The sequence below is a fragment of the Rhinolophus hipposideros genome (genome assembly GCF_964194185.1).
Source record: "Rhinolophus hipposideros genome assembly, chromosome: 13".
NCBI lineage: Eukaryota > Metazoa > Chordata > Mammalia > Chiroptera > Rhinolophidae > Rhinolophus > Rhinolophus hipposideros.
The window spans coordinates 9,253,935-9,830,650 of NC_138059.1; the positions used below are offsets into that span (position 1 = coordinate 9,253,935).

Here is a 576,716-nt window from a genome sequence, read left to right on the forward strand (position 1 = left end):
TGAAGATGGGAAAGATTTGGACAAGGAAAGAGGAAAAGTCAGGGCATACCAAGTAGAGGGACTGTCAGAGATGTGGGCGGAGATGAGTATTCTGAGACCCAGGGCAGGGAGGGGTGAGCTGGGCCAGCTGTCAGGCGTGGGTCTCGGCCCCGCCCTTCCAGACATCTCCACCCAAGAAAAACCACGCAGCCAAGACACACACTTGTTTAGAATGTCTTGTTTCTAAATTCTGTTTTGTTTTTGTCATTTCTACCAAGGTGTACCAGACCAGCATCAGAACACAGGGAGAAAACAGATTTTGTTTTTAATTTTGGTTTCTTCCAAAATGCACCCGAAGTAAATAAAACTTTTAAAAAATGCTACTTTGGGTTTGGGGCAATATTTGGGAACACATTTACATACTACTTAGATTCCCCTCCCTAATGAAAACCCTCTAGAATTAGTTCTCACCAGAAACAATCATAGAAGCCTTTGCATGGTAGCCATGTATTCAATCCACCAACATTCTCTGTCTCAGACCATTTGCTTTGTACTGCAGACATGACAATCGATAAGAAAAGGCACAATCCTTGCTCTCCTGGAATCTACATTCTTTCTAGTTGGAAGAGACAGGAGAGCCATGCAAAACCAAATAAATATGAGACACACACACGGGGCAAAATCTAAGTAGAGTGACACGAAAGGGAGCTTTCGGGTAGAGGGACAAACAGGGTGAGTGGATTGGGTTTGCCCTGAGAAAGTAATGTTTGAACTGAGAAGCAACCGTAAGAAGGAGCCAAGATGCCAATATCAGAGGCCAAAGGGAGCCAGGTGGAAGGAACAGTTTGTGCAAAGACCCTGAACTGATGAAAACTTGCAGTGTTAGAGGAACATAGAGATCAGAGCCAGGGAGAAAGCCGTAGGAGATGAACCCCACAATGTATTCAGGGACCAGATCAGAAAGAATCTTATAGGCTCATGTAAGGAGCTCGGATTTTACTTTAAGTGCTATAGAAGTGTCTGAGGATGGCAAGCAGACAAGAGAAGGAGTTTATTTTCACTGGGGAAAACATCTACTTGGTAATTGTGTAAAGAGTAGATTGTGGGGTTGGGGCACAAAGGTGAAAACCAGTTATGAATGTATTACATTGGTCAAGTTGGGTGAAGATGGGTACTGATGAGGATGGCTTTGGTTTATTTGGAGCAAAGTGGACAGATTTGAAATATGTTGTCAAGGTAGAGGTAAGAGGTCTAAGAAGGGAATTCAGAGGTTCTTTGGACGTAATAGGGTAGATATGGTTATTAGACCTCCATGTGGAAATGTCAAGTGGGCATTTAGACGTATGAATCTAGAGTTCAGTGAAGAGGACAAGGCTAGAAATAGAGACTGGCTTTTTCACTCTACAGATAGTACGTCTGGCATGTGACTGGGTAAGGTCACCTTGAGGGAGAGAGAAGGGGCAAAAGTAGGTTCAAACCATCTCAAAATGGACACGGTGAGCCTCAGTTTCCCCATCTATGAAATAGATATAATGACAAACATCCCATAGGGTAGTTTTACAAACTGAATTAAAATCTATTTATAGGTAAGTCTCTAATCTGTCTGACCCCAAATCTCTGGTCCAGTCAGTGCCCTATCAAGGTCCCATCAAGGCCAATTTCACAAGGGGTAGACTTTCTCAAGAGACAGGGATAATTAATTGATTTGCAAAGCCAAGACCCCGCGGTCTTATGTTCCCTACCCACATTGCTTTCCTTCTCCTTCTCTCTCCTTCACCAACTCCATCTCCAAGAGGCTTGTATACAGCACACACCATGCACAGTACATTTGGGCTATTTGCCATGGGCTGCTGAATCCCAGGTCCTTGGGAAAGAACAGAGTCCTGACGTGGTGACACGCGACCCCAGGGAGTTATAACTGGCATGGGTCGAGCCCCGTTACAAAACGTCAAGTCAAGTGACAGCTAATTCCCTTTAGCTGGGATAATTAATGGCTTCCCTTAGAGACCTCGGTTGGTGCCCAGTTGGGGGAATGGCAGGCAAAGGAGTCTTCAGTCAATAGGGTGCTTCAGGACACTGACGTGCTTGTGCCCCAAGCTGCCCTCTCTGCCACATTTCACTGTCCAAAAGAAAGAGTCACAGAGACTGCAATAATAATAGCGATATTTACTGAGTGCCTATTCTGTACCAAGTACTTGGGCAAGCACTGTCCATGTATTACTTTATTTAATCCTTCCAGCAATCCAGTGAGGTTGACATTATTATAACTCCGTAGTTACAGACAGAAAAACTGACACTCAGGGAGGATAGGTGGTTGTCTAAGGTCAATGGCTAACAAGTGGCCGAGATGTAAAGAAAGACCTGCTCTCAACCACTATGCACCACTGACTCTCCACGCACAGTGGGAAGAGTGCTACGTGAGGAGTCAGGGTGACATGCAGTCTCAGGTCTGTTACTTAGGACATAATGCCACCTGTATGTAGTAAGTCACTTACCTTCTCTGAGTTCTCTATCTTCAGAATAAAGAGAATAATCTCTGTCTCCTGAGGAGCATTGGGAACACACAATGTGAGAACTGATGTAAAAGTCACTTGTTTACTCTCACGGGAGGAATGTACCTAAAAGATGGTGATGAGAATGATGACGATGACGGCCACACACACATCCAAACATCTCAGCCCAATCAGTCCCCAGAGAGTGTTCAACAAATAGTATCAAATAAATAAGCAATGAAGATGAATGAGAAAGGATTGATAAAGGAGAATTCAGTAGATTCAACCCACTTCAAACAATTAGGTCTATAAATAAAGAACCTAACCACACGTTAAGTTAGGGTCCAGAGGAAGTTCAAGGTGTGACTAGCAAGGTAAAGATCCTATACGATGGCCCAGCTTTATCCTTCAGGGGCTTCGGGAAGGGTACACCATGGCTCAAGAACGTCCCCCTTGCTAGCAGTTAGGACAGCTTAGTACACAGTAGTTTCTTTAGAAAGGTGTCTTCTCATTGTCTCCCTTTTCCTTTCTCAATTCCCCTCCCTTATCTTCTCTCTCTCCCTTACCTCCCTGTCTTCTTCCCTCTCTCCCTGTCATCTTGCGCTGTTCCTCTCCCCCTCCTACTTCTGCTCTCTCCCTCCCCTTTATTTTTTTTTTTCAATTATCTTTCAGTAACCGCCTGTCTTCTCTAATTTCTTCTCTTCTTTCAGTACCTCCATATTGTTTCCTCCCATCTTCTCCCAAGCTCTTCCATTCCCTTTCAACCTCCCCCAATCATTTTTTTTCCTAGCCCACATTGTAATGAACTCTCTTCTTTGCCTTTTGGGTGTCCACTCATAGGTAAGCATAGAAAGCTCTTGCCTCCCAGGTTTTGATCCCTTTAGCTAAGAAATGCCACCAGGCAGCCAATACAGAAAGTCTTCTTCCAGGCAATCCCAACCATTGTCATCTTCCAATGGCCAATGTCCAGTGTCAAGGTCTGAGATGTAGATTGACTCACCACCAAAGGAACCCTAAAAACCACTGATATGATCAAGTTCACCTTTTCCATTAGTAGTGTCATTAAAGAGAAACTTGTCAGCTCCATGAAACATGTGCCATTCGTGTTGCTATGACAGACTGTCTGTTTAAAGAACTACCTGTGAGGGTTTCTATCCCCCCCTCTGATCTTTGATCTCCTGGAGGACCCAATTCACAGCTATCCTTTCATTTGATTCCCACAACAACCACACGGGCAGACCCTAATTCTCCCCAACTTACAGATAAATAACTCAAAAGAAAGAGGGAAAAAAAGAAAAGGAAGTCTCCAAATCACATAATTATTATAAGAAAAACACCGAGTTCAGTGCCAGATCCCTTGACTCCAGTGGCATTGGGAAGGCACAGTTGACACCGCCACCCCAAATCCTTATTAACTTCCTGAAGAGTCACCATTAGAGTTATTCAGGGTAGAGAGAAAACAGGTTAAGGTTGTAAAATCAGATAGATCTCGGTTCATGTCTTAACTCTAGGACTTACTGGCTTTGTGACCTTGGGCAAGTTATTTAGGCTGTTTGTGCCTCATTTTTCTTAAAGTAAAAAGAAAAAAGAATATATCTTCCTTATAGACTTAAATATGGTAATGCACGTAAAGCCCTTAACAGAACTCCGGGGAAATAGCAGTCAAGGAAAGTTAGCTATTGTTACTATAAAGTTTTGACCTCTGCAAAAGATGATCCCTGAAGCCACCATTAGGACAGTAATTATGAGGGGTCAGAATACAGATTGGATAATATCCAGAGATGAATTTGAAGTACATTCTTCTCCTACCAACTCATGGAGAAAATGAATACACTGAGGAGAGACAGACCCCCATGGGCCTGGTGTCCAGTCCTCTGGAAACCGTCATGATGGCCAATACTTAAAGATGTCTTGTCCCCCACAGATTTTTCCAGCAAGTTTCACTGGAGCAGATGACACCATGTTCCAGACATCCCTGCGCTCAGAAAATCAACACAGGAGGCTCGATGATAATCAGCTCCGGGGACGCCTGGGTTTCTTTCTTCCTACACAAGGACCTCGGAGTCTGCCGGATAGTTACATCACGGGGGTGTCAGAGAGGGGATGACATCACCAATCCTCATTCTCTTGTAGATGAGAAGACGGATAAACTATCTATGTTTACCTACCACAAAGTCCACAGACGTGACTGGGGATTGGACAGATCAGCTGTCTCAGACACCTTCCTAAAGGAATAGACACTCTGGAGCCCAGAGTCAAGAGTCACTTCCCACCCTTCACTCTTCATATGCCTGACAACGCTGCCTAGACAAGGACCTATTAAACCTCATCATGTGACAAGTCAAAGCCAGTGGTCCACACCAAGCACAAACTTTAAAGTGCTCTGTGGGTCCTTCACCCTTGTCCACCACACTTAAGCCTTTTGATTCCTTCAGATGATCAAACCTACTATGAGCAAGGCATTATGGTAGGCACTGAGAAGACAGAAGGGTATTGTCAGTCTCTCTTGGGCAGGAGGGTCACAGACAATAGAAATGCCTTGTTGATGTGGCTTCTCTTTCATACTGTTCTGCAGAAGTGAATTAAGTCTCCATGGGGACACAGCTCACCTCCCCCTAGGCCCTTCCATGACCCTACTCCTGTGACTCATTCAAAGGTCTTTTGGGATATTGACAGTTGCTTTCTCGGTAACTGTCACTCGGATCAAGGTCAAAGTATAAGGTTACTTACTCTCCTGAGCCCAGGCATCACCATATTTGGCAGTTGTAAGGTTCATCGCTGGCAATTTCCTAGTTTCATTGAAGTCTTTACTCATGTGTTGTTTCTTTGTTGCTTTTATTGGGGATCAAGAGTAGGCAAAGGATCTCCCCAAACCTCTTATTCTGCCATCTTCAAAGCAATTCTCTCATTTTCAAGTTATGTAAACAGGTCCAGAGATATAGTCAGAGCCAAGACAGTGCCGTGCCAATTTCTTATCCCTTGGCTCCAACTCAACGCTGGACGGTGAAGTCTGGGAAGGGGGGCTCCCTGGCTTGATGCCTTAATGATAACTGGAGGGAGGAAATGATGTGTTGGAAGAGGGATGTTTCCAGGGACTTCTCAGTCTCACTGCTAATCCCAAGACACTTCGACTGGTCTCCAAAACTTGGCAATGTAGTTGGTCCAGCAAGATCATTACATGTAATTTACTATCTCATTTGGTGTGGAGAATCAAATTTAGTGAGAGAATTAGAAGGAGCTGTGGTTTCCCAGTCAATTAACATTTATTAAGATCCATCTGTACGATAAGAGGATTCATTTATTCTTTCAATATAAGCTGGTGTGCTTTTCACATGGCAGACGCAGCAACACGTGATGGTCTTGGAACTCAAGCTTTAGAGTCAGCTTCAGTTTGCCTCCTGGATTTGTCATTTACTACTGTTTGATTTGGGGGTAAATTCCCTAATCTTATGAATTTGACTTTCTTCAACGTTAAAATGAGGGCCGAAGTTTTTAAATAAAATAATGTAGGTTCAATAATTCACATGCTCTGCCATATTCATGTCTGAAAATTGTGAATACTAATAAGTGCCAGATAAGGGTTGGGTGAGAGTGTTCTGTATGAAATTGCTCAGAGGTTTATTTTGCATCAGAAACACTTGTTGGTAAAAGGGCAGTGTGTTTGCACGTGTGTTCTCCTTGGCCAACACACACTGACACACATGTTTCATTCTTGAATCTGCTCCGTCTTGCAGTTTTCCTCTCACTCAAGAAAAAGATTCTGACTTAGCCCAGGTGTTTCCAGGAAATCATTCAAAACAAGGACCTTTGGGGACATCACTGGCATTTCCATCTCCTTTTGGTTTAATGTCACGTTTGAGCTTCCAGTCACTGAAGTGGACTCCTGTAGTGTCTCTCTGGTATACACACTCTGCACTGAATATATATCATAGATGGGAAAGAACACCCCTTCCAATCCTATCAGCCAACAGTGGAGAGAAAGTGAAACGACGTCAATGGATTATTAACATGAAAAATCAGGTTACCAAATGAGACGTATGGTATATTTTCGTAAATTGTCCGATAGATTTTTTTTCCTTTGTAAAAAGTATATACTTACTTAGTCAAAACTCTGGAAAAATATACATCTGACTCCTAGGAGTGATAAACTCTAGAAAGTGAGACTATAAATTATTTCTTCTTCTTTTGTTTTGTTTGTTTGTTTATTTGTTTTGGGTTTGTTTTTTTTTTGGTATGTTCAGAAAAGACTACACTGAACCTGTGTTGTTTGTGCAAAAAGGAAAGGAGCACAGTAAAAATTAGATTAGAAAAAACCACTCAACTTAGCATAGCATCTGGCAAATCTTAGATGCTCGATGAATGTTTAGTGATTGAATGAATGGCCCATAATCTGGGCAATTCCTGATGAGCCAACAGTTTAGCTGCCTTGGCATATCCATCATCCTGGCTCTACTAGTGAATGGCCCTCCAGGACACGAGAAAAAGGAGGAAGGAGAAAAAATGGAGAAGGGGATGGAGAAAGAAGATTTAGGAATGAGGTGTGATAAGGGCCAAGTTACGCCACTTGATCGTGGAATGTCGTACCTGGAAGGCATGCTATGAAAAGGGGACTCACATTTCTGCTCCATGCAGGTACCTCACAGAGAACACACTCTCCAATCTTCTGCAACTACCATCATGCAGATGGGGAATATACCTGACCAGTCACAAGTATAATTAGTGCCAACAATTTGAATGAAGGCCTTCTGACTCCAGATCAAGGCTCCTTACAATAAAGAAATGTATCTACTAAATATATGAGTGTATATGTACACATTTAGTTTAACTTAAGGGTTCAGAAGGGTTACGGGAAACAGAAAAGATAGACAAGAATCAGAACACTGCAGAAAAAAGAACTTAAGAGCATATTTATGAGCCCCAGTTCAATACATGCAACCTCCAGTCAAATAATATCTATGAATGGTGTAAATGTCTTGAGGATCTATAAGAGAATTGGTCCCCAAAGAAGAAAGAAGTAACTCACCCAGTGCAGAAAGGGCCTCATCAGCCCAGAAAAACAAACAGGGAGATATTTGGCAACCATCTGTGGGAGAAAAAAATGTCCACTGTATATTTAGAACATCATTCATTGCTCTGCTGAGTTCTTGTATTCAGAGAAATATGGCACGGTCTATGTCTCCTTCTTAAAAGTATCTTTGCCCTCTACCCACCCCACCAAACCCGTACATCAAAAGAGAGAAATTAACTGATTATTATTAAATCCAACTCCCAAAATTGGACCTCCAAATGTCAAAGCGTTGATTTGAATGTAGACCACCGATACACCCAGGAAACTTAGTGTGCAGTCAAATGGAGAAGGAGAATCCTGTCTCCTATATTGTCATTCTCTACTTAAAGCCAAGCCCTTCTTTCACATTAGCCTTTTATTTTCACCTCTGGAACAGCATGGTGCATTTGAGCCAGGATCTCAACATGCTCCACAGATATTATCTAGAGTCCAGTATTAGTTTTGTCTGCTCTTCAGACCCTATTTGTACACAACGGTTTGAACGATAAAGAAATGCTTAATGTGATCTTGAGGGTTTGTACCGTAGCAGAGCTGAGGGCCAAGCACTGAGGTGCTACTGCATTCCTATTCTTCACTAAAGGCAGTCGTTCTCTGGCTGAGAAAGGCCTGGAAAGGGCCATAGGAACCTTGGAGCCCCTTGGTCCCCCTTGCTGCACCTTCATCTTTTCTCCTGTATCGTCACTGACTGACTCTAATTCAGAAAGAATTCCGTCTGTATCGATTATAAGAAAACTTTGGTTCCCTGGAGGTCAACTCATCGTAAACACCAGTTAATGGAAAGTTGAGTTTTGACCTTATTTTTTAATAACGAGTGACCAGAACATTAATTAAGGTATTATGATTAAGAGCTGATATTGTAAACAAGTCTCAAAAATGTATAATGTCCCCAAAACGACAGAAATTTTCCCAAATGTAAAATCTAAAGTGGGTGGTGTCGATCAGCAAGTGGCCCTCTTTCTGATTCCAGGAAACAAATCCCTCTTTGTCATGGCTCCAACCTCTTCAACACAGGGCTTCCAAAGTTATTGGATTGTCTGTGTCTGCCTCAAGCCCATAGACTGGAAAGAGCCTGGAAGAGAACATGAGGAATCTTTACAGGTTGGACTAGAAAATGGGATGTATCACTTCTGATCACATGCTATTGGTTAGAATTCAGTCACATACCACACCTAAGTGCAAAGGAGGCTGGGAAATGTAGGCAGTGTGCTCAGGAAGAAGAGGGAACAGGTGTGTTGTGCTGCTAGCCAGTCTCAGTCACAACTGGGAAACAATATCGGTACAATAACAAAATGGCAATTTCCAGAGTATGCCCTATACAAGAATCCCTATGTAGAATAAACGTTTTGTAAAGTTTTGTAAGAAAATTTAATATCCATCATAGGACTCTCCTTCCTAAAATAATGAAAAGGAGTTGCACTTCATGGAGAAAAAAGAACAGTTTCAATAACAGTTGGAGGAGAAAATATCTTCAGAACATCCCTAACTTGTTTGAAATTTTAATTTGCAAAAGTTGCATTCCTCATTCAGTCCAGCTAATTTGGGTTTTACACTAATCAGTTAATGAGCCATAGTTATTAATCGTAATATTGTAATAATCACTATCCTAACGAATCCCTATTTGCCATACATTTTACCACAGACTGAAAAGATGCCTCATGAAAAAGAGAGAGAGAGAGAGAGAGAGAGACAAAGACAGAGAGAGAGACTCAAACGTCACTAATGGAAGTATAATTTGGAAAGCAATTTTGTCGGAAACTTTAATAGGGTTCGATGAGTTCATATTTTCAAAACCAATGATTGGATTTCTGACCTTATTTTAAAGGAAATGCTCTTAATTTCAGAAATAAATAGCAGTCTTATACCTAAGATGTTTGTTTTAAAGCTATGCATGACAGCAAACGCCAACAATGAGATCGCTTATGTCAATCTGGCATATAGACCATAATGAAGGTGTTTGAAATTGTGCTTTAGCTCCAGCCCTATGCAAACTATTATAAATTGTGGATTAGAAACTTGTAATTACTGATTTCCTTAGAGCTGTGGTGTCAAAGGAATTGTGAGCTCAGTCTTTAGTTTGAGTAAACACACTAGTATGTGCTATAATAGAATATTGTACTTCCGGTTCTAAGTTTGGGGAATTTTAATGACTTTACATTTGAGAATGAACTGAAACTGAAGTTAGGTACCACCTTGAAAATGATGTCATTTTGCAAAAATTGGAGACAGGCTGAAAAGAGCATGTTAAGTGAAAAAGCAGAAAAGAACATTGTTGGTGCAAACTGATAACAAAAATGAAACAAAAAACAAAAATGATAACTTTAAATAGAAAAAATTCTATGTCTCCCCATTTCTCTTCCTGCTTTCAAAATTTCAAGAAAAAAATTAAATTTTTCTTGGATAAAAGAATATATATATATATACATAAACTTGAAATAAATGGCCTCATCTACCTTCTCACACCTCAACTGCAACTCCCAGTGTAACCATTTAGGTCCCACACAATCTGACATTGTGTCTGCAGTATTTACTATGAAACTTGGCAGGACTCATTCCCAGTAGGGTGAACCCTACAAGGACAGATGGCCATCCAGCCAATCGAGGGTCCTGTGTTCACACCCCCTCCCTCTGGAGCTAAAATGATGATGTTGATCTTCTACTTAGAAAAGCAACACAAGCAAGAATTTCATTCTTCCTCAACTCTGCAGCTCTCCTTTCCCCTGGCTCTAGAAATTACTTCTCAAACTGTGGAAACGTGAGGGGGTGTGGGGGGAGCAAGCGGATCGATATCTGCCTTTCATTCTCCTCTTGAATTAAATGTACCACAAGCAAAAAGACCCAAGCCACCCCAAGGCGGGCTGAGTCAAGGCTCCTTGTCACCAATCTCTTGCGGGCAGAATGCGGTCTCTTTCGGTGACAATAGCACTGAGCATGTCTTTGGTTATGGCCTTCTGCATCATTCTAGGACTCTTTTTTTCCTCTCTTGCATTGAATCACATTCTCAGCTACATCATTTTCAAAGAAGCAGTACTTAGATCCTGTTCAACGGGGCATGAAAGACCTCCTTTGCTCCCGGGATCCTAACAAAGGAGACTTCCCTTCAAATTGTGAAGTATTTCACAGATTCTGCTTGCCTGTGATCCCACTCCAGCCTCCAAGTCCTGTCACCTCCCAAAAGTTCAGATACAAGGCTGGCTTTGAGGAGGTGTGGTGCCAGCTAGCCATGTCACCTAGTCAGGACAATGGCCTCTCCTGAGAACCAGCTGGGTGCCTGCAGTGCTTTAGCTGCTGCAAATGACAGTGAAGATATGTCGTAAACAAAGGATTCCAATCAGTTATGAACTAATTAACCTCAAGTGTCCAGGTGCTACAGGACCCTCTCGAAAGGAGATATACTTTAGTCTAAGGCAGTGATTCTCTATCAGGGGCAATTTTGCCCCTGAGGGGACATTAGGCAGTGTCTGAAGACATTTTCGAGTGCTACAGTTTGGAGGAAGTGTGGGCATGAACGGGAGTGCTACCGACATTGAACACACTAAACATCCTATGATGTCAGCAGTACCAACCAAGGTTGGGAAAGCCTGGTGATTTTCAAATTTAAGTAGACAAAGTCTCCCCTGGAGAGCGGGACCCCCTGCCTAGAGTTTCTGAGGCAGCAGGTCTGGGGTGAGGTCTGAGAATTTGCATTTCTTACAAGATTCCAGGAGAGGCTGCTGTTTGCTGGCCCAGGGACCACAGTGGAGAACTACTGGTCTGGTGTTGCAGAGAAGCCATCCCCAACAGAATGATGTGTAAAGGGGTAGCTGGAAAAAGAGGAAAAGATAAACTTTTGCAGGCAGTTTGTGCAAAAGTCCAGAGGAAAGAGGCTCTGGCGTATTCACAGAACTGAAATAATGGAGCACGGGGTCGAATAAAGCTGAAGAGGGAGCCAGAGGCAGATGGTGTAGGACCTTAGTAGGAGTGGGTCTGTCTTCCATTTAGAGCAACAGGAAGGCACTGCAGAGGTTTAAGCAGGGGTTTCAGGGAAATTTGACCAAGCAGTTGGGGTGGAGTAGAGCAAGGCATGCTGCCTACAGTTTAACATAATAAAAGGACATGGTCTTTGGAGCCAAGGCAGTCTTAGATGTCAGTCCTCACTAGGCCTCTTATGATCAATGGCAAATTATTTGACTTCTATGAGCCTCAGTTTTCTCATCCATAAAATGGGGCCATTCACAACCACTTCACTGAATTGTTGTGAGAATAAATGAGATCATGTTCATAAAAGTGTCTGGCACACAGAAGGGCTCAACAAATGTTAATTCTCTTCCATTAAGTGTCAATGATGAAAGGACCAAGGGCTCCTCCACCACCTAATTTGCAACTCAAAGAACACACAGCAAAGCATGATGTCAGCAACCCACGTCTGTCCAAAGAGTGCTTGCATCACCTGTGTGTGCCAAACCTGCGCCAGGGCCTGCTGCGAGCAAGTTTAAGGGCAAATTAGGCAACCACTGGCCCACACAAAAATGTTGCAAAGCTAATGCTAGGTTTGCAGATACCATCATAGCACTCAGGCCAAAGTTACCTAATCTATTAATGGTTGGATACTTCAGAGGCTCTTTAACTACGTCCCTTATTGTTTTGTAGCCCAACAACTGGGAGGAGAAACAGTGCTTGGAACCACAATGAATACCAATACTTAGTACTCAAATAACCTTTTCCATCTTCAAAGCCATTTACAAACACAAATTAAGACTTACGCAGCCCCAGCCTTGGGAAAGTGTCATTATCTTTGTTTCTTCAACACAGCAAGGATGATGAGGTAATGGAGTTGCCCAAACTCTGGCCAGCTGGCTTCAGGATGTGCTGCTTTAATTCAATCTGGGCACCCCTAGTGGGTCCATTCCAGAAGGATCCAGGTACTCCCCTGGTCTATGGGTAGTGCAAAATGCTTGACTGGAGACGCAAGTCCCACTTTCCAAGAATCCCTTTAAAAAAATAATAATTATAGTAAATAAAGAGAGTGGAAGGAAATTTTGGAGGGAACGGACATGTTTATGGCATAGATCGTGGTGATGGTTTCATGGGCATATATTTCTCTCCCAACTCATCAAGTTGTATACATTCAATATGCACAGTTTGTTTGTATGTCAATACCTCAACAAACGTCTTTAAAAAACAAGAGTCCTTTGTGAATCTAATGTTGCACAGGTGTTCCCAGCACAACCTGAATTAGACTTAATTGAAAGGGTTGCTGTTTGGCCAACCAGGTGGGATCTCTGGGTCCCCAGCTCTCTCACCCTGCCCTCTCCCAGAAAACCGAGTGAATGTCAGGATTTTCTTTTTGCATGTGTTTGATAATTATATAATTAATAACGATCCTATCATAAAGTTTCCTCATGTGTAAACGAGAGCTAACGACCCACAGGGTTGTGTGAGGATACCGTACTGAGAATGCCAGGATGGCTATCCACACCGGGAAACTCTCCTTATCACTGCAGTTGATACCACGGCTATTGTATTTATATTGTTCGATGATTTTCCATACCTTTCACATATGCTCTGTCTCACACTGTTCATAACTATTTTTTTATAAAGATAAGCAGGTAACATTAGGCTCTGTGGAAATGTGGGCTCAGAGCGGGAAAATGGACTTGCCTGAAACCACAGCTAATCACCGGCAGAGCAGGGGGAGTCCGCAGGTTGTCTCTCTATCACTCCACTTCATTCATAACCTCTTCTCCTCCTACCCCAAAGATGCCTTCTCTGTGCCCATAAAGTCTAGGATGCTTGCATTCTCTCCCTGTCCACGTGCCGGGCAGATAATGGCATCATTTATCTCCCCTCCCATAACTCCACAGAAACTCAAGATACTTATTAAGGCCCCAGGATGTGCCAGACACTATACCCAGGGTCTACTGAGTATACATCTTCTAGGGCCTTGTCCTCAAGAAGCCTCACATCAAGCGGGACAATAAGGTCAACTTCCCTGGGCTGGAAGAGTTAATGAAATAATACGCAGCACTTTACAAATGGTAGTAAAATACTAAGGATCAGTATTTTACTGGTTTTAAAATACTGATAGCTTTACTTAATAAGAAACTGGGAAATAAATTAATAACTATTTAAAATAGGTATTTGATAGATAAACTCCTTAAAAGTAGACGGTTCATGATGGGAAAAATAATGAAAGGGAGCTAAAGTGCGGAAAGCAATGCATCAGAATTATTAAACACCTCTTGTGTGCCATACAAATAGTGTGATATTAATTGTGTGGTTCTAGATCCGGACAGACCTGGGTTCAAATCCTACTTCTTAGCTGCGGGGTTTTACACAGCTACTTAGTGTCTCTGGACCAAAACTTCCTGGTCTGTAAATGGCATGAAAAATATTATTGACCTCATAGCATTTGGGTGAAAGCTGTGTGCATGAGAAGCACTTAACCATACTACCTGAGAAGTAGCAAGCACTTAATAAATGTCCCCCTTGCTAGACTGATCACGGTGATCACTTCATAAATTCTATAAATGCCTAATCATTATGTTGTACACCTGAAACGAATAGAATATTGTAAGCCAACTGTAACTGAAAACCAATTTTTTTAAATAACAAATAAATGTCCCCTTTATTTTTATTCAAAAGAGAAAAGACAGCTTAGTCAAAGTTCTCTATATGAGGGCTTTAAGGAGTGGAAGAGTAGCAATTATGAGAATAGCATCTGAAGGCGCTATGCCAGGTGAAAAGCAGAAGCACGGAACTGAAATCCTCAGTGCTTCTCGCTCACGGAACTACAGCAAAGAACGGAAAATCGAGGCTGGGTGCAGTGTGAGGGTGGCAGGGTGTTATACATACGGCCTGAAATGTCACTGTGACTACGGTGATTATATATCATAGTCTGCCCAGGTGGTACAGCTACCTTCTGACACATAACAAACCACCCCAAATTTAATGGCTTAAAACAACCTCATTTTGTTCCTGTATTTGCAATTGTGGCAGGGCTCTACAAAAAGAAAGAGAAGAAGAAAGAGGATCATAGGAGGGATGAAGGAAGGGAGGGAGGAAAAAAGGGATGAAGGAAGAAAGGAAGGAAGGAGGGAGGGAGAAAGAAGGATGAAAGAGAAAAGAGGGAAGAAGGGAGAAAGGAGATAAAGATAGATAGATGATAGATGATAGATAGATAGATATTATTGAAAGTTAAATAAGGGCAGAGTTTGTGTGAACTAATGAAAAGACTGCAGGGAATCCCCCGCCCCTGGTGGGTTCCACAAGAAAGAGAATTCCTCTAAGAAACAGAGGTTGCACCAGTGACCTCTGACCTCCCCCCGAGCTCTCAGATTCTGTGACCCTCTCCATGGAACAGACAAGGAGGTGATTAACATTCCCCTTTTCCCAAGATGGGTGGTGCATGCTTTCATCTTTCAATGTTTATAAATGCCTTTGAAAACGGAATGTGCCACATACACACTAAGAGCTATTATTAATATGGTGTCCAAACACCTCACCCCAGCTAAGGAAAAAAGCATTCGGGCTGTGGGTGTTCGAGAACTTTCAGAGGAAGCATGTGTGTGTGCATATGCCCCAGTTAAGGAGTATTCCTATTCCCACCCAGTCTTGGGAGAGGCAGAGTATTTCACAGGAGCCAGAGATGGAGCAGAATGAGGAACATGGAAGCCCGGAGAGAACTGGGTGACACAGCTGGAGCACAATTAATCAGCGGTTTCCATGGATCTGCTAGTTGCTACCAGATGTGAGCTAAGCACTATGGGAAAAGTAAAAACACAATGGATACAGGGTTCTGTGTTGGAGTACAGATGACAGACACGGACCCAGGTTTTAAGAAATCTGCTCTCCGAAGACAGACTTAAAAACCAGGCCCCAGTGCAGATAACCCACCAGGACGGAGCGAGGAAGGCAGGTCCCATTGCAGGTAACCAGGGGTTAGGTCATCTCAAATTTTGACTGTGATCGCAGAGGCTATGGTTCTCAAACATTTCTGATCATGAATGCTTTAAAAATCCAATGAAAGTCATGAACCCTCTTCTCAGAAAAGAAGGGCCCATGAAAATAAAATCTTGCCTTGTCTCCCGGAGTTCACACATTTCCTAAAGCTCCCTGGGCCCTTCTCTGTAGTTCTGGTGTAGCTGTGAACTCTGGGTTGTGACATTAGCAAACTCTGAACAGATTCAAAGCAGACACTGCGTCTTCTCTAACTCTGGGTCCTGGGCACCTAGCCCAGTGCCTGGCACATCATGCACCTAAAATAAATGCTTGTTTAATAAATAAACATGGAATTACAGTATTTTAAAGAGTAACAGATCCTTCTTTAGCTATACCTCGAAAGGTCTTTTTAATTTGTTTTTTGGTTGTTTAATACTTCTCAGGCATTTGACCACCTACGCCTAGTGTGCCAAGAATAAATGGATGAGTAACTAAATCACTTCAAGAACAAGAGAAAGTCAAGACATTTGCTCTCTTACCCCCAACACGGGACAAAAACTCTGTCTTTAAGAGCAATACGGGACCGTGTGTAAATTGCAAAATCCACACCTAACATGGCAAAATTGAAAGGGTCGCTCCAGAAATCCCAGAAGAAGAGCAAAGCAGCATATAAATCAAGCCGTGGCTCTGTCTGAGCAGACACAGCCCTGGCACGCTTCTTGAACTTCCGAGAGTCCCTGCATCGTCAAAAACATGGGGGTAGGTCACACTCAAACTCACCCTGGCTGGAACCACAGCTGGGGTCAACCCCTCACAAGACAAACACCCACTGGCAACCATTCACGGGAAGAAATGGATCCTACCACTCAAGCAAGGTCTTCATTTAAAAAAGCAAAGATGGCAGGAGAGGGAGGCAAAGTCTGGAGAGATTGACAGAGGGAGGAGGGCAGGAGGACAGACAGAGGCTACGGAAAGTCAAGACTTCTGGTTTCCTCTCTCTCTAAAGTAGTCATTCCCCTTGAAGAGGTAAATAAAACACCAGCACATGGGTTATGACCCTATGCAAATGAGGAGCTGGAGGAAATAAACTTTAAGAGCTAGTTAGAGCCAGAGACCCGGACAGAAAGCCAGGTGGTACCTGTCTCAGTCGGTGGTACCCCGCCTGGCCTGCCGGCTGCCCCACCCCTGCACAGGGCCTTTGCATGCTGCTCCAGGGCTTCGTGCCTTGAGGGCTTCCAACTTCCGGCCACCTTGAGGGGCTTTTTGGTAGAGTGCCACAGACGATAAAATTAGAACCCAGGCTTCCTTTTTCCCCTCTCACCTCTCACTCTTGTTAGTCGCACATAATTCAGCAGTAAGAGACACTCCCCCTCCCAACTTTCAGCGACACACACGAGTCAACTGAGTTTTAGCGGCTGCATCCATTCTGTCTCTAGCTACTTCACCACCTGCCACCCCCAAACTGGAGAAAACCACGCCCCTGGCCCTGCATTCTCACCATTTTATTTGTTCCTTCCTCTTCTGGAATATGTGACCCGGTTTCACTTATTCACCCCCATCTAGGAAATGGGAATTTAAAAAGTCTGTCCACCTGCAGGGTTATGTTAAGGCCGCAGTGCAATGATATGGGTGGCGTTTGGCAGCAAGCTGGGCAGGGCACCCTCTTCTCAGGGAGGATTGTTGTCTGCAAACCTCCACAAGCCCAGATCCTTAGGTTTCTAACACCAGATTTAGCCTCAAGTATGATCCCAAAGGGCGAGGGCCTGCCACATTCCTCACTATGGCGACTGCACCCCTGCAGGTGGTCCAAAAGTTCTGCAGGTACCAGGGATAGGAATGAGACGCACTGACACTTTCCTCTCCCCAGGGCTTCTCTTACGCCATTTATTTTCATCAAGAGGAGAAAATAAGGGCAGCAGTTTCATGTTTTTTCAAAAGGGTCAAGGCTTGGTTCAGTTGAATGTAATTTACATTCACTTTATGGAGACCATAACCTTGTAAGTTACGCTGAGATGAAACATGGTGAATCAGGGAACCTGCAAAACCCACTCAAAGCCTGCCTCCGACAGGCGCGGGCTAACAGGGAGGTCCTGGGCAGCTTTTCTCAAGGGTGACCACACGCGGGGACACGCTTCTGGGTGGTGTGTGGATAAACATAATCTTTCTGTTGTAAAGAGCCTCTCCTTTCCCCCAAGATAAACCTTATCTTGCTAGTGTGCTGCATGACCTTGAGAAAGTCACATGACCTCCCTGCGCCACAGTTCTACCATCTACACACTGAGGTTTCAGGCCCCCGATTGCTAAGGCTCCTTCTAAGTCTTCTGTTCTGTGGCTTTTCCTGGGGTCATGAGCCATGTGGTCTCATTCTGAGTGTGGCCCCACTCCCATGTTCTTTGGGCTCCAGGCTAGGAGTTTCGTGAGGGAGGCCCTTCACAGATGCCCCTCGGGATTCTCTCCCTTGGACCTGTTCACTCAAGACCCTAGCAATTCCACAGCAGTTGTCTTGATAATACATCTTTGGAACAGGCCTGGGGGCATAGGGGAGTAGAAATGGGAATTCACATGTTCCCAAATAAAATTAAACCACAAGCAACTTGCCATTTTTCCCCACTCAAATGAAGATTGTTGATACTAATCAATATCCAAGAAAGAACGGAGTGGGTGAGACCTTGTCCCTTGAAGTAGATAACGTGATTTTTTTTTTTTTGGTTCAAAAATATACCCAATGCCACATCCCTATTTTCATCACTGTCTCAAGGTCTAAAACACTATCCAGCCCTGTGATCCTAACATTATCCACTGTTTTCAAAATACATGATACAAACCCTGGTAAAATCAATTCTATAAAAGCCTGACTCAACTAATACAACACAATATGAATGGCTCTCCCAAGGCAGGGCTGGCGTCTGAAGTTTGATGGCTCTATTTCTTAGGAAGCTTGGGCTCTGATTGAGGACCTCCTGCTAGAGAGAGAGCTAATGACGGTAGTTTGGAGTATAAATCTGATTGTCTGGTTCTGATCCCAAATACAACAGCTCTAAACTGCATGACCTTGGCAAGATAATGAAACTTTCTCTGCCTCAGTTTTTCCATCTGCAAAATGGGGTACTCAACAGGCGTCCCTATGGAGTTGTTGTGAGATTATATTAATTCCTGCAAGGGCTTAGAACTCGAGTGCTTTCCATATAGTAAACGTGCAGTATGTCATATTTATTCATACATTTGTGCCACACAATTAGCAAGTATTTATTGAGAGTTCAGTCTGCCAACCCCCATTTTAGGAACTGGGCATATATAGTCATGAGCAAAAAAGTTCTTACTCTCAAGTAGCTAGGAGTGAGTTTTAGAGCAATTCCAGAAAGACAGTAGACAAATTAATATAAAGTATGTCAGTTTCTGATACATACTATGGATAAAGTAAGACGAGGTAGAAAGGGTATGGCATAAGCATTGACATTTTTGGCAGAGTGGCCAAGGAGACCTCCCTGACCCTGATATAGTGAGCATGTGGATAAAGGTGTGTCGGGCAGGCTGCCCTGGAGGCTCCTTAGGGAGGCCGTGCCCACTCTGCCTGCTCCAAGACCCAGGCAAACAGAGCTTTCTCAGAGGGCAGCTTGCATCTCTGACTGGGCAGCATGGATGTCTAAGAGCCCCACCACTTGTCCTCAACTGGGGCACCTGTGAAGGGCCACCCTAGCTGTGGGTTTCCCTGTGGGTTGCCTGAGGTCTCCACTGAACCTGCATCATGGTCTAGCTTCTCCCTCCACCCAGTCCTGCTTCTCTCCCCATCACAGCGGTGGTTCTTGAGCTCACTGCCCGATGAATCTCCTCCACACAAGCCTCAGAGTTTTAGGCTCTCTTTCCCAAGAAATCTGACCTGTGATCAAGGCTAAGTAACTTGTATAATATCTTTGAGTGGAAAGTGGCAGAGCCAGGATTTGTTCCCAAGGCTGCCTGCCTCAGTGGCTTTGAGCCTCTTGTGCTGTTATCAGCGACTGTGCATTTCCAGTCTGTTCCACTTAGTGTGGCAGCAGGAAGCTTCTTGGAATTTCTGAGCAATGCAGAGACGTGGATAAGAATAAGAAAAGAGGGGTTAATTTCAAGAGCAGAGAACACGGAAGTGCCCACATTGAAACCCAATGCTGATGAACGCACACCAACACATTGAGGAAAGAAAACGGTAATATTGTAGAATGGGACTTATTTTTTTGCTATAAATGCTTAGTGCTTTTGAAATAAATGTATAGTGGTTTGTTTTATGAGGATAGATTAGATAGATAGATAGATAGATAGATAGATAGATAGATAGATAGATAGATAGATAGATGCAGAGGGTGCCAAAAAAATGTATACACATTTTAAGAAAGGAAAACACTGCATTAAAATTGCAATATTCAATACATACCGATAACAAAAGAGGAAAACAAGTCACGTTTGACTTCTGCAATGACAAGAGGTGCTCAAAGTGGTTCCCATCAGCGTCCAGACACTTCTGATGACGGTGAACTACTGCTTGAGCAACGTTGACCAAAGTGTCCACTTGTATACATGTTTTGGCACCCCCGGTAGATGCAAATATATAGATATATGGATTTTTAAAACACCTCTTTCCAAGTAGGTTCTAGCTTTAATTTGGCTTTCCATCAAGTCTGTTTTATATATTTTAGGGCATCACTTATATGTTGGGAGAAAGTAACTTCTGGGTGCTCAAAGTGCAATGACAAGAGGTGCTCAAAGTGGTTCCCATCAGCGTCCAGACACTTCTGATGACGGTGAACTACTGCTTGAGCAACGTTGACCAAAGTGTCCACTTGTATACATGTTTTGGCACCCCCGGTAGATGCAAATATATAGATATATGGATTTTTAAAACACCTCTTTCCAAGTAGGTTCTAGCTTTAATTTGGCTTTCCATCAAGTCTGTTTTATATATTTTAGGGCATCACTTATATGTTGGGAGAAAGTAACTTCTGGGGAACCCCAAACTGTGATCTTCCTCCCAATCTCCACGATGCATTTCCTTTTGTATCTGGAGGATGTTTTGACGCATTACCTGCCTTTGGCTTCAGCCTGGATCCCAGACAAAGTAGTTCCAGAAGCTGGCAACGTGCTAAGTAGGTGACCAGGAGAAGGACCACGGTGCTCCTGAAGCAGTATCACATGTGGCTGGAGGGGAATCTAGGGGATAAAAGGAAGTTCGGAGTCACTATAGTAGAATCTTATGGAGAACAAAAACCTAACCAAACACCCAGGAATCAAAGAAAAGAACTAATTCCAGATTCACCTAATTTTGTATAAGTACTTGCTATATACATCAGGACCCACTCTAGATGTATGTTTGCAAACTACACCTCTCCATGGAAGTCACCGTAAAGGTGTGAAAACTGAGATTCAGGACAGGTAAGTAACTTCCCATAGTTTACACTCAGGCATTGCAGAATGAGTACTACAACCCGAATCAGCCCCAGTGCTGCGCCCCAAAGTCAGAATTCTTCTTTATAATCATTGGAAATACAACTGGGGGAGTAAGTATCCAGTTCTTTCTTTTCTTAAAGTTTATTGGAGTGATAATTGCTAGTAAAGTTACATAGGTTTCAAGTGTACAATTTTGTAATACATCATCGACATACAACGTTGTGTGTTCCCCACCCAGAGTCAGTTCTCCTTCCATCACCACATATTTGATCCCTTTTACCCCTCTTCCTCCTTACCGTCTGGTAACCACTAAACTATTGTCTGTGTCTATGAGTTTTTATTTCTTCGTTTGTTTGTCTTGTTCCTCTGTTGTTTTCAGTTTTGTAGACCACATGTCAGTGAAATCATATGGTTCTCAACTTTTTCTGCCTGACCTATATCTCTTAACATAATAATCTCAAGATCCATCCATGTTGTCACAAAAGGCACTATTTCATCTTTTCTTATGGTAGAATAGTATTCCATACAGATGGCCAATAGACATATGAAAAAAAAGTTCAAATCACTAATCATCAGAGAAATGCAAATAAAAGCCACAATGAGATATCCCCTCGCACCTGTTAGAATGGCTATTGTCAACAATACAAATAGTAACAAGTGTTGGAGAGGCTGTGGAGAGAAAGGAACCCTCATACACTGTTGGTGGGAATGTGGATCCGCTCAGCCATGATGGAAGGCAGTGTGGAGGTTCCTCAAAAAATTAAGAATAGAATGACCATATGACTCAGCAATCCCTTTCCTGAGTATCTACCCAAAAAATCTGGAAACATTTACCCATAAAGACATATCCAGTTCTTTCATAGTCCTGCTCTCTCCTGTTCTGAGATGTGACATTGTAACCCTTGCTAAACTTGAGCCAGGCGAGTAGATTCTTTGGTTTTATCTGCAAGTCTGTGTAAAAGTGTCACTCCTCTCTGGAGGTATTTGTAAAAGAGCAAAACTTCTCCACTCTCCCAGAATCAGTTAGGCCTCCACTATGTTGTTAACACCAGTGGCTGAATTCTGCATTATCAGAGGTGACATAGAAAATGGCACAAAATTTCTCATTGCACAGCATTCTTCGGAAAAGTTCCGGGCTCCCCTAGAGCCAATGAAAATATGATACATTGCTTTTGAGTAAGAAATGGTTTTTAAAAAGGCCAAATGATATTTCTACTAAGTATTAATGATTCTGAATTTTACTGATGCAGGGTTGGCTTCTTTCCATTTCAGAATCTTGGATGAATGTCTAAACCCTTGTAACGCATCAGAACAAATGTTATCTAATCTCTAACTGAAGTCTAGAAGAATTCAACAGGATTCTATCAGGCAGACGTACGAGGCATGATACTGAAAAATATTTTTAACACTGTAATCTTTGAGTAGTACTTCCTTGAGCATTTCATCTCTCCAAGCCTCACCTTCTTCATTTGCTAAATGGGGATATATATGGTGGTTCACTTAGGACGCAGGGCTAATATGAGCAACAGATGATCTCTTTGGCTCATTGGTAAGGTATTTGGTGAACTACATTGAACACATTATATTGGGTCCTGGCTACTTGCTGAAAAAAATTGTGGTCATGTTCCCACCCCACCTCCCCATGCTCAACAGCCTTCTGAGTCACCCAGTCAACCATCTGAGCTTGGTCCTGGAGGCCTTTTCTGAGCGGGTCTCAACCTCCTGCCTCTGTAAGCTCCACAGTCAAAGATGCACCATTCCTGAGACCCATGATTGTCTTGAACTTTGCTCTGTTCAGTTGGTTTCCCCTGTGAAGAATCCTGTTCTTCTGTTGCTGTTGCTTCTGTCTGCCGGGTAAAATCAAGTTCAAAATTTGAAGCCCAACTCACAAATGTCCCCCTAGAGAAACTTTCCCTGCCTCTCTCTTGCCAACCCGAGGTCTGTGGTGTTCATACCAGCAACCAAGACCAAAAAGTTTCGTACTCAATGTTACCCCTGGGATGAGAGGAATCATGATCCAGCAACTCAGGTCTCCTGCCCTCTTTCCACAGATGATTCTAATCACACACACACACAGACACACACACACACACACACACACAGCCTTATTCTAGGAACTGTGAGAGACTGATGAGCACTCAAGGCAGTCATTCTATATTTTAACAAAGCCAATTATCCAGCTATTTTAATAAAACTGTGGAAATGCCATTGAGTGGATCCTCTGACCCACTCACTGCTGGCTGCCTCCTCAGAGAAGGCAAAGAGAGTTAGGTACAGAGCTCACCCAGATAACAGAGAACAACAACAAATGAACTAAGGGTCTCTAATTCCATCAAGGGCCTCTGACAGTGACAGATACCCCCAAAGCAGGTGTCTGTGGTCACAGAAACAGTGACACCATTAGTCCCTGCAATATTTGGCTTTGATTCTGACAGTGACAAGACGTACCAGATAGGGACACTCGCTGCAGTAACAGATTGAGTTTGGGCACTAAAGCTGTCCACAAATAAAGGATTGATTTTGTTGACTTTGTCAACGAAAGCAGATGAATTTTTGTATAGTGGCACCCTGAGTCCGCGACGTCAAAGCAGAATTGCATCTCCTCCAATTAGAAAACAAACATGGAAACACTTCAGGGTGTGTGTAAGTCATCAGATGAGAGATTGTGCTATTGTTGTCCAACTAACCATGCATTCTCTTCAGGTATGAAATGCCAAAAGGTTTCATAGGCCTTGAGAAAGTGAGAGCAAAGTGGTGACTCTGCCTTAGAATGATAGCATGGAGTCTTTTGCATAACCTCGTACAACAATTCCCTTGATAGAGCCTCACAGAATCCATAAATGTAGGCAAGTAACCAGCATAATTATCCCCATTTCGCACATGAGAAAACTGAGGCTCAGAGATCTTGAGTGAATTCTCCCAAGGAGAGACTCAGAGTTGGAACCAGGCCCCAGTCAGTGTTTTTTTCCACCTTGCTCAACAGCCTCTGTACGCAGGGGGTTTCATGCACCATCAAATAGAGAACAGGAAATCAGAAATAGCGAGCTTCTGTAAAAGGAAATGGAAAGTTCCAAATCCCAAAGAAACCTGTTTGTTTCTGAAGTTATCAGGCACTAATAAACATTCATAGTTATTATTAGTAATAAAAACCAGAGTACGTTTTCCTATCTGTGCTTTTGGTACTCATTCTCCATGGAAAGTGTCTTATTGGGGAGAGAAAATAATATATTTAGAAGTGTAACAGGATTTGGCTTCAGACAGACTTGAGTTTAATACCAGCTCTAGTCTAGTGGTGTGACTGAGGGCAACTTACTTAATTCTTTCAAATCTGAATATTCTTATCCTGAAAATAGGGAAGATGATTCACGTAGGGTAAGGAGTAAACCAAACGGCATGTGAAAAGTGCTAACCAGAGTATGCCTGGTGTCGTAGGGGCTCAAAAACTGCGTGCACCTAGAGAAACACACTCCTTGACTGCGTCTCATGGCTAACGATGGCCAGATATTTCAGAGTGGCTTCGTTTCATGTGGCCACCAGCGCTCTGCTCTTCATCCCACATCTCACCCTTTGTGAAGCAGCCATGTGTTCACGATTAGGAAACGAAAGCACTATCTTCAGGTCTCTGCCACTGGGCCAGGAATGAAATAAGCCTTTTTTATGCACAAGCACTAGATCAAACCCTCTTGTTCCTTATTTATTGAGTTGCTGACTTATTAGTTCAAATGAAACATGCCCTAAGCATATGAAATAAACCCCGTGCTGGGAAAACACGGGGTATCAGGGTTAATTTTTTTAAATGTGATACTATATAATTATTTTTCATTAGTTTCAGGTGTACAAAACAATGTAATAGTTAGACATTTATCATTTATATCCCTCACGCAGTGATAACCCCCCTCAGAGTTAAAATTTCTTGAGCTAAGTGCCAGTCTCTTTGTGAAGAACTCCCACGTCCACCTGAGCCTTGCCAACAACTCGACAAGTAGGCTCTGGAAAGGCCATATTCTCTCCATGTCCTAAGTCAGGAGACTGAGCCTTCGAGTTGCCTCCTACAGTAGCTGAGCCAGAGTTCCACCTATCATGTTTGCCCCCTTTCCTTTATGACAAGGGCTCCCTGCCATATGCTTCCCAAGTCACATCATGTCAAAATCCAACAGAAAGTACCCAAGGGTGAGCAGGGACCGCCCAGGGGGAGAGACACCTCTACCACTGACTCATGACCCAGGGGATTCTGCAACAGCCTTCACCCGCTCTGGCTCTTCACTTGTGAAATGGGACAGCTCCTTACTTGGTTTAGATTTAAGTCAGTATCACATTACCAAGTAGCCTGATTCATTTCAGAACCTCACATGTGTAGCATGTTTCCCAGAAAGCCATTTGAAAGAGTAGCCTTCTTTAAGTTTGCTTCCCATCTTACTAAGAGAAAATCTTTTCACATGTGCCCGCTATTTATGGAGTGAACACTATATGCCAGGCCCTCTGCTAAGTTCAGGGGTACAGAAACCAACCAGACAGACTCCATCGCCACCCTCATGGACTGACTGACTACTGGGGAAAAACGGACATCAGCGCTAAACCGTAAGAGTTATTATAGAACCAAAATCCTGATACTTGCCGCATAGGAGAAGTAAGTCTAGGAAGCAATGACAGGGTTATCGGGGGACACACCCTAGTCTGAGGGTCAAGGAGGGCTTCCCTGAGAAAGTGATGTTTAAGGAGAAAGCAGAAGGATGAGTACAAGTTGGCCAATTGAATGGGGAGTAATGATACTAAAGCATAGAGACCCAAATGGAAGGAAAGGAAATGAGAACTAGGTCAGCAGGACAATTCTGCTTTCAAAAGCACTAACTGGTGATGGCTCTGGTCACTGTACATCTGGGTGTTTAACCCAATGCTCATGCCAGGTAATGAATCTGATATTTACAGAAGCTAGACCTAAACCGATAGACTTCAGTGGATTAACTTTTCTTTCTCCTTCTCTTCCTCTCCCACCTTCTTTTTCTACTTCATTATCATCTCACTTTCTAAGTATGGTAAAGGAAGTAAGACAAGATTTCCTATGGGTGTTCGAAAGGTACAAACTTCCTGTTATAGGACGAGTAAGTTCTAGGGATCGAATGTACAGTTTCCTGATTATAGTTCATACCACTGTATTGTATACTTGACAGCTGCTAAGATAGCAAATTTTACAAGTTTCCACCATCACAGCCACCCCCCAAAAAGAAGAAGATGGTAACTGTGTGAGGAGATGCCTATGTTTACTAACCTTTCGTGGCAATCATTTTGGATACAGTATATTATGTACAACAAATCATCGTGTTGTTCACCTTAAATTTACACAATGTGATGTGTCAATTGTATCTCAGTAATGCTGGGGAAAAAATGAAATTCAAAAACAGTTTGAGAGAGAGAGAGACAGAGACAGAGAGAGAAAGAGAGAGAGACAGAGACAGAGACAGAGAGAAAGAGAGAGAGAGACTGTCCAACAGAGTACCCAGGAAGGAAAGGGAACCAGTGTAAGTGACCAGCCAGCAGTCTTGGCCACCACGCCAAGATAAGAGGAAGCGCTTTGCTATTACATCAGCCATAATAAACCAATGTACATGCAATAACTAATTGCATACCTCCTTTCTGCAAAGCCCCTCTAGATAGAGGTGGGGCAATGACAAGTGGGGCATTTTGCTTCCTCCCAAGCGGGAAGTTCCTAAGAACATATTAACAATCTCACTCCTCCCTCTCCTTTCTCTCCATAACTCCCCAGTCCCTTCCTTCCCCTGTGATGACTGCCAGTGGCCTTTATCCCCTCCATCCGGAATAGTGGCAACAGTGTCCTTACCTCCGCCGACCCCACCTGCCTCCACCTCCTACTCCAGTCCTCCCTCCTCCCCAGGGTCAATAAAGGGTGGGTCCTCCAAGGCAAATCCCAAATGCAGTTGCCACAGGCCGGCTTCAAATCCTATTGGGTGCCTCACAGTCTACAAGATAATGTCCTACCCCTTAACATCACAGCTTATACGTAAGACCTGGCCCTGCCTCCCAGGGAGTCTCATCCTTCTCCAAGCCCACTACTGTGCCTGGTGGTCCAGCGACATGAAATTGCTTCTGGTTTCGTGCCGTGTGTCCCCCAGGCCCTCTTGAATCTAGCAGGTCTAGTGGCAAACACATCTCTAAATTCCGTCTCAGGCATCCCCCACTCCCTCTGTCCCCGACCCGGCTCCGGTGTTCTCCAAGGACCCTGTGCATATATTTCTCCCTGAACTATCACCTGTTGTGTGTTCGTTAGTGTTTCATCCCTCCCACCAACATCCCTGGAACTCCCAGCAGGCAGAGAGCTCTGAGAGCAGGGAATGTTGTTCTAAGGGCTCGGAGTGCTATCCTGTAATGCAACAGGAATTCTGGGGATTTTTATTAAAGGGAGTGATACCGATGTAGTAGTACAAAACGTAGTCAACATTGTAAGATACATCTAAGGGGAGACCACAGAGAGGATTATGGGAAGGACAGACTGGAGGTGGCACAACTCACAGGAAGGGACAGGATACCAGGTGGAATCGGCGCTACACCCAGGCTCTCAGGCTTTGTGCCCCAGCTCTACCAGACATTAGCGCTGAGACCTTAGCACATCAACTCTAGGACTCTTGTTTTATTTATAAACAAAATGAAATGAATCATTCTGGATCATCTCATCAGGTCTCTGAGAGAACATTGCAAAATATAAATTCCAGCACAATTACTAAGGCTAATAGTTAAAATCTAAGTAAGTGCAAAATGAGCCAGTCTCACTGTACCCTCAATGTCGAATTGAGTTCCTTCCTGAGGTCCGATGCGTCCCAGAACTCCCCAGTGTTCCCCTGTGCAATGGGAGGCTGAGATGACCCCTGCTTGCCTGTCACCTGTAAGCTGACTTCGGTTATCTGAAGAGCTGTCGTGTGGAAGGAGGAGGGAATTAATTGCATGAGGCGGTGTGGCAGTTACCAGGAGACAGGTATTGGCTCCACATGAGGAAAGACTTTCAAACTGCCAGGGCTGTCCAAAGGCTGCCTGGGCTAGAGGAAGAAGGGGGGGTGGGCTGGGAACTCACGAACCTGGAGGTGAGTCCACAGATGGGTGACCACCGCTGCAGACCCCATGCATGAGAAAGGTCTGGCATGGCCGGGTACATAATTTCCTTCCAATTTTGAAATTCCACTGTCTGCTGCCCCTGCGTGTTCCTCTGCCATTGTGTGTGTTGCTCAGACGGTGATTGTCAGTTTATGACATGAAATGATTGATCCTCCTCCACCCGGCTCACCCAAAGCACAGGGCCTGGGTCTCCTTCAACGTGGGGCTCCTACGACGACGGCTCCTGGAACACAGTCACCTGTCAGTAATTGCTGGTGGAAGGAACAGGTGGATGAATGAGTTACTCTGAGTCACTGACATGACACTGACAGCCCCAGGGGAAATATGAGGAGGACTTTCAATTTGGGCTCAGATGAGCTCTTTCACAGTGAGGCTTGTGTGATGCTTTTGGTCTAGCTCAGTACATCCCAGCTTGAAGTCTTTTAATTTCGATGAGTCCCGACTCCTAGAAATGTCAACATTAAAAAAATAAAACAGCTATTGCAAGTGAGGCGTTTGTCCATGTGACAGAGTGCCCAGGTTTCAAAAATCATCCAGCTTCTCTGCATTAGCTGGGAATTTATCAACTTGGTGTGGTAACTTTATCTCATACACACACCATCACTCTGGAACCTTCCACATATTATCTCATTTATTCTTGACACAAAACCTGTATGTTGGGTCATGGTGTCTGTAGCTTACAGACAAGAAGACTCAGGCTCCAAGGGGTTTTGTGACATGCTCAGTGATGAAAGTGTACATGTGGGAGGTGGAATTTCCATCCAGTCCTGCCTGGCCTCTTAGCCTGTGCTCTCCACATCTAGCACTCAGCTTCATTTCAGAGAGAGGTTCCTCTTATCTGTGTTTCTATCAAGATGCTTGATATGGGGTGGGGGTCCATCCTGGCCATTAGCAGTTCCCTTCGCAGGATGAGAACAATGCACAGAGTGTTCTCTGACCACTCAGAAACCCTGGGTTAATGAGAGGCAGATACTCCTGCCCTCAGACTTCCCAGCCTCACAGAGCCCCCAGACTCCCTCTTCCAGCAGAATCCCCTTCTTACCCTCAAACGATAGCACATAGAAGAACACTGGAAGTCTCCCAGGCTTTTTATTCTGGACCTTATATTTTTCTAGTGTTGACAACTTAATACATGTCCACACTTCCTTTTATGGGGAAAGATAAGACTCTGATGGTAATCGGAGCACCAGGGAAGGAAATGCCACATTCCTCCGTGTAAATATTTGACTAAGCTTTCTCCAGGCCATGCATCATTGTGCGGAGGCCCTGCGAAAATCTTCAGGCTCGCAGATCTGCAGGTGAGATAGCCTGGCAATGAATTATGAGAGGGCTTGTTTCAAAACCAAGGCCAGCGCTGTGTATTCCAGGGGTCGGTGGGAGGGGGATGGCTTCATGTGCCCGGAAGCTGTTCTGAGGAAGTCAAGATTAGAGCCTGGTCTCGGCTGGGCTGGAGTTCTTTCCTTTGGTCCACTTAATCCCAGAGAAAAGCGATCTGATGATGGCTTTAAAAAAAAAGACATAACTGCAACTGTGTCACTAACGCTCACGTCTTTTCGCAAAGTGAAAAATCAGGAACAACCTGAAGGTCCATGAGAAATGACTTAGATAGAGCCATTGACACAGTGGGCAAACAATAATAAAAGTATTGGTAATCACAACTAGCAATTATTGACGGCTGACAATGTGCCAGTAACTACTACAGACTCTTTTCACACAATCACCTCATTTAATTTTCACAACATTCTCGTAGGGTCTCTTTAAATATGTATTACCCCATTTTATCACTATAGAAACTGAGGCAGCGAGAGGCTGAGCAACCTGGCCAGGGTTGTCCAGTAAGCAAGTGATGGAGCCGAAAATTACGCAGCCACTGGGAATGATATTATAAATGAGTATCTGTTGACTTAAAAATATGGTCATGATATTAAAGGGGCAAATACAGTTTCCAACTTGTGTGATTCTATTTTTTTTTTTTAATTAAAAGAAATGAGGAATCACCTCACACTCATTAGGAGGGCTACTATTTAAAAAAAAATCACACAGACACACACACAAACATAAACAGAAAATGGGAAGTGTTGGTGAGGATGTAGAGAAATTGGAACTGCTCATGGGAATGTAAAATGGTGCAGCTTCTACAGAAAACAATGTAGGGACTTCCTCAAAAATAGAAAAATAGGCTTACCCTATGCTCTAATAATTCTACTTCAGGGTATATACGGAAAAGAATTGAAAGCAGGACCTTCGGGAGGTATTTGTACACCCACCCATGTTCAGAGCAGCATTATTCACAACAGCTAAAAGGCAGAAGCAATGCAAATGCCCGTCAACAGATGGATGTGGTCTCTGCAAACAACGGAATATGATTTGGCCTTAAAAAGAAAGGAATCCTGACGTATGGATGACTCCACGGCTTCATTCCTCTATGGCTACAGCATGGATGAACCCAAGGACTTTATGCTAAATGAATAAACCAATCACAAAAAGACAAATACTCTATGCTTCCACTTCTACGAGGCCCCTAGAGTAGTCAAATTCAGAGACAGAAAGTAGAATGGTGATTGCAAGGGCTTGAGAGGAGGGAGAATAGGGAAATATTGTATAATGAGTAGAGTTTCGATTTTGCAAGACAAAAAGAATTCTGGAGAATGGTTGCACAAGAACGTGAATATACTTGAAACTACAGAACGGTACAATAAAAAACAGTTAAGATGGGAGGGAAACAGATGATCAAAATCTTCCTCTTAAGTAGGTTGTGATATTCAAGGATTTATGGTGTCTGTGTTGACCAAGCTCTAATTTTGTTTGTTTGTTTGTTTGTTTGTTTGTTTGTTTTGACAAGCTCTACTTTTTGAGTAGAGGTGCAGGGACCATGGCGCCATTCTGGCTGCCCTAAGCTAGTCATTTTAAGATCTGTTAGAAGTAGCCAGACAGAGCCATGTTCAAATCCTGGGTCCACCGCTTTCGGCCAAGTGACTTTAGAAAACTGTTTAACCTCTCTGTGCCTCAGTTTCCTCTCCTATGAGGATCACAGTACCTGCTTCATGTATGTATCAGAATGCACGGCTAGCTCTTGGTCATAGAGGTTGAATAAATGTTTGTTTTCTTCTCCATCTGCACACACATTGCGTAAGGATTTTTAAACATACACACCAGCTGTGCCTCTTCTCCAGGCCAGCTCTTAAAGTCAAGCAACAAAGAGAAATGAGGGAAGGAAACATATTAAAAGAAGGAAGTGCTGACCACATTGAGCTAGTTTAGATAAGAATTCAGCAAGCAGCAGCCTCAGGGCCACGTCTGGCCTGCCTTCTGATTTTTGAAATAAAGTTTTATTGGAACACAGCCATGTTCACTTATTTATATATTGTCCATAACTGCTTTCTCTATATAACGGCAAAGTGGAGTGGTCAGGATAGGGATTGTATGCCCCACAAAGCCAGAAATACCTACTTCTTTAAAAAAAAAAAATTGAAAAGAAAAGGTTGCCGGCCCCTGGTTTAAGGTATATGCGGTATTTTATCAAAGGATGACTGAGACACATCATTTTTCTCTGGAGATCTCCAAAATGAAGTGGTGTGTAATGGCAATCTGAGAGAAGGAGGCGCTTCTGTTCCAAAGCAGTCTGGGGACTGCCTTCCACCAAATCCCTTCCACCCTTCTTCATACTAGTGACTGGTGTCAGCTCTCCAAAACCAGCATGTGGCTGTCGGATGGGGAAACTGGTTTTCCACCGATAGACCAATTGGTTAGATCTTAAACATCTTCAACAAGAAAAAAGGTCAATGATTCTACGAGGCCAATAAAAAGAGCCCAGCATATCTGAGTGGTTAACCCTGTGATACTGAAATGACTCATCAGACTCTATAACTTTACTATTATTGATTTCATTGGTTTCAGTCCCCGTAATGTTCACCGTATTCATTCTACAAATACTGCTGAGAACATCCTGACACATGCCAGAGCTAGCCGCAGAGACTCGAGGTTTGCCCCCAGGGTTGTTTTTTTCTTTTTTTTCCTCTTTTCTTTAATAAAAAGAGCCTTTGGTTTCTTTTCAGCAGTTGAAGAAACTTTCAAAGTGTCTGCTTTACTCCAGTCTGTACTCAACCTCTGAGTTACTGATTTGGGCAATAACAGGAATAAAGTGCTACAGGACCGTCTAGAACAGTGATTACATCGGTATGGGTGTTTCCAAGTTTGGGAAGGAAGACAGGCGGCTCTCTAGGTATTTCAAGCAGCTAGGGCCTTAATACCAGGAATGAACAGTTTAAACAACTGTGGGATTGGGTTAGAGTACATCAGTAGGGAAATGGACAAGAACTGACATCCAGGAAGTGAAGTAGTGCTGAGGTGATAATTCTCAGGAGGAAGAGTGGAAGGAAGCCACTGGCAACATCCTACATCATCTAGGATGATGCCTATTCCCCCTACAGCTGCTGCTGAGAATAAGGATGTCTGCTCAGCCTTCAAAACACCACACCAGCCTCTTTCCTTGGCAGAATCTACCCCTGAAACCTGCTGGCAAAAGTCTAGGAGATGTAGTGCCAAGCTAGCTTCTCTCATGCAGGGGAGACTGTAGAAGGAAGGCGGAGATAGTGTTGAGCTGATAGTAAACAACCCAGCGTGGGGGTAGATTTGGGAAGACTTCCTAAAGAATCTGAGGCCAGAGACTGGGTTGGCCCAACCCTGGCAACCGTCAGTGATTCATCAAAAAGGAGTTTCCCTTTCAAGGCTGCAAGAGGGAAGTACCAGCTTCCCAAGAAATGTTATCTTATGCAACCAAACGAGGAGGCAGCTAGAAATAGCCTGAATTTCTCACCATTCTACGTTCAACATGGATCACTGCAAGCAACATATCTTTCCTGGAGAAAAAAAAGTTCTGAGTTCCAGTTACTAAATCAAAGGGCAGTATAGCTCTCCTACTGGAAATGTAAGTGGCAAAAGATTTCTCTCTGAACGCATTTCATAGGTAGTCGGGGATTGTTGTGCCAAGGAGGGAGACTCTGCCAACTGCAGTGGTTGTCAGGGCAACGCCCAGAGTGAGATCCTAGCCTCCCTACCCTGTCATTGCCCTGTCTTGCCTCAGGAGCCCCCTGCTCTCCTTTTCAGAGACACAGCAGGACCTCTCCAGATAACCAGCCCACTGTCAGCACATCTTTCCCTCAAAGTTTAGATGGACAGAAACCTTGCAGCACTGGAAAGGGAAAGGTGCAGCATCAATTAAGCACCTACTGTTTCCTTTGCTAACTGAGACACTTTGTGCGCCTAATGTATCAAATCCTCAAAGGGACCTTTAAGATAAGCCTATTACCCCCAATTTCCAGATGAGAAGCAGAGGCCAAGAAAGGTAAAGTAATACTTCTGAGGTCACACACCCACTGCTCTCCTCCAGAGAAAACTGTGAGTCCCCAGTCCCTACTACAAGGGAATCCTGAATTCTGTGAGGTCGCCGTGGGTCACAGGGAGGTTATAGCGTCCTCACAGCTTTGCAGAACCATGGAGAAGCTTGAGCCCATCCCTTGTTACTTCCCTTCCTTCACTCTTTACCCCAGGAAAATATGGGACAGGAACATCTCACCATTGCCAGCGATAATAGCTACAGAGTTCCACTCCTACTTCAGCCCCCCTCTGTGCCATATTCCCACGGAGGTGAAAAAAATAGTGACTGTTTAGAGACTGGGATCTATATAGATTTTCAAAATTTCAGGTGAAATTCCTCTTAGGGTATTTTCTTTCTTTGTTGTTGTTATCTGATTGACCTTCCACTGCTGATTAATCAAATTAATACTTAGTTGTGATAGAAAAATAGAAATCATGGGTATGCCCAAAGAAAAGTAAAATCTATAAACACAGTACAAAAATAAAATCCACAGGTGCTCTGTAAGACCATGAGTTCAGCACTTTATATTTCTTCTCCACACCCCACCTCATGTACTTCCCGGTGTTTGTTAATAATTCTTGAAATTTGGGGATCCAGATCATTGTTACGGAAATATTATTTTATGTATCATGAACAGTCTGGATGCATTTCAGGTTTTAATTCAGTTTTATAACCATCATGGTGACATTTCAGCTTATCTCTTCTTTAATCGTGTCACTACTCACTGCCAGTCCTTTTCTATGGTTCCCATCTAGTTCCGGGCTCTTAATTGTGTTTCTCACTACTCAGTTTGCAAATGTGTCTTAATGAAGTTTTACAAGGAGGGTTTATGGATAACTTATTTTTGTCTCCTTTGCATATTCCGTGATACCATCTTTTCCTCCATATGTGAATGCTAACTGGACCATATATGTAATATTCCTGGATCATGTCCTTTTCTTCCTTAAACTCCACAGATGTTATTAAATTATCTTCTGGTATTTAGCGTTCTGGGGAAAAAGATGAAGGCTGGTTTAATGTTGATCATCAGAAACAACCTATTGTTTCGTGTCTGGATATTCATGGAATCCTGTGTTTATCTTATTAGGCTGATACTTTCGCCAGGATATTAATACATAGATGTGAGCCTCCCATCCTTGGTTTTTCCTGACTCAGCGCCCATTCTTTCTGTCTCCCTTGAGTTTTCTTTCCCTTTAGCTTGGGAATGCTTACTTATGCCACTAGGTTCCATGTTTTCTGACCAATGTTTCTGAAACCTCCATTAGTGTTACTCTTACCCTTTCAACTCTGTCTCCCTTTTCTAAATTCTGGGAGACTTTCTCAAATATGTGACCCACACTAGTGATAGCCTTCATACATCAGCAAATGCCAAAGGATGAAGTCGGTGTGTCAGCATTTTCAAAGCCAGGAACAGTGATTTGCTCTGTGCACCACCCTGGGGGTCCAATTTTCTTCCCCAATCCACAATTTATGCTCACAGCTCCCAGCCCAGTTCTTGCTGAATAGCTGGCTCTCACCTGAATGCCATGCATTGGTGATGCTCCCTTCTTCTCCAGCCCTCAGCCCAGCTTCTAGTTCTCAGAGACAAGGCAGGATGGAAGCAGCCCACCACCTGACACGCACAACTAGCCAGAGTATCCTTCAGAGCTCTGATGGGGTTACGTGCCTCCCTGGGGTCACTTCAATCTCCCCTATTTTCTGTCCAGCGCTTTCCTGTGATTCCCAGAATCTGCCTGGATTGGGAGAAATGGGAGGAAAGGGAACCAAAGAAAGGGGGAAAAAATACTGTTTGCAAGAATAACTCCTGAGGAAGAAAACTGTTTCATGAAGGAAAGCAAGAGTGTGCCCTACGCTGGAAGGCTGTCCTCGGTCCAGGTCCATCGACCCCACAACATGATGAATTGCTCCGGATTCTGGCTTTAGGCTGTACCATCAGCCTTAGCTTTCAGTCTCACTCACTGTTTTAACAAGAGCTGAATGGCTCGGCTTTGGAGGCCACCAGTCAGCTGCCATTTTGAACTGGAAGTCAGCGGGCAGCTTACTTGGGACTTTTCCAACTTCTAAGCAGCTGTCATCTCAAAGGGTCAAAAATATACAGACCCAAAAACGAAAGCCCATGGTGGCCTGGCCTGTCTCTCTCTTCTACACAGTCTGGTGGAAAACTTGCTCAAAGAGCAAGAGACAAAAAGAGACAACTTTGTTCTTTTATTTAATTGTTTTTGTGAATCCTCTTCACAGAACCGTTCAAACTGAAACTTTAGTTTTCTCTCAATGTCTCAGCCTCTGCAGCGTGTCCCAGCAGCGGGCTGTCCACTGCTCTGCTCGCTGCACCAGGTCACGTCTGGGAAGTCCCATTTCTCACAGCCAGTCATTAGACTAGAGAATGAATGCAGGCTCCTCTTTCTCACTTGGAGGCCCTGATGGTTTGTCCTGGGCAGGGCAGCTAAACAGGACGGGGGGAAGATTACCACACACACCCTCTGACTTTCGGCTGTACATTTCAGACACCCCTGTTACTCCCATCCCTTCCAAAGTTCACCTCCTTCCCAACTCTGAGCTCTCCATCAGTTTAGGGGTTGAACCCCAAGCTTAAGAACATGTAAAATGCATACCAAGAGGAAAACAAGTTTGAAAAGAAACCAACATGTTGGAGAAAGAAAGTTCTGAGTTCTAGCTACTGAATCAAAGAGCATGTTCATATTAAGACGGCATAATAGTTTCAGGGGAAGGCCCTGGCCCGCCCAGGTTCACATCCCAGCTTTGCTACTTAGTATCTCTACTGCGATAGCAAGTTCTTTAACCTCTTTGTGCTTTATGTTTTCATCTATAAAATGGGATAGTAAGAGTACCAACCTCATAGAATTGTTGTGAGGCTTAAATGAGTTAATGCATTCAAAGTGCTTTAAGAGATAAATGCTCCATACCTGTTAGCTACTCATATTTCCTATTACACGGCAAAAGCTTTGGGGCATATTATTGCTAGGTTCTCTATCCTACTCTTTAGTCCTTCTGCTCTCCAGGAATCCCTGCCCAGGTTGCAACACACAAGAGGAATACCAGGAAACAAAGTCGGAGCCTATTACTAGAAGGGCAAATACACCATTATCACTCTTCCCCCGAGAGCACGATTATGCGGCCACACTTGGTCTCAAGTGCGGCTCAGGCTCAGGTTTGAAGTGAAGCCATCCATGTTGCAGAGTAGCCATCCATCCTTCTACTAGACAAAGATGCCCAACCTGCCACTCCCATCCAGGGACTGACTGCGAATAGGAATTGACACGACCCGCCTGGTCGATGGAAGCCTGTTCAGCTTACACACGGTGGCAGAATGTGCAAAAAGAACTCCCCCTGCACGGGCCACTCTCTGACAAGTGACGCCTTCCTGAAGGGCAGACTGTGAACATTTCCTTGTGTCTGGTCTTCTACGGAGAGGGACAAACACACTGCGGCACCGCGACAACTTTCCCGTCCAAGTCTCTCCGTAACTCTGCCGACTAGGCACGTGTGTTCACACAGTCAGGTAAGGAAACTGAGGTTCTGAGCCTCAGCGGTAGAACCAAGACGAGGAGCAGGCTGATCCCAGCCCACGTCCATGCTGCTTCCACCATGCCTCACAACAGCAATGTGTGTACGTGTGTGTGCAAAGGTGAGAGCACATGAGGGCTCTTCAGGCAGTTGATAGGCCAGGTGCAGAAAACAAAATCATCAAGAACCTTGGAATCCTTTGAGCTTCCGGAATCTTCTGTGGTGTGTCTATTGGGGGAGGTCCTTCAGATTCTCTTCGTGGAAGTACACTTCTCTCCTGCTTTTTCCTCAAGTGTTAAATAAAATTTGCTCGCGTACCTGACAGCAAGACGCCAACAAGGTTTTCTCAGGTGACAATGGGCCTCAAGTTCTCCATCTGTAAAATGGGAATCGTAGTATTGATTTTTCAGGGTGCTGAGAAGATTACAACTAGTGTACTGATGGGAGGTTTGCTTGAGATGACATTCTTCTGCATCAAGCAAATTAGTCTTTGCAGTATTCCCTGATATTTCTAATCTTTCCCTGACCTTCCCCCATTGTGGTAGTTAGACATAGTAGCACCAGGTGATTCAGGGAAGAGAAATATCAACAGAAGCAGAGAAAACGCTTTTTAATTTCCCTAAGCTTAAATATTGGTTCCAACATAGTGACTACCTAATATCGAAAATAGGCTATTTCCTGTCTCCTGAAATTAAGTAAAGGTTTCATGGGGTGGGGGGTGGAGAGGAGAGGACTCCTTGAAAAGGGGCCTCATCCCTTGTCTCCTAAGTGACAGGTGAGGATGGGAGGTTGGGACTGGCAGAACCCCGAGTATTAGGGCGCCTATAAAAGAGAGGTCCTGTGTTTTCTTTGCCAGGTTGGACTTGAGAAAGCAGCAAGTTCTCAAACACTCAGCATGGTGGGAGCAGAAGCTACTCCAGGTAGCCAGGAGTAGCCAAGTGCCAATGGGAAGTCTCGAGGAAGACGTGGGACTGGCCTCCAGCAGAGCGAGCCAAGGGATAAGAGAGAGGAGATACAGCGGCCATCACAGAGGGACCAGGAAGCACTGAACGACTGTGACCTTCAGTAAGTGAGACGGGAGTCTTTGGGAGATTTTGCACAGGAAAGTGACACATCAGGACAAATGATGTCAAAGGAGTATATGGCAGTTGCAATGACAATAGAAGACGGGTGAGGCACACAAGACTTAGGCAGAAAGATCAAAGGCCACCGGGACCAACCTTTCACATGACATTGCTTTGCCCTGAGATGGTGCAGCCAACAGAAGACACATCTAAATGACTGGGGGTGGGCTGCTCACAGGATACTTTGGGGGATCTTAGAAGAATACCTGTGTGTGTGGGTCAACCAGCAGCTGCAGCTGAGCTCTCACCCCACGCCCTGTATCCTCAGAGGCCAGAACAACACTCAGAAAGATGCATCTGGCCTGATGAATGTAACCAAAAGTAACAAGACAAGACCACCTCATCAAAGAGGGGGCAAAAACGGAACACTAATGTCTTTTCCACATTGGATCAGAGCAAAGAGAAGGTCTGGGCAGAGCTCTCCATACTATGCATGAGAAAGAAAGTGGGGGGGAATGGCATTTCAAGTATGCAAGCACTCTAGAACACAAAAGGGAAAGGAAATACAATCTGCAAAAGAACAATAAAAAACTCAGTATGGAGTCATTTATACAAGACTCAGAAACAAGATAATGAAGCAATAGGCTGGGATGAAAAGGGAGATTATTGGGTTAAGGAAACAATTGAGGGCCAAAGCAACATCCTCGTAGATCAAATAAATAAATGTAAACCAGCGGAGAACAGACTAGGCATGGCAAAAACCTCAAATAATGACAAGAGGAAAAGGCTTTAGAACAATGCAACGCGTGCAAAGAAAAAGATAAACTGAATAAATCAGTTAGAGATGACGATAAATAGGATTTCAAAGTTGGCCCATATGACAATCACGTCTGTTCCTGAACGAAAGTACCCAATACATGTTCCAGAGATGGAATTTCATCAGTTATTTTTTTTATATAAAAACAGTAAATCTGCAAATCATAAGAAATTAGTATATTAGAAAGAGCACAATTTACACAGAGACACTGAACATACCCGATCCACATTAACTATAGAGAATGACTCCATCCGTGCAGAAAAGGGGAGTGAAATGGGATGCAGCTGGCCTCAGATTTCTCCACACTGGTATTTTTCCAGAAGAAATCACAATAATGCCCACAAAGCCCAAATAAAGAAAAGTATAACTCAAGGATATGAAAACTGAAGACATTCTCCAACAGGAAAGAATTCAGGAACTTTATGAGCCCTTTTGGAAAATATACTGGAAGACTCATCCCATAATAAGACAAATTTATTAAACACACACACACACACATACACGCACGCAAACACACACCAATAGTAACTGATATGTTGAGGGCTTGCCACGTGCCTCGACAATGAAGGCGTTACAGTGAAAAGAACTAGCGATGAGGATTACAGCCATTTACATAAGTGTAAATAACAGCACAACAGCAAAATGTCTGATTGCTGAGCAGACCTACAACCAATCATTTTAAGTTTAAAATTATAACAGTAACAAAAATCAGGAGGCAAAAGAAAGAAGATGGGAAAATTATCAGAGTATGAATCACTTCATCGTTATAGTAGGAGATTATTAGTACGGCCTGAAACATGGAAAGATGTAAGTGAAAAGAAAATAAAAAATGACTCCAACTTATTTGATTTCATTAAGGTTTTGCTTATTCTCACTTAGCAGATATTTGAGGAAATACTATGACTGGCAATGGAGAAAAAAAACATGATCTAAATTTCAGCAATTCCGTTAGTTTCACTTCAGTTTATTTTTTCTTTGGTTACGTTTAAGGGAAATTAAGTAAATGTTTCCTTGTATTCAGTATGTCGAGCATGATCTCTAACTAGTTAGGTAGCTATTTATCTACCTAAATAGCCTTCCATCCTCCCAATCTAGGAACATTTGGAATGATGTCCACCAAAGATCCACGTTAGTCATTTCTTACTGGTGGAATTTTGGAATGAGTCGTTGCTTTCTTCATTGTACTTTAAAAATACTTTGAAAATTTATTTTATTGTGAGCATTTATCCATTAATAAGAAATGCAGTTATTGTGTTTAAATATATGATTACTTAAGTTGTACATAGTGATAAATCACTCTTTGATGGTGTCCTAAAATCAGAATTATTGCTCAATTTTAACCGATGTATTCAGGGTTTGCTATGTGCCAAAGGCTCTGCAAGGGCATTATAGAAACACTGCCACTTTCTTTAAGCCTCACGACTTCATGAGCATGCTCCCATTTTAAAGGTAAGAAAATCACTGCTCCTACATGTTAAGTGATGTCCTCACACCCTTCCAAGTGGCTGAGAGGGAGCTGAAATCCACGTTTTTAATTCCAAGTCCATTCATCCATTTATCAGTTTTGTACTGAGGCCCCACTGTCCCACACATTGTGTATGCTCGACTGTGGCACAATTCCTAGACTTCCTCCTGATGACTAACTTTCACCAAGAATTTCTTCTTTTAACGGTTAAAGTGTATGGCAACATTTCATACTGATTCAGAGACTCTAAACCACCTCAGCATGGCACATCTATTTAGCTTTATTTTTTTATCTTCTCTTTGAAGAAAAAAATACTTACCGGTTTTACATGTGCCCTGCAGATTTATTTTAAAAATAAAATATACTGAAATTGGAACGAGGGTGCTTGTAATGATTCTTTCAGCTGCACATTCATGCCTTGTGTATTTTCTGCATGTGGCTATATTTCACATTTTTAAAAAAAATTTTTTAAAGGAAACTACTAAACACAAACGTGATTAATCAGTTTATTTCACTTCATAAATTAAATGTTGATCTGTGATAGATAGTAAAACAGATTAACCATATTTATATAAATGTATATAGGATTGTGTATTATTCACCTATTGCTATGTATCGGAGTACCCCCCCCCAAATTAGCACCTTAAAACAACAAATCTTTATTATCCCAGGAACGCTAGGTCAGGAATACAGGCCCAGCTTAGCTGGGTGCCTCTTGCTCACTCTTTCTCACACAGCCAGAATCAGTGTTTGGACCAGAGCAGCCATCACCACGCTCAACTGGGGAGGAGCTGCTTCCAACCTCGCCCATGTCGGTGGGTCTCAGATCTTCGCTGGCTGTTGATCAGAACCCTCAGTTACGTTACCACATGGATTTCTCGATAGGTCAGCCTACCACATGGCAGTTAGCCTCTCCCAGAGGGAGAAGTCCAAGATGGAAGCCACAGTCTTTTTATAACCTAATCTCAGAGACTGCGGTCAATCACTTCTGCTTTGTTCTATTCATTTGAAGTGGGTCACTAAATCCAGCCCTCACTCCAGAGGAGGAGATGACACAGGACTGTGAATAGCTAGAGGTGGGGGTCACTGGGAGTCATGCTGGAGGTTGCTTGCTGAAGATTGAAAAGCCGTGTACCAAAATGTGAGCAACGATTGCCTCCAGTAGTGGATTGGAAGTATGGGTGGTTTTTTTCATTTTATTTGTATTGCTTTTCTAAATTGTCCATGATGCATATACAGTGTCCTCGTTCAAGCCAGGCACTGAAGATACAGTGCTGAGTCGGCAGGATGTCTGCCTTCGGGAAACTCACAGTCTAGAAGGCAGGGACGTTAATAAAGAGATTCTCTTAAAATATCTGCTGACTTCCGAGACAGAAGTAAACATTTCATCAACAGCAATTCATTGAGCACCTACTACGTGCAGGCGTTGCAGGATACTGCAAACCACTGACCTCAAAGAGCTCATCGCACGCTGCAGGAGACGGACAACTTAACAGGCAATCTCCAGGTAATGTACAAAACGCTAAGAAGGAGCAGAGCGTTTTCTTCAAAAAGAGACTGCTTGAGATGGGAGAGCAGAGGAGTGGATTAGGGAGTCAAAGAAGGTTCTTTGGGGAAGGTTATCTAAGCGGAGACTATGTTAGTCAAGCCACAAGTTGGAAGAGGACAGTTTTAGTTACAGAACATCCTGGGCTGTGACAGCCCAGAGAAAAATGGCACGACTGAGAGACAGTGGGCAGGATTTTTAGACAGGCTCATCAAGGTCAGGTTATGGAACATTCCAACCTGCAGACCACAGAAAATGGCATCCTAGAGAGCAGTTCTGTTTAAGGATGACCTTGTACTTCCTTCAGAGGAAGTACGGCTACATGGGGAGCTCAGCACCTGGGGAGCAGGTGACCTTGACATCAGAGGTTAAGTTCACCTAGAGAGGTCCTCCCACAAAGCCTTTCTTAAATGCCAGTGAGGTCGGGGCTAGAAGTTCATGGTAACTCATTCTAGGCTCTGCAGAACCATGGGATGTGTGTAGAAACAACGAGTCACACAAGTCACAGCCAGTGTTATAGAGAATGACAGAAAAGGGTGAGTTCTCAAAACAAATTAAGAGGACTCAGTTGGGGACCTCGTGGAAGGAGTAATCAGTGGGGAAGGTGTCAACAACAGCAGAGTAGAGCCAGAAGCAAGATGGGAGAAATTATTAGTCCCCACCAAAGTGGGACAACTGTCTGATTTTACTATTCCAGAGCAGGGTGACTTTGGGCAAATTCCTTAATCTTTTTGACCTAAGTTTCACACCTATAAAATAAGGATAATTTCACAGGACTGCTAGAAAGATGAGACGAGATTCTCTCCATGAAAGAACAAAGCACTGTGCAATCATAAGATCATGTTACTATTATTATAAGGCAGGAGATAGGATGTGATCGTGAATGTCTGAATTCCGGAGTCCAAGCTTGGATTCAAATCCCAGCCTTTCAATGAATGACCAGCTGTGTGATCTTAGGCCAGTTACTTAACTTCTCTGAGTCTCCAATTTCTTGTACATAAAATGGGAAAAATGACAGTAGCTACTTCATAGGGGTTTTCCAAGGCATAAATGGTGAATTCATGTAAAATGCTGAAACAATGCAGGCATATAGTAAACTCTCAATAAACATCCGCTATTATTAGCAGCAGATGTAATCGTAGCGCCAGTAGGAGCAGTAGTATTTCTGGACTTTGTGACCCTGTTTTTTATGACATGCAGATGGGGGCAGAAAAATAACATATTAATTAATGCGATTGAGATTTAATTAGCACCTGAAAGTAAGTTCATGTATCTTGTGTTTTTCAAGTCTACCGTGTCCCGAAAATAAGACCTAGCAGGACAGTTAGCTTTAATGCGTCTTTTGGAGCAAAAATGAATATAAGACAAAAATGAATATGTCTTATATTTTATTATATAAGACTCGGTCTCATTTTGTAGTAGGTCTTATTTTGGGGGAAACAGGGTACGTACTAGCAAGGTTGCAGCATTATTCCCAGATAATGAGGAAACAGAGACTTGGAGAAGTTACATGCATTTCTTTTGAATGTACACCCAGAAAAAAACTAGGAAGGAGTTGGCCCCAAGTTTCCTGATGCTAAATTCCATGTTCTTTCTGGTAAGCTGAGTTCGCTCTCTGTGCTGGGTATGGATAGGCTTTAAAAGAATATTCAGGTCACCTCACAAGGAATTTCCTTCAGGTTGAGCTAAAATCAAACCGTGTATTAGCAAGCCTTGTTGTTGTTTTCAAAAACTTTTGTCTTCTCTGGTTGTCATTCAGCTTTCTCCTCCAAGAAGAAATGTTCAATTAACCATTAGCTTATGCTGCAAACGTGTTCTTAAATGTACTCATTCATTCCTGTAGGTGATTAAGGATGATGGGTATATAAATATACAAGTACATAAATGACAAGCCAAACCTTGTACATATGGTAATTTAATTTTGAGATGAGTACCTTGTTTACACACTTCCATCAGGCCTCCTCCTTTTGACGAATGTGCAATTTCTTACCCCCCATTTTACCACTGCCAATATTGAAGTAAACAGCCCAAATGCAGGACTAGAAAAAAAAAACATCCATGCCATCCAGATAATTGGCAGCTGGGCAAAATAAGCAGTGGGGTCCACTCTACATTCTACGTCTAGTGACCTAATGCTGCTGCTTCACAGATATGTATTGTTTAGCAGGTGTCCAGAGATCTGGAAAGAACCACTGATGGAAGAACATTGATCCTAGATGGGAGTAGAAGACTTAAGATAAAGTTCTAGCATTTGACTGAAAATGGCCAAGAATAGTTCAGAAACTGTCACAGGTGTTAGAATTTTAGAGTTACTTAAATAGAGAGAAGGGGCATGGAATGCAGCCAAGTGAGATGGACCCTGGTGAAAGAAGAGGCGGTGCATTCCAGAAAGTAGACACTTGGTGAAAAACAGTAGAATGGCTCTGTGCACAGACTACACGAAGGTCAGTGCTGCTGAAAACAAAACGGCAGAGATGAGAGAGGTGGGCAAAGGCCAGGATGTGGAGGGCCTGCGTGCCACACAGAGGAATGCTGAATTTACCCCCAGGCCATGGGAAGGTGTAGGCAGCCTAGTCACACGTGCATTTTAGGTAAATCACTCCAGTGAAGATGTGGAGAAGAGTTGGAAGGATGGTGTCTGATTTGAACAGGCCAGAACTCCCAGCATTCTTAGTGCCTCATTCACAATTGAGCTTCATTCACGGAAGCTTCCAGAATACCACTCTTCTTCCTCCACAGCAAGAAGGCTTGGAGAGTGATTCCAGAAAGCCGAGGACATTCTGGGTTCTCCACATCAAAACTTGAAGTTCTCCCCGACCACGAGCACAGTTGAAATGCTAATAGGGCTCAGTGCTAAGGGAGCCTCTCCAGTAAGATGTGAAACTAGAATTGAGACTCTGGTGGGCAAACACTCCCCTAGGTCTTTATTGCACCCCTGAGGGTGTTGGCTAGAGCTGAGCTATTGTACAACTGTGGGTTTTGCAAACCTGAGGTCATGAGTTCCTTTCCTCAAGCTGTCCCCTCCCCATACCTCACACACTGCAACTTCGCCCCTCTATGAAACCCAGGGGTCTCGGGTTTTGAAGTAAAACTGAAAGTCCCAAAGAACCACAAGACACCTCTGCTGTTATCTTCTCCCCAAACTTCTCCTGCACAGTGTACCCTCTTCTTTTACCACATGTCTGTTTCACAGATGTTGGGTTGACTCAGATTCCGAATGTTCCACTGAAAGAACCCTGAGCTTGGAGTCCAGGCACTTGGTTTCAATTCTGGTTCTGCAGCTTTTTGACCATCTGACCTGTCAATCCATTTAACACTTTGAGCCTCAACTTTCCCATCTGCAAAGTAAGAAATTAACAAGACAATGCCTTGAGGGAGCTTTGAGCTCTAATGTTCTGTGACTATAAGAATTTGGACACCAGAGGCTGGACATTAATGAATGCCAACTATAATTTTATATATATAATGTGATGGTTCGGAGTGGGGTCAGAGGGATGGTGGATGGGGGGAGGGGGGTTCACAGTGTGAGGGATATGGATGATGAACGTCTAAGTATTACCTTGTTTTGTACACCTGAAACTAATAAATAAATAAATTTATGAAAAAAAAAAAAAAAAAAGAATACCCTGTCCTTCATCATTGTTCTGGACGCCGAAGAGAAATAAAATATAACCAGCAGCAACCCCTACCATCATAATTAAGCCATTATATTCATAATAGGCAGGTACCCAAATGATGTTGTAGGCAAATGCTTAGCATGGAAACTTCTTCGGCTCTATTATCTTTTGAGAAAAGCGGTTACGAAGAAGTACAGTATGATCTCATTTCTGTAAAATAACTATGTACACAGAAAGAAAAACTACCCAAAGGGCAGTCTCATAGTCATCTCTAGCCATGAAATTTTCTTTGGGTATTTTTGTTTGTTTTATTTTCTGATTTTTTTTTTCACAAAGGAGATACATTATTTTAAAGTAATAAAATAAATCAAAGAGTTACTCTCTGAGGTATCACGGATCCATTGACCATTCTTATGGGAAACTCATAAAGACTTTGCAGATGATTGGACACTTCATCTGGAACGTGATGGTCAAAGAGGAGTAATTTATTTCTCAGCAACCCCTCCAGCCACCCACTGTCCCATTCTTTTCTTCTGAATGCATCATGGTTTCTCATGAGTAATCAGACTTGCCGCAGTAAAGCATCTGCTACTTTACTAGCAAAAGACAATTCTCCTGTTCTCTTGTATCCGGTCTAAAAATGACCTCAGAATATACAGAGTGAATAAACTTGCACTCACGATGGGGGTTTTGTTGAAATTAGCGGTGCTAACACCTAACTCTGTGGCCACTTGTGTAAAAATCTCCCGTTTCTGATTTCTCAGTGTTTGGTGCACCCGTCTCCCAAATCTTAAGTCACAAGTTCACTTCCTGCATCAGCTTCACTCTTTTCTTTTGTAGCTTGAACCGAAATCCCAAAAAAGTATGGCAGCGATTGCCCAGGGGAAGCTGAGTAGAGCCAGAAGAATAAATTAGCAAAGCACAAGAGACCTAAGAATGTGGATGGATGGTCCTATCCCATGCGGAAGCAAGGGGTCATTGGGATAAGGCAGAGAGATGGAAAGAATGGAGGGAGGAAAGGGAAGGAGAACCCCCACTTCTTGGACCTAAGCTCAAACAAGGTGAACCCAATTTGGGGAAAAGAGCAGTTGTCAGCTGTACTGCATCTCTATAATACCTTCTATCTACATGCCAATCATGCCCAAATTTATCTCTAGCCCAGGCCCATGTCCCAAATTCCAGACCAGTATATTCAACTCTCTGCTCGATATGTCCACTTGGTACCTAACCAAACTCTCAAACTCAACATATCCTACACTGAATTCCTGACCTTTCCTCCCCGAACTTAGGCTCTCTGCAGTTTCCCCATCTCAGCGGATGGCAATCTCATCCTTCCTTAGGCTAAAATCTAGGACTAGGTGTCATCGGTGCCATCTCTTTTTCTCTCCTATCCCACACTCAGTTTGTCAGGAAATACTCTTGGCTCTGTCCTCAGAAAATATCAGAATCCAGAGACTCCTCACCAACCCCCCGGCCCCCACTATCTCTCTGCTCCAAACCATCAGTATCTTCCGCCTGCATTCCTGCAATGACCGGACTTTCCTCCTCCTTCCTTACCCCCTATTGTCTGTTGTAAGTGCAACAGTCAAAGTCACATTATCTTATGCCACCCCCCTGCTCAAAACCTTGCCCTGCCTCCCAATTGGACTCAAACAAAAGTCAAAGGTTTTTGTAGACAATGCTCTACAAGAGCCACTGGGATCTGGCCCCCATTACTGGCCTTGCCTCAGCTTTTGCCACGTGACTCTCCTTACCACTCCTCATACACACTTCAGCCTCGTTATTCATGATGTGTGCATACCTTTTATCTAACTGCTGAGTAACATGAATAGCTAATATTTGAAACCTCTTATTTGCATAGCAGTGAACAAATCACTTCTGCATATAATATTTCATTTAATTCTCACAATGCTGCTATGAACTAAGTGTTACTTTTCCCGTGTTTCAGATAATAAATCTGAGCTCAGGGAGATGAAGCACTTCGGTGAGGGCCACGTGGTTAGGAATTGGGGTACCTGTATTCAAATATAGATCTGTTTGACCCCAATGGGAGGAAAGAGGGCTTGATATTGATTGACTCCTACTAGAGTAAGGTCCTTTCCTTAATAATCTCATTTAATTCCCCATCATCTATCATCTTCTCTCCTTTCATTACGTCCTACTCCATTACGCAAGGTGTCATACAGACTAGATGACCTAAAATGTTGATAATCATCATTATCATGACATTACAAATTGTATCTTCATCGTCTTTGCTTCAGTTATCATGGTTCGCATTCTTTATATTTCTTCTTTCATGCCCTAAAGAAAGAGATTGGTGGGTAGTAAGACTGGATAGTTAAATTCAGTGGGCATTAATTGTGTGTGTGCGCGTGTGTGTGGGTGTGGGTGTGTTTCTTCTTTTTAAAAATTGTTACCTATTTGTTCTCACTGTCTGCTCTCCATAACCATTCCCAAGAGACTGCTTGGTTCTTTGAGTTCCTAATTCCCTTCCCATCAGCAATGCAGTTATTCACCTTCCCAAGTGTATGTTTCCAAGAGGCCTCGCAATTCCCTTTTGTAAAAGTCAGTATGATCTGATTCAACATTATTCTGTAAATAGTTCACCTATATCCTTGGATATAATTATTTTTCTTCCTTTTCAGAAAGTGCTCAGAGCTCGGTCAGTTATCTAGTCAACGAGTATTCATTTAGACCCTACTACAGGCCAATTCCTAGTAGGGAATTGAGAACAAAGAGATAGGACCCTGGGCCCCGCGGTGGTACAACAATGAATAAATATAAGAACTCAGGTAATTTCAGTTTTTCCTAAGATATAAATATCTGAACTAGAAGGTACCTAGGAGACCAATGAATCCCCCTTTTACACATATTAAAACTGAGTCCCAGACTATTTAAGGCAGTTCCCAGTTTTTATACCAATTATTTTTATCCCAACTGGTTTTAAGTTTTAAAAAGACTGTGTATTCATTTTTAAAAATACTAAATTAATCGATCGAATTGTTTCACAGTTTTGTTAATTAAAGATCCCGATTAGGCCTTCTGATTCGCATGAGGTTTTGTTGCTACATTAAACTGATTTCATTCCAGCAAAACTAGAAAAATGACATTTTGTTGAGCTTATACATTAATGAGAAGATAAAACATATTTTGTCCATTGTAATCTCTATAGTATTTGGTAGACTCCTGGGGACTCACGAAGTCCAGTTGAGGAAGACTTGGTAAGATGAGAGAATAATAATGCCAATGTTAGGACCAGAGCCCTGAGTCCTGTAGACTACTCATGTCTCTTCACATATCATTCATTCTGCAACCGTTCTCTGAGCTCCAGCTGTGCTCTGTCCATTCTTTCTTAAAAGATTTTTATTAACATGTAGCTAACATACAATATTATAACAGTTTCAGGGGTATATGCCATAGTTATTCACCATTTATATACTTAAAGAAGTATCCCCGTAAGTCCGGCAGCCATATGACACCGTACCACGCTATCACAATATTATTGACTATATTCCCCATGCTGTACGTTACCTCCCCATGACTTGTTTTGTACCTGGAAATCTGAACCTCTTATTCCCCTTCACCATCCCCCCTTTCAATTTTCCAATTACAGTTGACATTCATGCTCTGTCCACTCTTATATGTGATGTGATACCAAAAGCCACTGAAGCTCCCAGAGAAAAAAGGAGCTGAGAAGTGTGGCTTGTGAGCAGCAAACGATTTAAAGCAGTTGCATCAAGTGGAGGAACAGGGAGCGGAGGGATGGAGGAGGTAGGAAGGGAACTGGTTTTCAAAAAAAATATATATATAGCATTTCGTAAGCATTAAGAGGCCATGGAGGGCTCTGAATTAGGAAAATGGCATGATCACTTCATGTTTCCCAAAGGCAGCACTGTAGGACATGTATGTATTAGCATGGGGAAAGAGATCAGGAACAAGTAGACCAAATCAGAGGCTATCACAGTCATCCAAGCAAGAATACATGAGGACCAAAACAGTGGGAGGGGAGAAGTAGAAGGGAATAGATGTGAAAAATGTTAGGTAACAAATAAAAATATTAGATGTTAGGTAACATTAGAAGGGCAGGACGGAGGATGTATAAATCACTTCCTATCTCCCAACAGTCCATTCCTCAATCACTCCCAGCCTCCTTTTTGAGATCAACACGTGCCATGCTCCACAGACCTTCTCCAAGCTGGCCTCAGCTTATGGGACCAGACCCCTGATGGGCCAGATTTTCTTTCCTCGAAATCTCCCAGCAAGACACTGAGACTTAACTGTCCGTTTACTGGAAAGTCCTAGAGATTAAGGTTGGTATCATGGGGACTCAAGGGTGAAAGGCCACATTGGGCCACAAACAAGCAGCTGAATGTAGTATTGAAGGTGGAAATGGAAACGACTCATACAGAGGAAAAAAAAAAATGAAGAACCCTGTCATCCTAGAGGCGGAGCCAGGGAGAGAGGAGTAGGGAGAGAGACAGAGACCTGGGTAAAGGATCACGGTCTCGGAAGCCTAAGAAAACAAACTGGAAGCCATTTTTCTATGAAAGCAACACGACTTGCCCATCCTACCCGAGGAAGGTGTTGAACAGAACGTTATATTCCACTTTAAAGTGGTTCCGGAAGACAGAAGAAGAGAACCTCGTGAAGAAGACCTTAGGAAGTACTGTGACCCTGCTGCCATGGCATAAAGAAGTTATGACACAGAATGTTTTAGAGATGTGACAAATCAAAGTGTTTGCCTGTTTTTTTTTTTTTTTAAGAAAGGAAGCTTTCCACAGGAACAACTGGGTAACCACAACCATTTATTTACACATTTGTTTAGCAGCTTAAGTAAATTACAATGCCACATGTTGGGGTTTGGGGATTTTTTAAAGCATGCTTGTGGTGAAGGGGTAACAACAAGCCTCACTGAAGAAAAATAAAAATGCGTATGTGCTGGCGATTGTTCCAGGTGGACAGAGAGACACAGAAATTGGTAAAACCAATCATGGAGAAGTTCATGTTTCAGAGATCATGACCATATAATGCTAAGTGTTATAGTGGAAGTTAGAACGAGAAACCCTAAGAATCAAGGTGGGGATACTTATATGAGGCAAGGAGAGATGGAGAAGTATTCTCCAAGGAGGGGGCATTTGAGTATAACGGGATAAGCAGATTGTCACTGGACAACTAAGGTTGAAGAATACACCATGATGGAATTCCATCCGTTTCCTCCCAACAGTATTTCATGCATGTCGGCAATGATTCTAAAACAAACCTGAAGTCTCTTAAAAGTAGGGTCTAATTTTTGTTTGTCGTTAATGAGCTGATATTTTCTTCTTTGAGTCCTCACCAGTCTTAACATATTTGGTGTATACCTTCAGGGTGGTGAAGCCCCCATGAGCCAACAGCCTTGCCCACAAGTTGCAATTCTGATATTTCTTAGGGCTGTGACTTTGAGCAAGCTGTTAAATATCTTTGCACCTCAATGTTCTAAAATAAGGGCTACTACCTACTTAATTGAATAGTTTGGAGAATTATACAACGTAAAGCATGTATAGTGTTTAATGTCCACTCTTATATGTCAGGTGATATAAAATGCTCAAAACAAGTTACTTAAAAAAAAAAGCTTAGGCCTTGTGTTCCATTATCCAGTAAAATAATCTTGAAGTTGTAAATATGTTGAAAAATGGGATTCATTCATTCACTATCGCTTTTAAAAAATATTACAAAATGTCAAGAAAGGAAAATTGTCACCCACTATGTCCATCTAAACAAACACCTACCCCTCAGACTTCTCCAAAACTCCCTTCCCATTATTAACCACTCATACCTAAAATATAAAAGTCAAAATTCTAGCATACATTTAATTACATGTTCTGCTTCTTTTCTTAACAATATTTAAAGATATTTTCTCTTTTGTTTTTCCTTTTAATTAACACTCAAAATTCTTTAGTAGTGACACGTCATAGCTTGCTCAACTTGCCTCCATTGGTAGATATTTGAATTATTTATAATCTTACACTGTTAAAAATAATATTGTATTGCCCTCATTCGTTCCACAAACATTTATTGAGCGTCTACTAAGCACAAGACATGATTCTGCCTTGTGGTATTCAAAAGTTTATTCCGGCAGAAATTCTGCTTCCAAGAAGTTTTCGCTCTAACAGAAAAAAGGCTAGATAATTAGGTAGATAAATATTCGGTTGGTGCAAAAGTCATTACGGTTTAAAGGGTTGAAAATAAGTGAAAAACTGCAATTACTTTTGCACCAACCTAATACCTGCATGGGTGCTGTAGAGATACACTTTTGGAACAAGTGATTCTGTTTGGCTGTTACTTATGATTACTGAAGCAAAGCACAGGGAAATGACTTAGAGTACAGTGTTTCCCCGAAAACAAGACCTAACCAGAAAATAAGCCCTAGCAGGATTGTTCAGGATGACATTCCCTGAACAAAAGTCCTAATGCATCTTTTGGAGCAAAAATTAATATAAGACCTGGTCTTATTTTCATGGAAACACGGCAGTTAGGGCAGATTACGTAAGGTCTTAAACTCCCTGCTAGAGATCCTGGGCTCCTTTCTATGAGTGATGGTTTACAAGCCACTGAGGCATTGTAGAATAGTAGTTTAACAAGCCCAGATCCAACAATAAAAGTTTTGTTAAATGTGTCATGGTATGGACAAATGATGGAACACTGTGAATCCATTAAAATAAGTGACAGAATAGTAACTAATGGCTTGATAATGATTTATACTATTATCTACATAGAAAAGTCAAATCATAAAGCAATATACCCAGTATGATCCCAATTTTGTATCAGAAACAAAGTGTAGAAAAAAGCTGGAAACATTTGTTCAGCAATTTCTTTGTGGTTATTTCAGAGTCGAGGGCTTATGAGTGATTTCATTTTTCCTTTGTGCTTTGCTGTCTTTTTTTCCATTTTTCAATCAAGCATTTAATACATCCCTAATTGTTAAGCATTTGGAACATTTCCAGTTTCCATTATTGGGAGTAATGGTTTGAAGAATATTCTTGTACATAAATATTTGTATGTGTCTGTTAATTCATGTAAGTGAAATTTTGGGAGGAAGACATATTCCCACGGGGCGTATGCTACTTTGAGATTTAAAGTTTTAAAGAAAAAAAGGGGGTGGGGCACTGGAACCAGACTATGTGTTTGAATGTGAACTCCAGCAATTCCTAGACTATCACCATCAGCAAATTACATTCGCTTTCTGTATCTCAGTTCACTCTTTTTAAAATGAAGATATTCATTGTACCCTCCTCGTGGGACTGTTGTGAAGATTAGAAGCATTCATTCCTGGTAAGTGTTTACAGGAACATGGTGAGTGCTTAATAAATGTTAGAAATCATGAATTTTCATTGTTCATAACACAATAAAAAGTTTCCTTATTTTGTTTTTCCCTGGTGCATTTTTTGGTCATTTAATGTCTTCTGTTAGAACAGAATCTCATCCCCTCCAATTAAGCCTTTACTCCCACCATGTCTTCCTATCCCCACTGTAGAAAATTTCCAGGTCACAGGATTTAAACCATTTCTTTTTGCTCTTGATATGAAAACTTATGTTTTAAATACTCTTTAAACCATCCAGTCACTAGTCACAATGTACTTTGGCATGGAAGTGAGTTAGGATGTAGTTCTATGGTGTCAAAATCAATTTTGAAAGAACACTGGGATCCCTGAAGGATTTCCAGCTTCACTTTTCAGGGAATATTACAGCTCAAACAAGCATTTGTTCCCAACAGTTCCCTCTGGGGCCTCACTGAGATATCAGATGAAAGCAGGAAAAGGGGTCTTTTTTTTACACAGAAGAAGGCACTCCTGCCAGAAGCAATTACTTATCACTGAAGAAAGCATCCTTTACATTTGGGGGGGGGTAGTTGTAGGACATAATTCTATCACATAAAATATTCTGTTATATAAAGACTTACTTGCAAGACGAGGCTCCTTAAGAATTCAGAACTATTCTGTATGCTAGCAAAAGAAATGAGTCCATTTCAGAATTCTTCCTCTACCCCTCTCCACATCTGTAACTGACAAATGAGTACATGTGACTCAGGAAGGAACTGAGCACTGGAAATCAGAGTACCTGCTTTTTAGACTCACTCTGCTACTAATTACCTGGGTGACTTGTACTAATAGTTACAGCATACCATCTCTGAACTTCAACTTTCTACCCATAGACATATGAGGCACAGAATGAACTAACATCCAGGGTCCCTTCGGGTCCAAACATTCTAACGTGTTTCTCCTTATTTTGTTGTTTCCTTCAAGACTTGGCTATGAGTTAGGAATGCAGTATGTCGTCATTAAATATTACAACAGAATTCCCCTTAGCATTGGAAGGGAGAGGGTGAGAATTCATGGGCTAATATGTTCTTCCTTAGCATACCACCCGTGTTTATAAGGTCCCTACTAGGTGTCAGGTACTCGTATGTGGTGGGGACACGTTATGAGCAAAATAGAAACAGTCTCTATCCTTTGAAGTCTACCAGATAATTAGGCAAGTAATGACAATTAAGTTTGACAGGTGCTGTGGCTTCCAAGGATAGCCAGCTTTGAGAGGCTGTCATTTTCAAGCTGGACAGACAGCAGAGAAGACATTGAGGTGTCGGTTCCTTCAGACAACCCTCCCTGGTCCTTCTGCATGACCACTAAAGAACTACGTCATCCTCTAAGCCCCATGGCATTCAATGTTCACCTGATCCCTTCATATGTTGCACTGAAAATGTCTACACATACATGTCCACTCCATTAGACTGCATGGACCTCAAGAAGAAGGACCATTTTAATTTTATTTTGTGCCATCTACAACCCCTATTTTAGCACATAGCACAGAGCTGGTTGCCTAAGTTGGACGCCCCCGCCCCTGACAAAAAAAAAAAAAGTTTGTTGGCTAGAAATGAGAAGTAATCCACTTTCAACTAGAGAAAAACAATGACAAGTGGTAGGACTAAAAATCGAATAAGAGTCCAATCAGCGAACAAGGTCCATCTCAGGCCAACATAGTACTGTCTTCCATAGAAAATGCCCAAATAAAGGCAATTCTCTGATGATCTTTATTCTCGCACAGAAGTTTTCTGTTATGGCCCATGTATCTGTAATTCCCTCCTTTCAAAAGCCCTCTGGGAGCATCGAATCTTTACAGAGAAGCCCTTTGACTTTTCTGCACAAAGGTGACTCCATACACACACAGAGTAATTTGACATCCTGGTGGCTTTTTTTCCTCAATACTGAGGTCTTGAAAGCAAGTGATTCCTAACTCTCATTTCAGGGTACATGTTTCTACCAAATTCAGCGGAAGGCCATAATCAGCAAAAGTCATCTAAAACAAATCGAAGGCACTGGCGTCACCTTGCAGGCTGCTGCTCCTGGGGTGCCACAGCCAGCTGACCTCTTTTCAACTTGAATCTGAGGAGGAGGTTTCTGAGACTGCAATTGCCTTGTTGTCTGGGGATGTGCAGGTCAGGTATCTGCTAATATCTTTGTTTCCTCCTTTACCTGGCCAGATCCATCTTTCCTTCTTTTATTTCTTCAGTCCCTCCTGGCTATTGCTGAGTCTCTTGGTTCTCTCTGAAAGCCCAGCTTTTTCCCACCTCTGCCTTTGCACAGAATGAACTCTGGCACCAGTACTATCCCACGTTCCCAACCATCTCCACATACTCAAATCTTTAGCATTTGCAAGGTCTAAGTCACACAGCAAATGCTCCAAAATGTCTTTTCCGATTGCTCCAGCTTAATATGGTTTCTCAACTCCTCTGAGGTTTATGTGGAACCCTCTATTTACACATATTCTTCTTCTCACTTCCTGCCTGGTCTTACGGGCCTTCATGGACTGGCCTTATTTTCCCTGCTGGCTGCAGACTCACTAAAGGGTGATTCATTGCTGCATCCCAGCAACCCAGCACACAGGGGACGGTCGACACATCGGAGGCCAGAGCACGGACCCGCCTTCGGTTTATCATTCTTCAAAATAATAGATAAATCTGGTATTTGGAGGAGTGAGGGAGATCTGAGAGGCCGGGTTGTTATGAAACTTCCTTTGTTTTCTCTGGACTACACCAAACGTAGGCTGAGTTGGGGGTGGAAAGCACTGAATTCCAAGGAAACCACGTAAGCAAAGATATCGAGATGTGAGCAGGCATTGACTCTTCTGTCAACTACAGACCAACCTGACAGCAGACGCCCCAGGACGAGGAGAGACATCACTGGAAACGCAGAGAAAGCTGCAGTTGGTACAGATTGTCGCATGCCACGTGAAGGGACTGGAAGTTTAGCACAGGGTCACTGAGAAGCGTTACCCAAGGATGTTTTACGCATGTGTGTTTCTGAAAGATGACCCTAAATATGGCCTGAAAAAGGAGACTAGCAGGGGGCAGGGAACCAGCTAAGGGAAAGTTTGTTGTGATTCATTGACTGTATACTTTCTTTTGATTTCCTCTGGGGTGGAACAAGGAGACATGATAAAGTCAGATAGCGTGCAAACACCTTTTTACAATTAAAAAAATATATATCCAAAAAACCAATGAGCTAACTGTACCAGAAGCTTTCAAAAGACCAAGGCAACATACAAATGTAAGTCATGTGTTCCCTAAGGCTAAGGGAAGAATGCAAGTTCAAATTAGATACTGTTTCTAGGCACATCATATTTATTCATTTTATTCATACAGTGACTTACACCTATTTTTACTTGAAACATCCATTATTCCCCTGAAAGCAAGGAGGAGAAGGGTACTACGGAAGCTTGCTGAGCTGAGGGAGAAAAGCAAGTCACAGATCATTAAATTCAAAAATGTATTTCAAAGTAAAAACTCTAAACTTTTTTTTTTTTTTTTTTGTTTAACTCTTCATGCTCATATGTCTTGGGGTAAATTTTCATTCATTTCTGTCCTGGGATTAGGAGCTGACTCCAAAGTAAATAACGTGTTCACTGAAAAAGATATTTCCCTTCATCTGAGTTCCCTTTTTCTACTGTTTTGGATATTGGCTTTCCTGTGGCTGCCATTTTGTGAGTTCTAAAAAATAACATGGAAGACAGCTGATCAGGGGAGAGAAATCCAAGGTGAGGAAGGGAACTTAGAGTTGGTACCTTGAATTATTGCAATTCTCCCCTCTTGCGTGGGCAGGACACTTGGTGAAGATCCACGTAGTGGAAATTCTTATCCGGAGTCCAACATGAATTCTCTAGATACCCTTTTCCCATTTGATAAGTGGGCCTAACAATAATTAACAGCTAATCTTTGGAACGTTTTCCTCTATACTCTACTTTAGAGGTCAGCAACTGTGGCTCGTGGACCAAAGCTCATATGTCACTTGTTTTTGTATGGCCAGAGAGCTAAGAATGGTTTTCACATTTTTTAATAAATGGGGGAAAAATCAACACAATAACAATGCTTTACGATCTGTGAAAATGATATGAAATCAAATTTCATTGTGCATAAATAAAATGTTGTTGACATACAGCTACAACCATTCCTTTACCTGTTGTCTACAGTGCTTCCTACTATGTCCTAGTCAGGCCAGGCTGCTATAACACAATACCATAAGCCAGGTGACTTAACCACCAGAAATGTATTTCTCACAGTTCTGGAGTCCGGGAAGTGTAAGATAAAGGTCCTGGCAGATCCAGTGTCTGGTAAGAGCCCTCCTCCTGGGTCACAGACACCTGTCTTCTCATTCTGCCCTCACATGGGGAAGAGCAGAGAGTGATCTAGTCCATTTCTCTTCTTATAGGGATACTAATCCCATCAGGAGACTCCAGCCTCATGATCTCATCTAAACCTAATTACTCCTAAAGGCCCTGCCTCCAAATAGCATCACATCGGGGGTTAGGGTTTCAACATGTGAATTTGGGGGGGACACACACATGCAGCATAACACACTGCAGTGGCAGAGCCAGTTAGCTGCAACAGAGACCATCCATATAGCCTGCAAAGCCTAACATATTTACCATCAGACCCTTTCCAGACAAAGGTTACTGATTCCTGCTCTATGCTTTCAACAGACTCCCCCCATTTTCCCATTTTACAGGTGAGGAGATTTTACAATTTGGAGATTTTCCCATTTTACAGGTGAGGCACAGAGAGTGACTTGCTCTGGTTAACTATCGCACAGCTAGGAAATAACCAGATTCACGATCCTTACCACTAGACAATCAGACTTTAAAAAGTGCGCTCTTAACTCTATATGATGCTGTCTTCCTGACAGTCTGTTGACTTCCCCAAGCCATCCTTCCAAACCCATTGAATGAGTCAAGTTGAAGTTCAGTTGCCTCTGAGAAGTCTTTCTCCACTATTTCAGCTTCTATTACACTAGTCCCCCCTCATCTCGGTTTTGCTTTCTGTGGTTTAAGTTACCTGTGGTCTACGGTGGCCCAAAAATATTAAATGGAAAATTCCAGAAGTGAACAATTCATGCGTTTTAAATTGATGCCGTTCTGATTAGCCTCATGAAACCTGGCACTGTCTGCTCTGACCTACTTGGGACGTGAATCTTCTTTTTGTCCAGCATATCCACGCTGTAGATGCTTCCTGCCCATTAGTCACAAGGAAGATGGGTGCCACGTAAAGTGAAGTTGAAGAGCTAGGAAACTGCCATGTGACTTCCTGCTGCCCGGCAGAAAGCAGCAGTCCATCTGATGTGAACGTAAGCCCTCTGTGAATTATAAACACCCTGCAAAGGTAACTGATTAGGACAGTTCTGAAAACTAGTATCTGTATGTGTTTCGTTGCTCATCATTTTTCAGATGTTAGAAAAGTAATATAGTGCATATGGAGAAATTATGAAATACCCCAGCGGGGAGTAGAAAGAAGGAAAGCATATGAAACCCGAGAAAGCAAATCATAACTCATTAAGAAGGTAAAACCAAGGAAACTCATGTGGCGTATTCACATACAGATTGTTTTTTATTATTATTATCAAATGAGGAACTCTGCAAAGCTGGGTGGGGTTTTCAACTTGATTGGTCTAGCTGAAACAGAGGGGGAAGTGAGAGTCAAAGGAGGGAATGGAATGTTGATCTGGGGGGAAACACCGACACTATCACAAATGTTCTGGTTTGTTTTTCAAACTCCTTCAGATCTGTCTGTCAAAGGAAAAACCCTCTGACAATTGGTGGGCGGCTATGAAGATGTACTGCTCGGGTCTCCTGTGATGGGAAGCAGAGCGGGATTGGACGCCTCGTCCGAGGGCCACGCCTCCCTCAGGCTGCTTTCTCCATCAGTGACTAAGCACCCAAGGGTCCTGGGCCAGCCCCATTTCTGCAGGACATGGAACTGCCCTCCGTCGTGGATAATTTTGGCTCAAGCACTCTTGTGGCCCTAGCCAAATACTAGATTTCAGAAAGGCACTCCAGTCTGAGACCCTTCCCTGCCTGCCTTCTCTCCTTGCTTCCTCCTCTTCTCTCACAGATGTGAGACCTGCATCTGGATCTGAAGGGGTTCCCTGCCGATTCCTGTCATCGCTCTTTGACTCCACAGGTGTGGCCTCCAACAAATCTCTGGGGCATCTAATCCTGTCTCAGTGTGTGCTTCTCAGAGGACCCAGATTTCTACCATAGCCCATTCTGACGTCCAGGACGGAGAGAGATTTGTAATATTTCCTCTCACATTTAGTTTGGATTTCATTCAGAGAGTTGGAAAGAACTGATCACAGAATGACACTCGTTCTCTTACTCATTGACCCAAAAGATTTCCAGCATCTGAAAGAACTCTCCTCTTCATAATTACCACAATAAATTCATCTCATCATTTACGCTGCAACACCCAGCTAAATGATAGGGGTGGGTATTCAAAGGCTCGCTTTAGGAATCAGGAGATTTGAAGGGGGAGGTGACGTGCCTGAAGTGACCAGGCATTGGTGGACAGGTATTATGAAGACTGACATGGCCCAGCAACTCGTCATCCACCTGCTCTCTGCTGCCACGTCACGTAACTATGTTTCACCCTCAACGGTAGGACAGAATCAATTAAGGTAACCTAAGGTGACCATTTTGAGTGACATGTCAGTCAATGCAACCCAAAGAACCTCATGTCTGCAAAACAAATAGACATCAATTCCATGGGTATTTTTAAGTACCCTTAATTGACTGGTCAGAATCATGTACGGCAACCTGAAAGACCCCATCAGGTTTGGAATATAATCCCCGTGCCCAGCACCCTGCCAAGAATGCGAACAGTGCCCCCACGACTATTGGCTGGCTGTTGTTGGATGGACTGACACTGAGGTCTCCCGAATGGCATAATTTATTTTTCAAAGATACAACTACAGCTGTCTTTGTGAAAGGTGCTCATTTCAGTCGCAGTCTGAAGACTAACAGGTTTGCAAAAGCAGTAAGAGACAGCATTTACTGCACCGTTCCTTTGTTGCAGACACCGTGTCAGAACCACCCTCAATTGTTGCCCCATTTTGCAGGTGAGAACATTGAGAGTTAGAAATATTAAGCAACTTGCCCGGTGTGTCACAGCTAACAAGGGACAGAGATCAGATTCAACCCAGATTAGACAGTACTCTGTCCTTCTATCTCCTTCCAAGGGGCGGGGGTGTCCAGAGTTGAGCATACAAGTCCCAATTTCGGCCCAACAATGGGGGTAAACGAGACTGGAATCACGAATAATCCAGGAGAATCAATTATTTAAGGAAATATTTTCCAGTGTTTCATTCAACTAGATTAACAAAGTGATACCTAGAAAGGTTGTCTAGGCCTTTTGAGTTATGAGCTAATAAGTGGTCGAGTTTTATAATTATCTCATTAAATGCTTGCTAACAAATGCTTCCAAGGTGCTCGGTGCATCTCAAACCATTTCTCTTTAACATTTTCTGCCAATCCCTGTTATTTTGTTGACATTCAAATGGGGGAGTTTAAAAAGCATTAGGAAACCGCCCAGAGAGCGGATTAAAGAGAACACACCATCTTTACTTACAATCGCACTAAGAATGGACTTGTTCAGGCTGGGGCATGCAGTCCTTGAGTTTACCACCAGCCTTTCCACCCTGTGCTTGTCTTAACCACACTGATGAACCCACCATACCATGGGCTGCAATGGACAGTGTGATAAGCCATATTTATTTCTTACCATGTTACGAAATTTAGGAAGAGTCATCTTCAGACAGAAAGAATAGCTCCAGGACACCAGCTTCGGAGAAACGTGGGAACCAGAAGAATAAATGAGAAACAAGGCAAGCGGAAGGATGTTCTCATCATTATTTCCTCATTAGTTATTTTATTCATTCCCCAATACGCATGGAGTACCTATTTTAGGTCAAGCACTGGATTAGGAACTGGTGTCCAAAACAGACACGTTTTCTAGCCACGGAAAGGAAAGAGAGATGAAGAAGTAGGTATGGAAGTCCCCGTCTACCCAATGGCCATCCCCTCTTTTCTTGTCCTGGGCCTGATGGATGGGTCAGGGTTCTTCTCAGCCAATCATCGTTACCACACTCCCTGTACTTAGGGCTGGGCATGTGACACGTGTTTAGGTCCATGACACATAAAGAGGAGTTTTCAAAGGGCCTCCTTGGAAAGATTTCCCTCCCTGATACAAAGAGAAGTACATGAGGAGAAATCCCTTTTTGCTGCCTGCTCCCTTCCTTCTTGTCTGAGATGACGTTCTGAGAGAACATGATGCTTGGAGTGGAGGCAGCCATATTACTATCACGAGAGGAGCTGCCAAAACTCTAAGGATGGACGAACAGAAAGATGTGCAGAGCACGGGTCCTCTATGACATCAAAAGGTGACACTGCTGAGGGTTCAGCAAGAATGTAATTAGCTCAGACAGGCTTAACCCTTCTCAGGACTTACGGAACGTCATCTTTTAAAATTACAATACAGAAGGATGAAAACCTACAGTATCCATTTACTCCAGCTCTATTTTGTACCAGGTGATGGGCAAGGTGCGTTTCACAATATCTTTTTTCAGGAGTACAAGAGAGGCAAGCTGATACTACAGGAGTCAGGTGAGGCAGCCTCCTCATTTACATTTTCGTTTTCTGCTTGATGGCAGAAATGCGGCAGTGGAAGAGTGTTGACAAGATGACAACTCCAGGGTGTTTTTCTCCAGACCTCACCATGGCGCTTACTCCCCAAACAACTCCAAACTCCTTGAAATTCCTCGTAGACCTCCTCTGCCCCATGTTCCTCTCTAAGAACCATGTTAATAATAACACATTCATAAATTTCATTTTCCAAAAAGATGTCAGAGACAGGACTTCTCTGACCCTTGCCAATGCCTTCCGTCCCCTTTGGAGAGGGTAAGAAGGAAAAATCTGTCACCAGAATCCTGCATTTGAATCCTGCTTGCCAGCTGTGACCCTGGACAGGCTACTTATCCTCTCCATGCCTCCGTTTTCTCGTGTGTAAAAGGGGGATTATTCCAGTAGTTATAGTGCAGTTATTTATTATGAGAATTATTTGAGTAAAGACACATAAAGCACTAAAAATAGTGCCTGGCATATAGTAACATGCTCCAAAAAAAAAAAGTTAACATTTTATATTATTTAATGAACGAGCCTCAATGTTTTGGTCCAGTCAGACAGGCAAAGTGAGAGATTCCAAATTCCAACCCCCTTTTCTACATGCGAGAGACACCTGGGTCCTAGCCCTCTGCCTATGTCTCAGGACTCACAGCTGCCCTTGCCCTCACCCTGTTGTTCTGGCCTCCGAGGCTGGGATTCTTATTGGCAGAAAAGGAGCTGCAGCTGGAGATCAGAAGGAAACACTACACAGCAATGTCCAGAGAACCAGAGGGGAATGTGAAGGGCACGGAAAGGAGGAAAGGGTTTGGAGGACCATTCTGAGGGGGGTCAGGCCTGCATCTGAATGGTGGACCACCCTGGACAGAGGAATCACTCCGCGCCCCTTCAAAAGATGTTCTGTAACTACCTCCCCATCCATTATGTAGGAAAAGCAGAGAAGACAGCTGCTGTAGCAACCTCAGCCTCCCCAGTGGCCGCTCAAACAATTCCGCTCTGGCCCACACATGCATACCACCTTGGTATTAACCACCACCCCTAGAAAGCAACTTCAGGGGGAATTACTTCCACATGCCTATCTCCGGGGGCTTATCAAATGTTCCTTCCAAATACTAATCTCCCTGTTAGGAGTATTAATAAATAAAATGTTTTCCATATCGTTACATCTCCAGTGATGTTTTGGTGCCTGTTTCACAGTCAATCCTTTAGACACCTCCTGGTTGGCCCATCCCTTTGCTGGACAAACATTAGAGTTCTCAATGCACATTTTTCAAGGCCAAAGTAAAGGGGTCAAAATTGCAAAATAATGGCTGAGACAGCGGAGCTGAGCCAGATTCACATACCGGAGTGAGCAGAAAGATGACTTTAATTTAAAGGAAATTGGTCCCATGTTCTTCCCCTCAAACCCTCTTCCAGTTGCTTTGCCAGGGGGCCTCCTTATCAAAATATTCCTTTGTTAGGAAGCAGCAGCTATTTAAGACAAACTGATAGAGCACTAAAGCTGAGAAATTAGCATGAGAAATTGGATTTAATCCTGACTTCAAAATCTATTTGCATAAATAGTATACTTTCCTCATTTGTAAAACGGGACTAATTATATCCACTCAACAGGTTTCACTGCAACACTTGAATCAAATGACATTTACAAAGTGGCACACAGCACATGGCATATTGCAATTGGTCAGTAAAAATTAGTACTCTTTAAATAGATAAAGGACGTAAGAAGATCCAGCAAACTTTGTTTTGCCACAAATCTGCAAGGCAGCCAATCAGGAAAGATTATCCAGGTAAGACCCCTTGAAGACATTGCTCTCTGCTGTCCACCGGCCACCTCCCAGCAGCTGGCATCCAGGTGATGGGTAGGCCTGATGCCCAGGACACTGGACACTGTGTTGGGTGACACAATGAAGTGTACCTGTGACTTCCCTGGGGACATGGGCTCTTTCTTAAGACTGAAGCCCTGGCAGAATTAGGGTCTTGGGGTTGGGGGATGGTGAAGGAAAAGCGCCATAAAGGTAAGAGGTGGTAATGGACCAACCATGGGAGATCTGTGTGGCAGAAACAGCCCAGAGACCATGCTTTCTCGTTGAGGCTCCCTTTATAGCCAGGCTGTCTTGCTCTCGTGGTGAGCCAGCCCTTGGATGACATAACAACAACACACCTTTGCTAAGTACCTCCACGCACCAGGCAATCTACTAAGGGTTTTCCACACATTATCTCTCTTATAACTTCCCTCCAATAGTGGAGACCCTCATTTTGTAGGTGAAGAGCCAGTCTGAGAGAGGTTAAATAATTGCATCGGGATGCTGACAAAGCCAGGAATCAAACTCGAGGTCATCAATGCTACACTAAATGGCTGGTCACACACTGAAGGACGGACAGTCCAATAAACGATGGTGACGATGACGAAAATGAGACCGTCATGGGTGTCTGGAATGGTGCCAATCATCACTCAGTCCTTTCTCGCCCTCTCTGAATCCCTCCCCTCATCTTTCCCCCCTCCTGGACCATTCACCTACTGTCCTTTTTGTTCTTCTCCTCATTCCAGGTTATCTTTCAGGAGAAGGTTGTTGACACTTACTGCAGAAAATTTCTCATGATTCAGAGGGAATCTCTGAAACTTTTATGGCTCCCCATGCCTCTGGGGGGCATGCAGCTGTAACATACTGTATAAGGAGTATGGGTCCAGTATTTGTCACTAATTCCATGGCTTTGGCCAAGTCACTTGACTTCAGTGACCTTTAGTGGGCAAACAATACCTTCCCTACAAATCTATCAAATCCTCTGTCTAGAGAGATTCTGCCTCAGCTCTACTCCCTCCGCTGTGGTCCACAAGCCTAAAACAACAGCACTTCTTGGAAAAACATCTTCCCAAGACTAAGCCTACATGATGACCCCAGTGTTTTATGTAAGTCCTTTCTTCCCTTAGAACACAGACATATGTGAGTGGGCATCAGATATACCAACCGGACTGCTGGGCCCCACCTCCAGAGTTTCTGAGTCAGTGGGTCTGGGGTGGGGCCAGGTATTGGCATCTCTAACGAGTTTCTGGTGGAATGAAGCCAATGGAACTAGGCACGGGACCACTTTGAGAAGCCCTGGCATTGTCCTCGTATGTGACAAGTATTTGCAGAGTCAGGATTAAGTGCTCAGGCTGCCTCAATCCTCAGCTCTTCTACTTCCCAGCTGTGCAATCTTGGACAAATCAACCTCTCCAAGCCTCGGTTTCTTCATCTGTAAAATGGACATGCTAACTATGCATACTTCAGAAAGATATCATAAGGAAGAGTGAGCTCCTGCATGTAGAGCTTTCCACATTCTACTTGGCACTTAGTAAGTGCTCAATGTTTGTGAGTTCATATGATTCCAAGGATTCTAAAGCCCTTGAGGCATTTAACCTGTATTGTCGCAACCCCAAGGGGAAAAAAAAAATCTGTTGTCATTATTGAATGTGTCTGTATCCTAGAAGCTGCCCAGAGACAAAGGCCATCTTCAACACAAATTGTAATTAGATCATGACAATGAGCTGAATATGCCCAATGCCTGGGCTGGTGGCTGGGGAAGGTCGAGGCTGCTTAGAATTTTGCTGTCAGGAAAGAGCTCAGGATGTGGCATTAAAGCTCGGAATTCGGATCCAGGCTCTGCCAGTTCCTGGCTGGGTAACCTTAGACAAGTCCTGTGTAATCAGTGAGACTCAGTTTCATCATCTGTTCAACGGGGACAATAACGTTTATTTCAAACTAAATGAACTTCCAGCTTGTTTTATAAGCTGTGGTCTTCCGAGTTGTGAGAAACCTAGCAGCTACCTAAATATTTGTTCCCTTACTGCTCCAGGCAATTAAGGTGCCACCGCTGATAACCTGAGTCCAACCAATGTCCCTGCCCCCTCATTGTACTGCCATCTGGATTCTGTTACTTAATAAACGCTCATTTCTGAGAAAGGCCAGGTCACTCCACTCCACCAACATTCCGTGGCCTCAGCCTAGCCCTGTTTCCAGGGAATGCTGCTGGCCTATGTACCCAACTATAGGTCACTCCGAAAGAGTAATGTTTAGCAAAAGCTGGAAATAATCATGGTCAGCTACAGCCACAAACCCCACAACAGACAAAGGTTCGGGATAATGTGTCCATATTCCTTTTTCTTCTCTTTCCTCCAAGAAGGCAATTTCCCTATTTACTGGACATGCCTTGAAAAAAAAAAATCCCACCAGAAAGCACCACAGATTGTTTTTATCGTTTTGTTCCATTTCTCCTGTTTGCTTAGTAATCCTGGTAAATAGCTTTGTGCAAACAGAAACCTTTTTAACTCTATTGAGTTCTTTCCTGGGACACTGACACCTTAATCTTAAGGTTTATGTGTAGGTGGAGAAAGCACATTGGATTGAAACTTCCTGGGCACGTGACAAAAATGAAAGAACACCGACTGGCCATTTATTCATATGACAAATGCAGACTGAGTACTTACTGGAGGGCAGTCATGGTTCTTGGGTGTTGGGAATATAAGAGGAAACAAAGCATAGTCCCCAGCCTCATGGATCAATACCTAATCAAAGAACATTCTAGATAACACAAATAATTAACTTAAGAGTATTTGGACAATGAGCACTGGCTGTGTCTCCCTCAGTTTAAGACAGATTGGTCAAAGGATGAGTGCAGGAAGGATAAGACTTTATGAAGGTATCTACCTACTTGTTTTACTGTGTCAGAAGGAGTTAGGACTCCACAGATGCAGAAACAAGTGATGGACAATGTTTTGCTTAATTCTTTTCAAGTAGCTACACTGTACAAGCTATCTGTGTATTTATTCATCTGCTCATTCAGTTAACGAATGTTCTCTGGGACTTTCTACGTACCAGGTTCTAGAGATAACAGCCGTGAAGAAGACTAATGCCCGGCCCTCCAAGACCACCCAGTATAAGGAGACAGACAATTACCATTCAGGATGGTGAGTTCTAGGAAAGGGAGAATAACAAGGTACACGGAAACAAAGAGCATAAACCTGTGTGTGCCTGACGATATGGTTGATGTATACTGGTGCTTTCCAAGTGCTCTGCGTACGAGTATTCATGGAACACAATCCTACCGGTGTGGGTAACTTTATGAGCCCCATTTTACAGATGGGAAAATTGAGCCACATAGTAGTTACATAATTAGTAAGCGCCAGATTTGAAGAGGGAACCCAGGTGGTGTTTAATGACTGTATGTTGCCTCTCCAATTAACCTTTAGATGAGCCTTCACTTAGAGGACTGATGACAGCTCAAGGTTGTTAGCAACCCACATCATCCCGCCCCATAGAAGCCCCCCAAAACGCAGCAAGCACTTCTTATCCAATGGGACTTACTCCAACAAAAGCTTTTACAGGATTGGGTGCCCAGAAGGATTACTGTCCTTCTTGGGTGGGGGCCAGAGAAGCACCAAAGGAAACAGGATGGAGGGACACGAGACCAGCTTCCCGCCCAGCATGCCACTCTACAGCCAGGTGAGCTCTGGGAAGCTCAGGTTCCCGTTTCAATTCAGTGGGGATATCAATACCAAACTCAGGCCGTACTCTGAGGAGGTTGGAGATATGCGGCTTGTAAGCTGCCATACGGATGCTGTCTGTTTTCTTATCATTATTGATTCTGTCATCGTCATTTTTGTCATCGTCATCATCCTCGTCAGAGGCTTGGCTCACAAAGACGTCGAGATGTATTTGCTGAATGTGAATGCATCTGGGGGGTCAGAGTCCTGAGCCCAAGGTCACCACGTCAGTCCAGCCAAAAGCCCTAGAGAGAAAGAGGAGCTGGCAGTGTTTGGGTCTGGAAGGGGGACATCGGCAGAGCTTGCTGACCTGGTGTGAACCAGACACTCTGAATGGGCACTTTACAAAGACCCACAGGACTTTGCCAGCTCGCAGTTTCCACACTGCCCCACTGACGTTCACGGAATTACCACACCCAGAGCCAATCAATGACGCTGTGTGGCTGCCATGTCACCACCATTAGCTAAGGCAACAATGACCTCTCAGCATCACTCACTTTGTTATAGCCTTCTCCCTACAGTGTAGCATTTTCAGGTTTTCTTATCTCCCTAGCCCGTTTCACGCAATCCCTTGTCTTTTCATTCTTTGTGCTTTGCTGTCCGGGCAACTGGCTTCTCTCGCCTCCTTCCATGCATGTCACAGATTGGCACTCTCCACAGCCTTAGCTCCCATTCATTCTCTGTTTTGCTTGATTTCTAGCCAACCGCCAGCAACTCTCTGGGTTTTACTCCCGGCTGCTCAAATAAATAAACCAAATGTTAATTTGTTCCTCATTGATTACGAGTAAGTGCAAAGATGGTGTAACCGGAAATATTAATGTTTTTCTAGGCATCCATGGAAGCACAGTAGGGGTATTGGGTTTTGTTTTGCTTTGGTGTACTGGAGGGAAGGGGATGTCCCTTCATTCATGTCCATTATCTCGCTGATTTTCCCAACAGTTTGGCCAAGTAGACAGGACAGGGATTATTATCTGTATTTCACGGGGATGAGGACACCAAGCGCAGAGAAATTAAATAGCTTGCTCAAGGCCACACAGCTCAAAAGAAGCTAACTGCGGCTTGAAGTCAGTCAACCTGACCCCCCAGTTCAGCGAAACTTGGGAGTGGCTCCATTTCCCATTACATCATCATGTGGGATAATAATAATAATTTACATAATATATTTTCATAGACAATTTCTGGGCTATCCAGAATGTTTTCCATGGAATAGCAGTTGTGTGAGATACACTACCATGTTTCCCCGAAAATAAGACCTAGCTGGACCATCAGCTCTAATGTGTCTTTTGGAGCCAAAATTAATATAAGACCCAGTATTATATTATGTTATGTTATGTTATGTTATTATTATATTAAAGACCGGGTCTTATATAATAGTAAAATAAGATGGGGCCTTGTATTAATTTTTGTTCCAAAAGACTCATTAGAGCTGATTGTCCAGCTAGGTCTTATTTTGGGGGAAACACGCCATGAGAAAAAAATTCTGTGATCAAATATGTCAGTAACGGATTACATATTATATCCTCCTCTTAGAGATTTACTCTACTGATTAGCCTATGACAGCCTCTGAGAAGTCCTGCTGTATAAAACATAAATAGTTTTTGACTTAGATAGCGTGAGCATATTTAACCAAGGGAGGCAAGGACAGAAGCAGAGAGACCACGTACCAACAAGACAGGTAAGAGACTGGGGCGTTTGGGTGAAGGAGGATGGCAGCAGTGGGGAGAAGTAGATGGATTCTGGACATCTTTCAGATACAGAGCCAACCAGATTTGCTGGTGGATAGGATGTAGGGTGTAAGAAAAACAGCGGAGGCAAGGAGGACTCGGAGATGTTAGGTCTGAGCAACTAGATGAATGGAATGGCCACTTCCTCCAGGAAGCCCTCCCTGGACTAACAACCCCACCCTACATCGTAGCCTCTTACCGCATCAGAGCCCTTGCCTGCAAAGATTGCACAGTTGTACTTTTATCTTGGTTGAAGCACGTTTTAACAATGGCTGAGCTTACAGTTTTTTACTTACTAAAATCTGCCCTCCATTCCACAGGTTCCACATCTGCAGATTCTACGAAACCTGGATCGAAATCATTCAGGGAACAAATGTCACGCTGTTGCTGGCGTGCCCTATATAGTGAGGCCTATGATGGATACATCCGTTCTGTACATGTACAGACTTTTTCCTTGTCATTATTCCCCAAACAATATAGGATAACAACTATTTACGTAGCGTGTACATTGTATTAGGTATTATAAGTAATCCAAAGTGGTGTGGGAGGCTGTGTGTAGGTTATGTGCAAATGTCACACCGTTTTTTATAAGGGACTTGAGCATCCACAGATTTGGGTATCTGTGGCAAGGCTGGAACAATCGCCCGCGGGGCCAGAGGGACAACAGTATTGCATCCCCAGTGTCTAGCACATAGTAGGCACTCAATAAATATTTGCTGAATCAATGAATAAACAGAAACTAGTAGATGCAATAGATGCTTAACAAATTGTCGCTACCCCATTACTAATCAGTCTAGGATTCAAGTATTATTTCCATTACTAACCGACTTAGTATGCAGGGGGGTGGGTTAGAGGGAGGTAAAAGAGGAGTGACTGTTAACAGGAAGGAAAAGATGGTCAGAAAACCCAGTTTGAACTTGAGCCCTGTCCCTAAATTTCTGAGTTGGCCTTCGCCAAGTCCTTTCCCTTCTCTGAGTCCAGTTCTTCCAATCCCATTCAACAAGGGGTAGGATAATATGATTTTCATCAGCTCAGCACCTTGCTGCCCATGAGTCCAAGTAGACGCCATGGCCTGTGTCTTGGGGGACATGTCATACGGCACTGCCCACTACAGCCCACGTCCGGTCAAATGCACCAGCAGCTCACATAGCTTACGTCTTTTAGGTACACAGAAAAGAGAAAGACAGGGAGTCATCACCAGAAAGCCTTCCTGGAGGTCTTCCTTCTTCCCACTTCCAAGAGCCTGAACTAAAAGATGAACGTGGTGACATTTGGTGGAAGAAAAAAAAAAACAAAAACAAACAAACAAATAAAAACATCGCTTTCGGTTTTCATTACTCCCAGTCCAACTAGCAAGAATGCAGACAGAGCTCGTCCATTTCCTGCTCCCAGAGAAGAACCAATGAGCAAAAGCTACTTGCTCTTCTAGACCTCACTACTCTCTGAACCTTGCGTTGTACATCTGAAATAGTCCTTCTTTTCTCTTCCAGTTAGGAATACACAAGAACACACTTCCCGTCCGGACCTTTCCCGAACCAATCTCCTTAAAGGCTGGTCTGGGATCTTGGATCTGGGCAGCTCGTTTAAGCAGTGGCCTCACTACAATGCATGGAACAGATCCACAATATTTGGTTAGCTCTCTCTACGAGGGCTCTCCCAGAGAAAGCTATTGAGCAAACGATTTTCAGTTTCAGTTTATTCATTTCTGTTTTCCACTTGGTTGCCCAGAGTAAACATCTACCCTAAGTGTCTCTCCCCTGGGGACCATCTACTCTACCATTGCTTGCTTGCCTTGGTGAGGATGTTGTAAGGGTCCCCCAGTGCTGAGGCCGTGCTTTCTTTCCCCAGAAGAGGTCACTACTTGATTAAGAAAAAGAATAGCTTTACCCCAGCCCCCAGCCCCCCACTGTCATTCAATAAAAAGTTCTTCTCAGTGGTTAATAACCAAAGCCCAAATAGCCACCTAATCTTTCCTAATGTTCTCACCACCAATTTTATTATCATTGTTTTTCTGAAAAGTACGCATAGCGCCATGTAATGATTATCACATCAGTCTTTGCAGACATCTCAGCTTGACAATCATTTTATTTCTTCCTCAAACTGACCCTGTGCTGCTACTTAGCTTTGTTTACAGATGAGAAGACTGAAGGACAAAGAGATGAACTGGCTTACATCGAGATTATGAACATCAAGATTATCAACGGCAAAGGCTGGATGAGAACCCATGTCTCCTGTCAAGTTCAGGCGTTGAAAGAAAAGGTGTCAGAGTTTCATTGGCTGAGCCACCTCCCTAAGGCAGGAGTGAAAGGCTAGAAACACAGTAATAATTCAAGGTGAGAAGTGCCATCCTGTGAAGACAGACAGACAGACAGGGAGGTGGTCTGAAAGCCAGTGGCTGAGCTAGAGGGTAGCTCAACATTCTTTTCATCTCCAGGATTCCCAGACAGTAAACAATGGAAACCAAGCTACAAAGGCAATGGCAGCAGAAGACCCCACATAGCCATCATGGGGATGGGAGAAAAGATTAGGCCAGCGCACCATGGATTCCTGCTCATTGAATGAAGTGCCTGAGATAATGTAGTATTTCATTCTGAGTCCTTGCTGTCAAGTAACATATGGAGGAAAAAATGGGAGGGAGGCGGCAGATAATGATTTTCTGGAAGTTTATCAGAGGCTCACAGTAACAAGAGGCTTAGAAACCAAGAACCATCACTCTCTAGATGATTACAGAGGGGGAAGTTCAACAATGATCTTGTAGGAAGGAGGAAGAATGTAGCCGAATACCACCATCACGCAGCTGCGAATGAATTCTAAGTGACCACATCACCTTGGAACATACACTCGGGCTTCAAAATCCCAAAGCAAAAGTCATACAGCCAAGACCTTAAATCTGATAAGCAAGGTCACAGAAGCATCCAATGGGCCCAGCCCTGGACATCTGCTCCGCTTTGGCAGCTTAGGGATGAGGTGTGAGCCTAAACTCTCTGACATCTGTGGTCGGTGGAGGCCACTACTCTCCAACAAGACTGCAGAAAAATATATTCTGCACCAACAAAGGAGAAGGTCGGATGCTGGACAGCTCCCAAGCTGCCCGTCAATGAGGTTGGTATGCGTCCCTGTACATCCAATGGTTCTTCCAGAGAGCCCTAAAAGACGTGGAGCACTCCAACATTCATGGTCAATAGTAATAATAACTATATTTAATAAGCACCTAGTATGAATTGAGCAAGGTAAGAAGCATTATATACATACACTATCACATTACTTTTCACAACAGCCCTGCAAGGGCTTTTATTCATCCTGTTTCGTAGAAGCAGGACCTGAGACTTGGAAAGACAACTCCTCCAGGGTCGCACAGATTGCAATTAGAACTATAACCCGGATCTAGAGATGTATGCAAAGCTTTAGCTCTCCCTACTACCAGATGTCATGCTCTCCGGGCTAGACACGGTAACCCTGTATTTCCATAGCAAGAGGACTTTGATGGAAGACCATGGTGGACAAGTTGAAGACGAAGCCGCTGGAAACGGTTTGAACCAAGTTGGACTCTGAAGTCATCCCGACAATGAGAGGGAAGCAATAAACTGCTGAGATCATTCCAACAGTGCGTCCTTTCCAAATTTTATGTTTTATCACACGGCTCTAACAATAAATGGGCAAGTGTTTGTTGAGCGAGATGCCATATTAGGTCCTTTGTAGGACGCAAGGTGTGTCAGCCAAGATGTTTCTCTGCTTTCATTCAAACACCTTGAAATCTCATATCTCTCTATCTCCTTGAAATGGTAACTAGCAATTTGACTTATATTGGTTCAGATGTTAAATGACAAGAGTCCTGAGGACGAATAGTCAGGAGAGTTTCACAAAAGAACTCCCCACTGAACATCAGGGTTAAACAAATGACATGGTGATAGGAGGGCATATCTGGAAGGGGGAAAGATAAAAGCAAAGACACAGAGGCAGGGAGGAGATGGGTCCAGCTGGAGCTGGCAGCTGATAGTACCATGTTAGTGAGAAAGAGAATTAAAACGCAAGTTGACATAGGTACCGTGTTTCCCCCAAAATAAGACCTAGCCGGACAATCAGCTCTAGTGCGTCTTTTGAAGCAAAAATTAAAATAAGACTTGGTCTTATTTTACTATAATATAAGACCGGGTCTTTAATATAATATAATATAATATAATATAATATAATATAATATAATATAATATAACATAACATAACATAACATAACATAACATAATTCAATACAATACAATACAATACAATACAATACAATACAATACAATACAATACAATACAATATAATATGACTGGGTCCTACATTATTTTTTGCTCCAAACGATGCATTAGAGCTGATTGTCCAGCTAGGTCTTATTTTCAGGGAAACACAGTATGTACAGGGATTCTGAATCCCAGGTAAAGGGACTTGACATTTATATGAAAAGCAACAGGAATCTGAGGGAGGCACTTGAACTTGTTAGAGACATGCCCAGCACCTGCTAGAGTTCTCGGAGCCTAGCAAGCATTTGATATATGTTTTCTAAGTGAGAGAATGAATGAACACTATATGTAGGATGTGCTGGCATGAAACTAGGGGGAAAAATCAAGGAAACCATTCAGGAGTCTATTGCAAAAGCAGTCTGGATGATATAAGTAGAAATAGAAAAGTATATAGAAAGCTTGGAAGCAATGAAAAAAGACATCATAAAAAGAAGATTATTCTAATTCCAGCATTATTTCCTGGGCCGTAGTTTACACCAAGGACAGAGGGGAGAAATCTTCTAATAACCTCCAAATCCAACAACCCATAATTCTACCAGTGGAGCTAAAGATGCTTAGATGTGTCTCTGGAAGTCCAGAGAGATAGTTAGGAGAGGAAAAGGAGAAGCAGAATTTTAAAAACAGAAAGTAAAAATACAAAAACTAACACATGTTAAGTTTTGAAGCCAATGTTTTGCTTTTCTGCTAACTGGGGAACGGATACTCAGTTTACCTGCGGTGAATGCACAAACCCAGAAAAGTAGGTCTAATTACACCTATTTTGCAAATGGGAAAACTGAGGCTCAGAGACCTCCCCGTGTCTTTTTTTTTTTTTCTATTATCCCACATGGCTGAAGAAGAGAGGGGAAAAAAAGGAAAGAGAAATGAAAAGAAAGATAGAATCCTAGGAAATCTCATTGGTAGGTGCCTCAGGAAACACATGGTGGGGCTGTACCATGGTGGGGACCCATGGTTGAGCCTATTAAACTTTTCTCTTTGCCACAGGTATAGGACACTTATCTGTTTACCCAGGAGGGTTTGTAGTGAATGATAATCCATTTTCTCTCCTGAGAGCTAATAATTATTATTATTATTTATTTTAATGCAGAGAGACCACATGTATGTAGTTGGTATTTTTTAACAAAGCTGTGTTGGGCCACTAAACACCCGCTTTCTCCATTTCTCCTCTCTGCATTCTTTACTTTTCAAATTCCAGAAGATGCTAGGAAGCTGTCAGAATTACTTCAGGCTACCGTCATTTTCATCCAACAAGATCTTACAATTGGCACCAATTCCCTCAGCTTCAGCAATTGGTTTCTTGACAAGAGCCCCGAAATGCTAGGTTTCCCTCTCTGGAAGGAGTTGAAATCTGGGAGAAGTCATAGATGGGGTGTTGCTTATGCACAGCACCCTTCTTCACGACACAGCTTACCCTGGGGATGACGCAGATGTCATCAAAGCTTTATGAGCCACAGTGGAGTACAAAGGCTCAAAGCCACCGTCAACTTCATAAAGACCAGCTGTTTCTATCAGCCCTAATAAAGGTTTAACAGAGGCTGGCCAGATTCCTTCTGTGTCTCCCTGGTCTTGGGACGCCCTAACAAGTTATACTTCTTTCTTATGATTCATTCAGGCCCACTGAGTTCCACAGACAGGCAGAGAATGATTCAGAGGTAGCCTCTACCAAAACTAGCAACTTCTTAGAAATGATTGCCTGAAAAAAATGTGCTGGAGTTTTAGGTCCCAACAACTGGAGCTGCCCCAGGAAAGGCTCACAGGTCAACTCCTCCTTCCCTGGGCCCCCATCTGCCTTTTCTCCGCTGCCCTGCCAACACGACCATCAAACCTTGCTCCCAAGGAAAACATGGCTCCTTTCTGAAACCAGAATCCCGTGTGACCGGGAGATAGGGAGAGGCTTACGGACCAGAGCAACCCAACAGTGTGGGGAATCACCACACGGGTACCCATGCAATGGGCCTAGGTCGTGTGGGGACGGTGCTCCGCGTAGCTGGGCAGCTGAAGCTCCCAGGGAAGTCGCTCCCTCTGAGCAGATTCTTCTCTTTGCCCTCTATCCTTTCTTGTGTGCCGGGAAGTTTTAAAAAAAACGGCAAGTGTTGTCATAGACTTTTTGTTTTGCGACTTGGTAAAGCCTTTTGGAAGGACAACAAGGCAGTATTTATCTTTATAGATGATGTAAAACAGAATTGTACACCTGATATCTATGTACTTTCACTAACAATTGTCACCCCAATAAATTTAAAAAGAAAAAGCCTCAAACAATGCACGTCCTTTAAATAGAAAAGGCCAGTTCTAACGACTTATTTTGTACTAACAATTCAGTGTAAAAATGTAAAAGTATAAATACCATGTTTCCCTGAAATTAAGACTTAGACAGACCATCAGCCCTAATGCGTCTTTTAGAGCAAAAATTAATATAAGATCCATTCTTATGTTACTATAAGACCAGGAATTAATATAATTTAATTAATATAATATAATATAATATAATATAATATAATATAATATAATATAATATAATATAATATAATATAATAAATATATAATGCCAGGTCTTATATTAATTTTTGCTCCAAAAGACACATTAGAGCTGATGGTCCAACTAGGTCTTATTTACGGGGAAGCAGGGTATGTTCACCACAGTGCTGTTTATAATGAGAAAACATTAAAAACAGCCCATGTGATCTACAAATAGGGATTTGGTTAAGGACATTCCGGTGTACTCATGCTATGCACATCTTTCATTGATCTGGCAAGGAGTTTATGGTATTTTATTAAGTATAGAAAAACAAGATTTAAGAATAATAGCGGGGATAGTATTGCACTTTTGTTCAAAAATATTATACGTTAGAATAGTCATATATTCATCAGTGTATATACTACAAATGTAATAAAACCCTGTGGTGTGGGAGTACTGGACTAGCTTGGTGTGGAATTACTGCTGTGGAGATGGGACCGCCCTCAGTTTGGGCATTTCTGAAGTTAGGCAACTTGAAAGCCCTGAGTATGAGGGAGAAGAAGGTCTTTTCTGAAGTGGGAGGTTCTTCCTGCTGTGGCTCCCCCGGGGAACAAGGTGTGTCTCTTAGAAATTAAGCATTAAAAAGAGAGATCCTTTCCTGGGTCTTTTGTCCCCTAGAGAGCTCCTCAAAAGTATAAGAAACCTGCAACCTTTCAGAGTGAACTGGTCAAGGAAGGAAGAAGGCAGGGCGTCCTCAAAGCTGAATTCTGGGTCATTTTCTTTGTGCAATCCCTGAGAAAGCTGCAAAATCCTTTCTACTTCTGATCTGCTCCAGGGAGCTGATAGTCAATGGTAGTAATAACTACCATCTATGGGGCCAGATGCTTCGTGACCATTTTCTCCAACCCAATCCTCAAGGGAGCATCCCGCATTGCAGGCAGGAAGAACTACCATTCCTGAGTGTTATGCTAAGCCACACGCACTCCTCAGGCCTCTGCTGAGATTCTCATTTAATCCTCACAACAACCTTTAGAAGTAACAGTATCGCCTCCGCTTTACCTTTGAGGAAACGGATGATGAGGGGCAAGGAGCTTTGCCAAGGTCACACAGCTTGGTGGTGGTGGGGATGGGATTCAGATTCAGGTAGTCGAGCCTGAGAAGTTCTAACTATTAAACTGTCCTGCCAAATGTCAGACATACAAGAAGGTTTGTTCATATTCAGGCCCAAGTGTTAAAATCAGGAAGCAGAATAACACTGGAGGCCAGCCTGATGGTGGCAGAAAGACGAAAAGGGAAGTCACCTGCCCGAAAGGGAAAGTCTCATCTCCCAGGGACAGATGGACACAGGTGCCGTGGCTCTGCCCTTTGCCACCCTGCCGCCCCCAAGACTCTCCATCCAGTGTTCATGAGGTGACTTGCTCTCCATTTTATTAAGAGAGGCTGCGTGCTTTAGTAACATGAGAAGAAACCTCGCGTTCCTGTGAGATGGATCTGTTTGCTGACCCAGGAACAGTGCGAGGTGCTCCCAAGTGCCATGCTAACTGCATCGAGAGGCTGTAAATGATGGACCACGGCAGACATGTGAACAGGCGCTTCAGAACAGAGAGGGCTCTTAACTCTGTTGGGAAGAGAAGGCCGTGCCAAGCAAAGGCCATGGCCACCGACATCTGTGTCTCAGGCTGGCAGGCATCACTGCCACCATGCTTTCAGGTGCTTAGTCTCCTGGGGCTTCATGACACTGAGCTACAGGTGGGACGTGCCTGGCCTTACTGTTGGGAAAGCTAAGACATCTGAGGCAGGAATCTCAAAGTGGACCATGTGAGACCACAGACAGACATGCCATGTAGACACCCTCAGCCGTATCTCTCTCCCTGTCTATCAGAGAAGTGACAATAAGCCAAATGGCTGAAGGGACGCCAAGGAGCCTCAACCCCAGACTGAGGCTGCCTTCAGACCCAATCCAACAATGTTTCCCCCTCCGTTTGTGTTGCCTCTCCTAAAAGCTCCTTCAGCGGGACATATACATGCAAACACACACACCCCCGCTACTCATGCCCTCACACACGCACGTGCACAGGCTCTCCTGAAGCAAATATTATTTTAAAATATTTGATGGCAGTGACCTGCGGGGCTTTTGAACTTGAATTACTGGAGCAGCAAATTTTCTTTCAAGCCAAGATCAGATTTGAGTCAATACTGAAGGGCCTGGGTGCTGCGTCCCTGAGGAAGAATTCCACGTGGGCTGTGTCAGATTGAGCCCAGCACGCAACTGATGGATCGTCATGCTTGCTAAGAGTGTCGCTCCGATGCCCGTCTTAGAACTGTGTCAGGAGCTAATGGCAGGAAAAGAGGACCATCAGTAGGACTTCATTGGACCATCAGTAGGATTCCCTCCAATAAAAGAAAAGGAAGCAGGGAAGCTGTGGCTGACCTGCCTGGGGCTCTTAGGGGTCTTGCACCCAGGACTCCCTTACACAGGATAAACAGATCTGAAGTTGCCTAACTTCCCAGCCTGATCTAATTAGTAAACACCTTCAAAGGGATCAGGCTGACTTTTGAGACAAAGTCGACCACATGCGGCAAAGGTGGGCAAATAAATATTTAAAGGGCACATGTGTGTAGGTGGAGCGGGGAGGGAAACACAGATTAGAAACAGATATGAGTTAACTTTGGGAGCTCTGTTGTGTAACTGGCCTTGCCCTTGCCCCTCCACTGGCCAAACGTGCCCCTCCCCCAGCGTTCTGTGGGACCTGGCTCCCTAGACACTCAGTCACCCAGTCTCCAGAAAGAAGTAGCCCAAGACATGGACTCCACGTGATTGTGGTCCTCGCCAATCAATGGCACGATGGTGTGGGCTGTCAGAAGTGAACGAGATCTTTTTAAGCATCTCGAGCAGAACCGCACTGTCCCGCAAACCCTTATTACCACGCAAGTGACAGCAAAAGCGGTTGCTGTTGTTTTAATTCGGAGAGAATAACCGAATGGACTGACTCTCCAAAGATGGCATTTCAGGCGACACTAGCAGTGGTCAGCAGGACGCCTGCAGAAGACCAGCCCTTTCTACAGTATTTCCTGGCTCTCATGCGTTTACGGTGACTTGAGGCCACTTTTCACATAGCTCCCCACCACACTGTGCTGGAACAGCCACTAACGAGACCTTCCAGGTCACACAAAGGCTTTAAAAGAGCCTAAGTCCCTGGTGCACAAATGAGCTATAACCAGCCCTACCTCCACTATTAACCCTCTGGGAGGACCAGGAATAGAAGCATCTCCATCACTGATTTAAACCTAGGAGCCACACTTGCAATTCAGTTCTCTGGAGTGGATCCGATGGGTAGACCAAGAGAAGCATCTTAATGCATGTGATTGCACATGTCCGAGGCGAGGTGGGGGGTCGAGGGGGTACCAGTCATGGGCGCAACTGCTACCGGCCAGGCATGGTGTTGGGTGCTGTCCACTCACTAGCTCCCTGCATCCTCACAGCAAACCTGCAAACTTAGGTATTATTGTCCTCACTTCAGAGAGGAAGCAGATGCTGAACTGTATCAGGTGGGCCATATACACCCTAATCGGTTTCATTTTGTGTTTGCTGTTTATTGGTTTGGTTTTGGTTTTTCTGATGTACCATGCATACGATCCTTCCTCCAGCAGAAGCTAAAACACCTGAAGGCAAGAACCTTGTCTGTCTTCTGCTGTATTCACAAAGCACCGCTCAGTACGGGACCCACATTCATTCATTCATTCATTCATTCATTCACTCACTCACTCACTCATTCATTCACTCAAAACATATTTAATCAGATATTAGGGGCACAGCACCTAACAGGCCAAACAGGCACTTGTTAACAAGAAGCTTACATTTTAGCTGAGAGAGACAATCAATCAAAAGAAGCATGCCAATAAAACACGGAGGGGGAAAGTGGGAGAGGGAGGGAGGGGGGAAGGGAAGAAGGGAAGAAGAAAATTATTAAGAAGCCATGAATATAATGCAGAAAACTGGGATTGGAAGATGTGACAGAGAGAGGCAGAATAGCACCATGGACTGGGCACTCAGGACCTCAAGGAGGTGAGCTTTACGCTGAGGTCGGAATGACAAGGAGGAATCCATAGAACATCAAGGAGAAGCAATTGCAGCCAAGGAGACTGCCAAAGCCCAGAAGTGGGAATGAGCTTGAAGGGTTCAAAGAACTGAGAAAAGGCCATTGTGGCTTAAACAGGTCAGTGAATGAGAAAAGTGTTACACAAGTAGATGTCACCAGGTAAGTAGGAGCCAAGTGACAGGTTTTGTAAGCCAGAGTTAGAGTCATTCATCAAATATTTGTTGAATGAATAAATGCACAGGGCTTGGAGCACTCTGGGAAGTAAGTACCAACTGACATTCAGGAGTTTACAGCTGAGTCAGAACGACGAGAGAACTCCACACCCAGTCATTCAAAAGATATTTACTGAGGGCCTAGAGCAGACCAGGTACGCCAGGTACGAGGGCAGAAAGAAGGGGTGCCAGGGTGAATGAGCCCCGCTTCCTACCTTCAACCACTCACAGTTGCAAGAAGAGACAGGACCACAGTATGGAGCAGCGAGTTGTTTGATTTGAGGAAATGCTATGTGTGAGCACATGGAAAACATCTACTGCAGCCTGAAAAAAAAAGAGTCAAGGGAAAAGTTAAGACAGCATGGGAATTAAGACAAAAAGTCAAGGAGAAAATGAAGACAGCCAAGATGAAGAGTTCAGACATGAGCTGGTCCCTGGCGGCTGGAAATGTCAGGGAAACTATCCACAGAGAAAAGTGGACTTGAGCTAGAGCTTCGGGGATGAGTAGAACTTGGAGATAAGAGGGAGGGGCTCCAGGCTAAAAAACAGATGTGCACAGGTTTGAACCAACAGTCAACACCTAACGGACTGAAAGCTCCTTGCAGCGTCTTTTCCTTCCAGCCAATACCGCCTCTGCACACATGCTTACCCTTCCACGCTCGTCCTCTCTCTGTGCTGACACACAACTAAAATTATCTGCTAACCATTCCCCAACTGCTTAGCATCTTAGTCACTCTGAAATGAAAGTCAGATCCCCATGCTAAATAAGACCACCACATGCAGTTTCCTGACGGTTGACTATCCCACAGATAAGGAACTCCTAATTTCAACCTGAGTTTCACATTGGGACAGTTCTTTTCCTTGGCAGAGATCCCTCCTTAAATGCATGGTCTGCTCCCTTGATGCAGCAATTCTTGATCCTATTTTAGTCTCAGAACTATTTTGGTCACACATGGCTGGGGAGAAATCAGTATCAAAACCCCAGGAGCATATAACAGTAAGCATTAATTTCCCTCTCTTGAATACAGGGCTGGCTGGAAAGGCTCTGTTGCATGCCGCAGGGTGGGGGGGGGGGCACTGCTCCAGGGGTCTCTCATCCTCCTCCGGGACCAGTGGGCCACCTGGGACATGCTGTTATTATGGCGATGGCACGAATTCAGGAGCATGAGTCTGCTGCGGGCACTCCATAACTTCTGCCTACGTTTCATTGGCCAAATCGTCATATGCATACGTCCAAGCTCCACGTCAAAGAGAGTATGGTCTGCCCACCATATGGCCATGGCACGAATAGATGCAATGGGATAAAAACTGTAGCCAAGTATTCAATCCACCACAGAAGTTACAAAGAATTCATCTCACTTCTCAGAAGGTAGAGCTCGTGTTCCTACATAACGTCCTTACTCCCCTGAACTTCTTACCCACCAGGTTTCCAGAACCCTGCTCCTCACCCTGACCTGAACACATTCTAGTTTGTTAACATTTCTAGCTAATTTGGGCAATCAGATATGGTCATGGCACTGTCTCCCAGCGTGGATTTGCCAGGGTAGGACAGGACGTATATCTGCTACAATTGGGTGCCTAACAAAACACTTCAAAAGGCAGTGCATGATTCTGTGGATCAGACATGCAATTCTTCTGGTGTGGGCTCGGTGCGGCTGAGCGGATCTGTGCTCGCTCCTGTCTGCAATCAGCTGGCAGACCGGCTAGAGGCTGCTTAGCCTCGGATGGCCTCTCTCCACGCTGTCTTCCTCCAGAAGCCTGGCTAAGACTTATTCACATGCCTGTATTAAGGGTCCACGAGTTCAAGAATGAAGGCTGCATATTTGAGGAATCGGTTCAAAATGGCACCAAAATGGCACAACATCCCTTCGGCCACATTCTGTTAGCCAAAGCAAATCACGGCGCCAACCCAAAACCAAGAAGCAGAGAAACAGACTCTCCCTACTGTGTTTCCCTGAAAATAAGACCGGGTCTTATATTAATTTCTGCTCCAAAAGACGCCTTAGGGCTTAGGTTCAGGGGACGTCATCCTGAAAAATCACGCTAGGGCTTATTTTCCGGTTAGGTCTTATTTTCTGGGAAACACAGTAATATGGGAAAAGCTGCAAAGTACTTTGCCCATTTTTGCATCTCCCCTTTTAGGGGTATTCTATACTATATGTCCATGGAAGCATGGAATGTAGCCAGGCTCACCTGGGTCCTGGCCTATGCTACACTGTTGGTTTAGAAGTCAATTAACAACCTCAGACTTGGAGCCATGAACTGTTGTCAAGTAAAGTTATATTACATTTGTATTTATGCTGTTGATCTGAACCAAAGTATAATCCTTTGTGTTCCATTTCCTCTTCATTGTTTCGGCCAGCTTTGATCCTTCCAGATCATTTCTTGTTATAATCTTTTGTGAACCTTTTTAAAGAAGTTGCCAAATTCTGAACATCTTCAAGGGCTTCCTTACCATATCTGGTGTGAGCGACAAGTTGTTGTCAAGTTGGTTCTAACAACAGTTCAAGGAGAGGGATGGTCACATTTTCTAATATTGCTGTATGTTCTATGGCAGCTCCCACAGCTGGCCCCTGGTTATCGCATGAAGTCACCCCAAAATGAATCAATATTCAATGCAACACAATTAAAATAAGGTAAATCAGTGTGTCCTCCATTCTTTTTTCAGTAAAATTTTTTTTTAAGATGAAATATTACATGAAAACCAGATAAACATGGAACATTCCTGAAGCTTTTCCTACTCAATGCCAATCCGAATCTCCCCTCAGGTGTCTGAGGCCTCCTTGGAGGCCATAGAACAAAATCCAAAAACCACTGAATGAAACCAACATCTTTCAAATGTTGATAAATGTGATCCTCGATAATCAAGGCATTTCACATGGTGACCCAGAGCGCGTGCACACACACGGACGACTAAAATAACTGTTTCTCAACACTACTTCCCCCTAAGTGCAAAGCACTCTATGCTTTCTATTCGTTTCATTTTTGAAATGTTGGTCATGAACTCCAAAATTGATTTTACAACCCACTACACTGGTCACGCCCCACAGTTAGAAACCAACGGATTAGATGACCTCTTGAATAAGTCTTTCAATGTGGAAACTGTTGGCCCATGGTTCAGTAGCTTCCACACTCTCAATTTCCATTGCTTATTCTCAGGAATGAGGAGAGGCTGGTGATGAGTATCACCAACAAGAATGGAATTTAAGTTTCTAGATAAGCCATAACGATGCTCCCCAGAGGAATGGAGAGCAGGCGACCTCGTGGACACTAACACAATCAGTAGATGACGACTTATGAGAAGAGTTTTCCAGAGTCAGATTTCCTAAATTAAAATCCCAGTTGTGCCAATTATAGCCAGAGTTAGCTGTGCTTACAAATACGTCTATAACTCAATAATTACCTCCTCTGGTATTTCGGTCTAATGTTGGTACCTACCCTGCAGGATTGTTAATAACATTAAATAAGATGGTATATAATGGACTTAGCACAGCCAGGAACACAGTGTCAGAATTCCTAAAAATAATAAGGCAGTAGACGGCTTATTTTTTTCTAAAAGAGTAGGTTCAATGACAAGGGATGGATGGCTCTCTCTCCTTCCCGTCCCCCAACCCCATTTTAATTGAGGGGTCTGAATTTCAATTATTTCCTGCTCCTTAGCCACTCTGCTCATAAGAATGGTCATGGATGACTCACACTTTCTGAGCTCTAGATACTCAGCTGTGAAATGGGAATGACAAAGCCTGATGGAGTCAGAGCTGCTTTGAGGATAGTTGAAGCCATGCATGGAAAACACCCAGCACAGTGCCTGCTGCATATCTAATGCTCAGAAAGAGACAGATGGGGAGAGGGAGAGGGAAAAGGTGAGAAGGATGGGAGGGGAGGGGGAGACAGAGAGGGAGAGAGGGAGAGGAAAAGGAAGACTGGAAGGGAGGGGGGAGAGGGGAACAGAGAGGGGGAGAAGGAGAGAGGGAGAGAAGGAAAGAGGAAGAGGGAAAGAGGGAGAAGAGGAGAGATGGAGAGGGAGAGTGAGAAGGAGAGGGAGATGAAGAGCAGAAGGAAAGGGGAGGGAAAGGGGCAGAGGGAGCGAGGAGGAGAGGGCAAAAGGGAGAGGGACAAGGGGAGAGGAAAAGGGGGAGGGGGAGGGAGAGGGACAAAGATATCCTGATAATATCTAGAAAAAAAATCAAAGTGCTTTGATAGCAATTGTTCATATTTTGAAAATGAACGAAGAACATTCAGGTTATGCAAGAAACAGCCAAGCACAGCCAAACCCCACTGCTTTATCTTAGCTGTGCTTTAGAGCCCTACCAAGAAGTTCCAGCCCCGTGAAGTCACAAAATGCAGCACTCTTTGATGTGTGTGTGTGCACACGTGTTTGTATCGCATGGGTTTGGCTCAGCAAACACAACTGTTTCTGGGTGCCATGAAATGTGCTAGGCTTAGTTGATAATCAAGGCAAGTCCCTGTCCTCAAGGCACCTGTAATTAATCCACATCCCAACCTCACCCCACTTTTTATTGAGCACTTGCTACGGAGCAGGTGTTTTCACACTGAGCCAGGTGCTTCACAGACATTGCTCTGCCTGAACCTCAGAGCAATGCGACCACATACATTTTGTTATCCCCATTTCACAGCTGAGAATCCTGAGGCCACGCAGGCATTAAGAGGAGAACGACAGTGTGAACCCAGCTCTGACTATTAAAGCCTAAATCCTCTGCAACTTCCCAATCCTCCTCCCATGGGTTTATAGATATAAAGAAAGAGCAACAGACAGAACATAAAATATGAACGGCATGGCACCTCTACGTGTGTATTTTAACCCTAAGGGTAGGGTTAAGAATAGGGTAGGGTTTAGAAGTTAAGAACATGGGCTTTAGACTTTGCCAGACCTGCCAGGCCTCCAATTCTTGCTCAACCACTTAATAATTCTAAAGTTCAAAGGAGAGAACCAGATGGACATAAAATACAAAGTTTTGTAAATGCACACACACACACACACACACACACACACACACACACACACCACCACAGTTTCAGTGCTTAAAGGTACTTTAGAGAACATCCAATTCAATCTCCTGACTTTGCAGTTGAGAAAGCCAACACGGGGTGGTGGGGACACCAAACGTTTCCTGCCTGAGGTCCCCCGGAGACGGTGACAGTCACCATTAGAACTGGGACATCAGACCTCCCAGCCCAGTGCTCTTTCCAGAGCCCCACGCCCGCCCACTTCTCTCTATAAATGTGCCTGAGTTTTCAAATGGCTGGTTACTCCTCAAATCAAAGGAAATGTCTGGCCCCGATAAAGCAGATTCTTGCAGAAGACAGTCCATCTCATTCTGAGATTTTCCTCTGTCTGCTCATTACAGAGGCCACAAGAAGGGCAGGGGAATGCTCTCATGACGTGACTGCTGGGTCTCCACACCCAAGAATGCAGGAAGGTTTAAATAAATCAGACTGCAGGCAGGAATTCAGACAGGCTCCCCCACAGATTCTGTGCTTTTTTTTTTCCCTAGTGGATGCCATCAGCTGTCCTGTTGCTAAGAGACCAGAATGGGTGGGAAAGGCCAATAGGCGTATTTTTCAAACTTATCTGCAAACCCAGTTGTGCCTTTGCTCCCTCCAGGGGTTCAGTTTTCTTAAGAACAGGATATTACAACTGGGCCGATTGAGAGAGTGAGAGTACATTTTTTCGAGAAATGGACTGGGCTTTTCCTGGACATTCAGTGTCATCCAGCAGAATCCTGGGTGCTGCCAGTTACGGGTCTGATGCAATGTTTGGGAAAGAGCCCCCGAGTACACATGACTCAACAAAATATTCTGATTAGCATTCCTATCTCTTGGGAAGTTGCACTTATCAGCACCAACAAGTGCCATGGAGGCGGTGAGAGTGCTGGGCTGCATTTGTCATCGGGGAATTAAAAAGGAATTAAAAAAAAAACAAGCAGGGGTTGTGGGGAGGTGAGTATTTGAATCACTCCGGGACTTTCCTTTTCGGTTGCATTCCAATCGGACAAATCTAAACCTGGCAGGGTCATTCCATTGCTCAATGTCAAAAACATTCGCCTGGAATGCCGGACATGTGGACTTGGACACCCCCTGCAGCTTCTCTGTGTGGCCAGCCTGCCGCATCTACTATGAACACACCCATCATGAGAGCAGAGGCAGAGCTCGGGCCTGGGGTTAGCGGGGTGGTGGGACATTTCATATCAAGGCAGGCCGGGACACAAAAGGTGAGCGCTGGACAGCACTCCTCCCCCCAAGGTCTTTGTACCCTCTGATGAGCTGAGCAGAGATGGAAAATGAGCCCTTGGGAACAGACTGGTGGATTCTTTTGCCCTTAGAAGAAAGAATGTGAATTAACTTCCTCCTTCTCTGGGTTTGTATTTGGCAATTTGAGGCTGGAAAAAAAGAAAAAAAAGAAAAAAAAAACCTGCTACAGTCCCTTATTCCAAAGAACTCTCAGAGCGATGTAGATGGACGTCTAATTCCTTCTTCTGGCCCCTGCCCAGAGACCCCTCCCACCTTCTCTGGCATAGTCAAGGTAGCAATCCTTGCCACTCTAGTATAAACGAGAACATAACTCAACGTACCCAAAAAGCCCATTTAGACCTTGCAGTATGTTGCAGAACTTGGTGCCCTAGCCAGCAAAGAACTAATGGTGGGCAGGGCATTTGGGGTAACCATATACAAATCACGCCACCCCCTGTCCACCTCCAGAACCAGTACAGAGAAAGGAAGGCAGCACAGGTGATGGACCATCAACAGCAAAGGAAAACGGAATCAAGTGCAGGATGCCAGGTGCAAGGATCGGGATAGAGGTTCTAGAAGATAAAAACACCCAACCTACATCAGATGCCTCCTGGAAACAGGCAGATAGTAAGAACTTAATGGTTTTGTCCTACGTCATTTTCACAACAGCCAGTGAGTTCCCTACAACGCCTTTTCAGATTTACCCATCTGTGGGACACACTAGTTGCAACAGCCTTACAAGTCCCTGCTCCACGAAAGGTACAACTTACTGCGAAAAGAGTGATGATTCTTCATTCAGGCCAGCTGTCACCGATGGGGCACTCTTTCACACAAGACAGCAATGAGCTGAAATAATCCCAAATCACTGCTGCCCTTCCTCTCTCACTGCCCACCTAGCTTTTCAGGTCTGTGTACCAAAAAGACAGAGTAGCAAGTGAAAGGGCTGTTCAAAGAAGATTCTAGAACGAGGTTAAGGGTGTCTTTTTGGAAGACCAAAGTGGGCAAGAGCTCATCCAACCAAGGTGAGTGAGACCAGAGCAGGGTGTTCAGAACTGAGCTTAATGTCCCTGTAACTCCTGGCGCTGGGGAGGAGGAGGTAGAGGTAGGAGGGGTGACGAGAGAGGACAGCAAAAACACTGCCTGCAGGGCACAGCCCGTTATTGTGCTGATGATGAGCTGGCTGTGTGACTCGGGCCTTTTATTTAGGAAGGCATGAGAATGTCGTATCCTGGACACCAGCCATGCTCTTTCCCCTTCACAGGCTGACAGCCTTGTGTAACGCTCATGCAAGTCATTCTCCCTTGTGGGCCAACAGGGCTGAACAAAGTGAGGGCGTTCAAAGACATGGTTATGGCTTGTAGAGCGGCATTCGTAAGTTACCTGGCACAAGACAGGGTTGGATCCTACCGGCATATTGACTGTCCATAGATAAAACAAAGACTTGCACTGAAAATCTACATTTGTATTTTGAGAAAAGCAGTAAAAGCGTGTGTCACATTCTCCCTTGCATGGGCCAGAATGTAAAGAACGATGTCCGCATAGGAGAGGCCCCCTCCGTAGAAAGATGCTTTGTCATAGCTTCAGGATGGCGGTGTTCACTGCCAAGTTACACTTTGATACTGTTTACCAGGCCTTTAGGAGAATTGCCAAAAGAAAACTGTCAGCATTATATTCCTAGCACCCAGCACAGTGCAAAGCACAAAGTAGTTGTTGAATAAATCTCTGTTGAGTAAATCAGTGCCTCAATGGAACTCAACTTTGACAGAGGGAGAGATGTCTCTACTGAGGATTTGGGATTTTGTCCATACAGGACAGCTTGAGCCAGTCAACCAGCCCTGGCCATGACTTTCATCCCCTCCTCCTATATTTGCGATGTTGACCAATGCACCTTCCCTTCCATCAAATGCCTTTGCCCCACATCTGCCTGGCAAACTCCTATTCCTAGTTTGAAACCCTTCTCAAATACCTACTCCGGTCAAAGCCTGTCTCTGATGAATCGCTAAGGACAAGTGGTCACTTCCTCTTTTGTGTCCACACCGATACATGGCCCACAACTCAATGCCCGGCAAATAGTATCACCTGAATATATTGTGATTAATGAGCAAATATAAAATAAAAATCCACATAGCTTTTGTCATACCCCAAAAATCCCAAGAGCATTTGAACTGACCCCAGTAACATTCTACAAAACTGAGGAGCCAAAACAAGTATCGATGCCAATATCACCCCTTAAATATTAACCATTTTAATGTGCAGGGCCCACCATCATCTCGGAAGAACTTCCACCCACTCTCCAAAAATAAAGCGGAAGCAACTGCCTTCCTCCTTTGGAGACAGCATATATTTTAAAATAAGTTGGTCATCTTCACAAGTATCTTTGACTCATGCAATTTGTCATCCAGACACATATTTCCGCCTGGGTCAGTCCCATTTCCTCTTGGAAGGGGAAGGATCATTCTAGCCCAAAGGACCGAGATTTCAGGAGGCAGATCTGGTCCAGGGTAATACCCTACAAAGCAGAATCTCAAAGACTCACGTTAGAAGCTTCAGCCACGCAGAAAAGCTAGAATGTCAACAGGCTTCCCAACCACTTCCCAATTCAGTAGACATCTACACTCATTCACATCACCCTGGGCAGAAAAGCTGTGCAGAAACCATGAAGAGAGTGAAACCCATTCTTCTCCTCTGTTTAGCCAGTGTTTTGTTCTCCTCGTGAAAGTTACGTGGACATTCAAGTCACAGAGCACATGTAGCGTTGGTGAAAAAGTTTGTACGTCTGACTACACGTTTCAAATCCCTAGTAAAATGTCTAGAAAGGTACCCAGGGAACGTTTCACTGGTTATCCCTGGAGAAGTGAATGGGATGGGAGAGCTGTCAAAAGGAATTTTTACTATTTTCTCTGGATGCTCCTGGATAGTTTGATTTTTGTTCACCACAAACACATACCATTACGAAATTTAAAAATAATAATACATTTGTCAAAATGAGGATAAAACATGGGTTGGGGCCACTGTGACCTCTGTGGCAGCACCAAGCACCGTCCCTGTGTGATTTCCCCCCTCCAGCCTCCGGGTACAGTCTCTCTTGTCCATCAGTGTATTCATAGGACCACTCAGGAGGGAAGGGAAGAGACGTTGTAACTACAACTGGCCCCAGCACTGGGTTGAGCCTTTCACTTGAATGATCTCGTTTCTATCCTCCTAAAATCTCCACGAAATAAGTTCTACTAGCTGCATTCTGAGGATGACAAAAATGAAGTTCACAGAATTTAGTAAAACATTCAGGGCCACACAGCTGGTGAGTGACGAAGCAAGAATTTAAACTCAAACGTGCCAGACATCCACGCTCCAGCTCCTGAAGCTGTGTGTGGTACTCAGTTCCAATGCCCTCTCCCCTTCAGCCAAGCATGAGGAAAGGAACACCCTCCACCATGTAGGACAAGGGCCAGGTCCTCAATTTCTCTGAGCCTCAGTTTCCTCATTTGTAGAATGGAGAACATGCAAGTCAACTGCTTAGCAGACGGCCTGGCACTCAGCCAGCTCTCCACAAAACCAAAGCCGGGCTCATCATTTTCCCGACAATACTAAGAGGAGACACTGGCCAGCGACATCCTCACGGGTGTAGTCCTGGTATCGCCACTTCCCCATTCTCACATCAGGAGAAGTCTGCTCTTTCCAGATGAGCTGAAAAGGAAAATGCAAAAGCTCATGCATTTACTACCCCGGGGGCTCCGTGGTGTGAAGTAGGTGTGAGCAGCCACTTCTCTTAATTAATAATACACCAAATTACCAGGCTTATTCTCGGACTTCCTCATAGGCAATGGTATGATTTGAATGCTCAGGTTTCTCATCCACCTGTCTGCTCCATAATAAGTTTACTCAAGTTCAAAAAAAGAGAAAAAGATAAAGATAAATCACAGCGAGGGGATAGAAGAGAGAAGATACAACCAGTATGAAAATGTCTGGGGGTTTTAGTCAAAGTGGGTCCAGAATGAGTCAGCAGGGAGATGTGGATGACAGGAGGATAGATTCGGACTTTGCAACACTGAAAAGTCTGAAGTGCTAAGAATGGGGAAAGTAACCTCCCCCACACACACACACTTTATGTAGGACAAGGGCCAGGTCCTCAGTCTCGCTGAGCCTCAGTTTCCTCATTTGTAGAATGGAGACCATGATGGACAACATGCAAGTCAACGGATTAGCAGAGGGCCTGGCCACACAGCAAACTCTCCACAAAACCCAACCCAGGCTCATCATTTTCTCAACAATACTAAGAGGAGGCACTATTGATCTATTTATTTTACAAATTATGAAACTAAAGTGACAAAGCTGTCAGGTGGCAGAAAATAGACCTAACACCAGGTCTGCCTGATTCTGGAGTCCATTTTCATAACCACTAAGCTATACTTCCTCCCCCAATAGAAAATTTAGAACAAAATGAAAATCCCCGTCATCTCATGACCCAGAGATAAACACTTTTACCTTTTTAATTCTTTCAGATTTTCTTCTATACATAAATGAATACTAGGGTTCAAAATTGGGGGCCATACATGACCTTCTCTTTTACAACCTGCTTTTGTATTTGCCAATCCACCATGACCATCTTTTCAGGTCAATAAACATTTACTCCTCTAAGTCATTCGTCATGGCTATGTAGTATCTGTTCAGACGGATTGTGGACACACTGTAATGTATTCAGCCAGTCCCATCATGGAGTACTTCAATGGTACCTTCAGTTTTTCACAAGTATAATCATTGCTGCAGGACCCATTCTTGTTGCTAAGTCTTTCATCTTAGCTCTTTCCTGCTAAGAAAGTGCAGAAGCACTGGGACTGGCTCTAGGCTAGTGACTGGGTGAATAATGAGACTTTAAGTTTCATGCCCTGAGAAAAATGTGGGGCAATAATCCTATCTAGAGAAGTGAGATTTCAGAGGCAGCACGGGGACATGCCAGCTGACTTCAGTGGCTGGTGAGGTGCCTGGGGCACAGTGGCTGGACTTTCTCCAATGGTCCTGTGCAAGCAGGACCACAGGGCAGCAGACTTGTGCTGAACATGCAAAAGCACTTTCCCACAGACTAAAGTGTCAAAGGATGTATTAATTAACCTGCCTCGAGAAATGGTCAGTTCTCCACGATATAAGAAGCTCAGGTATATGCTGACCTCCTCCATTCTTCAGGGAGGTTATAGTAGAAAGTAATTAGTCCTAATTTTAGGATTTATTGCCTGAATTTCTTTTTAAATTACATTTACTGAAGGCGACATTGGTTAGTAAAATTATATAGGTTTCAAGTGTACAATTCTGTATTACATCATCTATATATTGCGTTGTGTGTTCACCACCCAGAGTCAGTTCTCCTTCTATCACCATATATTTGAACCCCTTTTCCCTCTTCTACCTCTCCCCTTACCCTCTGGTAACCACTAAACTGTTATCAGTGTCTATGAGTTTTTGTTTGTCTTGTTCATTTGTTGCTTTCAGTTTTACATCCCATATATGAGTAAAGTCATACAGTTCTCCACTTTTTTCTGTTTGACTTATTTCACTTTGCGTGATAATCTCAAGATCCATCCATGTTGTCACAAATGGCAGTATTTCATCCTTCCTTATGACTGAGTAATATTGCATTGGATATATATGTACCACCTCTTCTTTACCCAATCATCTATCAAAGGACATCTTGGTTGTTTCCATGTCTTGGCCACCGTGAATAATGCTGCAATGAACATAGGGGTAACGTGTATCTTTGTGGATAAATATTTTCATATTTGGGGGATAGATACCCAGAAGAGGGATTTCTGAGTCATATGGTAATTCTATTCTTAATCTTTTGAGGTGCCTCTGTACTTTTTTCCATAGTGGCTGTACCAGTTTATAATCCCACCAGGAGTGCATGAGGGTTCCTTTTGTCCACAACCTCTCCAACACTTGTTATTACTTGTCATGTTGAAATAGCCATTCTAACAGGTGTGAGGTGGTATCTCATTGTGGTTTTGATTTGCATTTCCCTAATAGCTAGTGAAGTTGAACATTTTTTCATATATCGGTTTGCCGTTTGTATGGCTTCTTGGGAGACGTGTCCATTCAGGTCCTCTGCCCATTTTTAAACTGGATTGTTTGTTTTTTGTTGTTGTTGTTGTTGTTGAGTTGTATTAGTTCTTCATATACTTTGAATATTAGCTCCCTATTGGAGGTGTTGTTTGCAAATATCTTCTCCCATTCGGTTAGGATTGCCTGAATTTTTAAAATCTAAACTCTAATCTCTGACTTACTGACTTGCAATTAAAGTTGGGGACCTCCTAAAAACCAGACATTTGACAAACACCATCTTATTTAGTTCACAGGACACTCTAATAAGGAACTGGGGTGATAAACTAACTTACCTAAACACAGCTAGTTAAGTCCTAAGAATTCAAGCCTTGATTTTTCTGATACGAAAACGCTTTCAGTCAGGTAGAGTGACTAAAAACATGGATTTTAGGGGAAAACAGACTTGGGCTTAAGAATATTCCTTCACTTACTGGCTGAGTGACCGTGGGCAAATGAGTCAACCTTTTCGACCCATGCGTCTCTCATCTATTACAGGAAATAATAATAGCACTCATTTATGAGTATGGTTGTGAAGAATGAAGGAGTTGACAAGCAGAATGCTCAGCACAGTGCCCAGCACAGATTTATTGAGTGCCTAAACTCAATAAATGTTGGGCAACTGCTGAAAGAAAGGTCTAGAAGAAAAATATGAAGGTTTGCAGATTTGGTTGGTAATGTATTCATTCTTCTCTAACCTGAGTCTACCTGTGTTTATCCATGAAGAACTTTGAGTACCCCAGCTCCCAGAGATGAAGTCTAGAATACTGACTCGTGGGGGTACCTGGCCTAATGGGACTTCCAGCTTCGTGGAGGAGGCAGACCCTAACACGTGATGATAATCAATAGTGGTTTCCCCTACTATAGGGGAAAAGGAAGATGTTATGGGGGCACACTGCAGGGGGACCCCACCGTGTCAAGGGCCGTGAGGGTAAGCTTCATACATAGGTGATATCTGAGCCTTGCCGAAAGAGGAGGTGGTCTCCCAGAGCAAGGTCCTGGGCAAGGGGAAGGGGTCATGAGAAGGCTGGAAAGCTCAGCAGGAGGCCATGTAAGTCCCATTAGACTTTACTTGGAGAGTGATGGGGACCCACAGTTCAGGGCTTAAGCCAAGAAGTAACATGAAGAGACTGGCATTCAGAGAGCTCCTTTGCATACATGAATGGATTAAGAGGAGCAAGCCTGGAGACAGAAGCTTTGGGAGAGAACGGTAGCTGCAGGGAGACTAACAATGGGACATCGAAAGTGGGAGAAGACCCTGAGGAGCTATGTCTGCCAAGTGCCCACCTTGGAAATCAACCCCAAGGCACCTGGATGAACAGGATGACCTTTCAGGATTCTGTGCAGAGCTTAACATGGTAGCTCCCATAGGATATGAGAAAGCCAAACCAAGGAAGATTTTGGTGTCAGACTCCTTTATCCTGCTCTGGTTCCACCTGCTTAATTCAGAGCAACTCAGAAGACTCTCCCCATGAACAGAGCAGATTTTTCCAATTTCTGGCCCAGAAGGTACAGCCTCAGCCTCACGTCAGCACCGGGGAGGGAGAGGGAAAGAGACCTGGGAGAATCAGGAAAACCAGTTCTTCATAATAATAGCCGGCCTCTGTGTAATAACAGCTTCTGGTTTACAGAGCACTTTCACAGGCATTATCTCATTTGTCTCTCACAGTAAACGGGGAGTTGGAAGGAGGAGGGATACGGGGCAATTAGTATTAGCCCCACCCTTCCGAAGACTAACGCTTGTGGCTCAGAGAGGTTAAGTGATTTGCTCAAGATTACAAACCAGTGAGCAGCGGAGCTGGGGATGCCAGTTTTGTGACTCTTACCTCAGTGACTCGGCTCCTTCCTTTAGAGTGGTTTTTGGGGCATGAGAGTGGTTCTTTCTGCCCATAGAGAAGGATAACTGCCGTGTTTCCCCGAAAATAAGACCTAGCTGGACAATCAACTGTACTGCGTCTTTTGGAGCAAAAATTAATATGACCTGGTGTTATGTTATGTTATGTTATGTTATGTTATGTTATGTTATGTTATGTTATGTTATTATACAAGACCCGGTCTTGTAGTAAAATAAGACCGGGTCTTATATTAATTTTTGCTCTAAAAGACACATTAGAGCTGATTGTCCGGCTAGGTCTTATTTTCAGGGAAACACAGTAATGTATGTGTGTCATTGACTCCAAACAACAGAAGAGGGTCCCTGAGTGGATAGGGCAGAAAGCAGGACAGTTTTGAATGCTGTGGGCAGTGGACAGTGATAAAAAAAGAAAAGGACATACTCTCAGCGTGCATGCCCAAGCTGGGGGTTGGCTGGATATACAAGAAGCAGGGCAATGCTAGGCTTGTCTGTGCCCAACAGGACAGTGTTAGGATGAGGAAGGGTGAGTAGGGGCTCCACACAAGAGTTGGGACCACTGGATGGATGAGTCCTTCAGCAGAGTCTGAAAGCCCAACTAGGTATCAGGAAGCACAAGCAAATTCCACAAACAGCGCCCCCAACCCTGAGTAGGTGCATTCAGGTAAGGGGTCCTTGTTCTGTTGCCTGTTCCTGTCACCAAAGAGTTGACGCGAAGACTTGAGACTGTGTTGGGATGACTCCGTGAAATCCACAAAGCAGAAACCTAGCTCACGTGGCCCTGCCAGCCCTGGGGGCTGGCAGCTGACCAGGAAGCTGTGAAAGGTTCCTGTTTCGGGAGCAGTTGAGCTGTGTCCCTCCCACCCCAGAGAACCACAGAAAGGAATTTTTTGAGGATGATCCACAACAGCCAACCAGGAAGGAAGGAGGAAATGGTTTCCCAGGATTCTGCTGGAGACCCACATAAAAATGGCCCTGTCATCTACATCCTGAGGTGGGGGAATCAGGACGCATGAACCTCACACCACAGGCATCCTTGGCACTTCCTGCATGTCCACTGTACCCCCAAATTCTAAGCAAAGCCCTTTATGCTTAAGCCCATTCAATGCTTACAACAACCCTGCATTATGTTGAAGAAACTGAAACTCAGAGTGAACAAGCAATCTGCTCAAGGTCACATATCCAGCGAACTGCAGAAATCAGATTTGTTGGGAGGTCTGGAAGCTCAGAACCCATGTTCGTTCCACTCTCCCCAAAGCCGTGTGAGTCTGTGTGCTTGAAACAGCATGGCAGGGAGAGGAAAGGAAGAGGGCATGCGGCTGGGTGGAAAGAGTGTCTTAGGCTACCACCCTGACTCACTCCCCTTAATAAGCATCTAATGACAGCTGAAGTGTCTGCCGGGGGGCGTGGGGTTTATAGAACTGCAAAGGGGGATCCACTCTGGTAGTGAGTAAGGCATGAATCACCATGGTGACTTCCAGGTCAAAAGGGTCCCAGATGGAGAGGAACAGTCCAGTGGTTTCTGACAAGTCTGGGACCCAGACCGACTATGTCTTGGTTCCTGCTTTCATTTCCAGCCTTATTTCAAACTGCTCTCTAAGATGCAAACTCCTATAGCCAAGCCTTCTTCCAGGTCACCGATATTGTAAGGACTTCCACTGGCCTTGGGTCTTTGCTCCTGAAGTGGTCTCCCCTGAAAAGGGTCTTGCTGTCTTCTCTGCCTTTCTAACTCTGACTCGTAATTCAAAACCAAACCCAAGTCCCTCTCTTTCCACAAGATCTGTCTGACTTAGCGTGTTTCCCCGAAAATAAGACCTAGCCGGACAATCAGCTCTAATGCGTCTTTTGGAGCAAAAATTAATATAAGACCTGGTATTATATTATATTACATTATACTTTATATTATATTATATGATATATTATTATAGTATATAAGACCCGGTCTTATTTTACTATAAGTAAGACCATGTCTTATATCATATCATATCATATCATATCTTATCATAACTTTTGCTCCAAATTTTGCTCCAAAGAAGGCATTAGAGGTGATTGTCCGGCTAGGTCTTATTTTCAGGAAAACACGGTAGTCTGTTCACTCATGGATTCATTGACTTGTTCATTTAGACAACTATTTTTTTAATTTATTGGGGTGACAATTGTTAGTAAAATTACATAGATTTCAGGTGTACAATTCTGTATTACATCATCTATAAATCCCATTGTGTGTTCACCACCCAGAGTCAGTTCTCCTTCCATCACCATATATTTGATCCCCCTTACCCTCATCTCCCACCCCCCACCCGCTTACCCTCTGTCATTTAGACAACATTTGTTAAGAATCTGCAATTCCTGAGCACTGGGAGACACAGGGATAGCCCTCATTGCCTAGTAGGAAAGGGAAATGCACTGCAGTAGAGTGTCATAAGAATGACATAAGAGCTTGGAGGATGCTTTCATGTTACAGAAATGCTCAACTTTTCTGGGCTATGGAGGGGTCAGGACTTTCCAGAAGGCGGCAGCATCCTAGACGTGTTCTGAATAATGGGTGAGATAAATGAAAAGCCACGTACTAGGAGTCAAGAGACCTGGGTTCCAGTCTACACTCTGCCGCTGGCTGTGCTGACCTGGAGCGAGTCGTCTCACCTCTTTGGACCTCAGGAGGGGGTCAGACTGGCTTGGGAGCCAACATCTCTCTCGCCAGAGCTCTGATTTCCATATTGAAGAACTGTCTACTGATTGCTCATCTTGCATCTCCAAACATCTGTTGCCTTGCATGGAAAATGGAGATACTAGTAACCAAACCTTGGCACTCTAGAAGATTCCACAGGAGCATGTCTGGGAAAGTGCTTTGGAAATGCCAATATGTCGAGCTCTGTGAAGCCACTGCGTGGCTGGAGGTCAGTTCTCCACTGGACATTGGCCAAGGAGGCACGGGACCTGGGTTCTAGCTTGGAGGAGCCCTGCTACTGGCCTTGTGCTCTATCTTGAGAAAGTTTCCAGGCCCCAGCACGGGGAGGAGAAACTCCGAGCCCAACAGACAGACCCAACAGAGGAGGGGAAGCTGAGTGTGTAGCAGAACAATGCAGGTAGAGCTCACAGAACCCAGAACCCAGAGGGGGCTTCAGAAGTCGGCACTCCACACCTACTAGAATGGCCAGGACAAAGTAGACTGACCACAACAAGCGCTGGCAAGGATATGGTGAAACCAGCTCTCCTACACGGCTGGAGGAAACATAAAGTGGCACAACCACTGTGGGAAACAGTGTGACGGCTTCTTGAAAAGTTATACGTACACCTATGATAGGATGCAGCCCTTCCACATCTAGGTATTTTCACGAGAGGAATAGAAGCGTATGTCCACCAACGATTTCTACAAGAATATTCATAGCAGCTCGGTCTAACAGAACCAAAAACTGCAAACAAGCCAGACCTCCAACCACAGGTAAATGGATATACACACCATGATACCAAGGAAGGCCACACAGCAATAAAAAGGAATGAATGATGAGTACAGGCTACAACATGGATGAATCTCAAAATAATTACGCTGGTGGAAAGAGTATATAATGATGGACTCCACTGGTGTAAAAGCCCAGGTGGTGAAAATGAATGTTCAGCAGCAGAAAGCAGATCACTGACCGTCTTAGGGACAGGCGGGAGTGGGAGCCCCCAGGGAGGGGCTGGAGGAAATCTGGAATGACTGCCACGTTCATTCTCTCGGTTGTGGTGATGTTTACATGGGTGCCTACATACGTCCACTGCAAGCTTTAAATGTATGCAGCCTATCATATGTCTATTATACACGGATAAAGCTGCTTTGTTATGTTTTTTTTTTTTCCAGAAAAGAAAAGCCTGGCATCGGGGACATAGGTATGTGGATGCCAACAATAATGAAAGCTTCTCAGTTTTGCATGACCTGAGCTCTGAAAGGACACATTTGCCCTATGACTATAATCTCAGGAAAAGCCACATTTATGCATCTGCTGGGACTCCCCCCCGAGAGGACTGATGTAGAAGAAAAGAACACTGAACAAGAAAGAAAGAAAAACACCTGGCCCTCCTTTCACACGCTGTGTCTTCACATGAAAATGCCCCACGAGTGGAGGGGCTGGGAGCCACGCTCTAATTTCGGGAGGCAGCGGGACAGACCGGAAGTGTCTGTGAGCCAGACCCGTCCAGTGGGTTTTCCTACCGTGACACAGAAGAGCGTGCACAGCCCGTGTGTGGAGTAATGAATGGGCATACCATAAATCCCTTCCCGCATGACCACATCCAGATCAAGCATCAGCATCACCAGGACCCCAGGAGCTGCCTCACTCTCCCTGCCCATCACCGGATCCACCAAAAAACCTCAGCTTGCTTTCTCCTCCCTCCCCTCATGAGCTGTGTGACTTTCAGCACGGTGTCTCCTCTGTAAAGTGAAGCTAATACTGTCAATTGAACAGGTTTTACTTCTTAAAGAAGAAAATGAAGTAACATGTTTAAATCACTTCACACAAGGCCTCACATGTCAGAGGTGTTTCCTGCATGGGAGTTCCCTTCCCAAGAAGAAGCTTGGAAGGGCCAGACCGCAAGGGGCAGGAGAGACAGAGTGGGGGCCGCATCCGCGTCTGCGGCATGCCCAAGTGAGTCACTTAGCCTTCCCCTTCCTGGGCCTCTGTCTCCTGGTGGGTACAATGAAGGCCCTGAACACGCCAGACTCCGCACTAGCTCCCCACCCCCACCCGAGGGCACCTTGCCCAGGTACAGAGATGAATAAGCTGTGGCCTCTGCTCAGAAGCCAAAGCCCCTCGGTTCTGATCAGCTGGGAGTGGAAATCCCAGCTTCCATGCACTCATGTAGATATGTGTGATTGCACACCTGGGGAAAGCAGTGCCATCTTCACTGGACTGTCATCACGAGCACCAGAAAGCTTAAAACCAGAGTGCACCCCCATCACCTTCCCAAATAAGAATCACTGCGAGTCCGGCCCCAGAAATGCGTGTGTGTTGCTAATGCAAAAGGTCTGTAGAGGACACATGGACACCACTAGGGAAGGAGTTGGGATGAAAGTCGTGCTGAGCCCAGGACGTACATTGCAAGTTAATCATTACTTATTAAAATAAATCTCTAAGAGCAATTTGCTTTCTCTTCGTTTACCTCTTCCCCTGTGATGTGCCAAAAACATACTCTCATTAATTGAGAATGTCTAGTTATGTGAGCTCCAATCAAGCAACTCGTTTCTTCTTTCAAACAAGGGTCTGAGTTCTCAGTCCCTGCTGAACATGGGCTCTCGGGGATGATTTGCCTGGTTTAGAGCAGCCCCTGACCAGGAAGTGACAAGCCAGTCCCAGGGCCCCTCTGAACAAACGGCCTCCCAGCACCAAGAACAAACTATTCTGTCAACCAGCAGCTTCTAGTACTGGTGAGTCCCTATGCCTCTTGTCACAGAGGCAATGGTGACACCATCACTGAGAACGTCTGTAACAGCCTTCCCCAAGAATGGACCTCTGCATCCAATTTCCAGCCCTGATTGTACAAAATAAAGAAGAGTAAGAAGAGGAATAGCCAGCATTTCCAAGGCACTGACCATATGCCCAGGCACCGCTGGGCTTTTGCATGTTATTTTATTGAATCCCTGGTACAGATTGAATTATTGGTCCCAATGTTTTTATCCTTCGTTTGCTTTTCTTCATGCCCTTTGTCCTGTGGCTTTATAGTTCTCCCTCAAGGGAGAGTGTATTTTCCCACCGCTTTCACCTGAGATGAGCCGAGGTGACATCAGCCAACCCTCAGAGGTCTGAGGAAGAAAACGTGGTTGTGATTTGGAGTCCCTAAATAGTGAGATGATTTGTTACACAGCAACAACTGACCAATTCAGTCTTTAAGAATGGGGGTGGGCAAACTGAGGCCCAGGCCTGAGGCCTGTTTTTGTAACTATTACTGAAACCCTCTTGTTTCTGGATGGTCTATGGCTGCTTCCTCAAACGTTAGCTTGCTTCAGAATCACCTGGAGGACTTATGAAAACACAGATGGCTGGGGCCCAGCCCCAGAGTTCTGATGATAGACATCGGATGGGCCTCAAAAATTGCATTTCTAACAAATGACCAGGTAGACGCCAAGGCTGCTGCTCCAGGTACCCCACTCTGAGAACCACGACCCAAGAACAGTGGTCTCAACTCTGGCTATACCTTAGCATTGCCCGGTGAAATTGAAAAAAAAAAAAAAAAACTTTTCCCAAAACCACGTCAAGGATTCTGATTTAATTGGCCTAGTGCAGCTCCCGGGTTCAGATCCTTTGTCAGTTTGGGTTGTTATAACAGACACATCACAGACTGGGGGACTTAAAAACAATAGAAATTTAGTTTTCATAATTCTGGGGGCTGGGAATCATGGCTCCAGCACATTCAGTGTCTGGTGAGGATGCACTTCTCAGAAGGCATATTTTTGCTATAAACTCACAGGGTGGAAGGACACCTTCTTGAGGGCACTAGTTCCATTCAGGAGGGCTCCACCCTCATGACGTCATTACCTCCTAAAGGCCCCACCATGTCGTACCATCACATTGGGGGTTAGGTTTCCACGTGTGAATGTGTGGGGGACACAAACATTCAGTCCATAGCAATCAATAATTGTTCAAAGCTCCTGGGTAGTTCTGGTTCACAGCCTGGATGCAGAATACTGCTCAAGAACAACCCTTTTTGCCACAGACCATTTCAGCATTTATTGAGCAGCTACTATGAACCAGGAACTGTCCTGTAAACAGCTGTGAAGACACAGTTATGAACTTGAAAGACCTCCTAGTTTGGGGAGAAGACACACAAGTAAATAACCAAAAGTAAGCCGAGCACGTGGTAGGGGCAAGCCGCAGATGAGGCCGAAGTCCCGGAAAGGAGCCATACGTCACAGCGGGAAGACCAAATGGAGTGGGAGGTAATCTGGGGGAGGTGACAACCGAAGCAAATTCTAAGCAGGGAAATTCCCATACACATTTAACCAACAAGGAATCTGGACTCGAGGTATGAAGCAACCTGGATGGCAGGACAGTTCCAGGACCCAGACCCAGAGCCGAGAGACTTGGAACACTTCCCTCCCACCCAGCTGCCATTTCCTAAAACTTCTGAGCCCACGCATGACGGATCAGCAGGGGATTCTGGTCCAGCCTACGATCTCATCTCAAATGCAAATTGAATGATATCTGAAAACCAGCCCCTGAAAACCCTCACTGCTGAAAGGATGCTGGATGGAGCAGAATCTTGGTTTGATTCACAACCACGTCAGCACCTGCAGGTGTCTCAGGGCCAATATACAACGTCGGTCATCAAAAGAGTCAAGCTATGTCCGAGTTCCCACTTCTCTGAGTATCTTGTTGTACATCACAGAAAGAGAGCAGACAGCCAGGCACCACTTGCCTCTCTTCAGAAGTACACACCACCACCTAACACAGCATCTCTGACTCCTACCAGACCCGAATCCTGTCAAGTGCCTACGTACCATTTACAGGAAATGCAGGAAGCCACGGGGATACCACCTGAAAACTCCAAACAACTTAGTTTCTTCAGTAAACAAATTGTGAGGCAAAGGGAGTGTCAGGGGCTGACATGGGCCTCCCCCAATTTTCTATTAAAATAATAACCCCCCGTCCTTCAGAATATGACTATATTTGGACAGAGGGTCTATAAAAGGGTAATAAAGTTAAAATGAGATCATCGAGGTGGGCCCAACTCCAATATGACTGGTGTCCTTATAAGAAGAGATCAGGACACGGTTGTACAAAGGGAAGACGACGTGGAGACACAGGGAGAAGACGACCATCTACAAGCCAAGGAGAGAGGCCGCAGAAGAAACCAACCCTGCCAACACCTTGATCTGAGACTTCCAGCCTCCAGAATTGTGAGAAAATAAATTTCTGGTGTGTACACCCCCCAGTTTGTGGTACTTTGCTATGGCAGCTCTAGCAAACTAATATGGGATGAGGGAAACCCAGGGTTAAAAGAAACCTAAGCAACATATCAGCCAACTACAATGGATGGATATCGTTAAAATAACGATCCAAAAAAAAACAAAAACCACACACCACACACACATATTTGTTGAGCACATAGTAGGTTCTCAATGAATACCTCAATACATTCATTCATATTTATCCTTTATCTCCAGAGCTGGTGCTATCGGCATTTTTCAAAACACCTTTTATAGAACTGAAATCAGCCTCCAATGACTTCCACCAACTGGTCCTTCATCCCAATGTCTAGCATCGGCCAGAAAACATCTTACCTGTCTTCCATATTGAATCCTTTGCATGAGGGGAGCTGCGCTGTCCCATATGTATGTCTTCTCGTTCCTGCCCTAAACACCTGATCCTTCACCTGTTCCCACAACACGGCCTCCACGTCCTTCCTCGTCGTCGTGCTCAAAATAGTGACTTCTCTGACCACCCTTGCTACACATAGCTCTCCCCAGGCTCTGCATTCTTTCTCCCTTCACCTTGCGTCACTTCGTTTCTCTAACAGCACATGTGACACATTTACATGCATCTTCCCCAACGGCCTGTGTCCATCCACTGAACTGTGGGCTCTCTGAGAGGAAGGAGAGCTTCACTCTCTGCTGCATCCCCAGCACATAAGACAGAGCCTGTCGCATGGCTCCTCAATCCATAGTTTCTGAATGGATGAATGAATGAATGAATGAATGAATGATAGCTGTTATTAAAGTGGGACATTCTGGTTCCCATGACAATTACTTTCCTTATTTCACCCCTTCTGTTTCAAAGCACGCAGCATGGAGCCTAGAAGAAGCAGAGCAAGCTGTCAGCTGGCCAGCCAGGCTCTTTGACACCCCCTCCCCCAAGACCGCCCAGGCTGCAGTTGGACAGCCTGCAGCTCCTTTGCGGCCATCTGCGGACCACCAGGCCCAAGGCAGCTGGGCCAGGAGACAGCAGGAGTCCTTGGGGACACATGCTTCAGGCAGACTTGCACCACCAGGGCACATGTGACTTTCTCCTGGCCAGATTGCTTCTTTACATCTGCCTGTGTGTACTTTGGCTCGCAAAGCCCCTGTTTACAAATCTGGGTCTAGGAAAGACAGGGATTCCAACAACACTTGATTCACAGAAGCCGGCCAGTGCCTCCTGTTCGCGTTTTTTCCACATAAGAAGGCAGTGCGAAGAAACAGGAAGTCATCGATTAGACTCTGTAGCCACGCACACCCAGTGCATGTCCAGCTGTTGTCGTTATTTACCATCCTTGTGAATCACGTAAGCTCTGTGAGCCTCAATGTTTTCATTTTTTGAAAGGAAGAGAATACAAAGTCATTGTCAGAATTAGAACCAATAGACAGAGCGAGTTGCACGTGGAAGTCCCTCAAAAATCTGACATTATTAACTACATTTTCAAGTTATGCCCCAGTATTTTCCCATTTCAGGGAGAATTGTGGGGTTGTCAACCTAGGATGTGACCCATATGTCCATCACTTCTAGCTGGGTGAACCTGACCAAGCTATTTCTCTTCTGTGTGGCTCGGTTTGCTCATCTGCCAAATGGGAATGGCAACAGGAGTTGTGCAGCAAACACAAGTGATTGATTACTTTAACCCTCTCCATACCCCTTTCCCCACTACCACCTCCCAGATGGAAGCTGGGAAGCCAAATCTCAGAGTTCCCAGCCCTCCATGCAGTTGTGGGGGGCAAAGGGGTGACTCATTCTGGCCCAAGAGATACAAGCAGAGCTCTGCCGGTAAATGCTGACAGAGCCTGAGGATTAAATTGTAATACTTTGTGAAATGCTTAGGGAAAGGCCTAGCAAATTGTACATAAATGCTTGTGGAATAAAGGTAGATTGTGCATGAGTCAGAATTCAGTAACAGGGAGGAGATGAGCAATGGGGTGGTGGGAAAGGGCTTCAGGGTGGGGGATGGTGCAGGGAGAGGTTAGGATCTGGAAAGGTGGGTGGTGAGGGTGGAAGCAGGAGGCAGGCTTTGGCCAGAGAGAGAAGAGAACGTGTTCAGGTAGCCCTGAGAGCTGGGCTTGGACACCCGCGCCCCAGGCTGCTTCAAGACCATCTCAGAAGAAGCCCATCCATGGTGGGAAGCCAACTAAAGGGCCAGAACCAGGGACCCACCATCATCATCAGACTCATGAATCGGTTCCCACATCACCTGGTTTATAGAGCATTCCAGTCGCCGTAAGTGTGAACAGTGTCTTTCATCTCAGACCTCCTTGCAGCCTGCAGGCCAGACACAGCAAAGCTTGCGGGAAGCCCCAGGACACAGGGCTGCAAACAGCAAGGTCCCCTGGGGTGCCTTGGTGGAGTAAGAGTAACCACAGCCCCGCTCAGGGGAAAGAGCGAACAGCCACGTCTGAAACCCCCTCGTGCACCGTGTCCCCAGCTGGAGAGCTGCAATGCGGTGTCCAGGCCCTCCAAGGGCATAGAGGTCATGGGCAGTAAGTGATGAGAGGAAAACTCCCGGTGAAGGGACCTGCTCTGGCCAGACACTCCCACCTCCTGAGTCTGGGGGTTTCTTCCCACCAGCTCATGGGGCAGAACTACTGATACTGGGGAGAAGTCAGGGAACATACAGGAATATCCCCCCTATACAAAGTGGCTCTTAGGTACCCCACAGAAATGACCAGTTATGTGCGGAGAGTGTGTCCACAGACTGCCACTGAGCAAGAGTGGTGCTCGCCCAGCACGGAGATTTCTCAAATATGTAAAAGGTTGTATTATGCTGGGCTCTCAGGAACCCTTTTGCAAACATGTTTTAAATGCCTTTGGTGTCCAGTTTCTTACGGGCTTCACCAGGAACACAACTACGGGAGTGTTCTTTCCAAAATATAAATCGGAACGTGTCACTTTCCTGCTCAGAACCTTTGAGGATGAAAGCGAAGCTTGGCCGGGCACAGGGGCCCACGGTGCCACCTTGTTCTCATTTCTCTTTGTGTGCTGAATGTCCCTAAATGAATTTATATTCCCCAGACACACAGTGACACTCATCTCAGCTGGCCTCTGTACATAATTTCATTCATTCAATGATTTATTTGCTCATTCATTGAGCAAACATTTATTAAGCACGTACTCCTGCCTCCATGTCAGCTGCTAAGATACAATGGTCAATAGGAGCAAACTCATGTTCTCCAAGATCGTAGCGTGGAATGCAGGAGTTCCCGTACCTGGCAGACTCACCGAGGGGGGCTACTTAAAAGACCAGAGGTTTGGACTTCACTCCAGTATCCCAGGATGGGAAGAAAGGGAAAGAAATTAGCAAGCAAAACCACTACAAAAGGAAAGGGGAGCTGAACTCAAATTTCTCCTGTTTAACCTTCCTGGGAATCAATAGGATGGATGGGAAAAAGCTGGGCTTTGGAGCCAAAACAGCTGCTTCAGAATTCAAGCATCGATATTCTCTGGCTTGCTGGGGTCTTCCACATTTACATGTGGCGAAATCCCCAAGAGTCCCCCTTTTCACTCACAAAAGTGCCCGGGTTTGACTGATAAATTACATGGCCTCCTTATTCTAAACTCAGCTGTACCTTTCCCTACCAGGGGGAACTTGGGGAGATGGCCGAAACTCATGGAGCTTCGGTTTTATGGCCTGTACCCCAGAGGGCACAGCACCTGTGTTTGAAGGTGTAAGGAGTCAAGGGGATCTCACTGCCGAGGGCCTCAGAGTGTTGGTGCCTAATTCACAGAAGCTGTTCAAACAGTATTCTTTGCCTTGTAGGACGTACCCATCATTTGCTCTGCATTGTTCCCTGACAAATGAAACGGTACCTGACTGGTAAGAACACATTCGGATGAAAACACAGCAGTCAGCAAGACAGCCTTGCTCTGAGACAGCCCTTCGGTGGCCGCTGGCCAGGATGACAACCTCTCCTGAGGAGGTTTACAACATTTAAACATCAGCTCCACCTTCCAGAAAGCAGGGCTTTGCTACCCTCCTCGCTGGTGGAAATTGCTCATAAAGTTGGAGCAAATGCCTCCAGTGGGCCCAGACGGAGGGAGCAGTAGAGAGAGACTGACACGTTATCTGTCCAAGTGACCCAACACTAAGCCACAGTCATGACTCATCACATGGTGAGAAGGCCAGTGATTCTGCCAGTGATTCACGAGTGCCCACTGGGAAGCCCCCTTTTTAGGTCCTCTTTCTGAGCACTTCAATTAGCATCTGAGGCCAGAGAGGATCTGGAAGAGAGGAAGGCAGGCAGATATGCCAACTGGATGGACGGTGGCCTGACTAAGCAGCTGTGAGACACAGGCCGAGAGAGGAGGCCGTTCCCCCCTCCCCGAGGTGGACACTTACAAACAGCCAGACACAGAATTTTAATAAAAGCCTTACCTAATGGTGAACGTTCTTAATAGTTCAGAGATTCTTAAGGATTTAAGGATCTCACCAAGAACAAAAGACACGCCAGAGCTTTACAGAAATCAGAAATCTCTTTGGCTGAGGTTGCATGAATTAATAGCCACACGAACGTACCGTTTAAAGCTCTGCGGGATAGCCATCCAAAGGTAAAGTGGATCGAAACAGAGAAGGTATCTGTGGAGTCTAGAACACAAGGAACACCAAGAGAAGCATCATCCAGCCCTGTTTCAGAAAGTCAGACTCTGAGGCTGGCAGATGTCCACAACTCTAAAATGATTCTGAGTTCTCCGGTATGGTCGTTTCCCGAAAGAGTCGTAGGCAAAGTGATTCCAGGAGACACAGAGAAAGAAAAGTATCTTCATAGTTATGTGTTCATTCCTATCCCTTGTACATGAGACCTGTAATATCGCATGTATTTGTCTTGGACGCAATTCACTAAAAACATGCAAACTCCTTTCTTCCTTTAGACACGCCACGCCTCAGAGCCCATGCAATTCTCTCCGGCAGCCTTCATCTGCCCAGCTACTCTCTCCAACCTGCGGCCTAGTTCTTTAAGGCACCTTCCAGGAGCTTGTCCATCTCTTGGTTTACTTGTTCGTCCCCAGTCCCTACCCTCCAGAATGTAAGCTCCAGGAGAGCAGGGACTCATCTGTCTCATTCTTGCCCGGTCCCCAGTATCTTGCCTATTGTTCAGCACACAGTAGATGCTTAATAAAATACTGGTTGAATGAAGACCTGTTAAAATGAAATATGGCCTTAATAATAACATTCTTGCAGAGGAGAGAAAGTGTGAGTTGTGGCTAGAATGTGGTGAATTCTGTGTCTCCTGGATGTGGCCACGGAGACTAAAAAGTATTTGGTGATAATGATACCACTCTCCCCTCCAACTGAGCCACAGACCTGGAAGTTAGGCAGGGATGAACTAATGGCCTCATGATGGTAAATATGGATAAGAGCACATGGTTTAGAACTGAGTCCAGAATAGGCTTCCTGTTCCTTCCTCTCCTGATGAGCTCACCCACCCAGTGCAGCTATAAAACTTCAGGCCTTCCTTCTCCCTCCCTTCTTCCCTTTCCTCCCTGCCTCTAATAGACCACTAATACTCTGACTCAGAGCAAGGCCTACCCTACTGGGCTGATTTTATGGCCAAAAGAACACATGTGATTCTGAAGACACAGAAGCAATAAATAGCCTGGCAGGACCAGCCAGGGTCTCATGCCAGCCTCACCCTTCTTTCATAGAGGGGAACAAGCTAGAGTAGATGCCTCCACCCCAGTTCTTCTCAGGCTGCAGACGTTTCTGTGTGGAATGGGCTACTGCAGGAAAGGCTGGAAAAGTGAATGGTTCTCCCTAAGAGAACCTCCCCAAGTCATGGTCATGCAGGTGAAAAGGGAAGTCAAGAACCACTGTGAACAACCTGAGCTTCTGGAGGTCACAGGTTATGTCTTTTGCTGTTACTTGGACACCACTGGCCCTACCAGCTATCTCTGTGCCTGTCTAACAACCGTGGTCAGTAACTGTGTGCGTAACGATGCATGCTGAAACAATGGAAGACTGTATGAATGATCACATGCATAGTGATTGAGCAAATTATACATCACACATCAGCGTCTTATGAATCTGGTTATTATGAGTCTAACCTTAAACCTCGATCATCTTAGCATATATTTATTTATTTAAAAATTGATCTTACAAATACCTAAGGTTGAGAACCAGAACTTGGGCAGCAGTGACCGCCCCCTCCAACTCGGGCCTCATTCACACATCTTGTAAGTAGGCAACAAACCCCAGTATATCAGCAACAGCTGTGATCTTATCATGCTCAGGAATCACATATAATTTCTTATCATACGAGGTCTGACAATTAAGTTTGTGAACTTGTTGCAGTGATGTTGCTAACCTTTTTTTGATGTCAGAGAGATTATTCATTACGAATTTGTACCAACTGGACAAACAGTTAACCAAGTTTACTAGTTGAAAGTGCTGAAAAGGCTGTGTGAAAGTTAGACGACCTGAACTTTTCGCCAACAATTCATGGCTCTTGCATCACGACAATGCACCAGCTCTCACAGCACTGTCTGTGAGGGAGTTTTTAGCCAGCAAACAAGTAACTGTATTGGAACACCCTCCCCACTCACCTGATCTGGCCCCCAATGACTTCTTTCTTTACCCGAAGATAAAGGAAATATTGAAAGGAAGCCATTTGGATGACATTCAGGACATCCAGGGTAATATGATGACAGCTCTGATGGCCATTCCAGAAAAAGAGTTCCAAAATTGCTTTGAAGGGTGGACTAGGCACTGGCGTCAGTGCATAGCTTCCCATGGGTAGTACTTCGAAGGTGACCGCAGTGATATTCAGCAATGAGGTATGTAGCACGTTTTCTAGGATGAGTTCACTAACTTAACTGTCAGCCCTTGTCTGTTATGTATAGTTGCATGTGTACGGCATAACTAGTACAGTCTTTATGTACATATACATATACAGTGATAGATGACTGGATTCAGTACAATGGTTTGCTTTGAAGTCCCATGTATTTTTATTTTATACATTTCAGGAGGGGTCACACGCTTCACCAGTCTGCCAAGGTGGTACATGCCACCCAGAGGTTAAGAGTTCCTGCCTCAGACTGTGTATTGGAGAAGACATGGGTTCTGAAAGGGGCATTAGAGAGTAGCGTCCATCTGAAGCCACATCCTCCTGACCTTGGAGGTAGTGAAGGAAGTGAATGAAGAGAACCAGGGAGGAGGGTCTTGTTCTGCTGATAAGGTGTCACCGATTGGAACAGCAAAAGACACCGAAGGGAGATGAGAACATGGAGAAGCCACATGATAACTTTGAGCACAAAATCGAACGGGTGACAGAGCAAAGGGCAGATAGATGGAGCCGGGGATGGAGCCCGGAATGTCAGACCTTGGGAGAGGAAAGCCGTCCTGGCTGGGCAATGCAGGGTCCCCAAGGAATGCTGCGTCCCCAGGTGCTTTCACTTGATGTGTTTAAAGGGCAAAGCCAGCAAAGGGAACATAATCCCGTCTCCCATTCTGAGTGGGAACTGCATGCTGTGTAATAGGCATTTATACACCACTTTCTTGCGTCCATCACCAGAGCCCGCCATCTCACCTAGATGGTAAGCTCCTTGAAAGCAGGGTCCGTGCGTCCTGGTTTTTTTTTTTTTTTTTTTTTTTGTGCCCCAGAGATGCATCACAGCATAAACTTTCATAAATCAAATACCTGCTAAGGAGCAGTGCTGGGCCTGGGAGCCAGATATGAATTGGGCTCAGTCTGTGTCGAGTGGTTCATGGTCTAAAGAGGGAGCCAGGTAAAGACAGGCACTGACGTTAGAAAGCCTTGATTCAAATATGAACTTCTCTTCCCACCAGTTTGGTGGCTCTCCAAGCCTTGCTTTTCCATTCACGTCGCTGGTCTATGGAACATACAGTAAGTGGACATATTCGAAAAAACCCGCACAAAGCTTGACATGTCACAGGAACTTGTACCTTGCTTCCTATTCTCATACAGCTTCTGGTCTTGTGGCCTCAAAGCCCCGCGGGATTATGTGGAATCTAACCCCTGGGAAAGCTGGGACAGACTTCTGAAGATGGAACCCTCTCCCAACAGGCTTTCTTTCTCACTACCAGATAATATTAAGCCCCACGACACGTCCCTAGAGCTCCTGGAGTCAGGGATCATGTGTAAGCAGAGGACAGCTGCTGCCTCAAAGTAGGGGCTGGTCGGCACATGTTTGATAAATGATTGAGATGCTCAATGAGAAATCCCACAAAAATCTCCAAAATTGAGTCCCATGATGTTCTCCAAGGTCACCTTTGACCAGGTTCTTGGAGGACTTGAATGAGTGGAAGAGAATGGGTGACGCCGAAGAAAGAAGATACGGGCGGGTGCACAGAAGCCTTAGGACAGTGGTCAGCTCTGGGGAAGGAGGAGTGGCATGTGATGGGGAGGGCCACAGTGGGACTTTCAATGGCCTCTGCCAAGTTTCACTTAAAAAAAGCAAATCTATCAGAAGTCATTGTGGCAACTGTCAACGTGTGTTCAGTTGGAGTGGTAGGCATAAAGGTGATTGTTCTGCTCCCCACGCTTCTCGCTGTGTCAGAAACACTTCATGGTAAGAGGAAGGAGCGGCATTTCAAATGGGAGGAACGGTGTAGGTGAGGGCAGGGAGGTGGGGAGATTTGTGACAAGGACAGAACAGGGAAGGCCTGAGGTGGAGGGCGTCCTCCTCAGACACTACAGACATAGAGGATGTCCCCGTTAAGGGGGCAGAGAGCAAGTTGGGAACTGTCCTTGGTCCTGAACCAAAACCACACCCTTGGACACTGCCGTTTCTGGTTACTCTAGAACCCTTGGGGGCGGGGGGTCTCTGCCCAATTCCCCCAGTGCTCACATATTTCTTTGGTATTCCGTAACTTAATATTTTTGAGTTCACTTTTACCCAGCTGATGCAAAAAACAAAGAAGGCTAAGAACCAGAACCTGGGTATTTCTCAGCCCAACGATAGCATTTACTATTTATCAAGTTCCTATGTGCGCCAGGCACTGTAAGAGTAGTTTTCATACATTGACTCACATTGTTATAATTATCCCCATTTTATAGATGAAGAAACAGATACAGAACGATCCAGGTTACAGAGCCCATAAAAGGGCAAAGTGGAGGTTAAAGCAGGTCACAGAAGTCCACAGCCCAGGAATTCACTGATCACTCCCTAAAACGTGCAGATAAGGCCTTAACTCAGCAGGAAGTACCTCTGTGACGTCAGTGTCTCCATACTTTCCAGATTCTTTCCATCTACAAAAGCAGGATTGTGGATTCAAAATGAACGAACAAACCAAACAACTTAGGTGAAAGCACCCCATCATCTACCAAGCCCTCCACAAGTGCTGGCAGCTGTCCCTGTTTGTTAGTGATGATACCGGTGACAGCGAGGATAGTCGAGCTTCTGTAGACGTCAACAACAGAAACTGTGTTCTACTGCCATCTCTCATGGAGGTAAGGCAAGGGAAGAAAAGGAGGAAAAGCCCCTGGATGCAGTGGGACAGACCTGGATATGTAGACCCCAATTTAACATGGATCAGCAGCATGACTGGGGGAGTCATCTGTTAGCATCCCAGCCTCAGTTTCCTCAGCTGAGACGTGCTTATGTCAATCATGCTGTTTCCCAGAGTAGTGACCAGAGATGACGCATGACAAGGTAGCCCCGGATAACGGGTGACTCTGACGGTGACAGTGACAGCTCTTACTGAATGCCTGCCTGCTGCCTCGTGCCCTGTCCTCTGTTACGCGCCTTACGCACATCAGCTCCCATCCTCAGAATGGCCCTAGGAACTTCCTATTTTTATCTCCATTTCAAAGACGAGAAAAATGAAGCTCTGTGAGCCCTTAATAACTGTCAGCTAAATCAGATCCAATGTGACTCATCCCCCGTCAAATGGCCTTTGAGAGGCTGGATGACGGGGCTGGTAGACAGGAGGTGGACCCACTCTTTAGTTTTTTCCAGAGTCTAGGAAGGTATTCCCATGAGCAGTTCCCACTGAGCTGGAGCCTGGGGAGAGAACACCTCATAAGCCAATACGTATTAACTGAAATGCCAAATTCCAAATATAGTGAATCGAATCTGGTTCCCCTGGTGCTCAGAAGGTAGCTGCAGTCACTGGCTCTCCCCGTGTGCCCTTCCCTCAGTCTCTGGATTTAAGGAAAGCCTGCCCTCCAGGCAGGGGAAATGCAGTACTGAGGAGCTGGGCTCCCTCCTCCCCGCTTAGCAAGCAGGGGAAGGGATGGGAGCGAATGGTGCCAAAGGGCACAGTGTTCCAGCCTGGGAGTCAGAGGGCTACCAGGGTCCAGGCAAGAAGAAAAACGCTGCAGGATGCTCCCCCTGCCAGGCCTCCAACGCGCTCCAGCTGGGCTCAGCCTCCACGGCAGCTACACACTGCAGTGAGGGCCATGCTCACCGAGGCCCCCTTTCCAGCCCCAGCAGCACCCTAAGGAACACATGACTGCAGAGCTGGCCAAGCCATGGAGCACAAAACAGCCTCACAGGGGTGCACATGCCTCGCAGGGAAAATAGCATTTCTACATTGTCCAGCCCTCTCTTCTCCCACTTGACTTATAACTTCTCTTTAACGTGTTCAATCCTGGACTCCCCAAAAAGGTTTCCTGTGCACCCACTATATACCTAAAACATCCTTCTTCCTGTCCTTGTAGAATTTATGGAGGGAAGGAGACATTAAACAATACGTTAAAAAATTAATATAGAATGAACAGTTGTGACGGGGGCTAAGAAGGAAAGCGAGCAAGGTGCTATGGGGGAGAAGAACAGTAGCGCAACTTGCAAATGGGAAGTCCAGGAAGGGCTCTTCAAGCAGAGGGCACTGAAGTTGAAAACTAAAGACAGCAGGAGGCAGCCTTGGGAGGCCATCGTGAGGGGGCAGAGTTGGTCTAGGTAACAGCACGTGCAAAGGTCCTGAGGCAGGAGGAAAAGTGGAATGTTGGAGAAGGTGACACGATATAGCATAATGGCTCAATGTGAATCCAAGAGTAAGATGAAGAACATACCTAAATTCTCTATACCTGTTTTCTCACACCTGCTCAGGTAAGGATTCAAAGACGCTGTGGCTTTGCGATGATGAGTCTGGGCAGATTAGAAGATGAAGAACCAGAAGGAAAAGATTCCAGTTGGGAGGTATTGTAGCAGATGATCACGGCCTCCCAACAGAAGGGATAGAACAATCACGTAAACGCACAGCCATCTAACTTAAAGGTGCATCTTTCCCTAGGTGTCTTCAGCTAGTCCTCCTCAGCGTTCTTCACGTGAGTCCCGAGGCAAGTTCGTCTCCAGGCAGAAGGAAAAGTTAGAGAAGGAAGGAGAGGAGACCGAGTCTCTGCCTCTTGTCTCCTCCCTACCACGGGCTGAACTGGTCACACTAGGGGGTCTTCACACAGAACTGTCACCACCCACATGCTCAGTGCTTCCTCGTGTCCCTGAGTGCAGCCACCCAGAGCAGGCCAGCCAGCTCAAGATGGGATCACCACCGCCTGCAAAATGAGGATACTGGTGGTGTCTCCTGCCGGAAGTGGCTTTCTGAAACAAGTGAGAATGTGTGTGTAAAGTGACCAACCCAGTGCCTGGCACGTGGTGAGGGCGTCAAGAGTGTGAGATGTGAACACTGGTGATAATTGGTGGTTAACACATTCCTGACAATAGCAGATAACCACCCGACTGTCTCTTCTTCCCTTGCCCGCTGCCAGGGCCGCCCCTGACAGTGCCCAAGGGCATCGGCTAGTGCAGTATCCGTTTTCAGCTTTTGCTGATGCCACTCGGCACCCATCCCCCACCAAAGAATACCATTTACCCAAGGACTTAGTCTATCTTTTTGAAGAAAGAAAACAAATCCAAGTGCCAAAGCACAGACCTCTTCAAAACAAGACAGGTCCCCAGACAACGCCATGGTCCTGGCTTTGAGGAACTGGGAGGAGGGGTAACCTCTTGGCGGAAGATTATCACGGCACTTCTCATCCCCCAGTTGTGAGTCAAGGTCTTTCGTCCCCTGGAAAGAGCACAAAGAGTCAAGTGCTTCCCTTTTGAGATGCTCCTGCTTCAAACACCACCGGCCTCTGTCCCTGCTCCCCCGGCTGCCTCACCCCTCCTTCTGTTACAGGAGCCATTCCCCGTGAACTCTTTGATCTCTGAGTACATTATCCGGGCCACAAGGTGGCCACCATCTGTGCAGCTTTCTGATGGCCTCTCATTTCCCCCAAGCCACACCAAGCCCACCTTGGTTAGTTCACGTTTGTAGTTAACGAGCTTCTTGAGTATTTATTACATGCCCAGTATACACGTAATGCTAGACATTCCAAACCAGACCTGCTGAGGGAGATACAGTCTGTTTTCTGTGTGGACTCCAGACTATAAATAGATTTCAATCTAACACGTTAAATGCAGTGAGAGAAGAGAAAAGAGAGGACCCTGGACCCAGCAGAACAGAAGAGGGGGCTTAGCCCTACGTACAGTTTCAGCCTTTAACCTGGCGTAGGGGGATACCTGATCTACTGAAGAAACAAAATGGCTCGTTTTCATCCAAAACTTTGCTACATCATTCATCTTATGGATGAAGCTACCCTTCCCTCACCCCACTGACATCTCGTCCATCTTACCACATGGTTCTATAAGTGAACGTTTCATCATCTAACTCCCATCTAAGCGCCACAAAGGCAGCAACCGGCCTGCAATAACACGGTGCCTGGCACATAGTAGGCACACAATCAACATTCATCACGTTGAATAAAACATCTTTTGACGACCTAATATTGTGATGACTCCATGGGAGAGAACAGTGATACAGCTTAAGACAAATATGCATGAAGAAGTAATTAACAGTAGAAGCTGGCAAATGCAAATACTAAATGAACAATGCAGATTATTTGGTAGAATGGCAAGTCCAGTTCAGTTAAATTCAATCCAACAAATATTGTCTTCTATGTGAAAGGAACATTCTATGAACAAGAGAAGATGCAATAATACATCAGAAAAAGGAAGCCCTATGTTCAACACATTAACCTAGAGAACAGAATACAGTGCACAAAATAAAGACCGACATAAATTAGAGGCTATAAAGGTCCAAGGGGTGGGGCATCAGAAGAGATTTTAGAAGGTGTTTGGCGTGCAACTGGAGTAAAGCACCGCTTCCACGTGGGGTCAGATGAAATGGAGGGAAGGGATCACACCAGGAGGAGAGAACATCAGAAAACATGGGAAGGAAGATGGGACATGGGTGGTGTTTGTTCGGAAAGTCCATTATGACAATCATCTAAAGTCGGGCCCGGGAGCAGAAAGAGCCTGGCCTCGAGCACTCAGTGACCCAACTGCTCTTCCAGGAACATCCAGCAGCCACCACACGGGAGCCTCACGACCCCACACCTCGATGGCTGTGCGGAGGTTCTGAGCCCCGTCTCTTTCAGCAGGGAAGTGGCACAAAGCTGTGTCTTAAGAACATGTAAGGCACCTGTGCAGTGGACATAGGCTGCTTCTGTCTGCCTAATACCCCTGCTTCCTTAGGAGAATTTCCCCTCTTCTGTTCCCAATGGTCCCAGTAGACTTCAATCAGCATAGCCCACCCCAATCCAAGAGTGGATACAAGGAGCCCCACTACAAAAACCAATCGCCCTGCAGTAATGACTGGTTGGGGTAGGCATGTGACTCAAGGGGAATCATTCAGAATTTATCCAGCATCATACACAGACACTGGGAAAAAGAGAACCCTTTTCAGCTGATGTTGCTAAACTGTGAGGAAATGGATTGGAAACACTTGTGGCCATTTTCTGTGGCCTGAAGCCAACACACAGGGGAAACCAAGCTGAGCGATGGAGAGAGGCTTGGTAACATGCTTTAACAGATGGCTGAGTTTTTAAACTTGGATGGCTGAAAGAATGATGGACCTCCCAGTAGAAATGCAATAATAAGGAAAACGAGCTGATTTTCAGAGAGAGATGGTATCACCCCAAATCACCAAATCTTAGGGTCAGAAGACATCATGAAGGGATTTGGTCCAACGGCTCACCTGATGTTGAACTGTATTTCCTGTTTTCCTCATAGTAAGTTTCATTCTACTGGTGGTTTCATTCAGTCAACAAAGATTGATTAAGCATTTCATAAATTTGGTGAATAAAGCATTAAGGACCCTCTTTGGGGGGAGCTTCTCAGGTAGTTGTGAGAAAAGAAAACAAATGCGTATATATATTGTCAGGTTTTGAATGCCAGTTATTATGAAAAAGTGAAACAGGGTCTCGTGACGACTTCAGGGTATGCTGTGTTAGATTAGGGGGCCAGGGAAGGGTATTAAAGGAGGTCATGTAAGTAGAGATGTGAATGGTAAGAGGAAGTAAGTTACACAGCCATCTAGTCAAAAAGAGAAAGGGCAGAAGGCACCGAGGTAGGGCAGTGCCTGATAGGGCCACGGACATCCAAAAGTAGACGTGTGTAGAGGAGAGTGGGGTAGAGATGGCAGGGAGGACATGGCAGTCACTGAACAGACCACCTAGGGCTTTGCAATCCATGGTAACTACGATGGAACTGCACTAGAGAGTTTTAGGTGTGGGAGTCCCATGCAACCAACACCTAGCAGAGCATCTGACCCAGATTCCATGGAGTGAAGTTGGAGTTGACTTGAAAGTAGAGAACGACGGATACGTGAATAGGAAAGTAAAAAGGAGTTCCGGGCAGAGAAGCCATACAGAGCTCAGAGCAGCCACGGAAATGCACCTGAGATGTTTGAAAGAGAGTGAGCAGAGAAACATAGATGGTCGTGGCAGAATTACAGGTAATTCCCCAGTGGGCCAGGAACCTGAAAAGGGAGGGTGGATTCCTACTTTGGTGCGTTTGGATGTCTGGCAAGGGGAACAACCCTCCTCTATGGTCGCTGGGCAGCCACTAAAGGTTTTTTCAGAAGGGAGGGTGACTTCACTCTCTGCCTCAGCAGATCATAATTGTATCCTCGCGGAGAAGACGGATGAAGTAGGAATAAGCATGAGCTGCATTTCAGACAGTCCTGGTTGAAACCTGGACTCCAATCCAGGTTCTGCTCCTACTGCATAATTTTGGGCAACCATCCAAACGGGTGAGACCAAGGAAGAAAATGAGAAATGATCAGGAGGTGCCTCGCTCCCACAAAGTGTCCTAGAGCAGGGCTTGACAAACTATTGTATCTAATTTTACTGGAACACAGACACACTGTCCACTGACACACTGTCTTGCACACAATTAGCAAGGCTGAGTAAATGCAACGCAGACCACGCGACTGGCATGGTCGAAACTAATTACTACCTATCTGGTCCTCTACAGAACAAGTTTGCTGCCCCCTCTTCTAGAGTCTTCCGGAATAAAACCTGATGTCACAGGATGGCGAATCAGCAGGAGGAGAGAAAAAATACAAACAGCTTAACCCACACATAACTTCAGAAGGAGGGAAAGCTAATGAGATTGGCACTTTTCCTTAGGCTGAGGGGGGAAAATCATTTTCTCCTGACAGACAGCCAATGGATAGTTTTACTGTGAGATAAACAGGCCTGAGACAGAAATGCAGATGAGAGAAATGGGTAAACTGAAGAGACGAAAAAAGTCATGGAGAAAGGTGAAGAAACAGGGGAAGAGAAATAAAGACAGAAACAGGCAGGAGGAAGGAATTAAGACAAACAACATTTGAGGGGAGATTTAAATTTATATATAAAACATATTTGTATGTGTGTGTATACACACATGTGTATATGTGTATGTGATATCTATCTATCCATCCATTCATCTATTCATCTTTCATCCATCCATCCATCCATCCATCCATGCTGGTGGTCCTCTCTGGGTTTTTAACAGAGTGTTGGGAAAAAATGTCTTCAACACAAAGAAAACTTCTTCGGTGGAAATACCAGAAAGTCATTTCTTCATTCCAAACTGTCCCGCGCTAGATAATCAGGATGTATTGACCCAAGGGGTAACCGTGTTGACAGAGATGGAGACAAGGTTAATTACAAGCTTTCAACAGCAAAGGTTGCTAAACGTACAGGTAAATAAGAACATGTTTCTTGTACGCTTTTATCAGAAATTTCCGCTACAGGTTTATGAGACTTCCTTCCCAGGCTGTCTGTTTCTGAGCTTATAAAAATGCTTTTAGGGGCTGTCTTACCGATTGCAAATATCACAAATGGAAGTAATGAGTTGTTTAAGCCCTGCCCCCACCCCACCCCACCCCCCCCAAAAAAAACCCACAAAGTTATTTCAGGATTTTAGAAACAGGAAGAGGGGCCTATTATCCGGGGGAAGAAAACTCCAGCCGGCCTCAGGAAAAGTCACAACCTCTTTTCAGAGGGCACACCCTCACCCCAGACCACAATCTGATGACTCGACAGCATTAAGGCTTCACAGAGATAGAAGAGAGGGCTCGGGAGAAAGGAAACGATGGAGAAATGAGACGGTCCTGCTACTCCATTCACTGCTTTGCTCTGGAATGAGGCACAGTGCCTGACACGATGGAGGCAAACCAGGACGTGAGTCCCAGACCTGACACGTGGAGCTGGCTGATCGTGGACAGGCAGTTGCTGACACCCTCTCGGCCTACCTGGCACTTGGGGAACTGTAAATAGTTTTTGAAGGTTGGAGCAGGCACCACTTTGGGGAGGACATCGCAGGAGACAGTGGTGATGATGAAGAAAATACGTGAGAGCATTAACAACAGCTATCATTTACTGAGTGTGTCATTTGGGCTCCAAGCTCCTTTAAATGCCTTCAAGGATAAACTCATTTTATTCTCATGACAACCTTCAGAAGTGAGTTATGATTACCATCAGCTGCAGCAGACAACTGCGACTCAGAAAGGTGAAGGTGAAAAGCCACAATGTGAATCCAGCAAGCCCAACTGCAGGGTCTGCACGCTGACCCACTAGGCGCTGCTGCCTCACAAGGAGTCTGGAAGGATCAGCGGGAGTCAGAGCACTGTATGAATTCCTTAGGGCTGTGGTAACAAATGACCACAGGCTGGGTGTCTTAAAACAACCAAAGTCTACTGTATCCCAGTCTGGAGGCCAGAAGTCTGAAATCAAGGGGTGGGCAGGGCCATGTTCCCTTTGAAGGCTCTGGCGGAGGAGTCTTCCTTGCCTCTTCCAAACGCTGGTGGCTCCAGACAATCCTTCGCTTCCTTGGCTTGGAGGTGCATTGCTCCAAACTCCGCTTCCATCTTCTCATCACCTTCTATTCTGTGTCTCTGTGTGTGACCTCTTCTCATAAGGACACCAGCCACTCCAGTCAGACACCAGCCAACTCAATCCTCAACTAATTACATGCGCAAAGACCCTATTTCAACATAAAGGCACATTCTGAGGTTCCAGGTGGACAGGTATTTTAAGGGGACACTACTCAATTCACTATAATCATGAAGCCCATGAATTCTAACTTTATCTTATAGGGGCTGAAGAGATGATTCATTACAGTATTGTTCAGTCAGGGCACCTTGGGTTGTAAGTGAAAGAAATTCAGCTGAAACTGCTTTAGGAACTCAGGTAACTAAAAAGTTCAGGTATCAACAATCTCAGGTATATCTGCTTCCCGGTGCCCAAATTAATGCCTTATCTCAGCATCTCTCAAGTCTAATTTCTCGTGTAGGTTTCCCTGAAGCAGATTCTTCTCACGAGAGGTCAAGAGGTGGCCTCCTCAGTTCCAGCATTAGAATTAAAAGGACAAACGACCAGATCCACACTGCTTTTATTTTTATCTGTAGTTATTGGTAGTGGGAAATTCATAAGGATTGCATCCGATCTTCTCATCAATCCCAAATGAATAAGAACTTTTTCCCCCTCAATGTCTAACAAAAAAGAATCTCAGGAATGAATCTCAGTGGACTAAGTTGGAGCGCACCACATCCTTTAATCACGATAGCCAGAGGGGGAGGTGCTCTCATGAGCCTGGATATACGCCCAGCCCACTGGATCGTCATTCACGTGGATGAGTCAGGGATGGTTCCCCGAAGAGAAATTGGAAATGTCTGACCAGAGAGAGGCTGGGTACGGGTCAGGCAAACACTATATGTACCAATCATAGATTCAAAAGAGGTGATGGGACTGAATAAACTTGGGTTTTCAAAAGAAAGCATCGGGTGCTTTCCATTACCTTCAGTCTTCCATCTCTAAATCAATGTTTTACAAAGCACATGGAATCTGGACTTCTGTAGCGCAACGGTCAGAAGCACTTTACTCAGCATTGAATTATCCCTTGTTCCTTCAGGTTCATCCACATGTAAGACTGACTTCTCCTTGCAGGCAAGGACTATATGATCACTACCATATTGTCTGTCTCCTCCAGCTCTACTGCACAGAGCCCCAACCTCAAGAGCTTATATTTTACTTGAGGGCACAGCCTCTATGACTTACATAGGGGACTAAGAGGAACGAAATGAAACCAAAGTCCAAAGAATGGACTCAGCTTAGCAAGATGTCTGAAACAGATGAACACTTCACCCCACCTTGCACGTCTTAAATGTATTATTTTCCCAGAGTCACATCTAATTAGGAGCAATGGAACAGGAATGAAGTGGTCATATGAATCCTCTTGCACATGACTATTATATAACTGAATTAAAAAAAGAAACAAAAAAAAAACTATTTAAAGACCCTGGAAAGCATCCATAAGCAGAAGCCAGAAAAGAGTTTAATCTTGAAAAAAAAAAACACAACAAAAAAATACAACTGTTAGGGAGAAGAATTGGGAATTTGTGGCTTTCTGACCTGAGGGTGTTCCACAACTCCCATGGCTCAAATGTGAAAGCCCAGTGCCTTTCTGGCCCAAGGTACCAGAGATCAAAGTACACTGCTAGGCAAGCAGGTGACAATTTAAAGAGGAATCCTGGAAAGGAGGAAACCACAGAAGTAGTGAGATGCAAATACTGAGTATAAATTCTTCCCAAATCCCTTGCTGACAGCTCAATTATGCATGCAGAGAAGGAGCAGAAAGCATGCAGGGAGCAAAGAAGGAAGTCTGCTCTTTCAAGACACAGCTACAATGGGTATGATCTGGGAACTTTCTGTTTTGTTGTGTTTTGTTCTGTTTTAACTGAGTTTATTGTCTCTTTGGCACAGCTTGGGTAGCAGAAACCAAAGTCCTATGGCTCGAAATGTCAGGAAACAGAACACAAAGTTGGCAGACAAACTAGAAATTAGGGGGAAAACCACAGAAGAAAAGAAAACTACTGAAAGTGTGAGTCCCATCACTGTCTAAATTCTTGGCAAATAACCAAGTTATGGAGGCACCTGGGTAGCCCCCACGGAACCAGGCTGAAAGAAGCAGCAGTGGATTTACAATAGCCAAGACTTGGAAACAATTGAAATGCTCATCAGTAGACGACTGGATTAAGAAACTATGGCACATTTATACAATGGAGTATTACTCAGCCATAAAGAAGAATTAAACTTATCATTTGCAACGATAGAGATGGATCTAGAGAACATTATGCTAAGTGAAATAAGTCAGACGAAGAAAGACAAATACCATGTAATCTCATTTATATGTGGAATCTAAAGAACAGAATGAGCAAAGTAAACAGAAATAGTCTCAGAGATATAGAGGAAAAACTGATGGTTGCTAGAAGGGAGAGGGGTGGGGATGAGGGAGAAGGAGAAGGGATTAGAGAGCATAAATCGATAACCACAATATTGCCAAGGGGATATGAAAGATAGTTTGGGAAATATAATCAATAATGTTGTAAAGATTTTGTAGGGTGTCAGATGGGCATGTGTCTTATAAGGGAGACCACTTCATGGATGGTGTAGATGCCTGACCACTGCACTGTACACCTGAAGCTGAAGCTGAATAATACTGTATGCCAACTATAATTTAATATATATAGTTATGGGATATGGAATATAGAATAGGGAAAAGAGTCAATGGAATTGTTTTATATATATATACACAATGTCAGAGGGGCAATAGATTGGGGGAGGGGGTTATCACTTTGAGAGGGGTGAAATGTCTAACTATTGCATTGTTTTGTACACTGGAAACTAATACTAAAAAAAAATTAATTAAAAAAAAACAAAAACGAAAAAAGAAGAGGCAGTGGTAAGCCATCAAAAGAGAACAAAAATATCAGGTACGACATACCTTTGAATCCAGGCAGGTTAACTGCTTACTACAAAAGAATAAAATCCAACAATCCTCAGAAGAACACAATATAATACAAGATTACTATAATGTATTTATCTACAATGTCCAGTTTTCAACCAAAAATTACTACACATGCAAAGAAAGAAAAAAAAGAGGAACATGTACTCAGAAAAAAAGTCAGGCAATAGAAAACAACATTGCATGGCAAAGGATATTGTCATTATCAGACAAAAGTTTCAAAATACAGTATCAAAGATGGATCAAATAAGTAATGAAGGAAACAATCAGCAAATATGTAACAGAGAGACAGATCAATAGAAACTATCCCATTCAAACAACAAAGATTAAAAATATTGAGGAAAACAAATAGAAGCTCAGAGATCTGTGAGACAATATTAAGCAAGATCCAACATTTGTGTAATTACAATCCAAGAAGTACAGAGACAGAAAGGGGCAGAAAAGTTATTTGAATAAATAATGGTCCCAAATTTCCCTAATGGGTGTAAAACATGAATTTAAAGATCTCAAAAGCTTAACAAACACTTAGCAAAATAAGCACAAAGAAAAATACTCCTGAATACATCGTAATAGAACTTCTGAAAGCCACAGGTAAAGTTAAAATCATGGAAGTAACCAGAGAAAACAACACACCCCATATAGGAGACTAACAATAAAATTAAAAGCTGGTATCTCATCAGAAACTATGGATGCCAGAGACACTGGAATATATTCAAAGTGCAACTAAAAGAAAAAAAAATCTATCAATCAAGAATTGGGTATTCTATTATTGTCCTTCAAAAATGAAGGTGGAATAAAGACATTTCTGGATAAACCTGAAGTAATTTAATATTAATTCAAAGATGTATATTATAATCTCTAGAAAAATCACTACAAAAATTCAGAGATATAGGTAGAAAAAAAATGAAGGAATTAAAACACTACAGAATGCTTGATAAACAAATATGGTGGCAGGAAAGGAAGAAAACAACACAGACAGCAACAACAACAAAAAAAACAGATAAGACAAATAACTAACAGCAAAATGGCTGACCTAAATACAACCTCACCAATAATTACATTAACTATAAATGTACAAAACCCTTCGTCAAACTAAATAAAAATTCAAGAGCCAACTATATGTCACCTATAAAAGACATACTTCAAAACTGAGACTCAAACAGATTAAAGGTAAAAGAATAAAAGAGATACCATACAAATAATCAGCATAAGAGGGCTATAGTGTCTATGTTAATAACACAGCACATTTCTAGAGGTATTGAAAGACACTGTATAATCATAAAGAGGTCAATAATGAGGGGGAGAGAGAAAACAATAATAAATGTATATGCCTCTAATATGAGAATGTCAAAGTATATGAAGCAAAAAATGACACAGCTAAAGGGAGCAATGGGCAAATCAATACTCAGAACGGACATTAACACATCTCTCTCAGTAACCGATCGATATAAAAGATCTGGACAACAGTTCCAGCCATCTTAACCTAATTGACCTTTACAGAATACTACACCCAACAATATCAGAGGTCACGTTCTTTTCAAGTTTACATGGGACATACACCAAACTAAATGGGGAGCTAGCCCATACAACAAAGGTAAACCAGATTCAAGAGTATAAAAATATATGTGAAATTTCAAACTATCTAGAATCACCAAAGCAATTTGTCAAATGAATAAACTTGAATTTACATTGCCTGATTTCAAGCTTACTATAAAGCTATGAAAGGACGCTAGTATTGGCATCAATCAAATAGACAGACAGACCAATGGAACAGAACAGAGCGTCCAGAAATAAACCCATACATACAGTCAACTGATTTTTGACAAAGATGCCAAGGCAATTCGATGGGAAAGGAAAGACATACAACAAACGATGCTGAAACAATTGGATATATTTATGGAAACAAATGAACATCGATTCTTAGCTCAGGCAGATACAAAAACGAAATCAAAATGGATCATAAACCTAAATGTAAAACCCCAGTTATGAAATTTCTACTAGACAAAATCAGAGAAGCCTCTTGGTGACGACGACATAGGAAAAAGAAAAAAAAAAGGACACAAAAACACAAACCACCAAAAAAAAAAAAAATTACTGATAACTTTGAAAAAAATGCAAATTGGTGAGGAATGATAAAATGGGGAGACTGGGCAGGTGCAGAGACAAGAAGTATATAGGTAATCTCTGTATCTTCCGCTCAATTTTGCTGAGAGCCTAAAACTGCTCTAAAAAATACAGTCTATTTACAAAAAAGGAACAGACTACTGCTACAACATATGGATACATCTCAGAATCATTTTGCCAGATGAAAGAAGTCAGACACAAGGGAGGGCATATTGTACGAGATTCCATTTATATAAAATTCTAGGAAATGTAAACGTGATCTGTGGAGACTGACAGCAGATCAGTCGTTACCTGGTGCCGGGGGGCGGGGCGGGGAGCAACAGACAGACCATGAGAGGACAAGGGACCCTGGGAGGCAGGGCAGTGATGGAAATGTTCATCACCTTGAGGTGGCCGACGCTCCTAGGTGTACATTTCTGTCACAACTCATTGACTTGTACAACTTCAACAGGCACAATTTACTGTACATAAATAGCGCGTCAAATAGTTTACTTTTTAAAAACCTACTGGCAGAGAGGGTTCTTGTGTAGACGACGCCTTGTTGGTGTCCCTTTACTGCCACATATTCTCTACTTTCTGAAACATGGCCTGTGTCCCATGTGTGACGCCCAGAAGCTGAAGCTGAGCCTTCCTTTGCTGTTACATTGACTTCACACATTTTCTATCCTCTTCCTTTCTCAGATTCGGTTGAATGAGTGGATGCCTCAGTATAGCCCTGATTTATATCATTTTCCTTATCCTTATCTCCTTTTCCCCTTTCAGGCTCTTATGATGGTGTTTTTTGGAGGAAATGTGGTGAAGGACAACTCTTTTCTTGTGAGTTTTGAGAAGATTCCTGTAGCCAATGTACACAGCTCACTAATGGTAGGAGGGGAAGGAGTTGGCCTTCTCCACATAAACTCGGATCTCTATTGGGATGCAATTAGCCTCAGGAATATTTGACCCAATGGCTCACAGCTGAAGGATGGCCTTGTGGGTAGTGGCCACAGTTTTCGAGGGTGGGGGAACAATATGGATTTGGGAGTCAAAGAGACCTAACTTGGAAAGCTTAGGTCAGCCTTTTGCCTGCTATGTAACACCAGATGAGTTAGTTCAAGTCTCTAATCCTCTTTTTCCTCATCTGTCGTATGGGGGTTATAATACGCAGGATATCTTGCCATCCTGTCCTGAAGCAGCATATGGGAAGCATATACATTTTACTAACATTTTTACTAATATATTTTGTCTCTCCCACCAGAACATAAATCCCAGAACCGTGGAGACTTTACAACTGAGACCGATGGCCAAAGTATGATAGGTATTCACTAAATATTGGTTGGAAACAGACATGCTAAATAACTGAATAAATGAATGAACTGCCAGCAGAGAGCCTGGCATCCTGTAGGGGCTCAATGAATGCTATTTGTCTGCCCTGTTTTCCTTCTTTCCCACATTCAAGCATACGCCTTTGCCAGTTACTGTGAGACTAAGTTTTGCATCTCTGGCCCCATTCTCACCCCAGTCAAAATAATATGATTATTCGGCTGCGATAGGAAATGACCAATAGTCACAACTAATGACACAGTCCCTGGCCAGGGAGCCAAAAGAACAGCTTCTGTGCAGAGTAAGCAGCAAGAAGCCACAGGAATGTGAGAGAGAAACATTTTTTAATGATTATTTTAAATGAAATATACAGCTTGCCTTCCGGTTAGTCTTTGATAACTCTGACAGACCTTACACCCGCAACTGTGATTTAGTCAGCCTGAATTCTCCCGGCTTCCACGCCCGCTTCTTAGGAGAAAGAGAGAGCTCATGCTCAACAAACAGGAGGATTCGAGTTCCTCATCTTCAGGGGTCACAGATCTCTTCTGGGACTTGATGAATGGTATAAGTCCTCTGCCCAGAAAACAAATACACCTACACACAACGTTCTGCACACACTTATAGGGGTTAGAAGGATCCTAAGCAAAGTGCTCCATTTCACAGATGAACATAACGGGGTGCAGAGACAAAACAGCATCTAGCCCAAGGTCACAAAATAAGATTACATATAAGAAACAGCGCAAACTGACCTCATATCTGCTAATATCAAGTTCAATGTCACCTTCACTACGTAATTACTTTGACTTTTCATAAGCAGCCGACGTATGTGTAGTCACCTCTGATGAGTAAGGTGTGTGACTCAGCTAGTGAATGTCTATCGTGGTGGGAAAAAAAGTAGGAGTAGAAAAGAAGGACATTAGGGCTGGTGCCTGAGACGAATGAGGATTTAATTCTTCACCCTCCTCTTAGCTGTGTAATGTGAATGCATTGCCCAACATTATGTAACCGGTTACTGTTTCCCTTGACTGGAAACTGGAAAGTGAGAGCATCTCCCTCACAGGGCTGTTTCCAAGTTTAAATAAGATAATGCTTGTGACACATCCGTTGTATCAGTCATGTAGTAATAATACTTTTATCATTTTCAAGCAGTCTCCAAAATGGAAATACAAAATATTTTGGGTAATGACAATATCATTATCAATGATATCAATGGCCCAATGATATCAATGGCCAATATCAATGGCCCAATTAGCAGTGACAACTACCCTGTTCCCAGGTCTCTGATAATGTCTCTCCAGAATTTAGGAGACCGGCCAACCTGTGACAGCAAATCTCATAATACTCAATGGAAAGTGAATGCTTCCAGCAAGATAGGCTACGTTATTCTCCTATAACAAATAATTCTCCAAATTTCCAAGGCTTACAACAACGAAGATTTCTTTCTTGTTCACACAAATTTCCCATCATCGATTCCATCTTGCCTCCAGTCCAGGACCCGGCTACCGAGCAGACCATCTAGAACACTTCCTGGCATCGGGTCAGAAGATATGACAAACCACACGCTGTCTCATGCCTGGTAGTGAGACGCATCTCTTCTACTCACATGTCATTGGTCAGAGCAAGCCACAGTGTCAATCCTAGGGAAATACAATCCTACCGTGATTGTACCGTGGTGCCGTGAGCCAGTATAAGCAGTAATGCAATCTACCTTGGTAGACGGGAGCTGCTCTTTACAGAACGGACTGTCCTAAGTAACGGAATGGGACTACGGAGCTGAAATACTCAAGTCTAATCAAGAGGACCAGTTGAGAAGAAAACAGTTCTCAGCTGACGTAGACCAAAAGCCAAAACCAAATCAAAATGATTCCCCACTCGGCATATCTGAAAGAGTTTAGTGGAAAAACCCCGGTCTGGATGAGGGCAGGAAAAGAGGGCGAGGGGAGGAACAGAAAACATGAATGTCACCCATCATTGCTCAGAAGGAAAAGAATTCTGATCATTCGGCAAAAGCATCCTGGTGTACTTGGCAAGCATGTTTTTGCCATGGGGGCAATCCGTAAAATGGGGTCATGATAATATATACTTCTTAAGAGTGTACATGAGAACCATTAAATGCACTAATGATTAGGCCGTGCTTAGCCCAGGGCCTGGTCCACATTAGGTGATTAAATGCTACCTGACATAGCTATACATATAGGTACAGATACAGAGATAGACACAGATATAGACAGATGTCCCGCCCTACGCAAGGTCCAGAGCCTGCAAGGCCATGAACCTCAGACCCCACGTGGACCTGGAGCTATCCTCCGTTGTAATGTTGCATGGCCTAGAGCTCTCAGATGTGTAGCCTCATGAGTGTATTGTGCCTTAACTAACGTCTGCCAAGTACATTCACCTCCATTGTTTCCCATTTAATCCCTGCAGGTCCGTAAAGTACACGATCCCACAGCTGGTCAGTAGCAGAGCCAAATTCCCACGCTTACTTCACCTGAAACTTTCAGGCTCCAATGAAATCCTGCCTGAAGCAGCGTTCTGGCACCTTCTTTGATCTCTCCCTCTCTTTCTTACCCTCTCTGCAATAGTTACTTCAAAGGGACGACATCTGAAAAATAATGATACTCAGCTACTCTACTTTTCATTCAGGATGTGTGTCTCCCTCTCAACACTCCAGCATGTCCGATCCAGGACAGGACTGGCTTTGGACGGTTTTTGTCCCTGTTCTGGACTCCATATGCCCTAGTACAGAAAGCTGAGCCTACTTCTCATTGTAACAAGGTTGCACTAATTAGCTGCCTTTGATTTTGCATATGGAGAGAGAATGCAAATGAATGCAAAGCAGTATGCAAATTAACAACATCCTGGCTCTCCAAAAGAACAAGCCTGAAATACTGATGTCATGACAACGTATATTAATAGTCCATCTCCCTAAGCCATGTTAGTTTTTCAAAAGGGGCAGGCATCCAGGGTTTTCTTTTCTCTGGAATAATAGTGACTTTATATTGAATTCCATGTTTATAATCCTTGACAAGAAGTGTACTCGCCACAGTGCTATGTTCTCTATTAAAGATTCTTGTCAGCAATGGGGCTTGTTGAAAAGAGGCACTGGCTTGGAAGTTGAGCCATATAGAATGTGGTTCAAGGTCCTGCTCTTTGCCTGGACAAGCAACTTAACCTAGTCTCAGTCTGCCCAGCTGTAAAATGGGGTTAACCAGCCTACTACCTACGGAACTCTTGATGGAGACTAAATGAAATAATGTTCAAAGTCACCTGACACACAATGGGTGCTCAGTAATTGTTCATTGCGTTCTCCACATTCCTTCCTTCCTGCTTTGGGAGACTAAACTGGCAAATAGAAGCGGTTAAAGGGGACTCATCTCCTAATCCTTGTTTGCCTGGCCTGGCTTGTCATTCCATGTAATGCATCTTTCTAATACAAAACTCTGCCACAGCTCAGTCATTTTGAATAAAGAACTAAGAGTCTCCCAAAAATGAGTAGATGACTCTGTCCTGCTCCCCAAAATACCACCCACTGAAAAATAGGAGCTATTTTTACAAAGCCTCTTCTATCATCCACCCTTCCCCAACCTGATGAATTCCCCCACTTTGGAGCTTCAGTCCAAGCATCACTGTATCCTGGAATCCTTTCATGGGGCCCCTGAGAGACGGACGAGGGGCTCTCCTTTGAGCTTCCAGACAGCCTGCGGCCCCCTGCACAGCTGCACTGTTACTGCAGCTTGGCTACTCTTCCTCCCGAAATAGACTGCACGTTTCTGGTGGACAGGGGCTATTTCTGAATCATCTTTGTGTCCTGAGCCCACACACAGCACGGGCCCTGGCACAGGGAGGTGTGAGAGGGAGGGAGGGAGGGAGGGAATATGCCTCATCACATATTTATTTACCAGGAGCCAAGCACACACATACTCGTGCACAGTTATCCACAACAAAACTCGGATTAAAATCTGACCCAAATTCTGGAAATCCATGAACACCTGAACTTGGGTCCCTGGCACCAAGCCCCTTCTCAGAGTAGAATGTGCACTCAGGCAGAGACCTCGCTCCCAGGTGGGTAGCGTGAGGCACCAGGGGGTTTCTGTGTGAGGTACCAAGTGTCCCAGGCTAGCCTCATCCTCTCAGAGGTGAACGTACGGACATTCTGATCATGTTAAGGACTCACAGTCCATAACTGGCACTTTCAGCCGGATACAAAATAAATAGATGGCTCTTGTTCATGGGTGCGCGCACCCATGGAGAGGGAGAGCAACTGCATGTGCGCAGTCACATGCACACGAAAGCACGCTCACGTGTGCACACAGACCTCCCTTCACACTATACAAATACACACTGAGAGGCAGACACTTGAAACTACTCACAAGGCAGCTCCGAGATCCGCTTCATCTTCCTCTCTTCTTCCAAACACCCAAGCACTGCGTTTGACGAATACTGGTCTTTCCGAAACTCCACAGATGGAAATCATAAAGGCAGGCCCGCAATGCGCTACCCGTGACACCTGCCCCAGCCCACGGCAGGGCTCCACTCCGAGGAGCCTGCCATCCGCCGTCAGGGTCAGGGGCTTGTTCATAAATAAACTTCAGGGCGAAAAGGCCTAAGTGTCAGCTGAGTGACCCCGGGGACCTACGGGGAGGAATCTGCACCTGATCGCTCCCCAGCATTTTCTTACTGTCACTGTTGGTCACGCAGATATGTGAATAGGCACAGACGTGGCCTCATAGACACGTGGCTTCCGAACCGGACCCGGGACCATGCCACAGCTGCCAGGTTCCGGGCCCAGGCTTGCTCCACTGCTCTGAGCCCTTTGCAAAGCAAGCTCTTAGAAGAGAGAGCAAGTTCAAAGCTGTAGGGGAAAACTTCTCAGCCTGCAGAGGGTTCTGAGAATCTCTCCGCAGGGGCACGAGGGAGGGGCAAGGATGGTCCCTCCTGATATATGAAATCAATGGCTATCAGTTTTGCCCTGCTGCTGGTGGAAAGCGCCATGGGAGGAGAGGGTAGAAGAAACTGAGTCAACGAAGGAGAAAGAGAAAGGAAAGGGAGAAATAGAAAGAAAGGAGGGAAGGGAGGGAGCGCAAGTGGGCAATCTAGCTTAGAGGAAGGCTGGGTTGTCCCTGGAAACAAAAGTGCCTGTTCCTCTTAAGATGCCACTAAAAAGGAAAATTGTAATTCACTTTCCACCCGGGAGCCAGGGATGACTGCCCTGGCTTTGACAGCTGAATTCGAAAAACACCCGTCAGTCTTCCGAGGTTCTGTGGCTCCCACCTGTGCCAGGTGCTGTGGGGTCTATTAAAAAAAAGGCAGGCCTCACACACCCTATTTTATCTTAAACATTCCTTTTAGCCAAATAATATTCAGGGATCATTTAATCTCATTCTCCATCCTCAACATCAGAGAAAAGACGGGAGTGAAGGACAGAGGGAGGGACTACGACAAAGAGATTTGGGCAAAACTGACATCAGCCGCGATACCAGCATCCTGCATCCAGGCAAACGAGCTGGAAGTGGACTTCAGTCTGAAACTCAACACCCCTTTTGCCAAGCAAGGGAGCCTGGGAAAGCTACCCCAACTCTGACCCTCCTATCTGGGAAAGAGAGGTAATTGACCCCATGCTTTCGTGGGGTGGTTGCAACGGCTTAACTTATATATGACTTCTGTGAAAGCAATCGGCAGAGGATCAGGTACCCAGCAAGCCTGTATAACTCTGTTCTTTCCTCCCCCACTCCTGGTGCCATTGTGACATAATAATTACCTCAAAACTTACTGGCTTAAAACAAGCGTTTATTATCTCGCAGTTTCTGTGGGTCAGGAATTTGGGAGAGGCTTCTCTAGGGGCCTTCACTCCTGGGCCTCTCCATAAAGCTGCTTGAGGGGCCTCAAAACATGGCACCTGGCTTCCCCAGAGCGAGCGAGCCAAGAGAAGGCCAGCAGCAAACCATTCAGTCATTTATGCCCTGTCCTAGGCAGTCACATACCATCACTTCCTCCATATTCTATTTGTTACAAGTAAGTCCAGCCCACACACAAGGGGGAAAAAAATGTTACCACCTTTTGAAGTGGCAAAGGTCAAAAAATTTGTGGACATATTTGAAAACCAGCACAGTGGCTCCAAGTAGTGGTTTTGGAAAGCTGTGGACCACTGTGGCAGGGCTCCACGCCCACCTGCTCCTACCTGCCTAACTCAAGAGACCACCAGGACATGGCTAAAACCTGCCAGGGCCTTGAAGAATAGGAATATTTACTTAAGTAATATTTGTCATGAGCCAACATCAATGTTTATCCCTTTAAAACTTTATAATAACATCCTTTGCATTTGTAAAAACATTTTATTTTTTTAATGGTCCTTATAATTCATTTGATTGCCCCTGAAACCTTGTGAGGGAGATCCAAGGGGTATTATTATCCCCGTTTAACAGATGAGGAAACTGAGGCACGTGAAACTTGGAATGTCTGCAGTAATAACAGCTCGTATTTATTTAACACCTCGTATGTACAGAACTGCATTAATTTATTGAAGCTCCGGCAGGAAAGGTCCAGAGGCAGCTGCAGCTCAAGATGCATTCTTTTGGCTTGCAACACAATGTCGTGAAATGATTTTTTAATTCGCAAGTTTTTATGCAGGGCGTATGCACACCACATCTCCACAGTCGCTCTGCCCCACGTCTTCCCCAGGCCCACTTACCTGACCTGTGAAGGCACTTGTATTCAGGGCCCTGGATTGTATGTAACAAGTTACCGGATGTTCAGACGCTCCTGCGAGATGAGCTCTAGCTGATGGGAAATTGAGGCTCAAAAGGCTAAACGTCTTAGCGGTCACACAGCCGCTAAGCGGCAGCACCGAGAATCCAATGCAGGTTTCATGCCAAACCCCACGCTGTCTGCATGGAGTGTGGAGAAGAGGCCCCAGAATGGTGCCATCCTGACCCCTCCCCCGGGGTCCTTAGCCCCATCCCAGTCACAGAGCATCTCCTGAAATCCCCAGGGCAGGGGCACCTGGTTGCCTGTCACCGCCTGCACACCTGCAGTGGCCACATTCCAAAAGGAAAACAGTCACACTATTCTGAAAATCAGTCTCCTGGGTATCTCCTCCAAAAACCCAACGGTTAACGTTTACTGAGCACTTACTGTGTGCCAGGCCTGGAGCTAAGCTGATTCACTGCATTTCCTCATTTGGTCCTTACAACACACAGCAGGCAGGGCACCCTTATTATTTCCATTTTTCTGATAAGGGAGCTGGTGCTTCTTGTGGGTGAGTAGTTGGAGCTGTTCTCAGCTGGGAAGTTTTTCTGCTCAAAGTGGTGTTGGCTGGACTCATACATTTGTAGCCAACTGGTGGTCAGCTCGGGGCTGGCTGGGCCTGGCTGGCCTCACTCACATGGCTGGTGGTTGGTGCTGGCTGGTAGTTGGCTCTTTCCTTCCAGTAAGCTTCTTTACATTTCAGAAGCATTCCAAAAGAGTGAAGGCAGAAACTGGAAGGCCTCCGCAACTCACTCCAAATCACTTCTGCCACAATCTGTTCATCAACACAAATCGCAAAGCCAGCCCAGGAGAAAAGGGATGGAAAAATAGGTTCAACCTCTGGATGGAAGGGGTAGCCAAGGGGGACGACACAATGGGATGGCAGGAATTTGTGGCCATGAAACCATCTACCACACCTGCCACCACTGTAAATAGTTTCTTCTCTTCAGAATTCCAAGTGTGCCTTCTGTTTATCACAGGAAACCTCACTGGCACAATACACGATGCTATTTATGACATCATACTACATCTAGCCTTCCTCAGACTGCTTTTTATGCTTACCGTTATGTTTTTGAGATTCGTCTATAATTACCACACGTAGCTCCAGTTCATTTCTTTTCACGCCTACATAATAAATACTCTTTGTATAAGTTTATTTTGTCCAGTCTTCTGTGGAGGGACATTTAGCCTAGCACTTTATGCTATTATTATACAAATACTACATTTCTCTTTTGCACATGAGAGTTCTCTAGGGAGTATAATTAGGAGTAAAGTTGCTGTATTGTAATCCTGCCAAATTATTCTCTAAAGTCAATATGGTCTTTAATAGAACAAATAGAATTTGAGAGCTGAGCAGAGTTGAAAAACTGGGTTCACCTTACACTGTGCAATTAGCTGTGTTTGGAAAACCCGTAGTGCTGTCTGGATGGAATGAACCACCCACCCAAGAGAAGAATCCTTTCAATGGTGTTCCCAGGAGATGGTCAAACAATCCTTGCTTGAACTCTTGAAAATACACAGGGGAAGCTTGTCTTAACTGTGATTCCCTCTGCAGAGCAAGCATCATTTTAGAAAAATAAGCCTTTCCCCTTGCAGTGCAGCTGAAGCCCAGGGTGTGTGGCCAAAGGAAGAAGGAGGAAGAGCTGATGACAGAGGTAGAGTAGGCTGGGGTAGACCACAGAGGGACCACTCTGCCCTGGCAAGGAGCAGGCACTTCACCCTGAAGGTGGTGAGGGGGCACCAGAGGAAAGTGGGCAGGAAAGAAGCAGGGTCAGATTTGGTTTTTAATAATAAGTCATTCTATCTACAGTGTCCAAAATGGAGGCAGAGGGACCAAAGAGGGAACAGTACTCCCAAACAGGGATGATAATGCCCAAATGAAGAGATCTTAAGGATGGAGAAAGGAATTTGCTCCAGTGGTTGAGACTGGAATCTGGCATAAAACTGCCATATGACCATTGATGGATGAATGGATGAAAAAGAAGTGGTACATATATAGAATGGAATACTACTCAGCCATAATAAAAGGTGGAATATTGCCATTTGTGACGACATGAATGAATCTTGAGGGTATTATGCTAAGTGAAATAAGTCAGATGGAAAAAGACAAAAAACATAAGATTTCACTCATATGTGGAACCTAGAACAAAAAAGTAACAAATGAGTTTATAAAACAAAACAAAAACTCATAGACACAGACAACAGAATGGTGGCTACCAGAGGGGAAGGAGTGAGGGAGGGCAAACTGGGTATAGGGGGTCAAAATATATGGTAGCAGAAGGAAACTAGACTTTTGGTGGTGAGCATGCAATAAAGTATACAGATACTGGATTATAATTATGTACACCTGAAATTTAATGTTATTAACCAGTGTTACCTCAATAAATTTAATAATAAAAAAGTGCCAGATGGTACTTACTTACTCTTTAACCTTGAGCATTTGTTCTTTGATCTGAAAAACAAGGATAATAATAGCACCCATTTCATGGGGTTGGTATGCAGATAAAATGAGATCTTAAAGACCTCAGTGTCTGACTCAGTGTGTGTCCTCAATAAATGTTAGCTGTTCTTATTGTTAAAGAACTACTCAGAAGACTTAGTGACTACAGTCGTTAAGTAGACTAAATTGCTCTAACTGAGAGATCCCCAAATGCACTACGGTTAATGCACAGCAGAATTTTATTTCTTATTCCCATGACAGTCCAAGGTGAGTGTCTCTGAATAGCAGACAGCTCTCCCTACGTAGTGAGTTAGGGCCCCACGTGGCTGCATTGTCACGCGAAACGCCCTTGCTCTCTTTATCCAGCCTGAGGAAGGGAATGAGGCATACCCATTTCTTAAAAGGCATTGGCACAGCACTCCTGTTCACACTCCTGTGGTGAGAACTGGCCACATGGCCACACCTAGCTGCACAGGAAGCTGGAAAATGCACCCAGTGGCTGAAAAGCCACTTCTCTCTCTCTCAGGCTTTCTCAACCTGGATTAATGTTGGGATTGCAGGCTGGATAAGGCTTTGTTGTGCGGTCTGTCTTGTGGCACATAGCATGTTTGGTAGTATCTTAGGATTCTACCTACTAGATGCTAGACACACACACACACACACACACCCTGACAACCAAAAATGTCTCCAGATTAGGGGGGGGAGCAAAATTGCTCCTGGTTGAGAACCACTGCTCTATAAAGGAAAGAAGAGATTATGGGGGCACCTGGCCACCTCTGCAGGAGAGAGGAAATTCAAGTTAATAGCTAAGCTCAATTCCTAGTCTCTAAGAAAATGGGAGCTCCCTGAAGGCAAGGGTCTTGTTTTTTTCTTTTTTGTTTCTTACTGCAGAACTCCCACCCCTCCCAGCTACTCTGTACCTAGAGCAGCAGCTGACACCTAGAAGGCATTCTAGGTGTCCTTCGAGCATACCTTGAGTGCTTTCCATGAAGCAAGCACTGTGCTTATAAAGGCTGACCTCTCTCCTTGTGTCAGGAAATAGTAGTGGTAGTAATAATAATAATAATAATAATAATAATAATAATAATAATAAACAGGCCACATCCACTAGAAGAAGGAAATGGTACCTCCCCCCCCACCACCTCTGAAGGTGCTGAGAACTTGGTATCTAAAGGAGAGAGATTCTTGCTCAGGCTGCTGCCCCCCGGTGATGAGTCCAGCTTCCTGAAGGGCCTTCAGAAGACTGAGCGCTGCAGGGCCCCCTGCCATGCCTGACTCAAGCCACTGCATTCTCCGAAGAAAGACCTGATTATGCCAGAGGCAGCCACCTGCAATTTCTCCTCCACTATGTGAAACGCCGTGGGGTTCTAATTCTCCCCTTCACTTCACAGCCTCCCATCCCGTCTTTTAAGTACCACCCTCCTCCTGGCTCTGACATCTCTGTCAACATCACGGGCCAGGAGACACAGTGACATTATGGTTGCCATGCATGGATTAATCTAACAGCTATATTGATTTCTTGGTAACATCTATCCCAAAAGAGCCACAGAGAATCGGCCCCAAAGGGTCTGGAAAGATAAAAGAAGAGAAACATTAAGTGGACATTCTTTTTCCTTCCAGGAAATAATAACTACACACAAATTAGTGCTCGAGCCCATGTTCGGAAGCATCTAGTACAGAAGACCATAAAATACAAGCACCGTGGTCTAGGCCTGTAATGTGCGATGCAGAGGAAACCAAATGCCAAAATAGCCTGTAAAAGAACCTGGACGTAGAAACAATGCAGGGCCATTGAAGATCAGACAGATTATATATGCAACGAAAAGACTTACCAGCTATGTGAAATTAAAACCTCGGAGCCACACTTTCCTCATCTGTAACATGGAACTAATAATATCTACCTTGCAGGATTATTGTGAAGAATACATGAGGCCACAGGTGTGAAACTACCAAGCAAAGTCTCTGCCACATATTGAAATCTCAATTCATATGAGTTTTGCTTCACAAGGGGAAAGAAAAGTGGACACCAGAAAATGTGCATGGTTTGAGGCATGACGATCGATAAGAAGAAATCAAAACGGGGATGACATCAAAACAACCGCCTATAAACAGTATTAGAAACAAAAGACACAAATGTCTATAAAATCATATGCAGTTCCTCCATGACAGACACAGGCAATCGTCCATGCAAGTCAGACTGGGCCCCTCCAAATCCCAATACCTGCATCACCTTCTGGAGAAAGCCCATCACCAGCACAGAGTTCTATCCTGCCCCCGGGGACAGCAAACCTCCCATCCTGCCACCCCCGAGAGGCCAGCAAGCCTAGTCATTGCAGGAGGTGAGACAGAAAGGGGGCACGTTAAGTTCTAGAGCCACCTTGCAAAGCAAGACCAAACCTCAGCTGCTGAAGAAATCACACTCACGAAAGAAGGGCCTGAGGGAGTGTTTGGGCCAAATGTTGCCATTCACACGGTTCTACTAGTGGGGAAATCATTTTGACCCCAAATCTTCATCTGTAAGATGTTGGACCATGAGGTAGAAACCCTCCTTTCCCTTCCTTTCTCCCTACCTTCCTCCCTCCCTTTCTTCCTTCCTCCATTCCTTTCTCCCTACCTTCCTCCTTCCCTCCCTCTCTTCCTCCTTTCCCCTCCCTCTGTCTCCCTGCCTCCCTGATTTCCAGGCACTGACAACGGGGTTCCAGGAAACCCTGAGACATAGTCTGAAGTGGGTCAGCAAAAACAACAGTTGAGAAATTCTTGATGATTCTAGACGTAGTCCAAGGAACACAGGTGCAAATGTCATCCTCTTGCAGTTTTCAGAGGAGAGCCCCACCTGTCATTTTAAACTTAGTCAAGCAGGACAAGGGAAACCCTTCTGGGTCAAAAGAAGGCAAAATCCAGATACGCTCATTAAAACGGGCCCCCTCCCCCAACCAGAACCTTTAGGTGATATGAATCCACAGTGATTTGGTTTCGGGCAAGAGAAATAGAGTGCAGGGTAAATACCTACCATTAACTGGGCAGTGGGCACATATTCAGAGATAAGCAACATTCACGTGTTAATTCAACAAAATTTATTAAGCTCCTACTCAGTGCCAGATTTGAAATTAGGAACTGGATTCAGAGCAGTCAACTCAGGGGGGGGAAGGGCATTTTTTCTGCTCTCATGTTCACAGAGATACAGAAAAGTAAACAGACCTTCAAAACGGGTGGTCAATCCAATGGGAATAGCCACGGAGGGGACTGAGATGGGTCTACAGGACGAGTAGTTCGGAGTTCAGCAAAAACGCCCTTAAATGAATGACTGACTAGGTATGAATGAGGGAACTGGTGAGAGATAGGGCCCTCTGAGCAGAAGGGACATCAAGCATAAAAGCAAAGGCACATGCAAGACCATCAAAAATGTCAACAAATAAGGAACTTGGTGTGGCTGCTGCATACAAAGGTAGGAAGGTAATAACAAGAGTAATGATAACAGAAAGATGGTTGCCATTTCTTGACTGTCTTTCCACTATTTTGCCACTGTTGCAAGAGCTTTTGGTGCATTATTTCATCGAATATGCACAACATTATTAGCCCCACTATACAGATGGGCAAATTGAGGTAAAGAGAAGCTAAGAATTTGCCCAAAGTAACCCAGCCCACAAGTGGCAGAGCTGAGATTCAAACCAATGCTAGAGTCTTTACTCTTCACCTCTGGGTCTTGGGGAGGGCTTGGCATTTCACAGGACGACTTCTGGACTCACTGTTGCAGGTAATGAAGAGGCCAGCAAAGGCCTCTCAAACCTCTCACATTCTACAAGGAGAGGCAGGTATGGGCAGAGGCCTTCAGCGTCTACACAGGCCAAGGCACGTGTCCTGTGAGCCACAGGCGTCGACAAAGAGGCACGTCTATGCCTCTGCTCCCAAGTGAGGGCCAGTGGAACGATGACTGATTGACGATGGCTTCATGGCACTGGTATCATCCAAGTTGAGTCTGGAGGAAAGAGAGGGGATTCAGGCAGATGTCACAGTATAGCAAGGCTTGACATTTGGAAACTGCAGGTGTAGGATGCAGCTGCATTTGGAGCAGCCTGGAGCAGTGGGGCAGGAGTGGCTGGAACAGCAGGTTTTGCACTTGGAGCTCCTCTGTGGCCCTGAGTCCGGGGTTTAGGCATTGAAGGAGAAGTAACTAGAGGGCTCCTCAAACATCGGCGAGGGAGGCCCTGCATTGCTAAAGATGGTGGAAGCAAAACTCTTGCAAGAAACCCCTGCAGATACACTGGGAGCTTTCAAAGTGCTTGGCAGCTGACAAGCTGTGCACCTGGGCCTCTAAGTGGGTGAAGGCTGCTGGCAAAAATAAAGGGGGCTGATGGACCCAAGAAACGTCTCTTTCCTCTACTCTTTTTTCAGTTTTTAAGGGGGGGGAAAGAAAAACAAGTCCCATGACACTGGTTGATGTAAGAAAGCCCACTAAAAGCACCTGAACCCGAGAAAAGGCCAGAGATGAAGTGGGGAAGCACCTGAGATTAAGTGCTAGCCTGTCCCTGACCAGCTGTGTGCTCACCATACCACCGCCTCCTTCTGGGGAAGACTACATTTCCCAGGCTCCCTTGCAGTTAATTTGAGGCCATGTGACTGTGATTTGACCAATAGAGGGTGAGCAAGGAAAAGCCACTTGCAGGGTGACTGTGTGGCCTTCATCTTCTGAGCCTCAGTTATCCCCTCTGTCAAATAAGGGCGAACACCTCTCCTGGGGGGGTTCATGGGAGGGTGAAATGACACTACGTCATGTGATGTGTGCACACAGAGTCTAGCTCAGCAGCCCCCACACACGGTCAATGTACAATCCAGAGCCGGGTGCCACGGGAGAGCCAGGGACATGGAAGGTGGGACAGCTGCCGTCTGTGGGAGGGTGCCGCCGAGATGGCCCCGGCGATCCTGCCCCCCAGCATCCATGCCCTTGCACAATCCTCTCCAGTGTGTGGGCTGGACCGAATGACTCACGTCTAACGAACAGAATAAGCGAGAGCCGTACTCGGTTCAAGCTTCCAGGGAGAACCTTTTGCCTCTCGCAGCTTCTGGTGGCTCCAGACATTCCTTGATTTGTGGCTGCGTCAGCCCCGTCTCTGCCTCTGTCTTCCCAGGGCCTTCTCCTCTTCTGTCTTCTCCTCCCGTCTCTTATAACGACACTTGTCATTGGATTTAAGGCCACCCAGGTAATCCAGGATGACCTCATCTCAAGATCCTTAACTTAATTACATCTGGAAGAAAAAAAAAAAAGTCTTTTTTCCAAATGAGCTCACGTTCACAGGTTCAGGGATGTGGACGTATTTTTTGGGGGGTGGGGGTGGAGGAGGGCAGCATTCAACCCATTATATTTCCGGAAGACAGGCACAGGTCTTGTGCAGCATTCAAGTCCCCCGACCAAGGCACCTACAGTGGTGACTGACACTACGCAGGAATCTGACACGAGTCTGTTGAACCAAAAGGCAGCAGAGCGTAGGAGCTAAGCGACTGGCTTTAGAATTAGCTAACCCTCTATTTATTCCTCAACCCCTTACAAATGATGCGACGTTAGGCAAATTGCTTAAATTCTCTGAACTTCCGTTTCCTCCCGTGGGCATTTTAATGACACCTATCTCGTGGGGTTATTACAAGCATGTAGCTAGTAAAACGCAAAGCACTAAGAGGGACGCAGAGTGCAGACAGTGCCTGGCACGTAGGGAGTGGTCAGGGAAGGCTTGCTCTTCTACCTAGCATGTTGACAACTGGAGTTGCTGTGCTTCCACCCTCACAGAACCTCCCAGCCTTCTGCCCCGGTCTGCCATGGGGGTCCCTTCCTGCTCAGAGTCCTTGGGTGCCCAGAAGCTCTTATTTCAGACAGCTGTGGACAAATATCCCAGCCGTGCCCTCCCACTGCAGGCCCCCTTCCTTTCCCACTGCCTGGCTCGCCTCCTTCAACGATGCCTCCCAGAGCAAGGCTGGCAGTGAGCTCGCCTGGGCCCCTCATTGTTATTCCTGGCAGAAGGTTATCCTGTCAGCATCCTTGGAGGCCCATAAAAATACGCGCAGTTTGTCTTTCATCAGAGCAGCTCGCAGCCCCGTGGCACCCTCTAAGAAGACGGTGAGCTCCCAACTGTGTCCTGGGAGCGGCTACTTCCCAGGATGGTCTGGTATGTGTGAGGCAGAGGGAGCGAGTGTGAACTGAAATAACCCAGCCCGGGCACTGGCTTGAGAACCACGCCCCTCCAAGCCGCCAAGGAGACACAAGTCTTCGTGTGTGGAGAGAGTCTCCCTGGGATTTTCTAGATGTCAGTGCTCTGAGTCACACACAAGTGGGTCTGCATTTCTACTTTGCTACTGAGTAGCTGTGTGACTTTGGGCATTTCACTTAACCTCTCTGTGCTTCAGTTTCTGCCTCTCGAAAACAAAGCAGATGTATTATACTGAGAGCCACTTTGTCAGGTTCTTGGGAGGACTGAAAGGGACAGTGTGGGCACAGGCTAAAAGAAAATACCGGCAGTACATGTAACTGACACAGGGCTTGTATCTAGAATATGTTAAACACGTTTGCAACTGAGTCGTAAGACAAACACATCCCCTCCCCAGTGCAGAAAAGACTTAAACTTAAGACACTTCACAAAAGAAGGCACAGACAGTAAGTGCAAGAAAAGGTGATCAATGTCATTAGTCATGGGGGAAATGCAAATTGTAACAATGAGACACCCTTTCACCCCCACCAGAATGGCCAAAATGAACAAGACTGTTAATGCCAAGTGTTGCTCAGGTTGTGGAGCCATTGAAACTCTCATACACTCATGGTGGAAGTGCAAAACTGACATAACCACTTGGGAAAAACCAGGCTGGCTTATCAAGTTAAAAACACACTTAGCATATGACCCAACAATTCCACTCCTAGGTATTTCCCCAAGATATATGTCTATAAGAAGGCTTGTACGTGAAAGCTCAGAGCAGGCTTCTTCACAGTCACCAAAAGTTAAAAACAACCCAATGGCCATTGGTAGATAAAAGAATAAACAGAGTTCGGTATATCCAGACAACGGAATATTGGACAAAGGGACAGCTACTGGTATACCTGGACACATACCGTAAACACTACGCAGAGTGAAAGAAACCAGACATAAAACAGCAAAACTTGCATTCTTAAGTTCTAGAACAAAGAAACAAATCGGCGACGACAGAAACGAGAGCAGAAGTTGCCTCCATGTGAGGGTGGGGTAAAAGAACGCATGGAAAGAGGCCCAGGGAACTCTCTGGGGTGGTACACGTGTCCTATGTCCCTGTCTTCAGGTGATGGGTACGTAAGGGCACACATTTGTCAAAACTCACCAAACTCCATACTGGACATCTTTGCATTTTGCTGTATGGGAATTACATCGGCACAGAAAACACTGAAAAGGGATCGTGTACATAGAGCACTCAGCAAGTGAACCAAGCTCCTAGGCAGAAGGCAGACAACATCAACTGCTATTAGGAAATGATAAAAACAAGTCAACGCAGGTAAATAACCCAACTGCAGGTTGGGAGTTCAAAAGGATCCTTGGGACTCTGAACCTAATTTGTCAGGTCCCTCTCTGAGATGGGGAAAACTCACCAAAAGGAACCCTCAGCTGAGTCTTTTGTGCTCTGGCCCCAACCTTTTCTACTCTTTCTCCTGTAAACAGCAAAACAAAAAAGGTATGTTTAGCTGGATGGAGATGCTATCTCTAGGAGAGGATAACTTTGGGGAGCTATTGTTCAGAACAGGCGGACTAAATAATAAGAATGCACAGATATCTCCATGGGTCCACAGCCTAAGTTGCTACATCCGGGGGGTTCAAAGATGCCCAAGGCAGCTGTGGACATGAAACTGGCCTGGCTGCTTCGGCAGAGGGTTCATGAAGACAGGCCAGTTCCCAAGATAAGGAAATTAGCTGAGGCCAAACTGATGCCCAAATTCCCATCTAATCCAAGGCTATCTTTCCCGTTACTGGTCTCCCCTACAGGGCTCTTCCTGCATCCCTCCCTCATTCTAGAATGTTCCATCTGCACGATGGGCTGTGGGCTACATATAAGCAAGGAGACATTGCTCCCAGCAGAGCACACTGGCTGTTCCACTCTATCTGGGGCCTCTCACTGGACACAGACCTGCAGTGGCCCCAGAGTCGGCCCAGAGTTGCCTCTTGCTCTGCTCTCAAGGAGCCTCATCCATTACATGTGAGACACACAAGACGAGAGCTCCCACCCCGTGGCTCTGAGGTTCTGCCATTTGTGGCTGTCATCCTCCCCATCCTCCTGCTGTGGCCTGTGTCTTCTCCCACAAGTCCTGAGGCCGAGACCAGCGGGCAGGGCCTCCCTGGAGGCCCCCTGCCTGGCCCGTGCTGTCCACCCTCCAGACCTCCAAGGCCTGGCTCCAGCCTTGCCAGCACAGAGGTGCCCCCATTTGCATGAAGTAATTGCCCACCGTGTCTTTTAAATAAAACACTCTGCATCTGAGGGGAGAAAGAGGAAGAAGAGGAGGAGGAGGAGGAGGAGGAGGAGGAGGAGGAGGAGGAGGAAGAGGAGGAGGAGGAGGAGAAGAAGAAGAAAAGATTTCCCTATCAACCAAACAGGGCCTCTAGTTAGGAAGCAGCTTACATTTTGAATGCAAATAATGCAAAGGCCTTAGGAGGCTTAGGGAGGCCATCTTTCTGGGAGGTGGCCAAAGCGCCACCTTTCTGGCATTCATCAAAGACTTGTTCAAAGAAGAAGAAGAAAAGCTTTGGACATTATTCCACAATCTCTGTCTTGATTTGACGTGGGGTTTTATACTTGCTATTTAATGCCGTGCTCCCTCAGGCTGGGGAGGTTTGCAGGTGAGTGCGGCCCCTCACATGCTTGTGCCCAGGTGCCCACTAGAAGCAGAGGGCAAAGGCGTGGTATGGCAAGGGCAGGCCGGGGGTAGAGGGGGAGTGAGGGGCAGCCAGGAGAGCTCATCCCGGGAGGTGAGAAGGTCTCAGGAGGCAGGACTTGACTTACAAAGCACCAAGTCAAAGATAAAATTATTGTGAATTTCAAGATGGCTATGGCAGACTATTAAACCCCAAGCATAGAATCCCCCCTCATTTCTGCCAGTCAGTATAGCTGAAGGTTAAGACCCCCTGTGAGCCAACACGGGTTCAAGTTACTGAGCTTCCCCATTTATAAAACGAGGATAGTAACAGTACCCCGTCCGTTAGGCTGATTTGAGAATGAGATGACCTAATAATAATTGCTAACTCTTACATAGCATTTATTAAATGTCCCACGCTATTTTATGTGCTTTACAAACATGAACTCATTTAACCCTCATAAGAAGCCAATAGATAGGTTGGTACTGTTCCCACTTTACAAAAGAAGAAACCGAGGCACAGAGAAGTAAAGCAACTTGCCCGAACCCACACAGCAGGTAAGCAGGTAGGCGGCATAGCCAGTGTTTGAACACCTTCGCCTAGCTCCAGAGTCCGCACTTCCAGGTTGCACTTTCTAAAGAGAACAACGCTTATTGTTTAATCTCATCATCCTCACAATAAGCCAATGATGTAGGTTTTACACTCATCTGAGGTTGTTTCACAGAGAACATGGAAAACTCCACGAGGTTAAGAAACTTGGGCAATGGGCTAAGCATTTGGTTTGAATAATTGTACTTTGAGGGTTTCCAAGGGAAGCACCAGGGAAGCCAGCAGCACTGACTTCAGGAGGGGAGGGAATGTGGGCTCAGGACATGAGGTAAGATGGTAAATGTGTGGCCTCTGACAGAGGGGCCTGCAAGGATGCCTTCCACGTAGCCCATGGGCTCGCGACAGAATAGGAAAGCCTTGAGTCTGAGGGGTTGGAAAAGTGATAGTGGCACCCCCAGTATGCTAGAACCCTAGATTATCAGGCCAGGATGGCAGCATAGACCTCATCAAATCTGAGTCCTAATTTTATGGTTGGGGAAACTGAGGCTAGAGGAGAGAAGTGGCTAGCCTAATGCCCCAGAGTCAGAAAGCACAGTCCCAAGATCAGATGGCCACCCCCACCCCCCAGCCCACACCCCCACCGCACAGCCAGAGTGTCTGTGAGTGTCTTGAGCAGATACCAAGGGCCCCAGGCCCATGAATCCAAGAGTCGATAGTTCTCCCAACAGGCTGCTGGAGAACCACTGGCATGGCTGTCCTAGACGCAACTGAATATAAAATAAATCCCCTTGCTGCTAATAAGGCCATTTCTAGTGAGGGTTGCTTTTTACCAGTTGTAACATTTAGAGAGAAAATAACACTACCTTTGAAGTCAGATTTGAAAAGGGTTCTACCACTTACTTCTTGGCTGTGTGATCTTAGGCAAATGACTTAACCTCTCTGAGTTTCAGTTTCCTCATCGGTCAAATAGCTCTGAAGTGAGCTCACTCCATAGTGAACACAGATTTCTGGGACAGATAAAATGAAAAGTAAGGTGCAGAGTATAAAACTGTCTAGTGTAAAAAAGGTGGCACATAGTTGGTGCTCAATAAAGGTCATTCTGAATCCATCAGAGGCCAAACCTACATACTGTGAGATAGATGACTCTCAGGGGAGATGTCAATTCTAAATCACCTAAAAGCACCTACCAGACCTCTCCAACTAAAACCCAAGGAGGGAAAATAAGAACAGAATTTGGAGAGGTCTGAAATAAGGCCATCATTCATCACGACACAGGAGACAAGACTGGGAGAGCCTGGTAACAGGAGGCAGGGGCAGGCGTTGAGGAGGAGGGTACTTGTGAGAGAATTTACGTTTTTGGAGGGTGTTTTTTTTGTTTTGTTTTGTTTTCTATTTAAGGTCTCGTTAACTATTTGATAAAACTCATTTCTGGTTCATGTTCTCAGCAGAAAAACACATTCAGGCTGAACAGTAAGAACGGACCACACTTGGAAAGTCCTCACACGGCCTCATGTCTCTCTGGCATTCACTGCAACTGAGGGTGACATGGGTTGTGCGCTTGATTTGAATAATTGCACTGTGAGGATTTCCAGGGGAAGCACCCAGGGCAACCTTCTGACTGGGTATCTTATGACACAGACATTCAAATAAAGAAAATCTGCCAGTCCGGAAGATGCTCGCTGGACTGCCCTGCATTTGCCCAGGAAGTTTATTGCTCCTTCATCATGGATGCTTGGCTGGAGACGGAGGACAGACGCATCACGAACAACATGGGCTCGGCAGAGGACTTGCCCTCTCCCAGGGGAAGCTTGCCAAAGAGAACCGTCCCCGTGAAAAGCCCTGGGTAGAGAAATAGTCAATGAGCACAGTGTGTAACTAGGGACCCAGTGATGACGGGAGTCCAGGGAGCCCTTCAAGGAAGTGGCACTTAGGGTGAGACTTGAAGGATGAAAGGGGAGTGTGTGAGTTTCCTGGGGCTGCTGTAATAAAGGATCACGAACGGGGTGGCTTAAAACAGCAGAAAAGTATTCTCTCGCAGTTCGCGCGGCCACAAGCCTGGCATGAAGGTGTCAGCTGGGCCGTGCTCTCTCTCAAACCTGTAGGGTTGCCTTCTCTAGCCTCTGCTTTACCTACAACCTTGGCCATGCCTTGGCTTGTAGAAGCTTCCCTCCAATCTCTGCCTCCATATTCACGTGCCTTCTGCCCTGTGTGTCTGTGTCTCTCTTATAAGGACACCAATCACTGAGTTAGAGGCCACCCTAATCCAGCATTGACCTCATCGGAAGCAGATTACGTCTGCGAAGGCCCTATTTCCAAATAAGGTCACATTCACAGGTACCACAGGTTAGGACGTGAACATGTCTTTTGTGGGGGGGACCCAATTCTATGCACGATAGTGAGCAAAGCCCAGGTGGGTGAACAACTGGCAAAGCCCTCAGCTGGAGATGGAGCTGGAGGGGCAGGATGGGGTGCCTTTGGGAACACAAAGAAGCCAGAGTGCTTAGAGGTGGGGGGAGGGGACAGGAGGGGAAAGTGGCCTTGGTGAAGTGGAAACTGGGCCTGAGCCAGATCAAACTGACCCAAGAAACAGGGAGGAGCAACCGGGGAATTCACCAGCTTTGCACTCTCTGAGAAACGCCCTGTGTTTCCCAGCTCATGCTGGAGTGGGCCTCACACAGGTTGACATATGGGCAGGGAATCATGGTCATGGGTGTCTTCACGTCTGACGCACCATATCTGTGACTGGCCTGCCTTCCTGGACAACCAGCCGTGAGGCAGAGATTTTCTGGCAATGAGGTGCTCTCTCTGCTCTGGAAAGCCCGAGGCTGAAAATGCCTTGTTTACTGCAGAGTGGCTGCCTGAGTGCGTCCTGACAGACAGCCGGGGAAACCAGACAGTGTCCTCCTTCGAAAAAAATACGGCTGCTTGGCTGTGTATATAAAACATAGTTGGGTCTTTGAGAGACGTACACACACACACACACACACACACACACACACACACACACACACTATATATATCTTGACATAGATGCCATATATACCTAAACATGCTTGAAGGTTTCAAGCATATATAAATACATAAAACACACATATTTTATAAAATACACATCTATCTCAAAAACCAAAAGTGTTACGCTTGAAATAAAGGCTTATTTCCTGTGTAGGCTGACTTTGATAGAAGGTCATTCATTCCTTCACTCCACAAATATTTACGGAGTGCCCCCGTATCACAGGTGCTGTTCCAGCCTAAGACAAAAATCCCGGCCCTCTTGGAGGTGACTTTCTAGTGGGACAAGGGGGACTCATGGATCGACTCTAAAACTGTAAGAGCATTAAAGGGTGCCAAGAACAATGGAAGAAAACAGAGGTAGGGGAGAGAAGAACCAGTGCCGCAGCATGTGTGGGAATTTGAATGCTAAGTGCAGTGGCTAGGGTGGGTCTCCCTGAGACGCTAATGCCTGAGCAGAGGCTTGGGGGACGGGAGGGAGTGAGCAGCAGGTGCAAAATCCTGAGAGTCTCAGAGCAGCCTGGAGCATTTGAGAGGTGACGGGCCGGATGGCAGGGTGGGACGCAGGAGAGGGAAGGTTCTCGGACATGACTGGGGCAGCAAGGCCGCACCCCATGAGCCTTGTAGACCATCACGCGGCCTGTGGCTTTTCGTCTGAATAAGCTGGGAAGCCTTCGGGGGTTTTGAAGCAGAGAGCTTATGTGTTCTGGCTTCCATTTCAAATGGTCAGCCTGGCGGTTGTTTTGAGAATGGAGTGTACAGGGCAAGGGCAGGTGTGGGGAGACCTGTCAGGAGCTGTTGCAATGATGCAGGTAAGAAACGATGGTGGTTTGGACCGAGGGAGGGGCGGTGCGGTGGGGAGAGGAGGTGATACTCCATATATGTTGCTCAGAGACTGAATATAATGGGTGAGTGAGGGGAGTCCAAGGTTGACTGACTCCAAGGCTGTAGCCTGAGTGACTGAAAAGACAGGTCTCCAAAGATGGAGAAGACCACAAACGGGAAGGTTTGGGGGAGGGCGGGGGCGGGCGGGGATCAGAAGTTTGTGGTAAAACGGGTGGACACCCAAATGGACAGGAGACGGAGGCAGCTGAATGTACCAGTCTGGAGGGCGGGGGGAGGCAACCTTTGGGGGGTGTCAGTGTAAAGAGGACATGGGAACCCCTAAGACCAAGGGAGATATCCAAGGCTTTGTGTCAAATAAAAAAGAAAAGAGATCTAAGAATTGAGCCTGCAAGGCAAACATTGCGACTCTCCAAAATTTAGGGTCGGGGAGAAGAGGAGAAACAGGCAACGTGGGGTGGCCAGGAGCGTGGGGTCCTGGAAACCAAATGAGGGACATGTTTCAAAGAGGATTTAGTAACTGCATCAAAGGCAGTTCAAGGTCAAGTCACAAAAGACTTGGTACACCCATTGGAGGAGGCACTTACATTTTAGAAGTGAAGACCAGGGGTCTCCTGACATGCATGGAGTTTTTTTGTTCTTACCTCTTACACCAGGCACAATCATTACTTGGTTATCTTAAGTATGAATATAACCTTAGTTCTGGTCTGTCCTTCCTACTAGAAATCCCACCAGTGAGCCCTTCCTGGACTCCCCAGATATCCACGTTATTTCCTTTTCTGATCTCTGCCACATTTTGCCAGGGTCCTTGGCCTCGCAGCTCCTTCAACCCTCCAAAATAAATCTTGTCTTCTTATATTCCCAAGTCCCAAAGGCTTCAACTATCGCCTCCCACCCAAAGATTAATCTCCACACGCAGCCAGAGTGGCCTTAAAATGCTGAACACCCACAAAATACCTGTTCGCGACAGTCCACTGCTCTTGGCGTAAAAGCAGCTCCCTATGGGAACCCCCAAACACACATCACCTGGCTCCTGCCGACCCGAATCCGTAGCCTCCTGTGGGCAGCTTGCTCCACCCTCACTACCTGTGGTCACACCCACCTTCTTAAGTTTCCCCACTAAGCCCACAGGTGTTTCCCATCTCAGGCCCTGGGTCTGTTCATGTTCCCCACTGTCCCTGCAGCTGCTCCTCCAGGTTGTGGCCGGACGGTCACCTCTGCAGAGAAGACCTGGCTGGACCCCCATCTCCAGCGTGTTCCCCTTTATTCTCTCTCTCAGCCCTTTGTTTACTCTTGGTGGACGTAAATACCATTTAGTTATCTATTTATTCTTCATCTGTTGATGTAATCTGGTCGGCATCCCCCACCAGAGGCCCAGTCCAGGGGGGCAGGGACCTGGTCTGTTACTATGTATATTTATTCCTCCATCCAGTTTAAGGCAGAGGAAGCGCTCACATGGCATTTACATACATTTAAATGTGCGTAAGTATTTAAAATATCTAACAGAACATTTGTTAGAGGAAGGAAAGAAGGGAGGAATGGAGAAAGGGAAAATAAGAGGGGGGAAAGGAAAGAAGGAAGGAATAAAGGAAGAAAGGGAGGGAGGAAAGGAGGGAGGGAGGGAGGGAGGGAGGGAGGGAGGGAGGGAGGGAGGGAGGGAGGGAGGGAGGGAGGGAGGAAGGGAATGGAAATTTAAGGCATCTGCAGACTCAGGTCTGCCAACCCCAAATCCCATTCCCTTACCAGGCCCCCACATTGCCATCAACTTGAACCCTCCTGTCCTGGGACTGGCACCATGCTGGGGAATACGGACGCTTAAGGGAACGTATTACAAAATTAAGGAAGCAAAACTAGCACCCACATAACACGACAGGGAATATAAACAACCATAAGAAGCCATTAGCAAAGTTTGTTGTAGAAGAACACTGAATTCTAGAAAAGGATGTTTAGCACGTAGTTTTAACTGAAAGAACAACTTAAGAAACAGCGTGTAAACTGTAATCTACTGCCTAAGTATCGATAGATGACAGATGGTAGATGATAGATAGATATAGATAGATTTATACAATATAAATAAATATGTAAAAGATATACATGCATAGAAAATACAGTGGAAGATATACACCAAAATGTGAACTGGTTATCTCTGAATGGGGGGATTACAAGGATTAATTTGGTTATTTTTGTTGATTTAAATTTTCTCTGGTGGTTATAAGTTACTTTGGGAACAAGCAAAAAGTAATCAAAATTCTATTCAAGCACACAGATAATTCCATAAATAGCTGCAAGATCAGCTGTGATTCCCATAGAAAGTGTAGACCAACGGTCAGGGATGGCTTCTGGGAGGAGAGGCAGGCGTGAACAGAGGCGGTTCATGCAGCAAGCGAGGACACTTCCCATTGCAAGTGGCCCACAGTGACCCTGGGGAAGGTCCCTGATCCCTCACTTGTGCTCTGCCCCTTCAGGCCTCAGAGGAGAAATGTAACCTGTTGGCTGGGCCCCTGAGCGACCTCTCCTGGCCGACCTTGGCCTAGAGCTCTCCCACACACCCTCAGTTCCAAAGTGCCCTGGAAAGCATCCTTCCCGGGAAGCCCTCGGAGGAGATCACAAGTCTGCACCACTGGGGAAGCAGGAGCGAGCAGGAGTGTGTGTGAGATGGTTCTGATGAACTGGGTGACCTTGGGCAAGTCACTTCATCTCAGAGCTTTAGTGGCCTCGGCTGTAAAATGGGGTAATGGCTCACTCACGGAGCTGCTGTAAGGGCAAAGAGGGATATACGTTTTGTGAAATTAATGGGAAAAGGGTAGAAACGCTTGCTTTCTAGACAGCAACTGCTGGCAAATGTTGGCAAGTAACTGCCCCTCAGAAATTCACCAGGAGACGTAGCCCGGATGACCGCCAGGTAGGTACAACACATCCCTGCCCAAGCGGCCTTTCATCTCTGGGGAGCGGGAGGTCCGAGCAGATGGCGATAGAGATGACATCCTTAAGGTGTGAGGGCAGGAAGTCAGGGGCTGCCAGCTTGCTCGTTGGCTGGGGAAGGGGAGCCTGCAGAAGGCATTTTCACCCTGAGCACCTACTATGTGCCAGGAACCGTATTATAGCTACTAGGAGAGCTCACCGGGTAGTTTTCCTCATCACCCCTTTGAAAAGGGGGGAACAAGAGGTGCAGAGTGCTGAGTAACCAGCCCAAGGTCACACAGCTAGAAAATGGCCTCTTTGTCTTCACGCCACACGCGGTGATTTGCAGCCCCTGGCGGAGGGCCCACCACCGAAAGGGCAGTTTCTGTCAAAGCCCTGATGGTGCGGTGGGAGGGGACGGGGTGATTTGAGAAGCTCTCTGTTCCCCTTGGCAGCTGTCTTTCCACTGTCACCCGCCACCTGCTCCCAGGTGCCAGGCCTGTTGATGACAAAGGCGCCGTCAGACCCACTCAGCCTTGAAGGGCAGCGTTTCCCCTAGTTTCCAAGCCTCTGGCACGGTCTTTTGCGATGCTCTAAACCCAGGGCCCAGCCCCCTGCTCCCAGGATGGGAGGGTCTCAGTCTCAGCCTCAGCCCTGCGACTACAGAGAAGCTGAGGTCAAGATCAGGAGAGGACTGCACCCCACCCCCAACCCCATTCCTGCCATGTATCAGGAATCCAAATCCTTATTGGAGGGACGGGATGGGCTGGGGAAGAGAGAGGAGAGGGGTCACAGGGACGCCCCAGGAAGGAAACCCAATGGTGCAACCACGGTAACAACTGCAGGGCTGGCCCAAAGAGAAGTGTCCAGCCTCAGGGGAGCAGGAGGAAACAGGAATCCAGGAGCCACCAAAGCCCTGTCAGCACCCCGCAGGACAGAAATCATTCTGGGGGTGCTGGCCTTTGGAGAAGCCGGGGTGCAGAACACCTGGTCACGGGCTGTGGTCACAAGAAGGTAGAAACTGATGGGGGCAGGGGAGTGGGCAATATTTTCTGAAGCTCATCCCCATGATGAGGGCTCCAGAATGGCAGAGAGCGTGGGTGGGTCCTAAAGCTGGAGCACGGCCATTGCCACAGACAAAATGGCACCGGGTTACAAAGCATTGAGTCTGTAGCCAGCCTGCCTGGCTCTGCCACTCCTTAGATTCTCAGGCAAGTGCATGACCCTCTGTAAGCCTCAGTTTCCCCATCTCTACACGGGATGATGATCCTGCCTACCCCGTCATTGAAAAGAGAAATGCGTCTGTGTGCCCACAGTCGGAACCACTGTCTGTGATTCCGGAAGATTGTCTGGACCAGGTGTCAGCGAACCTTTTCTGGAAAGGCCAGAGAGTCAATATTTTAGGCTCTGCTGGCCAAATGGTCTCTGTCGCATATTCTTTTTTTTCAACCCTTTGGAAATGTAAAAACTGTTCTTAGCTCAGAGTCCGTACAAAAACAGTCCGCCCAGCAGATCGGCCAATGCACCACAGCTCAACACTCCCTGGAAATCTAGACACGGGTGGGCCTGAGGCGTGTTGGCGGCTTCTTGCACCTCTCAGGGCCAGGCGAGGGACCACTGTGGGATGAGCCCTGGATCCGGGGCGGGGGCGGTAGTAGACTCAGTGATGAGAAGACAGGACAGGCAATGGCAGGGGTCTGGGGAGGGTCAGGCAGGGATGCCCTGTGCTCTGGCCCTGAGTCTGGAGCTCACCTGCTGCCCTCATGGGCATCACCGTCCAAGAGGCACACGAGGCTGAGCCTCTCAGGGCTGTAGGCAGTGTGTCATTCAAGGGATGCCCATTCCTCCTACCAACAAACGTTTGCGAAGCGCTTGCTCCGTTCCAGGGGCTGTTCTAAGCCATGAACAAAACAGAAGGGACCAGGCTCTCTACCTGGAAGTCCTGGCTGGCAGCTTGCACCTTTACCAGCCCCGCAATGAGCTCCTGTCTCGGTCGCAAGGATGCACTCACCATGGTGAACTCAGCCTGTAGTGGTTCCTGGGCGGTCCTCTCACTGGGACTTAGGAATCAGGGAGCCTGTTGTCCGGTCCTTCTGGAGGGAAGAAAAGAAAAGGCTCTGCTGACTGAAATGGTCACGGGAAAGCAGCTCAGCCTGCGCTGCTCAGCTGGCACAGTGGACCTCAGAGTACTTGAGAAATGCTGGTCACTCCAGGAAGATCCCATTCACCACCACCCCAGCCCCCCCCACACACACACGCACAACCAAGGTCCCGAGCGGCCCAACTGTGGGAACTGACTACCAAAGGGAGTGTCAACACAGAAAGAGATCTTTGAATATCTCTGCCCCAAACAGAAATATTATAAAAATAGCTGAGTAGGTACTATGTTCTGGGCATCTGATACGTTATATTATTTAGTCTTTGTTGCCATTTGCCAGATTGAAAAACTGAGGCTCACTGAGGTTTTGAGGTCATTCTGTTCCTAACAATGGAAGAGTGAATCAGAAACCTATGTACTCGTCCTTGGTTCCCCAGACACAGTGACGCCCTCCTGCTCCTGGTCAGTGTCCTACCCACTGATATCAGATGGTAACTCGTGTCTAACGGGGCACGCTTTTTTATCTTGACTCATCTCCTGTGAGATGCCCTGGGCCTAGATGTGTCGCAGGATACATGGCCAATCCCTAGTGAATATGCAAGGTGACAACTGCCAGGTGGCTGGAGTTTCTTTTTACAAAGAAATGAAAGTAACACCACCTTACATTCGAGAGCAAAAACACAGAAAAGTCCGCTCTGACCATGCCAGAATACTATGATGGAATTAGCGCGGCGAAGGGAAAACAAAATATTTTAGAGAAGGCATCAGAAAACGGACCTCAAGCTAGCTACTTTTCAACGTGTAACTGCCCACACACCTGCCATTTGGGGAAAATGAAATCCGTGGTTACCTCCGGACAAGGCCATTTTGACATTCAGAGCAGGCGCCACAATGATTCACGGTAAAAAGTCAAAGACTATATATATTTTAGGCTATGTTTCCCTCACAAGGACTCAACTCCCCATTGTAGCGGGAAAGCAGCCTTGGACAATAAGTTAAGGAATAGGCATAGCTGTATTCCAATAAAACTTTATTTATAAAATCAGGTGGTGGGCCAGTTTTGGCATACAGGCCATAGCTGGCTGATTCCTGGTTCAGATCAGACATTGCAGCACAACTATTGAATGAAAATCGATTGGGTGGCAGGCATTCCACATCTTTTATCACCTTTCAACAACAGGTCTTTGCTGTGTGCATACCACAGGCCAAGCACCGTCTAGGCAATCCGGGCTTCAGTGCAGAAAAAGACAACCTCCAGCCCCCACAGGTGAGATGGCGGAGGGTAAATGCAACCCCAGACCTAAAGCTCAGGCACAGGCTGAGCAGAGAGGAAGAGAGATCTGTCCAATTCTTGACCCCCCCCCCAAGCTCCCCAAGTCCCTCTTATGTCTTGAGTCTCACAAACTTGCTAGGGCAGCTATCGGCAACCCTACTTGACGATGGGGAAACTGAGGCCAGAGGCCACAAAGCCTCCATTGAGGATGCTCCTTGCTTTCCTATGACTGCTAATAATGATAGCATTGATTAATAATGCTTAGCACGGAGGGCTTATGATGTGTTTCTGCGGGTTATCCCATTGACCCATTTAACCCTCCCAATCCGATGCAGTTATTGTATAGTATATTATGGATACGTATGGATATGTAACATTACACGTTATACCAACAAGGACCCTCAAGCGGAGGGATTGTCTGGACCAACCACACTGAGGTCACGGCCAGGGTTAGGCCCAAACTAATCGACATGCCGTCTTGCCCCCTGTCACCTTCACACTGTATCTCTCTAACGTCTGAGAAGCACCACTGGGGGACAGAGAGTTAGTAGGACAGAGCAAGAGATGAAGGAAAAACAACTGTCTTGGAACCACTGCTGCCCCCATGATCTGCCCAGATGAGAAAACAAAGGGCATGCTGGGGGAGGGAGTGGGTGAATGAGCGTGCTGGGTGAGGTGGGGAATGGACGATAATTGTGAATAAAGGTCAGGCTTTTCCAGAGCGCAAAAGCAGGCTGAAACAGCACACAGCAGCACAGACTTAGCAGGCCTTCAAGGTGAGTACTGAACTTGGCCCGGCGTGCAGGGTTGTATAATAATCGCAGCCCTCCCGGGTCACTCCAGAACACCAGGGCAACCTTTGTTCCAGAAAAACAAACTCATGAATGCCTAGCAGTCGGAGGAGTACACAGAGGAGTGATCGCACACCAGGGACCCCCTAACATCCCTCCTGGAAGAAGCCTGGTGACCAACACTTAAGGAGCACTTCTATGTCAGACACACGTGCTCCTCGCGTTTGTGGACCACACTGCCTCAAGGTGATAAAATCATCCCATTTTACAGATGAGGAACCTAAGGGTGAGGAACTTACCTCAGATCACGGTGCTTGCTATTCGGGAATGGAGCTGGGATTTGACCCTGGGCAACTTGATTTCAGAAGCTGCACCCAGGGCCTCTATGCTGTAGGGTGGCGGCTGGGCATGTGGCAATGGAAACAAAGATCTCAGAGCCTGGGATTTCGTGAAATCGGATCTTAGCTCTACCACTTCTAGCTGGAGCTGGGAGGCCTGGGATTAACTATGCCGAGTGTCCGTTGTCTCACTTAGAATGGGGATCCCCAAGTCTTAGGATGGTAATGAGGACAAGCAATATAAACAAAGTGGCTGCATTACTGGTATCTGATAAGGCCCACAACCCCTGCCACCTGGGAGAATATAGCATAGGTCCTCCCTGAACCTCAGGCTTCTCTTCAGCTCTCATAGTCACTCCACCCTCCTGGGCTGCACGCTCTGTTTGGTGAACTCCCAACTAGGGTTCCCAAACCTAACAAAGGCTACAGAAGACCCACCCAGGATCACCAAACCCTAGATCTCTCTCTCATCAAGTCAGCCTTTAACCCTCCCCACCTACCCCCAACCTCCCCACCACCTCACCGACCTTGCCAGTGCATTACCCTCCTTCCACCCAGCGAAAAACAAGGGAAATTAAAAAGTTTTAAAAAAATCAGCCAAGTCAATGTGGCTGTTTTGTAGAAGTTTGGACACACAGTCTGGTGAGAAAAGAAACAGAAGCCATGAGTTCACCAAAGGCAGGCGAAGACAGTCTTTTACAGCCTAAACCTATTTGAAAGTAAAACCTCCCATCAAGCCCTCCTTGGAGGTAACGGAAATTCCATAAATACAGAAAGAATGAACCTCAGAAAAGACTCTTTCCCTTGTCTGTGAAGTCTCTCTCCACTACTCCAAAAACTTCCATGTCCCCGTCTCCGGGGCAGAGGCAGGCAGTCAGTGTATAGAGCTGCATTTTCAACCTAATTGGGTTCCTTTGTAATCCTGAGTGTGTTATTATATCCGTTTTAGAAGCACTATTCTGAAAAGGCCTGCATAGCTTCCCCAGTTTGTCAAGAGTCCATGGCACCAAAAAAAAAAGAAAGAAAGAAAGAAAAAGTTCCAAAGCTCTCTGGTCCTGGCCTGCCAGGCTCTGGAAACTCACAAGTCCCTTGCCTTTCATAAAATTCTTCCCTAAAGGTTTCTAATAGGTTTACAGATAGCGCCCTGTTGTCTCCACCTTTCAGCTTCCCTGTGGAAGCCCTGTCTTATCTGCAGATCTGTGTACTGGAGACAGAGAAAGGAAGAAACAAAGCAAGAATGACTCTATTCTGATACATACAGACTTTTCCAATCGACACCCTAACGCTGCTAGGTATAATTGCCTGTTTAATTATCTGTACTCTCTCGGGGTCTGCAGATTCTGAGAGGGCACGGAAAATGTTGAATTCTCATATTCCAGCATGTAGAACAGCAACTAGGATGAGCAAGTCTCTGATAAATGTTTGCCGAATGCCTGAGGAAAAGGGAGAGGCCAGCTCGGAAGAGAGTTTTACTGCGCACAGCTTCTTTCCTCATTTCCAAGGGTAAACTTGCCCTCCCTTGAGCAAATCCCTGGACGTTTTTCTCTTGGCCTCAGAGGCCTGTTTAGAGTTCTTGACCTTTTCTTTTTATTTGGGCTACAGAGAGGACAAGTTGGCATCGTGTCTGCCTCTGGGGGTCTGGCCTTCTCACCACATGGACGTTTCCCCTTTCCCCTCCTCTGGGGGCCCTGCAGAGTAAATTCGGTTCTATGCCAGGCAGAGTACTAGGCCTTTCACAATTGCTCTCTATGGAACACGTAACCCAAACCTGCAGAGTACACATTCTTGTCACGGGCACGTGCAGAATTCCACAAGACAGACCATATGCTGCTCCAGAAGAGAAGTCTCCATACATTTCAAAGGACTGAAATCACATAGAACACGTTCTCTGAGGACAATGGAAATAAATTCGAAGTTGGCAAGAGTAGATGCTTAGAAAATCCCTCAAATATTTGAAGAATCTTACTCAGTGCTTGACACAGAGTAAGCCCTCGATAATTTTAGCTCCTTCTTCCAACCCCTGACCCAATATCTTTCTTCATCACAGTTAGGATTCCTCTGCTGTGGCTGAAAGTGAAGGCCAACTTCCAGCCAAGCTTATGGCTTCAGTCCCAAAGGTGGCACTCGCTGCCCAGTCTGCACAGTGAGCTGGGACAGTGCGTTAACCTTGTAGTCCCCCCCGAGCCCCTCGCCTCTCACCAGATCCACACCTAGACGGGAATATCTCCACCATGAGGTCAAAATGGGGCCCTGCCCACTCTCCACCCTGAGGAGCCCCAACCTTCTCGAGGGGGCGGCCCAGGTGTGGGGAGAGAGTTCACCTGGGTGGTGGACATTGCTCTATTTACTCAGAATGCACTCTGGCAAATAGAATCCAATTTGTTTTGTATAAAGAGTTTTACTGACACCCCCATTATAGTCGAAAAAGAGTCTCTGTAATAAATCTGACCAGTCCAGTGACCGAAAGCAATCTCACAGGGTGATCTGACCATAAATTCCGAACTGGGCAGGTCCTGGTGAGTAGTCCTGCCCCAGGCTTATAACTTCTTTAGTACAAAGTTTATCTTTGCCTTAAGCAAGCCCTGTTTATTGCTTTTGTGTATCTAGGTTAATACATCTTTGAAATACCTTTTTTCCAGACCCCTCGGAAGTGTATCCACCCTCAAGGCGCACATAATCTTAACTATCCTGTAATGCAATCCCCAGCTTGCTTTCTCCCATCTTTATGCAATCTTCCTTAGTTTCCCCTCCTTCATTCCAAATGTATAACAGAAACTGCAAAACTATCATTCCCTGGAGCATCTGAGATCTTACTTCTAGGTACTGTCGTCAGTTTGGCTCCAACAAACTCTTATAAAAATTCCCTACAGGTTTGGACATTTCTTAAAAGTCAATACCTGGAGGGAAAAATGAAGGCAGCCATCAAAAATGCCTGCTTTCCTTTGCCTGCCATTTTAGCGTGCTTCCAGGAGACTAGCAAGCGAGTTAACCAGAAAGAAACTCAACCAGCCAAGTCATCCGAGGGAAATGGCGTCTATGACCCTGACATCCTTTGGATTGGGGAATGAAGTGGGATCAGATTTTACCTATGAGTTTGCTTGAGCTTTCCAAGGCCGATAATCGGATCCATTTTTTTGGTTCACTGTATAAACGGGCAATCGTGGGGCTGGCAATCCACCACCCATAAGAGCCAGAGAGGAACCTGTTACTGGTAGAAACGTTCATGGTGTGAACCAGAAGGTTTTCCTGAGAGCCAACTGGTGGCAGCATCATTTCCCTACAAATTAGGGTAAAGACCACTTAGACAAGAATGAGTGGGAAATTAAGACTTTAATGAAAGGGTGCCTGAAGGGGTTGGTACATGACCAAACCTCCTCAGAACTCACAGTCCGTGGAAGGTCTCCACGGGGATCCCCTCGGGAGAGGGGAGTTTGAAAGGTAAGATTAGAGCCCCGTTTCGTCACATTGCAGTGTGGGCATATGGCTTCACCTCAGTTTCACCTGTAAATTGGGGGTGATGACAAAAGCACCTACCTCAGAGGGTAGTTGTGAGGACTAAGTGGCACGAAGCATGAAGACACTTAGCAAGGACCTCTCACATCATAACAGACAACATGGAACCTTCACCACATGATCTGAGCAAAAACCATGAACATCCATGACCACCGTGGGAAGTAGACAGTAAGGTTATTTCCATTTCGGAGGTCAGAAAATTGAAGTCCAGGAAAGCTGAGGAACTCGCCCAAGGACACAAGCTGTAAGTCACAGAGGTGGCATTCAAACTCAGTGTCACAGGTATGACGGATAGCCATGAGCACCAGCACCAGTGGAGGATTGGCCCGACTCCCCCCGGGACTACGCCCTGGGGCGGAAGGCAGCCAGGGATCAACCTGCAGGAACCGGGTTAAGGTGTCCCATTTGAGCTGGGCCTTGAAGAATGTTTTGGGTTTTCACCTGGAAGAGGAGGCCAGAAGAGCCTTATTGGTGGGAAAACTCAGAAAATGTAAGGGGGTATTAGCAAGGCTGGAAGGACAGCTGTGCCGAGAGCCCAGGGTGTGCTGCAGTGTCCTGTGAATTCATTTCCATGTCTTTGCCAAGGCCCTGATCAGCCTAGCACTGTGGCTAAGACGACAGGCTCTGTGTTTGGTGGACTAAGTTGACGAATAAAGCTGTGTGACTTTGAGCAAGAGACTTAACCTCTCTGGTCCCAAAGGGGGCTCACTTTTCAAATGAGGGGCAATATCCTAACACTCTGGGTGGCTACACTGACTAAATGGGTCCTCCATGTAACAGCTTAGCCTCAAACCTGCTGGCATTCTGATGCTTCTTTATGTTTCTGCTCCACTAGATGTTTCTGCTCTCTGATGTTTCTGATCCACTAGATGTTGCCCAGGTCTCTTCTGTCGACCTTCTGCTTACTGCCCAGACCCCTTCTGCTCACGGCTGACATCTCTCAAGGAACCACTAATTAATGCTCCCAAAATGAAAAAGACTCAAAAACCATAGAGAAACGGGGCTTGGTCTATTACCAGTACTAGAGATGAGTTTCCACTAATTTGGTTATCAGTTGGGGTTTCCCATGGCCTAGTAGTCAAATGTCGGCTGGGCTGTGGTCACTGGAAAGTGCAAATGGTCTAAACATCCAAGATGGCAGCTCACATGGCTGTCGGCCAACTTGGGTGCTGGCTGCAAGCTCAGCTGAGGCCACAGACCACAACACCTACAGGCGACTTCTTCAGAATGGCCATCTCAGTGCTTCCCCGGCAATGAGTGTCCCAAGGAAGCCCAGTGGGTGCTCCATGACCTTTTGTGGCTCTACTGCTTGAAGCAGTCACAAGACTTAAGGAAAGAACATAGGCCCCGTCTTTCAATGAGAATTTCAAAGAACGGGGTCACTTTATTTTTAAATCATCACAGATGAGAACCCTGGTCTGGCTGATACAAAGACACTGCATCTGGGATTCCTTGTCTGGTGCTAAGACGCAAAAGGGAGAAAAAAGAAGTAAATGCTGATTTTCAAACAAATGCAGGAGAAATCATCCAGTCTCCTACACCTTCTCTTTCAAAGTATTCATTTTGGGACGTTAAACCCTAGTCTGGTGCTCCTGCTGTTCAGAACATATCTGGAGCTTTCCAGAAAGTGGATTTGGGGGTCTCTTGGTCAGGTTCACCAGAGACATCAGGCTCAAAACACGCCTTCTAAGGTATGTTAGACATACCTTATGTCTAACCAGAAAAGACTTTATCCAGTGGAATATTTACCGACTACACAAACTGCACACAATTCTGGGTTCTGTGGCTACCCTAATGAACAACACGATGCCCCTTTCCTCACAGGCCTTCTCTTCTGTTGGAGGAGGCAAAAAGTCACCCAATCTGTAAGGATATCAGCAAGTCATAAAGACTATCGATAATGACAGAAAATGAGAGGTGGAGGAATCTGTGTCAGAGGGGGTGGTCAGAGGACATCTGAGCAGAGATCTCAGTGAAGTCAGGAAATGAGGCTGGCAGGTATGCAGGGGAAAGAGTGTTCCACACCGGAGTGACATTCCATGCTAAGACCCTGAGGCCAGCGGGGGCTGATATGTTTGGCCTACAGCAAGGAGGCCAGAGTGGAAAGTAGGGTGAGCAAGGAGGCCTTGGAGGGCACGATAAGGACTTTGGATTCCGTTCCAAGTGAGATAGGATTCCACTGGAGGGATTTTATCAACTGAGTCCAAAGATTTGGCTTACAGTTTCAAAGGATCCCCCTGGCTGCTGAGAGAAAAGGAAGGGTAAGGTAGAAACTGGAAGGCCAGTTAGGAGGTCTCCTGCAGTAATCCAGGCAAAAAGCGGAGGTGGCTTGGTCTGGGATGTTACTGGTGAAGAGGTGAGAAGGAGACGGGCATACATTTTGAAAGAAGGTTCCACAGGATTTGCTAACAGATATATCTGTCAGTTAGTGCTTTAACCTTAAAGCAAGATATATTTCCCCAAAAATGCTTAGTTGTTGCCCAAATTCAAATCTAATCTCTGTGGAGGGTGGCAACATGGGTAGTAGAAAGTAAAAGAGACCAGGTCCCACACACACTGGTCAGGGGCCTTATCTCTCCTGGCATAAAAGGGCCTGGAGCACAGGTAGTGCCACTTCCTTCCCACCCCTATCACCCCCTAACCCCCCACCACATACACATGCTCCACCCCCTCCACCACCTCTGCAAAAGAAAGACGTGAGGGGATTCAAAAGAATAAGCCACTGGCTGGAAAGACCTTTTCAAAAAGAGTTCAAAAACATCTAGAACCTTCTAAAAAGGTTGTGGGGAAGACCCACACCCATTTGCATGGGCAGTTGGGTATTTTGGTCATTCACTCCCTGACACGACTTGCTAGTCACAGCCCCTCCTTCTTCACAAGTCACTGTTCTCTAAGGAGCCTATCCTGTCAAAAAGAAACCAGCCCAGTTACTGCTTTGAGACAGATTTTAGGGGGAGTTTCACGCTCCATGAATCTCAGGAGTGAAAGGGTCAAGGTTCTATTAAATACCACAAGTGGCTCAGTGGTCACATCAAGATGCAAACCCAAGCCTATAATAGTGACTACTTTTCTTTCCTTTTTTTTTTTTTTTTTGTGTGTGTGTGTGCGTGTGTGTGTGACCAACGCATGCGTACATAGTCACTTACTGTGTGTCAGGCAATGTTCTCATCATTTTATAAAATATTCAGTTATTTAACACTCGTAACCATCGTATGAGGTACACACTACGAGTAGCCTTCCCTCCATATTCAATGCACATTTATGAGGCACTCTCCTGATGAGGACAGGGAGTGACAGAGAAGCAAAGCGAAGCCCAGGTCCTACCGCTAGTCAGTGACAGAGGCGAGATTAGAACTCAGAACGTCTGGCTCTGGAATTTGGGCTCTTACCACCAGAAGAAGCTGCCCAACCGTGTGCTTCGGTGGAACTCCGTACATCTCTGAGAAATGCTGCCAGCTGCAAACAAAACACAACTCAATTTAGAGCGGTATAAACAAGTAGGAATTGTTTCAATATACAAAACGTCTGGAGGTAGTCTTCTGGCTGAGGCTGCTACAAGAGCTTCACAATGCTATTTATTATCAAACATGCAGACTTTTCCTGTCTTTCTGGCTCCACCAATTTAGTCTGTTGTTCATCACCTCACGTGGGCAAGATGGCTGCTGCACTTCCAGTTATCATGGCCAACATCCAGGGAGGAAGACAATATAAGAATGAGCTTCCCCTATAGGGGGCTTTGTTTTGTTTTTATTTGGAAAGAGACTCCCTTTCTAGTATGCTTCCCCTAACACAACTAGAAAACATATCTGCCATTACCATAGCTGGTTTAAACCGATCTTGATTCATCTCATGAGGCGGGGCCTGTCTTCCCTGCGATCTGGGGCTTCCTCTGTGCCACGTTCACCCATCAAGATTCTACAAAGTGGGGAGGCAATGGCTGTTGAGGCCAACAGACAGTATTTGCCACGCATAGGTATTACTATCCCCATTTTATAGATGGTTGCAGCTAGAAGTCGCCAGGTCAAGATAACAAGGCTGGGAAAATGGTAGCCCCAGAATACTAACCCAGGTCCATGCGACTCTAAATCCCATGCCTCTAAATGGATGGACTTACTCTGGCTCTACTACTAATCGCTGTGGAGCCTAGGGCAAGTTACTCAACCTCCCTAAGCCTCAATCTTCTTATCTCTCAACTGCAGCTAGGAATGGTACCTCTCCAGGGGGTAGTTGTGAGAGGGAAATGAAATAATACAGGGAGCCCCTGAACAACACAGCTTTGAACAGCGCGGGTCCACTTACACGTGGGGTTTTTCCAGTAAGTATGTACAGCACTGTAAATGTCTTTTCCTTACGATTTTCTTGGTAACATGTTTCTTTCTGTAGCATGCTTTATTGTGACAATACAGCATACAATACATAGAACATACAACGCATGTGTTAATTGACTGTGTATGCTCTTGGCAAGGCTTCTGGTCAAGAGTAGGCTAAGGGTCAAGTTTTGTGGGAGTCCAAATTATGTGTGGATTTCTGACTGTGTGGGGTGTCAGCACCCCTAACCTCAGCAGTATTCAAGGGTCAACTGTAGAGGCAAAGAGCCGGACAATACTCAGCAATCAATAATAGCTCGGCTGCTGTTCCTGTTTCTGTTGTCACTCCAATTATTACTGTTCTTATTGTTATAAGACGTTGGAGCCACAGTGAGTTTGTACCCAGATGAAAACACCACTGTGGGCATCTCTGGGTGCCGAGGTATTCGTACTGACCATAGCAGGCAGGCTTGACCGTGAGGGGAGGGTGTTTTTTTATAATACCACCTACGCATTCAAAGAGTCCTAAAGCCTGACTTGCTTCAAGTTAGTGATCCAGGGCTGAGTCACTCAAAATATGGGTCCACCCATCGACAAAGCACAAGTGTTAGCTTTCTGCCTTGCTTCTGCCATTCAGGAAATGCTATTTGGCCAGCAGCAATTCCTTTGTCTTTTTTTGGACCTTCTTGTTCTCATCTGCACCGTGAGGTGGTTTCCGTCAATGTGTAATGAACATTCATTGATCGCGTATTATATGTACTGTGCCATGGCGGCCCTGGGGGTATAGCAATTAATGGCAGAGGCAGATGTTGCTCTCAGGAAGCTTAGAGGTTTAGAGATCTTCAAAGCTCCTTTCAGCAATAAAATCTGATGCCGCTAACCAGAAGGTGAAGCTAATAACTTCCAACCCGGGGGTGATTGGAGGACTAACCGTGTTAGTGGTACTATAACTAAAATCACGGAATAAACGTAAAACACAGAAAGCTTTCGCTGTGTCTTACAAAGCAAACGGAGTCTTACCATGTGACGCAACGAGCCTGCTCCCTGGTGTCTGCCCAAAACAGCTGAAAACTTCTGGCCACTCGGGAACCTGAACACGACGGACTATAGCAGCTTTCCTCATAATTGTCCAAACTTGGAAACCACCGGGATGGATGGCCTTTGGTAGATGAGTGGATTAATACACTGGGATACATCCGGACAATGGACATTCTTCAGCACTAAAAAGAAATGAGCTATCAAGACGTGAAAAGCGGTGGTGAACACGCAATGGGATTTATAGACGATGTAATACAGAATTGTACACCTGAAATCTATGTAAATTTACTAACAATTGTCACCCCAATAAAATTAATTAAACAAAAAAAAAAAAAAAAAAGACGTGAAAAGCAGGGAGGAAGCCTAAATGCATATGACTATGGGAAAGAAGCCCATCTGAAAAGACATGTCGTATGATTCCAACTATATGACATTCTGGAAAAAGCAAAACTATGGAAATGGTAAAAAATCCGTGGTTGCCACGGGTTTGGCCGGAAAGAGGGAGGGAGGGATAGGCGGAGCATGTGTGATACTGTGTGGTGACACGTGACTTAAGCTTTTGTCAAAACCCCACAGAACTACACAACACAAAGACTGACCGCTAAACATAAACGATTGTAAGAACTGTACCACACTAGTGCAAGATGTGAATATGGGGACTGGGGCGGGGATGGGGGGGCGGTTTGTATATGGGGGAGCTCTGTCCTTCCGACTTAAGTTTTTATAAACCTGAAGTTTCTCTGAAACAGAAAGTCTGTGAATTTAAATGTGTCGTTTAACAACATTCATATCTTTGATTTCATGATTCCACTTCTGAGATTCTCGTGAGATGAACAGGACATTCTAGAAGGAGAACTTCACTTACAGAAGGGAAAAAAGTAAGCAACCTGTAGTTCCTCACCAACCACCATATGGATGAAAGCAAATTAAAGAGTGGTAGTTGAAAAGGCTCTGAAACAATGTGGATGATGCTTGCAGAAAAACACAAATGGGGGGCGGGGGGAATGGAACACTCCTTGAGAGAACACCTATGTAAAAAAAAAAAGGTTTGTGTAAAACAACACAAACGGTTGTGCTAATGGATAATGGTAATTGCTATTATGCTACCAAGGGTCATAAGATTACGAATAGCTTTTTCACTCTCTTCTTCCAATTTCTCATAATATTTTATTTTATACGTTTATACATTTATTTTATACATTATATATATAACAGTCTAGGCATCCTAGCCAGAGCTCTCTGAGCAAAGCCAGAGAGCTCCTAACAGTAGCACCAATAATACTACTTCCACCTCCCACCATTTCTTAGGAGTCTATTTATTACCTGGAAGCCACCATTCTTAGTACTTTGCTAAATTGTAACTCACTGAAAATCACAAAGCTACATGGCACAGGGTCCTGTACATGCAGCGAAAGCGACTACCCCCTGAAGCTCTAGACTTAGTCAAAAGATATTACAGAGAGGGCAGTAGAGTCACCCTGGGGGCACTAGGCATACCAAGATAAACAGGAAATGGAAATTCAGAGACCAAAAGAGGTGCCAATCTACACCCTCTCTCACCCACCCAGCAAGCCTTTAATGCACTGCTCACTAGAGACCAGGCACTGGCCATGTACACATGTGTGAAAGGAAACCTCTGACCTTTCAGAACTCCCAGTCTGGTGTCCCAGAACCAAGGCTGGAAAAACAAGCATAAATTGGAACTCTTCCAGCCACCCTGGGCGTGTGGTCACCCAAGTGCCCCCCACCCCAGTTCAGCTCCTGGAGGGCAGGAACCATCCCCACAAACCACGAACCACCAGATAATATCTCCCACAGCCTCCCACAGCCCCCCACAGCCATGCCAGTACCCTGAAGGGGTCAGGGAATTTGTTTCTGACTCTACCTCCCACCGCACCCCCACGACACCAAGCATTTCTGATCAAGTATTTGTGAGTCATAGGTCAGGCTGACTCATTTCTTTCAAATTTCCAGGTTGTGAATGAAAACAGTATTGGTCCTTCAGAGGAGGACCAACTAGCAGGAGAGGCCATGGGACCTACTCTGCATTTATCCGCACTGAAGCACACCCGAGTTGCAAGGATTTTATTGAAACGAGGTGGCGGGAGGCAGAGAGCTGCTCAACAATTTGCAGTGATAGTTCGTAAATGGAAATGATCCATCATTCCTTGTGTGTTTGGTTTTTTTTAACTACTTTAAGATAGGTACCATGCTAACGACGTTCTCTCCATTCACTGCGCTGTCTTCATGTTTTAGCTTGGTTAATGTGAAAAGTATTTATGGTCGGTTTCTGGAAGTTCAGTAGCAGAGCCTATAAAATTATGTTTTTTTCCATATAAGAAAAGGGAAAGGGGAAGGAAGGTGACTTGAGTTGAGGACCGACTGCTAACTCTCACTTCATCTCATAAAGACTCAGCAGGGAGGAGGCGAAGGCTGGGAGAGGTGAAGTCACCTGCCCCAGGAGACCCGGAAACGGTAACTCACAGAGGAAAAGAACCCCAGACTGGCCTCATGTCTGTACAGCCCAGGGGGTGTTCAGAAACAGAAGCTCACAGAAGGGGCACAAAACCACTCTGGGAGCAGAAAAGCCAAACCCCTGAGACCTTGCGGGGCTACAGCTCCCACGCACCTTTCACACCTTCACCTCAACCTTTCACGTACAGAACCACTGCCGTCTACAGACCCACCTGTAATGCCCAGACAGGGGCCAGAGCTCTCGCACTGCATGGGAAAGCCTGAGGGGGACCCCCCAAGACAACCGACTGGTGGCCTGTGAATCAGACCCTGTGACCCTCGTGGTCCTGTACCTCAAAGCAGGAATGCAGGACCAGTATTCTCAGGGCTCAGAGGGGAACACTCTACCTATGAATCATGGCAGCCAGAACCTTCTCTGGGCCTCCCTGGGAACCACTGAAAGGTTTATTGTGTGTCACCAGGGCCTAGGGCAGCCACACACTTCTTATGTGAAACAAGACAATCTCATGAGGTTTGGTGGTCTCTTAGGATGCCTCATCAATTCACAAGATAATCTATCTGCAGGTGACACGGCTCAGAAATGCCAGACGAAGCTCACAAGTGAATGTGGCTTTTAACTTTTTTTTTTTTTTTTTTTGGTGAACACTTGGACAACTGGACTCGTATTAATCCATGGAAACCCACGCAAAGTTAGTGACTTGTCTAAGAACACAGATGGCACTAGACAAACCTGGAACTATGTAGATCTCACGGTTCCATCCTTGCTTCCCTCAACCCCATACTGCCTTGCTTAGAAGGAAAAGACCACACAAAACAACGGAAAAAGTATATACATTTTAACTGAGTAAGAAAGTAATGAGAACCGAGTAAGAGCCAAGGGCGAAAAAGGTCCTGGCCAGCCATGGGTTCTCTGCGACACTGACTCAGCGAAGAGCTCTGGGCCAAAGCTCTATTTAAAAATGTTTAAATGTATTTTCGTTAAAATATAATAAAGTATATTTAATTAATTAAAATTAAATGAAATTTAAAACATGTTGGTAAATTGCCCCTTTCCTGTCCTGACACATGGTGGAGAATAAATTAATCCATTCTGTGTGTCGATCCCGGTGGCACCGTGTAAGCCCTGTGATTCAGCCCACGAGCTGAAAGAGGCTCACTGAGCCCATTATACAGACGAGTAAAATAAGGTCCAGGGAGGGCAAATGACCAAGGAAATCCAGCCAGCTATGGGCACAGCCGACACTGGCTCCAAGGTCACTGACCATCCAGAGCTGTGGAATTCCCAGTGAATAGTGCACTATCTTCTGCTGACAAAAGGAACTCGGGCCCCACTGGCAACCTTTAGCTTGTCACATGATTCTGTCTGCTGGTTTTGGCATAATCTCCAAGGCAGTTGGATGAAATTGATGAAATGTGTTGTAATTACCAAAAGATAGCAGCGAGTATGGTTAGTTGTCAACATGTACATGAGAAGGGCTCCGGGACTACAGTGAGCACAAAGGCAGATCAAGAATTTACTTGGTCCAAATAAAAGGTATATCCACACAATGTACTATGTACAACATGGCTGTTACAAAGTATAAGGCCGCTGACATGGAAAGCAGGCACTCCTTTATTGCTCAGTTGCAGAATCATCTGTTTATCAAAGGTCTACGATAACGGTTTCTCTCTCTCTCTCTCTCTCTCTCTCTCTCTCTCTCTCTCTCTCTCTCTCTCTCTCTGTCACTCTGTACATAAACACATTAGAAAGGTCGGCAAGGATGTGCTCCAAAGTGGTGATAACCTAAGCAGAGATGATGAGGAAACAAGGATTGGGGGTGGTGATCAAAAAGAAACATTAGCAGTGTTTGGAAAATTCCTTTTTGCCCCCTCAGAAGTGAAAACATTAATTTGCTATTTATGTAATAAATGATAAATTTTCCAAAGAAGAGAATAATTGAAACAGGATTTTAGTCATTCGTCTATCTAGTCATTCAACTAACTGAGCACCTACTATGTGCCAGGCATGCAACAAGATGACAAGATGACACATAGAGCCCCTGCCCACAGGGAACTTCCCTTCTAATCAGTGAGGGGGAAGGTTTGCCTGCTTGGTATGTGTACAGAGGTAGGTCACGTGTTCCGGTGAAAGAAGGAAACAGCACACAGTGGGAAAATAAAGTGGTTTCCATGTTTCGTGGGAGATCCAGAGACCGAAACAGAGTCCTCAGTAAATGCAGCCAAGGCCTGGCCATCTTAAAGCAAAATGACCATGACAACAGTTTGCAAATGAACAAATCTTTGGTTGTTGTAAAGGAATTTCAATGATCCGACTTCAGTTAGAGTTCACAAAGGAATATACACAGAATGGTTTGCAGTTCCCTCAAATGTAACCCCCACAAACAGAGGGAGGTGGTTTCACTGTTTTTCAAAGGCACCGACTCTGGCTGTTCTCATCAGTACATATGGTTTACTTTGCCAGGCGAGAAATGGCCTCCGCCAAAATTGCTGTTTTGATTTGTATTTCTAAAAATAACTCCTGAGAAGCCTGCAGTGTAAGAGAAAGATGGTCGCTCAGAGCTCCAGGGAGAAAAAAGAGAGAGCATTGGATTTGAATTACCTAAGAGCTTGAAATTGAGTGCAAATATCTCCTTGTAGCAACTGCTATATAATTAGCCATCGTAATGGAATCCTTTCAAAACCAAGGCAGTTCCACAAGAAAGTTTAATTGAAAATAAAATCTCCAGACCAAGTATTCTGTCAAAACCACATTAAATGAAGATAGCTCAGCAGTGACCAAATCACTGGGAAAATGTATTATGTGTTATGGGAGAAGGAGGTAGGAAGGGAGGGCAGTGTTCTCCTATACGGGGAAACGTGGCCAAGCTCTAGGCTTTTCCTAGTTTCATGCCTCTTCTAGTCACCGGGCAAAAGGATTCAATGCTCTCTGGGTCAATGTTACTGCTGGGCCTGTCTCCTCTGACAAGTGCTTCCAGTCTGCTGAAAAGCAGCAACTGGGATTAGAATCTCAAGAGAGCACGAGGAGAGGGAACAGAAAATGACACTAGCCGTCCAACCTGTTCATTAAAGGAGTGCACAGACATGTCCCCTTCCTGACACCGGCCCGTGGAGGACAGCAGAACTCAAAAGGACCTTCACCCCTTGGACTTCCCTCTGTCACTTATTAGCTGGGTGACCTCGGCTGAGTTTTTTTAACATCTCTGAGTAGCAGTTTTTTCACCTTAAGAAAAAAAGAAAGATTCTATTCCAATACCTCACTGGATGGTCAGGAAGATGAAAGGTGACAATGACGTTCACCTTCTAAGTGGTGACAGAGATAGCATACGTGCCGTCCAGCACTCCAGATGGTGTCTGGTCCTTCATGTGGTATGAGGAGGGGAGGGAAGGGGGCGCTGCTTCCTTGCTACTCTGAGTGGGTCAGTGTGGGTGCCGGGACCTCAGTGTCCCCTGGGTACTGACCATTCATGCAGTCTCAGGGCCACAGACTAACTGACCAAGAATCCACATTTAACAAGGGCTCCTGGACACCTGTGTGGGGCTCAGCTTAAGGAACAAAGGCCTCGGCCATCTTTCAGGTGTGTGATTCTGCACCAGGTGACCTGAGTCAACAGAAAGGGACCTAAAAGCTGCCCTTGGGGGACAGGCGGGTTTCCCTACAGTGTGAATGTTTCCGGAGACACCAAGCCCTGGACTGCCCTCCTGTCTTCCTGCTCCCTGCTTCCCTGTGTCATCACACACGCCTGGGAAGAAGGCCCGTGCCCAGAGAGGACAGTGATTAACAGCTGGCAAAAAGCAAAAAGGGACGGAAGCCCAGTGACTCAGAAGAAATGGGCAAGCACAACAGATCCCCTCTCCTCCCTGGTGAAGGCCCAAAGCACGGTGCCTGGGTGCTATAACACACAGCCACCTCATACAATACAAAAGGAGACAGTATCCCCACACGGATTTTCTTGGATATACACAGACCACCTCTCGAATGGCACACGAGGCATTTCTGACATCGGCTGCCTCTCGGAAGGGAGACCTGTTGTCTGGGGAACTCACTGCCTATCTTTCTGGACCTTTAGAATTTTCAACACTGTGAATGTATTCCTGGAAGGGAGGGAGGCAGGGAAAGGAGAAGAAAAGAAGTAAACAGAAAGGGAGGGAGGGAGGGACATTTAAATTAAAAACAATAAAAAAAGAGTAGCTTGTTATGCGGGTTAGGTTTAAAGGTCCTCTCATGAAATTCAGAGCCTGAAGCCATCTCTTTTGCTTAAACCACTTAGCCTATGGTCCTTAGTTCAGACTGAGCACTTGGTCCCTCACACGCAACACACCTGTCTGAAAATGCTCAAGTGGCAAAATTCTGTGAGGGCATGTCCTGTGTGGTCGAGAGTCCCCAAACCGACAGACAACAGATAACCCGATCTCTAGAAATCCCAGGGGCTCCTGACTCCGGTCCATTTAACTTAGTGAGGCAAGGAAAAAAGTCTCTTGCAGAAGTTTCTGAAGCCCTGGTTTCCAGGGTCTGCCAGTGACTCAAATGGATTCAGCGGACACACCATGTAAACGTTGTGTGAATGGGTGTTAAGTGGGAATTGAGCTAAGAAACAAAATGTAAGGTAACATGTAAAACCCTAATTGTGCAATACGCAGCAACCTGTTCCATTTATAAAGGACTTCCGACATCTTTCCTGCGAGGAAATACAACAGAAACCCCATTTTAAAGACAAGGAGACTGAGGACCAGCAAGGTGTCGTGGTGGAATCAGGAATGAAAGGCTGTGTCTTTGCTGTTGCAGGGCACGCCCTGGCCTGTCATGTCCCAGGGCCCCCAGCCACCTTCCAGAAATGATCCACACATCTATCTGGGGCTGGACACCCTATGTTGTGTCTTTATGGTTGGTGGTTGGAGCCTATTTCTTTACACAAAGTATCACTGGCTTTTCAGCTGAAAATGCATTCTACTGACAAGGTTAGTAATGACAGGTGTTCCCTCAGACCATGGAGCTACTCCTGCCATTGTACCGTTGGATGGGTAAGAGGCCAGCTTTTGTGTCAGAAACTCTCAGGCTCTAGTTCTGTCCCTGCTACGCATAGTTGTTGGACGTTTGCTAAGTCTGAGCCTCTGGTTTCTTCATTTTCAAAAATGGCAACAACAACAGCTAGTCGCTATCAAATGTGAACTATGTGTGTGCTCTAAGTTAGCGTTACTCTAAGCACTTCTGTTTATTAACTCATCGAGTATTCGGAACAGGCTACTATGATTCTCCACGCAGAAATGAGAACGCTGCGGCACAGGAAGGTGCAGTAACTTGCCCAATGCCACACAGCCCAATAAATGTCAGAACTGGGATTCTATGGGTGCCTGTGCTTTAAGCAGAACACAGCAAGGCTCTCACAGGCCTGTCAGGACATACGATGAGATCATGGGAATGAAATGCTTCCTGGGTTGCCTGGCACAGAGTAAGTGCTCAATAAATCATGACTCCTAGGGATCATTGAGAATTAATTTCTTTGGTTAGGCAGAAACACCAGGCTTACGATAATGTACACATGGCTAAGGGGAAGCTGCTACCTGCAGTGGTACTCTTCCCTGACAGGGTTTCTGCCTCACCTGTCCTCAGCGGGCAGTCTGCTAGAGCATGAGGGCACAGGCAGGAGGTTGGACACTCAGCCCTTTGAATCTCTGTCTCGACCTCTCCCCTGGGCAGCCCGCACGGAAACCTAAGTGGGGGCAGCTGACGTGGGAACCGGTCTGACGTCTGCCTGACAAGAATGGCAGATTCCAAAATGAGTTGAGCAGACCTATCCCCCAAGGTGATGGTCATGTGCTGGCTGACTCACCACTTCAGAAATTCTCTGCAAAGAATCTCAAATCTGGCGGGAAAGGTCCCTTGAATGGAAGAGGAAGCATGCACTCAAAAAACTGGGAAAATAAGAGATCCGGCGTAGCAGACTCTAAGGGCAGCTGAGGAACTGATAGGCCCCGGCTTTCTTTAACCGTATCCTTCTCGCCATTCCCAGTTCTGTTCAGGGACTGGGAAGGGAGGTACGTGTGCCCGGCAGGTACGTGGCGGCTCTAATGATCCAGTTATCTCTGTCAGGGGCTGGCTTGGGGAGGACACTTGGCCCCATCTGGCCAGTGAGACATAAGGGAAGTCTACTGGGGGTTTCTGGGGAAATTTCCTTCCCTAATAGAAGACAGAGAGCTGTAGTAAGTAGGACAGCCCTTTTCTCCTGCCTGGCATTCTTCCTGTGTAAAACGCTATTATGATACGTTGATGGGTAGGGCAGAAAAGAGCATCATCGGGGCCTGACATGCTTGAGCTATCAAAAGCATCTTTCCTGACACATCTGATAACACCAGGTGCTGGGGGAGAGGGAGAGAAATAGGAACCTCTGAGCACTACCAGAGGAAGTGCAAACTGATACAGTCATTCTGGAAAACAATCTGGCAGTACTTCTGAAATTAAATATGAGTGTGTGCAATGACTCATCCGTCCAGGCCCTGGGTCCGTCCCAGGGTCCAGGTGTGAGGTGTTCATCACAGAACTTGGTTGGGCTTTCCTCATGTCCATCAGCAGGGGACGAGAGGGCACGGGAAGGGCAGATGTGGGCCCTTCTAGGAGGCAGGCGTACATAGAACAACCTCCAGGACTGGCTCTGAAAGAGGTAGTAGAGTTGGCCCTCCTATCCACAGGCACTGCCGCTGTGATTCAACCAACCATGTGTGGAAAACATTCCCCAAAAAGTCACACTGTTGCTGACGTGTACTATGTAGGTAGGCCTATGAGGGTCGCGTTGCTCTGAACTTATACAGACATTTTTTCTTGTCCTTATTCCTGAAACAATACAGTATAATGACTATTTACACAGCATTTGTTATAGGATTATAAGTAACCTAGAGATGACTAAGGTACACAGGAGGGTGTGCGTAAGTTATGTGGAAATTCTAGGTGAGACGCAAACACAACCCGGTTTTATGTAAGGGACTTGAGCATCCAAGGATGGTGGTATGCGTGGGTGTCCTGGAACCAACTGCCTGTGGATAACAAGGAAGGGCTGTAGAGAGTAAAAAAGAAAAACCAGAAAGAGATCTACAGCATCATCCCGTCTATCTACATGAACAACAAACACCCAACAAGAAAAACACAGGAGTAAATGCACACAGGCAGCTTACAGCAAACACTGGGGCAAATGCCTATGAGACGCAGAGAGAATGGACACGAAGCAGGACAGAAAAAAAAGAAACAGAGGGGTCTTCCGGGGACCAATGATAATGTGCCTTGCACGGAAGAAGCTTTCGTAATAGAATTCAAAAGAAAAACCTCAACCAGATTTAGAGTAAGAAACCCAGAAATAAATCTCCGCGTGGTTCTTAATGGCTGTGGGCCCTTCAGCAAATAACTGGGCAGAGCCTCAGTTTCCCCACAGTGAAAAGCCAACGTGAAGGGTATCCCCACAGAGTTGTGCTTTGAGCATCCGAGGAAATGTGTGCAGAGAGCCTGAGCTGGAGCCCCGGCAGAAGCTTTCTGGATGGCAGCTAAGGACTCGGCTCTCTGGACTGTAAAATGGGAATTATTACATGACAAGGGTCCCACGCATCTGGGACCATTATGACGAGTTTTAAATGAGACATGACACAGGAAGGACAAAAAACAGGATGATGGTGTGCGTTTTTTAAACTGGATAAGGCAGGTTACCAAGAAGAGATGAGAACACAGAAAAGAAAAGGCAACTGCCATACTCCTATTGCCTCAAGTAGGCAAACATCTTAATTTTCCAACAAAGAGCTTCTCTCTCTCTCTCTCTCTCTCTCTCTCACACACACACACACACACACACACACACACACACACACACACACACTTTTCATAATCCCAGGAAGGACTCAATGCTGTCTGCAATTGTCACATCACAATGTGTCACTGCTCTCTGTAAGGGGGCTCCCTCTTCTCCATCACGATTCCTGGGATGTCTGGCAAAGATTCAGGGACACAGAAGCACCATGTATCCCTGGGTGACATTTTGTTTCAGCTTTTGCCCCTACATGCACCCGGCTTCAAAATACCCCTCCCTGAACACCACCACCTTCTCTTCTCTTGGAACGAGTCTCTGAAATACATTCCTCCAAGAAAGACACAAGGTCAAAATGACACCTCGATAACTCCTAACAAAGAGTTTTGCCAAAAGACCAATTTATGCTGCCACTAGCAGTGGAGGTGTGTGCCAGAACTCCGAAACCTGTTATTCTAATCTTTGGCGACTTGCTGCTGACCTTTGATTCCCGGGAAGGGGCGGACTTTTCCCCGAGTTCACCGATGCTCTCTTTTCCTCTCAAGACATCTGTCTATGAGCGCACGCACCTTTTAAAAGAGGTTTTCTGCATCTACAGGGATCTCTTTCACATTAGCAGCCCCCAGGTGTGGAGTGGGCAGTAGGACAGTGGGAAGGTTGAGGGGGTAAGTGGAGAGTGGCAGCCAAAGGCTTCCCAGGAAAGAAGGAAACAACAGGAATGAAAAGGGAGAATGTTTGTATAAAAAAAACCGCAGTTAAAAGAAATCCTATGTCCATCGAGAACACATCTCTATAAAATGTATGCACACGCAGGAGGAATGTGCAGGTGTAAAAACTAGACGTGTAGTTGGGTGAATTATGGCTCTGGGATTCTGGGTATTCTTTATAATTTGTTTTTCCATCTCCCCCGTGCCTCCTGCTCACACCTGCCTCCATCTCTCCAGGCCCCAGGCCTTTATGCAGGCTGGGATCTCCACTGCCCCTTTGTCAGGCTAATTCCCACTCTTCCTTCCAGGCCCAGATTAAACATCAGGTCCCCTGGGAAGCATGCCTCCCAGAGCAGATTCTCTTCCTGGCTCAGTCTACCCAGAACCCTTCTGTGTCTCTTATCCCAGAGTGTATAACATCAGTGGCTGGAGCTGGGCTGCTTCAAAAGAGACCTTTTGATTGGAAGTATCATGCTCAGGCAGTGGGCATACTCGTAAACACCGCGACCATGCTAACCATGGAAGAAAAGTCAGGCGGGAGGAGAAGAATGGACAAGACAAGGAAGTGAGGGACATATCCTTAGGTGACTTTGCTCCCTAGCCCTGCACCACCAATCTAACCAATTCTTTAAAAACGTATTTCTCAAGTGCCTGTTATCACCAAGACACTGCCGTGAGGAATTGCAACACTGACGCCATTCTTTGAGCTAGAACCTAGGTAGGGAGTCAAGATTTCAACATGAGGAATGCTAGATAACCGCGGAGGAATGAAGTGAGAGATAACAAAACGAGGAAGTCCAAGATTGAGGAGTGTGGGCACTGAATGGCCTGGCTGCTGGACAGCAGGTCACGGGGGGCGGGAAAGAGAAGTCCTCTGAAAGGACGGATTTGAAAATGGCCACACAGGTGGGTGGCGGGCAGGTGGGCAGCACCCAGGACAGGGGCCCCTGATTGAAGCCTGCAGCAGGGAAAAGGGATTGTGTACTCAGTGACCAGCAAGGAGCCCCTCCACGCTGGAACAGAGAGCAAACATCCAGGAGTCCTGGCGGGAGCAGGGAGTGTTAGGGCCAGAATTCTGAGGACCTAGAAAGCAGGCCGAGGAGTCTGTGCTGGGAAAGAGAGGGGTGAAGACCCTGTAAAGCAGTGCAGCCAATGAGAGAAATTTAGGGGGAGATCCGTCTGGGGGTAGCCCTCAGAATAGACTAGAAAAAGAACCCAGTTAGGAAGATCTCCAAAAGGTTATAGCAGGGAGGGAGGCAGGAGGCCCAGAGCTTCCATGTCCCACCTGCGAGCACGGCCGGCATCAGCCATCCGTCAGAGATGGTACCTGAAAATGTCTGGCCACTCGGGGCTCCAGACAGACGCTACCAATCAACTCGAGGAGATCGTTCAAACCTCTTTGCCTTGCAGGTTGTCAGTCAGGAGCAGCAATCCCATGCCACGCGGACATGTATTCTCAAATTTCAGTGGCTTAAAACAGCAAAAAGCAATTGCTCATCACAGTCAACCAGAGATTGGACTCGGGGCTAGCACCATCCAGACCAGGCTGAAAGGGGCACTGCCAGGCACAGGGTGTGTGTGTGTGTGTGTGTGTGTGTGTGTGTGTGTGTGTGTGTGTGAGTGTGTCAGGAATTGGCCTGAACTGGTCAATGGCAAGAAAGTACAATCGTAATCTCCAGAAGGCAGACAGTCAGAAAAAAAAAAAAAATGAGAGGCCTAAGGACATTACCTTTCAGGGTATATGGAAGTTAACATTCATTCATTCATTCATTCATTCAACCAGCAACACTTTGTTCTAAAATGTCTTAAAACATTTACTGAGGGTCAAACGCCCTGAAATACCACCATTTCCTTCGGCCCCTTTACCCTCCAAGGCAGGTATCTTCATTCCCATTTTACCAATGAGAAATGTGGGACTCAGAGAGGTTGAGGCGTCACAGAGTAAAGAACGGGCCTGATTCTGCAGCCCACACTCTCCTGCCAATATCACAATCACTTCCTTCTAGTCCCCAGGAGAGGAAGGCAACAATTCTGCAAGCCTTAAGGCACCTGGAGAAACCGCCTGGCTCCCTACTCCTTCGCCCGGTGACCCTGAGCAAGCTCCTCACTTTCCTGGGCCTCAGTTTCCTCGTCTGTATACTGGCATGATACTAATAGTACCGCCAACCTCATCGCAAGGCTGTGACAACTAAGGGAGACAATGCAGGTAATGGAAGTGCATGGAAAATGCAGGGAGAGCCGTCTCCAGCACACATCAGTAGCCGATAAACGCCAGCCAGGATATGAACGTGATCCCCTGACTACAAGGACGTCGATACTCCGACAGGCCACAGGTCTCTTTCCCAAAGACTACCTACTTTGCAATAAGCCTCTCCGCCTCCCAGGTGAGGTGGGCTGCTGACATCACTGCTGGTGTGGGCGCAGGGACAGGGGCCATTTAGCACTGGAGGAAGTGCCGCCCTGTCCCCAGGCACGCCCTGCATCCAGCCACCCCCTTCTCATGATCTTTAATTTCCTTCCTAGTACTTGGCACTGTCTGAAATATCCTACCTGTACATGGATCAGCCATCTTCCTTACTGCCTGCCTCCCCCACTACAACCGCAGCTCTGTACTTGCCTTGCTCAGCGTGCCGGCCACATAGTAGGGTGCTCAGCAGATATCTGGTGAATGACCCATGGGCGGATGAACAAATGTGAGTTCCCTGGGGGCAGGGGCTTCCTCAGGTGTATTCACTGCTGTCCCCCACACGCGGCACATAGTAGGTGCTTAGTGGGTGCTGAGAAGCCTGCTAGGCCAGCTTTTCATGCCTCAGCTTCACGTGATTCAACTCTAATTCCTCTGCAGGGGGGTAAGCTGAAGCCTGGCCTTGTCACATGCAACACCTGCTGGTTAGTGGCTTCTACCCTGCCACCCCCTACTACCTTCCTGCCCTCCCTTCGGGGTTCCAGTCTGGTGTCAAACTGGCCTGAGGATACAGGGACCAAAGGGGAGAGAAGCCAAAGCGAAAGAGACGTTTGGGGGGCGGGGAGGGGTGTAACAAGCCCTCGCACACTTGTGCACACGCACAGGTAGGTGGTCATGTAGTCCACACTCTTAAGTAACTTGTTATGTGACCTTGAGCAAGTCATTCTCATTCTAGGCCACGGTTTCCCTGATGGTAAAACCTGGGCATGGGGGAAGGACATTTCTAAGGGCCCTTCCAGACTGAAAACGCTAAAAACAAGAAATCATCTAGGACTTTATTTCTCAGAGCTGGGTCCCGAGGGTTAGAGCTTTTTCCAGGCTTTCGTAGGCGTGGCATACAGCATATCAAATATATTAAACCTGTGCAGATCCCACATTAAACATAATTCCCATTTGACTGCAAAAGCTGAGCTGCACCTGACAAAGTACTACAAAGTTATGTAAATATGTATCACTATTTCAAGTTTTCAGCTTTGTTTTCATATTTTGAAACTAATACTTGTATCTATTCTCAACCTTGTTTGTGGGCACAAGAAATCCTGACAGGTCCCAGACACTCTGCTTCTAGTGCCTTCCTAGTCAAATGGACCTATCTGAGAGGTTGGGGGGAAATGCCATTGTCCAGACCCCACCCAGAGCCACTGAGTTAGAAATTGGGTGCGAGGGGGGGGGCCCTCAGGAATCTGTCTCGTAGCAAACTTCCCAGCTGATCATTTGCAAACTGAAGTTTGAACACCACTGCCATGAAAAGAAGCTGACTGTGGGCTGAGGAAGACGATTCTGGAGAAAGAAGGCAGGAGAAGAGGAGGCCAAAACAGAGCTCACAGCGCACAGCTCCTGTTTTGCATGCCTGCAAATTTCTTCTGCCCACATGTACCCGGCATGTTCCACCAGGGTAAACATACTTTGCAAAACCCTGACTCACCCTCTGCTGAGGTCCTCCCCGAGCCCTGGCGGGGGTGGGGGGGTGGGGGGGTGCAATACTCACACTCGGCCTGGGACTGGACCTGGACGGGACATTCAACTATCCTGATTGGCAGGACGAGAACGTTTCCAACATACCGGGCACACTGCTTGCAGACCAAAGCCACCACTGCCAGAGACCTTACTGCAGGGAAGAATATAAAGAGTGCTGTCAACCAAATGTTTGCTGCAATTCATTCTACCTTTGGTTTGTGACAGGTACTAGTTCCAGGAGCAAGCAGTCTTAACTCACCCACGGGAGGGAGGTTTTCTTTCACGCTGAGCCACACACACTAAAGTGTTGCATGTGTGCTTGTGTGTCCACACGCACAGACACACAGGCCAAACATTACGCGCCGGTGTATTTAAACTTCTGCAATGATCAGGGACGCAGCCCAGCCATCAGAAATCATCTAGACTGAGTGCTGAGTGCTACCAGGTACCAGAAAGATATTGGGCTAAAAGCAGGTTGGAAAAGAAGGTACTGATGGGAGGGGCCAAGTAAAGTGTGCTGGAGTTTCCCCCTGTGTGTTTCCCATCAATTCATCGGGGAGACTGTTATCAGTTCCATTCTTTTGATGAGGAAACCAAGAGACAGAAAACATCTGTGGCTTCCCCAGGATCAAACCCTGACCCAGCTCACTCCAAAGCTCATGTTTTTAATGCTTCATTAAAAGTACTGCCTTAAAGTTCATAAGCTGTAAGCAGGGCAGAGGGGAGGGGTATGTCTGCTCTAGAGAGGGGGGAGCCTAAGGAACCATCTCTCCAATCAGTGAAAGAACCAAAATAATTTCCTAACAATTTAATTCACAAGCAATAAATGGTAATTTAAAAAAAATAAATTGCAGATAAGCAATAAGAAAACACACACACACACACACACACACACACGTAATCACATCCTCCCAAAAATAATGGTGGTGTTTATTTATATTTCTAGGCTTTTTTCCTAGCCAAATGTTTTTCCTAGCCTACAAATAAAATGACGCAATTTTTGCCATTTTTTCAAAAATTGTGTACTATTGGGTTTAACGTGGGTAATTAGTGAGGCTTGCCCAATCCTCATCTTCTGTGATTTATGTCAATCCATGAATTTGTTTGCAGATTCTGGGGGGTTGGTGGGGGGGGGTAGGTAAAACCTTTCACTTCTATTTTTGTTTCCTGTTGTTGTCTGTTCATCACCCACTAATGCATTTAGGAAAGATTAAGGAGTGTTCTGAGTGCTGTGTTCTGGTGACTGATGCAGCCTTAAAAAAAAATGTTTTAAAGACTCGGGTTAGTTTCCTCCTCCCCATAGATGAAAATGGAGACTAGGTTTGGCTGCAACTGAGAAAGCGATTTTATTATTTAGTTTTTTATGTGTCTTCATGCCAAAGAGAAATGCAGCTCTACTATGCGGAAGGGTCTGGGACCAGACCTTCCACAGCCTCCTGCCCCCACTGCAGGGAACAACTTTCAAGGCATCCCCTAGTTGGGAGAGTGAAAAATAACCCCTTTTCCTCCCCCTTGGTGTTAACGAGGCTCCTTGAGACGTAGTTAATCACATCCATTAAAAGCCTTTTACACTTGGCCTTGCCTGCCAGGCACAGACGCCCTGTCCAGGGGAAAGGTGGGTAAGGTAAGTCACGTCATGAGATAATTTATATATATTTTTCTGCCCCCCCACCTATGGTTTTTGTTTGCCAGTTTGTTTTTAATTTAGGCATAATTAACACAAAGTGAAATATCCAGATCTGAAATGAACAGTTTGATGAGTTTGGACAAATGCATATACTCGAAACCACGAAACCACCAAGACACACAAAAAAATTTCCCTCACCCAGAGTGCCCTGAACCTTTCCCACGTGGTCTTTGCCCTCCTCCCAGAGGCAACCACTCTACTGACTTCTAGCACCATTGATTAATTTGGCATGCTCTGAAAATTCGTATAAATGGAATCGTGTTATGTTTCAAGAGGAGTATGAATGAATAGCAAGAACAGGCAGTTTCCAATGGGAATGAAAATCAGTGGAGGCGCCTTGGGAAATGGCCTGGCAGTTCCTCAAAAGGTTACACACAGAGTTACCGCACGACACAGTGATTCCACTCCTAGGTATATATACTCAAGAAAAATAAAAATATACATCCACTGAAAATCTTGTACATAAACCTTCATAGCAGCATTATTCATAATAACCCAAAAATGGAAACAACCCGATGTCCATCAACTGATGAATGAACAGATAAAATGCGGCATTATATTCATAGAATGGAACATTAGAGACCGCAGACAACGTGGCTGAACTTGGAAAACATGCTACATGAGAGAAGCCAGTCATGAAAGACCACATTTTGTATGATTCCATTATAGGAAATATCCAAAATAAGCAACTCCATAGCAACAGAAAGTAGATGACAGGTTGCTTACGACTACGGGTGGACGGAGAATGGGGAGGCGATCGTGAAAGGGTACAGACTTTCTTTTCGGGGTGGTGAAAATGATGTAAGATTGGTAAATTGTATGGAATGTGCATTCTATCTCAACAAAGCTGTTGAAAGAAACCAAGCTTTCAGAATCAACAAAAGCCAAACCAGTTGAGAGGCATGGGAAAACAGTTTCCTTCAGTGGAATTTTAACTGAAAAAGAGCGCTTGGCATTGTGGCCCAAATCCCCCAGGCCACCTGAGGAGCATAACTGGTGTCCAAGAAGATAGCCTTCCCATGACAAGGTCCTGGGGTTTGCTGCTTTTTCCAGGGGTCCCTGTCTTGTCCCCAGATTCTAAACTCGTAAGAGTCCAGGAGCTCTTCACCAGATCCATTCATTCATTCCACAAACATTTACAAAGTTCCAATTTAGTGCGTCACCGTATCTAGTCTTGCCATCTCATCTCCCTGCTCTCAGGTGCCTGCATGTTTATGAACCTGAATGCCTCTGTTTCTGTGTGTTTGGTCCTGTGTTTCAGAGATGATAAGATACTAGGAGACCGGCGGGGTGGAAAGAGCCCATTATGAGAAAGGCCAAGAATGCAGAGGTCCCTGGACTGGTTCTAAATCCTGATTCTATCACTCATGGATGCATGATTTCACCGCTTCCTGCCTCATGTCCCTCACCTACTAAGACCAATAACGCGTGCTACGATGGAACCAGTAAGAGCCCCAGCTCTGGGAACCAAACCCTCTCTCCACCACTTACCAGCCATGTGTGACTTCACGCAATTTCTTAACCTCTCTGTCCCTTGCTTCTCCATGTGTACAATGGAGATGGTGACAACAGCCTGCACTATTCAGCATTAGACAAGCTCATACGTATAACCCAAGGGTTAGTAAATTCTTCCTGTGAAGGACCAGATAATAAAGATTTGGGCCATTGTTGGGTCACACCATCTCTGTCCCGGTTACTCATCTCTGCCATTCATAGTATTTGGACACAAAAGCCCCCATAGACGAGGTGTAAAACAAAGGGTCTGGTGTCTTCCAATAAAACTTGATTTATGACACTGAAATTCCATTCCACGTAATTTTCATGTACCACAAAATATGGTTCTTCTTTTTTTGTTTGTTTTCCCCTCAACTATTTAGAAATGTAAACACCATTCTTAGCTTGGGGGCTGTACAAAAACAGGTGGTAGGTGGGCTGTGGCCCGTGACCCGCAACTTGCCAACCCCCTGATGTCCAACACTCCATGCCTGGCACAGAGGAAGCACTCACCAGTCACTAAGCACAGCCCAGGCGAAAATGGATGAGCATGACCCTGTGATAAGTTGTAAGGTGTTGCACCCTTTGTGTGTGGTATCGCATTTAAACCTCACCATCAGTGTGTGAGGAGGGTCACGTGATAACGCAAATGAGAAAGCAAAGAGAGCCACGGGGCAGAGCCATAGTAGGTCCAGGTCTTTCTGACGTGAGCCCTTGCTTCTGACCATTATAAACTACCACGCTGGCTGCCATGGCACCACAGGGAACCAGACCCACCCAGGCTCAGCTCCAAACATGACAAATAATGATTTAATTAATTAGAGATGTGTGTCATAGACACCAAGGGCTGGAAGGGGAACAAGAAGGGCATGCATGGCACAGTTTACAGTGAGGGAGGTCTTCTGAAGAAGGGACACGTAGGCAGGCTGGGAACAGCCACGTGTCTGGTGCTGTGCCACGTGCCCAAGAGAAGCTGGAAAGGGCACCTTCATCCCAGTTCCCTGCCGTGAAGGGCTCAAGAGATGGTGGTGGAAGGAGAGACTGGTCCAAACTCCTCAAGGAGAACGGGGCAACCTGAACAGCCTAAACAGTCCTTGCTTCAGCCACTCTATTGAGGGGACTGTGTCCTAATAAAATGGGGAAATAGAGTCGCAAAGATTTACCTATGAGAATATTCACTGAGGCATTGTTCCTCATAGCACAAAAGTTGCATTCATACTTAAGGAAAATGGGGGGAATTCTGCCACTTATGTCTGAGCAGTGGTGAAGCTCGGGGTCCAAGCAATCCCATGGTAATGGAGCAGAAGAGCACATGTCGACAGGAAAGATACTTATCATGTACTTAGTGAAATAGCTATTTACAGGCTAAAGGGTATACGGCCAGACGATTCCAAGTATGTGTGTGTGTGGATGCGCATGGGTCCGTTCATTCAATTAGTCACCTCTGAGTGACCAATGAAGTGTTTTCAGCTTCTTCCTTTTGTCTGTCTGGACGTGGGGATTTTTCTAGAAGTGATAATTAGTGCTTTGTAATAGAAATGAAGCATGCCTGGGGCCCAGACAGAAGTGCCATCCTCCCAAAGCGGCTTGACTGGTCACGTGGAATCGTTACTTATTAAATTATCCAATGCCTCCTTAGGACGATTCCGTCACAAACCAGACCCTGGAGAGCGGAGGCAGGGGAGGCAGAGAGAGCTCCCGTTCTGTGCGGAAGCCGGTCAGGTACCCACAGCCGTGCACTCCGTGGTCAGCTGCCCTACGGCACGGGCAGAGGGGACCGTCAGCTCAGGAAGATGCGAGCCATCTTTTTCTATGATTTCCAGGCTTTGATTACACTTCCCACACAGTCAGCTAATGCTCTGAGGACTCCTGGTAGCTGTGATGAGATGTGCTGAGACTTAAAGCTAGATGGCTGAGTTCACCCCGAAAGCCTTTGTTTTCCCTCATCTGCAAAGCAGGGGTCCTCTCCAGATAGCTCGGAGGCTCAGCTAAGGTGTGGCACAGCCCCGCACACACAACTGGGGTGATTGAACGCCAAGATCCGAATCCCTTTCTACAAGGGCTGGCAACCTGGAATTTGAATCATGATGGATGCCAAAATGCGGGGAGGAAAACATGTTTACAACTGAAAGACTGGACAGAGGAAAGCAGTGAGCGGCCTGACCTCAAGCCAAACTCACACCTCCTGGGCCTTCCCGTTCGGCCAGCACCAGGGCTGCTCCCGACTTTCCGGAACATGTTTGTAACCCCAAGGACAGTCTGTACATTCTAAATGGGAAAAAAATTTCCTCTGCAAGAGTCTATTCACCTACATTAAAGGGAAATGTTTAGGTCCTACGACCTTAAAAAGAAATCTAACTTATGTCACCTCTGGTATATTGGAAAGAGAAAGGGCTTTTCCAGCTAGGTGGGCAAGGGTTTGATTGCTGGTTCCATGCCCTTTTGTAAATTATTTCTTATCTCCTGGCATCAGGATAAATTATTATTTAAATATATCTTTATTATATATTACAATTAAACTAGATCTTTCCTGTAGGATAATAATTAAAACTACACACACACACACACACACACACACACACACACACACACACACACTGCATAGCTGCTCAATAAATGACAGCTGTTTTTTTCTTAGTGGGAAGACTCGGGGAACTAACAAAGCAATGGGTTTGCATAGTCCAGAAGCTGTACCTTGAGTGAAATCAGCTCATAATGAAAGGGAGGGAGGCCCAAGGTGGTCTGGCCACCCAGAGCCAAACCTGACCTCAGCTCAGCCTGGAAAAGGTAAGATGAGGACAGTGTCTTGATGTGAGAACACTAAATTAGACTGAAAACCCAAACATGAAACTGGCCCTGTGCTTAGTGCCCCTTTGAGCCCCTGGCTGTGCGTGAGTAGAATGCAGTAGGCCTTTCTGGGAGGGGAAAGGAAAACATCATAATCAGAGAGTAAAGATGGCAGCACTGGGCAGCCAGGAGACCAGCCACCAGCAGAAGCAGCATTGTGGGGGTTTCCATCAAAATAACCCCCGAGTCACTGGTAAAATATTCACACTCTAAGTCCCCCTCTCAGTTTCAACAGCCCAGGGGTGAGGCCCCAAAATAATCCGTATTTTACCAGGACCCACTGATAACATCCCAAGGACAGGCTTGGGAACCCTCCTGAGGAGGAGAAGGCAAAAGGCGTTGACCTTGGACGGCCTGCATTCAAGACCCAGGGAGGAGCAGCTCACAGATTCAACTTTAAAATTCTCTGGAGAACAGTGGGACCAGGCCCAGGGCAAGGCAGGCTGGGACTTCCCAGCAAGCTACAAACATATGTATAAACAGGAATATCCTTATGAGTTATGCACTAAATTTATATATATATAAACACATGTGTGTATATATACATATACACACAAGCATTTATATATACACATACATGTATACACACAAATATTTATGTATATGCATATACCTGTGCATACACGCCTATCCCCTTATACTCGTACATATGTGTACATGTGTATACGTATACATGCACATATACACATTGCAGGCATGCATATACACCCACATATATATTTCAGTTAATCCTCACACATGCCCTACTTTAGTCCTAATATCCTCTCCATTTTCCAGATGAAGAGCCTGAGGCAGGAAGAGAATAGGAAACTTGCCTAAGGCCACGCAGCTAGTTAGTGACAGAGGCAAGACAGACTGGCTCCAGAATTCCTATCTGTACTCATTGCATTAGAATAGATAACGCTAGAGGTTAAAGAGAAGTAGAGATTGAGAGTCATAAACATGGAAAGTGGCTTGAGCCCTGGGGTAGACAGTCAGTGATGTTTGCCAAGAATTCCTCCCATTTCTGTACGAGCAGGCGGCTTCTCCCATTGAGAGTGGAGCAGATTTCTGCCATTGAATCTAGGCTGGCCGGTGACCAGTAGAATGTGACAGGAGAGATGCGTGCCCGTTCTGCATCTAGTTCTTGGGAGGCCGGGCAGCGTTTAGTTTACCCACCTGGAATCCAGGCTCCTGTAAAGGTTTGGCTGAACGACGGATGACAAGACCTCATGGAAAGACAGAGGCCCCGGCCACTGCAATTAGCCTCACTGAGTCACCAGACATGTGAGTGAAGCTAGCTTGGCCAGGTGGCCTCAGCAGAGCTCTGCATGAATGGCCACAAGTGTCTCCAGAAGAGTCCCAGTGAGAACAGGCACCCCCAGGCAGGACCCAGCCACCCTACATGACTCTGAAAAAGGGAACTGTCCCTGTTGGAGGCCACTCAGTGTTGGGGTGGTTTGCAGTGCAGCCAATAAACAGATCCCTGACGCATAACCCTACGTGGCTTGCAGACAACTATAAACTGTACAATAACCAACATGAATTGTGGAGCACTGTGCCGGGTGTGATATGAAGCACTTTTATATTTATTGTCCTGTTCAGTCTTCATGGCCACCCACGTAGCAGGTTTTCATATTATTTCCATTTTACTGACAGAGAAAATGAAGCCCAGTGAAGGAAGTAAATTAACTTAGGCAGTGGCAGTTCTGGGATTCGGACCTTGATCTGTCTCATTCTAAAGTCTACATGCATTAGTCAGGTTTCTCCAGAGAAACAGAACCAACAGGACCGTGGCCTCGCCGAGCTGACACCTATCAGTAACCATCACACTGCACTTCCCCCACTCTGTGTCCCTTAGTCCTGCAAAGCTACCTGGACACAATATTCTCAGCCCACAGTCATGATGTACCATCATGCGTGGATCACACAATTAGCAAAATAAAGGAGACCTGCAGTCAGAGTCTGTCACATTAAACCTTGGGGGGCCTAGAGCATGTGGCAAGAGGCCACCCGCCAACTGAAGCCACTCAGGAAGAAACCCAGAGCACAAAGTCAACCAGCACGGCTGAAATGGACCATCGCTGCTTCTGTCAACAGGTGACAGGAAAGATGGAGGCCTGGGACGTCTACCGGAAAAGGAGGGAGAAAACCACAGTTGGACCAGGACCTGGCTTCACCCCCAAATGGCTGTGTGACCTTGGCCCACACTTCACCTCGCTGGGCCTCAGTTCCCCATGTAAGCCTGGTGATTTCCAAAACACTGTCATGTTCTTTCCATGCTTCTCTTGAGCGTCATCGTAAGCACATACAGGTGATAGCATTTACTTTTCACAAGGGGATAAGTCCAGCAAATTCCAGTGGGCCACTATAAAGAAACCAGGGGACAGAGTGCATGCCTCACTTTGTGGCAACAGAGGAAGTCACTGATAGAACCTCCAAACCTGGGAACCCCCAAGCCCGGGCTCTTCTCCTGCTGGTAGTACTGTTCCCACACTGAATTTTAACTCCCACCACTTCTCAAAGCATCCTGCAGCCACCCAGCAGTTCCCCAGTCAACTCAGAACTCAGACTGGCAAGAGGTTATCGCCCTCCCTGGATTTTGTTTCCTCGCCCCCATCAAAGCCAGCTGCTTCCTTCAAATTGGTTTCAATCAGGCCAGGAAGTTTTTTTTTCCCCCTGCAATCCATTGTACGAGGGGAGATCAGAGGGACCGGTCAAATGCAAAGACGGAACCAGCTGGGTACGTGGAGATACAGGCCGGCTGCCCCAGCCTGGCCTTGCCCCCACCTTCCAGTCAGCCCTCTGTACGAGGGGTTCTACTGACAGACAGTGAGGACGACAGGAGACTCGTTATGATAATTAATCAGGAGCGTTATCATCATCCCAAAGAGCCTCTGTCTGCTCCAAAGCCAGCTGGGAAACTTGATCTCACTTCCTTCCGGTCTCGTCAACCACTGCCTCCAGTCCATCTCCGACCAAGGGGTGGGATATGCTCAGGAAAATAAAGCCCTTCTGAGGAGCCCATGTGGACCTCAGAGGGCCCCACCTCTCACTATCGCACAGATGAGAGAGCTAAGGCTGATTGGTGACAATACCGGTGTATATACAGCCGTACATCGGAGATACTGCAAGTTGGGGTCCAGACCATCTCAATAAAGCGAGTATTATAATAAAGCGATTTGAATCTTTTTGTGGGTGGATGGCTTTGCCTTCAATGTGTAAAAAAAAAAAAAAAACACACAACATCTGGGCGGCTGGATAGCTCAGTTGGTTAGGGTGTGGGCTCTGAGCAGCGGGATTGTCGGTTTGATTCCCACATGGGCCAGTGAGCTGCGCCCTCCACAACTACATTGAAGGACAATGACTTGGAGCTGATGGGCCCTGGAGAAACACACTGTTCCCCAATATTCCCCAATAAAATTTTAAAAACACACAAAAGAAACGCAACATCCATGAAGCACAATAATGAGAAGCTACCAAAGCTACCCTCAGCACGCAAAGGAGGAGAAAAGGCGAGATCAAAGCACAAAAGTCAAAAGATAGGGACGAAACCTGTTTACCAGGACCAATGCTCCGCACGAGGGGTTCAGAGTGACCAGGACGGAATCACAGGATGGGGTGACACTGAGGTGGTCCTTAAGTGCCACGCTAAGAGGTCAGATGACTCAAGTAGAGAGGGACATGGTTAGCACTGTGCTTTCAGAATCTGGCCCTGGTCATTGGGAGGAGAGGTGAGGGATAGGGAAACTCGGTAAGACAGGAAAACTCAGCACCCCTGGCATGCAGCTCACGATGGGAGAAAAGGGGGAGAGATGGAAGGAAACAGGAAGTGGGGCCAACAGGAAAGAAGCTGAGGCAGGACCTGCTGGTTGGATGGGGTCCAGGGAGAGAGAAAAACCACTTCTCCTTCCCTTTCTAATGATAGTAAGAGTAGTACTTGAGGGCAGGGCTGGGCAGGGCAGGACTTCCCAAAAATCAGGAAAGGAAGAGGCCTGAGCACGTGTCCGGAACAGAGGTTGCAGAACCCGAATCATGTGGCCACTCCGACCTCCTCTGCCCACACTATAGCTTCGTCCGCAGTGAACTGTGACCTCAGACAAGCCCTAATGGACAGTGCCCCTCCCTCCAGTATCTCAGGGTAAAAGGGAGGCACAGAGATCAATGGAACCCAAAGGCAAATGGTGAGAGACAGCAAGAAAAGTGGAGTCACCCCCATACCATGGGTGGAGAAACCGAGGTGCAGAGAGGTTAAACCACTTCACATGCACAAAGCCAGTGCATGCCAAAATCAGGGTTCAAATGCAGGGCCCTCTGTGTAGACCTTGCCTGTGTCAATCCGGGACCCAGCAGGGAGGAGGCAGAAGAATAAATGCCCTGACTTCACTCCCTGCCTGCCTTCCCATCTTGCCGGTGCCTCCCAAACAGAAGCCGGGGGCACAAGGGCATTCACACAGGTCGGCTTCGTAGGCTCAGAGCAAGGTGGAAAAGGACAGGGGGTATCTGAAGGGGGACAGGGAGGTTACTTGGCACCTCACCACTCCCACAGCCAAGACGTTGGTGGGTACCTGGCCTTGGCTGCCTCCCCTCTACAGAGCCACAGCGCAGATGCCCCAGGACTTGGGTCTGCAACAGGCCCACCTGGCTCTGTATATGTGCAAGGCCCCATCTATGCAAGCTCTGCCGTCACCCCAAATGGGTCCAGCCTCATCTTGCTCCAGCCTTCCTTCCTCATTCACCCTCCTGGGCCCTGCCCTGCCTCTATCATATGCAAACATCTCAAAATGGCCTACTTCCGACAAGGCAGGCTACTGGGAATAGCTGTCTTGAGCGATGAGAGCCAGCTGATGGCCACTGTAGCCCAAGCTGCCCATTCAGGGGCCCTGGCCCGCCCCCTCACCCTCCCTGCCAGCCCTGCGCATGGAGGACTGGCGGCCGCTAAAAGAAAGGACTGCTATCTCTGATTCCGCAGGGCCTCTGATAAGAAATGTCATCCCTTGCTGGGTAATATTACCCGGCCGATAAGAATCTCTATCATGCTCCAACATATGGCTGGTTACAGAACACAGAGCAGGGAGGAGCAGGATAAATTATTTGCTTAAGCTGAGAGCCCTGGGCGGCCGAGAGAAATGCACTGAATAAAGGAGTCAGAGCCAAATTACAACCTATCTGACTTGGAGTTGGGATTTTTCTCCCGGGAAGGATGAGGCACCTGAGAACAATAGGGGAGCCCCCGCCCCTCACTTTCTCCCTACACAATAAGCACTGTCACCTTCGTCTGTCCTCAAAGGGCACTTCCACTTACGTGATCACATTTAATCCTCATGACAACCTCAAGAGAAGCATTTTGGGCCTCCTTTTACAGGTCAGGAAATTGAGATTCAGCAAGGTTAAGTAACACGGCCAAGGTCACACAGGCAGCCACGCCAGAGCTCGGCCTCAAACCCCATCAGGTCTGACTCCAGTGTGCTGTCAGACGGAAGTCTGATCCCAGCTGCCGGGTGGCTTGGCTCATACAACTAAATCAATTAAGGCAGAGCTGCCTGACTTAACTAACAATGTCAGCTACATATGGTATTATCATTTCAAAGGTCCATTACAAGCCTCTCCTTTTTGCTCCTTGTGTCTGTAACCTGGGGACTAATGAGGAAAGCCTTGCAGAGCTTAGAAACTCAAGGGAGGAGAGGGGAGATCGGGGATAGAGCCCAGGAGAAGGAGAAGGAGCTTCGGGGGCTTCCATTCCAGGCTCACGGGTTTGAGTAGCAGGTAGAGGAAATTATGGAAAGAAAATTCCCCCGTCTGTTCACTGATTCACGCATTCACAGATACTGATGGAAAAAGGCTACTATATGCCTGGCCCTGGACTTCGCCTCGGCAATATCACTGCCTAGGGACAGACCAGGTCCGGCCCTCAAGGATCGGTCTGTCTCCTGGACTTCCAGGGCAGTAAAGAGGCATAAACAACAGGATGTTCAGTGTAGACGCAGGAAGTACCGGCAGCTGATTCGGGATCGGTGGCTGTGTGATAAGTGTAGCTGTTAGCGGTTAACACACTCTCTATACACTGTTCTATGCTTTTTTTTTTTTAATCAACATTATTAAGGTTGACATTGCTTTTTGATAGTTCATATAGCGTCAAGATTGTTCCCTATCGCTTCATAAAGCCACTGATTCTCTTAAACAGCTGTATAGTATTCCATTTTATGGATGTATCACAATTTAATCAACCCGTCCCCAACTGAGGGGCACCGAAATTGTGCCTCATCAGGAGGAATGCCTAGGAGGAGCCCAGAGGATTTTTTAGGACAGTGAAACTATCCCATACGATACAGCAGTGAGTGGAGGATGCCTGTCATTATGTATCTGTCACAGAATCTACAACACCGAGAGCGAACCCCAAGCCAGGTGTGAACTTTGGGGATAATGATGTGTCCATGTGAGTTTGTCATTTCGAACAAATGGACCACTCTGGAGCAGGAGGTTGATAGTGAGGGAAGTTGTGCAGGTGTGGGGACAGGGGGAATTTGGGGACTTCCTGTACTTTCTGCTCAATGTTTCTGTAAATCTAAAACGGCTCTAAAAACATGTCTATGTAATAAAAAATAATCCATTATGACACCAGTGTGAACTTCGCTCTGCAATCTCGGGTCTATTCTGTTATCTAGTGACTATTTTTTCGTTCCCTGAGTTTGGGTCACGCTTTCCTGTTTTTTCTGGATCCAGTAATCTGATGATACACTAGGCACTCTATGTCATAAATAAGTAAATAGATGGATGGATAGTGTCTCATCGTTTGCCGTGTCAAGCACTGTTGAGATGCAGATCCCGTTCCCTCCATCGGCACCTAGGCATGTATTTCTGCAGAATAAATTCTAAGAATTCACCCAGCATCTTTTAATTCTAAGAATTCACCAGGCACAAACTTGACTTTTCTGTGCTCTTTGCTGTAGTTGTAGCAAGGTCTCAATACTGCATCTGGACAGTCTAATGGCTCCCATCTGTGTGACCACCCTCTTCAGACCCTGTCTGGTTGGGCTCTCCTACAAGGGCCTTCCTACGCCTTGGTGAGCAACTGCTGCCATTTGCACAGCAGCACATGAGGAAACAAATATATTTCACTTCTGCTCTCTTCGAAACCATCCCTCCTGCCCCTGTCTCCTCTGGCCCATTGAGGCTAAGTTCAGGATGATGTTCAGGATAAGTTCTTGTGATGTTCAGGAATGCAGAGAGCCCAAGGCTGGACACGGGCAAATTACCACAGAGCTCAGCATTCCTCTAAAATCACAGCCCGGGATTAGAGGAAATCTAACATCTAGGAAAACACGATAAATGTCAATTATGCAATTTGGAGCCCAAGGTACCCTGAAGGAAAGCATTCATTACAAACAGAAAAATCTGATTGTCGGAAGATAAAGAGAATGTGTCTCCATGGCCGAAGTAAAGTGGAATCTAAGGGAAAGGGGGTCGCCCTCCATTGCCAGAGGCTGGCCATCCACAGGTCACCACAGTGGGTGCTGAGGGGAGGCGAACAAGCATGAGCAAGGCAGAGCTCTGGTCCTTGGGGAACTCACGAACCACTGGAGGACACTGAGAAAAAGGTCCATGTGATCATAGATGGAGGGACCAAGAGCTTTGAGAAAGAGGAGGAAGGCATCACTGAACCTTCCTGCATAAGTTAGAGATGAGGATATCGGAGGCAGGTATTGGAGAGTAGCAGCTCCCCAGGCAGACAGACAGGAGGGCACTTCCAGATAGTAGTAACAGCCTATGTGACAGGGAGTGTGAAAGAACGGCGGCCACGGGCCGGGCTGTGACGGGTGTCCCTCGTAGTGTGTGCCTTTGCCTCACAGATGTCACAGCGAGTCAGAGGCTCTTGAGCAGCACGGTGGCAGATGAGACTGACGTTTCTGCATCACCATGAAGGGTCCACTAATGGATATAGTATACTGTGAACCCGTGAACCAGTATACCAGGGTTCCCACATCACCCTGCAAAGCAGCAGACCTCGTGGCTATAATGGTGGCCTCCACAGTCCACTCTCTATTTTCAAATCCCAGCTCTGCCCCTACCAGCTTGAACAACTGACTTATCTACCCCATGCACCCCATGTCTTTTCATCTACGAAACGGGGATGGTATCAGCAGAGGCCTCTGAGTGCTGAGTGTGTGGATTGTGAACTGGATGAGTTAATACACACAAGGTGCTTAGGACAGTGCCCACCATACAACAGGGGCACACACGACAGCTCTGGGGACTGCTCCCACCTCCCTTGTCGCCCGGCTTCCTCTCTCAGCACCGTCAGTTCTTCTGAAATGTGGGCCGCCACGAAGCTGAGCAGGACCAAGCAAGTCAAGGTTTGCTTTAGGGAGGCGGGAACTACGTTCTGAAAGAGTCTGGGGATTGCTACCTATTGGTTAGCTTCCTAACATCCGCGAAAGGGGATGGTGGAAGAGTGATTCTCAACTTTGCTGCCCAATGGAGGGACCTGGGGGGCGTTACAACCCCAACGCCCAGGCCCCCTCCTCACTAACGAAGTCAGAATCTTTGGGAGTCTGGTCCCAGCAGCAAGATTTTTAAATTCCTCGGGTGATTTCAAGGCTGAACCCAGGGTGAGAACAACTAATGGAAGAGTCACATGCAAGAGGAAAGAGAGACATGGTAGAAGGGACAGTGTCACCACCCAGAGCTGTGTCCACTCCAGCAGCCACCTGGATGCTCCAGGCCACCGTTTCTTACTCACGGGGCAGGAATGACAGAGCTAACCTGGCAGTGCCCTGGATCATTCCGATTGGGGCACACCCCTCAAACCTCTTCTGGAAATAGGGGAAGAGTATAGATCACCAACAAACACAACCACCTGGGAGCTGCGGTGGGAAAAGCGTTACTTAGGTGCTGAGCTGGTGACGTGCTAGGCTCTCTCACTCCCCAGCTCTGTGACTAGCAGTGCCGTCCCTTTTGAGCCTCAGTTTCTTCAACAGTAGACTAGGGGTAGGACTGACTGACCAATCAGACAAAGTGAGGGTGAGGCCCCAGCAGGGACACGTAGGTCACGGGATAAAGAGTGAGGTTAATGTAAAGTGTTTTTATGTAATATGTTCTAGATCCTCACTGGCACATGGAAAAGGTCTAGGGAGAGAAATGCCCCCACAAACGACTGCCGAAATGGAGGGAAAGGCAGAGACAAGCAGCAGCGCTGGCCCCATGAAAGCCTTCTTCACGGCAGGTCCAAGTGGGGGTCGATGATAGGACAGGAGGGCAGGGTGTGGCCCAGGCTGCCCCATAGAGACGTTACGATAGGAAATGTTATCTGGGAACAATGGAATAACCGTACCGTTGTCCTGGCCTGAATCTGACCACAGGGGATAAGACTCCAGGAAACACGTCCCCCGACAACTGGCCAGAGTGGCCCTGAGAAACCACTGGCCCATATGTTTGTTCAGGCATCCATTCAGTCACATGCCCTCGACCACGTGCCAAGAGTTGTATTACAAGGTGGGGGCGCCAAAATGAATAAGGCTCGGTCTGCATCCTCAGAAGGGACAGAGAAGTACATGCTAACATATAATACTACTACTACTACTAATAATAATAATAATAATTATTATTATTATTATTATAAATAGCTACCACTCATTAATGCCAATTATGCACCAGGCAGCATGCTTCATGTTTTATATTTAATATCTCAAATCCTCAGCACCCCCTCCAAGGAAGGGCACACGCTCCTTTTTACAGAATATGAAAACTAAGGCCCAGAGAGGCTGATTGCTGGACACAGATCACACAGCAACTAAGAGGTGAGGCTGGCATTTGAATCCCAGGCAGCACTGCTCCGACATACGGGCTCCCTCCCGACAGCTCACTGCTACAACCCAGAGTCACAGTAGAAGGACACAAAGCATCCTGCCCCAGGGACCTCTTACAGGCACAGTCCCCTCGTTTAGAGAAAACAGTTTAAAAACCACAATGAGCAAACAAATAAAATTAGGCACAGTGCCCAGCCTGTACTTATTGACCAATAACTGCTGATGGATCAGAACCCAAATATAGCATCTGAGGTATGGGCAGGGAGTCAGGCATCTGGTGTGACCTCGCAGGCCGGGATTTGAATCTCAGTCTCGGTGTTTACAACTCCCAGAAGTTCCACTTCCTCATCTGAAAAATGGGGACAGTAACACATATCAAAGGACAGATGGGGTGACGAGGTCCAGATAACAGACGCAGTTTTCTGTCCTCATGATCCCTGCACGTCCCTTCTCAGGGCTTGAGAAAAATGCGACACAGCCAATGAAAGGACGAGCAGGAGAAAAGGGCATGTCCTAGAAGCTCCGCAGAGTGTGGAAACAGGCACCACACAAGGAACTCAGTCTTCTAGAGAACCCTGGTGCCCTCCTGGCCTGGGGGCCCTGTGGGGAGGGACATGACTCATTTTAATCCGGGCACAACCACTGCCCACAGGCCTAGGCATCTTCCCTTTGAGAGTCTTTCACTGACGAAAGAGTAGAGCTCAGAAAAGCTGGGGTACAACCAAACGGGGGTGTCCTGGGATGGGGGACCGTTGTTGCAAGCAGTATTATCATTATTACTTTCACTTAACATTTGCTGAGCCCTTCCTGTATTGCAGGCACTGTACTCACTGTGGCTTTGTTGTTTTGTTTCTGTTTTGCCAGCAGGGAGGCGTTAATGGTTTAAATTAGAAAACAGGCTCTGGGTCTAGATGGACCCACGGCCACCATGTGTTTCTTCTCTGGCTTCCCATGGGATTGGAGCCCTGGAGGCAAGACGGCAGGGTACCGCCTGTCCACCCAGCGTCTGTAGGGACAGCATGCTTGATAACAGGATGGCTGCAAGGGAAGGAGAAAAGGAAGATGGGAGGGCGGGAGGTAAGGAGGTAGATGTGGTCGGTGGGATGAGTGAAAAAAGAAATTCTATGACATCGGGGGAACTAGAAACAAAAGGGGAAAATGGAAAAGAGCAAAATGTCTGTTAATATGGAATAGTTGAAAAAACCACGGAATGCTAGGCAACAGTTAAAAAAATAATGGACGTGTACACACACAAGCACATATCCACGCACAAAAGCTCTGTTCAGACATGCTGGTGAGTGGAAAATGAGTATGTTGAAATACTGTATCATTCCCCCCAGCTCTGAATGCCAGAGTCCATGGAGCCAGGGACAGGGATGATGGCTGGACCTGGGGGCAAATTGCAAAGAGCTGTGCTGACCCAGCCCGCGGCCTCAGGCTGACATTTCTGCTCAGGAGAAAAGGAAGCCAGGCCCTACCTCTAGGTCTTTAGGCAATAGCAAACTTATGACCCACTTTCCAGTTTGGTTTTGCTCCCCCAGTTCCTTGAAATTACTTGTACTGATTTCAAGACAGAAATAAACCAAATGAGCTTCCCTCACCTCCTGGCCCCAAGCCTGTGATAACTCATGAGGAACAAAACAGTCACACTGAGTTGCTAATTGAAGACCTATGGGCTCTATCGGTGACAGGTGCCACCCATGGGATGTTGTAAATGTTCCTGAGTTTATTGCCCACCTGTAAACTTCAGGAAATTTCATTGTATTATAAAGTCCAAAAATTAACTGAGCAGCACTGGTCCCACATGGCACAATAGCTTCTTGGATGCTGAGGGAGGGTTGGCCCTTTATTCAAGACAGGCCCCCTCCCAATGGCCACAGTCGCACCCTTCAGAAACCACCTAGCCCAAAGTTATGGCAGATGAAGACACTGCTGCTCAGAGAGGCGAGGATACTTGTCCAAGGTCACACAGCAAGCCAAGGGCAGGGTGGGAACCAGAACTCAGTATTCCTCACACAAAGACTTATGTGTGTCCCTTCTACCTGCCAGGCTGTCTCCTATCCCGTTTAGAACCAATCATAGCCTTAGGAAGTAGATGATCCATTTGACAACTGGCTAGAACAAGGCTCCTTGGGTTGCCCTGAGTCAGAAGTAAAATCTACCTCAGGCAGAAGTCACGCCTCCTCCGACAGAGTGGCTCAAACACATGGCACCACAATTAGCTCCGGTCCAGTCATCGGGCCAACGCTCGCTCAGTGTTATTTTTGCTTCATGGTTTCCACATGCACACAAACAATACTTCCCTAAAAATCAATTTTCTCCAGCAACCTACCTGCATAGTTCTTGGAAAATACGGGTTAAACCTTCTGCCTCACCAAGAAAACAAGGAACAAAGGACGAGGGCAATTCATCACCATGGTCTTGCACGTTCCATTATTCACACCAAATGTTTCTCAACTCACTAAGTTCAATGACCCTGTCCCTTGGGGCTGCAGAACTATTTTTACCAGCACTGCCCGGCCAGAAGGCTCCACCCATTTTAATAAACAGGATTATTGGGTATCAAGAGACGCTAAATGGTTTCAAGAGGCTGGAGGTTATGGGGGCTGAAAATGGTCTGGAAGGAAGATGCTGGAATAATCAATTTCTGACACAGCAGAAGGAATGGCTGCCTGACATTCTGCTGCCCAGAACAGTAAAGGGGCTGACACACAGGAATTGCAAGACATCAGTCACATACATAGGTATCTCCTTGGGGATCATTTCCCAAACTTCCAGAACAAATAAGGAGACAGATGGCTCTGGTTTTCAGAGGAGGCAACGTCCCGCAGTGAGGGTGTCTGCCACAAAGTAAGCACTCAATAAACAGTACGCACGCTCACGTGGTTTGGGAATCTCCTGACTGGCGTTGGGGAGCTCAGGGGACGGCTGTGCTCTGCCCACATTTACCTTCCTGGTGATCGTACCCAGGCTCAAGACCTAAATATCATGACTTGCAAATATGTACCCAAATATTTATCCCTTAACTTCATGTATTAGTCAGGGCTCATCAGAGAAACAGAAAAAGAGACAATAAGATAGCTATATACTTATGTCTATATCCATCTATATGGAGAGAGAGACAGAGAGACAGAGAGAGAGAGAGAGAGAGAGGGGAATTGGCTCACAGTTGTGGAGGCTGGCAAGTCCAAACCCTGCAGGGTAGGCCAGCAGGATGGAGACCCAAGGAAGAGCTGATGGTGCAGCTCGAGTCTGAAGGCAGTCTGCGGGCCTTCCTTAGGGCCCCATTTCCTCAGGGACCTCAGTCTTTTTCTCTTCAGGCCTTCAACTGATTGGACAAGGCCCACCCATATTACGGACGGTAATCTGCTTCCCTCAGAGTCTGCTGATATAAATGGTAATCTCATCCAAACAAATACCTTCACGGTGACATCGAAACTGGTGTTTGACCAAACACCTGGATGCCGTGGCCTCGCCAAAAATGACACATGAACGTAACCTTCCCACTCCAGATTCATATATCCAGCTGTTTCCTGAATCTCTCTCCTTGGATGTCCGAGAAACATCGTAAACATCACAATTCCACCCCTACCCCCAAAACACACACCTCCCCCACTCCCCTTGCTGATCACCCCTGTGAATAACTGAACACTGCATTCTCTACCTGCGCCAGGTAAAGCCTTGGGACAGCAAATTCTACCTTCACGATATAGTCATGTCTGATCACTTCTCACAATCTCCTCCTCTATGCCCTGCCAGGCCACCGTCACCTCTTCCCTGGATTCCTGCCATATCTGGATTAGCGCAATAGCTTCCTAACTGGTCTATCTGCTTCCATCTTTGCCACTTTCATTCCATGTCCAGCTAGAACAATCCAGCTAAAACACAAGTCTGATCGGCTCAGAAGCCTGCAATATCCCCATCTCAACAGAGAAAGAGCCAACGTCCCCAACCTGATGCTCTTCGAGCCATTTCATCCCTGCATCTTTGCTGCTCTTGGTGGCTCGGCCACCTTTCCCCTGGGGAGGGGGGGTGACAGGCCATCTCCCAGTGCCCAGATGGGGTATTTCCTGAAGTCCAGCCAGCACCCACCAGGGCCTCACCAGCCACACAACAACCATGAAGATATTAGGGCATTCACCTGAGGACAATGGATGGGGGTGGCGGGGCACCGAAGGGTATTAACTAAAGGAAGGAGGGCAAAGGCTGGGATTTGTGTCTTTGAAAAAAAATCCCTAAGACAGCTGGTTGGATTGTTCTCCAGACTGTATTTTAAAAGGAGGAGAATTAGTTGGCCGCCAGGTGAGGAGAGAGGAAAGGGTAAGGGAGGCCAGGGGAGAACGTGTGCAGGTACACGACCAGCTCCTGGAGCTCGCTGCCAAGCGGCTACCATTTCACACACCCAGGGCACAAAGACAGAAAGAAGACGCAGTGTTTGACGGTGGCCTGGAGGAAGAAAGCCTCCAGTGGCCAAGAGGAGGGGCGAACACCCAATGCCAAGGGGAGCTGCTTTCTGCTCCCTGCCCACCTGTGTCCCTTCTCCTCCCTGAGAGGAGCTGTGCACAAAGGCTCAAATTCACTGCAGGGGCCCTTGGCTGAAGTCTTTTGGGGAGAAAGCGAGGAACGGCCATCTTTCCTCCCTCAGAACATTGTCACAGGGAACTTCATCAATCAGGCCGAATTCAAGTTCAAGGTCCCTGCAAGGACCCCTCTCACTGGGCCTGTGAGACGGGCCCTTACCACTTCTCAGAAACGCCTCTCCATTCGCAGGACACAGCCTGCTGCTTGTTCTTCCAAGCCATAAAGGAGTTCGGCCCCAATGAAGGGGAACTGGGCCCTGTCAACTAACACATGGAATTATGCTGAAGGGAGCCCAGCAAGGGCTGAGCAGGAGGGGGACCTGACATTCCCAGGGTCCTGTAATTCCAGAGACCACCACCCCCCAGCCTGCTTAGGGGCCACACCTGTCTCAGCACTCACCACCTCCGGAAATGAGATGATTTCTTTCTTAGCCTCCTGCTGTCACCTGCGTGTTCCACTTGGCTATGTCCCTGGTAGTGCAGTGGCCGCGCCCAGGGAAGCGCCAGGCATGTGGCAAGTGCTAAATAAATACGCGTTGAATAATAACCCTGCTCAGGGCTGAATGGGGAGAAGACGGATGGAGACTGCTGGAGAGATCTGGAACTCCGAGGAACCTTCCAAGGACATGTGATCCAAATGCTGGACTTCCGGCAGCAAAATGGAAGTTTATACCAGTGATTCCAACTGGGTCTCAGGTCTCCTCACAGGGCGTCTTCAGGCTATTTTTCAATCAGTCTACAAGTCTATCAGAAACTGCACCTTCCTGTACAAGAAGGCCACAGATGGCCCCTAACATAGGAAGCTTCTTTGTTAGACACAGGCCAGAATGATGTCAACTCTGCCTGGTGACCCAGATCAGAAACCCCAACTGGCAGATACTTTTAAGTAAAAAAGCAGGGCACTGAACACTTAACAAATGAAGTTTGTTCAGTTGAAAAACTCCGTCTCGAGGAGGGACAACCAATAAAAGCGATTTCTGGAGTTGAATATTGGGTATTGCTCGTCTCAACTGGTGGTTCTTCATGGACGGTGATTTTCCATCCACCTCCCAGGGGACATGCGGCCATGTCTGGAGGCACTTTGAGCTTCCCGACTGGGGAAGGGTCGCGGCAGGCATTTGGGGTGTAGAAGCCAGGGCTGCTGCTGAGAACCCCACAACTGAGAGTTATCCAGAGAGAAGGGGCTCAATATTGATTTAGCTGTAAAGTCTCCTGTTAACACCTGGCAGTCACCATGATAAGACATGAGCCCCTTTCCGTGATCTGGGCCTGCCTTGCTCTCTCCATGTGCTACCTTCCTTCTGCTCCCGACAGTGCCCCACGTCTTCCCTCTCAGCCTTCTGCTGGAAGGAGGAGCCTGTCCTCCTTGGCCCTTGCTGCTCAGGAGGTTCCACAAAATGCCATCTCTGGCGAGAAGCTCAGCGGAGTGGTCTCTTTCCCAACATTCCGGTTTGTGATCCGAAGTGGTAATGACTGAAACTGTTTCTTCCCATATGCCAGCCTCTTCACTGCAGTAGACTTGGAAATCCCTGAGGGCCAGGGTTACAGCGGCCTTCTTGTATTCCAGAGTCCGGCACAGGCCTGGGCTCGGAGCAGGCGCCCAGGAAGTACGTTTTTGCTTGCCTGAATGAATGCGCGACAGGGCTGAGGTAGAATCAACATGGGTAATGAACGGGCTGGGCCCAGTCCAGGACCCACCGGAAAAATAAGTCATTCGTCTGTACCCGCCAAGCAGAGGCCCTCGGGCAAATCACGCTGCTGGTCAGCAGGAGCTGGAGGGATTATCTTTGCGTTGGGCTGTTATGGGTTGAAATGTGTCCCCCAAAAAGATGTGTTGAAATCGTAACCCCAAGTCATTGTGAATGGGATCTTATTTGAAATAGGGTCTTTGCAGATGTCATCAGGTTACGGTGAGGTCATACTGGGTTAGGCGGGCCCTAATCCAGGGACGCGTGTCCTGCAAGGAGAGAGAGGTGCAGACACTCAGACACACACAGAGAAAGGCCATGTGAGGACAGAGGCAGAGGCTGGAGTGACGCAGCCACAAGCCAAGGATCCTGGGGACGGCTGGTGACATCAGAACTAGGAAGTGGCAAGGACACATCCTGCCCTGGAGGCTTCGGAGGGAGCACAGCCTGCCCTCACCTTGATCTTTGCACTAGTGGCCTCCAGAACTGACAGAGAATGAATGTCTGTCGTGCAGGCCACACCGTTCGTGGTACTTTATTATCGCAGCCCAGAGAAGCACACAGGCTCTAACGACAGGATCTTTGAGAAGAAAGGTGAGGGGAGGTCAGCCAAGATCCCTCTACTAAAAGCTCTTCTTGTAAAGAAATGAGGTGGCCTCTCTCCCCTTGGCTGACCACCTGTGTCCTCCTTCACGACCCTAAGGACCAGATGTCCACAGACTCTGGTGCCACTTAAAAATGGAGAGTCTGGGTGGGGCCGGCAACTGCTGAGGGCGGTGAATATACACCCTGTGTGTGGGAAGCGTTCACGAAATACCACTGGATGACTGATGGACCAATCAGTGAGTAAGACGGGCGAGCACAGGGGAAGCACTCTGAGTTAATTAGCCGTCACTGTTAATTAGCCGTTTACCACCAGCAAGGACTTTCAGATGTCACCTAGGAAAACCCTGACTTCGCTGTGCGTCTCCGTGGATCTGCTCATTCACTCTCCAGCCAGAGGGCATCGGAGGGCTGTAGGGTTCCTCTGAGTACCAGGGGTCAGGTGTCAAGTTGGAGAAGGATGGCAGCAGCAGCTCTGGGACATTTCGCAGTGTGAGCGCCCATCCACGATCCATTCATAATTTCACAGAGTGACAGAAATGCAGAGGGGCAGGTCCCATGATCACATTGTCAAATTCAAGGACCGAAGCTCTGAGAAGTTCAGAGATTGCTCAGGGTCCCACGAGGAGTCAAGGAGAGGGATGGCTTCACTACCAAGTGTCCCCACTCCAGGGCCCAGGTTCCTATGCTCCTGGACTGCAACGAACAAGCAGGACCCACGATGGCAGCTGCCTCCAGGATGGCAGCGGCAGACACATGTGCTGTGACAACTGCGTGACCGCCACACAGAGGAAATAAAGCAGGAACAACAAAGCTCACCCATATTCCCATCACACTAGCATGAAAGCTTGTCATTCCCAGGGCTGCCTTCCAGACGTCATCTGTGAGCACACACATTTTCACACGGTGCTCACGCGAGAGGACATGCTTTGCTTGCATCACTATGTGTTTTCAAGGACCTAAAAAATGCTCATTTGGCATTTATTTACCCAACCTTATTTTGTGCCTACTGTAGGCCAGGCCCCGTGCTGGGCAGTCAAGACAAAACAGCAAAGTAAACACTGCCTCCCCGCCACCCAAACAAGTAGGGGAAACAGACATTAACTAAATAATCAAGCAATTGCATTAGTAGAAACTATGGTAAGCTGTGTAAAGGGAAAAAAATCTTAGTTTAAAAACAGCTGGTGATACGAACTGCAAAATGATCATTTTAAGAGTCTCGCAATATTGTTCCGGGTAGAGAAGCACCGTTTATTTAACCATTGTCTACTTAAGTTTGGTTTCAACTTTTTATTATCATAGCTAAAGTTACCCTGGTATATTTGGAGGTGAAGTCTCATGATGTCTATAATTAATTTGAAAATATTTTGGAAAAGACAAGATGAGGTAAATAAAGCAAATGTTTATAACTGTTAGAACTGGGCAATGGGTATATGGGAGTTCATTATACAAGTCGCTCTGCTTTGCCAGGTGTTTGAAATTTTCTATAATCAATCGTAAGAAAAAACACAAAACAAAACATGATTTAATGGACATTTTCACAATTTTTTTTTTCCCTTCCTTGAATTATCCCCTTAGGATAAAACTGAGAAACGGAGTGAAAACACACACACACTAGCGAGGCTGTTTTTGCACACCATGCTAACACAACCATTGCATCGCGGCGCGAGGCCTCCTTGGACCCTACAGAAGAGCAGGATCAACACTCATCACTGACACTCTGTGTTGGTTTCCTGCTGCTGCCATAACAAATTACAGTGCGCGTCACGTCTAGGAACAACAGACTTATTCTCTTACAGTGCTGAAGGTCAGAAAAAAAGCCCAAGGTGCTGAAATCAAGGTGGGGGCAGGACTGGTTCCTTTTGGAGGCTCCAAGGGAAAACATACCCCTTGCCTCTTCCACTTCTAGAGGCTGCGGGCACCCCTTGGCTCCTGGCCACGTCACTTCAGTCATTGCTTCTGTGGTCACATGGCCTTCTCCTCTTGTGTTGTCAAAGCGCCCCCTCTGCCTCCCTCTTATAAAGACTCTGGTGATTAGGTTGGGTCCACCTGGAGAATCCAGGCTAGTCGCCCTTTCTCACGATCCTTAATCATAACTGCAAAGTCTATTTTGCCATGGAAGGTGACAATGACAGGTGCCAGGGATTAGGATGGGGGGCTATTATCAAGGCATCCACACAGGTTGTCTTGTCTGTCTCCTGCACCACGTGTCACTCATCATCCAGTCCCCAGCACTTAGCATGGTGCCCACCATGGTAAGCGAGTGCCCAGTAAATGCAGAAGGACGGAAAGCAGGGAAGGGGTCCAGGGTGGGAACAGAATCCTAAAGGTCCTCCATCATCCCTGAGCCCCCAACAAGTGTGAGGACAGAGGAAGCTCAACAGCCAATGGAACACTGCTCCCGGGAACACTTAGAAATCGCAAGATGCCGGCACCTTATTGGCTGGAGGCTGCGAGTCCCGCGTATAATGTGTTTGCTGTCCTGCCCCTGGGTGTTCCCACAGCTACTGCTGTCTAAACAGCAGGCCAGCAAGCAGCAGGTGGCTCCTTTCCTGCCAATTTCCTGGGACTCCAGGCAGGGCTGGAGCAGCAGGCAGGTGTACTGCTGTGTCTGACAAAGGTACTTTCCTGCAAGAGAGTAAACAAAACCAGAGACGCCTCCAAATGACTGTGTCCCTACCGCTGCCCCTCAGCTCCCCACAAGAGACAGTAAGAACGGTGCTTTTTCAGAGGAAAGATCATCTCAATAATAGCAAGTGCTTAGGGCAGCCGGATGGCTCAGTGGGTTAGAGCGCGAGCTCTCAACAGCAAGGTTGCCGGTTCAATTCCCACATGGCATGATGGGCTGCGCCCCCCTGCAACTAACGATTGAAAACGGCGACTGGCCTTGGAGCGGAGCTGCGCCCTCCACAACTAGATTGAGGGACAGTGACGTGGAGCTGATGGGCCCTGGAGAGACACACTGTTCCCCAACCTTCCCCAATAAAATTTTGAAAATTATATATCTTAAAATAATAATAACAATAATAATAATAATAATAATAGCAAGTGCTCACACCAGGGCTTTGCAAACATCACCTCTGCTCTTTCCAACAAAGGCAAAGTAAACATTTCTATGTTCGGTTTACAGGTGGGGAAACTGAGGCAGGAGGCAGTAGTAACTTGGTCAAAGTCACCAGCTGGGAAAAGGCAGAGCAAGGACATAAACCTGAGTTTATCAAACTCGAAGGCTGGACTCTTTCCACTTGGACACAAATTTGTCACGCGTGAGGGTCAAATTGTGTCCCGGAGCCACAGGCTTTGTCTGGAGATGGTGTTGGGTGCTACACGCAGGCATTCCAGCTTCCAAGCCAGACATGAGCAATCAGAAATGCAAGCTCTCTGCTGAACCGAGGGTATCCGCACTTACAGATGTGTGTAGCCACTCCGCACACAAAGGTTTACTCCTGTGCGGTAAGCACTGGGGACACGGAGACGAATAAAGGAGCTGCCGTCCCTGCCCTCTGCAGCACGGTCGGGCTCTCACAGCCCTGAGTGGTCCTGAGCAGACAGGTAGCAACTCCAGCTGGGGGGCGAGGGGGACGAAGAAAGTCTCATGGAAAAGGGTCTCTGTAGCCAGGCACAGAAGGGTGAACAGGAGTCCTCCAGGAGGAAAAGAAAACTAGTTCTTACAAGGAAGGGCATGCTCTTTATAAACCTGTGGTCCATTGGGAAGATAAATCAATAGCTGAGTTGACGTCTGGCACAGAATAAACCTGGAGAGAAGAGGAGGATGAGGAGGAGAAGAACCTCTTGTTTCTATCACCCTCATTCAAGGCTCTGCATTCTGCTTTGACTAGGCCAAAGGTCAGGGTCAAAAGAGGTGCAGGTGGTTCCTTCCTTTAAGCTCACAGCTCAGCAGGAGTGGGGAGGCAGCTCGCCACACAGATGGCAGCCCAGCTTTCCAAATCTGCCACAGCCATGAAGCAGTCCCCCTCCGACCCATCTTCCGGGCCTGGGAAAGCACAAGAAAGTGTGGAGAGGGGCCCAAGGCAACTGAGCAGAGATCAGTGCTCCGTAGGGAACAGCCTCCGAGATAGAGGTCAAAGTCTGAACTTGGCATTTCTGCTTCTTGGGGCTCTGCCAAGGGTGAGGAGGGACAAGAGACAGCTCCAACCACACAACAAGGATTTGCTACTTACTTTGAGGCCATTTTCAAAATGAGAGCCCTGGCGTAGATTTTATCCTCAAGGCTGGGAAGTTCTCTTCCCTGGCAAGCCCTGTGAGCGACGGCTAATTGATGGAGGAAGGGCTTCATTGCTCCATGACACTGACATTTCGGAAGCTCCTTTTCTGAAGGCTCCCAGGTTTACAAGAGGAGTCCTCCCACTATGTGCAAGGCTCTGGGATGACCACCCAGAGGAAGCTTGTAGGAAACCAATGGTTCTGCCTGCCCCTTGGAAGAACAGGTGATTGATTGCCTTTCTGTCCTACTGCTTCTTCCCCTCCCAGCCTCCAGCCCCTAAGAAACCCTATGTGGGAGAACTGGCTATAAAGCATCCTCCGTCGGATGAGGTGCGGGTTTGGACTTTTTCTCACACACACATGCACACAGAAATAGGCAGGTGACATTCCGATGCTGGCTGGGCCACTTCTCTGCTAGACAACCTTGGGGACGTACCCTGGCCCCACGGAGCCTCAAGAAGCATAGTCTTGACTCCCTTAAGTGAACTGCCCACATTCAGTCAATGCTCGCTGCCTGTTCATCTCCTTCCTCTTTGTCACATTGCGACTATTTTTAGGTAAGGATGACAGCAAAGCTCAGGGAACGCTGAGGGACCCCCGAGATGACATCATCTGTGACTACTTGCAAAAGGGTCCCAATTCTTCACCCCTGGCTGCATCCTCGCCCTCTGCCATGTACCTTTCCCAGTGCCCTCCCTCTCTGACACTGGGATCGGCCAGGTCACCTGCTTTCATCAACGGGGTGCTAGCAAATGAGAGACAAGGAGAAGCCTAACAGGCCTTGCTTGGTGGGTGTGCTCTTGCCGCTGCCCTCTGCCCTCGCCATGAGAAGGACATTCCTTGGCGAATCCGCGGGTCCCAGGAGATGAAAGACATACAGAGCAGAGCCCAGAAACCCCAGCAACCCCAGATCAACTAGACCAGCCAATGGCAGCCAAGCCCCAGACATGGCAGGGGGCGAGGGGGGGGGTAGAGTGCAGCCAAAATCAGCAGGGCTCCTTGGCCAACCATCCCACATGCGCGAACAATAAACAATTATTACCGAAAGCCACTGAGATGCTGTTGTTTGTTACTCGGCATCACAAGGGCAATAAAGCCGTGATACAATCTGTACGTTGACAGTAATAACAATATGAATACCCAAACAAGCTTCATAATAACAATATGCAGCTCCTAGGGCCACTGCAGAGATGGCATGAGATAAAGAAGTGTCCACACTCAACGAATGGGAGCTATGACCCATCAACACCACTGGAGGGTCTGAGGTCACCACTGGATTGACCGCAGAGCCCAGTTGACTGTCCTGTGGGAAGGGGACCACATCCAAGGAGGCAGCAGGGGTGGGGGTGACTTCCCAACTCTCCCCCTGCCATAGCCCCAGATCTCCCTCCTCGCTGGGCCCCAAGCACGTGTGACGCAGGGGCTGCAGCAGCCCTGTGCCCACCTTTGCAATCAGAGTACTGAGCCACAGGCCTGGCCGTGTGGGCCAGGGCAGTCCCCACCCCATCTGTTCCTCCCAGCTCCAGACGGGTGGCTGCACGGGTCTCCAGCCACCCCTTAGCTTCTGCGGATCTCAAAACCATTCTTTTCCCCCGGCGTGCTGAGGATCAGGTATGAAAACGAGTTTGAAATGCCAGCAACGAGCAGGTCGCTATACAAAATGAAGGCACCTCCCTCCTCCTCCATCCTGGTCCCCACCACCGACATGGTCATCACGGATGTCACCACTGTCAGCATCAGTAAGGACACGTAATACGGAAGAGTAGGGGGAAGAAATGTGCAGCAAGACGGTCATCCACACACGCTCCACAACCAGAGTGCTGGGTGGGAATCTCCGAGTGGCTTCTTATGAGCTGTGTCACCTAGGGAAAGTTACTTAACATCTCTGAGCTTCAGGTTTTTTTAATCTATAAAGTGGAGACGATAGTACTACCTACCTCAGAGTGTCATTCTGAAGATGAAATGAGTTAATACCTACAAAGCGATTAAAGCAGCATTTGTACAGAATAAAGGCTCTGGGTGTATTAGCTGGCGCCGCAACGACTGCTGTGTTGTTACTATTATTAGACAACCACACAGTAGGGACTTTAAGTATCTCAATGCATCTAATCCCCACAAGGGCTCTAAGAACCCTTTTATACATGAGGAAGCTGTGGCTCAGGGAGGTGAAGGGACTTGGCCTGCTTTGAGGCCAATGTTGAGCCCACGACACCAGAAGCCATGCAACGTGCCGGCCATCACGAGGCCCAGAATACTCCCCGAAGCCTTTCCACACCTGCCCCACAACCAGGAAACAGGGCGATAAGCTCCCTGGCAGTGCCTGGGTCGTTTTCCTTTTATTTGTGCAGCCTTTGTGTTCCACAATACACTCGGCCGGGCAGGCAGCCCCTGTAGGCATCAGCAGCCCCGCTGGCAGCAGAGACAAAGGAGCAAGAGTGCCAAGGGGCCCTCCCACACCAGCTACCAGCCACCCGCCACGCAGCCCGGGAGATTGACAAAAGGGAGGTGCCTGGCCTTGTAACCGCTCCAGGTGTTACTTAATCCTCAGCGGTGAGGTCTGCTGCAGAGCAGCCCAAGTGTGCCAAGCCCAGGTACGCCAGGCAGGGGCCCCCCTCCACATTGCTCCTCGACTGATGATGGCAGGCAGATAGCTGGCAACTCAGTGGGTCCAAGGAACTTAACCTCTGCCTGGGATGAAAGAGTTGAGGAAAGCTTCGTGGGAAGGACACGGCCTCGAATTCAGATCCCTGCTTCCACGATTCAGTATTCATTTACCAACCACCTGCCATGGCCAGGCCTTGGCCTTGGGCCGGGGGGCTCACAGTTCATCTGACATGTTTCTGACCTGAGGAGTACACAAGCTAGTGAGGGCGGCCACGCAGAAAGACACACCGAGTGCTAGAATGAGGTCTGAGCAAGAAGAAATGGGATCGATGAACAAATGAGCTTCGTTCATTCACCCAGTAACTATTAGCAGAGTGCCCACCACATGGCAGGTGCCAGGGGGACAATGCTCAGTGACGAAGACACGATTCCTGTTCTCATAGAATTTAGATTCTTGTGAAATCAGCCTCGGGGAACCACAGAGACCTTCACAGAGGAGCATCTCGGTGTCAGCTGTGCCCAAGCAGCTGGGTACTCTTGGGGGACCTATGCTGCTTCTCAGTGGGTTAACGTCCTCGTCTGTGAAATGGGTACGGCACGTTTATATTACCACAGACCCTGTGGCCTTTAAATGTAGGAAAGTGTCCCAACAGGGAAAAAAGTTCACCTTAGGCTAAATAGCAGTAGCTGATAACAAATTACTTTTTCAAATACATGTATACGCAAAAATATGTGTGTTTGTGTATGTTGTGAATGAATTATTTTATATATACATAACAGCTTATAAACTGGCTATTCCAGTGTATGTGTGTCCTAGCCTGCTTGGGCTGCTATGACAACATACCACAGACTGAGTGGCTTAAGCAGAGTTTCTTTCTCACAGTTCTATAGGCGGGGAAGTCCAAGACGAAGGTGCTGGCTAGGTGGGTTCCTGGTCACTGTCTACTATCTGGCTTGTAGACAGTCACCTTCCTGTGTTGTCACATGGCCTTTCCGCTTTGCTCTCAAGGGGGGGGGGGGGAGAAAGACAGAGAGAGAGAAAGAGAGAGAGAGAGAGAATCTTTCTCTTCTTACAAGGCCACTAATTCCATTATAAGGGCCCCAACCCCATGATGTCAGCTAACCATAATCACCCCCCTAAATGTCCCACCTCCAAATACCATCACATTGAGGGTTGGGCTTCCACCTATGAATTTGGGGGTGGGGGACAAACATTCAGCCCATCACTGTATGTGCACACCTGGCTATATTTATCTGGGTTACAGGATTACAAGCGGTTTTCAGTTTTTCCTTTCGCCTACCTGAATCTCCTAAATTGTGCAGTGACCATGTATTTCTTTTAAAATTACAAAATAAGAACCCAAGACCCCTGTCACACGGAGTTTTAACAGGAGTAACAGCCGTCGGTGGCATGCTGGGATGGGGGATGGCGCTGAGCTGGGTTCACACACACCCGCCTGTCCTTCCTGGTACTCACGTGCTCTCGACAACTCCAGGGGTAACCAGCACGCACTGATAAGGAGATCCCGCAACTGTTTATCCTACGCTTACAGTGTGCTAACCCCGCAGCACTTCATGCCTCCTGACCAGATGCCGTGTCCTAGGTGGTCTGTTCTCCCCGCGTATAGAAGGGGAAAGATACCGAGGCGCGAAGCCGGTACGTCCCACAGCCAGAGATGGCAGAGGGAGGTGCTCAGCACGGATCCTGAGCCACCCCCTCCGGCCTCTCCTTGGAGAGCTCAGAACCCAGCCAGGCCTCTCCTGCTAAAATTCTCTGTGGGGACCAGCGGCTGTGCGTTATCCTGAGGGCTGCAGCACGCGGGAGGCCTGAGAAAGCACTCCGGGTTGTGGGAACAGCCCAGCCGCCAGCCCCTGAAGAATGTCCATGCCAGCTGGGGCCAACATTTAGGCACTTCTGTCCCTGTGTGCATGGGCCCCGGAACAGTCAGGCCCAGGGAGCCAGCAAGGCGGGCAGTGGCTGCCAAGGCTCTGGCACCAGCCCCCGTGTGCTGGGCCAGCTCCGTTGGCTGCCTGTCAAGGCTTCAAAGGGGTGTGCGAAGCAAGCTGGGGGACCGGGCTGCACTGGGCTGCCAGAAACTGAGATGGGAGAACAAAAGGAGGCCATGGTGGGCCGGTTTGGCGGGAGCCCATGGCGGCAAGGGGGAGGCGACAGAGGGAGGGCTGCGGTGAGCAGCGCAAGGTGCAGGCAGCTCGAGGCAGCCAGCAGGAGACCCAGGTGTGGCCCCTGCACAGTGAGGAACCTGAGGCCCAGGGAAGACCAGACCTTGGCAGGTGACGGTGGCCGGCGCAGGGCAACCGCTTGTATCTGTCAGGAATCCAGAGGAGTCAGCTAGGCGTCTATGCACTTCAGACAATTCATTCCTGCAGTTCTCTGCTCATCCAAGGTGGACCATCACCCACTAGGAGCCAGACACTTGAGGGCACAGTGATCAGAGCAACAGGGCCAGCTTGCCAACGGGCAGCTCCTCAGGCCCAGTCGGTGGGACGCCAGGGTCTCTCCAGGACGAAGCCAGGCAGAGCACCCCCGTCGCACGGCACAGGACTTAGGTGCCCCCACGTGAGGCCGACAGACAAAATGCCTGCTCTCCCTTCCTGATTCCATCAGCGACTGTGACCTTGGCCATGTAGCTGAGCCCTGAGCCTCAGGGCCTGGGACACAGCACGTGTTCAGTAAGGGTCACTGGCAGGTAAGCGCATCAGCACACGGGCAGGTGGGGTAAGCCCACGATGGAGGGCTCCTGTCCCCAGCAAAATGTTCTTCTAACTGCATCTTGACAGGTCCCAGGGAAACCACCGCCGTGTGGGATGACAGCCCGGCCTCTTATAAATGCTGGATCACAGGGACCCATTGCAATTGCTGCAGGAGGACACAAGGAGGGGGCAGGGGGCAGGCACTTAACCTGGGTGACAACACCGCTTGCCCTTGGTCACACACAGGAAGGCTTGGAATCCAGATCCACCATCTCAGAGCCCCAACTTCCACCCAGCTCCAAAGACAGTCACCTCTGCCCCGACTCTGAGGTCCTCGTGTTCTTCCTGGAGATGACAGCCACACGTAAGTGGAACCCAGGGTGGGCAGTGGCAGCTATATAGGAACTTGTGATCAAGGGCCACAGTAGGTGACACATAGAGAGCTGGAGTTGATCAAGAAAGCAAAGGGAGGGACCAGGAGGTGGAAGGAGGGGACCCTCAGAGCTCAGGCCTAGGGCCAGGGGTCCCAGATGCCACTCCAAGCTCTGCCACCCCTTGCGTGGGGTGGGGCCAGTCACTTCCCCCTTAAGTGACTTCTCAATTGGTGCGGGTACAAGAGCAGAAAACCCACCAGGTCATACCTTCCCCACCACAGCTCTGTGATTGTGGACAGGAGGGGGCTGGGAGGCTGGAAGCCCACGGCCGACGTCTGAGCTTTTCCCTCCAAAGGACCAGCAGAGCATCTGCTGCTCTGGGTTCCACCCCTCCCCCGCCAGGATCTGTGCCAGCTGCCTCACCCTGCCAGCCTGCCCTGGCACACCTGGTCTCAACAGGAGGCAATGTGGCATAAGGAGAGGAAGGACGAGGCACTGGAGGCAGAGAGACCTCCGTCCACCTTCTGCCCTCTGTTTGATATGGAACTCGGGGAAAGCCATCTCACCTCCGGGATCGCCAGCTTCCTCAGTGTAATATGGGGGCAAGGAAGACCTGCCTCAGAAGATTAAATGAGACACCACACACGGCTGATCCTAAACCAAAAGCAGCTCAGGGAATATTAATTCCTTTCTCGCCACTCTGACCTTATTCGAGCACAAATCCCGGATAGAAACCCATGTATTCCTTAATGTCCGCTACTACCAGAGTGAACTAGAAAAAAGTCTGGACTTTTAGATAGAAGACCTGGCTTCTACTCTCTGCTTTGATGCCCATTCTACCTGTCCGGCATTGGGCGAGACACTCGGGCTCTTCTTGGCCTCAGTGATCTCACCTGTAAAATGGGTTTACTAATAGTGCTCCGTTCACAGGATGTGGGAGACTCGAGGTGAGCGAGTGTACATGAAAGTGTTTTAGAGACCATAAAGCTCTCACACGTCGGTTACTCCAGCACTCTGTCTCATCAAGGCAGAAATCCTCTGGTTATAAGAATGCCCTCAGAACCGTCTCTCACATGGTTGTAAAAGGAAAGCTGTACTGAAACGCTGGGTGAATTTAAACCGTTCCTCATGTCTCATCAAAGGCAGTTGTGTGTCTCCAGACGATCTCGCCAGAACTCCAGCAAATACTTGCTGTTGTGGAAAAAGGGGGTAGGGTATGGTGCAAGGCAGGACATTTGGGGGTGCCTGGGGTGCCCCCAGAAGGGGCCTCTCTCCCTTCAGGGTTGAAGGTGCCTGACGTGGAGCTCCTGGGCACCCTGGCATCGACCGTTCCATGCACACTAGCTGGGCCTCCTGCCTTCTCCTGGGGTTACCTAAGATGCCATTACCTGCTTCTCAGGTAGTTGAGTGAGAGAGGTACAGAAAGGGCAAGAGATAGCTCCTCAGAGAAGCTACCAGCCCAGCAGCTGGCCCCCGAGGCCCAGCACGCCCAGGGCCTGACAGAAAGCATCCCGCTTCCTCTCCCGACCCACTGAGCAAACACACGAGGATGGCAGGTGCCCGGGGCGGCGGGCCAAGCAGGGCTTCTGCCGGCCGCTCCCTCCGCCGCCTGCCCAGCCAGCGCTAGCCTGAGCCGAGGCCCAGTAACCTCCCTGGCACTGGCCCTGCTCTCACTGTGTGAGCTGGCAGACGGGAGGATGGGCAAGTTGGTGCCCAAAGGGGGGCTTCCCTCCGCAGCTCCTTGGTGGGGTGGACGCGGCCCACGGCAGAGGCTCTGGGGTTCTATCGTGTTCTATTTTGAGAAATTTAAGGAGCTCACATGGAGACCAGGAAACTGACAACGCTTTCACGGGAAACTTACCAAGGCATTTCAGTGATGCCCACTGACCCGTGAGGTCCCAACCTGACACACAAGGGCCCTGGAAGGGGTGTCAGGTAACCTGGTCACAAGGCATAACCTTGGGCAAGCCACGTCCCTTCTGGTGGAATTTCAACAATGAACCGGCTGTGCCTGGCTGCCTGCTAAAGTCCCTGCAGAGTGTGATGGCGTTTAAAAGAAGCTGGATTTGCTGCCAGGCAGCCCTGGACATAATTCTGTGCCCCTGCCCTGTTAGCTGTGTGCCCCTGGTAATTCATCCGATGCCGCTGGGTCTCTTCATCTTTATGATGGAAAGGGCAGTTCCTCCCTGTAAAGTCTTACAGTGGGAATCCAACGAGAATGGCCCAAAAGTGCCTATTAAAGAGCATGTGCCCCCAAATGTGGGGGAGGCTGTTTCTATAGCTCACCCATGGTCATAGGTATCTGTGTCAAATCGTGTCCCCCTGAGGGATATACCAAGCGTCCTTGGGGCTTCATCCCCAAAGTATTCAGTGGGTCAACAGGCTTACTGTTCAGCTTCTTACATAAAACTGAGCTACTCCCCTCCCCCAACACACACACACACACACACACACATACACACATACACACACTCACTCACTCTTTCTCCCTCCTCATTCACTATTCACTGCCGCACTCATGCTATGCATGTCCACCAAGTAGCACCTCTGCTCCGATAGAAAACCCAGTGAACAGGGAATAGCAGAGACCCAGCCAAAAGTTCTGCACAGAGGAACCAGGCAATATGCTGAGCCATTCCCAGAGGGATTACCTCATTGATCCTTATCAGGCCATCCAATCATTTAACAAGGATCTGACACATATCAGGCAAGTCATGGGAGTGCAAGGCAACCACTGCCCTTGTAGAATCCAATTCCTCACATAGTTGTCGATATTCCCATTGTATCTAACCTCCCCCCTCCCCAAAATGCTGCATAACAACAAAACCTCAACAGCACAAGAACTAAGTATCTGTGCATGTGGGGGTCAGGCAGGTGGCTCAGATGACCTTGGCTGGGTTCCCTCTGGGGCTGGGAGGTGGTTGATTGGCAGCTGGTCTAGGCTGGTCTCAATGAGGAGGATGAGAGCATCTTGGTTATGTGGTTACGTTCTATGTGTTTCTCATCCATGTCCTGGAACCAGAAGGCTAGCTCGGAAAGGCCCTTCTCTTGGTGATGGCATAGCTCCCACAATACAAACGGAATTGCTTTTGCAAAGCTCGGCTTGCAATGTGTCCATTAGCACCCCACTGGCCAGAGCACATCGCATCATCTTGTCCAGCGTCAGAGACACGAGGAACGCGGGAAGAGTTGGGACCATTCAGGTAATCATCTCACCACAGCATTTTGTAAAGGGAAAAGAGAGGGTACATATAATTCTGTAACTTACATCAAGTTACCAAGCTAAGTGTCCCAGGCAGGATTTGAACTCAGGCTGATGGGTCTGTGCTAAGCCCGGTGTCGCTGCCCTTAGAGAGCGGGCACAAAGGAGAGAGAAGGCAAAACCTTGCAACACTGACAAAGTGAACCTGGGCCAGAGCTGGGCACTGCCGGGAACTCTTTCGGTGCTTCTTGGGTGTGGACAGTCTTAGTGCAGGGAAGGACCCACCTCGGCCAGGACGCTGCAAGCTGAGAACTGACACAGGTGCTGGTCATCAAACGTGTTCCTTTACCCAACACAGAGAGAGAACAGCAATGAATTCAGTAGCTGGAATGAACCAGCAGCCCGACCTGGGAGAGTGGGTCTGAATTAAGCAGTTCCACAGAAAGGAACAAATACCACCTCCCCTGCGTTTCCGAGCTCCACAAATCCAGGATAAAAGTCAAGCAAAGACCCCATATTCATTGGTCCACCCTCCCCCTCCTCTTTCCCACCCCCAAAAGTTCTTGTTTCACTGGGCATAAGAAGAGCGTGCAGTAAACCATCTCTGTACAGGGTCTGCAGCTCTGCTGTCCGTTGGGCTGAGACTAGAAAGCAGAAAACCAAACAGGGATCCCAGCTGATACCCACCGTCTGATTCAGTGGCCCTGGGCTGGGGCTCAGGAGTCAGTATTTTTAAGAAACACCCTCCAGGCAACTCTGATATAAGTATACTCGGGTCCTTCTGAACCCTTTCTCGCGGAGATGAATGAAGGAGAGCAGCTGTCAAATTCTCCAAGCCCTACAGAGCTCGTATGTGCCTAAAGCCGTACAGCACTTTGCTTACATCCGAGTGGGAAACAGACATACATAAAAGGCACATGTGCACGCACACGCACACACACGCACACACACACACTCACACATGTACACAGAGCGGCGGGTCTCTAATAACAGTAGCTAAGAAGTACTCCCCACTTCCTGCGGCAAGCATTATTTTTAAGCCTGTGCACATTATTGCGTCTCAGCCTCACAATCACTTTAAGAGGCAGGGGACATTTGTATTGCCATTTTTTCAGACGAGGAAAATCAGGCACAGAAGAAGTTGAAGGTCTAAAGTCCCAGAGCTAGTAAGCCATGGCGTCCAGAAGCATCAGCAGACATTCTGACCCCAGAGCCCAGGTTCTGCCACCGGAAAGCCTCTCCTGCAGGGTCCTTCTAAAGAGAGGAGCTGTGGCCCCAGCTTCTTGGAACAAAACTGCTGAGATCATTAACACCTTCTCTGAAGGCTTTCAGTGGGAAGTGGTTTAGTCACATTACCTTGCATTTTCTCTGCCCACGTCCTCAAGCGCTTTCACCATCCAAGGTGGAGGAGCGGGGCGGGGAAAGGGGGTGCATGAGGAATGCAGCTTCCCCTGGGCCAACTGTGTGTATGCAGAAGAGGACTATGCCTTCCTCGCACAGCCCTGCTGGGGCTACACCCACCCATTTTGCAGATAAAAAAAAAAAAAAAAAAAAAAAAAAAAAAACTGAAGGAGACTCAGAGACGTTAAGCAACTTGCCCAGGGCCACACAGACAGTCCAAAGCCCAGCCCTGTATTTGAACTTGAGGCTCTTCTAATCTAGAGCCCAAGCTCTGGCCTCTTCTAAAATGTGACTCATGCGCCTGTGTCAAGGCTCTTGGGGATTCGAAGAAAATGTCAACACTCGGGCTGAAAACTGGTGATCATCTTTACTGCAGGGAAAGGAACTCCCTGTGTAGTTATTAAAAGTAACGAAGAGGGGTAGGGAGAGGACTGGGAGTAGGAAATATGCAGCTTCCCAGCAGAGGGGGCCTTTGGGAGCCAAGCAGATGCTATGTTCTCAAAGGTGCATTCCTGGGTAGGGTAGGTCTGCCTATAGCCAACCATGCCAAGGCCACCATGGAGGCCCCCGGGCTGGGGCCCGGCTTTGGCTCTGCCGAGCGCTCACTTGCTGTGGACGTGGCTTCTGAGGATGGGGATGGGCCTCCAGCCAGCAGCCAGCAGGACAGACTCTTTGGCAAGCGTCCCTCGGATGGAATATGGAAAGATTTTTTTCCCCCTTCCTACCCCATATTTCCCCAGCTTGGGAAAAAAATAGAATAAAAAAAAAAATTGAGAAGGACCTCCCTACCCCCACAGAGGATAAGAAATCACAAATGGAAAATCCACAGGCCAAAAATGAAATTCTAAGAAAATATCATTTCCGATTCAGGCCTGTGTCAGTGTCTCAAGTGGACTCAACTATCGTCCGTGTGGTGTGGGAACAGCAGCATTCAGACTGGGGTGGGGTGGGGCCAGGTCAGGGGTCCTGCCTGTGGGGGATGGGATACAGCTTGGGCATGAGGAGTCCTGGGGCTCCAAGTCCTCTGCATCCAGTGGGCTTCAGTGACAACGGTCCTTTGGACGTGGTCATAGGATGTAACTAGGACACAAAATCATCCTTGTCACGTCCCCCACCCTCACATCCCTGCTACCGTTCAGTGTGACAATGGAGGGGGACACCTTTAAAACTGTAAAGCCCCGTGCACAGGTGACGTGTTCAAAACAGTAACAGACAAGTAACAGCAATCATGTGAATGATGTTCCCCCAGGGACAAAAGGTTGTTCTCCCATGGATAAGTGGAACAAAATGGTAGCTGTGGAGAGAGGTGGCACAGGCCCTAGAGCCAAACTGCATGGGTGGGGAATGGGCTCCATGGCTAACTAGCTGTGTGACCTTGGGTAAGTCACTGAACCTCTCTGTGCCCATGTCCTCATCCATAAAAGGTAGATACTAACAGCCCCACCTTCAGAACACGGTTGTGAGAATGAAATGATCTAATCCATGGTGGTCAATATGTGTTCACTGTTGCTGTAAAATTGGTGATAGTAATAGTAGAAACAGTAAAATATGACATACCAGTGTTTGGGCCATCTTGGAACTCGGTACAAGCAGCTCCTACTAACAGAAACGCTGTTGCAGGAAGAGTGTGCTAAAAACACTTCTGAGCTATTTCAAGATCTTCGAGGCATCCGTTTCAAAATAGTGCAAAATGAATGCACTGAATACTCATTTAAGAGGTATGTTAATGAGCAACTACAGGCTCTATGCCTAATATGGTCAACAGGTCCCCAATATTCCACTGCCTCTCTCCTTCATTCTGACATCCCTGCCAAGATTGTGAGCACGGGTGATGGATGTCATTATGCACAAGGCTCTGGGGGAAAGAGAGGGGAAAGGCCTTCCTGAAACTTGGACAGTCTGATGGGGACTTGTGCACACACCTAAATGCTAATACTTCTGGGGTCTCCATGAAGGCGCAGGGCCCTCCGGGACTGGGAGAACTGCGAGATGCAGGGTTGGGAAAGCTGGGGAGTGGAAGGGAACAAGAGTAGAAGGCAAATGCCCAGAGGGAGTCCTGGGAAATCTGGCAGCATAGCTGCGCTGCAGTCCCGACTAAGGGCTGTGAGTTCTTGGCTGAGGGGTCTGCACTGGGTTCAGCGGGAACAGGAAAACTCTGTAGCGGGGGAGTGAGTGACGCAGGCGGAGCGTGCCTCAGGAAGGTGCATCTGGGAGCTGGGTGGAGGACAGTGGGTAGAGGGTGGGCCTAGAGCAGGGGACACCTCTTAGGAAGGGACCCCAGCAATACAGGGGGGGACATCAGGAACTGAACCCCACATTGTAATGAAGAAGCCCACGGAGTGAAGACACCAGACGGCGGGAAAGAGGAACTGTTTGGAAGATGGTGGAAATTACCTCACTCAGCACAGCCAGGCAAGGCTGGGTTGGGACATATCCAATGCGACGCACTAGGCACTCGAGGGACTCCTGGGGAGGAGCAAATATACAGCTGTCCCCCTGATCCATCATTTCACTTTTTGTGGTTTCAGTTACCCGCGGCCAACCGTGGTCCAAAAATATGAATGGAGACTTCCAGAAATAAACAATTCGTACATTTTAAATTGTACACCCTTCTGAGTAGCGTGATGGAATCTTACGTGGTCCCGCGCGGTCCTGCCCGGGATGTGAACCATCCCTTTGTCCAGCGTCTCTACCTGTAGACGCTCCCAGCTCATGAGTCACCTAACAGCCATCTGGGTGATCAGACGGACTATCGTGGCATTGCAGGGCTTGTCGTCCTGATTTTCCTTACTAATGGCCCCAAAGTGCAACCACAGTGATGCTGACCGTTCGGACAGGCCCAAGAGAAACTGTGAAGTGCTTCCTTTAAGGGAAATGGTGAACATTCTCAACTTAATAAGACACTTAGTCATCTCGCGTTGCTCCAAAGAACAGGAGGGTACAGTAAGATATTTTGAGAGAGAACACATTCGCATTACTTTTATTAGTATATTGTTACAATTATTCTACGTTATTACTGTTGTTGTTAATCTCATCCTGCGTCTAGCTTATCAATTACACTTTATTACAGGTGTGTATGCATAGGGAAAAACGTCGTAAATATAGAGTTTGGTACTATCTGCAGTTTCAGGCATCCACTGGGGGTCTTGGCACGTGTCCCCCATGGATGAGGGGAATGACTGTATTCTGAAGGCAGAAGAGAGGGGCCCAGAACCTGTATTCCCAACACTATAGCTCTTACCATTTTTCTACAGCTGCCGTAACAAATCACCACACACTAGAGGTTTAAAATAACCCCCACACATTGATTATCTCATAGTTCTGTAAGCCAGAAGCAAGAGGTGGCTCAGTTGGGTTCTCCAGCCCAGGTTACGCAGGCTGAATGCAAGGTGTCAGCTAGCTGGGCTCTAACCAGGAGGCTGTGGGAAGGTCCCTCTTCCAAGCTCATTCATTCATTCATTCATGCGTTGGCCACATTCTTTGCTGGCAGTCAGCTGGGGGCCACTCTTAGCAACTAGAGGTCTTCCACCAGTCCTTGCACCCAGATCCCTACATTTCAGAGCCAGCAGCAGCACCCCAAATCCTTGTCAAACCTGGAATCTCTCTGACTCTTCTTGTGGGGGCATCTCTTTGATCCCAGAGAGAGTTCTCTGCACAAACCTTAATCATACCTGCAAAGCCCCTTTGCCATATAAAGTAACAAATTCACAGGCATAACCCCAGAATTAGGGTGTGGACATTTTGGGGGGGCATTCTGCCTCCAGAGCTCCCCTGCTTCTCCACAGGGAACTGGTAGACAGCACACAATACATAATAAGGAGCGGTGAACACAATCATGGGTAGCAGCCCTGGGTTCTAAGGAACCGTCAAGGGCTTAGAACTCACCCAGCCTCAGAGAGAGGGCACGGGGGAGAGGGAAATATCAGGAAAGGTTTCCCAACAGAAAAATGAGATTATCTAATGGAATCTGAAGATGAGCAAGAGTGAATGGAAGTGTCACCACCAGAGTTGCTTAGTCTACAGATTATTAGAATAACACGTTTCGAAGAGGCCAGAAGCTGGAATCAGCTCCAAGGAAACACACCAGGTCTGAGATGAGGACAGTATTGCAGCACCCAGCCACCCCACATGCTAAGAGCTGCTGTCACCCTCCCCTCTCCTGGCCCTTCCAAGAACCTTCCAGAAGCAACACAGTTGTGCCTTCATGGAAACTCTACCGCACCAGGGAAAGGAGCTAAGTGAAGCTGCATGTGCTGGTCTGGGGAGGGGCCTGTGACACAGGAAATGTAAATGACACGCTGACCAAGGAGCGGAACAGGCTTCCCATTTACCAAAGAAGAAAGGAAAGTGATCCCTTGTGAGCATGCACAGGTTTACAATTGTTAAATATTCAAGAATTTTGCAAACTGGTTTTTATACCTTGGGTAGCCTGAAATTGGCTGTGGCCTACAATTCGGGGATTTTTTTGGGTGCATGTGTGGTGTTTTGTTTTTTTTTCCCCACTTCCTGAGAGGTGGAACTGTACAGCCCTGAGTTTGCATAAATTTCCAGGTAGCAGGGATTATCTCACAAGAGGTGGGATGGGTTTCATGGTGGTGTTGGTTCATTCCCTTCCTTATATTATTAATGTTTTAAGTTGGTGCAACTAATTGTTGTCCAGATATAAAAACACATTGTTTTCATTGTTGTCCAGATATAAAAACAAATTTTGAACATAAACCCCAGCCCCCTATCACCCCCATTTTCAAGGCTGTCTGCCCTGGAGGCTGCAGGGCCCCAAGCACCTTGCCTGCCTCCTGCTGGTCCAAGCACAGCGGGCTCTGCCCTTCGCAGGCAAACAAGAACCACCGCCAGACGATACTGGGTTGCTCATTGCTGACCGCACTGCTGGGAACCGGGCAGCCCAGGCCAGCCGGACGGCTGAGGTCCTCCCAAGGTCCTCCCAGGAGGCTGGGCATGCCTCCTTTGGGAAGAGAGTTTCATCAGCTGCAGTCTGAGACGCGGACCTCATGCCTCATCTGCTACAATCATTATGAATCATACACGGATTGTCAAGGAGAGCTTCTCCAGGGCCCGCCAGCTCTGCTCTCTGGCCAGTCCTTCCCCTCAGCTGTCAGGTCCAGAGTTTTAAGCGGGTGTGGGAGGGGGAGGAGTCCCAGAACTGCAGACCGGCAACACCAACCATCCAATGTGACGCTTTCTCACTGGTAATGCTCTGGGTAATACACTCATCGTAACTCACACAGCATGGATCTGAGAAGATGGTCTCCCCACCCTGTAGGCTGGATGGAGTCCTTGCCAGAGACTGGCTGAGGCTCTTCCCCGCAGCAGTCACTCCCCGATTTACCCTGCTTTCACTGCACGGACACTTGGAGAAGAGATTTTTTCCACCTGGAACATTTCAGTATCTATAACCCTTCCCCAGGCATTTCTCCACGGGGTCAGCTTGGAGCCACACTGCCAGGGGCTTCCAGAAGCGTAATGATGGAGACAGAGGGACAGACGGACAGCTGCCCATCTCCTCAGTAGAGCCTCCACTGACCCCAAGCCCAGGTGCCTGGCACAGAGCAGCTGATCACAATATGGCAGCTAATCTGTGCACGCTTTTATCGGAACCTTTATAGAACTTTTGTGTTTATCATCTCATCATGCCATGTTAACCATTTGACTCCTGTCCTTCTGTCCCATAAGGCAGCCCTTTTTATCCATCTTCGTGATCTTTAAATGGCTGAATAATGAATTCTCTGCACATGCCACCGTTCCTGCAGCCACTCCCATATTCTGATGTTGAGGCTACTTGTGACTTCCCACTGTTCGAAATACCACTACCACCGACACCTTTGTGCGTAAGCACAACAGGCCTACCTATATTTGATTGTGACAAACTCCCATAATACCTTCAGCTTGGTCACGTGCGCATCATCCCTGACATGGGGGGGACATGGAACATCCGACAGCAAGCTCCTGACAGGTGACAGCTAAGGATGGCTGTCAACATAAAGGAGGGAGCTGGTGTCCAGGTCTATAATTCAGACTGAAACATCAAGCAGGAGGCGGCTAACACTGTTCCTACTGTGTCATGAAATAGAAAGCAGGAATGTCAGGGTCTCCTGAGCCTACCCATCACCTCTCCTACCATCCCCACCACGCTGGGCACACGGACAGGGTCCCTTTGACATGGCCCAAGAGCTAGCCACACGCGAAGTTTGGCACAGCAGCATTTTGGGAGCTCCATCTACGGTCAAGAGGCCTTACGTCAGGACCAGGTATGATATGATGTATGATATATTATATGATATATGATATGATATATGATGATATGATACTGGGTCTTATATTAATTTTTGCTCCAAAAGATGCATTAGAGCTGACTGTCCAGCTAGGTCTTACTTTCAGGGAAACGGTATGTGAGTTAAGAAATAAGCATCTTATTGTGGAGGTTTAGTTATGACAGCATTGAGAGTTACTCGAACGAAACAGTCCCACCTTTTTGTTGCTGATGGTGGCTGAGGAAACTGAGGCACAAAGTGGTCGGTTAAAGTTGACGAGAATGCACTACTAGGAAGAAGCTGATTCCCTCGTCTGTGTTTTTCTGCTGCAGTGCCCGGCTGCTGCCATGCTAAGAGCCTAGTAAGTGTTCTGACAGTCCAGATGGAGAAGGGCGCAGGAGAAAACACTCTGAAAAGTACAAAGCACTCTAGAAATAACCAAGTCACACTGTCATCAGCTTTCCTGTTCACTGTCCCTTTTCTAAGCTGGGTTCAGCCCATCCAGAATTTCATTTTCCATGGAGACCGAAAGCAAATGCAGCAGCAGCTTTCATCACTAACCACTCTTGAAGCCTTCTCATTACTTTGAAACGTGCTAAAAATGCCCATCATCTCCACCTCCTGGGTCCACCCCTCCTTCCCACCCCAGTCTGCTTTCTGTTCACTTCATTCTGAGTACCGCCCACGGCCAGACATGGCCAGGCTGCTTCACGGAAGCCAAAGAAGTTATCAGAAATGAGTCCTGGGTTTGACAGGGAGGCCAGATGTGCAGACAGGGGCATTGCAAGGCCCTCACTTCCCTGCTCATAATTAGTCAGCTTCTGGCACTCATGAGAATTCGAGGATGTCACAAAATAGTGACCTTCTGGGGCAGCTCCAGTGAGGAAGGGCTGCTTCAGTACCCATCACAGGCCTCTAGAACGTAAGCATTGATTGACAGCTTCAAAATACTAGCTATCCTGTTCAGAGATGAGGACAAATTCCCACAGAAAAGATACTTAGTCTGTCCAGCTACTCTCCGTGCATTCAAAGCACACCTACTGTGTGTCACCTTGCTTAATGAGAGACACAGATGTGTTCATTTCAGGTCCACACATTTTCAGGGTCCCACTACCCCTTGGGTTCTCATTCTTCACAGGACCAACAGCTATCACAGCGATCCTGATGGTCCAAACCTATATGCGCTTATGTGGCTCTTTCCCAGATGACTGCGACGATTTCTGTAGAGATCATTCCATCCATGTGATCCATTTAACGCAGATTGTCAGGATGTGCTGCTTGAACAGAACTAGAGCCAATGGAAGGGAGGGAAGGAAGAAGGAAAGAAGGGAGGGTAGGGGGAGGGAGGGAGGGAGGGGGAGAGCAGGGGAGGGGAGGGGAGCTGGGAATACACAAATGAACAAAAGACATTTCCTAAGCTCTAGGCAATGATTGTAGATTAATACTGAGGGTGGGTAGGTAAGTAATTACGGGAAGTACAAGGACATCAGATGTGTAAAACGAAGAATGAACGCAGGAGAAGCAATTCGCTGTGGCAGGGGCAGTATCCTCACAATTTCCAAGTACAAATTAAGTACACATTCTCCTGCATCCTGACCTGCCTCATCCTAGAATCCACTGCACGTCACTATAACCTCTGCTTTGTCATCTGTGCCCTTCAAAGATGAAATTCGCCAAGGAGCAGAGACGGCCTGTCTCTTGTCCATTCCCCCGCACTCAGCAGTGCTCAGGGAACACCTGTGGAATGGACATACCAGGTTAGAGACACAAAACCACCTCCTAAGGCCATGCTGGAGATACAGACAGGGCGTGATATGGTCACACACTGGAAGGAGAGGCTAAGTCTGCCACCAAGGAACAGGAGCAACAGCACACACACACTCATAATGCAGCTACTGCAATGACAGCAAGAACCCATCCTCGTGGGATCCTAGCTAGTCACCTTGTGGCCCCCGGAGTGAATTCTCAGGACAACCTTCTGAGGAAATTAGCATCCTCAGTCCCAGTTTCCAGAAGAGGAGACGGAGCCAGAGGTACCGAGAGGTGAAGGTCACGTCGGGTCACAGACCTAGTTCAGAGGCAAACTGTGGGGCCACTTAAATGGTGTCCCATCACAGCGGGACCTCAAATCAGGAGACTGGGAGGGAAGGAGAAATGCAATCACTCCTGCCAATCAAAGGGCAACCAGCACAGCGCTGGGAGACCCTGGGGACGTCGCAGACCTGGCCTTCACGCCTCTCATCACAATACCCATGAGCCTGCATGCGCATATCTGCCCCCACCAACACCAGTGATCCCCAAACGTATGAAGAGGTTTGGAAAATACGGATGCCCAGATCCCTCCCTTGACCAATGAAATCATAGTCTAGGTGGGGAGAGGGGTGGGGCAGGGATCGGACACGGTTTTTGTGTCTTTTATTTTTTTATTTATTGGGGTAAAATGAGTTAATAAAATAGATACTGGTATTTTTTGCAAGCTCCCAGGAGACTACGGTGTGCGGCCAAGGCTGAAAACTCCTGAGGTGACCTGTTTCAAGCCCCAGCAGCTTCCCAGAAGCACAGAGGAGGGCTCTGGCAGGAGGAACCGCCAAGGGACTGCAGGAAACCAGGTGCGAGGATGAGAATGATTTGACCGTTTGGGTGTCCCTCACCTTGTCCTTCACGTCACCTGCATGGGTAACCTGAGACGGGATCTCTGTCACCTCTGCCTGTGTCCAAGAACCACCCGCATGCCCCCCAGCACTGATGAGGCGGGCTCACAAGTCCTTGCAGAGGGTGCCCACCATCTGCAGACCTCACATGCTGTCCAGCAGGCACTGGAGACCTTGCAACAGTCACTGCCCTTTCTGAGTATCAGTTTCCTCATCTGCAAAATAAGAATCATCACACCTGGCTCTCAGACCTACTGGGAGGATTCAAGGGGGTACAGACGCTGAGGGGTTTACTAAGATACAAAACCAACGAAAGCAGAGAAATACCATTTTAAAAGAAAGTGTTCTGATTGCCCACGTGGAGGAAGCTGGGTAGAGTGGTGGGCACCGCGGAGATTGGGTTCATTTACTATTGAATCAAGAAAGCGCTCTGCATACATGCTCTCCCTCCATCACCGCAGCTGAGCCGTGGCCCCTTTATTCACTCCCTCATCAGCCAATGTGTCCCGGGCATCAACTCTGAGGTTGACATATGACTCAAATGAAATAACGCATATGGACATGCTTTTAAAATTATACTGCGTTTTACAAATAAGAGGATATGAATCCTGTGTACGTACTGATTAATCATGGGCTCACAGACTCTCAGGGTCCGCAGGGACCTTACAGGGTCACATCCCAGTGTGATGTTTGGATCCCTTCCACCCTATCCCGTCAATTGCTATGTGGTGTCTATGTGGCTATCTCCAGCGACGGGACTCTGACCTCTGTCAAGAGACAACTCATTCCATCCAGAAGGCTCCATTTCCTTTTATTTGGATGGTATCTGTCTGCCTGTGATTTCTACTTCTCCATATGGTTTCTGATCTTTGGGGCCATAGAAGACCCGTCTGGCCTGGCGTCTTCCTCCCAGCGTTTCATTGTTTGTCAACCATCATGCAGGGCCACCTCCACTGCCCAACCCCGCTTCAGCGTTCTCTGTGTGAAGCCAAGACAGCCCCAGGGCTGCCATAACAAAACACCACAGATGAGTGTTTAAACAACAGACATTTATTTATTTCCTCATGGCTCTGAAAACTGGAGTCAAAGATCAAAGCATTTCTGAGGCCTCTCTCTTTGGGTTGCACATGGCCACCTTCTCACTGTGTTCTCATTTTGGGGGAGAGAGAGCTCAAGCTGTCCGGTATCTCTTCTTATCCCAGGCACTAATTCCACATGGAGGGCCCCACTCTTGTGAGCTCATCTAAACCTAATGATCTCCCAAAAGTACCAGCTCCAAATGCCATCACACTGGCGGGTTAAGGCTTCAACATATGAATTGCAAGGGGGGCACAATTCACTCCATAACACCCTCCTGCCCAAGTTCTCTTGCTAAGCAGAAGCAAATCTTATTCAGATATTAACCGAGTACCCACAATGCCTACAAAGCATTAGTTGCATGTGCTGAGAAAACCGATATGAATTACAGGCCCTCAAGACACTTGTAATCTGTCTAAAGCAGGTCACTCTCTGCAAGGAAGAGGTCTCTGCACCAAAAGAAAGGCTGGCCACAAGCCAGGGATAGGAAGTTCACAAACGGAGTCGAAGCTGTCACAGCAAAAAGACCACACAACCCTGCCCTGTGGTTAGTTTAGGTTGTAGAGGTGGTGACTCCTGGGCTGAAATCAGGAAATTCTCATCCATTCACTACTGACTGAGCACCTTCTGGATACCAGGCCCTGTGCTACGAGCTGCAGAGGAAGCCAGGAGCAGAGAAGCTGGTCGCTCTTACAGAACTTGAATTTGTTTTCTGCTGTGGGAGTGAGATCCTCTAAGGTGGAATGGGGCATGCTGGGCTGTTCTGCACCCTTCACTCCAAGCCCCGGGCCTGGCCCCAAGTAGACGCTCAATGACAATACCTCGTACAATGACAAGTAAAAACCAAGACCCCTCCAAAGTCTGCCTTCATCATCAGATGTAATTAATTAGCACTTGCTGAAGGGTGGTCACGTGTCTCATGGAGGCCAGAGGCCCAACAGCTGATTTTTAAGGGGAACCCAGGGTCCCTGAGAGCTGAGCCATCAACGCCACTATGACACTGTCTTTGTGCAGACAGAAGGCAGCCTGGACTGGACTGGCCTTTTGATGATGACTCCCCACCCAAATTCCAGCTCTCCCCCACAGGTTAAATCTTGTAAAAATTAAGTCTGGTGAAGAAGCCGGCTGCTGCGCTGCTGTCCACTGCGCGACACGTCTTGGGAGAGGTCTAGTGACTGTCACCCTAGCATTAAGGGAATGTGGGATGGAGTATGAAGACGTTTTTCTGTTTCTCAGATAAAAAAAAAAAAAAAAAAAGGCAACAATTGTGAGGTCACCAGAACAACAGTTGCATTCAATAACACTGGGCCAGGCTACTGCGTGGAAGTAGAAACATGGGACAGGACACAGTTTAAAGAACAAAGCAGCAGGGTGACTTCCCTGTGAGCAGAAAGAGCAAAGAACCTTCCACCTGAGGAATGGAGAACAGTTTATAGGCCACAGGTTCGGCCGAACGACAACTTGTATTTCTGGGTTCCTTTCAAACTAACTCAACACGTAGCAAGGCACTTTGGCTCTTAAGCCTTGGAATCACTTCATATCTTTCTTATCAGCTGACTTTCCTGAAACCAAGTTGTACTGGGCTATGATTCTTACTCCCATCTATTTCCTAGGCCAGAATCTTCCTAGGCCAGAATCTTACTGACAAGAAATTTAGAAAGATTGGATGCCAAAATACCCAGCACAATACTTCTATATGCTTAAACTAAAATATTTTCTACTAATACTAATCCTAACATTATTTTAACACATTAAAACATTTTGGAGAAGACAACCAAGATGGCACAGTCGGTAAATGCTGTGTTTACCTTCTCTCACAACCACATCGAAATTACAACTAATCTACAAAACAACCATTACTGAGAATAGCCTAAAATCAAGCGGATATGAAGACTTTCAACTAAGGACGTACAGAAGAAGCCACCTCCAGACTGGTAGAAAGGTCAGAGACGGGGCACAGGCTGGTCCTATACACCTGTGTGACCATTAAAGATTGGGAGGGCTATTTCGGCTGTGGGGGTGCTCCCATACCCCAAAGGAGCGAGAGATACCAGCCCCACCTCAGCCCACGTTTCCAGTGCTGGGGAGAGAAGTCGCCATAATTTTTGATTGTGAAACACAGCGGAGACTGTGACAAGACAGTGCAGCTGCACTCCCAGGCGCTCCTCTGAAAGGGACTGCGTGGACTTACCCACCAACGGAATCACGTGCTCTGAGCTCCAGCGCTGGGGCAGCAGCTGGAAAGGTGGCAGGGACAAGTGGTGGGGAATTGAGTTGTCTGGCTTGGGACACGGGCTGGAGAGGCTGCTTTTTCCTGGATGGGGGAACTAGCGGAGGCCATTGTTTTTTTGTTGAGCTGTCTCTCTTCTCAGCGTGCAAATACAGGTGGCCACCATTTCTGAGTCTCCGCTGTTCGTTGGACCTGCCCTGGCGATTTGCGACCTGGCCCCACCCAACTTTTGAGCACACCCAGGCTGCTTTCAGTGGCTTTTTTGTGCAGACCACCTGCCGTGGCTCAAGCTGCACTTTCCTAGGGTCTCTCAAAGGTTTGCGGAACCCCGATAAGCAGCATCTGGCTTGAGTGTGGCTGGTGCCTCTGGCTGAGCAGCCCTAAGCTGGCACTAGTGGCAGCCAGCCTTGGTTCGCGGCTTGGCCTCTCAAGGTGCTTCCAAGCACAGCACGGGCAGCAGACATCTGTGGATTTCTTTCTGGCTCTCGCTAGGTGGCCCTGGGTGGGGCACGGGCTGTGGGTGAAGTAGACCTACAGTGGATCCCCTCCAAGGTGGTCCTGGGGCCGGCGCCTCCAGAGGCCAGGTTCAAAACGATCTGGAGCATCACCTAGCGGTCTCCAAGTACCATACACCCAAGGGGCGGATTGGGCAGGCACCAGAGTCCTGCTGAGGCAGATCTTGCTCTGTAGGGGCAGCCCCTGCACAACCACCCTTCCACTGTAGTCAAGGCCAGTCCTGACAGCCAGTGAGCCCAAGGCTCAGTCCCTCCCATTGATGAGCAATTATCAACCAAGGCCCAACTACAAGAAGAGGGCACACACAACCCACACAAGGGATGGACCTGGAGAGTGTGGTCAGGTGACCAGAAAGACTGTGCTACTGAGCCCCACAGCACACCTACTACATAAGGCCACTCTACTAAGACCAGAAGACATAGCAGCCCTACCTAATACATACACACAAACATAGGGACGCAGCCAAAATGGAGACAATGAAACACGTCTCAAATAAAAGGACAGAACAAAATTCCAGAAAAAGAACTAAATGCAATGGTGACAAGCAATCTATCAGACGCAGAGTTCTAAACACTGGTTACAAGAACGTTCAATGATCTCATAAAAACGGAGACGGAAACCATGAAAAAGAACCAGTCAGAAATAAAGGATACAATGGGCTCTGAGCTCCAGAGCTCAGATGGAAATGAAGAATATATTACAGGGAATCAACAGTAGATTAGATGAAGCGGAGGATCCAACCATCAATGTAGAAGATAAGGTAGCAGAAAACACCCAACCAGAATAGCAAAAAGAAAAAAGAATCCAAAAAAGTAAGGAGAGTTTAAGGGGCCTCCAGGACAACATCAAGCATACCAACATTCTCATCATAGGGGTACCAGGAGAAGAAGAGAGAGAGCAAGGAACTGAAAACCTATTTGAAGAAATAATGATTGAAAAATTCCCTAACCTGGAGAAGGAAATGGACATACAAGTTCAGACAGCACAGAGAGTCCCAAATAAGATGAACCCAAAGAGGCCCACACCAAGACACATCATAAGTAAAATGCCAAAGTTTAAATACAAAGACAGAATCTTAAAAACAGCAAGAGAAAAGCAGTCAGTTACCTACTTTTCTTATGGGATCCCCCATAAGACTGTCAGCTGATTTCTCAACAGAGACTTTGCAGGCCAGAAGGAAATGGCAGGAAATGGTCCAAGTGATGAAAACCAACGACATACAACCAAGATTGCTCTACCCAGTGAGCAGTACTACAAGGAATCTTAGAGGGACTTCTTTGCGATGGGAGACGGGTTAAGGACAGGTCAAAGGGGAAGGAATTAAGAAGAACAAATTGTGTATTAAACAGTAGTCATGGGGATGTAGGTAATAGCATAAGGAATATAGTCAACAATAATGTAATAACTACCACGTTTCCCCGAAAATACGACCTAGCCGGACAATCAGCTCTAATGCGTCTTTCGGAACAAAAATTAATATAAGACCTGGTCTTATTTTACTATAATGTAAGACCGGGTCTTTATACTATAATAACCAGGTCTTATATTAATTTTTGCTCCAAAAGACGCATTGCAGCTGATTGTCTGACTAGGTCTTATTTTCAGGGAAAAACGGTAGCTATGGTGCCAGATAGGTACTAGATCTATCAGAGTAAATGGGGCTGGGGGCAGGTGAAGGCATTAAGAAATATAAATTGGTAGTTAATACAGTATGGGGGATATAATCAACGATGTTGTAAAGGTCATGTAAGGTACCAGAGGGCCACTGGACTTATCAGGGGATGACGTCATAGACTGTGTAGGTGCCTGACCAATGCACTGTACACCGGAAGCTGAGGGAGACTAATATTGAATGTCAACTATAACTAAATATATAGGTATATACCGTCACAGGATGTGGAGTACAGCATAGGGACACTAGTCAACAATATTATACCAGCTATATAAGATGTCAGAGGCTTCGTAGCTTGGGGGAGGAGGGTTATCACTTCATAAGAGGTTTAAATGTCTAACTATTACATTGCTTTGTACACCTGAAACTCATAAAAAGTTATATTCAAACAAAACAAAATAAAACAAAACATGTAATACTAAAATAGTGCATGTCTTTCGCTCTCTCAGAAGTGGGATGTCACAATGTAGGTTTCCCCTTTGGTCACATCAAACACTGAAAGCAGGGCCTGGACAGTCATTTGCCAGTATATCTTATGTTTACATTGCTCATTGCTCACGTTCACGTAAGGATACATGAGTATTGGCACAGCCGTTGTTTTTGTCAGATTTGCCAAGTGTTAGATTTTTTAATGTGTTTCTCAACATCTCATGTTGTGCTGTTTTATATATTTACACACACACACACACATACAGTTGACCCTTGAACAACATGAGTTTGAACTACATGGGCCCACTTATACGTGCATTTTCCCCCCACTAAATATACCTTTGGCCTTCCATACCCCCAGGTTTTGCACCCTCAGATTCAACCGACTGCACACCCCAAACAGTATTTCAATCGGAGGGTGGGAGTCCGTGGATGTGGGGGGCATGGCTCTGTGCCATTTTATACAAGGGACTTGAGCATTCGCAGGTCTTTGTATCCATGGAGGGGGTGGGGGTCCTAGAACCAACCCTCTGTGGATACGTGTGGACAACTATAGTTAAGTTTTGGGGGAGTCAAAAGTTCTCTGTGGATTTTTCGACTGCGTGGGGAGTCGGGACTCCTAACTCCCAGGCTATCCAAGGGTTCACTGCATATAGATGTATTTTGGGAAAAAAAAAAATCACAAAGCTCTAGTTAAAGGGTCTTTGAACAATATCTGTATATCCTCAGTGTCTTCAGACAAACTAACCTTACAATTCAACTAATGTTTGCCCTTTGGGTGCAATCTGACATGGAGAACCTGAAAGAAACAATGAAAGGGAAAGGGGGCTATTTAATATTTCCAGGATAATGGTACCTGTCTGTGTCTTACCCAGGACATACAGAATGGGCCCTTTAATGGAACAAATATTTTAAAAGACAGAGAGATACTTTTGTTATGTTGTTTTGACTCTCGCTAAAACAATTTTTAATCACAGAAACTTCCCAAAATTTTGTCATTCCTTTTACCCTCCTTATTGGAAGATGAGTATTATTTTTGTCAAAAGATTGAACTTTTTCCTTCTTTTCCATACCTTTGGTTGAAGAAGAAAAAACGTGTTTCTGCCAATGAAGTCAGCAGACATCTAATATTTTATATGCGTAACTTTGAGCTGGTAACTTCACGTTGGTATACTGCATTATCAGCTTGATTATGTCACTGATAAAATGGTGAGGTGTATGGATAGCAGGTCAACGATATACTTAAATGTCTGGGAGCGTGTGGCTGTCATTCTGTGGGACAAGTGATTTGTCAGTGTTCACCAGCCTTCGAAAACCTAGTGCAAATGCTTAACTAGGTAAGCAAATACTGAAATGGACTGACTTTGGCTCCCAGTGCCTAGGAAGGCCTGGCTGTGGATTTCAGGCCCCCACCCCACAGTGAGTCCCGAAACCTCACCAGGTGATTGCAAGGAACGAGGACAAAATATCGTACCTGAGAGTGCCTAGCATTTTGCATACAGCAAAGGCTCAATAAAGACACCTCTATATTCTATTGTTACTGTTCTCACCACCATGAGTATCATTACTGAGGGCGTCCTCCATGGGGACACCATGTCAGAACAAGGCAAGGGAATTTGGAAGGCAAAAATTGGGTCTATATATGTAAAATTGTAGTTGACATTCAGAGGGATACAAATGATAAATGGCTAACTATTACATTGTTTTGTGCACCTGAAACTAATTTAAAAAAATTCATCATAAATAAATAAATAAATAAATAAATAAAAATTGGGTCTAGCATTGATGGGGCAGCCCAGTGAGCAGAAGGAAGCAGAAACTGTTCTAGAGAATGCACCCTGCAAGGAATAAGAAACAGGAGGGAGGAGGGGACAGTTCCTTCAGGAGCTAAGTCAGTGAACACACCAGAGCCTGAGGGGGCACACCTTTTGGTGTCAGTTTCCTCTTGATAAATGAGAAGAATGTTACCTAGTAATGGGGACGTTGAAGTAGTCGAGGTTTGTAAGCTCATGGCACCCAGTAACATCCTTCAAGAGACGTTATTATACTTTCATTCTTGCTTCTCCCTTCTTGGATAAGGAAGCATCTGCTCTAAAATGGGAAAACAAACCTACACACAAAAATAAACCCACCTACACGAAATGTTATATCCACTACAAAAGCCTCGTTATCATTTAAAAATTCCTGGGAGGACCTGAGGACGGCTCACTGAGTAATTGGGTGTAGTACCCCTTAATGAATCATTGCTCCTTCCAGGAGCAAAAATGGTGACTGTCAGTTGGCAAATTTCTAATTTGTGCTCCTCTAGGGAGACCAAATGGCTACATGCTTAGGAATAATGTTCTCCCTAAAGTTTTCCAGGGTGAACAATTGCCAGCTTCCTTGGTTGGATGAAGGTAAAATGAGTCACCTGGTATCACTGTCAACCAGCATGGACTGAGGGTTCCCTCTGTGTCTACACTTAACGGACTTTAAGGATCAGACGTGGGAAAGCAGATAAGGGAGTTAAAAAATAACTAATTTTTTTTTAATGGATGCGTTTTTTTTAAAAAACAAAACAAAACAAAACAAAACAACAGAATTTTTGTATGGCACTACCTATGCCAGAAACTGTAACAGACACTGAGTTGGCAGGAAAGCATCAAAACTAAACACCCATGTACAGGAGCAAAGCCACATACACAAACCACATGCTTCTTATTTTGCCATTATAGTATTAAAGCATGCTCTTAAAAAAAGAGAAAAGCACAAAGTAAAAACTCCCACTTTCTCACACCTCCCAATCACATTTCCTAGAAATGTCTGTTAACAGAAGGACCCTTCTCAGAATTTCTCCTGTGTGTAGATAAATGTGCATATGTGCTATATTGTTCTGTCATAGTTTTACACAAGTGAGCTAATTCTACACAAAAAGTACTACAAGTATTCTTCACTTGACTATGCACACCTTTCCATATTTATTTATATATATATGTATATACTCATATACACGAGTATATAAATTTATCTCGTTTGTATTTACACTCTTTTACTTTTCCTTTTGAAACAATTCCCCACTCACAAAAAAAGTGAAAACATAACAATGAATTCCCATGGCCTTGCAGTCTCTCAATATTGATATCTTATGTAACCCCAGTACACTGATCAAATTGGATCAGGAAATCGACATTAATATAATGCACAGGAATGCCTATATTATTTTATCATAAAACATACAAACTCTAAGTCATTTCATTAAAAAAAGAAATAAAGCAAACAGACGTAGAAATTGTAATATTTTCTTCTTCTACACCCTGTAGTGGGTTGGACTATGTGCCCCTCAAAAAGAGGCCTTAACCCCAGTACCTGTGAAAAGTGACCTTATTTGGAACTAGAGTGTTGGCAGAAGTCATCAAGTTAAGATGAAGTCATAGGGGATTAGGGTGGACCTCATCCTTATAAGAAAAGGAAAATGTGGACAGAGACACACAGGAGAGGCCACGTGAGGATGGGAGCAGAGCCTGGAGTGATGGGATTCAAAGCGAAGAAGGCCAAGGTTCCAGCCACCGCCACAAGCTGAGGGAGAGGAGAGGAAGGATTCTTCCCCACAATTTTCAGAAGGAAGGCCACCCTGCCGACACCTTGATTTCAGGCTTCTGGCTTCCAGAACTGGGAGAGAACAACCTTCTGTTGTTTCAGCCACGTCGTCTGTGGTCCTTTGTGACAGCACTCTCACAGTCACCCACGCCCCAGTAACTCTGCAGGTGGAAGACTGAGTAAGAAAGGGGAATGTGTGACGCAAGGTCAGGGGGACGGAGTGCATGGACAAAGGCCTGTCTGGGATACAGTGGGCCATCCTGGTGATCCTGACCCACGAGAATTCCTAAGGAATATCGAAATGCATAACTAATCACGTCGCCCCCTGAGACACATACAGTTTCAGCCCTGGAGTGACGGAAGGATTATGGATGTGCCTGGTCAGAAAGGTGAGCTCAGAGATGATATCGTGGTGGCCCGCAAAGGGTACAATCCCGGCAGCAAGCTGCTTTTGTCTAGTGGACACACTCTTCAGCGAGCAGCTGTGGGTGAGTCTGAACGGCGGCAGGGAGCATGCTGAGGGCAGTCTTGTAACAACGCACCCGCCCAGAGGAAACCCCCAAAGAAGCACCCAGACCACATTTTCTCCCCTGACAGCCTCACTTCCCCCTGTCAGCACGGCCTGGCACACACCCCTACAGAGGCAGAGGAGCCCGGCCCACCCTGGGGACCAGTGTTCGTCGTGGAAAACCCGAAGCATCACCTCCATGAACAGCAGACGGTGGCGAGCCCCTCGGGAGCACCGTGATTGTGGGCCGACAGTGAGTGTAAGATGCAGGGCTTCCCGGCAGGGGCGGCCGGTGGGCGGTGAGACGGCAGCGGCACTCTGGGCCTCAAAGCGACAAGCCCGGCAAAGCCGCTTCAAGCTCCATTGAGCAAAGGAGACAAGGCTAGGAAATACAGAAATACACCTCGCGTGTTAATCAGACTTCACAGGAAGAGGAAACAGACCGGTGTTTTAACAGGCAGAAGTTCAGATAAAGAATGAACCATTTACTGAAAAGACAAAAGGGGGACCCCCGAGGTATCTGAGAAGTAGTGGGCCGCACAGAGCAAGCACACACCGTTAGGGATGGGGTGAGGGGTAGGATCATCAGAACTAAGAAGCCTGGGGGTCCCTGCAGAGCCCCAGCTGGGAGTGTCAGCTCTGGAAGCAGCCAATGAAGCCGGTTCCCAGAGAGTGGGACAAAAAAGCAACAACAACAACAATCCTGCAAACTGGAAGCAACTGTTGCTTTTGGGGCCATGGGCTGCTGCCAGGGTAAGAAGTGTTGCTACAGTGACAATGTCAGGAACAGAAGGCAAATAGGAAGGGGCAAGCCCCCCCCCCTCCGGTCTCCCGAGAACAATCAGATCTGTCCAGGCCAGGCCAGCTCTCCTTCAGGGCCACAGTCAGCGGCCACAAAATGGCCACTGCCCCTTTATCCTGGGCAGGCACAGGGACAATCGTCAAATTCACAAACAGCTTTTCAGGCACAGACCCTGGGCCATCAGACAGGACACTGGCTAGAGGTCCCGGCTCCTCACCAGCTCTGTGTCCTTTCCAGTTCCCCACCAATTCCTGGGGCCTGCCCACCAGGCCCCTATTACTTACTGCCAGGCCCCTGCAGACAACTGAGTTTGAGACCCCTGGGCGAAAGGGAAACCAGGTACAAGATCCTGCATCGTGTGTGAACTCCTCCCATCATTTTCTGTACGCGTCAGGTTCCAAGACGGCACAGGCATGTGCTTTGGCCACTCTATCCTTTCCCCCACAAACCCCGAAACTGAATGGATGAATCCCTTCCTTGTTCTGGGGGGGCCATGCAAGGCATTGCCTAGGTGATGGTGTTGCTTCCCTCAAGGGTTTGGTCCAAGTGGGAGCAACAGGCAAGCAGAGATTTTGAAAAGAATAAAAAAATAAAACATAACTAGGTGGGTGCATTTCTAATGGGGTGAGCCCAGGGAGCTCTAGGAGTGCGTGGGGGGAGAGGGTATGTTTGGGGGAGGCCTGAGAGGGGAGGGGCGGCAGGGAAGGCTTCCTATAGGAGAATAGGAAGGCCACCAGACCAGGAAGGGCACGCAAGGCCCACGAGGGTGGCAGCGTCCCAGTCTGTGAGCATTCTGGGAAGCACATATTTCTGAGTGTCTGTGCAATTGTATCCGATTCATTTTGACTTCTGCTCGTGAGACTACACTGCCCACAGGGGAAAGTCCAGAGTTCTCAGTCCGCTGCTCTCGGCCCATGTGGACTTTAAGACCTTGCCATCCATCACCTCATCTTGCCAACCAATACACGTGAAAAAAACAAGTCCGTTCAGGGGGGAGGGGGTGGTAGAAGAGGGTAAAGGGGATCAAATATATGGTGATGGAAGGAGAACTGACTCTGGGTGGTGAACACACAGTGGGATTTATAGGTGATGTAATACAGAATCATACACCTGAAATCTATGTAACTTTACTAACAATTGTCACCCCAATACACTTTAATTTAAAAAAAAAAAAAAAGCGTGTGGAGTGTGGTAAGGGATCTGTGTTAGGACATCACCCTGACACCTGGTGCGTTTAAGGTGGATATAGATGGATACCTATGGAAATATTTATACATAAGTGTATATACACAGGGTAGTATACACATGCATATTTCAGTGCTCTGTCGGCTGAGAAGGCCTGGAAACAATGACACTCCAATAGCAGTGAGCACGTCCAGCCCCAATACCTTGGTTTCTAATTCCATCCTCCAATAAAAGAAACCAGGGCTCCTTGGAGAAACGGGCCAATCCCAAGTCTGGGGCCAGACATACACAAGATGAGCCTGAAGCAACTGAGTGTCAGAAAATAAGAAAATGCTCAAAACAAAACAAAAACAAAAAAAAACCCACAATGATGGGCGTATGTCAAAAAGACACAGGAGCCAACTGAAAGAGCTCTCAGTGGCCAAGGCTGGGAAAATCGGAGCAATGAAGTCATACTGGATTATTATCCAAAGTATCAGGTTAGTGCAAAAGTAATTGCGGTTTAAAAGGTTAAAAACAACTGCAAAAACCGCAACCACTTTTGCACCAACCTAACATGTAATAAATATCCACGAGTTCATACTGATAAAAGTGAATAAATGGGGGAGAGGAGAGAAATCTCGCATGGATGAGAATTCCAAATAGTGTGTTAGATTCTCCACTCAAGGGGAACATAATGCCCCGCTCCTTAAGCGTGGCCCTACGCGGTGACATCCGTCCAAGCACGAGGAAGAGGGTGGGGGCAGGGAGAGTATCTGTACAGTGGAGAAACCTGACAAACAGTCCGACAGCCAAGCGACCGCGGTTACCATTCACAGTGATAAGTCACCCTGCGAGGACAGAGCCTTAGTACGATGTGATGACAACGGGCTTTGGTCTTCGTTCTTTCTCCCTAAACCCATTATCCCACCCTCCTGATGAGAAAAACATCAGACAAATCCTAATAGAGGGGCAGTCCTCAAAAGACGAGCTCAGTACTCCTCAAAACTGTCCAAGTCATCCAAAGCAGGGAAAGTCTGAGAAACTGTCACAGCCAAGAGGAACCTAAGGAAACAGGATGAGTAAATGTTATGTATTGTACTGGATGGGATCCCGGCTCAGATAAAGGACAGATAAACACTAAGGAAATCTAAAATAACAATGTATCAATATTGGGCATTAATTATAACAAAAGTGCCACACTGATGTACTTTTGTTATAGTCGGGACACCTGGACGTGAGGTACAGGGGACCATTCTGAAGTATCTTCACAATTTTTCAGTCAAATCTAAAACTGTTCCAAAAGTAAAGTTTGTGTAGGAGAGTGTGTGTAGGAGAGTGGACGTGTCAAGGGTACAGGTACAAAATGATGACCTCTGGAATACTTTCTCTAATTTCTGCTCCTTCTGATGACGGTCTCATGCTGTTCCCGTTAAACACTGAAACAGTCTAACAGCCTGAAAACAGAACAAACAAAAACCAAAAACTGGGGTGAATGTGAAATGTATAAGCTGGGAGGGACCAGGGCAGCCTTCCTGAAGTCCTCTGCTTTCAGTGATGGCTGGGGGGAAGTCAGGTTCAAAAACCCGAAGCCAATGGACAATGAATGAATGCACCAGCTCAGCACCCATTAGCGTCTTAGGTGTGTGTCTTTCAGGATTCGCAGACAGGAATGTCGTTTGGTCCTCAGAACAGCTTGCTCTACAAGGAGGAATTCGAGGTTCAGAAGCATCAAGAACCTTTCTCCGAGCACAGGGCTGGCAAGTGGCAAAGTAGGGACCTGGGCTCAAATCTCCTTCCGGGCTCCCTGTGCAGTGCCCTCTCCCCGCCAGTCAGTCACTTCCCCGATTCCCTCCCACACCAGCGGGGTCAGGGCAGCGACGGGAGACGCAAGCTCAGGGAAGATGGCCCTTCCATTGGGTTTTCTTTTTCTTTCTTTTTTTCTCCTTTCTATTTCTGTGAAACTTTTCCTTATCCCACTATTTTTAAAGGTCCCCTAAGTGATTTCCCATGGGCATGAAGCCAGGGTGCCTCAGTAGAAAAATGCCCGTATGGGTCCTTGAGGCCAAACGTTGCATGATGCTGGGCCAGACCAATTTTCTGGTTTGAAGGTTTCATCTTTGGAGGGAAACAAACCAACAAAAACCTCAGGATGCCTTGCATCCCACCAATGGGTGTTTTCTTTCTAAAGGCACCTAGTGCAACCAGCTCTGGGAGAGTGACAAAATTGGAGAGAATATAGATTAGAGCAGGAGGGTCCAGCAGCCCCGTGGGGCAGCGCCCTGGCAGTGCCCGGCTTCTGAAAGCCACCACACCCCAGAGGAGCTCCCTCTGGGTGCCATGTGGGGCTCTGTGATGTATTTCATTACACTGGGGAGAACCTGGAGCGTAAGCTGGGACGTCGCCTGGATGACGACGAGAGGTGGTGTCTCTGGATGACGATAAGAGGCCTAAGAGACACACACCGGGATGGAGTTACCTGGAATGGGGCAGCACTGACTTCAAGTTAGCAAACGGTCCTCTCGTTGGTAAAAGCTTCTAAATGGTAGGCTCACGTTCAACAACCACCACAAAAAAGAACTTGAAATTATGCAAAAGCATATTGTACTAGGACGCGCTTCACATACAGTCCAGAGGAACATTCCTTCATTGGCTATCTTGGTCACCTTAGTTAATCTCTATGCCCTCATATGCCCTGAAGAGTATATAAAGAAAGTGCTGGGAACACAAGGACTAATACATTTGAGCTCTTGTGCTTTTTATTATTATTATTATCATGGGTCCTATTAGTGATAGTGTGTTCATCCTCATACTCGTACCCCCCCCACCACCACCACCACCGTCCTTATAAGCCTTGTACCTTTTTAGTGTTGCCGGACAGTAGCTGCTAGAATTGCCAAGGCTTAGCTGTTTCTGGGGTGAATGAAGAGAATGCATAAACTCTGGAAGAAATGAACAAAGGGATGAACGGATTCCTGTCATATGGGGGGCGGGGTGCATCTTAAAGGGAGGCAGTCCGGTGGGTCTCAAGGAACTATCAGGAGCCCAGGGCTGCCTCTACTTCACAGAAGCCTGAGGCTGAGACCACAGGAGTGTACACTAAGTACCAGTTGTGTCTGAGCGAGGAAGAGTGAAAACCATCAACGGGGCCCAGCTTAGGGAGACCCTGAAAAGTCAGGGTACAGACGGAACAGGACCCGAGTGGCTCTCGTGGTTACTCAATCCATGCTCCTAGCTTTCAAGATGGGGCTATGAAGAATCAAAGTCATCAGCTGGGCTCCACACTCACAGAGTAGTTTTGGGGCCAAAGCAATCCACTGCCCTGCAGCCCATGGCCTGAGACACGCAGCCTCTGTGTGTGTTTGTGTGCTCAGCCTGCCTGTGCAAAATGCCAGCGGCTGCCTGGCTTACACAACAGACATTTGTTTTCTCATAGCTCTGGAGGCTACAAGTCCGAGATCAGGGCTCCATTCGATTCAGGTTCTGGGGGGAGCTCCCTTCCTGGCTGGCAGACACCTCCTTCTTGCTATGACCTCACATGATAGAAAGAGGGAGAGGGAGCTCTCAGGGGACTCTTCTGATAAGGACACCAATGCTATCCGATCAGGGCCCCACCGTTATGACCTCATTTAAGCTTCATTAGTCCTTTTATTCCCATACAGCCACACTAGGGTCTAGGGCTTCAGTATATGAATGGGGATGGGGGTGGGCGGTAGCACAGTTATTTAGCGCCTAACGCTGCAAATACAGTTGTTTGAATTCCCTGTGTCTCTCCCTGTATGCTGTGTATCTGCTCTGTTGTCTCCCACAGCTGGCACCCGACCTGGCTCCTAGTGAGGAAGGCAAGAAGGCAGGAAGGGAGGGAGGCAGCTGCTCCCTCATGTCAGTGACCAGAGAAGGTGCAGGGGAGGGGACTGGGTGACACAGACACTCAGGCGACAGCACAGCCGCTTATCATCAGATCTCCTCCCCCAGGAGGCACTGGAGGGAGAAAGATCCTCATTTTCAGAAGAAATAGAGCTGGGAGAGGGGAAAAGGAAGATGGCCATGAAAAAGAGGAGAAGAGAGGGGGAGAAGGAAAGCCAGATGGAACAGTGAGCAGCAGCAAGAAAAGAGTCCAAATACGCCTGCAGAGCAGGGTGGGGGGTGGGGTGCAGGCTTGAGTGACGGGATTCAGAAGACGCCTGTTCAAAGGAACAGACAGTTCTCATCGATGCAGTTTCTCCGAGTGGCCAGTTCATCCATCTGTGAAGTAAGGGCGTCTTAAGTCAGCTCACGCTGCTGTAACAGGATATCATAGACTGGGGGTCTTAAACACCAGAAATTTATTTCTCACAGTTTCTGGAGTCTGGAAGTCCAAGATCAAGGTGCCAGCAGATTCGGTTCCTGGTCTGCAGAAAGCTGTCTTCGATGGTGTCCCCACATTGTGGAGAGCAGAGAGAGAAGCTACTCTCTGTTGTCTCTTCTTATAAGGGCATTACTCCCATCACGGGGGCTTCACCTTCATGACCTTGACCTAATGACCTCCCAGAGGCCCCACCCACTAACACCTGCACATTGGGGGTAAGGGTTTCAACAGATAAATTTAGGGGGGGTACACATAGGCAGTGCATAGCAACATGGAACCATAAAGCCAGTTTGTCTCAGGATTTCCTTCAAAGCAAGCATGGTAGCTTTTCTCTGATTTATTCCAGGCACCCCACATAGTGGCACACTGTAGGTTCTCAGTAAATAGTCGTGGAGTTTCAAAACAAGAGAAAAGAGGAGAAAGAACTTTATAAACCGTAAAGTCCTAAGTAGACATCAGTGCTTACTTTCTGTCCCACGCAGACTAAGGAACACTTGACGGAAAAGCACTTTCTGCATGCTTTCTGACCTTGTGGCTCCAACTCCGGGTCCTAAAATTCAGTCCATCTGAGAAAACATGCCCCAAGCATGTCCTGTGCACATGTCGTGATGCCAAAAGCTGGAGCGAGAGAGAAAACAAGACGCAGAGCCTTCTCGCAATCCAGGGAGAAGAGCTGGTATTCAAGAAAGTCGGATGCTACTTCTAGAGACAGAATGAAACCCCCCAGGGAAATAATAGGAACTGAAGGTTCCAAAGCTTGGCCTTTACTCTAAGCCCATCCATTGTAGGCTCCAACGCCGAGAAAGCTGGGTATCTGATTGTGCGACAGATCTTACCAGAAAAATAAACAAATAAATAAGGCCCATTTTCCCCTAGCCTTACCAAGCCCTCCTCTGCATTTGCTTTCATGCTTTGACATGAATTGAACTGCCTTCGCTTACTAAAAATAAACTCCAGGTCAAATGCAATGAGCCAAAAACCTCAATATGAAAGAAACCACAAGAAACAGAGTAATAGTAAAATGGGCCAAAACCAGAGGTGTTTTGCAAATATGTTTCTGTTTCAAGTGTAGAGTTCCGAGTGGGCCAGAGTCCTTTCAATACAGTGGACACCGAATACAGGAAGCCACTTTTACACACACGCCTACGGCTGCAGACCAGGGCTGGCTCGTGTCCACAGACAGGCAGGCAGGAGGCGTCAGGGACGCCCTCTCACCAAGGACCAGAGGGGTCAGCTGGGGAATATCGGGCAGGGCCAGGAGAGGCGTCCGAGAGAGCAAGATGGAGGTCAAAAGGAGGAAGCCAATCCCATGTGCACATCCAAGGAGGGGCCTGGGTGACAGAGTAACACTGAGGCGGTCGGGAGTGAGACAGGTAAGCAGGTGGAAGAGAGCAAATAATAAGGGCTCCCATTCACTGACCACCTCCTCAGGCCTGATTCTGTGATCCTCATGATCCCCCTCTCCCCTTCCCCCCAAGTGGGGACCAGTCACTTTGGCAGCTGAGAAAAGAGACGCCTGTAAAGTGGTAAAGGACTTGCCCAGGGTCACAGGTGGTGGGAGGTGGGGCTGGGGTGGAATCCAGGTTACTGGGACCTCTGTTCTATGGCAGTCTCGGCCCTGGGAAAGGTGCAGGTGCCCTTCTGTTGGCATGCAGCCCAGCTAAGCTGCTTTCTAGACAGGGATGTAGGCAGACAGGCTCCCAGTGGGAGAGCGGTGTGTCTAGGATAAGGAGAAACCCGGGCACAGCCAAATGCTTGGGCCGCTGTCAGAACCCCCATCAGAGACCAGCCCTACCCCGGACATGTTCAGGACTGTGTGCCTCTGAATCCCAGCACCCACCCCTGCTCTGCCTGCTCCCAGCAGCTGAATTCTAGGGAAATTCCTCTCCCGTCACCCCACACAGACCTGCCAAGCCTCTCCTCCGTTCACAGGCAACAACTGCTCACTTTTGCAGCTTTGGCAGCAAGCGACGGTGCTTCCAGCTTTCAGATCCTCTGTCCCAGTGACCGGAGTGCCATCTGCCCTTTCCCCCCAATGGGAACAGTGTGCTCCAGACCCCCAGGAACTACAGGGCATGGTGATCACAGAAAAGGCTGCTTGCTGCATGTCTGCGTCCACTCCTGTTCCCAAAGCCGACTGCCTGGGTCAGGCGCGTGGGCGCTCAAAACAAAACTCTAGGACTGGCTGAGTGCTTGAGGGCCAAAAACGGCACTTGCACAGGAAGTCCTGTCAGCTGTCCTCACTGCGGATGAGTTCTGACACCAGAGGTGGGAAGTTAGATCATGAAATGCAAATGCATAGAAAACGGGAGTGCACAGGGTACCAGGTTCCACAGGACAAAAAGGCTTCTTCACTGCAAATCCGCTCGCTCGGCTCCTTCCTAAGAGTCTTACTCGGCTTTCAAGAGTCTGCAAAGGCAGCACCCTCTCTAGGAAGGCTCCCCAAGGACCAGGTCCCCTCCTCAGGCCCCTCAGACTCCTCCTGAATCTGGAGTGTGCTACGTGGCATCAGTCCCCCCACCTTGACTGAAGGGCAAGGCCACATTCTCTCCACTCTGTGTCCCGAGACGTCTGAACATGGACATTGGAAACACAAATGCATTTTGAAAAATGTCTGGCATGGGAGAAAAGATGACACAAATAGCCCATCAGCACAATCCTTTTGCTACTCTTAGTTCTGACTTCTCTAGCCCTCTTCACACCAGTCCACACTCTCTGTCACCTTTCCATCCCTGCATGGTTTTCAGATGTGTGGGAGGACTCATTCTCCTCTTTTCATCAAGTTATTCATTCTTTTCAACATCTCCTTTAAAAAAAAAAAATTGCAACTTGACCTCATTCGTTGCTCTAAGGCAGGGGTGTCCAAACTGCGACCCGCGATCCATTTTTTATTGGCCCGCAGCAAATATCAAAAACATATTTAGTTTACTTAAATAAACCAGGTGAGGCAATACGTACTTCACCTGGAGTGAGCGGCCCAGCTGTTTGTGTATTTTACCGCATATGGCCCTTGGTGAAAAACGTTGAAAAAAGTTTGGACACCCCTGCTCTAAGGCTTTAAAATTTTTCTTCTTTTGGTTCTTTCTCTGCCTCTCTCTTTTCCCCTCTACACCCCCATCTTTTCAATTATCCATTTATTTGTTCTTTCAACATCCACATTGGGAAGCCAGAGCCTGGGGTGTCGGGACATGTGAGGCAGTCCTTGCTGGAACAAGCTCGCAAGCCACTGCGGGGACAGACAGGGGGCGGGGAAGAAACCACAACGTACAATGGAGGCAGGCCGGACATTGCTGGCTGCAGTCCAGGGGAGAGAGTAATCAACCCTGCTCAGGGCGAGGGTCTGTGCACGGCCTGCAAGGTCATTCACAAGCCTTTGCTCAGGAAGATTTGCTGGCAGGTGAAAGGCAGAGAGAAGTGCTGACTAAGCTCTTCAAAACAGCCCACTGCATGGAAGGACCTCTAAATGGTATAATTAATGAATATTAAAAACAAACAAACAAACTGAAAAACCTTTTGAAGCATTTGCCCCTCTGTGCCAGGTAGCATGCTAAGCTCTTTATCTCCGCTGTCTCATTCAATGCCCAGAACATCCACCTGAGACAGGTGCTAATACCATCCCTACTTTACAAACGGAGGTTTGGAGACTCTGGGTGATTTGCCCAAGGGGAGTCAAGTAGCAAAACCAGGACAAACTGGGTCTGCCTGGAGCCCTCAGTTTTAACCTCTCACCCACTGCGCCAGGTAGCCTCAGACCTGGGGTGGCTGGAGCATGCAATTCAAGGAGGGAGGGAGGGAGGAAGAGATTGCATTCCAGATGCCGCCAACGGCATTTTGATCTGATCATATGACGCCTCCTGCGCCTTCTCGAACTTTTCCTGATGTCGTCCCGACATGTCTTAGCAGGACAGCTAGAGCACCCCCCCCTTCTGCCATGTGGGAAGGAGTGGGGTAGCCACAGAGGACATGGTGGGCTCCTTCCTTGGCTGGGGACCGAAGAAGAGTTACCAAGACACAAGGTCCAGGCAACCAAACACTGACAGCCAGGTTCTGTGTCTCAGAGTGAGGGGACAGATAGCCAACTTTGCAGCAAGCGGAACAGGAAGCCAGGCCGAGGGGTCAAGAACCACAACCTAAGCTGGGTTGCAAGAGATCACTAATTCCAAAAGCCATTTTTCGTCCCAAAGGCTCAAAAGGAGAAAATCCCTTACCTTAATTCTCCAAATCTCAAGATAGTACAGCTTTACTTCAGGGAAGGACACTTCTCAAGTCCCTCTGGAGTGCTGAATGGATACGTTTTATTTTTTTTTCCCACAGATAAGAGGCACCTAAAGCCCAGGTATACCAGGATTCTGGAAATAGACAAGAAAAGGACAAAATTATTAGTATCGATGCCCACATGAATGGATTCAGTAATGAGACATTTCATTCATTTAAAAAGTAAGAAGGATCTACTACCATGTTTCCCCCAAAATAAGACCTAGTTGGACCATCAGCTCTAATGCATCTTTTGCAGCAAAAATTAATATAAGATCCGGTCTTATTTTCATATAATATAAAACCTGGTCTTATTTCAATATAAGGCCGGGTATAATATAATACCGGGACTTATAAATTTTTGCTCCAAAATATGCATTAGAGCTGATGGTCCAATTAGGACCCTTATTTTCAGGGAAACAACGGTAGTATATGCTCAATGAGGAGCACTGGAAGAACCAACATTTACTGAGCAACTATCACGTGCAAGTATTGTGATAATTAAATACATTAAGCCATTTAATCCTCTGAGATCAGTTCTGATAGCTCCATATTTCCGAAAAGACCAGACCAGAAGCAATGGTCAGGCCTTAACCCATCAATCACATTCCCCATCCCCATTAAAACTTGCATTCATCTGATTCCAGGAGTTCTGGCTAGAGGGGAATGATAACAAGCCTAATCATTTCCTCCTGAGAATGGCCTGTACCTATGCCCATCGCATTCCATAGCCGGTGGGGATTATGTAAGCCAGGAAAACTGTATCAGATTAATTTGGTCGTAACTTTTATCTGAGCCCCACACTGTCGTCTGATAACATATTATCAGTGGACATCCTGCATTACTCAGGGAACAAAAAAATGTAGCCTCACCAGGGATTCTTATCCTAACTGATCATCGAGACAGCTATGTGAGGGAGCCAAAAGGGATGAAACAGTATGGGGAATGGGGCAAGGAGGCCGCCGTTGGTCTTACCAGCTCTGGGAGGTCCTTCTAAGACACCCCAAAGCAGGTCTGCCTTCCTCTCCTTCAAGGGATGGTGCGACACCCCCAGAAAGCCATCCTATGACATGTACAATGGGGTGACCCTGTCCCCTTCCAGCCCTCCCTCCTGTCCCCCACAAAAGCCCCCAGCATGTTGGATGCCAGCTCATCAAAAAGATGGAACTCAGCAAACACAGACTCAGAAGAAAGAAAACCGATGAGTTCTGAAGGGGAATTTGCCCTCCATCTGGGAACCGCTAGAGAAATATCCTTGCCCCAAGGACAGAGGCCGGTGGCTTGAATTCCCCCCCATCAATTCCCTCTCTCCTCCAGGAAAAATCTGGCCATAATTCTCTTCTCTGGTCCTCTGGGTATCACATCCCTCCCTTGGATGTGTAAGTGTCACAGTGAGCGCTGTAACAGCTCTGCACGCCTGAGAGAGTTTCCCGTCTCCTTCCTTCACGCTGATTCCAGGGAATGCTCAGTCCCAGTTCCCAGCAGGACAGGGTGAATTCCCCCTCACTCGGAGAAGTCCCTTTGACTGGCCATGCGCTCAGAAAGATGCTCTCCTCTGCACATCCACACGGCCCTGGGGGCAGCCTCCCCTGCTTCTCGGGCATCTTGACCTAGAAAGCACGTTTTCCTTATGGTCGAAATGCACTGGCTCCATTACCCCAACAGGGCAGCCGGTGGACTGTGGGTTCTGTCAGGCTGCCTGGGCCGGCATACCAGTTCTACTCAAGAAGCCTTTTTCGGAGCCTGAGCAAATCACTCCTCTCTGAGCAGCCTCACCTGAAAGGTGTGTTCTTCACGGAAATCAAGAATCTTTGCAGAGCTAAGCGTGTGGCCTGGCACATTACGAGCCCTGAGAAGTGTCAGCGATGCTGCCTTCCACGTAAGCAAATACTCGGGCCTTAACTTCTCAGTGTCCTCCCAATAAGGAGGGGCAAAGGCCTCCCGTCCCTCTTCCTCTCACCGCAAGACTTAGTGTGGGGCTCAGCACATGGGGTGAAGGGAATAAGTGAGAATGGAGCTAAAGCCCGGGCTTGAGTCAAAGGGGCTCAGCTCCAGGCCTGGCGTGACCCTCACGTTTCAGTGTACTCATCTGTGAGACAGAGGGGACGATAACCCTTAGCCATCTCCCAGGCGTGCCGCCAGGATGAAACTAGGTCCTGCATGCAAGAGGTACTCCATACACTACAGGGTCCTAGAGAGACCGAAGGCATCCTAGCAACAGTGCCATTTGCAAGCGCCCTCCTTACAGGACGCTTTACTGAGGAATAACCTCCCGGGACCGCTGAGCACCCACAATGACCCCAGGAGATCAGGTCACACTATGACCAGCATGCCCCTTTTATAGACGTGGACACTAAAGCTCAGAGAGGCCAAAGAGGCTGCCTGACACCAAACAAGAAACTCATGACGGAATCGCTGTCTCGCTTGCAAGCTCATTCCCATCCTCCTTCTAGGAGGGGCGGCAACAACCCAAGAAAGCAGCTCCCTCCAAAAAAGAAACTCTTTCCAAGGCAGCCACACTGATTAATGTTTTTAATTAATGTTTTAAACCATGGAGCAATGTTCTGTTGAAATTAAGGAACTAAAATGTCTAAGTTTCTCCCCGGAGTCAGCCCAGCCAGAGCTGGGGGGAGGGGTTCCTGGGCTGGCCGGGGTGGTCAGAGTGGAAAGGTCACAGTCCCCCCTCAATGCAGCAAGCATGGCAGGCAGTGTGGTCACACGCCATCCATGGGACAAGCCAGGAGTAAAGGAGACTGGCCCAGTGTAGGGTGACAGCACTGGCTTGGCCACTTACCCTCAGAATCCAGCCAGCCTAGCAGAAGAGGGAGCGAGCAGGTGCTGAGGGGACCCTACATGCAACATGTGCCGGGGGCCTGGGCCTAAGGTGACATGGCTGTGGCTCCCAGGTCCTCCTGCCAACACTCTGTCCCAAGGACGGGACAGTCCCCTGCTCTGCACTGGACAGAGACACCCTGCACTTGCACCTGAGCCAGGGGTCACAGGCTCTCTCAGGATGCCGACGGTATTTCCCTGATGTCACCCAGGATGCCAGAAGACCACTGGCGGGGACCAACACTGTGCTCTGGTGACTGAGAGCCTGAGTGCCTGTGACATGCAGAGCCGGGATCCCCAAGGTCCCTAGGAGGCGAGAGGCAGATCAGGGCCCAGACACCAGCCCACTGGCCACTGTGTTCTGGAATCTTCCTTGCTCTGCCCGCAGAATTACAAGTGTGTCACACATAGTCACAGAGTGTCTGCTCCTTGCCACAACCTGAAAGGCAGGGCCCTAATAACTTTCTCCATCGAGAAGAGGAGGCACATGGATCGAATCATGAATAACCAGTTGCGCTGTGAACAAGGCTGCCTGATTCTCAGGGCAGCAGCCTCGAATGCCCCCTGGGTGCTGCCTGGGCAGTGGGGCCAATTGGGCACGCTGACGGCAGCCAGGACCAGCCACCCCATCGGCAGGGGCCCGGGGCTGCTCAGCACGAGAGAGGAAGCCAGCCATGTAGTGAATGACTTCATGGCGATTCCCAACCTGGAAATCATCAAAGCACCATCCAGTCACTGCAAACAGACCATGAAGGTGGATTGAGGCACCTCCAGGAGCAGAGAACAGGCCAGCTCCCCCCGTCCCCAACCCAGGAAGCCGGCCTTGGGATGTCTTCACTTCCCCTAGAACCCCCAGAAAAGGACATACACACAGGTAGTCCTGGGCCTATCCTGGAGGATCAGCAAAGCTGATGAAAGCCTCCAGCCTGGCTCCTATGTCTGCCTGGGCCTCTGAGATCCAGCAGGTCTGAAGGCAGAGGAAACATGTGCAGATTCAGGGCACCGCCGGTGCAGAGCGAGTCCCCACCAGTTAACAGCTGCACATCCTGGGCAGCCCACTTAACCTCTCTGTAAATAGAGCAGTGACCTGTATATCAGGGCTGGTGAGAGCAGTTACCTTCCAGGACTGGGGTGGGGACGCATTGCAGTGTACGCAGAAAGCTTAGTACAAAATTGGGCGCAGAGTGTGTGCTTGCTTAATACTTTGTTATTCTCAGGGTCTGACAGATGTCATTATTCCGAGGGCCTGGCAGGCAGACTAGACGATCCTGGATTTGAATCTCAGCTCTGCCATTTCCTGGGAATGTGACCAGGGACCCATCACGTGACTTCCCTATGCCTTAGTTTGCTCATTTACAAAACGTGGGTGTGACCGCTAGCCATACTGGACCACCAAGGATTACAGGACTTAGGACACGTAGTACAACAAGTAGTACAGTATGGGCTTTCTAGAACGAAGAACCCAGCCCAAACTGGGGGACATTCTACAAAGCAACTGGCCTGGATGCTTCGAAAATGTCAAGGTCAAGAATAGCCAAGGAACCACTTCAGGATAAGGAGACATGGCCAGTATGTGCAGTGGTGGTCAGGAAAATCCAAAAGGACATTATTGGAACAACTGACGAAATCGTGTGTGGCCTGTGGATTAGATAATATAATTGGAGCAATGCGCAGTTTCCTGAGTTTGACCATTACACAGTGGTGACGTAAAAGAATGTCCTTGTTCTTAGGAAACACGCTAAGTATTTAGGAATAGAAGGGCACGTCTGCAACTTACTCTCAAACGGTTCAGAAAGAAGGTGCACACACGTGCACGCGTGCGTGGATACGGGCGAGCGTAGGGGGGCAGGGTGGAGAGTGAGTGAACGCTTGTTGAACCTGAATGTGCAGTAGTTCCTTGCGTCACCTTTGTAATAATATGTTTTCTGCCACTTTGGAATTGTACCCGAATCCAAAATGACCCAGAGCTGAGCAGGACGGGAGTAACGGGCCTCAAGGGCTGAGCCTCAACCACCCACGCAAGCTTTCCTCACAAAAGCCATGTCCCCTTATGTACAAATGTTATGGTTTAGTGCGTAGAAAATGACAAAGGATAAAACTGACGTTTAATTTGAACCACCACCCTTCCCGCCGGGAACAAGAAAGACAAACAGATGGCTCCGTTTATTCCCGTGCCCAGGGCCAGGCCTGGAGGGCCCACTCCGCGCCACCACGCCGCAGCCAGGAGAGGCTCCCTGGAGGAGGGCACAGACGGTGTGAATTGAATGCAGGCAGCCGAGGAGGGCTGTCCTGTGTCCCAGGCAGTGTTCCGAGGGCATCTAGAGTCACATGACCCTCCCAAGAACCCTTAAGGCAAATGCTATGGTTATTCCCACTTCACATTGCAGGAAACCGAGGCTGGAGGGCGGCTCTTCCCTGGCTTTTCACCTAGAACACGGACGATCTGGGATCTGAGGCCACGGATTTCCACAGGCACAAGGGAGGCAGGCCCTTTGGGCCCACAGGGCAGCCTGCACCAAGACCAGCCCGGCCCCTGAAGCCACAGCCCGCAGCCCAGCAATGGTGAGGTCTCAGTGCAGACGCCAGCTGCCTGTCCTGTGTGGCCCCACCAGTGCCACCCAGCATCCAGCACTGCACACAGACGCTGCTCAACACTTGTTTGCAGATGCGCTGACAGACACACACCTTTTCCCTGGGGTTCAAGCATGCACAGACGATCTCGGGGAGACCCAACGAACGGGGGACTTCAGTGTCATCGGGGAGGAGAAACGGGGTCCGGGGTCAGGGACGGGGAGGGGTCTCCAATGACCCCTTTTATCCCTTCTGGGTTTAGTCTTGTGAATGACTTACCTATTCAAAAATGGGCGTGTGTGTGTGTGTTAACACAAAGGAGAAAAGAAGAAGTTGGCCCAGTTACTGGGTGAGCCTAACAGAGTATGAAGCCGTGAGTCATTCATATTGCACATTGCAGAGGGCCTGGTACCCAGCTGTCACTCACGACACATCCTCCTATTTTCCAAGGTGGAGGGACTAGAATGATGAAAGACCCAGAAGCAGTAGCGTCACCCATTATACTTAAGGGTGTTCGAGTTGCCCTCCAAGGCACCAGCGGGTAGGTCCCTGAAATCCAGAGAGGCTGTTACCAGCAATGTGGGAAAGCCTACCTCGTCTTACGGCGCTTCGCACATATCGAGTTTTTTCAACTTGGAGGTAAGACCTTCCACCCACAAAACAAAATTAAGACTCACTGAAGGCTCAGAGGATGGTTTGCATTTTTTAGCAATAAAATATTTTTAATTAAGGAATGCCCATTGTTTTGTTTTGTTTTGTTTTTGACATAATGCTATTGCACAGTTAATAGACTACAGTATAGTATAAACGTAACTTTGTTTACATGCCCTGGGAAACCAAAAAGCTTGTGTGACTCGCTTTATTGTGATACTCACTTTGTTGTGGAGATCAGGAACCGAACCTGCAATGTCTCCAAGATATCCTATAGTCCTAACACAGTTCTCCAGCTCCAGCATGTGCCAGGAGCTGAGCAGTGCTTTCATGCCTATGACAACCCAGAGGGTAGGTGGGGTCTCTTATGATCCCCATTTCACAGCTCAAGAAACAAAAGCATGACATGGTGAGAAAAGCACCCAAGTTCTCCCCAGAGGAGAAGCTGGTGGGGAGGGCAGAAGTCCAGCTCCAGAAACGGGGCTCCTGAACCCTACAAGTCCCCCCAGGAGGGAGCACGAGACCCCACCACTGTCCCATGAAGAAAGGGTTTGGAGTCAGAGCTTCCCGGGTTCCTGGCAGGCTGTGCAGTGGGCTGAAGGAGTGCACACATGTGAAAATGCTTGGTAAACTGTCGAGTGCTGTGCACATCCTCCCATCAAAACAGGGTGTGGTGGCTTCTGGAGAGCCCATCTTACGTGGTGACTTTCCCTTGAAGCATGGACGCACTTCACCTCCACCTCAAACTTTCCTTTTCGCACCAACACTTAAATTCAACTTTCCCTCACAAACATCCTCCCACCTGCCCTCCCACCTCAGGGGTGTTAAATTATTAAATCAACCCCAAAAACCTCTTTTCCTGCCAGCAGCTTAAGTTTTATACCCATAACATCAAAGCCATTGCTTTCGGTAAAAGCCTCTGAGATCCCTGGGTTGACGTGTGCAGATAAAAACAACCCCCGCGTGCCAGTTGGGGCAACTTCTTCTCGGTTGCCCCCCTTGGGGAGGCAACTGGGCTGGGTAGGCCGGGGATGGTGACGCTTTGCGGAGTCAAACCCTTGCCCCTCGCTCCAAATCCAGGTCTGCCGGGTGACTTTGCAAATCCCTTCCCCACTGGGAGCCACTTGCAAAGGAGGGGGTCGGACTGGGCAAGCTGTAGGTCTCTTTCAGATCTAAAAATCACCTCTGACTCCATCTCCTCTCTGATCAGAGTGTGTACTTCCTGAACTGTAATGACAGTTCATTTACATGCTGAAATAAAAAGCGCTTATGGTTATTTAGACCCTAAGCTGCAGTGTTTCGTGACTCAGAACGCATATATTTCCACTCAGCGTAAAGGAGCGGAGCCTCCATCCTCCAAGTACTCAAATGATGTGAAGTCACTGGCCAGTGCGACCCCTGGGGAAGTTCCAGACTCCTGGGCGTTCAAACATCAGTGAACACAAGTCAAGCAGGGAATTTCCCATGGCAGCCAGGTGCGCCGAGAAGTGGGCTGGATGGAGATTCCCCTCCCAGAGAAACACGTCCCTTACCCAGTCACGCTCCATCTCAGTAGGTCATCTTCTCGGGAGCCAAGGAAACAAGGGGTCCAACACTGGCCCAAGGGCCACCATCCAGGAAGTCACACCCCTAGAATGAAGTTCAGCTCTTACAGGAAGCCAATGGTGAACCGCCACCTACCCTAAACCCCCAAGATTATAGAAGCTCAAAAACTCAGTTGCTAAAATAAGAAATATTTGCTGACTGAATTAATGTTAGATACTGGGGATAAAATGGTGACCACAGCAGACATTCATCCACCCAGACATCACCCAGAGCAGCGGCTGAAGGCACTGACAAATGATGACCTTCAAGACAAATACAACACCTTCCTCAAGACCACGTCCCCTTCCAGGAGAGCCCACATACAATGATGGATCCACCAAGATCTCAATGCTGGACAGCTCTGAAGGCCCATTCCATCACCGGGGGTCCCATGGGGCTGGCGGAGGCTTTGTTGGGACATTGTCACCGCTCGACTTCTCCCTCTGCCCAGGCTTGATTTCTTCGCCCTCAGTCTCACAGCTCTTGATCCCAAAGGCATCCCATAATAAATATCCTGCCTGTGATGGGATGGCCCTTCGGAGTTGTCCATCGGCTTCCCAGGGAACCCAACTTGCATCAGGAAGTTTCTTATCATTACTGCTCAGGCCCCATGCCACCAGGATGAAAGCGCTAGGACCAGGACAGTACACAGACCACTTCTGGATGGGAACCGCTTATTCGGAGCGCCCTATAGGCAAGGGGGCTGAAGCCTGAGTTCGAGGCCATGACCAGTGAATGAGAGCTGTGAAGAAGCAAATACCTGTCGTTGTTTTAATATAGGGCTGAGTCCCAGAGCCTTGAGGGAGAGACTCATTTTCCTCATCTTTGTTCCCCCAGCACACAGTACAGGGAAGGAGTTTGGTAAGATATCTGTTGAATGATTAGATGATGGATGGATGGATGGATGGATGGATGGATGGATGGATGGACGGACGGACGGACGGAAGGATGGATGGACAAACACATGTGGTTGGGCAAGGACATCACACCTAAAGCAGCTAGACAATAAATGAAAGGTCATCATTTGGTACAGGTTACATTATGTGACTCAGGTAAACTATTCATCTCGGTTCTCGAGAAACACTGATGATGGAGATGACGGGGAAGCCAACCATAGAGAACTTCCTAGAGAAGGTGGCCTGTCATCAGCAGCTGGAAAGAAGTGAGAGAATGGCGGAGGGCAACAGGAAAGAGGAGAAACAAGACATGAGCATCACCAAACTGAGACCAGCCTCTGCTCCTCTGAGAGGAGTCAATAACTACGCCCTGGTCAGGGGGCTGCGGTGACAGCGACGGCAGTGGGGCAAACCGTCCGTAACCACAGCATCCGTCACCGTGACGGTGGGCTATGGCATGCCCATTACCAGCGGAGGCAGTTGACAGAAGGTCCTGAAGGTAGCACTGCAGTTTGGGGACTTGATCCTACACGGATAGGAAGCCATCACGGTCATGGAACAGAAGTGCGAGGGGACAGCGGGTAACCAAAGCTTCAGAACTCATGCAAGCGTTCTTCAATTAGCCATCCCTAGTCAACAGTTGCTTTGAAGCCCTAGTCTGCCGAGCTCCTGAGCAGAGGGGACTTGGGGCACTGCCCGGAGCCTGCATTCTGAGAAGGCAGCCTCGGGTGTAGCGTCAACACTGGAGAACCCCAAACCCCGGCTTCAGTCCCCCTAAGCCAGGTACGAACCCTGGGAGCCATCGTCCTGCAGCCCCACCCACCAAGTGGCCTCATTTCCGGGGGGGAAGCCCCTGAGTGCTGAGGGAAAGGGGAACCAATGTGCAAACAAGAGTAAGTGATGAGGACCGTGGGAAAGGGAGAAAGCTTACTTGGCAAAATCATGAAACAAGGGGCGCCACAGAGGCTATTTGTTTAGTAGTACTGTGTTTTGTTTAGTAAAAAAACACAGATGCCTTTGGCCTATGCCTCTTCGTCCCTGAGCTGGCAGCATCTAAAGGGCTGGGACCATTAGAAGAGGTAGACGGGTTGACAACTCAAAGCACCGACCTCCAGGGATGGCCAGTGTCGGGTTGAAGGTGCAAGTCGCAAGGAGGCAGCGATGCTCAGAGCTTGAACCGCAGGCCCTGCTGCCCGCCAAACAACCTGGGCTGGCTCCGAGGCTCCACCACTTCCCTCCTGCGTGACCTGGGTTAGGCAGTGCCACCTCCCCGAGCCCCGGCCTTATCTGGAACAAACCTACCAGGATGCCTGCAGGAACCGAGCACCATCTACTCAAAGCACCACACAGCTCGTGTTTGGTAAGCAGACGCGGTGCTATTTAATCATAAGAACCTCCAGAGCTACCCTTTCCAACTCCACAGCACGCATCCCGAGAAGCTCGGGTCTCCGGTGAGGCCCCGTCTTGATGGAGCTGGGGTGGGGGCAGCAAGGGGACCATAACCTCCTTTTCACCCAAACAGCTCTCCTTGCACACTTATCTGTGTAAGACATGCACATGGATTTCAGTTATGGCCAAGGGGGTTGAGGGCTTGGAGAAAACATGAGAGTGCCACACGTCCATCCTCTTCTTTTACTAAAGAAAGAAACGCAACCTCCAAAACCCTAGGGGCTCACAGAGCAGGTCAACGGCAGGGAAGGTGCAGCTGGAGACCCTGACTCTCACACACACGCTATCAACTCCAAGGCTGGGGTTGCTGGGGACCCACTCCGAGGGGTCATATTCAATGTGCAAGAGTATGAGTCGCTCACCCTGTGGGCAAGGAGGCGGTGACTCAAATGCCTTGGCACCCCCTTAGGAAACCAATGCCCTTAAAGCCTGGTTCGAGAAGCAAACGCAATGTCAAGTGGAGACTGCACTCCAGGCAGACACATTGTGACCCCCTCCACTTACCTAACAAGGACAGTCTCCCCCAGACCACTTCCCTGAGCTGGGCGGGGGTTGGATGCGGGGCCCTTGAGGCATGAAGGGGACTCAGTCCACAAACATCAGGATGAGAGAAGCAAGGAACTGAGGAGGAGAAATCAGTCCCTTCCCTGCCATGAAATCACAGCTTCCAGATACTCCGTCAGGTCTGGTCCGAAGTCACATATACACGTAGGTCTCCGTCACCCCTTAACACGGGCCCAGGCAAGCAGTTATGTGACTTCTCCCCGGGCAGGAGGTCAGAAGAAGATCAAGACTTTTCACAAGGGAAAATGCTCTTAAGTGACCAGAGGTCAACTGTCAACCCAAGAATCAGCACAGAAAAAGGAAGGAAACTCTACACAGATCAATCCTACAGAAATCGCTCATAACGGTCACTCATCTCCAGCCTCCTCAGTGCCGGGAACTGCTGGGCTTTCCATGTGATTACTAATCCTAAAAGACAGCTATATTGTTCCCAAGTGACAGATGGACAAAATGAGGCTCAGAGAGTCCCCAAGACACAGCCAGATTTGAATGCATGCTGTGTGCAGGGTCTGTGTGAATAGCAAGACCTAGGTCATAAAGCCTTCTCCAAGTCCCTCTAGCTTTCCCCAGCACCCTCTGTCTCAGGGCATCGTCTCAAAGAGGTTGGTTTTATTCAACAAGAAAGACACAGATTTGCCCAGCAGAGGAGAGGTGTAAGTCACAACGATGACACCAGAAATTCTATAGCAGGGAGTCCTGCTCCAGATAAGGATGGGAAGAGATGACCTCGGAGGTTTCTTTGAACCCTCAGTCTAAACGGAAAGTCCAATTCCCATCCAATTATTGCCCCTGAGTCGAATTCAGGCATTTCTACAAACCCTAAGATGTAAGCTTCAGTCTTCCTTTGGGACAACAAGGATCTTTAAATCCATCCTGGCTGCTCCCCATTCGCCTCAGCCTTCCTCCGGAGGAAGGTTCCAGCTGGAGAGCCAGGCAAGAACAGAGAAAAACAGGGTAAGGGGAGCCTCCGGACCCCACAGGATGTGGTGAGGTTAGAGCAGCAAGAGAAAATCAGAGAAAACTATCTAAAAACTCAAGCAGCACCACAAATAAAGACTTAACAGGAACTCACGGGGACTTTTCTTCATTTTATTTTATTTTATTTTTTTTTATGTCTAGGAAGCTCAAAAAGAGTTGAAAGAGTTGAGTCTGGAAGCTTTCTGAAGAAAAATCCCACCTTGTTCATAAGACAAAGCTGGGGGGGGGACAAGTGTCAGGTTTGAAGTCACGCAGACTCCAAGCGCCAGCTCAGAGTCTGTGCTAATGCCACGTGGGCCAGGAGCAGGGTGTCTCCTCCAGCCTTCCAAGTCACCCGCATGTCACACCAAGGCTCGGTTTTGAAGCTCACTTACGTTTAAGTAAAGGCTGAGTTGCCACTGGCTCAACTTGAAGGGGTTTGCACGGAAAGTAATGAATTTGGCGGGAGCCAAAACCAGCATTCCCAAAGAGAGTCAATAAATGAACCGATTAAAAAAAAAATGGCCGCAGTTAAGGATAAAAAAGTATAAATCTCACAAGAGACCAGCTGCATCTGTTGAATGGGAACCTACTGAATGTGGCTGTGGTGAAACTGGCATAGCCATATGTTGATGGTAGCAGCATGAACAGCCTTACTGGAAAGTAATTTGGCACTATGGGGTAAGAGCCGTAAAACGGTGTCTTTGGACGCTATGATACTTCGGCTGAGAATGTGTCCTCAGGATTTCCCAAGAAGAGAAGAGTGACAGGCACAGAGCTGACCCTGGCACCTGGAAGTACTACAGCAAATTACTAGGAAACTTAATTTTCAACAACAGAGAACTGGCTTTAGAACACGATGTATGGACCTGGCGAACCATTACACACTCTTTAAAAAGGATCGTTAGTAAGGTGTTTTAACAGAACAGAAAAATGCTTAGGTGATAATATCAGATAAAAGATTCCAACACATCTCCTATACCTACGCCTCTGTAAAAATCACAAGGCAATGTAGGAACGGGCATGTCAGATATCTGAAAACCATCCGATCTGGTTGGGGGGAAGGGTGCGGATTTCATTTCCTCATCCATTTCCATTCTTCCTTTGCAGTTGCAATGCCGTGTGTTCTACAAACGATGACAATCTTGAGGATGATGCTTTTTTTAATTGGTAAAACATCAATGATGCATGAAAAAGAAATGGGCGGGACGCTGGGGGACTAGAAGCAGAACTTGGGCTGAGAAATGGTCAAACACTCTAGAGGTATTTGAGGATAAGCTCAAAGACGTGTGGGCTCTAATCAGAGAATGGAAAATGTTGTCACCGTGGGGTCATGGATTAGTGATGTCAGCCTTTCAGGCCCGCAGTATCCGGCAGTATCTGATTATCTCAGCTGTGCGCGAGTCAGCCTTCCTCCCCACCACGCCCACAGTGCTCAACAGGAAGAGAAAAACCCGGATCTGAGTGTATTTAAATGCCCACCGTCCTAACACACAACACTCTGCTGAGAAGCCTAGAGATAATTTAAATACTGCACTTCCTAAACTCTTTTTTCAATAAGGCAACGTGGACCAGTTTCGACACGTGGTGCTTGGGGTCCATGTGCGACTTTCATTTTCTATAGGGGAGGGGACCCAGGTAGGATTTCCAGCGTGGACAGCAATCCCAACCCACAGCTGTCCCCACTGACGGTCCGGGGAGGGGCGCTCAAGTCAGGGGGTTAGCACTGTGGAGTCACAGGTGACCCGAGTCTAGTCCTGACTCCAACGCTACCAGCCCTACAGCTGTGGGCATGACACTGCATCCGTGGCCTCGGTGTTTGCATCCATAAAATGGGGGTATTACAGAACCTTCCTCGTAGGGGTGTGGTGAGGATTAAGAGAAATGAACACACTCAGCATGTTGCCTGGCAGCGGTGGGCACCCACTGATGGGTGGCTCTCTCCCTGACGCGTTGTCACTCCCTGATGCCTTGTCTGATTGATTTGCCACCCAGGTCTTCATGGAGCAAGGCTGCAGATGCAGCAAAGGGAGGGCACACAAACAAATGACCCAGTGCAGCTCAGCCCTGGGTGACATTCGGATCACCTGCTTGTTTCCTTGCCTTTAGAAACCACCTTCACAGTCTCTGGGGGTGGGGCCCGGGCACCATGACTTTTTAATGCCGATGCCATTGTGCCATGGCTGGGGCGTAGCTAACTTGGGCAAGACCAGCCCGTGATTTCTCCTCCAAAGCCCCAAGCGCGAGAGTGTGAGGTGGGAGTCTTCTGCGGTTCGAGAGCTCCTCTCAGGAGTCCAGCGCTCTCTGAGTGACTAGCAAACGGTGAGGGGTTCCCCCAATGCCTGCCCTCCCGCTCAGCCCTGTGGCCTGCCCCCGCGCCCACAGGTCACTGCGAAGTACCTGACCACTATGGCAGTGACGCTGCCATCACCGAGCGTGAACACAAGTCCCTGGGGCAGCCCTGCCCTCCTTCCTATCCTGTGAGGCTCCCTGTGTGTCCCTTTCACAGTGACAGCACATAGGCACTGACAGGCTTCTGGGCACCTTGTTTTCAGAGGCAAGCCCAGCACCTCAGGTGGGCAGGGGTGGAGGGACTCACACTAGTGAGTATCTGCAGACCCTGACCCGTGAAATGGGTCCCAGCTCTTCTGCAAGGCTGCTGGGGCTGAAATGCCACGTGCCCAGTGCCTGGCTCCCAAAGGGCTCCCAGCCAATGTGGCAGGCGCTGTGCTTGGTGTGAAATGACATTGAAGGGATACCTGGGGGGCCAAACATTAACCCTTCAGCCCCAGCATGCGGGCTTCCTAAACTTGCTGCATTTATAAACTTATTAATTCCAGGATCTATATAGAATCTGGGAAAGCCCTCACACACACCTCGGAACAGGATGGAATCCCCTTGCACATTACTCTCCTAGGGCTGCCATTCCAAATGACCACAAACTGGGTGGCTTCAAACAACAGAAGTGTATTTTCTCACAGTTCTGGAGGCTGGAAATCTCAAATCAAGGTGTCAGCAGGCCCACACTCTCTCAGAGCCTCTAGGGAAGAATCTCTGCTGCCTTTCTCCTGGCTTCTGGTTTGTTGGCAATCCTTGGGGTTTGCATGGCCTCCGTGTGTGTGGGAGTTTGGACTTGAACACACCTTTTTTGGGGGGACAGGATTCAACCCTGTGTGTCCACAGGACCTTCCACACATTCTGACAGACCGAGACTATCTCCCTCCCCAGTTGCCATTTGGGACACCCTGTGCAATCCACTTGTCCCATGAGCCAGGTAGCCCTCCGTCCCACAACATGTCTCAAGCTCCCCTCTCCTGTGCATGCGTGTTGGCCAGGCACAGCCACAGACAAAGAAGGACAGCACAGAGAAGGGGCGGGCACTGCAAGGTCATAGGATCCCAGGCCTTCTAAGCCCAAAGAGCCCTTACAACGACGCAGCCAAGCACATCCCAGGCGTCGATAACTGTGAGTTGTGGTAAACACACAAGACACATGTCCCCATCCCATACATGAGGCCTACGCACGTGCTCAAATATTTTTCAATGAATCGTGTGACTTTGGCCAAGTTATAGAACCCCCAGGAACGAGGTCATCTCCTTATCGAGATGGGTGAACCTGAGACGAAAAGGAGTCTTGAAGTACTTGGCATACTTTTCCTTTCCGTCTTTATGGCCGGAGAAGGGCTGATCAGGCAAGCAGTCGCTTCTTTAAAAGATATCTCGAGGGAGGACGGGGAAACATGGAGTGAGCCCGCACCCCTTGAAGTAGCCTCATTCTTGGCAAGGCCGTGGCGCACTGTGGACCCAGCTGCACTGAGCCTTGTGCGGGGGTTGGGCAGGAGCAGATACAGGCCCCGTGGTCCTGTCCAGAACAGACACCAATGAATAACATCCCACCTTCTCAAGGCGGCCCCAACCCTGGCCTCTGTCATTTGTCTTCCTGCCAATCTTGTATGACGAGCCTACTTTGTGTACCATGCTGGTGTCTGGGGGGTGGGGTAAGAGGGGAGCAGACAAAGGCCAACCTTCATGGGACTAATCCCAGTATCCTCTCCTCCCTCTACCCCTTCTCCAAGCCCCCCAGGAGTTAAACCCTTCTTCTAGTTCATTCCTGACCTGCCACTAGAGCCCTGGGTCTGGTTTTCCACTCAAAGAAAGGCCCTGCCCTCCTGCTGACCTCTCCCTTTGTCACAGTGGCTGGACACACATTCCTGTAAAAAGCATGTAACCTACAATCAGCCTGGGTGACGTCCCAGGAGCCACCAGAAACACTCATTACGCGAGGAGCTGTCAGGTGTCCCACCCTCCAATTAGTCCTCCAGAGCTGGCATCAGTGGCCCACTGTGGGCTTTCGCTTCTGAGGTTCAGGAAGTTGGGGCTCAGGGTCTGCTCAGCCAGGCAGCATGCCTGCCGTTGCTCAGGGACCTGTACCGGAGTGTGAAAATCTAAGCATGTCCCAGGGAGAGAAAGGAAGATGACACTCTAATGTCCCAACCAGCAGGCACTCCCTGCTGTGAGCCTAAAAGAGACAAAATCAAACCCAGCAGACAAGTGGTTTCCACAAAAGTCCCTCCTACACCCCACTATGACCTGAGGTGACTCTCACATCCCACCTGAGCCAGAGCCCAGAGTCCGGGAAGGGCTGTCCTGCTCTACTTGGAAGCGCTCAGAATCGCCAGCCAGCCCTTAACTGGCACCAGCTTCAGTACCAGGAAACCCTTTAGAGGCACGAATTCAGAAGCCAAAGAAGTCAGGTGGCCCCAGAACTCCAGACCGTGGCTGTCCAATGGGGTAATTACCAGCCACGTGTGGCTATTTAATTTTTAAAAAATGAAAATGAACTCCCACGAAAATTGCAGTTCCTCAGTGGCCCCATTTCAAGTGCCCGATAGCCACCTGTGGCTAGGGGCGGCTGAATCAGCCCTCGCAGGTTACAGGACACCCCATCCCCCCAGGAAGCTCTAGACTACGCCAGGAGCTTTCTCTGTCTATCTGAAAGTGGAACAAGACCCACTCCCCTTCGGTGCCCCAATTTACACCCAGCTCCCCAGAGGTGTGGCGGGAAATACCGCCACAGGACGAGAGGAGTCACTGCTCAGAAATGAAGAAGAGAACAGTGGATAAGAGACTCAATACATGAGGCCCAAACGCCACTCTGCCACTTACCAGGTGTGTGACCCCAAGCAATTCATGTCACCTGCTGGTGCCTCCACTTCCTCAGACATATAAGGGTAGCGGAAGTATGCTCCCTGCCTCTTTGGGGCAACTTTTAGGACTACTGAGTGACTCCAAAACCTAAGTAAACCCAACACCCTAAAGGGGTAATATTAAAAACAAAACTACTGGTAAAGTTTGCATTCTCCGAGATGCTATTATTATCCTGTTTTTCTCATTATGAAAACACTAGCTATACCGAGCCACCAGAATGTAATGGGCCTCTTAGTAATGAAATTTAATTTAATACAAACCAAGCGAGCTATCCTCCCGGCACGCCCCCCTGCAAAACCCCTAGAACTGGAATTGCAATTAGTCTATTTATTGTGACATTCTCTTTGGCTGGTTTTCCAGCCCTGACTCTGCAGTCACATCAGGGTGATCTTTCCAAAATGCAAATCCAATAACTCCGCTGCCTCCCTCCTCCCCGAAGGAGGCGTTGCCAAGAAGACACAATGGAAGCTCTTTAGAGCCTCAAGCTGCAAGACCTGAGGTGACCCTGAGTATCCTGCCCATCACCAGCCGACCCTTGCTCCCTGCCCAGCTCCAGACGCAGCTGACCCTTCCGGGGACCCTTCCATGCATGCACTCTGCTCCTTTGGATCTGTGGCCCCTCCTTGCCTCATGTGGCCGAGCAACGCCTTCCACTTTGGGCTTCAAACTCCAGAGCAGGCAGCGCACAGTTTGGGACGTGCTCCCAATTCACACCCATGGGAGCCTAGCCCTGCCCTCCTCGGCGACTGTGCAAGCTCCCATGGCACTGTCTGTCCCACCAGTGGTCTCCACGAGGCCCCTTGCCTTGCTCAGCACCTGGCACAGAGGAAGCGTCTACCTGGGGCTCTCCAGTAAAAGGAACGGAGCAGAAGTAGACACAATGGAAAGACAACTGCCAGCTCCTGGGTTTGGGGCAGAGGCCTGGACACTCAGCTTGAACAGGGCAAACGGTATCTTTAATGCAGCTGCTCACTCACATTCCTGCAAATTGAGGGTCAGGGAAGCAGAGGGAACTTCCAGAACCAGGACCCAAGGCGCCCAGACCAAACACCTCACGGGTCTCTGCTTCCAGCTGAACAGACTTCTCGCCAAATCAGCTTCCTCCCGAAATAGATCATTCCCTGATGTGTCCCAATGTCTGGAATTGTGTCTGGCACACAGTAGGTGCCCCGTCTATAGTCGTTGAATGAATATTTGTTAAAGGGACCCAGAACTCAGAGGAGGGGTGCATGCAAAGTCAGTCAACGTATTGCAAATGCTGCTCTAAAAAGGAGGCTACCTTCTGAGTGGAAAACTGAAAATCTATCCAAGGGCACTCATTCCCTCTGGGTTTGTACTTCTGGGAACTTCTCTGCCATATGTTTCCTTTGAGAAGGCAGGAAGAGGTAAGAAAGAAAGGAATTGAATGCTTTCCAGTAACAACTGTACTGCAAATAAGAGCATTCATTCACTCCCCCAACATTTACCTAGTCTGACGAGGTCCGGACACTGGGAGCGAAACAAGGGACCCGGAGAAGACAAAGGCCATCGCTGCTTGCATGGAACACAGAGCTGAAGGGGCAGCAGGGCAGCAGGCAGTTAACCTGGTTATCTGCTCCCTCTTCCCTCCTGCCTCTGACCTAGAACACGCCTGCCCGCCTCTTCTCTGAACTAACACCTTTCTTCCCCCTAAGTCCACACCGTGGGTCCCTCTGTTGCCTCTGCTTATGGCAACCTGTGGCCCCAGCACAGCACTCAGACCCTCTTCTGTGATTACTTGATTCTCATCTAAAGCTCTCTGCCAAGAGACCAAAAGTTCCCTAAGGGAAAAGAGTGTCCTACTTATTTCTGTACTCCCAGAATGCAGCACAGCACCTGGCCTATAGTATATGCTCAATTAAACTGTTGCGGAAGGAGTAGCCTGCATTTTGAAGTGTCCTAGGAAGGTGAAACAATGATAGCCCCATCAAGGTTTAAAACAAACCAACAGGAAACGATTATCTATGCCTCAGTTTTTGCATCTGCAAAGTGGAGATGGATTCCAGAACAAGGGTGGACAGGAAGGAAGAACCTAAGCCCTACAAAGGCCGCCAGTGATAAGTGTCCCCTTTCTCTATCTTCAGCTTGCTGATTTCCCTATCAGGGTGCATCCATCCAGAAGGCTCATGCGTGACAGGCTCTGCCACCAAGATCCTATCGCCCACTAACTGAACTTCAAAAGCATCCTTATCTGTAGGACCCACCTCAAAGAAGGTCCATCCCTAACTTCTCTTGGTAATTCTTTTATTCTGAGCCTGCCAGGCACACCCACCCCGCCTTATCTGCACCGTCCCCAAGCTGTTGTCTTTCCAGGAAGGGTGTCTCCTATCTACAGACCTCCAGGAGGCAATCAGTGGAAGGGAGCCACCGCGGCTTGATCCCAGTTCCTGCTGCAGGCCTGCCATCCTCTAGCTGTGTGACCTGGGACCAACCAGCTCATCTCTCAGGGGCTCATTGACCCCCATTTGCCCTCTGTATAAAGAAGGGGGTGGGCTTAAGGCCCCTCCAGCTTGGAAACTGCAATAATAGTAATTAATAATGGTAGTAATATCATTATTACTAATATATCATTATTATTATTATTATTATTATTATTATCATTATTACTGCAGGGGCGGGGTTGGACGAGCTGATTTAACATCACCACGGCAATGGTTAAACCCTTCTAGCAAAAGAGGGGAACTGTCAAGCACAAAGAAATCGGGAAAGCTTCCAGGAGTCTGTTATCCTGGGTTTACGGCAGATCCTCCTGAGAATTGCTCACTGGAGGTGGGGGAGACCAGGGTGGGTGCCGATATACCCCGAGAAGGCAAGCATTAGGGGACAGTTCAGTGAACGCCAATCCCCTGCTCCCGGGAACTGTGTTCGGCCTTGTAAGAATTCTACAGGGGCCTTTTCCGGACGTTGGTCTGGGAAGAGGTGGCCATTTCCCACCGAGCTCGTTCTCAGACTCCTTGAACTGCATAGGCTGAGCGGCTTACCAGAGAGTGTGTGTACCAGCCAAAAGCGGGGCCTGACACAGAACAGACGCCACTTCCTGCCTCCCTTCCTTCAGGAGTCCGCAGTGAGCAGAGCTCCTTCGAGTGCAGGTACACATGTGTCTTTTAACTTCTCTAGCTCAGAATGTACCCACACTTGGGAGATAGTAGTTGATTAATACACGCTCAGGAAATGCACGTATAAGATAAAAACATAGACAGGAAGACATATGAGGACTGCTGCAAAATACGCTCAAATGGCTGAGCACTCAGGAGACGTACCCTCCTTCCCACCTGCCTTTTCCCACTTACAGCCTCAGGGGTGCCCACCCACCCCACTCCACTGAATATTTAACCTTGAGAGGAAGCGCAGGACCCAGAGCACGAGTATGACAAGCTGCATGAACAGGGACAACCTCCTGAGCGCCGAATGTTCCGTTTTAACAGTGCTTCCGTCCTGGGGCAGCATCAGGACTCCGTGAGTTAATACACACGATGTGCTTAGAGCTGGGCCTGCACTGTGGTACCCAAGCCTGTCGCTACACGACATTGTAATCCAATGTGTTCATGTGCATCCACAGTTCCGGAGCCGCTGAGCCATGGATGGCACTCATCCCCGATTCTAGACCACCGACGTCAAGACACACTTGAACTTGAGACTTGGAATCCTAAATCCCGGGGTCAAACCCTGGCTCTCCCTCACGGGGCCTCGGGCACATACCTGTCCGTCTCAGGGCCTCACCTGGAAAAGAGGTCTTTAATAACCTGCTCTGTCTTCTGCAGAAGGAGGCTCAAATAAAAGAGAAAACATAAAGCTTGCCAAGTTGGGTACCGTAGGTGCTACATAATTATATTCATTTAAATGAATGACTTACCACCTCCCCCACCCTCAGATCAACCGGCCAGCCAGACACTCTGTAGGTTCCTCTTTGACTCCCCGCCTGTGCCCCCCATCTCACCTCCAGTCTATCCACCCCCGAAACCCCCCCGTTAGATGCACTCAGCTTTGATCACCCAGCTGGGCTTCTGGAATCAGGGACTTAGAAACCGTGCACCCAAGATCACATGGCTGCCACCACCCCGGGGCCTTGCCCAATAGAACCAGGAGCAGCAGAGTCACCTGGGAACTACCCCTGGCACCCCACTGTCCCCATTCTTTGTGCAACTTTGGGGATCACAGCAGCATCAGCTGCACAACACGTTGCCACCCTTGGAACAAGACAAGTGCTGGCTTAACAGCATAAGGGAGATGGGCAAGTAAGCCAGACTGCCTGGGTTCCTTCCAGTCATGGGCTTCCATGCAAAACCTGTGCCACCTCCGACAAATGTGTCAACCTCTCTGGGCCTCCATTTCCTTAACTATGAGGAGAGGCGAAACAGCACCTGAGTCTGAGGGCTTTGGTGAAAATTAGTTCATTTCTGGAGTGCCAGAGACAGCTTTATTGGAGTCTCAGGGAGCTACACTAGCAGGCAGATAAGGATGAGAGATCTGAGGAGGCCATGTACAAAAATGATGGTAAAAGTGGAAGACAAAGCGTACCCGGGCTTAGCACTCCTGGGTGCTGGGCTCTGGACATGGAGCTGCGGGTTGTCTCTGCAGAGAAGCGGCTGAGACACCAGAAGAGCAGAGGGAAGGGAAGGAATCCAGAGCAGACAAGGCAGTCCCAAGACTTCAGCCACAGCACCCCTGCAAACATCACCCCATGACATTAGGTTGGAGTAAAAGTAACTGCTGTTTAAAAGGTTAAAAAAAAAAAAATGCAGACACCGCAATTACTTTTGCACCAACCTAATAAAATGATGACAGCGTGTTCTCATCCCTGCTTCACAGAGCAGGCTCAGAGAGGCTGCACTACTTGAGCAAAGCACACAGAATGTCGGGGTTTCGAACCACGTGACTTCCAGGCACTGTCTCCTATGATGGCGGGAAGGGCCTGAGAAGGAATGAGCTGTGTGACCCTCAGTAAGTCACTGCTCCTGAATCTCAGTACCTTCATCTATAAAATGGAGACAGTGTCCCCCTGGCCTGAGGAAAACACGTAAAACCATCCCCGAAACCTGTCACTACATGCTTTCCCGGTGGTTGGAAGCAGAGTGTTAGCCCCGAACTGTGCAACCTTGGGCAAGTTGCTTGACATCTCTGAACATCTGCAAACCAGGGATGATAATCAGTTAAGGTAGAGGTCGATCGTGGCTGAAAAAGCTCTTAGAAAAGCATTAAATCACCGTGCAAGCTAGGCAAGTCATACTGGTGAATGTCGATAGAGAGGAATGAAAACCAATACTGTCGGTGATGATGACAGTTACAGGCCTAGCAGGAAAGAGAGGCCTATGAAATGACTCTTCTTTTAAAACGCCAACTGAATACACAAGAACAAGCTTCTACCAAAAGGTGGGTTCTAGCTCAAGTTCAAAGCAGACCCTGTGTTCATCTTGTGCAGAGAAACGTGGAACTTAGTTTAAAAAAAAAAAAATTAAACTGAAGGGCTGTGTCTTCCTTTTGCCAGGAAAGATGGAAAAGAGCAGCAGTGCTTTCCCCTGCCGTAACTCCCTGCCTGTCCGTACAGTCTGAAAAGACAGACCAGGCTCTGTCCAGAGCAAACACGGTGGCCTGCTGCTCCCACCTTGCCAGCCAAGAGACGGCCTTTGATGGCGCTGAATGGAGGTGGGGCAGCCCACGCTTGGCTACAGCCATAGCTCCAGACTCGCCAGCCTGGCTCAGTGCTGTCCTTCCTGGGGGACGAGCACTGGACCTCATGCTGCAGCAGCTGAGTCCTGGGGCCAAAGCCAGAGCTCTCCGCACTTGAATATGGGGTCCAGACATCCTCTCGTATTCCGGTTGAACATCCCGGAATGGCTGACTTGCTTGGAGCTCCTTGAGGACACTGTCCAGAGCAATCTATCAAGACGTGGCACAGTGCAACGGGTGCATTCCCAGCTCGGGAGCCCAACTACCCAGGCTCACACCTGGTCCCTGCACCACCTAACTGGGTATCTTGGGCAAATTACTGAGTCTCTTGGAGCTTAGGTTTTCATCTGCAAAACAGAAACGCTGACAGTGCAGACTCTCGAGCACAATTCTAAAACCCAAGGAGTTCTCAAGATCAGCATTGTTTGGTCATTTTGAACCGTGACCTGAACTAGCATGAGGCTATTTATTGATTTTATTTATCCCACTTAGTATGAAATTAATGTATTTCCCTGTAGAACCCATCGGGCTCGGTTCATGGCACTGTCCCAGACACGGCACACGAGTCTGCCATGCCAAAAATACCGTCGACTGAGCGGCTTTGACAATGGAAATTTACGTTCGCATAGTTGTGGGGGCTGAAAGTCCCAGATCCAGGAGTCAGCAGGTTGGGTTTCTCCGGAGGCCTCTCTCCTTAGCTCACACATACATGGCTGTCTTCTCACTGCATCTCCCGCACATGCTCTTTCCTCTGTGTACACACCGCCCTGCTGACTCTCTGTGTCGAGATTCCCTCATACGGACACGTCAGATTGGACAGGGGCCACCCTCATGGCCTCATTTTAACTTAGTCACCTCTTAAACGGCCCCACCTCCGACTACTGCCACCTTCTGAGGTCCTGGGGTTTAGGGCTTCAACGTATGAGTGGCAGGGGTACAGTGCCGCTTATAATACGTGATATGACATGTGCACTGTGTCGCCTTTCTAAAATGTCAAAACACCACGAGTTCAGAAATACAGAAACTCACCCCAACTGTTTGGAGCGAGGGATGGAGGACCTGGGGAACTGCCTCCATTGTGCTGAGAACCGAATGCGCCAACACATGAAGCACGGGCCAGGGCCACCATGTGACCCTTCCCCCTGGGAGGGGCTCTGAGGGCCCCGAGGACACAATACATGTAGAAGCAGGTGCAGGCTGAGTGGGAGTCATAGCACACGCACAACCACAACCAGATCCTAGTTCACTGACAAACATCTCCACTGGTTACAAAACAGGCATGACCAGCCCCCTCGCACCTCTCAGAACGATTCTGAAAGAATATTCTGAGCCCCACAAGGCAGGCTAAGGGCTTGACCTTCAAAGGCAAGTCTTCTCCTAGGCCCTTGCCAAGGAATGACATATGTTGTCATTCTTGCATGTTTGTGGTCTATTTTCTAGAAACTAACAAAGAGTTATTCAAGATTATTAAGATTAGAACTTCAGTGCGTGTTTTCTCCAAAGTCGTACGGTCACCCTCGCCCCCTCCAGCCACGCTCTGCCTTTAGGAAGGCATCTTCTGTAGCTGAAACGCCACCAGGAAGGAGAAAAGGTGTGCCAGGCCGCTTCTGGTCCACATACGTAGTCAATAAATAAAAGAAGAACCAGTCGTCTGGGAAATCCACATAGAAATGGCATCACAACCGGTTGTTTTTTAAATGGGGGAAGAGAAATGTTTCATCCTCTGACGTCAGGCGATCTGAGTTTCGGCCCCAGTTCTATCACGTCGACCTCTAGCTTCCTTATCTATAAAATGGGAGCAAGCTACCTGCTCAACATATTATCATGGTGAGCTTAGAAGAGGTGTGGGCAGTCTGTTCCTGCCAGACCAAACACTAGGTGTTTCTGGAAGAGGGGTTGGTGCATACTAAATGCTAAAATAATGTTAGCTATTATTAACTATTGTTCCAGTATTTCCACAGCCGCCCTCTGATAAAGGTGTACCAAAGAGCCTAAATTTTGTGGGTGGGGACAGCAGGTTCTCAGGGCAAGCCATAGCCTGGTGCCTTCAACCCCAAGGCCTACCTGTGCCTTGACAGGGATCCCTGTCAGGAGAAGAGACACGTAAAGGCACTCCTGTACAAAGAGGCTGGTGAGGCAGAGATGACCCAGCCCAGCCTTCACAGCAAAAGGGAGTTACCACACCATCACCATCATCTCAGGACCAAATTCTAGGTGGCCCTTCTCCTCCTCCGGCTAAAAAAGGATAGAGCAGCTTCTGCTCACTGGAGAGAATGATCTGGAAAGTGCAGGCATGATCATAGAGAGAAGCATGACCGGGTAAAAACACAACCTGGGAGCAGATCCTGCTTGCCACTCTAAGTCATGTGACCATGCTGACCCCCCCACCCCCAACCTGAGCCTCAGGTGCTTCACCTGAAAATGGGGATACACATGCTTCTTGCTTCACAGGACGGCTGTCAGGTTTAAAGGAGCCAACAGATCACAAAGGCTTAGCACCAAATAAGCACCTCCAAATATGCCAGTTCCTTCTAGGTCAGCAGGGTAACAGAGAATTGTGAGGTCTTCAAGATGCAAAGGAAACATCAGATAAAAAGCATCAAGCAACGAGGGGGCTGGAAAGAGGGAATGGGCTTTGCAGCCTGGGAACATTTTTGCTGAGTAAGCAATAGAGACAGCCCGCGTTAATACAGCCTCCGCGCTCCGGGAGCTCAAAGGGCTTTAACAGACATGATCTCACTGGGATTTTTTTTATTAGCTTCTAAGGCAGGTTAACAGGTTCCTCCATCTTTGCTGAGACAGTGAAACTGCGGGCTCCCACAGCCTCGCCTGTCACCCCGAGGTGGGGGCAGCCTTTCTGAGCCTGCCTGGGCGGCAAAGACCCAAGATCTGTTTCTTGATCTACGATCTGTCACAAGCCAGGCATCGTGAAAGGAAATTAATTTTTTTTTTTAAATAAATTTCCTAGAGCAACATTCAAGGAATTCTGTATTTGTTTTTCTAAGGAGCAGAGCAGGGAGGTTGGGGGTCAGAATCCTGGGTGTTTCCCAGTGTGTGAAAGGGGCAAATAGCTCTCCCTTGAGGGCGGTTCCAAGCAGCGTGGCAGTGGAGGTCACGGGCTCCCAGCACGGGCCAGGCAGCTGAATACCCAGGGTGGATGCTGGTGCTAGGACTGCCTCCCTGTTTCACACCTTCCCGTTTCCCCTTCTAAGAGTCTTTATTCAGCTTGTCTCAAGACCGTTCTGTGATCTCCTGATGCCCCTGAGATGTGAGTCCCACCCTGAGACACCATCTTCCTTGTGGCAATCAAGAATCCACTTTAACTCCACTCAGTGGCCTTACCTGGGCTTCTTACCTGCAGCCCTGGCCCTGAGGCCCCTGCTGGGACCCAGATATAAGGACTAACAGAACCCTGGACATGCCTGTGCAGAGAGGCCTTTGCCTTGGGATTACTGAGCTCGGACACTGTGGCGGGGCAGAAAGAGCAGGGGTCGGCTCCCAGGCAAATACTTCCCCTCTCAGCAGAAGCCTCACTTCCCCCTTCAGTCAAATGGGGGCTTATAGTCCCATGTGGTTGCTCAATAGATTGAGATCACGTCTGTGAAATGTTTCATAAACTGAAAGTGCTGAGCAGGTGATAACCATCCTCGCCGCCACCCGTCCGAGGAGCAGGGTTCCCCTCTTGGTCACTGTGGAGGACCGGTCAGGAGGAGATACTAGACACCAGGGGAGCCACGGACAGACAGGGCCCAGTCCCAAGGCTGCAGCCTGCACCTTGGTTGTGTGCCAAGGGGACAGGGAAAAGAGGCCCAGGCCCTTCTGGGTGAAGACCAGTCCTGCCCATGTCAACCTTTAGTTCGGGGGACCATCGCCCCACCCCCGAAGTGACCCCCAGCCATCTCCTCCGGCCCGCCAGCAGCTCTTCCCCAAGAGTCCCTTAAGCAAATTCACCGTCTGTGCCTGGTGACCACACCCCCTGTCCCTGGGGCCCCTCTGAGAGAGCAGGGAGGTTGGTCCACCCCGAGGAGGCAGCATACGGCAGGGCAGGTGGTTCAGGCTCTGGATGGGGCACCGGCAGGGGCCGGCTCAGGAGACTCTGCTCACGGCTTTGCACATGCGCGAGCCAGGGGACCCTGAAACACCCGGCTCTCCGTTTTCCCATCTGTGAAACAGACATAATAAGAATAGCCCGTAACTGGTATCTGGCCCACAGTAACAGCTGGTCAAGGTGAGCTACTTCCTGACGTTAGTGTTCACCCAGCTGAGCTGGCGTCCCCATCAGTAGGTAGGAAATTAAAAGCAGTACCTGCCCTGGAAGTTTATTAAGAGGATTAACTGAGATGATGCCTGTAAAGGTATCTGACGCATAGTAGGTGCTCAATAAATGAGAGCTGGGATGATTTAAGTCGGAGGGAAAGTCCACGTCCTGTGGCACGAAGCTTTTCCAAGAACCCCGGCTGTCAGAGGAGGGGGCTGGCCTCAGCCGGAAGCAAGGAGAGTGGCTCTGGCCAGTGACTAAGCCCATGAGCCTGCAGGCTTCAGCTGCTCGGCCAGGGCGGGGCTGGGCCGTGGCCGCGGCTGGCCCACAGTCAGGGTGATGCATTTTTACCGTAAGGCCTGCGTAACTCCAGAGCCAGCATTGGCCGCCCTGTCCCTGGGGCCTGACACTCACCGGTCAGCAATGAGAGATGCTTCGTAAAAGAGGCAGACACTCCCGAGCCCTTGAAACTGCAACTGGTGACAAAGATGGGGACAGAGTGGGGAAGGAAAGGACAGGTTCCGGGGCTCGAGTCATTTTATAAAAGCTACCTACCCTCTGTTTGTTTAACCATCTGAGGTGTTAAGATAGCACAGCAGGTCTGGGTGCCAGGCTGAGTTCTGGGACAGGAGCCAAAGTCAATTAAGACCAGGGATGAAGGGGGAGAATAAACAGTGAGAGGAAGCTGTTTGGAGTAACAGTGAAAGGGAGGTGGGACCCAAACAACGGACGGAAAAGAGAGACAGACAGACAGACAGACAAATACAGGCACACATGCAGCTCCTGAGGTCCCCATATCCTGAACTCAACGCAGAAACAGACTCTGGTCACAAGGGGTGTACCTTCGACATGTCCCCTAGGCATACCTCTGTGGGGTCCTTCACATACACTGTGTCCTTTTAACAAGAGCGGGGACAATACAGTGATCAGGTATGTGAGCTCCAGAGACCAGAGGGTCTAAATGCTAGGCCGGCCCCCTACTTGCTAAGAAAATACAGCAGACAGAGCAGTTAGAAAGAACAGACTCTAGGATTCCAGGACGAAAGAACTTCTACGGGGCTTGTTCACAATTACATTTTTGCCCTGACTGTTTCCATCAGCCTTTGGGGAACACAATTATTTCTTTGCTTTGACCAGCTCTGTGTACCATCATTTGCCCAACTCTTTCCCAATAAGGGAATAAGAGTGCAGACGTTAAAAGCCAGACATTTGTGGTTTTGAATCCATTCAACCCGGCTGTGTGACATTGGGTGAACCGCCTAACCTCTCTGAGCCTCCATTCCCTCATGTATAAAGTGAGGAGAAGACCCACCCACTGAGTTGTTATAAGGTGAGAAAAGATCAGCTACCTGCCATGTGATAGGCCTCCATGAACAGATCACCCTTTGTCGTAAGCAAGAGGCACATCATGAAAAAGTGGCCACGGCTTCAACTTTTGCAAAGCCACTGTGAAAACAAATAGTCTACCTCTTAATAAATACGTATTACGTAAACGAATAGAATCATTACCAGAGCTTGCTGCTTGGAAAAACTGAGGAAAAAACAATTCAAGAACAAGGTGATAAATGTCAGAGGGAGAGAATCAGGACCTTGGGTCAAATACAGGCTGACTGGTGCTAGTAGGAAATAGCTAGGACTTGCTTTTCTGGGATTCTCCCAATTCCAGCAACATGGCATCGGCCACAGACACTTTCAGATACAAGAAAGGCGCTATTCCCAAACTTGGACCCCTGTGCACTGGCTCTGTGGACAGACTGCTACTCCATATTCAGTTTTCTTGTCTGTAAAATGTAATAATATTCCCTGCTTTATTTGTGCAAAGCACTTAACAAGAGGGCCTAGAACACAGTGAGTGCTCAATACGTGTGAGCTGTTCTGTTTTGTTTTGTTTTTTAATTCCTATTTAATCTCATTGCCACCGTCCCTCCAGTGGTCTCTTTGCTTGCTTCTTCTTCGGAATCAGCACTTTCTCAGAGATAAACGGCAGTTTTCCCAAAGCAATAAAGATTACCACGGCTTCCTTTCTATTGTGAGTGACAAGGTTACCCGGAAACATCCGGGAGACTTGAAGATGCTTTCTTAGCATTCAGTCTGACATCCCACAAATCCTTAACCCTTTGCTGCGTGCACTCACTAGATTGCAGGCCCCACAGGGACAGAAAGCACATCTGTTTTGCTTGCCATTATATCCCGAGTACTCAGGAAAGTATCTAACTTATATCAGGGACTGGATAGGATTGATGGAATAATGGCTGCATAATAATGGTTCGATGAGTCAGGGTGAATACCCATTTGCAAAAAGGCCAATGACCCGTTCAATTCTCTCTACACACATCTAGCTTCCAAGTTCAAGAACCGGCGGGCCTGTGCCCAGGCCGACCTAGAACAGTCTGCAAGGGGTCTACAGCAGTACCCCGCCATCTCTGTCTCCACACAACGCTTTGCTCATCTCCAAACTCCTAAGTGTGCATTCACTTGTGTTAGTAAACTCTCCTTTCCAATCAACTGTGAGCCCGGGAGCTTCAGGCCTTTAGGACAGAGAAATAAACGAGGCACGAACACAAGGGTCTCTCTCTCTGGGCCTCGGGGCTCACAAAGGGCAGCCAGGGTCTGAGAAGCCCCCCGGGAACCCGGGCCTTTTGCTTCTATATCCTGTGCTGAAAAAAAAATGCTCTCTAACTGCTGGCTAGTTGAAGGGGTACAAAAATGAACGAATGGAACCAATGGTGCGATCGTTTCCAAAACAATTCAGAACTCTCGACGGCGAAGTGGTAGAAAAAAACTGCCTATTGGCAGGTCCAACACTGACACTCCTTGGCGGCAAAAGTGAACTGGGAAGGAGAACCATTTCAGAGAACAACGGATGGAGGGATGAGCCCTGCCTACCTTCCTGGGGGCTGGGTCAGGTGGGAAAGATGTGAGGATTCCAGCTGCCATTGGGTCCTTCCTCACCAGCAGGTGTGTACCGTGGACGGGGAGCCCAGCCTCCTAACTGTGAAGGAAACTACCAGAAACGGCATTTTACCCATCAGATTGGTAAAAAAGGTGAGAATCAGGCAAAGCGAATGTGGGAGGCATGGTAGGGAACATGAGGCTCTTGTGCACTGCGTGTGGGACTGTAAAGTGGCTCTACTGTTCTGGAAAGTGACGCGGAGCAGTAATGTCACCTCAGGGTATAAACCCTAAAGGGGCTCGTACTTGTGCCCACGGCATGCGAGGGTGCCCTCGCAGCACTGTTTGTAATGTGGCGGGAAAGGAAGAAAAAACAGAGGAAGGAAGAGAGGGAAGGAGGGAAAGAAGGAGGGACGGAGAGAGGGAGGGAGGGAAGGAGGGAGGGCATCCAGCACAGTAGCTAGGAAAAGAGGAAGGATAACCAGCCCATGAAAAATGCTCCACGACTCTTCACTATTTGTTGTCTTCTGACCTGACCACCCCTCCTTGTGTTCGCTCAGCCACTCCAGGGTCATTTTTATGTTTTATCGGCCTTTTGCTCTGCCCTCCAGGGGAAAATGGAATTCACATATGAAAACAGAATACCAGACTCCCCGGAAAGCTTCTCGATGTCCTCGATGCCCAGGAGAGGTTCCTGTTACAATGGGAGCTGGACCTCAGCCACGAGTCCAGGGAGGGAAAAGCCGATTTTGTCCCACTTAACCCAATTTGCTGGGCCCAGAAGGCGGCTAATGAGCAGCCTGCGCCCTCGGAGTCATCGATACCACTTTCCAAATCAAGTTACCAAATTGGTCTTAAAACCGCTTCAAAGGGGCCAGGCCGACTGTCACCAATAAGGCATCCTGCCAGCCATCTGGCCGTGATTCCTGCTGCCGGCATCTCCTCCCTCAGTACTGGTGGCAGGGGACAAGCGGGCTGCCTTTGTCTCCATTTAGTGCCCCTTCTTCCCCAAATGCCATATCCCCCAGAATGGAAGTCAGATCACCGTGACACACAGGGAAGTGCTGTGGCACAGAGATCCAAATGACAGGGGACCATGCACATAACCTCACCCCCAGGGACCTGACGGCTCCCTCCCCTCTACTGCCATTTTTGCTAAGGGGAGCCAGGACATGACAGGAACACGTAAGAACCATGCCTTAGGTGGGGCTCCAGCAGCTCCAGGGACCTGGGACGCCAAAGGAGAAAGAAGAAATTCCCCCACTCAACTGCACCCCGGTCCCAGGAAAATTTCCCAAATATGCTGGTGAGGGGCAGAGTCCAATGTCCAACAGAGAAATAGACAACAGAGCCTCGATGGTCACCTCCAGACACGAATGATGGTGAGCAATTTCTAGCCATGTTTTCATCAGAGCCTCACAGTACCCTGTGAGGTCAGTGCTCTTCTTATCCCCATTTCACAGAAGAACAAGCTGAGGTCATGAAACCTGAGCATGGTCACAGGGCTAGCACGTGGTCGAAGCAGAACTCGAACCCGGGGCCTCTTCAAAGCCCTGTGCGTGCTCAGCCCCTAAGTCTCCCGGGTTTTATCACCAAGAGCTTGATGACGACTTACAGTTATGTGTCTACAATTAAACATAAAAACGGTGCAAGGAACCTTGCACAAGAGCCAAATTTGCTTTCCTTACGACCCTTTTCATTACCAATCCCAAATACGGCACCTACCTTTTATGAGAGCCCGTGGAATAGGAGGCCCCTGACCATTTTACCTTTAATCACACAAAAGGCCAGAAGGGTGGGCACGGGATTACTTTTTCTCTTTTACGGACGAGGACAAAGTGCCTCTAAAATACTGAGTAGTATTATGCTCAAGGTCACACAGCCAGGACACAAAAGAAATGTTCATCCTCTGCATTTGGCAGAATGAAATTTACTTTAAACACTTAATCCAGTGTCCTCTTCCCCAAGCCAAGCTACCTGTCACCCCTTCTGGGTTCAGACTCCGGGGAAGAGACCAAGTCGACCAGCTGGGGAGATGTGATAAATCTCTAAACCAACGGATCTCAGCAAAGTGTGACTTTGCCCCCAACCCAGGGAACATTTAGTGATATCTGGAAATATTTGGGGGTTGTCACAACTGGGGGCTAGGTGGAGGGACATGCTACTGGCATCCAGGGAGAGGGTAGAGACCAGGGACATTGTTCAACACCATGCACGACACAGGAATTATTATCTGGTCCAAAGTATCAGCAGTGCTGAGGCTGAGAAACCCCTCTCTGGACCCTTCACTCGTCTTTTCAGCTTTTTCATGATCTTGATTTCATACGAGAACTTCTCTGTTACTCAGTACAATAAAATAGTACACGAACACTTAACACGGACCATTCTTGGGGCTAATGTACCCACTGAAGCCTCCCAAAGAGGTGGCCAGAAATGAGACCTGGGCTCAGATTCAATGCAAGGAAAGGATGCTAAGATTGCTTGAGAAGAAATTCGCTCACTCCCTACCTACATGGTACTGAGAGCCTACTGGGTGTCAGACCCCACGTTAGATCTGGGGGTGGTGCCAACGGAAGTAACACTTTCTGTGAAATGACAGACTCACGTGCCTTCTCCCCAGGGAGACACACAGCATGTCACAGAGCCGCTGGACGGGTTGGGAAGGCCATTAGTCTTTTATTCCAGGGACATGTCTGGGCCCTCAGGCTCAAAGCCCCACACTAGTTCTTTCATTTCCTTCAAAACCGCAGGAGACAGGCTCCAGACAGAATAAAATGAGAGCTGGGAAGACAGGTCACTGAGCTGGCAGAGGAGGCCCCACTCAAGCCTAGTTCCCAAGAATAAGGTAAGATGTCAGCTTACAGAAACTCACTATTGGACTCAGCAGCTTTGTCCTTCAGGGCCACCCAGAACAACCAGGGCCACCCAGAACAGCTACCTACACAGTGGCCACAGTGGAAGAACCAATGCCCGGCCTCAAAGTAGCATTTAATCCCAACAGCCTACCTGCAGGGAAAGACAAATACCTGAAGCAATTGGCCACAAAAGCATCTACTGGTAAGACGGGTCAGAATTTGAACCCAGGTTTGCTCCAAACTCGTCACCAGGTCACAATCACTAATTCTGTCACTAATACATGGTATGACCTCAAGAGAGCCCTGTATGTTCCCTGAGCCTCGGTTATACTACCTGTAAAATGGGTAACCACATCCACCATGGGAGCTGTTATTGAATCTTAGAGGAGAAGGTAAGTGACATCAGCTTCAATGCACACAGGTGTAAAGTAGGCACTTTCCCTCTGAGTCATCACACACAGGAGAGGAAGTATTGAGGAGAGGTGGTTATGGGTAGTGAAAACAAAACTGCCTCTGAATCCTTTCCTTTAGTCACAGGCTGATAAACTTGGGCTGAGAAGTCAGCTCGACCACTTTGGGCAGGTAGTGCAAAATCGCAGCGATCCCACCCCCATCCATAAACAGAGATGACACCTCCCACATGGCAGAAGCTGACAGGTGGAAGTGTCCAGCTTAAGGACACCTGTGTAAGTCTATAAAGAACCACACTCAGGGAGGTACAGAGTTAGGGACACAGAGCTGCTCTCCAAGGGCAGCCAAAAGTGGGTGTGGAGACCTGGGACTTGGGCTGTCCCGTGGGAAGGGAATCGTGATGTCACTGACCCCCCCCCCTCCAAAACATGGGCCCAACGTTCCAGAGCTGGGCAGGCACTGGACCAGGGCCCCGGCAATGGAAGGGGCACTTCCGGACCAGCCAGGGGCTGGGGCAGCAGCTATGAACCGAGTGTGGCGGGAAGAAGGATGGCAGAAGGGAAAGCGGTAACACACATGCCCCAAAAGCAGGAGACCACAATTTGTAAACACATGACGATGAAGAGCTTTATGAGGATGTTCACTGAAACACTGGAATACCAAAATAGCAATAGTAGTAACTTTTAAAAACGAATACCCCACAATAGGAAACTAGGATAACAGTGGCGTGGCTAAATAAAGCACACCGGTTCCACCACTAAAGTAACGACAGTGACCATTCACTAAGGACTTACTACTGACTGGACACTGTTAGATGGACCTTTGATAGGTCAACAGTTGAATGCTGGCCATTTCATCGCTTCCACCTAATATTTTAAGCATCTTACATGTATCAATGAACCTAATGCTCACAGCAACCTGTAAGGTATGGTGGGCACATTTATCCCTTCCTCCGAAGAGAGAGACAGAAGAGCGAGCGAGCGAGAGAGAGAGAGCGAGAGAGAGAGAGAGAGAGAGAGAGCGCCCACATCTTAATTCCCAGAACCTGTTACTACATGATCTCCCATGACGAAGGGAACTCTGCAGATGTGCTTCATGATGCAGTTAAGGAACTTGAGGTGAGGATCAGTCTCAATTCTCAGGCTGAGCCTAATTTAACCACACTAGTCCCGAAAATCAAAGACCCTTTCCTGGCTGGGATCAGAAAGAAGGAAGAAGAGATTCGAAGTATACAAAGGACTAGACGTGCCATTGCCGCATGTGACCGCGGTGGGAGGAAGGTGCCCGCCACGGAGTGTGGGTGGCCTCTAGAAACTGGGTACAGCTCTCAGGTGACAGCCAGCAGGAAAACAGAGACCTCAGTCCTGCAACTGCAAGGAACTGACTCCTGCCAACAACTGGCAGGAGCAAGGAAACAGACCCTCCCCTAGCGTCTCCAGAAAGGAACGCAGCCTGCAGACACCGTGAATTTAGCCCAAGGAGACCCGTGTCGGACCCCACACCTATTCAACTGCACGACAAAATGGTGTTGTGCCAGCACTCAGTTTGTGGTAACTTGTTATGGCAGCCATAGAAGATTAATACACTGGGTAAAAAACATTCATAGCCACACTTAGGGGACAGATGAGAAGGTGAATCACAAAGCCCCAGGCCACAGAGCCCGCAAGGGCCACAGCCAGGACCGGTGGGCAGCAGGTGGGCTCCAGGCACCTGGGGTCCAGCCACTCTGTTCTACAGGCGCAGGGAAGAACAATGCCGAATCTCGTTCCCAGGTGGCAATGCAGACGCTGCATCGGGACCTACCCTCCCTGGAGCGCGATTGTTTTTGTCTTTGTTAAATACAGGTATTACTTTAAATAATTGAAGTTGATTTAAAAGAGAATAAAAAATATGAAACAGTACAACTGCAACTTGTCTCAGGACAATCAGGGGAAAGTTCTGTCCTGCCTGGGCCTGGATGATAATAATAAAAATATGAGCCCTGAGAGACTGAAATGCTTTCACAACAGTTGATAAGGAGCTGCTTTCCCCAACAGGACAACTCTTATCCCACTATCTGAGGCTGTCCCCTGGGGCCACCTACCCCCACCTTCAGGCCGGGCACAGCCAGGGGGCTCCTGGGTCCTGGCGCCACACAGCCCAATTACTCAGGTCTAACGATTTTGAATACCACCCCCAGGGAGACTGAAACTGAGGGAGAGGTGAAAACCAGTGGTTCCAGCAGGTAGGTAACCTTGGATCTCCCTAAAAAGAACAAAAAAAAAAAAAAAAGAAAAAGAAAAAAAAGGCTCTCCTTCCTTGTGGCCGCTGAGATCTGGGGAGTATCGGGGAAATGCACAGACCCTGGGTTGGCCTTGAGCCTGTCCCTGCCGTCGCTTATTAGCACGTGGCCTTGAACAAGCCATGTAACGTCTCCAAATCTCCAGGTCCTCGTGGCAAAGTGCAAAGCGCAAGAGAGCCGCGTGCCATGCAGCTCAAAGGAGAGAATTCATGACTTCAGCCCCCACTTCACCAGAGCCATCGTGATGGCTGGTGTTTGCCAAGGACACTCAAGGACCCAGGCACCTCAGGACAAGGCTCCCTGAGAGGGGTCAGCCGGGACATGGGGTGCTCTGGGGACCAGTGGCCGGCGTGGCAGAGCACTGCATATTCCCAGGGCCCCCACCTGGCTCAGCCTGTTGCCTCTAAACGTGGTCCTTCCCCAGTCAACTCACCCCATGGGCCACCCCCTGTCCACCTCTGTCCTTTCTTTAGTCTTCCCTGCCCGTGAAGCATGTGTGCCTTTCCTTTCCCAAGCCAGGGTGCAGAGCCACGGAGCTGGTGGGGCGGGGACCAGCCCAACCCTTGTAATGGGGAACTCTGAATACATTTGGTTAAATGACAAGGAAGGTGATGGGAGAATCACCGAGTAGCTGATACAGACCCAGCTCTTTCCTCTTCAGTAACCATGACACCTCGGCAGAGACAAAAATGAAGCAAGAAGAAGACATCCTAGCACAACACCCACAATCTACCCCCACTGACAGAGCAATGAAACACCAGGAAAGAGAAGGGGCTATGCGTTTCTATGCTATCACACAGCCCCAAGTCATCAAATCCCACCCAGCCTCAGTTTCCAAATCTGTCAAGTGGGCATGATGCCCAGCCTGTCTCCCGCATGCATCATGGGCTGACTGCTCAAGGAAAATACACGATAGAAACATTCCCTGTGAGCCGGAAGGCGGATTTTGCTACATGATGACAGCACCAACACCACCCAACAACTGTCACATGGAGATCCCAGGACGAAATGACAAAAGTACGACAAACTCAAGATATTGCACATTTATAAAAACAGACTGGAATTTGCACTCCTGTCCAGGGAAGTTTAAACCTTTCCCAGTTTTGCAGCTTTGGGGACAAATGGCCTTGTTTTTTAAAGGTGTTATTTCTTTTTTTAAACACTCTAAGAAAAAATACATCAGAACTCCAAAGGAATCATATTCAACCTGTCAACCTGTATAATCTTGTATTGCTGGGAACACACACACACACACACTCACACACACGGAGCTACAGGATATAGCCACAGGGTAAGGACTTTAGTTCACATCATAAACGCCTCCAAAGGGCCTCCTACATCTTCAATAGCTGCCCTCAAATGCGTGATGGCTCAGCCATTTGAAATGAGTACGCCTCATCTTTGGCCAAGAAGAAACACGATGAGTTTCTGGCATCTCCATCCTCGGACAGGACCTCACCAGGGGCCTAAAGCCAGGCACCGTCACAGACTTTTCCTGGAAAGCGCTGAGATTTTTATCTTCAGTCACATATGGTCATTGTCATCCCTTCTGAGCCCCAGACGATACACGAAGGACGGCACCATTTCTGGAATGATGGAAGTGGGCCACACAGAGCACTGGATCACCCAGCCACCTGCCCCTGTGCAGACATAACCGCTGCCAGAATGGGTCTGCTCTTTGAACACCCTCCAGGGAGGTGTCACGTGAGGAGGTAACAAAGTCAGGGATTTCCAGTGGCTTCAGCCTGGCGAGAAAGAGGCTGGTCTCGAAAGACGAGGATGAGAGCCAGGAGAGGAAGAACTAGGCTGTGACTGCAACCTCAGTCTCCAAACGGGCTTGGAACTGTACAGAGCACGTGAAAGGTCATGGTTTGGAGTGACAGAACTGCCCGGGTTCAAATGCCAGCTCTGTCGCTTTCTCAGTGAATGGCATTAAAAAAAGTCTTCTCTCTGAGTTTCAGCTTTGCATCGCAGACAACAATGACCTTGTCCAACGCTCAGCAAGATCACATGGGCTAACGGCTAAGCACCTGGGGATGGGCGCTCCAGACTTGTCAGCTCCCTGGTCTCTGCGGTCACAGAGCTTCCAGTTCCCCTGTAGAGGACAAGTGGGTGCCCATAATCAAGTGACTTCACCAGACAACGAAAGATGATCCCAGGCTAAGGAGGCAGCCTGCCAGCCTCGGTGACTCGGTCAGGACTGACTACCCGGGGGAGAGACAACAGTGGCCCTTTTCCTAATCTGCACAGAAGTTGTCTTCTGTGCAAAACTCTCCCAAGGCATGCGTCTGAACACACAGGGAGTGGACACGTCGGCTGGTCCCTCTTTTCTAGAGAATCCAACCCAAGGTCAGCAGGGTGTCTGAGAGGTACAGGCTGTTGTGTGGGGCAGGCAGCCCACAGAAGCAGAGCTGAGCCCGGCCACAAAGAAGGAAGGCTGCGTCCCCAGGCAGGGCTGTGGAGCACAGACTTGGCCTGCTCCGCTCAGCGTGAGATTGCACTCCAAGGTGACACGAGCCACCCCCTCACACGGAAGGAAGAGAGAAGCAGCCTTGCATTGCATGCTGCAGCAGCTCAGCTGTGCTCACTGCATTCTGTGGCCTCTGAAAATGGATGACTCTCGGGGGAGGGAGCGTGCCCCCAGGGCCAGGGCGGGAGGCCTGGCAGGTGCCAAAGGCTGGAAAGAGCTGCAGACCCGATCCTCAGCCAGGTACGGAGCAGTGCATTGCCGGGCAGCCATAGGAAGTGAGAGGCCACACCCAGCGCCGTCTTCCTTGTTTCTGAGAAAGACCATCAAAGCCACGCAAAGGCGGCTGAAGGGGTGGGGAGCTCTGCATCGAGGAGGATGGGTCCTGGGCTCGTCAGGGCTTCAGTCCTGCTGAGAGAAAGCACTGTCTGCCCAGCGTCCATCTCCAGACCACAGCTCCCTCGGATTTCACCACCTTCACCCAGCCGTCTGGCCACCTGACAAGATGCTCCTTTCCTGGGCCCGCCACAGACACCTCAGGGTCACTCAGCTCCCGATAAGTCACCCCAGCTCTTGTCAAACCCACCTGAAGCAGGATGACCGTAACAGCCAAGGCTGTCAGAGCACGTCCTTACTGCAGGCTGCCCACTGTCCCGTACACCCGACGGAACACCTGACTTTCACCATGACCCTTAGGGGCACACACTATCAACCTCCCATTGGATGGGTCCGAAAACTGAAGTTCAGGAAGTTTAAGTAACTTCCATCAGCAGCCGGCGCGCAGTGCCACTGGGCCACGCACGCCTTGCCTCCTTCTGGCCTGCGCGCCAGACCCCTGGGTGTCCGTGCGACTCGGACATTGAGCAGCTGTGTGAGCTGGGCCAAGGCACTCCATCCCTCTGAAGCATGACTTCTTCGGCTGCAGCCAAGGGTCCTAACCACACCTGCTCTGCACTGTGGCTGGCCCGGTGCTGATGGACGGAAGTGCCCACCCCAGGGACCCACACAGGGTAGTTACTAGAAATGGTAACTGCTCGGTTCAATGGTGTGTAGGGAAGATGAGACACACACACATACACACAGGAACACACATGGACAGGCTGACTGACCTGGTCTCTCTTAAAAGGCAACGCATTAACTTTCAGAAACAAAAAGCAGCCAGAAACACCTTGAGACACCCACCGCTGGGAGGAGCCAGCCAGCGCACGGATTATGCTGTTTTCTTCCTTCCATAGGGGACAGGGGCCTAAGAAGAACAGAGAGCTTAGGAAAACCTGGATGGACACTAGAGCCTCTACATGCATCAATACGAACCAAACAAAACTGCCCAATGCTGTTTTCACCCAACCCCCTCCGGCCCCGGGGTGACAGTGGAGAATGCATGAGCAACGGTCCTTCATTGTCAATTCGAGCCCAGCTCCAGGTTCTCCAGCAAATCGCAGACAAGGAAACGTCAAGAATGCAGCCGCTTCAGCACCGGGGCCTCAAAGAACAAAGTCTCGGTCCTGTTGGGAAGTTGGGAAGGGAGCTCGTAAACAAACAGAGCAAAGTGAGGCTGGGCTGGACAGAGCAGGCAGTCTGGAGTCCTGCAGAGCCCAGACCTCCCTGGGGACGAGACACCGAGTGAAGAGTCCCAGGGGCCGCGTCGTCTCTCAGGGGACACCATCCCGCATCAAACTGCTGGCTTTAAAGAGCAAGACGGGGCTTGTTCTTGTTTACAGCCCTTTGCAAAGGCAGATACCTGGGGCAAAGGAGGTGTTCAATCAGTTTTTGTTAAAGGATGGCAAGAGCAGGATCCTGTCCCCCGGAAAAATTCCAGGCAGTTACTGCCACTCAGTGAAATGCCCAGCGAGAGACTGCAGCTTCCCTGGCCCTCGGCAAATACGAAAGACACCGACTGGAGGAGACATGATCCACTGAAAAAGGCGCAATGCTGTTCCCGGTAGCCGCGTCTGAGTATGGTGAGCGAAATGGTGACAGTCTCCAGAACACGCACAGCTGACCAAGCGCGTGCCCTGGCCGGGCCCCTCGCTAAGGGCTTCCCACACCCCTCTCAGTCGATCCTCTAACCTTAGGAGACACAGATAATCATTCACATGCCTCAGGTGCAGAGCCCAGGACCTATAGAAACTAAGCAAATGTGGCAAGAGTCACGCTCAGCTCTGCCTGCCTCCCAAATCCAGGATCTTAGGCTACAATGGAAGCACGGCCAAGCCCAGAGAAAGCAGCAAGCAAATAAAAACAGAAGCCCTAGTCTTGGGGTGACCACACACCGAGCCAAGTCTGTAGGGTCTGCCCCCACCCCCCAAGCCCAGGAAGACTTCTCTGGGCCCCACCCGGCATGACGGCACCAACCCCTCTCACATCTGTGTCCCTGAGTCTAGCCCACTCCACACACACGAGGTGTCCGCTCCGCCAGAGTGCTCCTCCAAGAGACTGTGCCCATGGGGTTGGCGTCTCTCTCTGTGGGAACGTGGGGACATGGCTGTGTTCTCTCTAAAACCAGGACTCAGTAGTGCCCAGCACACAAGAGGCACTTCCTAAATACTGGTGACGCTGAGTTACACCGTGGACCGAGTCCCATCTATAAAACGGGAATAAGAATATAAACCTCCAGAGGCGTTGGAAGAATAAGTCGCCCGTGAAAAGAACTGCTCACTAGGGTCCAGAGAGTTATAAATACATCACTGATTCCTGACACCATCTCTGGTTGGTATTATAAACAGCAAGAGAAAAATTAATGTGCGCATAACTTAGCACAATGCTCCATGTGCACTGGGGGTATACACGTGTGTGCGTGTGCGCACGTGGGTGTGTGTGTGTGTCTGCGTGTATGTGTGAATGTATGCACATACCGAGACAGAAAGGTGTGCAGGGCGTTGTTTCTAATGGACAATGAAGGAAGGGACTCGGGCGCAGCTAGCCAAGCGGTAGCTGGAGATTCGTCAGGTAAAGTATTCGCAGACAGCTTTCTGCACAGACTGCGCTTGAGCCCCCGTGATGGTCAGTGACGAGTCCGTATGACCGATGTGTCCCTAGCAGGCTGGGGTCACCCACTTCTGTGGGGAGTCTGACGAGGCAGGTGCTGGGAGAGGAAGACGCAGGGCCGATTTCCTTCGGCACTCACCTTCACGTCTTACTGACAGGATGGAAAGAAAACATGCGACCCAAGTTTCGGTGTGTCCTACATTGTTGTTGTCCCCGCTCCCTTGGGAGAGATAATCCCTCTCGAACTTACCCTTCCTCACCCCTCTGCCAGGAGATGGCCAGAGAGGAATGAGGACGTCAATCGCGTAAGAATGGGGGAGGGATGAGAACATGGCCAGAGTTGCCTACCTGAGCCCCACCTACACCCGGGGGTCTCCTTATGCCTGTGGCTAGACCTGTACTTGGCGGAAAAGCTGGGATTTCGGCAGGTGGGCTGTGCAGACAAGCCCCTCCCAGCAATGAAGCAGGCCTGGCTCCTAACATCGCCTCCCATCAACAGCCCTGACCGGGCCACAGCCGAAGGCCAGGCTCTCCGCGCTGGCGTTCCCGGGAACGTGGAGAACATTCAACAGGAAGCTCAGGGAAGTGGCGGGAGGAGGAAACAGCACTGCAGCCCTGCCAAGTTTTCCAGAGGAAATGAGTAACCCGTTGTTAGGCCGTTCCACATCGCCCAGCAAGGAAGGGGCATTGTCTGGGGACCCGCCGTGGGCCTTACATAACAGGCACCCCCCTGGCATGCTGGCCATGGCCGTATTTGGGGATTGGCAAAAACATCTGACAAGCACCTCTACCCTGTGTAAACACTTGCTTTATTAGGGCGGTGCACAGAGGTCTGGGCCCGAGTCCTGCTTGGCTCGGTGCTAAGATTGAAATCCACTCATGCTCAGAAGCTCTCCTCAGCTCATGTCCACGGAGGGGGCCGCCCCGTGGGGAAGCCCGAGCACAGGAGCCAGCCCACTGGCCCGCCTCGCTACCGCTTCCCAGCTGTGCGATCTGGTCAAGCTGTTCAACTGCTCTGTGCCTCAGCTGCCTGATCTACAGAAAGGGGGATACCTGCACCTGAATCCCAGGGTTGCTGTGAATGAGAGTGAACTGGCCTCCAACACACACAGTGCTCAGAACAACGCTTTGCACCAAGCAGGACGCCGCCCCCACCTCTCCGGGCAGGTAACAGAACGACAAGTAAAAGAAGGGTCCTGGGGCCTGCACCAGGGTGCAGAGTGAGGACAGGGTCTCGCGGCTACACAGAGCAGAAGTGGGGGGTCACTTCCCCCTGGCACCTTAGGAACGAAATGGACAAGGACCTCCCTGGAAGCAGCCAGCAGAGGAGGGAGCCACAGAAATAAGAAATGCTGGCTTCTTGCTGGGGAGGCACAAAGACATTAGCAGAGTTTAACACAATCTTAAAATTCATTCCAGTTCAAGTGACACACGCCATGATGCCAGAAACAAGGCAGAGGGAAGAAGCCGCAAGGGAGTCTGTACTCCATGGAGTCTGGAAACCCATCCATGGCTCAGCACGTACGTGGCACATGTCACCAGGGAATGGAGAAACCTGCAAGGCCCCGAAACTGGTATCTTCAAGTGCCAGCTAGGACCTTTACCATCATCGTGGGAGATACGGTCACACACACACCCACCCTTTATGTTGAAGATGAGGAAACTGAGGCACAGACAGCTTAAGTTCCCTGGCGAAAGTACCTTTAAAGGGTCAAAATTCAAACCCACATCCATTTTACCCCCCACTAAAGGGATTTGCCCCCTTCGTTGATTGGTTAGTTGAATTTGTATTATTACTACTAATATTATTTTGTTTCGAGTTCCTTTTTTATTGAGATCTAATTGACATGTAACATCATATCAGTTTCCGGGGTACAACATAATAGTCCGACATATGTATATACTGCAAAATGATCACAATAAGTCAACATCCACCATCACACACAGTTACAAATTGTTAAAATTTGTAACTATGTAATCATTCTTGTTTTCTTTTTTTCATCATAGTTTATTGGGGTGACAATGGTTGGTCAAGTTACATAGGATTCAGGTGTACAATTCTGTATTCCATCATCTATAAATCCCGTTGTGTGCTCACCACCCAGAGTCAGTTCTCCTTCCATCACCATGTATCTGATCCCTTTTACCCTCATTTTTAGAAATAATCACAAACTTACAGAAACGTTGAGAGTGCAGTGCACACAAACCCTTCTCCCTGTATGCTGTGGGGAAAAAGCAGCTGGCTGATGCCCCGTGGCCCCCAAATACTTGGGTGTGTTATTTCCTAAAGCCAGAAATTCTCCCTAGAAGCACATTTCACCAGCAAAATGAGGGCGCTGACACTGACATGTAGCTGACATCTAATTCTCATGCCCCAGTCCAGGTTCGCCCATGGGACATAATCAAGCTGTCCATCTCTTCACTGTTCTTCAGTGTGGCATTATCCCTCCGTCATTCCTCGGAGCTCATGACCTTAACCCTTCTGATGATCACAGGGCAACTATGTTGAAGCATGTTCCTTAGTTTGGGTTTGCCTGATATTGTCTCATGATTCGATTCATGTTATGCAACTTCATTAAGATTTTTTGGCGGGGGGGGGGGGGCGGGTCGAAGGGGGTACATAATTGCAAAGCAAAAGTTGGCAGGAAGGTTTCCTGGACAAAAGTTAAGTCAATTGTGATGACAGCCTTCACCTAATCTTTTCTCATCAGACGAGGGAAGACGGTGGGGTCTGGTTCATGGCTCGGGGAAGGACTGAAAGACCAACAGTCTGGTGGGGGTACTACGGTTCTACACAGGCCAGTAGATGCTGGCATCATTCACTCATGCCAGCTTTGCTGACAAATAATGTTATTATTATTTTTTTTTTTTTAAAGAAAGGAAAAAGGAAAAACCTCAGACTTGGGCTTTAAAAGACCTTTCATGCAGTGCCAGGCCTCTCCCTTTCCCACCCCCTGCCTCTGTCGCAAAGTACAATACATATGTTTATGTTGCTGCTAAGAAGGGGGATATTAAAATACTTGAGGATTTTCCCCTCCTAACCCTGGCATGCTGGCTCCCACCGGCGGCACAGCCACATATGACGGAGTGCAAAAGCAGCAATTATGGCTTTTGCAAACACAGGGATCTTTCCTGAGGTTGGAAGTCACATCACTTGAAAGGCCGACTTTCTTCAAATTTCCAGGAACTGAGTGGCCCAGAGCCCGTCTATTTAAAGGTCAACCCGGCCCCACTGTATTTGGAGGGCTGCCTTGGACACAAGCTTATTCTCGGCCCCTGTCCACAGCCACCACAGCAGGCCAGGCTGTGAGCGGCACTGTGTCCCTTCAAAGGGAGGACAGGGAGCCCCAGACACAGAGGCAGGGCCAGAGAGAGATGGAAGATTGGAAGGGACCTGTCACCTCCCCCATGTCTACTGCCCACTTCCGGGGGCAGCAGTGGGCGCCCGTGGTTAACAGAGTGGCCCCCTCCAGGCTAATCCTTAGAAGCAGCGATCACGGTTCAGAATCAAGCCTAGGTTCCAATTTCCAGGGACGTGATGGTCCTTTATGACCCCCTTTTAACTCTGCTTTCTGGGCTGGAGCTCTGGAGAAGCTCTGGCGAAGCAGATGGAGCACGGGTGGCAGGAGATGGCCCCTGTATTCCCTCTTATATATAGGGCGACCAGAGTGGGGACAGCCCATGTCTCCCACCGATCACATACAAAACCTTCTGAATATATATATATATATATATATATATATATATATATATATATATAACCCTTAGCTTGATGTTACCTCACACAGCTTTGTATTTATTTAGACTCACGTTCTTATTCCGTATTTGCTGGCCAATTCTTAAGTGCCAGCTATCCAGAAACCACCGCTGACAGGACACCTATAATGTGTCTGCAACCCTATGGATGGGCAGTCGCATAGCTTCCTAGCCCAACGTCACCCAGTTAGTGGCGAATGAGGCCAGAAACCCAACGCTCACCTGTCTGACTCCAGATACACTCTTCTATTTCGTCATACCCTCCACATATACCCCATATTCATGAAGTCAGCAATGTAATAAAGGAGATAAACCCTACAGATCGTATACTATCCAGCAAGTAGTGTTAAGCTAGGAAGTATGGATCGTGCCTGCCAGGCACCCAAGAGGGCTTCCAGGAGGAGGTGGCATTTGAATGTTGCCTTCAGTGGGGCTCAGAGAGGAAAGAGAGACCCAGGACGAAAGTACAATGCGAACCAAAGCAAGGAGACCCCAAAAGGGCCTAGACGGATGATCGTGACTGGCTGCCAAGGATGAATCCGAGTGAGGGAGGGAGTCCACGGGTCCTTTGGGACGGATTCCCAGCCTCTGTGTACTGAGCACCGACTAGATGGCCGTCACTGCAGTACATCAGCCACTCCAGTGACCCTGATCCTCGAAACAATGCCGAGAAACAGAGATCGATTACCAGTCCAGTTTTCAAATAAGTCACCACCACTGGTTACCTGGTTACTGAGTGGCAGGGTTTGCACTTGACCCCACGTCCACCTGGTACCAATAATGGTGAGCCTCCCGTGTGCCTTTCCAAGTGTTTTCTCTTTCTGTTGAGGGTTTTGTGGACACAGGAAAGGATGTTCCTGGAGAATGAGGGCAGAGAGGAAAGAAAGGAAATAGAGAGGGACAGAGGGGAGGAAGCAGGGGAACCATGCCAGGGCTGAGATTCAATGCAGACTTTTCCGAGTGTCTGATTAGCCTGAAAAGACTCTGAAACCAAAACCAACAAAACAAAACACCCAGCAGGCCCAGCCAGGAAGCCCGAGCCGAGAATATCCAAGACTGAACGTCAACAGAGGGGACCCAGGAAAGGGTTGTTGTTACTCTTTAGTGTCTTCGGCCATGCTCCCTAGTCACAGATCCTGAGATGAGAAATCCTGTTTGTGTGATTACGGGGGAGTCTCTTCGGGAGAAAGGGAGTGAGGCGCACAGGACGAGCAAGGACGTGACCTCAGCTGGACACCGGCCTTAGCCCTATCCCACGGGAGCCCTGGCGTGTGAATGGCATCACAGAGTGCACCCCACTTGGAAGTTAGGGGGCTGGCCTTTTGTACCCCTGAGTCAGCAGGGTCTGGGGGTGGGGGGGCGAGGGGTACGGCTGAGCAACTTCCTGAATGAGGCAGCAAATCTCCGGGGGGCAGGGGGGTGCGCCATAAACTTTAGCAGCTGGTGGTGAGTGTCCTGGTCCGGTAATGGGGACCTTGGGCCGGGCATGGACAGCGTCCACCACGATGAGTCACCATTAGATGACTGGGAGGTGACCAAGAATGATAACAGCCCCCATTTTCTAACATTTCCTGCAAAGTCGGGCTGCCTAAGCCGGAGACAGGGCCAGGCCTGAGTCAGCCTCTCAAATGAAATGAGTGCTGGAAACATCTGGGGCTATGGGGGACCCAGAGGATGGGAAAAGCACTGCCCTGGGGACAAGGGAGCCGGACGGAGACTCGTGTCTGGCGGGAGGGGAAATAAACAGGACAATTCGGAGAGGCACCGCTCTCCCCTGCCCCTCCTCCCAAAGAGAATCAACGTGTGAAACCGAAGGAAAGGGGCCGAACACACACACGTATGCTCCCATGCTCCCGCCAGAAGAATTCCAGCAGGACGGCCTATGCTAAAAGTGATAAAGGTGTAGGTCTATTCAAGAGATTTTACAACCAGATATTTTCAACACATTACCCCACGGGCCTACTACAGTGCCTGACATACAATTAGTGGTTGATGACAGCTGAGTGGCTCGTCAGCCGTACACATTTTCACCTCCACCACATGCGTTGTTAACCTGGGAGGCTTGTCCCAGAACGGTGGGGACTGTCATCTGTGAGTGGGTTTTGCCTTCCTCACACGATACTGGACCAGACACAGCTTGACTTGTCCACTAAAGAGTTTTGCTGTCTCCCCATGTCCATCGACGGGTGAATGGAGAAATAAAACAGGGTCTGTCCATACGATGGAATACTATGCAGCCACAAAAAGGAATTGCGTATTGGTACACGCTACCATGTTGCCTCGAAAGGGAGTCCTAGCCGGACACAATCAGCTCTAATGCATCTTTTGGAGCAAAAATTAATGTAAGACCCGGTCTGATTTTACTATAAGACCAGGTCTTATGTAATATGATATAATGTAATATAAAAAATATAATATAATACCCAGTCTTATTTTACCGTAATATAAGACCGTGCTGGTATAATATAATATAATACAATAGTGGGTCTTATCTTAATTTTTGCCCCAAAAGATGCATTAGAGCTGATCGTACGACTAGGTCTTATTTTCAGGGAAACAAGGTACCAGTTTCATGGATAAAACCTGGAAACCTCATGCTAAGTGAAATAAGCCAAGTACAAAAGACCACATGAGTAACATGAGTCCACTTGTGGGAAATGTCCAGAACGGACACATCCACAGACACAAAGTAGACCAGTGGTTTCCTAGGGCTGGGGGAATCAAAGGGAATAGGGGATGACTGCTAATGGAGACAGGGTTTCTTTTCAGGGTGACAAAAGTGTCCTAAAATGGATTGCAGTGATGGTTGCACAACTCTACAAATACATTATAACCATGGAATTGTGCACGGTAACTGGGTGGCAGGCAAGGTATGTGTATTATATCTCAACAAAGCTGTTAATTTTTTTAAAAAAAAAGAAAGGGAGAGTTTTGCTGTCATATGAAGGAACAACAATAGTTACAACCCATGATGGAGTCCAGCCACAGCCCAGAATGGTCGTTGGTGGCTTCTCAAATAGAGTGTGATCAGCCGGAACTCCTCCATGAACACACAGACCTGTATCCCCAAACTCGCCCCCACAAGAGAGACGGCACCACCAATGGGAAGCCCAACGGTCTTCGGAAGAGCGGCTGGCCCCCCACCTCCCAAAACGCCTTGCAATCTGCCGCCAGGACGGAGGGGCCATGCAGCGGACAGCCAGAAACTCTTATTTTGTCTCCTGCCCCGAGCCATTCCTAAACAGTGGGAGTTAAATATTTATAAAGCAGTCAGTGTTTGTTTAATGTTCAATCTGTACTTGCGAAGCCTGACGTGGGGAAATGCTGAAGTGACAGCTGATTATACAACCCAGGGAAAGCACCTCCAAGGCTGTCTGACAGTTACCAGGACTCTGGCCTCACCTTCTCCCCTTTTGTTTCCAGCCCGGCTGTTTCCTCCTCCTCCTCCTCATCGTGCCCTCAGGTTAGGAGCGGCCTCCACTGTTTAGTCTCCTGGTCCCCACACCCGCAAAATAAGACAAAATAGCCCCTTTCACCAAAAGCAGCAAGTCTCATCACTCTTAATGTGCCGTGAGCGGTTGCTCAGAAAGTGGGGCACTCTGGGGAGAGGTCTTCTTTCAGAGACCCAAGCACACAGAAAGGGGAGGGCCCCCCCCATTGGGGCGGCAAGAGGCACACAAGCAGACCAGGAACACCTTCCGAGGCCGTCCCCAAAGGGCCTCCTCATGCTTGTCCCAGCCTGTCAGTGTCAGGCCCCAACCTGAGCGCTGACCACTAAGGCTGAGTCTTGAGACGGAAGCCTCACATCCTGATTTCAACTTGCTCTGCCTCAGTTTCCCCTGGAAAACACGACTGAGAAGCCCACCTGCTTCCCAGAGTTGCCTGTGAATAAATAAGATGGCTCTTAGGGCATCTAACACCACGGAGCTATTATACTGCCACTACAGAAGTGGCCACCACCGGCTTCCCAGTTCTACCTCAAGTCTCATTCAGCTGTGACCACGGGCAATTCCGGTCACTAATCCCAGCCCTTCTCGGTGGCTTAATCAGCAAATGAGAATAAACGAGACAAAGTAAGGAAGTGTTCTTTGCAGAGCACAGAATGCTACCGAACACACACGTCAGCGGCTATCAGTGCTTCTAGGAAACTACGTGGTGGGGAGGTGGCTTCTAATGCTTCTCCTGGAATCCCGCCTGACTCCTTTTGGGGCTGGGACTAAGGCTGCAAGAGGGGCTAAGGATTAGGGATCATATGGCTTGCCACAGTGGGGAGTGCCGGAATCTCTACACCGCCCTCACCATTCATTCCAGAACTCCCACCCATTCTGTTTTCACCAGGTAGGTCCAGAAGTAAAGGCAGAGGAGGGCCAAGGAGAAGTAAGGACGAGAGGCCCTGTCGCAGCTTGCTGGCCCCCTCCCTTCTTCCCATTGTGTGGGCAGCAGGAAGCCAGGGGGACACAGGTAAACAGATATGGCTTCCTTTCTCAGGGGTTCCCCTTGCAGGGTGAGCCAAACCCATAAAGGAATCTCTGATGATTCAGCGACAGAGGGAAGGAGGGAGCTCAGAGAGGTGCCGATGACAGAGGGAAGAGGGACCAGCAGGAACTTACCCAGAAAAAAGCCACTCAAAACCACTTAGAATCAGATCCAGATATTTGCAGTAAGCCAGCCATGTGTGCCATGGCGGGGGATGGGAAGGTTGGTCTTTACCTGGAAAACAGGAACTGCCACCCCTCCTGGGGAGGGACGGCTTGATCTTGAAAAAAAAAACCAATGAATTATGAAATAACAAAAGATTTCATCTTCACAAGTTAATCATGTATCATGTATACATGACGCATGCATACTCTGTAAATAATTATAAATATAAAACAAGGTTTGTCTGTCTTATATTTAAATTTGAGGTTGTCACTTTTAAAAGAGGCTCCAGGTGTTAGCACCCAGGAAGAATGCATCTGAAAAGCCCAGGCTTTTCTCTGCACACATTATCTCACAAAATAGAAACTTCCTTCACACCTCATCATTCGAAGGATCATTTTTTTCTGCCAAAGACCATTCAGGGCTTCATTCATTTTCTCAAGGCCTCTCTTACATTTTTGTTGCTTTTTACATCCCTTTCTTTTGGTTTGCCAAGAGGGTCATCATTGCTCTCCCTCTTCTCTGCTGTTAATTGGCCTGGTTCCCCCAGAGCCCCCAGGCCCCCACCCCCACGGAAATCCTCAGAGTCCCTCCCAGCTTCTCTCTCCCCCCTAGAGGATATGGCTGCTAAGTGCCTAAGTTTACCTTCCTATTCCCTTTACAGGTGCTTTCCTCCCCCGGGAACTTGAGGTCCCACGAGGGCAGGGATTTGTGTCTACTTTGCTCTCCAATCCCTGTTGTCACCCTGAGCGTGTCAATGCTCCGTCAAGGCCGGGCACACAGGGGACGCAGGGTAAATGCTCGTGATCCAAGCAGTCTGCCCACAGCACCATCGTCTGGGTCAGGAAGCCCTGCAGTCTGGACAAGACTTGCAGTTCCTGGTATTTCATCTGCCTTGGAGAGAACAAGCCTGTGACCCAACTCCCCCACTGTCATGCCCCTGACAAAGTGGGCAACCAGCAACAGGAGACACTTAACATATTTTATTACAGCCGCACATTTATTAGCCAATCGAAAGGCAGGATCTCCGTATGGCCCACAGACTAGAGACGCAAACTGTCTACTTTGCAAAATGCGCACTCACCATTCAACATCTACAGTTTCTGATTTCCACTTCTTTTAAGTTCACTTGACTTTTGAACAACACAGGGGTTAGGGGTGCCTAACACCCCCACACCCCCTTGCCCCACGCAGTCGAAACTCCACGTATAACTTTTGACTCTCCAAAAACTTAGTTGTCGCTGGTATCCATGGAGGATTGGTTCCAGGACCCCCACAGATACCAAAATCCTGGGATGTTCAACTCCCCTTTATAAAGTGGCACACATCAATGCATAATCAGTGATTTATTGAAAAAAAATCCACACATAAGTGGACCCGCGCAGTTCAAACTTGGGTTGTTCAAGGGTCAACTATAGTGTGAAATGAGTCCTCTGCAAGCATCTGGCATAGATCCCATATCGTTTTACAATTTTCTTCCCTGTCCTTTTACAGCTGTTTTGCCCCTCCGTGATTTGGGTGACACCTTTTTAGCAAATCAGAGTTATCTATATGCTCTTTCCAAAGCACTAAACTTAGTTTTCATGCAACAACTCTCTTTTTATACTCAATTTCCATCAGTCTATGTAATATTTAATTACCAACACAACTGACGCTTGGCCAACACACAAATTAATGGGTAGTAAAAGCCTTCCAGACACAGCAATATCTATAGCTAACATTTAACGGGTGTTTACCACATGCCAGGAAACATTGTTCTAAGCCTTTACATGCATTATATTATCTCCTTTAATGCTCATAATCACCCTGGAAGGTAGGTGTCAGTTATTAGGCTGATTTTACAGATGAAGCATACAAGCACAGAGAGGTTATTTAATTTGCCCAAGGACACACAGCTAGTCAGGGCAGAACAAAGCTTTGAATCCAGAAAACTGGCCTTGTGAGTAACCCACCAGCCCCGAGTAAGCCTGCTCAGTGTGCTGCACAAACAGAATGGGCAGCATCAGTGAATCCAGCAAAGGAGCCAAATGGAGGTCAGTTAAAGAGTTTCTGCAGTTCTTGCTCGAGACCGACAGACGTTTACAACCGCTGGCAACCAGTCAGATCCTCGGATGTGGATGGGCTGGACGTTCGCGATGAGTTTATTAGAGCGTATTTTCACGTTATGACGACTTTTGCAATCTGTCTGCAGGACCTTAATTTCTGTGTGGCTAGAGCATGACCTGCTAGTGTGGGGAGGGCGAGAGAAGAGGCTGGGTGTCGAGTTAGGGCAGATGTGTCGGGTCAAGAGGTCTGCATTCAGCCCTGGCCATAGATGCTTCTTTACATCCAGGGAGTGGCAAGAAATTGCTAAGGGCAGTACTTTCCCGCTACTCGTGGCAGATGGCACGAGACTGAGGAATCCCCGAACTGCCGGCATTCATGGCACTCGGTGCAGCAGGACAGGGAGAGAAACCTGAAAACGGGATCGTGGACTGACAGGTGAGGCCTTGGGGGCTTCCCTTCTACTTTCTGACCTTCCTAGAGACCCCCCAGCATGCCCACACTGCTGGGCCTGGCAAGGCTGACCCACACCTGAAACAGGTGAGACCCAGAGACGGTGAAGGTCTGAACAGAGACCAGACACTTTTCCAGGGGGACCAGCGTCCCTTCCACTACCGTGTGCCACCGTCTCCGACAGTGCCTGAGTGGTGACTGCTCAGGGGAGGGGGCAGACCCCCCCAGACAATTTCATAAAAGGACAGAGACGTGCTCTGTCTCCAGAGGGCCCTCCTGAAACACAGACAAACTGATGGTATCATCAAATAAACAACTTCCCAGACGAGAGGTTTAGGAAGCGGAAACAGCTTTGCTACCTGAATCCCTTCCATGAGGTACAAGTCGCTGCCTCCCTGTTTCTTGACATAATCAGCACGTCCAGCTCCTCAGCCTGCTACAAAGGCACAGTGATGGAAGGGCATCCCTGAGGTGCAGCGACAGGGGGCTTTACAAAAGAAACACACACACAAACGCCACCTTAGGCTTCAAGGCTCCCTGTGTAAAAGTGGAGGGCTGGCCACGTTCCTGTCTTCCACATGTTACTTCATTCCAGTTCAACCTTAAATAGTGCTCAGGGTCTGGGGAACCCAACCCCCCTGCCCCCCCAGTTAGGTAAGTGGTTACCCCAATGGAGGAGAAGATTCAGAAGGGACTTGGCATCCGCTTCATCAATTTGAAAGCTGTCATCATCTGTGCAAGGGCACTGTTTCATCGGAGGGCCCCCCTGAGGATCAGAGCTGGAAGGAAGCGCCTACAATTGTCGGAACTGTCAACACCATCTTTTGGTGGTAGTGAGTGCTCCATCAGTGGAGGTATTCAAGGGTTGACTGGACAGACACGTGGCCAGGATGCTACAAATGGGGATTGAACTCATCTCGTGGGTGGGTAGACAAGACCACAACAGGGATTCCGTGACTGAATCAAGTCTGACGCAATTGCCTATTGTCACTAATGCACATGGGAAAGCTGGCCAACCTAGCATGTTTCAGAGACTGAAATTATGTAACCTAACTCTGTATACACTCACACATACACATACACACACACAGCCCAGCTAGACGAGCCGTATGGGTGGCGTAAGCAAAGTCTCCTTTCTTCATCAAACCATCTGCCTGTCATTTACGGAGGACCTACCATGTGGCAGATACCGTGTGGGGAACGTGGATAAATAAGGCAAGTCCCCAGTGCCAGGGCCCTCGTGCCTATAGCACAACAGGTCAAGTTCATCCATCAGGTTAGAAGCCAGTGAACATTCCTGAGGGCCTACTGGACTCCAGACAGTGCAACAGACAAGTTGTGAAGACCACAAGCGTTAACGGTGACACTCCCCGGGGAAAAATGAGGACACAAATCAGAGCAGATAGATGTTGACTCAGTAAGTGGAGAAGCCGGCATTCAAATTCAGCCAGCCCTCCGAAGGGCACCCTCTTTCCATGACACCGGGGTGCAGTAATACACAATCTGATACCAAAAGATACCCCTCTGCCAGGAGTCAGAAGTGGCCCGCTGCCTCCACTCCTCTCTCCACAGCCTTCCAGGGTCATTCTGCCGTTTCCTTTAGATTTTACCATCGGCCCAGTTCAATTCCGGTGGCACTGCCCGCCCCGGATGCAGGCCAAAGACGGGCCAGGCTTTGATAGCAGAGATGAAAGTGTGCTGCAGTGCACATGAGGTCCGAACAAATGTCAACTGCTTTCATCAGGAAAACCCAAAATTACCCACTCTTACACACAGTCTTTCATCTCCTACAGGGCAGGCAGAGGCTACTTATTAGAAAAGCTGTGTTGTCCACAACCTCCCTTGTGGGGGATGGGGTTGGGGGTTAAATGCCAACGTCACCCTCAGAATCGCTGCATGGCCTCACTCTGAGGGGCAGCTGGGCCATCGGAAACACAGGCTCCATTGCCCTTCGCCGCAGGATGCTGACTAACTGGGCAGAGAGGAGGTCTGCCCAGGCCAGCCGTCACCACTGCATAGAGAGGGTGCTGCCAACAGACGGCCATCCCCAGAGCTGGCTGCAGTAGCCAGCCAAGCCACCACGGTGTGCCTCCCCCACACTCAGCCTGCAGCACAGGAAGCAGAGGTTTGGGACCGCAAGCGCCAATGGGCAGGAGGCCTGACAGACCCCGCTATTTCTTCCTTCTTTCATTCTCTCTCTCTCTTCTCCAGCGTAGCTGGCAATTGAGAACTCCACATCACAGATTCCTGAGGCTCAACGGGGGCGCTGAGGTCACTGACACTGTACCACTATATCAAGACAAGCCTGTCCTGAAGTTGTCACAGCAAGTGGGCCATCGTCCTCATTAAAGGGGTCAGAAGGAGAGGGGGCTGGGCCCCCTCCCTGCTACCAGCATTCCTCACATTTGGTTTTCCATTTTTAGGCCACCGTCTATGTCCTACTCGTGACTGTGAGCTCTTAAGACCAGGGACCCTGTTTTAATCTCTGAGTCTTCGGGACTTAGCATGATGCCTGGTCCAGCGGGGTTGCTCTGTAAATGTGGGTACATAGACAGAGGGATGGAAATACAGGCAGGGAAGGGGAAAGTGAAACAGAAGATGGTTGCAAGTAGGGGCCACCAAACACAGCCCCTGTAGACTCCCAGAATCATGGAAATTTGGGGTCAAAAGGGACGTAAGAGTCTTCTATGTCTCATCCTCATTCCTTATTTTGCAGATGTGAAAACTAGAGCTCTGACTGGAGCTACCGTGTTAAGGTCACATGACTGAAGGTGAGAGACTCCGTAGTAATACCTAGGGCTTTTGGCAGCCTCAGTCGGAAAGAATGGCCATCCATCCTGTTGTCAGAAGCAAAATGACACCCGCCCTCCCTGACCTGTGCACGGAGAGGCACTGATTCAGATAAGTGCTCCTAAAAACGTGATGGAGTCGAGGTGAAGAGGGGACAGGGAAGAAAGCATGCAGGGCTCCCACCATTCTAAGGCAAGCGTCAGGCAAGAGCTCAACAACTTCCCACCAGAAGCGCCAGTCTCCCTGCTTCTACCCTGGATCACACGCCTCTTCGGGGTGAGGGGGAAATAGAGCGGCGTGGTCTGTCCTTCCTTGATCCCACTTTTCTGCGATAATTGTTGCTATGAAAGAGAAAGCATCCCAAATCCAGAGACCGAATGAAATCGCCCCTCTCCGGCTCAGTTTTTGGAGAATACAGACAAATCCATCCACAACTATTTTCGGATGGTCTGCTGTGCGACAGGCCCGGGTTGACCACATACAAAGAACAATTAGAAGTCTACACCCTGGGACAGGCCCACAATCCCAGCATTGACTGCCCACTGCTCATTCATTCTCTTGTTCATGCAATAAATCACTGCTGGGCACCAGCCCCCACGCCCCTGCGCTGGATTTTGGAATTTGGGTCTTTTCTCTGCTGAATAGGCAAGAAACTTGAACTTGATTCAAAGAGCGATCACCCTCATCACTCGTGTCCATTGGGTGCTTTCCCATCCTCAAAGCACTTTCCTGACACAAATATATTCGATTCCCCCAGTGGAGAGAACACACCAAGTGGGTGTTCCCATGCTTTCCCACTGGACATGTACGGAAAGTGAGGCACTGAGCGTTTAAGAGATTCACCCAAGATCACACAGTAGAAAGGTGACTCAAACCCTAGTCTTCTGGTTCCTTTCTGCTACAAAGTTTTGTTTGTGTCTCTGTGACGGATGTGAGGAGTCTGAGTTGGAAAAGATCTCTGTAGGCAGGTGGCCAGAGTGTACTGGACCGCAGAGGACTCGGATACGTAGGAAGCAAAGGGCAGGAGTCTCACGAAAGAACACAGAGCCGAGCCCCTTGGAACCAGGGCAATGCATCCTTGGCGCTCAGTACCATTCGGACATGAGAATCTAAGGCAAAGCAAAAGGAGGGGTAAAGAAAAGTGACCAGGTCAGCATCAGGCAAACCCCTGTTCTTCTTCTGTCTGTGCCACTATAAACAGTGTGTGCCTAGGAGGCCTCCACTTTCTCATCTGTAAAATGGGAATATCAGGGCCCATTCCATCACCATAGATTTCAGTGGGGTCAAGTGTCGGACACCATGCCTGGCATGAAGCAAGTTTCCCCCGTTTCCTCTTTTTACCTAAGGAGACCTTCAATGCCACCATGCTTGTTTTAGTTGAGGTAAAATTCACATAAAATAAAATTAGCCATTTTAAGGGGTACAATTCAGTGGTCTTTAGTACATTTGTCACCTCGACCCAGTTCCAAAACATTTTTATCACCCTAAAATAAAACCTCATACCCAGGAAGCTGTTACTCCCCATCACCACCCACCCCCAGCATTCTGTCTCTATACATTTACCTATTCTGGCGATTTCATTAAAAATGGAATCATACAATATGTAGCTTCTGTGCCTGGCCTCTTTCATCTAGCATAATGTTTATGAGGTACAGACGTCATGTAGTGCGTATCAGGACTTCATTCTTGTTTATGGCTGAATAATACTCCTTTGTGTCCACGTAAGTGGTTGTATAGATAGATAATGAAATATACATACATTTCATTACATGTACACATATGTATTCCATAATGTGTATTCCATAATATATACATATATATTCCATAATATACTGGGGGTTTCAAAAAATGTACACGCATGCTTGTATTCACCTTTTGTTAATGGTATATATTGAACATTACAATTTTAATACAGTTTTTTCCTTTCTTAGAATGTTTTTTCTTTATTGGGGAATATTGGGGAACAGTGTGTTTCTCCAGGGCCCATCAGCTCCAAGTCATTGTCCTTCAACCTACTTGTGGAGGGCGCAGCTCAGCTCCAATCTCTAGTTTCAAGGGGAAGGGTTGTTTATTTTGCGGAAAGTATGTCATCGTAATAGCTTGCTACATGGGTACTTCAATCTTTAGTTTCAGGGGGTGCAGCCCACCATCCCATGTGAGAATTGAAATAGAAACCTTGTTGAGAGCTCGGGCTCTAACCAACTGAGCTATCCAGCCACCCAGAATGTGTATACGGTTTTTAGCACCCTCTGTATATACCTAGGAATGGAAGTGCTGGGCCATATAGTAATTCCATTCTTATCTTTCTGAGAAACCACCAAACTGTTTTCCACAGCGGCTGCATAATCCTACGTTCCCACCAGCAATATTCAAGAGTTCCAATTTCTCCACATGGCTACTAACATTTGTTCTGTTTTCTCTCTCTCTCTCTTTTATTTTTTATTCTAGCCATCTTAGTGGGTATGAAGGGATAGCTCATGGTTTTGATGTGCGTTCCTATCTTGTCACATACTTGCTGGCCATTTGTATATCTTCTCTTGAAACGGTATACAGCGGTACCTCGGTTTTCGAACATAATTCGTTCCGGAAGACAGTTCGAGTTCTGAAATGTTCAAAAACCAAGGCACGATTTCCCCATAGAAAGTAACGCAAAATGGATTAATCAGTTCCAGACCTTTAAAACCAACCCCTAAAACTGCAAATTTAGCATGAGTCTTCCTATCTAACGATTCCATAGGTCCATAAAATTTACAGTGTCTGTCAACCAAGGTGTTCGTCAACGGAGATGTTCAAAAACCGAGGTACCATTGTATTTAAGTCTTTGTCCATTTTTAAATGAGGTCGTTTGCCTTTCTGTTGTTGAGTGCTCTGTTGTCTTGAGCAAGAGGGCGGCAAACCCCTGTGCTGCCTCTAGACTACTGATCTGGTGATTGATGGGTACCATAGACAGACAGGGGCCAGGGTGAGGACATGGGGCTGCAGGATCCCGCACACGGGCCCAGAGCAGACGGACAAGCCTGTGTGCAACCCCACCCAAGCCCTCACTCGGAGAGGCCACTGGAGGCTCTGGAGAAGGTCTGGAAGGAGTGAGACGTGAGTCCAACGGCCTGCACAGTGGGGCCTGGCAGTCTAGAGGCAGCACAGGGGTTTGCCGCCCTCTGGCTCAGGTTAGAGGAGGGCGAGAGGAGGTCGACTTACCACCCTGACTCAGGCCTGCAGTGGCTGCGTAGGTGACCGGGAGGAATCCCTGGCCAGCTGGTTTCCATCTCCACAGCAGAGAGAGGAGGAAATGTGCACAGCGGGGCACAGGGTCAGGCTGAGTGAAAGGAAGTGCTTCCAGACTGGAAGGCTTTCTGAAGCCCCAAACCTGGCCACTCTGCCAACCCCTGGCATGGAACACAGGCCACCCCCGGGGCAGACTGGACCCTCCCAAGCAGCAGTGCCCCCATGGGGTCTCAGGCCGCATCCCCCACAGAAACAGCTTTGCCAAAGAAGTGGAAGTGGCTGCAGTCACACACGGCCTGGTGTTAACCTAGATTGCGCAGCGGAGTGCCACAACCCAGCGAATGCTCACCTGCATGAGCGCGGCAGCCTCGGCCTGGGTTCCAACACCCCCTCGGCCACTTACCGGCGGAGGGATCTTTGTCTGATTCCTGACCACCTCTGAGCCTCAATGTCCTCATCTGTCAAATGGGAGTGGTGACAATCATCACCTATCCTCTAGGGTAGTTGTGAATATTACATGAGTTAACCGTGCAACCACTTAGCAGATACCTGCGAAGTACCCGGGCAGCTAGCTATTACAATGACATCCTTTCCGCAAAATAAACAACCCTGCCCCCTTACAATGTCCCTGTCTGTAGTGTAGATTTCTGAAATGTGAGCGCAGTGCCAAACTTCAGGGTCACAGAATTTTAAAGCTGGGGGATCTGCGGAAACGGACAGTTCTCTAGAGGAAGTGAAGAGACAGCCCGAAGGCTTGCCTAACTAGGGGCACTCAAATCCAGGTCTCCTCCGAAAGCCAGTTACACCCCGCCCCCTCCCCCACCCACCAACATCCCTGGCACCGAGCCGCACCCATGCTTTATCCACTGTGAAAACAGCACCGCCCGAAAACCTGCGGTGAGGTTCAGTTAAAACAGTTGATGGGAAGGAAAGCTCCTCTTTCTGTCTTTGCCTAAGATAAGAGACGTCAGAGCATTGAAAGGAGCCAAGGGGTCACCCTCAGCACTGAACCCCTGGTCACAACAGCGAAGCCCAACTTCCCTGAGCTGGCCAAGCCGACTCTCAGATACAGCTGGTGTGAAGCTCTAGTTGTACTACGGCTATGCCTTTGGGCAAGTTCCTTAACCTCTCTGTGCCTCTGCTTCCTCCCTGGTAAAAATGGGGAAATACTCAGGGATCGTCATGGATGACGAGAATTAAGAAGCCCCATACAGTGCCTGGCACGCAGTGGCCTGTTCCTGGGGGCTGTTGTCTCCTCAGGGGACACCTGTACTTCATGGCAGCTGAGGGACCATTCTCGGTAACTTATGGCTCCAACGCTGGGCCGTGCGGAAGCTTTGCAAGGCCTGCAGGTTAAGTGCTGGGCATGGGAGCAGCGCTACTTGGCTTGCTGGGCAGGAGAAACCGCACTCAGGAAACCTCCAGCTGCAGACTTCACGGGGACAGCTCCCAACATAGCGACACCTGGACCCACTCAACTGACAGAGGCCTGCCGACGCATGTCCATCACAAAGGGACATGGCTGTCAGCAAGGCGGGGCAGTTAGCGAGGGGAGCTAGGTAGAGGTGGAAACAAAAAGGGGCCGTCACCCAGTTCTGGAAGCCCTGGCTGGGTCTGGGTGGTTCAGAGCAGGTGGAAAAGGAGATGGGTGTCCAGGGTACAGCCAGCCTCGGACTCTCTGAGCACAGCGCCTGGGACTGACGAAAGGTGAGGGGATGAAGTAAAGCTCACACCCCGTCCCTTCAAACCCTCCTCACCTGTGCTGTCTGTCAGAGCTTCTGCAAGCAAGCGTGACCCCCCTCCCTCCGTCTCCCTCTCTCTCTCCCTCTCATCCCCTTCCACCACTGGTGATGCTGGCGTGCTTCTCCTTCGTGTGACAGTGGCCCTACTGCTCCACTCGTGCAGACACTGGTGGCTCTCCCACCTACATTCCAAGGAGTTTCTCAGTGGCCTCTAAGCCAGCCAGGAAACCAGCAGTCCTGGGAGCTCCATCTCAAGGACCCAGACAATGGGAGGTTTACCCAGGGGTTCCCTCATGGGTCGGGAACTGAGTGTGGATCCCTAACAGACGGATGAATGCAAATGTGTGACAAGGACCCGTGCTCCACACAACCCACCATGCTGAAAACAGGAAGCCCCGGCCACCCAAAACCACCGTGAGTGGAAGGCTGAGATTTGCCTGTTCCATGGAGTCGTACCACATTATCGCCTCGACACAGAATCCAGAAACAGAAAGAAAAAAGGCAAATTCCAAAACGATGAGGCAGCCACAAAATGAAGAATGGCATGATGGCTGACTAGCCGCCGTACAAGTAAAATGGAATTTCCTCCTTAGTCACGGGGAGGCACAGGAACTCGACTCAAGCAGAGGGAGGCCATGGGAGCCGCATGAATTCGCCCCTGGTTCACTGCTGGGAGAGAAACTTCACCACAAAGATGCTGAGCGTACATTCCCGTCCTGTCTTCCTTTCCTCGGCGACCACCCCTCTGTCTCCCACCCTCCAGAAGTCCTTGGCTTGGGAAATCCAAAATCCACAATCGCTAGGTTGATTATCTCAGAAAACAGCAGCTTTTAAAAGGGTGAGGACTTTGTGGCACAATATGAAGGTTCCACATTATCTTTGTGTAGCCCAGGCTTCCGGACCCAAATCTGATCATCTGAGTCACCGTGGAATAATCCGGGAATCTGTCCACAATACAAGACGCGCAGAATCACTTGTAGTAGGTTCTTCCTTCCCCCAAGCCCTGCCCGCCCCACCCCCACCCCGATGGCCACCAGACCAACGTGCACCCAGCAAGCCAATAGAGCTGGGATATGACTTCCTGTCATCCCCCAGAGTTCCGGCCAGAGGATTATTATGACTTCCGGAGACACCGCAGGAGACCAGGGACTGCAAACATAGCAGGCAAGTGTCAACTCCATCAGGCTCAAAGATCCAGCTTCCCATAGGCCCCCCTCTGTCCATCTGGGACCAGAGTGCTGGCATTCAACGCAATGCGTTTGGACATTTCTGGGGTAAGGAGATGGCAGCCGGGGAAACAGGTTCAGGAGTCTCAGGGATGCCTGGAATCTCAGCCTCGACCTTCCTAGCTGGGTGTCTGACCCTGTCTGAGCCTCTGTGTTCACGCCTATAAGGTGAGAGTCAGACAGCACTTACTTCTTGGGGTTGCTGGGACGATTATTACATTTTGGCAAATGGCTGGCATTCGATAAAGGAGAATAAATACACAAGCACCGTGCCATCCATGCCTACCCATCAATGTCCTTGACCATACTGTGCCGAAGACCGTAACATCTGACGAAACGCATGGGAACAAGACTCCAACATGATGCCACAGAAGAATCAGGAAAGCAATGGCTTCTCCAGGCAGCAAAGCAAGAGTCTCCCCTCCCCCAGGACACCTGCCGCTCTCATCCCAACACCTGGGAGCACCAGACGGAAGTCATAGGTATTTTTCTGGAAGCTATTTGTCACCCCTCTTCACACCAAAGGGTCTGCTCAGCCAGCGGCTGCATGTCCCCTAAATTTCCCTTTTACCAGTATCTTTGTTGCTATCTAAATGTTTATCACCCTCAGAAAGATGAGAGATGCCAGTGCTGTCTGAAATCAAAGGGCAATATCAACGAGAAACCTCAAAGCCATTTGGAGGCATTTATTTTGGTGCTAACTAGGGAGCAAAGGAAACCCCAGGAATGGCTTAATTAACCTTGCAAGCAGCCGCTGGGCACGTTTTCTTGCCTTGCTCTCGAGGGCTTTGCAGGAATGAATGACCTAACCCAGGTGGTCAGGAGGTCCCTCTATGAAGGCAGGGTGGGACAGGTGGGACAGATGCTCTCCTGTGGAGGAAGAAGGGCCCAGCGCCTCCTGAGAGCTGCAACAAAGCGACTGTGTGACCGTTGGCGAGTTCCTGACTCTCTCTGAACCCCTGGAAGGTCACTTACAAAGGCGTGGTCAGAAGGACAGGGCTTCATCGAACACTTGGTGTGTGATGGGTGCTGTACTACACACTTCACGATAGTGTCTCATTTAAACCTCCAAACCTTCTTGCATGGAGGCAGTCTTAGTGTGCTGCGGCTGCTGTAACAAAATACCACAGACAGTGACTTCAAGAACAGACATTTATTTCTCATGGCTCTGGGGTGCCAGCTGGCCCTGTTCTTGGTAAGGCCCTGCTCCTTGGCTTGTAGACGGCTCTCTTCTCACTGTGTGCTCACAGGGCCTTCCCTTGGTGTGCATGCATAAAAAGGGGGGTGGGGGGGTATCTGTCTTCCTCTTTATAAGGCCACTACTCCCATCATGGAGGCTCATTTTCATGACCTCATCTAACCTAATCACCTGCCAAAGGCCCCACCTCCAAATACCATTGCATTGGGGGTTAGGGTTTCAACATATGACTTTGGGGAAGATACACACATTCAACTGCAGCAGGACTATTGTGACCCATTTTACAGATAGAGAAACTGAGGTCAAGAGCCGTTAAATAGCTTGCCCAAGGCCATACATCTAACAAACGGCAGAGGCAGGACTAGGGCCAGGCCCCCTGAAGGCACTGCACTGTATTGAATATGAAGTGACAGCAAAGACTCTATGGTATCAGGTAACCCCACAGTGGGAACCTAACTTGACCTTAATTCCGTCACTTGATTTGTTATAGAATGCGGATAACAGTCAACAACCTCACAGGGCTGCTACTGCGATGAAATACAATGAAGCCATGACAAACACCAAAAGAGAGCACCTATGTACTCAGATTTCCCAGCATTTCCCAGTATTGCCCTGCACTTAGTAAGTAGGTGGTTGACAAACATTCGTTAAATGGAGAAACAACCAATGAATGTCGAAACCTTGTACGGTGCTGTAAGGCTCAAGTGACGCTACAAAGAATGCCAGCCCTCCAAGAACTCAAGACACACACCTCCTGGAGGAATTCTCTTCTCCAGGTGAGGCTCTTTCCGGATGTCACCCCCAGGGCTCCATGCTGGTGGTCTGCACCCCTGAAACCAATCCATCCCCCAGCAGAGACAGCATGCCAACAAGCAGGTAGCAGCGTAAGTGCCCATCTTACAGAACGGAAGGGAGAGATGGTAGAGGGAGCTGGCCACAGAAGGAGTGCCGCATCATTTTGGGGCCCCAGTGTTGCTTTGGAGTGGGGGGGTTACTGTCACACACAGCATTTGGACCAAGGTCCACCCTCTCTCCTGGTACCACTTGCAAATACAGATAACCCACCAGAAGAAAAACGTCCTCAAACCCCCACCATGTGCCTCAAGGGAACGTCCTGCCAATGTTCCCTCCTCTTCCTTTCCCTGCTACATACCTAGGACAAGCTGTCGACTCCTGCGGACGGAACACAGGGCATCGAGCATGGAGTCTCCGATGGCCTATGGCCTCATACCTGCCCTGCATGCAGCTGGAGCCAAATAAACACCATGACTCCTGCACAGCTTTATGGGCTGTCAAATTACTTGACCCTCAGGGGTAGACTTTAACTCACAGGCAGGCTGACAACCATCCGACCTGCCCAGGAGGCAGGACTTCCTGTGCTGAAACCAGGGAAGTCTAGCCCACCGCCCACCGCGACCCGTCGGTCCTCAGTAATGTTCTTCTCACGAAGGTTACCAGGGGTTGTTCCTCAGCAGAGGGCAACGGGACATTTTTTCAACCTTCCATACATTTCTGTACATTCTACATTTTGTCTAAAGACCTCGTATTAGGTCTATCATCAGGGAGAAAGCATTTAAGAAGAAAAACAGACTATTTTTATAGTATGCACACAATTATTTTCCCATTACCAAGCCCCAATTTTCCACTTCTAATCGCATTTTGAAATAGGAAAACACAACTCTCCCATTTGTGCTTAGTCCTCTCTCATTCTCTTGCTTCTCTCAGCTTTTCCACAGCACTGATCTGCCTTCCAGCAATTTCCTCTCCAGACCGTTCACAAACAGCCCTGCTGCCGCCCATCCTCCTGCTCGAAACTCCAGAGCTGAAGGCTTTGCTGGAACCCACCCCCCAGCCCGGATGAAACGGCTCCTTCAGTGGTGACAGTGCCTCTCCGATCAGGTGCTGCTTCCGAGAGGGCTACTGCTGCTTCTGCACCCCGACTCTGGTCTTGCCCTTGGTGTCTGCCTCATCTCCTCCCAGAATCCACCTCATTCAAGCATGTAAGGAGCTGGTACCGGTGCCTGGTGCTAGTACAGCTGACCCATCCTAGGGATACAGGGATGAGCATCACACCCCCCGGCCCTCAAGGTCACAGGCTCACAGGGAGCCATCAGCAAGGTGGCAGCCTCTGGCAAGGCCACAAGTGTACATTCCCTGTGCATCGCACCCCTGGGGACACCCACACATGCGCCTGGAGACGTGGGCCAAGAAGCGTATCCCAGCTCTGTTTTCCGCAGCCCAAACAGCAGAAACAACCCAAAAAGCACCACGAGAGGCGTGAGGAACAAACACATCTGTGGCATCATCACCCAAACATAATACAGAGTGAGAAGAGCAAACTGCGTGCACACACACCTACATTCTCACCTCCGTAAGAATTTTAAAGCACACAAAACGGTGCTGTCAGTGGCCTCCAAGTAGATTTACAATAGAAGTGTAAGGGCATGACCTATCGTGGCCCAAGGTCAGGAGAGCAGCACTTCTACAAAAAGAAGGAAATGGAATGGGAGAAGAAGGCTTGTGAACGTCACTTTATCTCTGTGTTTTAAAAATGCCTTCAGAAGTAATGAGGTAAAACTAATATGCCACGTCCTTGAACGCTTGTTAAGCCCAGAGGTGGGAATATGGGTTAAATGACCCTTTGTGGCTTCTTGTTTTGGTTCCGATGTGGGCAATTCACGTTATGCAAAGAAAGGACCCCAAAACTCAACAGCAGAAGGACAGCCAAAAGCGGGGGAACTGGGGGTGCTCGCAGACTGCGCAGCGCTCCAGCCTGGTCTGGGACAGCTGAGCAGTCCACTGCTGCCTGGCCTTAACCCTGAGGAACGTGCAGGACCCCACCACCTCTGCCACCTCCACGCTCCCTCCCGGAGGAATCAGCCTCAGCCATGAGATCAGGCCGGGCTCTGTGAAGCCTGGCTCTCTGAAATGCAACACTAGCCCACACAGCGCTGTCCAGCTCTCAGGAACTTTCCCAGAGGTGACTCACCAGGTCCTCTCAACAAGCACGTGAGGAGCACAAGGCGAGGACCGCCACCTCATTGAAACATGAGCTGGAGCCTCAGCGAGCTCCCAAGAATCACTGGAACTAACTCAAGGGCTGGAAAACAACAGAGTCCCAGAAGCCATCTGACTCGCACATCTGACTTAGATTCAGGGTTTACTATGTGTCAAGTTCAGAGGCAGGGACTAACAACAGGCCAGGTTTCACTTCTCAGGTCACCTAATTTTCACAATAACCCGCTTCTTAGAGGAGGAAACAAAGACCCAGAGATGTCAAGCACCCTACCTATGGTCACACAGCCAGGAAGCCCGGGAACTTACATGGTCCCAAATTTTCTAACATGAATCAGCAACCTCTCTGGAGCATTTCTCCACTAGGAAAATTATTTTTATGAAGAACAGGAGCACCCTCGTGTTCCCTGAACACGCAACAAGAAATTTCCAGGACCCTGGGTGAGCTGAAACCTGGGAGCTGGTCCCGGCTAATGTTTGTTGATGTCATAGCCTCCGCTAAACCCGGTACCGATCCTGTGAGTGACTCAGAGACCTCACCACCAGCAGCTGCACTTTGCTTGGGGCCAGATAAGCCTCCCTGGGGACGGGAGGGTCAGGGCTGTTCCGGGTAATTGGTGGAGCTGACCCCTTCTCCCTAGGACTCCCACCCCATGTGATGGGTGGCATAGATGGTGACAGATAGACAGACAGATAGATAGGCGGGAAAGACCCCCATCCCCAGCAACTGCCCTGTAAAATGACTTTGACAGGATAAGAAAAGGGGACAAAGCCTGCCCACCCCCATCATGGGAAATAATCCACCCCCTCACGAGGAGATGAGAAAGCAGCCAGGGCAGATGAGCAACTAGGGTAGATGAGAAAACACACACACACACACACACACACACACACACAAAGGCTCTGGTCTCCAAGCCTTTTCCATGAACGTCTATGAGCCCAAAACAGAACATATCTTGAAACTGTGTCAGTTCCCAAAAGCTGTTTTCTTTACCGGACCCCACTAGTCCTAAGTGAATAGCTTGGATCCTAAGGTCAGAATAATGAAAAACAGGTTTACGCGTGTGTGTGTGTGTGTGTTTGCTCAAGGCAACAAGGTCTTCTTTCAAACTTTTCATAGAGCCCCTTATGCTGCCCCTGCTTTGGATAGCTGAGATTCACTCCCCAACTTGTTCAAATATACCCTTTTCTCCCCCAAACGGCCTGTCTTGCCCGCCCGGGTTGTGCCCAATGCCTGGTTAACTAGGCACGGTAGGGAATAGGCTCAAACTCACCCACCCGGGCTCAGGCTTCCAGGGGCCAAAGCCACTGTCCTGGACCACTACCTAGAGTTCTACTTACGTGCAGTTGCCATAAACCTTCAATTGCCTCCAAACTCACTCAGGGAAAACGGGCAGGGTGGGGAAGGCGGAGGGCGTGATGGAGAAGGGGTGGGTGGGAGGTCAAGCAGAGACCCTCCTAGAATCTACTCCCTCCATTAACTTCGGAATGCCACAGGCCAGTGTTTTCTCAAGCCTTCTGACACTCAACATTCACCTAGGAGGAAGGCGCTGCAACCCTCACGTCACACGGTCTGGCTGGCAAAGCCAGGACATGGCTTTCTGGGATGAGGCAGGGATGAGACCAGCAGCCACCAGGAGCCACGGGCCCCCAGGGGGAGTAACTAACACTTAGAGAGCCAATACTAGCTGGCCACACTGAGGTAAGAACGAGGGATTCAGCAGTGTTATCGTTCCGACTTTGTCGATGAAGAAAGTGCAGCTCAGAGAGGTTTGGGAACTAGAGCAAAGTCACACAGCTATGAAATAGCAAAGCTTCAAAACTTGGTTGTGTTTTGCTCCCACAGGGGTACCTGGGCTCCTGGGGTCTGCACAGGGTGACTGAGAGACAGAGAGACAGAGAGAGAGAGAGAGAGAGAGAGAGAGAGAGAGAGAGAGAGAGAGAGAGAGAGAGAGAGGAGAGTTGTGACTCATTCTCCAGGCTGAGGCTGGAGACCAGGGGTTCTCCATGAATAGCTATGGGGTTGCTAACTGGTTGGTGTTTAGGAATGCTTGGAATGTGCCTGCTTAACCTTCCAACCTGGCAAGGTGGGTGTGCCCCCACTTTCATATGTGAAGAAATTGAGGTTCAGAGAGCTCCAGAAAGCTGCCAAGCGTATCTGCGAGAGTGGAGAGGCTGGTGTGCACACTGCCCTCTGTCAGCCTTCACCCTCCCTACTCCTGCTCGGCAGCGGTCCTCAGAGTGTGACGAGGTTTTCTTCCGAAGACCACACTCCTGAAATAATTGCATCCCAGAAAAATGACAGTGCGCCTATAAGAAGTGTCTCGAGTGTCCCCGCTTAGGAGAGAAACTAGACGGTTTCCCTACCAACGAGCGTTCAAAGATCCGGAGAAGAAAGGTGATCTTTCCGAGGTCACACAGCCTCTGGAGGCCGAGAAGGGAGCTGAAAAGTTGCATCTCTCAGCTCCGGGTAGTGTGGCCCAGTGGCTTTGGAATCAGAAGGAACTGTGTTCAAATCCTGCCTGTGTGCCCTGAGGAGACCAGCTTTGCCTTTCTGTGCTCCAGTTACATCAACACGAAGAAAGACCATAAGCATACGGCCCACCCCAGAGGTCTGTTCTGGCCTTGGAACAGAATGATGTCTGCCATATGCCCTGCACAGAGACTGACTTAACGTGCTAATTATTCTCCACCCGTGTCCACAGGGGGCACCCCCAAAGACACGGGGCAGGTGCTCAGAGCAGCCAGCAAGGAGGGGAAGCGGGAGCCCCACATCTCGCCATGACCATTCCCTGTGTTCTGGTGCCCAAGCCCACCCTCACCTTCCTGGGAGGAGCAGGAGATAAGCAGGACCACCACAATGGGGTTGGTTTAGGGAGTCACCGATAAAAGGAGGAAAGCCAGGGCTGTGGGCGATATGATAAGTGAGTGTGCAGCTGCCGCAGGGTGGGCGGGGGGTGGGAGGACATGGCAGGAAGAGGTGCCAGAGGCCTGTAAAGGCAGAAGTGGAAGCGGCAGTGCTGTGCCTTGGTCCCCCCCATTCACGTTTTTACTCCAGGGCTCCCTCCAGGACGGTTCTGCCCAGCCCTCCACAGCCCCTCCCGGGAGGACTGGGCTCCCTGCCCTGCTGGGCCATGGGAGGCCGAGCACAGCCCATCAAGCGGGGCTGCAAATCCACACTGGCCCAAGGGCACGGGCTCCCGGAACATCCTGAGCCTCGGGGACTGGACTGTGATCCCAACCCCACTACATCCCAGGGCCCAGCACAGCGCCCACTGCCTCCACACTGTGGGGGTCTGAGTTCTTGGGAAAGTCTGTCTCTCCTGGAGGACAGAGAGGGCACGCTGTTCTAAGGACCCCAAGAGCAGTGCTCAACACACACACACACACACACACACACACACACACACCCTCCTCCTCCTCGGCTTCCTGCTCTGCCTTCTCCTAGATGAATAACCTTGGGAAAGTGATATGACCTCTCAAAGCCTCAAGGTTTTCAACTGCAAACTGGGCACACCACAGCCTACCTGGGGGACTGCTAGGCTGATGAAGTTAGACAAATGCTCAAAATGAAAGTGTTCCTTTTGTCTGTCCTCTTCAGGGAAGCTGAAAGGAAACCACGAAGACTCGCTCTCTGATCTCATCAACAGTGATGCAATGCATTCAATGCCTACTGTGTGCTCAGCCAGTGAGCACCATAAACATGGTTCCTGATCCCAGAGACCACCTTCTAGGGTAGGAGAAAGACGAGAAATCAAGTACCTTGCATCAAGGAAGAGGACATCCCCATGCACCTGGGCGCTGTGAACAAGAACAGTGTGGAATAACCAACCGCAGGCCGTTACTTCCCTTCGGTGGTCAGGGGAAGGTTCTCAGCCAGGGGCCACCAGGCAAAGCGGAACTGGGAATCCAATCAAAAGCGAACCCCAGAGCCCGCCCCAAGTGCGGTCTTGGCAGCCAAGAGCCACGTGGCCCCAGGTGACCTGAGCACTCGGCCCTGGCAGTTTGAGCTGCTCTCCTCCGGTGGGCAGCCCCACACTAAGGCACCCTCACACCAACCCCACAGCTGCCACGTCCTGGGGTGGAGGGGGGACAGTCCTCCTGCTTGTCAACTGCAGAAGCGCCACAGGCCTTTGTTGCCAAGTCCAAGTCCAGCTGCTCCCTCCCCTCACGCTGATACAAGCTCCTTTCCCTCACCTGCTGGTCACCCGCCACTCAGCTTTCCCATGGGCTCCAGCGACTGTGACCTTTGATCAACTGCCCATGCCAACTGGCAGTGCCCAGTTTAAAATCCAGCACGGCCTGTCTGGCTCTGCTCTGACAGCCGTTAAAAGCCTAAGCGACACCCAGGCTCCCCAGGAGATTCCCCCCAACCAGCAGGGACCCCTCCCACGTGCTAAGTGCCTGCTGTGTGCCAAGTACAAGGCTGGCTGTCAGCACTGAGTCGCTATGTGGTGACCCTCGACACCAATCTTGTGAAGTACGACATTACCTCACCCTGATAGAATAGAGAAGGGCAAGGAACCAGCAGTCACTTGCCCAGTGTCACACAGTGAGTACAGGTTAGAGATTCAAGCCCAGGTCCCTCAGGCCCCACAGGCACCCGGCTGACATCCAGCTCTAAGCACAGAACCAAGAAATTGCCCCCCCACCCGCTCCACCAGCCCCACCCCCACCCCCACCTAATGCTCCATTTACTCTCCAGTGTCATTCATTAATGATCAGGTCTTAATTCACCCTCTCTGGAGCAGGAGCCACTATGTGCCAGGCATTATGTTGGATCTTCAAGACACACAGCCATGTGGAAGTGGTCCTGACCTTCAAGACATCTACAGTGTGCGAGATAGAGACAGACACAAGAAAAAGGAGCATCAGTAGAAGGTGACAGGTACGATAACGTAGTCAGCGAAGGAAAGAGGGGTGCCTCCCAGGAAGCACCTTTCCATTTCCCTCTGTTTCCCCCAAACACCAAGCCAGACACACAGAACGAGCTCATTAAATGTCATCTCCTTTTGAGAGTTCGCCACGCCAAGTGACCTCGCTGCCACCAACCAGGCCAGAGTCACCGAAAGCCTGAAGGAACACGCAGAAGATATGTGCACAGGAGATGTGGCACAGGACTTACGTTTCATAGGAAGCTGGCGAGGGAGCTAGAGCGACCCAACCAAACATTCCCATCTGAGATGAGGACAAAGAGCTCAGCCCTCGCAGGACACGGTGGTCCTCTATCCCCAGCGGCATCCACGCTGCAGGAATCCACAAGGCACTCGGCCAGGGCCTTCCTTAAAATCACGTTAGCATCCAGAAATGGGCCGGGTCTGTGCAATTCCAGGATAATGCTTCCACCAGCATTATTCCCGAGGCGGCTGAATATCACTGTAAATCCACACGGCTCAGAAAATCCTTGAATGAAGCTCCATGCAGCTGACAGCTGCGGCCATCATGAGAGGCATCTTTCTGATTCCTTTCTGGTCAAAAGATCAGGCCTGGGAATGGAAAGGAGAAAAATCAGTCTTGTTACAATCAGGGTAGTCAGTTATTCTGTCTTTGTATTTGTCCCTGATATACTTAGATGGGGACTTTAAAAATAATGCCCTGTAGCTCTGGTGCCCAAACTGGGGTGAGACGGGAAACCAGGGGACCTTCAGGGGACTGCCACTACCCATAGATACCAAAGACCTAGCAGAGGGGAAAACCTTCTGTGTAGCGCTGCTCAGAACTACCCTGCGAGGGGAGAGGGGGCTGAGGTACATCCATTATGAAGATGAGGACAGAAGGTTCCAGAAAGGTCAGGTGGCTAGCTTACGGAGTTTATAGCACAGGCAGGCCTGGCACACAGCCCTGGACTCCTCTGCAGGGCTCACAGGTCCCAGCAGTGAGCTGAGGGGTTTTGGGTCAGCTGGGAGGAAGTAGTTCTTTGTTTTGTTTTGTTTTTTAAAGACAGCCACAAAGCCCTGGCACGACTCCAGGCCTTGTCATGAAGCGAGCAGTTCTTCAGGCAGGCCTGGGCCGGGGCCCTGTTTTCTTCATTCATTCCGCAATGACTGGGCACCTGCTGGGTACCCAACACTGCTCTAGCTCTACAGCAATCGCTTTGTCTCCCCCAACCCAGTGAACTGAAATTATTACGGAGATAAACTGAAGCACAAACAGGACCCACTTGTGACAATGCTGAGGGCTAGACACCCCACGGTCCCCAGCCACCCACTGATAACAAAAACTGCTCTTTAAGGAGTGCCTAAAGCTCTCCCTGCTAAACGTTCTGGCCACCATCTGATACAAAACCCTAACCACAACCACACTGGGACGCCTGCCTCCGTTTCTAGAGGAGGAAACGGGGGCACAGACAGACAACTCCCTTGCTCCAAACTAGTAAGAAGGGAGCCCGAATGTGAGGCCAGCCTGTCTCCCAAGTCTGCACCCCGACCCACCACTCCACGGTGACTACTGAGGGATATCTGCCCCCAACTGCCGTACCTGCTGGCACCTATGATTGGGCATTTCCTATGCATAAGACTCCTCATTTAGGCCTCACAACACCCTGACGTGTTATAGACTATTCTGATTCCGATTTCAGAGATGGGAAACCTGAAGCTCAGACCCGGTAAGCAACTTGCCCAAGATCACCCAGCTAGAAAACCAGAGAACAAGAATCGGGCAGTCTGGCTCCAAAGCCCATGAGCTTGGTCATCACACCCACGGTCATCGACAACAACTTGCTGCAATAACACATTTTCAAACACTCAGTGGTATAAAACACACAAATGTAAGAGCTTACAGTCCTGGAGGTCAGAAGGCAAACAAGTCTTATGGAGCTACAACCACGGTATCGGCTGGGTTGTTCCTTCTGGAGGCTCTAAGAAGAATCCGTTTCCTTGCGGTTTCCAGCTTCTAGAGCCTGCTCTCGGATGCCTCGGCCAACAGCTCCCCTCCCCCACCCTCAAATATAGCAATGCAGCCTCTCTCTGACACTGGTCCCATCATCCCATCTCTTCCAACGGACTCGTCCGCTTCCCTCTTCCACTTGTAAGGATTCACGTGAACGACTATCTTGGGCCCACCCAGATGACGCAGATAATCTCTCCATCTCAAGGTCATGAACTTTAACTACCATTTAAACCCACCTGACATAGCTTTTAGGCCCAAGAGAAAAATGGGTTCAAAAGGAAGCTTACGGGTCTAAATATCAGCCCCTACAAGATAAGTAGACTAGTGGTTAAAATATTGAAGTTTGAAGTCAAACTACTAAATTGACTAGCTATGTTCCTCAGGGAAACTATTTTTAACCCTTAGCTTCCTCGTCCATACAACGCGGGCAAATCACATCTACTCACTTCACGGAACTGCTGTGAGGTTCCATGAAATAATGAACATGAAGCACTGAGCAGGTGGCCGGGCACGTGTTAAGAACCTGAGCCGCCAGCGTTTCCTGTCTCAAGTGGAAGAGCACTGCCGCACGCCCGGGGCAGTCTGTCCGGGACTCTCACCCTCGCCCTCTTCCGTCCTCAGCTCCTGCAGCAAACATCAAGAGGTGCCAGCCCAGGAGCAGCACCACAGCAGAGTGTCAGGAGCGGGGCGGTAGTTTATGGTACCAGCCCCAGTCAACGGCAGTGGAGAGAATGGGGGATAGCCAGTTAAATAGTTAGTGAGGCCCCCGGGCAAGTCGTAGCCAAGTTTGTTTTGTCTGGGTCGGGTACATTAAAGCTCTGTCACCTGGGGAAGAATTCTTACACGCTCAGTTGAGAATTACTGCAGCAAAGCGGTGGTCCCTGACCAAGGAAAGGCAGGGCTGTGGCTCAGGCGAGGAGGCCGCCCGCCATGGGGTCCCCCTGCAAGAATGCACGATGCGGGGCGCTGCACTCCAAGATGTCTAGTCCTCTCATGTCACCAAACAGGAACGCTTCACTCTCAGGGAGCATTTCCCTCTTCTCTGCTATGTGATTCCTTCCAGGTCATCTGCTCTTTCTGTAACAGGTCGGCCACGACAGAAGACACAGACAGTACCTAAGACGGGCTTTGGTGTGGAACTGGAATCGGCCTCGGAGCTGGTGGACAGGCATTCTGAAGAAAGACAAGCCACCACTTTGGGACACCATGCTGCACTGTCCACTGACGCTGAACATACGTGCACCCTGTGACCCAGCAGGTCCACTCGCAAACTCACAGAAACGCGTACGTATGCTCACCGACAGATCTGTCTGAGGAGGGTCACGGCAGCTCCGTTCACGACAGCCACGCACCGGAAACTACTCAAACGCCCGCCAGCGGGACGGTGGATTTTAAAAACACGCACACCGTGGAGTATTATCAAGCAAGGAGAAAGACCCACAACTGTACAACATATGCAAGCGTGTCACAAACGTAATTGTGAGTGAGAGAAGCCAGACACGAGGGACTGCATTCTGATGTGTATGGCATTAAACACATACAGAGGTCAAACTAATCTATGCTGCTAGATGTCAGGACACGGTTTTCCTGAGCAAGTGAACAGGGAAGGGACATTTGGTGACTGGAAGGGGCCGGAGGGGGCTCCTGAAATGCTGGTGATGTTCTGTTCGTCCAGGTGGCAGCTACACACAGATATCCACCTTGGGACATGTGTGCTTGTCTTAATGCAGGTCACCTCAATCACATGCTGGTTAACATTTGTTTTGTTTTGTTTTATTTCTCCTGTGCAAGTATGTTGCTGGGACACTGCAGGCTTCAGAACACCCCTCCAGGTTTGGGGATCAGCATCTTGCAGGTTTCCCTAATCTTCCGTATCTCCGTGCCCCACTGCCTTACAGCTGACCCTGTCCCTCAGAAAGCGCTGAGGGGGGATACGTGACAAACACACACGCACAGGCCTGGTGACATGGAATTCAATGTGGAGTTGCCCCACCAGAAAACATGGCCCTCAGCCCCATTCTCTTAGCTGAGTCGCACGCTCTCTCTTCTCTGCCTCCTGGGCTATCAGACCCAAATATGTCATTTCCTTCTTGATGCTCCCTACCAGGTGTGTCCATCAGCTGACCCCCCTCCTGTAGCAGACATCTTGAAGAAAAAAGAAAAACAGGGTGCCTCTATTTCCTACCCAACATCAAGGTGGCCTCACTGTACCCCAACATGCCCTAAATGCTCTGGTAACTGGCAGACTTAAGGAATCTTGGGTTGGCACAGACTGGTGACTAGGTTACGAGGTACAGAGATGGAAAGCCAGGGCAGGAAGTCCTTGGCACCAACGCTGTGACAGAAACATATATATATAGTTTGTAGCGGAAACCACAGAGCGTGTCTCCTATGGTGCGTGGGGCTGTGTTGTCCCCTCTCTCTGCTTCCAGGACTCCTCGACGCTGTGAGTTTCCTCTCTTTCCCTCTCTGGCAGCGGCATCAGTCATGTTAATTTTAGGAGGAGCAAGAGTCAGCAGGTGTTGATTTTCAGACCTCTGAAGCCGAGCCAAGGGCAGCTATCTTGGCTGGATGCAGTTCTCTCAGGGGCGCATGGAGTCAGCCAAGCTCTCACAACCTTCGCTTGCCCCACTTTCTCTTTCTCTCAGGTCTGTGAGGTAAGATGTTTTTCATCACTGATGTCTATTTTATCTTTCTCTGACAACGGGAGAGGCAGCAATTTCTCTGGCTGGACTCCCATTATTCCTGTGTGATACCCCAAGCTCTGGGGCCCGCCTCACCTGGGGAGATAAATCAAGGAGATTTGTTCCCAGGGAAAGTGGCCGCTGTCCTCCTGCTGACAGGCCCTATTTGTGCTTCATTTTGGTTTCTCCCCAAGGGGTGCTGGGAGGACAGGGATCAGTTGCTTTGCAATTCCCGTGCCTTCCAGGGCACTCTCCCCCTTGCACTCACCGGATTCTCTTTCAGGGGATGGGGGATGAGGTGGGAGCTTGGGGGAGCCAAATAAACCAGGGTGGGAATCCCAATGCCATCAGCCACTGGCCACAGGCACAGCCCTGAGCTCTTGGAAAGTGGTTCCTCGTCTGTGTGATGAAAGCAAGGAAGCAAATCCATGTCCCCTGGGGCTCATCGTGGAGGAGAGGATGTACAGAAAGTGCTCCACACACATCCCTGCCCAAGGCGGGCTCCCAGCTCCCACAGCGTCAGATCAAGGTCCATAACAGCCCTGACCAGCCAGTACTGTTGCGATTCCCACCGTGACCCTTGGGAGATGCAAGCCGAGCCCAGTCCCACTCACTAATGTTACTGTGCCAGACATAGGAGGTGACGAGGTGACAAGCGAGCCCTCCCACGGCCAGGCACCTTCACCCACATTATGTCACAGAGCCTTGCTTACAGCTGTCTCACTGGTGAGGTACACAGATGAGAGCTGTTCTTTAGAAATACTGACATTTGGGTTCTGCCAGGCTCCCAAGTCCTGCATAGGCCTGGAGAACTCAACAGATGCTCATTGAGTGTGCGCTGGGGCCGTGAGAGATTAATCACAGCTATACAGGGTGCTCACCACGTCAGGCGTGGCACTGGGAGCTGAAAATCACGTCGGTCCATAAAGACAGGATCTCTGCCTTCAGGGAGCTTCTGGCTACACGGAGAGACCCAGAGGCGCAAACACGCAGACGGTGCCTGTCCCTGATCGGTGACAGGTAGGCACTGGTGATGCCCCTGGTTACCACGGCAGGGCAGTGGGTGCTGGGGTGGCCGAGGAGAGGCTGGACCACACTGGATGGGAGAGGCCCCAGCAAGTCAGAGTCCGAGAAATCTTGAAAATAATCGGGTTCCATTTCCTAACCAATAGCTGAGACATCAGGCCCCGAGAGGTAAAGTGACTCACCACAGTGGCCCAGCCGAGACCTGCGGGACGCAGAATGAGAAGGTGGGCTGGGCACACAATGCCCGGAAGAGGATGAGACCCATAGCCTGGTAGGTGCAGGGGCACTGTCGGCAGACGGTGGCATGACCAGAGGCCTGGCAGAGCAGGTAAGAACCACATCCCCTGCATGCTCACTCCAAGACCATTGGTGCCATTCAGTCATGGAACCTCAACAAGTGTGAAGTAGGAACTCCTTTCAAGTGAGAACCTTGGGGCACAGCAGGCTGGTGCCGAAATCCTGCAGGCAGTTGGAGACGGAGCTCGGAGATGAGCCCAGGCACTCACCCTCAGAGCCTGTTTGCTCGGCCACTGGGCTGTCCTGCCTTAGAAGAATTATGTAGTGGGAAAGACTGGGGGCAGGGTGACAGGATAAAGAAGGTTCTGGAAGCCAAAGATGGATAGGGCAGAGGCTCGGTTGCTGGAAAAGGCAATGAACAGCATCTCCCATCACACTCTGCCCAGAATGGCCCCACCTCAGTGGCCTGTCAGGGGGCCCCAAGGCTCGCTCTTCTCCCTGCAGTTAAGTCCATCGTGTCGCCCAAGACATGCTTCTCCAGGTGGCTTCTGGTCGTAAGAGGAAGAGCGTACAGCTCTGGCCTGGAGCCATGACGTCATTCCCACCAAACTCAGGGCTTTTGTGATCGGAGCCCCCGGGGAGGTGGGTCTCCCCATAACTGACCCCTGACTGTTTCTCCCCACCTACAGGCGACAAGAGAAACGCTCCTGCGGAAACCTGGGTGCAGTGTCCAGGTAGAATGTGTGCGTTCTCACGAAAGGTCCTGCAGACCCACCAGGACTGAGGCCCCACCCGTTACAGGAACACAGCTGTCCTCATAACATGTCCCTGCAGGACTTCGCAAGAGCCTTCCTGTTCATTAACTAGACCTGACCTGCGAGGAATAGCAATCGCCATTTTAAGAGAGAGAAGAGGCAGACAGACAAACAGACCTGGGTCGTGGGGGTGGGGGGGGGAAGGAGGAAACGGAAGGAGGGTATTCCATGCCAAGTGTCCATCAGCACTTTACAAATAGACCAGGGTGGGAATTTCAGCTCCAACACTTAGTAAAGAGCTGTGCAACCTTGAGCTTCATTCTTTGAATCTATACCCAAATCTGCAAAATGGGTCCTGCCTTGCACAGGTAGGGGGAAGATAAAGAGAAAACCTACATAAGCCCTTTCACATCCTCCATGAAAGAAACCCTTCCATTTAAGCAGCTCACCTCCACTCTCCTTTACAGCCTAAAGGTGATTAAGATAACTGAAACGAATCGTGAACTAGGCCCTTCTACAAACGACAAACGTTTCAAGTTGGGGTTTCGTGTTGTTCTCTTTTTAAGTTCCTCCTGTTTGTCTTTGCCCACAAAATCCTTCAGGGAAAGGTCAGCAGAGACCGAAATGTCAATCAAATCCCCAGGACGAGTAGGGCACAGTGCCATGGAACTGAGCCAACGAACAAGGACTCCGGGACAGTTGTCACAGGACAGGAGGACCTCATACTTGAAGATTCAACAGAGAAGGTCTAGGGCACATGTGTTCTCCAGGAAAGTAACTCTGAAGGAGACGCACGATCTCACACCGCGGTGGGGGCCTGCCTGAAAAGCTTCGGATCGCATTCAAGAAACAGGCCATGAGAAGTCATCCATGTGAGGGCCAAGACAACGAGCTGCATGGATGGGCTCCAGGACCTTGGGGAGCTCCCTACAGACCTGGAGTGGTTCTCATGGATGGATCACGTGGCCCAAGAGGCATGCAAGTTGGAAAGAAAGGAAAAAAAATGCTCAGAGTAGGAGTAGAGGGTGATGCCCAAAGAATGGAGAAAAATGAGAAATAGCACTTACTCATCACCTATCAGAGAAGAGGCCCCTTTCAATTCCCCCCATTTAATCCTGGTTCATGCTCACAACCCCAGAGACACGTCTCTTTCTTTATCCCAGAACTGCAGACATGGCAGCCTGGGAAGGGTAGGCCCCTTGCCCGCGGTTACGCAGGTAGCAAGAGGTGCAGCTAAACCCAGGCCCATCAGACTGCAAGTTTTCTCTGGGTCCACCGTCGCACCAAACCCCGGCCTCACTTTGGGATCTGAGCACCCTGAGCTCCTGCTGTCTCAAGTGCTGCAGAGTTGGCTTCCACCTGGCAAGCCTGCTACACCTGCCCTTTCCCACATCCCACAGCCCCACATCCGCCATAATCACCACCTTTGTTTCAAGTCCTCTGTAAAACCTGGATTAGCTGGGCTTCCGGGGAGGTCACGCTCCTGACTGCGGAATGCATTTCTGACTTGCACGGAAACAAGTCTTGGCTTCGGGTCGCACAGGCACATTTCACTAAGTAAACTTTGGCAGCACCTACTTTACCCATAGGACCCAGGGTCACTCCAAAGTGGACGGGGTGGGGCAAGAGGAAAAGGTGAGAGGACGAAATGCAACCGGCTAGGAACAGGCACAGTCCGCTGTGCTTGGCTGTCCCCCAAGTGCCCCACGGAAGGCAAGGAGCTGAAACCTTCCGGCAAGTGACATGGAAAAGCCTAATGGCTTCCACTGTCCTTTCCTCTCCCTCTTCCCCCGCACTCAGAAGGCAAACCCTGCTTACGTCCCAGCCCACCAGCATATGAGGGTCAGGGATGGAAAGAAGGCATGTGCAACACGAACACTATCTAGGGAAAGAAAAGAGAAGAAAGGAGGCAAGGGAAAAATGAAAAAATCAGCAGCAGAAATATTAACTCGTTAAAAACATGTCAGAACAGCAGTCCAGAAAAGAATGCTGATTTGGGGAACGTAAGTCTCCAGAGCTCTGTGGGAACTCTCTCTCTCACACACACACACACACAGCCATTCAGGGTTGTGTGTGTGTGTGTGTGTGTGTGTGTGTGTGTGAATCACGCCACAGTTAGCAAGTGCCTTCACGCTGCTAGACCCACAGAAAGTTACCTGTGCCAGTGGGCCTCACACCTCAGTGTGCCACAGAATCACCTGGGGGCTTGTTACAATCCAGAGCCCAGAGGTCCACCCACAGCAATTCAGGTCAGAAGGACTGGCGGGGGGTGGGGGATCCACTCACAGGCCCTGGGTGATAGTGGCTCAGGGATGCCCAGAACTCACTGAAAACACCCTGGTCCAGGGGCTGATTGCTTTCTCTTCAACTCTGAGATGAAGTGATGTGTGAGTGGTTGTAGCTGGGAGGGATGAGAGGGGCCCACACCCACCCTTACTGAGCATGCTTCTGTGCCAGCCCCACGCCTGGCTCCCGGCTCTCAGGGTCTCGCTTTGTGCACACCCACTCTCACAAGCAGTCACTAGATGCTTTTTCCACGTGAACAGCTAAGGCTTGCCAGCATGGCTTGTCCAAGGTCCTCTAATTAGGAAGTAGCAGAACTTGGAATTTCCCTTTGTCTCCAAGGGGGAAATAAAAGGAAAGGAATACACTCTCAATTGTGAAAACACAAAGTGCTTCAGAGGAGAGAAAAAAAAATGAACCAGAACAAAGAAAAGGAAAACAAATGATTGAGCACTTACTATCTGCCACACATCTCTTTTATTCTTTCGGACAGACTCCAGGGAGCATGCAGTCTCGAGGGACAACCCCTGGCTCCCACAGACATAACACTGGGAGGAGAAACAGATCCCAGATGGCGAAAGATGGGATGATCCAGTCACACGGTAAACGGATGAAAGAGTCGAGACTAAAACCCAACGCTCAGATTTCTCCCCCAGTCATCATACAAAACTCAGTCGAGCTCACCACACACCTCATCATTTCCCACTTTCTCTACAATACACACACAGGCACCCAAAGGGGCATGACCAACGAAACCCGCATGGCGACAGCACACAGCACCGTGGCATAAGCCATGAGGAAGATGAAAACCATCCTTTGGGGGTGAATAGGGTCACACGACATCTAATCCCATCACTTCTCCATGTCAAACCCAGGATTATAGTCAACTGCTTCATGGATGGGCCAAAGGGAAAGCTCACAGCTTACACTTAGGGAGCACCTTCTAGGTCACAGGTACCATACATCTGGGTCTCTCAAAGCCCCTACCAGGCAGGTACCAATCCCATCCCCATTCCTCCAGTTGAAGAGGATGTTTCTATAGACATTTCCAGAGCACCTAGAGCTTCGACCGAGGACTGCAGGATGAAAGTGTCAGTTTCACAGCAGACTTCATCTTTCCTTTAATCAGCAAATATATATACTGAGCGCCTGCACTTGAAGGGCAGCTCATGATCTCATCCATCTACCTTCTCCCTGGGGAGGGAGGTGGGCTCTGCTGGCGGCTGTCGTAGGACTCCTTCCTCGTAGCTTCCTGGCTTCTGCAGGTTCCCTGCAGTGCTCTGCTGTCCTTGCCTTGTAGCTGCATCTCTCCAATCTCCACCTCTGCTGTCATGTGGCCTCTTCCCCGTGTTTCTACAGAGTGTTGGTTCTTTCCTCTGTGTGTCTGTCTCTGTGTTCTCTCCTCTGAGGACACCAGTCATTGGACTTGGAACCCACCCTACTCCACTATGACCTCACCTTAGCTAATTACATCTGCAAAGAACTTACGTCCATATAATGTCACATTCTGAGGTTCTGACAGACTTAAATGGAGGGTGGGGGGAGACAGGATGTTATTCAACTCAATACAGTTGTCTATTGTGATCTTCTACTAGACAACAAAATCTGACAAACATTCTCAAACTTTGGGGTTATGGAGTAGCAGGGAACGGTGCAAATAACCAGGTCCTCAAGCTCTCAGGCACTGCGGTCTGGGTGGAGGGGGATCCTAACAGAAAATAAACGATGGTTGTTGTCTAACGTTTTCTCTGTTCTTCTGACTTTCAGTGTTAGTGCAACTCTACAAAGCTCCATACTAAGTGATGAGACTTAATAATTAACACTTGAAAGCATTAGCATCATTCTGTTATTTAATAATCAGGAATAATAATGCCGGCTGCATGATTTACTAACGTGTCACACGCACTCGCAAACTGGTTCCGTCATTCGCTGGAAGCCATCTGGAGCCTGGCCCCCAGGCCTCTGGTCACCACCCTCTCTGCCATCGGCACTGTCTCAGTCCACTGCAAGCAACCCCCACATACAAAGTACACACTGAGGACACAGCAGTGCCGCCGGGTGACGGGTGTGTCTGGGGGAGTTTTAACTCCTTCTCCAAGTTTAGCACACGTTTCACAAGTAAAGAGGTGGCACTACAAAAGATGTGAAGAGGAAGGAGGCCCAGAATGCAAAAGAACAGAGGGGGCCAAAAAAAATGTGCACATTTTTTTTTTAAGATTTTTTTATTAGGGAAGGGGAACAGGACTTTATTGGGGAACAGTGTGTACTTCCAGGCCTTTTTTCCAAGTCAAGTTGTTGTCCTTTCAGTCTTAGTTGTGGAGGGTGCCGTTCAGCTTCAAGTTGTTGTCCTTTCAGTCTTAGTTGTGGAGGGCGCAGCTCAGCTCCAGGTCCAGTTGCCGTTGCTAGTTGCGGGGGGCACAGCCCACCATCTCTTGCAGGAGTTGAACTGGCAACCTTGTGGTTGAGAGGACGCGCTCCAACCAACTGAGCCACTTGGGAGGCAGCTCAACTCAAAGTGCTGTGTTCAATCTTAGTTGCAGGGGGCCGAGCCCACCATCCCTTGTGGGACTCCAGGAGTTGAACCAGCAACCTTGTGGTTGAGAGCCCACTGGCCCATGTGGGAATCGAACCGGCAGCCTTCGGAGTTAGGAACACGAAGCTCCAACCGCCTGAGCCACCGGGCCGGCCCCTGTGTACATATTTTAAGAATGGAAAAAATTGTATGAAAATTGTACTATTCAATATATACGGCTAACACAAGATGAATGCAAGTCACATTTGACTTCTGCAATTACAAGAGGTGCTCAAAGTGGTTACCATCAGCGTCCAGACATTTCTGATTACGGTGAACTACTGCTTGAGCAACACTGACCAACTTGTATGCATTGTTTTTGGCACCCTCCTTGGCATACATGTAGGACCATTAAAAAGATGGCACTGACTCAAATGATGGGAAACTGTTTAATTAAACTACGATACATCTACACAATGAAATGCTATCTAGTCATGTAACTAAGCCCCATAATTCTGGAAATACTCAGAGCATTTACTTCTGGGTGGTGGGACTAATATTTCTAATTGCCCACTTTTCAGAGTGGAGAAGGCCACAGACACTAAGGCCATACTGCCTGCTCTTTACCAGGTAGCAGCCCTGTCACTGCCACATGTCACCTAACCTCTGTGTCTTAGTACTACCTCCTCCCAGGACTGCTATGGAATGAAATTCAATGAGTTAATATTTGCAAAGGACTTACCACAGCTGCCTAGTTCATAAAAAGTGCTATGTAATTCCTCGTTAAACAAAATAAGTATTTACTTTACAAGAAAAAAAATTATTTAAAAAGTCGAGGAAAAAACTATTGGTAGACTGGGACAGAAAGGACCACAGAAGCCGAAATACTGCCACCAGAGTTAAGTTGTAACCTTGTCTGTTTTATTTTCCTTTATGGTAGGTATACTGGTTTCTGGTAGACGTTGCACCCTCAGAGAAGGCATAGTTTCCAGTCACGAGAAAGCAGTACACGGTCATTTTATTGGGGGGTGAAAGGTGGGTGACCAAGGACCTCTGGCACATTGACATCAAAAGAGATGCTCCACAAGGGGTGACAATTCAGAAGGTCTTGGTTTCAGGTCTTAGGACTCCCCAGCCAGTCTCCTTCTCTACAACCCACCCCCGCCCCCAACTCACACATGCCCCAGGCGCCTACCCACTCACACACACACACACACACACACACACACACACACACACACACAACTGCATAAACAATAAGACTGCACACCGCACGGGCTGGCCTCAAAGTTCGTTTTTCTCCTGGAGCCCAGGCCAGGCCAGAGGGCATTACCCTCCCCACGGCCAGGCCTCGGTCAGGAAGGACAGGAGAGCAAGGATGGAAATGCAGCGCCCTCCCCACAGGGCACCCTCCAGGAGCATCTGAAAGCCTGGCATTAGGAACACTGCTCCTGGTTCTTCCAGCCAGGCGGCTGCATGCTGGCCAAGCCCAGGATACTGCAGAGGAATGTGAACGGCAAGATCAGCGATAATGACCCCCACAAAATCCTCCCCTTCCAGCCCTCTAACTGGGGAGGAGTGAGTGGGGGTGTTCCCCAAGGAGGAGCTGCTGGGCTGGGTTCACACATTAAGAAGGCTGCCAGGCTGCAGAGTCTAGGTCCCCTCCTCCTCCAGCAAAGGAGCCCCTCCCCTTTATCCTCCCTGACAACGTGACCTTGGCTGAGGCCACAAACAAGCCCAGGCAGCATCGCCAGCCATTCCTGGCATGCTGGGTGGCTAAGCCGGCAAAGGCCACAGGCAGCCCTGGAGCAGCACTGAGGAGGGCAGCTCAGGGCAGCTGAGCCAGGCGCTGGGCAATCCACTGGGTGGAGCCTGGCCCTTCGGGCGAGCAGCCGACACTCCAGGTACCTGCCAGACCCAGCTGATGACAACCGGGGAGCTGTCCTGGCTGGGGTTTAATGAGGCTTTAATGTCATTCTATACAGTGAATCCAAGCCTTCAACACACATATACACATATGGGTACAGAGTTAGTGACAAACCCCTCAAAGACACAATGGGCCCTCTTCTCACATGGCCCCAGGCCTCTAGAAGATGAACCTCAGGGCTCCACAATGGCGTATGTACCTAGGCGACTGTGCAGAATACAACAATACCAGTCTGCCCCATGAATGCCTGTTCACTAGCAACTAACTCAGCCTCCCACGAGAGCTAAGGTCTCAGCAGCAGCTTCTGACACCTCTTCACGCCCCCTCCCCCCAACCCCAGGGAATGGTGGGCTCCTCTCTCCCTGTCCCCACCACCCCAGGCTTGCCCAGCCTGACCAGGCGTCCTCCTTTAGGCAGAAGCCGCCTTCATTCCCCTGCTCATCTCTAGCAGACCCCCACCAGGTCTGAATGAGATATGGGTGGGAAGAGACACTGAGGGAAAGCCAGGAAGGCCCAGTGCGTGTATTCCAAGGGGAACAGACGGGGCCAGGGTCACCTCCATCCAGCCCCCACTGCTGCCTGATATCCCTTTCCTGTGGGTCAGGGCAGGAAAGAGGACGGGGTGGGGGTAGGGGTGGTGGCCACATGCCCTGCACAGAGGGCCCTGTCAGGAGGGCCCTGTCAGAGGGAGCTGCCATATGTGTCCAGGAAAGATTGAGAAGGGGCTGGAGCACGGCCAGCATGCCGGACACGCTCCTCACTAATGGCTAAGGTGTACTTGCAGAGTGCTCCCGAGATGCTTAAAGAAATACTGAACTCCAACAGACCGGCAATTAAAACTGAAAAGAGCAGGGCGGGAATGGGAGGGGTCCCACCACCTGAGGCACCATGACACCCGCCTTCCCAGGCTGCCAGAGCCAAAGGCTGGGCTGTCGGAGGGAGAGGTGCTAAGCATTTGGCATGTACGCGGGAGCTTTTATCACATGATCTCAGCACATCTGGTTACTCAAGCCACCCCTGCCAGGTCACGAGGTAGGCCCCGGCGGCCCCAGTCACCTATACGGGGTTGTCTACCCGTACCACACCCAAGAGGACACTTCGCTGCGACGGTCTCCAGCTCCCACGCCCCACGGTGCATGCCACACAGTGTGGCCATCAAATGCGTTATCCATCATCAACCGCTTCCTAGGGCTCTAGGAACAAATTATCGCAGGCTCAGTGCCTTCAACGCACATCAGTTTACTATATTACCGTTCTGGAGAGAACGAGTCCCAAAGACCCTCAATGAGGGTCAGCGGAGCTCCATGCTTTTCTGGAAGGTCTGAGTGGATCCCTGATTCCTCGCCTGTCCAATTTCTTGAGGCTGCTCCCAAACTTTGGCTCGTGGCCCCTTCTTCCATCTTCAAAGTCGCCAATGTCACTTCTCACGTTGCTCTGCTCTGACCTCCTCTTCTGCCTCCTTTTTCCACTTTTCAGGCCCTTGTGATAGCACTGGAGCCATCAGAAAATCCAGGATAATCTCCGTATTCCAAGCTCAGCCTTCAATCCACCTACAACCTTAATACAACCTTGGCCATATACCATGGAGTAGTCACAGGTTCCACAGATGAGGATGGGAACACATTTGGGGGGACTGTTTTTCTGCCAGCCACATCCATATTGACGCCAAACCCCAAGCTGCTCACTCAATACCCACAAAACCCCCAGAAAAGCAGGCCCCCGGATTAGCACCTACCACTTCTGTCCCCTGAAAAAGCCTGGGCGGCCTTGATCTCAGCAGCTCCTGGATGGTTCCAACCTTCTCTGCATTCCAGGGATCTGCCCCCAGCTTGTGGTGCAGTGACCATCCTTCGTGCCCATCTCACAGATGAGTAAACAGTGGCCAGAGCCTCCCTGGGCCACACAGCTCCAAGCGATGGGCCTGGGGCTGGCACACAGGTCCCCACGTCAGCACGCTCTCCACCACCCCACAGGAAACCAAGGCCTGGGACCAATTCTGGACGTGTGTGTTGCACCTCCTGCCGGGGTCCCTTCCAGCACTGGGGCGGCCGCTGGTGCGTGGGAAGACCTCCAGCTTGACTTCTTATTGACTCCCTGGAGAATTTCCTAACATTAGAAATGTTCTGTCAAATCCAACATGGGTCAACTATGACAATGGACAGTGGGGAGCACGAAAGGAAACCAATATGCACTGAGCACTTGTTAGGTGCCAGGAAGCATCCCACACTCACCAAATTTGCCCACCCACCCTGGCAGGGGGCCTAATGAGTTCACTCTACCAACAGGAGGCTGGGTCTCGGAGCAATCAGCAGCATGGCCACACTCACACGGCAGAGGATTGGCAGTGCCCCCGTTGGAGCTGGCTGGCTTTCTCTTTTCCACCATGAGGCCTCCCCCATGCCTGCTCACCCAGGAACCAAGCAGTCCTCCCCTACAGGGAAGTTATCTAACCAGCTGACCACCGTGTAGACTTTCTCTTCCTCCCCACCCCCAGCGCAAACCCACACCCCACCTGTGGCTTCTCCTGCCAGCACGATGCGCTCTGGAGTGGTGGAACCAGAGTTCTCAGTGGGTTTCATGCCTCGGCTTGGGAGGAAGGAAGCTTCTTTCCCCTTCCAGGGCAAGCCTGGGGAAGCTACGCCGCGTGCAGAGTGTGGATGTGGCCAAGCAGAGGGCAGAGCCAGCTGTCACTGGGCACTCACCTGGAAGCCATTGCCAACCTTTCCCCTAGATCTCTCTCTGTCCTCGCTGAGCCAAAATAGCCCGGAATGACGGATGCCCGTGGGGCGCGGGAGCAAGGCCCTGCCACGCCAGACAACCTTTGCTCCGCTCACCCAGACACCAAAGCAAAGCCCTGACCACAGGTACACAGGGTCTTGTGGGATGCGGGGCAAAGGTGGGATCCTACACCTGGCCAAGTCCTGGATCGGCCGTGTCCAAGCAGCGTGGCCTTAGGCAAGTCATTTTACCACTCTGGTCATTCGTTTCCAAACACTGCACTAGGGGCTAGGGTAACACATAGGAAGAGACATGGTCCCTGCCCTCAAGAGGATTTGATTCCCTCAGAAAAGCAGGCATTAAACAAATGCTCACATGAACACCCACTAAATTAGAAATTGCAGCTGATGCTTTAAAGGACCCAACGCCAACCCCACCTCTTAGTTAATCTGGGGGTTCCAGGTAAAGGTCTTTGATGAACGACCATGTATCCTGACACCTGAAGGCAGGACTTACTATTTGCTTACGGAAAAAAGAGAAAGCAGGAGAAAAATAAGCTCCTAGGCAAATACCACTTAAGTGGGGACATTTAAAATGGGCAACAACTGCCAAGATGAATGAGCCAGGTCCGGCATTTACTTGCAAAGCAGGATTTTGCTACCACAGTCAGCATGCAGATTTGCAAAGTCCCCCTTAGACATGGAGGTGCCCAGGCCTGGAAGAGCATGCCTAACAAAGAGTCCCACGAGTTTCCCCATTCCCTCCTACCTGCAAAATTCACAGGTTAATCAAGACAGATCTTACAAATCAGTGGGGAAAAAAAATCTGCTAACACCCCAAAGGGAATGACCGGGTGACAAAATACAAACAGGCAACACACATGAAAAGCTGGTCAATCACACCAGACATCAGAGAAAAGCAACGAGAACGTCTTGCGGGTGCGAGCCTCTCACATTAGCTCCATTCCAGCCATGGGGTCTGTTGCAGTAGTTAAGATGCTCAAATTGTAGGAGGCCTTCTCAGCAAGGCCCTCCTAGCACTGCCTACCCAGTGGGCACTGGGGAAATATCCCTCCAAAGACATCTGACAGAATGTATCGAGGCTCTATGAAGCTCCTCCTATCTTTCTGGGGGGCCCTGCCAAGCAAACCACCAGGGGTGCATGAAGAGGTTTGTGTGTTACAAAAGGCAAAGGCAGGAGGAACTGTGATCTGACTTAGATAATGAAACACTCCTGCAAGCACAAAGCATGCAGGCCTAGGTGAGGCTCCTTGAACAACCTTCCTCACCTCTCTCACAAGCCCACACAGCCAGGGCTCACCCCCACTGGGAAGGAGAAACTAGCTACGGGGTACCTTTCCTATGCAGGTGCACCATGACATCTGGGAAAGCCACTCGAAACCAGTATTAAAAACCCTGAGTGACACCAAGAAACGGTCATATAGTGAGAAGTGAACAAAGTCAAGACATGAAACCATATGGCAGCAGGAAGCAAGATGTGAAGAGCAGCTCTTGTTGAGGGTCAAGGTTACAGGTGTTCTGTCTTTCCTGCTTTGTTTTGCTTTTATGTTTTCTGCTTTTATTTTATTTTCTGCCGGTATTTTTCCAACATTTCTACAAATTAAGCATGCTCAGGGTAAAAAAAAAAAAAAGAAAGAAAGAAAGAAAGAAAGAAAAAAAAAAAAACAAAACAGTTTGCCTGTTAAGTTCCACTCAATTCTGTGACTGGGGCCTGAGTGATGGTAGAACTGAAGGGGCAAACTCAGAACTATTCTGCCAGGGTACGACCCTCCGCACACGACAGGGGCATGTGTTTCTCCCAGCAGCTGCTTCCTAACCGGCCCATGACTAGAACTGTGGCCCAAACATGGGGGTGGGTGAAGGAACTCACTTCTGGAAAGGGCAGCAAAGGAAGCAAACTAATAGCTACCAAGCATGCCCTGTGTGCTGGGCCCAGGGATGAAAAAGCAACAAAGATTTAACAAGTTTTCCAAGTGGGGCCTGAGTCCGTCGATCTCTTACAGTTCTACTAATTCAAGGTCTTGGGGTCTCCGTATTCACCTTGAGCTCCTCGCCCGGCCCCTATGGGCCTCAAGAACCAACCAATTCGTCCTCCAAGATGGAAGGAGGCTGGGTGGAAGGATGGATGGTCACACAGAAGAGGTGCTGGGTGGAAGAGTGGTTGGATGGGAGGATGGCTGCATGAAACACAGAGAATAGTCGGGAGAAAAAAATACGGCGGGATGGAAGGAAGCTTAGAAGAGAAGCACCGATGGAGGACTAGACAGAAGCACAGGAGAAAGGAGACAGTGTGGTGAACTCATGAGGAAGAGTGGAGGTAAGAGTTTCCCAAACAATACAACAGCAGTAGGCAGAGGAGAAGGAAGGCCGGGGGCATGCCCCAAGTTCACATCTTGACTGTGGGGCACCGACAGCCATTTTGAACATGTGTCAATGAGAAGGGTGCTCTGCAGGGAGGTTCTCTGCCTAGAGGAGGTCACACAGCAGGAGGGACAGAAACAGCCACAAGGCAAAGTGATCAACAGGAGACTAAGTCTCAGGAGCGAGCACATCTTATCCACAAAGACGAGCTGCCAGGGGGCAACCCACCAGCCCGGAGTCTCCCCAGGGCTCTCCCCAGCCCCCGAGTTCCCAGAAATCCTTTCCTCAATTGCTCCAGTCTGGGATTCCCAGGCCTCTGGAGGTGTCTTCGGGGAGCGGCCATCCGCAGCGCCCACACCTGGGAACCAATTCTGCCAGGAAGAGGCCCTCTTCCTGCAGCACCAACGTCCACGGCCAGAACCTGCCCCTCCTCTCGCCTGGCAAGCAGGTCCCTGCACAGAGCCGCCTGGCACCTCCAGTAAATCGCCCTGCCCAGATTCGCACACACCGTTCCCCGCAATCCCTGAGGCACCACCAGTTCTCGTCACTGCTGGCAGCTGTGGGCCCGTCACGGGGCCCTGCACGAAAGGATCGTGTCACCAATCAGCTTGTAGAGCGGCATTATTTTGGGGGCTCACCACACCCAGATAAAACAAGCTTCAGGAGGGGGAGATGACACATTTAAGGAGGGAAGAGAAAGCCATCACCCCTCAGGACTTGTGACTCAGCCTCTCTACTTGTAGGAACAAAGAAACAGGCGATGGCTGAGGATCCGCCGTGTAGCAAGCACTTGGCGCACGAGAGCCTCATTCAAGAACCTTTGGCCTACATGGCACTGCATCCATTTTACAGATAAGGAAACTGAGGCCAGGGCGGGTTAAATAACTCGCAGGCCTCAGATCAACCCCAGGTGACTCTACAGCCCAGGTCTGACTTTGCACTGATACCTCGAAGGCCAGCACTGCCTCATGTCTGCTCAGTCCAGAGAGAAAGCATAGAGGTGCTGAACAGGATCAGATGGGGCGTCAGAGCTGCGTGAACAGTCCCCAGGCTAGCAATGGGCATGTCTGCCCCAACCTCACAGCTCCTTATGTACTATGGCCGGCGCTGTGTTGGCCACTTAGTTATAAGTAGTCCAGGGGAGTAAAGAGGAAGCAAGCTCCAAAGACAGAGCTCCCATTCTGCCTCTGCCGCTGTGTGGCCAGAAGCAAGCTACTGAACCTACATACGGGTCCTTAGTGAAGAGCCTGTACCCTCACGCCCGGCACGACGGCCATCCAGGAACTGCTCGTTCTTACTCTGTCTTCCACTTCCTAATAAGATAAGAACCCACACTTCGTCTTTGGGTTCTGACGATGTGAGACTACAGTTAAGGAGTTGGACAGCCACGCTGTCCACAGCAACCGGCCCCCAGGAGACCACTCCCTGTCAACAGGCACAATAACATGGAGAGGAAGAAAACTACTCAGGTTGTTTGCCTCATTGAAAAGGGCCACGAGAAACGAACCTTCAGGTGTAGTACCTAGAGAACAAGGAAGAGACAAGAGCACCACTGTTCCACGTTCGATTTCACTCAGGACGCTCTTGTGGGCCAGCCACACAGTTCTAGAAACCGGCATCTCATCGTACAGAAAAGTGCCCTGAAACGTTGAGTCAGAACCAGAAACCCCCCCCTCGGCATCCGGCCTTGTTTGGAATATTCCATATGCCTCTATTCAACAAGTGTCCACTTCAAAGTCTCTCTCCCTCTCCCTCCCTTGCCTGCTGTAACCTCAGCAGCCATCTCGTTCGTGCTAAGCTGGAGTCTTCTGGGGTGTTTCACACTCCAGATAATAACTGAACTCAGAACCCCGGGCCCTTCCAGGCTGGCAGCCCTCAGAAGACCCCAAACGTTACACTGCATTACTTTAGTTTCTTCAACTCAAACCTGCGTTTCCTTTTCTCAACCCAGAGCTTACCTTCCTCAGAGCCCACCCTACCAACCAATCTGTTTGGAAGAGTCATTTGAAGCTGTTTCCAGCTCACCCACGTTTTTAATCAGAGAAAGATCACATGATTTAATATTCATTCATTCACGCATTCAACAACTATTTATGGAACGCCTACTGTGTGTCAAGCAATACACAGGGTGGAGAAGGGAATGGATACACGAAGGGAAAACAAGCAACCAACTTTGAAGTCAGAAAAAGTGGACCTCCACCCGTGGGGTGTCCCTACCTCACCGACAGTCCCTAGAGGAGATGACCACCACCTCTCATAGACAATGTCATTAAGAATGTACAACAGGCCATGTGTATCTCAGCATTCATTACCTGATACAATGGAGACACGGGGCAGGCACTCTCTGATTATCATATTAGACTAAACGGAACTCTGCAGTCTCAGTCAATGCATCTCCCAAATGGGATAACACAGAGATGGAAGGTTTGAATGAAATTAAATACGTGGCAGTACCCAACACTTCTTAGTCAGAGCCTGGTGGACTGCTGGAGGGTTATAAAAATTTCGCAATTAGAAGCACAAGTCCTTTGTCCCCACACTCTGGGCCTACATGCTAGCCTTGCCGCTTACTATCTGCATGGCCTTGGACAAGTGACTGTGTCTCCCGAAGCCTTAGTTTCTTCATCTGGGAAATTTGCACTATCACAGTGCCCCTCCCCATTAGGTTTTTGTTGCAGATTCAATACGTTAATATAAGCATTTTAGCACAGGCCTGGTACATAGGAAGTGCCTGTAAAAGTCTTCTGCAGACTCCAGGCCATGTTCCTGAGTCACTCGGCACGCCAGCTAAGCCCTACACACATTCTCCATCATAGGCTTCCCAATCCATGGTCTCTATCTAGAGTCAAGGGCAGGTATAAGAAATTCTTTACCTCCAAGAAAGGTGTCTACACTTCCATCTTCCTCGAAACACACAACCCTTGATTTCCTTCTCCACTTTGGACAGAAAGGTAGGCAAAGAAATATTTCACATCTCTCTTTTAGGAAAGAAAAACAACAGGATGAGCAGGAATATAACAGGCAACTGCCTTTTATATAGGGCCTCCATGGGAAGGGTGTGGGAGGGTGGGATCCTGGGAAAGGAGGGAGACCATCCCAAGGGGTCAACTGCCCAATTTCCTCACACCCTGCCCATCCCCAGGCACCGCCCTCCACCTCCCAGACAGAAAACTTTAGGGGTCCTCACTGTCAAGGCCTCCAGCTGCTTCCCCATGGCTGGCTCTGAGGTCCACCGCCCCAGTTTGCCCTCAGGGCCCAGCAGGCAGGCTCAATCCACAGTGACAGCAGGCCTCTTAATGACACTTTTGTTTCCTCTCGGTCTGCTTCCTGCCCTGCTGACAGCCGCCTTCCTTAGGGAAGACTCCAGCAGCCAAGTGGTATAAGGGAAGATAAACAAAGAAAAGGAAGAGAGAGAATGAAACAAACAAATAAACCTGACTTGAAGAGTCTAATATAGGGAACTGAGGCCACTTTCCAGCTCGGTGACTGAGCAAGTGCCTTCTACTAAACCCTTAGTTTCTTCCACCATGCAATGGGTGTAAGGGCAGTCAGTGCCCGCTCCCAGGACAGAGACGTTATTTTTGCACCTGCTCCCTCACAGCAACAGGGGTGGGCTTTCAAGGTCATGTCAAGATGCTCACAAAACACACAAGACACAGGAGATGTGTGTGCTCCTCCTATGGCCCTGCGAGGACATGAGACCCAGCCCTCTTCCCCTGGGATCTTCCCTGGTTGTTCAAGCCCAAGCTTGCTTAATCTGCCCGGGCTTCTTTCCTGTAACTCAGCTGATGACTTGAGTGAAAGGCTTGGGACTCTGAATCTCAAAGGGACACAGCAGATCCTACAAGGCAGAATTAGGACACGTCTGCCAAACGATCACAGTACAAGAGAGCTCGGGGTGTCCAGACGCAGAGAGGGCCAAATGCCAATTCGGGCCCAGGAGGGTCCCACAAAGAAATCACTGTTGACAGGGCCTTACAGTGACTCAGAGGATGAATTCACTTGGGGCAATGACTCAGCGCCCCAGTGCAGAGGCGGGCAGGCGAGCGCCCCTGAGTTGCCTCCAAAAAACAGGGGCTCCCGTGCCAGGCGGGCAGGGTGAGAGTCAGCCTAGAGGAATGCCCCCCCCCAGCCTGCTGAGGACTCACTGGGCTGGCATCCCGGGGGCACCACGTGACAGACCTGTCCCTGGGCCAGGGTAAACAGGCAGGGAGGGAGTACTGCTTCCCGGCCCGGGGCTGAGGTCATGCCTGCCCAGACGGCAGGGATCCTAGCTGGGTGGGCAGCCCACGGGGCAGGAAATGACCAGGGTGCCCGTATACTGCTTTATTGGACTGGACAGAGCGAAGCCAGAAGAGAAATGACGGCTCACAGGACAGAAAAGGGTAGGGCAGGCACACACCCCTGGGGGACAGTGGGAACCTGCAGTGTAAATTATTGTATATGGTGTCCAGAGACTCAATTTGCATCTTGTCCCCACCCTCCTACCCTGGATCCCTCTCTCCTCTTCCTCCCCCTCTGTTTCCTCTCTTTGCCTGTCTGTCTTGAAGTCTCTCATCTCCCCCTCTCTCTCTCATTCATTTTTAGAAACCTCAGTCACAACCCCGCCCCCAACATTCAGGACCACACTGCACCCCCAGAAAGCCTCTGCCATAAACAAGGAGCCCCCTCAGACTCACCTTACCTCCTTTAATCCTCACAGCAACTTTGCTGGGGGCCAGGTACCCCATGTCCACTTTACATGTTTCCTCATTTAAAACCCCAACCCTTTGAGACAGAAACTGTAATGATTCCCTGTTTCACCAATGAGAACGCTGAGGTTAATATCACAATGAAAATCACACAGCTGACTTCAAAACCAGGCAGGCTATCACTAGGGTCCATTTACTAACCACTGAACATCACTGATTATTTGTCCCAAAGCTCCCAAGCAGGGGAATGATATGCTGAGAATTTAGATGATTCATCCAAAGGCCCCATGCTTATTCACTCCTGAGTGTCTCTCCCACAGGCTGCTGGGCTCACAGCCCTTTGCAAGAGGATGCAGTTAGTGCGACGTGGTTCCACGATGCCTCCCAGCTCTGCACAGAAGCTGCAGAAATGCTCTTTTGCAGCTGCAGTCACTGAGGCTTCCGTTTGGAAGTAAACACCATTCACACAGCAATTACCGCCATGACTCAACCCAAGAATTCTAACACCAGAGATCAAGGCTGCTTCCCCAATACCTCTGAGCCTGGGTATGGGCGACCCAGAGTCCCGAATGGTCAGTCAGCAGGCAACGAGGCTGCAGGCCGTCCTTCTGCAGCTCTGGCTAAGCTCCAACGGCGGCATTGGTAGATGGAGACGTGCCCTGAATGAGGGGTTTCTCTAACCTCCCATGTAGGACGGCGACAATACAGACTCAGTCACAACCGGGGACATCCGGGTCAGAGTCACTTGATGGGTTCCACCAATGAAGCCAGTCCACAAATGCTCAGGGGACAAAGAACCCACGAAGACGGCTTGTCCTGACCGCACTCTTGCACGCGGAAACCATGTGCCAGAACACCTGGTAAATAACCTGACTCAGAATGAATGGAGTCTCCTCTCTGCGGCTCCTGACCCTGGTCCAAAGTCACCCTATCAGGCAAGATCCCAGGGGAAGAAGGCAAAGAGGAGAGGAAATGCCTTCTGCCGCTGACCAATTCACCTTCATCCCAGGCCTGTCCTTTCACGGGAGGCAGAAGAGGTCATCTCCAGAGAATAGCTCTGCTCCGGACTAGACCACCATGGCCTGAGTGCCAACCACATGCCAGGGCCTGAGCTCACACATTATCTCACCTAATTCTGACCAGAGGTCTGCCAGGTGCACACTACTATGTCCAGCAGACAAAGGAGGACCATGAGGGGGTCCCCAGGGGTTAAGTCACCAGGTCACACAGCTGGGGACTGAGTTCGGATTTGGAACTCTGCATTATCCAGTGCTGTGGCCCTCCTGCTTCCCACACAACCAACCACAGCGCATCCAAAGAAAGGGAAAAACCACCACAGAATGGTGCCCCCCCCCAAGAGTGTCAACGAGACCAACACTTACAGAGCAGGCAACCGTGACAAATCAGCCCGTGGATTACTCACAACACTCTATTCACCTGCGACCCCAATAGAGGTTTTATAGTTAAAATTTAGGTGAGATGTCTCTCCTCATGTTGGCAATTGTTTTGGATTCCTTCTGTCTTCTTGTTTTACTATAAAATTTTCTGTAACCGTCATTTTATTTTATTTTTTTTTAATTCAAGAAAAAGGGCCTGTGACACACCAGTGAGTCAACACAAGAGACCAAAGGACAGAATTCAGGTTGTCAATCTTTCATTGCTCAATCCAGGTGTAGACATCAATCGTGCGCTCTGACAACTGCCAGGAGCTCCACAAGGGACAGGCAAACTGACTCTTTGTAACACCTACAAAGCCAGCTCTGCCCTGGTCCGCACCACGGCTGTGTGTGACGAGACAAATCACAGTGCTCGGTCAGCGATACCTACGCCCGTTGTCTCCGTCCCTAGTTATCTTTCTTAGGGACCCTGAACCAGGAGCAGGGGCATCGTCACCCAAACACCTGCCCCCAACAGGCACATATGGCCTGAAGTCAAGCTTCAAGTCAAGCTTCAAATGGTATATCAGACAGTAAAAATCTTTTACAAAATTGTTCCTTTGCAATGCCCAAGTGCCATTCCCCGATCACCGGTTTTGTAAACCGGATGTCTGGCCATCAGGTCCTCTTCCAGGGAGGCCCCCCTTGGCCTGACTTCCCTGACAGCCTGCATACAGCCATGCAAGCCCCTGGCCCACACGCCCCCTTGCACACGCGTGTGCACCCACGCGCAGGCACATACACAGGCACACAGAGACTCTGTCTCCTCTCTTGTTTTTAAGTGTCCCTGTTTCTTCCTCTATCCCCTTTTACCTCTCCTGGCCTGTGCAGCCTGGAGCCTAAGAGCTACCTCCTTAGGGAAGTCTGAGACCTGGAAGTTTCTGGAGGAATCTACCTTTATCTGATTGCAAACCAGTCTTTCTACCTCCTGGGAACATCCTGTTCTGAAAGCTGGCCAGGCTGCAAGTTCCACCTTATCCTAAACCCACTCAGAGGATCCAAGCCTAGGAGGATCCCTGGAGCCTTTCCACCCATGGTTTACTCCGTAAACTGCTCTGACCTTCTTACGGAGACGCTGAAAAGGTCAAAGTCTTCTGAGGTCTAAGAAAAAGAACAGAACACAGCATGGCTGTAGCCTTGGCCTAAAACCTCCAGGCTGAAACCTCCGCAAGGGTCCCCAGGTCCCAGCAGGTAACTGTCACCTGCTGGCCAACTCCCCCTTCCCTTCTGCTTGACCTTTTAAGTGACCCCACACCTTCCGCTGAGCCAGGGAAGCTCTCCGCAGCCTCCCAACCAATCAAGGTGGGCCCAGGAAATGAGACCCTTGCTACCCCCTTCCTGAGGACTCAGCATTTCCCACGGGGCCCCTGGGATCTGATGCCCAGATGGGTCTCCAACCCCACTCCTGGCAAAATGACCCACGTCCACACACTGGGCTAGGGCTTCACTTGCCTTCTTGAGTCCCAGCAACATCCCAGGGGTCCTTTCCTTGCTCTCCTGGTGCCATCTCCTCTGCCAGGTTGTGCCACATTCGGGTTCCCACCACCACGGACCAGCCGTGGGTACCTGGACCCATGTGTAACCTGTCTGAATATCAGTCCTCTCATCTGTAAGACAGAAATAACTCACAGGCTACTGAGAGAATCAAATGAGGCCATGAATGTCGTTTCCACTGACTTTTAAATCAACTTCAATTTTTTAGGACAGTGTTAGATTTTACAGAAAAGATTATGCATGTGTTCCCATGTACTCTCCACCCAAATTTTCCTACTATTATCATTTTATATTAGTTTGGTACGTGTCTTACAAATAACAAACCCTTACTGATACATTACTAAGAGCTAAAGCCTGTACTTGATTCCGGTTGTCTTAGCTTTTTCCTAACGTCCTCTCTCTGTTCCAGAATCCCACATTACACTTAGCTGCCAGATCTCCTTAGTCTCCTCTTGGCTGTGGCAGTTTCCCAGACTTACTGTTTCTGGTGACCATGCACGTTTTGAGGAGTACTGAGCTCGTGTTTTGTCAATGTCCCTCAAATGAGATTAGAATGAGCCGTGATGACTCACATTAATCACACTGACGTGATTAAAAATGGTACTTTACCTCTGTGATGTTTCTCCCCAAAACCCATAACCCCAATCTAATCATGAGATAGTCATGATTTTTTAAAACTTAAATGCATGATAGGTAATACGTTCAAATGGTTCAAAATCCCAATGATACCCCAAGAACAGTCAAAACTCACCTGCCTGCCCCTTTCCCCCTCTGCCCAGTCTCCCCCCAAAACACAGGTTACCACCTGTACTGGTTTCTGGTATGTCCTTACAGAATTTGGACAAATATAAATTCTTATATCCCGTCTACACACATATACTTTTTACACAAAAGACGGCATGCTACCGTCATGACTGCACCTCGTTTTTCCTCAGTACTTCCAGAGACCTGCCCGCGTCGCACACATCCCAATTCCTTATTCTTTTCCACATCTGCTACCCTGTACAAGGAGGGGGCCATCATTTACTGAACTAGTCTTCCGCTCACAGACATTTGAGGTGCTGCAAGTCTTTTACTACTGTACAAATGCTCCTGTGACTAATCATGTGCATTGTTCATGTCACATAAATATCTGTAGGTAGGGAAAATACCGCAATGTGGGACTGCTGGGTCAAAGGGCATGTCTATCTGTAGCTTGCATAGAGAAAGCCAATGTGCCCCCTCAAAGGGCACTGCACCAAGTTGCATTCCCTCCAAAACGTACATGAGACATTCTGTTTCGCCACAGCTCTGTCGACAGTAGAGTACACCACCAACTTGTCCATTGTATGGTCTTAATAAGTAAAAGTGACGTTTCTGGTTTTCTTTTCCCTTTTCATGATTGGGTAGACTATGTTATGTTTAAGTGCCGTTCGAGATTCCTTTTCTGTGAACTGTCTTCATATCCCGAAGAGCTACTCGATGGACACATATGGGCTGCCCTCTTAGCTGTGGGCTCACGTCATGGAAAGGGAGCCAGCGCCCTAAGGGAGCATGCGGGAAGAATGTGCAGGCAAGAACTAGGACGGTTCTAGAAAGGAAACACTCAGCTGTGGCTAGAGTCACAAGGGAAGGTCTCACGTCGAGACAGTGGGACTAGGGCAAGGCCTCCAAGTATATTATCTGTGACTTGGAGAGATGGACAGAGGAAAGGACTTCCCTGGGAAGGAACCCCACAGAGGCCAAAGTTCCAAGGAGACCTGAGGGAACAGAAGACTATAGGGTCTGTTGAGAGCGACGGTAAGACCAAAGGCAGCATGGATGTCAACCAAGGCCCTAAACACCACGCCACAGAGTTGGGTCTTACAGTATAAGTGGAAAGGAATTTTCCAATCTCATTTTCTTTCTTTACATTCTACAGACATTTTGAGACCAATTTTTCTGTTTGTTTCTTTTGGGTTTTGTTTTCTTTTCTTTTGCTTTATGGCCATTTAGTTCAATAGTTATTAAAGCTTCAATCACCTGAAGAGCCCTGACAAAGCACACTTTCCAGCGCTGAGTAGGGCCCGGGATGTGTGCTTGACACAGGCTCCCAGGTGGGTGATACTCACGGGTATCTCTGGTGAAGGGCCATCTGGCCCCCAATTTCTCTGGAAAATCTAAAACTATTCTAAAGGGTCCAGGCCAGCCGTGCGTGGGCCCCCAGGAAAATCAGGGCTTTTCAGAAGCTCAGGTTGGATGGAAAGGTGAAGAAGTCTGGCAAATTAGGAGTGGGAATTTTCCTCAAGTTTTGTTCTGGAAAGAAAGCCCCAGGTGCAAAAGAGAGGTCCACTTTGGAAAACTCTCGCACACTCACAAATCCAGGCCAGGCCTGGAGGCTGTGGATGGGGAAATGGAACGTCCTGTTCTGCAAATATCTCAGGTCTACTAAGAATTCTCCCCAAGACCAGAGATAACCTGGGCAGGTCATCTGTGTACCTGATGTGATTTATGCTCCTGCCGCTCCCACAGCTCTCTGGGTCATGTCACTTCTGTAACCTCATCCGGCAGACGGCGGATGGCAACGCTGAGTCCGTGATATGTATGATCAGGTTCACGGGCAGGCACTCTTAAACTTCTAGACTCAAGTAATGTCTTTGTCCCTGCATGCCTCTCCCTGCAGGCATGCACCTGGCCTGGGCTTTCAAATGCGTCAAGACTTCCTCCTCTTCCTCCCTGCCTTGACCCTCTCCCCCACATCCCAGCCAGCCCACCGAAGGCATATTATCTTAGGGCACCCTGCTCAAAAGCCCTGGGGGTCCCTCTTTTCCCCTAAGACTCAAGACCACGCTCTTCACTCAGGCTATTCGTGCATCAATAAGTCCAACTTACACTACACGTCTTCTCTAAGCTCGGTCCCCAGAAGCCCTCACTCTGCCCATCAGCTCCAAGGAAAGGATCCGGCTCAGCACCCACGATGAAGCCTTTGCTTCAGCTCCCCACTGCCATCCTCCCTCACAACACATGCCCTCCACCATACTCTTAGCAATTCCACTTGCTTCAAGAAACCGTTTCCTACGACTGCATCCAACACCCCACTCCAACAGGAGTGCCTGCTGGGTTCTAGGCAGTGAGAAGCATATAAAACATAGGTTCATCCCTAAGAAGTTCAGTCTAGTGGATGCGCCAATGTTCTGATGCAAGTGGATGAAAAGGGCTCTGACTGCCTGTCCTATATCTGGAAGCCAGGGAGGACTTCCTGGGGGAGGTGGCAACTAAGTTGTATCTTTAAGAATCAAAGAAGATTACAAGTAACAGGAGGGCCACGTGGCTTACAGAAGTATGGGAGGAGGAGAGCTGAGTCCGGAAGGCTGGGTGGGCAAGGGAGAAAGGAAAACAAGCTATATGTGCAGCGGGCGCACCAACGAGCACAGTCTCAGATAACAGTGCCTCTGCTCTCCCCCACTGCTTCACACGTATTATTTCAGACCCCTCATGAGGCTGCAATCAGGACTGCCTTCCCGGTGCAGCTTACCCATTCACAGGGGCACCAAATTCAGCTAACTAATGCAAATAGAGCCTTTTAACAACATAGACATGCATCAATAATTCAGAGGCCAGGAGGCCCCCCAAAGGACCGTGCAGAATATCAAGAACCCCCTGCCCAGATTTAGCAGCTTCAGAAGACATGGCCCGAGAGGCAGTGCTCTGGAAAGAAAGCGCTTCTCTCAAGGAAACTGTGTCGAGTTCCGCATGAGCACCTCTAGTCTAACCAGAAGATGAGGGATTCCAAAAATCATATACAAAAGCAAGCGAATTGTTACATACGAATTGTTTGATTTATAAACGCCTGGCCCGTTACAAATGCTTCCAACCAAATCACCTGTTTTCGTCCTGACAGCAACCCTGAGAAGTGGGCAGGGTCCCTTCCCACCTGTCTCTTCTGCAAACCAGCAAGCTGGGGCCTTGCTGGGGCAGAAGACAGAAGATTCCAGAGAGAGGATTCTGACCTGGCCCTCTCACCCTATGATACTTGCTAAAACTGGGCAGGCCTCTGGAGGCCACCTTGTCCCACTCTGTCTGGTACTCAGTGAAGGACCGAGGGCTTCCATGACTTGCTGATGACCAAGCTGGATGGGTAAAACGCCGGTGTCCTAAGATGGATCAATGAGCTGAGGGATGAACCAGGTCTTTTCTGAAGCAACGGGGAGGGCTCGTGCACACTGGTTTCTGCAGGCCCAGCTGGGACCTTTCTGGAAGGGCGGACAGATGACCTTTGGTGGACTGGGTCTAGGAGCAGCACCCGTGTCTCAGAGACACTGCCTGTCCGTGAAGAGCCCCGCAATGCTGCAGGAGTGGGGCGTTAACAAACTCAGCACAGAGTCCCATCGAAGGGCAAAACAGTTCTTCCGCTACTGTCTTAAAAACCCATAATGGATAAAAGGTTATAGGAAAGGCCTAAAATTTCAAGGATGTAAACATAAGCCACTCCCACAAACATTTAAAGGGACAAACAACTTTAAAAATACAAAATAAAAAAGAAATAAAGAAGAATAAAAAATAAAGGAAGAATAAGTAACATAGCTGTAATAACAAATAATTTTAAAATAACACAAAAATGCACTCAGGGGCCTTTTGCAAACCAAAACGCAGCACGCATTTCCCTGTCAGGTGACGATGGAGTGTGAAATTATTGCTGTGGAGCAGAATCTGGGGTGAAGACCTGATTCCACGACCACCCCATGTCAGGAGCGGTATTTAGCCTCTTGCCTTGGATCCTCCTCCTATCAAATGGGGCCAATAGGATCTGCCTCCCCTTCCTCCTGGCCAATGAGAGGTGGCTAAGATCTAGTTCTGAGTTGAAAGGGAATTTACTGAGCACATACTATGAGCCAGGCACCTCGCTTGCCCCCCCCCCAATTGCTCTTTGATGTATATCGTCCCCATTTTATACGGGTGTTGACTGAGCTATTAAGCATTTTGCTCCAAACCCATCCATTCTCAGAGCAAGCTTTGGGGGGTACCAAGGTGAAAAAGAGGATTCCTGCCTGCAAAGCATTTCCAGTCTACTTGGTCACAGTGGTAGAACCGGACAGAACCAGAAACTGTCTGAGCCCCAGCCATGCTCCCTCAGTTGCTATCCCACCCGAGATGAAAGCATGAGTGTACCCTCCCGGCCCTGGGCATTCTGTGAGACCCAGCTCACCAGGAGGGACTCAGCCTAGGAAGACATACCAGGCAACAGTTCATGTCCTGGCTGGGCGGGACCAGTCTGCTGCCACCGCCTTCAGGGAACCCAACCAGAGAAAGCCTTTGTGTGCCCTGCTCTGCCAGACACAGCTATTAGAGCAGCCAGAGTCGCAGAGGCCAGGGCCGTCCCACCAACGTATGGGCCGGGCAGTGAGCACATGACCTTTGCCCCCTTGGAGCCTGTCTGCAAGCATCCCACACTATTGTTAAGGCTTTCTGACATGCAAACAGGATTCAGGGCTCACCAGGGACAGTCTGTACAAGTTTTCCACTGGAACAAAGATTTCAGTGCTGTAACTCAAAGCATGACTTTACAATGGGATCTGATTATCAAGAGTTCCAGAATATCCTCTTTTGAGAGGCACTGCTCCTTTCTCTTTCCTGCCATTTAGAGCTGGCAGGCACATGGCACGTAGACTAGGCAAATGCCTCATCCAGGGGTGGTTGCGGGGGAAGGACCTGATTCCTCTCCTGGGGTTGGCTCTGAGATGCCAGCACTCATCCTAAGAGGTGTCTGTCCATACCCAACACAGAGAGAGCTGTTATCCTGATGGTAGTATCGACATTTAAATACAGCTGCTCCCACCTTCCACCAGCTTCCCACCTCCCTCAAGATAAAGCCCAAAGGCCTGACATGGTGTGAACCCTTCACCTCTTACCGCCTACCCCTCCCTCACCTGTTTACTCCTTTCCAGCCACATAAACCTCCTCACTCTCTGGGTTAGTCCCCTGTTCCCTCCCCGCTCCAACTCCAATCCAGGCTCTGCCCTTCTCCACCGTGCTGTGTACCCAGAAAGTAGACAGACACCTACGGGCTCCATCAATGGCCCCCGATGCACTGGCTGCCCGCTGAGCTCAGCCCATGGGAGGCACCAGCAGGTCAGAGTGCAGAAGGAAGGAGGAAGAGTTCAGGTAGAAATCATGGGATTCTCTCCATGCCACAGGGGCTGGGTCCCTCCATATTACAGCCCTGCCAAGTGGCGCCTCCTCCAACCCCTTCCCAGGGCTGGGCCTGCATGGTGCCCTGTGTTGGTTCCTTACCCCTCCCACTCCTCTGTCCATGGCCCCTTCATTATCCCCTCCTCAGCTGAGCCACTGGGACCCTGATTCATCCAACCATCTCAGGACTGACCTGCGTGTTTCCTGTGCTCCATTCCCCCAGCCACTGCCTGGTTCATTCCCCAACTTCACTGATACCCTGCCCTGTGTAAGTCCTGTCTCTGCTTTATTTTTCCCCATGGTACAAATCACTCCCTAACGTCCTTCCCCTCTAGATTTAAGCTCCATCAGAACGAGAACTTTCTTTCACTTGCTCTTGTGTGCCAAGGGCCTAGAGCAGGGTTCAATACTTGTTGAGTGAATTTGTTAACGGACCTTTATAAGACAGAGCTCATTAGCTACGGCCTTCAAAGGTGCAATAAGCATTTACTGAGCGCCCACTGCATGCCACGTTCTCCTCCATGTGCGGGGCCCATGTGATGGAAAACCCAACACACCAGCCCCATTCGAAAAAACACCTTCCAATTCTAGCCTGTTCAGGCCAACCCTGCCTTGAGGGTCCATGTCCTCATCTGGAGCCTGAATGTCACTGTAGATTTAACTATCTGTCTGCAAACATTCAGCCTGCCTGCCTGTCAAAACCCTCCTGGCGTCTGTCTCAGGCCATCTGCAGCCTGCACTAGCCAGCTGACTGCAGAGGTTTGCAAACAAGTATGGGTGGCCGTTGACTGGAATTGGGAGCTTAGGTTACTCTGTGCCCTGTGCTGGCTTCTAATGATGGTCAGAGATGGAGGGACGGACACCAAGGATGACTGAAGTCAGGAAGGATGGCTTCATGTCTCTGCTTAGCCACTCACCAGCCGCATGACCTTGGACAAAGTACTTGACATCTCTGAGGCCTCAACTGCCTCATCTGTATAATGGGGAGACTCATCATTAGTTTTTCCGGGGCTACCATAAAGATTCCATACTCTGCATGTAAAAGGCACAAAGCAAAAATGCACGGAAGAAAAAAAGGAAAGCTATTATTATGTCTCTGAAGAGTAAATGCTGGGGTGAGTTTCCGATGCATTATTTTTAATAGCACTGCATATGTGGGGTGGAGCAGGAATCATGTTGCAAGTGAGAAAAAACATTTTGAATATATTTAGTTACTCCTGAGGACCTGTTTCCATACCCTTGGGGGCACATAGTTCGTAAGTTTGAGAAACGTGCTTTTTAAGGAAAAGATGACTTTTCTCACAAGGGGCATTACAACTGGAGGCACCCCGGTATTGTATGAAGGTGACAGCATCGTGCCTGCAAGCCTATGTAGTTCTAAATAGACATCATCGCGCCAGGCAGTTACACATTTACCCCAATTGTGGTCCCACTATAAAAACATTCGTGGAGCACCTTACTGCAGGTTTAATTCTCACTCGTGCTACACGGCCATCCCTTGTAGGTCCACTGGGGACTCTGCTCAGCACAGTGGCCCTCATCCTGACTGAGCAGCCACCCCCTGGAACCCTCCACCTGTCACCAGCGGAGGGAAAATCACACACACGTGTATAACCGCACTAGAAGCTTCCACCAGGAAGTGGCGTGCCTCTGCTCACATTTCATCGGCCAGAGCATGTCACGTGGCCTGGCTCACTTCAAGGGGGAAGGAGGCATCCCACAGGAAAGGAAGCAGCAGCCTGTGACAGGGATCCCTTCTTATTTCCCTTATAACCACCTCTCCTAGCAGTGTCTGATAAACTGTCAAAAGACACTCAGGAATGTTCCTTGAATAAATGACCAAACCCTCCTTTGCAGTTGACCTTCGGAGCCTGTTCATGAGACCTGCAAGAAAAGCAAGCCCATCCTTGGTATACATGGTAGGAATGAAGTATTTAAGCTTCCGGTTCGTGGAGCCTTATTACCTGGGCACAAATCCCAGCCCTGCCTTTTATTAATATTACCTGGGTGACTGACCTCGGGACAACCTCTCTATGCCTCAGTTTCTTCGTCTGTAAAATCGGGTGATAAGAGTCCTTAGCACATAAGGCTATTATGAGGTTGAAATGAGGTAATTGATGGAAAGCTTAGCATAGTGCCTGGCAGGTAGCAAACACTGAATGAACAGAAGCTAGTACTCGGAGTCAGACCTTCTTTTAGACCCCACATCTTTTTACTACATGTATTGGAGTGACATTGGTTCATAAGATTATATAAGTTTCAAGTGTACAATTCTGTAATACATCGTCTGTATATTGCATTGTGTGTTCACCCCCCAAAGTTTAGTTTCCTCTGTCACCGTATATTTGATCCCCTTTACTCTCTGACCCCATATGGTTTGAGCTGAGTCACTTGCTTTGATCCTTTCATAGTCTTCCGAATGACAAACCTTCAAACTACATGTTCCTCACACTTTCTGAGCACAGGCCACAGTGTTGGCGTCTGTCTACAGCCTCCGAAGACAACTGCTTTGGAAAGGACCACCTCCACTCAGATTGTGATGCTGGAGATAATTAAATATGTATATATGCATAAATGTATGTTTCATAAATCCATCAACAGTCACCCCTTTCGAAATAGATCTCATATCCATGACCCCACCCCAAACAACGTAAGTCAAGGAAGCAGGACATGGACCCATCCTATCTGGCCGCCCCACGGTTGTAAGTGTTGGGGTCGAGTTTGAATCCTGGCAATGAGCAGGTCCCTACACTGGGCCTCCCTCTTCTGTGACATGGGACTACTCAGCCCCATGCCTCACAGGATCATTCTGTCATGGACGACCAGAAGTGAAAGGAGGGGTGGCCAGATGGCTCAGTTGGTTAGAACGTGAGCTCTTAACAACAAGGTTGCTGGTTCAATTCCCACATGGAATGACGGGCTGAGCCCCCTGCAACTAACACTGAAAATGGCTACTGTAAAAATAAATAAATAAATAAAATAAGAAGTAAAACGAACAACCACTTTGCCTGCACACAGGAGGGGCCAATCGACATTAGTTCTCTTGTGTCTTTAATAAAACTAACTCTTTGACATGGATAATCCAGGAAATTATGCAGAAATAATATATACTAAACTTACCCACAATCTCCTAAAAACAATAAATCAAGGGAATTTTTCAAAAGTCCATTTTCTGAGAGCAGTGGCTCATGAAGCCTAGTTAAAATTTTCAGACTTCTCCTTAATTTCTAGTATTCAAAAACATCTATGCTTAAATAAAATGTCAACTGCAGTCACTCCAAAATTCAAACTATGTGGTTCGTCTTGACCCCCTACAGTCTGCATTCTAGCATTCATTCATTTTCATTCATTCAAGAATGTTTATTAACCCCCACTAAGTCTCAGACAACACAGAGAACAAAAAGGCCAAGGTCACAGCTTCTACCCTCTACTGGAGGAGACATACCAAAACCAAGAAACAAATCATTAACTTTTTTTCAGACCGTGATTGGTACCACAGTGGAAATCAACAGCATCCAGTGATTCAGAATCGTGGGTGTTGGGGAAGGGGCCTATTAGATGGGATGGTCTGAAGAAGTGATTGCAGCTAGGATGAGGAAGAACCAGACTCTCAAGAATCTGGGAAAAGAGTGGTCCAGGAGGAGGGACCAGCAAGTGCAAAGGTCCTGTGGTATGCAGAACAGGGCATCAGGGAACTAATCGAAGACCAGGGGGCTGAGTGGTAGGGCAAGTAGGTGAGGCTGGGATTCAGGCAGGGAAAGGCAGCTCAGGGTTTCATAAGAGAGAGAAGTTGCAATGGGAAGCCTGGGGAGGGTTTAAGTAGGCGATGTTCCAGTACTCTGCCAGTGAATGCATGTAGAATGGGTTGTAAAGGGGCTGCAATGGAAGAACAGAGAACCAGTAAGGCAGATGTTACACATTATGGGCAGTGAAAGACGATGGTCACCTTGATTACGGGGGTGGCACTGGAGGCAGAGAGCAGGGCACTTTGGAGGAGGAATGGACTAGACTATAGTACTCAAAATGAGACATAAGTCGTTAACTTTGGTGTCACCCATGAGCTTGTTAGAGATGCAGTCCTCCTGCCTCGCGTGAAACCTCTGGGCGCCAGGCATCTGGGTTTTAACAAGCCCCCCAGGTGCTTCTGATATTCACTCAAGTTTGAGAAGCAACAGATTAGGTGACTTGTCATCTTAACTAACACAAAGGTGTGTCCCCTGGACTGTCCCAATCCCCTGTGGCCAAGACACTGAGATCCACGAGGTGGTTTGCAGAAAAGAACGTGTCCACAGGGCTGATGTCCCCTTCTCAAGCCAGGCTAGAGAAGGTGGAAGGGGACAGGGACAAGGCCAAACGAACAGAAGGAAACTGGCATTACTTGTCAGCAGGGCTGGAGCAGCGGGCAGGAAGGAGGAGGGGCTGTGACTCCCCTGAATCCATGGTTCCAGCTTCAGAAGAATGCAGGCCATCCTGAGGCAGGATTGTCCTGAGGCAGAAAGGATTGTGGGATGTCTGTTATTGACCAAAACTGACCTGTGGAATCTGACGAATCCTTCAGCAACCCTTGTAGAAACAGTCCATTTATTCCCTTGGGCTCAGTGGGGCCCAGGGAATTACACGCAACTAGCAGATGACAATGCCAGGACTTGTGCACAGAGGCCTAAAAAACAACTCACTTCACAGGCCTTGGGGTCAGACTTGCCACACAGGCTCTAAAGCATTCTGTTTCCTCCTCATTTCTCTCAACCTGAGTGACGGTCATCATCTAGGGTGACACGGCAAAGCAGAGATCAGGGCCCAAAGTGGCCAAGAGGACACAGAAGGAATCATAGAATCTGGAATGCACCCTTTTCTCTCCACTTCCTTGGCCACCACCCCAACCGGACCATCGTCACGCTCGTGTGTCATGATGCATTATGGTCTCTGCAGCCCCAGGCCACCGCCACTGTCACCGTCCCCTCAGCCAGCTACTTGATCCCATCCTGACTGCTCTCCACTCAGCTTCTGCCATCTGGCCCTCCTTCTGCTCCTCAGATAAACAGGCTCCCTCACACCGTATTGGAGAAATATCTATCCACACCTCTGATACATGACAATCACAAAAATACAAAATGCTGTCGTCTGCTGGGATGTCACCTACAATAATATGCTAGGCATCCCTACTACATTGAATAATGCCCCCCTAAAATCCATGTGTCCCCAGAATCTCAGAATGGAACCTTTTTTGGAAATCGGGTCTTTGCAGAGTAATTTCTTAGGATAAGGTCATACTGGATTAGGGTGGACCCTGAATCCATGGGCTGGTGTCCTTATAAGAAGAGCCGAGGACACAGAGACACACAGGGTGAAGGCCGAGTGAAGATGAAGGCAGACATTGGAATGACACAACTACAAGGCAAGGAATGCCAAGACCACCCAGCAACTGCCAGAAACCAGAAGAGGCAAGGAAACGTTCTTCCCTGAGCCTCTGGAGAGAACGTGGCCCTACCGACATCTTGATTTTGGACTTCCAGCCTCCAAAACTGTGAGAGAACACACATGTATTATTATAAGCCACCCAGTTTGTGACAGCAGCCCTGGGACACTAAGACAACATTTATGAATAGTCTCCCCAATCCTGCAAAGGTAGAATTCTTCTTCTCACTGCCCAGACGGGAAACAGATAACCCTTGCTCCAATTCACACAGCTAGTAAGCGACAGAGCTGAGATCCAAATGTAACTGGAGTCCAAACCTAGTTGGACTCAGGCTCTTTACACTGGGCTGGGCAGTCACCATCTGTATAGAATAGAGGCAAAAACGTAAAAAAAACAAAACAAAACAAAACAAAAAACAGAGGCCTGAGAAGGAACATCTGAAAGTCTTGCTCACTTGAAAGGTTTCTGGAAGCTCTTCTCTCACAAAGGGTTTCTGGGAAGCTCTGGATACCAGCAGGAGAGGAATTGGCTACCAATAGCTTCTAAGAACAAACTTAAAGGTGGAAAGGGGCTTCATTCTGCAGTTGTAACTTTTTTTTATTTTATTTTTTTTTTTTTGCTGGGACCACCCCACCTCCTGCATATATTTAAAAGGTTTCATTATATGCAATAGGCAGTCATTATTTTTTCGCTCATCACAGAGTCCTTTGTAGTCCCTGACCTGAATCGTTATTATTATACTTGGCTCCGATGCTAACGAGCTTACCTTCTGAACAGGCATTCTGGGCAAAAGATCCAAAAATCTTTAACTGGTTGAGGCGCAGAACTTGGAACAGCATCTGGCATGTAATTATTTTTAACAGGAATATAGCCCCATGTTGTCAGCTTTCCATTTCGAGCAAAGATAAATTGGCCACAAGTACATACATAAAAGGGCGAGTTGGGTAGCACAAGCATCTTCCTTTCGCTAATTCACGGAGCTTAATCGAGATGAATGCAGTCATTCACTCTCTGCGGAGGGACTCTGCTGAATGTCCTTCCCTCCCCACGTTGAAAGGAAAACTTGGCCTATTTTGGCTCCCGAAACCACCATGGAGAGGTTTCATGCAAGTTTTCTAAAGCATCCATGAAAACAGCGCTTGTTTGCTTTATCATTTAAATTTCAAAATAACATTCCTGGCCAAGGAGAAATACAAACAGCACAGGGCTTCTGTGGCCTTGCAGAAGACAGGAGAAGCCACCAGGCTTCACGGCCCCAGAAGAAAAGTACAACCCCACGCTCTGCGGCCGCTGTTGTGTCGTCCCCTATTACTGTGCCCATTGTCATTACCAGGAGTTAAATTTTACCGACACGGAAGCTTACAGTCAGTCTCTCCCTCAGGAAGGTCACATCCGCTCTGGGCCTCTGTTTTCCTCACTTGTTCAAGAAGGAACTACAGAACTAGTAAGATGCCCTTGGCCTGAGGTCTACTTGAAGAATGGAAAGGAGAGAGCTGGCTCTTCTCTGCTTAGCTGAACCGTCCCCACGTGTGATGGACTGGCCAGAAAGCGCTGGCCCTTCTTACTAAGGGCCTTCTCTCTAATGAAGTGGGCAAGCCAAGCAATGAGAAAATGCACCACCCCCCTGCCCACCCCCAGCCATGGACTCAATATGGCTATTTTCATGTTGAATGGAAAAAAACAAAAAGTGGGCCTATAAACTCTGTAGTGTTTCCTGAATTGGTCACTGAGTAGGAAAGAACTGTTCTCTATTGAACTAGATGTCTCCAAAGAGCAAAGCTAACAGCCTGGCTCCCCAGCTGTGATAAAGGGGCAGGGAGGGGGCGGGGAAATGAGGGAAGAGGTTTGGGCCCCAATGAAGATCAAATGCTCTCAGGAGGGAGGCAGATAGGGGTTTCGGGCTTCCTGCCCCCGCTGAGGCCACAGAGCAAGATGCTCCTTTAGGATTCAACTCAAATGACCCCAGAGACACATGGTCTGGGGAGGGGCAGGGAATCCACAGTAAGTGCCAGAAAGAAAGAAGAAAAGAAAATTTTTCAGGGAGCTGCCAGCTCTACACATGGGGCCAGAGGGAGCAGCTCAACCCTGCCATGTAAGCAGAGCGGCCCTGAAATTCTTGGAAAAGGCCTTGGTTCAAAGGAGGATAGGAAACAGGCTGCCCAGTCTCTTCCTTTTGCACTGAGCGGCGCCTAGGCCAGGAAGGGGGCTGGACAGGAGGCGGCCAAGGCCTCCAGCCTCAGGCCTGCTCAGTCAGGCCCAGGACTCCCCCAGAGAGGCCACCCCAGAGGGCAGGACAGAGGGGTGGTCTAGGACTCAGCCACCCCAGAGGGCAGGACAGAGCTGCCTGGCATGCAGGGGTAGGTGTCTAGGACTCAGCACTCAGGTTGGCAGATTCCAGAAAGCAGAAAAGGAGGCCAGCAAGGGTTTGGGAGACAGTCTGTGAGTGGAAAAAGCCCTCTATGCTGGGGTTCAGGGACATAGGTTCAGATGGACAGATAAAAAACAGCCAGAGAATTCTGAATACTCCTAGGGCTTCTGATGAATGCAGTAGGAAGCCAGCAGAACGGCGTTCAATGATCTTTTACTACCTGGTAGATTTTTAAGTACTTGTTTCTTACTGGTTTGAGAAATACATGCACATGGTAAAATTTTCCAACAGGATGAAAAGAGTCAGAGAGTCCACGCTAAGCTTCCATCCTATCCCCAGAAGGCCCCCAATCGCCCTCCTTGGCAGCAGCAACTATTACCATTTTCTTTATGAACCCTTCCAGATCTAGTCTGTGGGGGGGGGGGGGGGCGCACACACACTTCCTTTTACATACAAACAGGAATAGTGAGAAAATTCCAAAAGAACTACTCACCATCTGGAACTTGACTTTCTCATCCATCAGATGACAAGCTTGGATGAGGCCCCTTCTGACCTTGAAGAGTCCAAACTATGAGCCTACCTGCCAAAAACCACTGGTAACCAGCTTGAAAAGCTAACCTGAAGGATGGTTTGACTCAGCTCTGGGGAACTGTTAGGTCGGCAGAGTGCACTCGTGCCAACAAGTAACTTTTCCGGAGCCCTCCCTGGGACTGGACACTGGACCAAGCAAGGTACAGGTACCATCTTGTCCAACGTTCACAACCACCGTAGGAGGTCAGGCTTGGTATTATTCCATTTTATAGGAAAAGAAACTGAGGTCCAAGGACAAAGCAACTTGCCCAAGTTCCCATAGATGGTAAGTGGTAAGTAACTAGAATGCAAATGCACTTCTCTCATGTTGTTTTGGGGGACACGTTTAGCAGGGGAAGAGCTGCAGCCCTATAACTGAGGTATGTATCCCCTAAGTAAGGCTGAGTCACTGCAAGGAACACATGTCCAGCCAAATGTGGTCATGTCAGAATCTAAACTCTTTGGTTTTGCATCCAAAATCCATGCCTTTGATTACCATGAAAGCATCCCCAAAATGGAACATGGTAGTGGCCTCCTTAGCAGTCAGATTTATACGAGCTCATTTCACCCTCCAGCAACCCGAAAGGAGATGGCATGACCTACCCTTAACCAGAGAGAAAGCAGTCTGACAGAAGCTGAGTTACCTTCCCAAGTTCTCTTCAGGAGACACTGGCAGTGATTGACAGGCCCTCAGGCTCAGGCTAGGATTCTCTCCACTCAGCCAAGGCAAACCTCAGGCCATAGACTTCACTCCAGTCCTACAGCGCTGCTCCCATTTTCCAAGCAGCAAAGTGTGGTATTTAAGTGAAACCTCCCATCATAATGAGAAACAGTGCCACACGCTGAAGAGCTGTCCCCTTCTCCTCAACAGGACCCCCATCTTCTGAAACCCAACTTCACGAGAAAGTAACTCCACACAGGGAAAACCTTTGCTATCATCCTATGGCTGCAATGTGGCAAAACCAAATGGGAAGGCAATGTAACAGCATTCATGAAGAACCTTAAAAATGTCTGGCACCTTTGAAGGGGTCATTCCACTTCCAGAAATCTATCCCAAGGAAATCTGAAAGAGGGAAATAGGTTTATTTGTACATGTGCATACACACATACACACAAATATACACATGCACAAAATACCCCAGTTACCTCAGCCCTAGTTATGAGGGAAAATACATGAAATGTTCCTCACACTCAAAATTACAGGCAAAATCAGGAAAATGACAAACTATCAGTGCAATGGAATATTACAATGTTATGCTGCATTGAAAATGATACTTAAAAGCCTGCTTTTAACACCATGTGGAAATACTCCTATTACGAGAAAAATCCAATAAAATTGTCAACATTAGGCGATCTCAAATTTGAAAGACATACCCAAAGTAAAAAAAAGGAAAGGTAGCAAAATGAGCTAATATTATTGTCTTTCTTATGCTCTTAACATTTCCCAAATTTTCTACAGAGAAAAGTATCCTTATAAAAATGAGCATTATTTGAAAAATAAAAAGACGACCCCTGTTCGTGGATAAAATAAGCATCAGGTGAAATATGAGATAGAGAAGAATCTGAGTTTTCAGATTATGCTCCTAACCAGTTACATGATTCTACAAAATAAGGGAGTGAATTTAGAAAGAGTTTAATGGAGGAATCCAGTAAAAAGTGGCTCAAGCCCAGAAGAGCCCTAGAGAGCAGAGAAGGGAAAACCCAGGACACACCTACACCAATGGCAGGTCCACAGAAACCAGAACACTGGGGAGCAAAGGTCTGAGGGTCCCCAAGAGAGTGATCTGAGAAACGCGGGGAGGGGTGGAGGGCCTTGAGGCAGCGGAGGAGGGGGCAATTCGAAATCCCAGGGCAAACAGAGTGTCCAGAAAGGAAATGCAATCAACATCCACTGGTTGGATACAAAGGGAAAGCTGACTGACAGGCATAATCCCGTAAACTGTTTCCCAATGTTTCAATTTTTAGAATGATAAGTAAGCACAGAAGTCTTAATTATGAACGTGGGAGAGAAGATGAATGTTACACGCCTTGCTGGTGTGAAAATACAGATGCCAGAGAAAGGGAGGTGGAAAAGGGAACAGCGGGCATGCTGATATTTCAGGCTATGCAAGTATGAGTCAGGACAACGGGGAAGGCCCAGAACCAAGGCCTTAGTCAGGGGAGAGATAGGCTACAGAGCCTATCATTTAGAGACACAGACCTACCCCCACCCACCCACACCCCCTTCACTCTGGAAAGAGGAATAAGGGCAGGCAAGAAGGGGGCTGGGAATCTGGCTCCTCCATATATGCCTTTCCCATATGATTGTAAATATGTGCATGTATTATTCTGATTAAAAACCTAATTCTTTTAAAAAGGAGCTCGACTCTGAATTCAAAAAGGCTATGAGCAGGATCTTCCCACTTTAATGCTCACATCCCTCTCTCTTCCATATGTTTAAAAGCTCTGCATCCATATGAAGTCAGCTGTCAGCAGGACAACCTGACCCTAACCCAAATTCCCACCAGGGGGAAGATGCATGTCATTCCAAGTGTCTCACTTATGCAGATGAGCTGGGAAGGGATGGCAGATGTGGGTCATCTTATACATGCCACTTTGACTATAAAGACTTTGAACTTGAACAGAAAAAACTACGTTCCATGGGCTTTTGAAATAGCATTCTTCCTTCTCCTAGTCTTTTAGCCACAGGCTCCTTGTTCTCTCTCCAAATACAACCTCCTCAAAGCAGGAATGACCTGATCCCCAAATCCAGTCATGGCACTCTCTGGCTCAAAATTCTTCCTGTGTCTCCATGTAGAGAGTCTCCAGGGTGGACTCGGTGCCCAGCTGCCAGCCTCTTTTCAGTTGGGTTCCTTTCCTACCATTGCAGTTTGCTCAGGAAGACAGCACCCCTGGTTTCCAGACTTAGCCCTGCTCTCATCCATCTGTGCTTGGAGGTACTTTTCCACCTGCCTGCAATGCCCTTCCTTCTGTCTGGCCAAAAGGGTCGGCATTTCTGCTTCTAAGATTCAGCCCAAGTCTTGCCTCAGAAAGAATGCTCCCTCATTTGTCCAGATGGATTTACACCCTCTAATAATCACTGCATCTATATTCTGTCTCTTTCCCTTTCTGGCTCCCCACGGACTGGGTCTTTCCGTCTTTGTGTCTCCAGGTCCTAAAAAAACAACCACCACTATAATGACAACTACAACAACCGAGAGTCACTGTGTTCTGAAAGTGGTTCAGACAGTATTCTAAGCCCTCTGTATACATTATTTCATTGAATCCTTAAGACAACTCTATGAGGTAAGTACCATTACCACATTCGTTTTACAGGCAGAACAACTAAAGCTCTGAGAGGTTAAACAGTTTAACCAACATTGCACAATCACATTGGCAGAGCCAGGATTCAAATCCAGGCAGACTGATCCAGGCCTGGCACGTACGGTTGTGCAGGTCGTACACTGCACCACTCTGAAGCCTGCCATTTGTGTCACAGTCTAGCTGGGCTAAAGTCCCCCAGAAACATAATGCGAGCCATACTCGTATTATCACTTTAAATTTTCTAGTAGCCACATTAACAAATCCCAAAAAGAAACAGGTACAATCAATTTTAATGGTGCATTTTATTTAATCTATCAAAATCTTAGCATGTCAATACGTAATCAATATAAATAATTATTAAAGATATTTTTCATTCTCTTTTTGTGTGCCGAGACTTAGAATTCCAGTGCACAGGTGACACAGCACATTTCAACTCACCTTTCCCACTTTTCTAATGCTCCATAGCCACATACTGGCTACCAGACTGGACTGCACAGGCCCAGCTACAGCTCGAACAAGCCCCAACCTCTCCATATCCCTACACTAAACGGGAGGATGGTGCAGTATTAGTTACCACAGCAAAGATATGGAAGCAATCTAGGTATCCATCAACAGAGGAATGGACAGAGAAGATATGGTACATAAACGCAGTGGAATATTACTCAGCCATAAAAAAGAATGACATTTTGTCATTTGTGACAACATGGATGGACCCAGAAGATATTATGCTAAGTGAGGTAAGTTAGACAAAGACAAATACTATACGATTTCACTGACATGTGGAATCTAAAACAAACAAAAAAAAAACAAAAACAAAACAAAACAAAAAAAATGAGTAAACAACACAGAAACAGACTCAGATATAGAGAAGAAACTAAGGGTTGCCAAAGGGGAAGGAGTGGGGGGATGGGTGAAGTTGGTTTTTGTTTGTTTGTTTTGTTTTGTAATGTTAAAACTTAAAAATATATATGAGGATGTACATAATCTCCACGTCTTCTTTCACTGCCAGATACACTTCCGCAACCTTTCATTGATCCTAAGAGCTAACATCTGCACAGCCCAGCTCAGGGTGTCCTAGACAATAATGCTTCCCTAGTTCTTAAAAAGGTTGAAAGTTTCAGAAACTGAGGCTCAGAGAGGTCACCTGCTCAGCCCAGAGTCACACAGCCCACAAGAACCGGAACTCAGGCCCCCTCCCTACAAACCCAATTCACTTGACTTCACCTACAGCTTGCGAGATGTCCAGGCCACCTGACAAAACGGTGCCTCCTTCCGGAGAGGGAAAACAGCACTGGCCCTGGGAATCACAGGCAAGTCGCTGCCATTTAATGAACTGCCTGCACACCAACCGAGGTCCTGTCATGCACCCTTCCCCGCTTCCTAGGCAGAGGAACATCTGGAAATTTAAACCCCTCAACAGCGGGGAGATATTCTCATCCTTAAAAAGCATAATGTATTACTCCAACCACAAAACCATACTGTCCATGTAGGGGAAGGAGCGTTCAACTTGGCCGTTTCTCAGCTGGGAAGGAGTGTGTTTGCCCTGGGTCCCATGACCTGCTCGAGTACATGAAATGAGCTAATCCACCCTCATTGATTAAGTCCCAGTTCGCACAGTGGTGTCCCACCCTCCCTGCCCCATCAATGATCAGGTCTGCAGGAGACGCGATGCCTGCACACGAACCTGCGTTTCTCATCTAAACTGGGTTTCATCTGCAAGCCAGCTGAACTGGGGGCTCGGGAAAAACCCCATGGGAGCAACCACACCACACACATCTCTGAAAAGGCCGAGTTCCAGACCCCCAACGCTCAGCCCTCTCCTTAGAACCATACTCAATCCAGTGCCATTACAGAAGGATGAAAGAATGGGGATGCCCCTTGCAGCTGCCGGATGGGACCCAATATGATCTGCGGTGTAAGAACAAAGGGACACGAGTTCTAATCCCACTTCTGCCATTTCAGCTCGCCCTGGGGGATTTTTCTCCTACCGCTCTGCGCTCCTGAGGGCTGGCAGGAGCTGACATTAAAGAACTTCTCCCAAGTGCCCCCAGCTCTTTCCCATCGCGCAGCTCAGTCAATTATCTGGAGCCCTGAGGTAGATAGAGACCACCTATAGGCAGGAGCACACACCACCTAAGACACACAGATCCTAAAGTCAAGCTGCCGGGCTTCAACTCTTGGCTCTGGCCCTGCTCCTTATTGGCTGTCAACTTGGATGGTCATTTAACTCTCTGCCTCAGTTTCTCCATCTGTAAAATGGGGAAATTAGTACAGACAACATAAACTGTTTGTAAGGATTAAATACACAGTTTAAGTACAGAGGCAGAGCGCCCAGAGCAGAGGCTGGTACACCGGCTATTTAGGTGCGGGCGGACATGAGTTTCTAGATGAGGACGTCATGGTCCATGAGCAGCTGTCATTCTGCAGAGACAGGGCTCAAGCATGGAGGCCAGAACTCCAGCACCAGGAATGTCAAAAAAAAAAAAGAAGCAACACGGAGAAAGGGGCTTTTGCACACTGGAAAGCGGTGCACATCCTCGTTTATTCAACACATGTGGAGTGACCACCTGCTGGTCTGGCGACCCACATTAATGAGCCTGCTCGGGGCTCACAGGCCATCTGGGTACTACTGACCAGCATGCACATGCTGGCTCTCCAGGAAGCTGTGAATGCACAAAATCTCACTCAGTCCTCACAGCACAGTATGTTGTAGGCACTATTTATCTTTCAGCTTTTCACAGGAGGAAACTGAGGTTCAGGAGGTACCTTCCCCGAGTGGAGGAGACGTTTGAAGGTAGAGGTAGGACTCAAACCGACGCAGTGAGAACCAGAAGCCTGCATGCTTGTCCATTATGCTGTCTGTCTTTTTTTTTTTTTTTTTATCCTTCTGACACATGGGAACAATTATTTGGGGGTTTTGGTGGTCTCCGCCACCAAGTGTCAGAATGATTCGAAACACCAGGCAGAGCCCCAGGTGGTACATAGTCCAGGCTCTGGGCCCACCACAATGAATGAATGAATCAATGAATCAATGAATGAATCTTGTTGATGAAACAGACCCCTCTCGTGGCAGAGAGAGACCCACCTGCCCTCCTCACATAACTAACTCCTAAAGGCTGGACTGTGGGGCTGGAATGGGAGGCAGGCAGCAGCCTAGGAATCACTGGCTATTTCCTCTCCGTGGAACCATCCAGGACGGGTGGAGCCTCTTGGGAGCCCACTCTATTAGGGCTGTAATCAGTTTATCTGTTTCTCAAAGGCTTATCCTGGCTCGGGGTGTCTGTAAACTGTGAGCAATCTTAAACACACCTGTGCTGCAGCAAAGCCTTGAGAAGTTTAGATGTGAAGAGAGGCAAACCCCCCAGGGCAGGTCACGACCACCAGCTAGATTGTCAACCTGCCTGGAAGCCGGGGCCCACGGTGAAGGGAAAGTAAACTGGACCATGTTAGAAATGAATCTGTTTCTGGAATTCCAACACCACCACAGCCACCGTGTGACCTCGTCTGAGTCACTGCCCCTGCCCTGGGTGTCAGTTTCTGCCCAAGCATCAGCCTGGGGCAGGTAAAAGTGATCCTGAAACACGTATTCAGTGTTGACTGAATACCTGGCCCCGAGTGAATCCCGTTCCATGTGCTATCTCATTGAAATCTCAGAACAACCTGCGCTTTTATCCTCAGTTCACAGCTGAGGAAACTGAGGCAGAAAGAAGTTAACATCATTGCCCAGTGAACTAAGCAACAGAGTGAGGCAAAAGCAGGAGGGACTCCAAGGCCATCGTATTCCAGGAACTTCACCACCACCACGACTGCTGCTTTTCGGTTTACCGATGAGGGTGAACGGCTTGGCCAAAGAAGCCCCTTCCAATTCTGAGACGCTGGGATCCAAGGAACACCTAAAATCAGCACAGGGTCCTAGCACCGTGGCCCCAAATCCTGGCACGTGTGACCTGGGGCACGAGATCGTTCCCAGCAGCACTGTGTGAGTGGCCGAAAAAGAAAAGAAAATCTGCCAACAACTCACATGTCCTTGGAGAACGGAGAGATAAACTCGGGTCAGCTCACACAAAGGCACAGATTACGGCACGGAAAAACAGACACAGCGGCATGCTTCAAGATGGATTCATCTACGTGACGCTAAGTGGAAAAGAAAGCTGCATTCAGTACGGAACTTTTGTGAAGCTCAAAAGGGGCCAAAAGTCAACTAACATTGTATTTAAGGACACTCATGTATATAGGAAAAAGAAGTTTCTAAGCAAGGACATCATAAACACCAAAATTCAGGATAATGGTCATCTATGGGGGCGGGGAGGGGAGCACTGAGGGATGGAGGTGGGGGGACACTAGGAAGAAGACAAAATTCAACTCAATGACCATTGGTCATATTCTGGTTCTTCAGCAGGGCAGAGGGTGCATGGTTATTTGTTTACGATTATGCCTCATGATTAGCCTATAAATTACGTCTGTGCTTTTGTAGGTATCGGTGGAATATAATGGACTACCCTTGAAGCTACATGAAATTCACTCACCGATTTTGTCACACCAAAAATGTTTGTTAGTCATTTCTTTTGTGGGAAGCACAACTCCTGCAGAGGCCTTTGAAAGTGACGTGACAGGTCGGAAGGGTCCAGTGGAACACGAGGACCCTTGCCATGTCACTGACTGCCGCGCTGGGGCGTACACACCGGCCCTCGGGGAATCTCTGCCAGGGACGAGAGCGCTGGCTGTTCCCCTCCACTGCTGGGAAGTGATGTAAGGCGACGGAGAGGATGGACAGGATAATACACGTACGAGCTGACCTGAGACACCACCCCGGGATAAACACTGGCTCCCGGATTCCAAAGGATGAGGACTCAGGGCAGTCCAGCAAGTGGTCAGGACATGCACGCGGCCACTTCCGGCTGGATGGCCCTGGCTGAGTTTCATACAATGTCTTTGCCTCGTACCAAAAAACGCAGGTAACAAGAGAGAAAACAGGTGAGTTGGACTTCATCAAAACGAAAAGATGCCTGTGCACCAAGGATACTTTCAAGAGGGTGAAAAGACAACCCACAGAACGGGACACAAGGGATTAACATCCAGAATAGATAAAGAACTCCAGCAAGTCAACACAACAAAAAAACACCATTCTCCAGAGAAGATGTATGACTAACCAATAAGCACCTGGAAAGACGCTCAACATCACCAGTCACGAATGAAATGTAAATCAAAACCACTATGAGATATACCACTTCATACTTACTAGGATGGCCGTTGTTTAAAAAAGAACAAGACAGACTATAACAAGTGTTGGTGAGGAAGTGGAGAAAGAGGAACCTTTGTGCATTGCCAGTGGGAATGTAAAACAATACGGCTGCCGTGGAAAACGGTATGGCCGCCCCCCCCCCAAATTAAACAGGGAATTACCCTACAAAGGCTATCACCTTATTATAGTGATTAAATAGCACTGTGCTGCGTTGTAACTCCATAAACGCTATATTATCATCGCAGTGCTTTTTTGCTCTTATTCTGATCTCTCAAAGGCAAGGACTGGATCTTCCAAACTATAAAATCCATAGTTGTTCTTCTTTATTCCGCAGAGCCTCGCACAATGCTGGGCACCTATTAAGCTCCTATAGTTCCCAACCAACGAGGCCCTTATGGAGATTTTCCTCCACAGTGCTCAGAAAGGTAACAAGATGGGAAATGTACAAGGGGGGGGGGGGCTTGTTTCATGTGAGAGATGATTAGTTTGTTTCTTTGAGCAATTTTGCTGGTGATCATTCACTGTAAACAAAGTAAAACCTGAACTCCTGCATGTTCCCCTCATGCAATGGGCAATGGCTAACCAACTGGGAGGGCAAAAGTCAGAGAGCTGGCAGGAATCCACAGCTGCTTAGCAGCACACCAACACCTTATGAGCACAGCAGGATACAAAAGGGCTGGCTTCCTCCAAAACAACATAAGTTGAGGGGGTGGAGAAGGAAGGGGAAAGGGAAAAGAACATTTTAGAATCGCAGAAATTACTCTCCCAGGCACACACAGCAGGTCCCCAAAGCATGCAAGAGACTGAGGAAGCTCTTCAGAATCACACTGCGTGCAAACAGTTCTAAGGGGGGAAATGTTACTACTGTGTATGCAGGAAAGTCCTGACAGGTGAGGCATTCCAGTCAGCAAAGATTTAAGCAGGGAGCACCCATCATGATATGCTGGTTGGGGGCACAGAAAAGCACGCCATGTCTGGAGGAGCTTGTGCCCTGGGAGACAGCCAACGCAGGGGCTGCAAACTGCTGACCTGGGGTCCACATCTGGTCCACCAGATGTATTTTGTTTGGCTTCTGAGTGTTCTTTAAAAATCTGAATTGAAACATTTGAAAACCAGGAGAGTTACATTTTTAAAAAAACGTATATACAGATACATGGATACATGGCTTCTCTTTAAAAAGTACAAGCATTGGCAACACCACTCATTGTATGTACCTTCTGGAATGGGGAAAAAGGGGAGAGGGGGTGAGGAGCTGGATCTAAGAGCAGATGCCCCTCCCCAGAAAGGGGACTGGTTGTGTGTCAGTCTGCACGTGTCCTATTGCACTCTTTCGGGCCCCCTTGGTACTTCTATACCATCTGCCCATACTCCTAAACAGATGAGTTTCTGGGTCCTGACAAGAACCCAGGTTTGCTACGCAATACAGTGGGGTGGGAGCTGTGATAACGCAGAGGCAGGGTGCTTGCAGGGGAGGGTCACAGTAGGCTTGGGAGGAAAAAGGAATGCTTCCTGGAGGAGGTGATCCCTAAGCTGAGACATGAAACATAAGTAGGAGTTATGGTAGTTAGGAAAGCAAGTGAGGAAAGGGATTGAAACTGGTCCCATTTCCCTGGCTGGCTACTTCCCTCTCCGTGTGAGACCTGAATGTTAGAAATGAATCTGTAGACACCAGTCCTCTAGAAGAATCCAATCATCCAAAACTTCAACATTATTTCAAGCCCCACGTTCTCCAGCTGCCCCCAGCTGCCCCTGACCAGACAAGCTTTCTTTCTGATCCAGGCCAGAAGTGTCCACCCGGCTCAAAGCACTCAGCCTTGAGGGTCGGTGAAGGGCTGGGTCCTTATCCTGGCTCCATCATTCATGTTCACTCAGCAATTCAATCAATACTGACTGAGGGCCGATTATGCAGCAGGTACTTGAATTAATAATGAGAAGCCATTACAAGCTTTTAAATCGTTGCATTTTCAGGATCTAGTTTGCCGCTTTAAAATATCACTCATTCCTGCCAGGAGGAGGGCAAGAGTGGGAGCAGGGAGACAGCCAGGACCTACGCGCCTCAGGGAGGTGGGTACTCCCAGGAGGGGTTCTGGCGCCTGTGACGTCAGGTCGTACTGCTGCACCAAAGACCAGGTAGTTAGTTGCATAATCATGGTCAAGGGGGTCAGGAATCCTTCAGGTATAAATAGTGACAACCTGAACGCACTGTCTAAGGGAGGCAGGCCGCCAAGACAATCTCCACAGGTTACAATCCCTGAAATAGTGATCTCCCCTTTCCTTGGCCACGTCTCACTTAAAAAAAAATAAATTAAAACCTCTGTTTTTCCTTTTTAACAGAATGAGCATGTGAGAAATGTCTCTAATTGAGAAAGCATGTACGGAATGTCTAGAGAAATGATAGGGAAGAGATCCCCGCCACTGGCCAGGCTCAAGGCCCGAGGACAGCCGAGGCTCAGGCCAGCCAGGACCTCTGCAGGAACAAAGGCCAAGGGCAGCCTCCAAGCTCCTCTTCTATTCCCAGAACACAAGTCTGGGAAGCTATCTCCTCCCAGGTGTCCCGAGGCGGGGGAGGGATATGCAAGGACAGCTGGAAGCACAGTCTGCTGCAGGAAGCCATGGGCCCCCACTGGCAGCGTCCTCTGAGTGTAAACCAGGCCAAGGCACTCTGGCCTTCAGCTCCTGGGTTTTTCATGGACCAAATGCAGTCGTCTGTTTTGTAAAAAGTGATGCTCCACAGGGCAGGCGAGATCTCTTTCTGAAATCTCTAAGTGGGAAGATTGGCTGAGGTGATGCCAAGGCCGCCACTGGATGAATCATTACTGGATGAATCATTATGGAATAAACCCTGTCACAAGAAATGCCGGAAGGGACCTCTATTCCTACAGCTGCTGTTCCACAAAGTCCAGGGGACTTGCTACACACAGCACCTTTTGTTTTTCCTATTTCCTTCTGAAAAATGGGGAAAGTCAAGCAAGTTATCCTGCAAGAAGGTAACTGGTGCACTCTCAGCTGCATTACTATCATGTTCTTCTGACTCCAGGCCGGCGACACCATGTGTGGAGGGATCTCTCTGAGATACGACTCGCGTCGCGTCCCTGCCCCTGTTCAAAACCTTCCATAGCTCCCTATGACCTGCTGATAAAGTCCAAGCGCCTCTGCTGGGTTTGGAGGGCCCCTGGCTACCTCTGCAGTCCCACCTGGAACCCCTCCAACTTTGCCCTCCAAGCAGACGTCCTTTCTATCTCCAAACGAAATACTATTGAACCTGTCCTCTTCTCTCCTCTCTACTGCCAGAGCCGAATCCAGGTCCCTCTCCTAGATCGCTACAATACAGCCTTTAAACAGGCCTCTAGTTTCCACTGTCAACCATCCAATCCATTTGAACCAGGAAAAAGGTCAATCAAATCAGGCCCGATCCCCTTAGCAGCTCATACACCACTGTGGCCCTCCAGTGACCTGGCACCTGCCCACCCTGGACCCCCATCCTGTGTCTCTGACCCCTGGAGCTGCCCTCCAGTCCACCCCACCCACAGGAGCCCCTTGATACTGTGAATGCCCCCAAATGTTTTCCTGCCCTGGGTTCTTCACACATGCTGTTCTGTAGGGCCAGTACCACCTTCCCTCAAACTGCTTTTGAAAGACATTTAAAGAACCTAGAACTTAGAACAATGAACACACGTGGTCTCCTAGGTACTCCAAGTCTGTTTTCCTTTCCATATGTTTTCAAATGTGTGAGACACTATGTATGTATAGATCCGTCCTCGTATTCTTTTAAAAAGCATTAAAGGTCAAGTGACCTTTGGGCCTCACCACCAGCCCCATTCTCTCCTCCCTGCCCGGACGAGGACACTTGAGTTTGATCTAGACCCTTCCAGTTCATTTTTTAGACCTTCATATCCATCTCTAAGTATCCGTAAATAACACCTAGCATGAGCTGTGAATTCTCAAGTTTACCTAGGAGGGGGCGGCACGCATGTTTCCGATTTCAATGCATACTGTCCACCAGTCCCTCAAACGACCTCACACGCTCACTAGCTGTGTGGGGGATCCGTGCCAAGCCTTGAGTCAGAATTCTTATTTTGGGCACATTTTAAAATACAAAAATGTGCCCCTTGGAAACAACCCAAATGAATGTCCTTCAACTGGAAAAAAAGCAAAAGGACAGTGGAAGAGACATAGAAGAGACCCTCTTCAGCAATCAAAAACGACCAAACTACTGATCACACCACCACTGGAAGAATCAGGTATGATGCTAAGTGAGAGAAACCAGACTCAAAAAGGCAAAATTGTAAGGAAGGTCAGAAAACAAATCAGGGGTTGTTGGAAGTGGAGGAGGAGATTGAGTATAAAGGGCCCAGAGGGAAGTTTGGAGGTGATGGAAGTGGGTGATGAGTGATGGTGATGTCTGCACGGGTGTGCATTTATCAAATCGCCCAGCATGGCCCCCTCGAAAGAGGGACTTCTGCTGGATAGACCTCAGACCTCAATAAACCTGACTTATTAGCAAGATTCTGAATCTTTTCACATGTACCGTGCACCTGGCTTTCTTCTTTTGAGAACTTTTTGCTCATGTCTTTTACCCCCTTTGCTGCGAGGTTGTTTGGCTTTTTGTTATTGACCTTTGAGAATTCTATATTCTTTATTAGTATAGCTTTTCTTGTAGTTGTTAGACGTGCATTTTCTCTTTAATGTATTATCATATTCATCCATCTTTTCCTTTCGTTTATTCTTTTCTCCTCCTCCGGTTAACTTCTCCCAAGTCTCACTCAAATGCAAGGTTTCGGTGTTAAGCCCCTCATCCCGGGTAAACTATCCACTCACATTACTCTATTTCATATTCTTTCATAGTGCTTATAATAATGTTATGTTGTGTATGTTTGCTTCTTTGCTTGTTTCCCCCACTAAATAATAAGCTTCTTCAGAACTGGTACCATATCTGTTTTGATCACTACTAAATACGCAAGGCCTAGAATAGTGTGTGTTTGGCATAAAATAAGCATTCTAAAAATATCTGCTGAATAAACGAAAGTACAGAAAAAACCCATACAGGTGCATATGGTATATGTAAACAAGTGTCTAGCATGTAATGTACACTATACATAAATGTTAATATCAGTGTATCAGGGACAACAAACATCACACATGTAACCAGAAAACAGAAAATTTGGCTTGAGTGCAAATCTCCTGAGCCACAATATTTACCTAAAACTTTTAAAATATTGAGAGGCTCTGATGCAATAATCCTAGGACTGGGGATTTGTCAAAATTTTTTTTTAACTGGATATATATAAACAGTCTATTATGAGCTAAGAATCCAAATCAAAAGAATGATTAAGTAAGCAATTTAAGAGCCACTGAACTGGATAATAAAATATGATCTACCTAATAAAAATGACAGAATAAAGGATATGTAATAATATTCAGGAATACTTATAACTTAATAACTATGAAGTCAGGATGCAAACCTAAATATAGCTCAGTTACATTTTTTTTAAAACAACAATAAAGATACAACAGTGATTATATTTAACTCAATAAAATATAAGTTACCTTTTATAGACATTCCCCCCCATTTTTAAAGATAAGCTTGTATTTCTTTCATTTGAGAAAAGATAGTTTAAATTTCCTTAGTCACAGTCCTTCTTTCATTTGAGGAAAGATAGTTTCCATTTCCTTAAATTTCCTCCCCAGTTCTGTCCACCAAGGGCCTGGAATCCCCAACTCAGGTACCTCCCACTAGAAACCCAGACTCCATATTGCATTTGTCATCCTTGTGCATATAAATCGGGGAAGGTACCATCCTTGAAAAGTGCCCAGAGTTTGCAAGACCCATTTAAATAAATGGCTTCTGCCTGGTCATTAAGGCTCTTTAGAGTCCCCTACCCCCCAGCCTACCTGGCGGCCCTACCTCTTCCACCTCAGCCACAGTCCCAAGGCTCAGGGCCCTCACCTCTCTGTTCCCTGTCTGCAATGTCCTCGCTGAGACCACAGAACCCTCACCCACTTCACTCCGGGGTGAGGATTCGCAACCACACCACACCTGACTGCCTGTGGTGCCACTTCGACCTGCCCTCCCTCCATCCTAGCAGATACTCTGCATGTCACCCATCGTGGGAGCTTCCTGAAGACTGGATGGTTTCTTACTGCAGAATCCCCGGTGCCTGGCACTCATTCAATTCACTGCAAGCCTCCCAAGTCTCAGGCATTGTTCCAGGGCCCACGGGCCGACAGAAGGAGAATGTGAGCCATACACGTACACTTTTCGATTTTTTAGTAACCACGTTAAAAAAAGTAAAAAACAAACAAACAAACAAACAAAAAAAACAGGTGAAAGTAAATGTACTAATATATCATATTTAACCCAATATATCCAGAGTTTCATTTCAACGTGCAATCAACATTAAAGAATTCCTTAATAAAATACTTCACATTCTCTTTTTGGGACTAAGTCTTTGAAATTCCATGTGTATTCTCCATGCACAGTATGTCTCCATTCAGACTAGCTTTACTGCACGTGCTCAGTGGCAGTGCAGCTTTCGCTGCTTCTGGGGACACTGCCGTGAGCAGTCCAGAAGCCCATTACTTCTGACCCCGTCCTCCGCGACCAGCCGACCAGCACCTGTGTTACGGGCATGTTTGTGCCGGATACCCCGGCTTCTGACTCAGATTTAGTCTGTTCTCAACACAGCAGCCAGACTGAATCAGATCAAATCGGCTTTCTATGGAAAACCCTTCATCGGCTCCCCACTGCACTGAGTACAAGACAAAGTCTTTAGAAAGGCCTGAAAACTTCACGGAAAGCACCATTGCTCTCTGGTTTCCCCTTCTGCCTGGGGGCCTTGCTCATACCACTCCAAGCCACTCTTCTCCTTGCTGCTCCCTCTCACAGGCCCGCTCCTGCCCACAGCCTCTCTCCTGGCTCTCACCGACACACTGTCCTCCACACTTCACTTCCGTCTCAGCCGCTCCAAGGTCAACTTCTCAGTGGAGCCTGCCCTGACCAGCCGACTTCATGCTGCAGCCCACCCAGCCCCGCAGACCCAGACCCCACAGATGCATTACCCCGTGTGCCCTCTTACTCTCCTTTCCTTGTGTATTGTGTCTACTGTTCCTTATCTGCCTATCCCAGCTGTAATGTAAGCCCCATTCAGACAGAAATCTCAGAAATCATTTCATGTTCCTCTCTGCATCCCCAACACCAAGAACATTGCTTGGCACAGAGTAGGCACATGATAAATATTTGCCGAATTAATGAAAATGAATGAATTGCAGTAAGGCCTCAGCCTTAGAGTTTACAGTTTGGTGAAAGCAGACAGATATATGGAATATCAAGTAAGGATAACTTCTGCTTTAGTTTGCTCCAACTGCCATCTGGGGAGGCTTACACAATATAAATTGTTTCTGACAGCTCTAGAGGTTGGGAAGTCCACAGTCAAGGTTCCGACCGATGCAGTCTCTCGTGAGAGCTCTCTTCCTGGCTTGTCAACAGCCACCTTCTCTCTGTGTCCTTGCAGAGAAGAAAGCTCTCTGGTGTCTCTTCTTATAAAGGCACTACTCTTATCATGAGGATTCCACCTTGACAACCTCATCTCCCCCTGTTCACCTCCCAGAGGCCCTGTCTCCAAATACCATCACAATGGGCGGTTAGGATTTCAACATATGAATTTTGGAGAGACACAAACAACAAGCACCATGGAGAAAAATAAAACTCAGGAAGGGAACTGGGGGAAAGGCAGGTTGCGGTTTATGAGGCAGCCACCAAAGGAAAATATAGCAACTACCCAGTACATAGTACCTCACGCCAGGCCCTGTGCTTGGCACCTTTCATCTATTAACACAGTGGTGCCAGAGCCCGTCTGCTTTTGCCCTATCCTTTCCTCCTCTCCCTCTGAGGACCTTGCTGCCTCCACTGCATGGCTTGGCTTGAACAGAAGCTTTAAGGAGGCAAAGATTTTTTGTCTTTTTTGCATCTCCAGCATCTAGACCGTCTGGCACCCAGCGATTGCTTAGTAAAGGAATCCATCTATCAATGTGGATGAATCCATCTGGAACAGAGTAGCAAATATTGGCTGGGGCTCATTTACCAGGAAAAGGGAGTCCTGAAGAATAATAAATAATAACAATTGCTTTTATGTCTTACTCAAGAGCTTACTTCCTCTATGTTAAGTGTTTTGCACCATCCCTGGCAGGGAGAAATGTTCTCCTCCCTGAGCAGTAGCTGAGGAAATGGAGAGAGAGAGAGAGAGAGAGAGAGAGAGAGAGAGAGAGAGAGAGAGAGAGAGAGAGAGAGAGCGCTTAAGTAACTTGCAAAGGCAATGCCACCTGAGGGGCGCCCTCAGATTCCTATTCTTTTCTCAGCCCTGCTTCTGCAGCTTTCCTGGCTTCTTATCTCTTTCTTACTTATTATATTCGCCAGCATTCCTTTCAGATGTTTGCAAAAAGCCCTAGTGAGGCCACTGCCACCCTAGGAGCTAGGTAACCAGAATGTTAACTTTACACATTAAAATGTGTTCAGAAACCACTACTCCCAGCAGCCACAGGAAGTAACAAAACCTGATAATTGTAACAGTAATAATATTAGCTAACCTTGAGTGCTTACTATGCGCCCAGGCACTGGGCTAAATGCTTGCTGTTCTTCCTCTATTTCCTCCTCAGAACCACCTAGGAAGCTGACCTCGCATCACTCCCTCACTTCTTAGAGGAGAACACTGAGGCTCAGAGAGGTGAAGTAACTTGCCCCAAAGTAACGGAGATCTGTGCATCTCCTTAGATGTCCACAGATGCCTTAGGCGGCTGCTTTCTGGTTGCTTTCGCTTTCTTCAGTGTCCTTTCCCTAGGGACAAACCCCTCCATGTCCCACCAGGTCAGGCTAAGGAGACAAGGGACCATAGTGTGTTTCCTTGAAAACAAGGCAGTTCTTGACAGCCACTTGATTGAACAAAGTACCAGGGCCCAGTTAGCCCCCAGACCTGCGAAGATGACTCCCCCCTTCCCCCAGCTGGTCAAGGCTCTCAACAAAATCATGGTCAACCAGGGAAAAGAGCCAAGTAAACAAATAATCCTGCGTCTCAGGTTACCTACCAGGCACCAGCAAAACACCACCCCATCACCTCCTGCCCACTGACGGAGGAAGAGAAAAACAAAAGAAAGCCCACTCAGAATTCTGCAATTAAAAAATGACTGAGACCTCTCTGTTTTATGACCCAGCATTGTGTTTTGCTTTAATGGTAGGGTTGAGAGAGGGGGGCCACCACAATCTTTGTATTGTTAGGGTCACCTCAGGACCTAACAACACACTCAGGATAGAGGTAGGTACTCAGAATGGTTGGGGGGAGTTTGGGGGGTACGGATGTGATCATTTGCAAACAGAGTTCCAGCTCCCATTCCCTGTGAAGGTTCAGAGTAATTAAATGCTGTCGCTAAGCAAGGCAGGACGCATGGATATAGCATTTTGCAAATACTCATGGATTCTGCACCAACACTGAGGCTTCAGACCTCTACCCATGGCTCCTGCTAGGGCCCCAGAGACCCCATTTCCCAGACCCCCCAGCCCAGAATTTTCCTCACACTGAAGCCCCCAACCCAACCCCCCATGGCTTCTTGGCCCCACTGGCAGCCGGCACCAAGGCAGGACAGGCCCGCAGCCAGAGCAAGTGGTGTCTTCAATCTTCCCTTACACAATTTTTTGAGAGATTAAACAAGATACTACATCTAAAGCATTCAGAACTGAGGTTGGCCCACAATAAGGATATCCCCCCTTGCTAGACGTTTTACTGTAACTGCCTCGTGCGGGTGTAGGGAACACAAATTGCAAAGAACAGGCTCGACATAATATACGATTTCCATGCTATTACAGGAACCACTGTTATTGTTATCGCTATTATTAATTACTAGTATTGTGATTAGTTACTTGAGGCCAGAAAAACAAGAGACAGAGGAGGCATCTATCAAAGAGCCCATTTTAGTACTGTTTTCCTGTAAGGCCTAGAATTTCTCGGGTTTTATACGGAAGGTGTAGACGTGACCATCAATGGAGCTCATCCATGGTCAAAATTATTCTAGGTTATTGCTCTATTCCCATCTTCAGTCAGGGTACCCCTGCAGACACAGGTGTACAAAGGCGGGGGGCCAAAAACTGGGAGAGTGTCATGTCTACACCCAACTATGAAAGGAAACCCCAAAACAAAATTCCGAGGGTCCAGGAGGGCATGTGACATTTAAAATACACATGGTGAAGTACAGCCATTAACAGGAGAACCGCTCCCTCTCCAAAGAATAAGGACCTGACCAGGCAACTATCCAAGGTCCTCGCTTCCCCAGGAAAGGGTCCATCTGCGATTGGTCTGAACAAATTCAGGGACACTCACACCACGAGGAAGGAAGAAAGGTGTCTCATCGACCAGGAGACCCCTTAGCGGAGCTGTCCGAGAACAGTGTCTACCCTGGGCAGACAGAGGACCCCACGCATGGTAAACACAGGCTCCCAAAACCCAACCAGGCTGCCTGCCTGCCATTCAGAGGAGAAAAGCTAAAAGCACAAGGTACTGATTGGATGTAGATGGTGGGTTTTTAGACCAGCAATCACACAAACTAGTGGGGGTCAGAGAGTCCACAACTGAGACAAAGAACCCCTCTTTCCAGCCCAGAAAAGCTCCAGCCAGGGACAGAACAGCACATCAGACAGCATGGGGGCGCGGGGAAGAAGAGAGCGAGGAAGATCAATGAGAAAAAGAAACTGATTTCTTCCACTTTTCAAAAGAAGCCTGGTTTATGCAAAATTCTGCACTCACATTAGGTAAAGAAACAATAACAACAGAAAAATCATCCTTAACCAGGCAAAACAACAATGTGACCACACAACAAATTTCCTCTGGGTTCAATGGGTACAGCCTTACGGTGGGAACTGGACCCACCGGGCCTTTCCACCCCCAGACTCACACGTGGAATTCCAGCCGGGCACTCCTGCCCAGGCTTTAGACCACGAGGCTGTCCTCACCTCCATCATGTGTAGCTCCTCTCCGACAGTGGAGACAAGGCCACGAGGCTCTGCCCAGCCAGGAACTCTGTGTTTGTCCTTGCGCTGCTTCCAGGAAGGTTTTTCTCCTAATAAATCTTTCAGGAAGTCCCACTCAGGGTTCGGAGGATCCACACAGCCCCCTTGGCTGGAGACTTACAAAGATTGGCTGTGACCACAGGACTGTCAAATGAACAAGCCTCAACTTGTCACCACCAGTATGCAAATGAGCATCATCCCATAACAAACAGCAAGGCAAATGCAACCCCTGTGTCCCCAGAGCCCAGGCCCACCCACCACACACAAACACAGGTTTCTCCATGGTTTCCTCCGGGAACAAAACAGCTGCAATAGCGGGGACTAATAGCGTTGGTGAGGTGGAGAAGAGGGTGCTGCCAGCCTCTCTCTGGAAAACATAAGTCTAGAAAGGAAACCCCCACCACCTCACCCTGTTCTCCCTTAAAACCTTCAGGAGTGATTTGCTCTCTTCACTGTCTCTTCTCTTCTAGAAGGGCCTGAAGTTAGGTGCTCCAGTGAATAGAAGACTATTCCATGCCTGCAAACTATCAGGAAAATTCTTGGTGTATCCACACACCAGACACATGCAGCCTCGTGGCTGCCCTTCCTGAAAGTCTACACCAGACCACAAACACTGGCATAAATAAGAGCACATGAGCCGAAAGAGAATAACCCTAATTAAATCAACAGCCCATCCAAAAAGAAAGAATTATGGAGACAAGGCTGTGCGGGCACCCAGCAGATCTGGAAAGGCAAAGCCAAAGCAGAGAAAGTTTCAAAAAAGCAGAGTTGCTGAGTCTTCGGAAATCATCTTGTGTGTGTGGGGGGGGGGGGGATGGTCAAAGGATGGAAGGAGCATCATAGGCTCACAGACTTCCAGTCTCGCAAAAGGGGCCTCCAAGCCACATCTGCGACCCCCAATAGATACTGATTAAAGATGGTCTATTTTTAGAGATTAGGTAATACACCCTTGATCAAGTGCAGAAAATCCAGATATCGCTATGCACGGGGCATTTGATGTCACTCTCCTCCCCTCCCCCCTCCCCAAACGCCCCAACTCGCTGCCAGCCTCGAGTCTGGGGATGAGGCAAGGACACGGGTAACACACACGTCTCAGAATCCGAAAGCCCCCACGCACTGCACCTCCCGACCCCCCAGGCCCCGAAGCTCGCGACTTTGCAGAAACGCAGAGGAAAACAGGCTAACTTACTGGAAGGTGGCTCCCAGCCGTGTCACCGGGGCCGCCAACATCCTTCCCGCGTGGAGATCCCCTCGGGGGCGGCCCGGGGGCCCCGGGCCCAGCCTGGCTCGCGGCCCCTCGCTGCTCCTCGGGCTGCAGGCCGCCCGAGCCCTCCCGGCCCGAGGGCCCATGTGCTCGGCGTCCGCACGCGCTCTGCCCGCCGGAGCGCGGGGCTGGCGGGCGGCCCGTGACGTCACGGCGGCTCGCGCTCGGGCCGCGGGGGAGGGGAGGCGCGCGCCGCGGGGCCGCCGCGTGCGCCCTGGGCCCCGGTGCTCGGGCTCCCCGCGCTCCCCGCCGCCCGCCCCCCGAGCAGCCGGGCCCCCGAGCGCTGCAGGGCGGCGTGCAGGCGGGTGGGCCTGGGCGGCCGCGGGCCCGGAGCGCGCGGGGGGGGGCGCGCTCCGCGTGGGGAGGGGGGGGGTCCTCGCGGCGCTGGACCCCCGGGGGATGCCGGCTCGCGCGTGCTCTCCGCGATCCTCCCCACGCCCGGCGTCTTGGAGGCGGGGAGGCCCCCACTTGCCAGATGGGGCAGGCCAGTTCGGTGACTTCTCAGGACCGAGGTGCTCTGAGATGGGAGCGCGTCGTCGCGCACAAGACCCCTGACTTAGCTTCATCCCTAGTGAGGCAAGCGCCGCCTTGGGCACCATCCAGCACCGTGGGCCTGGTGTAAGGGCAAGCGCTTTCCCTCCTCCTTGGACATCTCCAGCTGTCCCCAAGGGCTGAGGTGGCCAAACCCTTGCGGAGGGCCGGCGGTCTGCACCGCCCCCTCCTCTGGAGAGAATTCAAGTGGCCCCTGGAATCCCCAGTGGTCTCCCCAAAGGATCAAGAGAATGCCGGCCTCCTGCGTGAAATGTGTTTATCGTGCTTTTTTGACATCGGCCTGGGGACAGGACCCATGCAAGGAGCTGCCTCTCGGTTCAGTTCAACGTTTTTGGAGCACTTACATGGAGCCAGGCGCCCTGCTAGGCGATGGGAAGGAGGGACTAAAAGCCGAGTTAGGCACAGACCATAGAAGGAGCTCACCGTCCTGGGAAAAGATGGACACGCCAAGAGGGCGATTTTAATATAATGGAAACGAAGGCTGCCCCTCTCTTCCCCGCCCAGTGCCCTAGGCTACCTAATATTTCATTCCACCCAGGGATCTTTGGCCCCTTCGCCCCTCAACGTCTCCTATTCTAATGGCGATGGCTTCTTCCCAGCGTGAATAGTTCTCCTCTTTGTAAAAAGGAAAAAAAGAAAACAACAACTTGGGTTGGTGCTCATGTACTGCCTGCTACACGCATTGATTTATAATCTTGAAACATGTGTTTTGTGCCTGGCTCCCTCTGAGGGGCTGGACCGGTGTCTGAACTCCAGTGATTGAACTTGTGCATCTATTTAGGGCGCTGTCGTTGTCCTTTCAGTACTCATATGTTCTCTCAGGAACCAACCCTGGTTTACCTGGGGAAGCCCTTGTCCTGCTGGATGCCCCAAGGCCAAGAGAGGCCCAGCTTCTAGTAATAGCAACCTATCCGTTTGCTGGGTCCTTGGCCCTAGCTACCGGACCCTTCCTGTTAGTTGTCTTCTCCTGGGTAAAAGACACCTTGAGCCAGGACTCACTCAACCTTGACTTGGTGTCCACTTGCCCTCTTGCCCTGAGGCCCTCATCTTAGATTCACATTTTCCCTTTTAAAACATCCCTCTTTAAAATGAACATCTTTGTTTCAAAAAAAAAAAATACAAAGACGATATCTTAATATCCTTATCATCCCAAATTGATTATCAATTACATTTTGGTCCATCTGCTTCCAATTGTTTTTAGAATATCATTTGCTACAATATGTGTACATTGTAAAAACTTAAAACTACGCAGGAAAATACGGAAAATAAAACCAAAAATTTTATCAGCCAGAAATAACTTTCATGAATATTAGATAAATCCCAGACATTTTATTAGGCATATATAGATTATATCTATACTATATATAATTTATATAGCATAGACGTATATATTTTTATATATATGTATCATGAATATTAGATAAATACATAAATATTAGACAGCTTTTAATATATCATAGGAATGTATATAGTTATCTATATATGTATATGGATAAATGCAGGGTTGAAAGATAGGAAAAACTAATTTATTTTAAAATATTAACATCTTATAGTTGCTACTTCTAAATTTAAGTTATTTGTTTTTAATAGAAGAAAAGGAAGCTAAGATGAGGCTGAAGGAATTGTTAAATGTTACATCTTCCTTTACCACATTTTCCTAAATAATTCTGCAAGAGGTCAAAAGAGACAGTGAACCAGAAGACAGTGAAGTAATGGTGTTCTATCTGTAGATCTATCCATTTTAGAGTGCAGGCAACTCCTTGCTGTGACATTAGCACATTTCCTCCCACCTTTTATGTCACCGCCTGTATCTGTTCGCTGTGTTATTGTTTTCCAGTTGCCACCCTCCACTGTGCATCTGAAATCCCCACGCTTATTTGGTATTGGGTCTACACTTAAATAATTTCATGCTCACAACCAGTCTTGCCCTTTTCTACATCTGCTTCCTTATCTACAAAATCCACCCATCCGTTTATCATGCATGTGCCAGGCACGCACTAGTCCCCGAGTCTCTGTGGGCAATAAGAAAGGCAAGGTCCCTGCTCCTGAGAGGATTTCATTCTAGTGAGAAGAGGCAGACAAATAATGCAAGAGACAAGGTAGTTTCAACAGTGATAAACGCTATTGAAAGGCTAAATCTGGGTGAAGAACTAGAAAGGGCGGGAGCAGGAAGGGAAAGGGCTGTAGATAATCTGACCAAGAAGCTAGCTAGCTGTGCAGACTAGAGAGAATGTTCCAGGCCAACGGAACGTCAAGGGCAGAGGCCGGGAGGCACATGAAAACAAGATCATCAATCATTTCACAAAGGCTTATTGAGTCAGACAGGCAAACAGTGGCAGTCATCCTTTTCTATTGGGTCAGGAGTCACGTGTCTTCAGCTTGCCATTGTGTCCCCAGCACCAGCTCAGTAAATATGTGTAGAACCAATGAGAGAATGAATGAACGGACATCCTGGATCCTGTGATAGCAGAAGGAAAAAGGAAAGGTGCCAGGTGCGGTAGAAGCACAAAGGGAGGCATCTATTTGGCACAGGCTGAGAAAGCTCCCCAGGGAAGGTCCCCACGACTGAGCTGAATGTTGAAAAATAGCTTGGAGTTTGCTGGTTTGACAGAGAGGAGAAGGGGGACATTTGAGCAAAGGGAACGACATGTATGCTTGTGGAATTTGAAAAACTCTAAGCACTTCGGTGTGGCTAGAATATAAAAATCACTATTGGAAAAGTGGTGAAGGGTAAACAGGGCATAGTGGGGTAGACCAGAGTCTGAGAGGCCTGGAATCCCATGCTGAGTGATTTCGCCTTTTTCCTGAAGGAAGGAGGAAGACACTGAAGACCTGTGAGCAGGTCCGAGGTGGCGTGAGCTGTCCTGCTTCGTAGAAAGACGGCTGCGATAGTCATGCAGATGACAGATTTCAGATTGGGAGGTGGTGGCAGAAATCCTGATGAGAAACAGTAAGAGTATGAACCCCAGCAGTTGCCTTCAGAGTGGAGAGAAACGGGTGAGGGCCAAAGAACATTTAGGAAAACAAACCCGCCTGGTGAAGAAAGCTAGGGGAGATGGAGGGAGGAATCGCGTGAGGACCAGGTTTCTAGTTTCAGCAGTTGGGGTTGGTGGTACTGTTCATTCACATGGGTGAATGAAATAGGCTCTCTGAAATAGGCTTCCATCCCTCCCTTCTGATTCTGCAACAACCTAACAGGTCCCTCTGACTTCAGATTGCTCCACTCTGATAACCTCTAGTCTGTCCAGGTTTACCTTAAGAAGGTTCCTCTTTTCTCACCCTAGCTACCTACTATCTAACTGTCCCATCTCATCAGATTTTTTCTTTTCTCCTAGAATGTGCTTTAGGGCTCAGATGTGCTCTGTCTCCCATGGCGCCGTCCCAGTCTCTCCTCTTCCCATGAGTTCAGAGAATCACAGGCTGCATCTCCTTCTCCAGGTAGGGGTCACAGCTGTGTCTGCACCAGCCCCACCTGGCAACCCAAGTAGTTACAGATTAAGCTTCACCTCCCTCTTCAGCCTCTGAACAGCCCTCAGATGGAGACGTTATAACGCTCATTCCTCAGGGCAAGCTGAGGCCTAGAGAGCTCACTGGTTTTGACTCTCAGAGCAGACAACCAGCAAGTGGCAGAATCAGGACTTGACACCAAGTCCACCTGGGTCTTCTATAGCTCACCTACCCCCAGGTGAAATGAAGCCAGGACTGGTTGTATTTTAAGCAGCAGAGACCAAGAAAGTGGACTCTCAAGAAGTGAACACTTCTAGAACAATTCTTAGAACCACACTGATCATCCCAATGTGGGAAACTTGAAAGAGGGTGCCATTTGGTGTCAGAAACAGACCTTAGTGTGAATCTAGTAGCTACCATGTGATCCTGCGTGAGTTACTTAATGTCTCAGATTTTTTTCAATTGACTGTTTTAATTGTGGTGACATACATGAGATAAAAAAATTTTAACCACACAATTCAGTGGCATTGTTATGGAACCATCACCATCTTCAGAACTCGTTTCCTCTTGAAAAACTAAAACTCGGTACCCATTAAACACTAACTCCCTATTCTCCCCCTCCCCATACCATGGTAACAAACATTGTACTTTCTGTCTCTGAGTTTGACAACTGTAAGTATCGCGTATAAGTGGAATCATATGGTATTGTTCTTTTCGTGACTGGTTTTATTTCAACTTAGCATAATGTACCCATGGTTCATCTGTGTTGTAGCATGTGTCAGAATTCCCTTCTTTTTTAAGACCAACTAATATTCCATTGTGTGTGTGTGTGTGTGTATGAGGTCAATTAAGTTCACGAACTCATCCTAGAAAAATTGCTACATACCTCATTGCTGAATATCACTACGGTTACATCCAAAGTACTCCCCTTAGGAAGCCATGCACCGACCCCAACACCTAGTCCACCTTTCAAAGCAATTTTGGAACTCTTTTTCTGGAATGGCCATCAGAGCTGTTGTCCTATTACCCTTGATGTCCTGAATGTCATCAAAATGTCTTTCAATATTTCCTTTATTTTTGGGTAAAGAAAGAAGTCATTGGGGGCCAGATCAGGTGAGTAGGGAGGGTGTTCCAATACAGTTATTTGTTTACTGGCTAAAAACTCCCTCACAGACAGTGCCCTATGAGCTGGTGCATTGTCGTGATGCAAGAGCCATGAATTGTTGGCAAAAAGTTCAGGTCATCTAACTTTTTCATGAAGCCTTTCAATACTTCCAAATAGTAAACTTGGTTAACTGTCCAGTTTTTACAAAATCATAATGAGTAATCCCTCTGATATCAGAAAAGTTTAGCAACATCATTGCAACAAGTTTGCGAACTTAATTATCAGACCTCCCGTGTATGTACGCCCGCGGTCTGACAATTAAGTTCATGAACTTGTGTCTACTTGTATACATTTTTTGGCACCCCAAGTGCATGTGTATATGTACACACACACACACACACACACAAAGTGACAGATTTCAGTCATGAGAAACAAGGAAATCCTGCCATTTGCAACAGCATGAATGGACCCTGAAGGCATTATGCTAAGTGAGATAAGTCAGACAGAGAAAGACAAATATTGTATGACATCACGTACATATGGAATCTAGAAACAGAGAATAGAGTGGTGGTGGCCAGGGGCTATGAGGTCAGGAAAATGGGGAGATGGTGGTCAAAGAGTGCAAACTTGCAGTTAGAAGATGAGTAAGTTCTGAGTATTTAATGCATGCATTGTGATTATGGTCAATGATATTGTACTATATACCTGAAAGTTGCCAAGAGATAGATCTTAAACATTCTTACCACAAATAAATGATAACTATGTGCCATGGTGGTATTAGCCAATGTTAGGGTGGTAATAATACTGCAATAGATAAGAGTATGAAATTAACACATTGTACACCTTCAACTTACACAATGTTACGTGTTAATTATATCTCAATAAAAAAAATACAAGTGAGTGGAATAAAAAAATCTCTCTTCCCTAAATTTCACAGAGGATTTGTTCATATCACAATCAAATTACTCAAATCCCAGAGGACTCTTTATCTGTATTTTGAGGTAATAGCTACTCAGTATGGGTGAAGAGGAAATATGTACTTATTATTTTCCCTCTGGAGAAGTAGTGTACTTAGGAGTTGGTTGAAAACACAGGCTTTGGAGTCAGATGAACCTGAGTTTGAATCTATTAGTTGTGTAATCTTGGGCAAATCTCTTCAGCTGCTTGTGCCTCAATTTTTTCACCTGTAACATGGTGTCATACTTTTTAGGCCTAATAAGGGTATTTCCATCACAGAATGGTTATGAGAATGAAATGAAACAAATCATATATAACACAGTGCTTGACACTTTATAGGTACCTAAAAAATATGAGTGCTTATTAATTTCAACAAGTGTTGTGACATAGGGCTTGTTGGATATCTTTATAGTGTTTGGATTTTTTCTGGTTACTAATACACTAATAAGTATTTATTATTAAAAAAAATTGTTAGTGCAGAAAAATGTAAAGAACATCAAACATGTCCACTATCCCCTTACCTGAGATACCTGCTATTACCGTTTTGATTTATATTATTTCAGTCTTTCTTAACAATATGCTAAATAAGCATATAAATATAGTTTCATTTCTTCAAAATTAGTGTATCACACATGCTTCTTTGTAATCTGCTTTTCTTTCTTTTTTTTTTTGAAAGAAAAGGATTTTTTTTTTTATTAGTTTCAGGTGCAAAAGACAAAGTAATACTTAGCCGTTTATCATTTATATCCCTCACACTGTGGACCGCTCTCCCCCCATCCAATATCTCTCTGACCTTGCACCGAGCCATCACATTTCCTTGTAAAGATTTTGTAGGGTATCCGATGGACACGTGTCCCATTTGGGAGACCACATCAGGGAAGATGTAGATGCCTGATCACTGCAATGTACACCTGAAGCTGAACAATAATGAATGCCAACTATAATTTTATATATATATATATATACATATATATATATATATATGTATATATATGTATGTATACACTTACAAGAGGCGGAGTACAGCATTGGGAGTGGAGACAGTAACCTGCTTTTCTTTAATTCATCTTCATATCCTGAACATTTCCCTACAGTATTAAATATGTTTAAATATGCTTTTAAATACTTGCTTAATAATGTACTCTGTGTTTCTCTCTCCCTGAACAGTTAGACTGTTTCCATCGATCATTCTTCGTTATGTAGAAAACTGACATGAAAATCCTGGAACATGAATCCTGGTGGGAACCTCTAACGTCTTCTCTGGGTTCTGTCTCCTGAAGTGGACCTGTGGGGTCCCTGCGAATGAGAGTTTTTGAAACTCTGCCTATTGACAAACTGTTCTTCAGAAAGGTTTTACCTGTGAACTTGCATGCATCCTTGCATTCCCAACCAAGGTGTTCTCTTTTTCATGGGGGAGAAACATTCCAGTTCAATGAAAAAAGAGAAAAAAATTGCATCACATTTTTATTTTAATTGTGTGTTGGGTTATTACCAAGAATTATCAAGAGTGAATACTCACATATGTGTTTATTGGCTCATTGCACTTTTTTAAAAAATGAATATATTTCACTCAGGCCCATTGTTCACTTTTATGTGGAGGTCTTCTTTTACTGTTTGATATTTGTTCGCAAAATTAAGTTTCTTTCCTTCCTTCCTTATTTCCTTCCTTCTGCCCTTCCTTCCTTCCTTCCTCCCTCCCTTCCTTTTTTATTTTGTTTTTCAAAAGCAGCTTGCTATTAAAAAAAAATCAACAAATATATCACCCACCAGAAATAGCATTGTTAACTCCGTACTATACATCTTTCTAGACACTTATGTACAAATACACACACACACACACACACACACACACACACACACACATGCATACCTACCTTTTCCTTCAGGAAAATAGAATCAAACAATATACCTTATTCGTATTCTCCTTTTGTCACTTAATAACACATCGCAATCATCTTCCCAGGAGAGTGTATATATCTCTACATTATTTTTTAAAAGTCCTGTAGCATTCCAGTTGAAGTTCATGTCATATTTTACTTAACCAGTACCTTATTGCTGGAAATTCATCTCATTAGCAAATTTTCATTGTTAAACACAGTACTGCTACAAACACCCTGTGACTAAATCTTTGCATATGTCCTTGATGATTTCCTTAACGTAAATTCTCAGGAGTGACTTATGAGATATTAACACTTCGTTTGCCACATAAATGGCACATATTTCTCCCTGATCTCTGATTTGGCCTTTTCTTTTTGTTTATAACAGGTTGTGTTATAAATAGGCTTTACTTTCAATAAGTTGATATTTCCTCGTCCTTGACTTCCTGATGTATTCCTATTGTTTCTATGTTCATAATGTCATTACTCATCCTGTGCTACACTTACCTACTGTAGGACATGTTTTGGTTGATGCTTCAATATCCACTTCACTAGTAGTCAGTCTAAGCCTAGACTGTCATTGTATTTCTCTTCCTCGTGATTAATTCAAGAATGCACTGACAGCAGCGTGTGAAAGGAAGGCTATTGGAGAACCACAGTGGAAACTTACCCCTAAGCATGAGATGAAAGAACATATTGTTTCTCCTCTTAGGTTGAAAAACAAACAAACATAGGGTTCTCTGCTTTTTCTGTCTGACTTATTTCACTTAGCATTATACTCTCAAGGTCCATCCATGTTGTCACAAATGTTCCTATATCACCTTTTCTTACCGCCGAATAGTATTCCATGAGGGTAAGGGGGATCAAATATACGGTGATGAAAGGAGAACTGACTCTGAGTGGTGAACACACAATGGGATTTGTAGATGATGGAATACAGAATTGTACACCTGAAATCTATGTAAATTTACTAACAATTGTCACCCCAATAAATTTAATAAACAAACAAACAAACAAACAAAAGATAATTTCTTTGCTCCTTAGGACAGTGGTTACCCTTAGGAGTGCTTTCATCTGCAGGTAACAGAAAATGCACTAAAAGTGGTTTAAAAGGGGAGGCTGATGGCTCAATTGGTTAGAGCGCGAGCTCTCAACAACAAGTTTGCTGGTTCAGTTCCTTCATGCAATGGTGGGCTGTGCCTGCTGCAACTAAAGATTGAAAATGGCGACTTGACTTGGAGCTGATGGGCCCTGGAGAAACACACTGTTCCCCAACATTCCCCGATAAAAAAAAAAATTTAACAAACAAAAGTGGTTTAAACAAATAAGGGCTTCCATTTCCCACTAACCGGTATTCTGGAGGCAACTCGATATTGGTGCCGTGGCTCATTTGTGGTTATCAGGTGGCTGCTGCGGTCTCAGGCATCACATCTGTAGCTAAAGCAGAAAAAAGTGAATGGAGTGGCATCGCAAGAATATGGTATTGCCATCCACCTTATTCATCGGATCTGGAACCGTGTGACTCCTGCTCTTGCCCAAAGTCAAAATGATTCAGGACATCGAGACAGCCATGATGGCATCTTTAGACACTCACGAAAGAGGACTTCCAGAACTGCTTCAGAAAGCGGCAAGAACGATGGGATAAGTGTGTTCAAAGCGAGGGGGGAGTATTTTGAGGGGTATTAATGGCAGTGTGTCTTTCATTGTAATAATTTTTTTATTTAATCATTCATTATATTTTTATCACACCTCTTATATGTATATACTTTGTGTATATATTTTCATTAAAAAAATCAAAACGGAATGCAGGATGCAGTGAAGCAAGGTGTGGGCTTTGTGCTAGACAGAACTGAGCTGGGGTCTGCAATGAACTTGCCCCAGGTATCTGGGTCTTAGTTTCCTCATCTGAGCAATGAAAATAATAACACCTACTTCATGACATGCTTGTGGGGATAAGAGCTAAGATAAACCCTGGGAGGCCGGCTTTGTTCACTTTGTGTAGAGCAGCTGCCTGGCCTGTGTGCAATATGTTTCTCTTCCTCATCTGGGTATTTTCTTGATGGTACTACTTGATATTTCCTAATTTGTAAATGTTGCTTATTGGCTATTCCCATCCCTTCTCACTGGAATGTGAGCTCCAAGGAAATGCGTTATATATTTACAGATGGAGTACAGAATCCAACATGTGGTCCCACACATAGTAGGTGCTTAGTAAATGTTAATTCCCTCCTACTCTTCCTCCAATATCTTGGCAGTAGGCTGTTTCAGAATAAGCCCCACACTCAGCATCAAAAACAGGGTCCTAGTTCCAGCTGTGCTGGTTCAGAGCTGTGTGACTTTAGTACAGCGGCTTCCCCTCTCTGTGCTTCTGTTTTCTTACCTGTATAAGGAGAGGGTCCCGGGAGATGATCACTTACTTCCAGTTCTCTCAGTCTGCAGCGCTGTGATTCTGAATGAGTTGCAGGCTCTATGCATAAGACCAGACATCCTATCTTACTTTCCTGCCAGAGGAGAGAGGATACCTAATAGATCTGTTTCCATGGAACCTGGCCCCGATGAGTGACTGCCCATGACCAGGCTGTCATGGCTAAGAGACCACAAAAAATTTCCAACCCCACCCCCTATTTATGCACGGGTTCTAAGAGGTGAAACTGACCTGCCCAACTTCACACAACTAGTTACAGGCCAACCCAGGACTAGAACTAGGTTTCTTAACGCCTAATGTCTCTTTCCTCTATTGTATATGTCTCCAGGATACTTCATTTTTCTGGATATGCCTCTACCTTTGATCTCTCCACTGGATCTCAACCCAGTGGAATTTGGACATGTAGCTATCATTTCTATGTTTGGGGGGAAATTAGGGGGCACTCCAATATACACAGTCAAGGAAAATGAGATGACGGCCTCATGTAACTCTTATAGCTGGATTTATGATTAAATATAAACCAATCCCTTCTAGGCAAATGTTCTCACTTCCCACCAAGTTTCCTTGGCTGCTTGTCCAGCCTGATTCTTGGGGTCCCCATCTTCCTATCTTTCTTGGCTCCTCTACACTTTATCCTCCCCTATATCTAGTGGTTTCTCAGGCCCAAGTGTTCCTGGAGAAGTAGAATTTTTTTTTCCTTATACTGTCCTAGGTTTTTGTACTTGGGGCTCAGGTCAAAACAGCACCTACTTGTCCTTCCAAATTTGCTGAACACCAGAAATCAATGCTGTGTGTCATGACACTGAATCTGAAGCCAAAATTATCTGGTTCTAATCTGCTTCTGCCACTCTCCAGACACATGATCGAAAATAAGTTATTGACCACACAGATCCTCAACTTGTGTGTGTGTGTGTGTGTGTGTGTGTGTGTGTATTTAAAAGGGAACAATCACATCTATTTCACAGAGTTATACGGTGGGCTGGATAAGGTTTTGTGGTTGTAGGTTATAGTACAGTGTTAGGCACCTATTAAACTCTTGTTAAGAATTATCACTACTTAAACCCTTGGCTTGTACCCATCTGTGTTAGTATCTCTTGGGTTTCGTTTGTAAACTAATGGAACAAACCCAGTGGGAAAGACAAAGATTGTCTTCTTGATTCAACTCTAGCTAGGTTACTCTGAGCCCTCTTCTAGATTCAACGTTGGTCTGTAAAGGCTTGAACAAGCACTAACATAGTAGTTTCAGACAGCTCAAGGCCACATCCCCAGGATGACCTGAGCCCCGCCTTAAAGTGCTTGCCTGAGAAAGCTCAAGGCTGCCTCAGGCATTGAGTGTCCCAGCCAATACCTGAAGATAAGGCCTCCGTGTCCGAGGCCTACCCTCTGTTGGAGGGTAGGACCCTGACTTCAATAAGCACCAGTTAGCAAACCCCCATGGTAGACCAAACCCCCTTCCCGTTTTCTCATTTTTCAGTTTCCTGACTCCACTGAGCCCCCACCCTCCCCCTCCCTACTCTCCCCTTCTCCCTTTAAAACACCCAGTTACCTGTGCACCAATTGGAATGGGAACTCAGTATGTTCCCTTATGGTCAGTACTTATTGAATGACATCTGTTTTTACTGCTTTAAGTAATGTCTAGCTGTGTTCATCTTGGTCAGTAAGGGTCCAAGGAGTCATTTGGGGCTCTAGGCTGATAACAGTCCTTATATGTACCTTCCAAGTTGCCCTGGAGTCGCCATTCCAGTCGGCCTAAAGGGGAAAAGAGCATGAAGGAGTGGGCATGCCGGACCTGGAATTGCTTCCCATCACCTCCATCCACATTCCTTTTGCCAGAACCCAGTGACATACTGTGTGCCCGGCGAAAGAGGTCATGACTTGGTGTATAGCTGGTAGCCTGTGGCACACATTCCAATCCACTCCATCCTGTCCTAACTAACTCTCTTCTTCTGTCTTAATAGATGAAGTGTTTCCTAGCAGATTAAATGTAGCCTCACTATCCTCATAGAGTTCACTGTTTTGTTTTTGGTAAATAAGCAGGGGAGAAACCAGTGATTGGGCATGAATGATGTGTCAGTGTACTAGTCAGCTTTTGCTGCAGCAACAAACATCACCCAGGTTTCAGTGGTTGGAGTTTACTTTCTTGCTGATGTGCAGTTTATCTGTGGCTGTGCTCAACTTGGTTCAATGTATCTGCTCGTTCCTAGATCTGAGCTAATGGACGAGCCCATGTATGAGACAAGTTGTTCTCAAAGCAGAGAGAGTGTCTCACAGCAGGCGAGACATTAGCAAACCCAGCATATGTGTTTAAAGATTCTGCTCAAACTTGCCATACGTCAGACCCACTCACAATCCACTGGTCAGATTGACGTGAGCTAAGCCCAAAGCCGGTGGACACAGAAGTGTATTCTACTGACAAGAAAGCAGGGCAAGAATGGAAAGAAAGTGAATGGTGGTGAACAAACAATACAATCTATCCTAGCCAAATGCTACATTGAAGACATATAAATATTATTCTTGATTCCTACCTTGGCATTGGAGAAAATAGGTTTCAGAGAGGTTAAAACTTGCCCACGTTCTCCACAGCTGGTAAGTGACAGCCAAAATTCAACCCCGTGTCTGTTTGATTCTCAAGTCCAGGTCCATTTTCTTACCCCTCTCTTCATAGAGTCAAATTACAAGAAGACTTGCTCAGTTTCTTTGTGAGCTTGCTTTTTTTCCCTAGAAACCGGAGCAAACATATCTCTGAGAGCCATCACGTTCTCACCCTCGTTTCTCGTGCCTTCTTCATGTGTGTCTACAGTGCACCATTCCTCCAGGAATGCAGCCAGGTGCCATCATATGTTGCAGACAGCCACGTGCTATGTAAAGCCCGGCCAGATACCGGAAGGCAGCCTTTGGTCCTGTTGGGTTCCCTTGTACCTCACATACGTCTCCTGTACAGCAACTACCACGTTGCATGAGATTTGTGTGTTGCATTTCCTGTCTGTTTCCACATATAACAATGCTGGTCCCTAACCAGTTTTTAAAAATCTGTTTGGGGGGTGGTCAAACATCCCTCTGAGCACATAATGAAGATGATGAGTCCTCTACCTTGGAAAAATATACCTGTACACATATGCACGAACATGTGCTCACCATGTCATGGGTCTGTGGATTCTCCAGTAACAATATCAGTCATGGGATGTGGGTTGCAGTACTCACAGGGGCCCTACCTTTGTACTTTTGTATCCCTTATACTTGGCATAAAGCTTAGAACCCCAAATAGGTCCTTATTCATGCTTGAATAAATGAATGGGTGAACTAAGGGAGAAACTATAGCAAAGCTTACACAGAGCTTTTTTACGTGTCAGGCACTGTACTGAGTGACTTTTGTGGGTGCCCACAGTGAAGTCTCACAACACCTATGAGGTAAACACTATTATTAGTTCCATTTTATAGAAGAGGAAACCAAGGCACCAAAAGCTTCCGTATTCTATTCAAGCTTACTCAGCTGGTTGTTTTTTTTTTTTTTTTTCTTCAGTGGTGGGTATTCACACCCCAGGCATATAACGTCTTCTTTTTCTTTTTTTTTTTTTTTAATTTTTATTTGGGGAATATTTGGGAATAGTGTGTCTCTCCAGGGCCCATCAGCTCCAAGTCGTTGTCCTTCAATCTAGTTGTGGAGGCGCAGCTGAGCTCCAAGTCCAGTCACCATTTTCAATCTTTATTTGCAGGGGGCGCAGCCCACCATCCCATGTGGGAATCGAACTGGCAACCCTGTTGTTCAGAGCTCGTGCTCTAACCAACTGAACTATGTGGCTGCCCCGTAAGCTGGTTCTTGAGTCTATAATTGCAACTAGTAGTTTATAAGGAAAACGAGGCAAATCACTTCAGGTTTTTGTTTGTTTCTTTTTTTTTTTTTTTTTAACTTTGATTCCCCTGATATCTTTGGAGGGCCTATTAGATACCAGGCATTATGCTAGGTGTTTCCAGCTCTAACTAGAGATTGTCATCCCTTTCCTCCAGTCTTTCAGATAAGCCAAGTCAGATGGATTATTGCTCCATCGTGAGGTCCAGATTTCAGCAATTCTTGGTCCAGAACCAGAAGCACAGTTTCTCTTCAAAGAAAGCATTTCCTTATACATGGCCAAGATTAATGGGGTTGGTTTATCACCTGTTTAAACGGATTGACATCAACTCGAAATATCACAGGCTGGTTCAACTGGCTCGTCAGGTCCGAAGTCTGTGATGTCTTCATAAGCTCAGTTTATCTAAGGCAAACAGAACCATGTGCCCATCTGTCCTTGGTCAAACAGAAAGAAACTGATTGCTTTTAAATTGTCCTCAGGAAATTTCCTGACTACTGGGAAAACTACATATAATGAAGACAGCAATTGTGGTTAAAAGTGCCAGGAAAGAGGACATCGATTCTGCTCATGTTGTATGATTGGATTAGACGATTGCTGCCTCTGGATCTCAGTTTCTTATCAGTGAAATGGGAGAACCACACAGAGGGATCTCTAGAGAGCTTTAAAGCGCTAACAGCCTGTGTGTCTGTGGGTTTACTTAATCACTCAGTCTCAACAAGGTGTCCAAAGCTATAAAGAAAGAGTTGAGAAATTGACTTTTTCTTTCTTCCTTCCTTCCTTCCTTCCTTCCTGCCTTCCTTCCTTCCTTCCTTCCTTCCTTCCTTCCTTCCTTCCTTCCTTCCTTCCTTCCTTCCTTTCTCTCTCTCTCTCTCTTTCTCTCTCTCTCTTTCCTTTTTTTTCTCCTTCCTTCCTTGCTTCCTTCCTTCCTTCTTTGCTTTTTTCTTTCCTTCCTCCCTGCCTTTTCTTTCTTCTTTTCTATTTAGATACCAAGTATGTATCGAGCATGGGTCTCAACACCAAGGACGTGGCAGTGAAGAAAACAGGCATCCCTGCCTTCATGAACCGTGCACTCTATGGAGGAAGGCAGACAATAAAGAAGGCAGGAGGAAACTTATATCCTATGTTAGAAGGTGATAAATACTACAGAGAAAAATAAAGCAGAGCAGAGGGTTGGTATAAATTGAACTGTGTCCCCCCAAATCTCATATGTTCAGGTTCTAATCCCCAACAGCTCACACTGTGACCTTATTTGGGAAAAGAGTCATGGCAAATGTAATTAACTAAGTTGAGATGAAGGCATACGGGAGTAGGATGGGCCCTCATACAATATGATTGGTGTCCTTATACACAGGGGAAATTTGGCCACAGACACACACACACACACACACACACACACACACAGGAAGAAGGTTATGTGAACATGAACACAGACATCACCATGCTACATCCACAAACCAAAGCACACCAGGATTACTGGCGACACCAGAAGCTAAGAAGAGAAAGGCATGACACACATTCTCCTTCGGCGCCTTCTAGAGATCATGGCCTACGGACACCCTGTTCTCAGACTTCTGGCCTCTAGGATTGTAGCAACAATAAACTTCTGTTGTTTAAGCCACCTGGTTTTATGGTACTTTGTTACAGCAGCCCTAACAAACGAACACGGGGGTATTGGACATTTAAATAGGGAGATCCAGGAAGACCTCACAGAGAAGGTAACATTACCTAAAGTCTTCAAGGAGGTGAGGGAGTCAGTTATGTGAATATCTGGGGAAAGAAGCTTTCGGGAAGAAGGAAGAGCAAGTGGAAAGGCCCTGAGGTAGGCCTTTTAGCTCGTTATTTCCCTCCTCATTTTAATTAATTAAAAATTTCTAATACACAGAAAGATAAAAAAGAATAAGACAGATCTAGCATGTAGATCCATTAATTATCAATATTTTGACATGTTTATTTTTAATCACTGATCCATTTCACAATAAGTTACAGATATAACTCTTCATTCACCCCTAAATATTTCAACATGAATCTCCCCCAAACAAGGACATTCTATTAACTATAATATTATATCCACACCTAAAATACTAAACAATAACGACATTGTCACAGTTTCCCAATTGTCCCTCAAATATCTCTCATGGCTCTGTGTGTGTGTGTGTGTGTGTGTGTGTGTGTGTGTGTGTGTTAACCAGACCCAATCAAGGACAAAGTCATGAGTCTCTTTTAATCTGTAAAAGTCATTCCCCCCTTCTCTCTTTCATGACTTTGCTTTTTGAAGAGGTCAGGCCAATTACTTCATAGAATTTCCAATAGTTTAAATTGGAGGGGGCTTTCTATAGCAAAAGCCTTACTACTTTCCAAAGACTAGTGAAAACACCCCGCATATAATCTTTGTAAATCAACTCAGCACCTGTGAAAATGATGTTTTAGTTGGATAGATTCTCAGGCAACTGGAAGACCCAGTCCAGTGGTTCTCGACTGGTGGCAACTTTGCCCCTCAGGAGGCATTCGCCAATGTCTAGAGGCACTTTTGTCACAAATAATGAGGCAAGTGCTGCTGGTATTTGGTAGGTACAGGTCAGGGACGCTTCTAAACATCCCATGATGCACCTGACAGCCTCCCACAACAAAGAACTGTCTGGTTCAAAATGTCAGCTGCGCTGAGCTTGAGAAACCCTGCTCTAATCGGAGACTCTGACATCAACTTGCTTACAAACTTGCACAAATGTCATCCTGTCTCGGAGTCTTTTTGATGGTTCTTTCCAACCCCACCCAACCTGGTCAGACAGAGGCAGGTTCTGCTCTACTTCGGGTATCTCTGCGGCGGAGACCGAGTGGCTCAGTCACACAGGAGCCAAAACCTCCTGTGTGACTGACAGGAGGTCAAGTTTACATCCTGTCTTATCATGACATCCTCTTTCATACACTGTAGACAAACTCTTTTGGGGCCAAGCCATACAGGAAAGTTTGGAAAGACCCAACCACGAGACAAACGGTCTGTGGCTAAACAATACTATACAGTGTTGTCTATTGCTAGTACTTTTTATGATTGACTGAAGAAGTAGGTTATGAACTTGTAAAAGAGAAGAACTGGGTGGGAAAGCAAATACCAGGACAGACATACTCTTCATTATTCTTGCGACGTGAAAAAAAAAGTGATTCAGATAACTGCAACATAGATCATTTGAAAATCACTCAACCCTGAACACCTGTTGAAGGTCTACCCTGAGATTCTGACTCTCCTCAGTTCCATGTCCATGTGTCAACTAGCCGCTATGAACTGAGTACCTACTATGAGCCAGGTAAACTACTGGGCTTTTAAACATATCTTATTCATTTAATTTTTAAATCCTTACTACCCTGGGGCACAATTTACTTTCCAAATATAAATTTGGAAACTCAGCAAAATTTCCTATCCCATCAGCTTTTCTTACAGTGTGACTCTTGGCATTCCTTTCATCAGGAGGTGGAGTTAGTATTCCCTCTGTCTGAATCTGTATGGGCTTGTGACTAAAATGGAAGTGACACGATGTGACCTCTGGGGCTAGGTCATAAAAGGCAACCCAGCTGCCACCTGGGGGTCTTGGAACACTCACTCTTAGAACTGAGCCACCATATTGTACAGAAATACAAGAAACCTATGACAAAATCCATGTGGAGGAGAAGCAAGAACCCCAGTCCATAAGCCCCAGCTGAGTTCCCAGCAGCTAGGCACCAACCTACTTAGCAGTCATGTGAGTGCACCATCTTGAAAATGGATTCCCCATGCTGCCTCACCTCACACTGCCTGGAGGAGAGGTGAGCCATCCTTGCCGAGTACTGCCTAACTGCAGACACATAAACCAAATACATGATGGTCGCTGTTTTAAGGCATTTGAATTCAGGATGGTTTGTAATAGAGAAACATGTAACTGGCACTGATGCCAATGTGTAGGTATAGATTTCTTATTTCACAATTGGGGATGCTGAATTTCAGAATGGCAAAGCCAGAATTCACACTTGGGTCTATCTGGTTCCAAAACTTGTGCCCTTAAGCACCACATGCTATGAGAATGAGATGGAATCTTTGCTATCAAACAGTAGAAACCCCAGTTGGGGAAATGACACGCACACTTTATACATTAATAGAAATAATTCAGATTGCTTATGGACGGATCATATCCACCTTGGGACATTAGCCTACAGAAAAAAATCCAAGAGGACATGTCATGTATAACACCAAAAGTTTTGAAAGACTTTAAATATCCCATAATTGGAAATGGTTGATAAAATATTATGCAGCCAATAAAAAAACATAACTATGAATACTAGGTGACAACTTGTAAAAATGATTGCGAAATCATATTAAATGACAAAAGCAAACCACAGAATGAAACGTGAACAAAGCTCCTGACAACATAAAGAGCAGAGAGGGAAATCATTTATTTAACTTCTCCTAAGTTCCTGGCACTGTGTGTATTATTCTTTAATTTCAGCTTTCTACAACTCTGTGAGGAAGTATTATTATCCTTGTTTTATAGATCAGGGAACTGAGGCTCAGGAATATTAAGTAACTTGCACAAAATCAAATGCTCCCTGGCTGGGCCAGGGACCCAACTCAAGCAGCTGAAGATGGGGAATGAAGGGTGGAGAAGCAGCAGATGGGGAGGCAGGATTGGAGGTGGGCCAGACAAGATGAGAGCAGGTAGAGCACCGGAGATGAGATTTCATGAGATCAAACAATTATTTTGGCCATTGGTTGATCGTATTCACTTCTTTTAGCAGAAGCAGACTTGCCTTTCATATTATGGTTTCCTGTGTTTATTAAAATCAGCAAGCGACAGCACTGTGCCAAGCCCATCGGGTACAGAGATGAATACAACACTGGTACTGGCCCTAGTTACTTGGGCCTGGTACACGCTCCATTCTTTATTTCTGGGGGACACTCCAGGACATCTATGGGTAGGTGGGCAGGTGGGTGAAGGAGACCAGTGATTGTGAACAGTGTTCTGACACCATTTGCAAAATGGATGGTCCATGGACACAGAGATGGACAGTAAGTTCTTAGGGCTCTACTCCCTGCTTTGTCCTCCATGCTACCTAGAGTTCTTCAAAGGAGAAGCTCTTTGAAGACACAGAGTTGAAACAATGAGTGCTCAAGGACGCAAACACATTGACATTACTCTCAAAATGCTCCCCGGGGAAGAGAAAGGGCACCATGGAATGCTTCCTGTTGTTTGGATAGCATTCACAGTTTATCGAAGATTCTTCATGTATAGAATGATGGCAGCCATCCTCCAGATGAGCCCCAGTCGTCCCTGTCTTCCTGTGTTCACACCTTTACATAGTCCCCTCCATGTTGAATAGAGTCAATTTCCGTAACTCAATAGGATATTGCAGAAAGGATGCCCGTGACTTCTGAGGTTAGGTCATAAAAGGTAGTGTGACTTCTGCCTTGCTCTTGAAATAGCTGCTCTGGGTGAAGTCAAGTGTCATGTCCTGAGGATGAGGACACTCAAGCAGCCCTGTGGAGAGGTCCATGACACCAAGAACTCAGCATAGTTATGCCTTCAGCTGTCTGCAGCTGTGGCTTGAAAGACCCTGAGTCAAAGTCACTCACTAAGCTGTCCCTAAAGTCTTGACCCACAGACACTTTTTGAGATAATAATTGTTCATTGTTGTTTTAAGCCACTACCTTTGTGGTAGCTTGTTACATAGCAAAAGATAACGAATACAATAATTATTGGGAGCTTTCTAAAAGCAGAAGAGTTTAGAGCTAGTAAGTTGCTTTTACATTTCTAAATCAGAAAGCGTGTCATTTCTAAATCAAAAGATGTTCAGTGAAATAATCTTGTCTCACAGACCTGCCGTTCCACTCTAGAATCAAGTATTCAGGCTCTTGGAGAGTCTACCAGGGGTATCCTTTCCATGTATAATAACATCACCTATAAAATAAATTGACATCTCAACAAATGGAGATCTACTGTATCATTTTAAATGCCTGTACTTATCACAACATATGGCTATGTAATAATTACTTAACAAAGTCCATATGGATAGACATTAGAGTGTGTCAAATTTTTCAGTAGTGTAAACAGTGTTCAGGGAATATCTCTGTACGTATATCATTTTGTGTGCTTGTCCTGGTATTTCCTTTGGATAAATTTTGATACGTGGAATTGTTGAGCCAAAGTACACATTTTTTAAATTCTTTCATCAACCGTATGTGACAGACATTGGATTCCATTATCTTCATTTTATAGACCAGGAAACAGAACTGGACAGGTTAAGTGACTTCTCCCAAGTCACACTGCTGGTCCATGGCAGAGTTGGCACTCCAACCCCATTTTGGGACTTAGGGTCTCACCGCTTCCTCTGCTTGGGCAAAAGTCTCAGAGGGAGATGCAGGCTGTCCAGGAGAAGAGCCTCAAAGAAAAGCAAATGATGCTCACGTTCTCTCAGGCCAGACCCCTCGGGTCTTTGCTCCCTCCCCTGAACTGCAGGCAAGAAGGGAGCTGTCGTTTCCTCTTCTAACTTGAAAATCACAGAGCATAAGGGGGCAGAGCTCTTAGAGATTCAAGAATTGGAGCAAAATGTAGAAGCAAGAATTTGCTTGGTGGGAATGATCAAAATTTCAATATCAAGAAGTAGTGTAAGATGTCTTCCCAAATCATACAGAGTCCAAATTGTTATTCTTTTGGATTTTCTCTTACTATGGATTATATCAGCCATGATGCCTGCCTATGGGCCTCTTGACTCTGGTTGAACAGGTAGAAAAAGATGGGACTTTCAGTGTCAGCAAGGTTGGGAGTTGAGTGTAGGCTAATGCCTAAACCATGGGTAATTTTATTTTTTTTTTTTATCCTCAAGGAAAAAAGTAAGTCTCCACTGCTCTTTCATCCCGTTTTCACTTTCTGTGAGAAGCAGTGTGGCTTCCTGGAAAAAAACATAAGTTTTAGAGTCCTGGGTTAAAATCATGATGCTGTGTTAGAATTGGGGGTAACACCAAAACCCTTGAGTTTTCATTTTTTCATCTTTAAAATGGGTATATTAGTACCCATCTCTCGGTATAGAGTTCATGAAATCATGTACATGAAAGAGCCTCACAGAAGAGGAGTAAGTGCCCAGTAAATGTGACTTTCTTTCCTTTGCCTTTCCATTCCTGAAAGACATCTTATTAACCAGGGTATAGTCTCTATTGCCTTCAAAAAAGGTAATTTCCAAAGAATCTTGGATTACCAGCTTTTTCTAAGCAGAAAGGAGACAAAGCAAATAAAGCAATGATTCTTTTCGTATTCGGGTGTGTTCACATCTCAGGAGAGGCCACGTGTGTGTGTGTGTGTGCAAGCACCCACACTCACACCACACACAAAGTTGTCACCAGCCAGAATTTCCCTCAATAACCTGCCCCAGTACCAGCGCCCTTTACACAGCTCTTTGCAAATGACTTGGGTCATCACAACGGGAAGTAGAACATAACACCTAAGTCCTAATTAAAGTCATCCCCTAAGATAACCTGTAAATTACAGGTTTTCCCAGGGACAGGATCAGAGAGCATTTTACCTGCGCGGCTCGTGCCCTGGGCTGATAACAAATTGTCTTGTTCGCCAGGCACAGAGATGAGGAGGACTTGACTAGCCTCTGAATAAGCCTCATTTAATAGAAACTCCGTCTACATCCTGCCTTCAGCAAGCAGGTTTTGATCTAGAACTTCATGCACTCAGCTCCATTCAGGGTCTGCGGAGGGTTTTCTCCAGCTTTCCTCCAAACAACGCTGCGTGGAACTTGTACCCAGCTCTCTTGGCCTGCAGTCTTTTTTACTATCAACATCAAATTTGGAAGAACACACTTAGACAGATTCTGTTCTTTTCAGGGAAAACGGCTTCCGCTGTTAGAAAACGCGGTGTGGTTCCTGGAGGTTGGGTTGACCACCTCATGGGACCCACATGTGGACTGAGAGAGACAAGATCCTCAAACTACCGATGGCCCATGATAGTTATTTCCCAGGGGACACTTCTTGGGTGGGCAACCTGTGCGGTCACACAGGCCCTGCGTGCAGAAGTGCCTACATTTGGTTGACTGCTCTGCTATAGATGTCTTGAAATTCTTAATAATATTTGAACAAGGGGCGCTGCATTTTCATTTTCCACTGGGCCCTGCAAATTATGCAGCTAGCCCGGTTGACCCCCTCGGCCTACGCACACACTGTTCCCTGCCTGGAATGCTTTCCCCACCTCACCTGCCTGAGGAACCCCTAGTTCTTCTCTTCTGTCATTCTTTTTTCCCTTCCTTCCTCCTTCCTTTTCTTTCTTCTAGTTTTCCAGTCCCTGCTTTGGGCTCTACCTTGTGCACCACCAGGATTTCTAGGATGGGCAAGACAGAAGCAGTCCTTCTTCTCATGGGCTTTACAGCCTGGGGAAGGAGGCTGACAAACAAAATCACAAAGAAACAAACAACAAAAATTGATTATAAATTATAGTCATTGCTCTAAAGGAAACATACAGAGTGCTGAAAAAAGAATCACAGCGGTGGGGGGGGAGGCAGGGGCTCATTTTGGGGAGGGGGGTCAGTAGTTTCAGGTCAAAGCTTCACTGAAACATCCCCTTTCTCTCTACTCTGAGAAGAGCTGGCCACTCCTCCATTGGAGCCCAGTCAGGGTCTCATTCCTCGTTCATTTCTCTGTTACTGTACTGGCCACACTGAGCGACAATTATATGTGTACGTTTCCAGCTCCCATACTGGAACATGAGTTCCGAGCTGCATGAGGACGGAGACCATGCCAGCATGTTTGTTTCTCCAAACTCTGTGGGTGCTTCATAGCTGAATGAGGTCAGATGCTTTGTCACTCTATACCAGTGGTTCTCAAAGGAGGTGAGGGGGCCGTTTTGCCCCCTCAAGGGACCTTTGGCCATGTCTGGAGGCATTTCTGATTGTTATGACCTGGGGTGGGGGTGGGGTTACTGGTATCGACCGGGTAAAAACCAGAGACATTGCAAATTATCCTACAATGCACAAGACAGACCCCATGACAGAGTTATCCTATCCAAAATGTCAATGAGGCACTACACTCTGCATATCATACCAAGTTATTTTATATATATATGCGGATAATGTTTTTAAAATATTAACTGGTATAACCTATCTCCTGCTTTCCAGCAGGACCACACTAAAGAAGTTTTTCTTCAGGAAACCCCTCAGAGGTAGCCCCACAGCTGATCCCAGGACACGCTACCATGTCCCCCAGCCCTGAATTTCCACCCTCTCTTTCCCATGTGATTCCAGGAGCTCATATATGTCAAGTTTGGGACAGCAAGCAGGGGACAGCTGTGATGGCCCCTTCTCCAGCCGTCTCTCCCCAGCTTCCTTCTGACCTAAGATTCTCCTGATGCAGCTAAAACCCATTTCCTCAGCAGCAGATCTTTCTGAGCTCACCAGGCCACCCAGGAACATGATTGAGCAAGTTCAAGAGTAAATAGCAAACTCAAGGAGTTTTGAGTCAGGGAAGGAAGGAAGTCAAATTTGGTAAGAGCACTTACTAAGGGCCAAGCACTTTCCCCAATATAATCTGTAACACAAAGTTTCAAGGGAGATATTAGTACCGATCAGAGCTGCAATCATCCCAAGGCTGGACTAGGGGAGAATTCCCTTCCGGAGTGACTCATGTGGCTTTTGACAGGCTTCAGAGCCTCCCTGACTGCTGGCTAGAGACATTAGTTCCTTGTGGTGTGGGCCTATCCATGATGCAGTCTCAAGGTATGGGAGCTGGCTTCCCCCAGAGTGAGGGTTCGAAGGGAGAATACAAGCAAGTACCCAAGATGGGGCCGCAGTCTTTTATTGACCTAACCTCAGAAGTGACACCGCCTCCCTCTTGCTGTATTGTGTTAGTTATAAGTGAGTCACTAGGTCCAGCCTACACTTGGGAAGAGGCATTACACAGGTTGTAGAGACCCAGAGACCCAGGATCGTTTGGAGGGATCACCGTGCCTAGTACAGTGGTATATGGTGTCAGATAGACAACTGTCAAATCCCAATTTCATCACCTACTTATGGGTGACCTTGGATATGCAATTCAACCTTCCTGAGCTTCCTCATATATAAGAGGGCAGTGTAACAGGATGTACCCCAGTGGGTGGACATCATTCAATATTCCATTGTACATATGAGCACGGGGGGCCTCGCTGGTAACAAACACTCTCTAAGTTTTCATTTCTTGTTTGTTGTCTTCTCTCCTTTTCCCTGCTTTGACCATATGCAGGCCCTTGGATATATTAGAATATGAGGACTCTCTTTTTAATGCAAACAAATTAACAAATGATTGAATAAATGCTGTTGTGTGCACTCACCATTCTGGGGAGAGTCTCAGGAATGGAGAGGACTTAACATATCATTATATCCATCTGCTGATCTGATGTTTGACTGTCAGCCTTCTTTCTCTTTTCCACACTGGGCTGGTTGACTCACCAAGCAATCAGGATATTCTCTGAAATTGGGTCTTCCCTGCAAAGATAGGACCTTCAGTGCTTTTTTCAGTTGTTTCTTCGTGCTTTCCTCACTGCTCAACTCTTGGCAGCTTCTGCCTGTATCTTTCCTGTATGCTCTGGGCTCGGCTGCTGTGAACCAAGGCAAGTTTAATTACTATTGACTTCCTTCCTGTCTGCCTGCCTGCTTCCCTGCCATCAGCTTGTGATACTCTTGTTGGCACCTCGTTCTGAGCAGAACCAATATTCTGAATAATGAGCTGGAGCTCATGCCAGCTGGTGAGGTCATTGCACCAACCCCAGAATTTGACAGCCAAGGGACTGGAATTCAGGTACCTGGTGGGGCTTGGGGTGGGGCTGGACATATAATCTTCTCCTTGGCAATCCCCACTGTCCCTTTCTTTTATATAGCTAATTATTATTTTTCCAGCTTATGTAAAATGCTCTTGTCATACAACTTCAAGTCAGCCTTTCCAACCAAACTGCCTCCCACAAGTGCATTTTATATGGAAATATTAGAGCCACAGGAGACTGTGGAGACAGGAAAATGAGTGGGAAGGCCTGTTATACTTTTCTCATTAGAACATATTTAACAGTTTCTCATTCATTCATCCACAGTTTTTATTGAGCGTCTTCTATAAGGCAGGAACTAAACAGGGTCTGAAGATACAGTAGAAAATAAGAAGGACATGACCTTTATCTGCAAGGAAGTTGTAGCGTGAGAATGGCCACCAGCTCAGAGAAACAGATGGTCTCTGGGGTATGAAGAATCAGCCAGACGTCCTTTAAGTCTGATGCCACCAGCTCAACCCTGGACATCCTCCCTTTAGCGGGTGTCAATCCAGCCTCCTCAGCCTCCTTATTCTTTGCCCTCACTTAATCTTATTGCCCCCTTTCAGATCTCAAAGGATTTGAAATGATTTAGATTTCGTAAAATCTAAAATCAGTTCCCTCTAACAAGAATGAAGAAGCAGTACTTGACTTTTACCCCAGGCACAGGATTGCAAAGATGAATACACCCAGTCCCTATTTTCAGGAGGTCACAGTCTGGAAGGGAAAATTACAACTCACTGTGACCAAGAATAGAAATCAGCTCAAGCCCAGAGCTTCCCAAACTGGGGGACAGATACCAGTACAGAAATATGACATGATTTTAAGTGATGCCTCCTTTTTAAAATAGTAATAAATTCTGTCAGTGTATTTTTAGTGAGCATGAGAAAAATATATATAACCAACATCTCAATCCTACACCAAATATTTCCATTTCCTTTCATTCCTTCATTCAACAAATACTATGTAGTGATGATTAGTCTGTCCCTGGCACTGTTCTAGCCGCTGAGGATCCAGAAATAAACAAACAGCTGAAAATCCCTGCCATCATAGAATTTACATTAAATCAGCTTTTAAAATAAGCTGATTTCAAGCAGAAAATCCACAGGTATGCCAGCCCTGACACTTACTCGATGGGTAAGTTCACACCAGTTTCTTAACCTCTTCGTGCCTCAGTTTCCTTATCTGCAAAATAGGGATAATAATAGCCTGTTCCTCACTAGTGTTGCTCTGAAAGCAATGACTCAGTTCTGGAAATCCCAACCCAAGACATCTTCCCAGAGCACTAGGAGAACTTGTTACAATGCATATTTCCTAGGCTCCACCCTAGAGCTTAGTAGGTTTGGGACAAGACCCAGGTTTTAAACCCCCTCATCGCTGCTACCCTGAGAGTGAGTGGGGGGGGAGGGGGGCTGATTTAGGGTTCAGATAAGGACTCCTGCAGGGTGGGGTGTGGTGGGGAAATGCCTCTCTGGGTGTTATGGTGTCTTGAAGGACAAACTTGTCTGCAAATAGTTGGGTTTAGGGGGAGGTGTTCTGCAGAGGGAATAGCAGGTGCAGAGGCAGGAGAGCACAGGTTCGCTCATGAAACTGCAAGAAGCTTACCAGGAACGGGGTGCCCAGTGTGTGAGGTTGTTAGCTGACTCTGATTTGAGGATATACTGTGGTCTGTTGTCCCCAGCTCATGGAACATGCTGAATCAAGTTCCATGGAAATCTGCCAACGGGGAGCTTTTTGACATTGTGAGAAGTTTGCATTTTAGGGCTTAAGTTATTACACCCAGAAGCCCAAAGCAGCTGCTCCGAAAAAAACTGATTCCAAGAGAATGTTTTTTAAGGATCTGCAGGCTGTTGCTTTGTCTACAGGGTTTTCCTTTAACAGCAATCCCAACCCCCAATGATTTCAGAGGAGACTAGGAAATGGGAAGAGTCTGCTTAACTCCTAAAAGAAGGTGATAGATCAGATTCAACGATCTTATACTGTATTTTCCGTACGTTTGACTGGGAAGCTGTGTGATAGAATAGAATGTCCCACGGTTCCTTTCATGCCCCTAGTGTGAAGAGAAAATGCTGTGGAATTTGATGCTTAGGTTCAAATTCTGACTCCACCTTGACCTAGCTAGCTATGTGAGGTTGGGCAAACTAACCAGTTGCTCAGTACCTCAGTGTTCCCATCTGTACAATGGGAATCAGTACAATGGGTCAAGAATGAGTGACATGGTGTGTGCCGAGTCACTGGCACACTGCCTGGCACAGAGTGAAAGCTCATTAACTGACAACGTGCTGTTAATTTTTAATCATTAAAAGTAAACAGGCATCCTGAAACTAAAGAAAGGGGAAGTCACAGACAGCACTTACAATGAAGAAACTTTTCACTTGGTACTTCTGCAGAAAAAATAATCAGAAGGGTGTGTGGCTAAGAAAGGATATTTGACCAAGGGCTGAGAATTTAGTCTGGCTTTTGCAGGGGTACTAATGACCTTGCACCCTACAAGCACAGAAGTAAAGAAATGCTTGGATGGATTGAGGGAAATTGAAGTGAAAAGAACAGAGGTACCCAAATGAGAAGGGCGTTCCTCACCTCAAGAATGCGTGGGGGCAGGCATGCATCTCCCCGTGGACAGCCTGTCAGTGCAGCCATTGGTGGCTGGGAGTAGGAAGGAAAGAGAATGGAGGCAGGGTCAGAGAGCTGGAAGAGAAAGCCATATGAAAAAGGGAAGGAAGGGGCTTGGGAGTGGTTTGCTGTAGAAAAGGGCTGGGAGTAGAGAGAAAACTGGTCTCCAGTGAACTGAGCTCATGGCCCTCACGTGTGTCTGCCCTTGTGAGTGGGTCCAACTAGGGTTATCGAGGACCTACTGTGTGTACTCCCAGTTTCAGCACTGGGAGCAGCATGGGTCTTGACCACAAATCTTGCCCTGGACATGCTCACCCATCTACATTGGGCTGAACTATGTCCCCAGAATTCCTGTGCAGCAGGAACCTCCGAATTATTTGAACATAGGGTTTTTGCAGACGTTATTAATTAGGATGCGGTCCTATTGGTTTAGAGTGGGTCCTGCATCCGATGACTGGTTTTCTCATAAAGAGAGAGAGGAGACACAGAGATACATACAAATAGAGGGAGAAGGTCATGTGAAGACAGAGGCAGAGACAGGAGTGATACATCTACGGGTCAAAGAATGAGCAGGAAGCCAGCATCCACCAGAGCTGAGAAGAGGTGAAGAAGGACCCTCCACTGGATCATTCATAGGGATTATGGTCCTGCCGACGCATGTGAGAATCAACTACTGTTGTTATACGCCACCCAGTTTGGGGCAATTTGTTTTGACAGCCCTAGGAAAGTAACATGCTGTAGGGGAACAATGGAAGGCAGGAAAGCCTCATTTGCAAGGCACCATATTAACAAAAACTTGTGCGTATCAGAATTATGTCCTCACTGCATGTTCTGGGTAACTGAAGTCTGGTCTCAGTTAACATGGAATCCTGCAAAGCAAAGATTGCCTGTACAAACATACACACCTGAAAAAGCACACACAGCTTATAATTAAGAGAAAATGAATAAATAGCATTTCAAGGTGAGTAACAGAGACTTCGAGGTTGCAGACTGACTGAGGTTCATTCCAATATATGTGAATGCTGATCGAAGGCCCACCATGTATTAGCTATGTGACCTTGACAACTCATTCACCACCACCCCCGCATCCCTACCTCTGAGGGCCAGTTTTCTCCTTAATGCAATGGAGCCAATAAAAGTGCATAACCCAAAGAATTGCTGAGGCGATTACATGGTGTATGGAAAACCCTCAGAACAAATCATCACAAAATCATGATTTCTTACGTCGGAGTGTAAACAAATCTAAACATTGCACACAAGCGGTGTAGCGTTTATCTGGGTTTTGTAGGAGGAAGGACTTCCAGACAGAAAGAGTGGTGACACCACAGTACCCAGACAACCCGCGATCAGCTGTGTTGGTGGGTCGGAACCTCAGTACAAATTATCCCCAATTTTAGATCACTGAAGGACAAAATATATAGCCAATGAGACAAGGAGGCGTGACGCATATGTCACTGCCCAGGATTTGATTGTATCTATACCTGGTTACAACTTTTAGTTTCCTGTCTCTTTGCCATGTTTTCTTTTCTTTTGTTTTTGAATGTTGTTGTCTTGCTACAAAACGATACTGTGGGACAAACTTGAAGAATGTCGTATCATTCAGGGCTTTTTAGTTGCAAGAAACAAACTCCTCAGCAGAATTTTCTAGAAGGACACTGGAGAGTTCCCAGAATGGATGGAGACCTGGGAAGCCAGTGTGAGACGGGCTTCACACAGGCAATGCCAAATATCTAGAGAGCCAACAACCCACTTTTTTCAGGGACAGTGACAAGAAAGAGTATACTCGCTCCTCCATAGGTTCTGTCATTGGGTCACTCCAGTCAAGTCTCAAAGTCCTGGGAGAAAAATCTCCTTCGTCTCCCCTGGGCATCTCCATGGCCAGAAGAGGGCAGGGCCCTTGCCTTAGTACGACCAAGACCACCCATGTTAGCTAAGAGGAAATTCCAAAAGGAGATGAGGGTGCATTGGCCCAAGAAGAGGAAAGGCTGCCTGCAGCCCCAATGCCACAAGGGCTCCTGAAACGTGGGCCTATGAAATTGAGTGACTCTCCCAACCTGCTCCTCAATACCTGTGTGCTCTGTCACAGCCCTTCCCCTGCCTGCACCTCAGTATTTTCATCAGCAAAATGAGATGGTCAGCGTGTGTGATGTTAGGGGCTTCTCCATCCAGGATGTTCTCTGACCCCTGGCAGCTCCCACTTCTTTATGTTTCAACTTTCCACCCCGATGGTCACAAATGACTGACTTCTTCATGTCTGATATCAGTTTCTGAAGAGCCCGTTGCTGGTGAGGGACCAGCTGGTGAAACATAGGCCAGCGCTGGAGGCATTTTATGACAACTTTTCATATTTATTGTGGAAAAGCCATCTTGAGTCCCGGGAGGGAGATTTGTGATGGAGGGAAATGACAGCCTCGTTTGTTAAGAAGGGTGCGGGGGGTGTTTCTGGAGAAGCAACCTCTGGATGCCTGTCTAACCTGAGTAAATCTGGTGACGGTCAGGGGCTGAGGCACTAAGACATGAGTTTCATGTCCAGTTCTGAATGTTTTCTTCCCACTGTGGTGCTATAGGCCTTGGAGGGGCTCCCATACCTCAGGGAATGTCTCTAGAGCTTCACCAGGACACTTCCAATGGCACACAGGATACTTTGTCAAAGTTCAAAGCAGCTGAAACAGCCTTAAAAATGTTCGTGTCAAAGTAACACACTGTATACCTTAAATTTACACATTGCTAAACCTGTCATATTTGCTCAACAAAAACTTTTACAAATGTTAGGATGACACAAGTCATCATGGTTTTAGAGGCTGTGGAACTTTCTGAAGGATCGTAGCAGTGTGATACGGCAGGTAAGGAATGGGGCTGGCCTTGAACTCCATCTCTCCCACGTTTTCACTGGGGGACCTTGGGCAATTTACTTAATTTTGCTCCGAGTCTTTTTTTCTCATCTGTAAAATGGGCATAATCATAGTTACCTACTCACATGGTTGTCATGAAGATTCAAAGAGAAAACGCATGTGAAGTCTACGCGCACAGCACTAGACTTCAGAAAACACTTGCTAAATGTTGGTGTTGTAATTATTTTTATTATCATTACGCTCTGGTTAGAAAGAACTTAATATTTACAATTACCTGGTCCCACCTACTGACTCATGTGACAGCCCAAGGTATGGAATAAAGTGGATATAGGCAATGACAATGCAGAAAAAAAAAGTGTCCTGGCACTCAGCACGAGGACTTTCGACCAACCCAAGTCCCTGGGGATGGTGCCACTATGACCAGAGGATCCAGACAAGCTTGGTTGGAATCATGTAACCTTTCCTGCTGCAGATTCTGTCCTCAGGCAACAGTCCCAACCCCTTCATGAGGCCCCTGGGGGATCTGGCTTGGGGCCCACCTCTTGGGCCTCATCAAGGATTGGTGTTCTCTTTTGCTACCCTCTCCTTCCATTCTGGTTTGCTCTGGGTTCCCTGAGCATGTCTTCCCCTCTCCAATATGGGCTCTCAGGGTACGTGAAAGAGATATGACTAACTCATATCCATCCTCCGTCTTGGCTGAACACCTTCCCTGATCCCCTAGGTTGTCAGACAACCTAATAACTCTCTTTCTTCCTCACCCCACTACGCTGGGCCCTTGAATTGATTTCGTTAATTATTTGTGTAAATACTTGTTCCATGTCACTAGAGAAACTGGAGTGACAAGACCTGCGAGTCAGCAGGAGCCAGTGTACCGAGGACCCTGGCAGGGCAGGGTGGCTTTGGACTTCATGTTCAGGGTAGTAGGAACCTGCCGAAGGGTTTTAAGCAGGGGAGGGGAATACTCATAACTACGATTCAGAAAGATCACTGGGTGACGGTGATGGAGAAGGCAGTGGTTTTCAAACTTTTTCAAGCTGGGTATATATCTAGAGGGCTTGTTGAGACATTTCCTGAGATTCTAATTCAAAGGGACTACAGGAGTGCTCCCTTGTCTGTGGGGAATATGTTCTAAGACCTCCAGTGGATGCTTGAACCATGGATAGTACCAGGCTTCACATTTCCACTTAAAGGCAGCACTGAAGGACTTTTCTTTGGCATGTCTGACTTGCTAGCATCACTACTCTTGCTCTGAGGCCATTGATAAGTAAAATTAGTGGGGACTTGAACACAAGCACTGTGATACCACAACAGTTGATCTGACGATCCAGATGGCTACTAACGAGCAGGGAGCATCAACAGCACAGAGATGCTGGACAAAGGGACGATTCATGTCCAAATTCGGGGCAGAACAAAGTGTGATGGCGCAAGATTTCATCATGCTACTCAAAATGGTGCGTGACTTAATACTTAAGAATTGGAATAATCCAAGATGGCGGAATAGACACACACTGTGCTTACATCATTCCGTGAACACATCAGAATTGCAACTGTTCATAAATTATAGAACAATTGACCTGGAGAACCATATGACATCTAGTTGAACAGAAGTTTTATAACTGAGGACATACATAAGAAGCCGGGTCAAGAATGGTACGAGGGGTGGCGTCACGGAACGGACAGGCCCCAAACCTCCAGTGGCAGATGAAAACTGGCAGGGATGTCTTGGCCAAAGGACCCCAGCCCCACACCAGGCTCCCCATCCAAGAGGACTGGTGCCAGAAAAGGAGCCCCCACAACACCTGGCTGTGAAAAACAGTGGGGATTCCGACCGCCCGGATGGGATGGAAAGCGGCGGAAAAAACTGACATTCTTTTAAAGGGTTCGCCCACACAATTGCTCGTTGGTACTCACCCTGGGCTCTGGTGAAGAAATGGTAACTTCAGGGGCATCAGAGGCATACGGGGGCAGACTGAGGTGTGTGACCTCAGCGGGGTAACCTGGAGGACGGTTGCCAATTTCCCTGTGTGCAGGTCTCCTCTGAGCAGCCGGCAGGCAGGCGCCATCTTTCCTGTGTTGAGCCTACCCCTTATGATTACGGCCAACTCTGAATGTGATTGGCCTAGCGAGCTCCACAGCTCCGCCCTGCTGACTCACTGAGACCCCACCCCCCCATCCCGCATTCAACTTCGTACCACAGGAGGCTTTATCCACAGCTGAACCTTACTAGAGCCGGCAGATGGCAGCAGGTGAAAGCAGTCCTCAGCGTGTCCTGGCTTTTTGCGGACCTACCCCAGACCCAGTACTGGTGACAGCTGTCCTCAGTTTGCAGCACGGCCTCTCCCACATGCCTCCAGGTCCAGCACAGGCAGTGACCAACCATGGATCGCTTTGTACCTCCTACCAGGTAATCCCTGATTGGTCACAGGCAGTGGGTGACCTGGGACTACACCGAAGCCCCTTCCAAGAGGCCCCAGAACTAACATACTTGGAGGCTGACTTCAGACTGCAGCAGAGCACTGCTTAATTAGCCCCACAAGCAGCACACACAAAGGGTGGTCTCAACTGGTAACAGAGCTCGCTGGGGCAAATCCCGCTTTGTGGGGTAAGGATCCCAGCATACGAGCCCATAAGCTGTGGATGTGGCCAAACCCCACAGCCAGTCAGCCTGAGGACCAATCCCATCTACTGATATGCCAGTAGCAATGAAGGCGCAACTATAACAGGAGGGCACGTACAACCAACACAAGGGATACACCTGGAACACACAGAGCTGGTGATCAGGGAGAACGTGCCAGGGCCACACCGGGCACCTACCACATGAGGCCATCTGGCCAAGACTGGGGGATGTAGTAGATCCAACTAATACATAGAAACGAACAGAGAAACAGTCAAAATGAAGACACAAAGAAATATGTCCCAAATGAGCAAAACAGGAAAAAATTCCAGAGAAGAACTAAACAAGAGGGAAGCAAGCAACTTACCAGAGACAGAGTTCAAAACTCTGGTTATAAGGAAGCTCCAGGAACTCACTGAGAATGTCAACAAAGAGATAGCAGGCATAAAAAAGGACATAGACACCATAAAAAAAAAAAACCAGTCCGAAGTGAAGACTACAATAACTGAAATGATAAAGGAACTTGAAGGAATCACTAGCAGACTAGATGAAGCAGAGGATCAAATCAACAGTTTGAAAGATAAGGTAGCAAAAAACACCCACTGGAACAGCAAAAGGAAAAAACAATTTTTAAAAATGAGGATAGTTTAAGATCCTCTGGGACAACATGAAATGCAACAACATTTGCTTCATAGGGGTACAAGAAGAGAGAAAGCAAGGGATTGAGACCCTATTTGAAGAAATAATGACTGAAAAATTTTCTAACCTGGTGAAGGAAATAGACATTCAAGACCAGGAAGCACAGAGAGTCCCAAACAAGATGAACCCAAACAGGCCCACACCCAGACACATTATAATTAGAATGGCAATGGTTACAGACAAAGAGAGAATCCTAAAAGCAGGAAGAGAAAGGCAACTAGTAACTTATAAGGGAGCTCCCATTAGATTGTCAGCTGGTTTCTCAACAGAAACTTTGCAGGCCAGAAGGGATTGGCAGGAAATATTCAAAGTGATGAAAAGAAAGTATCTACAACCAAGATTACTCTACCCAGCTATAAATGCTATAAATTTAGAATTTAAGGACAAAGAGCTTCCCAGAAAAAAAAAAGCTAAAGGAGTTCATCACCACCAAACCAATATTACAAGAAATGTTACAAGGACTTCTTTAAGAAAAAGAAGAAAGAACGATTAAAAATATGAATAATAAAATGGCAATAACTACATATCTATCAATAATTACTTTCAATGTAAATGTATTAAATGGCTTCTATCAAAAACATCGGGTGGCTGAATGGATAAGAATACAACACCCTTACATATGCTGCCTACAAGAGACTTACCTCAGATTGAAAGACACACGCAGACAGAAAGCAAAGGGATGAAAAAAGATATTTCATGAAAATGGAAATGGAAAAAAAACAGCTGGAGTAGCAATACTTAATACTAGTCAAAATAGACTTTAAAACAAAACCTATAACAAGAGACAAAAGACCTAGTAATCCCACTTCTGGGTATTTACCTGAAGAAACTCAAAATGTTACTTTAAGGGAACATGTAAATTTATATGTTCATTGCATCATTATTTACAATGGCCAAGATGTGGAGGCAGCCTGGGTGTCCATCAATGGAAGAATAGATAAAGAGGAGGTGATACATATATGCAGTGAAATATTGCTCAGTCATGGAAGGGAATGGGTTCTTGCCATCTGAGGGGGCATGGGTGGACCTGGAGGGTATTGTGCCTGAGTGGAGTATGTCAGACAGAGAAAGACAGATGCAATGGGATTTCGCTTATATGTGGAATCTAAAGAACAAAACAAACAAAACAGAAACACACTCATAAATACAAAGAACATTTTGATAGTTCCCAAATGGGAGGGAGATGAGGGTGTGTGTGAAAAATGGGAAGGAATTAAGAAGTACAAATTAGTTGTTACAAAGTAATCATGGGAATGTAGGGTATAGCAGAAGGAATATAGTCAATAATATTGCAATAACTATGGTGTCAGATGGGTAGTAGATTTATTGCGATGATAGATGGGAGAAGGCTTGCGGGACAGGGTGAAAAAGATGAAGGGTTTAAGAAGCACAAATTGGTAGTTACCAAATATTCATGTAATTGTGAAGTAAAACATAGAGGATATAGTCAATAATATGGTAATAGCTATGTATAGTGCCAGGTGGGTAACTCGACTAGTCAGGGAGATCACTTCTTAAATTTTATAAATGTCTAACCACTATGCTATACACCTGAAATTAATACAAAATAACATTGAATGTTAACTGTAATTGAAAATTTTTAAAAAGGAGGGGAAGTTGAAGGGGAATAAGAGGTCCAAATTTCCAAGTATAAAACAAATAAGGCATGGAGATGTAACGTACAGCATGGGGAATACAGTCAATAATATTGTGATAGCATGGTACAGTGTCCGACGGTTGCTAGACTTACGGTGATCATTTCTTTGGGTGCATAAATGTTGAACAACCACAGTATATCCCTGAACCCGATACAATATTGTATGTTAGCTATATTTTTTAATACACATCTCTTTAAAAATACAAGTTTAGATTTAATACAAATCGTTTTTTAAAAAAACGTATGAATTGTTTATTTCTGGAATTTTCCATCCAATATTTTTGGACCACAATTGACCAGGGGTAACTGAAACCTCGGAAATCAAAACTGCAGCTAAACGGTGTGCATGTCGGGGGAGAAGGACTGCTGTATGTGTTTGCATTGGTAACAGATTTAATGCTGACCGTCCAGGAATCACCCTTTGGGAACTCCTGGTGAAGGTACTGCAGGAGGAAGGGGTGTTAGGGGAATGATCAGGCAGCAGGTTTCAAGTGATGGCAGTCGGTGTGACCAAGAAGGTGCTGCCATTTTGCTAAGTCCAATGGGCCATTGTCTGCATTTCCTGCTGCACCTCTTGCCACGTTGACACCTCTGATGGGAGGGCTTTGGTTACACCTTTTTCTCTTAGGCTTCCCTCCTTATCTCTGAAGACATCTTTTCCTTTGTGCCTCTTCCAGTATTTCCTGAGCTTCAAGCTGAACGCCATTTTTCCTGGGAGAACGGTTAGGGGAGCTTCATCTCCCTCCTGCTACACAGTAAACGCTAAGTGTTTTAAAATAATTTAGAGTCTAATTGCTGAATTTTGTTGTTGTCCTTGTTTTCCAGTAGTCCTTCGGGCTAGGACCTTATCTCTCTCCTTTATCTTTGCATCTCTTCCCACCCCAGCACAGTGTGGGCACACAGTAGGTGCTCAATAAATATTTATGAACGAATGAGTAATTCCTGCCCTCAACATTTTGCCAGGTCTGTAAATGTAGGCAAATGACTTAATCTCTCAAAGTGTCAATTTCTTTGTGTGTACAATGGGATTAGAGATAGAATTTACCTCCTAAGAGTTGCTTTGGGATGAAACAAGGTAATGCATATAAAGGGTTTTCCACATAAAACATTAACTACTGTAACTGTTGTTTTTGTTGTTGGTACTTGTATGACTTTGAGAGAGCTATTGAACTTGTCTAAACTTCAATATTGTCACATTCAATAATCACTCTACCACTGGGCTGTTGTGAAGTTTAGGCAGATAGTAGGTGTGTAATAAAGGTTAATTATTTACCCCCAAGCTCTCCTCTTCCCTACTCCTAGACACCCGACAGTACTGGAGTGTTTTATCCCTTAATGGGCTGACTGGGTGACAATGGGAAGAAAGTGTTGGGGAATGTGGCTGAGCTCCCAGGCATTGTTTAAAAACAAAGAACATTCCTTTTAACCTCAGAAGATCCACATTCCATTAGCAGTCCTTCCCTTCAACTGTGTCTTCCTAAAGGGCTTAGTGTAGACTAATATTGAAAGAAATAAAATTAAAAACAAAATGCAAAATCAACTCAAGGGTCATTTAGAGTCAGCTGAAACCAGTTTGCAAAGCAAAAGTTCTTGGGTATTTCTTCTAAATTTGGAATTAGTCTGAACTCTCCCCCTGCACAATCTACAGTAGAGAAAGATCATTACCTTAGCTATAGTGGTGCCCCTGTTCTCATTCTATTAGCTTGTTTCTACACTCCTCCTCCCTTCAAATAGGCCTGTAATAGTCTTTAACCTTTAAAGGAGGAAACTTTTGTAAAGGCTACCAGTGCATTTATAGTATTGGGGGCCACTTATAGTATTGGGGGCCACTCTTCAGCATTTTCCACCCTAAGGGGTTATTTATTGGGAAAAAGTGCTTTAGGAGCCCTTAGTGTATATACTAAAAATTTATTTTTCACTGAGCCAATCATAGGTTATTGCAACCAAACCACAGAAAACCCCTTAACGCAACTTTTGATCCTCTTTCCCAAACTTGATGCCCCAGTTTGTCTTAAAGACCCGTGAACTCTACTTACTATCCCAGCTGTGAGCAACCGAAGTATAAGGCCTGGATTATGAAAACGTTGTTCATTTAAAAATTGATTGTTTTTATAATGTGGATCTCCTTTGTTGCTTCCAAATGGAAGCATAAAATAACACTTTCTTCCTCTTTATTCATTCCATCCCTAAACAAAACCAGGCCTGGAATCCCCTGGGGGTGGTCCTTAATTCTTACAGTGTAGGTAAAATCAGTCAGTATTACCTTACTCCTTCCTGTGTATTCTGAATCGCCAGCTCCTTCCCTCAATCTCCCATTCTTCATTATTTTTATCTAAAAAATAGATTGCACAATGGCATAGCCCCTGGGGACTCTCTGGATTGGCTCTGAGGGCCAATTAGTGTCAAAGTCAAGATCAGCCTGACTTTCTGGAATGAAGTTGGCATCTGTGCCATTTTCAAACTGTTTGCTGGCTTCCTAAACCTAAGATGGGGGCTGAAGAGGTTTCTGGAATGCTCCCCTTTCTTTCCCCACAGCCAAGCTCTGAATGCCTAAGGTTATGTCCTGATAATTTGGAATGGGAAGTTTCCTAGCGAGGAACACTCTTTCATATTCTTCGGGCTTGCCAGGATTTAGGGATTCAAAGTAACACCTTCCCTGTTCCTAAGTGAGTCACTCTGGGGCTGCTCCAGCCACAAAGGGGCAAAGAGTGAACCCCTTAAGATCGTCCAGGCTTTACTGTAACACTTTGAACTACTCCACTTCTGTGGATTTTATCTCCTTTTGAATTTAGGCTCTAGGGTGTGACAGCTTCAAGTTGCTGGGGTGGGACTTAGAACCCAAAATGAAGGATGAAGAAAAAGACGTTAAGGGCTTGTTTACATTATTCTAGGGGTCAGAGCCAAAGATGGTAATTATTTATTGGTTTATGGGTGGCGGTGCTGGTGGTGGTGGATTAAAATCCCAAAGAGCACAGGGATCTGACGCTCTCCTGTGAGGCTGACACAATGAAACAATTAGAACAGCGATAGTAGCTTCCATTTACCTATGTGGTCAACGTTCAAATTTCTGGTTCCGGCTGTGGGTTTTCAAAGGCTTATAATTAATAATATCTACATTCAAAAATGCCTTTTCATGTTCCAAGGATGAGCATGTGTCATGAGTGTCCATGTGTGAAAGAGGTTGGGAGTTTGTAGTTTCCAAAATAATGACTCACATGACAAAGAGTAATTATACTTTATTTTATGATCTGAGCAGTAGCAATTCCAAACTGGCTGCTTTCCCAGCGTAACTGGTGAATCCCACTTAACAAATGGCTAAGGTAGAAAGGAATGAGCTCTGGGCTTCACAAGGTGAACGGAAACATTAAACAATGATCAACAAAATAAAACAAACACACAAAAAATGGGGAACTGATGTCAGATGGGGCCTACATGTTGCAACTTAAGGCACAGAATCCACTAGATTGGTGACTCCTGTTCTCGTGAGCGGTCCGGTCATTTATTCCTACTGGCCTCTTTGAGAGGCAGTCTAGCAGTTTAAGAGTGAATGGCCTGGGTTTGAATCCTGGCTCTTCTACTCTTTCATTATCAGTGGACCTTAGGCACATGGATTTGGCGGGGGTGGGGGGTAAGGAGGTGGGGGGGTGGTGTCTTTCTGTTTCTGTCTCTTCCATTTTGGGGAAATCAGCAGTACCCCCTTCATAGGATTGCTGTGGAGTTATAAGGAAAATGCTTAGAAGAATGCCTGGTGCATAAATAAGTAGTGTGTGGTTATTACTTGTGGGTCCATTAGGCCCCAAACCAAAAGCATGCTTGATCTCAGTACTTTAGACACTGTAGGATGAGCTAAGGTGTGATAGTGTTTAGTTTTTCAACAAAGGCGGGACTTGGATGCTGTCCTTTATTATCTGTGTGCCCAGAGAAGTTACATAACCTCTCTCAACTTCCACATTTCCTTGTGTGTATATGAGGGGTAATGACATGCCTCCCAGAGCTCCGTTGGAGCTAACAGGTCTGGCCCCTGGTAGTAGCAGGCAAGCAGCAAAAGTTGGTTCCTTACTCTTCTCCCATCCACTCTTTCCCTGAGCAGAACTCCTGGGTTTGAATGGAACAGGGGAATGGCATGGGTTAACACAACTGAAGGGGGTTTCTTCCTCATCTTCCTCCCAACCCCCAGGCCTTACCACCGTTCCCCTTTGTATACTTAACTGTTATCTTTAACCTCTAGCATGCCTTTGCCAACCCTTAACCCACTCACCAGCCACCAGCTTACTACCCTTTCATTCTTTTAACTATCCACTCTGGCCCTTATCACTAATCTCCAGGAAGCATCTTATAACCCTAGAAATTTAAAGACCTTAAGGCCCCAGACCCATTTTAACAAAGCCCTTGCCCTCTCCTGAACAACTTCTTTTCCCATCTCAGTAAGCTCACTCCCTGAAAGGCCAAATTTTGTTAGTTTGCAACCGATGAAAAAGAGAATGAAAAGAGAAGAAACAAAACACAACTTCAGGTTTGGTTCAATTATATATTTGTCATTTATTTGTAAAAACAATAAAAAAATCAACTTTAAAAAGTAAAATGTATTTAAATAAAAAAAAAATTATGGTTTATAATACATGGTTTTGAATTTTGCATAACTGTTATAAACGTTTTATTAAAGTTATTTACATTTAATGTTTTATTTACAAGAAAATTTTAAGATTTTTTAAAAAACAATTCTTAAATACAAATTTGTTAAAGAAAAAAAAAGAAAAAAGATGGTAAGCATAAAAAATGTTCTTTTATGCCAAGTCCTTTTTGAGGCAGTTTACATTATGGCTAAATCTTTTAAGTTCTAAGACCCAGCCAAGGTTGTGTGAGGTTGCACTTAACATGCATTTGAAAAAAGTTCATACACAATTAGTTGTTATAGTTCTGTCAGAAGGAACCCCTTTCCTTACTTTCTCTTAGTAACAAGTGAGAATTCATGAGAGATTCCAGTTCCTCTCTCCAATAGGTCAACGTTTATGCACAAGAGTTCCGTAGCTGTTCAAGTTTGTGTTTCAACTGTTCTCGTCGCTTCCGCAATAAATCCTTTTCTGAAATGAGCTTTTGCTCCTCTGCTTGGATGGCCAGGATGTATGCAGTGGCTTTTTTGAGGATAACTACCTTGGGGGCCTTTTCATTGTTTTCCAACTCTGGGATCTGGTCACGCAGGGCAAAAAAGCTGCGTTTCAGCTCATTTCTCCTCTGGCGTTCCAAGACGTTGTGTGTCCGCCTCTTGTCATTCTCCTCAGAGTCAGAGGACCTGGGGCTGGTACATTTGCGGTTGTTGCTGATCTGTTTCAAGACTCGGCCACTGTCCAACTTGGCCCTCTTGGTCGGGGGGTAGTCCTTCCTAGTAGAGGGGGGCGCTGCGTAGTTATGCTGATGGGTGGACACATGACATCTCTTAAGGACCAGTGGGCTGTGAGGAGGTTTGCTGTGACTTCCTGCGGAGGGTGACCCAGATTCTGACCTTTTCGCAGGGGGCTGCCTCTTTTCCACAGAAACAACATCAATTTCTTCCTCATCCTCTTGTTCTTCCTCTTTAAGAAAGGAAATATCAATCACTGGTTAGCAACATTTCCTTAAAGCACTCAATGAATAGATTAAACAAATGCTATGCAAATATAAGGCATTATGTGGAAAAGGACCTTGGCACAAAGTTATTCCCAGAGAACAAACTATCCAATCATGCCTGCTCTTCTCCCCAGGAAGGCAAGTCTCAGAAAGAGGAGAATGACAGCTAGGTTTATGGCACAGGCAAGAAAATTACAATTTACCAGGATACAACATTGATGCCAATTCTTACCTAAGACTTAATGAGGCTTTGGACACACCCAAAGCAAAACACATTCCCCAACACCTCCTAGTTTTAAGGGATTTTACCAAGGACCCTTCCGGTGTTGCAAAGGATAGCTGCAAATCTCTTGGTGCAGCTTTAGCAACTCCTTATTGCACTGGAAGTGCGGAAAAGAAAAAAAAAAAAATCTTGCAACTTTGCCAAAAGTCCTAGGGGGTGAGGGAAAGGGAAGAAAAAAAATGTCAATTTTGGAAAGGATTTGCTTTTAAGGGTTCAAAAGAGACTGAAAAGATCCCAACTCCTCAGCCTACTCACTCTCAGGCACTTTCACTAGCTAACAGCCCCAGGGGGGGAGGCTGCCCTGCCTGCCCAGAGCCCCTCTTCCTTTTCCTAGATCTGCAGCCCATTAAACTCCAACATTTCTCAGAAGGGTAGAGGGAGGAAATTCATTTACTCTCTAAGAGACCAATCCTCTCTAAATCTCATTCACACTCTCCCTCTCCCTTCCCAGAGCAATTAAAATGCTTAAGAAAGGTAAAAAGGGAGTGAGTGGATTGAGTTGCAAGATAAACCAGAAGATGTAAAAACCCAACTCAAATTCCTAGGGGTGGGAGAGAAAGGAAGGAGTTTGGCCACTAAGGGCAGTCTTAGGAGAAGAGATGGGAGGGAACACTACAGTCCAGTGTTCCAGGGATGACGGTGCTCCCAGATCCTTCACCATATACCATTTCTTCCCCAAATACAAGAAAAGAGACAGTGCCAACTTAAGTGGCCAGTTTAACTAGCGGCCGATGAGAATAGAAAAGATGGTCACCCGCCCCCTTTGTGTCAGGACTAGAGGAGCCCAGCTTACCAGAGTCGCTGCTGGTGGTGGGTGGTGTCTCCTCGTGGAGCACCAGGGGCTCAGGGCTGGCCCGCGGGGAGGAAGCAGCGGAGGACAGTAGCGAGTCCCAGGACGGGGAGAAGGCAGTGGAGTCCGGGGAGGCGCAGGTCTTGGGCGAGCTGCTGTCGTTGAGCGGGTAGGGGAAGACCACAGAGGGGTCGATGCATTCGGAGGCAGCTGCACTCAGGTCTTGCAGGTACAGGCTGGACGTGGAGCAGGCGCTGTGCCCGCGGGCGGGGCTCCGACTGCCGCCGCCGTCTTTGCGCGCAGCCTGGTAGGAGGCCAGCTTCTCCGAGACCAGCTTGGCGGCGGCGGAGAAGCCGCTCCACATGCAGTCCTGGATGATGATGTTTTTGATGAAGGTCTCGTCGTCCGGGTCGCAGATGAAGCTCTGGTTTACCATGTCTCCTCCTAGCAGCTCGGTCACCATCTCCAACTGGTCGGCCGTGGAAAAGCTGCCGCCGCCGCCATCGTCATCGTCCCTGGGGGAGAAGGACGCGAAGGCCACGTAGGAGGGTGAGCAGAGCCCCGAGCGGCGGCTCGGCGACAGGGGCGGGGTGGGCAGCAGCTCGAATTTCTTCCAGATATCTTCGCTGGGCGCCGGCGGCTGCAGCTCGCTCTGCTGCTGCTGGTGGTAGAAGTTCTCCTCCTCGTCGCAGTAGAAATACGGCTGCACCGAGTCGTAATCCAGGTCATAGTTCCTGTTGGCGAAGCTGACGTTGAGGGGCATCGTGGCAGCCTGCTGAAGGGGGCACACAAAGGCGGGGGGGAGTCTTGAGTTATGGGGGGTTTGGGTTGGTGCCGCAACCACGCGTGGCGTGCGCCACGATCCCGCACCACTCCCCTTGCAGCGCTATCCCCCCAAGGGGCCAGTGGCAGGGGGGGGGCGGGCACCCGTTCACCTCCTCCGGGGGACCCCCTACTCTGTCGGACACACACACTCGATGAACCCACTGCGGAGAGCCAGCGGGGCTTCGGTCCACGCGAGCCCAGAGCGCGAAGCCTGGGAGGCGGCCGGCCCCTGAGCCGCCCAGCAATGGAAATCGGCTTTGGCCTTGGTGACGACCCGGGCAGGCGGCGGCCGGGAATACATCTGCCAAACCCGAAGGCTCAAAGTTTTGCGCCACCTGAAGGAGAAGGCGAGAGGCGCTGCGCAGGAGGGGCTGTGAGCCGCCGCCTCTTGCGCCCGGGCCCCTCCGCACCGCGCCCCTTCCCACTCGCGCGCACGGCGCTCCTTCCCTGGCTGGCGCCACCGCCCCTCCCAGCCTCCCTCTCCGCCTCCTCCATCCCCACCCCCAGCGCGCCCCCCTCCCTTCCTGTGCCGGCGTTTCTTCTTTTCCTTCACCGGCTGGTGCGACGAGCTCAGCTGCGGACCTTAACACTTCCCCACAGAAATAAAACGGGGTGTTAAGAGAATAACAGGGGCGCCTCCCTTCAATGTCAAATTCGGCGACACGACTGCACCCGAGACCCTGCGGCGATTCCGCGCCCGGAGCGGGGCGCCTTCCCCTAACCCGCCGAGGGTAGCAGCTGTTCTGGAAAAGCCCCGGGGGACGGCTCCTTGGCGACCCTCCGCATCGGAAGGGGCGCAAGGACACGCGGGGCGGCGGAGGAGCCAAGGCTGGGCGCGGAGATTTGCCCTCGTTTCCTAACTCAGTGAATCCAGGAGAATCGGACACATCCCGGTCCCAGCCCTCGCCTCGCCGCGTCCCCAACACACCGAATCCTAACACCTCGCTAGAACAAGATCTTTAATTTCATTATCCTTTCGAAACGCCAAGTGACAACTTCTTAAAAGGAGTCAGGGGCGACTGGAAACACCGCGGGGATCAGCAGGCAGGACGCGCCGCAGTGTCTCCGGCTGTCAGAAATGCGGTCGGAAAAGCCGAAATTTAAATGCCCTTTAGGAGACGGGGGGGGGGAAAGTCAGCGGCTGCGGAGCTCTCCGACGCAATATGTAATCCTTATTCCACGGAGCGCTCTGGATGCAAAGGGCTTTCCGCCCACCGCGAAGCAGAGCCCCGCTCCACCTCCCCACCAGCTTCCCCTCCCCAAAGCAATTAATGCAATAAAACAGGAATGGACAGTCGGCCCGGGTTCTGCGTCAGTCTTCATCGGCAGAAATCTCCAAAGGCTAACGTTAAGCGCGTACTCCTGTTTTCCCTCTGCTTTCCACCCGCCCGCTTGGACAAGTCACTCTACCCCATCCAGTTCGGCCTGGTCCCCACCCCACCCCGACCTACCACAACTACTCTGAGAAGTGTCAATCGCGCAGGAATGGGAGAAAAGACACCCGGATTCGGGTATTGGACTCATCGCCGCAATAAAGCGGTAGAAAAAAAAAATAAAATAAAAGGTAAATAGATCCAGGTGCTTACCGGGTTTCCCACTATTCAAAAGAAATCCAGCGTCCAAAACCAGGCGAAGTACGCCTTTCAGAGGAGCGGGTCTTAGGCAGCAGCGGGGAGCAGTGTCTCCCCAAATAGGTAACACAGCCTCTCCGAGTCCGGAGAGTCCTCGCTTTCTCGAGCGGGTGTTGTAAGTTCCAGGGGAAAGTGCCCGCCAGCTGCAGCGGGTAAAGTTTCGTGGACGCGGTAGGGGTTGCGGATCGCTGGCAGGGGTCGACCGCAAGGGTGGGGAGGGGGCGTCCGGGCTGGACGCGGAGCCCTCCTTTCACTCCGGGTCTTCCAGCCCTGGGCGCCCGGAGCGCCACTCGGCTCGCCCGCCTCGCTCGGCTCGCTCGGCTCTCCGACTCTGGCGGATCCGCCCGCTCGCTCCCTCTGCCTCTCGCTGGAATTACTACAGCGAGTCAGATAAAGCCTTTTATACTTGCTTGTAGGATTTCCCTCCCCCTGTCTTTTTCCCGCCAAGCCTCTTACTAGCCCTGCCCTTACCGAGGTAGGAGGGAGCAAAGGGGTGGTCAAAAAGCGTGAACCGTAGTGGGAGCATCTAGTGCAAGAAGCCCCGGGGTCCTCGGTCCCGCACACCCCTTCCAATAAAGTGCTGGTGGGCGGGGATTCGCGATAGTGGATTTTTTTTTCTTCCCCCTCCCCCTCTGCTTGGGAGACTGGGGAGGGGTGCTGGTGAGGAGGGAAGGGCGGGGGAGGAGACTCAGGCTTTGAGCCTGGCACTCCCGTGCGCCAGAGCCATCGGATGTAAATAGAGTCAGAGCAGCAGCGTGAATTAAGTGCGCGCGCCTACCATTTTCTTTTGCTCCCGTTCAAACCCAGTCCCTTTCTGTGCGGCACCTCTGGCGCAGCACTCTGTGTGACAGACCGCATACTTGTCCTGCGTGCTTAACTCATCACAGGAGGGACAGCTGAGCCAACACTGACAATACACCATGTACCCACGGCCACGCCACGCACTTCCCGGGAAGCCAGGCACCTCCCTAAGGCTGGGGGAAAGGCAGCGTTTGGAAAATAAGTCCTACGAAGATAGGAGGGCGCGCACTCTGAGTGTGTGCGGGGTGTTAGTGTAGACGGGGATAAGTAATAGGTAGAGGGAGGTAATGCCTAGAATTACCGCCATCTATACTTGGAGAGCACGTTACGAATAAACGCCCATGGCATTTGTTAGGGGGTGTTATGCTTTAAGTGTGCATAGCTGTCTCAATTGGGCACCTTCCACCCAGAATGAATCCCCCAATTTGCTACCAAGGCAGCAGATTCCCCCCGCCCCGCCCGCACAGACCTACACCAGGCTCCGCGGGAGCCTGGAGTGCTCCTGGATACATTAATTCTAGAGATCTTTCTGCGTGTTCCTGTGCTGGAGTAAAACAGGAGCTGGATTGTGGGTGCGCGCCGCGAAGGACCCTCCCCCGCCCGCTCTCTGCAGGTCTGCATACCCATCGCACTCCGAATTCCAATTCCGCAGCCAGGTTTCAGAAAAATCCTATTTGGGCTCCGTGGCTCGGGTTTGCACCAGTCCAAAGCTCTCGGGTTTGGGGTAAATCAAAGGCGCTACGGGAGAGAATATTGGGGGGTGGGGCGCAAGCCACTGGACCGGACTCTCCAGTAGCGGGAAGGAGAGCTTGTGGACCCTGCCTGCGAGTCAGCAGAGACCCTGGTGAAGAAAACCGTTAACTCTTTCCTCCACGGACAAACCTGACGTTTAACTTCCATTCTGGGTGTTCTTTTCCCTTTGCCTCTTTTTTTTTATTTAATTTTTATAAGTTTATTTGAGTCCAAACTGACATTTGCCTGGAATCGAGCCCTCAAATGCTCCCTTCTTTCCCCGTTATTACTGGAATTGTGATCGCGCGCACTCACACACACACACACACACACACACACACGCAAATACATTGATTGGAATCGAAGGAGAGAAGTATTACTTCCGTGACTTCTCCTTGGGGGGGATATCTTGAGCCAATTGAAAATTAGCCGAATTTCAGGCATTAATTTCCTAGTTCATTGATCCTAAATTTTTGTTCTGAATGCCATAGTGAAAGTGCGTCTGTATAACCCTCCTACATCTATATAAGACTTCATGTACACGTCGACCCAGAATGTTGCCCAACAGGACAAATGATTTGTTCGCTTCCTGAATTAATCTATATTTAATGCATATTTCCTGGGGATTTGCGATCTTGCATTATCCCAGAGCTTTAAAAACAAAAGACCATCTTCCAATCCCTGGTCCCTCATCCAAAGGCATGTTAAGTAAACTTTTCCACATCTCCCGTTCCAAAACAAAACAAAAAAAAATTCGGAGTGGGAGGGCGCGTGTATAGGTAAATTATTACCCGTGGAGTTTGCAGCTCAGCGTTCAATTGTTAAGAGCAGTAACTTCCTCCAAATCAGGCGCACAGCACAATTCAGCATTAAGGATTGCAAATTACTCCAGCCTCCAGTCGTTTGCCGCAAACGCGGGAAGTGACCAATCCCTGGACACGGTTTTGCTGCAAAGCGTCTTTCCCCCGCCCCCTCCCCGGGCTGCACTCGCGTTCGGGTTTGCGAAAGTAAAGTAAGTGTGCCCTCTACTGGCGGCTGAGATCACTGCGTCCCTGCTTCCAACTGACGGCTAGGGATTTGGTGGGGGGCAGGGGGCCTCCGGAGCTCAGGGATTCCCGTGCGCGGAAGGATCCCGTGGCTCCTTAAACCCAGTTTTCAGCCACCTCTGCCTGATTTCTTCAGGTCCATTGCAGAGAAGCGGAAGGAAGAGGAATTCCTAGAGGGAAAGTAGTTCAGAGGCGTCCCTGAATAAGGGTGGTGAAAATTAACCCATCACTACTTATTGACAGTGAACATCGTCACCGTATGGAAAACGGATGCAATTTATGGGAAACGTGAAATAACAAGTACACATACGGAAAAAAAAAGAAGTGCCAGCAAACTCTAAAGCAGCAAAACAAGCTTTAGACGACAGTCTTAAGAAACCCATCTTTTTCTAACTACTAGCAAATTTTAAAGCAGGACACTGGATTTATTGGGGGGAAGGGAGGCACGGTAGAACATGGCGGGTATTTGGTTTAACTTATTAGAAAAGAATATTTTTAATTGAGCTGGTGAACGATAGATAGCCAGACGTTTTGCTAGAGATGGGGGGATGCAATTGAGATTCCACTTGGGAAAAAAGGACCATTTTAATAAAAATGTTTTTATATTGACAAGAGTGGCAATAAAGGTCGAAGTAAAAATGAAGGAAATTTATATAGCATGCTTACTGAGTGTGACTACTTCACGTTTTTTATGATGAGAAGGATATTTGACAGTGTCTGATCACCTGGATATATCCTCAGGAAATCTGGCTACAGGGGATCCTTCCTGGAAGAGAAGAGACCACTCAGGATGATTTCCCAGGAATCTGGCACTTTTGGCATTGCTCTGCTGGAGGCTGCATGACTGCTCTCCACAGGGACCAAACACAAAAAGCACAAAACCAACCAAACAATCAAACAACGACCACAAAGATAGGTCTAACTTAACATCAGAGGGTAGTTTTTGAAAATTGCTAAGGATGGCAGATATGCCCTACCTTAAGGGCTGACTACTACATTATGCCAGCCCAGTGTAGGACCTGTGAACCCCAGCAGATATGCTGCTTGTGGGTTCAGGACTCACTCTCATTCTCCATCAGGTTGGTGACATCACCTGAGGTGTTACTTTCAAGTAATAGCTTGGAGGTGTTTTTATGTTGTTGTTATTTTATGGTTTTTTTTCGGTCACCAACAAGGTAGGGGCCATTTCATTTTACAAAGGAGGAAATGGAAAGTCAGATCTCAAGGTTAAGGGACTTCACTTTTTTTTTTTTAAGTAATTTTTAAGACTCTATACCTATAATAGACATTTGCTGAATTAAGAAATGACTGAGGAGATTAAAACTAGTAATATTTGAGACGACCAATGAACAAGTGATCCATGTTCATTGTAAAAGAAGAATTGTAAATAGAAGGATCAAGGAAAAACAAAGAGTTTCTAGTCCTGATCACCCAGGGATAACTGTGGGAGTTTATCTTTTAAAGAAACTTTTTAAAGGGACAAGGTTGGTTTTTCGACTTCCTTTTGGAAGTAAGTCAGTGGAAGGTATCTATTGACTGAACATTTCCGATTTACTGGTCTAGGGACACTTTAAGGATGTATCTCTCCTTTGTGTGTGTGTGTTTGTGTGTGTGTTTGGTGCTGTGTTGGGTTTCTAAGAAGAGGCAGGTCTTCAGAAGGGCAGCTGTGTTATCACCTACAGGCCTGGGCTTCCAGGTAAACAGTTTATAAGGCTGTCTCATGGAAGAGAACTGGTGTCACTGCAGGAAACATTCTGTCCTCCAGGATGGTACACATTAGAATTATTTATTCCCACAATGACAATTGTGTCACTTTTGTCCTTAGGGAAAAAGACATGCAGAAAGAATGAGCAATTTCACCAGACTTTCTCCTTTCTCCCCAGAGACACAAAAGGAGAGATTTAGATACATGTGACTTGTACAGCATAACAATTCTCCGCCTCCCCGCCCCCTGCCTCTTCTTTGAGTATCTTTTCCCTCACACCTCAGAAAGTTTCCTACCGCATTGATCTTGGACAGATACCAGCAGTGACTAATATGGAAAGAAACTGGACCCCAGTGATCAAAACACTAGCTCCAACTTGGGAGGGACACAAAAAGCCACTCAGGATGTTTGGGTTGTTATTTCAAATCCCCTTCAAGTCCTGTGAGGCCTGTCAAGGAGGGAGGCAGAAGACAGGGAAGAGAATGATAAACACCCATCTCCCGCAGGAAGATCATTTGGAAAGAAGGGCGATGAGATTAAAAACCAAGTGAGTCAGGGAATATTAAAGGAAGTGAAGTTCGTACAAGCGTTTTAATGCCAACCATGTGTCTGAAGTCAAGGATCCCAGGAAAGCTCTTCAGCAGACAAGAAAAGAAAATCCCACATCGTTAATGATAACAAAAAAAGGCAACGAAGAAAATCTGGGTGCACTGAAAAAAAAAATGCATCTTTTTAGAATGTTGCCTCTCCCCTTGCCTTTGCTTCTGCATGCTGCATAAATTAAAATAGCAGGGAAGAGAAAAATGAATAGATGTTTTTAACACAAAACCCTAGAGCTTACATTTTGTGGGTGGCTTTGAGTGCATGTGTGTTTCTTAGCCCCTGGCTTCCAGACCTGGGATCCTGGCGGAGTACCGTAGGCTGGACTTAGTAGACCCTAGTCTCCTCCCCAGCTTGGCACCCTCCTTTTCTTCCTTAATCCTTCACTGTGATCCTGCCTTACTTTGTAGCTTCTAGAGAAGACAAATGGTTCACTTGTTTAGTCTCTTCAAAGGCTCGGTTTATTGTTCCCTAAGTGCCAAACCCAAGCCAACCTCAGAAGTTTCCACACTTTTACTCACTTGGCCTATCTTTGCAAGGTCCTTTTGGGTAACATCTGTCCCCAGGATGGACCCTAGGTGGGTTGGAGATGGAGATGACTGCAAAGGAGACTCGCTGGGAGAAACTTGCTTTTTCATCTTTAACCTTCATTTGGAAGCCAGTGGGAATAGAAGCCTGTTTCTTTTACGGACTGGCAGAATCCCAGACCAAGCCTTCTGACTTCCTGAGAGCAGGTCACCTTTGATGGTCCTCATTTTTAAATTGTCTATTCTCCCCGTAACTCCTTTTAAAGGAACTTCTTTACAGAAGGAGCTTTCTTGTAGGTACCTAGTGGCCTCTTCTCCATTTCCCTTAACTTTGCTACTGTCATGGAAACTGATGGCTTTCAGAAATGGTTGCTCTTTTGATTCCCATAAACCAGTGGTTCTCAACTGGAGGCAATTTTGGCCCTGAGAGACATTGGAAAATATCTGGAGATATTTGGGGTTCTTTCAAAGGTGTGAGGCTTACTACTGGCATCCAGGGGGTAGAGACCAGGGATGCTGTTAAATGCCATACAATGCCCAGGACAGCCCCATGACAGAAAGCTAGTGGGCCCAATATGGCAGGTTCAGAATCCCTGGTGTTACTCCACATTCTCTCAGTGTTATTCCCACATTTGCAGCTTGTTACGCTGTTTCCTTGTTGGTGCTCCTTTCTCTCTTACACATACAGCAAATCCCTAATATTTCCTCATCTCTCACTCCATTTAACCTCCCCCCTGATTAACTTTCCTCTTCATTTAAAATTCTTCAGTGGCTTTTACCTCGTGGGCTTATCATGCTAGGCCCTACTGCATCTGGTCTCCACCTTACCTTACCCTATTGCCAACCAACCCCACCCTTCAGAGAAACAGGTCTATTTACAGTCACTCTGAGTGACACGCGAGTTCCCACCCTAGCACTGTTGTTCGGCAGTTCCCCCCAGTCTTATTACCTCCTCTTGATTTGTTGAAGAACCACCTTTCCTTCAAGACCTAGCGAAAGCCCCATTATCTCTGTGGAGTCTTCCCTATAGCCCTGGCCCAGGACCATAAGCTTGGTGCTGGAAGCAGTTTTGGAGAGCATCAAGTTAAGCTGTTTTGAAACACAAACATTTGTTCTCGAAGTGGGGTCAAGAGGATGCTGGCTAAAATGGATGAACTGTGACCTTTTCTAGCCATTAGAGAAGGAGCTGTCTTTTCCCTTCTCGGTGAGAATATAACTGTTATAAGGGCAGGAGTCAAGTCTGGACCATAGTAATTGCTCAGTTAATCTTTTCGGATAGGATGAATGCATGTTCACTGGGGAAGAGAAATTAGTGGGAAGACTTTCTCAGATACTTTTTGGTTATATCAGAATCTAGTATTTGAGCAGAGGCTGGGAAATCAGCTTGCCTGGGGGCCTATCCTGTCACAACCACCCCGCTTGCTAAATCTGCCAAGTCACATGACCTCTCTGAACCTCACTTTTCCCATCTGTAAAATGAGACAACCATAATTATAGCATCTACCTTATTGAAGATATTGTAAGAATGAAATGAGATAATGCATTTGATACAGAGCTTGGTGGCTGGTCCACACTCCATAAGTGTTAGCAATTGATAGTATGGATCCTTGATTTAGCAGAAAATTATGTATTGAGCTCTTGAAGTTTAATGTATCTGTATTTCATGGTGCTCCACGAGTGTTCCATGATATCTATATCCTTATCACTTCATCAAGCATGAAAAATGTTGATTAACACAAGCTTGTCATTGGGTTGATGAGAAAGTAAGGTCTGGCCTCACAAAGAGATTATGTAATGCATGGTAACTAGCAATCCCTAACCCACTCCTCTCCTGTCTCCAGGACTGACTGACTATTCCAAGTGTATGCTATTTTACAGAAATCTGCATCCAGAAAAAGCAAAATTCTGGAAGCTTTGGAAGGCAACATTATGCATTGTTCCTGCTTAATACAAATCAAGACATTATGTTAGAAGTTCCCTCCTCTGACTGGATTCCAATGCTGTCCAGTGGCTGTCCCCTAGGGTGTGGTCCTGGAAGATCCAGAGCCCAAGAGTGTATGTTGGTTCTTGGTTGGACAAGGAATCTGCAGCTGTTTTCTCGTCCTGGTGAGCTGGCCTGGACATTGGAAAATCTTCAAAGCATAGAAGAACACCCAGGTTAAGAAATGCTAACTTCTAACCCTACATTTCCCCATAATATCTTCCTGCAGATCAAGGGTTGTAAACTCAGACGCTTCCAGGGCCCCAGCAGAGAATATAGATGAGGAAGTAATAGGGAGCGGTGGGGTGTGTGACAAACTAGAGAACATTTGACTGTAAAGCTGGCAGGAGCTATCCGTGCCTGCTGATTACTGTCTGCAATATGGGTCTATTGCCATGTGACAGCACTTCCAATTTTTCAGGGAAGGTAGAAATCCAGGTTTTAAAATGTTGGCAACTAAGTTAAAGAGTTATGTGCCTGTGGGGTGGATTCAGTTCTTAAGCTGCCGGTCTGCGACCTCTGCTGTTAGGTCTTAGCCGTCCAGCTCAAGGGTGTTCCGCTAGGAGCTTTTCCTGATGACTTTCCCCCTTTCCTTGAGAGTCAACCATTCCCTTACTCTTTTGTGATCAGAAATCTAACAGTTTACCGCTTTTGTGGGTTTCCATGTCTGACTCCTCGACTGGAAGCTTCTGGGGTCAGGATGGATTGCATCTGACTCACATTTGTATGTCCCACAAAAGCCTCCAGGTTGCACAACTCCAGAGGTGCCATTCATGGAATACATGGTCTCTTAAGCCTAGCACGGTCCCTGGCACATGGTAGACCCCTGGCAAAAAGGCTAATTGAATGGATGATATTAGAGGGACCTTCCAAGTGGAAGGCATACCCAGCCCAGCCGTTTTAACGAAAAGAGAGAGAGAAGCTTTGAGAATTCCTCCTTGCTTCAGTTCCTCTGTCAGGCAGGGTCTTGCTTTGCTCCTCTGTCCTTAATGACAAGCTAGGCCCTGAGACAATTATAGCGAAGGGGTTGAAGACAGGAGCCAGCCCAGAGCAGTGGAAGGGGCTCATTGACCAAAAAACAAATGCTATAGAAGAAAAACCAAACCAAACTTTAGAGCGGTTTAAAACAGCGCCCCCTGCAGGTCTCCTTCCGTACAATTTTACAATCCCACTCAGGACAATTTTACCAGGAGAGGAAGGGAGGTGAGGGAATGGGGGACAGGAACTGGGCCAGGGAGAAGCTCACAGTGTCAGAGTTTTCAAATGGAAAGGGATGACCTGTTATTGCATCATGAAATCAATTGAACAAGTTGTAACCATTTTCACAAAAGGGACTATAATAGAAAATCCAAGTATCTTACTGGTTGCATATTGTTTTATGAGTTCTCTCTCTCTCTCTCTCTCTCTCTCTCTCTCTCTCTCTCTCTCTCTCTCTCTCTCTCTCTCTCTCTCTCCTCTCTCTGTATGAACTTGGTCATCATGTGAAATGCATCTCTAACCGCAAGTTACGTATGTTAGCAAACCACTGCATTATCTCATTAAATCTCCTCATTAGTCCTACGAGGGATAGATTAATATTTTATTTCACAGATGGGGAACATTGGGGTGTTGTAATGACTTGTTCAAACTCACACACTGAGTGTAAAGATGGGATTTAGCACCCAAATCTCTGATTCCAGAGCCTGGGCTGAATCTGCTGTACCACAGGCCTCAGGCAACCTGAATGCCAGGTGCTTATTATGTCTCGGCTGCTGCTGCTGACCAGGGCCCCTTTCCTCTGGGAAACACAGGAGGAGTGCGACAGAGGATGTGACCTTTCACTGCTCCTCTTTTCCTGGTCATAATGCCAATGGGTTGAAGACAGCCTGAGCCTCACGACAAAGGAGACAGATAAATGGACGTGTCCTTGTCCTCCAAGGAGCTTGCTAGAGCACCCATTGTCTCTCTCTCCTGGAAAATTTCGTAAGGCAGGTGAACGATATTTATGCTTGTGAAGTAGACGTTGGTGTTGGTGAGGGAGGGCAGAAGAAGAGGCAGTGTTGGTGCACAGAAGAAAGAACACAGCTTGGCAAGCCCACCAGCCTTGGTAGTCCTATGGTCCCTGTAAACCCGGGTTCAAATTCTGGCACTGACTTTGATTGGATATGGAGCCTTGGAGAGAATCCTTCGCTGAAGCGAGCCTCGATTTCCCCATCTGTAGAAAACGGCGATCACCATCATTGTCCCTAAGAGCTGCCTCAAAGATTCAACGAGAATGTGTGCCTCTAATGCATGTTCTTTTGTTGTAGGATTAGCAGTCTTCTTTATCTCACAGCTTCCGGTTTCTTCTTTTTTTCCAGATTGGAATGCTATTGCCTACCTCAGGGGCTTATGCAAGGATTCCGTGAGAGAATGCAAGGTAAGTTCCAAGCTTTGAGCTTTAATTGGCACCTAGGTGGGCAGCCACATGCGGTAGGTCTTGTCATTGGGGATGAAGTGGAAGTTGACTCTGCTTATCAGTTGGACACCCATGCGGTCACTGCACCCAGCCCCCCCCATCTACAAAATAAAGTGGACTCCTCTCTGTGCCCCTCCGTCTAAATGGATTTGGAACATCAGTGCCTTTGGAAACCCTTGCCTGCTCCTGCGAGCCATCATGGATTTCTCACCTTTGCTGCATTTCTACAGGGAGGGAAGTGAGGGGGGATGAAATGTTGGGAACTGGCCAGGGGACTTCACAAAGAATGTTTTAAAACGGTTGATTTGGTAATAGACAGAGGGGAATTCCGCGAATAAATAATAATTTATGCAAAGGGTGCCATCTGCTTCCCTGTTAAAGCGTTAGTGCATAATTGCAGACTCAATTTCATTCCCATTCCTTGCCCTTTACCTTTTAACTTCTTAACTAATTATATTGACACCCCCTCCCACCCCGCAAGCTGACTAGGTGGGAGGAGAGAACTGGGTGCCCAGCTTGGATGCTGGCTGTAGACCTTCTGCCATAAAACTGAAATAATGAATTTTAATGCATTAGAGGATTAAACACTAATAAGAATATATTGAAATCATGGCCAGTATACCTGAGTGTCGAGCTGGAAATTATTAAAAACTGCTTTTGCTGGAGATGTACAATTGTCAATTAAATTTGGTCTTTGCACAGTCTCTGTTGTAGGGTTCTCTAATTAGATTAGAAACGAAAACCTGTAGGACCCAAATCCTTCTTCACACCCGCCTGCCCTAACTTGGGCATGTACGAGAATGTTTTGGGACTCTCTGTTTATGTATGAGTTCTTCTGTCTCTCTTTGTAGCTTGGATACATTCTGGTGGAGGGAGTGAGGGGTAAACCTAGGTTTGGGGAGGAGGGTGAGGTGGGAGCTTGGGGACTGTTTTGGGACGCATACTGCAGTATTGAGAGCAGAGACAGCAAATCGGCCTGAGCACCCAAACTTGCCTGCTTAGACGCTGGCTCAGACGCAGGTTTTGACCTTCTCAGCATTTATAACATTATAAAACTTGGGGCCGACACTTAAAAGTCCATAGATTTCACATAAAAATCTGAATTTCCACCTTCCATTGAAAAGCGAGCTTTGGTAATCCTGGGCTTGCATTCCAGTGGGTGGAGGCTGAGGAGCCATCCGTTGCTACAGAAGGATCTCGAGCTTTTCAGTTTGCCCCCGTCTCCACCACTGCCTTATGCTGGGCCCACTCAACTTCTTTACGACCGCTTTTCTGGCTTCTGCCTGGCCCTTGTAGGCCTTTGAGTTTATAATCCCTGATTTAGAAAATGTCTTGGTCTCTTTGCAGAGCTGAGTGTAAGACAAATTTCATCCTCAGAAGGGAGGTATTTATTGAGTACTGATGATACTAGCTAACATTAAGCATGCACTACCGGGGGTGCCAACAAAATGTATTCACATGTTAAGAGATGTTATTTATGTATTACTTTTCCAAGTTGAATTGAGTTACGGTAGCAATGATGTTTGCTCAAATGATGGCGTTAATCAAATGAATGGAAGCGTCACCAGGTGACCCTCAGGGCAGTCAAAGAAAGTGGTGGAAGCACGGTTGTCATTCGAGGAGCGCAAGACCATTTTGAAGGGGTATTTGAAATTTGAGCCATGTGGTGAAAGTACGATAACCATGGAGGCGTGAGGATGCAATAGAACCTCCAACCCTAACTGCATGCATTTGGGATAAGTTTGAGACGCATGGTGCTCTACGAGATGAGCAACAGGGCCTGCTTCCTCTGCTGTGCTGTTGGAACCATTTACACGCTCGCCACAGAAGTCTACCCAACAACGTTCGTCGTCATCAGAAGTGTCTGCACGCTGATGGCAACCACTGTGAGCACCTCTTGTCATGGCAGAAGTCAAACGTGACTCGTATTCCTCTTTTGTTATCAGTATATATTGAGTAGTACAGTTTTAATACAGTATTTTTTTTTCTTTCTTAAAATGTGTATACATTTTCTTGGCACCCTCTGTATATGGAAATGATGGCTCATAGGGTAATCCTATGTTTAACCATTTGAGGAACTTCCAAACTGTTTTCCAAAGTGGCTGCACCATTTTCTATTCCTACCACCAGGGTATGAGGGTTCCGATTTCTCCACATCCTCACCAACACCTGTTGCTATGGTTTTTCTCATTATAGTCATGTTGGTGGTATGAAGTAGTATCTCCTTGGGGTTTTGATTTGCATTTCGCTGATGGCTAATGATCTTGGGCATCTCTGCATCTTTTCCTGTGCTTGATGGCCATCTGCCAGCCCCGTCTTAAGTGACTAAGCATACTGACTCTTTGCTGTACCCATCATTACCACTCTTCCCTTTTACAAGCCAAGCTTTGACTTTCAGTTGCAAGCTTTCTTTTCAGAGGATGAAATTAATCCTTACTATATACAAGGAAATTTTAGTTTCTTGTTCTGGATAGGAGTGTAAATCTCAAAGGAAGACTGTTTGATATATAGATAGCACTTAATAGCCAGTGCCTCCCTAACTTCTATTTATTGTGTTTTTTCCTGACTTAGGACCTTTCCATGTGCTGCTTCTTCTGCCTCAAGTAGTCTTTCCCTGGCTAACTTTTGTTCATCTTGTAGATTCTCTGACAGGCTTCCCTGACCCTCCAGTCTAAATCTGGGTTTGCTCACGGCACTGTGGACTTAACCATAATAATAACATTTGTTTACTAGTGTTTTTATATTTTCTCATCTTTTAAACAAAAGATTTTGTTTTACTATACTTGTATTTTATGCTATATGTGTACATTTGTATTCTGCCTTTTTTTCATTTAACATTGTATTACAAAAACTGTTGGCATAATTGAAAGCATAATGTTAAGTGGCTACAAAAAACACCATACTATTCTACGAGTGATTATACAACAGCTATTTGACCACTTCCTTTTTAAAAACTGTTTGAATTGTTTTATTGCTTTGCTGTGGTAAATAACACTGATAAGAACATCTTGAATCATAAAAGCTTTTTTCTATATTTAGGAATATTTCCTTAAGGTAGAGTTTCACAAGTGGAATTATTGAGTCACAGGTGTGTAAGGGCCTTGATCAATATATTGCTAAAGCACTAGCGGAAAGAAGATGTCGCAGTGAGTTAGACTGACCCAAATATACACGACGGTGTCATCACTAGGTTCATTATTACTCTAAAAAAAAGCGTTGCTTTAATCTGCATGTCTTTGATTAGCAGTGGGGACAAATCTAATAATTACACAAACAATGGAAGCACGTCTTAATTGATATGCCAATTAAAGAAACAGATACTCCCTAATTGGAACATTTTCTTGAAGGAGCCCAAGAAAGACTGAATGAGAATATTTGTTGGTAAGGATAAGAGAATGAAGTGTCCTGAGCTGCCTCAATAAAACTGCTGATAGTGAGATTTGCAGATAAGCCAGAAGGACATATGGCCGGACTATTACTCCGTAGCTCATTTTTTGTGCTTTATCAGGATAGAGGCCTGCTCTTCTGTAAATGATAGCTACCCCTGGCCGTGCAATAAAATGACCTATACAATGCAGGTGGATAGTAAGAGCTGCTGCAGAAGCTCCTGGTATGGGACAAAACTCAAGATGTGATGTTGCAACTGGAGGAGATTTAGGGCGCACTGGAAGGTCAAAGAGCTTCAAACATTTTATTTTAGTTTAATTCACTGGGGGAATGTGGTATTTCTGTGTGAAATCTCAACATGGAACCGGGGGTGGGGAGTGGAAAGATGGAAACCGGAGGACCATTTTGCCCACTCTCTCATTTACAAAGGGCCTTGAGACGTGGGCCCTCGTCTCCAGATGAGGTTGCAATTGCAGAGATGCTGACAGGAAGATCCCCATCGGTTGACCTTCCTCCAAGCACTTCCATGAATTAATCATTTAATCCTCACAGCAACGCACTCAGATGGGTCCCATGGTATTTATGTCTTGCAGGTGAGGGAACTACAGCGTGAGGGGGGTTAAATAATTTGCCTAGGATCAAACAGTTAGGGAATGGTGGAGCAGGGATTCTATCCCAGGCAGAAGAAGAGGGCAGGATAGAGACTTTCAAATGAAAGAGAACAAGTGATGAGTAAATGGATATTCCCTGGGAAAATATGGTTCATTGTGGAAGATTTCCTCATTTTTTTTTTTTAAATAAAGCTAAATTTTCATTGAAAATGGGATTCATCAATCTTAGGTCCCTGAAAGATATCAATTAAATCAAGCAGCTAAAGTAGGGAGAAGACTTGGATGTCATGGAAGGTCAATAGACCCTCACTTAGCCATTTGATGGTCAGGATCTGAAGAAATAAATGGAGATTCCTATTAATCGTTCTTTCACTCATGTTCATCATTCATGAAGTGGGCAGTGTAGTGGTTAGAGAACACAGGCCCTCACGTTCAAACTCTGTTGTCCCTTCTCTACGAATCTGAACTATGCCGACTCCATGAGCCTCAGTCCTCCCATCTTTAAAATGGACATAATGGTAGTACCCACCTCATACAGTTCTTGGGAGGAATAAATGACAGCACGCATACAATGTGCTTTTATTGTCTGGCACATTATCGAGTGCTTGATAAGTGTTAACTGTTACTATTTAGTGATTCTTCCTTTCAACAAATGTTTACTTAGCCTCACCTGTACTCCACTGGGTTTGCGGAAATGTGTTGGATGTCCCAGGAAAGGGACAAGATAAAATACGAAAGCCAAGGTTTTTTTTTCCGCTGGCTCCTCCCCCAAGGTTTTTAGCTAAAAAAAACCCAAAAACACTGCTGTGAAATGTGTCGATGGCTAAGAATAAGACAGGATTGTATAATATATCTAAGCATAAAGATAGACTAGGAGAAAGGGAGTGGACAGAGGTCCACTAGGAAAACACTCAGAAGCACCTCTGAGAAGTAAGGCTTTGCTGCCATTGTGAATTGTGCTCCTTTTAGCTGCCTACACAACACAAAATGAAAAAAATAGCGCTTCTCTGCTATTTAAGGTCAAAATGGCGATCTGTGTCATAGAAACATTTAAACCTTATCTCTGGGAAATTGGCTAAAGCTGAGTGGAACGAGTTAAAAAGAATTTTGGCCATAAAACGAGGTGTCTGAATGAGCAGATCACCCTCTGTGAACAAATCATCTAAATATTATATCAGAGCTCAAACAAAAGTTCTATGTCTCTAAAGTAACATTTTGAATCAGTTTTCCTGCAATTAAAAAAGAAATGAAGGAAGGGAGGGGGGAGGGAAGAAAGGAAGGAAGGAAAGAAGGAAGGAAGGAAGGAAGGAAGGAAGGAAGGAAGGAAGGAAGGAAGGAAGGAAGGAAGGAAGGAAGGAAGGAAGGAAGGAATTGTTGAATGGAGGCCAGAGAGCCAAGCAAAAATCCCTTAAAACTCCCAATAGGGCATTCTACTAAGTAATATTTAAAAGTAATTGGGATTTGGAACTAAAATCATCTTATAAACAGCTATTATTCATGTAGCATGTGCTATATGCTAAATTCTTCATCAAGAGCTTGATACACCATTTGGTCATTTTATTAGTTTTTTCGATTTAAAAAAAAAATAACCTTTTTTGGAAACAATTTTAGGTTCACAGCATAGTTGAGAGGAAGGTACAGAGAATTCCCATACACCCTGACCTCACACATGCACAGCCGTCTTATTACCAACAACACTTAACCAGAATGGTACGTTTTCTACCAGGGATGAACCTGCACTGACGTCATCACCCAAAGTTCACAGTTCACCCTCGGGTTTACTCTTGGTGGTGTATTTTCTATGAGTTTGGACAAATGTATAATGACACATAGCCATCATTATGTTGTCAGCCAGAGTATTTTCATTGCCCTGATAATTCTCTGGGTTCCTCCTCTTTAGCACCCATCCCCTCCCCTTACCCCAATCCCACAACCACTGATCTTTTTACTGTCTCCATAGTTTTGCCTTTTCCAGAATGTCCTATACTTGGAATCATACATTATGTAGTCTTTTCGGATTGGCTTCTTTCACTTAGTAATATGCATTTAAGGGGCTTCCATGTCGTCTGAGGGCTTCATTTTTTTTCTGATTTCATTTCTTTTGAGTGCAGACTAATATTCCATTTTCTGGACGTACCACAGTTTAGGTATCCATTCACCAAAAGGACATCTTGGTGGCTTCCACATTTTGGCAATTATGAATAAAGCTGCTACAAACATCATGTGCAGGTTTTTGTGTGGGCATGTTTTCCACTCCTTTGGGTAAATACCAAGGAGCTCGATTACCATTGTTTCAGTTTAATCCTTTCAGCATCTCTGTAGTATGATTGTTTTTATTCCCATTCTACAGATGAGAATACGGGGGTTCAGAGAAGTCATGATTTACCTGAAAACACACAGTTAAGAGTCAGAGTCAGACTAGACAAGACGGGATCTTTGTTGTCGATGTGATTTCCTAGGCATCAGAAGCCCAGCTTTGCCCAGACACCTGGGATGCACTTGGTCTTCTAACTCAGCATCTGTTCTGTAACATAACAACATGCAGTCTCCTGCTTCACAATGTCCCTGTCAGATGCACTCCTGGGCAGATGCACTCTCAGGTTTCCTCTTAGCACTGTGTCCAAGCCACTTTGTCAGTCTGGGCTTCACTGTTTGCACCTGTGCACGACACTGGATTGAAAACACTGGATTGGCTTCGTGGAACTCCTTTCCAGCTCAGAAAGTGTAAGATTCTGCATCTTCACACCTCTTGCGGTTCCTCAGTGGTGAACTGGAGACACTGACAACCAGGGGAAGGTTGGAAAGCTATAAAGGCTTCCACTTGAGCTTTGGGGTTGAATAATTGGGTGATTTCAAAGCCTCGATACCTTACTCCCCAATGTTCTGCTTCTAAACAACTGCAGTTCTTGAGGGAGGAGGGTTGGAATACCAGTGTTGGAAATACTTCCACTGGGGAAGGTGAGGGGTATTTGGAGTTTTAAATTTAGAATCTTAGTGACCAAATGCTACTCAGAGTTTGTCCCTGGGGCACCCAACTCCCCATCAAGCACTACACAGTGTTTGGCACTGAGCCTGTTTTAAGTGGGGGCTGGGTGGTGGGGAACAACATAGCAAGGAGTCGGGGCAGTTGCTAGCTTTGGCTTGGGGTCCAACAGCCTGGTTCCAATTCCTGTTCTGTCACCCCTTAACTCTGTGACCTCAAGCTTTCCATGCCTGGCTCTCCATATAGCAAGAATGGCAGCACCTTCTTAATGGGGTGTCTTAAGAGATGTTAAGCCTAAAGTCTGGTGCCTAGTTAACTGTTGTCTAATTCATTCTTTACAGAGTATGATCCGGCTGAAATGAGGTAGTAGTATGTAACAGTCACCTCCTGCTGTGTAACAAGCCACCCCCAAAATGTAGTGCCTCGGAAAAAGAGTAACTTTACAGTGGGGAAACCTGGCAACCACTGGTCTAGCCGAATTCCAAGGTGAGCATTACCTAAAGTCACCAAAGAAAGCTGCACAGAATTGCTTGACCTTCCATGGACACCAAGTGAAAATCAAATGTTTATGTTAAACCGCAAAGATTTCAAGGTTTATTTATTCCTGCAGGATAGCTTGGCCTATCCTGACTAATAAAAACTTGCATTTCTCCCCGTTGATTCCTGAGATGGTTGCTGTCTGAGATGTATTTAAATAAGATTGTCTTTATATATATGTATCTACCTTCCGATTCCTGGTTTCTAGGCTTTGCCTTGCAATTACTTTGAAGCAACAGATCTGGCTTGGATCCCAGCTCTGGGCAAGCTGCTTTACATCTCTGAACCTCAGTTACTTCATTGAAAAAAGTTGAAAATAATTGGGCTTATTGAGAGGTCCCACCACTTACTGCCTATATCACTTTCAGCAAGCCACTTATCTTTCTGAACTTCAAATTCCTCATCTGTAGGAAAAAGATAATAATTTCCCATTTGTCTCAAAGTTGTCCTAAGGATTAAATTAGAAAATATAAAGAACCTAGCCCTGTACCTGGTCCAGTGTAGGCACTTAGTGTACTTTATTATTTTCCTATCTTTCTCACCCATTGAGATCTCCTATTTTTTCCTTTTATTCTCTGCTTCATTTTCCCCCCGTTTTCTCTTTTCCCAATCCACCTTCAGGTATAGAATATTGCTTCTTTTTAAAGAAAACTTGGACTCTCTTCTGATTGGTTTGGTGTCACTGCTAAAGAATACTTTCCAAAATAACTTGGAGCAAAAGTATATGTGTGTGTTCAAATGATTTACACCCTGGCTATGGAAAGGAAATGGCTGCGGGAAGTGGAGGGCAAAGTTGAGTCCACACCTGAAGAACACACTTCAATACACTGATAAAGCCTGAAGGACCTAATCATTTGTCTTGAAGAAAACTGAAAGCGCCACATTGATAAACAGACCAACAGAGAACAATGCAAATCTCAGCCACTTATCTACAGCCAGACAAGAACACTCATTGAGTGTGAACACTCACTTAAGCAGAAACTCCCAGGGCAGGCTCCTTTGAGGAAGCGGACATTTAGAGCAAGGTTGTACCCTATTTATTCTCCTCTATATCCAGAAGTAGGTCATCTACAAAACAAAGAGTTTAAGGTGGGAGTCCTCGGTCTGTGTGCCAGGTGGGGTGGGGGTGGGAGGGCAGAATGACACAAAACAACCCCCCCCATCATGACAAATTGGGTTTATGTACAGATCCTTTCTTTTCTTTCCTTTTTCATTACTTCTGCTTGAACTTTGTGGTTTTCCTTCGAGAGATTGGCGCCTGAGAAGGAGGGTAGAAAGAACCAATTGACTATTCTCAAAACAAAACAAAACTCAACAAAGGGCCTTTCTTCCTCAAGGACTATTCCCATGGAAAGTAAAAAGTGAGCCCACTTGGAATTACCTGACTGCAAAACAATGCCACTTTTATTAAAGGGAGTTAGTTTTTCACTCACTCAATTTAAACATGGCTCCACAGAAATTGCTGAAGTCTTCGAAAAGGATATGGTCCTCAGACTAGAGACCGAGGCAGAGAAATTTAAGGCTGAAAGGAATATTTTTTTTTGAGTGAATAAAAAATAGGGGTTTAGAAGGCAGCCACTCTTCTCAAATTATGTTCATAGGAAGATACGTTGTTCAGATATCCACTGGTGAGCAATGAGACCTTGTCCAACCGCCTTTTCTCCAGTGGTCTGGAAGCGGGTAGTTGGTTCAGTTCTCAGAATATTTTAAACCAGCCAACAATTTTTTAAAGCACACTTAGATTTGCTTTGGGGTTCTGCACCATGTGTATTTAATAAAACACATTTGTATTGAGATGGGCGCACTTGCCAGCTTTCCCTCTTAAAAAATGCACATCACCTTTGGATTCAACGATGAGTAAAGAAATAACATTGTGGCATTGGGGAAAATAATTCTCTGTGCCATCTGCATGAGGGGAGGATTTGTTTTTTTTCTCATTAAATTCGAGTATAAAGAATCTGTTATGACTTGTTCCTAGGTCTTTCATTTCGTAGCTCAGGAACTGCCCCGAACCCAAGAGGGGCACAGAAAGCGTGATCCACCGAGCTGCTGGAAAATACAAGATTTGAGCAGGAACCATGAAAGAGGGATCACAAAGCCACAAGGTAGGCTTGTCCCCTCCTCTGAGCCTTCATGCCATCTCTGGTTTTCACTCAGACAGGTCTCCTTAGAGAGAAAGCAGTGATATAGGTCTTGGTGTGGGTTTTGACTTAGGTATGTAAGAAACAGTAATGTGTATACACACACACACACTATAGTAATATAAATATATAATATATATTATATATACATACATATATAATATATATATATACACGATATATATTATATATATATTAACCAAAGAAAGAAATAACTAGAATTTGAAGAAACCCAGCTCATTGTTAAGAATATTGAAATAGACTGTAGGTTCTTTGGGGACAAAGACTGAGTCTTGTTCACCATGTTATCTTCAGTACCAAGCATACGATGGTTCAGGTAATGACTGTTGAAGGAATGGATATCAGATACTGTCGCCTCTATACCCTAAATGTTGTATTAGACAGATCCACTCAACATAAAGAGGGATGAAGACGGCGGGATAGTTTTTCCTTCTCCGTTGCCTTAAGACGAACACAAAGGATATTTTCATTTAGAAAGAATTTTATCACTCATCCCTGTGGGGGAAATAGCCAGGCGTAATAAATAACACAGGTGCTGACACACTTTTGAGACCTTCTGCAGCCATGATCTTTGTACTCCAGGCATACCTCATTTTATTGCACTTTATTTTATTGCACTTAGCAGATACGGCATTTTTTTTTTCTTTTCAGTAAATTCAAGGTAAGACCCTTCTGCTGGCAAAAAGATTATGACTTGCTGAAGGCTCAGATGATGGTTAACATATTTTTTTAGCAATAAAGTATTTTTGAATTTTAAGGTATGTACGTTGTTTGTTTTAGACAATGATACTGCACTCTCGGTAGACTATAGCATAGTGTAAACATGACTTATATGCACTGGAAAATCGAAAAAGTGCCTGTGACTGGCTTTATCACGATATTCACTTTATTGCAGTCAGCTGGAACCGAACTTGCCACGTCTCCAAGGTGTACCTGTATCCCTTCAACGGCATATTCCTTCTTGCATCTTAGAAGCCAGCTGATCTGTTTACTATATGATTTGCATTTCTCAAGAGCTGCAGACTAACCGACACTCGTTTGTCTCCTGCCCTGTACGCTGCCTCCCATAGTGCAACAGCACTATTCTGTAATTCTGTCATTTATGCAGAAAAGATGTATGCGCTCCTGGTATCTATACCAAGCAGAATGTTTGGTGGTGGTGGCACAGGGATAAATGCAACATGGTGTTTAGGCCTCAGAACATTCACAAAGTTAAAGGGAGAAAGGCACATGTAGAAACGATTACGACACAAAATGCTTAACTGCCATGAATGTGGGGATTAGAAAAGAGCACAGGGTGGACCAAAGGTGTTAGTAACTAACCTGGGCCTTGGTGATTCTGTCCTTGTTGTGTTGCTTTGGTCGTAGGTAGAAGGATATTCTAAAAAAGTGTCAATGAAAAGATATGTGGAGAATGTTATTCAATGTGCGGACATTCTGTGTCCTCTTTAGGAGAAGCCCAGGAGCAAATGTTTCTCTTGCCTCAGAACCAGGATAATTCTGCTTTTCCTGACAAGTGGTTCATTTTGGCGTTGACTGGGGCAGGATCAGGTGTCCCTTCTCATATCGCTTGTTGGTGAGCTTAGAGCCACAGAGTGGTTCCCTGGTAGCACCTGCCAGTAACTGAAGGTGTGCATAGAGCTGTGGACATAGTCTCATTCTGTTGAGTTTCTTATCTTTTTAAAAGTTTTTCTCTTGCCTTCACAGTGCCTTTTATGTCATTTTTGTTCTAATTTGTAAATGTCTTTGGATATTTCTGGTATAAGGCAGGAAAGAAATGGTATAATGATAATACCGCCCCTCACCTTCTCAGGAGACCATGGAGCTGACAACTGATAGAGAGACGGTAAATCAGCTGGTGTTTCAGGCAGAAGAAACAGTATGAAAAAAAATAAAAAGCTGTGAAATACACATGAGTTTTGCCGTCCATCTCAGTGATGTACCGCGGATTCATAGAACAACATAGTTTCACCCGTTAACATTGTCTACTTGTCCTACCCAAGTGCATTCTGGATATTTCGAATGCGTTCTGTTCGATTGAGCAAGCATGGCTCAAGGGAAGTAATCATAAAAGAACTTTGTTTGGCCTATTGCCCCTCCTTTTAAGTCTACTGGGGGGGGGCTATTCAAGTTCATGACCCCAGGAGCAAACTCAGGCAGGATGCCCAGGATTTTTCTGGACCCTCTTCAATTTATCTTCAAACAGCATCTCAATGGAGGAATGGAACGGTGTCACCCAACATCATCCTAAATTGATTCAAGTTGAGGCCTTTGTCTTCCTCGAGCTTAGGAGGGAAGCCTGCAGTTGGGGAAGGGGTAGAGTTGGCGTCTCCTCTCCTGTGCTGGTTCTTCTGTCCCCATCTCACAGCCCAAGGCTCTGACCCTCCAGCGCTGGAGTTCAGGGGAGTGGAAGGGAGGGTTTCACAAGACTGACAGAGGCAGGGGATTGCACTGCCATGTGGGCCCCTCACATGCTTTCAGCCCAACTTTAAATCCATCTCGTCTTCAGCAATCAGTAGCCAGCCCGAGAGACTTGAAAACAGAAGCTTCTTCGCTTTCTGCCCCACGTGTCTTCACTGTCACTACAGGACGCCTGAGGAATCCCCATCCACCTGTTTGATGTATGCACAGGGTATGATAACCCCATGGGGGTACTGCTTGACCAGTGGGAGGGGCAGTTGGAGCACAAATGCTCTCCTTCTTCATGTCTCAGAAGGGTGAGCCTGGGGAGTATCCTCCAAAGCTCCTAGAGGGTCCCCGGTAAGCAGGAACCCGGGCCGCCCACAGAAAAATGAGCGCAGCAATATAATCATGGGTCAGCTTTTCCTCCTCCCCTGCTGTACTCTTCTTGGACTACCATTTCTCTGTCTAGTCGTCATTTCCCAAAATCAACTACCTGCATGCAAGTCCCTGTCTTGAGAAATGCTTTTTGGAGGAACTGAGGCTAAAACAGCAATCTAGCCATTCGATGCCTTTTCAGGTTTCTCAAAAGTTACGAGCTGAATCTCCTGCAGTTGCTTTCACTGGTTCTTCAGCGAACCCTATCTTTGAGGATGTCTCTTCCACATTTTCCGGACCAGCCGATTGCATTTTTCTTTCCATGGATGATTATCTTCTTACTCAGCCCCTAGCCAGACCTGATTTCGTTGTTTGTGGGGCCCAGTGTAAAATGAAAACATCAGGCTTTTGGTATAAAAAGCATGAAGAATTTCAAGATGCTAATAGCAGAGCATTTAGACCCAAGTGTGGGGCCCTTCTGAGACGGGGGCCCTGTGTGACTGCATGCAACTGGCTCAGCCTGCAGCCCGTTACACATACCATGCTTCCAGTCTAAGATGACAGCAGGGCTCTTTCACAGAGAGCACCACATCTGGTCCCTGGGAAACCCCCATCCTATGCCCAGCACTTGCTGACTCCACTGCTTCAGCCAGGCTTTTCTTCTTTAGATGTCTCAGCAACAGTCACACGCAGTGCACTGCCTGTGGTAGCCAGCCTTCAGGATGCCCCCCTGTGACATTAGCTTCTCAACTTTCATGCCTTCCTGTGCAGAATTAGGGCTGACCTATGGGATCAGTAGAATACTGCGGAAGTGACAGCATGACTTCCGAGGGGAGGTCATAAAAGATATTGTAGCTTTGGCCTTGGTCCCTTGATTTACTCACTCTGGGAGAAGCCAGCTGCCATGCTGTCAGGACCCTCAAGAAGCCCTACGTAGGTGACCTAGAGAAGAACTGGCCAAAAGCCAGCACCAACTCAGTCACGAAGTCATGTGACTGAGCCACCTTACACACGGTCCTCCAGCCCCAGCCACGGCTTCAAATGAAGCACCCCTGGACGACACTTGACCACACTGTTAGAGCTGGCCAGCCAGGCTGCTCCAGAAGCCTCCCCCCTCTCACACACACACACACACACACACAGAAACAAGAGGAATCGCAAACCGTTGTCATTGTTTTGAGCCACTAATCTTTGGGGTGACATGTTATACAGCAAAGGATAACTAATACCATCATAGAAAGAAAGCTCCCCTTTGGCTGGCGGCATAGCTGTCTTCCAAGAAATCTTCAAGCATCCCTTCTCTCAGTCTCCCTACTTCCTGTGGACCAGACATGGTCATCTCTGGGAAAGAGACTATTTATGAGATCATTTTAGGTCCTGACCAAGAGGGCAACCTGGAAGGACCAAGTAGCCCTAGGAGAGAAAAACTGTAGTTTTCTGGGTTGCAATGATCCTTTTTAGACACTCAATTTCGTATGAGAAATTAAAAAAAAAAAAAAATATATATATATATATATATATATATATATATATATATATATATATATATACACAGATCTTGACACCTGTTTTGATTTTCTTTCGCGTCTTGTTCTAAGACTTCATTTAGAATATGCCTCAACTTCCATTTTCACCTCCAGTTATATTTTCTTTACCCAACTTGAAAATCCATGGGACCAGTGTCTTGGTTAGGACATCCCTTTCCTCTGTGCCTTCAGTGATACCATTTCTGTGAATTGGTTTTGGGAAGAATTCTGCATTGCAGAGCTTAATTGATTTAGTGTAACGATATCCCTACCACAGCCTGGTTCGGTAGCCATGGCCTTCGGAAACGGAGAAGTCTAAAATGGTAGGAATATTTATTGTCAAAGAGAAATATGGAAAGCTGCCCATGTTCTGGGAAAAACTTTTTAGCCAAAAAACTGAAATCCCTGTTCAGCTTTGCACGAGTAAAATTCCAAAAAGTCTTTTCTCAAAGAAAGGGAGGGAGGGAGGAAGAGAGACAGAGAGAGAGAACCAGTTACTTTTGCATTTCTGACCTAATTCTGCTAATAAGGAATTTATTACTAAGCGCCACATAATTTGTTTAGCGTCTAATCACAGACTTATTTCTACCCAACAAAGTCCTGGAATTTGTTGGAGCATTTGGGGAACTCAAGTTCTAGTTATCATTCTTCCTCTAACAATCTACGTGAGTGTAACTTGTGTGACCTCTCTGTGCCTGACTCTCTTCCTCTGTGTGAGTCTGAGAATATCTGGTGACCAGAGAGAAAAGATCACAAGGTTTTGAAGTGGTGTGAATGCTTTACTTATTTGGGGTTTCATTATTATTTTGTCTTTTATATTTAGAATCATTTTCTGGAAGAGGGGAGAAAAAATGGCTTATAGGACATTATAAAAACATTCAAAGTCAAATACAAAACAAAATGCATGATGACTGTTAAGCAAGTTTCTGTTACTTGAATCATATTTCCCCATTGATTTGCATAAAGGATGATTGGTTTCCATGGGGCGGGGGAACGGGGGCTTGCAATGAAGTGAAATCACACTCAGAAGTGTAGAAGATCTCTAAGCAGTTATTTAAAATACCCAGAATCGGTCAGGTATAGGAGTTTAACATGACGGTGAACATATTGGAGTCTTTGAAGAAAGGTCCACACGTGGGGAGCTGCACATTTAGATTGGGTGCCCTTAGATAACCTGCGGAGTCTCCCAACTCTGAAGGAACTGGAATCCTCCTGTTCATTATGGGAAAAAAGATTTTCCTGGATAAGGGAGGGATGAGTCAGGGTTTGGTTGGGAGAACAAAAGCAACCCTATAGATCCCAGGGAATAAGGGTTTTACTACAAGGAATTAGGGACATATAGGATTGTTGACAGGCTGGAGGGGAAAGATCAGAGACACTACCATAGCTGATTTCAGCTCCAAAACCCAAACCCGTCTGTTCTCATGAGCTCTCATTCTCAAGAACGTCTGGGAAGCTACCCTCCAAAGTGAGAGTATGGCGGGAAAGTGGGAGGTTCTCAGGAACACTCTGGGAAGCTGCTTTGAATGTCCAAGGCTCAGAGGCTGCTGCCTTCAAAGCAAATAGCCCCTCCTCCCCCATGCCTTCCAGACCTAGCCCAGGCTTCTAACCGGCTAACTTTGACGGGGAAGTCCTCTCATTGGCCAGCTCTCACTGGGCACCACACCGAGAAGGACATTCTAGGAAATGCATCCTGCTTCTTTGGTGCAATGCCAAGGAGAACTTAGAAGTGAGGGGAAGATGCTCAATTGGCAACAGACATTCCAGTACAACGGAGGGGGTCCCCAGAGCATTCCCTAGTGGGGAATGCTAGCAGTATTCACATCATCTCAGTGAACCCACCAGCACTGGTGGGAAGAAGGCAGTATTCATTTTATAACCTTTCAATTAAAAAACATGGTCAAAACGAGGCTCAGAAAGGTACTTGGGTCTATCTAAGATCCCAAGTTCTTTTGGTATTTTTTCACATCTAGAATTCAACCTTCAGCTGTGTCAGAATCACTTGGAGATATCAACACACACCCAAAGTGTCTGAGTCAGCATGTCTAGGGTGGGGCCTGAGATTTGTATCGTCAACAAATTCCCCAGGTGACCCCGAGGTTGCTGGGCTGGGGACCACACTTGGAGAATTCTAGAGCAGGGAAGTGACCCTAGTCTTTATCTCAACCTACTGGGGCTCAGAGCCAGGCAGATCCTACAGAATAACAAATTTGCTTTAATTATTTTTATTGCCCTTGATTATGGTCCCTGTCAAATAGCATAAAATGCTTGGTGGTGGTGGTGGTGGTGTGTGTGTGTGTGTTTAGCCATATAGTCTTAGCAGATACTCTCACAGCTGAATAAAAATGGATGGGATTCTTTTTATGAGTGCCACCTTATTTGGAAACCAAGGAGGTACCTGGTACTATGTGTAATTTCCTGATTGAGCCAGAATACCAAATTAAACTTTGGAGTCGATGATTTATTTATTATTTCATCGTGAGCTTCTAAAAATCAGCATTTGATAAGTAAATGGCCCAAATCTTACTTTGGCATTCATAGAAGTAGCATTAACTTTGATGAATTATTTGCTTATTCACTGAATATGTAATTTAATTCTATAGAAATTGCATGGCAATTTAGCACACATTAATGAGCGGGTACTGTCTCATAGCTTAATGAACCTGTCATCTTTTTTTAAGGTAGGGGAAATTAAGGAATTAACAATCGACTGAGGAGAAGACTGTTCAGAAATTCAATGGACTTAACCAACCTTTATGAACCCTCTTAGGGTTATAAAATATACAGATTTCAAACAGCCAGGTCAATACCAGACTGTGAGTGCTATCTCTTTTTGCAGAGAGGCAGAGAGATCTCAGTGTGGAATCAAGTAATGCCTTGAACTAGCTAGAGGCTGCCGGGTAGTTACTTAACCTCCGGGGTCATCACCTATCAAATAGGGGGTTCTAATACTTATTTTATAGGATCACAGTAAAGATGAAATGGGATAATGAATGGATGTAAAGATTCTGAAGTGTAGTCGATGTTAACAAATTATTATGGTTACTGTAGTATAACAGTAGTTACTGTAGTATAACAATGCTACTATTAACCTTCGCAATTCCCCCTCTTTCTCTCCTTTCCTTCCTCATTTTCTTTTCCCCTCTTTGTCTCCCTTCCCCCCTTTTCTTTCCTTTTCCATTCGTTTACTAAATGAACATTTAGTTTTCCCCCTTCTTTCTTCTTTGTCTTTCAAAAGTTTCTTTTACATTTCCTGCTTCATTATAAAGAATAGAACATAGAAACAGCCACATTGAAGAGATGGGTAGGGCCAGGTATGAGGGGCGGTGACGTTGCAGAATTCGCAAGCTCTCTCTGGGCACATGACTCTCCCAGACCTTGATCTGTTCACCAACTCAGAAGCTCTTCACATTTCTCACCAACTCAGAAGCTCTTCACATTTCTTTCAGGAATCTGAGATGACCCACTTTCGGGCTCAGAAGATTCGGCCCTTAGGAATCACTCTGCCCTTCCCATCCACGTTGCTTCTTCTCCCGCCTCTATGCACATTGTCCTTTTGTGTCAAATTGCTCCTCAACCTTCAAGACACAGCTCAAGCATCACCTCCTCTGTGAAGCCTGCGTGATCACCTCCACCTCCACCAGAGTTCAGGGCCACTGTCACTTGAACCTCCTTCCATCTTGGGGCCTACTTCGTGGCGGTGAGATTGTCTGTACTCATGTTTGTATCCTCCCCATGTGGGAATTCCTTGAGGAAATGACTGTGGTTTTCAGATTCATGACCTTAGTACTTGGCCCAGGGAAAAGCAGCTGGTACATAATTTTCCTAATGCTGCCTCCAGTGAACAGTCTGGCTACCAATCATGTGGTAATTGGCACGAGGGCTGGGACTAGGGTGAGGTAAGCGAGGTACATAGGACAAACATTTTAAAGAGGTGCTCACTCCCAGGGTACCCCTGTTGGACACTCTGAGTTACTGAAAACATCAGACACTCCATATATATGTAATATATATATATATATATATATATATATATATATATATATATATATATATATATATATATATTACTCACATACTTCCAAGAGCTGGCATTGCATTATCAGCGTCTTGGCATGTCCAAGGTAATGCTCCAATGTTTTGAGTGCCTAATAGGAATGTCCATTCCTTACCCACCCCTGTCCCTAGTATCAAGCTGCCGGTCAATTCATGTGGCTCTTGGCCTGCGTGGGTCCGATCTGATGGGGGGACAGAGAGGCTGGCCCTGAATATCAGGGGCAGTGGTGAGCAAGGGCATAAGCCCTGGTTCTGGGACAGGGGCAGCTGGGTGATCAAGCTTTTTGTGTTCTCTCTGCTGTGAGAGAATGAGGCGAAGCCCTTCAGCGCTGGCATTGGGGCTCCATCCTGATGTTCCACGATCCTCGCCATGTGGCATCTCCTGGAAGCTAGGACCTAGTTTATATCTGCACCTGCTCTGGAGCCTGGGAAACTGGGTTGTTATTATTGGAAGAAGGGGGGCAAGTAGCCCCCTGTAGTGGACAGTCTGGGGCATAGATGGTGCCCCAGTTGGGAAGTCTTCATGTACATGTGTGTGTGTGCCAGCCACATGTATGCATTACCTTCTTTAGTTTTTCACAACCGCCCTATGAGATGGGCACTAATAACATCATGCCCACTGAACAGGTGAGGTAGCTGGAGGGCAGAGCTCAGATTGGATCCTAGGCCTGCCAGCTGTAGGGGCCGCACACCTAACAACTATGCCATACTGCAGGGTCCAGAATGGATAAAGATGGTTGAAACTCATGGATTTGCTATTTGTTAACCACATGGCCTTGGGCAAGCTACTTTGCCTAGCAACATCTCAGTATTCCCATCTGTAAATGGGGCTGACATACATACTTGACCGAACAGTCTAGTGATCAAACAAAATAACAACATGGGATAGCTCTTTGCCAACTGGGAAGTGTTGGAAGGAAGATGGACTGTGATTTCTTTTAGTGTGACCTTGGAAGTCTGAGTTCCAGTTGGGGTGGAGACAGAGATGCCAGGATGACCTGACCTCCAAATTCCAAAATGAGATTGTATGCATGAAATGCTATTTTTGGGGCGATCCTCAGGGCACAGCCCACATCCCCCATTATTTCAATCTCCTATCCTGTGGGGTATCACCATCCCCCTGTGGGATTACTTTACCTTTCTGTCCTACTCAGCAGGAATAACACGGCAGACGAAGGAAGTAAAAAGAAAAAAAGATGAATATTTGTTACATGATTAGATCTGCTCTGTCCCTTGGAAGAGCTGGGTCCTGGAGCCGACTCACTAAATCTTTCTCATTCAATCTTGCCACAGTACCATGGGCGACTTCTCTTAGGAACAGAAGAAAATCCTTTGTCACTTGGCTCAAGCCAGAGACAAGACTCAAGCCAGCCCTCGACAGAGGTGGGTGTCTACACAGCTTACAAGCGTCACCGAGTCCCAGGCCCACAGCCCCGTATACAGTGGGGGCCCAAGGACTGATTAGAGCGAGTCAGGGAGAAGCTTTTGGCTTGTGTGGCCAAAAGGTTCCTTTTCAGCTGTTGCTGAAGTCATTCTCATCACGCTGTGTGTGCTAACTGGGTCAACAGGTCAATCGGGCCTTTTTATATGCCAGCCAGGCTGCCTGCATGTATGTTTAGGGTCAGATTTGGGGCAGAAAAAGATTCGGGCAAAAGAAATCCATTTAGAATTTTTCAGTGTTGACGCTGACTACACGAAGGGGCTCTTCATTATTTATAGATCCTGCAATTCTGTTTTGTACAGTGACCTTATTTGGGCATATAAATAAGCAGTGGATAAGAGAGGACAACAAAAAAAGCATTGATATTTTTTTTCTCCTCAAATAAAAGGCAGATGAAGCAATTTTATATTTGAGGTATCCTGGATGGCATATTACTCAGGCAGCAGGAGTTTGAATAGATTTAAGCATCTAATCCATACTAATGGGGACATTAAAAACACTGTTTATTAAATTTATCTTTTTGACGTTTTTAATATATTCCATTGCAGCTTTGCAGCGTAAGTGCTGTAGAATAATACTTAGCATTTATGAAATGCTTCTTATAATTGTGCCAGGCACTGTGCTAAGTGACACACATGATCTCATTCAGTCCTCAGGTCAAAAATGGGAAACGAGGCTCAATAATTTGCTGCAATGAAGCTCCTTTAGCTCATAAGTAGGAAAGTTGGGGATTGACCCCGAATTGTCCTCTGAATTCATGCACTTGATCATTACATTATATGAATGATGGATGCCTGCAGCTGTGTGGTGAGAAGTCCCTTTCTGTTCCAGAAGTGACAGGTGAGAGAAGTGAAAGGAATCCTGAGTGGGTGCCCATTGCATGCTGAGCACCGGGTCATGTGTCCAGAACACATGTTCATGGCCAACCCACCTCTGGCTATCATCTAGAACTTTCTCCATAAACTGAAAGAGAATCCTGAATTTTCCTTAACTTACAACTTAAAATTATATGGCAGTTTTTCTGACATCTAGTAGGTGTGTGTGTGTGTGTGGGGGGCTGCCAATAAATTAGTTGGTTCGTTTATTCATTTACAGCAACAATTGTTTTGTGAGTATCTACTGTGTTCTAGATACTAGATTTTTACTAGCCAGCAAGACAAAGACTTCTACCCTCAAGGAGATTACGTTCTTGAGCTGGGAGACGGATGATAAGCAATAAACATAACAAATAAGTCAATTACATAGTGAGAAGTGCTAGATGAAAAAATAAAGATGGTTAAAGGGAGTCAGAAATGCTTGTGGGTGGGGGCAATTTAGAGTAAATCTTTCTTTGAAGACGACCTTTGAGCAATATTTGAAGCAGGTGCTGGGATGAATTTGGGGGATATTTAGGGGAAAGCATTCCAAGAAGAGGGAACAGTCAGTCGAAGGATCTGAGAGAGAAGCTGGCCTGGCAGGTTTGCAGAACAGCAGGTCTCAGTGTGGCTGGAGCAGAGTTAGCAAAGGGGAGAAAGTAGGCAGGAAGTCAGAAAGGTGATGGGGCCAGGCTGCGCAGGGCCTTGTAGACCATTGTAAGAACTTCTGCTTTTATTCTGTGAAATAGGGATACATTAGAGGGTTTTGGAAAAGGAGTAACATTCTGTAATTTTATTGAGCAGTGACTATTTGCCAGCATTGGTACTACCAGAAAGAAAGAGCCAATCCTATAATAAGTCATAGTTTTACTGGGAGAGACGCATAAGCCAATGAATTCAATACAGCATGAAAAGTGCTGTGACAGAGGTAACAGGACCATCGAAACTCAGTGTTGCCGCTGGTCTCCACCATGGCCCCCCATCCTTGCCTCCTCCTGTCTTATGCCCTTACACAGTCCCCTCTGACAATGGACAGAGCTGACCTATGGAGCAAACAGGATACTGCAGAAACGATCGCGTGTGACTTACAGGGCAGACTTAGGGGGCTTCTGCCTTTTTTCTTGGATCACCATGAGAAGCCAGCTACCATGTTATGAGAACGCTCAAACGGCCCTAGAGAAAGTTCCATGAGGTGAAGAACTGACACCGCTTGTCAGTGGCCAGTCCCATTTGCCTGTCATGTGAGCGAGCCACCTGGGAAGCAGATGTTATTGCTCCAGTCAAGCCTTCAGATGACTGCAATCTCTTGGGAGATGCTGAGCCAGGACCATCCAGACAGGCCGCTCCCAAATCCCTAACCCACACAAACTGTGAGACAATAGATGCTTATTGTTGTTTCAAGTCACTTAAGCCTTTGAGGACATTAGTTATGCAGCAGCAGATAACTGAAACACTCAGGAACCCAGTCTGGGAAGGGTGGAGATTGCAATCAGGAAAGACTTCCTGGAGGAAGTGATCACTGAGTGCATCTTAAAGGATGAGTAGGGGTCCTGAGTAGGAGCCAGTGCAGCAGAGAAAGACTGCTGCAGTGGGAAGCGCTTTCCAGGTGGAAGGAAGAATGGGGGCTGACTCTGGATAGAGCTCAATTAGGGACAGAAAACTCAAATGCCTACCAGGCCCAGGCAAGTAATGCAAGTGCATGAAGCAGATGGTTGATGTGTGTGAGGGGTGCGGCCATCAAGAAGTAGACCACTCACGTCCCTCAGCTCCAGCTGATCGTTGCCATGCCAGAATACAGGACCAAACGTACCAGATCTTCCAATGTTGTCAAGAGAAGCCAGAAATTGTACTTTAATATAAAAATCTTTTACTTTTCAAAAGGTGGCCATCCCAAACCCCTCAGTGACCAAATGGCCCCCCTCTCTCCATTTGTAGCCTCTTTCTCGAGAACTCCTATGAGTCTGGGGAAACCTAGGGTCCCTGTACCGACCACAAACCTCTGTCTTCCGCCTCTGGGTTGGCCTCGTCTCATGTGACGGATGCAATGATTAATTGCCTCTATGGTTTTCTCCATGGTGACGACTGAGGCCTAGCTCCACTGAGCACCCATGAGAGGAAAGGAAGTCTGCATTAATCCATGTGCAGACTTTCATAGCACCTCAGCAAAGCCACCTGTAACCTAATACTCTTACGGCAAAGCTGTCAAAGCAAAATCACAGACTGGAAGGAAGTTAAGTACCATGGACAGTGAGCCCTGCTTGCATTTCCAAAGTACAATGCTTATAGGAAAATTCCAGGGCTGGCTCCTTGGTGTGACTTTTTGTGATTCTGGTATGTGGCCATGGGAGTATTTGTATCTTAGGGAAACAAACCAGCAAGTTGATCCTGACCTTACTATGTGCCAGGCGTGAGGCTGTACATACAGTAGCTCATTTCATCCTCACAGCAGCCCTAAGAGAATGGTTCTGTCAGTATGCCCATTTCTCAGACGAGGAAACTGAGTCCCAGGGACTCAGGGACTGACTTGTCCAAGGTCTTGTAGCCAGGAAGGTAGATAGGAACATGGGAGATCCAAAAGAGATCTTTGCCCAGCCTCTTGTATCAAAAAAGAGGAAGCAGTGGAGTCCCTTAGTTTTTATTTGAAACTCAGCCATGACAATCTAACTGGAAGGGGGAGTGGGCCAGGGAACTTGTGAAACAGTGTTTGCAGAGTGAGCACTGTTCCTCCCCCCCCCCCGTAATGAAGTGTTTTCCCTTGCACTAGCTCCAACCCCAGGTCACCTACTTGGTGACACTACTGACAGTGACCTAGTTATGAAAGGAATTCAAGGACAAACCCATATGTCATAGTTAGTCACCTAGTTTGCACTGAGCTTGTGAAGTATAATCAGGTGAGTCAGAATTCTCTTCTTGCTGGATCACATATCTTGATTTGTGACGGGTGGTGACACAAAGTAGAAGAAATGCTATGAATTTTGGAGCCTGGGAAATGTGGGTTTCAATCCAGATTCAGTTACTAACTTGCTATGTGACCTTGGAAGAATTGTATAACCTGCGCCTTGGTCTCCTCTTCTGTTATGTGGGGACAAGAATATTTAACTTACAGTGTTGCCAGGTGCTTTGTACAGTGTCTAGTACAGTTGGCACTTAACAAAGCCTTGTTGAATGAATGAGTGAGTGAATGAGTGAGTGAATGAGTGACTGGTTAGGAAGGACCGCAGAGCAGATGGGACCTGGAGGGTTTAAATATGTGGAGAAGAGGAGGGAGGAAACTGCAGTCAGGGAAATGGCATGGCAGTGATGTGATGGTAAAAATGCCAGATTTAGGGGACAGTGAAAGGTGAGATGGCTTCTTGTGGAGGAAAAGATGGCCCAGGAGAGGCTGGCACTGAATTCCTCATCCTGATTCAATTTCCTCCAAGAGCAACACTAGTAGGTGCTGACACTAATAGCTCCTTTAACAGGCCCTTTCATCTCCCATCTCAAAGTGCTTGGCAAGTGTTAATTAACTTGCCAAAATGCCCAGTGAGGTAAGTATTATTTATATACCTTTTGTAGATGAGGAAACTCAGGAACAAAGAGACGTGATTTGCCCAGGGCAAAACCTAGATGGGAGTCTTCCCACCCTGGTTCCAGAATTGCCAAAATGCAGTGTAGGAGAAAGCAGGAAAACAAAATTAGATCCCTTTGCTTTCCCAGCCTCCTACATCCTTGCCTAAACAAGAAACAGAACTAGGACAAAAAAAGTAAAAATCATCATTAATAATATTTCTTAGTAGTTTTTAGAGGACCTCCAATATATCCCCAAATATTCACCTCCCTTCATAGTTTTCTAGGATTTGTGGGCAATCTGGTTTGGAAAATTGTTGAGTGTGTCCCTGATATAATTCAGATTTAAATGATGAGCTTCATATTTCTCACCAGTAAAATAAGAATCTTTCCTCAGTATGTTGTTGTGAGGAATAAATGAGTATATATTGACCTCAGCGCCAGAACTATGGGAAGCACTTGATAAGAGGTGGTCACGATGATGATTTGGGCAAAGCCAGCAGAATGTCCACCCTGATTTTCCAAGTGGCTCCTGGACATTTCCATTTGAGTGTCCTCCCATCACCTTGATTCATTTATTTGACCATTCTTTACTGTCCTACAGGCACTGTGCTAGGTTTTGGGAATGTAGCAATGCACGGGTAGGCAAGAGTCCAGTTTAGGAGCCAGGAATTAAAAAAAAAAAATCCCATAATGTAATATTAGTGCTGAGGTAAGCACTAGGAACAAGAGAGCAGTGATGCTATGAGAGGGTTGAAGAGAAGGGGTTCCTCCAAGTCAATGATGGCACCTTGGCAGAAATGATGCTCCAGCTATGATGTGAGGGGTGGTAGGAAATAGTGGGTGAAGGAGAGAAGGTACCAGAAGAGAGGACAGCATGTGCAGAAACACAGCAGACTAAGAGAGACAAAAGCATTCATCCAACAACAGTTACCCAGGGCCTTGTTGGAAAGGATGTCAGAAACTGGGAGGAGGAAGAGGCCCCTGTGAGAAACGAGCCCTGCAGGAGCAGGATTCAGGTGATGTGAAATCGGTACTCACACCGCAGTCTGGTGTGATAAGGAACATAGAGAAGTAACTAGAATTGTTCAGAGGCCCAGCTGAGGGGCTCTGCCTGGAGAAATTCAGGCAGGCTTCCCAGAGGTGGCATGGGAACTGGGATTTCTTTTACTTGTCAGAGAAAATTATTGAGAGTCTACAAGTTGCCAAGTAACAGGTTCTTGCCCTGTGGTAAAGGAGGGAGCAGGAGAAGGTCCCAGTCCTGAGGAGGTCACAGTGGAATAGGGGAGACAAAGGATCAGATATTTGGGCGGCCCGGTGGCTCAGGTGGTTGGAGCGCCGTGCTCCTAATGCCGAGTTTGCGAGCTTGATTCCCACATGGGCCAATGAGCTGTGCTCTCTACAGCTAAGATTGTGAATAACAGCTCTCCCTGGAGCTGGGCATCTGGAGGTTGGCGTGAGCTGCCATGGGTGCTGAGTGCTGCTGCGAGTGGCCGACCGACGACAACCAGTGACCAACTGCCTCAGCCAGGTGAGGCCCCGGGGGAGTGCAAGGCTCCTAATACCAGCATGGGCCAGGGATCTCTGTCCTACACAACTAGACTGAGAAACAACGGCTTGGGTTAAACCAGAGGGGTGTGGGGTGGGGGGCTAGGCAGAAGAACGGGGGAAAAAAAAGGATCAGCTGTTGGCAGTGGAAAAAAGAGTGTGAGCTAGTGCTCTCAGGCGCAGGTGGGTATAATTGAATAGTGAAGACTTAGTATAACAATATCTAACTAAGGATAACTAATCACACCTTAATGATAACTAATCACAGCTTACATTGGTTTAGCACTTCACAGTTTAGAAGGCATATGCATTCACTCCTTGGATAGCCACACCCACTCAGCAAGGAGGTCGAATGTGGGTATTATCACCCACATTAAGACAACAGCAATGAATTTGAAGCTCAGGAAAGGTCCACTAAATGAATGATTTGACTTTTTTACAAGATATAAGGCCCACTGTTGATAATGCATTGGAGGGCTTGGGTTTTGTACCCTTGTATTATGAATTTGCTTCCCGAGTTGTTTTTCCTGAATTTCGGTCCTTCCTGGGGTTTCTGAATGTTCACAGCTACAGATCAGATTCTGGTGCACACCCCAGACCGTCCACATGAGCTGCCATTGGCAGACCTCTCTGCCCAGCTCACCTAGTAGTAGATGGTATTTACGTGTATCCATAGTTGCTATCGCAAGAATAACAAAGCCGCATCTCTTTACAAGAGGGACTCTAAATGGGGGGACCATCTCCTAGATCATGTAGCTGGGGACACTTTTGAGAGGGAAAGGGGTATGAGATTCATAATCACATTAGGACAATAAGCATGTGCTGGGACCGTCCCTGACAAACGGGGATTGTGAGTCAGTCTTCTCACTAATTGGATTCAGATTCCTCCTTCTGTCCTCACTTTTTCTGATTCACTTACTCATTCAATTATCGGATAATCATTGGTGAATGTCCCTGGCTCTGGGTTGCCAGGGATGAAGTAGCCTGGCTCCTTCTCAGGAGAAGCATTGGTGAACATTGACCAGCTGCTCTGGAGATGCAGACAGGAAGCCTCTGGTAGCTTTCATTCACCATCTTCACACGTGTTAACGAGCAAATCAAAGGCAATGTTCCTGGAGGGCAGAGGACGTTCTACAACATGGGGACATGTTCAGGAAACTCCACAAATCCCACCAGGCAGGGCCTTTCAAAGTGGGAGGGAGACCAGTCCATCCCCCAAGATAGCAGCGCTCAGCTCATGACTCCCTGTGGGCCTCCCCCCTCAAATGCTTTCCCCCTGTGACCTCCCTTGCTTCTTGTGTCTTGAAACACTCAGCACGTAGTCATTAATTATTTGTGAGCACTGGTTTCATGCTAGTCGGACCAGAAGGGGGGAGCTTGTCCCCAGGGCCCCGTTGAGACCCTGGTGTGTCCACATCTTCACAATATTTGCTTGCTGAGTAATTGATTTGAGATCCAAGGTCCAGACTGCTTCTGATGAGAACCCTGGAGAAATTAGCTTCCTGGGAGAAGAATAGGGCATGGGAGGGAATGGAGAAGGTCTTTTAAGGGTCTGGGGCTCATGGACAGAAGGGACCTATAGGGTGAGGTATCCACCAGGACAGTCTGGCTAAGGAGAAGGAATGAAATGCCACTTCTCTTAGAAGCCCTTCCTAAGTTCCCCAAGCAGGGTTGGCAGCCCATCTGTCGTAGCCAGTAGCCAGAGGGAGGTTTGGCCTGACACCCTGCTGAGCAGAGAGATGGAAAAAGGAGTAGGATTTCCTGCCTGGACTGAACAGAGGCCCCTTTTCCAGATGTCCCAGTGGGAAGGGTCAGGGGAAGCTGGTGGCCAACCCAGCCGGCGTGAGGCGGTATTCCCAAAACACTCACTCCTCAGGCAACCCCGAGCTTGGTATTTCCCCACCTTTTTCAGTCTGGGACAGAAGTCATTTTACTAAATGTGCTGCAGGGCTGTACCTGCCGAGTCGCCCTGGACGGCGCTTGCATGGGGGACTTTTGAAGAAGGCTCTTGACTCTTGCAAGCAGTGGAAAGGGGTGGAGACAAGAAGCGTTGGGCCGCTCCAAGCCAGAGAAGGAGAGGCTTACGCTGCAGTGAGGGTCTGACCCCTTGGTGGGTGTTCAGGCCGCATCTGCTGTGACCCTCAACCTGAACTGTACCTGCAGCCCAAATACCAGGTTCAAATCCCATCTCCACCTCCTGCTGGCCCTGCGGCTGAGGACAAATTTCTCTCTCAGTTTCCTCATCTGCAAAATGAAGATGATCATAGTAACCAGCTCACAGGGTTCTGGTGAGGGGCAAGTGATTTGATGTATATACCACCCTGAGAGAACTCTCTGGCACAAAGTGTTAGCTAAAGGTGAAACAAGTAAACCTCCTTTCACACCATTTTCCACCATGTTCTATGTTCCTGTATTTCTTCACTCTTACCTTTCCCCAGTTTGCATCTGCCTGAAAAATACCTCTCCTAGGCATAGCCTAATCACACCTCATTCATTCACTCACTCACTCACTCATTCATTCAGTCAGCAAACCTCGTTGGGTACCTAGTACTTGCCAGAAATCGGTCAGATCATCCTGTAACAAGCCCCTGCCTGCCAGAAGCCTACAGTGCGTTGCGATAGATCAAATAATAAGATGAATAATTTAAATGAAATAGAAGTAATCAATGCCCCAAGACAGAGATAGTGATAAATAGGAGTGAATACTTTTAGCAGGAGACAGCTGGGAAGGCTGTCTGGAAGAGGTGTCATCGAAGCTGGAAAAGCTTAGATGACTCCCACCCATATAATTATTACATGGGTCATATAATAATATACAGTAGCTCCCCTTATGCACAGTTTTGCTTTCTACTATTTCAGTTACCTGCAGTGAAATTCAAACATCTGAAACTGTGCACCGTTCTGAGTAGCCTGGTGAATTCTCACGCTGTCCTGCACCGTCCCAGCTGGGGCGTGAATCATCCTTTTGTCCAGTGCATCCACGCTCTGCACACTCCCCGCCCACCCCTTAGTCACGTAGCAGCCTCTCAGTTACCAGATTGGCCATGATGGTATCTCACTGAGTGCTTATGTTCATATCACCCTTATCGTACCTAGTAACGGCTTCAAAGAGCGAGAGTCGTTTACACGTTATCATGGATATGTATGTACAAGGACAAACCATAGCATATCTAGGGTTCGGTACTCTCCGTGCTTTCAGGCGTCCACTGGGGGAACGACTGCAATAATAATAATAGCGTCCATTTGTGAGCATTTGCTCTGTGCCCTATGTGATACTCTCATAGATTATCTCTTTGCCACAAAGCCTAGGAGGTAGGCACTATCCTTATACCTGCCTTCACAGATGAAGAAACAGAGGTAGCTAGGGCGTGTGAGGTTTCGTAGCTAGTAAGTGAGGAATCAGGATTTGCTCCTAGGCTGTGTGCTTCTAGAGCCCACGCACCATGAAACCCCACTGAGAGGGCCCTGGCCACTTCATGCTGGGATCCTCCCCCTGCTGAGATCCTGGGAGTCCTCAGCCCACGGCTGTTGCCTCCTGGAGTCTGTCTGGCATTGGTGCTTGTGTACGGACCATGCCCACCTCAGCCATCCCAGCCTGAGCTGGTCCTCAGGAAATATGTGTGAAGTGACACAATGAGCAATGTTTATGGAGTGCTTACCAGATACCAGGCCCTCTCCTAGGAGCTTCCCATGTATTAACCACTTATCCCTCACAACACACTACAAGGGATACGATACACATCTCTATTTCGCAGACCAAGAAATAGCGGTCCACAGAGGTTAAGCTACTTGCCTGAGGTCCTATCGCTAGGAAGTTCTGGGCGGGAGGAATCCCTTGTCATCCCAATTCTGTGGCCCTGTAGCTTTGTTTCTAGGGTTTTTGTTTTTGGTTGTTTGTCTGTTTTTGCCCTGCCCCCTTCTGCTAGGGTGAGGGAATTCAGGCTGGGGTGGGAGTACCGACAGGTGGCCAAGGCAATCTGGAAACCGCACGGTGGTTAGACCTTGGGGGTGGAAGTGGACACCTGGATGCCCTTTCCTGGGCTACCTGGTCCTTGAAAGGATTCAGGAATTATCTGTATTTTGCTGTTGCTGACTCAGGGAATTAGGCTGGCTGACCCTGGGGACTATAAAGCTGGTTTTGTCTGCATGTATCTATGGGAACAAATCCAGTGAAACCTCCTAGGAGGCCAGGCTTACAGAGACCCCACTGTTCACAGAAGCCCCAGGTTTGCAGAAGACACAAGTGGAACTCTCCCTTGCCCGTCATTCCCTTTCTGTATGTATTTGTCTGTCTCTCACTAGACTGTGGTCTGCTCTGAAGGAAGGGACCAGATCTCATTCATGCTTAAGCCCATCCGAGCACCTGGCACTCGTACGCAGTAGGTGTTGGTCACGCAGGGTGTCATGCGGGGTCTCAGCTCCCGCTCCCAAGAACGCAGGAGTCATAGCACTATATTCTCGCTGGCGGCTGGGTTAGAGACACAGGAAGCAGGAGCCACATGATCCGCAATCCGCTCTCCGTTTTTCTGCCAACCAACCTCACTTGCCAACTGCAATCCGCCGTGCTAACTGCAATCCCCGCTTGCCAGCCACCATCCGCTACTAGTGTAGCCACGGCAGTTATATTAGTGGCCAATGGCTCCCTGGTTACAACTGACAGCCAACTAGCCACAGCTGATGGCCATCCGATCACAGTTGATGGCCATTTACTACCCGAGCCAGCACCTTTCCACGTGAGGCAGAGAGCCTGGAAACCGCACTCCTGGCTCTGTCCCTGCAGTGTTGCAAACACATTAATACCATAAAAATGCTGCCTGTTCGTGGACATACCTTGTGGTCTGTGGCCCAGATGCTCCGCTGCCTAGTTGTGTAAGCTTCACTGTTGACTTTGCCTCCCGGAACCTCCGTTGCCTCCTGTTGAGAGGATTAAATGAGATAATATGGAGTTTAGTACAGGGCTTGGCACACAGTATCCCACCAGTGTTCACTATTCCTAACATAAGTAACACACAGTTAATATCAGCAAACGATTTGCCGTAAATCCTGGGAGTTCTGGGGTCGAGGAGACCTGGGTTTGAATCCTGTCTCCTCTGCTGGGTCTTGGGTGAGTTACGACACCTGGGTAAGCCTTGCTTTCTAGATTTGGAAAGTGTGGATAAAGTTTCTACCTTATGGGGTACTGGAGATACGCAAGTAAAGCCCTTAGTTTAGGGAGGACACATAGTAAGTGCTCAGGGAATGCCAGGGGCCGTGACAACTCCGTGGCAGTAATGGTTATGCTGTGGGAGTTTGCAGCACGACCCCGATTTTATACATGAGAAACAGGCAGCAAAACAGCTCGTGGCTAGTTTGAGGGCTGTCGTCCTCTGGGAAATCTAAGTTTCCTTACTGTCTTGAGCGGCCTAAAAATAAATTGTGAAAGAAACTGCCTTTGGTCATCCACCTTGCCCTCCCACCCTGAATTCTCTTGGCCCTTTTGAAAAGGGGCTTCTTGTTCTCTTCTAGGTTCCTATGGCCGTGTTCCCAGAATTGTGAAGCATCTCCCTTCTTCATTGTCCAGTGCAACTTCCAAGCTGCCCTGGGCACCATTAGTCAGCCTGTCATTTCAGGATAGGTCTCTCCTGTCCTATGGAGGTTTCTTTCTGACCTTCTTTTGGGAGACGCCAGCCTGAGAGGAAGGGGAGAGGCCAGCAGGCTTCATTTTTATTTGTTTGGTGGCAATGCCTGGTGCAGTAAAAGCCAGGCTAAAGGGACGAAAACTGCTGCCTGCCTCTCTTGGCCAGGCCTTCCCCAAACCAGCCAAGCTGCAGAGCCCAGCCCTGGACCATTTGCATCGCTAGCCTTGGCACTTTCTGAGGGTGACAGCCCTGCGTCGTGGAGCAGCCAGCCCTCCCCGGGTTTGAATACAAAACCACAAGCCATAATACACATAAAATCCTAATGTGCCTTCAAAATTACCTCATCTTTTATTTAGAGGTTATTCCGCCCTTGTCTTCCTTTATCGCTCTTTATATGATGGTAGTGGATGAGCAGCACCGAAGGAGGCCATCTCGGTGGCTGAGCAGAGGGAGTGTTTATGGCCTAACTTTGGCATGGCAGCAGGGCCCCAGGAGTCCCCCCAGTTCAGCCGCGCCTCTCTTTCCCGAAGCCAGCTTCTTCCATTTGTTGGCTGCTGCTTCCCCACTGGGGCCTTGCTCATATCATCCATCCAAATGTGGATTTTTATTGTATTTCTAAGTGACAGGGAGGTGCCTTTCCGAGAAGCTGTGCGTTTCGAGTGGGCTGCAAATGCCGCCCTGGCGGAAGCAGTGGCGCTGACATTCCCAGAACCCAGGCTTCCGCTCACAGCGTTTCCAGCGAAGGGCCTCGTTCCCTGAGCTCAGGATCCTTGACATTTAAAGGCCAAGACGAGCTGTGATTTATTCTTACGCTCAATTTGGAGGAGGGGGTTGGAGAGTGGAGAGATTGCTTTCTGCAGGCTCACGCAGGAGTTCTCAGGCTTTAGCATTCATGTGCGGCACCTGGGGGGCTCTGTGAAACACCAGGCGCTGAGCCCCTCCACCCCCCAGAGGCTCTGGGTCTGTCATCTGTAGCAGGGCCTGAGATCCTGCATTCCTGGGAATTTCCTGGTGAATCTCACGCTGCGGATCCAGGGGGCAAATTTTGAGAATCACTGGTCTAAAGAAATCCATGAATTAAAGAGAGAGAGAGAGGGGGAGAGAGAGAGAGAGAGAGGGGGGAGGGAGAGAGAGAGAGAGAGAGAGAGAGAGAGAGAGAGAGAGAGAGAGAAGCGAGAGAGGAGAGGAAGAAGAGAAGAGAAGAGAAAGAGAGAGAGAGAGAGAGAGAAGACAAAGACCACCGCCCCCACCCCACTCTGCGCTGTGACTTTACTTTCCTACCTTAAGGTGAAGATGGGCTTAGATCCCAGCGAATTGCATTCTAGATTTTACAACTGTGAGGCCCCTGGAACATAGGGCTAATGCGGCTCAAAGGGTTTCCCTCTGCAGAGGTTGCAAAGAGCCGGCTATTATCCAACTTTGGAAATGCCTGGAGCCTGGTCCTGCTGGGAAGCAAACTGTGTTTTCTATCTTTGACATTAAAACGATCTCCCAGAACATAATGGCCACCTCTCTGTAAATAGTACAGCATAGTGGTTAGGAGCCCAGCGTCTGGCATCAGACCGATGGGAGTTTGTCTTTTGACCTTTGGCAAGTTAGAAAACCTCCGTGAGCCCCCGTTTCTTCAGCTGTAGAGTGGGATACAATGAGCACCGACCTCAGGGGGTGTTGTAAGGATTAAATAAAATAATGTGTGTCAAATCCCCCAGCATAATGCCTGGGACATGCTTAGTCTCACCAGAGTATTACTGCTGTTATTGCAAGCACGTTCTCCTCTTCCCTGAGCCTCATTTAACACTTCCTTAGATTCGATGAGCATCTATGGAATATTGACTATGTGCCAAGCTGTTTCATACTTATTATTTTAAGCAATCATCAAAATTTGTTGAAATCGGTGTACCATCCTATTTTACTAACGAGAAAACAGCTACTTAGAAAGGTTAAGAAAATTGTCCTGGTTATTTAGAAGTCACGAAGCTTACAAGTGGCGTGCCTGAGAGTACACCTAGCCTGACTGGTTCTCTTCCCTCCACAACCCAGGTGGAGCTGGAATTTGCTCTTGGTTCTGTTGATAGTGAGCTGTGTGATGTGAGGCAATAGACTCACCGTCTCTGGTCCTCATCACATAGGAAGCAAAAGGATTAGATTATTCATCACAAGTAAAATGTTCCCCGCAGAGGCTCCAGTAATAACAGCTAAGAGACTGGCAGATGTTTTGCGAGGATTTTCATTGGACCTAATCAGGTTCCACTCATGTCATCATGAATTCAACAATTTGGCAAATATCTAGTGAGGATCTACGATGCAACCAATACTATTCTAATCACTGGAGATTGTGCAGTGAGTAAAACAGAGGAAAGTCACTTCCCTCCCTGAGTTTATGTTCTACTTGGAGGACAGTGATGGAGGTGGTGGTCATACACATATAAATACGTAAGCAAGTCTTCCAGGAGAAAGCAATAACAGGAGCAAAGATCTGGGGTTGAAGTCATGCTCAGAATGTTCTAGACATCAATAACAGGAGCAAAGATCTGGGGTTGAAGTCATGCTTAGAATGTTCTAGAAACAACCAGGAAGCCAAAGGAGGAGGGAGAATGGCAGGGGGCACAGCATGTAGGAGCTCGTGGGTCATGGCACAGACTTTGGCCTCTACTCTCAAAGGGGAAGCCATTTCTCTTGGTGTAGTTTCCCCCAGATGAGTATCCTAGGACAAAGATTTGAGTGTTTTGTGTGGGAAGTGATTCCAGGAAACACCAGAGGAGGAATGGAGGAGTGAGACAGGAGAGAAAAAGAAACCAGTAGAAGGGGTATCATCAAACTGGTTACCACTGTGAGCCACGGGAACCCAGTCCTGCTGGGGACAGAGGAGGCTTTCGTGTCACTGTGATCTGCCAGCTCCCCAACCGTCTGTGTGGGGAGCCATGTCTAAGGGCATTGACCATCGGGCTCATTCTGCTTGCCTTGTGCTTGGCTGCACAAGTGAACACAGAAGGGACATGGCCAGGGCGCCGATGCTTCTCTGACACCCTTGGGGAATGAGGTGAGCTGATATATGTAGGCACACTGTAATCCCAATTTGATTTAAAAAAATGACATGTAAGAACAGAAGAAAGACAAGAAGAAAACAAGGCTTAATGCCGTGTTATTTCCTTCTTTGTGTTGTTGCATGGATTACTATTATCATTGTAAACAAATGTATTTTTTAAAACACAAAAACAAAATCTCTGTCAAATATGGAGTGAGGGGCGCTTGACTGAAGCTTGAGTTGAGCCGAGTGTGTGGACCTCACAGGTAGGCAGTCAGCCATGTAGACTTTACCGAGGGAGAGTCCCACAGCGGGGGCCAACCCTCCTAGTAAAACATGCATATTTTCTCCGCTGGTCAGGTCTGTGTTGGCAAAAAGAAGTTGAAGGCAGAAAAGTTTCCAGAGAATCTAAGACAGGTAGTTCTAAGTTACAACATTCTCCTACCCCAGCCCACAACGCATACAATTGCCTGAGGACTTTGGGCGAATTTGACCTACTTTTTCTCTGTCGCTATTTCTTTCTCCCTCCCTCCTTTTCTCCCTTCTGCCTCCCCTGACACACCTCCTTCTTTCTGTCCTTCCCTTCTATCTTTTTTCCCCTTTCTTCTCTCTTCTATCTTTGTTTTTTCTTTGTCTTTCTTTCTCTTCATTCATTCAACAGATATTCCCTGGGAGTGTGCCATGTGGCAGGAAATATGCTAGAGGATAGGGAGGCCATAGATTCACTCCTTCATTCATTTAATCATTCATTCAGAAAATATTGAGTCCCTACGATGTGCCAGCCATTGTACAAGCCATCGAGTATACACTAATGAGCAAAACAGATAAAAATTCTTGCCCTCTGAAGTTTATACTCTGGTGAAGGGAGGTGCACAATAAACAAAATAAATAAATAAAACACATAGTGTATTAGATGGCAATACAGTTTATGGAGAAAAGCGAGGTAGAGAAAGAGCATAGAAGATGACGGTGAATATAGGCTGTGGGTTTTTATTTTAAGTGGGTTTCTATTTTAAGGCCTCACTGAGGAGATGGCAGCATTTAAACAAAAATGTGAGGAGACGGGTGAGGTAACCATGTACACATGGGGAGGGAAGAGAGTGTGTGAGGACGCAGGCAGAGCTGGTGCAAAGGTCCTGAGATGGGAATGTGCCCAACACACTTAAATGATAAGCAAGCTGGTAATGTAGCTGAACAAGAGCCAGTGAGGGGACAAGTGATAAAAGGTAGGGTCAGAGAGCTATGGGTGGGCAGGGGGGCTCTGCACAGCTTACAGGGCCTCATGTACCAAGGTAAGGACTTCGGCTTTCAATATGGGTGAGGTGGGCGCCATGGGAGGCTTTTGAAGAAGGGGGTGACGTGATCTGATTTGTAGTTTACCAGCTTCTCTCTGGCTGTGTTGTCCGCCATGGGGAAGAAGGATTCAGCCCTCAAGGAGCTCATAGCCTCACAGGAAAAAAAGCCCTTCATCTTTTTATGAAATTAAAATAAAATGCTGTGACGGCATCTGTCCTGGGGACAGAGGGCATCAAGGAGAGCTTCTGGGCCTGGAATGGGGCAAACTCGGAACAGATGTCAGGAAATCCTTCCTAGAGGTGGTGTCTCTTGAGATGAGGCTTGAAAATGAATGGAACCTATTCACCAAGGGACAGAGGGAAGGTACAGAGGCTTGAGAGAACTTGGCGTGTGGGGGGAGTCACAAACAGTTTTCAGTAGGGCTGGCACAAAAACTACGAAGTCGTGAGTGGCAAGAGAGAGAATCAGGAGTGGGGAGAGTCAGGAGAAGGAAGAAAGCCAGAACGACATCTGGAAAGTCTCGTGGGCTCCAGGAAGCCCCAGGAAAGAAGCAAAGGGGGTCCTTGAAAGACGTCAAATTGGAGGACCCTGAGCAGCTTATGGCCATGTCTGCAGTGCAGATACAAGGAAATCTGTGTACTTCTGGTCTTTCAAGTTGTCATTGCCCCATCTTCTGCCAGGAAATAGTTTGAGAAGTGTGATTTAGCCGAAGCGTGATGGTATCTCGTTTGCACTCCACCCTCCTGAGCCGTCCTGCAAGGTGACGGAGGGCTCAAGAATGGGCCCTCTCATCAGGCTCTGAGCTGTAGGTGGGCCCCTCCTGTCAGGAATTTCACGATCATGTGTCCACGCCCAGGACTGGGAAACGGAAGGTAGACGCTGCCCTTCACCTTGATCCCCCAAGGTCAGCCCCAGGAGTAGGAAACTGGGGCTTCCAGAGTGCATCTTACTCAAGGGATTCTTGCTGTATGGATGGCCCGTGACAAGCCTACGGCCCCTGGGGACGCAGAGTGTGGGCAACAGGCAGTCGCAAATAGTGAGTGTATCTAACGATGCTTACATTGCCAAGTGCTGTACAAATAGCAATAAAGCAGGGGGCGGGATACAGGGCGATGGAGGATGCTATTCCCATTTCAGATAGAAGGCCAGGGAGCCCGCAGAGACCTGAGGGAGGGAAGAAGGCAGGAGGCAAGGTGTTGAAGGAAACATGTCTGGGCAGAGGGAATAGCAGGTGCTAACGGGGTCAGGCGGGAACACACCGGGTAGGTTTCAGAAGCAGGTCAGTGTGGCTGGCAGAGGTGCAGAGAGTAGAGGAAAGATGAAGGCAGGTACCTGCATGACCTGAGGCTCCTTCACTTAGGGCCTTCTGGGCCACTGGAAGGACTTGGGACGTGGTGTGCAAGATTTTGAACTGGGAGCATTGTGATTGGATTTATGCCGTAAGGGGTCCTATTGGTCTCTGTCTGGGGGACAGTGTAGGGAGCAAGACTGGAAGCAGGGAGACCAGGAGGTGGTTCTGTAGTGTCTAGGGGAACTTGGATGTCCGCAGGAGGGGTGGAGGGGGTGAGCAGGCCAGATTGGAGCCCTATTTTGAAGGTGATCCAAAAGGCTATGAGATGGTGCTTTGTCATCCTGCCCATATTTATTATGCTCATACCATGAGGGTACAAAAAAGAGACCTGTGTGATTCCTGTCCCCATATTCTCCTAGGGAAAGACACACAGCAAAACAGACCAAAATATGATGAGAACCCAGAGGGCATATCACCAGGGAAAGGCCAGGAATGACCTCACACAGCAGATGGTCATAGGTCTGGGTCTTGAAGAGGGAGCAGGAATCTGGTAAATGGGCAGGCAGCATGGGAGGAAGGGTATTCCTGGCAGATGGAACAGCCCACGTAAAGGCATCACTGCTTGTTCAGTTTCATTTTCCTTTCTGGGGACTGTGAGAAGACTGGGCCTGTGTGTGGTTACTGAAGGTATTGCTAGTGTCTGGAAATACTGTTATTTGATGGATAAAACACCAGCATCGTATGTTTGAGAAACTGCTAGTTGGCTTGTCATTTGGAGCCTAAATTGTGATGAAGGCGTGGCACGCCGAGTCTACATTCTCTGTATTCAGGAGGGCTTGGGGGGTCATTGAGGGGTCCGTGAAGTTGTGTTGGCACAAGCCTGGGAAAAGTCAACAGTGCATATCAGAATGAGATGCCACGAAGGAGGTGATGATGGTCGCCGCTCCCCACTCGCTTCTTGGTACCACCTTTGAACCTGGACGCCAATCAGGGGAGACCAAGGGCAGGCAGGGTTGTGTCTGTCTTCCTAACGGGTTCCGACTAGTGCAAATGGGGAGCCCTTAAAGGTGAGTGAGAGGTTCCAACGAGCCTTCTAGAGAGTTCACTCTGGAGTGTTGAAGAAGATGGAGTGGATGATGTAAGACTAGTTGAAGGAGAGGGCAGCTGGAAGGCTGATACAAACACCCACTGTGAGCTTTCCTTTGTCAAACCTTCTTTGGGACACACCCCCCATTTTTGTCTCTGCTGGCTCCTCCCGGGCCCTCAGGAGGGGAGGCTCTAGAACACACAGGAAAATTCAGACGAGTGGAGAAAGGAGAAAGGATGGGATGCGAGTCCCAGGACCCACAGCGGCTGCCAGGCTCTGCCTGCCTCGCACATTCAAGCCCGGCTGTCTTGGCAGAGGGCATAGGAATTGGCCCCGGGCGAGTTCCCCAGGTAAAAGGTGCAACCTGGGCGTGGGCCGCTTTCCGTGTGAAGGCTGTTGCTTTCCCTCAGGCTCACGCTCACTGCTGCTGAGTAATGTGCAGGCTGCAATCTGTCCCTGAAGAACTCTTACAACACGGGGAGTGAGGCTCCCAGGTAAACAGCCAGCGTGTGTGCCCAGAGCGGTGCTTATGTCTGTCTTCTGCGGAACCACCCTCCCCGCTGGCCTTCGGGCCCTGCCTCTCTGTCTTACTGTCTTAGGCTGCCCTGTCCTTTCCTGGGAACCAGGTCAGGGGCCGGGCTGGCAGGTGTCACAGGGCATGAATCAGACCTCTGCAGGAGGAGGCAGGAGATCTGGGCCGAGGCCAAGCAGGAGGGTTAATTGGATGATTTAGCTGGTCAATAATCAATCTATTCAACTCCTCCAAGAGAATTAGGAACCTACATGTATGATGGGTCCTGTCTTTGTGGGAGAAGTATAGGTCACTGGAAACCACATTTTGGTCAAGAATGACTCAGTTTTTTCCATGCCTTTAGTGGGGAATTTAATTTCACACAGGTGAGTGACTGACTGTCATTTTGGCTGGTGGCTCCGCAAGGCAGTTTATCCTTTTGGCCTATGAGTTTTCAGGGTGGGAGAATTTTCCAAGGCAAATTTACTTACGCTGAGGTCCAGGTTAGGGCTTTGAAATGGTTCACATCGAAGACCCAACACCCTGTGAACCGGACTCATGTCAATAGACCCCTTAAGGGGCATTGTCAACATGCTCTAGTCAGAGCGATAAATCCTGGGGGGGTTGGCAAGGGCAGACACTCAGTCCTGCCCTTCGGAAGTTAGCTCATGGACTTACACAGAAGCACACAGGCAGAAATGGTGGTGTACATGATATGCGGAAGGCAAAGGGTAAGAAGGAATCCATCCGGTTGAATTAGGCAGAGAATCAAGGAAGGCTTTCCAGAGGAAGCGAAATTATAGATGAGTCTGGAAGGATAAATATAAATGAATATTCTGCAACCATGGTCTGCTTGGTGATCTTGGGTTTGGCCTCTTGTCATACCGGTTTTGAGTATAAATGATTAACTCAGTTGTAACATTTAATAAAGAGAAGAAAGCATTCCCTAGCATTGCAAGTGAATTGATGCCAGGTTTCCTAGTAATTTCCCCGCCTAGACCTGTGTTGATGGGGTCCACGGTGTGAGAAATTGGAAAGGTCTTGCACGAATGACTATCTGGTAAGCAAGAAAGCTGGAAGAATATATTGGACACGGAGTTAGGATGTTGAGCTGTGCAATTCTTCAGACAATTTTTCTCTGTCCAAATTACTATGATTCCTCCAGGCGAGGTGGAGTGGGCAGGAAGTGCTTCAGGTAGAGTGGTCAAAAGTGAGGCGGTAAGGACAGAGCGTAAATACGTGACTTTCAGCAAAGAGGAGGAGAGCAATAAAGCACAAAGTACGACTGGGTGAAGGCCAATCGTTCAGGACCAAACGTGAGGTTGAGGTGGGTTTTTGAGGGCACCTGCTGTAACCTACGGAGACCTTTGTGTCGTTCTATGTCATGACCTTTCACCATGACCGTGGTGGGCATCTGCACATCTTTTTGAGGCAGCCATTTTCACTATTGAACATTTCTGGTCACTAGCGAGTTCTGAATATTGACAATTGCTCCTATTTCAAAGCATGCAACAAATATGGAAGCACTTTCCCCCACAGCATTCATCTTAGGCAGCCTGGGGGGACACGTAGGGCAAGAGGTGATGGGGTAACCACTCGCTACCGTGTTTCCCTGAAAATAAGACCTAGCCGGATCATCAGCTGGCATGCTTCTTTTGGGGCAAAAATTAATATAAGACCCAGTCTTATTTTACTATAAGACTCAGTCTTATATAATACACTGTAAGACCGGGTCTTATATTAATTTTTGCTCCAAAAGACGCATTAGAGCTGATCGTTTAGCGAGGCCTTATTTTCGGGGAAACACGGCAGCTAGGTGACCTTAGGAAAGCCACGTAACCTTGCTGAGTCTCAGTTCTCCTATCTATGAAATGGGGATAATGACACCTTCCTCACCGGGTGGATGTGTGGTCTAAGTAAAATAATCATATGGAAAGCCATAGTAGGCCCCTGATGCCCTACCACTGTATACCTGTTTGCTATTATATAAAAGCCCCATAATCTCACTTCCAGTTGTATCAGAAGGGGTTTTTTTTTAATTAAAGTTTATTGGAGTGACACTTGTTAGCAAAGTTACATAGATTTCAGGTGAACAATTCTGTAATACATCATCTATACATCCCATTGTGTGTTCACCACCCGGAGTCAGTTCTCCTTCCATCACCGTATATAGAAGGTTTTTTAAGGTTCCCGTCTAGGCTTCCTGGATAAAGCATCGACTGGTGTCTCCCCGTTTGAGTGTGCTGGGCTTTGGCAAACTAATTCTTGCTCGTGCTTGTCAGTGAGGGGGCACTGTCCTTAAGACGAGTCCAAAGCTGAATCTGGAAGGTAAGAAATACGTCTCTGCAAGATTCCAAGGTCCCTCGAGTGGCCCTGTTGACTTCACCTGTCCTGAAGTGTCTGGTGTAAATTCTTCTAGCTATCTTGTTCACCAGCTCATGTTCTCCAGCTTTCATTGTCCTGCCTAACTCACTTTTATATTTTGAATTGGACTGTCCCTTAACCTACTGTTCCTTGGATCCCCCAAATCCACGCTGGTTTCTTTCTTCAGTTGCATTTAATCTTTGCTCGCGAAATGATAACTTGAGCCACTTGTACCCCGATTTTGAAGCCACATCCTTTGTTTGAGCCATTTCACGTTGGACCTCAGACATGACCTATCTCTTCCACCTGACCGCTCCCCCTTCCTTTTCTCCACTTTCAACATTTATTGGATGTCTACTACGCGATGGGCACGTACAGAGCATTCAAAGTTGACGAAGACACAGTATGGTGGGCGGAGGGAGACCATCAGAATGCACCCTGAAATGTGTTTCGTTGGGGAAGCAGAGGTTATGGGACACCAAAGACCCGGGACAGGCTTGGGAGGGGGTGGTGAGCTCAGAATATCCCATAGAAAGGAAAAGAGGCAGGAGGGGAATAAGTCGGAAGCTGTCTGAGTTAACCAGTGCTGCTAGAACAACGTTTCACAAACTGGGAAGCGTAAACCGTCAGACAGTAATGTTCTTATAGTTCTGGAGGCGACAAATCCAAGGTCAAGGTGTTGCCAGGGCCACGATCTCTCTTAAGACTCTGGGAGAGACTCTGATCAATGCCTGTTTCCCAGCTACTAGTGTTAGTCGCAATTCTTTACATTTCTTGGCTTGGAGACGCGTCATTCTGACATCTGCCTCTACTGTCACACGGCCTTCTGCTTGTGTGTCTTATCTCTATGTCTCTTCTCCTCTTGTTACAAGGACACCAGTCATGCTGGATTAGAGCCCACCCTGTTCCAGGGGGACCTCATGGTAGCTTGATGACATCTGCAAAGACCCTATTTGCATAGGTCTGGGGGCTTAGGACTCCAACATATCTTTTTAGAGGACACAGTTCAACCCATAACAGAAGCCTCGCAAAACATCATTATGGTTAGAGTATAAGCACTAAATGGTGAGTTATCAAGAATTTAAAATTTTAGAATCTTCTCAACGGCTCTTTGGGAATTAATGTACAGGTTACCAGTGACAGTGCTCTGGGACCGACTGCACACTTTGCAGTGAGCCCCTCTCTGTTCCTAGAGAGGCCCCCAGCTGGCATTCAGAAAAGGCCTAGGCACGTTCAGCGTCTTCTCCAATCTCCTCTCCTCCACTCCTTGTAATGAAATTGAGAGCAATTAGAGGTGCTTGGTCTCATCTCCTGAAAGGTGCTACTCGTTATGGCCCTCTCCCTGCTGCTTTGTTGACGTTATCTGGGAGAGACTGTCATTGCTGGGATGAGAAAGGCAGAGGAGATAAATGGAGCTCATACTGATCAAACATGTGTAATCAAAAGACATTACTGAGGCTTGGTGATGCAGTTCAGCATGTATTTCCCTTGAAATGCCTTTTGAAAGACTGCAGCTTAAAAGAATGAGCAAGATGAGATTCACAGACATAGCATTTCGAAAGGGAGTATAGGTACACCTAAGCCCAGCTAAGAAGTGACAGAGGGGAAAGTGAACTTAAAAAGAAAAACGAAAAACAGGAGGAAAGAAAATAAAGAAAGGTCATTGAATGCCTCTGCCCTGTGGATCTGATGGGTGGCAAACTTTCTTTACAAAGTATATGTTTCTTTACAAAGTATGTAAGAGCCCAGAGACAAGGTTAAACATACATAAGTCCAGTTTAAAAGCAAATAAGATAACATTGGAAGAAATTCATGATACAATGTCCCTTTTTATACAATACTTTTTCGTTTGCAATTCAAAACATACACGGCTTAAAAACCACCCAGCAATCACCCTATAGTTGACTGACATCCTTAGTAGGGTCCCGACATTGGAAATGACTTCCGAGGGAATCAGCTGCATTCCCTTGACCAGGGAAGAAAATGGAAATGGTATTTATTTTGAGGTGAGGTAGAAGATGGCCCCTAGCAAAGTCTAGAAATCAGTAGCAGGCATGAGAATAACGAACATGCATCTGTTCAGTAAATATTTACTAAGCCCCTGAATGCCAATCATCGAATTGTATTCGGTGGGTGCAAAAGTAATTGCAGTTTAAAAGGTTAAAAATAAACGCAAAAACCACAGTTCCTTTTGTACCAACCTAATACCAAGTGTCAGAGCTTCATGAGCTCATCCAATCCTTCCAGTAAGTCTATGAGGGAGCTACTAACATCTCTCCCACTTTACAGATGAGGCAACTGAGGCACAGAAAGGTTAATGATACGGCCAAAGCCACACAGCTAGGAAGCAGTGGGGCCAAGGTTAGACCCAAGCGGTCTGCTCCAGATTCCAGTTCCTAGTGTGGCACAATATTGTAAAGAATAAACAGGCTGCCACATAACAGGTATCGCCACATTTTATTCTTTTAAAACAAACAAAAAAAGAGGTGTGAGAAGTGAAAAGAGTAAAGGGATTTGGTGAAAGAAGCACCAGCGTTCTGAAGATGGATCAGATCGTACCTCTGGGATGGTGTGGAGCTTGGCTAGTGCTGACCTGTAAAACCTCAAAGATTCCTGGGCAGCACAAACCAGCTCATTTTAAACAGTATGGTTCCTCCCTTGATGCTGGACAGTAATACAACAACGAAGTTCTAGGTAGGCGTTGCATGTTTATGGTCCACCTTAATTCAAGAACAGCATGCAGCAGAATTATGGAATGAATGACTGGATACTTTGAGGGGGAGAATGGCCTCCAGCGTCTATCACAGTGCTTGGCTTTGGTCATCCTTTGGATTGTATTGGCTGAGTTCTTGTATTACAAACTCAATAAACACATGTATTTATTGAGCACCTACTACGTGCAGCACTAAGCCCTGGGAGCACATGAAATAAAGTGTCCTCATGAAACTTACCTCTCAGTGGAGAAATTAACTCAGATATTATACATATTTATTGAGTGGTTGCTATGTGCTAGGCACAGGCTCTGGAGTTACGGCAAAGAACAAAGGTTTGGTCTCCAGCCTTTGCAGTTTACAGGCTCGCATCACCATACTGTATACAAGGACTGAACAGCCCTCTTCCATTGAATGACTTAAATGAGGACGTTTCGGCTACTAAATAACATAAGGGTTGGTACTACCCAGAAGCACTTTGATCTAAGAAAGCTGTAGTACTTAATTCAACATAAAAATATGGAGGACATAAGCAATGGCTCCTCTGGCTGCAGAAGGGCTGATGTCTTTTACGACCAGAGATGGTTTTCAGTGATGGTGGCAGAGACTGTCTTGGCTCAAACCCATTTCCTTTCCCTCCTGGGCACGGAGCTGGACTACATTCCCCAGCCTCTTTTGCAGCTGGGTGAGGCCATGTGACTGAGTTCTGGCCAATGGAACACGGGCAGATGGATGAATGCCCGTTCTAGGGCTGGTTCTCACAAAGTCTTCCCTCTGTCTCTGGCTGGTGGCTGAGAGTCCTACAAGGGAGAGTGAGATGCCAGGGAACGGCAGAGCCTCAGGATGAGAAAGGGGGCAGTCCAGGAACAAGTATGCGGAACGGCTTTAGACGATACACAATGAACGAACTGTGATGTGAGTGAAAAATAAACTTAATCAACATTACCTGTGTTAACCTCAAAAACGTTCAATGATGTTAGGAAACATCCTTTATGCCAGTGGCTCTCATTTGACAATTTTTGGAGACATTGTGTGTGTCACAGAATTTGCTGAGTGTAAAATTGACGGCAGGAGTGATGAAAAGGAGGGAAGAGAGAGAAAAGAGGCTCAGATTATGGATGGCGCTGGGTGTCATGATAAGGGTTTTGGATTTTTTTTTTATAGTAGGTGTGAGGTAGGTGATGCAGGGCACTAAATAATTTTAAATCCACATGGGTTGATTTCCCTACATGAACAATGGAGTGGCAGAGGCCAGGGAAGGCCAGGAAACCAGGGAAGGTGTGCGGTTGAGTGGGTTCATGTATGCCAAAGGCTTAGAATGGTGCCTGGCACAGCCACATTCATATATAAGCACTCGCTATTGTTGTAATAAGTCAGAATGGTCTATGTCAGGGCTCGGCAACGTTTTTCTAGATGGAGCCAGATAGTAAACTCGTTAGGCTTTTCATGCCACTCAGTTCTGTGTCATGAATGAAGCCGTAGACAACATGGAAATGAATGCGCATGGCTGCCTTCCAATAAACTTTATTTATTAAATGATAGCCCATGGGCTGTAGTTTGCCAACCCTTGGTCTAGGGTATGCTGCAGTTAGAATCCCCAAACCTTAGTGGTTTATAAGGATGTACTCTTATTTCTAGAATTATCTGTCAGAATGAGCTAGGTTAGGCTGCATTAACAAACAACTCCAAAACAGTAGTGGTTTATAAACACAAAGGGTTTTTATGGTTTGTTTGTTTGTTTTTTTTTGGCTCGCACTGCATGGCCACTGCCAGTTGGCCGGGAGCCCCACTCTATGCCTTCTCACACTGAGACCCAGGCTAATAAAGCAGCCGAATGCTTCTGGTCTCTGAGGGAGAGGGCGGGAGCACCTTTGAAGGTTTTGCAAGAACAGCAATTACATGATCTGCCGAGAAGCGCATGCAGTGGTCCACTTACAACTCATTGTCAAAACCTAGGCACATGGGCCCACCCAATCCCTAGGGGCCCAGAAAGCACAGTCCTGCCATGTGCCCAGAAAGCAGGGAGCTGGAAATTTTCGCAACACATCACTAATGATTTCCACACTGCTGACCACTAACCCTCCAAGTCAACATGTTACAGCTGTGGCCACGTGGAGACAGAGACAGTCTCTCAGTATAATTCCAAATGTTTGAGGAAGAGAATCTGATTGGCTCAGCTGGAGCCAGAGGCCCATTGCTGGTCCAATTCACTGAGGCAGGACAGGGTATCATATTGTACAAATATGGGTGGTGAGAGCCCATTGTTTGGCTAGGGGATGGCTGAGAAAGTTAAAGGAGTTATTTTAAGTTGGGCAAGGTACTCCAGTATTCATATACTTTGGTGAAGTGGTAGACAACAGAAGTTCAGCTTTCTGGAGATACAGGGAGTGGAAACACAGCCCCACACATAAATGACAGTAAGCAAGAGCTGGCTTGGGGGTGCTGAGGCACAAGTCCTGTCTGTGGCCACCCTGGTGTGTGACCCGGGATAAGGCATCTCAAAAACTCCTGGTGCCTCCGTTCCCTTACTTGTGAGACATACACCTTAATAAAATGGTAGACAATAAAAAAGTACAGTGTTGTGAGATGAATGAGGCATGCTAAGTTGTTTTGGAGTTCACATGAGACAATGGATGTGACAATGCTTTGCATATCATACTGTGGTCTTGGCTACGTTGCTTACAATGTGTGGGCCCCAGTCTCCTCCTCTGGGAGGAGGATTGGAAGACCTGCTTCTTACAGCAGTGAGGATTTGAGGAGGTGAAAGCTGAGCTCTACAGCATTAGGTCTGGCAGGGCACCCGATTAATGATGGTTCTCATTACGATGGGTTTGTACTGGTGGGATTGGAATTCATGGGTCTCCTGGGCCTCCAGGTTTGGGTAGACTCATCTAATTGGCTGAGTGTATTTATTTTCTCTTCTTTCTTGCTGCCGTGGCTTATGGAGCGGTGGCGTGACCCAAGCTGACTCTCCAAGCAGGTATCTATCTATACGTTGCCACGTTAGAGGGATAGTGCCCCAAATTGCCTCCCTCCAGGGTGTGTCTGAGATTCTCATCCTCTATATCATGTGCCCATGAAGGCACGGTTTCCAGAGGAAGCTTACGAAAGAAAACATGTAATCCATCACTAGGGAGGAGCACATGAGGTACCCGACCACCTGGTTTGGGGTAGGAACGTGGAATGGACCTCGGAAAGATGTGGCTGCACATTGTGGAAACTGGAATTACCTGAGGAGGGAAAAAGTGTACTTACTGATGCTCGAGACATGCCTGCAGAAATTCTGATTTAATTCGTCGGCAGTGTGGCCTAGTTTTAGAGATATTTAAAAGCTCCCCCGATGATTCTCACGTGCAGCCAAAGCAGAGAGCCACTTGTTCAGAGCATAGAGTATCGTGAGAGGGCAGATCTGTTTGGGGGAACTGTGATGTGACTCAGGGACACAAGGAGGGGGCAGGTCAGAGGCCAGGGTCTCCGGGAGAGGTTTCGAAAGAGGAAACATGAGAGGAAAGAAGATCGGGAAGGAAATTTTACCTAGGCCTCATCTAAGCATAACAACCATTGTGAAATTTGGCAGCAAGAAGTGGTGACAAGGGAAAAGCTGAGGTCTCTTTGCACAGCACCTCTGTGATGGTTAATTGTATGTGTCCACGGGGCTGGGCTACAGTACCCAGATATTTAATCAGGCATTAGTCTAGACGTTTCTGTGAAGATTTATTTATTTATTTTTTTAACATGAGATTATCATTTACATCCATAGACTTTGAGTAAAGCAGGTTACCCTCCATAATGTGGGTGGGCCTCGTCCAATCAGTGGGAGGCCTTAAGAGAAAAAGAGCGAACACAAAGGAAGAAGGAACTCTGCCAGCAGACTGCCTTTGGACTTGAACTGCAATTCTTCCCTGGGTCTCCAGACTGTAGATTTTAGACTACAGATATCTGTATCTATATCTAATCATCTATATCTATATCTTTATATCTATCTATCTATCTATCTATCTATCTATCTATCTATCTATCTATCTATCTATCTGTTCTGTTTCTCTGGAGGACCCTGACTGATACAACCCCAAGGAGATGTTATCATTAGTTTGCTCCATTTTACAGATGAGGAAACTGAGGTGTTTAATAACATATCAAACTCCCTGAAAGTGGAGGAAGACAGGCTATAAGGCCAGTCTACCATGTACCGGTTCCGATTCTTCTTAGGAGGGGTCTGTGTCGTGTGCAGTCATGAAAAGCTAGATTTTTTTTGGGGGGGCAAAAATCAGTTACCCTTTCAGGGCCCCAGCTTCTTCATTTCCCAAATGGGATACACTCAGGTGAACTCTGTCAGCCCTTCTTAACTTGTATTAACTAATAGCCAACACCAGAAGCTGATGCTTGTCCACTGGTAATTTCAGCAGTGCCTGTGGGCAACAACAGTAACCCACAGGGAGGCCCTGCCCTCGGTGCCCCTCTGCTCGGTCTCACGTCCCCTCCTCTATATGGGCCAACACTTCTGCTCACCCAGACCTCTGGTTTCTCAGTTCACACTCAGAGCTTCCCAATGGAGCTGCTTCAGAGGCTCAGAATGATTGCTTCCAGCCAAACATTTAGTTGGCATCAAATGCATTCTTGTCTTGTCACACTGGTTCCTGGCACTGTTTTTAAGCTTCTGTGTGGGTAGGAGGGTGGGTGGGTGGGGTGGGGGGACTCATGAGCCCATGTGTGTATGTGCTCCTTTCTAAATAAGTCACCAAATTTTTTTAATCATACCCATCTCTGAGTAGACCAGCTCAGCCCAAATGCTTTGGATTTTACTCAAGACTGTCACATATTTGGTCTGTTAGCATATTTCTCAGCCTATTTTCTATCTGCCTGAACTCTGGTCAAAGGCCAGTTCTGGCAATTGAGTGTTCGGGGAGCACATCTGCTCTGAGAAGGGCACCTGAGGTTGAGATGTTCCCCCAGACCCCTCTTTGTTCTCTTACCGCTCTTCTTTCTTCTCTCACCTGACACGTTTTTAGTATATCCGGCATCTTTTCTTTTCAAACCTGCTTTATGAAGGTGTAATTGACACATACTAAATTGATCTATGTAAAGTAGGCAATGTGTTAAGTTTTTACATATGTACCTATCCATGAAACCATCGCCGCGATCAAGGTAATGAAAATACCCATCACCCCCAAGCGCATCCACCCTTGTAATCTCTCCTTGCCCTCTTCTCCGCTAGATATTAGTTTACATTTTCTAGAATTTTACATAAATGAAATCATACAGTGTGTGTTTCGGTGTGTGTGTGTGTGTGTGTACTATTTTTTTTGGAGGTGAGGGTTGGCTTCTTTTACGCAGCGTAAGTATTTTGAGATTCATCCAAGTTGATGCAGATTTATTCATTTTCATTTCTGAGTAGCATTCTCTTGTTTGGATAGGCCACCATTTGTTCATCCATGCACTATTGACAGACACTTTTACTTTTTTAAAAAAGTTGCTTTTACTTTGGGGATATAATGAATAAACCTTCCATAATCATTGACGGGAAAGTCTTTTTTATGGACATATGTCTTCATTTTTCTTAGGCAAATTATCTAGAAGAAAACTTGTGGATCACATAGTAGGTATACATTTAACTTTTTAAAAAAGCTTCCAAATTGTTTTGCAAAGTCATTGTATCATGTTACATTCCCACTGGCCGTGCACAAAAGGTGAGTTTCTCCACATCCTTCTCTACAGTTGATATGGTCTAATTCATTAATTGTAGCTTTTCTAATAAACGTGTAGTGGCATCTTGTCGTTTTAATTTGCATTTCCTAATGATCAACGACGAGGAACATATTTTCATGTGCTTATTTGCCATCCACATATTTTCTTCAATAAAGTGTTCAAATCTTTTTTCATTTTAGTTTTTTTTGTTTGTTTGTTTTCTTATTGTTGAGTTTTGAGAGACCTTTATATATTGTGAGTATAAATCCTTTATTAGATATGGATTTACCAAGATTTTCTTCCAGTCTGCCCCTGTGTCTTTTAAAGTGGAGCAGAATTAGGAGTCATATATTTCTGCTTCTTTGCATGACTGGTCATTTTTTTATTGACAATTGATAGTGTGCCAGACATTGCGACTCTTGTTGTGTGCTGGATATTTCTGTGTTATTATACATGTTCTTGAGCTTGGTTGTGGAATGCAGTTAGGTTACTTGGAAATAACGGATCCTTGCAGGTCTTGCCTTGAAGATTTGTTTGGTGGGATGAGAGCTGTGTTTAGTGTAAGGATGATGCCCCCCCGTCTAAAGTAATATCCTTCCGAGTAGTCTACACAACCTCCCATGTGTTAGGGAGCCTACTAGTCTGGATGGTGCTGACAGGTGCTTTCTCTGGCTCTGTGACTGTGCTGTGTGGTGTTCCTTCTAGTCTTTGCAGGTGGCTCTTTCCTGAACTTGGATTGTCACCCCACACACGAGCTGAATTGTACTTTGCTGAATACTCGAAGGGAATTTGTGCAGGTCTTTGGACTTCTCTCTCTGTGCAGCTCTCTCCTTCCCAGAACTCAGTCCTGCAAAGTCTCATCCCCTTATTCTCTCTGGATTCTCAGCTCCGTCTCCTCAACTCTGGAAGCTGGCTAAGCTTCACCTAGCCTGCCCCTCCCTGTGCTATGACCTGGAAGGGTCTCAAGGTAATAAGCGAGGGCAATCACAGGATTCACCTTGTTTACTTCCCACGTCCCAGGGATCATTGCCCTTCTTTGCCTGATATCCAGTGATAACTGTTGTTTTGTCAATTTTTGTTTCTTTTCTTGTAACTTAAGGTAGGAAGGTTAGTCTGGTCCCTGTTATTCTCTATTGGCCAGAAATGGGAGTTTACTGGTTTTCTTTGAATAGAAATAATAATGACTCTTGCTTTTCAAATTTTGGTCCACAGTTTAGCATCAATGGCGCGATCTTATTAGAAATGAAAGCTTATTAGAAATGCAGAATCTCAGGCCTCACTCCATATCTACTGAACGAGAGCCTACGTTTTATCGAGATCCAGGTAATTTGCATGCAGGGTGGAGGGCAGAGGGCAGAGAGCAGGCGTCAGGGCCAAAGTCAGGAAAAGCAGTGCTAACACCACTGAAAGGGAGAGAAGAAAGCTGATGGTGATGAGATGGCCACAAGACTCAGCATTTACATGGCAGACACCGTGCTAAATGACATGTGCTCACTCGTACTATTTAGAACAACTTTAGGAAGTAAACGCTACTATTACCATCATTTTCCAGATGGGGAAACTGAGGCACAGAGACGCTAAGTAACAATTGCCCCTATTATCATAGAACAAGCCCCGAAGAGATGTGGCCTCTTGCTCCAAATCTTAGCAGTTTTCAGCTAGTGAATGGCAGCACTGGAGTTTGAACCTACGTATCCTGGATGGAAAGCTGACCCTCTTCATCTCTCCTCCATATATATTTGTTTTCTCACCACAGCACACGGGATCGTAGAGCCTTCCGGAAGAGAGAAGTCTTTGCAATCACACAGGCCACCTCCCTCCCCCTCCATGCGCCCCTCCAGATGCTCAAATCCCATCTGTGCCATTGGCCTCCCTTGTTGCCCAAATGTCCTGGAACACCTTTCGGCATCATTAGCATTATAAGAATTTTTTTTTTTTTTGTCAAGCGCTGATGAACGTGGCCCACTGTTTCTGGTGCTTTCTCTGAGTCTCTGCTTGCCCTGCCTCCCCTAATAGCACCTGAGGGTATGAACTGTGGCTACTGGGACAAACCGGGGTAAAGTCCAGCAGGGATTTCAAGGAGCGCTCTTTGCACGTGAAGCCTCACGCGGGGGCCTGGCCCGTGCTAATTGGCTGCATTTGAACTATAACAACATTCAAACCAGGCAAGGCAATTAAAGCTGAAAATGATCATCTGGGATTCGAAGGATTCAGAGGGTAATTGCTACATAACAAGCTACATTGCTCCAAGTACTCGCAGGAAGAATGGAAGGAACTGGAATTAATTATATTGGAGTCCTTGTTTATTTTTATAGTGTCTTTTAAAATCATTTGGATTTGGCCTGCTTGTGCTTTTCCCCAATACCCTCGGCTTTGGTTAACTGCCGGGGATTTCTCTGCCAAGTGCAATTACTGCTGTTCTTGGAAACGCGGGAGGCACCAAAACACACTCACCGTTGATCAGTGGGATCAACCCTTTTTATTGCTTTTGTAATAATGACCCCTAAATCTGTATAGTGCTTGTAACGTTTTCAAAATGCTTTGACATATGTTATCTCAGTTTGTCTTCACAACCACCCAATGAGATAGTTAAAAGCTTGCGTTCCCATGTAGAGATGATAAGACGAAGGCAGAGAGAAGTGAGCCATACAACGGATTCATAGGAGAGCTCAGGCTGGAGTCCAGAATGCCTGCTTCTCATCTGGGGTGTTTGTTCTATTGGACTGAAAAAAGCAACTTATTGGCTAGGTCGTCAAGGCTGACCATTGCCATCATGAAGGGAAAAAGTCATCGCTAGGATTGAAACTCAGTAATGAATTAACTATTTAAACTGGAAAAAGTGGAAGAGACCATTGATCAGAGAGGACAGGTGCTTTTGGAAATGAGTTTGCCGTAATAACACCTAAAGAATGGTTTGGAGTCGGTAGCCTTTGGTTTATTATGTTCTGCCTCTTCCCCTTCTGGTTCTGTACCGTGTCACGTGACTATTCCTCCAGCCATCTTAGTTCCCCGTCTGGACAATGGGCCTAACTATGACCTTCCCTGGTGTTATGGTTAAGGTCAAATGGAGCATTACATGTGCTAGAGCCCGGCACATGTGAAATACTTTTGTCACTGACATGTTTCTGTCTGGGGACCCTCTATTAATTGACTGTGACATAATAACCGAAACACTGGCCACCGTTGCGACTTGTTTCTCAAAAGATTTCACTCCTTACATTTTAAGGAGTGTTTTAATGTATGTTTTCCAATTCCAGCGTCGGCTCCCTACCTTGACGGTGGCCCTCAGACCCCGGAAGTGTGTTTGAATTCCCTGGACCTGGCATCAGAGAAACCAGAACATCAGTTTGAACTCCAGCAGCCTGGCTCCAGCTCCCAGACTGGCCCCAGAGGATGTCATCTCTGTCAGAAAGTTTGCCCCTAATCCGAGCTGAAACTGGGGAGGGTGGCTCCGAGCTGAAGAACTCAGATCAGCTGCCTGGGTTCAGAGCCGCCTGTGAAGAGACGCTGAGGTGGTTTCCAGATGTTTTACTATTATAAATAAAGCTTCTCGCACATAGTTGTCACCAGCTGATAGGCGTGCACACCTACAGGTTGACTAAGTGCTGCCAAATGGTTCTCAGGCTTGTTGCAAAAATTCACACTCTCATCAGAATCTATAAAAATTCTGTTTCTTCATGACTCATGCACTCTTGGTATTGGTCTGACTTTTATATTTTTGCAAGTCTTACGATGTGAAATGACAGACCAGTATTGCTTGAATTTTTGTTTCCCAGACTACTTGTAAGGGTGAACATCTTTATATGTGTTCATTGACCAATTGTGTTTCCACTGACTTTTCCTATTCTTTGCTCATTTTCTGTAACTTACTTGTGTGTTGTTTTCCTATGGATTGCCTAGGAGATTTTTAATGTATTCTGGATATATATGCATATACATGTGTATATATATATATATATGATCATATATTTTGGATTACATATATTCTACTGATGATATGCATTGCAAAGATTTTTTTCCAGTCCATGAATTATCTTTTGATGTAGCTTATGATGTCTTTGAAAGAGAGAGAAAGAGAAAGGGAGAGGGAGAGAAAGCTCTGGTGTCTCTTCTTTTTCTTCAAAGGACACTAATCCCATCAGGGGTGTCCCACCCTCATGACCTCATCTAAACCTAATTACCTCCCAAATGCCCCACCTCCAAATACCATCATGTTGGGGTTTAGGGCTTCAATGTATGAATTTTTGGAGTGACCCAAACATGCAGTTCAAACAAATGTACGGGAAGTTTCCATGTCCCCAACACCCAGTTTCCCCCAATGGTAACATTGTACATCTACGTATAGTTCAATATCAAAATTAGGAAGGTGACATTGGTTTCATCTAAAGAATTTATTCAGAGTTCACCAGTTTTACTTGGCCTCCTCTGTGTGTGTCTGTGTGAGTGTGTGTGTGTGTGTGTGTGTGTGTGCAGTTCTATGCAATTTTATCACAGATTCGATTCACCATCATCAGTCAAGACAAAGAGCGGCTCAGTCATCCCCACAAGGCTCCCTCATGCTGTCAATTTCTCGCCTGTGATTTTTGTTTTGAAGCATCTTAAAGGCACTGTTGGCGAAGCCCATTTTCTGTTTCTCTGGAGGACTTCAAAAGAGTGCATTTAAATCCACACAGTTTTAATGTGTGTACAATAGACAAAACAGAACGAACACTTGGGTTTCAGGCACAGCTCTTCAGCATCTGGGCAAGCTTGAGTGCCCTCTCTGAGCCCTGTGGATAAAAGGTGGTGACAGTACTCACAGAAAGGCACAAACGGCATTGGCGAGCGTGCCCAGTGAGTGGCACTTACTATGATCCAGGTTTTCTCCTTTGGCACCAACCACAGTACCCTGATTTTCTTCCACATGAATAGAAGCCACAGCTGCCCTGGTCCCCTCTTGCCATCCCAGCTGATGGTGCTTCTTATTTGGAAGGCTCTTCATTTTACTTCCGTCTTCCTTCTCCACTTTGCTCTCCAGCAGAAGTGATAACTATGGCGGAGGCCTCCTAAGCACATTAGCGCACATCTCCCTCCACTTCTTGTTTCATGTGTTCCCGTTCCAAAGGGAAGCTGCTGGCCTTTGCTGTCTGCCTGGGCCAATCCTCCCTGTGCCAGTGCCAATGTGCGGGGTGCCCTTTGAAGAGGCACACCACAGCGTGATGGCTCGGGGCCTAAGCAGGGAGGACTGAGCTGGGAGGAGTCCAGAACATCCTTTCTGGGGGAGCAGCTATTCTGGAAAACAAACGCTACATGAATCTCATTAGCATAATCTCAGGAATTAATGGCTTGATTGATGTTCCATGTTTCCTGGCAGCTTTCTATAAATGATAATGTATTAAAACGAGATGGAGGCAAGAAAACATGACATGACATATATTATTTAGGTGTTTGCAGAGAGGCTGACATACAAACACACACGATTTATCAACAGGCATTTTTTGCACGGTGTTCTGAGCCCCGAGCCTTCAAGATGTGAAATTAATTTCATAGCAGGTGATTCTAGACTATTTCCCACGGGCCATCTGTCGCTTCTTCATCTACCTTTCTGCTGTTACAATAATTAATCATTTCAGGAAATGGCTTGGCCCCAGAAAGTCCATTCTGGCTTAGAGCTCTACAAGACTGAAGAGCATTGGAGTAGATATTTTGAAGCAGGATGTTTCTATGAAGTAGGTGTGTTCACCTATTTTCTTACTCACTCTCATCTGCCCATACTGGTGGCTCAAAAACTGGGGGGTTGCTTCTGAGCATGTTAGATGGTTGTTGCTGAAACTGTTCGTATTCTTCCTTCGCAGTTGAAGAAACCAAGTTCAGAGAGGTTCCTTGAATTATCCAGGGTCACACAGCTCAACTGAGAGAGCTGGGACCAGAACCCAGGCCTTTCAACGTTACATGCTTTGGTCCTTCTGGTTCTTGGTCTGAAGTGGTTCTTCCACAGAAAGCAAAGAATCACGCCAGAAATAAGAAGAAGATAGTCTTAGGAACCCTAAGGGTAGCTCAGTGTGGGGCACATTCGAATGCAATGCTACAAGTCAATGATTGAATCATTCCAGAAATCAAAATTATACCCTGCTGTAAGGTAGAATTAACGTGAGAGGAAATAAGAGTCTTTGTAGAAATATGAGCGACTAGTCTACCATGTTTATATAACAGTGGGACAGATAAAACACCACGACATTTCCTTGACTGAGATGTATTCACGTGCTGACATTTCTTGATTTATTTGATTAATGACAGAAATATTTATTAATTGACAGCTCACGCTAGGCACCGGGCTAGGTGCTGCCGACGCCATGGTGAAGTCTTTGCACTCATGGAACTGATGCGTTAGTGGAGGGATGAAAATGAAGAATTAGACAAACAAATACAAATTAGGATCAATGCTCCAAAAGAAACAAAGAACAGAGACAGAAGGACTGGTGGCATTTTCCCCAGTGTGTGTGGGGTTCCTTTAGATGGGATGGTCACAGAAGGCCCCTTGGAAGAACTGCCTTTGAAACTGGACCCTGAAGGATGGGAGCTGAGCATGTGACAAGTAGGAAGGGAGAGAGTCCCAGGCAGTGGGCACTGATTCAATGGCCTGGGCTGGGACAGAAAATCAGCATGACAAAAATGGAATCAGGGAGGGGAGACAGGTAAGGAAGGGGTTAGGAGAGATGGGTGGAGGCAGATTGTTTGAAGCTTTCCTTATGGGTCATGGGTTGACTCGAGGGAAGCCACTGAGGGATTCTAACAGGGGAACGACGGAGTCTAACATACATTTATTATTCCCGCTTTACAGACGAGGAAATAGGCACAGAAAAACAGTGTAACTTACTGAAGGGCACGCAGCGGTAAGTAGGGTGGCTGGACTTCTAGCCCAGCCCTCTTTGACGCCAAAGTCCAGACTCTATGCCAGAGGTTGGCAAACTATGTCCTATGGGCCACGTCTAGCTACGCTACAGTGGTTTGTTGTAAATACAGCTTCACTGGAACACAGCCACATCCATGCATCGAAGTACTATTGTCAATGGCCGCTTTCCACTGCCACCACAGAACTGAGTAGTTGTGACAGGTGTGGTATGGTCCGTAGAGTCACATATACTCACTTTAGAGAGAATGTTTGCTGGCCCTTGCACTAGCCTGTCACCCCAGCACGAAAGAGTCATGTCTACCTTGCTCCTGGTATTTCCCGAAAGTCACCTAGTGACTGACACTAGCCAGGTTCCAATAACATCTGCTGAATGAATGGAGAATGGGAGGTGAGTGAATGGAACCCAGAAATCAAAGGGCCGGAGCCTGAGTGGACAGGATCAGCATGAGATAAGAAACGCTGGAGCGTGAGCACAAGCTCTCTTTGGATGCAGGAGGTGGACCAGGTTGGCTGGAGGGAAGAGCAAGATGTCAGGTTGGAGAGACCCCCTCGGGCTCGATTGAGAAAAGCCTTGAATGCCACCATCATTAAGTGCCGAGACCTTTAAGTAGCTGAGTTAGCAGTCACAGAGGCCCTGGGAGAGACCTGCTTTTCCAAGATGGAGATCGTAATTGGTTATTGATGTCCTATTTGTATGCTAATGCTGTTCAATAAAATAGCTAAACCATCATTAACGCTCCAGCTTCCTATTAAAAAAAGCCCACTGAAAGGTCAATGGATTTCATATAATAAATTATTAAATAATGGGAAACACAGGAAGTTAAGTTTCCGAGCTTTCCTCTTTTCGGGTTTTATTAACTATCATTTATTAAAAGCACCGACAATGTTTACATTTTGCTTTTGCTATTTTCCTGCCAGCTCCAGAAATGTTTGGAGTTGGAGTCAGTGCGGAGTCAAAAAATATACGATTTGCCAGACTTCATCTGTTTGGACATCAAGACAGCGTTACTTCTGTGATCTGCGTTCTCATCTCTTTCTGCCAATGTCAAGTCAAATAGCATGGCAGCACCCTGGCAGACCCTAAGCTCTATGGAAACCAGAATGACTAATGCCACGATGTCAATAACACTATTTGGTAAGAACAGAAAAAGTCTAGGATCCTTTGTGGATACAATTCTCACTCCTGTCCTGCCAGAGGGAAGAGCTAACTCCTAAGTCCTAAGAATGACAAAGGGACGCCTATGAACTTGGGCTCTGAGGTCAGACTCTCTGGGTTTGAATTCCAGCTTCACCTCTTAGTACTGGTGGACCTTGGACTTAGCTCTTCTGTGCCTTATTTTACTCAACACATAAATAGGGACATGAATGACACTGTGTAGAGTTGTGATGACTAAGGAAACACATATAAAATGCCACATACAGTGTCTGGTGAACAGTAACTGTTCATTCAGTGAGTGCTAGGCATTATTATAACCCGATAAGGTTCAAAATGCTCAAGGTCAGTGACCCACAATAAGGCCAAATGGACTGGTAAATGTGTCAGCTTTAAAATTTCTCTTCAAACATCAATCAAGTCATCGGCAGTTTCCTTAGCCCTGTGTTGTGTGTTTTGGGAAGGTGCTGAAAGAATATAAGTTGAGATCATCCTGGCTGTCAAAGAATGAACGATTCTGGCTGAGGGATGCATAATTAGAGGTGTTTCCCCAAGAAGAGAATGAGGGCAGGAGTTTTGGATTTTAGTCCTGGTTCTACTAGTGACAGGACTTCAGCAAATTTCTGACCTTCATTTCCCCATTTTATATGTGAGCTTGAGACATTAAAAGCATTTGCCACACATAAGGACTCACTCCCTAAGAATGCATAGGACATACGTAGAATCATTGTCCAACAATCAAATGATGGATGATCAACCTCCAAAAACTACATTTAAATGATGAAAGTCATTTAGGCATGTTAAATTCACACATAATGCCCGCCTCTTCACATCTCAACTCTCCTTATGAATTTTTCGCCCTGTCTTCTTTTTGTCCGTCATGTTTTCAAGTACAGTTTTAACTATAATTCCGATCAAATTAAATAGACAATACGGTTTGTAGGGCCACAGGATCAGATAGTAAATATAACCTCAGTTCACAACCCACCCTCATCATTGTTTCCTGTGCATAGGATTTTGTATCTTTTTGTATTTTTAAATTCAGCACTACATGAGCGTTTGAGGTTGCTGCTTAGTTTAATAAATATCAGTATCATCGATATTGTTGAATGTATGAGTTGTCTGGTTTATGTTCTGTCCAGTGCTTTACGTTCTGACTTATTACCAACTATTGTTAACTGAAATCCATAGTTTACATTAGGGTTCAAGTTTTGTGTTGTATATTCTATGGTCTTGATAAGGGGATAATGTATGACATGAATCTGACATTACAGTGTCATACAACATAGTTTCACTGCCTTAAAAATCCTTCGTGCTCCACCTAAATATCCCTTTTGCCCTCCCCTCAAGCCCCTGGCAACCACTGACCTTTTACTGTCTCCAGAGTTTTGCCGTTTCCAGAATATCAGAGAGCTGGAATCATACACCCTGTTTCCCCGAAAATAAGATCTAGCCAATCAGCTCTAATGCATCTTTTGGAGCAAAAATTAATATAAGACCCAGTATCATATTATATTATATTATATTATATTATATTATATTATATTATATTATATTATATTATATTATACTATATTATACTATACTATATTATGCTATTATATTATATAAGACCCAGTCTTATATTATAGTAAAATAAGACCAGGTCTTTTATTAATTTTTACTCCAAAAGATGCATTAGAGCTGATGGTCCAGCTAGGTTTTATTTTGGGGGAACATGGCATTATGCAGCCTTTTCAGACTGACTTCTTTCACTTAGTGACATGCATTTAAGTTTCCTCCATGTCTTTTCATGGCTTGCTAGCTCTTTCATTTTATTTTATTATGGAATTATATCCCATTGTACGGATGTACCACAGTCTACTCATCCGTTCACCGATGGAAGGCCATCTTGGTTGTCCCCAGGTTTTGTCAATTACGAATAAAGCTGTGACAGATATTTGTGTGCAGATTTTTGCGGATGAAGTTTTCAACTCATTTGGGTAAATTACCAAGAGAACAATTGCTGGGTTGTATGTTAGCATGTTTACTTTATGTGTTTGTAACTTAGAAAAGTCTAGATAGACTTTTATTTTTGAAAGTTCTCTACAAACTTATGTAAGAACAGCTGTACCTAAAACATTCAATTGGGGCCGGAGGGTGGGTGTCTAGGGGTGAATGTACCAATTCCTACTTCTTTGAAACTGGAAATAAGGCAAGCATCCTGGCATATACATTACATAAGGACTTTCCAGAGCTAAATATTTCAGTACACACTCTTTAGAACTAGGTCACAAGAGTAAGCTTTGCTCATTCTGCCGTCCTACAAGTTACAAAACTTTCTCTGCAGATAAGGGATACCATTTATCATCATGTACGAAAAAATAATAGAAAATTACAAATTATACAATTTCAAATACTTTCCAGAGAAGTTCAAGGAGTGTGACCCATATCTCATGTTCTCCTGATTATTTTTAGAGACAAGTCAGTCTGATGAGCACTAACCTTTTAATCACGTGGCTGTAACAATTATTGATGTTTTGCTTTACCTACCATGTTCCCCCAAAAATAAGACAGGATCTTATACCATATTTCTCCGAAAATGAGACCAGGTCTTATATTAATTTTTGCTCCAAAAGATGCATTAGGGCGTATTTTCAGGGCATGTCTTATTTTTTCACGTACAACAATCTACATTTATTCAAATACAGTCATGCCATCTTCTTCTGGAACATCGTGATAACGTATTAAATGTGTCCATGTATCTGACGAAATTAACTGGGGCTTATTTTCAGGGTAGGTCTTATTTTTGGGAAAACATGGTATTCCTATATTTTTATTATTATAAAGTAAATTCTATACATCGTGTTTACATTATTTGTAGTGGCTGCCTAATATTGCATATTACATTGGGTGAAATTTGCTCCTCACATTTTTCCATTGTCAGATAAGAAATAACTCCACAGTGGACATGTCTGAGTCTAAAATTTGCTGATGTTTGATGAAGGCTAGTATATGAAGCCTTTATCTTCCTGATACAACATCTGACACAAATGAGAGAGTGGTGCTGGGCATATGGATGAAGAATAAGATATCAGCCATATAGATTCCCTAATATATTTTTTCTCTGAACTGAGCTTCACCTCTTCTTGCTCAATGTAGAATACAACAAGCATCCTGGAAGGCAGCATGGAGGAAGGGAGTCCAACATACGTACGAAGGCTCTTGTTGAACCCCCTCTCCCAAATGCACCCATCGGCTGAGTCCTTTTCTCCCACTTGGGGCAGCGTGGGAGAGAGGAGGATTCTGACTCTTCTGTGGTGTGGAGTGTGCCCCTCTACAAAGAACCCAGACGACTGGGAGATAAATAGTCTCCTTTACAAAGATTTTGGATTAATCCCCAGGTGGAGCGTTCCGGAGTCCAAGAGTAAATACAATTTTATGGCATGGTGGCAATTTGCTTTCCCAAAGAGTTGTACCTCTGTGTACTCCTATCAACCATAAAGGAAGCTGCCCAAATTTTGAATTGGCCAAATTGCATAACTACCTGGGCAAGTGTATTTAGCATAATTGTACTGCAATAGTAAGACCACTGAGCACAAATTGTTGACTGTTCCCTAGTAGAACTTGCCAAAACCCTATGAAGCAAATTGGGTATTAGCACCCTTATACAGAGAGCAGGGGCTGTCTGAGCTGAATCAGGCACCAGTTAGAAAGCATGAAATTACTGACTTTGTTTAAATCTAACTGCAATTTATCTGTAAGGATAGCACTGGAAGGTGACATTTGTCTTAGTGAGTTTCCCATTCATTTCCAGAGCTGGAGTTCATCAGTCATGCTGCTCAAGTTCACGATACATGCAGATGAATATTTATTATAGAAGATGGAGTATCCTTCTGGCAACATAATACACTTCATTCACTTGAAAAGGGGGCTCAGACAGATCCAAGATAGACTGCTCGTGTGACTGGAGAGGGCTTTCACTGCCCTTCAGGAGAAATCAGGCAGAACCTGCCATTTTGGTGAAGGGAGGACCCACTTGGTTAGTGTCCATATGTAAACTGATTTCAAAACATTGTGACTAGTTGCATTTAGTTGAATAGATTTTATTTGGAAAATAGTTGCTATATCAAAAATAATTCATTAATGTTGTTGAAAAAAATCAGTTGTATATCTGAATCCAGTCGATAGTTTAGAAGCATATTGGTTGCTTGAACATAACCCATTGTTTGAATCTTTTTAAGTTCATGTGTGAAGATACAGATTTGGTCTGATTCACAGAGTTTCTACGTATTCGAAAAGGATCTTAAAATACAGCATGCATTAATCTGACATTGGAGGTTAAGTGTTTCTTTCTTAGGAAATGCAAGATCAAAGACAACGAAATGACAGGAAAAAATACACTCAGAGCATCATTTTTTCTTTCTAATTTAGAAGCCACTCCTCTTCCCAGGAGAGCTGAGCAGAAAAATCACTAGGAAAACAGCTTCTTTGTGCCCATTAAGCTACCTTTTGTTTTCTTTTGATGACGGATGGGAATTTTGTTCATTAAAATTGTATGGATGCCATCTCCTTTCCTCCCATTGTTTATTTACACATAAAAAATAAATGATTTCAAGGATTCAAACATCATGCTTACTAAGGCTGCTGAAAACCTTCGTGCAAAGAGTCACCCCTGTTTGCTGAACCATGGGGAATTTCTTAAAATATGTTAAGAGTGTATTCAAGCGAGTGTATTTGTGGAAGTGTGACAAGACTGGGTACCTGAGAAAAACCAGTATTACAACTGATTTTCCTTGTCTTGTCTTAAAAAAGAAGAATCACCCTACCTTCCCAGTCTCTGCACACACACCTTTCCCTTTATGTGGTGAACGGAAGTTACAGAAAACAGAGTACTGAGAGTGGGAAGACTGAAACCAAAAGTCCTATCATTGAGGAAAATTAAACTCAACTTGACCTCCAAGGCTGATGGACGCATGATGATTAGAAAAAGGATATGGATATCTAAATTGCATTCTATCTCTATTACAGTCTAACGACATTACTAAAATTGCCGTTTGATAATTCGTCAATGTGAAAATGTGTTCACTTATCTCTGGTGATAAAAACAAGCATTGATTCAGCTCCTCAATGTGGGTCTTGCCAAATTATCCTGGGCAGATGGTCAGACGACTGAATTAGGGTTGGATCCAAATCACCGGTCTTTCTTCCCTCTCTTCATTGCTCCTCTCCTCTTCCTAGCACCTCAACAAAGATTTGCCGTGCTCCAGCTATGAGTTTCACATGGTCTCGTTTCTGGCTGTACTGCTTGCTCACTGGTGGTCTTGGCCAAATTGCTTGACATGTTGGAGCGTTGGTTTCTCCTCCATGAAAGGGGAATGAAATCTGCCCTGCTTGACTCGCAGAGTTGTTGAGACGCACACACACACACAAAACTCAAAGCATTTTGTAGGCAGCAAAGTGCTGGAGAAACACGGAGATCCAGGCCCACTCGCTATAGTATTCATTTATGTATGCACTTAGCACACGCTATATATTATCCTAGGCACGGAGCTAGGTACAAGGGATGTGAAGATTAACAAAACATACTCCCTGTGCTTCACACCTTTTCTGTCCAGTGGGGGAGACAGATGTATAAATAGTGTAGACAAGGGGAGGTGGTGTTGGGAAGAAGACCCCATGCAGACAAAGGAGCATGTGACAAGGCACACAGGAGCAGGGATGGTAAGCGGCAACTTACCATCCCTTACCAGACTCATATTTTGTCTTGCGAACATTGCGGTGTTCGTTGGTCTAGACGCCATCCCTCCTACCCTTTCTAGAACCTGAGCTTCTGTATTCCTTATGACCTTGGCCAGCCCAGGTGAGGCCCACCTGAATAATCTTGATGGATCCTGCTGCTGCTCTGGTATTGTCCTGTAGCTGCTGATGAGGGACAGACGTGAAATGCAAGGAAACTGATGAATAGTGTGGGCTTGAGGATGACTTGGGAGGAGGCCAGTTCTCTTCCACTTGCCCCTTTTGAGGGTGATTTGGTGCACCTCTGGTGGACGGGGTGACCTGATGGGGTCTTATCAGATCATGGACTTACACGGTCCCCGGGAAAGAGGCATCTACAATGACTCCTCAGATTTCACAGCTGGAACTCCCCTGGGCCCCAGGGTACAAACCTTGTAGTGTAACAAGCAGGAGCAGAGTCAAATGGAGTGCCTTTGTATTGTAACTTCCATACTCATTACCTGTATGATCTAGAGCAAGTTACTTAAACTCTTTAAGCCTTGATCTCCTGATTGAAAAATGAGAGTGATGATAACAGTAGAAATCTCATGGGCTCAGCACTTAATAAGCACTTAGCAAAATGCTTCTGTCGTAGGGATTACTTGCGTTCTGGATTTTGCAAGAATTAGCAGGGAAGAGAAAGAAAAATGGCCCCATCTTCTCCATGGGTACCACTTGTGTTTTTCAAAGGGAGAATTTTTTTTTTTTCAGTCAAGAAGGAGATAGTCCAGCTGTTCAACCAGCTGCTGCAAATGAAAATGTCCTGTAGGTGCTACTGTATGATCTTCGCAGCAGGTGTTTCCAGGCTGCACTTCCCAGCTTGGGTGCTCTACAGGCCCTCTTTCCAGTTGGGTGGGCTGAGCGGTGGTGCAGTAACAAATAACCCCCAAATCTTAGTGGTTTCTCACAACGAAGGTTTACTCTTTACTCGTGCTACCTGTCCATTGGGAGTTGGCAGGGGATGTTCAGATCGTCACTCAGGGACCCAGCTGACAGAAGCTCCATGAATTTGATTCCGTAAATTTCCAGGGAGGAAAAAGGAATGTGGTAGATCTTGCATTGCTCGCAAAGCTTTCCCTTCAAGCAACACAAATTACTCTCAGTCACATTTCACTGGACAGGAATGAGAAGGGCACTCCCACATGTATCTGGAAGGAGTGGAGAACTAGAAATATTTGGTGAATAGCATTGATGATTCCTGGCCTCAGCAGCCATTTCCCCTTCGTCCTTGCCAGTGGAGCGCTGACTTTAGTAGGGTGGTAATATGCCGAGCTGTAGGGGACAAGTCACTATTGCTCTCATGTAATGATGGCAATTCCATTTCTCTTTGCCAGTGGTTGGTCTAGACTAGAAGTGAGCATGTGACCCAGGCCTGACCACTGCCCTTCTCGTGGGGTTCTGGGAAATCTCTCTCCCTTGTAAGAGGAGCAAATGACACAAGGAAAGGTTCTTTTGCTGCCCCACCCCCTTTTCCTGCTTGGGACATTGTTATATAAGAATGTGATATTTGGAGGTATGGCAACCATTCTGTAACCATGAGGGAGATACCAAGGCAATTGCAAAGATGCTGACCCAGTGGGATGGCATTACTGTGCTGCTAAACCAAACCTGGAAGGCCTTATCTCCAGACTTCCCATTGTGTGAGATAATTAAACTTGTACATTACTTAAGCCCCTCAATGTCAAGATTCTGTATGTACAGCCAACACAGCTAAATCTTATTCTAACTAGGCTATGAGGCTGTGTCAGTGTTTCCTAAACTTGCCCAATTATAAAACCACCTGAGGCATTTATTAAAAAGAGATTCCCAGGCCCCTCCCTAGGAGATTCCTAGTAAGTAGGTTGAGGGTGGGGCCCAGGAACCTGCATTTTAAACAAATGCCCTAAGGTGATTTTTATATTTAAACATGATTGAAAAACACGGAGCCAGATAATATCTAAAGTCCCCAACCTTTTTAAAGCAGAAGGGTGATTGCGTATTTATATGAATGTATACATGCCTGTCTGGTTTATATTTAAAGGCCAATAGCAGCAGTGTGGAACGTGTTATAGAGGAGCCAGGAAGTAGGTGTGAATGAAAAAGGGGCTATGGAATAAATCTGACAAGTTCAGTGACTGAAAGTAACCTCACAGGGTGATCTGATCATAAATTCCTAAGTGGACAGGGCATGGCGGGTAGACAGCCCCAGGCCTATAAAAGGTTTACCTCTGCTTTAAGCAAGTACTGTCCATTGTTCTTGTGCATCTAGGTTACACACCTTTGGAATGCCAAAAGAAATCATCTTTTCCAGACCCCTCAGAGGCATAACCACCCTCAAGGGAGCACGTAATTTTGTCAACTATCCTGTATTCCCATCCTAGATTTCCCTACCTTGCTTTCTCCCACCTTCATGCAAACTTCCTCAAGTTCTCGCCTTAATTCCAAATGTATAGAACACACTGCAACACTGTCATTTGCTGGAGCATTTGAGATGTTGCTTCCAGGTATGTTGTCAGTTTGCTTTACATCAACTCTTACTCAGATTCTCCACAGGTTTGGATATTCTTACATCAACATGGGGATGGTGAGAAGAGTGAGGGCAGCGGCTGATGATCAGCTGAGAGGAGATGAGGCCTGGATCTCTAGTCAGAAGAGCCAGGGAATGGAAGGGAAATCTCATATGTCAGTTGGACTTAGTGACTAACTATTAGGTTTGGGAAAGAAGGGAAGAATCTGGGATAATTCCCAGGTCTCTGGGTTGAGTGACTTGGCAGAGTGCTGCTCTTATTGAGACAAGAAATGCAAGTGAAGGAGTAGGTTTGGGGAAGAAGATTAAGAGGCTGGTTTTGGCAACCTTATAGCCAGTGTCTTGAACTCTGTGTCTGGTAGGTTGCTTGCCTCAATTTCATTATGTCATTTTTTCTGGAGTTCGGTCCTGTGCTTTCATTTATGACATGTTTCTTCGTCTTGTCATTTTGGCCACCTCCCCCCGTTTGTTTCTACATATTTGGTAGAGCTGCTATGTCTCCCAGGCTTGGCAGAATTGCCTTATGTAGTAGGTGTCCTGTGGGGCCCTGGCAGGGTCTCCCTGGTCACCTGAGCTGGGTCCTCCAGGGTTGTTCCTTGTGTAAGTCGTGTGTGCCCTCCTTTTATAGTGACCCTTGATTACTCTTGGCACGTTAGTGCGTGGGATTGGCACTCAGGCTGACTGGCTGTGAAGACTGGCTCTGACTACAGCTGATGAGTTATATTGTGCAGGGGATGACATCCCAGAGAGGTATTTGTTTTATCAGGGCTCTGGTGCCTGCCGGATCCAACCTTTGGGTTTGTCATTTGCGGAACTGATTGGGTGGTGCTCTGGTGTGGTCTGAAGCTAGACACTAGGTGTGTTGGTTCTGGGGGCTCTTGGGAGGGGCTCTTGGGAGGGGCTCTGGTGTAGGCCCAGGTTGGCTGCTGCCTGTGCTCAGCCTAGAGCAACCTGGTAGGAGCTACAAAGTGACCTGCAGTTGGTAGCTGCCTGTGCTGGGCTTGGAGGCACCGGGGAGTTGCTATACTGTGAACTGAGGCTGGCTGCCACTAGTGACCAGCTTGGGCCCACTTAGCAAGAGTTACAGGGCATTCTGAAGCCAGTTGGTGTTTGTGGTTTGAGAGATTTTAGGAAAGTCCACAGCACAAGCTGAGGCCATCAGCTTGTGGAAGTTTGAGCAAGCAGCGCTTGTGACATAGATGGGGCAGGGTCTCAGGGAATCACTAGAGTAGGGCTAGTGATATTAGCCAGGTTGATGGAGACCCAGATTTGGTGCTTACCTGTGCCTGCAGGCTGGGTGAGAGGAGAGCTCAACAAAGGAACAATGGCACCTGCCAGAAGTTCAGTCCCAGAGAGAGCAGTCCCTCCAGCCCTTGCCCTGACACCAGAGAATTCAGTTTCTTTCTGTATGTTCCTGCTACTTTTTGAGCTGCTGTCTTTGTAGGGCAAGTGTTTGTGAGTGAATGAGTCTGTGCTCGGGCCATTTAAGAGGATGCCTCCATTTCAGCTGGACAGAGTCCCTGCTGATTTTCACAACCAGGTGTTGTGGGGACTCCTCTTCTTGGCTCTGGGCTGGGGATCTTGGTGGGGGCTAGGGCCCCTCACTTCTCAGAGGAGACCTCTGCTGCTGAGATATCCCTCCTGATTTTTAAGCACCACACAAGGGTGTGGGAGCAGCCCATTTTGTCTCTGCCCCTCCTACAAGTCTCAACGTGGCTTTTGCTTTATATCCTTAGTTACAGGAATTCTATTCAGCTGGTATTCAGGTGGTTCTCAAGGGTGGTTATTCTATAATTTAGTTGTAATTTTGATGTGGTCATGGGAGGAGGTGAGCGCAGTGTTTACCTACTCCACCATCTTGACCAGAAGTCCAAGAGGCTGGCTTGGGACGGCCTTAGTTTGAGGTACCAATAGGCTGAGCTGACCAACTTAATTCTGCGGCTGCAGCCACCCTTTCTCTGTGCAGGGCCTCAGTGTTGGTGGTGATGATAGTTCTCAGAGGAGGTGAAAACTTTGGGCAATAAGCATGTCATACATCCAAAAATCTTGGTACTGGCCAGGCCACTTGACCTAATCTTTCTTTATTGTCCAAAATTTTTCCACTTCCATGTGTGGTCAGCTTGTCTCCCCAACATAAAGTCAGATGAAGGAATTAAGGCAATAAATGGATCAGTTCATTCATCCAATCATTCATTTATAGTGTCTAATATGTACTAAGAGCTGAGGATAAACTGATAAAAAAGATAGACTTGGTTCAAGATAGACATTTTTCTAGCCTTCATGGAGCTTTGATGGAGAAATCAGACAAAAAAAAAAAAGAAAGAAAATAAAGAAAGAAAAGAAAAAATAAATGAAATTCTGAACTATGAGAAGTTCTATGAAGGAACCAAACTCTGTTCAGGAAGCAGATAGCATAGTGGCATGAGCACAGGTTTTCAAGTATACCTTAAACTTTATGTGTGTTATATGTCAATACTATCTCATTAAAGCTGGAACAAAATAGGAAAAAAAGAGAAATAATTCTGACTTCCTGCAGTTCTATTTAAAGAATTACTCCAGGTTATGGATTAATTCAGAGGACGATATATCAGTAACCTGCTGGATGGTGGTAATGAGAGTTGTGAGGATGGCTGAATGATGACAAGGAAACAAGAAGTTAACTCCTTGACTTTGACTAATGGGGAAACCAACATTCAAATATGTTATATAACTTGCTCAATGTCACACAGTTCGGATTTGAGCCAGATTGGTTGATGCAAGACGCTATACTCATAACCAGCAGGCTCTGCAGCAGCTGTGGGGCTGGAGTGAGGCCGCAGGCAGTTCAGTTCCTCATGCAGATGCTCTCTCGAGAAGCAGGAGAAGCTGCTCTAGGACCCTAGCTCTCTCTGACAGAATAGTGGTAGAGTCCTAGGGCCCCCTGAGACTCATCTTACACTACCTCCAGCCCCAGAGATTGAATGGGTAATTACTGCAGACGGTAAGGCAACCTATCCACTGCTAATGACCTTGACTTGGCAAGGGCACAAGTTCACGTTGCTAAAACCAGTCCCCCTTATCAAGGAGGAAGGAGGTGCACAGAGCCCGGGCCCCTTCGAGTCAGAACTTGTGGGAACAGGGTTGCTTTCCCTCCTTGAGAAAGTGAGAAGAGCCTGTTATCCCAGTGACTCAGGCTGGTACTAAAGAGCCTGGAGCCTTCCACACTTATCTTTGTCCTGAAAGCCTTCACTTACTCATTTTTGACTCCTGGGTGAATTTTCTTCCCCTTCTGAAGCCAGATTTAGAAACCAGGAGGGCAAGGTATGTTTACTTGTCCTGGACGTGTCATTTGCATATGTCACTAGAGTTAACTTGTCTATGATTAAGCAGTTTCTAAAGGAAAAACTTGTAGAATCTGTCACTTGTTATCTTTTTCTTTGTTTTTCTTCCTTTACTGTGGGCCCGGTGGCCTTTCTAGGCTGTGAGATGCAGGTTTGCTGAGTGAAGGTCAAAGGTCAGCATGGTGTGAGGAGGGGTGAGAATCATAGGCACTTGCAAGTTTAGTTTGCAGACCACTGATTTAGATGCAAGGAAAACTCTGCCATATTTATAGTTGCCATTCACTGAGGATTTTACAATATCAGGCACTGTGCTTAGAACTTAAGAGCTCATTAAATCTTTGTCACAACTCTGGAAGGTAGACACTATTGTTCCCATTTTGCAGATGAAGGGACTGAGGATTAGAGTTTCTCTAATATCCCTAAGACCACTCAGCTAATAACTGGCGGGGCTGAACTTGAATTCAGGTTGATCTGGCTTCAAAGCCTATCCTTACAACGCTCCAAACTGCTGTTCTTCTTGTCCCCATGTCACCGTGTTGTCTACAATTATTCATTCCCTGACCCTTTCATGTGCCACGTGGGGGAGGACTGCATGTGCCACGTGACTGCATTGTCTCCTGTAGGATGTTGGAGGATATCTCCCTGCCTCCTTAATTGACTTTGGGTTTGGCCATGCGACTTGCTTTGGCCAGTCGATAGCTGTGACACACGCGATGTCCGAGCAGATGTGTTTATGGGTCATTATGAGTTTCCTTCAGTTCTCTTGCTTTTTTCCTCTGCCATGGGAGCGGCACCCACACAGTGGCTATTCTTTCAGCCTGGAGCTTAGCATGAGAAGACATGTGGATCAGAGTTTCTCAGTCCCTTCAGGGACAGAAATACCATAGACGGGGTGGCTCAGAAGCAACAGAAATTTATTCTCACAGTTCTGGAGGCAGGAAGTACAAGATCAGGGTGCAGGGAGACGGTGTCTGTTGAGAACGTGCTCCCTGGTTCACAGGTGGCCATCTCCTCACTGTGTCCTCCCATGGTGGAAGGGATGAAGGATCTTTCTGGAGCCTCTTTTATAAGGACACTAATCCCATTTATGAGGGCTTCACCCTCATGACCTAATCACCTCCCAAAAGCCCACCTCCAAATACTATCACATTGGTCATTAGGTTTGAATTCAACATATTAATTCTGGCGGGACACGAATATTCAGTCCATAGCACAAAACCACAATTGCCTACCCGCAGCCATCAACTTGCAACATAAACTAGCTTATTCTAAGCTGCTGAGATTTTGGTGCTTTTGTCACTGAACCTAAATCTGACTAATATGTCCAAAGACACTCGGAAACTCATGGATCATACAGATGATAATGATGAGGTGGATTATAACAGTCATATAGGTAATAATCCCCTGAGGGACACTAGATTGGATTCTCATCTGTGTCACCTTGGATGGATTGACATCCTGGATCACTTTGGACAGGTTGATAATACCTGTGGGGTATCAACTGATGTAATTCGTTATGAAAACACTTAGTAAACCATATAGTTTTATAGTAATATTTATTACCCCAGGAAGCGTTGTTCTTGGTGGTATGGAATTTCATTCCATTCATTTATAAAGTCAGTGAAGGCATGTCTGTTTTCCTCAAAAGTAGGTGTGTGTGTGTCACATAACTCATGCTCAATAACTAATGAATAAATGATGTTAGGAGGCGTTATGCTCTGAGAAAATAAAATGGTGGTTTGCTGAGCGAAACTAGCTTGCTTATCGTAGGACTTCTTAGAGCCCTCAGTGCATTAAAGGGACTTGTGAATCTCCAGGGGAAGAGAGGGCTAGTAGGCAGCACTTCACAAAAATTATTTGACCTTGGAACCCTTTTCTTCCCACGGACATCTCATAGGAGGAGACACTGTTTCCCACATTATCCTGTGGAGTAGATCTCCGAAAGCATCATCGTCCGTAAGGTGACTAGAATTGGTATTGGACCTTTCATTGGCTGCTTGCATTTCTGATCCTATCTGTCTGAGAAGGGCTTTTGTGCTGGCAGGAATATCACATTTCTAATTTGTATTTCAATTTCTCAAGCTGTACAAGGGGAATGTTTTCCTGCCTGCCTCATATTTGAGACTGAGCAATAGACTGAGCTGCTTGAGGGCAAGGTCTATGGCTTATTTTTTTGTGTCCCCACACCTGGTTCTTGAGCTGTCACATGATGGACGACATCCACAGCACAATCCAGAGTGAGCGGTAGGACCTGGAGTGAGTTTGGCCTGCAGAGTGAAAAAACCAGCTGGAGGTGACCTGGCCAATCCCTCCAATAAACCAGCCAGTGTTAGGTCTTAGGACCCACGACCAGTGTTCCATTGCAGGCAGTGAACCTGTGGTTAGGAGAACAGTGATTCTGTCGGGTAAAAAAGTCACAAGGAGTAGAGCTGATGCTTACTGGTGTGCTGGCTTCCTCTATTCCCAAGCCTTCTTCTCTGCTACTAGAGCCCTGAGTTTGGTCCCCCTGCTCTGAAGCTGTGTCTTTCAGAGGGGAAGAAAGGATTAGTATCTGCCATCAACATCTCATTCTCCTCACCAGGGATGGGTTTAGGTGTAGACATGTAACACTCGTCTGGCCCATAAGGTATGAGGGCACATCTGCTTGGGTGACCGAGAAAGGATTTTTTCATTTTAAAAAGAGACATCAGACAGGGAGTGTTAGCCATTCTCCACATTTCCCTTTGCTGACATTGCTGTATCCACGTCATCGTAAGTACACTAACGTTACTTACATTGTAAGTAACGAGGAGGGCAGAACAGGCTATGGAAAGTACCGGCTCCTTGAGGTTTCGAATGAGGCAGTCCTGGGGTCTCTGTACCCTGAGTCTTCTTATTGTGTGAGGTAATGAATGTCTTTATTGTTCCAACCAGCTAGTTGTATTGGCTATTACTTGTGGTTGGAAGCTTCCTAACAGATACAAAATGATGCAAAAGTGAATAATATGTGGAATGTAATCATCCTCAAAGATCTCACGGCCTTGTTGCCAAGGTAGCAAGGACATAACACCAGCGTGGTGCGATGTGTGTCTGAACACAGGTGCAAACCAGTGCTTTAGGATGGCACAGGGGAGTGAGCTGGCTCTGCAGTGGAGGGTCAAGAAGGCTTCAGCGAGGAGGCTTTGGGTGGAGTTTTGAACCAGATGGGCCTTGCAATCCAGGCAGAGGAAATGGTACGTTCAAAGGCAGGGAGAGCCAAGAGAGCATTGTTTGATTAGGGTTTGTTTGGTTTGGCATGACTGGGCTGTTAAAGGGGGCAGTTGAGAAGGTGAGAACGAAGCAGGAGGAAGTGGCCAGATCCTCAAGGAGCTTGTGAAGGACACAGGCAGAGAGGTACTGTAGCCAGGGCACGGGCACGTAAAGACTTGGGAGCTGGGAACCTGACTTTCGGGCCCGCGTTCCGTCAGCGGGATGTACTGAGTGCCTATTGCATGGCAGGCCCTGAGCTGGCAGCTGGGGTTGCAATGGTGTACGCTGGACGGTAAGTTCCCGAGGCCCTCATGCCATCACGGTCACTACTGAGTCTCCTGTGGCTCGACTGGAACTTGGCACCCAGGAGACACACAGAGTTGTTGACTAAATGGAAAAAAAACCCAGCACACTTACCTGTGGGGACTTTGTTAAGTAGCGGGAGAAAATAGGAATTGAACAAAAAAATGAACTGGATCACTGAACAGTGTTGATGAGTATGATTACATGAACATATTTGGAAAAGCTCTGGAACAAACTCTGTAGGGACCCAGTAAAACCAGGAAGGGCCATCCTGAGAAAGCCTTCTTTGGCTTCAGCCTCTCTGGGCCTCAGTTTCCTTATTTGTAAGCTTGAGAATAATAATTCTTTTTTCCCCCCAAGTGTTGTGGAGAGCTTGGGAATAATTCTTGTAAAGTGGCTGGCACGTCGTATACTCTATGTTGTAGCACAGTTCAGATAAGTCCTCAGGAAAAGTCACTTACGTGGGCCATACTGCATCTTGGAATTCTCTGGCATATTAATTTGCCTAGACCCAAATCTACAGTCACGGCTTTCAAGTGACACAGTTGGTTCCTCGCAACTCATTTCCTGACAATGCTGATAATACTACATTTCATCATGAAAACAAAACAAAACAAAACAAAACAAAAAAAACACCTTTTGTGAATTTGATTGATATCAGAACCATTCCCTCCTTAGCCCCTGGTGAAAAATGAACCAGCCGCTAAATATTTATGTCACACACAGTCAAGAAGTGGATTAATGGATTACGAACTACCATTTAAAAAGAATAAAGAAAACTCAGTTTCAGAGGAGCACATGCAGACAGGGGTGGGGAAGGGCCTGTGGCTTCTGTTGGATTTTTTTCCATCAAAGTGACTGGTTGGTTTTTATCATACCCAGAATTCTGCAGGCTCCCCCAGAGGCCAAACTGGAGGGGGTGGGGGATTGCAGAGTGGTGAGGCATCTTACACCCAGAACTTTCGGTAAATCCTCTCTTCTAGACTCAGCCCAAGGCTTCTCTGTGTTCTGAATCCCAATCCACAAGGCCCTTCACTGGAGCGAGGCTCCCAGGAATACCTGGAGCGCTCCTTAGTGGGTTAGTATTCAGAAAACACTGGCTCGGAGGCTCCTGTGCTAAGGCCTTGCCACCCTGATGGCTGATTGAGTTGAAAGAGGGAGACAACTAACAGGTTTTTAGTGTCATGTACCACTGAGCTGGATGCTTTATATGCTATGTACTTTGGAATCTGCATAGCAACCTTTACATGCAGGTATAGACCCCATGTACAGATGAGAACACTGAGGCTCAGACAGGGTAATCAAATTACTCAGGGTGACAAATCTAGAAAGTAACAAAGCTGGGATTATGACTTGCCTTTTCTGTTTCTTTCTTTTTTGCTCTAGAAATCGGAGTGAAGAGAAGAATTGTGGGCCTTTTGCCCACCATTTAATTTGCAAACACGTTTAAATTATGTAGACTTGTGTTGTACTGTTCCCATGAACTCACTAGACTGTACGCTCCGTGTGAGTAGATGGCATTGTCTGTGTTTATGCTGCTTTGGCTCTATTCCCGGTATCCCGCACTCTGCCTAGGACATGAGAGCCGCTCAATCAAATGTGTTCACTGATGAATGAATGGACTTCTTAGCTTCTGATTTCAAGAGGTCACTTATTCCTCAAAAGCTATCCAGAAAGGAGGCCTGTAGAAGTACGGGTACCTGGGACACTGAGAATTATGGGGACCTGGGACGACACCTGGAGCAAATCCTGATCCTTTGCACAACTCTTCCCGTGACTTATCCAGGGCCTTCATTTCACAGAAAGCACAGGGCGGAAAGTGACAGACGTTCCAGACATCTGGGCCATAAGTAATCACGCAGATTTTTATGGCAAGTATTTGGTCGAGCATGTAATAAGCTTCTCCAGTAAATCGATCAGTTGAACTTTTAGTGAAGATACTGAGTCATAGAGGGAAGGGTGGATTAAGGAGACATCTCGCAGGGCTGAACAGGAGGGAACTGCCAGGCCACGGGCTTGTCTGACCCGTCTGGCTGGTGAGTGGCAGCCAGAGTGCTGGCTCACTGAGGTTTCCCATCGGGTCTCCTTGGCCCAGGGGCTCGGGGATTGGAGAGGCTGAGAAATGAAAGGGCCCACACCATCCAAACAAACATCTATCATGGCTCACTCAGCTGCTTGACCATCAATAAGGGGAGTGCCATAGGAGCTGACAAGGGGCCTTTTATAATTCTGAACGAACTTAATTGCTATTATTAGTAACAGCAGCAGCTGTCAGCTACTCAGTACCTAGAATGTGAGCACAGGAATAGCATCTATATCATTGAGTGGCTGAAAATTGAAAGCATGTAAATTGCTTAGTACAGCCATACCTGCTGTAACACGACATATGTGCTCCCCCAAATCACTGCGCTATGCAAAATCACACATTAGAAACCACAGGGCTTGTGGAAAAAAATGGGGTTGGGGAAAACCACTCCAAAACGTGAACGATCGACCTAATGAAAAGGTAGCACAGTTTTGCACGTTAAATGGTTAAGAACTGCATAAATACTATAATACATATGGCACTTTGTCTTATCTTAAGAGGGACCTAAAGTTTACTTGTGTAAGCAGTTGTCCCAAGAGCTATAGCTTATGGGTTATTTCAAGAGGACACTTACTCCAAAAAAGTTATCCAGAAGGCAGGCCGGTAGAAATAGAGACACTGAGAATTACAAGGCCCTGGGTGGGTACCTGGACCAAATCCTGGTCCATTGCACAAATCTTCCCATGACTTATTTGGGGGCCTTCATTTCACAGAAAACACAGGGTGGAAAGTGATTACACAAGACGGAAAGTGTTTACATAAGATGTGCATGGGTGTGGCTCAGCTCACATACCTGTGTTTCCAACGGAGGTAGCTGGTAGGTGTTTGAAGTGTGTTGTGTGTACTCTCAAGTAGCTTGGTTCGGCTGGGGGCATCTAACGTTTCCTGCAGATGAAATCTCACATAAGCAAACACGGAATTCACATTAAGCTCAAATTATTCCCTAATATATCAATTGTGCTGGAACAAATTCCTGTTTTCAAAATAATCATTACAGCAGAACTGATTATACAGGGTTCACGGCAAATGCACAGCAAATGATAGTTGTAATTGTTATGTAGTGTATCTTTCATCCATGTGTTAAACCCAGTAAAGTGAGTATAATTAATCCCATTTTACAGATGAGTAAAACTGAGACTTGTCTCTCCCTTTTTTTGTCATGAATTGTTGTTGGAGAAAGCAGTTTGCTTGTTGTTTGTTGAGTTTCTTCAACTGTGAATTATTTTTATTACAACCCAGTGGGGTCATTTCATATGTTACTCTGTCTCCCATTTTTCCTATAAATTGCAAATAGAATGATCAGATTTGGTTCTGATTTTTTTATTTTATTTTTTTATTGTGGTAAAATATATATGCATAAAATGTACCATTTTAATACTTTTAAATGTACAGTTCAGTGGCTTTAAGTATACCCTCAATATTGTGCAGTCACACCACTATCCATTTCTAGAACTTGGCCATCATCCCCAGCAGATGTGGAAACTGGTAGGTGACTCATGGGCCAATTGGAGAGTGCAGATGGGATCTAGTTACCCTCCACTGGATTTTTGAAAAATATTTTGAAATAGTTATTAAAATGTAAAAGTCGGGAGAAATCCCTGGATTTTTTCCAGTTCTTTTGAATAAATCGGAATCTTTAGCTAATCTAGGTTTCATTGGAGGAAACAGTGGGAGTTGAATCACAGTTGCTTCTTAGATAAGGTCTGTTTTGGTTGCCTACAGTTGAGTTACAAATTATACCCATCTGAGTGGCACAAAGCGACCGTTTCGTTATGCTCACAGATTTTGGGGGTCAAGAATTTGAACAGGACACAGAAGGGATGGCTTGTCTTTGCTGCATGATGTCTGGAGCCTGAGCTAGGAAGACCTTCGTGGTAACCCCAACAGCGGGGGGGGGGGGGCTGGCAGAGCTCTGGCTCGGGGTCCATTTCCAACATGGCTTCTTGGCTCATGTATTTGGCTCTTGGGCTGGGATGCTTTAAAGGTGGGGCTCCGCTGGGAGATTATTGACCCAGCATATCCAGGCCATCTCTCCACGTGGCTTGGCTTCCAATCTCACAGCGTGACAGCTGGATTCTGAGAGGGAGTGTTCTGGGAGGGAAAATTCCTTTCATGGCCTTGCCTCTGAAGTCATGCACATTACTTCTGCTACATTGATGGAAGGAGTCAAAGGATTTGAAAGCTTTTTTCCCTCCAAATCTCCAAAGAGCGTGTGCTATTTTTCGCTTTCAGCCTGATCCTCAGATGCAGATGGTGGAGTGAAACTCCTTAGTTCATTGCACACTGTCCTCCTAACACCCATGGTCCCTGCAAAGCCTTCTCATTTATGTTCGCATCCATTTATCTATTATTTTCCCTTTTAATGCCTATCCTCCACTCCCCATAGGCCATTTTCTAACGTATTTGACATTAATCTTTCTGTTTGTAGGTGATCTGGTATGATATTTGGTGCTCTGTAGGTGCAAAGTTTAATTTACATAAACTGTGTTATTTCAGAAATCTTATTCTGTTTGGACTCAGCCTGGGTTTTAAGATCCATCGCGCTGTTGTTGTTGTTGTGTGTGTGTGTGTGTGTGATAGCTTCTCATTGCCGCTGGTACTGGGTCCTCTGGGGTAAATGTCCACTGTGTGGTCCTATTCCCTGCTCTAATGATGACCACATGGATACTTCCCTTCTCTGTCACCTGCTGTGATAATCAAAGGAACCATGTTGCCCTGTGGGAGGAATTCTTTGGGGAAACACATCCGGCAGTAGGAGGGCTGGCTCATACCATTGGTTGCAAACGCATCTGATTGCAGAGCAGCTGTGGCATGTCACTCCCACCAGTGGGGTGTGGGTGTTCCCAACCCCAAGTCGCACCAACTCTGGTGTGACCCAGCTTTGCTGACATCTCATTTCATTTTCATTTTTTTCTGATTACTAATGAGTTTGAACACCTCTTTATTTGCCTAATGGCCTGTTGCTATCCTCTTGAGCAAATTATCTTTCCGAGCCTGCCGTCTTTCTATTGTGATTGCTATCGTTTTCTTGATGTTTCTTCACACCTTGATGCTACTTGCCGTTGCCCTGGGGTCAGGTGAATTTGTGTCCCCTGGCAGAGGAGTTCAGTGGGAGGGAAGCACAGGTGGCAGCTGGGACCCCCTATGTGAGCCTTGGAAGACCGGGTTGTTAAGACAGGCTTTCTAGAAAAGGTGCGTTAGTTCCCTGTGGCAGAGGTAACACAATAGGACAAACTTGGCGGCTTACAACAACAAAAATGTATTCCCTCACAGTTGTGGCTGCCAGAAGTTGGAAATCAGGTGCACTGAGCTGAAAGTGAGATGTCATTGGCTGAAACTGAGGTGAGCTCCTTCCAGAGGCTCTGGGAATAGGTCCTTCCTTGCGTCTTCCAGCTTCTGGTAGCTGCCTGCACCTTTCTTTTTTTCTTTCTTTCCTTCTTTCCTTCCTTCTTTCCTTCCTTCCTTTCTTCTTTCCTTCCTTCCTTCCTTCCTTCCTTCCTTCCTTCCTTCCTTCCTTCCTTCCTTCCTTCCTTCCTTCCTTTTTTCCTTCCTTCTTTCCTTCCTTCCTTCCTTCCTTCCTTCCTTCCTTCCTTCCTTCCTTCCTTCTTCCTTCCTTCCTTCCTCCCTCCCTCCCTCCCTCCCTCCCTCCCTCCCTCCCTCCCTCCCTCCCTCCTTCCTTCCTTCCTTCCTTCCTTCCTTCCTTCCTTTTTTTCCTCCCTCCCTCCCTCCTTCCTTTCTTTCTTTCTTTTTTTTTTTAACTTGTGGATACATCACTCCCATTTCTCTGCCTCTCTGGTCACATGGCCTCCTTCTCCTTTCTGGGTGTCTCTTCTTCTGCCTCTTTCTTATGAGGACACTTATGATGGCTTCAGGGCCCGCACAGGTAATCCAGGATGATCTCCTCATCTCCGGATCCTTCCTTTCATCACATCTACAAAGGTAACCATCTACAAGGTAACAATCACAGGTTCCAGGGATTGGGAACGGGTATCATTGGGGGGGCCCCCTTCAGTCCACTTACAGAAGGCTATGCTTAATTCGAACCAGGAAAACAAATAAAAGTAGGGAGAAAGACATTCCAATAAAGGTGACAGAGGCATAAGGAAACATGATGCAATTGGGGAGAATTGCAAGAAGTTTGGGATAGCTAGTGTCGTGGGCTTGAGTAGGAAAGAAGAGACGTTGAGGCTGGATACAGGGGAAGGATGAAAGATCGGAGGGTCTCAGCAGATTACCTGAGCATAGAGACAGCAGCCTCTTATGAAGGCTGGCAGGCTTAGGAAAGTTCATGTTTCTTCTGATAACTTTTATAATTCCTGTATCACCAGAAAAACGTTCATCCCCAAAACAGGCATCCTCTCAGTGCTGTGAGAGCAAAAGCCACCTAATGCCTCCTTGAGACAAATCTACGACTCTGTAGAGATAGGGTCGAGTGTTTGAAGGGCTTATCATCTTCATCTTTAAGGCTCATGGTTGAGCAAAACTCTATTTTTAAAGATTGACCTTCTGGGAATTTTAAAGTTCCATTAACTATTTAGTCATGATCAAATAAACAAAACTGTGTGTTTTATTTTTAAAGCATCTATTACATGCCATGCACGGTCCTAGGGGATAAGGACATGAGAGTGAATGAGGCAAAATCCAAGTATTCATGGTTATGTCAAGGGTGATCAGAGAAAATGAAGTAGTGCAATGGGAATAAGAAGTCATGGGAGGACAATGGGATTGCGATCTAGATAAAATGGCTGGGAAGGGGTAGAGTGTAGTGGTTACGAAGCCAGACTTAACCTTCACCAGCCAGCTCTATGACCTTGGGCAAGCACCTTAACCATTTCGGTTTTATTTTCCTTCCTCTGCAAAATAGAGTGTGGTCGATTCGAAATATGGCTGCAAGCTCTTTGAGAGATGTCTTTTCCCTCTGAATTTGGATGCAATTGGGTGAACTGAACTTGGATAAATTGGGTGTGACTGCTTTGATCAACATAGTACAACAGAAGTGACACTGCGACTTCTGAGGTGGGGGTCATAAAGACCATGTGGCCTCTATCTCCCCCAACCCCCCGCTGGAACATTTGTTCATGGAGCGCTGAGATGTAGATAAAAAGCCAACTACCTGTGAGGATGCTGTTTTGGAGAGACCTCTGCTCAATAGCCTTTAATTCATCCCAGCCCAGGAGCCAGACATGTGTGTGAATAAGCCTGCAGACGACTCCAGCCTTCAGCTCAGCCCTGCCAGGTGCCCCATCCATTGAAGTCTTCCCACCTGAGGCCTCAGATATCGGGGAGCGGAGGTGAGGCAACCCACTCTGTGCCCTGTGTGTCCTGACTCACAGATTCTGTTGGCGTCATGAAATAACTCTTGTCTTGTCGCTATCTTTGGGGTTGTTGGTTACACAGCAGCAAGGCTATTGTGGGGCTTCAATAAGTTAATGGATTTAAATTTAAATGAAGTTTTTAAATTTGGTGACTCCAACCTTTGTCCAGTTTAGGAGTGGAGACCGCTGAGGAAATGATTCTTTTAAAAAAGTGACTTGATAAGATTGCCAGAATTTTGATCTTGAGAGTTTCCTGTCCCACATAGTTGTTCCATTAAAAGAAAAAAAAGGACCCCTGCATTCATCTTCTAGAATCCTGTAGATAATTGGTGTTGAGCCCACCTCAGCGTGGGAAGCTTTCAACATGGCCTCCTTGGTCTTTGTAACCATAGGAGGTCCAGCGTGTCATATCCAGGGAAGTGTCTCATTAATATAGATCCCGCGATAATTAAACAGCCAGCATGGATCAATCAATAGGTCATTGCTCGCCCTCAGAAATTACTGTTTCTTCTCTACAACTATTGTCTTTGGAAAATAGAATTAAAACAAATGGACATGTGTCCCACCAGCAGCCACCTCATTTGTCTATAAACCTTTATAGAGAAATTCTCAAAAGGATCGTCTAGACTTCTTGTCACCATTTCCTCTATTCCTACTCCCTCTCAACTTATTCCAAGCAGGCCTTAGTCTACACAACGCCAGGAAAACCAGCTTCTATCCAGATCACCAGTGGCCTCTATGATGCTAAATTCAGTCATGGATTCAGGACCTTGGGCATCAGCCTTGCCCTCCACCCTCGGGGGTCTCACTTGGCCACCAACTGACACAGTGGGTCATCCTGTCATTGTGGAATCACTTCTTCACTCGGTGGCAAGGTCCTCCTCCTTTGGGCCTCCTGAACCTCACTGCCTTCTCTCCGTCTTGCTCAGTAAGCCCTTCTCGCCTTCTAAATCTTTCACGGCTGTAGGGCCCCAGCAGGATTCGGTCCTTCTCTTTGTTTGCTTCCCTGTCTGCAAACAGTTGCATGTTTTTAAATGTCTTCTGTATAGTAATGACTCCCAAACAGTTACCGAAAACCCGAATCTGTCCTATGGACTCTAGACTCTTATGCTAAACTCCTTGACTAATAAGCATATCAAACATAACATGATCCACACAGCACTCCCCAAGTCTGCTCTTAGTAAACAACACTCCCCTTCTTACAAGTGGACAACCTAGAAATCCAGAGTCATCCTGACTTCTCTCCTCTCTGTATCAGATCCATTAAAAAATTCTGCTGGATCTACCTTCAAAATACACGAAGAATCTGACCACTTCTCACCACCTCCATTGTTACCACTCTGTTCTAAGCCAGCCTCCTCTCACCTCATGTATTGCAGTGGCCACCTAACTCTTCCCTCTGCTTCCATCTATGTCCCTTTGTGGTCCATTCTCTGAGTGATATTTGAAAAATATACATTCGATTATTGAACTCATCAGCCCAGACTCCTGCAGCAGCTTCTCATCTCCCTTGGGGTAAAATCCAAACTTCTTACAGAGGTTTGCAAGGTTGATGAATGCCCCTGACTCCCAGCTGCCACCTCTGATCTTATCGCACCTGGTTCTTTCCCCCTCTCACTCGGCTCCAGCACTTGGTCCCCTTGCTGTTCCTCAGGGCCTGGCATTGACTGTTCCCTCTCCCTGGAATGCTTGTCCCTTGGATGACTGTGGGTGGCTCACTCTAACTTCATTCAATCTCAGTTCAAGTGTCAATCTATCAGGGAAGCTTCCCATGAACACCCACCTGAAAGAACTTTCTCTCTGTCAGGCTCCATCTCCTTTTCCTGCGTGCACACAGATTATGTAAGTATGTATCTACGTATGTATTTGTGAGCAGTCTTAGTTTCACAGCAAAATTAAAAGGGAGATACAGAGATTTCCCATCCATGCACAGCCTCCCCCATTGCCAACACAGTGGTACATTTGTTGCAACTGATGAACCTATATCATTATCACCCAAAGCCCAGTTTACATTAGGGTTCACTCTTGGAGTTGTTCATTCTATAGGTCTGGACAAATCTATAATGACATATATCAGCTATTATGGTATCACCTGGAGTAACTTCACTGCCCTAAATATCCTCGGTGCTCCCCCTACTTACCCCTTCCCTCAGCGACAATCACTGATCTTTTTACTGTGTCCATAGTTCTGCCTTTTCCAGAACGTCATATAGTTGGAATCACACAATATGTAGCCTTTTCAGATTGGCTTCTTTCACTTAGTCATATGCATTTAAGCTTTCTCCATTCTTTTCGTGACTTTACTTTTTTTCCACAGAGGTTAACACAACATGATGTAAATATTTATTACCCATCACCAGCCACTATATTATAAACACCCCTGAGGCAGGGACTACTTTATTTTTAAACAGCTATGTCCTCTGCAGCTAGAACAATGACTACAATGTAGCAGGCTTGCAAAAGGAATCTGTCGAAGTAGTAAATAAGTCAACCACCAAGATTCCTCTTTGCAGTAGTTCAAGTTTGCAGAGTGTTCTTTTAGAAAATATATATGAAGAGACCAGTAAGCTGCAAAGAACTTTGCAAATTCTAGTAGTTACTGTTGCTGCCTATTGGGAAGACCCCAGGTCACCAGGTCAAAGGATGATGTGGTCCCAGATGTGAAAGCAATATGAGAGGTCCCCTAGTGGAACTATCTGTGGTGGCTCTGCAGATCCATTTTCCCATTTCCTTAGAGATTTTCAGCAAATATTTTGGCCCCAACACCACTTGTTTTTAATCAAAAAAACAGAATTCATAATTGCTTTTAGCATGGGGCTGAAGCAGACTTGCTCTTTGAGATCTGGCACCACTTCTCATTTGTTTCCTAGGGTCTCTTAGTGCGAGACATGCAATGACCCCATGCAAGGACCCTTTGTTAAAGACACATGTGGATGTGAGGCTCACAGACAGCAAGCTCTGCAGAAAGAGAGACGTGGGTCCAAATTCCGTATCGGCCTCTCACTAGCTCTGTGACTTGGGAACAAGACACTTAAGTTCAATTCCTTGTGCTAAAATCAGGCTAACTTGCTTCCTGTCTCATGGATTTTGTATAAAGATTAAATGAAATAATGCCTATCAGGCATTTGACGCAGTCCCTGATCTGTAGGCTTCTCTTAAAGATGGATTTTAAATTATTATTATGACCATACGTCACCCACCTACTCTGTGATAAGCCCCGTACCAGGTGTTTCATTTGCAGTGTCACCATTCAACTTCCCATCAAACTTACCAGATAAGAGTGATAGTATTTATTTTATAATGAATGCTAAGAGCCAGAGAGGTGAAACAACTTGCCTCTTGTCCACAGTTAACCTTTGTGGCAGAGCTAAATGGCCTCCTGGATCCACCTGTTTCTGATGCCCATGCTTTTTCAACTCTGCTCCTCAGTGTGTAATCTACAGTCTTTTTGCTTCAAATCTTTCTGAGCCTTTCTTTCCAACTTAGCTTCTGATCTTTTCCTAAACAAACTCTCTCCTCCAGCCAACTTTATGTTTTAATGTTTCAGGAACATGCTTTATACGTTTCTCCAACATCCATTAGTTTCATTTATTCAACCAATGCCTCTTTAACACTGGGCTACGGAGATGAAAAGACCGGGACTTAGCTCATGAGGAAGTTACAGAACAGTAAAGAGTTCGAGAAAAGGATGTTATCATGGAACTTGGGGCTGAGATCCTAAGGCAACAGATTTCCACACACCACAATGTGCAATGAGATGGACCACCCAGAAAGATCTGTGAGAAGTAGGCGGTCAAGAGCCAGTTGGCTACCGCTTAAGCCCCTCACCCTCATCGGGATAAAGTGTTGGGAGAAGAGATAATTTGGTGGGAAGAAGAATTCTTGGCAGAGGAAGCTTGTGTGCTGGGCTCTATGATACGCTGAAGGGGTAGGGGTGGGGTACTTGTCCCTTAAGTATATGGAGAGGGGATTCAGCAGGACCACTCAGAGAGCATGGAATGTATCTCTGGAAGTTGAAAGTTCCTGTAGACCCAAGTCTGACGCCCATCAGAGACATCTGAGGGGTGAGAGGTGGACTGGTCAGCTGCCGGTAGATGATACGAATGAAAGATGGTTGTACCAGGCAGTCTGTCCTCTGGGAGTTTGTCAGGGCTGTGGTAGCATAACTATTTCCATGGACCTGATATGGATACATGTGCTGGTGTGGGAGAGAGAGCTGGTGTGGGACTGTAACTGACTCTGTTTGAGAAGATTGCCTACAGTTGGGTCCAGATCTTGGCTGCAGTTGTGGCCACATTCCCAGGAGATGTGGAAGGAGTAAACCATTAGCTGGAACTAAAGCATTCGTCTCCCACATAAAGGGAGCTGTGGGTCAGAGATCCCCGCCAATTGGAGAGGGGCATCCAAAGGCCTCACAAAAGCATCCCTTAAGAAAACAAGTCAGCTTTAAATACCTGCCATGCTTGGAGAGTGTCAAGCCAGCCAACAGCGATCCCAGACAAGCAAGAGCAACATAATATTATTTTTCTAGCTACCATTTGTTGATAAGCTATTAGGTGCCATGAATCGATGGGAGCTGCATGGCCATCTAAGGGGCCTCACACACACATGGCCATTTCTCAAAAGCACGTGGATGGAAACTTATGTCCACATGAAAGATCCATGTGCAGATGTTTATAGGCGCTTGACTCATGATTACCAAAACCGGAAGCAACCGAGATGTCCCTCAGTAGGTGAGTGGATAAATAGACTGTGATAGCCAGACAACGGAATGTTATTCAGCACTAAAAAAGAAATGCACTGTCAAGCCATGAAGAGACATGGAGGAAACCTAAATGCATATTACTAAGTGAAAGAAGCCAATCTGAAAAGGCTACATATTATGTGATTCCAACTCTGTGATGTCCTTGAAAAAGCAAAACTATGGAGATCTGTGAAAAGATCACTGGTTGCAGGGTGGGGGGAGGGGAGGGAGAGATGAATAGTAGAGCACAGACGATTTTTAGGGCAGTGAGACTATTCTGTATGTTCCTGTAATGATGGATCCATGTCATTATACGTTTGTCCAAACCCACAGAATGGACAACACCAAGAGGGAACCCTCATGTAAACGGTGGACTTTGTAGGGTCATCATGGTAACAAATGTACCACTCTGGTGGGGACATTGGTAATGGGGGAGGCTGGGCATGTGTGGGGACAGGGAGTCGGTGGGAAATCTCTGTACCTTCTAAATTTTGCTGTGAACCTTAAACTTCAGCAGAAAATAAAGTCTATTGAAAGAAAGAAAAAAAACCCACATGGACACTGGCGACCAAAACACAAATTCATTTACACTTCCTAAGACTTAATTTTTTTTTTTTACCATGTGCCAATAAGCTGACAATAATACAAATAAGAGGGAAATTACTAACAACTATGTTGAAAAGGGGTTCTCATACTTGGGAGTTTGGCCAATCAGAATCAGAGGGTCTTGGAGCTCTCTCCCAGCCCCCCAATCTTGAGGTGTTACAAAGGCCTAGAAGGCAGCTGTCTGTAATTACGGAGACTGTCAGGTGACCTGACTAGGGTCCCAGTCTGTTTAGCTTCATCTATGCACTGCACCTCATTTTTCTACAGGGGAAAGAGCCAGCCTTTACGAGCAACTGCAGCGGGACAGGCACATACACATCTCCACTCCTTTGCTGGTGCAGTGCACTCTACTTAAAACCCTCTTTTCTCCTCTTGATTTGTCAAATCATGCCTGCCCTGTCCTGTCCTGGGTCCAGTTCAGGTGCCTCTTCTTCTTGAGGCCCTGTACCCTCTGCAGCCCTCCTGCCTGATCCCCTATATGTCCCCCAGCTCTCGCTGTCAGCAGCACTCGCCCTGGAACTAGAGAGCTCACTGTCCCCTAGGGAACCCGAGGCCCTCTTCCTTTTGCAGAAAGGCCAACTGAGGTGATTTGCCCAAACGTGCCCTGTTAGCAGGGCCAGAGCCAAGACAGAAAAGGGGCTCTGGGCATCATGTATTTGTGTCCTCTTCCACACGAGTGTGTCAGCTGTCGCGGGACAGGAAATACATGGGTCTCACTTTTCCTGTACCCTCTTTAGAATCAGAGTAGTGCAGATACTTGAAGATTAAAACGTAGCAGGACCAAGATGGCATGGAATCTTGCCCTTTACATTAGAAGAAGGATCTTTTCTTTCCATTCCCTTTCACCTCCTTTCTCCTGAACCTTGGCACTGCTGAGTTTTGGGCCTATAAGTCTTTGTTGTGGGGGCTGTCCCATGTATGGTAGGATGTTTAGGAGAATCTCTGGGTGTCTACCCACCAGACGCCAGTAGCAGCCACCCCCCAAGTTCCAACAATGAGAAATGTCTCCAGACTTTGCCAAATGTCTGCTGGGGAGCAAGATCACCGCTGATTGGGAACTCCTATTCTAAACTCAAATTGCATACCTGCTATCTGCCTCTTCTTTCCATTCTTTAAACTTGCCTGGGTCCCTACTCTGCTGAACAGCACTCTAATTGCTGAAAATCCGCTGGTCTCCTCTCCCAAATTACCGACTGCCCCTCTCCCCCCACCCCCACACATACACGCATCCTTTCTGTCTCTCCTATTATAAGAAACACAGGTTTGGGGATGGCTGCTTACGGGAAACCATAAAGTCATTCTACCCTGTGTCACCTTGGCTGTGAAGATAACACAATCAGGTTGCAGAGGCAGGGTTTCGGGAACTTCAAAGCTGAGCTGGAGGGAGTGGAGGCAGGGACAGGAGCTGGGGAGCTGAGGCCTTATCTGTGTCTTGAATGTTCTCACCCTTATCAACACAGAAGGAGGGGACCCTGAAGGAGAGCAAGTGGGAGTGAAAGGCCAGGTTGCTTTCTTTTTCCCACCTGTCTTTCGACTGACATAAGGAGGACTAAGGGAACGAAAGTGAAGTAGAAAGTATGCAGATAGAGAGTGGAATTCTGGAGATGGCTGAGTGTGGAGGGGGCCACTTTTTCTGACCTGATAGACCTATGCCGACCTGGATTGGACACGAGGGTTCTAGAACCAGAGAGCCTGAGAGTAGGAAGGTCTCAGCGTTAGGTTCCTGACCATCACCCAGATGAAGGCTGGGCCTCAACCCCTGGGGACTCTCATGGTGTCGGTGTGGACTGGGGTCTGCCGCTTTGAGATCTTCTGCTGCTGGCAGTGACAACTTGGACTGGAATGGAAAAGTGACAATCTCCACAGGCTGAATTGGCTAGAGTTGAGGGCAGACCGTTTGTAGGAGTAAGAGGAATCACAGATGATAATCATAATGAGAAACCCTTACATATCACTCACCATGTGCCAGGCATTGTTGGATGTACTTTGTAGAAATATTAAATAATTTCATTGTCCTCAAATTCTATAAAAGAGAGGGACTACTAAAATACCCATTTTACAGGTGAGAAACTCAGGCACAGAGATGTGTAGTGACTTGCAGGTCACAAAGCAGATTAGGAGGAGAACTGGAATCTGAGCCCAGATAGTCCACTCACAATACTTGTGCTTTTAAACACCATGCTATCTACCATTGACTAAGAGAATTGGGGCCGCTAAGTGGATAGGAAGATCATGAACTTCGCGATGGCCTGAAAGGGGGGCAGATTTGAGGGAAAAACAACAGGTTCAGCCCTGGAGATGATAGGTCTGCCACGTGTGTGGGGGCACACGGGAATTTTCCCTGCAAGGTAGGGTAACAGTTCAGTTCTAATCTCAGTACAGAGGTTTGGAAAGCTGGCTTCATGGAGTTGGTGCTGTGGATAAGGCACTGTGTGCAGTGAGAAGACAAGAAAACAAGTGTCCCTGAGAGAGAGCACCAACTGTTAAAGGCAGGTGGAGGAAGAACCAGGAAAGAGAACGAAAAAAAACCCATCAGCGCAGCGAGTGGTGTTCTGGAAATTCAGGGTGAGTGAGTCAGAAAGGAGGACAAGGTCAAAAGGGACAAAAGCTGTAAAGAAGTCTGCTAAGATAAGAAATGAAAAGAGGTATTGTTCTTCCATGCTTGCGTGAATTTGTAACTTATTTCCCCAACCCGACGGATGGGAAACTTCTTGAGGTCAAGAGCCGCATCCAATGCTTCCGTTCTGTCTTCTTTGGGTCTCCACGGTGTCTAGGTTTAGGCATACAGAGGCATCTACCAAATACCTGTGGGTTGACGACTGCTCAGGTTCGTGTTGACGTTTATCTTCACTAAGACAGTTACATTATTTCTAAGGCGTCTGCACCTTTTCAGGAGGAGCTCTGACATTCTGCGTCTTACACAACATGGGTCAGCTCATAACCACTGGACTTGGCATTGCGAATGCAAATGATCGGCAGATGTAGCATCTTGGTCCTTTCTTCCTCAATAATAGGGACACACATAAAGGCTACTGTGTGTTGAGGACCTACTGTGTGCCCGATTCTGTACTGGACACTTGATATTTGTAGCTCACAACCTAGCAAGATGGGTATTTGTATCTTCTTTTTCCAGATAAAGTGACTGGGTTGAGCGCGTGTTGCCTGCCCAGGGCCACAACCAGCAAGCAGAGTAATGCCAAGATAAGGATCCAGGTCCATCTGACTCCAAGCCCTGGGGATTCAGCATGTCCCTAACTGAGCTCCTTCCCATGCCGTCAGCCGCCACTGCCTTATTCCAGGTGTCACCATCATGTAGGCGGATTTTACCAGAGTTTCTTACGTGGTCTCCACTTTTCTATCAAACCTTCTTCCCCAGCATCCATCCTCTAAACTACAGCTGCAGTAATTTACCTAAATGCAACCCCGATCGCGTTTGAATTCCTTCAGCAGCCCCCTTTTTAGAAAATAAGGGATATGACACCTTATGATAGAATCCCAAACCCCTCAGCACACCCTACTAGGCGTTTCCCATCTGCTCCCATTCACTTCTCCTGGCCGTTCTAGGCTACCGGCTCCCACTCATCCTTCCCTCCAGGCAAACCAACCTCCGTGCTTCCCTGAAGATCCCTCCTCTCATTTTGCATATTCTGTTCCCCAGGGTTGCAGTGCCCTTTTCCCCTTTGGTCCGGCGTTGACCCACACTAGTTCTTTAGGGCTCACCTTACCCCTGCTCTCACAAGCATTCCAAGAGCTTCCAAGACCTTGCTAAATAACTCTTGTTGATTTTCCTCTTTTGATCACCTCAATGCCCTGGGTATAGGTGGGTCACTTCGTATGCTGGTTGCCATTTTTCTTCTGTTGCTCTCAATGGGCTCTGAGGTCTTGGGGGACAGTGATCGCATATGCTCTCAGCTCAGAGCAGGCGCTGAACCCCTGCTTATTAAACAAGTCACTGGATTGCGAGGCATGGACTACACAGAGTCGGAATGTGGGAGAGGGAAGGCGGACATCTGAAGGGCAGGCCGTGGATTGGCCGGAGTGTAGGCGTCACCGTGGGGAGTGGGTGTAATGCTTCTCCCATTTTTACTTCTTCCTGCCACTCCTCAAGGCACCAGGGATCTCCTGCCTGTTTCCAGACAGTAGTAATCCTTCCAGACCTGCCTGAGTGAGCCAAAGCCTTGCCTTGAGTCTCATCTTTTGAGTCCAGTGTTCTTTTGGCAAGACTGGAGCAGGAAACACTTGCACGGTGAGGTTCCCTCTTATGGAATGTGTGCAGCGACAGAACTGAGAGCCAGATGGAAAATGCCTCTGAAGTCCTAAGCCCGTCTGGAAAGACAGGGCGATGATAGTGAAGTCCATCCCTCTGTTTTAAAAATAGTTGGCAGTAAAAGTAATCCAGGCTCGTGCATCTGAAGTGTTGTAAAAATTAGCAAGACTCGGGGGTTGAAAGGAAAGTTGTCGAGATGAAGAGTAAGGACGCTATCTTCTCCTCCATTATCTCTCCCTTCCCATCTTCAAACTGAGGGAAGCATTTCTGTGATAGGAATGTTTCACGGTGGGATTTTCAGTTACACAAAAAGGGAGAAGCTTTTGGGGGCAATCAGGTCCTTCAAATCCCACTCCAGAGGCTGGCTTTTCCTGCTGGTAGCAGCAGGCCTGTGGAAGTGTATGACATGATACCACGAACATCTGATGGAGTTACAGTTGGGGACATGCTTCCCCAGACATGGCTTGAGTTGATCCTTACAACAGCCTGATGAGGACAGGATTAGGATCCCCTCTCCCTATTCTACAGAAAGGACACCGAGGCTCAGAGACGTTTGCTGATTTGTCTAAGATCTCGCAATCTTCATTCATTCTCTCTGTGGTTTTTAAGCACTGACATTGCGCCAGACAGCGTTTTAGTGCTGGCCATGCCACGCTCCATAAGACAGGGGAGGTTCCCGTCCTCACAGTTATATTCTAGTTGGGGAAACAGACATAAACAAGTGACTAAGCAGATAAATAGGGTCATGTGTTGTAAAGGAAACAAAGCACTGGACCTGGATAGAAAGTGCTGGTAGACGGATGGTGGTGGTGGTGGGAGGTGTGTGCTATTTGGAAAGGGTGATGGGGGGTAGGCTGGCGGCAGACATAAAGGTAGAATTTGAAGGAAGGCAACTTTTATCCTCTTTTCATCACAGCCACACTGCAATGGGCTCCTGTACGGTCGTCATTCCCCAACACCTCTCCTTTTTTTTTTTTTTTTTTTTTTTTTTTCCTGTAAGAAGCTACCAGAACTTGATTGAAATTGATAATTGCCAGAAGCATATTTCTCAGACCTCTAACAGGACACTTGGACCCTTACCAGTGACAGCTCGGAGATGGAGAAATCCAAGTGTGGGCCCCACCCTGGCAGTGAGTCAGCAGCTGTTCTGGAAAATAAAAACACAGGCCGTTTGCAGATTCAGGAAGCTGAAGTGTTTTATGGGCACAGTCATCAAAGGCAAACAGGGTTGTGTTTCTTGACAACCTCTCCCGGAAGTCATTCACCTGGACAATAGAAAGCTTCGAGGAAATGTAACAGTCTCTAAACATTTGGAGGACTAATGTGGGGCCGGAGGACCAACTACAGGGAGCGAAAGGAGGGCCAGTGGTGGGAGGTGAGGGGGCAAAGCAGGCGTCAGTTTGGTGCTGGGAACCTTTTTTTCACAATCTCAATGAGCCAACAATGGAATGAGATGGTGAGAGGTGTGTAAGTCGCCATCACTAGAAGTGTGTAAGTCGGGGCTCAAGGAGCCCCTGCTACCCGTACAGTGATGATTTGCTGACAGATTCCTTTGTTGAACTGATATTCACTTAGCATCTTCTGAGTGCTCAGCATAGGAATGCAGTGGAAAAAGGCATGCAGGATCCTTGCTTTCATGAGTTGGCCGAGACAGTCAAGAAAGAAGTGAACAAATAGATACACACATAGTTGTCAGAAACCCAGAAATAGGAGAGGATGTACAAGAACGACTGCGTGTGTTTGTGTGTGCATGTGTGTGCACGTGTGCGCACAGGTGTGTGTTTAGTGGATTGCATTTTATATCGGGTGCTCAGAGAAGGTGTCTCTGAAGAAATAACCCTTGAGGAAGCCCTGAGTGACCAGAAGAAGGAGCAGCCAGGACAAAAGCCCAGACTGGTGTGCTCAGGAATGGAGAGAGGCCGCTGTGGTTGGTCCCAGTGACCAGAGGGATGGAGCAGTAGGAGGTGAGGGCAGGCAGGGGCCAGATCATGTAAGACGTTGTAGACCACGGCAAGGCAGTTGGGTATTTTATAAAACGAGCAATGGGGCATGGGGCCTAGCACGGAAGTGTTTTTTTGGGTGAGAGTAGTTTTTTTTTGGATGAGTAGTTTTAACCGTGGAGCTACATCAGAAAATCACCTGGAGACCCAGAGTTGGGAGGCTATGGTCTAACTGAGCTCTAAGATTCTTTTCATGGTGAAGATTTAAGGTACCGACATGAGTTTCCCTATGGGATTACATATTTTTCTCAGGACATATGGGAACGTCATGGTGCGTAGGAATTTTGCTAACGCATTATCTACAAACCGGTTTATAAGTGTGAGTGGGTTCTAGATAAATTAAATTGAATCCAATGATAATTTGGAGGATTGTGTTCTGGGTGCCAGGCACCGAGCATCACAGGGGGTAAAGCAGTGTGCCTGGCCATAGCAGGAGCTCCATAAATAGTTATCGCATAAACAAGTGGATGAAGGTGGCAGATGTTCCACTGGGCATGGGGAGAAAAGATGGGTAAATAACAGTGAAGATGACTTTGCTTTTACCTTCTTTCTGGAAAAGGACCACCATAGGATTAGTTGCAAATTGCTATGAGAAAAATGAAAAGATGGAAAGTACACAGCACAGGGCTTTGGGTGTGGGCCACGGGATTCCATGGGGCGTTCGTGGGGAAGGGAAAATGCAGACACAGCGCTGGGACCATGGGGAGCGTCGTAACTTTTTTCCTTCCCAGCTTGGTGGGTTCTGGCTTCCCGTTTCTCAGAGGAGTCTGCCTCCCATTTTGTAGGGATGACAGAGAAAACACTGGATGGTCAGGAGGAGCGGGGCCTCAGGGGATCGCAAGGTCAGGCAGCCTGGAACCAGAGTCTCCTGGTTATCTGCTTCGGTAGGAAAACAGAGGATTTTGCCAAGGAGCTCACCGCCCAGAAACGCTGCAGCTACCAGCTTTTGGAGCCTGTCACAGGGCCAGATCTCTGTGTGCTGCAGCCTGTGTGAACCCAGTCAGATGACCACAGAATGGCTCCAAGCCATAACCAAATCAGCCCCACCGTTTCCCCCACCCTGTTTTAATCATCTGGGAGTGGATTTCTGGAATTGCCCCTAATCTAGGGAACACATGTTAAAGAATGCATGTAAGCTAAAAAAATTAACCCTGTTCCAGAGCCAAGGAGCCACTTGTAAAAGGTATTGTTTTGAATGTTTTGCAAATTCCAGGAGGAAGGGAAGAAAGGCTTGTGATTGCCTCTATTATGAGCCGGACACTCCGCTGGATGGTAATATCCATTCCTTATGCATGCTAGTTCTGAGATAAGGATGAATATTTCCATTTGAACAGAAGAAGCCAGAGCTTCAGAGAGGTTAAGGGCTATGGCCAAGAACACACAGCTTAGTAAGTGGCAAGATGTGATCCCAAGCCCATCACCCAAACCCAGGCTTTTCTCATTATATCTCTTTCTGGTCCAGGACTGTCCAGCGAGCACAGCACTTTTCTTCACAGAGGATTGAGCCTCACGGGTGACCTTGGGAATGTCAAGTGGTCAGGGATGAGGCCATGCCATTCTTGAGGACTCATACCCCAGAGTCGAACACCTGCATTCTACTCTCAAGAAATTCTGGTTGAATTGGTTTGAGGATGCAGTCTGGGCCTGTGCTTTTTATAAGCTCCCTAGTTAAGAACTGGAGGCATGCAGGACCCTCAGTGCAACCAGGAGGAAAGCAGGAGCCCCAACGGAAGGAATAGGGAAGAGGCAGCTATGGGGCCACAGAGCTGTGGGGCCTCAGTTCTATAAGGGCATCTGGACAGTGCAGGGTGGGGTCTGGGGATGAAACAGGAGCAGGATTCCAGGTCTAACACCAGCATAATGGGTGGGAACCAGACATGGGAGGCTTCATGTGGTTGAAGATGGAGGAGAAGAGCTGAGAAAGTCCAGTAAGAATCCAGTAAGAATAGGGGTCGAGGGAATGGGGGCCCCAGGAGAACTCCAGCCCCCTAAGGAAGGAGCCCCAGGGAGTTGAGATGTCAACTGCATGCTGTCCTACTGTCCTAGAGAGACTGAGGAGGTCTGGGTAATAATAATGACGATGACGATGATCACGAAATATCTGACACTTACTAAGTGCCCAAAAAGCACTTTACCTGGATTAACTCCTAGAATGGTTTGAATGGTGCCCCCCCCAAAATACGTTTTTGTTGTAATTTCCAGAACCTGTGAAGGTGACCTTATTTGGAGAGTCTTGGCAGATGTAATTAAGGTAAGGATCTTGAGATAAGATCGTTCTGGATTACCCAGCTGGGCCCTGAATTCAATGACAAATGTGCTTATTAGAAGAGAAAGACAGAATGTTTGAGACAGAGACGGAAAAGAAGAGGCCAGGTGAAAAGATTAGAGTGACGCAGCCAGAGGGAAGGCAGGCCTGGAGCCAGCAGACATAAGTAAGGACGGCTTCTCCCCTACTGTTCCCGGAGGGAGAAGGGATGGCTCTGCCCACACCTTGATATCAGACTTCTGGTCTCGGCACGGTCAGGGAATAAAAATCTCTGCTTCAAGGCTGTGCTGTGGTAGCCCTGGACATGAACTCAATCTTGAATCCTCACAACTCTGAGGTTGGCACTATTATTCTTTCCATTTCATTGGGGAGGACACTGAGACTCAGAGGTTTTGACCGTTTGCAATTAGGGAGCACATGACGCAGCCCCAGGGAATCTGGCTGTTGCTTAGGAGCCCTGTGACAGTCCCTGAGCTCCCCAGGATGGGCTCATTGCTCCTGACTCTTCTCCTAGATGCCTGGCAGCCACAGTCGCTGGTGGTCTTACTGCTTTCTGCTCAGCCGAGCCTCTGGGTCTTCGTCTATTTCTCTGCTGGGAACGCCCCCTCCGTCCTGTTCACCCAGTGGCATCCCTCCCGGCTCCAGCCTCTCCTTCTGGAGGAAGTCCTCTCTGATCCTCCTTCTTGCCCCCAAAGTAGCAAAGACTTCTCGCTCCATCATCTCCCTGGCAGATCTCGGTAAATCACCTTTAAAATTTGCATCATTTCTACCATCATGATTCATTTACAGGCCCGTGCCTGTTGGTAGACTACGAGCTTCAAGATGGTAGACCCTGGATCTCATTACTTTTTGCCTCCTCTGTGCCAAAGTTTGCAATCAATCCTTGATGAATGAATGAGTGAAAGAATAAACAGGTGGAGGACCAGCCAAGAAACTTCAAAGGTTACCCTGCTGGTTATGCAGAGCACCTTCATATGATGAGAAGGCTCCCGCTGGCACCTGCCTGGGCCTGTTAGGTAATGTGAACATACTCAGCCCTCTTCACCCCCTGAAAACATGCCTGTGATGACTTTTTGCTTGTCCCTCTAAGTCATTTCTGTGAACGAGGCAGCTCAGGCTCTCCCTGGCTTGGTGAAAGAATAGACAAATCGGGTGGGAATAGACAAATCGGGGGTACCTTCGTCCTCGGAGGGTGACTACTGTGACCCACGAATGACGCGAGGGGCTGCGGCTGCACAGAAATAAGAAACCCACGTTGCCTTTCAGGAGCGCCTATTTCTTGGCGAGAGCTCACAGGATTGTTGTGAGATGAGTGTCACAAATGAAAATAATAATAACAACCTCTTCCTGAGTGCTGGTGGTTAGCTAGGCGGTGCTCAGTGACAAACACCTTCCTAAATATTCTCACTGGAGGCCCACAGTAGCCCCATGAGGGAGGCAGCATCAATAGTCCCATTTTGACATGCGTCCTATTTGGGAGACCACCTCAGGGATACTGTGGATACCTGATCATGGCATTGTACACCAGAAGCTAAACATTAATGAATGCCAACTATAATTTTATATATATAATGTGATGGTTCAGTGTGAGGTCGGAGGGATAGTGGATGGGGAGAGGGGGGTTCACAGTGTGAGGGATATAAATGATGAACGTCTAAGTATTACCTTGTCTTGTACACCTGAAACTAATAAATAAAAAAAAAAATAGTCCCATTTTGCAGATGAGGGAAGTGAGACCCAGAGAGAGGTTGGGTAACTTGACTAAGGGGTTGGAACCTAGGTCTGGCATGCACTCCTGAGCCTAGCTTGCTCACCACCCATGATGGATGACTCCCCCCCTGGGCTATGGGGAACGCCACACACCTTCCTAAATTATCTCACTGGAGGCCCACAGTAGCCCCATGAGGGAGGCAGAATCAATAGTCCCATTTTGCAGATGAGGAAAGTGAGACCCAGAGAGAGGTTGGGTAACTTGGCTAAGGGGTTGGAACCTAGGTCTGGCATGCACTCCTGAGCCTAGCTTGCTCACCACCCATGATGGATGACTTCCCCCTGGGCTATGGGGAACGCCACTGCTGTGACTATTGTAATTTTGGGTTCAACAAATATCAACTCCCCTGCCAAATTCTATGGATTGAGGTGATTTATAAGATCTGACCCCTAGGTTCTTAGCAACATTTTTATCTTTAAAGTCCTAAACCTTCTCTCTCTCTGGATTGTTTCCTTCTCTATTTTTCCTTGCCCTGCAGGAGAGCAGCTGAGCTTAACTGCCTAAGATGGTTCTGCAGCCCCCTCTCTTTCAGTATCTACATTTAGAGAGGGAGCTCCCCCACCCCCACCCCTGCCCAGTTTATAAGGAAATGGAAATAATTGTTCCTGGCGGTGAACCAAAAGTAGCAGAAGGAAGGGGTTGGGGGGAGTAGCAAAGAAGAAACAAGTTCAGAGAGAAGGCTGGACTGTTGCACTTGCTGTCTGGGAGCTGCAAATATTTAGGTAAAAGGGACAGGGAGTACCAGTCTTATTTGTAGCCAGTCACGTCCCTGTTGCTGTGGAACAGACCTGGAGCCAGGGACCTAGGGAGAGGCTTCCAGGAGGCTGGAGGGCTGCTAAAAATAAGGCAGGCCATCAGAGGACTGGGACCCACTTTGTATCTAGCACACAAATACTTCCTCAAACTTCTCACAAATGGGGAGGGAAGGGGCTTTGGCCTTGAGCAGGGACTGGTGGGGGAGCACTGGGGGTGCTGATGGGGAGTGTCCAGCCGGAGAAAGTAACTCGCTCAGGCTCTGGCTTGGGTGGAGTGGGTGCACTTTAAGAAGGATGGAAAGTGAGGGCTTTTTGTCCCAACTAAGGGGCTCCTGAAGCCAGTCCTCTGGGTGGAGGCTTCTGGGGGCAGGATGGAATGAGGGGGTTTGGATGTAGGAAAGGAGGAGGGGCTAACTTTAATCCAGTACCCACTACGATCAGGTATTGTACTACTGCCCAGTCCTGAAATCAAACCCTCATTCTGAGCCTGAGAGGTGGGCGCCACCCTCCCCCCATGACAACTGCGGACCCTGAGGCTTGAGAGGCTTTTTCTCACTTGTGCTGGATCACACAGCCAAGTGGCAGATGGGACTTGAAACTCTGGATGGAGGTCTGACACTACAGGGAAGGCCGATATTTGTGTAAAGACACCCAAGGAGCGCGGAGCCCAGACGAGAGTCCCTCGATGGAATCGTACACGCAGGACCCCTCTGCTGGGAGTGCTTTTCTCCCCTCGTCTGCCTGAGAGCATCTGCTGATCCTTGAATTCAAGTCACGCATCACTTCCACCTTGCAGCACTTTAGTCCATCCCCAGGGAGACTCCGCTGTGAGCTTTCCTGTGCCTATTTCAGACACTGCCCTTACATCTCTGTAATCACCGGTGCCATCTGTCTTCTGCCAGGCTCTCCAGAGCAGGGCAGAGTGGAAATTTCTGCATCCCTAGTACCTGCCACAGAGTAATAATCGCGAATATTGGCTAACAGTCATTGAGTGCATACCATGTCCTAGGCAATTTGAGTGCGGCATCTCATGTTTTGGTGGGGTGGTGCCATGCAGGGTGTCATGCGGGGTCTCTGGTCCCGCTTCCCACATAAGAACACAGGACATGGTGAGGTCCAAAAGGAACACCCACGGAGCCATAGGTAGGGGAGTCTCATCACTGTAGTCTCACTGGCGGCTGGGGTGGAGACACAAGAAGCAGGATCTACATGATCTGCAATCTGCCGTCCGCTTCTCTGCCCACCAACCAACCCCTTGCTAACTGCAATCCGTGCTTGCCAGCCACCATCTTCTTGCTAGCCCCCATTTGCTGCTAGCGTAGCCACGGCAGTTATATTAGTGCCCAATGGCTCACTGGTTACAGCTGACAGCTAACTAGCCACCGCTGATGGCCATCCAATCACAGTTGATGGCCATTTACTACCTGAGCCCGCACCTTTCCACGTGAGGCCGAGAGCCTGGAAACTGTACTCCTGGCTCTGTCCCCACAGGTGGGGTGCCTAAATGATTTATTTGCTTTTATCTTGAACTACAATGGATTTATTAGAACATGTTACTATCTTGGCTCTTTGGGGTCTATTTTCCCAGGCATGTGGTGTCTCTTTCAATATGTGGTTTAAATATTTTGTTTTCAAATGGAAGGTTTTATGAATTATAACTTTTTCTGATCATTTTCTATCCAAAAGCTGTTTTAGCCGTTCTGAGGGCAGTATAATTGATATCCCCCAGAGCGGCACATACATTATGTATATAATCTGGTGAATGTGGACATACGCATGTACCTGTGATACTATCACCTCCACCAAATAGCATCTCATTTAATCATCACAGACCTCCACAAGGTAGCTACTATTTCATATGTTCAGTATGGGGATGCAGAGAAACCCAGAAACCACACTGGCTTAATAAAAGAGGTAATTTGTGGCTCGCATAAAATCCACAAGGAATTCCTGATCGGGAGGTGGGGAGGGGCTGTAGTGGATGTCACTGGCCCCCTCTCCGTGGCCATCCCCCACCTGCTCTGTGGGCTGCGAATGGCTCACGGTGGCCCCCGTTCCCAGAATACTGGCCTCTGTGGAATGGTGCGGGGAAGGGAGAAGGGGCGTTCTTGCCTGGGAGTTCACACCTCCTACTTCCTGGGTGCTGGTTGATGACAGATACAAAGGCTCACACACACACATACACACACACACACACACACACACACACACGACCCAGCTCAAGGTGGGAACAGCTTTGTGGTGTAATTCATGCTTCAGGGCCCCCGTGGGATCAGGCCGAGGCTAGTCCCCTGCTGAAACCACACCCCTGCTTACTCCTTTCCCTTCCCTCGCCTGCTTTCCCCACTCCCTTTCCCCTGAGACCCCCTTCTTCAGAGACCCATTCCCTCTAATCTCTGTGTCGGGCTCTGCTCTGAGGCTACCTGGCCCAAGGCGGGAGCTGTCCGCGCCATGCAGACAATCAAGGATTCCAGCTAATGGGGGCGCTCTGCTCCCTACAGCTTCCAGAGTCATCCTGGGGCTCAACATCCTGCCAGTCAATGGGGAAGGAGAGAGGGGGGAATGGTGAAGGACCGTGGGTGAGTCAGGCCCGGAAGTGGTACCCATCGCTTATTCCCACATTCTATTGGCCAATACTTCGTCATGGCCACACCTAATTGCAGGGGAGCCTGGGAGGCTCTGCAACATCGTCTAGTTGTGTGCCAGGAGGAGTGGAAAGTGGGTCTGTGACCCGCTAAGCCAGTCTGTGCAATAATGCCTCACTTTAAAGGTGAGAGGTTTTATGTAAGTCAGCCACGGTCACAAAGTCAAGACTAACAACACAGGCTAATGCCAGAACCCCGGCCCGTGACCGCACCTCTACATCCACGTGTAGTTAAAGTACATGGGAGGTTGTCTGTGACTGAAGATGCTGAGGCTCCTAGGTGTGGCGCGTCCCTTGTCCCCACGGCTGTACAGGCAGGGCTTTCCGTTACCAGTGTGTGGAATCCAGTGGAATCCACCCTGGCGGTTCTGAGACACCCCTCGTTTGGATTATAAGGAAGAGTGTAACAAAGTGCCCTTCCTCTACTTCTTTCCAGGGACTACTTGTTCTGAACAGAAGGTTTCAAAATTTCAAAGCTGGAAGGCACAAGACACCTGCAAAGACAGCAGTGGGAGCAAAGAGGTAAAATGAACCCGGTGCCATTTACTCCTCCTTCATGGCTTTAACTTTCCTACTGGGACCTTCAAGGCTCTCCCCTCAGGTTAGCGTCTTGGTGGCTCTCGCCTGTCCTGCCGAAGTGAGCGAGAAAGCAGAAGGGTTTCCAGAAAGGAGTGGGCCTGAGATTGCCTGGGTTAACATTCTAGCTCTATCACTTCATGTCCTAAGCAGGTACCTTAGGACAGATTGTGTCCTGGTCTAGTTTTCAATCTTTACAGTGGGGATTATAATACCTGCCTCATGGGATTTGGGGTGAGAATGACGGAGCATCTGTGTCACCAAACACAGTGTCTCTGCTTATGAGGCTTGTATATGTTTGCCATTGTTATTGTGATGCTTTAATAAAATCCTTTGCAGCCCAGGGTTTATCTGTAGGCAGGACCCTCTCCAGACATTGCAGCCTCACTCCCCTGCAGCTCTCAGGCTCACTGTCACGTCCTCAGGGGAAACTTCCCCAACCCCCAGCCCAGGACTGGCTCCTCTAATCTTTGGCCAGGCTGGGATTAGGACAAAATGAATGAAGCAACTCTCTTTGGGTGCAAAATATAATTGGGTGTCACACTCTCCAATCACTCAGTAATCAAGGTGAGTGATATTCTAATGCAATACTTAAAAATATCAAAGTTAATACAAAAAAAATTCATGGTGAACAAAATAGCAAATTTTAATTAAAGTCTATGCTGAGCCACGTCTGAGTCTAAGGCCAGCAGGGAACTGGGCACTCCTGGCTTCATGGGAAGCAAACTCTCCATAATGTTTTCAGTGTCTATTTCTTTGCTTATCTTGCTTTCATTGGAGAGGATTGCCATGTTTGTCAATTTTTTGTGACCAAATAGCAGTCTTAAAAGATTTTTAAATTAACTTACGATGAAGCAAAATGATAACAAATTCTGTTTTGGATTAAATAAAATATTGAAACAGAATGTTGTGAGCGTCAGTACACCTACTTTTAAATTTGCAAATGTTGTTCAACTACTTTAATGTTCCGGAGAGGGGGGGAAAGAACTATTATAATATGCAAAAACATTCCTAGATGGGTATACATTTTCCTTTTGCCTTGGGCTCTGACATGGCTTGGCATGACACCGATCTCTGTTTAAATTTTGGATAGTTTCTTCAGCATGGATGTTTTTGTGTTAATTTTCATTTAAAATTTTTGCCTTCAAGTTTCTTTTCCTTTTTGATGTTTTCTTTCCCCCCCCCCTCCCCGCACCTCCTTACATTTTGCATTTCAGGAAAATGCCTCACTTGCCTCACCCTAATCCTGATCCTGTTCAGTGGTGCCAATCACAGCTCCAGTGAGGTAATTGTGAGGTTGCTTGTTTGATTCGCCTGCACATAGGTTTCCTGAGGACAAGAATAAGACCCACTTTGCTCTTCACTGTGTTCTCTCTGCTGTCGCTAGGCCTGTGCCCCTCAGGAATACAAAAACATTTGCTGAATAAATGAATGGAGAGATTTCTAAAAGGGGCTACTCTGGATCTAGTCTGTAGTGTCCGTTGATTCCTTCACATGGTTTAAGTAAGCATAGTAAATGCTTCCGGTGGCTAAGTGCCTACTGCGTAGCTGTAGAGATGATAAAGGTGAGGCCTCCACTCTCGGCGAGCTTGGCTAATGGTAAAAACTGGTCTACAAGTTGTTTGCTTCCATAGAAGTACTGAGGAACAGAGGTTATGGTGGGGGAGTTGTGGGAGCACAGAACGGGGGTACAAGCTCATGCTGGATGTTCAGGGAACGATTGGCTTAGGACTGATGTCTGAGCCAAGTTACAGAGGAGGAGTAGGGATAGGCAGGTAGACAAGCAGGGAAACAGAGTTTTGGACAGAGTGCTAGCATGTGCAAAGGCCCAGGGGCAGGGAATAGCATGCTACATACGTGTGGGAACTCCTAGCAGTTTGGTACTCTTAGAGCATAGGACAAAGCATGGAGATCAGCTAGGATAGTCTTCTAGAAACGAGCTGGGCAGATCGCCACAATCCACAATGCCAGCATCATCCATGTTTCTCTGGGGTAGGTGACCAGGGTAACTCCTTTTCCAAAGGGGACAAAACAGGATAGCACAGTTTGTTCTGGTGAATGCATGCTTAATTGTTTTCTGAGATGGTTAGACAGACGGCCAGATACTGGGGAGTGGCAGGGGTCCTCTATTATGTAGAATAGGAAAGGCTGGAGCTGAAACTCAGCAGAAGCCTGGTTATAGTGCTAAACATAGAGGCACCACTCCCTCAACCCAAAATTCCACTGCAGCCAGTTCAGCATGTGTCCCCTCATCTCTTTGATATGTATCCAGGGTTGTCACCTGCCACAAGGCTGTCACTCACACCAAGTAGGGGTTTAATAGCATCGAGTTCCCTCTTGAAGCAATCTCAGCCAGGCCCTGACACCCGATAGAGTACAGTTATGGCCCGAGGCAGCGTGTCTGTTAGAACCCTCTGGTCCAAAGTCACAGTTGAAACGGTGGACACCACTCCTTTGCCAAACAATTGTCAGTCCCTGGCTATGGGCTTGGAATGCTTATCACAAGGCCCCGTGGGGCTTCCTGCCATAACTTTGTACAAGGTGTGGGCTTATCTTTCGGGAAACTTTGGAGTTGTGAGCGAGTCACAAACCCTTCCCTGCGGCCCATTTCATCCTGAGGTGAGTGTCGTCGCTCACAGGGAGATGAAAAGTGCCCTGCCCGGGTTGTTAAGGTTTCCACTATCAGCTCCTGGAGACTATCACAAAGACATTCGTGGTGGCATTTGACCTCGAGGAAGAATCTGGGCCCTGTGATGGCAATTATGGCACATTTTTTCTGCATCTGCTGCGGGTAAACTCCCCAGGGCAGCAGCTTCCTACCCATAATGTGGTAGCAGCCATCAGAGCTAGAGAGAACGCATCCGGAAGACATCCTAGCAGGATGTAAGGCTTGGGTGTATGAGGAAGGCTAAGAGGAATCCATTTCCGTTGTTCCCCAGCTTAACTGTCCTCCAAGAGTGCAGGCATCTGGTTTCTGTTTTCTCTTGCCACAAGTCTCTGGTTGTTTGTCAGTCCCTGCAAGTTCGTGTCCTCAGGAGTAAAATGGGAATCGTTGTGCCGATCACTCAGGATCAGCGGTGACAGTACACTCAGAGAGCCCAACATTCCACAGGCGCTCCATCTGGGTTTGGGGACATCTGCACATGCTTTTCTGCCCTGTGCTCCCGTCTCTGATCCTCTGGTCAAAATCGGAGAAGGTAGCAGCTAGCACAGAGGATGTTAGTCAGTGGCATTCAGATGCTAACTGCAAATGTCGGGCTCCAAAGCTGGGTCCGGTTCATGACATATTCTGTCCTTGTCAAACAGAGCATACTTCGAGGTATGGGATCTACTTCACGCATGTTATTCCACTGGTCCAATGCTAAATTACTTGGTCTTCTAGAACTTTGGGGAACTAAGGGCAGGTATACTCAGTCTCATTTTGGCTTCTGACTCATATAAACTGTCTCCAGCCTTGCCCTAGGCTTCCTGGGGCACTGGCATTTGCCCGCCAGAGCTCTAGACTGTGAGTGAACTGCCTTCTGACTTTGTTTCTTGGTGACAGGCACCCAACTCCCATCTCTGGGTGTTGACGACATGGTGGTTTCTCGATACAGTTACAGGATGATCTAGGGCAAAGTCTCTCACATCCTCAGTTTCCCCTTCTGAAAATGGAAAATATGTTCCACGTTCGTTTCTACTTCCACTAAGTTCTTCTCTCCTATTTGTATACCTTGCTTTAGTCAGCCTTTGTTCACCCATTAAAGATGAGCTGCATCGCAGGTCTGTGTGTACATTGATCATCCCGTTTTCTCTCCACCCCAACCTGTTCACCCAAGAGCCCGCTGCTTTGTTTCCTTCACAATAACGACTTGTCAGAATTAGGACATGTTTGTTGACAGGCAGATCTGGGCTCAAATCTTAGCTTCGCCTCTTACAAACTATGTGACACTGGAATAACGCATTTATTTCATCTTCCTGGACCTCAGGTTTTCCATTTGTAAAATGGGAAAGCAGCCAGAGACAAAACAAAAGCAAATGCACTTGGCCGTGTTCCAATAACCCTTTACTGATGGAGACTGAAATTCATATTTCATATCATTTTTACGTGTTGCGAAATATTACGTTTTTCAACCACTTAAGCATGAAAAACGCTCTTACATCGTGTCTCAGCTGTCTTAAAACAGATGGTGGGCCAGATTTGGCCTGTGGGCCGTGGTTTGCCGACTCTGTTCTAATCTTTTCTCCCTTCCTGGGGCTCTGTCCCTGGGGCTGCAGAGGCTAAGCCTATCCTTTGAGAATCCCTTGTCTTCAGAGCTTCATGAGTGGTTACCGAGAGCTTGGACTTTGGAGTTCGATAGCCATGGCTCCAGTCTTGGCTTTGCCACCTGCCAGCTGATTGACCTTGAACAAGTGGCTTCACATCTCTGAGCCTCAGTTTCCTCTCTCGAAACTGGAAATAACAAGAATGGCATCTGCTGCCCAGATCGAAGGGAAAGGGACATGGACCCGTACGTCTCAATGGGGGAAGCATCAGAGATCTTTCTTCCACCACAAGAGTGGACCGGAAGAGGTGACAAGGGCATCCAGCCCCCAGTTCCTCTATACCCAGCTTCGAGTTAGTTGCTGGAGCCAAAACCCTGAATAAAATGACACAGCATTCTTCTTCATGGGATTTACCACCTGCTAGAATATGTAAATAGACAATCATAATACCAAGGGTGAAATTCCAGATAACGTGAAGGCAAAAGTGGACTGGGCTTCCATTTTTTTTTTTTTCCCAAAAGGAAGTTTCAGTGAGGGGACTCCATCTCTTAAGTTTCCTTGAAGAGCTGAGAGAACCGACCGCTGGGAGCTGCCCGGGTCAGCTGGGGGAGTAACAGGAGCACAGGTGGTTTCTCCTGGGGTGTGAGCTAAGGTGGGGCTGTTTGTGGCAGGGGTGCGGGCTCAGGATATGTGTATGGAGGTGTGTTTGTATCTCTCCCGGTGGGTAATTTGTGGGTGTGTGGCTGTGTGATGACAGATGAAAGGCGGCTCTGATGTAATGAGAGACACGTTTGCATCTGGGCCTTGAAACACAGAACTTTAGGGCTGCAAGCGTCTTGGAGATGGTCAGATGTGGAACCTCGTCCTCTTCTCTTTAAGTGGAGGACCCGTTCCTCCACTTAAACTAGTTGGTCTCCTGACTCCTCAGCCTAACATTCTGCAGAGCCCAGGCCAACCAGACTCTGGGTGAGCTTGGCAATTGAGTTCAGACAACGCTCGCTGGCCCCGCCTGATTTTGCGTTGTCAGAGGAAGGCAGGGTGAGGTCTGGAAAGGCCGAAGTGAATGTTTATGGTAAAGAACTAGGCCTAGGGCCTGGCACCGTTCAGTAAGGTTAACTGAATTTGAACCTACATTGTTGAGCAATTATTTTATGTGATTCTTGGCCATGTTTCTGTCTTCTTTTGTGAGATGTCCGTTGTAATAATTTGCTCACTTTTTATTAAATTGGCTACATTTGTCTTCTTCAAACATTTTTCAACCTATATGAAAATGCGTACGTTTCCATTTCCATAAAGAAAAACCCCAATTTAAAATTGCATAAGCTAGGGGCATGATTTCAGGGGACATGCTGTTGTGTTCCAAGATACCCTTAACGTGCTTAAGGTATGAATTGGTTTGTAAAAATCCTGGAGGAATTTCAGAAGCTAGAAAGGACCTTTGCCCAGAATCAAGTTCGTTACGTCAGAGAGTCATGTAGGTTTTTGACGTGGGGCTTTGGGTCATAGTTTGGAACATCCAAATACGAGGCATGATGCTTACTGATTGCCTGTCCTCTGCAGGCACCCCCTGGGATGTGGCACATACAGGACCTTCTCAGCCAACATCGGTTTCTCTGTCCGGTGTGGTCCTCACTGAGTCCCACGGGGGGGAACCTATCTCTCAGACAAGGTAGAGCCAACCACAAAACCCTCGGTACGTGCCGGGCAGATGTTGGTTTGTGTTTCCATCCAGGAGATGCCACCCCTGGGTTTGCCCTTAAAATAGCCAAGTACCAGAGGTTATTAAGCTGCTTTGAGAATGCCTTATTAAAACAAAGAATACTTTCAATATACGAGCAATGCAACATCATTGCTGAAAAATGAAAACAAAACATCTGGCAGTGTCCGTCTGTCTACATATTATCCCTGGATGGTCTCCTTTTCCCATTATTGTGGGGACAACTCTCAAATCCACATCTCCACTAAGAAATTTCCTCTCAAGCTGTGTCCAAAATTGAACCTGCCCATAAGACACGTCCAGTCATTTCCTCGATGCTTCAAACTTTTCTGTAACGTCTTGTGGATTCTTTTCATAGCAGTACTGGGTCTTCAGTCAGACTTTAGTCTCTGGAGTCAAACAAGATCTGGCTCAAATCACGACTTGGCCACTTAATAGATGTATGTTGTTGAGAAGATTATTTGACTTCTCTGAGCCCCAGCTTTTCCTCTGTCAAATGGAGATGATGTCCTTACTTCATAAAAATATAAGGACGTAGCAGTTGTTCAGAATGTAAATATTATTATGAATAGTAGTTTGAAAATAACGTTACCTTTTCTGGTTATCCTACACACATGTTTTAGAACATGTGGAAAATTCTGGGATGTATTTTGTCACTTAAGGCTAAGTACTGCTAACAGGCGAATGTATTTCTATTTGTCTTACATTTCTGTAGTGTGTGTGTGTGTGTGTGTGTGTGTGTGTGTGTGTGTGTGTGTGTGTGTGTGTTGAGGAAACCGGTGCTTTCAGTGTCTCTACCATTTCCCCAGCCTCTCAAGGTAGCAAGTTTGGTGTCATTCTTTACTTCTATTTCATAACCTGATCCAATAAGTCACTTAAGTTCTGCTAAACGGTAGCCCCTGATTTCTCTTAGATGCAATATCCCTTCTTTTGCACTGTCACTCTCCTAATTTACTTAAATTTTCAGCCTTCAGGCTCATTCCCCACTTTGCATGCTAAATGCCACATGGCCAGTTTCCTCCAACCGCAAAGCCAAAATGTGCTGGAAACACCCCGATGGCTATCCTTTGCTCCTGACGTCAAGGCCAGCCCCTTCCTTTCCAGCCTCCTCACTCATGTCTCACCTGTACCCCCTCCAGCCACATTTCCTGGAAGTGTCTGTCCTGGTTGTGTCTGTGCCCCTGTCCCTTTGGCTTATACATATGCCCTGTGTGACTGGTCTGGAAAACTCTTACTCATCTATCGCATCTTAGCCAAATACCAGGTCCTTTAGGGAGCTTTCCCTTTCCCTGTACCCCATCACCCAGCCTTTGCTGCTTCTTTCTCTGTGGACCCCAACCCTCAGCACTTTGCTCCCACCCTGGCTGTAGCCTTGACCTTGCCGTGCGAGAATATATCAGGTTGTTTGCTCTCTGTGAATTCCTTATAAGAATTACATCTTTAGTACCTGGCGCAGTGCTTGGCATAGAGGAGCCGCTTAGTAAATATTTGTTGAATCAATGGATTGAGAGATGGTGTGGTGTTTCAAAAAGAGCAGGGGAGTCTATTGAAGAACACCGGAATTTGTGATTTGGTTCCTCCATTGTTTTATCTGCATGGCTTTGGGCAAATGACATCTCTGAGCCTTGTGGGATTTTATTGTTGTTTATATAGAGTTGTTGAGATGTTCCAATGAGATAATGGAAAGGAAAGTGCTTTGGAAAATAAAAATAAAGCCCTATGCAAGCATTCTTTGTATGGTTATTATTAACCAAAAAATAAGACCAGGTGAGTTTCAATCTGGTCTTGCTTGGTGACCAAGGTCTGGACATGGACCTTGGTCTGCACATGGGTCTTGGTTGAGGATGGGAAGTCCTGTGTCTAATGCCAGGAGCTGGCTCCTTTCAGGGAAGCCCTCCTCCCAGTTCGCTTTTGGGTCAGGTGAGGACATTTGTGGCCCCTCCCACCTCTGGATGTGTGTTGTGAGGTCCAGATGAGATAATGCCTGTTCAACATCTGTTGTGCGTAATGTGTCTGGAAAAAGTACTAGCACCACACAGATTCACGGAGCTTCTGGGGAGCCTGGCACCTTCCTGGGAGGCCTGTGTACTTGGCCCTTGCCTGAGATTTCCTGTCCCAATCCAGCTGGGAGTCTCATTTGATTGATGCCATGTCTTTTGGCTGCAAATGGAGCTGCAGGCTCCTTCCTGCTTTTGATTTCATCCCCCTGCTGGGGTGGCTTGAGACCAAGCCTTATCTCCCTGAGGAGCCTTGCTGGTGAATTAACATTTACCTGGTATCCAGGAGAGGGAAACGCCTCCTTTCCTGCTCACTGTTCTCTGGGATTCTGTTTCAGGGCAGCTCTCCCTAACCTCCCAGACAGGGTGAGTCCCCTGCCACTCTGACCTTGTGCATGTGCTTATTCACTTTGTCAATTCCTCCCAGTTACTGTGATATTGGTGTTTGTGTTTGTTATCTGTCTCTCTCCTGGACCATATCAGGTTCTCGTTCTCTCTCTCTCTCTCTCTCTCTCTCTCTCTCTCTCTCTCACACACACATCTCTATTAGTGAGATAGTGCATGCAAAGCAATTAGCACAGGAAAAGCCCTAGTCTGGTTACCTTGCTGCTGCCTCTCTAGCCTGCTGAGCTTCTGACCTACGCCTCCCCCGTCACCTGTGGACCACTCACAGCCTAGCAGACCCATCCTTGTCTTCTTTCAAGGCGATGGAATGGAATTATGGAGGCATGTGGGGGGTGTTGTTATGGCCCTTTCCCCGAGGAAGAACTGGTGGTTCAGAGTAGAGAAGAAACGTGTCCATTGTACCCAGTCCTGTGCTTGCCTTGCAGGTGGGTGGGGAGGGGGGCAGACAAAATGTCAAGCAAGATGGGACAAAGCCCTTGTGCTTAAGGATCCTGCAGTCTGACTCTGTGAGAAGCAATGCACTGTGGAGAGGACCTACACCAACCCTGGGGTGGGACGGACATGGCTTGAACTTTGAACCTTGGCTCTGCCACTCATCATCCTTGGGACTTTGGGGACTTACCTAGCCATCTGTACTCAATGGCCACATACCTAAAAATGGGAGAAAAGTAGCCCAACGTGTCTGGGCGGGTGTGGCATGGACCGCCATGGGCTAACTGCTTGAACAATGCCAGCTGCCCTCGTCCTAAGGACCTGCCCCCTCCTAAGGAGCGGTGTGGTGCATTCCTCTCTCCCACCCAAGTGGAGACGCAGGGAAGATTTGTCCGGTGCCCTCCCAAGCCTCCCTCCCGTCCTCCCACTCAGTGGGTGCTCTGCTCTTCCCTGATATTTCATGTGTATCAGTGAGTACAGCAGGGAGCTGTAATCACTGTGCGTGAGCCTGACTGAGAGGAGTTTCTCGGCAGTGGCCTCGGCAGGCAGGTCCTCGGTAGAACTGTGACATGGCTGCTGGGATGTAATGAGACTCCCTGGGGCAATCTAGGCCTCTGCCACTTGGTATCTCTGGGAGCTGTCCCTTACTGCCTACCCAGCCACCTGTTGCTCAGAACCCACACTAAAGCTTATGTCGGGGTCCCAGCACGAAGATGAGAAGGCACCGTTTTTGGCATTCGATGAGTAATTACTTTGGAAAGGCTGGGACCGGGGGACTCAAGGCGTGCAGAGAAAAGAAGCCCACCACAATTAAACATTCATTGACTAGTCACACCATTAGTGTCAAAAAGTGACAGTGACGCCACATAAAATAAAACAAATGCAGAGGCGCCAGGAGGTACCAAGGGAATCTTGCTTCCATCCCATCCCTGCTCCCCATCTCTTTCATCAGCTGAATATATTTCTCCCTGAGCTAAAACATTCTTGCTGTCTGAAGCAACTTTTCCAAAGGCGAACTCCTGACTTTTAAAATTATATCCAAGTGACAACGGCTTGCTGTTTGTGTCCCAATAAGCTGAGTCTACAGTATGGAGAGACTGGCTGAAATAAAGGGGCACTGGGGTTTCCTATGAGCGGAGGGTCCCAGGCTGGATGTGTCATGCAGTGTCGGTTCCACTGTCACTGCCCCGGGCCCAGACCTCTCCCTTGCTGAGGTCACTGGTGGTTTCCTATATGACATGGCATCCCTTTGCCCTCTCCCAAGTGCTGAGTATTTGACTGTGTCCCACCAGATTGGAGATTCTCTCTCTCAGGCTTCTGGGACAGTACTTCTGGCTGGTTCTTCTCCTAGCTCTCCGCAAAGGAGATACACAGATGGCAGATCTCACTGCCTAGGTCTGACTCTGTACCAGCCGTATGGATTCAGAGCATGAGGGGCTCCTAGCGGGAGGCCGGAGATTTTTGAGCTATTTTCACTGTTGGCCTGGTGAGCCCACTTGCGTCTTGTCAACAGGGCTGGCCCACTTTGCATGTAGCATTTCCATCATTAGATAATAAGTCAGCCTCCTATACTCCTTTGGTGTGATCTCCTGTCTATGACAGAAAGTGTTTCTGCTTACCTCCTTCGAGCAGGAAAGTGGGCTTGGCTGATCAAAGAGCAGGTTCTTCACGGGGAAAGCGGATGCCGGATTCTTAGCAAAGTAGCGTCCTGTGGGACAAAGCTGGAATGAGACAGTGACAAGGAAGTGAGATGTGCCCCTCTCCCCAACACACTGACTTGAAGGCTTAGGCAGAGTTGGGAGGGACCTTCCTTTTCCATGTCCCCTGAATGGGGTGAGATCAAAAGGAGGAGCCAGCACATCTGCTTTCCTATGCTTGAACCACATAGCCCGGCGACAGGCGGCATCTAAGGCAGGAGAATTTGGACCAAGGGCTTCTGCTCCTGGGCCCTTGCCTTGGGCCTGAGGACACAGTGCCTCAGACACTTTGGTTCATTTTTCCAACTTACATCCACGAAACACATGTTGGTCTTTTCAGCGCTTCATTCATCAAATAAAAACAGTAATATAGGGGTGACCGGATAGCTCAGTGGGTTAGAGCACGGTGCTCTTAAAAACAGGTTGTTGATTCGATTCCCCACATGAGTCACTGTGAGCTGCGCCCTCCACAACTAGAGTGAAACAACTACTTGACTTGGAGCTGATGGGTCCTGGAAAAACACGCCGCTTACATAAATTTTTAAAAACATTAAAAAAAACACCCAAACAAACAGTAATATTGTTGACACGAGTTGGCTGCTCACTGTTTGTCAGACACTGTGCCAATTATTTAACATATGTCATCACTTAACGTATGTCCTCATGGCAACGCTAAGAGATACATACTCTTATGAGTCCTGCCTTACAGAAGAGGAAACCAAGGTTCAGAAAGGTAACTTCCCGAGGGTGACAGAATTATGAGATGATGGAGCTAGGATTCAGACCTCAAAGTTGGCTGGGAAGCCCATGGTATGAACCATAAACCATCATTGCTTTTATTTATTTATTTATTTTAAGTGCTCAGGGAAAGGATGAGCCAGAATCGGAGGTACAAGTCTAACCCACAAACCTCATAGCAAGAAGAAGTGCTATGGTGGTGGTGGCGGCGTTTCATTTAAGAAATTCCCATTTGACCCCTGAACACTATTTATACAGAAGAGGCATACACATTACCAGGAGGTAACAATCATGAGAGTGCGATTGCTTTTTTTCTTCCTTCTCCTGCTTATCTTTCTCCCAAGTGCTCAATACAAGGGAGACGTAATCAATACAAGGGAGACGTAATGTAAAATTACTTGATAAGAACATAGCTTTTCAATGCAAATACTGTATGCTAAAGACAGCTTACGGGTCAAAACACCATCACCCTGCAACTGGTTGCCCAGCTCTGTAATTACTCTGAGTTTTATGTCTGAGCTCTTTCTGACAAATCAAGGAAAGAGCAAGAGCTCCAGGTATGCTGGTTCCTGACACTATTTCAGGCTGATATCCAGGATGGATTTCATTGGCTTCAGAATTCTTAAAGGACCCACTGAGCGTTTTGGACAGTTTTGGACAGTTTGACCATCCTTCAGAGTAGAATTCTATCAACTCAAGATAACTTGGCGCTTTTCATCTTTTCAGAAGCTCGGTCAGGCAGTTAGTCCCATCTCTAAATAACACATGATATTAGAACTTTATAATTATTACTTAATAAGGAATCATTGGATACCTCTCAAAGCCTGGCATGTAGGAGAGAAAACAATCAAAAGAGTTATAGGGATGGGGAAATCTCGCTGGCCACACTAACCTAGAAAATGTGAGATCTCAGCTTATGTAAAGTTTATATTTTTAATAACTCCTTTCCCTCATTTCTAATCTCTTTACACCTTCGTCTGTCTTCCTCAGACTCTACTAACGTTTTCTGTTTCTCCCCCTGCTGAATGTCGACATAAGAAGAAAACCTCACCATTCCCATGCATCTGTGGAAGAAGTATCTTTCTGAGTAGTGTTACCCTAATAGCACCCTGTCTTTGTTGAAGATATTGGAACAGAGCTACTTGCTGAGATAGCCCATTGAAAAGGATGATAAAAACAATAGTTACCACCAACATTGTTGAAAGTATGTTACATCTACAAACCTGAATTAAATCTCATAATGGCTGCAGGAGATAGGGATTATTATTTACTTATTCAAAGTTATGTGGCCAGTAAGCGGCAAAACTGGGATTTGAACCCCAGCAACCAATACCCCGCTTCACCCTTTCTGAGGTTGGACCGTTGTACATACAAGTCCACCAATGAGTCGGCCTATATTCAGTTATCCAATCTGAGCCCCGTCCCTATTTTTTTTTTTGCCATGCGGTATATGTTGTCAAGCATACAGTGTAAAAGGTGTTCAGATTAGAGTCCTTCGCTGGTCTCTCTCTGACGAGTTGGCTCACTCACCAGTTCCAGGAATAGCTCTTGGACAGTTCTGGTAGCAATTGCAAAAAAAAATTCTTTCCCTCCGTCCTCCATTGGCTGGTTTCCAAATCTTAGTTATGGGTTTGGGAGTGTAAACAGTGTGAACCTGAGGGCTAAGACACAATTTAGAGTCACACACGAAGGCTACTCCGTGGCAGCTGGAGCAAAGTTATGCTGTTCGTATCCCTCTGGATTTTCCGCCTCCAGAGAGGCTACAGGTATTTATACACCTCTCCTCCAAATCTCAGGCAAACTGCCCATACAAAAGTCAGCGGTATTATTCAAAGTCGAAGTTGAAATCCTTATGTAAGGTCGCCTCGTAAAGAAAAATCTCTGAGCTTTGAAGGCAGGCAGACACAATCTCTTTCCAGAACTACGTTCTTGGTACCTGTGTTAACTTAGGGCAGATATGTAGCCCTCAGTACTTTCCTCATCTGTCAAATAGGAAAAGATTAGCTTTCTGACAGGGTCATTTGAAGCTTATGTCAGATATCATATATTAAGCACCCAGCTGAAAGCCTGGTGTATAGTAAGCGATAACTTCTCCTGCCCCTCCCTTTAGTGAGTCCACGTCTCTATTTTTTGTACACTCAGATCAATAGCCTTTCTCTACTATTTGGATGCTTGTCCAACTGGCTCATGGGAAGTAGGGTCTAGATGAACACGCTTTGGATTCATCTACCTCTATAGGCATTTCTTATGAATCTAGGATTGTAGTAACTTCTGTCTGGAAGGTGGTGGTAAATGACTATAAAATGGGAGACTCTGTTATCTTGCACAGTTTATTCTATGATCTAGGCATGCATAAGGGAAATAGCAAAGAGTTACATAAAAAAAACAAAAAACTTAGCAGGAAATGGACAGTGTAGGAATGATACGAATTGTGTAAATAAGTGATTGCTGTGCTTTCCATACTTGGAGTACCCTCTCTCCATGATAGAGAATCGTGTCTAATCAAACAGGAGTCATAGTTTGACGAGTCTTGTATGTAGACTCCATGCCTACCTTGCTAAATAGACCAGTGCTGTCCAACAGAAATACAATGAGGGGCACACATGTAATTTTAGATTTTCTAGTAACCTCATAGAACAGCAAACAGAAAAGATAAAATCAAGTTTCATAATATATTTAACTCAATATATTAAAAATGTTATCGGTTCAACTGGTAATCAATGCCAAGATTATTAGTGAGATGTTTCACGTACTTTTTTTCATGCTAAGTCTTCAAAATACGGTGTGGATTTTATAGTACATCTCAACTTTGACTAGCCACATTTCAAGCGCTCATAACCTTACACGGCAGTGGCTCCCATGCTGGATAGTGGGGAGCTAGGTGGTGAATACCCTGAGGGAAGGGATCTGTCTTTGTATTGTTCTTCCTATCTCCCATCTACTCATCTTTGTGCCCAGGGCATGCCTTAGGACTACTTGGTATTCAATACTTTTGTTGCAAGGATTTCAGTTCCATTTTCATACTCCTGCACAAGCCAGCTTCCATCTCTCTATTTGTCTTGCCACTGCTTAATTGAGTGATACGCTCTTCATTTCTTGAAGGTTCCCCATCTGCCCTGTCTCGGTGCCCTGAACCACGAGTTGGTACCTTCCCATTGCTGGAATCAGTAAGAAATATGTTCACGAGGCACCAGGTAATTACTCAACTGAATGCTGGTGTGGCTTCAGGGTCTCTTGGCAGACTGCTTTTGGTCCTGGACACCCTGCTTAAAGAGCAGACACCGAGGCATTGGAACCAATTAAAAGGAGAACAGCAGAGAGTGATAAGAAGTTGCAGGGGTTGGATTTATGTGAGGAGTCTGAGAAAGATGAGGCTGGTGAGTCTCCTGAGAAGAGGTGCCAGGTCAGGTGTTGAGGCTGTAGCAGACACGTGAAAGGATGTGCTGAGGATGGGACCAATTATTCTCATTAGCCGAGAAGCAGGGGCTTGATCTCTGGCAGCACAGTTAAGATTATGAAGAAGACAAAAATCCAGTTGTTATGTGGTCGAGATGAGAGAAGGGACTGCGGTATCCAACACACCTCTGTCCAAAATCTACTCTGTCCAATTTCAAACTCTGTAACTTTGAGCAAATGACTTTAATGGTTCTGGACCTTGGTTTTTCCATCTTTAAAATGGGAACAGTGTTTCAATCTTAGAGATCATCTTGAATATTATATGATATAAAATGTATAGAGTCCCTCGAGTACAGATGCAAAAATATGATGTTCTCTTTTAGCTCCTTGGAATTCCACGGGGGTGTGGACACTGTGGGACTCTTGGAACCTAATGACAGAACCCAATCCCGTCGTTGGGCAGTTGGTAGAACTTGTGTGGAGGAGAAGTTTTCTGAATGTCCTTGCTTGTCTCAGAAAATAGCTACAGCATTTGAACATCACACTACATTTCATTTGTTAAGTGCTCTAAGAACAGGTAAGGAAAGATAGTACTGAGGAAGTTGAAAAACAGGAGAAACCCATTCTGGCTGGGAAGGCACAGGGAAGAAGAAAGTAAACGTACCCTACTTGGTGCAATTCTATGCCAGGCACTTTCTCGTATGCTACCTATTAAATTCTGGAGGGTAGCGATCGTTCATTCCTGCTGCCTATTCTTTTTAACAGATGAGAAAACAGACTCAGAGAGGACATATAACCTGGCCAAAGTCATACAGTCAAAACACAGTGATCAAGACCCAAATTCAGGTCTGACTCTGATGCCCAAACGCTAGAACACTGATGCGTTTCAATCGGTGTTAACAGACCCTGACCAAGTGTCTGCAGTGCACGAGAATGGAACAAGAAAACTAGAGGGATTTCACCCATTTTAGGAAGGGAATCTTTCTTATTTTCTACACCCTCTTCCCAAATCTTTGGCTGGCTTAGTGATTCTCATGAAATCAGACTGTTTGGTTTCAATGCTTCCCAAATGTCTGGGGAGAATACCACTAATGATATGAGGTTGCGAGAAAGTTATTCTCTTTTTAATTCTCTTTCTATCCTTCTGGAGAGATTCTCAGTTTGGTGTTATACCTTAAGACCTTGCCAATATTCGTCCGAGTCTTTCTAAACGAAGGGAGAGAAGAGGGCTCAGGAACAGAGCTTTGGGTAAGCGACACTATCTACCTGGAATTGAATAATAGTGTTACACTTCCATAATATTTTCTATTTAGGGTAACAGATGCTGATTTTCCATTTATGGTAACACTATGGTGTGGTAATGATACAAGTTCCTTGTACAGTAAGTTCAGATAAAAGTGATGCAATTAAGTACGTTTAAGTCAATGATTGTGTGTGAAGTACACAGACCTGACATATTTGTACAGGTACTCCTGAAATGTCTGAAGTTTGGAGAACACTGACCCAGGCTCCTATTGTCCTTTTATGGCCGAGATCTGAGTGCCAGTGACAAGTTTCTTGTTTGCCTACAAATGTTGCTCGGATTCACAGTGGAGTAAAACGTGGACTGCCTCTTCTGAGCTTTTGTTTCTGCTGAATTACACTGATCTCTGGGGTCCTTTCATAGTTACCAGATTTCTTTGGGGATATCCCCTTTCTTTTGTTCTTTGATCTCAAGAATTCTAATGGAGGGCTTTGTGCTCTGAGTGTGGGGACCAGTGGTGGGCATGAATGGTAGGGGCAATGGGAAAGATTACTACTCACTGAGCTTTATCAGCATCCTTTCTTGCCCGGGTGACTGGTTCAGTTGCCCCCCCGAATGGGTTGGGGGACAGGTCTTTGGAACCAATATGCCACTGACTCCTGCAGAGGATGGCATGGGACTGAACCCTTTGGATATCAACTTTACTCAGGGTCGCTGACACTTGATGTCTGGTTTTAGTTTACTGATGGCTTTAGCTTAATTGTCAGTGACTTCCAGAATACAGAAACAGCATTTGTCCTGTAAATGGACGTTTAATTATGAATATTCTTTGGTCAATTTTCAGATTCTTTTCAGTATTCAAGCTCGGCTAACTAGAAAATTTAATTATATCTTTCTAGTCTGAGACCTGCAGTTGCAATGATACCTGATACTACCAAAGCTTTACGTAGGATGGCGTGGTAAATTTTACTCTAAATATTGTAGGCTTTGCAAACCATATGGTCTGTATCACACTATTCAGCTCGAATATGGTCCTGTGGAATCAGCCATAGACAATATATACACGATAAAGCATGGGAGTTCCAGTAAGACTTTATGAAAACAGGTGATTGGCTGGAATTGGCCCACGGGCCATAGTTTGCCAACGATGATCTAGAGTATTTATTTTTCTACCTTTTCCTCTATGCCACATGCACACACACACACCCTCAGTGACTTTGTTTAGGAAGCAAGATTGCCTAGTGGTTAAGGTGGGCTTGGATTGGGACACGACCCTTTCCCCGTGTGTTCTACCCCATGTGAATCACAAAATGGGTAAAAAACATTCCTGCTAGGACTCTTATAAGAATCAAACGGGACACACATGTAACATGCCTGGCATGTGGTAAGCGCTCAGCTAATACTGGACTCCCAACTCCAGTCTCCATTGTACTCCTCCAACACAAAGGGAAACCAGAATGATGGTCTCTCCTTCCCTTACTGGTAGCCTCCCGGGCCTTGCAGAACAGCTCCCTCCACCCCCACACGAGCCGGGGTTGTGCAGATGCTATCTCTTCAGGTGCCCTGCGTGGCTGTTCTTGGCTTTCTGGCCTGCTGGGCCCCTCTCAGTCTTGGGTGTGGAAAAAAAATCAAGCAGCCTCTTCCAGGAATTCAATGGAAAAGAATTTCTAGGCAGACTGCCTAAAAACTACACTGTGTTCTTAGAAAGCAGCTGTTGTATCTGTTAAGAGTTGACTATGTGAGACCACGGCAGGAGCTGTTCTTGAGGATTGACTCTGAGCCTTCGGGCTCTGACACCCGTGGGTGATACCACTGCCACCATCTCTATGGCCAAAGACCAACACCATCGCCAAAGCTATCTGGAAGGGTTGTGTGTGTTCCAGAGACAGCACAGCTCTCCTGACAGAGTGCCTGCCTACTCCCAACCCAAGACTGAAAACAGTGGACGAGGGACAGAAGTTCAGTAGGTGACTTGGGCTTCTTTCCCGGCTCTATTTCAAAAGGACCCGTATTAGACACACCAAGTTCCAGTCCCCCCCGTGCTCTGTTGGTACGCGAACTCCGCCATGCTTGCTATCTTGGAGTCATTGCAAGTTAGAGCTGACACAGCCTTTGACAAGTCCTTAGTTCAACTCCTTTGTTTTCTACCAGAGGAGGCTGAGGCCCAGGGAGGGTATGACACTTGCCTGAAACCAGGCAGCTGTCATGCTAACGTCCGGTCTCCTAAATTTCCCAGTGTGAATTTTTGTTTGACAGTTTTCTAAGGATTTAAATACTGAGTAACCTAGAAAGAACCCTTTTCCTCTCTTACTTTATAACCCAAGTTCTAAGCCAGTCCCCACCTCCGTATATACTTATGTGTAAGTATTTATATGTGTACATATAAATACATATATGTATATACACATATCATTTACTTTATCATTTATCCATTTAATAAATACTGAGTGCCTTCTATGTTTAAAGTGCTATAAGTAGGACCTTGTAATGTGGGCATAATTGTGTATGTGGGTGCACGTGTGTGTTGGGAAGGGTATGGTACAATAGTACACAATTCAGTTTGGCCCTCATGAATTTCAAGTCTCATGGTTTCTGTGGGTCAGAAATTGGGAAAGGGCTCAGCTGGATAGATCTCATTTGTGGTCTCCCACTTGATTGCAGAGGCAGATGTAGGCTGGAGCTTTATTTTCCTGAAGGTTTAATTGGGGCTGGAGGATCCATTTCCAACATGGCACTCTTGCAGGGCTGGCAATTGGTACTGGATGTTGGCTGGGGTCTTGGTGCCTCTCCACAAGGATGATTGGTGCCCTCATGGCATGGTGGTTGGCTTTCCCCAGAGTGAGCAATTCATGAATCCAAGGTAGAAGCTGCAGTGCCTTTTATGACCTAACTCTGGGAGTCATACATTTCCACTTCTGCCATGTTTCATTGGGCCAGCCATGAATTAATGTGGGAGGTGGCTACACAAGGGTGTGAATGCCAGTATGTGAGGATTGTTGGGGGCCATACTGTAGAATGGCTTCCATGTAATCCAAATAGGAAACATGGGTAATTTAAATTCTGTGGAAAGTATAGAGCTTAAGGGAGCAAAAACTAAGTATAATAACCTTCTCTTGGGTTGGGGAGGGTGACAATAGTGGTTCTGTTAAAGACTTTTTGGGGAAAAAAAACATAGTATTTGAGCAGAGGCATGTTGGTTGAGCAAGAATTGGACAGGCTTGGGAGTGAGCGTGTGGGAAGAGCGTTCCAGGAAGAGGGAAGAACATTCTTTAAGCTGCAGCTTGAATGACCTTTCCTCCAAAACTCTAGTCCCTGGAGATGTAGGACAAAAAAAGAGTCCTGTGCATAAATGAGTTGGGAAAATGCAGTATGCTTTAGTTCTTGTGGAAGATTTACAGTTCTCACTGACACACTGAAGGCTTGAGAAATTTTGCCCTAATGATATTTCTTAACAGTTTAACTCTAAACTTATTTGAACATGGGACATTTTAATGGGCTGTGGAGCATGTTTTGAGAAAAGTTGCATTAAATATCCAGGTCAGTGTTTTCAGTGGTTGCTATCTACTTCTCAGTAATTTAGAGGGCAAGGGGAGAAATCATGCTTGTTTCCTTCAGTTTTCTTACTTGAAGAGTAGGGAGCAGATCGTTCATTCATTTATTCACTGTAATAGTGAATACTCTTTGGACTGCAAGAGGTGAAATATGATTCAGATAGGTTGAAGCCCACATGGGCAATTATTAGCCTACATAATGAAAAGATCAAGGGTAGAGATTCAGGCTCAACTGGATCCAGATATTCAAACCAGATCATCGGGAATCTGTGTCGAACTTATTCTCACCCAGTTTTTCTCCAGTTGCTGGCTAAGAATTCCACCAGCAACTTCAATTTACCATATGCCAGCTGAGTAACCGTGGGTAAGAAGAATGACTGATTGTTCCAGCAAAAGGCTAATTATGGACATTCATTGGTCTGGTGGAGGTCATGGGCAAGGAGTACACAGTGTCACACATTGGCCTGATCTGGGGCAGGTGCCACCTTTTGGAGCCAAGAGGTTGGGAGCAGTGCAACCCCAAACAATGTGGATTTAGAGATAGGGAGGGAGGAGTCGTTCTTCACATGGTGGAAAGGAATTCTTGGAAGAAAAGAGCCAGGTAAATAAAAGGGAAAGGTATCCATTCTCACACCCACATATTAATTGATCACTTATTAGGTGTCAGTTTCTTGGCTACACACAGAGATTAATGTTAATCCCTCCCTTCAAAGTCTGGTCATCAGCTGATGACTTCATTTCTACACCCAGCTTTCCAATTCAAGAGTTCCGACTCATGCCTCAGAGAAGCTACAAATGATCACCTGATTCTGCTGTAAAGAAAATGACAAGGAAGTGTCTCTTGGTGGTGCCAGGGGTCTCCAATAATTATAATGAAGTGTTCTAACAAACACTATGCCCAAGGCAGAAAGAAGGGTGTAACTCATTCGAGACCAGTGGATCTCAACTCGTACCAGGTCAGTATTCTCAGTATCCAGAAGCATCTGGAGAGATGAAAAAGCACAGATGCCAGGGTTCTACGTCAAAGATTTTAATTTCATTGGCTTGGGGTGGGGTCATTGGGCTCGGGTCTTTTAAAAAGTCCCCCGGGCTATTGTGATGTGCAGCTGAGATGGAGAACCATTGCTCTGAAGACCATCAGCTGCTCGAGGCTGTGTTTTGCTCACTGTGGACTCCTTGGCACCTAGCACAATGCCTGGCATATAGCCAGTGCTCAAGAATTATTTGTTGAATGCTAAATGAGATTTCTACAAGCAGGAATCAGTGATATACCTTGGTTTTCCCCCCGCCTCCTACACCCTGAAAAATCAAGGGGCACATTTTCTTTGAAGGGAATAATGCACCTTCGAAATCCAGTGTGTAGGAATCTCGTGAACTCTCACAGCACCGTGGTGGGGAAGGTTTTCCCCTTTTCTACACGTAACTAACAGGGCATTCAATCACAGAGCAATGATTGACCTCAGGGCCTCAGAGAGGAATAATGATAGGTTTGTGGGGTCTCTGTTGCAATTATAAGTAAGCTGGTGGAAAGAGATTAAGGCTGCAATTTGAAAACATGAAAGGTTAATATGGCCTAGATGTTTCGGACTTGAATTTGATTTCTGGGACAGCTGACCAGTACCGCCGCCGATTTAGACCTCTTGTGTCTGTTAATGCTGCCTGAGGCTCCTCTCAGTCTCTGTCAGCTACCCTCACTCCAGCTGTTCCTTAGAAGTACCCAGTGAGACGTAGGTTATTCCAGTTCTTTCTGTATTGACAGAGGCCACTGTATGAACAGTTCTAGGTTCGTGAACTTGTGGCTCATGAACTTAGAATCAGGTTTTTGTTGCATTATTCCTGAGAGGATGGCTGTGGGTCTGAGGCCCAACAGCCTCAGCAAAAGGTGCTGGTCCCCAGACTGGGTGAAGGGATACACTTGTTCACTCCCCTCCACTGTACTGCTTAGGTTTTTGAAGATTAATGATCTGCCCCTTCCCAAGGCACTTGTTCTCATGGACTCTGGAGCCAGGCTACCTGGTTTGTGCCTCAGCCCCATTCCAACCTATGTGACCTTGGAGAGCTCATTTTACCTCGACGATCCTCAGTTTTCTCATCTGTCAAATGGGGACAAATAGTGCCTACCTTATAGGGTTGCTATGAGGAGTAAATGGATATTTCTACACACACAAACACATGTAAATGACTATTCTAAGAGATACATATCTCAGGATATAAGATATAGTAATAAGATCTGTATGCATATTGTAGAAACGTGCTGAGTACATTGTGTGTGTCTGGATAATCCTAACTATTCCTTATTGTTGATTAGTGCACACGACCACCCACCACGCACGCCCACATGCCCTTGATGGAGCTTGGACTTGTTCTCTTCTCCGTGCCTTATCTTAGAAACGGCCCCCTTGGCTAACTCAGCACACATCTGCTGCTCTTCTGATCTTGGCTGCAAGGCCATTGAATTTCTGTGAATGGAAGCCTCTGGAGCTGTGCGCTGTACACGGATGGGGCCATTTGTGTGCTGATGTTTCCTGCTTTTCGCCAGAGAAAACCTTTCTTAGGTCTTATGACTGGAATGGAACTTGACTGCATTTGTCATGCCCTTGAGGGATGTGTCTTCTAACCCGGCCCTCACTCCTGCTGCTGGTCTGTGCTTATCAGCCCCCTTTCAGTTAACTGTCTCCCCTTTGTGTCCACTTCCCCTTCACTCCCAAAGCTTTACCAAGAGCAGAACTTTGAAGAATTGCTTTTAAGTGCCTGTCTTCAAGGTCAGACCACAAGTTCCCTGAGGGCAGGGGGCACGCTGACCTTTTCTGCTTTGGATTTCCTGTGCTAAGCTCAGTGCTTGGCAATGAAAACTCTAAATTCATATTTAGTAACTTTCTGATGAGGGCTATGCTCCATCCTGACTACGCATCATGTACTGATAACACAGTCAGAAGAAGCAGAGAACAAGAAGAGTAGTTAAAATTAGAGACAGTCAAAGTCATGTAATTATGGCGCTAAAAGTTTGTGCAATCATTGAAATTGGGTTGCATGGATCCTTCCTGAGGTAGGAGTCTACAGAAAGCAGTAATGATGCTGAAAACTTGTTCCCACTCACCCGAGGACCCTTCGTATCTATTTAGTAATGGAAATAGTTCCCGACGCTTTACCAAGCCTTGAGGACTTTCCTCTCTGATCAGATTCATGGGGTCTTATGTCATCTAGTGTCCCCTGATTCTTTTAGAGCTACCCTCTAAAAGTTAATAAGTTTGAAGATTTCTCCCTCACAGGGTTAAGGAAGACTGATGAAGCTCTGTGTTTAAGAAACATAGCAGAATCCCTGATACATAAAAGGCACTTGATGAAGACTCCATTTCTTTACAGTGATGAACATGTCTGCCATGGAGCATTCTACTTCCATGTTTCATTTACTTATCTATTCATTCTTTTGGGTTGCATTATCCACATTCTACCACTACCTGTGCAAATGTGGGCAAGTTACTTGACCTTTCTGTGTTGCAATTTCTATTATCTTTGAAACAGAAATGACAATGGCAGCTCCTCTGAGTGTTGCCATGAGGATTTGATGAGATGACAGGTGACTGACACCTAATAAGCACTTTAGAAGTGTTATTAATATGATTGTCCTGTTTGGGAGACCACCTCAGGGATGCTGTGGATGCCTGGTCATGGCATTGTACACCAGAGGCTGGACATTAATGAATGCCAACTATAATTTTATGTGTATAATGTGATGGCTCGGTGTGAGGTCGGGGTGGTGGTGGATGGAGGGAGGGGGGTTCACGGTGTGAGGGATGTAAAAATAAAATAAAATAAAATAAAACTAAAAAAAAATATGATTATACTGTATTATTTGTTAGGTACTAACATTGAAGGTTTCAGAGTATACGCGCGGGCTAAAATGATGGATTTGAGAATAGAATTAAATGAATATGCAAGAGTGAGAAGTGCCACGTTTTGAGCACCTCCTGCATGCTCAGATTCTTTGCTTGAAGGTTAACAGAGTACTATCCTTGGATAATTTCACATGCATTCAAGAGGGTGAGAAATGAGGTTGATCTATGTTGGATGGGGCCAGACTGATGAAGAGATATCATATGTTAGTGGGTTGGACCTGGAGCGTAAGGTTAAGGTTGACCATTAGTGGGGGTCAGTACCATGGAGAGCTCCAGGAAGGGTGAGGGGCTCCAGGAACTGATACAGAAAAGTCAGTTTTTGTATATTGGCCTGATGGGAACTGGAGGCATTTGCCCTATTCTTCCCTTCAGCACTGGCTTCTATGTTTTGGATGGAGATTTCTTGAAGGAGACAACCTTATAAAGTCCGCTTTTCATTCACTCTGGAGATGCTGTAGAACACTACCCAGGCATTGCATAGAACCTAGTATTAACATTTCTCAGGAGAAATTTCCTTTGTAAATGTATTCAAGGATGACTTCTTTGTCTCCTTGATGATGGAAAGTGGAGGCTCTGACTGTGTTTTCTTTTCAATGTTCTTGGCCCCAAAGGAGCTCAGAACACACCAATCCCAGCTCAACTATGGGGAATAGGTAGGACTTTGTGACTGGATGGTTTGCTCTCTCTTTCCCTCCCAGATCTATTGATTCCTTTATATCCTGTAACCCCTTCCTATACTAATTTACATTTAATTTAGTCCTGGTTTTAAAACTTATATTTAGCAATTTTATTTTGGGTATTTCCTATTAGCATTCACAAATATTTCATGGAAGAAGCTGGGCTCTGAAAAAAAGTAGGTAAGCAAAACTGTGTCCCCTCTTACAAGAGGAGCCAGTAAGGAAAAGAAGTGAAGCAAAGGGCCCAGGGAGAGTATGAATGGATAAACAGCAACAGCAGCCTCTCCCCTTATCATATGAAGAAAATTGTGTCTGGGATTATCCATGACAACTTTCCAGATTTCTTGACCCTCCTCTATGAGTGCAAAGTTCTCATTCATATAACATGCACCTATGATTTTTATCGGATTTGACCATGAGTTTGATTATTCTGCTTAGACCTTTGGACTCTGCTTTTGTCTTTCCATTGACTCCCTGCTACTGACCCATTTCCAGCTCCTGGTTTTCATGCTCATAGTCTACACTCAGCACATGCTCATTCCCCCATGTAGATCTGATTCCCATATGTGTGATCCTACCTCCTCGGATTCTCATCCACACCTGCGAATACCTTCCTGTCCAAGACTCTAAGGTTGGGTTCCATTCCTGGCCATGCCACTCCTCTCTATATGTTCAAATCTATTCTTCCATGGCAGCTTGACACCTACTTTAAAAAGGAAACCAGGAGAGGATGGCTATTTAACTCAGGGGAATGCACCTGGTACTTGGGAGTCTTTAATATGCCTTTTGACTCTAAATTTCTGTATTAGAAGAGTGAAAAAGAGATAATACAGGTAGCTTCAGTGTATTGTCATAGCAAGCACTCAATAAAAATTTATTTAAAAATGCTGTAATAGTTTACAGTTTTAGAATATCTACACTTTCTTCTTTCTCTCTCCTTCCTTCCTCCCTCTCTTCCTCCCTTCTTTCTTTCCTTTGTTCCTACCTTCCACATGTGTAGTAGACACCTACAGTCCCATATCATGGATAAAGAAGACTGAGTCCTATAGATATTAACTAATTACTCTACAGAAGTAGGAAGAGATGAAACCTCAACACATGAACACAGATATTCTATTTCCAAAGTTCATTCTCTTAACATTTTATACATAGAAACATTTGAAGAGAAGGAGGGAGAGAGATATTTGGGGAGGGGAAAGCAACTCCATCATGGCTTCCCTAAAACGTAAGAGAATCTTTAAAATATTGTATAATTTCCCAAGAATGGATATCACAGAAATACCATATTTAAAAGCAGGGGAAATTCTGCATAGCCTCAGGTCGAGAAGGCTTGCTTTCAGAAAAAGAAAAAAACAATCTTGCTCTTCTTTAATTAAGCTGTTACAAAAAAAAAATGGATAAGCGTATATATTATTACACTTTTACCTATATTGGCAATTAAGATTGTAATCTGGATGACTACTAGAGCTTGTAATGAGATTATATCCCCCTGTTAAAACCGTGATCCAGTGGTGTAATAGAGAATGTTTCAGTTCTGCTCAGCATACTATTGGTTTTAGGGAGAGGCATTAAAAGGCATCTTAGGTGAGAAAGATGCAGACATTCGGTTTGGTGCTTGCAAGGTCCAAAGTATTTAAAATTAAAACCTTGTTTTTGGTGTATTGTATTTTTTTTTCCAATTCAGTTGTCCCAGATTTGGAAATTTTTACTGTCTGTGTTTTCTTTTTCTTTTTTTGTTAGTATATTTTTGAAAGGGAGTACTCTAGTTTTTAAAAATAATCACTAGAACCAGTAGACAAATGTGCTCTTCTTTGAAGCATTGAAAGGTACTCGGTACACTCTTCTAACAACCATCACAATGAAAGGAATCTTTGGTACTTTTATTGTCCAGGTTTATTTTAATCTTTATAGCATGCCAAATATTCTTTTTGATTTTTTCAAACCTTAAAATGTCCAATTGTTATCAAAACACATTGGTCTCAAAGCTTCATTGACATTGCTCTTTTGTGTGGGAGCCATTTGTCATTTTATGCTTGAATTTCCTAACAATGCACACAATATGGATTCTTTGGGGAAGTGGGAATGACCATAAATGTATCTTAAACTGGCTGGCTGAAAAAAACAAGTTTTGTTTTCTAGGTCACATTAGTGGTGAAATCTTGGGGTGCAACCCATCTGGGGGATAATTAGATACACATACAAAGGCTCTCTTAAATATGTCTTTCAGTTTTTCTCTCTTTCCCTCTCTTCTCTGTCTTCCTCTCCCTCTCTGTTAACCCCTCTGCTTCTCTGGATCTCTCCCTCTCTCTTTTCCTCTGCCTCTCTCTCTCTCTGTCTCTCTCTCTGTCTCTCTCTCTCTCTCTCTCTCTCTCTCTCTCTGTCTCTCTGACTCTGTCTCTCCGTCTCCCTCTTTCTTTTCCTCTTGCTCAGTCTTTCTTTCTTCCTCCCTCCCTTGCTCCCTCCCTGCCTCTCTCTTTCCTTCCTCTGTCTCTATTTCTCCTTTCCTCTCTTTCCCTCTTTTTCTCTGTCTCCCTCTCTCTCCGTCTCTCTCCTTTTCCCTCTCTCTCTTCACTTGGCTTTCCTTCTTGTTTTACAATGGAGGTTCTCAATGGGGTGTGTGTGTGTGTGTGTGTGTGTGTGTGTGTGTGTGTGTGTGTGTGTGTTGGAAGCAGGGGGACAATTTTATCCCACAGAGGACTTTTGGAAATGTTTGGGGACAGTTTTGGTTGTCACAATATGTGTGTGGGGGGATATATAGGCATCTATTGGAATGCTACTAGAGACCAGGGACGCTACTAAACCAGGGAAGAGACCAGGGTACTTGTACACTTGTACTACAGTGTACAAGACAGCCCACAACAAAGAATTATCTTGTCCAAAACATCCAGAGTGCCGAAGTGAAGAATCCTGTTTAACAGCTAAAAAACCACGACCACCACCACACCACCACATACTAACCAGGAGCAATGAAAACAAATGCTGAAAGTAACATGCTTATCAGTGGTAGGAGCAGAGCTCTTAACTTTTCCATTCCTAATTTCCATTGTCTTACTAATGATTTGCATCATGGGAGTTCCCGCTTTAAGGGCTAAGACGATTATGTATCTTTTGATTTGGTTCCTCCCATCCTTCTCTCTTCGTACAAGTTCACATACATGCCGAGTTTACATGTGACTTGTTCCTTCTTTCCCAAACTTGACACTATTCCCTCTGGATGGCGGGTTTCTCAATAAACTTTAGTCTTCAGTCCCTTTAGTTGGGATGAGCAAGCATTCACTAAAGATACTCAGCGGGTCACAGAAGATAATTTTATCTGTTTTGTTCCCAAGTTGTGCACAAAACCTTATACCCTCATTTGGCCAACAATGCGCTGTAAAGTTCATTGAACAAATATTCTTATTCCCTGGAAGAGAATAAAGGATCAGGGCCTGGGAGTTTGATAAGTTTGGGGAATAAAAAGATGTGTAAAACTTCATGTTTTTTTCATCAAGGAGCTCACAGTTCAGTGACGGAAACATATGAGCATACACATTTCAGTACAGTTACAGATTTCTATGATATATATATATATATATATATATATATATATATATATATATATATATATATATACAGACTCTTATGATAATTCAGCGAAAGGACACCTAACCCAGCTGGGGGTGTTTGGAGGATTCTTGTAAGAGGTGATATTTAAACTGAATCTTGGCAAATGAAGAAGGGGCAAGGGAAGATTTGGGGGAGAGAAAACCATCGGATCTGAGATGTGGAGGGATGGGTTGCAGAAGACAGTTGGCACTGCTCAGCCTCTGAAAGAACTGAACGAAAGCTTGGTTCAAAGCCAGGCCATTTCCTTGACCATTGTGTCCCTGGGGAATTTGGATCCTTTTGTATATGCAGCTCTAAGGGAGCATACTCCCATTACTTCCTAGAGGGTTCAAGATTCTCAGGAAAACTTTGTGTTTTCTTTGTGTCCATCAGATCCAGCAGTTATTGAACCCCTTTTACTTTGCTTATCTAGTCCACCGTCCTGATTTCACTGGGCTCTTACATCTAGGTATCCCCCAATTTCCACTCCCTAATTCTTAGGCAGTGGTAACCCCCCTGACCCCTCGTCCTTGGCACAACACTGTGGTGCACAGATTAACACCACAATTTTCAGCCTCTCGTGGTCATATGACTAAGTTCTGGCCAATGGGCTGTAAGCTGAAATATGGCCTGGAAGCTTCGAGAAACTTTCCTTTATAATAGAGATCTGCTGGAGATGTTTTGCCTCCTTTTCTTTATGCATTTATTTCTGGTGGCTTGAAGGTGAATGCAAAGGCAGGTGCTGGAGCAGCCTTCTGCGACTGCGCGGCAATCTTTGGAATCCAAGCCCCTTGCATGGAGAAAAACCGAGACAGAAGGAACCGAGGTTCTGAAATCTACATGGAGCAGAGCTACCACAGTCCTCGACTGTCTGTCTCTGGATCTTTTACAAGTTAGAGAACTCCACTTCTCTCTTGTTTAGACCACTGTTATTTTTGAGTCTCTGTTACAGTGAGTTGAGCTGATGGATCATCTCCATCCTACCGATGAGGAAAATGAAGCCCAGAAAAATTCAAGTATCCGTCAACAGTGTCCACAATCGTAAAAGTTTGGGACATAGGGATTCTGATTTTAACACCGAGGCTCTTGTCACTGTTCTAGACTGGTTCACATGCTGGAATCCCCCCTCTCCCCTCATTCTGCTCTAATTAAATGATGATTGCCCTCAAAACACTCTGACCCAGCAGTCCTTTAAGGTTGATGTGACTTAACTCTAATTTTCAGGAAATGGCTCTTGAGTTACTTTACCTCAGAAATCAAGGAACGGAAAGACTCGTAGGGCAATAGGATAAAGAACTTTCACTACGAATCATGACAGTAAATTTCACTATCTTCATTTTGCAGTACAATCTATTGTTTATCCAATCATCTTCTAATTAATTAGCAATTAAGGTTGTTACGGATGTGAAGATGCCCATTAATAAAGCTTGGCAAATTACTCTCAGGGTCTGAGGAAAGATGAATTTCAGTGATCTCTCTCTCTCTCTCTTTCTCTCTTTTTTAAGTCAAAATCAGTTACCGTTCCTATTATAATTCATTGTTCACTTTTGCCAGTGGAACTTAATATGGCAAATAACCTGAACAAAGAGCATGAGACCCATGTTCTGATCCCAGCTCTGTCATTAACTTCCATTGCGACCTTGAAAAATATGCTAATCTTAATTGGCGGTTAAGATGACATCCAAATTAACTAGGTAGTCAAATGAGATACATTATTTTTTCCTGTCGTCGGACAAAATCACATGCATGTAGGAAAGCAAAGACCGAAGAGTTTGTTCTTTCCAATGTCTTCATCTTGGAGGAATCCAAAACAAAATGAGCAAAAAACACAAAGAAACAAAACCCAAGTGAGTGCCAAATATTTCAGCTGGCTGGTCACCCAAATTGTCCTCTATTGAAGTTAATCTGCATAGACATAAGTCTGTTTTCCAATTTATTTAAATAAGCTCTAAAATGCATTTGCCACAGACTAATGAAAGCAATTCTCCATAATAAATGAGATTAAAGTGTGTTCCATGAGATGTCACAGGTGTCCTTATGCAAAGTGTGTTGACACAGATCCTTCCTCTCTATCTTAGATCAGCAATATGGACCCTAATCCAATTAGACCGGGCTAGTCATGATCCAATTCTGCGCTAGACAAGCTAGGGTCTTTGCCCTCCCCCTTCCTTATCTTCCAGCCCCAAAAGCAAGCCTTTCCTAGTGTAGGATTATGTGTTTTTTTCTCCAAATGGAAAAGCTTTCCCTCTTGCCCAATCAATCTGACCCTTACTCTGAGGATCTCTGGTCTCATCTCTGCAAAAACATTTGTTCTGTTTGTCAAAACCTTTGGAGAATCTAGGAGGTACTGGATAAATAGTTACACATGGAATAAATGAAGAGTAGGTGGCTGGGTAATTCTCAACCTTTGCTCCCAGTTTTGGCTCTGGGCATGGTCAGAGTGCGCCTGCGGAAAACTAAACAGGGATCTGGGGGCTAGCATAGATTCATAACACCATCACGGCACACTGGATGGAGGTGTGATCAATCCAGTTGCTTATCCACTGAACAATGGAGAGAAATGCTCTGTAACATTTAGAGGTTGGAGTTTATTAAAATTTGGGGGTACTGCTGCCCTCCATGTCTTGGCTTAATGTCAGTCTGTTTGAGATTCCCAGGTGGATATCCTAATATTTGTGATTCCTGAAAAGAGAATGTATACACTGATTAGGATGGTGAAAATGCAACACAGTGATGAAAATCCTGGTGAGGATGTGGAGCGACAGGAACTCTCATTCATGGCTGGTGGGAATGCAACACGGTGCCGGCGTGTGGGAAGAGAATTTGGCAGTTCGTTACAGAACTAAACGTACCCTTACAATATGATCCAGTAATTGTGCGTCTTGGGATTTACCCAAAGGTGTTTAAAACGTACGTCCACACAAAACCTGCCCATGTATGTTTATAGCAGCTTTATTCAGAATCGCTGAAACTTGGATACATAGAGTGTGGAACGTGCAGACAATGGAATATTATTCAGTGCTATAAACAAATGAGCCACCAAGCCAAAAGAGGCATGGGGGAACCTTACATGCAAATTGCTAAGTGAAAGAAGCCAATCTGAAAATGCTACATACCGTATGATTCCAACTACGTATACGATATTCTGGAAAAAGGCAAAACTATGAAGACAGTACAAAGACCAATAGGTGCCAGGGGTTGGGAGCAGGCAGCCACAGCACAGAGGAGTTTTAGAGCTGTGAAACTATTCTGTATGACACCATAATGATAGATACATGTCATTGCACGTTTTCCAAACCCACAGAATGAACACCACCATAGAGTGAACCCTAATGGGACTTTGGGTAATCAGGATGTGTCCATGTAGGCTCAACAATTGTAACAAATGTTCCACTCTGGTGTGGGCAGTGGGAAGTGAGGAAGGCTATGGGTATGTAGGGCAGGGGGTTTATGGGAACCCTGTACTTTCTGCTCAGTTTTGTATGGAAACTAAAACTACACAGAAGCCTATTTTTTTTTTAAAGGAATTCTTTTTTTTTTTTTTGTACCTGTAACGTTCCAGATATTGTGGTGGGCACTTCGCATACACTATCTCATTGATTCTTTCAACAGCCTTGAGCAGCAGATTAAAAAACTCAGGTTCAGAATGTTTAAACAACGTGTCCAAGGTCATAGAAAAAACAGGCAACAGAAAACACAGCTGTCAGTCTTTGCAGTTGTGTTTGTCTCCATTCATTCATGGTACCCCTCAAACAGACAAGGCTGAAAGCACATCCCCCCAGGCTCCACTCTGTTCCCTGCCAGGGAGTTTGCTTCACGCCAGGAGCAAGGTAGGCCAATCGTTGTCCAAGATGACTCATGAACAGGAGCCGGAAACCAGTCCCTGAGAAGTCTTATAAAAATCAGTCTGGCTTTTTGCTTTCCTCATCGGTGTACCCGGCATAATTATAACAGCCCTTTGTCTGTGCAAACTGACATCAAAGGTCCTGACAAAGAGTATCTCCGGTGGGAACTATGATTACCTCCGTTTTATGGCTGGAGAAACTGAGGAATGGATTTGTTAAGTGGCTTGCCCAAGGTCAGCTGCTGAGTCAGGGAATCGCATCTCCATCTGTTGGACTCCCAAGCTCCGTACAAGCCACGCTCAGTGGACTAATGGTGCTATTCCCTGTGTAAATGTTAAACGGTTTACATGTAGCCAAATGATAGCATCTGTATCACTGTGAGGTCCATAGGAAACAGGGCTCTGTCTCTTTGGGAAATAGGTCACCAGCCCTGGTGTTTTGCTTAAGCTTCTGGAGTAGAGACCTTGGGAATGAATTCACACCAGCTCAGGAAATCCTCAGCCACATAATCAGTGGCCATTTTTATCCTCCAGAGAGGTTCCGCTTGCTGGTCATTCAGGAGTCCTCGGCTACCCTACCTCTAGCACACTTTGCTTATGAAATACACTGAGTTTCACGTCACTATGTAGGGAGGAAGGGCCGACGGGAAGATACTCCAATGTGCTGGAAGACGAGTTGGCTTCACAGTCTGTATTCACTACCTGGAACTGTGTTTGAGCGCGGGCAGTATGACTTGCACTGCGTGGAATTTGCATATCTGAACGTTAAGGCATATATATGTTGAGTGGTTTAATGCGTTCATTAATGTAGAATTCTAGAGTTTTGGTCCCAGGGCAGGTTATAGGACAGAAGCTTGTCTTTAAGGCTCAAAGCTCAACGCACTCCATTTCCTGGGATTGTGTTCCCAGCTGGGGAGGGAGACAGCCAGGAGAATAGATCTCACTGTGAAGGGAAACCAGCTTCACGTATTCCTGGGCTAAGGGGCAAGAACAGGGCTGTCACAGTCAAGCCATGAGATCTGGAGACTCAAGTAGACCCCTTGGGTAGGGGTTGGAAATGGCTCGCCTGAATCCACCTAGATATGAGATTCCAAGTGGCAATCAACTCTTGTGGTTACCTACTAGTGAAGTGGAAGTCTTTCATTCTCTGCCTGCAAAATTCTACTCATCCCTGAAATGCCCCCTCCTCTTTAAAGCCTTCGCTTCAAGGCAGAATTGAATACTCCCTAGCCCATGTCCCTCTCAGTAGTTTGTTCTCGCCAATATCGTTGTACTAATTAGTCCTGATTTGCGTGTGTCTGACATCTGTGTCTATCATAAGACGGTGTGCTCCTTACGTGACACACCCTATTTGGACCAGAGTACTCACAATCAATAAATCCATGTGGCATTGACTTGGCTGAATAAGGACCACGTGGGAATTCTTTAGTGCTGTCAACCTAAATATGAACCTGATCTTGCTTTGGAAGGGGGTAGTCCCCAAAATCTTACTCCTTACTCCTTGGATATCTGTTGGTTTTCCAAAGGGGGAAGGAACCCATGCTAACATTTTGTTTTGAAATTTCAGAATGTAAGTGTACATAATTGCCTGTTTAAATTGATCTAAGCTTTTCTGCTACCGGATCACTTTTTCCTGACAATAAACCATTTGACGTATACACAAACACACAGATCAGTGGGGCAGGCACTAAACGATTCTGCACAGAGGGATTCAGGTCAATGGTTGGCCCAAAGTAACACAGTTGCTGACTTATGGTCTAAATCCCCTGCCTAGTGCTATGGCCCGTACGTGAAACTGTCGGAAATTATTCACCTACACAATAAATACAGAATTAAATGAGTTTACCCAGCACGGAACAATATGCCATACACCTAACTTTAGGGAGTATATAAGTAATCCTGTAAACTGGTGATTCTTCCCTGAGAGAGCCTTGTATGTATGGAAAGTGTCTTTCATTAGACTCTCCAAAGCCCCACTGACTTAACTGCTTTCTCCCAATCTCATATCTCCCCTTTAAGGGTCCTGATGCTATGATGGTAGACGTCACGGAAATACAGAGCGATAGAGAGAAGAAGATAAGTACACTAGTTCATAGGGGGTGAATTATACGTTAGAATGGTCCTTTCTCTATTTTCTTGGAAGCTCCTCTCTTCACCTCACTCATCTCTTCTGTGCTGTTCCATTTTAAGGCCATCTTTCCTAAGGTGGAGTGTTTGGATGGCTTGCGCAGAATGACATTTGGTAACAGGCTTATTCCTCTAAAGTAGCATTTTCCCTTCAGAACAAACATTTTGTCTCATGGAGTCATTATCAACATGTAAAGTGAAATTCACAGAACCTAGGGCCACAGTGATTAGAGCTGAATCAGAACTCAGTGAAGAAGACATTAGGGAATTTAGTCTAAAATTATGGACCTCGAGGTGCTTTGCTTATCTGTGTCTGTGACTTTGGCTCCCTCTCCATTGCTGCCTCACCAGCCATCCCCTACCCTATGTCCCTCTGTCCTCTGCTCCATTTTTATTTGCCCAAATTGCAGGTAAATATAATAGCCTCTATTTTTCTTTTATTGATTACTTAATGACATAATTAATTACATGCATTTGTGTACCTATCTAGCTTACGGAACACATCACCACTTCTTGGAAGGCCACTGCTGACCCCTCTTATCGTGTGTCTCTTCTGACCCTCGTGTTCACCATTCCATTCCTTTTCTCTATAACTCTGTCACCTACATATAATTCCATATATATATATATATGTATATATATATATATACATATATATATATATATATGCAATGTAATTCACATTATATTGTGTAGTGCTATTGTAAATATATCTCCTTAGAATTATATTTTCGATCTCAATTTTACTGGAAAAATCAATTTACTCTTTTTTTGTTTTGGTCTTTCAGACTCTTTTTGCTTATAAATTTTGACCAAACATTTAACTTTTCCACAATAAGGAACGATTTAATTTTAGTATATCATGTAAGGGATAAGTTTCCATTCTATTTTTTGGAGGATGAATAATAAGATACTTTTTCTTGGCTAAGCAACTGAATTATGTCCCCGCACAATTAATATGTTGGAGATTTAACCTCCCTGACCATGTGATTGTATTGGACATCGGGCCTTTCAGGAGGTAATGGTTAAACAAGGTCAAAAGGGTGAGATCCAATTCTGATAGGATTGGTGGCCTTAGAAGGAGATCTCTGTTTCTCTCTCTCCATCTTTCTTTCTCTCTGTCTCTGTGTGTGTCTCTCTCTCTGTCTCTGCACATGTACCAAGAAAAGGCCATGTGAATGCACAGCAAAAAGGTGGCATCTGCAAGCCAGGAAGAGGGTTCTCACCAGAGCCTGACCATGTTGGCACCCTGATATCAGACTTCCAGCCTCCCGAATTGTAAGAAATACATTTCCATTGTTGAAGCCCCCTAGTCTATGGTAGTTTGATATGGCACTGCAGCTGGAGCCAATGTATTTGGATTTATGTTCACAATTTGATTATGTGCTCTAATTGTCCTGTCTTTTATATTTCTTTTCATTTATTTTCTTTCTTGAGGTCATCGTGATTGGTTTAGTTAGTTTTTTGTTCGTTTGCTTTTCTCTTTTCTTTGTTTTCTCCACTCATTTGGCAACTATATGCTCTACAGCTATAGTTTTAGTGATTACCCAACTCTCTTAACACATATGTGAACAAAATCCAAATTTAGTATTTTTACTATACCCTAGAACAACATAGATCATGGAGAACACTGTAACTCTGATTATTTCCCATCCTCTCCCTTGCTATTTTTGCCCTGTATCTTAACTGTCCTGTGCACCTCTGCTCCAAACAAGTGGTCTGTTTCCTTCCTCCTCCTTTTCATTCTCTTCCTCTGCTTCTCCTTCTTCCTTCTCCTTCTCCTCCTCTTCTTTTTCTCTTGTATAAATAATAGTGCGATGAACATTCCTGCAGAGAAATCTTCGCCTATGCCTCTGGTGTGTCTGATAGTTCTGATAAGTGGCTTTCCAGAAAGGTTAGTACCTGTACATTGTCACCCACTGTGCGTGAATTCCTTGATCTCACCCGACCCAGGCCATCATAGACTGCTACCAGTTTCAAAATCACTTCCAATTTGATAGAGAATAGTGCTTTAGTCTGTATTTAAGCTTATAAAGCTGTGGGTTTGTTGAGATTGTTTTATTCATTTGCTTACGGATAACTTCAAATTCCTCTTCTCTGAGTTGTGCTTTCAATGCTTGGGCAATTTTACTTCTGCTGTCTTATCAGTGTATATAGATTGCCTATATATTACAATTCGCTTTATGCAGGTTTACATTCTTAAAATATGCCTATATCCTGTATTACATGAGTTAACTAAATGATTTATTTATCTAACCATTCAACAAAATCTCCTGAGCACTTACCACATGCCCATCCAGGATCTGTGGAAAATCTCGAATAGTAATAGGATAAGTATCTCCTCAAACATTCCTTTCAGTATATTAAGATTTTCATGTTGCAGGGTTTCGGTTTTTAAAAATGTATCATACTTGACTAAATTATGAACTTGGTGATTCATCTCAGGTGGAGGCATAATTTGAGTAATAGATACAATACAGAGGGTGCCCCAAACATGTATACGCATTTTAAGAAAGGAAAAAGACTGTATTAAAATTGTAATACTCAATATATACCAATAACAAAAACTGAATACAAACTATGTGTATACATTTTTTTGGCACCCCCGGTATGTTGGGCATACACTAAATACTGTGCTTGGCATTTAGAATATAGTCCTTAATCGACCTTTATAACATTGCAGGAACACAAGCATTCTTATCCTCATGTTACAGATGAGGAAAATGGGGCATACAAAGGCTTGGCAGGTGGTGTAAGGTCACACAGGAAATGGGGCTTATGATCTAATTCTGGATCCATGTCCATATACCTGTCAGACCCAGGCTTTCCTATTAGATGAGGCTATCTCTGAGTGGCAGTGAGACCTTCTCGGACTCCTGTGCATGTCAAACTGCAACCTGGGCCTGTTCCCTCTTCCGTGACACTCTGAGGTTCCAGGAACAAAGATAGAACATTGTTCCCCTTGGTCAAGTGGTACCATTAGCAGAGGGGCCAATCAGAAAGAGGCAGTCTTGGCACTCTCTCCTATGGGCATCCTTCCCATGGCAATTCTTTCTGTATTAATCACTTCCTAAGCCCTTTTTTCTTAAGGTGAAGACGATACCACTGAAGTTTTGGGAAGTGAGAGAACAACAGAAACTCCGACCCACTGGGAGCCCAGATCAGGAAATTATCTTTCTCTTTCCATCCTCTCCTGAATAACTTGATTATCTCCTCTCCTGCTGGATAGATACTGGCTGCACACATCATGCCTGGAGAGCATCCAGGCCTGCGGAATGTGAAACGTGACACAGATGGAAGCACGGTTTCTCTTGTAGGCAGGTGTCCCAGGGTCGGGGGTCACTTTAGGGAGATTATTCCACGGTCTTTCATGTGCTGTCATTCTTGTCTCTGGTCCAGTTGCTTTTTTTTAATGGCTGCAAGGACAATGTGAGTGGGATTCTTGGTTTGCTTGGGACGAAGAGGCTACTGGAAGTTCCACGTTGGGCCTTTGCGCATACTCCTTACCCCCTTCCGCAGCATGGGGAACTTTTTCTCCTTGGGAGAGACCCCTCCTTGTGACCCTTTCCTGGCAGCCCCATTTCCTCCCCAGCAGAGTTGGTTTCTCCCTCCTTTGTGTGGCACGTGAGCTCATGAGAGTGTGTTGGCATCATTGTTAGTGGGTCGCCCTTCCTTGTAGATGGTGGATCTTAATCTCTCTCATTTCTGAATCCCCTTTCACACAATCGCACAATCGCACAACAGATAACTCAATACATTATGTTGTTGAGCGAATGAATGAATAATCCCTGATATTTGGAAAACATTTTATTCATTGAACCAATTGCTTTTCATCTTTTTATCTAACTTTGACTTCGTAACAAGCCTATGGGTGGGATTCTTCCCAATATTTTGGACAGGAGAACATGAAAGGCCAGAGAGGCAAGGGGACCAGCACAGAAAGTTCCTAAGCCTTCATTGAGGTCGGAACAGAGCTCTGCTGATTGAACAGGAAATGACTGTTCCGATTATACAAGTAGCGCATTGGTTGCAACGGTTGAGCTCTTCGATTGGCTTTGAATTATGCTTATGGAGAGACGAGTTTTGTGCTTTAGGTCATTTGGATGGGTCCCCGTGGTCTGCAGAAAAAAGTTTCAAGTCCTCGGGCAGGTATTCCAGATCCTGGCTTCAATCAAGAATTTCAGTTTTATCTTTAGCCACTCTTATGACCATAGTACCACAGTCCTTTACTACCAACCCGAGGTTGTCACACTTGGCAAACCTTTTCTGTAAGATGCTAGATAGTTAATGTTTTAGGCTTTGCGGGCCAGATGGCTTTTGCTGCAGTAACTCTGCTACTACAGTGTGAAAGCAGCCATAAACATTACTTAATTGAGTGGGTGTGGCTGTGTTCTGACAAAACTTTATTTATAGAAACATTCAGTGCACTGGATTTGGCTTGAGGGCTATAGTTTGCTGACCCTTGTTATAAACCATTCCTGAAAATACCATCTATAATTCCCCGTTTCCTTTTTCGTCGGCTTCCTTTCCTCCTCTAAGTTTTTCACTTCTGTATCCTTTCCTTCCTACCTTCTGTCCATCTTCTTTTTAATGTGTGCTTACCCGGTGTCCAATCCTGTTAGTTGCCCTTAACTCACCACATCTGCCCTGCTGCTGTTCTTGGCAACTTACCAAGGGGAACCCCAGTAAGGACTCTCATTGCTCATGGTCTGAGTTTCGCACCCAACTCAGTCTTCATACTGTATTCCACCTTGTCCTTGATTCTCCTTCTGACCTCTTGGCTTGTTTTCCTATTTCCAGTTTTGCCTCAATCACAGTGCAAATGGATGGCTCACCCCACCTTCACAGTGGTGATCCTGACGCCCCCTTTTAGTCAAGTAGGATCAGCCCTGTCTGGCCATGCTGTGTCAGGCCACCTTGGGTGAATCTCCTCCTGGTTTAATTGAGCTCTGAGACCCTCTACCTTGGTGCCGTCTTTTCCATAATCTTCCAGGTAGCGTGTCTGCCTGATGGCAATGGGTGTTGCCAGCTGGAATTGGACATTCTGTGCCTGTCCCTGTGCCAAATGCCAAGAAAATGGAACGACTAGAATGACAGCCTGTGTTCTAGAGAAGCCCAGTCTAACAGGGAAGAGACACAACGAATTCTAATGTAATATGAGAGGAGACTATCTTTGGGGAGCCAGACTTGGGAGTGATGACGTGAGCAGAGAGTACGGTTAGAGACAGCTTTCACTTTGAATTTCATTTTCTTGCTGAAAACAAACAAACAAACAAACAAAAAACAAACCTGCGATAGCCCTCTATGGTCTCTTGTGTCAATTTCAACTTCCACTGCCTCTCCTTGAATGTTCTCTGAAATGTCTCATTGCTTTACTAATCCATTGAATTAGACTTCTCACTCATCCCCAATATAGACTTCTGCCTCAGGCACCCAGCTGTCTCAGTCTTCCCTGTATACAGTAGCGTGCCAATTCCTACCTACACGCTTAATGGTCAACATCATCACTCACCAACTGTGTCACCTTGAAAAGTCACTTTATTACCCTGAATCTCAGTTTTCTTATCTATAAAATGCTTACCCTGCTACTTGTTTATTTAAAAATTTTAAGTATTTACTGAAATACCATATCTAAAATACTTTGCCTGGTTCCTGAAACTGAAGTCCTCAATAAATATCCATTTTTTCCTGTTTACATTTCTTTCCTTCCTTCCTTCCTTCCTTCCTTCCTTCCTTCCTTCCTTCCTTCCTTCCTTCCTTCCTTCCTTCCCTCCCTCCAACCCTTCCTCCCTCCCTCTTTCCTTCCTTCCTTCCCTTCTAGATCCTAATCATACTTGAAAATCAGCTTACGTTTTTCTTCCCTCATGCAGATTTCTACAATTATTTTAGCTAACACTGACTTTTATCCTATCCCTTAGAAGCCACTAAACAGAAGTTTAGAGAATAATACGTTTAATTCTTGACTACGTTTTATTGTGTGGGCTATTTTATGGCTTTAGATTCAGACAGACTTGGTTTTGAGGCCTTGCCCTGTCAGTGTGCCACAGTGTGATGTCAAACAAGTTATTTAAATTTCTCTGAGCCTCTATGTCCTCGTTGTTAAGTTAGATTAATGACTTCTCTACCACCTCACGTAAAGAGTTGTTTTCTGTCATGTCAACTCTTCCAACACTCTTTATCTGCTGTGATTCCTGTTTGTTTATCGTTGTCTTTCTTTTCCCACCATAAGGTAACAATCATTAAGTGACCAGAGACTCTGCCCAGTGTGTTCATGGCTCTGTCCCCCGTGGCTAGAAGATGTCATTGCATATTTAGTGAACTAAAGATGGTAAGTTGCTTACAGGTGGGTTCAGATTCACTGAGGTGTGAGTTAGATGACTGCCTGGTACATGGGTGTCAGTGGGCTTGTAGTAAATGTGGATTTCTGTAATAGAACATTTGCTACCTATTTATACCACTATAATTGCTATCACTACGACTACTATTAATAAGGCAAACATAGCACTCTCCACTGTAAGGTAATAACCCTGGTGGGAAAGAAAAGAAATCCATCTACAGTGGATCCAACCTCCTTGGAGCTGATGAACTGTGAGAGTGAGCTGTCTGGGTCTTTGGGTGAATACAAATGTTAACAAACAAATGTAAACACCAACCAATGGTATGATTCAACAGCACCCAGAAGCATAAGGGGAGTCAGAGAGGCTATGATTTCATTCAGTGGGTTCCCTGCTTTCTTGTTTTTCCCTTTTCATCATTCTGGGACCAAACGACTGTTTGGATATAAATCTGAATTCACTGCTCAGTCATTCATTGACTGAAAGACCCTCCTTGTGTCCTATCAGCTGATACCATCTTGTTTTTCTCTTGACTTAATGCTCTGTAGCAAAGTATGGCTAAAAGTACACAGTGAACATTCTTGCATGTTCTTACTGATTCTCTGTTGACACAACTAACGAACTATTTCCCCCTAACTTTCTATCATTTAATCTTGACTTTAGTTATGTGAGGTAGACAAAGTACTCCCTCTTTTTAAATGCTTGCTGATGTTCCTGGATCCCACGGGAAGACAGCAGTGGCTCCAGGAGACTTCAGGCTTCAGTTCTAAGTTTCTTGCACTTCCTCACAGTTCCCTTCCTACACGATTTTGGTCTGAGATTTACCAACTTTAACAAACACTTGTTGAGTGCCTGCTGCATGGCAGGTGTGTGGACAAAACAGAGAAAACTCTGACATCATGCCTGCCAACTTGACGTTCTAGACCAGTCAGGGAGACAGACAACAAGAGCACACATTATTTTAACAGAACGTGACATGTGTTATAACAATAATATACACAAATTGCTATGTTGCAACGTCAAGAGAGTGGTTTCCAAATGGCTAAGTGGCTAAGAGATAACTTGGAGAAATTGTCATAGATGAGCTGACATTAACAATTGAGTATGGAAGATGGATGGGACTTTGTCATGTGAAGAAAGTGTGAAAGGCATACCAAAAATTAGTAACTGGAATCATGAGTAAGCCTAGGGACATGGTGAGTGATATGTTGAGAGGGTCACATTGGCGAAATATTGAGTGCAGAAAGACTGAGTACAGAATGACTGAGAAAGACTGCCCAAGTGGATACGGAGCAGGATACAGGTAACCCACATGTCATGGTAGGGGTGTGAACTTCACCTCTTGGGGTGAAAGCAGATTGGACTTCATTCTGTTTCCCATTTCCACAGGTAGCCTCACCAAAAGAGAAATCCTCCTGCCAAACCCGTCCTGTGACTGCTGCGGTCCATCCTATGGAAAAGCTAGGCTCACTTGAGCCATAACAGGTCTCTCTTCCTCCATGATGTGGAGCTTCTGTGTTCCACTGACCTCCTTGGAAAGCCTGCTGCTGACATAGGCAGAACACTGTGTACATATATGTGTCACACATCCAGATAGCTTCTGTTGTTCAGGAGCTTAGTGTCCCACCTGCCTGTGAGTCAAGATAATGAACGGCATGGCCCTGGGGACCATGGCACATCACCCCAGGCAGGAGCCAGAACTCCTCAGAGCCAGGCACAAAGGGCTACTATATTCTTGGTCAACTATTCTGTGTCTAATTCATTTAATGAACTTGATGGAACGGGCAGCCCTCGCGATTCCACTTCCTTTACCTGTTGGGACAGTTTTGTTTTCTCTTCAAAGATACCCTCAACCTGAGATGGAGCAATCTTCAGGGAGAGTTTGGAGCCCTTGGCTTTGTTTCCCTTGCCCCTGGCTGGATCATCCTCCAGTCCCTAGAAATTTCATTCTCTTGTGTGGAAAGGTTTCCCCCACCCCCACCCACTGCTGTTTGCTTTGGAGCATGTCATGAGGCCTTTGTGCTTATCTCGGTATAAGTCTGTCAAAGGGCAGTATTTTATTTCTAATGACAATGTGGTAGATTTGAAAGAGCCCTAGATTAGAAATCAGGAAAAGAAAAAAAAAAAAAAAACAAGAAAAAAGGGAGAAGAAAAATCTAAACCTTATTTCAGTCCTACTGTTCCCCGTGCAAGCTGTGTGTCCCAGGGCAAGCACGACCCCTTATTGGTCTTCAGTGAAAGGCAGTTAGTCATGATGAAACTGGATTCACAGGATTTTGAAGAATATTAAAGGATATAACATAGTGAGAATGACTTCTGAGTTGTAAAGCATTTTTTCAGATTTTATCAACCTTCATTCTTATTTTAATTTTTTACTGAAAATAGGTATATATTGCAATATTTTTTTTCTCCAGGAAGTGGATTTCAACTACCCCAGTGCCCATGGTATATTCTTTCTCTAAGCTGATGAAAAGATAAAACTACACCTTTTTTGAACTTACACATAAGACTTCTTTTGTTATTTCTATATTTATGCATTTCATGCATAGGTTGAAGTCCTGGCAGGTATCCGGTATGTCCTTATTTTCCTTTCTGCTTGGTGCTGCACTGAGCCTAAACCAGACACTTCGCATCGTTGAGTTAAACTGAATTTCCATTTCTTTCCCTACTTGAATAAAGAGTATATAGCTCTGAGAAAATTCATTAATTGGGGTCATGTTTATTCTGCTATTATCAACGAACATAATACATTTGTTTAAACTCAGGGTTCGATAGTTTACGTTGGACATTAATGCATCTCAGTGAGATATGGTTGTTTACAGCACTTTGCAAGAACATGTGGATTTTCCATTCTAGGAGAACCACAGGATGGTAATCAAGCAAAAGGGAGTTTGTCCAGAGCCATGGGTGCCGGCACGGACTGGTACTTCTCATCCTTACTCACGGACTCCCCCACATATTCTAACCTCGCTTACAGTGAGCGTGGCCATGTGACTGAGTTCTGACCCATGGAAGGTGGATGGCCCCAGAATAGTCTGCACCATGACCAGGCCTGGCTTTGAAACCTCTTGTGTCATTCTTCTTACTGTGTCTTTTTAGTAACGGGTTGATTGAAGGGGATTCCGTGAAAGACTCCAAGGAGACTCTTCTTCTGTAAAAGGCCAGAGAGTAAATATTTCAGGCATACGGTCTTGGTTGCAATGACTCAATGCTCTCACTGTAGTGTGCAATCAGCCATAGATAACACATAAACAAATGGCAATGGCTGTATTCAAATAAAACTGTATTACAAAACAAGCAGTGGCTGGATTTGGCACACAGGCTATAGTTGGCTGACCTCTGACCTGTCGGATGATGACATCACAGGATCGAGGGGTCTGGGATCCCTGAGTCATCACATTGAAGTCTTGTGGCCAGACACCCGATTGGACTATGATATGAGTGACAAATAACCTTCACTAGAAGCTGCTGAGATATTTGGATGGTTTGTTAAAACAACTGATGCTGATTATCGTGACTAATACTGGATTGTTCTAGAATTCTGGGTTTTTTTCCTTCTCTTTTTACTTCCTCGGTCAAACAATCACCATTCCTGCCAATTTTGTCTTTAAAATATTCCTCATATCTTCTACATCCCTCCTCTTACTGTTCAAGTGCAGACCCTCGTCGTGTATCATCAGTATGACTGTCCTGCCTCCAGACTGCTGTGGCCTCTCGCCAGCTCATCTTCAATGCCACGGAGAGAGGAACAGTTAGCGAGGGGCCCCAGACACAGAAGTCCAGACCAGCTCTTTCTCTGAGTCTCAGCTCAGTTGTCTCGATATTTGAAATATCCCCTGCTTGAGACACGATGTCAGACTGATTGAAACCCAGCTTGGGGGCCGAAGAACTTGATTTAAGTAGTAACCCAGCCACATTCACCTGTAACTTGGCTTTGTTCCCGTTTTTCATCTATTCGTTGAAGGTAAGGATTCCTTCCTCACGCACTGAGATAGTGTAAACAAGGGAGTGACACTATGATCTCCTTCCTCTTTCTGCAAGCTCAGTCTGGCCCCCAGGGGAGGAGACAAGGCGGGAAGGAAGCAGTGCAGGGGAGAGGTGAGGATGTTGATACCTGAGACCTGGCTGGGGAGAATGGAAGTGGACAGAAGCAGGACTAGCTCTTAGAGGCTCGAGGGCCAGCGCTCATTGAAAAGAAGCATTGCCATAAGAAGACGTAGAGCTTTCCTTCAGGGCAAGGTGGCAAAAGGGACCGTACAAAGAAGTCATGCTCCTTGCCTGCAACATTGTCGTTCCTATGAATGCCCAATCAGCCCTATGAATGGCTGTTTTCTGTTGCAAAGGTTCAGATGGTAAAGTGCTGGCACTAATTTATGTTACTAGCCAACCAGAGACAGAGTCATACACCAGAAAAGGCCACGTGGATGGGATGGAAACAGCAGGGTCCAGACGATTATTTCCAAGATGAGCCCTGCCCATGTAGTGACAGGCCCTGTATATTCCATCATTCTGTAAAATCTCTGCAAGTTACTATGAATACCCACCCTGGGTATATCTACCTTTCTCCATCTCCCTTCTCTGTCATCCTCACTCAGCCCCATCTGCTTATTCTCTTTGGCCCCATGGGAGATTTGTTGGGGATTTCAGAAACATGTTTATTTATAGGTTGCAACAAACTGAGGAGATGAGCGATGGAGACACAGTAACTGCACGAGGAGGGCCTTGGTCTGTACATCCCTTTAGATTCTGACTTCACTTGACAAATAGTCATGGCTGTGGATTCCCCCGGGTGTGTATCTGCAGGTCTCATCTGTCTAGTGATATTCCTGACAATCCCCTCCCTCCTGGCATGGGGCTCTGGAATGACGAAGTATCTAGGGCTTTCAGCAAGGGTGCTGTGCAGCTTGGGGGTTGAAGGGGATAAGCACGTGCTCATCACATGGCTGGGGAGTAGGTCCCGGGGCTAAGAGTCTGCTCTACTGGCATGAGTAGACCCCCCCACCCAGCCCACTCAGACCCTGAGTTATCTCCTCATTATTCCAGGACCTGAGCTATTCAGCTGGGCTCTGGGTGCAGTTTTATTTTTCATTTATTTTCTGGTTATCAGTTAGCAATTGTTCATTGTAGAAAATTTGAATAATTCAGAAAAGAGCTGAATGAGGCAGAAAAATGGCTTCCCATTATCCTATTATCCAGAAACAAACCACTTTGTGTTTTTCATATTTCCTTCTGGGCTTAAGAATTTTTTCCTATGCACTTCTTTTTAATGTTTTTTTAAATAGAGATGAGTTTATACTGTATGTGCCACCCTCTCTTCCATAATGCATGCAATTCTGGGTGATGGCGAGGAGGAAGAGAAAAATCCTGGGGTTGACCAGACGTCCCATCCAATCCATCATCGCTGGTTCCAGCAGAGAAGTTGTTGTTGCTGAAAAGGTTGCTGCAGCCATATGTGTTCTCAGTGAGATGAATGGACAAACGAGGCCTTGCTTTGCACGGGCTGGCCCCATGGCCACACTGAGACTTTTGCTGTGTTCTTAGGGATATACTTTAAATGAGAAACTCAGGGATGTGTCCTCAGGCTCATAGCTGTGGAGATTGTATGTCTCTGTGGTTATGGAGGGATATCGGTGTGGGTAGCACGATGGGGAGGAAGTAAGGGTGATCCAGGACAAAATCTGCTCTTTTCTTCCCAGGCCAAAATTACCATCAGGACAGAGCAAGTTGGGCGCAGTGCTGTCACCTGGGGAGAGCCCCGAGGATGTCTGCTTGGTGATGATTCTCACCACAGTGCTATCCCAAGAAGCTGGTGGCCCTGCCTTGGATTGGCCTCTGCCATCCAGGCCAGGACGCCAGGGGGAGAAAGAGCCCTTGAGGCACTTCCCTGGGGTGAAAGCACAGTACTTATGGGCTGTTGCTACTGTGCTCCTGGCTATCCTGGGTTTCCGGTCACGGGGTCTATTTCAATTCACTTCTGGAAAATCCACACGACTCTTGTGCATTTAGTGTTAGGATGTACTTTTTAGTTTTCATGGTAATGAATACTACGAATCCCATAATTCATTCTTTTCCTTGTTCGCATGTGGTAACTGGGCCCTTGGCTTCTGATAGTCAGTCCAACACACTTTCCATCTCCAGCCTGCTGATGCTATTTAGCTTTCAGGAGCTCTTCAGTACCAGGAAAGTGTTGGGGGTAGAGTGGGTCCTTGGGAGCTGATGAAAGGCCAGTCTGCAATGAGTTCCCCAAGAGTCGAGGGGCTTGCATTTAGTGTAACTCATGGCCTTTCCCCTAGGGGGGCTCACGGATGAGCACGGGAATAGCAACAAATAGGGAGAGAGAGTGTGCTCTGCTAGACCTGCAGAAAGGCTGTGGGAACAGCCAGGAGAAGTCCTTTACCCCATCTTTGGAACCAAAGGAGGCTTCCTGGAGGAGGAGATGCCTTCACCTTATCATCCATCATGCCATGTATTCATTCAAAAATTATTTATTGAGCCCTTCCTTCCTATGCCAGGCTCGGGGGACACAAGAGCAAATGAATCAGACAAGTTCTCTGCCTTCATGGATTTTCTATTAGCGTCTTGAGGAAGCACAGACGGAAACTTAAGGAAGAAAGGGGTGAGGGGATG

The 576,716-nt window shown here is 46.9% G+C and overlaps 1 protein-coding gene and 2 long non-coding RNA genes across 11 annotated transcripts; 1 reads left to right on the forward strand and 2 right to left on the reverse strand.

The window, feature by feature from the left end:
* Positions 1-137,542: 137,542 nt before the first annotated feature.
* On the reverse strand, positions 137,543-376,722 carry LOC308506828. 5 transcript variants are annotated; one of them, XR_013994782.1, is made up of 10 exons: positions 376,529-376,676; positions 363,069-363,181; positions 315,337-315,697; positions 245,532-245,672; positions 178,912-179,031; positions 163,978-164,177; positions 162,040-162,106; positions 152,649-152,730; positions 139,501-139,726; positions 137,543-138,459 (listed from the first exon to the last, which is right to left on the reverse strand). It is a non-coding gene; the product is annotated as an uncharacterized lncRNA (long non-coding RNA). The 5 variants fall into 5 exon arrangements; XR_013994780.1 differs by lacking the exon at positions 363,069-363,181; XR_013994781.1 differs by lacking the exon at positions 363,069-363,181 and having other exon boundaries at positions 163,978-164,192.
* A 39,828-nt stretch (positions 376,723-416,550) lies between these two features.
* Positions 416,551-421,541, reverse strand: MYC (MYC proto-oncogene, bHLH transcription factor). 5 transcript variants are annotated; one of them, XM_081070789.1, is made up of 3 exons: positions 421,122-421,541; positions 418,714-419,485; positions 416,551-417,603 (listed from the first exon to the last, which is right to left on the reverse strand). In XM_081070789.1, exons 2-3 carry the CDS (start codon positions 419,471-419,473, stop codon positions 417,041-417,043), a joined length of 1,323 nt encoding a protein of 440 aa, XP_080926915.1. In that variant the 5' UTR covers positions 419,474-419,485; positions 421,122-421,541; the 3' UTR covers positions 416,551-417,040. The 5 variants fall into 5 exon arrangements, with proteins under 5 accessions (XP_080926915.1, XP_080926914.1, XP_080926916.1 ...); XM_081070788.1 differs by lacking the exon at positions 421,122-421,541 and adding an exon at positions 419,685-420,012 and having other exon boundaries at positions 418,714-419,482; XM_081070790.1 differs by lacking the exon at positions 421,122-421,541 and adding an exon at positions 419,698-420,006.
* Positions 421,542-481,224: 59,683 nt separating this feature from the next.
* LOC308506753 lies at positions 481,225-484,011 on the forward strand. The gene is made up of 2 exons (XR_013994768.1): positions 481,225-481,338; positions 483,273-484,011. It is a non-coding gene; the product is annotated as an uncharacterized lncRNA (long non-coding RNA).
* Positions 484,012-576,716: the final 92,705 nt, after the last annotated feature.

Coding starts and splice junctions, on each gene's coding strand:
- MYC (XM_081070789.1), bottom strand. CDS start 419,473: ATGCCCCTCAACGTCAGCTTCGCCAACAGGAACTATGACCTGGATTAC. Junction 417,604..418,713: donor CACCACCAGCAGCGACTCTG/GTAAGCTGGGCT, acceptor CCTTTCTTAAAG/AGGAAGAACAAGAGGATGAG.